General features: G+C 43.0%; 6 protein-coding genes across 11 annotated transcripts; 2 read left to right on the top strand and 4 right to left on the bottom strand.

Moving 5' to 3' along the window:
• Positions 1–28,967: 28,967 nt before the first annotated feature.
• LOC142214424 (mucin-5B-like) lies at positions 28,968–47,759 on the bottom strand (the record flags this gene model as incomplete). The annotated part of the gene is made up of 14 exons (XM_075283370.1): positions 47,681–47,759; positions 45,061–45,319; positions 42,946–43,057; positions 41,433–41,520; positions 37,942–38,072; positions 37,307–37,520; positions 35,813–35,938; positions 35,580–35,700; positions 33,891–34,029; positions 33,429–33,530; positions 32,156–32,225; positions 31,938–32,075; positions 30,386–30,550; positions 28,968–28,996 (listed from the first exon to the last, which is right to left on the bottom strand). Coding segments are annotated over exons 1-14 (1,773 nt in total), but the record flags the coding sequence as incomplete, so codon positions are not given.
• Positions 47,760–90,916: 43,157 nt separating this feature from the next.
• LOC142213095 (mucin-2-like) lies at positions 90,917–162,325 on the bottom strand. Of its 2 annotated transcripts, XM_075281259.1 has the most exons (63): positions 162,232–162,325; positions 161,019–161,280; positions 156,331–156,445; positions 156,112–156,202; positions 154,263–154,378; positions 153,835–154,051; positions 152,850–152,975; positions 152,487–152,604; positions 152,164–152,302; positions 150,122–150,232; positions 149,971–150,040; positions 149,728–149,865; positions 148,961–149,125; positions 147,739–147,833; positions 147,525–147,651; positions 146,584–146,839; positions 145,258–145,304; positions 144,944–145,035; positions 144,700–144,851; positions 143,183–143,321; positions 142,024–142,134; positions 140,818–140,997; positions 140,376–140,615; positions 139,119–139,275; positions 137,869–138,000; positions 137,445–137,592; positions 135,740–135,786; positions 135,167–135,355; positions 132,850–132,897; positions 131,068–131,748; positions 130,200–130,595; positions 128,415–128,489; positions 125,813–126,805; positions 123,581–123,727; positions 121,824–122,426; positions 120,708–121,703; positions 120,052–120,147; positions 117,336–119,045; positions 116,523–116,579; positions 115,684–115,830; positions 113,045–113,956; positions 112,067–112,522; positions 110,352–110,375; positions 109,403–109,474; positions 107,261–107,593; positions 106,009–106,769; positions 105,315–105,489; positions 104,957–105,204; positions 104,550–104,733; positions 101,231–101,435; positions 100,955–101,130; positions 100,628–100,697; positions 99,278–99,390; positions 98,987–99,018; positions 98,463–98,640; positions 97,791–97,895; positions 97,444–97,484; positions 96,161–96,280; positions 95,156–95,251; positions 93,590–93,718; positions 93,104–93,143; positions 92,227–92,350; positions 90,917–91,266 (listed from the first exon to the last, which is right to left on the bottom strand). In XM_075281259.1, exons 1-63 carry the CDS (start codon positions 162,305–162,307, stop codon positions 91,035–91,037), a joined length of 14,631 nt encoding a protein of 4,876 aa, XP_075137360.1. In that variant the 5' UTR covers positions 162,308–162,325; the 3' UTR covers positions 90,917–91,034. The 2 variants fall into 2 exon arrangements, with proteins under 2 accessions (XP_075137360.1, XP_075137359.1); XM_075281258.1 differs by lacking the exons at positions 120,708–121,703; positions 149,971–150,040; positions 150,122–150,232; ... (7 more) ...; positions 161,019–161,280; positions 162,232–162,325 and having other exon boundaries at positions 149,728–149,856.
• Positions 162,326–182,288: 19,963 nt separating this feature from the next.
• On the bottom strand, positions 182,289–244,199 carry LOC142214423 (mucin-2-like). The gene is made up of 41 exons (XM_075283368.1): positions 244,016–244,199; positions 241,686–241,744; positions 239,273–239,431; positions 236,913–236,934; positions 224,361–224,622; positions 219,941–220,055; positions 218,774–218,864; positions 218,426–218,541; positions 217,801–218,020; positions 217,101–217,226; positions 215,879–215,996; positions 214,991–215,143; positions 213,774–213,870; positions 213,441–213,510; positions 206,254–206,391; positions 204,948–205,112; positions 203,793–203,887; positions 202,774–202,900; positions 202,168–202,423; positions 200,985–201,031; positions 200,314–200,411; positions 199,450–199,601; positions 199,153–199,291; positions 197,744–197,854; positions 197,406–197,585; positions 195,821–196,060; positions 194,843–194,999; positions 194,035–194,166; positions 192,772–192,919; positions 191,355–191,416; positions 189,894–190,370; positions 188,647–189,120; positions 186,985–187,038; positions 185,472–186,656; positions 184,856–185,001; positions 184,425–184,599; positions 184,068–184,312; positions 183,781–183,964; positions 182,772–182,973; positions 182,500–182,675; positions 182,289–182,362 (listed from the first exon to the last, which is right to left on the bottom strand). Exons 1-41 carry the CDS (start codon positions 244,197–244,199, stop codon positions 182,289–182,291), a joined length of 7,431 nt encoding a protein of 2,476 aa, XP_075139469.1.
• A 1,441-nt stretch (positions 244,200–245,640) lies between these two features.
• Positions 245,641–295,913, top strand: MUC6 (mucin 6, oligomeric mucus/gel-forming). Its single transcript, XM_075283367.1, has 36 exons — positions 245,641–245,764; positions 247,160–247,210; positions 247,837–247,860; positions 248,092–248,124; positions 250,017–250,058; positions 250,705–250,755; positions 252,982–253,219; positions 253,370–253,496; positions 256,369–256,456; positions 256,538–256,647; positions 257,181–257,388; positions 258,790–258,912; positions 259,409–259,529; positions 262,223–262,361; positions 264,144–264,248; positions 264,683–264,755; positions 266,126–266,263; positions 269,023–269,187; positions 269,877–269,971; positions 270,491–270,620; positions 271,109–271,358; positions 272,390–272,442; positions 272,528–272,634; positions 273,369–273,520; positions 273,661–273,802; positions 274,035–274,145; positions 274,246–274,431; positions 275,829–276,068; positions 276,445–276,601; positions 276,790–276,930; positions 277,350–277,412; positions 278,146–281,967; positions 284,491–287,447; positions 288,376–288,462; positions 288,970–289,064; positions 295,391–295,913. Exons 1-36 carry the CDS (start codon positions 245,716–245,718, stop codon positions 295,911–295,913), a joined length of 11,196 nt encoding a protein of 3,731 aa, XP_075139468.1. The 5' UTR covers positions 245,641–245,715.
• A 7,435-nt stretch (positions 295,914–303,348) lies between these two features.
• On the bottom strand, positions 303,349–349,696 carry AP2A2 (adaptor related protein complex 2 subunit alpha 2). 4 transcript variants are annotated; one of them, XM_075281253.1, is made up of 24 exons: positions 349,415–349,696; positions 334,774–334,842; positions 324,066–324,208; positions 322,905–323,098; positions 321,372–321,501; positions 320,256–320,357; positions 319,162–319,270; positions 317,032–317,182; positions 316,407–316,575; positions 315,842–315,979; positions 315,517–315,699; positions 314,724–314,821; positions 313,677–313,908; positions 313,420–313,590; positions 313,059–313,205; positions 312,138–312,298; positions 311,829–311,906; positions 308,984–309,066; positions 308,034–308,123; positions 306,923–307,046; positions 306,353–306,469; positions 305,470–305,539; positions 303,672–303,806; positions 303,349–303,524 (listed from the first exon to the last, which is right to left on the bottom strand). In XM_075281253.1, exons 1-24 carry the CDS (start codon positions 349,479–349,481, stop codon positions 303,447–303,449), a joined length of 3,039 nt encoding a protein of 1,012 aa, XP_075137354.1. In that variant the 5' UTR covers positions 349,482–349,696; the 3' UTR covers positions 303,349–303,446. The 4 variants fall into 4 exon arrangements, with proteins under 4 accessions (XP_075137354.1, XP_075137355.1, XP_075137356.1 ...); XM_075281254.1 differs by lacking the exon at positions 311,829–311,906 and having other exon boundaries at positions 349,415–349,695; XM_075281255.1 differs by lacking the exon at positions 313,059–313,205 and having other exon boundaries at positions 349,415–349,695.
• Positions 349,697–360,204: 10,508 nt separating this feature from the next.
• Positions 360,205–575,254, top strand: CHID1 (chitinase domain containing 1). Of its 2 annotated transcripts, none has more exons than XM_075281312.1 (13): positions 360,205–360,241; positions 363,797–363,925; positions 369,144–369,293; positions 370,588–370,720; positions 371,806–371,850; positions 373,391–373,497; positions 378,581–378,642; positions 415,691–415,783; positions 454,218–454,319; positions 464,129–464,284; positions 572,219–572,299; positions 572,703–572,745; positions 574,426–575,254. In XM_075281312.1, exons 2-13 carry the CDS (start codon positions 363,815–363,817, stop codon positions 574,522–574,524), a joined length of 1,182 nt encoding a protein of 393 aa, XP_075137413.1. In that variant the 5' UTR covers positions 360,205–360,241; positions 363,797–363,814; the 3' UTR covers positions 574,525–575,254. The 2 variants fall into 2 exon arrangements, with proteins under 2 accessions (XP_075137413.1, XP_075137414.1); XM_075281313.1 differs by lacking the exon at positions 360,205–360,241 and adding an exon at positions 360,375–360,419.
• Positions 575,255–576,716: the final 1,462 nt, after the last annotated feature.

The raw sequence follows: 576,716 nt of genomic DNA, 5'->3' as shown, positions 1-576,716 counted from the left end.
ATTCAAGCTGGAATTCCTAAGCAAATTTGAGCTAAGCTGAGAGTTATGTATTTAGTATTAGAAATTTCATTTTGAGGCATGATGTTAAAGGGAGCGCCCTCTATAGGTTTGTTTGACTGAGACTCTGTCTTCCTAATTACATCATGGAAGACAGACTTGCACATTCTCAGTCAGCGCCCTCTATTGGTGTGCATACTTGAGGCACTGGCATCCTAATTACATCATGGAAGACAGATTTGCATATTCTTCCCAAATTTCATTTAGATAATATTACATTACTAATGTGCCCTTAGATATGCCCCCCCTCTCCCCCGACACACACACACACACACACACACACACACACACACACACACAAACACACTCAGTGTTAGGGGCACTTTCAGCTGCCCCTCCTGCCCCACCTGTGCTCTGATCTGTAATTATATTATGTTCACAGACCGGGGTGTAACTAGCAAATACTGGGCCCCATAGCAAACTTTTGACTTTTGTCCTCCCACCTCCACGCACTGGCCCCCTTTGGTATTATGCTCCCTTTGCTGGTCCCACATGGTATAATTCCCCATTTACATACACTATAATGGCCCCTTTACCAAGTATAATGTCCCACAGTAGCCCCTTCACAAGGCATAATGTCCCTTAGTGGCCCTTACAGTATTCATTGCTAATATTACAAAAATATTGGATTCAAATCCTGCCAAGGACAACATCTGCAAGGAGTTTGTATGTTCTCCCCGTGTTTGCGTGGATTTCCTCCGGGTACTCCGGTTTCCTCCCACACACCAAAGACATACTGATAGGGAATGTAGATTGTGAGCCCTATATGGGACAGTGACTGACAATATCTGTAAAGCGCTGCGGAATATGATGGCGCTATATAAGTAAGCATAATAAACAAATAAATAAATAATAATAAGATTCGGGTTCACCACCCACAAACTATTATTATACTCGGTCTCTTAAAAGTGGACCTTTCATGTCCTCGGGCACATGCAGTTTTATATACCGCTAGAAATTCACTGTCCTCCTGACCGTATTCGTCCGTAGACTAGTACTGGGGGGCTTATCCTCATGGCTGGGTGGTAAGGTACGCCCCCTCTAACACTACAGAGCTGCGGACAGACTGTCAGGAGGGGTGTTCCCAGCTAGACTGTCAGGAACGCCCTTCTCCAGGGGCACATAGCGGAAAAGCTTTCTAGCGGTATATAATACCGCATGTGCCCCAGGACATGAAAGGTCCTCTTTAAGACTTCAGAGTATACAAACAAACAGTGTTACTCACCTCTCCTGGGGTTCGGGTCTTCTGGTCTCTTCATTGATGTCAAAGAATGGCAGTCTCATCCCAATGTATAATAATGCTGGCGTGACTCATGTGACCACTGAGACCCAGCAGCAGAATGGAAGATGGGCCCATCCGGTGATCAGCAGGTCCCAGGCACCGCCTTAGTGATTTGTTAGTATAATATAATTATAGTAACTGTATGTAGGGGGAGGATGATTGTGTATTAGGCCGCTATTGCAATAGTGCCCCACCTCAGGTAATAGCATTATGTGGAGGTGGCAGTATTACAGTAATAGCGCCCCCCACAGTTAATATCATTACATATGTGTGTGAGGGGAACGATTACCTGTGGAGAGGGCACTATTAATACAATAAAATACAGTATAATATAGATAAAAATGGCAATGTCTTTAGTAAAAAATGATGAAACATAATAACACCAATATAAATGTAATGACCTGCTGGAAAAAGTTGCAATGTCACTTCTAATGCAGAGAGAACACCTGAGCGCAGCCACCAGATTTATCACCATTTACGCCAGAGATCTGTGACCCCGGCCTTACTGAGTGATGAGATGGATGGCAGCCATATGACTTTGCAAAAATTAAAGAACCTAATTCTACGAAACGTAAATCTTGTGTTACGAGTGTTTGGGAACTCAGATCTAAAACAAACATTTTGCTTCAAAGCGAAGGTGAAAGAAAGTACCTGGTAGGACCTTACAAGTGATAAGTGACTTATGGGAAATGAGGCCACGCATTCAATTTCCCACATTTATATTACTTCGCTATGTATGACTTACCTGCCATGTGAACGTTTCTTTTCCTCACAAGTCCTTGATTGAGGAGGGGTGAGGGGTCTTTAACGATAACACAGCAATGATGATGGTCTAAAGACTTGTGTTACACAACACTGACGTTCCAGATGTGACCACCCAAACCTTTGAATTTAGGCCCGGTTCACATCTGCCTTCGGGTTTCCTTTCGGGGACCCCCAAACAAAAACCTAACCCCCAGAAAAAAGCAGTTACCTAAGAAAGCTGCAGGCCCCATAGACTACAATGGGGTCCGTGTGGTCTCTGCTTGGTTTCTGCACAAAACATGCGGAGAGAAAAGCGCTGCTTGCAGGACTTATATTCTATGGGGTCCGCGGGTTTCCTTAGGTAACTGCTTTTTTATGCAGATAGGTTTCCGTTCAGGGGGTCCCCAGTCTACAATTCACAACACAGCCATTAGGGGGCCACATAGAGGCACCTATATACACCTTATAGGGAATCAGAAGGGATCAGGGGAAATTTTTTTTTTTTTGTCTCCAGCCATAACTTTTTGAAAATGTTCATTCGTTTGAGGTCTTATTTGCATATTCCTTACCCAGAATTCTTAGCCATCTCTCCCTAATGAAACACATTACCTCTTCTGACCTACATCGAGACCTTTCACACCTCACACAGCCAACCATTACCCTACTCTGCACTGCTGAGAGGCAAACACACTTCAGACAGCTGTCGGGGGATGGAAATCTCTTACTTTTGGAGGAGATATTCTGACTTGGCTATTAATCCCAGATATTCCCAGATTATGCCCTTAGGTTTCTTTTAAAATCGGTTATTAGTCTATAAGGATTAAGTGGTACTAGAAGCAAGATTCCTTTATCATCAATAATAATTTGCATATTCCTTACGCATACCCATGAAGAATTTATACTGTATGTTTCTTGATGGACAAGTTGTTATCTATAATAACCAGTAGGTGGCTCTAGAGCTCATCCACAGTTGTCCTATACAGTGTGATGGCGTAGTCAATATTCAATGCATTCAGAAGAACTAGCTCTGTCTACTGTCACATACAATATGGCGCTGGTAGTATTATTTACATCAGAACACACGAAAAGAACATAATACTGAAAAATTAATCTTTTATATTATTCATCACTATAGTTCTATTTTGGATAGTTTTCATTGTTATTTTTGCTTAGGTGTGTTAGGGGGCATCTGCCTCCGGATATGTTGTCGTAGTCCAAATTGATGACGTAATCATGAGTACTCGTAGAACAGACAGAAAGACACTCAAGTATCGTAATCAGAATGTTCCAAAGTTTATTACATATTACTTAGCTTTTATAGAGAAATAATGGTTGTTTGCTAATTTAGGCATAACAAACTACATCATATAGAAATGTGAATTATCATTGGTCAAAGTATAAAATGGGCGTTTACAAACTATGAATACGTGTATAAGCAATACATGAGTTAACACATGGTTGTCCGTGTCATCCATTTTAGTGTGTAATTATGTTAGCACAGTCTGATGAAATGGATGCCATGACCTTCCAGGTTTCATGTTAATGGATGATTAGAACTGACTTCATATCTTGTTAACTTTATGCGTCTTGTTATGGCCATCACGTATTGTGATGTACAAATATGGTAACTTACATCCACCAGCATGTAGCACGGAGGGGCAGTGAAAAACTAGTTTTAACTAGATATATTCTAATACGCACATAGACACAAAGATCAGCACATTTAGTCAAAATATAAGCCTCAGGGTTACTGGGGAAGCCTCTTATCTGTTACTTCTGGCTATACGCTTAGGGTTAGTGGTTAGCTTATTTTTCTAAGCTACAATTTAGGAACTGGAATTGACCCCTCACAGGTGAGAGGTGAGACAATATTCTAGGAACAAAGTGAGAAACAAAGTCATACTAGGTCCACACTTGCACTGGGCTCTCCATCGTTTGAGGACCCGAATGACGTAGAGTCCGTCCACAAATACAGCAGTTACTCATGGACACCTGAAGACCCCATACACTATAATACTGAATACTCAATCTGGTGGAGACAAATGTCACCTGCCATTTTTCGGCGGAATCTGCAGCAGAGTCACCTACAGAGATGTGAACCAAGCTTAAGTCCTTAAGCCAACTCTCACCTAGACCAGATTTTTCTGCAACAGATTATCATCCATTTACCCCACGTGTATTAACCCTTTTAAAAGGACGTCTCATTCTGGTTTACAACTTTTATATACTTTGTCTCATGGGTTTAAAGTTTTAGATTTGCATTTGTAGCGTGAATTGTGCCCCTGAACAATAGAAGGTGCAGTCTTACCGTCCTTGGCATCTCTCATATAGGAATCTGAAGAGGAAGGAGCTCTGGGAGAATAAAAAAAACATTTGTTTGCATAAGACAGCCGAAGTCCATTGCAGTCTCAGGAGACAACCCGAGGATGGGCTCAGAGATGTTCAGAGTGGAGTCGTGACCCAGAGGAGAGTATAATAGCAATGGAGTTCCCAGCAGGCATCCTATAGACCCCAGCACACAAAGTCAATCCTGACATTGGTTCTGTGTCCATCCCCTGCAGGTTACACATTCATTCTATATGATCTGCCAATGCTTACTCCTCCTGACTATGTGAAGACCACACAGATGCACGTTGTTACCATACAATAGTTGGAGCTGTGTATTGCAAAACCAGCCAAGGACCCAATATCTGTAAGGAGTTTGTATGTGTTGCCTGTGCATGGCTTTTCTTCCTACACTCCAAAGACATAGTGAAATGGAATTTAGATTGTGAGTTCTATTTGCGTCAGTGAGCCATAACAATATCTGTAAAATGTTATGGAATATGTTGGAACTAAATAATGTTAGAGGTCCTTATACTAGAGCCATGATGGCGAACCTATGGCACGCATGCCAGAGGTGTCACTCAGAGCCCTCTTTGTGGGCACCCATCTGTGGAACAGATTATATTGTGTGGGGGCCACTGTGGAGCAAATTGTACTATGTATCAGCCACTGTGGAGCAGATTGTACTATGTATCAGCCACTGTGGAGCAGATTGTACTATGTATCAGCCACTGTGGAGCAGTTTGTACTGTGTGGGGGCCCTTCACTATTTTTATCACATAGCATCTGTTTTATAGCAGACAAGTGATATTATTACAGACCGTCCATAACTGTCCACAATTGTGGATCCGCACAGTATTAAGGTTAATTTGCCATGTTGGCACTTTGTGATAAATTAGTGGGTTTTGGGTTTCAATTTGGGCACTCGATCTCTAAAAGGTTCACCATCACTGTACTAGATAGAGGAATAAATGAATAGAAATCCTTTTATTCTCTAATATAACTAGATTTTCAATGGTAGGAAAGGTTATAGCAAGAAATTTATAGCCAATGTACTGCAGGTGCACAGGGGACATTACCTATACCTACGCTTGCATGCAGGTAAATATTTGCCATCATCCTTTCCATGATAGAAAGAAAGCAGTTTCCTGTACAATAGTTATTTTTTTCATGCTCTGGCAGGGCTGAATGAGCGCTGTACGTTGTTCTGTGGTTATTGTTGATGTTAACATGACGTAGAAATGTACAATGTGTAGAGAGAAAAGCAAAGAAGACAATGGTTAGGTAAGAGTAGTATGATGAGGAATGGTGAGGAAGGTCAGAGACAATGAAGACAGATTTCTACTTCCTTAACTCAAATTTCTAACTACATATGCTAGCTATATCCTATCTATGTTTGCGGTATGTGTGGGGAGTTTGGCGACCATGGGAGTAGGGATGGTGAATGTGTGGAATTGCTGCCTTACATGGCTAATTACTAATATGTCATAATATCAAGTTAAAATGGTTTCATGTAAATTGGTTGCACTAGTTAATGTTGCATGAAATGAGTTTTATGAGAAATTGGAATATTTCACCAAATTTGAGCTAAGGTAAGGGTGGACACATCTTAGTAACTGCAAGGGGTTTAAGGGGTTAAATAGTTATTTTTTAGAGTTAGGCCTTATTTTAATATTAGTGAAAAATGACCATATACCATTCATTTTTTTTGGAATAAGGCCAAAACAGAGCCAATACAATTATTTTAACCCTCGTTTGGCACACAGAATGATCATGTAAATAAGGCCAAACAATTTTAGACATAATGACCTAGACTTACCAATACAGGGAAACCTCTCTGAGACAACCACTCCAAATTGAATTAAAATGTGGTCATCTGGGGGTTGGTCTTCTCAAAAAGATGGCTAGTACGAAAAGGAGGTGGTCTACTCAAAGACGTGTTTTGGAGAGGTTTCACTCACATGTCTGTAGGAAGCTGAAAAATTTTCGACCAAAGTTGATACATCAAGATGGGTCAATGGTAGGGCAAGTTGAGCCAAAATTCCATCACATTGTGCCAAAGATGTGACATGGCGTCTAGTCATGACCACAATCGTAAATGTGGACAGATGTATATACATAAAGATAGACAGGTAGATAGAGACTTGCCGGTCCAATGTGGCCATTTGTCATAGATTTTGGCATTATGATCTAAGGCCGGGTTCACACGATGTATATTGCACGTAATGTGCCACGTAGACGCCGCGGGAGCTTTTGCGGGCCGTATACGCTCCCATTGTTTTCAATGGGAGCCGGTACCGCGTATGTGGCGCTATTTTGCAGCTGCCGCAAAATAGCACCGCATATACGGTACCGGCTCCCATTGAAAACAATGGGAGCGTATACGGCCTGCAAAAGCTCCCGCGGCGTCTACGTGGCACATTACGTGCCAAAATACATCATGTGAACCCGGCCTAAGGATCATAAATCGCAGCATGTCAATTATAACTACGGAAACACCAGCGGTTTCCCTATAGGTACACACTGTCTATGCATAGCGCTGCGGTTAGAACCAAGATGCATTGATGCCGCGTTTTTTCTGCAGCAGGATGCAACGTGAGGCCTTAGCCTTACACTGATTTATATAGAGTAGAAAACAGACCACAATGGAGGAATCCATGAGCAAAGACCGCCACCAAGTAGTTGCTAACTTCACTGTCCATCTGAAAAATCGGTCCCCATTCTCACATGTATATGTCATAAGTACCCTAGATGGGAATATCCATATTAACAGTCATCTGGGTATTTCCAGTTTTGTATCATGAAAATGACGATAACCGTAATCTCTTTCACACTGCCATGTTTCATTGCTTTATTTTATTAGTATTACGGTAACATTGTGAGATACAAGTAATACAGCGATAATCTCATGTGAATGCTATCTGATTATTATTAGAACTCGGTTTAGTAACCACAATCGCAATTCGGTGTCCTCGGTTTCCCTAAGCACATGGTACAGAAGTACAGGAACATGTCTCTATGTCGTCATACGTGTAAGGTTTTATGCTGCCATCCAGGCAGATGAGCTGAATGGTTTTGGTGCTCTTGCCTGAATCCATACAACAAGAACAGCTTCGTTCCATTTTGTCAGATTTATGGGAATACCTGGAAAAAAAGATATAAAATAGTGTTATATAGACTATATACAACATGTCACAAATGCTATCATTAAACAAGGGTGTGACAGGCACCCAAGTAGATCTACAGGATAGGGTCCCAACCCAGATCATATATTAGAAAAAAATCCTAGTAGTTTTTTACGATATCAAAGATAATTTTATTATAATTCAAATTGCACTGTGCCACACGTGGCCATACAGAGTACACAAGAGCAACGTTTCGGCAAAGTCTGCCTTCCTCAAGCTCTGTAAGTGGAACAAAAGTGTATACATTAGGGATGCAGTACAGGCATCCATAAGACATCATAAGACACACACGTGGTGACAATAATAGTGAATACATAGTGATAACATGATGAGGTAGTACTGTACAATATGTGGCTGTTTACGTGAAAAGGGCCCAGATCGTCGATTCTAATTATAGAGAAAATAGTCCAAAACATATTTGGGTAAAAAAAATCACAATTTTGTTTTATGCAAAAATTTTATTTAAAAATATGTCAATTGTGCTTTCAATAAAAATTTTTTTGCTGTTTCGGACAATGTTACACCATAACCGTTACAATGATACCAAGAACTCCATATCGACAATGTGGGCCCTTTTCACATAAACAGCCACATATATACAATATAAAACAAGTCATGATTCATTAAATCAATGAACTAAAGGGAGAAACAAATAACAATATTACAATGTTTTATGTTGTATAAAAACAATTCAATCTTCCCATTGGGGCTTGAAGAAACCCCTAGGCCAAGGACGCACGTAGCGGGCCACAGCAAAAAAGCACTGTAGGAAAAACCGTAACAGTACCCATTGGAGTTTTGGAAATTGCAGCAGGTCAGTTATACCTATGGAAACATCATCAGTTTATGCCACAAGAAAATGGCCGCTTAGAATACTGTGTAAGCGGCCATTTTTCTTGTGGCTGCGAGCATGCGCAGTTGGCTTGCCCTAGGCCTGAGGCCTAGAAGTTAGAATACACCGCCAGAAGAAGACGCGGTGAAGACCTAGTTCCAGACGAAGATGGAGGTGGCGCTGGAGAGTTCTCTTGCAGCATTGCGGCCGCCCCCAGTGCTGTTTGAGCGCTGGGGCCCACCCCCAGTGCTGCGAGAGAACTCATTTACATAAAGACAAGAACCAGAATTCCTACAGAACGGTGGCACAGAGAAGACAATGAAAGGTAGGAGAAGAATAGCCTTTTTTTTAAGGCTATTCCTACGTGTTAGAATAAAAAGGGTTTGAAAGATAGGATCCCTTTAATAAAGCCCAAGTACCGCCTTAATTAAATGAATTGCACCCATATATTATGCCCTTATTCCCCTGACATAAATACTGCGTCTCTAATGACCCCTTTTATAAATGACCTCCCCCTTGTAATGCTCCCTAATAGCCGTTATATAAATGAAGACCCTTTCGTCATAATGCCCCTTATTGAATCCTCCCTTATATTTCCCGCTCCCAACAACCCCTTTTACTCTTAAAACACCCACAACTGTACTAAAAAAAAAAAAAAAAAAAAATATTCTCGCCTTTCTGCGATGGAGCCGCAGGGTCCACACATAGAATGTGTTTTGTCTGGTCTCAGTGCCTTGTAATAAATAGGCCTGAAATGGCTTGCGGTTTACTAGACCGGATGGGTTTTAACTAGATCGGTGTCTGCAGACACTGATCTAGTTAAAAGAAAAGGATTAATGGCGGCCCCGGGGGTCGGCCACACAAAGTTAGTGGTCCCTTTTTTCCATGAATATGGCTGCTGCATTTTTTATAAGTGAATTCACATGAATCAGACTATACATGGTTGGATAACTTACTCTGAAAATGTAGTACAGCGGCCAGAGCAAGAATTCATCGCCACATACTTTAATGTACTGCAGTCACCTTTTGTTATCCTTGTATACTGCACAGTCAGAACGCAGTCAGCTGAAAAAATGTATATGGAATATTACAGTAATCAATTTTCAGTACAATACAATGCCCTACATAGAGGTCTATGGAAAGATGAATCAAGCAGCTGTGTCTACAGTATAGAAAAATAAACCAAGTGGTCTATTGAATATTCTGCACAATGTGACGATATACTGTTGTTAATAACTTTCCCTGTTCTTGTTCCCTTATTGTAATTTTTTATTCTCAATAAAAACTAAATTTAAAATAAAATTAAATAATCTACACAGTATATTTTGCTGATACATAACCTGCTTGCAATGCTGTACAATGAGTATCTGTATAAAGTGCAATGAGTATAATGTCTCATGTCAGGGTGATCTGGAGGACAATCTGACTCAGGGGCCCACCAGAGGATTCACCTGACCTGTGGGTCAGCCCAAGCCATCCAATAGAGATAGTGTTTTGGCAAAGAAGCATTTAGTTGACATCTATCATGTATGGCCATTATAGTATAATAAAAAATTGGGGGGCTTTAAGTAACTTAAAGAGGTTTTCCGGGCTTTTTTTTTTAATAAGATCAATAGGGGACCCACAACTATTCCCTGGACCAACTATCTCTATGGAGCCACTTCCAGCACCCATCCTGTAAACAATAAAGGGTCGGAAGCTGAAAGCTCCATCCACTGTATAAAAATAAAATAAAAATAGACCATAAAAAAGAAAGTCTGGACAACCCCTTTAACCCTTTCACTGCCAGGCACGTAGCTCTACGTCCTCCCAAGGTGGCACCTCAGTAGAGGAGGATGTAGCTACAACATCCTCCCTATTAATGCCGATATCTTTGGACTGCATCAACACATCTTGATGCTTTAAAATTCATTTTAAAGAAGAGAATCTCATCTTTAAAATGATACCAAGAACTTGATGATAGAACTTACAGTTTTGGAGCGATTCACTGTTGAAAACGCTATTTGGCATTGAGATCCAACTGCAGATCTCAATTCCTGAGAGCGTTTTAACAGTGAATCGCTCCAAAACTATAAGTTCTTTCATCAAGTTGATATTATTTTAAAGATAAGATTCTCCTCTTTAAAATGCATTTTAAAGCATCAAGATATGTTGATGCAGGCCAAAGATATAGGGCTCTAAATTGCCCCCCCCCCCTGTCTAAGCAAGCAATTTGCGAACTGTAACAGGAAAGGGAGGGGGGACGAGCAGCCCAGCAGCGTACACAGAGACAGAGAAACAATCTGACTCTGTGCATAACTTGTATGTGACACCAGGAGGGGGGTGGAAGAGACTCTTCTGTCCCTATTAACCTTTCTCCTGCCAATCAGAGCAGACCCGAAGAACAGAAACCCGTAAATCTTATATTTACATTTCAGATTAATTTGTTTGTCCAGCTTTTCCCCTAAAGTTATGGCTGTCCAATTATCCCCTATCTACAACATAGGGAACAAGTATCAGATCGCTAGAGGTCAACAGTGATCAGGAGAATGGGGACCTGAAATGTCCATGAATGTTTCATATGACTAGAGATCTGGTGTCCAGCGCTCTATTTACTTCTTTGGAGTTGATGGGACAGCAAGCCCATAGACATGAATATAGCACTGGACACACATATGCATGAGTGCCCCATTCACATAGAGCACTGAGGGGAAATTTCAGGACCCTGTTCAACTGATCTCTAGTGGTCTAGTGGATGGACATCCAGTATTGTGACACTTATACACTATAAGTGTCATTTGTAGTACAACACTTGGTCATTGACTTATTACCTGGGCTCAGTACTCTAGAACAAGAGCCGTTCTCTCTTATTGACTTCCTGTTGTTGTTCTAGAAGAAATTTGGAAACAAGGGAACCGCTTCCATAGGACACCTGGAAAGCGGTCTTCTTGATGACATAACCCTTATTATGGCATACAAATGAATGTTACTCACGTATAATTGTCGTATAGGTTTCTTGTGTTTGCGTCGGAGATGTTTCCGTTCCAGTCGTTGTCATACTGGACAATTCCCGGGTTGTTGTTGGAGATGTGACCGTTGTAGTTTTGGTGGTGAAAAATGGAAAAGTGGTTGTGAAAGGTGTTGTTTTAGAGAGAACTGTGTGTATGGTGGACTGAGTAGTAGAGAACTTGGTTGTGCTGGATTGTAAAAAATCAACGACTGTGAATGGAGAAGAAACTCTAGTCATAGTGAAGGTCTTAGAATATGGTGGAGACGTCGTTGTAGTCTCAGCGTATGTGCGGGGAGGGCTGGTTCTGATAGTCGTGAGCGCTTTAGAATATGGTGTAAAGATTTGAGATGTAGATTTCGATTTTACTAATGTTCTTGATCGAACGGTACTTTTTTTTTTCGACGGCGGACTTGATAGGTGACTAAAACCACTGGCTGGAACGAACGTGGTTGAGAAATGTTTTTGTTCTGTTGCTGTTGAGGCATTCGTATAGGGTACGGTGCGATGTGGATATCTGTATAGATCTGTTTTTACCACTTCCGAAAATATTGGGGCAGTATTCATTGGAGAAGTCTGCGTGAAAGTTTCTGGTGTGACAGTCAAAGCTGTGAAATAAAGAAGTTAAAATCCACAATATTGTAACATGACAAAATACATTTATATACTAATGTACCAAACTTTAACTTGATTCTGATAATGTTCTGATATCTTGACATAAAAGTAATTGAAAAAGTCAAGTAAAAGTACAACTGTTAGGCTACTCGACAGTGGTCAATGGCCACGTGACATCCATTTTCTTAACACAACAACATTAAAATCAATGCCAAGCATGGGGGTATGGACATAACACACGGACCCAATAAAGAATCAATGGGTCCGTTTTGATGTGAAACGGATTGATGGCCATTTAACATTCATTAGAAATGGATTGGTGCATTGGGTCAAAATGGAAAGCCCAATGAAATTCATCCATTCATTCATGCAAAACATATGACACGTGGCCATCAACAATGGAAAAAACGGAAATGAACGCTATTAAAAATGGACAAAAACAGTCCTTAGATCCTTCAAAAACATCTCTGTTGTGTGTATAAGGCCTACTGAGATTTAGCAGTGAAGCTTGGTCTGTGTGTTGGTTCGGATTTACTGGCCTGCACCTTATGCCGGGAAAGGGACTCCTATCAGTATAGTATTTATGATATAAGGAGTCCCATACTGTTCCATATGGACCACATAAGTTGGAGCCCTTAACCAAAACCAGTATTTTCTGGTAATATGATTTGTATGTGCAATGGAAATAGCTAAGGTTCCAGTGCAATAACATATACATATACTTTTTGTATGTCTCATAGGGATATATTTAAGATACAGCCACTGTATGACTCAGGTTCCTTGGGCCCAACAGATAAAATGTATTAGGGTATCCACCCTTCAGCAGACAATACTACCCTTAAACTCTGAGCTCACTACAGAATCCTCTGTATTCCACACCGGACTTCGATGGGAGCCGCTCGCTTCTTTTTTCCGCTAGCTAGTAGCGCAAAAAAGAAGCGAGCTGCCCTATCTTGCTGCGGATTCCGCAGCTGAATCAGCCATGGCATCCGCGGCGTGCACCTCCGGCCCATTCATTTGGTCCTTATCCATTGCAGAATGCTGCGACAGGATGCCAGTGCAATGCACCGGCATCCGATCGTGGCAGCCGTGACGAATTGTGTACACGCGGAACCCCGTGTGACCTATCCCTTAAATCGTAATGTTGATACAATGTTGGTAATGACATGTGAAGAATTAGTTTCTAAGGCCTGGTTAACATCTGCTTTCGATATTCCATTCGGAGAGTCCACTTGGGGACCCCGGAACGGAGTACCAAACGCTTTAAAAAGCGGTGAGCAATGAAAACACATGAAGCCCATACTCTATAATGGGGTCCGTGTGGTTTCCGAACGAAACATAAGGAGAGAAAAGTGCTGCTTGCAGTACTTTTCTCTCTGTATAATTCATGCAGACACCACATGGAATAGTCTATGGGGTCCATGTGATTTCTTAGCTAACCACTTTTTAATGCGTTCAGTATTCTGTTCAGGGGGGTCCCCAAGAGGACTCCCTGAACAGAATACCAAATGCAGATGTGAACCAGGCCTAACTAGTGTAGATTCCTGTTAAAACCTAGATCAAACAAATATATTATACACATTCATCATCTATAAAACTACTTTACTGTACCTGTAGTTTTGGATGTTGTAAATTCACAAGCTGTTTCGAATAGTGCAATATATCCTTCTATGCAATATCCCACAACACATAGCTGTCCATTATTCATTTCTAGGAGCGATTCTCCATTACGGTAAGTCTTTCCAAAGTAACAACATAAACATTCTGCCACGAGATATACGGAAGGGTAGTGTTACATACATCCTTTATCTTCAACTCATTCATATAAACAGTTGCTGTTAAATAAAATGTGCATTGCTTTAAGATTGATTGGCAGCTGATTGATTTATTGTCTCATTCTGCGTATTAGTGTCCTCTTATCTACAACCTAGCAATGCTAAAAAAAAAAAAAAAGTGTCTTTGCTATCTCCACTCCCCTCAACGACTAACAGGGGTGAACCTAGGGTCTGTGCCGCCTGAGGCGGACGTCAGAAAGCCGGCCCCCCCCCCAGAGGAGGGGGCCGAGCAGAGGGGGTGGGGCCGAGCGGAGGGGGTGGGGCCAAGCGGAGCAAAGCGAGCGTCGTTAGCAGGCAGAAAGCAGGCAGGGAGAGGACCTGCTCTCTGCTAAGCGTGAGGGGTGGCCACTGGAGCAGCGCTGCGTCCACAGGGCCGCCCCAATCCACCACTTGCTTCCCATGCTGCCGAGACGGTGACGCTAAGCCAGTCCAGGACAGCTTCTCCTGGACTGGCTTAGGTCAGCAAAAATGCCGCTCTCCCCCGGGGCCCTGACATAGCGCCGCCTGAAGCGGTCGCTTCAGGTCGCCTCATGGGAGGTGCGGCACTGACGACTAATATGGAGAAAGTAACTGTCCAAAAGTGCAGAAGAAATCATATTTCTTTAATAAGACATATTATAAAGTTTCATATATTAAGTTGTACTATTCATTTAGGATTAGGTACGCCTTACGATAGTAATAGTAATGGACAGCATAGCCAAGCACATTTAAACATTACTTAAATGTATTTCATGGTAAGTTATCTCCTAACCAATGAATAGGGAACTCTTAGCTGATTGGTAGGTGTGAGACCACTGGGATCCCACAAATCGGGAGAATTGGGGCCATGGGTACCCTGTATAAATGAGGCCACAGGTTATGGAGCTACCAAATAGAAGTTGATTGTTATCTCTGACAGTCCCATAGATCTGAATAATGGAGAGGGGAGGTGCAATACCTATGCATGTCAGGAAAGGTGACATGTCCTTCATAAAATTATGGAGCCATATGTATTTTGTGTGCCAGAGGCCTACATTGAAGCTCCTAAATGTGTAATAGGACCTGTACCTATTTTAGAATAGTGGTATATTTTATGTGGGAGAGGGACCTTTGGGGCAACATCAGAGTCCAGGGCCTGGTAGTGACCTCCACCTCTACACCCCTTATAGCTATGAATCTGTGTCCCTATACAAGGCACTGGACACAGATTTATCACAGGCATAGAGCCTATAGGATGTCAATTACGGCCAGTCTGACTTAATGCCAAGAAACATTGTCTTATATGTAAGAATAAAAGTCAAGAAATAGAATCAGCAAAGTATAATTTAATGAAAAAAAATTCATTGGTCAGTTGATGGATGACGTTACCTCCTGTCTGGTCATCACAAAGTCTGTCCGAACTTTTAGGCAAAGAAAAACATAAAAAATTACTTGTAAGTTAAGAGAATAATTAAATAAAGCAATAATGTACACATAAATATATATAATAATGGACTCTAACACCTTCCCCAAGCATTGTTACCACCGAGCACAATAAAGTGATAGACAATAGAGATGAGCGAGTACTATTTGAAACTTCAGTTTCGAATATCACGCACCCATAGGAATGAATGGACGTAGCCGGCATGCGGAGGGTTAAGCGGCCGGCCTCCAGCAAAGTCTGCGTGCCGGCCACTTCCATTCATTTCTATGGGTGCGTGATACTTGAAACGGCCGTTTCGAATAGTACTCACTCATCTCTAATAGACAACATACCCTTTTTCGTGCATGTCAACTTTGAAGTAGTATGTAAGTAAAGCAGTTGGTGCACTGGGGGCGGACCTTCTTTCTAAGCAGACTCCTACCATTTTCTGTCTGCACCACCCCTGTAGTAGCAGTTGATCCTCCTACTGCTATGACATCACCCATCCTATTTGAGCAACAAGAAGAGTGCTCCCAGGGTTGAAGGTCCGCCCCCAGTGCACAAATTGACTCATTTGCATAAAACTTCAAAATATATACCAAGATCTCCAAATCTACATAACTAAAATACATGACAAAGTTCTGTTGTTTATCACTGTAAGGTGCTCTGTGACGCAATGGTGACAGTCGAATATGCTTGGGGAGGTGGTGGACTTCCATTGAATTACTACAATCTCTCAATCTGGTCTCCAGATCAAAGATATTTGTAATAGTAAAATAAAAATTACTCAAAAAACTTTTGGCGTAAAAGAAAGCTACGTACCAGACTGAACAGTTCAGTAAAGGGACACACATTTGGCTATCCACATCAAACAAGGGATGTTCTGTACTGCATTTGGGGTAACAGCCTAGGAAATACAGAATGCTAAATTATTATTATTATTGTTTTTATAAATAATTACATTCATAACTAAAAAGGTGCCCTCAATTTAACCCCTTAGCGCCCCTATTTTAAGCCTTCAAATCCGTTTTTTTATTGTCATATTCCAAAAGCTGTAACTTTTTTATTTTTCTGTCTCTATTAGAGTTTGCTTTTTTGTATGATGAATTACATTTTTCAATGACTCCATTTCGGAGAGCAACTTATTGACAGGGCATTCAAAAAAATTTCAGCAATTCATTGGGGAGTTTTTGTACTTTTTTAAAGAAACTTTATAAAATTTACATATTTAAATACTTTACAACTTTTGACTAATAAAAAACTTGCTTACAAAGCAAAACCCGGCTAAAAAATACAGCCAGATTCCCATCCACTTTGCAGGTAAAGTAAAACGCAACATCTTCGCTATGTGGATCCAGAAAGCAGACCACAATAGACCATGTCTCCATTTTCTTTCACCAACTAAGGGCTCGTTCACATCGTCCATGGACTGTTATACCCCAATACACCCACCCCACCTCCCCATATAACGGTCACCAATTAAGAGGAAGATGAGACTCCATGGACGGTTATACCCCAAACCATCCGCCCCACCCCACCTCCCCATATAGCGGTCACCAACTAAGAGGAAAACGAGACTCCACGGACTGTTATACCCCAAACTACCCCCCCCCCCCCACCATACCCACCACTCACCCACCCGAATCCAATTCCCCCCCCCCCACACACACACACTTTACTAGCTTTGGCAATGCCAAATATCTATTCGGACGTGCCAATAAAGCTTGTTTGATTTAATTTGATTTGACATCTGCACCCGGTCTCCGTTCTGCAGGTTTCCGTTTCCTGCACAAAACAGAGGCAGGAGATGGAAACCTGCAGGAATCTCTCACCCATTCATTTGAATGGGTTTGAAAGTTGTCCAGCTGTGAGCGGTGGTGAGCGTTTTATGCTCTCCGCTGCGAAACCATTTTTTTTTAAATTGGACACAGAGTCGGACATGCAGTACTCTGTGTCTGATTTTAAAAAAACGGTTTCACGGCGGAGAGCATAAAACGCTCACCGCAGCTCACAGCTAGACCCGGTCTGACAGGTTTCCGTCTTCTGCATGCAGAAGACGGAAAACTGAGAACGGAGATCGAACGCTAGTGTGAATTTAGCGTAAAGGATGTCATCTGTTGTGCCCATTAAAATCAATGGGTGTCTATGAAAGAGGACGTGTGTATAAGCCCCTACTCAGACTGTATGTTTGAATTAACCCTATGACTATGCCTATGCCAAATCCTAATAGGCTTCAGTAGATGTCAAACCCAGAGAACGTTGTTAGGCCCCCTGCGGCCATCAAAACCCATCAGGACACAATTGTTGGATTTAATGGTTCAAATGTCAATCTCAGGTGATGTGTTCACTTCTTAATATTCACGACAGCTTCTAAGGGGTTAACAGTAGTCATCCAGCCCAACTCATCACCCACTGCTGTGCCCCTACTTGTGATGGGTAGTGCGCTTAGTGATAGATGGGGATCCCCATTACTGCTGTCTTGGAAAACACACACATCCTAATGGAAAGCTGTATGATGGAGAATCAGTTGCGGAAAACATCATATATGGCCCCTGTAGGGTCACATTTCTGTTATCTAGGCACCTTCAAGCTTCTCTGTCATAACTTCACATTCGCCTGTAGGATTAAGACAAGTCTTCATGCAGGGAGCTCCACATGGATTGTAGTGCCAGTCACATTGACCCTCCTTGTTGAAGAAGTCACAGAACAAAGCTGAGGACATTAAGAATCGGATGGTTAAAGATGTCGCAACTGTACAAACTACTGAAAGTGTCACAATAATATTTATAGTAAAGATAAAGCCCCATTCACATCTGCATTCCAGGTTTCCATTCCGGGAGTCTGCTTGGTGACTCCCCAGATGGAAACCTAATCCGTATAAAAAAGCGGTTATCTAAGGAAAACCGCGGACCCCATAGACGATAATGGGGTCCGTGTGGTTTCCGCACAAAAAATGCAGAGAGAAAAGTGATGCTTGCAGGACTTTCTCTCCACATGTTTCATACGGAGGCTGGAACCATAACCAGAGTGATCCCCAACCAGACCCCCCCCGAACAGAAACCCATGTGCAGATGTGAAGCCTAAAGTGTGATGATGATATGCAAATACTAGGCAAGGAGAGGCTCCAGAGGTAATGGAAGTTTTAATGTGGGGAAGAGTTTAAAGGGGTTGTCCCATCACCAGGATCCTATCTATACTGCTTGTTAATGTGGATGTAAGACTTTTCCTAAATACACTGCTTCAGCAAAACTGCTTTGTTTGTCCACTGTCTTACTTTATTCAATTCATTGTTGACACAGCCCTTGACTTACCTGCTCAAAAGTCAAGTGATGTATCTGCTGCTCTCAGGAGGGAGGAGGGGCTGAGTGCACGGGATCCAGCTTGTGTTTCTAGCTATTCCTGTGTCTGCACCACATGACCTAGCTCCCTGCTTTCAGATAGGGGAGAGGAGCTGCTTTCATTTCTTCTGTTCTCCCAGTTATCAGGCTAGCTAATTCATTTGTGTTCATTATGGCAGAGACAGGCAGTCTCTGTATGTAACACAGAATGGAGTTGCTGCTGCCTGTACTTCATAGTCCAATATGGGTGGGCGGAGCTACATGCAAATTTGGGGGAAGAGCTAAACGGCAGGTTGCATGTGAAACCCCGCCCACCAAATGATGCAAGAAACCAGGAAGAAAGAAGATTTTACAGCAGTGAAGACTGGTGAGTATGCAACATGGGAATACCCTTTTAACCCCAAACTGGAGACAAAAATTGTTTTCCTTTGAAATGACAGAAGGTTAAAGAAAACTTACGGCAGATGTCTGGAGTTCTCCATTTGATACAAATGTCATGTCTTCTGCACTCTGCCGAATACGCAGCAATGGAGGTGCAAAGACATTCACAGTTCCCAATCTCATTATTACAATTACAGGTATCGACCACACATATGTCATAGAATGGAACGGGATCCACCTGTAATGGACAGAAGAACACAGTCACATCCAGGTAGTCGCATGATTAAGTTTAACCTATAATAACCTAGATTATGCCAGATATCTGGTGTTATGGAGTCACTAACCTTGGAAAGCTGGCCTGCAACGGAAAGGGTATGGGGCTGGTGGGGATCGGCCTACGGGCAACTTCTTTACTTTGGCGGGGGAATCCTGGTCTCTAATGCCCATGATCAACGTGAACTCTGATTGCAGGCAATAGCTTTGGGTCTCTGCTGTATATTACAAGGGAGACCCACTAGCTATGGCAGCCGCTCTGTAGCATCTTTAAAGGCCCAACATCCGCCATACTATTACTATTAGGGGTTAGAGTCCTGGTGCAACACAAAGTATAACAACTGGCATATCTTCATTATTATTCCCCAATGACTCCAATTCTTGCTGGTGGCCCTAGCTGTTTCCACTACGGTTTTTCACTTTGGCCCCCTATGTTGGGCGTTAGCCTAAAGGTGCTTTCTGACTTTTTTTTAACATTCTTTAATAGGGCTGTTCCTGGGTCTCAGTTTTCAGGGGCAGCAGGTTCAGTCTTCAGTTTAAAGATGGCTGTTTGGTATAGGTGGCCGTTATAGTCATCACAGACGTCACGTGCCATTTGTGAAGAGGCCACAGCAGAATCCTGTGGCTGCGGTGGTCACCTAAGACAAATGGGACGTCACTATGTCATCCAGTGGACCCGTATACAGATGACTGGAAATAGAGAAGTGATGTTTTTTATGCCTATGATCCATTCAGCAAACCTATTATACCATGCAGATGCTTATCCCCGATCCCACCGGGGTCAATATACTCTCTCAGTATATTTTGGGTATGTGGGAGCAAAATCCAGATGATCCAAATGCAGAGGCTGCCCTTGGTCAGATACAAACCCAGGCCCCCAGCGCTGTATGGTAAGAGTACTATCAATTGGGCCACCAAGATACCCAGAACCAACATATTCTGCAGCAATTTCCAAACTGGGGGCTACATGAACACACTCTATTAGACATTACAGTGTACGAAAATAATGAACATCTGCCCACAAGATCTTACAAGGCATGCGTCAATAGGGGTGACACAAGAGTTATGGTGGCCTGTTCGGTCCATGTAGACTTGCTCACAGACTCGTCGTACCCGCTGAGGAATGTTTATACCCACAATTGGTTAGATATAATGGTTTGGTGGCGTACCGATGAGTGACAAGAGGCAAAAACATCACTCAAGATGAGGCTGCAGTGCTTTTGGGCCCAGGCTTGCTTTTCAGGTTTCTTAGCGCATACAGACTCCGTTCTTGATTCTTCATGAATACATCCTTGAGACCAGGGAGAAGTGAAGTCATTGACTCCTCGTCCATCATTATCCCCACATAATCCACAGACTGTCCCCTGGTAAACACAAATTTATACAATAAATACATTACATACAAGCACACGTTGAACCAAACCTTTTGCAGTTGATTTATTCATACTGTGCCGGCTTCTGTCCTAGTATATTGCATGTAGGTTTTTGGACCCATGTAGCAGTAGCACATAGATGGCGGCGACTACTGCCTGTGTGTTCCCTGCATTAGGTGGAAACAAATCTTGTAAGCCACCATGATGTGGTGTATGTATATTGTAGGGGATATCATTCTACATATTTTATCATGTGTAATATAATATAAGACACTCAAGAGAAGTAGCCGTATTAATGTTCCAGCCACACACAGTATCATGTCCTGTATAAAGCTCCTATAGTACCCCACACCGCATCATGAACCCTTATGCACCTACAAAATATGATGGCGCTCGTGTCCCCACAAAGTATCCCCATGGATTCCTTATGCCCCTCCAATGTATACAGAACATTTTTTAATTCCATACAGATTAAAGGCCCTCTTATGCCCTACACAGTACGTTAGCCCCCTTGTGTCATAAGACAATATAATGATCCCCTTATGCCGCCATACAATATAATGGCCCCCATATGCCGCCACACAGAATATTGACCTCCTTATTACCCCAAAGCATGATAATATAGGATTTTCGTCCAATACAGTTACTTATACAACCCGGCTTGTGCCTTGCTCTTAAAGACTCTTCAATGTCTACTTGCTCTGTCTACACACCGCCATCTTGGTTGTGGTGTATAGCCTTTTCCTGTTTATTGGACTATGACAAAGCTACAATACCATAAGCGGCAATACTAGGCGTACAGGGTGTGTGTAGGTAGAGCAATGCAAACATTGAAAGTTGTAGTGATCGGTGAGGGGGGTGACAAGAGTTGAACCCCATGGATCCGATATTGACGGCCTATCCTAATAATAGACCCTCAGTCTCTTGATAAAGTAAAACCAATTTAAGAAAGTAAATTAAAATAAATTATTTTAAACCAACGAGTCGTAAAGGAATTGTAGTTGTGTCGGGTGCCCATGTGTAATAGTACAACAATGTGATGTCCATACCTCAGTCACATTTGAGAGTTGAACAATGGCTGTCATCTTCTGGTCATACATCAGAATGACGTCCTCTGTCATGAAGACAATGTGTTGTGCCAGTAAGGTAATACTGTAAGAATTATCAATATGTCTACCGCTAGATCTACTCGTTTCCTCTACTCGTCTTTCATGTATGTCTATTGTTGTGTTCTGTAACGAAAATATTAATTTATCAATTTATAATAAAAAAAATCCTATCCTTTATCAAAGTTCTCAAAACAGGCATCAGAGGCACTTCTGGTCTGTGCATGCGCCGTCAGTGGTGCCATCTTTACTGCACAGGTGTCTCCATCCAGGAGAGTGAAAGAAAAGGAGGAACCGTTGCAGAAGGGAGGTCTAAAGAGGAAGACGTGTAAGTATTATGGGGTTCAAGGTGGGCTGAGTTAGTTAATTGGGAAGCTAGTAGTGGGATAGTAAGGGAGACAGGAATGGGGTGTAAGGGAGTAAGGGAGGAAGGGGTAGTATGGAAGCTAACCCATGTAAACAAATGCAGAGGATGCCAGAAGCTCTCAAGACCCCCAGAAATCACTCACAACACCGCTAAAGGTATATGGTTGCAATTTCGGACTCCGCACTTTTGACTATTACACCAGGTTTATATACCACTGTACCAATTTGCCGCACGTTCATATTGCAACATAATACCTAACATACAAGCGTCTCTTACCAGCAACACAATTCTGATTTTAAGAGAACAGACTGTATTGGTCTCCCCGCAGATAATATGCTTTATGAAGATTTGAAAGGTTCCATTTTTTCCATTGTTTGTGCAAAAATCCTTAAGAGAAAGAAAAAAATTATATTACTTGCTATAGGATCATATCACAGTAAAAAAGGTAAAGGGTTTTTGAAGAAAGGAAGGCGTTAAAACAAAAAATATCCAGTAAAAACTCAGTGGTACATTTCCATGACTCTGATGGTCTCCTCCATATTGGTCCACTTGTCCTGCAGTGCTAATGTACCATATGTCATGGGCTTTAGTCATGAGGTCCGCATGTACGGCACAAAACGTTTGGTGTGGTGCACATATGTAACACATCATCACGGCAGGACAAGTCAACAAAACCAACACAAAAGATGGAAGATTCTCTCCTTTATGCTCCATTACATGCAGACCAGTACTGTATGATGAAGAATAGGTTCTGTACATAAGCCATTATTAAAATGGGGCTTCTAAAAATTGAGGGTCATCATAGGTCTTGACTGTAGGATTGATAGGGACCCCACCAGATGTTGACAATGTGTCCATTGGAGGTTCTGCCATTGCTTGACTTGAGGCTACTGTGAGCTGATGTGCTTTGTGCGAATATTGGTTGAGTGTCCATCATTTCAGCAGTGTGGAAGGATATTGTGGGCAAAATAGGGAGTCTCGTGGCTAGGCACATAGGATTACATCACTGTTGATCCAAATTTAAGGCATTATGGTTCCTGTTACCACTGGCTGGAAAAGGAGCAAAATTAAGACTAAATGCCCTGATCTTTTACCTTCAACAAACCCGTGGTTTACGGTTAGATGGTAGGTTATTGAGTTAAGGATTGCTTTTCATACAGAACAAAACCCATACTATGGTAAAAAAAATTTAACACATGATCACCTGAACCAAGATGTAGTCACATCCACCACTGACATCCTTCCGAGAATGATCAAAGGTGATAAGATGGCCATTTCCATACAGTGTACAGGTCTTAGGACAATGTTTATTGGTGCATTCCCATGTCCTGTTCTTACATATGCTGTGAGAGAAACAAACCAGATACCACATTATTAAAATCTGAGTTTTTGGCGTATATATTTAGAGTACCACTGGTGGAAAAAGTGAAATCTTAAGTTATTACCTGCTATGGAAACCAAGTATTACTATATTCCTATAAGCTTGGAGAATGCTAAGATTCAGCAATGGTGCTATTATATATCTAATCCAAATTTTGGCCAATTTCTTTAGTATACAGAAAATTTTGCCACAAGTTTCAGCGGCGCTTTGCTTAGATTGTTGGAAATCTTTTGCATTGATAGTTCTGAGGGCTCTAAGAAGTTGCAGTTTAGACTCTAATTTGTCACCTATGATTCATATTTTTCTTTGAGCGTATATTTCACTGGCCTGAATATCAGCGTTTAACTCTCTACACATAAAGCACTATAGAGGGAGAAGCATAATATATATAGCATAATATATAGAGGGAGAAGCATATTACCATGTATTGCAAGATATTTTAATTTTTGTTCCAGTTTCATGAAACTTCCCCCCAAATACACATGGGCACTCGCTCGGGAGGATACAGCCGCCATGGTCGTCAGACACCAGACCGTTAGGGCAGACACATCCCGGCACACATTCCTCGCTATACTGCAGAAGGAAAACATAAAACAGAATAAAACAGAATGGATCAGTGGTCTTAGGGAGGTTTTACATTGTTAAATATTTTCTTCAATTTCTAAAATACTACTGTAAATCTAAGGCCCAGGTGACATCTGCATTTGGATTCCGTTCGGGGACTCCGCTTGGGGACCACCCGAACGGAAACCTATACGCATAGAAAAGCGGTTACCTGGGAAAACTCGCGGACCCCATAGACTATAATGGGGTCCATGTGGTTTCCGCACTAATCATGCGAACAAAAAAGTGCTGCTCCCCGAATGGAATCCCGAACGCAGATGTGAACCAGGCCTTAGTGTCAATAACCTTATCGCTAACCCACCACAATGCTCATAATAATTCCCTCCTTAACCATTTGCTGCAATAAACCAGCATAGATATAAACCTTAACCCCTTCTACGCCCTAGATCACCAGGGTTGCAGATTTTATTCCTTTCTCTGTCCTAGACCTAAAGGATTTTACCATAAATCCATGAAATTTTCTATCTGGCTTTGACCTATTATTTGGTGCTATACAGCAATGCTTATTTGTTGCCTTATTGCCCAGGTACCCGTCCCATTCACAAGCTATAAGGTATTGAGGGGCGATACAAAACTGCATTGGCATTGGCAGTACAAACACTGAATGTTGACATTATTTTGTGTATATTGTTGCCAGATAAGCTAATGGTAAAGTATTGTATGTTTGTTCTCTTACACATTCCATGTCTTGAGTTTTGCAGCTTTTCTGGCACTGAGAGCCCATTGTATCTGGACCGGGAGAACTGCAGTTATAATAGTACATAGGCGGTTCGCAGGCTAAAAGTAACAAAACAGACGATCAAAGAAAGGTCTTGTAAAAACACATAAAATGTAAAATGGAGCTGTCACTCAAGAGTAAAAATTGGAAAGTTTTGGCATAAGAAATCTATTCTTGGAAGCTTTAACACTGATTTTCAGTGTTGGATGTCCACAAATCTATAAATCTGATATTTCTGATGTATCCTAAGGATAGCTTGTCTATATTTATGTCTCCACACCCTACCATGTTCTGCCTATACCACCCTGATACAGTGAGAGTTGATCCTCCCACTTCTATGACATCACCCAACCTATGACAACAGATTCCCAGCTATGGACAGCGCTGTTTCGGTCTTTTGGACCTCCTCAGCATAGCGCAGGGATACTGATTTGGCAGAGTGAGAGACTATAGACCAGGGTCAGGGGATAATCGTACACATATGTTCCTTTTGGAATAGAAATACTAATTTGGCAATTAAATCCGCATCATGTGGGGCCACACGGTGGCTCAGTGGTTAGCACTGCAGCCTTGCAGCGCTGGAGTCCTGGTGTTCAAATCCCGCCAAGGGCATAAAACCATCTGCAAGGAGTTTGTATGTTCTCCCCGTGTTTGCATGGATTTCCGTCCCATATTCCAAAAAAGACATACTGATAGGGAAAAATGTACATTGTGAGCTCTATGTGGGGCTCACAATCTACATTTAAAAAAAAAAAAAAAAATCCGCATCATGATAGTAGACTTATTAACTGTGTCATGCATGATGTTAAGGAGGCTGCCCTCTAGAGGGCAGCGTACAGAGTGCACTGTTCTCCTAATTACATCCTGGAGAATAGATTTGCATATTTTTTACCCAGAATCCCTAGCGGAGCAGGAATGACTTGTAAGTCTCTGTACTTCCTATGTAGTACGATTATCCCCTGACCATAGTGACATACATAACAGAGGTATATTGGTTATCACTGTAATGTGCTCTGGAATCTAATTTTAGAAGTTAAATAAAGGTCTTTAAAAAAAAAGCAAAATTGCCAAAGTTGCCCAGGAACCCCATCCAGCCACAGCTCATATAGCATGTGAATCTGAGAGATCACGTCCATACATACCATTGCTGATCTCTTCTGCCTTTGGACATTCCAGAATTCCACGTATACATTTACTGCAAAAAAAGGAAACTACATGAACGTGGCAGGTCAAGTCGCAACTTAATAAAATGATAAGGTTACATTCACACTGGATATACCCACAGCAAGTTACCTGCCAGCAGAGTTGCCTGTGACTATACAGTGAAGCAGAACAGTAGATGATCAAATTTCAAGCACATACTGTGACTGAGGCCGGGGCTACACATGGTGTATACGCCACGGTTTGGCTTTTTTGGAAACGCCACGGCAAAAACTGCATTGTATTACAGTCTCTACAAATGCCATTCACACTTTGCAGAAAAATACACTCATAAGAAGGGCTGTGCTTTCCAAAAGAGTCACAGTTTTGGAAATAACAGCATGTCAATTATACCTACAGAAACGCTGGTAGTTTCTCTATAGATATAATGGAAGCAGAAAGTCCGAAGGAAACTGCGAAACGTTGCAGCCTTGAATTTATCCTGCTGCTTTCAACCTCTACAATGGATCAGCTGTTTGGGGATGCGTCCAATCTGTGTACTAAACAGCGTATAGCATCAGAAGCAGATAGCTCTTTGCCCTGTATAGTATCTAGGTATTGTTACTACACCTCAGCTCCCATTAACTTCAGTGCCGATCCCCCATAATGAGTTATTTATGGTCAAAATGCGCCAAACTTTTGTTGAATGTTTGGCACATGGTGTCACAACTTGACGAAACCCACTTTCCAACAGGAAATGTCTAAGTACCTTCAAATGATATTGGAGACCCACAGAGCTGTAATAGATGCCTCATATACCTCTAGTGAAGGTCTACAACATGCACGAGCCCTTAGGCCACTCTCGCAGGTATATTTGAACATTAATATGGCCGTAGTTAGGGTTGAGCGATCGGGAAAGATTGCATCCCAATCGGCGATCAAGCAAATTTCACGATCACGATCGACTGGAAAATGATCGAAAATCGGATTTTAAAAACGATCCTGAAATCTCAAGATCGGCTCAACCCTAGCTGTAGTACAGGCCCTAAAATGCACCCTGATTACGTCCATGTTAGAGGTAACTTTCTGTTCTTACAAAGTCTTACCACAGGATCTCATCTATTTTAAATGTTTGATGAGCAGGAACGGTGCGCCCTTTGTAATCGCACGGACACTCCTCTGGGGGCACACACTTTTCATTTTGTGTCAGATAAGTCCCTTCTGGACAGCTGCAGCCCTCTCTGGGATCAGCTCGGAAATGACAGAGAATATCCAGTTGTGCTAAAGAGTTGCAGGTAAAATTGCATTGTCTTGGGTTAGATGTAAATATCATGGTTTCTGGACAATCAGGATCTATTGGGGAAAAAAAGTTAATTAATATGTAAAACCTGTAAAATAAATATATGTATATGTATAGTATATATGTCCTCATTGGACAATACTTCTTGCTACATGGCCATGGCTCAGAATTATAGTAGTCACAATTAATTCCCCAGCTAATAGCAAGCACTCAGCTCCACTGCAAAAGCATCACAGGGTAAAGAAGCCGTACACACTTCACATTAATTCACATTAAAATCAAAGGCTTGTTTATGTAATACACATAACTAGCTCAGTAATGAGGGATCGTTGTAAATAAATTAGCACAGTAGCACTGAAAGATGCACAATATGAAGCTGAAGTAGCAGAGCTGGATTTGATAGTTGATGAGAATCCCAAATTTACATGCTACAGGACCAAGAGTCAGCTTACAATAAACTCCGTTTTAGGTCTGTGTTTGCATACAAAGGTAACGACTCCCTGTCTCAGCCCTTATCAGCAAAATTCAATTACCCAACCTGATAACTGGAAGAGGGAGATAAACAGCTCAGAAATATAAGCTGCTCCGAGCATTCAGCTCCCTCCCCTGCTGAGAGCTGGGAGCTACGTCACTTGTCCTGGGTGGAGAGATAATATCATCCCAAGGTCCGTGGTTGTGGAAACGCAGTGTAAACAATGAAGTGAATAATCTCAGATAGTAGCCAAACAAAGCAGTTTTGCTGAAGCAAAAGTTTTAAATCCACATAAACTAGCAGTATAGATAGGATCCTTGAGATGGGACAACCCCTTTAAGTACTGTAAGTACTGCCTATTCCTACTCATGTTACATTAAGTGCCGCCTAGTCCTACTCATGTTACATTAAGTGCCGCCTAGTCCTACTCATGTTACATTAAGTGCCGCCTAGTCCTACTCATGTTACATTAAGTGCCGCCTATTCCTACTCATGTTACATTAAGTGCCGCCTATTCCTACTCATGCTACATTAAGTGCCGCCTATTCCTACTCATATTACATTGAGTACCAGCTATTTGTCCATTTGCTACATTTAAATATATTGTTTCATGTAGATTTTGTATGAAACATTTCTTTGTTCTGTCATGTTATGTAAAGGGATTTCATGTAGTAAAATAATTTACATTATAACTGTATCTGATGATTGTATAACTGAACAGAACATGTGCATATATGTATATGAAGCTTTTGACCAAATAGCCATTGTAGGTATATGGGCGCCTTTGGGTTTAGATTTGTAACTTTTGAAATATCCTACCACAAATATTGTCTCTCCAGTCTTCCAGAAAGATATTGTGACTTCTACATTCATCTGCATACTCCGCAAGCCAGGAGCACATCGCTTCCTCACTGTTGTCTGCGTTGCACACATCATACATACAGCGCTAAAAAGACGGAAAGAGAAGACAATGACTTATAGTATAAAAACATACACAATATAGAATTTTCCTCCGTAGTGTAACCAAAGATTGATCATTTGAGTTGAATACAAAACAGAAACCGAACAGAACTAAAAATGTTAAATTTAAAAACACATAAAAATAAACTAAAATTGTGAAGGATTTTCTTAATTCTGTGTGTTTGTCTTGTTCTTCTTATAGCATGGCCATGTCAAGATTTCGTACGTTCAGGTATGGCTTGGGGTCCAGTTCTTCGTGGCAGGGAGCAAATACATCATTTTTATTCACCAGGCGAGAGCACCAGTGTTTTCCATATTCCTCTGAAAAAGAGAAAACAATACTGACCCACTGTTTCATTTAACCCTTTCCCTCCTCAGTCATTTTTCAATTTTTGTTTTTTAATCCACACCTTCCAAATACCATTACAGTTTTATCTTTCCTTCCACAGAGCCGTATGAGGGCTTAATTTTGTGGGACAAGTTGTACTTTGTACAAAAAAAAATTGAGGCCCAGTTCACAACTGCATTTTGGTTTCCATTCGTTGAGTCCACTTGAGGACCCCCTGAACGGAAACCTATACGCATAAAAAAGCAGCTACCTGGAAAACCCATGGACCACATAGACCAGACCTGGGCAATGCGCGGCCCACGGGCCACATCCGGCCCTCTGACTGCTTCTATCTGGCCTGCATAGCAACTGGAAGTTTTTTCAAGGACCTGTGATGATGTCATCACAGCCTATCACCAGGATAGGCTATGATTCGTTAGTGGGCAGAGCCTCACGGGACTGTGTGCTTCCTGCAAGCTGCTGGCAATGGGGGCTGCTGGATGATAAAGAGAGAAGAGACAGCATGAGCAAGAGGGGGGAACTAGGGGCAGATGTAGGGGGCAGTTAAACTTAATGCACATGTATGGGGGACATTAAGCTAGTGGGAAGATGGAGGGTGACATTAAACTGGGGCAGCTGGAGGAGGATATTAAATCATGGGGGCTAGCTGGAGGGGGACATGTCTGCCTATAGTTGCCCCCAGTTTAATGTCCCCCTCCAGCTGCCCCAGTTTAATGTCCCCTCTAGTTTCTGCTAGTTTATACTGGGGCATCAGGAGAGGGACTTAATACTGTGGGACATTTGGAGGGAAACGTTATAATGTGGGGGGTATAATGTTAGGGTGACTGTAGAGGATTTTACTTTGTGGGGCACATGGGAAAATGATTGAGAATGGGCGGAGTCAGCGGAGAAGTGGGTGGAGCTAAATTTGCTGCGATGAGCATGGCCATCTAGAACCGTTACAATTTCTCATGTGGCCCCATGGGAAAATTAATTGGCCACCCCTGCCATAGACTATAATGCGGTCTATGTGGTTACCACTCAGTTTCTGCACGAAACATGCAGAGAGAAAAGTTCATAAACTGAACGGACCCCAACGGAAACTGAACGGACCTCCTTATAGTCTATGGGGTCTGCGGGTTTCCTTAGGTTACCGCTTTATTATACGTATAGGTTTCTGTTTTTGAAAACATTTTTTAACAACTTCTGCTCAGTACTTTATTGGGACGCGTCCAGCCAATTAGGAATGTCTGATCAACAGACTAACCGTACTCTGTTTTCTTGGGAAAGACTAGGTTTATACCTCATGTAAAACTTGTAAAAATTTATACCTATACTTTTTATATTACCATAGACTTCCATAGATAAATGCATTCCATTACCTTTAATGATGTTTCGAGAGCACGGGTTATCAAAGTAGTCAGGCACGTCATCGCAGCTGGCTTGAATTTTATAAGAATTGCAAAAGGCTGAGACTGCATCTTCAACCACCCCACTGACTGTCATCAGGTCGTCACTTTCAATCCCATTAAAATTGCCACAAAGACCTACAAACAAAGTAACATCTTAGAGTGCGTATTACCACCATAACTCCTTCTAAACCCCTTATATCCTGTTGTAGGGGTTGGTAGGGTTATAGTGAACGTTCCTTTTTTTTAAATAAAAGTGTAATCTTGTTGCAAAGGACATCATTTGTTAAACTGTATGCATATTAGCACTTCAGTACACCCATGGGTCATCCCATCTCCCTAGCGCAAAGTTTGATTTTCCAATGTGCGGTGATGGTGACCCACCAGGTTAAATGTTTCACCTGATGGATACAAGGGATATTAGTCCTACACTGGTACTATTGCAACCAAAAAATGGGTTTCTTCAGCAGGTAACTACTTTGGAAACAAGATATGATATACAATTTGTCTTAGTTTCCATATACCCATCGGTTTCTTCGATTTCTGAGCTGCATTTAAGACATTTAATCCAGCCCATCGGGATCCTGTTCTAAACACAAGAGTCCTGAAACAGCTGTCTACAGATTTGTCGCTCTCACTTTTGGACTACTAATATGCCCATTTGCAGGGGCGTAACTTGAGGGGGTGCAGAGGGTGCAGTCGCACTGGGGCCCAGGAGCCTTAGGGGGCCCATAAGCACTGGCATCAGTATTGAGATTGCAGCTTCCATCTGGTCCATAAGCAGTGCCGCACCTCCCATGAGGTGACCTGAAGCGACCGCTTCAGGCGGCGCTATGCCAGGGCCACGGGGAGGGCAGCATTTTTGCTGATCTAAGCCAGTCCAGGACAAGCTGTCCTGGACTGGCTTAGGATCACCGTCACTGAGCGGTGGATTGGGGAGGTCGCTGGAGCAGGTCCCCTCACACTCAGGCAGAGAGCAGGTCCTCTCCGTGCCTGCTCTCTGCCTGCTAAAGACAATCGCTCTGCTCGTCCCCGCCCCCTATGCTTGGTCCCGCCCCCTCCGTTCAACCCGCCCCCTCTTTCTGACATCCGCTTCAGGCGGCAGAAAGCCATGGTTCACCCCTGTCCATAAGCCAAGGAGACCCACAAATTCCCCTAACCACACTAAGGTGGATTAAACTCCTTAGCACCCGTAACCATCACTATCAAGACTTCGCTGTAGGGATGAGGTAGAGGAGCCCCGGACAAAAGATTGCACAAGACGTCAGTTCCGCCACTGCTCGAGGGAGAATTATCTGTAAACAAGACTCCATATAACAGCTGGGTTTCCTCAATGAGATCTAGTTGCCACCACCTTCCAAGAAGCTGCATATATGAAATTCAGCCCCTTAGTACCAAGATACTCGGGGAAAGAACTCAGAAACAGCTGACTATAAATGGGTCGCTCTTCCTTTTGGAGGAATCTCTAGTTTGTTTGACCTGATGTAACTTGCATAGATTCCCATGTAAATAAGAGTGAAGTTACCTAATGTTTTGCCCTGAAATGAAGAATGCACCGAGATGAAAAGCTGAAAGACCGGCTTCACTTGGACTTTGACACTCAGACCAAATGTTGTCACGACATAGATGTAGAAAGCCGAGCGTTTATATATAGCAAAGTTATCTAAAGAGAGAAAAGTTTTTGATAATAATCAGATTACAAAAGTTTATTTTTCCTGTTTATGGTTATAAGAAAATACTTACCGTGAATTTTCGGCAGGATGACCAAAAAATTGTTGATGTATACATTCCCACAGTAACAAATTTTTATTTTCTGTGAAGAAAGAAGTCAAAATTTAGATATAGGTAGAGAATTGACTTACGTATAAGCAGTGGCGTAACTAGGAATGGCGGGGCCCCGTGGCGAACTTTTGACATAGCCCCCCTAACGACGCCGAAGACCTAGACTGATCCCCTCCTACGCATTCCTGCGCATTCTATTATCCCCCATAGTGGCCCCTGCACACAGTATTATGCCCCATAGTGTCCCCTGCACACAGTATTATGCCCCATAGTGGCCCCTGCACACAGTATTATCCCCCATAGTGGCCCCTTCACACAGTATTATGTCCCATAGTGGCCCCTGCTTACAGTATTATGCCCCATAGTGGCCCCTGCACACAGTATTGTACCCCATAGTGGCCCCTGCACACAGTATTATGTCCCATAGTGGCCCCTGCACACAGTATTATGCCCCATAGTGGCCCCTGCACACAGTATTATGTCCCATAGTGGCCCCTGCTTACAGTATTATGCCCCATAGTGGCCCCTGCACACAGTATTATCCCCCATAGTGGCCCCTGCACACAGTATTATCCCCCATAGTGGCCCCTGCACACAATATTATCCCCCATAGTGCCCCGTGCACATAGTAATATGTCCCACTGTGCACACGCATAAACAATTATTATACTCTGGGGTCTTTTCAGACCCCAGAGTATAATAATCGGAGACCTGGGGAATAAAAACATAAAAAACTGTTTCTTACCTGTCCCCCGGCTCCTACGCTGTCGGCCTCCGCTGCCGTCCTTCTGCAATGACATCGGACATCACATGACCCGGGTCGCAGGCCGGGTTCATGTGACGTCAGAGACATCAGACAACAAGGAAGGAGGCCTGGCAGGATCGTGGAGAGGTAAGTAAGAGTGTTTTCTATGTTTCTTACCTCTCCCAGTCCGCCAATCATTATACTCGGGGGTCCGAAAAGACCCCCGAGTATAATGATAGCAGCGGTAGCGGCTGTCACCGGGCCCCTAATATCCCGGGCCCTGTGGCAGCTGCCTCTGCTGCTATGGCGGTAGTTACGCCACTGCGTATAAGGAATCTGTCCCTTCCCACTAGCTACCGTTGATCCTATGATTCATGGGGCACTGTCTTCATAAATTTACCAAAATTCAAACAGATAGAACAGAATAGAATAGAACTTTATTAATCCTTAAAGAAACATGTATATGTTGTCATCTATAGATATACTTACAATCTCTCCTACATGGATGAACACAGTATTCAGGCAGGTCACCGTCTGAGTCATTCCACATTGCGCAATTCTGGCTATTACAGCAAATGTGTTATTTGTATCCTAAGATAATATAAGATACATGGGTAAAAAAAATTCCATTCACTATATAAGCAGGAAAGAATAAAAACATGCTCTATATCATACATCCCAACCTTTTGTTCACTGGGAGCTACATTCAACCTTGGCTGGTGTATGAGAGCCATATTCAATCCGAAAAAAAATTATGAAATTGAAAAATTTCCTGATATTTTGCTGCAACTATACTAGTGGTATTAGATAGTATCATGGCATCTATGGCCTATGGTTTTCCCTACCCAGTGTACTTTTAATATTGCCAAACTTTCCTTATGTTATTAAGAGGTGCTATATAACGCAGGTAATAAAACGCAATATTCATGTGCTCACCAAGCAGGGTCATACCTTGGACATCAAGTATTGGCAATTGCCATGGAATTTATATTCCTTTTCGTCATATGTCTGCACATGCGATCCACCTCTTACGGTGCAGTTTCCAGAACAGGCGACGTGACTACATGTCCACTGACCCAAAAGGCAAGTGCTGCAATATCATATGAAGAAATCAAGTTACAGTAAATGTTAAAGAGGACCTTTCATCAGATCGGGCACAGGCAGTTCTATATACTGCTGGAAAGCCGCTCTGAATTCAGTGCACTGTCGGCTTTCCCGATCTGTGCCCGGTGTAAAGCGCTATCGGTCCCGGTACCGTAGCGCTTTACAGTCAGAAGGGCGTTCCTGACAGTTAGCCAGGGACGTCCTTCTCTACAGCAGCGCCTATCGTGCTGTACAGTGTGAGCGAGGAGGAACGCCCCCTCCCCTCCTGATAATACTCGTCTATGGACGAGCACTGTGAGCAGAGGGGTTCCTCCCCGCTCACACTGTACAGTGCGATAGGCGCTGCTGTGGAGAAGGATGTTCCTGACTGACTGTCAGGAACGCCCTTCTGACTGTAAAGCGCAACGGTACCGGGACCGATAGCGCTTTACCCGGGGCACAGATCGGGAGAGCCGATAGTGCGCTGAATTCAGCACACTGTCGGCTTTCCAGCAGTATATAGAACTGCCTGTGCCCAATCTGATGAAAGGTTCTCTTTAAGTGAAGTAATATATCAGAGACCATACAGGATAGTCAGTGTAGTTAAAATATAATGCATTAAAATCTGCAGCCCTGTCTGAAGCCCCATACACCAAGTTTTTTTATAACATTTTTTCATATTTTTTATATTTAAGTAGCCTTAATTTTTTCTTAATTTTTCAATAAAAAGCTTTTTTTTTTGTGGGACAAGCTGTATTTTCCATTGGCATCATTTAGGGGTCAAGTTTCGGTAATCGCAATTGACCAGAGCATCTAAGGGGGCGCTGTTGTTGATCTCTTGGGCATAGTTTTCTGACTACCTTAGGTGATTGTACTTTTTGTAAGACAATCCATGACATGCAACTATGTCATGGTGTATTACAGGGGTTATTCAGGACAATAAAATTGATGGCTTATCTCTAGGCAGTTAATACAAGATCAGCATGGATTGAGTTCTGGTCTGGCTGCTCCTGACCGAAGGTACTACATCCACTGCAGGCTGAGTTCACATGAGGTTTTTTGGGACCGGATTTTGACACAGAAGCCGCCTCAGCCAAAAACCAACTAGCCGCGACTGGATGCCGATGCAGTGCATTCCGCTCCGGATTAGGCCCAAATGAATGAGCCAAGTCGGGAGGGAGTGTCGCTCCGCGGATGCCGTAGCTTGCTTCTTTTTTCTGCGAGTGGCAAACAAACGCTAGCAGAAAAAAGAGGTGAACTGAAGTCAATGGGAGGCATTTTTTGGAGCCGGATTCTGAGGCGGATTCCGCGTCAAACTCTGGACCAAAAAACCCCGTGTGAATTCAGCCTCACTGTTTCCATGCACAGGTTTGTACTAGTAATGAGCAAATCAATTTGGACTGAACCAGATTCAACCTGAATTTCGTGCAAAGTCGAAACCCACAGCCCGGAAGTGAAATTATTATACTTTCTATACACCGAGAAAAACACTGATGTATGAATAAGGCCTAACAGTAAGGACAGGCATGACTTGTAGTCTAAGAGATGAGTGTATACCATTTCTGACAAGCAGCGGAGTACGACTCTCCAGGTTGGTATATTTTACCATTATGGGCACAAGGGCAGAGATTCTGTTTTAAACAAGTCTTATTATTATTCACATCATCCATGATGGTTCCTGCAAAATAATGTCAGAAATAGAATATATCAATGCAGTCAGAGGTGTAATGGTGCGGTGTGGTTTTACAATTGATATATAGCTGAAATTAGAAATAATCCGAATATTTTACCTGGTGGACAAGAACATCCCTCTTTGCACTGTTCAATACACAATTTGCTAGCAGTGGGATTGGAACAAGTATTAATACATGGGGACGCACACTCCAAAAATTCCATGGTCCTGGGGCAGCTTATATCTACACAAAAAAGGTACATTGATAGAGATCATTTAACTTTTTGAATATTTTTGGCTTTTCATTTTGTTATATTAAAATATAGTAGAGTCGAAAATTCCCTTTCCAGTGCAGATGACCCCTTTATATAAGTTTCTCTATAGATTTTTTGACTGTTCTGAAAAGATACCAGGAATTCTTTATCACTAATGAATAATAATGTTACTGTACAAGACATCATCATGGCAGGATCAGCAGGGACCACCAAAGCACATTGAGAGTAGGCTATTTAACAGTTGAGGATAGGTTATTTAACAGTTGAGGATAGGCTAATTACAGTTGAGGATAGACTATGTAACAGTTGAGGATAGGCTAATTACAGTTGAGGATAGGTTACTTAACAGTTGAGGATAGGACATTTAAAGGGGCTCTATCAGCAAAATTATGCTGATAGAGCCCCACATATGCGTGAATAGCATTGCTAAAGTTATATTTGCAGCGATGTCCTCGGGTCCAGTCTTCCTCGTCTTCTTTTTCCGGAGTCATTGCTTGTAATCCCGCGCCAGCGCAGTAGCAGGGGAGCGGTAGCAATATGCTCAGTTCCCCTGCAAGAAGAAAGAAGATGTAGGCGTGGCTAAAGATGACATCAGACTGTGCATGCCTGCCCAGGGTGCACGATAAGGTATGATTATCCCATTCTTTTTTAGGGCATTATTTTAAAATGGGGGGGGTAGTTTAAAGGCTATTCACGCACATGTGGAGCTCTATCAGCATAATTTTGCTGATAGAGCCCCTTTAACATTTGAGGATAGTCTATTTAACAGTTGAGAATAGGCTATTTAACAGTTAAGGATGGGCTATTTCGTTATATATATATATATATACACCTTAATATTTTTTGTGACCTCAGACAAAATCTTTGAGCTGAGGAATGTTAATCTTGTTTGATTATTATTGCAAGTAATAATAATAGAGAAATCAATAAAGAAATTTTTTAAAAAAATACATATTTTAGGACCCCCAAAAATTAAATTATTGGGCTTTATGTTTAGTCTTTATTTGTTCCATGATGGTTGAATTTAATGAACATATGTTTTTCAGCTCCTGAACTACATGTAAATTGCTTTTGCACAAAATGTTCCGTTCACTGAATATCAATTGTCTCTACTAGAGATGAGCGAGTACTATTCGAAACTCCTGTTTCGAATAGCACTCTCCCATAGGAATGAATGTACGCAGCTGGCACACAGGGGGTTAAGCAGCCGGCCGCTAGCAAAGTCTGCGTGCCGGCTGCTTCCATTCATTCCTATGGCCGTTTCGAATAGCACTCGCTCATCTCTAGTCTCTATGTCTTGTAGATTACAAAAGGTAAAGAAAAACTAAAATTCTTACAGCAGAAATCTGGGCGTCTCCACATTCCGGGATGTCCGTTTTCCTCCACACATGCTTTAGAAAACTGGTTCAGGTTACTACATAGGCACGTGGTTACTCTCTTTTCTTGACATTTACACAAGTCTTCTGTGCAAGTATCCAGGTAGACTTTGTAATCTTTCATTCTGTATTTGCAGTCTCCCATTTGAGACATGATGGTCTCACATTGGTCTCTCTGTATCAGAAGAAAATTTCGTGTGAACTTTTGACCATTTTAACTTTACTGCTTACATTAGTCAAAGTCCATTTTGTCCTGTTAATACTTGTATTCCCCATGAAATAACAAATATAACAGTTCTATCTAGGGGTCCATTGCAGCATTCAGGTTCACATCTGCTTTCGGGTTTCCATTCGGGGATTCTACTTGGAAATCACACAAACGGAAACCTATACGCATCAAAAAGCGGTTACCTGGGAAAACAAGTGGACCCCATAGACTGTAATATTGGCCAAAATGGCTCTATCTAGACATCCTAGGCACTGATTCACAAGGGGGAAACACCATTTGATGCAGGTGACCATACCATAATCTGGCCGGCTATTGGAGTTCATATACTGGGTTACAGTAGCAGACTCCCTTTAAGTATGTCACTTACCTGATCTCTGCAGTCATCATTAATGTCATGAGAGCCTTGTTCCTGAGTGTGATCAACAACATCAGGACAGTCTACTAAAGGATCATCTGCCTTGTGAAGATTCCCAAAAAGAACATGGGAAATATTGTGTCCTAAAGGGAAAAAAAATGCAATTGAGATTTAAGTAAGATATCAACATCCCATTAACATAGCAATCATACATTATCAAAAAATCTTACAGGGGTAGGTTTTCTAAAGTTTTGAACCTGTTCCCCTCAACTACCAAATGACATGGTTACACCAGGTATTACATAAAGTAGCAGTTCCTGTCTAAGTTGGTGGGCCCTCTGACAATGTTACCGTATGGGCAAAGTATTAAAGTTCCAGTATATCAGCCCCAGGTTTCTGACTTATGTACGGTCCAGGACAGGTCTTGGATAGGCCTCAGCCCCAGGTGTAAGTTCTGGGCTTTTTACTGGGCCATAAAAGGCTGCAGAGCTTGCACTTCAGGGCAGATCCTGGGTGGGAGAGGAGGCGCCTGGGTCTGTCCTGAAATACAGAGAGTCTGATGAGACTGTTCTGTGCTACTTTGTTTTGTTTGTGTGGTTGGTAGTAAGCCACATGTATAGTAAAACATTTTTACTGTTTAGTTAGAGCTCGGACGAGCAGGGTTTTGCTCACCATTTTGCCTGAACTTAAGGCTGTATTTTATTTTTGCTTATTCTGTGCCTGACGTGAAGGTTTATTTATTTTGCTGTTTTTCCAAATAAACCTGTTTGCACTAGACATCGTGTCCCTGTCTCTAACTAGTTGGGTCCGCACCAATACTGCTACCGAGCTACCTCTCACACAATATGAAGACTCTATAGTTTCCACTAATGGCAAATGTTGGTGAAAATGTGAATACAAGGGCTATTTATCCTGCTTCAGGAATTCAATTTCACAGAGGGAAATGAGCCAATATATTGCAAAGTCTATGGAAAATCTACTGCCCATTGTCAGCTGCATTTAAAGCATGTTATCTAGCCAATCTGTATCCTGCTTTGTATGGACCAAGAGTAAGATCTCCTTTTGAAGGAGTTCATGTTTGACTAACATGATTTAACGACATGATTTGCTTTCTAAAAAAAAAAAAAAAAAAAAAAAAATCAATAAATGTTCTACAATAAAAAAAGAAGTCTATGGCGCACCAATGCAGCATCTACAACCTCCATACTAAAAGGGTGGAGAGTGAGCTGTGCTCATTAGATAAACAATGATAGGAACAACGGATGCAGAGCTAAAGGTGGCACCACTGAACAATGATAGGAGCTGCATGCTGATCTGTGGGGTCCCAACAATCAGACCCCTCCCACCTAAAATTGAAGGCCTATATCAAGGATAGACAATCTATTTTTGAAAAATTTTTGAAACTCCTTTAATCTTTTATTCCTTAAAGGGGTTGTCCCATCACAAGGATCCTATCTATACTGCTTGTTAATGTGGATGTAAGACTTTTCCTAAATACATTGCTTCAGCAAAACTGCTTTGTTTGTCCACTATCTTACTTTATTCAATTCATTGTTGACACAGCCCTTGACTTATCTGTTCAAAAGTCAAGTGATGTAGCTGCCTGCTCTCAGGGGGAGGGGCTAAGTGCACGGTAGCGAGCCTGTGTATCTAGCTATTCCTGTGTCTGCACCACGTGAGCTAGCTTCCTGATCTCAGATAGCGGAGAGGATCTGCTTTCATTTCTGAACTCGTCTTCTGTTCTCCCAGTTATCAGGCTAGCTAATTCAATTGTGTTTATTATGGCAGAGACAGGCAGTCTCTGTATGTAACACAGAATGGAGTTGCTCCTGCCTCTACTTCATAGTCCAATATTGTGCATATAGTGTTGTCTGAGGACCTTTGATGACATCATAGGCCCTTCAGCTGCCCCATAGGATCACGCTATGCGGTGGGAGGGGCTACATGCTAATTTGGGTGCGGAGCTAAATGGCAGGTTGCCTATGAAACCCCGCCCACCAAATGACGCAAGAAACTAGGAAGAAAGAAGATTTTACAGCAGTGAAGACTGGTGAGTATGTGACGTGGGAATACCCCTTTAATGAAATTTCATTCAGAAAAGTAAAGCATTAAAACAAAGGCTTAGATGGTATCTTTTTTTTTCTTAGGTTTTCTATACAAAAGTCAAGGAAGATTCTATTTGTTAATGTCAGATGTTTACTGAAGGAGAATATACATATGGTTAAAAGGTTTCAATATTGTCACTTTAATTTAATTGTTTCACTTGGGTAACTGGATCTTAAACAATAAGATGCTGATATTCATCCACAAATATCAGAATGCTTTGATCTGGTGTTCTTATCTTTGTGACATAAGACAGTTGGGAGATCCTGGAGTTCGATGTAGCAAATTAATCTTCTAAGCTTTGGTTTTATCTCTAGAATTTATTTGACACCATCTGAGCAGAATCAAAGTCGGCTCAGGAGAAACTAAGTCAATAGGGAAGTTGACTACAGGCCTCAGGAAAAGACCTGCGATTTCAGAGGTAGTGACATCTCAAGCCCTTTGCTGAGGCCACTTATTGGCCTCAGTGGTCATGTGCGGCTGGGACTTCCACTACGCACTATTATTATTGGTCCTTAGCACTCTTAAAGAGTACCTTCAATTATAAAACAACTTTTCATATATGAATATGGCAAAAGAATACAATAAACATTTTAACATATCTTATTAAAGAAATGTTTCTTCCATTTTTCAGGCAGAGTAGTTTTGACAATGAAGTCTATGGAGAAGTAGATAACTAGATAACGCACACTGCAACTGCTTTTTTTTTTACACTGCTATCTCTGAAGATAAAACTCTACTACTGCATAGACTGTGGTTAAAAAAAAGTAATGGCCTCCTGCTTCCCTTTCTATAGACTTCTGTGTGTCAGACAAAAAATGGATATGAATGCTATAGTGATAAAAGCCTGAATGAAGGGAAAGAGAAAAGATGTGGAACGTGACTTTATAAATATGGTGTTCGGTGCAAAGTGTGTTCAGTGTTTTTAATATGTTGTATAGGCACGTATACAACAAAGAATATAGATGTTGGAAATACAAGAACAAATAGTGGTAAGAACAGTCATAGCCCATGACCACCGAAACGTCTCATGTCCATATAAATGATGGACAATTTTGGGAAATGATGTATCATATAGTACATTCTAGAACTGAATACTAGGATAAGGAAATAACCCGGGACACACAGCTGATTTATCCATAATAGAATACCAAAGCTTTAGATTTCCTTCTACACTTTCCAGTCTGACATGTCAATTTTTAAAATTTTTCATAACATTGACTTCATATAAACAGATTCCCACTGAAATCCAATGGATTATAATGTGGGCGCCAATATTTTTCTGCATTCGAATATGCGTGAAAAATCAGTTATGTGATCATACCAATATTTTACATTCCACTATTAATATATTATTATTCATTACTATGTATTAGTACAATTTTTATTTGCGTACCAACCTTTCCACTGAATATCATTCGCGCCATCATCATCATAATTTCCGCACATTCCGCAAACCCTATTCTTGTATTGCTCATCTAGCTCCACCTTGAAGAACAACATATCCATATATGAAACACGGCGTTGAGTCAATGGGGAAAGTGTCTTATTTTTGTCATTTTTGCCCTTTTTTATGACGGTGCATTTTCTACAGTCACGTGGTGTGTAACAATTCTTACATATCTTTACCTCAAGATATAAAATTTGGATTTCAGTGTCAAATATTTCAAGTTTTTTAGGCTACCCATAAAGTGGAGCGCTGTTGCACATTTTTGGGGGGCTTTTGAGAAAGGCCGCGTATTATTAATGTATAGAAAAATGTTACCTTAAATAAACCAAGCCCACTTTTTATGACCGAAAAGCAAAGCAACAAAACTTGTGTTAAAAATCATGAAAATAGATGCACAAAAAAACAAAAACAAAAAATCCTACACACTCAGAGGCTCCCTCAAGGCTCTGTCATGGGAATCCTCCTCTTCTCCACCTATATTTATACCCTGTGGACACAGCCCCTATTGGCCTGATGAACACGCTGGAACGGCACTGAAACATGTAGCCCATGGAACCAAAAAAACTATGTTATTAAAGGGATTTTACCATTAAAACCGCCATTAGGTTAAAATCCCAGTTTTTGTCGGTGTGCAAATGAGTTCTCTCGCAGCACTGTGGGCAGGCCTCAGTGCTCAAACAGCACTGGGAGCGTCCCCAATGTTGTGAGAGAACTCTCTCCAGGGACTCCTCCATCTTCTTCAGAAACCACCTCTTCACTCGTTTTCTTCCGGCTGGGGTCACACTTTGTAGCCTGCGCAGTCAGCTCTGCCATTGGGCATCATGCAGAGCTGACTGCAAATGCTGGCGGCCATCTTTTGTGGCCACTACAGAGAGTACTGCGCATGCTCGAGTAAGCGGCCACAAAAAAATGGACGCTGGCATTTGCAGTCAGATCTCTGTGAGGCCCGATTGCAGAGCCGACTGTGCAGGCGTCGAAGCGTGACCCCAGCCGGAAGAAGACGAGTGAAGAAGCGGTTGCTGAAGAAGATGGAGGCGTCGCTGGAGAGAGTTCTCTTGCAGCATTGGGGACGCCCCCGATGCTGTCTGAGCGCTGAGGACCGCCTCCAGTGCTGCGAGAGAACTCAGTGGCATACCAACAAAAAACGGGATTTTATCTGAATGGCGGGTTGAAGACAACTTCTAAAGGTAGGAGAAGACTAGCCTTTCTTAAGGCTATTTCGACGTGTTAACGAGAAAAAAAAAGGTTTTAATGGTAGAATCCCTTTAAGTCCGGATTATCTCTCCTCATTGGAACAGCGGCACTCTAAGATTTTTCCCAGTTTTTCCTTCCCACTTCTCTGCTGTTATTTGGTGATACAATATTGTGCACCATACATAAGATGTAAATAAGACAAACAATTACAATTATTTTTGTATATTGCACAGAATCAACTACTATGGATAATACAAATGTCTCCTTACCTTGAGGTTATCGCCCCAGTTCCAGATTACTTTTATACCATTGGCTGTGATTTCGAAGTTTGCACAGGTGTCTTTCACTTCAACACCATTCCTTTTTTGGTAATCCGTAAAGCTGAAAGCCAAGTTCAAAGTGGATTTGGATAAATCATGTTATTACGTTTAGATAAGTTGCCAATGGATACAACCATGAATGTAGGAGCTCTCTTTAATCTGGTATATGATTTTCTTATTGCAACCTCAGATAGACTGGGTTCGCATGAGGATTTTTGGACACCTCAGAATCCGGTTGAAAAAATGCCTCCCATGTAGAGATGAGCGAGTACTGTTCGGATCAGCCGATCCGAACAGCATGCTCCGTAGAAATGAATGGATGCACCTGGTACTTCCTATTTGACGGCGGCCGGCCGCTTAACCCCCCGCGTGCCGGCTACGTCCATTCATTTCTATGCGAGCGTGCTGTTCGGATCGGCTGATCCGAACACTACTCGCTCGTCTCTACTCCCATGGACTTCAATGGAAGCCGTTCACTTCTTTTTTCTGCTAGCGGTTTTGTGTTGCTCCCGGAAAAAAGAAGAGACCTGCCCTTTCTTGTTGTGAATTCTGCGGTGGAATCCGCCACAGCGTCCACACATCCGCAGCGCGATACCTCCCTCCAGACTAGGCCCATTCATTTGGTCCTAATCTGGAGCGGAATGCCACGACTGTATGCCGGTGCGCAGGTAGCCGTATTTTGGACTAGATTCTGCAGCCTGCATGTCAAAATCCGGCCCGATAAACACCGCCTTATAAGGCACACTACACCCATGAATAGATAATCCGACAACAGTATAGAAATCAAGGCTAGGTTTCAGACCATGGAATGTTTCTTTATTCATGATTGTATCCATCAAGACAAAAGACTTTCAATGCTAAGATGACTAGAGAAAATCTTTAAAACGCTACAAAATTTTTAAACTTTATTTTCAAAATTGTTTAATTCTATTCTATAAATTGTTGGATACGTTCCTGAGAAAACCGTATAATTCTTAGGGAGCGTTCCCACTACCGTCTGTGTCCGACAGGTAGTGTCCGCTCCTAGTGTCCGCTCAAAATCTGGCACGGACATTAGGAGCGGACACTAGCTGTGTCCATGACACCTGTCATTTATTTAAATGGCGATCGGGTGCGTTCTTTTGCACTCCGTTCCTGTCCTTCACTGTCCGCATGTCGGGTTTTTCTGTCCGCTTGAAAAGTCGGACATCTTTACATGCGGACAGGGAAGGAAGGGCACGGAGTGCAAAAGAACGCACCCGATCGCCATTTAAATGAATGACAGGTGTCACTGACACAGCTAGTGTCCGCTCCTAATGTCCGTGCCAGATTTTGAGCGGACACTACCTGTCGGACACAGACGGTAGTGTGAACGCCCCCTTAGATTGTCCTTTGCAAAAATGGTTTTGGATGCATTCATGAGAAAACCTCTTTAAGGCTGCATTCACACAGAGTAACGCTAGCCGTAATTTGAGCTTATTTTTACAGGCGTAGAAATCCGAGGGTCGCGTTTACGTTGCGTTTTACGCTGCGTTTTTTTTACTATTAGTGTATACGCGGCGTTTTTTGCTCTCGTAAACGCTCCACATTTTTTAACGGAGCGTGTACGCTCAAAGTAAAAAAAACGCTGCGTAAACGCAACGTAAACGCGACCCTCAGATTTCTACGTCTGTAAAAATAAGCTCAAATTACGGCCGGCGTTACTCCGTGTGAATACAGCCTAATTCTTAGATTTCCCTCATGTAGTGGGGTATGCAGTAGCTGCTATAGACAACCCTTGAAGATTTCTAACTGAATCTCATTCAGCAGCAGCATGTAGGACATTATACAGCAGCACTGAATAAAGAACTAAGTGTGAGATAGAAAACCTCACAGGCGCAAAATAACGCGGCGTATACGCTCCTAACTCCCATTGAAACGAATAGGAGCATTTTGAGCGCGACATCTGCCGTCATCACGCTCAACGTTACATTATGTGAATGCACCCTAAGAGGAACATTTGCCCAAAAACTCTAGCAAAAACTGCGCATGTCAGTATAAATTCTCATCATATTGAAAAATGAAATAAATATTTCTGTTGCTCACTCTTCGCCATCTATGAAGATTCCTGCTGGACGGACGACAATGTAGACATTATCAATTTCAGCTGTGAAATAGACTATATTGCCTTCTCCTGCAGTAGGTCTGTGTACGGTGATATGAAACAACGGCGGTTCGGAGTAGCAGTCCATGCAGAAATCATATAGACATGTTCCGTCAAAACTGAAAGTTCTATCATCGAAGGTCTTAAAGTGGTACATTCCCCATGTGCTGCAGTATTTTTTGGATTCTTCATTTTTTTGGACTGTAAAAGAAAAACAAAAAGAAACATTATTTCCATTGGGAAGCATTATACTGTAAAGGGGTTATCTGGATTCATCGAAAACATTTCTTCATATTGTTTATTACAAGCCATATGGAAAAACCTTACAGATACAGCAAATTTGCAGCAAATGGAATGTATTATAGCGATCAGTTCTTTACATATTGCAATCAAATTTTGTAGCAAGTTCATTCGAATTTGCATGGATCAGACGTCTTAAAGATCTAGTGATGAAAGGCATGTATATGCGATAATATACCTACACAAGTCCCATGCTTGTGGCCTAGGAGGATTTTGCATCTGGTTTATTTCAGGTTGCAGTGACCCAAGACACATTGCATTATGTACAAAATCAGCTGCATTGTTCAGTCTGGGCTAGGTTTAACCTCTTGTTATGAGAAGAAACATTCGACATGATTTTTTTTCCAAATGGTTTGTAATATATTAAATATGAATTTATAGTTACACAACGGAAATATTAATCGTAAAGTATAAAATTTTAGAAGTCCCGCATTGTCTTGTATTAGATAATACAAAATACAATTATCGGTGGCTCAGTGGTTATCACTGCAGCCTTGCAGCGCTGGAGTCCTGGTGTTCAAATCCCGCCAAGGACAAAAAAAAACATCTGCAAGGAGTTTGTATGTTCTCCCCGTGTTTGCGTGGATTTCCATCCCATATTCCAAGAAAGACATACTGATAGGGAAAAATGTACATTGTGAGCTCTATGTGGGGCTCACAATCTACATAGATAAAAAAAAACAATTATCTGATAGGCCAGAAATAGTGACATATAGAAGTCTATGGAGAGGGAAAGGAGAAAGAAAGGAGGCTGTTAGTTGATTTATTGCCTCATTGCCTCCCAGTGTAGCAGAGTTTAGCAATCTCTTCATGTCCAGTGTCCTCTTTCGTTCCCTCCCCTCTCCATAGACTTCTTTGTAAAAAGTAATTCAGTTTGATAAATGGAGAAAAAGTAATAAAGTATATGACATTTCTAATACTATTCATTTATGAAAATGCGTTTTACAATTGCAGGTACTCTTTACCTCTTACCTACCCGCTTCAGGCCATAAGATGAATCTGTGAGCTCAAGTATAAAATAATAACTTTAACAAGTCTCATTCATGCATTTTTTAAAAATAAAAATCCATGGTAAAAATTGACCCAGTGCAGATTTCAAAATTTACAAGACCACCAATATCCTGTGGATTCCATGTGGGTGCACTAACTTGATTTACTAAATGTTAACATCTGCTACATCTGTACGCTGATGTATAACAGAAGATCGCATATGTTCTGTGTGCACAATACCCTAAAGAATGCTTAAACATATTAAAGGGAGTCTGTAACCCAAACCTGGTTCAGGTAGATAGATTAGGGTCACCTGAACCAAGCAATGTGTTCCCCTTGTGAGTCGGAGCCTTTGTTGCTGTGATATCTCCGTATTTGTCAATATGCAAATGAGCTCTTTGGAGCAACAAGGCCCCCGTTTCTCCATAGAGCTTACTTGCAAATTGACAAAAAATACAGGTGCAATGGAGATACTGAATTATAAGGGGAAACATTTGTTCATTCAAGTGACCCTAACCTATCTGTCTGCAGGACTGGGTTATATAGACAATATAGAGATATGAGAGGTAGATGGATAAATGGATAGAGAGAGATAGATATTAGTTAGATAGATAGATAGATAGATAGATAGATAGATAGATAGATAGATAGATAGATAGATAGATAGATAGATAGATAGGAGATAGATAGGAGATAGATCTATAGACAGAAGACAGAGATGAGTGATAAACAGATAAAAGATTTATAGATGTGAGATAGATAAATGGATATAAGATAAATGGATAGATTATCTAGAAGATTGATAGAAGTAAGATATTAGATACATAGATATGAAATAGATAGATAGATAGATAGATAGATAGATAGATAGATAGATAGATAGATCGATCAGAGATATATGGATAGGTAGATTGGTTACAAGATTGATAGAAGTTAGATATAATATAGATAGATAACAGATAGAGTTATAGATAGAAGATAGAGATGAGTGATAAACGGATAAAAGATTGATAGACGTGGGATAGACAGACAGATTAGAGATTGATTGATTGATAGACTGTACCTTAAAAATAGGTTATTCACAATAACAAAACAAAATAATTGCAGCACTAGCAAGATAACGTAAGTGCAAGGTTTTGTTATTTTGGGAGTATGTTGTACTAAAGTATTGTTGTGTCTTTAGATAGATTAGATTGATAGATTAGAATAATAGATAGCTAGATGAATAGATTAGATTATATTACTAGATTAGATTAGATAGAGCTTTCTTACCTATCACCAGCTTCAGTTGTGCATTGACTACAAGTATACAGCCTGCAGACAACAACAAGAGAGGCCACACTCCTTCCATGCTGGCTACTGGCTCTCCCCTCTGGTGTTGTAATGACTTGTTACCACCATCATCTTATAGGTGGAGATTTTGGCAGCATCTGGCATAGGTGTGTTCGGGTGCAGGGAACCATAGCATTTTCCCAGCTGACCAGGAGGGAAACGTAACAATTGCCTTTTTAGTTGTCAATTTGTCTAGGATTGAAAGTCAGGTGTGGGAACAGATTTGTGGCTTCGCACCGTGAGCTAAAAGTGACCTAATCTGTAAAACGTAAGTGCATTGTTTAAAGCAAGAGGTTTTACAAACTTTTAAATTTTTTATATTCCATGTCACTATCTACATATAAAAAAAAAACTATTAAATCCTGCAATTTTCACTTTGTCCACTACACCTAATAATAGACAGACAATGGCCAAATCTGTAGGGGTTTTCTATGCAACAGTTACAATCCTAATTTACATAACATGTAAGATGAACAGTTTTATAATAGAAGAAAACACCTCTATAGATAAGACCACTGAGCCATCATTGAATCCACTACTGACATTAGGTGATCTCATAGCTCATCTACTCTTCTTCCCTACATAGAGCATGTCCCAAAAACTCTCTCGCCGACCTCTATAAGTCAGCATCTTTCTATGGCTGTCTATGGCCATGAGACTGCTATAAAGGATATCTCTAAATCCTGGTAACAAAGTAGGGTTACCACGATACCAAACCAGTTTGGCTTGGTGCCACCTCAAAGGCGTAAGGCTAGCAGATCTCCTGGTCTTCAACCTTCAACTTCCATACGGGGATCTGGTCTCTATTCGGTGAGTCCTCCAGGCCTCTACCTCCTGAGCTGGTCTCAGTTTGGTATCAGATGACCAGGCTGGACTAAACAGAAACAGTCTAAGGGTGCATTCACACTGAGTAAACGCTAGCTTATTCTGAACGTAAAACACGTTCAGAATAAGCGGCGTCTAAAGCAGCTCCATTCATTTCTATGGGAGCGGGGATACGAGCGCTCCCCATAGAAATGAATGGGCTGCTTCTTTCACTCCGTGCAGTCCCATTGAAGTGAATGGGGAGTGCCGGCGTATACGGCAAGCTCTGCTCATGCCGGAGCGTACACGCCGGCACTCCCCATTCACTTCAATGGGACTGCACGGAGTGAAAGAAGCAGCCCATTCATTTCTATGGGGAGCGCTCGTGTCCCCGCTCCCATAGAAATGAATGGAGCTGCTTTAGACGCCGCTTATTCTGAACGTGTTTTACGTTCAGAATAAGCTAGCGTTTACTCAGTGTGAATTCACCCTAAGGCCGGGTTCACACGGAGTATTTTGGATCGTGATTTGGTATGTAGATGCCGCAGGAGCATTTGCGGGCTGTATTCGCTCCCATTGTTTACAATGGGAGCCGGTACCGTATACACGGCGCTATTTTACGGCCGTGATTTTGACAGCGCAAAATAGCGCCGCGTATACGGTACCGGCTCCCATTGAAAACAATGGGAGCGTATACGACCTGCAAAAGCTCCCGCGGCGTCTACGTACCAAATCACGATCCAAAATACTCTGTGTGAACCCGGCCTAAAACACAGAGTGTGTATAGAGAATAAAACCAGGACAGACAAGTGAATGGGCCTAGTCCTCAGTAATCCAACAGAATGGTTCTCCTCCCCTTCCTATATCCATAGTAATAGGGGCACTTATACTATGTACATAAGTAGCCTTACATTGGTGTCCCAGGGACATGGCAGAGTCTCTGAGATGGCTGCTCCAGAGGGTGAATGGACGAGTTAGGCTAAGTTCACACGGGGGGCGGTGGGGCGCCGTGTCACTCTCGGGTCAAAACCAGCCTGCCACGACTGTCGTGGCTTCCAACAGTCGCGGCTTCCCCCTCCAGAGCAGGCTCCAACAGCCGTTCCGAACAGCACGCTCCCATAGAAATGAATGGAAGCGGCCGGCATGCGGGGGGTTAAGCGGCCGGCTGCCGGTAAGGTCTGCATGCCAGGTGCTTCCATTCATTTCTATGGGAGCGTGCTGTTCGGATCGGCTGATCGCTCATCTCTAATTAGTAGTCCAAGTGACCGCATTAATGGGACATTAATACATGTGTGAACTTACTAGAATTTAGTTCTTAATCTCATTTGCCCTTGTAGATTGTTAATAGTAGAGGTCAATGTGCCTAGGTCTAGGTTCATGGTGACCCGTTCAGACTTTTGTCATTGTTCATATCGTTCCCATGATTGTAATATTTTGCCATACAGGACTAACCCCCAAGGCTGTGATCTCATTGCTTATTGAATAACTAACTAAACAGTAACAACTGTGCTCACCAAAAAACTGGGAAAATAACCCAACATGCATGGCCCTTAAATTAAAACATCTTGATATAAATGAATAGTGCGGATGAATATAAGAACTTTTATAATATAGATAATCAAGTTATAAGGCAGAGATACTATTACCATAGAAGTCTATGGAAAAGGGAGGAAGAGGAGGCTGCCGTAAGTGGAGAACTTCTAACACTGCTATGTTTCAAGTAAGACCCTACTGCTGCACAGAATGAGGCAATAAATCAATTATTGGCCTCCATACCCCCCTCACCTCTCTGTAGATTTCTGTGTTAATTCTGAGACAGACTATATGTAAACAAACAGACTGAGTAAAGATAAGGCGGAAGAGAGCAGCCTAAGTGGAGATGAATGTGTATGTGTACTATCTATAATATTGATGTGTGTGAATATACTGTACATGTCACGTTATGATATATCACGTACAAAAATCTATATGGCACTTCAGAAGCCTGTCATCTCAGGCCTGCCAAAAGCATTCAGCCACAGGACCACTTACAGTCAGTGAGGAGGGGGGTGTTGTACTGAGGTATAGTGATGACTAATAGACTACATGTCATACCCCGCATTGTGTATATACATCATATACAACTGCCTTAACCACTTATGGACCAAGACAATTTAAATTTTTGCCCTTTTTTTAACCTTCCAGTCTTCCAAGCACCTTTTTCACTTTTACTTTTCGGTTCAGTGTCACATGATCACTTATTTTTTGCAGTACAACTTGTACTTTGTAATGGCGCCATTTCATGTTCGGAGAAACTTACTGGAAAGCTGGGAAAAATTTAGAATGGGGTGGAATTGGGGAAAAATGCAATTTGTTTATGGGTTCACAGGATTCGCATTGTGTGGTAAAAATGACATGTAACCTATATTCCTTAGGTGGGTATCATCACACCAATACCAAGCATTTTTCATGTTTTAATAGCTTTAGATTAGAAATTCTTGTAATATAAAAATTATTTGTTGAAAAAAAAAAGCAATTTGGCCATTTTCATTTTTTTCTCTTACATTCACCGCATGGGGGTGGTGTCAGCACTGTTTAGGTGCCGTGGTCATGGTTGACTGCAGCATCTAAGGTGTTAAGCCTCTGTAGGTCAGCAAGAGGCAGAAGAAAAAAATTATTCTATTGAGGACTGTGATTGGGCCGTGCCAGGCATATGGACACACTAAGCATCATGACATTATCGAGGAGACCAGGAAAGACCCCGGACCTTGTGAGGAGGCCCAAAAGAGGTGAGGGAAGGTGAGCATCAATGTCTAAATGGCTTCCCTGGGCCTCCACCTATCATACTTTGGGGTCTGAATAGACCCAAGTATATAATAATTTTGCTTCCGGTTCTATTTCAACTTGTTCAACCTGAAACGAATCAGGGACCCCGAGCCACCTGAAATTCATCTTGGATGGTTCGACGATCTTTAGTCCGTAGCCCATAAAGGACTTTTTGGAGATTTTCCAGACTACATTTTGTTTTTGTTAGGTTTCACAGATGTCTCCAGTACGGAAAATTTCCATCGGGTTTTGATAAAGTTCATTCTGTATTTTCGTACGGTCTACAAAAGCCACATGCTGCCCTCTAGTGGTTACACAGAATACCTAGTATAACTGAAATAGATGGAGGAAAAAGTTGGGTGAAGAGTCATACTAGTAGCAACCAAATAACCAGCGGCGGGCCGGAGCCAGAATTAGGCCTAAATAGACTCCGGCCTGCCACTGACCCCCCGACCCCAGACTAGAGGGAGACAGGAACCCCTGCAGACTCAAGGGAGGTTCTGGTGCTCAACCAGAAGGAACTGGAAACACCATTTCAGTGCTGGAGCAGCCTCTGCGCGGTACAACGGAGTCTCTAGCCCGACCTAGAAATTGCACTATTGCGCCCAGAATCCACATCTCTGGAAATCCATAACTTAGTCAATCCAATTTGTTAAACTGACTGCAGGTGGATTATGTGGCTATGGCCAGTCTGTAGTAAGCCCTGGCTACTGCATATACGCATATATATGTGCGCGCATATATATGTGCGCGCATATATATGTGCACACACACACACACATATATATGCGCCCCACCCTGTATATGCGCGCACATATATACGCATGTGCATATATATGTGCGAGCATATATATGTGCGCACACACATATATGCACCACACCCTGTATATGTGCGCACATATATATGCGCCCCACCCTGTATTTGCGCACACATATATACGCACTGGGTGTCCTGGAAAAGCCTTATCCTTTGTATCAGGAAAGTAAAACAGCTGATCCTTTTGTGATTTCCTGACATATATATGCGTATATATGTGCGCGCATATACAGGGTGGGGCGCACATATATGTGTGCGCATATATATGTGCGCACACACACATATATGCGCCCCACCCTGTATATGCACGCACATATATACGCATATATATGTGCGCGCATATATATGTGCCCCACCCTGTATATGCGCACACACACACACATATATATGCGTCCCACCCGGTATATGCGTGCACATACGGTATATACGCATATATATGTGCGCGCATATATATGTGCACACACACACACATATATATATGCGTCCCACCCTGTATATGTGTGTGAATATACTGTACATGTCACGTCATGATATATCAAGTATACAAATCTATATGGCACTTCATCGTCATCTCAGGTCTGCCAAAAGCATTCAGCTACAGGACCACTTACAGTCAGTGAGGAGGGGGGTGTTATACTGAGGTATAGTGATGACTAATAGACTACATGTCATACCCCGCCTTGTGTATATACATCATATACAACTGCCTTAACCACTTATGGACCAAGACAATTTAAATTTTTGCCCGTTTTTTAACCTTCCTGTCTTCCAAGTACCATAACTTTTCTTTTACTTTTTCACTTTTCGGACCTCTTATTTTTTGCAGTACAACTTGTACTTTGTAATGGCGCCATTTCATGTTCGGAGAAATTTACTAGAAAGCTGCGAAAAATTCAGAATGGGGTGGAATTGGGGAAAAAATGCAATTTATTTATCGGTTCACAGGATTCGCATTGTGTGGTAAAAATGAAATGTAACCTATATTCCTTAGGTGGGTATCATCACACCAATACCAAGTATTTTACATGGTTTAATAGCTTTAGATTAGAAATTCTTGTAATATAAAAATTATTTGTTGAAAAAAACAGCGATTTGGCCATTTTCATTTTTTTTCCCTTACATTCACCGCATAGGGGTGGCGATGGTGTCAGCACTGTTTAGGTGCCGTGGTCATGGTTGACTGCAGCATCTAAGGTGTTAAGCCTCTGTAGGTCAGCAAGAGGCGGAAGAAGTAATCCCCCTGACAAAAAAAATTATTCTAGTGAGGACTGTGATTGGGCCATGCCAGACATACGGACACACTAAGCATGATGACATTATCGAGGAGACCAGGAAAGAGCCCCGGACCCTGTGAGGAGGCCCAAAAGAGGAGGGGGAAGGGGAGCATCAATGTCTAAATGGCTTCCCTGGGCCTCCCCCTATCGTACTTTGGAGTCTGAATAGACCCAAGAATATAATAAATTTGCTTCCGGTTCTATTCCAACTTGTTCGACCTGAAACGAATCAGGGACCCCGAGCCACCTGAAATTAATCTTGAACGGTTCACCAATCTTTAGTCCGTAGCCCATAAAGGACTTTTTTGAGATTTTTCAGAGATTGGACTACATTTTGTTTTTTGATAGAGAATGGGCAACTTTTTATTCTCTTTGCTAATACAATCTTGGTTTAGCAAAAAAAATGACTTCAAATTAAACCGGATCAATAAACTAGGAATTTTGAACAGACTTTGAACGTACCTCTACAGCCTTGGATTCTCATCAAACGTCTTTGCAAAATTTGTTAGGTTTCACAGATGTGTCCAATACGGAAAATTTCCATCGGGTTTTGATAAAGTTCATTCTGTATTTTCGTACGGTCTACAAAGGCCACATGCTGCCCTCTAGTGGTTCCACAGAATACCTAGTATAACTGAAATAGATGGAGGAAAAAGTTGGGTGAAGAGTCATACTAGTAGCAACCAAATAACCAGCGGCGGGCCGGAGCCAGAATTAGGCCTAAATAGACTCCGGCCTGCCACTGACCCCCCGACCCCAGACTAGAGGGAGACAGGAACCCCTGCAGACTCAAGGGAGGTTCTGGTGCTCAACCAGAAGGAACTGGAAACACCATTTCAGTGCTGGAGCAGCCTCTGCGCGGTACAACGGAGTCTCTAGCCCGACCTAAAAATTGCACTATGGCGCCCAGAATCCACATCTCTGGAAATCCATAACTTAGTCAATCCAATTTGTTAAACTGACTGCAGGTGGATTATGTGGCTATGGCCAGTCTGTAGTAAGCCCTGGCTACTGCATATACGCATATATATGTGCGCGCATATATATGTGCGCGCATATATATGTGCACACACACACACATATATGCGCCCCACCCTGTATATGCACGCACATATATATGCGCCCCACCCTGTATATGCGCGCACATATATATGCACCCCACCCTGTATTTGCGCACACATATATACGCCCCGGGTGTCCTGGAAAAACCTTATCCTTTGTAACAGGAAAGTAAAACAGCTGATCCTTTTGTGATTTCCTGACATATATATGTGTATATATGTGCGTGCATATACAGGGTGGGGCGCACATATATGTGCGCGCATATATATGTGCGCACATACACATATATGCGCCCCACCCTGTATATGCGCGCACATATATACGCATATATATGTGCGCGCACATATATATGAGCCCACATATATATGAGCCCCACCCTGTATATGCGCGCACATATATACGCATATATATGTGCGCGCATATATATGTGCACACACACACACACACATATATATGCGTCCCACCCTGTATATGCGTGCCCATATATACGCATATATATATGTGCGCGCATATATATGTGCACACACACACACACATATATATGCGTCCCACCCTGTATATGCGCGCACATATATACGCATATAAGGAAAATGTTTGTTCTCGTACCGTGTTAGCCAGTGGGTAGGAAATATTTTTAAAAAAACAAAAAAAAAACTTGACTATGAACTAAAGACTATCAAGTTTTTTACATTTTTTATATCTATATATATGGTATGTGCTATATTCTTTTGCAGCTATATACTGATGCCACTATTATACTCATGCTCATATTTTACTTAAGTTGCTATATACTGATGGTGCCATATACTCTTGATACTATAGACTCGCGCTGCAATATACTCTTGCTGGTATTATATTCATGGCGCTATTTTACTTATGCTGCTGTATACGGATAGTGCTATATACTTATGATGCTAGATACATGTACTGCTATATACTCTTGCTGCTATATACTCTTGCTGCTATAATAAATGCAGCTAAGCTTATCACTGCCACATTTTAGATAGCGTCCCCATATGGTCTGACAACAATTCACCGGCATCCAGTTAATCACCGTACAATAGCCAGGGCTTACTACAGACCGGCCATAGCCGCATAATCCACCTGTAGTCAGTTTAACAGATTGGATGGACTAAGTTGCAGATTTCTAGTAATGTGGATTCTGGGCGCCATAGTACAATACCAGGTCACATTATGTGATTTATTGTCCCTCCCAGGCAGTTACACAGTGGCTGGACGTAAAGGGAGAGGTTTGTGGAGTAGAAAATTAATCGTAGAGAGTAGTTGGTGTCAAAGGGGTGAGTTATAGTAAGGGCAAAATGGGTTATAGCGCAGGGCCCAATAGAAAGTCATTTCTCATTTGTTCCCATTATAATCTGACCTCATAATCAAGTGTATTGCCATGCGGGCCACTTGAGTCTACTGGAGGTGAGTATTTGTAGGCTGAACCGTGTGATACTCACCTTTATTAGTGAAATTCACCCAGCGGATTTGTTTCTACCAAACACAATCTGCACTGGATCTGTTAATATTATGTATTGGGGTCTCTTCAGACCCCAGAGAATAATTATTAGGCCAGGGGAGGTGAGTAAACATGACAAAGTGTTACTCACCTCTCCTGGGCTCCGGCGCAGGTCCCCATCCATATTCTTAATTTCTTCTTGAACCCACCGTAAATGTTTTTGTATATTTTTGCAGGGAACCGTTCAGTTATACTTACATAATTTACAGCAGCCATTTGGGAATAAGAGATATGCAGAGAATTTACAATCAGATTTATAAATATAGTACAAAAGAGTTGTAAGGGGGATGTGGGACAAGAAAATCTACAAAATGGACACAGCCTAAGAAGCCATGTTGTTCTAATCTCACACAATCCTTTTGAGCGTGACGTTATTAGTTGTCAGGTGGTACTAGGGGGCGCTATTGCTTGTCTGAAGGCCACTTGGGGACATTATTACTTGCCACTAGGGGGCCACTAGGGAGTATTACTACCTACCTGTGGGCCAGTGTGGATCATTATTAAATACTGGGGCCACTGGAGGCCATTATTACTTGTCCATTGGAGGTGTGAATACGGTGATGCTGGATGATACATTTGGTGAACCACGAGACTATCTAAGGCTATGTTCATACTGTAATTTCCTTTCCATTGGTCTGATCTGTCAGAGGATGGTAAAAAAACACATAAAATGAATATTGAAGGTGAAGGTGAATAAAAGGTTTCCTTCTCCACTTCTTATTCTGATCTCCTCTGCATCTTCACTCAGACTATTAACCTGTACAGAATTTGTCTCCATAGTCAACTCACACACAGAAGTCTATGGAGAGGGGAGGGTGAGGAGGAGACTGCTATCTCAGATCACCAGAGGACAGTGGTGGAGATTTATCATAAAGGGATTTGTTAAAGTAAATTTTAATGGCGTCTGCTTTGGAGTAATTTGTGCCAAATTTATAAATTTTTTGCTAAATTTGGCGCATCCGAAGTCTAACATTCTGGCGGGACCTGTTACTGGGCACTTGCGAAAGGGCTTGTCTACAGCCAGAAACGTGTTGTGCCGTTTTGTTCCAATACTTACCTCAATAAAGGGTTTTTCCACTAGAACCCTTGGCCTATATCTTTCCTTCACAACCAGAGAGCGCGGATCTCCTGCTACGGACCCTTGGTCCTTGTTCCTGTCCAAAGTCTAACATTTCTGTCCGGAGATGTTACTGCACTTTTTACATTAGTTTTTTGCCTTTTCACATCTCAGAAAGACGAAAACATGAGGCACTGGGTGCTTTCGCCATTCCTGGAGGTGACTTTATCTTGCACACTTTTATATATCACCCTACAGTCATAAAAACCGCTTTATATCATAATGATGAATCTGATACACGGATCTCTCCTCCATATTGTAGGTATTCTGCAGAAGCCAGAGCCATGTCACACAAATGTACCTGCTGCCAGGAAGTGCAGACCAGTCAGAAGAGCATCAAGCTGAAATGTTCGGACGGCACCGAAGTGGATCACGAATACATAGATGTAGAGAGATGTGACTGCATCAGTACAGACTGCGGACATGGGAAAACAGATGGAGACCAGACCCCTATCCGGGCTAAGCGCTCCCTGAGACGGAGACGTTTAACCTAGACAGAGGAGATTTCAATTTGCTATGAAGAATAATGTTAAAAACTAAAGATATTGTATCATTATTATGTAGCATTTATTTTTGTTTAGCCAGCTAGATTTTGTTTTTCTGCCCTGAAATAAAAGCACTTACTTTACAATATCGTCTTGTCTTTTGTCCCAGATGAATCCTAAGGCTAGGTTCACACTTGAGTTCGGATCTGCCGGCAGAGAGCCCGTCTGCTAAAACAGCGGTTACCTGCGGACAGGGAGGGAACACAAAGGTTGCATCAGATTTGGCTTTGCTGACATTGCTTCCTTAGCATCTGAACAAGGCAAAAATAAACCCCTCGCATATGGGTGGCACCAGGCTCCATGATCACAGGGATATCTAGGTCAGAAATCTGGTTTGCATCTCGCCCAGACATACGGGCCTGAATCCGGTCAGGAGTCCGGGACTCTTTGGGTCATAGTGAGCCATGTGGCCGGTCATACATTAGATTACTGTTGGCCATACTAGCCCATTTCTGCTGGGTTGGCGACCATATAATGTTTATGGTTCATGTCCTATCACTTTGGTCTCAGAGTAGAACAGCCTGGCAGATGTGATATGATCCTGATCTATCCTTAGGATCGGTCATCAATAAGAGATCAGTGGGGGTCCGGCACCTAAGACCACTGCCGATTAGCTTCTTGACGGGACCATGGCACATGTGTAAGCGCAGGGACTGGTTCATTGTTTACATACAGCCTCGGCTCATAAAAGTGTATATGATATGGCTGGAGTGACATTGCATGACCGCTACGGATCAAAGAAGGGCACACGAGCCTTGCGGTCCTTCAAGCAGCTGATCAGCAGGGATCCCGGGTGTTGTGTCCCCACTGAACACACAGGGGATTTTATAGTATATTATTTAGTTTTATTATATATTCTAGAATTGGGGTAGCAGCCAGATGGGGACTTTGTGTACATACGGAAAATATGGCTTGGGTTCCCGGAAAAAATGATGTCTATGTTACACCTGTAAGTCACTGAATGTTTCCTGTGCGGTATTTATTTAACACTGACATACTTCACATAGTGGCCACTTGGACATATCTGCAAACCACCGCAACCTCCCCGGTACAAGAACTAAGCACAGAAACCAAATATTAGAAGACCCGAGCTTATTATACAGATACATGTACGGGGGATGTGCGCTGCAAGCTTAGGAGCTGAGCCCGGGCCACACATGTCTCAGACCAGCTGTGGTGGGATCATTGTGGGAAAAGTCCTCCAATATGTCTTCATTGTAGTCAATCTGAGGCTATTACCAATGCGTCTTTCTTAGAAGCCTCCAGCCACGTCTTGCCGTGGTATCACTGCCAGAAAAAGCAATGAAAACGTGGCAGGAGGCCACACAATAATGATCCCCATTGTAGGAAAACCAAGATGGATGACTAGTCTACAATCCCACCAGTAACATGCAGCACTATATATATATATATGAGTTGTATATCCATAGAAATCCTGTCCGAGCACCCGGTTGCAGTGGCCATGTGACTGGCATGAGGCCGGCCTGTGATTGGTCAGTCCCGGCACCCGCACAGAATGTGATGTGAAGCTTCTGCCCAACTGCCAGTCAGAGTAGTTGGAGTTTGGCAGCGACTTGTATCTTACAAGAAGCCCTTTGGATTATACTATTTCGGAGCCGCCTAGGCCTATTACTGTTACTTGTTGTGTATTGTCTGCTGTTCTGTGTGTGTCTGTGAGTCTTTGTGTGCGTGTGTCTCATTTTTCTTGCAGGTTATACCGCACCGATTGGTAAGTCCTTGTTCACACATTATATACACTACACATGGGGCAATACAACACAGTACAGAGTATATAGGCAGAGGGGGAAGGTGACCGGTTTATTTCATTCTGTATAGAGGTTGGTCACTATAGACCTGTCCATTACACATAGGTAATAGCACAGACACAACACCAGGCCCAGTGTTAGTCAGTGGCGGGCACTGATGGACAGATTTGGGCACATACCCCCCCTCCATCAGTGGCCATCTTGGGAACAGAGAACAGGTAAAACAGAGAAGTTTTCAATGTTGTCTATTAATTGACTACAATGTGATGATGTGACTGGCATGCGGTGGGCATGGACTGGGCACTACCTGGAACATTGGATTATATTACAATATAACTGTATAATTATTGGCAAAGTATAATCTGAACTGGTTCTTACAGAGGTTTTGCCACAAAAAAAACATTGTATTCCCTGTTCTCAGGATGTATCTAAGTATCAGATCACTGGGGGGGGTCTCACTATTGGGGATTCATTGTTTAGTTACCTATAGTTACCCCGTCCACCATATGGTATAAATAACAGGTCACCTTTATTCTATGGTTGGGTCCGATTACAGCGATACCAAATATGTCTAGTTCTTCTAGGTTTTACTTCTGTGCAAAAAAGTTTTTTTGTTAATAATTTTTTTTTTTTTTCTTGCATTGAAAGAGACCTAACTATTACAGTGTAGCCCACATAGGGGCTTGTTTTCTATGGGAGAAGTCACATTATAGAACCACTTTGATGTACATATACAGTAGATTGATTTATATTGTCACGGGGGATGGGAAAGAAAGCAATGACCCCGTCCTCCCGCTGTTACACTCCGGAGGGGCCGCAGAGAATGACGACTATGGCGTTTATTGTATTAAACTGGTTGCAGTGGGATGTTATCTGTAGGGGTGTAACAAGTAACTGTGAAGCCCCATAGCAAAAGTGGGAATGGTCTGCTGCAGCCGATCACTCAGGGGCGTAACTACCGGGTATCAGGGGTAGCGGCTGCCACAGGGCCCGGGACATTAGGGACCCGGCGACAGCCACCGCTGCGTTTTTTTTTGCTTTTTCTTAACAGGCCGATAACAGGGCCCTATTTACTTACCAATCCTGGCAGTGGCCGGGATCAGTAAGTGACGCAGCGAGCCCCAGAAACATCATTACTATACTCAGGGGTCTTTTCAGATTCCCAAGTATAATGATTGGAGGTCCAGGGGAGATAAGGTAACATAAAAAACCGTGTTACTTACCTCTCCGGGAAGGTTCGGGCCTACTACTGTGACTCTCCCTGATGCCACATTACTGGGGCCTGCATCCCGGGTCATGGAACGTCCCAGACATCAATGAAGATGGCCGACACCACCGAGAACTGCAGCAGAGCCGGGGATAGGTAAGTAAAAACACCCCCCCCGAGTATAATAATTGTACATGGGTGTCCACAGTGGGGCATAATAATGTGTGTAGGGGCCACTAGGGGGCATAATACTGTGTGCAGGGGCCACTAGGGGGCATAATACTGTGTGCAGGGGCCACTATGGGCCATAATACTGTGCGCAGGGGCCACTATGGGACATAATACTGTGCGCAGGGGCCACTATGGGACATAATACTGTGTGCAGGGGCCACTATGGGGCATAATACTGTGTGCAGGGGCCACTATGGGGCATAATACTGTGTGCAGAGGCCACTATGGGGTATAATACTGTGTGCAGGGGCCACTATGGGACATAATACTGTGTGCAGGGGCAACTAGGGAGCATAATACTGTGTAGGGCCCACTATGGGGCATAATACTGTGTTCAGAGGCCACAATACTGTGTGCAGGGGCCACTAGGGGGCATAATACTGTGTGCAGGGGTCACTAGGGGGCATAATACTGTGTGCAGGGGTCACTATGGGACATAATAATGTGTGTAGGGGCCATTAAGAGGCATAATACTGTGTGTAGAGGCCACTAGGGGGCATAATACTGTGTGCAGGAGCCACTATGGGGCATAATACTGTCTGTAGGAGCCACTATGGGACATAATACTGTGTGCAGGGGCCACTAGGGGGCATAATACTGTGTGCAGGGGCCACTATGGGGCATAATACTGTGTGCAGGGGCCACTATGGGGCATAATACTGTGCGCAGGGGCCACTATGGGACATAATAAAGAGTGCAGGAATGTGTGTGTGTGTGTGTGGGGGGGGGGGTCGGTCGGGGGTGCCCATGTCAAAAGTTTGTCACAGGGTCCCGCCATTCCTAGTTATGCCACTGCTATCACTGGACTCCATGGTCACATTTTGGGCACCAGCAGGGGCGTAATTTCAAGATTCTTGACCTCAAAAATAGGAATATGTAATGTACGGCCACCTGTCCTGTGCCACTTAAAGTTCCGGTATACTGGAGGTAGAGAGAAGAAATGGAGCCCAAGACGCCCTGACTATTTATCTGCTGAACAAATCCTACCATCGGCCGCCCTGACCATGAATAGTATTCCAGCCTCAGGATAAGGCCCCACGTTGCGGAAACGCAGCTTTTTTTGTTGCAGATTTTGTTGTGCTTTTTTGAGCCAAAGCTCAGAATGGATTGAGCAGAAAGCAGAAGTAGAAGGACTTTATGTAGCTCTCACATTGCTCTCGTAGCCATTCTTGGCTTTGGCTAAAAAAACCACAACAAAAAAAGCTGCGTTTCCGCCACGTGGGGCCTTAGCCTTATATCGGATAACTTACTGCTGAATATGAAGATATGGACACTACATGGACACTACATACCTTATATCACTTATATATTATATTTCTGGTCAGGAGCCAGCCAGGACGGAGATATGGAGCGCCGACCTGAGGACGATGATGACACCTTCGACGTGCCCACCATGATGGCATCGGCACTGCTGGCCGGATTTACCCGCAATGTCGGTGTCTTTTATCTGTACTTTCTAACAGGTTTTGTTACCGGATTTTATGTCATTGTGGCCAATTGTGCAAAGACTCAGGACAACTAAATATAAGAAGTTTTCTTGCAGCCTCCTCCACTATTCATCATGGAGCACATCCTGAGGAGCGCCGAGGACTATGTAAGTGACACCAGCGGACACCACACTACACTACGGCAGCGTCACCACATCATCTTCACAAAGATACATTACACCCCTCATGGGTGACCCCAGTAATATATAATCCTGTATGACACATGATGTGGTCTCTCTCCAGTTCTTCAGGAACCTCGATGAGGAGATGGACATCACCCTGGAGGAGGTGAGAACCTCATTCACATGTGTCTGTACTTTTACAGCTTTCTTACATGTATGTACAGGTATGATGTCTTGTTATGTTACACGGGATAGTTTTCTGTCCCAGATACCAAGACGTCTGTCATATGGTGGGGACACACTGAGAAGTAAGGGACAGATGTGAACAAAGCCTTACTTGCTACGGAGAAAACCAAAGATATCCGGAACTCCCTTGTGTTATGTTATTGTCATTTCTGTATTTTCTAGAGATTTCTCTAGAGCTGCAGTAGATGAAAGTGACTGTAATAATCTATTATTACTATATTCTTATAACAGGCAAGACTCACCAGACTGAGGATCATCAAGAGCTACGTAAGTGATAGCAGCAAATCATCGTAATATAGGATATAATATTATATATCATTCGTATTGGTCACATACATGTCTATATCCAATAATAAAGAAAATCCACTGCACTGCCCCCTCCCCATATAGGAGAAGACAATATCATACAATGGCCATTGTACACATCAGTCCACAATATAATGTCCCTATATCACACCCATATACAATAGGGTCAGTGTTATAGGAATATCAGTATATTGTGGAGTGTAGAGTAATCCCAGAGGGAACTCATGTAAGGACCAGGAGGACAGACAGACTCTATGCACATGTGGTACTTGGTTGGATCCAGTCCCAGAACTCCTTATACTTAACATGATATTTTCTCTCTTTACTTCTCCAAGGATACAGATGACGATGAAGACTCTGAGGACGGGGTAAGTGCCTTGTATATGATAGACTAGGAAACATAAATCTGACCCATAGTCCAGAAGATCTGAGTCTATAATAGAAAACTAACCATTACCTGATCTATTGCAGCCGATCTACATGAAGCTGGATGACGGCGAGAGGATCCCGGAGGAGGAGGATGTAAGTGATGTCACCACATAGTCATATTACATCATAGAGATCCAGCAGTTATCTTCTCATTCATCTGCAATAAAAGGATTTATATTCAGCTGTCATTATATTTTATTTATAGGAACCAGCGATGGAAACAACGGAAGAAACCTCAGAGACCGAGGAAGAAACCTCAGAGACAGAGGCGACAGAGTCAGAAGAGGCTGAGGAGGAAGAGGAGGAGAGAGAAGAAGAAGAGGAGGAGGAGGAGGAGGAGACAGAAGAAGAAGACGAGGAGGAGGAGACAGAAGAAGAGGAGGAGGAGGAGGAGGAGACAGAAGAGGAGGAGGAGGAGGAGGAGGAGGAGACGACGACATCTTGTATCTCCTGGTCCTGTATTCCAGCCAGACAGCTCCTCAGCAGAGTCAGGGCCAGGATCGCCTCCTTCATGGATAGAATTTAGGTAAGTATAGGTAAGTATAGTCATAATAAAAGGTATAAAAAAAAATAAAAAAAAGTAGCATACAGTATATATAAGATAGAGGGCTAGTGGTTACATATAAGGTATAGACTAAGTAACATAAGGATATGTGTAGTGTTATAATAAAAAAAAAATCTAAAAAAAAAAAAAAGTTAAATAAGTATAATATAGAATAACATATAAGGTAAAGGGACTTGTCCAGGAATTGGAGCGACCTGTATGGAGACCGGAGGAGGGTTACAAAAGTATCCCCTGTCCCTGGAGCTCCATTGTCCGCCGCAAGTGTCCGATCTTGCGCTGGTTCCCTGATGCCCAAATGACGGACGAGACCATTCAGTGGCTTTAGTGGTCACTGGAGAGGGACTGGAGACATCACTCACGTCCGCCATAGGTTCCTTACCAGCGACCATTGCGGTTACTGATCGGTCTCAGCCGTCACCTAGGACGTAGGTCTTCTGGTGTCTGGGCTCCAGCACAAAACCAGACACTGGCGGCAGATAACAGAGAGGCAGCGACACGGGAGGAGGATTTTCTTTTTTCATTTTATTTCCCCAAGTCTCCAGTGTTTGGTCCAATTCCTGGACAATCCCTTTAAGATAAGAATGTGATAAAGATAAGGAGTAAGTAGGTGATACAATGCTAGACAGTATATGTAAGTTATAGACTGAGACAGGGATAAGAAGGTAGAATAATAATAGTGAAATATTGGAAAATAGTAAAAAAAATTAAAAAAAATATAATAATATAAAAATATATTCTAGAAACCTATAGACAATAGATAAGGTAATATATAGAGATATATACAAGAGGAATAACATTAGTATAGGATTAGTCAGAAGAAATATATATGAGTATAAATCTATAGAATAAGTGAGATTATAAGTAGAAGTATAGATTATATAACGTAGAAGTATATATATATATATATATATTAAGTGGGATATAATGTAAGGGGAAGGTCACACAGACATTTATTCAGGCTGATAAGATCTGCTACTGGAATTAGGAAGATTTTTTGCCTCTGTATCTTACCAGTAAACTATATGGGCCTAGAAAGTTTACTTTAAAAAAAAAATGCAAAAAAAAAAAAAGTTTTTTTTCCCATCTCCCATTGATTTTTAATAGTTTTTTCAAGGCAGAAATTCAGTTCTATCACTTTATTTTTCTCCTGCAGCTAAAAAAAAAATCAGCGTGAGGAAAAATTCTGCTCCAGACTCCTATTGAAATGAATAGGAGGATATTTTTTTTTTAGGCGGATTCTGCCTCAAATTCCTGCGACCTAAATCTCTATGTGAACTCCCCCTAATATAGAATGATAGAGACTAAATATAGAATAAGGTATATACCATAGGAACTAGTATAGCTGTAATAGAAATGTATAAGACCAGATGTATATGTGTGTATAATAGGTAGAATACAGAATGTATATAAGGTTAGTGTAGGAATAGTAATGGGGAGAGGATGAGAAGTGAGAACGTCTTAATAGAAGGAGAGAGATTATACAGGGAATAAGTTATAGAATATGGAATAATAGAATACAGGAAGAAGATTAAGATAGATAAAAAAATTAAAAAAAAGACAAAAAAAAATTGTGATTAGAATATTAAGCAAAATGTAAAACTATATGTATAGAAGAATAGAGAGGATATGGAATAAGTGATAGAATACAGGAATAAGATTAGATTAGGAGAGATAAAAATACAAAAAAAAAAAAAAAAAATGTATGATTAGAATAATCTAGCCTTAGACTGTATAGGTAGATAGGTAAGGCCATTCCATGTATAGAGTATAAGTGACCTATAAGAGAGATATGTATTACTATGATATATACATGTGACAGGGCCCCATCCAGTGTCATCACTGCAGTGAACCAGGGAGTAGCCGATCGCCAGGACTTGGGGTCAGGAAGGAATTTTCTCCCCCTTATATGGGGGTTATTTTCGCCTTCCTCTGGGTCACACGATTTTATGCAGTAAGTCCTATAAATTATACTGGATGGTTCAAATTATTATTATAATGATTCATTATAGTAATAAAGCTTTTAGTTTAATTTATTCATTGTGTCTGTGACTTCTTTACTGTGTCGTGTCCTCCTTTATAATAACCTCCGAACACTCTGGTGAGATATATATATATATATATATATATATATATATATATATATATATATATATACAGTACATATATACACACACACACATACCCAGACCTCATAGACTCCATAGTAAGAATATTATAGGGGCCCTTTAGCTTCTATCTGATACTTAGATACACATAGGTTACCAGCTATTCATAGAGTCCATGGCCCAAGTAATATCTACCATCACAGGTAGGTCTGCAAGGTTCATGGTCACCGCTCACCTCCCCTTCATGCACACTGATCTCTGTACAGGTCACAGAGCATGCCCACTATTATCTCCCATAGAAGTCAATGAGTCATCTCCTGTCTACAGGTTTCTAAGGTCCCTGCTATAAATGAGGTCTCTGCCTATTAGTAAGGGGCCCGAGTCTGCACCATCCCCAGTACTTTAGGGGAAAACTCAGTGTAATGTCAGACAAGTGACGGAACGTTTGACTTTTTATATTACATATAATATCCCCATAGTATGGATGTGTGTGATATGGGCATGAGGACGACATCTTGGGACAAATATGAAAGAGATCACTGGTTACAGATATGGATCAGGGGTGAGGCAGAGATCTTCAGTCCAACAAGGATGATCCGCTCCTTAGAAAGTTGTGTATCAGGTAATGTCTTCAGGTACAGAGGACTGAGCTACTAGGGTAGATGAAGAGGTAATGAATTATATAACTGTGTATTTGGTGTCACACATAACACTTCCTCAGGCTCATACATAGATTACAGAGCTCTCAGAGTGAACAACATAGAAAACACAAAAACCTAAGAGTTCAAAGGGCGGATTACACAGTATTCACACCAGATACAGGTTAAGGCTGGAATCAGTATGAAAAAAAAAAAAAAAACACAGGACTACACGGACCTCTCCATATTATACACAGGACCACACCGACCCCTCCGTGTTATACACAGGACCACACCGACCCCTCCGTGTTATACACAGAACTACTACACTGACCCCTCCGTATTATACACAGGACTACACTGACCCCTCCGTATTATACACAGGACTACACTGACCCCTCCGTATTATACACAGGACTACTACACTGACCCCCCATACCCACCACTCACCCACCCGAGATCTGGCGGCAAGCACACAGACCCCATTATAATCTATGGGGTCCGTGTGCTTTTACTGCACAACACTTGAAGTTGCGTTCGGTATTCCATTTTGGGGGTCCCCAAGCAGACTCCCCCGGAGGGAATACCACCGAAGGGTCAGTATATAGCAACAAAAGTAAAATAGCTACCTCAGTATATGGCAGCGTCTTCTTAGTGGTGTCTTAATCAGACGGCGGCATTATTAGGCAGAGGTGGCGGTGGTGTTATCAGGCGTGAGCTCAGTGGGGTCGGGTGAAGGAAGTGGCGTTATCAGGCGGCAGCATTAAAAGGTAGAGATAGAGATGGTGGTGGTGTTAGGCGCAGTTATCGGTGATATTATCAGGCGGCATTATTAGGCAGTAATTTAATACTAAGGAGCGCTCTACCCTGTACAGACATATACAGGAGGCTATGTAGGCTGTAACTGTGACAGGACCTTTGGAGGACTGAAAGGTCCTCCAGTCACTGCAACAGGAAGAGAAGAAACAGCCTGAGGAGGTGAAGTCTGAGGTGAAGGGGCCAATTCTGACCTAAATACTCCACAGTACCACTTCCATCGCCATTACCCTGTATAGACACTGCACAGCACCACTTCCTTTCCTATATATGGTTTGTTTTCTTATCTATTGTGGGGTCTGGTTTTATCTGAGATCTAGGCCTCTAGGGGGCAGTGTAGTAGTCCTGTGTATAATACAGAGGGGTCAGTGTAGTAGTCCTGTGTATAATATGGAGGGGTCAGTGTAGTCCTGTGTATAATACGGAGGGGTCAGTGTAGTCCTGTGTATAATATGGAGGGGTCAGTGTAGTAGTCCTGTGTATAATATGGAGGGGTCAGTGTAGTAGTCCTGTGTATAATACAGAGGGGTCAGTGTAGTAGTCCTGTGTATAATATGGAGGGGTCAGTGTAGTCCTGTGTATAATACGGAGGGGTCAGTGTAGTCCTGTGTATAATATGGAGGGGTCAGTGTAGTAGTCCTGTGTATAATATGGAGGGGTCAGTGTAGTAGTCCTGTGTATAATATGGAGGGGTCAGTGTAGTCCTGTGTATAATACGGAGGGGTCAGTGTAGTCCTGTGTATAATACGGAGGGGTCAGTGTAGTCCTGTGTATAATATGGAGGGGTCAGTGTAGTAGTCCTGTGTATAATATGGAGGGGTCAGTGTAGTAGTCCTGTGTATAATATGGAGGGGTCAGTGTAGTCCTGTGTATAATATGGAGGGGTCAGTGTAGTAGTCCTGTGTATAATATGGAGGGGTCAGTGTAGTAGTCCTGTGTATAATATGGAGGGGTCAGTGTAGTAGTCCTGTGTATAATATAGAGGGGTCAGTGTAGTAGTCCTGTGTATAATATGGAGGGGTCAGTGTAGTAGGCCTGTGTATAATATGGAGGGGTCAGTGTAGTAGTCCTGTGTATAATATGGAGGGGTCAGTGTAGTAGTCCTGTGTATAATATGGAGGGGTCAGTGTAGTAGTCCTGTGTATAATATGGAGGGGTCAGTGTAGTAGTCCTGTGTATAATATGGAGGGGTCAGTGTAGTCCTGTGTATAATATGGAGGGGTCAGTGTAGTAGTCCTGTGTATAATATGGAGGGGTCAGTGTAGTAGTCCTGTGTATAATATGGAGGGGTCAGTGTAGTCCTGTGTATAATATGGAGGGGTCAGTGTAGTCCTGTGTATAATATGGAGGGGTCAGTGTAGTAGTCCTGTGTATAATATGGAGGGGTCAGTGTAGTCCTGTGTATAACATGGAGGGGTCAGTGTAGTAGTCCTGTGTATAATATGGAGTAGTCCTGTGTATAATATGGAGGGGTCAGTGTAGTAGTCCTGTGTATAATATGGAGGGGTCAGTGTAGTAGTCCTGTGTATAACATGGAGGGGTCAGTGTAGTCCTGTGTATAACATGGAGGGGTCAGTGTAGTAGTCCTGTGTATAATATGGAGTAGTCCTGTGTATAATATGGAGGGGTCAGTGTAGTAGTCCTGTGTATAATATGGAGGGGTCAGTGTAGTAGTCCTGTGTATAATATGGAGGGGTCAGTGTAGTCCTGTGTATAATATGGAGGGGTCAGTGTAGTCCTGTGTATAATACGGAGGGGTCAGTGTAGTCCTGTGTATAATATGGAGGGGTCAGTGTAGTAGTCCTGTGTATAATATGGAGGGGTCAGTGTAGTCCTGTGTATAATATGGAGGGGTCAGTGTAGTAGTCCTGTGTATAACATGGAGGGGTCAGTGTAGTCCTGTGTATAATATGGAGTAGTCCTGTGTATAATACGGAGGGGTCAGTGTAGTCCTGTGTATAATATGGAGGGGTCAGTGTAGTCCTGTGTATAATATGGAGGGGTCAGTGTAGTCCTGTGTATAATATGGAGGGGTCAGTGTAGTCCTGTGTATAATATGGAGGGGTCAGTGTAGTCCTGTGTATAACATGGAGGGGTCAGTGTAGTAGTCCTGTGTATAATATGGAGGGGTCAGTGTAGTAGTCCTGTGTATAATATGGAGGGGTCAGTGTAGTCCTGTGTATAATATGGAGGGGTCAGTGTAGTAGTCCTGTGTATAATATGGAGGGGTCAGTGTAGTCCTGTGTATAATATGGAGGGGTCAGTGTAGTCCTGTGTATAATATGGAGGGGTCAGTGTAGTCCTGTGTATAATATGGAGGGGTCAGTGTAGTCCTGTGTATAATATGGAGGGGTCAGTGTAGCCCTGTGTATAACAGAGGGGTCAGTGTAGTCCTGTGTATAATATGGAGGGGTCAGTGTAGTAGTCCTGTGTATAATATGGAGGGGTCAGTGTAGTCCTGTGTATAATATGGAGGGGTCAGTGTAGTCCTGTGTATAATATGGAGGGGACAGTGTAGTCCTGTGTATAATATGGAGGGGTCAGTGTAGTCCTGTGTATAACAGAGGGGTCAGTGTAGTCCTGTGTATAATATGGAGGGGTCAGTGTAGTAGTCCTGTGTATAATATGGAGGGGTCAGTGTAGTAGTCCTGTGTATAATACGGAGGGGTCAGTGTAGTCCTGTGTATAATACGGAGGGGTCAGTGTGGTCCTGTGTATAATACGGAGGGGTCAGTGTGGTCCTGTGTATAATACAGAGGGGTCAGTGTAGTCCTGTGTATAATATGGAGGGGTCAGTGTAGTAGTCCTGTGTATAATATGGAGGGGTCAGTGTAGTCCTGTGTATAATATGGAGGGGTCAGTGTGGTCCTGTGTATAATATGGAGGGGTCAGTGTAGTAGTCCTGTGTATAACATGGAGGGGTCAGTGTAGTCCTGTGTATAATATGGAGGGGTCAGTGTAGTCCTGTGTATAATAGGGAGGGGCAGTGTAGTCCTGTGTATAATATGGAGGGGTCAGTGTAGTAGTCCTGTGTATAATATGGAGGGGGCAGTGTAGTAGTCCTGTGTATAATATGGAGGGGTCAGTGTAGTCCTGTGTATAATATGGAGGGGTCAGTGTAGTCCTGTGTATAATATGGAGGGGTCAGTGTAGTCCTGTGTATAATATGGAGGGGTCAGTGTAGTAGTCCTGTGTATAATATGGAGGGGTCAGTGTAGTAGTCCTGTGTATAATATAGAGGGGTCAGTGTAGTAGTCCTGTGTATAATATGGAGGGGTCAGTGTAGTAGGCCTGTGTATAATATGGAGGGGTCAGTGTAGTAGGCCTGTGTATAATATGGAGGGGTCAGTGTAGTAGTCCTGTGTATAATATGGAGGGGTCAGTGTAGTAGTCCTGTGTATAATATGGAGGGGTCAGTGTAGTCCTGTGTATAATATGGAGGGGTCAGTGTAGTAGTCCTGTGTATAATATGGAGGGGTCAGTGTAGTCCTGTGTATAATATGGAGGGGTCAGTGTAGTCCTGTGTATAACATGGAGGGGTCAGTGTAGTCCTGTGTATAACATGGAGGGGTCAGTGTAGTCCTGTGTATAACATGGAGGGGTCAGTGTAGTAGTCCTGTGTATAATATGGAGGGGTCAGTGTAGTAGTCCTGTGTATAATATGGAGGGGTCAGTGTAGTAGTCCTGTGTATAATATGGAGGGGTCAGTGTAGTAGTCCTGTGTATAATATGGAGGGGTCAGTGTAGTCCTGTGTATAATATGGAGGGGTCAGTGTAGTCCTGTGTATAATACGGAGGGGTCAGTGTAGTCCTGTGTATGATATGGAGGGGTCAGTGTAGTAGTCCTGTGTATAATATGGAGGGGTCAGTGTAGTCCTGTGTATAATATGGAGGGGTCAGTGTAGTCCTGTGTATAATATGGAGGGGTCAGTGTAGTCCTGTGTATAATATGGAGGGGTCAGTGTAGCCCTGTGTATAACAGAGGGGTCAGTGTAGTCCTGTGTATAATATGGAGGGGTCAGTGTAATAGTCCTGTGTATAATATGGAGGGGTCAGTGTAGTCCTGTGTATAATATGGAGGGGTCAGTGTAGTCCTGTGTATAATATGGAGGGGACAGTGTAGTCCTGTGTATAATATGGAGGGGTCAGTGTAGTCCTGTGTATAACAGAGGGGTCAGTGTAGTCCTGTGTATAATATGGAGGGGTCAGTGTAGTAGTCCTGTGTATAATATGGAGGGGTCAGTGTAGTAGTCCTGTGTATAATATGGAGGGGTCAGTGTAGTAGTCCTGTGTATAATACGGAGGGGTCAGTGTAGTCCTGTGTATAATACGGAGGGGTCAGTGTGGTCCTGTGTATAATACGGAGGGGTCAGTGTGGTCCTGTGTATAATACAGAGGGGTCAGTGTAGTCCTGTGTATAATACGGAGGGGTCAGTGTAGTAGTCCTGTGTATAATATGGAGGGGTCAGTGTAGTCCTGTGTATAATATGGAGGGGTCAGTGTGGTCCTGTGTATAATATGGAGGGGTCAGTGTAGTAGTCCTGTGTATAACATGGAGGGGTCAGTGTAGTCCTGTGTATAACATGGAGGGGTCAGTGTAGTCCTGTGTATAATAGGGAGGGGCAGTGTAGTCCTGTGTATAATATGGAGGGGTCAGTGTAGTAGTCCTGTGTATAATATGGAGGGGGCAGTGTAGTAGTCCTGTGTATAATATGGAGGGGTCAGTGTAGTCCTGTGTATAATATGGAGGGGTCAGTGTAGTCCTGTGTATAATATGGAGGGGTCAGTGTAGTCCTGTGTATAATATGGAGGGGTCAGTGTAGTAGTCCTGTGTATAATATAGAGGGGTCAGTGTAGTAGTCCTGTGTATAATATGGAGGGGTCAGTGTAGTAGGCCTGTGTATAATATGGAGGGGTCAGTGTAGTAGGCTTGTGTATAATATGGAGGGGTCAGTGTAGTAGGCCTGTGTATAATATGGAGGGGTCAGTGTAGTAGTCCTGTGTATAATATGGAGGGGTCAGTGTAGTCCTGTGTATAATACGGAGGGGTCAGTGTAGTCCTGTGTATAATATGGAGGGGTCAGTGTAGTCCTGTGTATAATATGGAGTAGTCCTGTGTATAATATGGAGGGGTCAGTGTAGTAGTCCTGTGTATAATATGGAGGGGTCAGTGTAGTAGTCCTGTGTATAATATGGAGGGGTCAGTGTAGTCCTGTGTATAATATGGAGGGGTCAGTGTAGTAGTCCTGTGTATAATATGGAGGGGTCAGTGTAGTCCTGTGTATAATATGGAGGGGTCAGTGTAGTCCTGTGTATAACATGGAGGGGTCAGTGTAGTCCTGTGTATAACATGGAGGGGTCAGTGTAGTCCTGTGTATAACATGGAGGGGTCAGTGTAGTAGTCCTGTGTATAATATGGAGGGGTCAGTGTAGTAGTCCTGTGTATAATATGGAGGGGTCAGTGTAGTAGTCCTGTGTATAATATGGAGGGGTCAGTGTAGTAGTCCTGTGTATAATACGGAGGGGTCAGTGTAGTCCTGTGTATAATATGGAGGGGTCAGTGTAGTCCTGTGTATAATACGGAGGGGTCAGTGTAGTCCTGTGTATGATATGGAGGGGTCAGTGTAGTAGTCCTGTGTATAATATGGAGGGGTCAGTGTAGTAGTCCTGTGTATAATATGGAGGGGTCAGTGTAGTAGTCCTGTGTATAATATGGAGGGGTCAGTGTAGTAGTCCTGTGTATAATATGGAGGGGTCAGTGTAGTAGTCCTGTGTATAATATGGAGGGGTCAGTGTAGTAGTCCTGTGTATAATATGGAGTAGTCCTGTGTATAATATGGAGGGGTCAGTGTAGTAGTCCTGTGTATAATATGGAGGGGTCAGTGTAGTAGTCCTGTGTATAATATGGAGGGGTCAGTGTAGTAGTCCTGTGTATAATATGGAGGGGTCAGTGTAGTAGTCCTGTGTATAATATGGAGGGGTCAGTGTAGTCCTGTGTATAATATGGAGGGGTCAGTGTGGTCCTGTGTATAATATGGAGGGGTCAGTGTAGTAGTCCTGTGTATAATATGGAGGGGTCAGTGTGGTCCTGTGTATAATATGGAGGGGTCAGTGTAGTAGTCCTGTGTATAATATGGAGGGGTCAGTGTAGTAGTCCTGTGTATAATATGGAGGGGTCAGTGTAGTAGTCCTGTGTATAATATGGAGGGGTCAGTGTAGTCCTGTGTATAATATGGAGGGGTCAGTGTAGTAGTCCTGTGTATAATATGGAGGGGTCAGTGTAGTAGTCCTGTGTATAATATGGAGGGGTCAGTGTGGTCCTGTGTATAACATGGAGGGGTCAGTGTAGTAGTCCTGTGTATAACATGGAGGGGTCAGTGTAGTCCTGTGTATAACATGGAGGGGTCAGTGTAGTCCTGTGTATAATATGGAGGGGGCAGTGTAGTCCTGTGTATAATATGGAGGGGTCAGTGTAGTCCTGTGTATAATATGGAGGGGTCAGTGTAGTCCTGTGTATAATATGGAGGGGTCAATGTAGTCCTGTGTATAATATGGAGGGGTCAGTGTAGTCCTGTGTATAATATGGAGGGGTCAGTGTAGTCCTGTGTATAATATGGAGGGGTCAGTGTAGTAGTCCTGTGTCTAATATGGAGGGGTCAGTGTAGTAGTCCTGTGTCTAATATGGAGGGGTCAGTGTAGTAGTCCTGTGTATAATATGGAGGGGTCAGTGTAGTAGTCCTGTGTATAATATGGAGGGGTCAGTGTAGTAGTCCTGTGTATAATATGGAGGGGTCAGTGTAGTAGTCCTGTGTATAACATGGAGGGGTCAGTGTAGTCCTGTGTATAACATGGAGGGGTCAGTGTAGTCCTGTGTATAATATGGAGGGGGCAGTGTAGTCCTGTGTATAATATGGAGGGGGCAGTGTAGTCCTGTGTATAATATGGAGGGGGCAGTGTAGTAGTCCTGTGTATAACATGGAGGGGTCAGTGTAGTCCTGTGTATAACATGGAGGGGTCAGTGTAGTCCTGTGTATAATATGGAGGGGGCAGTGTAGTCCTGTGTATAATATGGAGGGGTCAGTGTAGTCCTGTGTATAATATGGAGGGGTCAGTGTAGTCCTGTGTATGATATGGAGGGGTCAGTGTAGTAGTCCTGTGTATAATATGGAGGGGTCAGTGTAGTCCTGTGTATAATATGGAGGGGTCAGTGTAGTAGTCCTGTGTATAATATGGAGGGGTCAGTGTAGTAGGCCTGTGTATAATATGGAGGGGTCAGTGTAGTAGTCCTGTGTATAACATGGAGGGGTCAGTGTAGTCCTGTGTATAACATGGAGGGGTCAGTGTAGTCCTGTGTATAATATGGAGGGGTCAGTGTAGTAGGCCTGTGTATAATATGGAGGGGTCAGTGTAGTAGGCCTGTGTATAATATGGAGGGGTCAGTGTAGTAGTCCTGTGTATAATATGGAGGGGTCAGTGTAGTCCTGTGTATAATACGGAGGGGTCAGTGTAGTCCTGTGTATAATATGGAGGGGGCAGTGTAGTCCTGTGTATAATATGGAGGGGTCAGTGTAGTCCTGTGTATAACATGGAGGGGTCAGTGTAGTCCTGTGTATAACATGGAGGGGTCAGTGTAGTCCTGTGTATAATATGGAGGGGTCAGTGTAGTCCTGTGTATAACATGGAGGGGTCAGTGTAGTCCTGTGTATAATATGGAGGGGTCAGTGTAGTCCTGTGTATAATATGGAGGGTTGTATTGTTTAGGGATCCCAACATTTTCTTTGGACTACATTACACGGCATGCTGCACTATTTTGTACATAAAGTACGTATAATAATAAGATAAAAAGAATTAACTAATAGAAGTTTGGGTTTCGCCTCCTACAAATGAATATTAAGTAACCGCAGCGTACAAAATTTGGAGGCCGAGGGGAGGGGCAGTAAATAATAATCCCTTATTCTCTCCTTCTTCTCCTCGGCTCCCCGGCAGGTTTCTTTCTCCGCCATCTTCGGGCTTCTTCCATCCTCCTCGGCGATGTGATTGGGCCTCAGCAGTCACATGGGGCGCGTTGATATTGTAACATCATATGAATTAATTATGTTTTATTTATTCAATGATTTAATTGACACTTGGATTTATTTTTATATATTTATTTATTGAATTATTTGTTTATTTTTGTATATTTTATATTTTGCTTTATTTCTTTTTTTAGCATATGCATTTTTTTCCATACTAATTCCAGTCGAAGGGGGAGTTCACACAGAGTAATGTGCCGTGTGATGTGGCACGTATACGCCGTGTGAGACTTTGCGGGCCGTATAAGCTCCCATTGATTTCAATGGGAGCGTGGATCGTAAATGCCGTGTTATTTTGCGGTCGCAAAATAACGCAGCGTTTACGATCCACGCTCCCATTGAAATCAATGGGAGCGTATACGGCCAGCAAAATCTCACACGGCGTATACGTGCCAGGTCATGCGGCACGTTACTCCATGTGAACTCCCCCTTAACATGTATCTGGTGTGAATACTGTGTAAAATGTGCAGTAGTAACGCCCTTTGAACTCTTAGGGTAAGTTCAAACAGGGTTTTTTTTTGGACCGGTACCTGAGGCAGAGGCTGCCTCAGGTTCCGGTCCAAAAAACGTGAAGCTGCGACTGAAAGCCGGTGCACTGCGTCAGCATCCAGCCATACACTCCGCTTCAGATTAGGCCCAATGAATGTGCCTAGTCCGGAGGAGGGGTGTCTTCAGGCCGAATCACAAGGCGAAACAGCCTGAAGAATAAGCATGTCGCATGTCGCTTTTTTGGAAGCCGGAAGAAACGGCTGCTGGAAAGAAACTCCTGAGTGGCCCCCATTGATTTCAATGGGAACCGTCTTTTTGGTCAGGATTTTGAGTCAGATAATCACCAGAGTGTTCGGAGGTTATTATAAAGGAGGACACCACACAGTAAAGAAGTCACGGACACAATGAATAGATTAAACTAGAAGCTTTATTACTATAATGAATCATTATAATAATAATTTGAACCATCCAGTATAATTTATAGGATTTCTGCATAAAATCGTGTGAACCAGAGGAAGGCGAAAATAACCCCCATATAAGGGGGAGAAAATTCCTTCCTGACCCCAAGTCCTGGCGATCGGCTACTCCCTGGTTCACTGCAGTGATGACACTGGATGGGGCCCTGTCACATGTATATATCATAGTAATACATATCTATCTTATAGGTCACTTATACTCTATACATGGAATGGCCTTACCTATCTACCTATACAGTCTAAGGCTAGATTATTCTCATCATACATTTTTATTTATTTTTTTGTATTTTTATCTCTCCTAATCTAATCTTATTCCTGTATTCTATCACTTATTCCATATCCTCTCTATTCTTCTATACATATAGTTTTACATTTTGCTTATTATTCTAATCATACATTTTTTTTGTATTTTTTTAATTTTTTTTCCCTATCTTAATCTTCTCCCTGTATTATATTATTCCATATTCTATAACTTATTCCCTGTATAATCTCTCTCCTTCTATTTATGACGTTCTCACTTCTCATCCTCTCCCCATTACTATTCCTACACTAACCTTATATACATTCTGTATTCTACCTATTATACACACATATACATCTGGTCTTATACATTTCTATTACAGCTATACTAGTTCCTATGGTATATACCTTATTCTATATTTAGTCTCTATCATTCTATATTGGGGTGAGTTCACATAGAGATTTAGGTCGCAGGAATTTGAGGCAGAATCCGCCTAAAAATAATATCCTCCTATTCATTTCAATAGGAGTCCGGAGCAGAATTTTTCCTCAAACTGATTTTTTTTTTTTAGCTGGAGGAGTAAAATAAAGTGATAGAACCGATTTTCTGCCTTGAAAAAACTATTAGAAATCAATGGGAGGTGGAAAAATACTTTTTTTTTTTCTGTGTTTTTTTTTTTAAAGTGAACTTTCTAGGCCCATATAGTTTACAGGTAAGATACAGAGGCAAAAAATCTTTCCTAATTCCAGTATCAGATCTTATCAGCCTGAATAAATGTCTGTGTGACCTTCCCCTTACATTATATCCTACTTATTATATATATACCGTATTTTTCGGACTATAAGACGCACCCAGGTTTTAGAGGAGGAAAATAGGGGAAAAAAATTTTGAAGCAAAAAATGGTAAAATATTTAATATATGGGAGTTGTAGTTTTGCAACAGCTGCAAGGCCACATTGACAGGTGACCCTGCAGCTGTACGGGGACGCATAGAGTGTTTTTTTTTTTGCGGGGCCAGAAGTACTTTTTAGTTATACCATTTTGGGGACTATCTATTTCTTAGATCCCCTTGTATTGAAAAAAAAAACGGTGGTTTATGATATATGATTTTCTTCTTTTATATATATATTCTAGGGACAGGAGGTGATTTAGAACTTTTATTTATTTCATATTTTTATTATATATTTTTAAAGCTTTTTTTTTTTTTACTCTTTTATTCCCCCCCCGGGGGCTTGAACCTGCGGTCACTTGATTGCAAGTCCCATAGACGGCAATACAACTGTATTGCCGTCTATGGGACATTCTGTCTATTAGTATTACGGCTGGTCATAGACCCAGCTGCAATACTAATACAGCAGTGACAGGCCTGGGAGCCTCATTAGGCTCCCGGCTGTCACCAGAACAGGTTGGCTCCTGCGATATCGCCGCGCAGGAGCCGGCCTGCAACTTCACAGGTATGGGGGGAGAAGGGGCCACCGATACTGACCCGGCATCCGCTGTACTAGAGAGGCGGATGCCGACGAGGAATAGACGCCATCACAGGTGCCGGGGCCTGAGACATCGCTGCGCTCCTCTGCCCTGCATGAAGCCAGCGGCGGGGGGACGGAGGAGCAGAATAGCATCACTCCTGCCGCTGCTGGCTTCATGCAGGGCAGAGGAGCGCAGCGATGTCTCAGGCCCCGGCGTCCATTCCTTGCCGGCATCCGTCTCTCTATTAGAGCGGATGCCAGGCGCCACATTCGGACTATAAGACGCACCCTTCTTTTCCCCCCAAATTTGGGGGAAAAAAAGTGCGCCTTATAGTCCGAAAAATACGGTATATATACTTATACGTTATATAATCTATACTTCTACTTATAATCTCACTTATTCTATAGATTTATACTCATTTCTTTCATTCTTCTGCTATTTCTTCTGACTAATCCTATACTAATGTTATTCCTCTTGTATATATCTCTATATATTACCTTATCTATTGTCTATAGGTTTCTAGAATATATTTTTATATTATTATATATTATTTTTATTTTTATTTATTTTATTTTTTTTTACTATTTTCTTATATTTTACTATTATTATTCTACCTTCTTATTCCTGTCTTAGGGTGCATTCACACTACGTTTCCTGAAGCTTATTCTGAACGTAAAACACGTTCAGAATAAGCGGCGTATAAAGCAGCTCCATTCATTTCTATGGGAGCCGGCATACGAGCGCTCCCCATAGAAATGAATGGGCTGCTTCTTTCACTGCGAGCAGTCCCATTGAAGTGAATGGGAAGTGCCGGCGTATACGGAAAGCTCTGCTCATGCCGAGCCGTATACGCCGGCACTTCCCATTCACTTCAATGGGACTGCTCGCAGTGAAAGAAGCAGCCCATTCATTTCTATGGGGAGCGCTCGTATGCCGGCTCCCATAGAGATGAATGGAGCTGCTTTAGACGCCGCTTATTCTGAACGTGTTTTACGTTCAGAATAAACTTCAGGAAACGTAGTGTGAATGCACCCTTAGGCTGCATTCACACTGAGTAACGCTGGCGTTTTTTGTGCTTATTTTTGCACATAGCGCCGCGTATACGGTGCTAACGCGGCGCTATGTGCAAAAATAAGCACAATAAACGCCAGCGTTACTCAGTGTGAATGCAGCCTTAGTCTATAACTTACATATACTGTCTAGCATTGTATCACATACTTACTCCTTATCTTTATCACATTCTTATCTTAAAGGGATTGTCCAGGAATTGGACCAAACACTGGAGACTTGGGGAAATAAAATGAAGAAAGAAAATCCTCCTCCCGTGTCGCTGCCTCTCTGTTATCTGCCGCCAGTGTCTGGTTTTGTGCTGGAGCCCGGACGCCAGAAGACCTACGTCCTAGGTGACGGCTGAGCCCGATCAGTAACCGCAATGGTCGCTGGTAAGGAACCTATGGCGGACGTGAGTGATGTCTCCAGTCCCTCTCCAGTGACCACTAAAGCCACTGAACGGTCTCGGCCGTCATTTGGGCATCAGGGAACCAGCGCAAGATCGGACACTTGTGGAGGACAATGGAGCTCCAGGGACAAGGGATATTTTTGTAACCCTCCTCCGGTCTCCATACAGGTCGCTCCAATTCCTGGACAAGTCCCTTTACCTTATATGTTATTCTATATTATACTTATGTAACTTTTTTTTTTTTTAGATTTTTTTTTATTATAACACTACACTTATCCTTATGTTACTTAGTCTAAACCTTATATGTAACCACTAGCCCTCTATGTTATATACTATACTGTATGCTATGTTTTTTTTTGTTGTTTTTTTTTATACCTTTATTATGACTATACTTACCTATACTTACCTAAATTCTATCCATGAAGGAGGCGATCCTGGCCCTGACTCTGCTGAGGAGCTGTCTGGCTGGAATACAGGACCAGGAGATACAAGATGTCGTCGTCTCCTCCTCCTCTTCTTCTTCTGTCTCCTCCTCCTCCTCCTCTTCTTCTTTTGTCTTCTCTTCCTCCTCAGCCTCTTCTGACTCTGTCGCCTCTGTCTCTGAGGTTTCTTCCTCTGTCTCTGAGGTTTCTTCCATTGTTTCCATCGCTGGTTCCTATAAATAAAATATAATGACAGCTGAATATAAATCCTTTTATTGCAGATGAATGAGAAGATAACTGCTGGATCTCTATGATGTAATATGACTATGTGGTGACATCACTTACATCCTCCTCCTCCGGGATCCTCTCGCCGTCATCCAGCTTCATGTAGATCGGCTGCAATAGATCAGGTAATGGTTAGTTTTCTATTATAGACTCAGATCTTCTGGACTATGGGTCAGATTTATGTTTCCTAGTCTATCATATACAAGGCACTTACCCCGTCCTCAGAGTCTTCATCGTCATCTGTATCCTTGGAGAAGTAAAGAGAGAAAATATCATGTTAAGTATAAGGAGTTCTGGGACTGGATCCAACCAAGTACCACATGTGCATAGAGTCTGTCTGTCCTCCTGGTCCTTACATGAGTTCCCTCTGGGATTACTCTACACTCCACAATATACTGATATTCCTATAACACTGACCCTATTGTATATGGGTGTGATATAGGGACATTATATTGTGGACTGATGTGTACAATGGCCATTGTATGATATTGTCTTCTCCTATATGGGGAGGGGGCAGTGCAGTGGATTTTCTTTATTATTGGATATAGACATGTATGTGACCAATACGAATGATATATAATATTATATCCTATATTACGATGATTTGCTGCTATCACTTACGTAGCTCTTGATGATCCTCAGTCTGCTGAGTCTTGCCTGTTATAAGAATATAGTAATAATAGATTATTACAGTCACTTTCATCTACTGCAGCTCTAGAGAAATCTCTAGAAAATACAGAAATGACAATAACATAACACAAGGGAGTTCCGGATATCTTTGGTTTTCTCCGTAGCAAGTAAGGCTTTGTTCACATCTGTCCCTTACTTCTCAGTGTGTCCCCACCATATGACAGACGTCTTGGTATCTGGGACAGAAAACTATCCCGTGTAACATAACAAGACATCATACCTGTACATACATGTAAGGAAGCTGTAAAAGTACAGACACATGTGAATGAGGTTCTCACCTCCTCCAGGGTGATGTCCATCTCCTCATCGAGGTTCCTGAAGAACTGGAGAGAGACCACATCATGTGTCATACAGGATTATATATTACTGGGGTCACCCATGAGGGGTGTAATGTATCTTTGTGAAGATGATGTGGTGACGCTGCCGTAGTGTAGTGTGGTGTCCGCTGGTGTCACTTACATAGTCCTCGGCGCTCCTCAGGATGTGCTCCATGATGAATAGTGGAGGAGGCTGCAAGAAAACTTCTTCTATTTAGTTGTCCTGAGTCTTTGCACAATTGGCCACAATGACATAAAATCCGGTAACAAAACCTGTTAGAAAGTACAGATAAAAGACACCGACATTGCGGGTAAATCCGGCCAGCAGTGCCGATGCCATCATGGTGGGCACGTCGAAGGTGTCATCATCGTCCTCAGGTCGGCGCTCCATATCTCCGTCCTGGCTGGCTCCTGACCAGAAATATAATATATAAGTGATATAAGGTATGTAGTGTCCATGTAGTGTCCATATCTTCATACTCAGCAGTAAGTTATCCGATATAAGGCTAAGGCCCCACGTGGCGGAAACGCAGCTTTTTTTGTTGCAGATTTTGTTGCGGTTTCTTGAGCCAAAGCCAAGAATGGCTACAAGAGCAATGTGAGATCTACATAAAGTCCTTCTACTTCTGCTTTCTGCTCAATCCATTCTGCGCTTTGGCTCAAAAAAACGCAACAAAATCTGCAACAAAAAACCGCTGCGTTTCCTCCCCGTGGGGCCTTATCCTGAGGCTGGAATACTATTCATGGTCAGGGCGGCCGATGGTAGGATTTGTTCAGCAGATAAATAGTCAGGGCGTCTTGGGCTCCATTTCTTCTCTCTACCTCCAGTATACCGGAACTCTAAATGGCACAGGACAGGTGGCCGTACATTACATATTCCTATTTTTTGAGGTCCAGAATATTGAACTTACGCCCCTGCTGGTGCCCAAAATGTGACCATGGAGTCCAGTAATAGCAGTGGTGTAACTAGGAATGGTGGGGCCCCGTGACAAACTTTTGACATGGGCACCCCCGACCGACCCCCCCCCCCCCACACACACACACACACATTCCTGCGCTCTTTATTATGTCCCATAGTGGCCCCTGCACACATTATTATGTCCCATAGTGGCCCCTGCACACAGTATTATGTCCCATAGTGGCCCCTGCACACAGTATTATACCCCATAGTGGTCCCTGCACACAGTATTATCTCCCATAGTGGCCCCTGCACACAGTATTATGTCCCATAGTGGCCCCTGCACACAGTATTATGTCCCATAGTGGCCCCTGCACACAGTATTATGCCCCCTAGTGGCCCCTACACACATTATTATGTCCCATAGTGGCCCCTGCACACAGTATTATGTCCCATAGTGGCCCCTGCACACAGTATTATGTCCCATAGTGGCCCCTGCACACAGTATTATGTCCCATAGTGGCCCCTGCACACATTATTATGTCCCATAGTGGCCCCTGCACACAGTATTATGTCCCATAGTGGCCCCTGCACACAGTATTATGTCCCATAGTGGCCTCTGCACACAGTATTATGTCCCATAGTGGCCCCTGCACACAGTATTATGTCCCATAGTGGCCCCTGCACACAGTATTATGTCCCATAGTGGCCCCTGCACACAGTATTATCCCCCATAGTGGCCCCTCACACAGTATTATGCCCCCTAGTGGCCCCTACACACATTATTATGTCCCATAGTGGCCCCTGCACACAGTATTATGTCCCCTAGTGGCCCCTGCACACAGTATTATGCCCCTAGTGGTCCCTACACACATTATTTTGCCCCTAGTGGCCCCTGCACACAGTATTATGTCCCATAGTGGCCCCTGCACACAGTATTATGTCCCATAGTGGCCCCTGCACACAGTATTATGTCCCATAGTGGCCCCTGCACACAGTATTATGCCCCATAGTGGCCCCTGCACACAGTATTATGCCCCATAGTGGCCCCTGCACACAGTATTGTGTCTCATAGTGGCCCCTGCGCACAGTATTATGTCCCATAGTGGCCCCTGCACACAGTATTATGTCCCATAGCGGCCCCTGCACACAGTATTATGCCCCATAGCGGCCCCTGCACACAGTATTATGCCCCATAGTGGTCCCTGCACACAGTATTATGCCCCATAGTGGTCCCTGCACACAGTATTATGCCCCATAGTGGCCCCTGCACACAGTATTATGTCCCATAGCGGCCCCTGCACACAGTGTTATGCACCATAGTAGTCCCTGCACACAGTATTATGCCCCATAGTGGCCCCTGCACACAGTATTATGCCCCATAGTGGCCCCTGCACACAGTATTATGCCCCATAGTGGCCCCTGCACACAGTATTGTGTCTCATAGTGGCCCCTGCGCACAGTATTATGTCCCATAGTGGCCCCTGCACACAGTATTATGCCCCATAGTGGCCCCTGCACACAGTATTATGTCCCATAGCGGCCCCTGCACACAGTGTTATGCACCATAGTAGTCCCTGCACACAGTATTATGCCCCATAGTGGCCCCTGCACACAGTATTATGCCCCATAGTGGCCCCTGCACACAGTATTATGCCCCATAGTGGCCCCTGCACACAGTATTATGCCCCATAGTGGCCCCTGCACACAGTATTATGCCCCATAGCGGCCCCTGCACACAGTATTATGTCCCATAGCGGCCCCTGCACACAGTATTATGCCCCATAGCGGACCCTGCACACAGTATTATGTCCCATAGTGGCCCCTGCACACAGTATTATGCCCCATAGTGGCCCCTGCACACAGTATTATGCCCCATAGTGGCCCCTGCACACAGTATTATCCCCCATAGTGGCTCCTGCACACAGTATTATGTCCCATAGCGGCCCCTGCACACAGTATTATGCCCCATAGTGGACCCTGCACACAGTATTATGTCCCCCATAGTGGCCCCTGCACACAGTATTATGCCCCATAGTGGCCCCTGCACACAGTATTATACTCCATAGTGGCCCCTGCACACAGTATTATGTCCCATAGTGGCCCCTGCACACAGTATTATGCCACACTGTGTACAATTATTATACTCAGGGTCTTTTCAGATCCCCGAGTTTAATAATTGTAGACCGAGAGGTGAAAACAACATAAAAAACAATGTTACTTACCTATCCCCGGCTCTGCTGCAGTTCTCGGTGGTGTCGGCTATCTTCATTGATGTCCGGGACGTCCCATGACCCGGGATGCAGGCCCCAGTAACATGACATCAGGGAGAGTCACAGAAGTAGGCCCGAACCTGCCCAGAGAGGTAAGTAACACGGCTTTTTATGTTACCTTACCTCCGCTGGACCTCCAATCTTTATTCTCGGGAATCTGAACAGACCCCTGAGTATAATAATGATGTTTCTGGGGCCACTACCAGGATTGATAAGTAAATAGGGCCCTGTTATCGGCCTGTTAAGAAAAAGCAAAAAATTGCAGCGGTGGCTGTCGCCGGGCCCCTAATGTCCCGGGCCCTGTGGCAGCCGCTACCCCTGATACCCCGGTAGTTACGCCCCTGAGTGATCGGCTGCAGCAGACCATTCCCACTTTTGCTATGGGGCTTCACAGTTCCTTGTTACACCCCTACAGATAACATCCCACTGCAACCAGTTTAATACAATAAACGCCATAGTCATCATTGTCTGCGGCTCCTCTGGAGTGTAACAGCGGGAGGACGGGGTCATTGCTTTCTTTCCCATCCCCCGTGACAATATAAATCAATCTACTGTATATGTACATCAAAGTGGTTCTATAATGTGACTTCTCCCATAGAAAACAAGCCCCTATGTGGGCTACACTGTAATAGTTAGGTCTCTTTCAATGCAAGAAAAAAAAAAAAAATTATTAACAAAAAAACTTTTTTGCACAGAAGTAAAACCTAGAAGAACTAGACATATTTGGTATCGCTGTAATCGGACCCAACCATAGAATAAAGGTGACCTGTTATTTATACCATATGGTGGACGGGGTAACTATAGGTAAATAAACAATGAATCCCCAATAGTGAGACCCCCCCCTAGTGATCTGATACTTAGATCCATCCTGAGAACAGGGAATACTAATTTTTTTGTGGCAAAACCTCTTTAAGAGCCAGTTCAGATTATACTTTGCCAATAATTATACAGTTATATTGTAATCTAATGTTCCAGGTAGTGCCCAGTCCATGCCCACCGCATGCCAGTCACATCATCACATTGTAGTCAATTAATAGACAACATTGAAAACTTCTCTCATTTACCTGTTCTCTGTTCCCAAGATGGCCACTGATGGAGGGGGGGTATGTGCCCAAATCTGTCCATCAGTGCCCGCCTATTGACTAACACTGGGCCTGGTGTTGTGTCTGTGCTATTACCTATGTGTAATGGACAGGTCTATAGTGGCCAACCTCTATACAGAATGAAATAAACCCGTCACCTTCCCCCTCTGCCTATATACTCTGTACTGTGATGTATTGTCCCATGTGTAGTGTATATAATGTGTGAACAAGGACTTACCAATCGGTGCGGTATAACCTGCAAGAAAAATGAGACAAACGCACACAAAGACTCACAGACACACACAGAACAGCAGACAATACACAACAAGTAACAGTAATAGGCCTAGGCGGCTCCGAAATAGTATAATCCAAAGGGCTTCTTGTAAGATACAAGTCGCTGCCAAACTCCAACTACTCTGACTGGCAGTTGGGCAGAAGCTTCACATCACATTCTGTGCGGGTGCCGGGACTGACCAATCACAGGCCGGCCTCATGCCAGTCACATGGTCACTGCAACCGGGTGCTCGGACAGGATTTTTTTTTTTTTTTTTTTTATAAATTCTTTATTTATGAAAGCAAGGTCACATAAAGAGGAAATAAAGGATATATGAATCCAAAACAAACACATAGCAAAACACGGGGGACCCGACCATAAGCGGGGTCGCCCGACAAAATCAGAGGCCAAACTTCACCACAACCAACAATACGGGGGAGGAGGGGCCAACACAGAGTCAATACAAAAAATGAGGGAGAGTAAAAAAAGGGGGGGGACAACAAAGCGGGAGAAAAACCGCCTGAGGAGGAGGGGGGGGGGACGAGAGGTAGACAAGGGGGGGGAAGGGGGGAGGGGAAAGAGAAACAGAGGGAAGTCAACAGAGAGGAGAAAGAAATAGAAAAGAAGGGGAAGAGAAAAAGAGAGGGGGGTAGGGGGGGGGGGGGAGGAGTCCCGGGAAACACCCACTCCAAGACCTCACCCACTGCCCACAATGGACCTGTATTGGTCAGAGCCCTGGAAAAGGATCCAAGGAGTCCAAGCTCCAAGGAAGGCGTCATAGGCATCACGCAAGGACGCCGTGAGATCCTCCATAGCTTGGAGGTCCTCCACCTTGCGAACCCAATGGCAAAGAGACGGGGGATGAGGGGACTTCCACAAGGCCGGGATGCAGGCCCTAGCTGCGTTAATCAGGTGCCTAAAAGCTGACTTCCGGTAGGCCTTGCGGGCGACCTCAGACAAGTGAAGGAGGAAGCAGGCCGGGGAGTTAGGCAGGTCGATCTGAAAGATCTGGGAAGTCAAGCGATGAACACCATCCCAGAACTCCCTCAGAGCTGGGCAGCTCCAGAAAACATGGAGGAGCGTCCCCTCCTCCGAACCACACCGCCAGCAAAGAGGAGAGGCAGACGAGAAAAATTTATGTAGAAGGGAAGGGACATGGTACCACCTGGTAAGGATCTTGTAGCCCGCCTCTTGGTATTTGCAGGCCAATGAACTTTTGTGAGCGAGCTCCAAGATTCTAGAGCAGTCCGCATCCGAGAAGGAGAGGTTAAGATCCGCCTCCCACTTGGAGAGGAAAGAGGGTCTGTGGTTCGGAGGAGGGGAGACCAAAAGGGCATAAAACTCCGACAGGGAGTGACGTTGAAGAGCAGAGCCAACACAGGCTTTCTCAAAGACCGTAAGAGATCTATCAAAGGAGGTCGAGTCGGCGAAGGAGGAGAGAAAATGGGTAAGCTGCAGACCTCCCCAGGGCCCCAGAGAAGGGAGAGCCAAGTCCAATTGAATGTCACTCAGGGGGTGCCATTGACCATTGGCCCGGAAATGGAACACCCTCTGCACCCCAGCCCTCAACCATGATCGAAAAGGGCCTGGAGAAAGCCCCGGAGGGAAAGACGGAGAGCCCAAAACAGGAAGGAGGGGGGAAGGAGAGGGAGAAAGGCCGTCCTTGCGAAAGAGCAGTCGACACACCCGAAGGGTAGGTCCAATCGTGGGGTGAGAGGCGAGGGCAGGGGCAGGGACCGAGTCAAGCCAGGGGAGCAGATGCAACGGGACATGGGAAAAGGAACCCTCCAAAGATATCCACTGCTTGAAGGGAGAGTGACGGCACCAGTCAAGGACCCTGTGCAAAAGGGCAGCCTCATAGTAGCGGCGAGGATCCGGAAGACCCAGGCCGCCCCGAGTCTTTGGGAGCGTCAGGATGGTACGCGCCAGCCTGGCACGCTTACCCTGCCAAACAAACCGAATCAGATCCGAGTACAGCGATTTGAAGAAACTAGGAGGAATATGGACGGGCAAGGTTTGTAGCAAATACAGAAATCTGGGCATGACATTCATTTTATAGATGGCACATCGGCCGAACCAAGTATAAGTGCCCCTGGACCACTTTTTCAGATCAAGGCGGACCGTCCTAAGAAGCGGCAGATAATTAAGAGAGAAGAGTTCGTCAAGGGAACTAGGGATCCAAACACCGAGATATTTTATGGCAGTGTGAGACCAACGGAAAGGGAAAGCAAGGGCAAGAGATGCCCTGAGGCCCGGGGGGAGCGAGACGTCAAGCGCCTCCGATTTTTGGAAATTAATTTTAAAATTAGCCAAACGGGAGAACACCTCCAACTCCGACATCAGGACCGGAAGCGAGGCCGAAGGGTCGCGCAGAAAGAACAAAAGATCGTCTGCATAAGCCGCTATTTTCACATGTCTGCCCCCCATCTCAACACCTAATAAGGCAGGGTTAGCTCTGAGTGTCCGGAGAAGGGGCTCCAGAGTGAGGACAAAAATCAAGGGGGAGAGCGGACAGCCCTGGCGAGTGCCATTTCGGATCGGAAAAGGGGAGGACAAGAACCCATTGACTCTCGTGGAAGCGGAGGGGTCAGTATACAATGAGGAAATCCAAGTCTTCATAGAGGGGCCAAGGCCAATATGGTCCAGCACCGCGAAGAGGAAGGGCCAACCTACCCGGTCAAATGCCTTCTCCGCATCAGTGGAGAGAAGACATAGCGGGCGATTGCGGGAGCGGGCGAAATGAACAACATTAAGGACCTTAACAGTATTGTCTCTGGCCTCTCTAGAGGGGATAAAACCAACCTGGTCCGAATCCACTAGGTCAAGAAGGAGGGGAGCCAAGCGCGTGGCCAGGACCTTGGAAAAAACCTTTAGATCAACATTAAGGAGGGAGATGGGTCTATAGCTGGAGCACAAGGAGGGGTCCTTACCCTCCTTATGTATGACCGTGATGTGGGCCCTGGTCATGTCTGGGGGTAATGGCGCACCATCAGAAACCGCATTAATGGCACCCGTCAGGGGGCCCAAGAGCAAAGGCGCAAACTTTTTATAGTAAGCGGCGGGGAAGCCATCCGGGCCGGGGGCCTTACTAGGCTGCATAGAACCAAGGGCCTGCGCAACCTCCTCACCAGAAATAGGGGCTTCCAGGGACGCCAGCACTTCCTCCGAAAGACGAGGTAGACCCGATTCACGTATGTACCTATCAATCAACGGGAGGACCGGGGGACACGAAGGAACCTCGGAGTGGGGAGATAAATTATAGAGGCGCCGGTAGAAGTTAGCAAACTCCTCCGCGATGCGATTCGGATCCGTGAGGCGCGTACCCGAGGGCCCAGCGACGAGGGGGACAAAGTTACGCGAGCGTTGTTCCCGAAGGGAACGGGCTAACGTTCTGCTGCACTTGTTACCGTACTCATAAAAATGTCGGCGCCCCCTAGCTAAGAGGCGACGGGTGCGAACGTCGAGTCTTCGGACAGGATTTCTATGGATATACAACTCATATATATATATATATATATACTGCTGCATATTACTGGTGGAATGGTAGACTAGTCATCCATCTTGGTTTTCCTACAATGGGGATCTTTATTGTGTGGCCTCCTGCCACGTTTTCATTGCCTTTTCTGGCAAGACGTGGCTGGAGGCTTCTAAGAAAGACGCATTGGTAATAGACTCAGATTGACTACAATGAAGACATATTGGAGGACTTTTCCCACAATGATCCCACCACAGCTGGTCTGAGACATGTGTGGCCCGGGCTCAGCTCCTAAGCTTGCAGCGCACATCCCCCGTACATGTATCTGTATAATAAACTCGGTTCTGCTAATATTTGGTTTCTGTGCTTAGTTCTTGTACCGGGGAGGTTGCGGTGGTTTGCAGATATGTCCAAGTGGCCACTATGTGAAGTATGTCAGTGTTACATAAATACCGCACAGGAAACATTCAGTGACTTACAGGTGTAACATAGACATCATTTTTTCCGGGAACCCAAGCCATATTTTCCGTATGTACACAAAGTCCCCATCTGGCTGCTACCCCAATTCTAGAATATATAATAAAATAATATAATATAATATAAAGTCCTCTGTGTGTTCAGTGGGGACACAACACCCGGGATCCCTGCTGATCAGCTGCTTGAAGGACCACAAGGCTCGTGTGCCCTTCTTTGATCCGTAGCGGTCATGCAATGTCACTCCAGCCATATCATATACGCTTTTATGATCCGAGGCTGTAAATACATCACAGTCACCAAACAGCAGACATTGTGCAATGTAAACAATGAACCAGTCCCTGCGCTTACACATGTGCCATGGTCCCGTCAAGAAGCTAATCGGCAGTGGTCTTAGGTGCCGGACCCCCACTGATCTCTTATTGATAACCGATCCTAAGGATAGATCAGGATCATATCACATCTGCCAGGCTGTTCTACTCTGAGACCAAAGTGATAGGACATGAACCATAAACATTATATGGTCGCCAACCCAGCAGAAATGGGCTAGTATGGCCAACAGTAATCTAATGTATGACCGGCCACATGGCTCACTATGACCCAAAGAGTCCCAGACTCCTGACCGGATTCAGGCCAGTAAGTCTGGCTGATATACAGACCGGTATATCTGACCTAGTGTTCATGGAGCCTGGTGTCACCCATAGTCGAGGGGTTTATTTTTGCCTTGTTCAGATGCTAAGAAGGCAATGGCAGCAAAGCCAAATCTGATGCAACCTTTGTGTTCGCTCCCTGTCCGCAGGTAACCGCTGTTTTAGCAGACGGGCTCTCTGCCGGCAGATCCGAACTCAAGTGTGAACCTAGCCTTAGGATTCATCTGGGACAAAAGACAAGACGATATTGTAAAGTAAGTGCTTTTATTTCAGGGCAGAAAAACAAAATCTAGCTGGCTAAACAAAAATAAATGCTACATAATAATGATACAATATCTTTAGTTTTTAACATTATTCTTCATAGCAAAGTGAAATCTCCTCTGTCTAGGTTAAACGTCTCCGTCTCAGGGAGCGCTTAGCCCGGATAGGGGTCTGGTCTCCATCTGTTTTCCCATGTCCGCAGTCTGTACTGATGCAGTCACATCTCTCTACATCTATGTACTCGTGATCCACTTCGGTGCCGTCCGAACATTTCAGCTTGATGCTCTTCTGACTGGTCTGCACTTCCTGGCAGCAGGTACATTTGTGTGACATGGCTCTGGCTTCTGCAGAATACCTACAATATGGAGGAGAGATCCGGGTATCAGATTCATCATTATGATATAAAGCGGTTTTTATGACTGTAGGGTGATATATAAAAGTGTGCAAGATAAAGTCACCTCCAGGAATGGCGAAAGCACCCAGTGCCTCATGTTTTCGTCTTTCTGAGATGTGAAAAGGCAAAAAACTAATGTAAAAAGTGCAGTAACATCTCCGGACAGAAATGTTAGACTTTGGACAGGAACAAGGACCAAGGGTTCGTAGAAGGAGATCCACGCTCTCTGGTTGTGAAGGCAAGACATAGGCCAAGGGTTACAGTGGAAAAACCCTTTATTGAGGTAAGTTTTAGAACAGAACGGCACGACGCGTTTCAGGCTGTAAACAAGCCCTTTATCAAGTGCAAAGTAACAGGTCCCGTCGGGCAAGATGCGTGGGAATGTTAGACTTGAGATGCTCCAAATTTAGCAAATATTTGATAAATTTGGCACAAATTACTCCAAAGCAGACGCCATCAAAATTGACTTAAAGGGCTAGTTCACTCGTGGGTTGGAATGGTGGATTTTGGTACTGATTGTGACGCAGGAAGACGCGTCACAATAGGGCCAAAATGCATTTGCCACAACTGTCGCGGCTTCCGACAGTCACGGCTTCCCACTCTGGAGTAGGCCCAAATGAATGGGCCTAGCTTGGAGGATGCTGCCGCGAAGCGGACGCCGGGGCGGAATCAGCCGGAGAATTCGCCTGAAGAAAGGACAGCTCACTTTTTTTTCCATGAGTGGCAACATGCTAGCAGTCTACATAGGCCACTATTGTGAGGGGGAGGATTCTGACGTGGATTCATTGCCAAGATCCGCCCCCTCTTGCTCCATGTGAACATGAATATGCCGTCTGTGTGAACGGCCTAAATGTATATTCTCTACTTTTTAGGATTAGTATATCCGCCCCTGTATATATCATATACTGCAGTGTAACTTACATGGAATAGGTTCCACAGGTCCCATCACAACGAGATGTCTGCACCTTGTCCTCAGACCGGCAGTTGTTGTAACTGACATAGTCATTGCTTACTTGGAGCTTACAGGAAGACGTCTTTTCAATACCTGCACAGAAAATGTTACCTCGTTAGACTTACAAGTGAAAATCAGTTTTATTTCTTTATATTAATGAATGACTATAGTTTTGTAAAATCACTGGTTTTATTGTTAAGTGAATAGTATTCGAAACTATTCATCAGATACCTCGCTCCCATAGGAATGCGTGTAAGCGGCCGAACACCAAGGGGTTAAGCGCAGTGAATATTTGCGGGCCGCTAACACGCATTCCTATGGGAGCGAGGTATTCGTATCTACTATCCGCTCAACACTACCGTTTTTCCATCAGACACATAATAATGCTCCTCACTGACTGTGTTACTCCTCAGTGACCCCAGGCAAGTAGTAATGTTATTCAGTAGCCCCAGGCAGGTAATAAAGTCCCTTGTGACCGATCATCAGACAAATAATAATATCCTCAGTGTTCCCCAGGAAAGCAGTAATGTCCTCTGACAAGTAATAATGGCCTCCAGTATTTAATAATGATCCCCACTGGCACCCAGACAAGTAATGATGTCCCCAAGTGGCCCCCAGACAAGCAATAGCGCCCCCTAGTACCCCCCCCAACAACTAATAACATCACCCAGTGGCCCTCTGACTACTAACTCACCATGCTCGAAAGGATTGTGTGAGATTAGAACAACATGGCTTCTTAGGCCGTGTCCGGTCTGTAGATTTACTTGTCCCACATCCCCTTTACAACTCTCTTGTACTATATTTATAAAACCGATTGTAAATTCTCTGCATCTCTCTGATACTTACATAATTTACAGCAGCCATTTGGGAATAACTGGACAGTCCCCTGCAAAAATATACAAAAACATTTACAGTGGGTTCAAGAATATCCAAGGAAAAGTGGAAAACTGGAGATAAGTATAAGGTGTAACACAAGGTTTAGTGATTTCATGGGGTTACTGGGTGGTATAAGAAGGTGGATGAGAAATCTTTACACCACATATAAGACATAGAGGTAAGTTACATAATCTGTCAGCCTTTGTATATGGGGTGATGTAAGAAGATGTAAAGCAGCGACACATGGACGTAACACGTAACGCAGCAAAACCAGGCCTGAATCTAGGTCCTGTGCCGAAAACTAATATTGGCCAGTAGAAGGAAGACATGTCAGATTCTGCCAAATGTACTGAATCCTGAGTCCATGTCGATGATTGTACAGTATACATTGTAAGAGACATTGTCAGCTTTTGGCAAAGAGTTCAGGTCTTTTAGGATGTTTTCTATATTACTTACAGGTTCACACATCTCCTCAATAAAAAGAGGGCAGGAGATTTGGGAGACTGATGTGATGAATTGGTTCCTTATGACGTTACAGCTGTACAGCGTGCAGTTGTCATTCTCAGCGCTCAGAGTCTGTCCGGGCTGTAGAAGACAATAAAGAGGTTTCAGGTTTGTGAAATTCATGGCAAATTCTCAAAGGGTTGTCCTAAGAGTTACACTCATCACCTATATACATGATACACTATGAAGACTGCGGCAGAGGTATTATGGGTGTATTCTGTAGTGTGACTTGGTACCAATATCTAGCCTCAGTATATGTTATCTCATATTGACCCTGCCCTACCTGTAATATATGGGTAAATTCTCAACTGTTGTCTTCTCAAGGGCAGTAATGGATCCTCAGGGACTATTGACTATAATGGAGTCCATTGGGTGCCCATACTCTATTGACTATAATGGGGTCCATTGGGTGCCCATTATCTATTGACTATAATTGGGTCCATTGGGTGCCCATTATCTATTTACTATAATGGGGTCCATTGGTTGCTCATTATCTATTGACTAAAATGGGGTCCATTGGTTGCCCATTATCTATTGACTAAAATGGGGTCCATTGGGTGCCCATTATCTATTGACTATAATGGGGTCCATTGGGTGCCCATTATCTATTGACTAAAATGGGGTCCATTGGGTGCCCATTATCTATTGACTATAATGGGGTCTATTGGGTGCCCATATTGTATTGACTATAATGGGGTCCATTGGGTGCCCGTTATCTATTGACTATAATGGGGTCCAGTGGGTGCCCGTTATCTATTGACTATAATGGGGTCCATTAGGTGCCCATATTGTATTGACTATAATGGGGTACATTGGGTGCCTGTTATCTATTGACTATAATGGGGTCCATTGGGTGCCCATATTGTATTGACTATAATGGGGTCCATTAGGTGCCCGTTATCTATTGACTATAGTGGGGTCCATTGGGTGCCCATTATCTATTGATTTATAATGAGGTCCATTGAGTGCCCATTATCTATTGACTATAATGGGGTCCATTGGGTGCCCATTATCTATTGACTATAATGGGGTCCATTGGGTGCCCATTATCTATTGACTATAATGGGGTCCATTGGGTGCCCATTATCTATTGACTATAATGGGATCCATTGGGTGCCCATTATCTATTGATTATAATGAGGTCCATTGGGTGCCCATTATCTATTGACTATAATGGGGTCCATTGGGTGCCCATTATCTTTTCAAAGACAAAATCGTGCTTGCAGGACTTTCTTTTCGTCCTGTATTTCTCGCCGATTCTGTCCCACCGGCTCCAAACAGAGACTCACATGCAGATATAGTCTTATCCTATGCAACTTTCCCTTATAAGATCAGACTATACAGAATTTGTTTGTAGTCTTTTACCCCGGGACATCTAGACCTGCATAGGAGCTGTACACAAAATGCAAAGTTGCTTCATTCTTATTTTAGATACATTGGGCTAATACAATAAAGAAGTGGACACAGCTTTGACATATTGCTAATGAACGTTATGAACATTGTGATATAAGAACCTACCTGCATGAGTTGGTAAGAACCTCCCTGGTTTAGTACACAATGAGTCTGCACGCATACACCGCAACAGTCTTGTGTGCTCTCTTTCAGCTTGAAACCCTGTGATAAGAAGAAAGTATTGGTAGAAGCCATTGCTTTGCGTAACATATATGATAGAAGTAGATTAGCATATAGAGCGAATACGGTGCAAAAGTTTTAGGTAGGTGGGGGCATTATAGAGGTGTTACTATTTTATAGCATTTACTGAGTGATGTGAATGAACAAAAGAGAAATCTAAATCACATCAGTATTTGGTATGACCATTATAAACAAACAAAGTCCAGCTCATCCCTTGTTATACGAATCCTACTCCTGGGCTGCTCGGATGTGGACGGACTCAATTCCACCAAATCTTGAGTAGAAAAAAAATTCACGATTCCAGCGTCTCCAGATTTTCTATAAAAATTAACTTTTATTCGTCCATTTAAAAAGGCTTCACAGCATGTCGTGGGTTGCAAATATACACGTACAGAATGCTTTTTGCTACGCGTTTCGGAACACTAGCCTGGTTCCTTCATCATGGCCATGATGAAGGAACCAGGCTAGTGTTCCGAAACGCGTAGCAAAAAGCATTCTGTACGTGTATATTTGCAACCCACGACATGCTGTGAAGCTTTTTTAAATGGACGAATAAAAGTTAATTTTTATAGAAAATCTGGAGACGCTGGAATCGTGAATTTTTTTTCTACTCAAGATTTGGTATGACCGCCCTATCCTGGAAGTGATGGTACGGCCCCCGCAGAGCCCTGATCTCAACATTATCAGTCTGTCTGGGATAACATGAAGAGATAGAAGGATTGGAGCAAGCCTACATCCATAGAAGATCTGTGCTTAGTTCTCCAAGATGGCAGGAACAGTTCCTTTAAGAACTTTTCTGCAACTGTCTAAAGGTTTTGCACACTACTGTGTATATAAATATATATGTATATAGTACATACAGTTGGGCAGTACATATACCAGGGTACTTACCATTGGGCACTCGACATTACATTGTACATGGGTGCATTTTATCTGTAGTTCTGTTGAGCTGTCCTCACTTTGCGCGCACACACAGCTCTGGCATTTGTCGGAGAACACTGGTGCTCCAGGCTGAAGAAACACAATGGCGGTATATTATATAGAAAGCAGGAAACATGGTTCACATAGCTAAAGCATTAACTCAGTATATTATATTTACCATTAAAATATCAATTCTAGGTTTTATAACCCAGATGGATACTCTGTTGCTTGAGAATGACTTGGGTTTTCTAGAACTTAAAGCCCCATGACATACAGTGCACATATTGCCTGATAGATATCAGCTATAGATCCCTTCTACCTTCTGCCATGCTGAGCTCTGACCACAGGGAAGGGAGTAGGAAGAAATGGCCACCTTTAAATATCTCCCCATTGGTTAGATGGTCTTGTTTATTAAAGGGGTTGTCTGGGCAAAAATTTTATATTGTAAAAAAAATAAATAAATCATACTCACCTGCCCCCAGTGCTCCGGTCTGTCTTCCAGAATCGAAAACTCCTCGCTTGCTGTGATGTCCCGGGGTCACCTCCTGATGCCTCTGAGGCTAATCCATGGCTTTCGCAGAAGGGATCCAAGATGTCACAGCAAGCAAGGAGTTTCTCTTCTGGAAGACAGCCCAGGGAGCCCACCGGAGCTCTATCTGCTCAGGACGCTGAGGGCCTTTGAAGTCCAGGGGCCACTTCTTAGGGCCTTTTTCAACTCTATGGCAGCATCAGCCATCTTCTTCGGAATGGCCTGCTGGGGGAGTAGCATACCAGCCAGGGATAGGAATAGATATGACAGGCTGGTTAGAAGGGCCAGCTCTGTCCTGGGGAGCCCCTTTGTCCCAGTACAGGTGATGGGTGACAGAAAGATACAGTCTGTGGTGAGTTCCATCCTGGAGAACAACTCCCACCCAATGTATGAGACTGTGATAGCACTGGGCAGTACTGTCAGTGACCGACTGCTTCACCCCAAGTGTGAGAAGGAGCTATCAGAGGTCCTTTCTCCCAACCTCGGTCAGGCTGTATAATCAACATCAGGCCAAGCGAAGATCACTCCGACCAGAGAACTAAATGATCCTGAAGTCTTCTTTCTTTATAATTGCTATGACTCCTAGTATCTTTCTAGTATCTTTCTATTTTCTTGTATGTGTCTTTCTTGGAATATAATACTATATTATCCATGCAGCTGTAACACACTGAATTTCCCCATGGTGGGACTATTAAAGGATTATCTTATCTTAAACAAGACTTACCAAATATTCAGCATTTCCATGTACACACACATGCTTACGAACTGCAAGAAAGCAAAACCAACGTGATTTTTTTATTTTATTTACTAGTATTACTAGTACAAGGAAAAAAATAGGCAATCACTATATCTAAATAACTAATAAAGAAAATCACCAATCTAAACACAGTCTTGGCTAAAAAAAAAAAAAAAAAAAAGAGCTCAAGATCTTGTGTATGTATGTCTTGAGCAAATTTTTTGGATCAGTAATAGAATTAAGATTATTCTATATCTTTGAAGGAGAAATCTACTGTAAAGGTTGAACGAATAAAGAAACCTCCCGGGGGGTCATTAAACTATAAGGTCACTTACCACATGTATACACAGGACAGCAGTGTCCATCTGGAATACCCCCGACCACTTCATATCCAAGACCACAGTTGGGCGATTTCGTTGAGCATAATTTAGTGTCACACTCTACATGGAGGAAAGTATGTTACGATTAGTCCTATGTTATGTCACGCTTAGTACTATGTTATGTCATGATTAGTCCTATATTATGTCATGATTAGTCCTATGTTGTGTTATGATTAGTCCTATGTTGTGTTACAATTAGTCCTATGTTATATCACGATTGGTCCTATGCTGTGTCATGATTGGTCCTATGTTATGTCACGATTAGTCCTATATTATGTCACGCTTAGTCCTATGTTATGTCACGATTAGTCCTATGTTATGTCCCGATTAGTCCTATGTTATGTCCCGATTAGTCCTATGTTATGTCACCATTAGTCTTGTTATGTCATGATTAGTCCTATGTTGTGTTACGATTAGTCCTATGTTATGTCACGCTTAGTCCTATGTTATGTCACCATTAGTCTTATGTTATGTCACCATTAGTCCTATATTATGTCACTATTAGTCCTATGTTATGTCACTATTAGTCCTATGTTATCACATTGCCCTGTTCTGTGTCATTTATGTCTATATTTATCTGAATTTATCTGATATATAGAACATACATAATGTGACAATGGTACTCACCGCACACACTCTCATTACAACAGCTATCAGAGGGACTGATCTGAATCTTAGGATAGAAACCTTCCAGCTCACACTTCACCTCCTTTACTGGTTTACATTTGTGTGGTTTACAGGTAATCCCACTACCACCTTTCCGGCAAACACAATCCTCGCAGTTAAACTCAAACTCTTCCCCAAACTGTAAGGACAGAACAGTAATTCATAGTTAACCAAAATTTCACATAATTTAAAAAGTTACCAAAACGTGGTACACAGGCCACGGCTTTATACGGTACAAGCTGTATATTTGTGCAGAGTAGTAATACAGCAGCCCCCATAGAGGCACTGTATACTGGCACACCTAGGTGCAGGAATCCTTAAAGAGGCTCAGTATACGACTCTACAGTCTCTGTTAATACCCGTCCCTAAATACGCATTTTTATGTATTTTTTTTAGGTGGGCCCCATAGACTGTAATGGGTAACCACCTTTTAAGCAGATTATTTTTCCATTCTTCGGGTCCCCAAGAATATGAGAATGACTTACTTGTCGTGGTATGTTGTCAGGTCCGACACATCCTACAAGAATAGAACAGAATCAACATGATACCTTAGTCTGGATATCTAATGCGCCAATAATTTCCCTTATTTGTAGCTTTATTATATCAATCTAACCATGAACCAAATGACTGTTTAACCATCTAATGTTCAGCTAACAACATTCACATCCCCCCTATTACCACTAGATCATAATACACTCCTACATATATCATATTATAGCTACAAAAGGTATCTTACAATCATAAAGCAAATCACATACTACAGTATATATCCTTACCGCAAGTGTCCACACAGATGTCCACGGCTTGACTGAAGGGCATTGTACCCTTTGGACAGAAGCATCCTTCAACCAGGCGCTTATTACTTACAATCAAATCCTCTTCCTCCGGACTGAAAGAGAACAGTCACAGTTTAGGTTCTGCAACGTAGGGTCTCATCCTACAGGTAATGTTTGTGGGTTCTACTCTATACAAAATGAATGTCCTCCATTTAACATCATGTAGTTTTTGTGTTCTCCGATTTAATCTCCTAAATACACCGGTCCCAAGCCCCTCCTAGCAGCAGCCGCAGGTAACCAAAATCTATCATTGGCAGAAGTTCCGTCAGCAAGTACAACATTGTAACTGATTTTCGACTTCACTTGTTTACCGTGTACCCCTGATCAATTTGGATTTTTTTTTTTTATTACCCGTCCCCCTGTTCAGAATCTATGGTTCATGGGAGGCTAAATGTAAATTAGCTCCTGTTCTCCAAGTGGGCGGTAACATTTTATTTTCTCAGGGAAATGAAAAAGTTCCTGTCCAATTGGAGAAAAAGAGCTTATTTATACAGAACCTGTAATATGTATCATGTACAGTATATACTCGAGTATAAGCCGACCCGAATATAAGCCGAGACCCCTAATTTTACCACAAAAAACTGGGAAAACTTATTGACTCGAGTATAAGCAGAGGGGGGGGGGGAGAGGAAATGCAGCAGCTACTGGAAAATTTCAAAAATTAAAATGGTCAGAGTTTTTGGGTGCAGTAGGTGCTGGGGAAGGGGAGGGGGTGTTTTGGTTGTCTGTCTGCCCCTTCCCTGAGCTTGAGGACTGAGGTTTTTTTCCCCCACTTTGAATTCAGTCTGGCTGAATATAGGGGATCTGCAGTGCTCCTATTAACCCCTTACCGACGGAACAGCAGCACTGCAGATCCCCTATATTCAGTAGACCGGGCACTGTCAGACACAGGGATACCTAATGTGTATGTGTCTCACAGTCATTTTCAACTTTTATATGTATTCTAGGGAAAGGAGGGATTTAGAACTTTAATTTACTTTATTTTTCAAAGTTTTTTTTTTCACTATTTTATGGGAGATTCTATACATTATTACTGTGGCTGGTCATAGACACCCCCCCCCTCCCAAAAAAATACATAAAATTGACTCAAGTATAAGCTGAGGGGGGCTTTTTCAGCACGAAAACTGTGCTGAAAAATTCGGTTTATACTCTAGTATATACGGTAATTTGTATCATGAGTTTGCAATATCTTTTGTGTACCCACCCAGTAGTTATGTAGTAAACTGTAGTCTATTGATATGGTATTGAATCGAATTTAGTATTGACACCATCCACTTCTATACTACTTACAGTGTTTCGCATGTTTTTGATAAAGTGGGACCGCAGGCATTGTAGACTTTGTGTGATGGGCAGGAAATGGCTGAAATGCATAAGAATCAATAGTTATTTATCTGCAAAAAGCAGCTTAGGCTAGGTTCACACTAGCACCATCACTCCGTTATTCTTGTTCTCCATTGTCTTGGTCAGATCCAGAACAACGGAGAGGCAGACCACTAAATAGTGGTTACACACAGAGTCCTGTAGACTCCATTGACTATAGGGGTCCAAAATTTTAAGAAGTCTTGTGAACGTAGCCTTTGACTGTTTGTATTTGTAAAATGAATTGCAAAAACTTACGACATTCTGGGGCTCGAGATCTCCAGTCAACGCAAACACCTTGTTCTCCGCAGAGAAGAGCGTAATGCATCAAGCTAGTACATTCAATGTTGGAGTTTGGAACATGGCAGCTATCAAAATTACAGGCCTTGTAATAGTCGTATGGTGACAGAATACTGTGGCATGCCTTGAAAGGTCTTTTAATGGGAATAAAAAGAAATAGGGTCAGTTAAAATAAAAAATAAAAAAATTCACTTAACGAATAGAGAAATTTAAAAAAACTCCTTAAATTCTTACGCTTCCAAAAGGAGGCCACACAAAGGTGAAGGCGTGCATGGGGTTGAAGGAATTGTGACTTTGGGGGGGACAGTTGCTGTTAAGTGAATACATTCAGGTTTCCTTGGATCTGGCACCACCCAGGCATCCGCCATGATTTCACAATTTGATATAATGGTACCATTAGGCAATCTGCAGTCTTCAGTTCGGTTGTTGGTACAAGTACCTATAGAGGATGGATTTCTATGAGTACATTGTATTCTATAATTATACAGTATCATTTGCAATTGCTTTAAAGGGGTTGTCCAGTCCCTTGAAATACCAGGTTTACCAATAACTTCCTCCTTCCTGATCCCCCATCAGTTTTTTATTCCGACCTCCAGTGATGATGATTTAATACTGACCTGTAGCCACTAGAGATGAGCGAACACTAAAATGTTCGAGGTTCGAAATTCGATTCGAACAGCCGCTCACTGTTCGAGTGTTCGAATGGGTTTCGAACCCCATTATAGTCTATGGGGAACATAAACTCGTTAAGGGGGAAACCCAAATTCGTGTCTGGAGGGTCACCAAGTCCACTATGACACCCCAGGAAATGATACCAACACCCTGGAATGACACTGGGACAGCAGGGGAAGCATGTCTGGGGGCATAAAAGTCACTTTATTTCATGGAAATCCCTGTCAGTTTGCGATTTTCGCAAGCTAACTTTTCCCCATAGAAATGCATTGGCCAGTGCTGATTGGCCAGAGTACGGAACTCGACCAATCAGCGCTGGCTCTGCTGGAGGAGGCGGAGTCTAAGATAGCTCCACACCAGTCTCCATTCAGGTCCGACCTTAGACTCCGCCTCCTCCGGCAGAGCCAGCGCTGATTGGCCGAAGGCTGGCCAATGCATTCCTATGCGAATGCAGACTTAGCAGTGCTGAGTCAGTTTTGCTCAACTACACATCTGATGCACACTCGGCACTGCTACATCAGATGTAGCAATCTGATGTAGCAGAGCCGAGGGTGCACTAGAACCCCTGTGCAAACTCAGTTCACGCTAATAGAATGCATTGGCCAGCGCTGATTGGCCAATGCATTCTATTAGCCCGATGAAGTAGAGCTGAATGTGTGTGCTAAGCACACACATTCAGCACTGCTTCATCACGCCAATACAATGCATTAGCCAGTGCTGATTGGCCAGAGTACGGAATTCGGCCAATCAGCGCTGGCTCTGCTGGAGGAGGCGGAGTCTAAGGTCGGACCTGAATGGAGACTGGTGTGGAGCGATCTTAGACTCCGCCTCCTCCAGCAGAGCCAGCGCTGATTGGCCGAATTCCGTACTCTGGCCAATCAGCGCTGGCCAATGCATTCTATTAGCTTGATGAAGCAGAGTGTGCACAAGGGTTCAAGCGCACCCTCGGCTCTGATGTAGCAGAGCTGAGGCTGCACAAGGGTTCAAGCGCACCCTCGGCTCTGATGTAGGAGAGCCGAGGGTGCACTTGAACCCTTGTGCACCCTCAGCTCTGCTACATCAGAGCCGAGGGTGCGCTTGAACCCTTGTGCACACTCTGCTTCATCAAGCTAATAGAATGCATTGGCCAGCGCTGATTGGCCAATGTATTCTATTAGCCTGATGAAGTAGAGCTGAATGTGTGTACTAAGCACACACATTCAGCTCTACTTCATCGGGCTAATAGAATGCATTGGCCAGCGCTGATTGGCCAGAGTACGGAACTCGACCAATCAGCGCTGGCTCTGCTGGAGGAGGCGGAGTCTAAGATCGCTCCACACCAGTCTCCATTCAGGTCCGACCTTAGACTCCGCCTCCTCCAGCAGAGCCAGCGCTGATTGGCCGAATTCCGTACTCTGGCCAATCAGCACTGGCTAATGCATTGTATTGGCGTGATGAAGCAGTGCTGAATGTGTGTGCTTAGCACACACATTCAGCTCTACTTCATCGGGCTAATAGAATGCATTGGCCAATCAGCGCTGGCCAATGCATTCTATTAGCGTGAACTGAGTTTGCACAGGGGTTCTAGTGCACCCTCGGCTCTGCTACATCAGATTGCTACATCTGATGTAGCAGTGCCGAGTGTGCATCAGATGTGTAGTTGAGCAAAACTGACTCAGCACTGCTAAGTCTGCATTCGCATAGGAATGCATTGGCCAGCCTTCGGCCAATCAGCGCTGGCTCTGCCGGAGGAGGCGGAGTCTAAGGTCGGACCTGAATGGAGACTGGTGTGGAGCGATCTTAGACTCCGCCTCCTCCAGCAGAGCCAGCGCTCATTGGTCGAGTTCCGTACTCTGGCCAATCAGCGCTGGCCAATGCATTCTATTAGCCCGATGAAGTAGAGCTGAATGTGTGTGCTTAGCACACACATTCAGCTCTACTTCATCAGGCTAATAGAATACATTGGCCAATCAGCGCTGGCCAATGCATTCTATTAGCTTGATGAAGCAGAGTGTGCACAAGGGTTCAAGCGCACCCTCGGCTCTGATGTAGCAGAGCTGAGGGTGCACAAGGGTTCAAGTGCACCCTCGGCTCTGCTACATCAGAGCCGAGGGTGCGCTTGAACCCTTGTGCACACTCTGCTTCATCAAGCTAATAGAATGCATTGGCCAGCACTGATTGGCCAGAGTACGGAATTCGGCCAATCAGCGCTGGCCAATGCATCCCTATGGGAAAAAGTTTATCTCACAAAAATCACAATTACACACCCGATAGAGCCCCAAAAAGTTATTTTTAATAACATTCCCCCCTAAATAAAGGTTATCCCTAGCTATCCCTGCCTGTACAGCTATCCCTGTCTCATAGTCACAAAGTTCACATTCTCATATGACCCGGATTTGAAATCCACTATTCGTCTAAAAAGGAGGTCACCTGATTTCGGCAGCCAATGACTTTTTCCAATTTTTTTCAATGCCCCCGGTGTCGTAGTTCCTGTCCCACCTCCCCTGCGCTGTTATTGGTGCAAAAAAGGCGCCAGGGAAGGTGGGAGGGGAATCGAATTTTGGCGCACTTTACCACGTGGTGTTCGATTCGATTCGAACATGGCGAACACCCTGATATCCGATCGAACATGTGTTCGATAGAACACTGTTCGCTCATCTCTAGTAGCCACCAATCCAGCCCAATAGTCAGCGGTTGGTTACAACAGCCATGTTTGGTTTTTGAGAAGGTATGGAGATCCTGGTGGGGACCCACGAATCATCACCACAGGCCATGCTTCATGGATACAATTTTTCCCCAACAGAAGTCTATTTCACTAAAATCTAGTCCCCCCATGGGATACGTATGCATTCTGGGACAACCCCTTTTAAACACTATAAAATGTCATAACCCGAAAACTTACCGCACTGTCCTTGTGTGTTATGTCCAAAAAGTCTATACGGCAAACTAACGGAGAAGGCCATACCATTGTATGTGACATTAACCTCCAACTCTGGTATTTCCACGACGTAATTGATGCCAGACGTATACACTTTTACTCCATATTTTTTATAGGGTGTTCCTACAATTTCATCATTTACGATAACCTGCAGATAAATTCAGAAAATAAAAACTCGGGTTATATCCTGGTCTTTTCTCAAGTCTTGCGATTATTTGTGCTCTTCTAGGAAAAATTTCCAGGAATATCGAAAAAAAATGGTAAGGCTAGATTCACATCTGCGCACGGTTCTCCAACGTTTGGGTCCATCGAATTTTTATAGTCAAATTGATTTCTTAAGATCGATTAAATATATTATTGTTTCGTCGTACCTGTAAACTTATTGGTGCCAAATTAGTTGCCTTAATGCGTATAATCTGCGTTTCATGCTGGACAATGATGTCACGAGGGCAGGAGACACGATCTCTGGCTCCGCAGTCATAGTTGTCAATGTATATTCCAAAGTTGTCAATATTCTTTTCAATTTCCTCCACTAAGGTATAGGTGCAGTTGCCTTGAAAACTATAGTAGGTTCCATCAAAAGTGATATAATGGGGATCTCCCCAGCCATTGCACACGCCTAAATGGAAAAAAATGATCAAATTTAGATTATTTTATTACATGATACACGCTTAGGAGGAAGGATTTAGGAGACCTAACTTTAGGTCTATGATTTTGGAAATCACTCACAATCACATTCCCAGTGCCAGCAGCAAAGGTCATCGTCTGGTACAGGTCTTGGTGGACGTCCATTAGCACACTTGATCATTGGTGGTGGTTCACACTTGAGCTCAATGATCTCTACTGTGTTGTCTTCCAGACACCTAGCCATGGTGCAGTTACACAACATCCAGGTTTCATTATGCTGGAAAAACAAAAACATATATAGTCTTATTGGAAGTGATAGATACACTGGGGTCAATATATTAAGGCTGGTGTTTTCTACGACGGACCGCTTAATAATTCTGGTGAATTTTGCAAAATTGAAATGTACGACAGTCCCTGACAATATTGGGTATAACTCACAAAAGTTTTCTGGAGTGAGTTATGGCAAACTTGTTGGCTTGGGGCATCCTCACCTTGGCTTGACTTGATCTCTAACCTGTTCTGCCCAATTTTGCTAAAAAGTGGCATGCAGATCTAAAAATGGAGAAATGGCTATTTGCTATTTCCAATACGTTATTATATGGGTGCTGATGGATTCTGTGAAATGATAACAATCTAAGTAAGTAGAAGAAGAGGGGTCCATAGACTTTTCATTTTTTGTGAAATAATCTGATGTGGAATTGCAGTCCCACTAGAATTAATGGCATTGTAATGATGCATTAGCTTCACTCGTGAAAACTGGCTAGGAAATGCTCAAATACACGTGAAGTTTACTCACCTCACGATATGGATCAAATGGACAACCAGGTTTTTTACTTGTTGACATAACCGTAGATGTTGTAGTTGTGGACTTTGTTGTAGTTGACTTTGTAGTGGTGGTAGTTAGTGATGTAGTGTTGGTTAGGATTTCCGGTGTTGGGGTGGTCCCTGGTGGTGTTGTTAATTTAGGTGTAGTTGTACTTTCTGTGGTTGTGGTTGTAAATGTTGGTGGTGGTGTACTTCCTGGTGATGTTGTTGATTCTGGTGTAGTTGTACTTTCTGTTGTTGTTGTCGTGGTGGTAAATGTTGATGGTGGTGTACTTCCCGGTGTTGTTGATTCTGGTGTAGTTGTACTTTCTGTGGTTGTTGTGGTGGTGGTAGATGTTGGTGGTGGTGTACTTCCCGGTGTTGTTGTTGATTCTGGTGTAGTTGTACTTTCTGTGGTTGTGGTTGTTGTCGTGGTGGTAGATGTTGGAGGTGTACTTCCCGGTGTTGTTGTTGATTCTGGTGTAGTAGTACTTTCTGTGGTTGTGGTAGTCGTGGTCGTAGATGTTGGTGGTGGCGTGCTTCCTGGTGTTGTCGTTTCACTTGTTGTTGTAGAGGTTTCCACAGGTGGAGTTGTAGTTGATTCAGTAGTAGTTCCTGGAGTAGGACTTAAGGTGGTACTTGTGGTGGTGGGTGTAGTACAACTCCAGTGGTGAACATGTACCTTGCATTCCTTGCTACACACGATTTGATAACACCAAGGATGATTTGTGTCATCAGTAATTATTATTGCACCTGGGGGTTAGAAAACAACAAATAGCTCATTTCTATATTTTTTTTTAACTTGGAATTTCCTCTTTTCCTCTTTAAATTTTCCTCCTTGCTCATACCCTACTCCATATGTCAAATTTTGTTTATTCAGAGGTTATAGAGGAGGGGTCCAAAGTTTATATGGTTATTAGGAAGGTATCAAGGATGGGGACTAAAGAGTCAGAGAATCAGTTCCGTATAACCTGGCTACTAGACTGGGGCCATACGGTGACTAAATGTTCATGTGCAAATCGAGCAAATCTAGCAGTATACACCCCTGTTCTCATTATCAATGGGGGTCTCAGCAGCCAGACCCCACAAATCAGCTTTTTATCCTCTATCTTATGGATATACTTTGTGGCATAACCCCTTTAAGACACTGATTTTGACTTTGCCAGTTTGAATTAAAAAATAAAACCGATACTGGTAATGAATTGACATTGAATGCTAAATTTTCAGATCTGGCAATGACCTACCTGGTGGATATGCCGTCCCATTGTAGATGCAGACACATTCTGTGGTGGATGTGATGGTTGTCTCAGACGTGGTTGTGGTTCCTGGAGTTGTAACAGAACTAGTAGAGGTCGTTGTTGTTGGACTAGTAGTCGATGATTCAACTGTTGTGTATTCTGATGTTGTCTCAGACGTCGTAGAAGGTGTTGTAGTAGTCGTTGTGGTAGTAGATTCAGTAGGTATGTATAATGTTGTACTCTCACTTGTAGTGGTCGGAGTGCTGGTAGTTGTGCTGGTGGTTGTAGTTTTAGAGGTTGAGGTTGTTGTGGGTGATAGGGTAGTTGTATCCGTTTTATCTGACAAGAATGAAAAATATATTAAGAAACCCCCTTACAAAAGTATTTGCCTTGCAAGGATGATGAGATGGCTGAAAATTACGGTATATAAATTTATTCCGCTCTCTTTTTGTGATAACATTTAGAATAAGTTGTCTCGCCCGTTCCTTAGCGCCAGGTATGTCAAATTGTTATGATTCAGATGACTATTTTTAATTTTTTTTGCCCAGAAGATATCATGAGGTAGAATAAAAAATTACATGTTTAACCACTTCAGCACCGGGCCAATTTGTGGTCCAGGACCAGACACATTTTCAGGTTTTTTTGCATGTGCGGTTTTGAGGGCTGTAACTTTTTTTTATCATTTGCATTATTTAACTAATTTCTGTGTGTTTTTACGGTGAAGTTACAGCCAGTTCCCCGATTCAGCAGCTCCTGAGATCTGCTTGGATGTACTAGCATGTCCTTGCAGAACAAGGTAACCACCTTCCACACGTAAAAACCCAATGGGTGGTCTGAAAGTGGTTAAAGAAAAGTTGTCTCATCCCAAATGTTATGGTCTCCTTGTTTTCCCTCTTTGCTCTTCCCCTTTTGTTTTTCACTTGTCTCTTGTGGTTGTCTTCTTCCCTCGTCCCCCTTTTTCTTTTTTCTCTTGAGGGCAATTGCCAAATATCCCAGATTTGTGGGGACATTAGTCACTATCCCAGGAAATTTATTAACAAATACATATCACTTTATAAGAGATTCACACTTGCGCCCTGTGTCCAGTGTTTGCATTCCGCCGGGTTTCCATCTTCAGTCCCGGCGAAACTGGACAGGGGGTGGAAACCCGGTGGTCAGTTTTAAAACCAGTTCACTTGAATGGGTTTGTAAGGGTGACCGCCCGTGTCCGCCTGCTGTCTGGAAACCGTCCTACATGTCCGACTTTGTGTCCAGCTAAAAAAATCCAATTTCCCCGCAGACAGGCAGCAGTTTCGCCAGAACTGAAGACTAAAACCCAGCAGAATGCACACCGGACGACACCGGGCGCAAGTGTGAACCGCCCCTTACCAGTTAAACAGTTTAGGAAAATCTGCCAAAAAAAAGGAAGCATTTTTTCAGACCGTAATTGTCCCTTTGAGGCCAACCTCACATTCAGGTCTTCTCTGCACTGGTAGCTGAAATGGCTCAAAAATTTTTAGTTCAGGTTTATGTAACTTTTTTTTTTTTAAAGAGAAATTGACAGCAACCAATCACAGCTTTTATTTTTCCAAAAACACTATAAGGGGTGCATTCACACGGAGTAAAATGGAGTGTATTTCGGAGTGTAATTTTACGCGTGTAAAAAATTTACGCACGTATTTTGGAGCGGTTTTTTTTTACACGTGGCGTTTACGGAGCGTTTTTTGGAGCGCTTACGGAAGCGTGTTTTTCTACACGCGTAAACGCTCCCAAAAACGCTCCGTAAACGCCACGTGTAAAAGAACGCTCCAAAATACTCGTGTAAATTTTTTTACACGTGTAAAATTACACTCCAAAATACACTCCATTTTACTCCGTGTGAATGCACCCAATGAACTGTGTGCTGTGATTGGTTGCTATTTGAGCTATCGGTTTAAACCTGACCTTAAGTCCCGCTGCTAAAGGTCTGAAAATGTGCACTCCCTATATTGGCCAAAAATACCCAAAAAACAAGGGGCCACACGGTGGCTCAGTGGTTAGCACTGCAGCCTTGCAGCGCTGGAGTCCTGGTGTTCAAATCCCACCAATGGCAAAAAAACATCTGCAAGGAGTTTGTATGTTCTCCCTGTGTTATGGTTCTTCATTATTTCAGCTTATTGTTATACTTACGAACGGGTTCAGATAGTATTGTGGGAGTGCTTCCAGAAGTACTTCGAGGTGACTGTGTTTCGACATAGTAAGCTAAAGGAAAATAATCATACTAGTGTTACATAACGCAGATTTAAAGATACTAAAGACAATCCTCTAATCCAGATTACAATTGAAATCTACATACTGTATCTATAATCCTTAATAACATGATAATTTATTGATCTTGTTTAGCAAAGTAAATCATATATAACTACAATAGAATCGAACCATATTGAGCGTCAGAATCTTAGGCCCATGTGGCGAGCCTCAGCAAAAAAAAGCGCTACTCCAAAGACCGTGACAGAAACACACTGCCTTTTTTCCGCAGCGGTTTTCACAGAAAGTCTGCAGACTTTCTACTTCTATTATACTTATATGGAAACCACCAGAGTTTCCGTAGGTGTAATTGACATGCTGCGATTTACAAAAACGCTTTTTTTTTTTTTTTTTTCTGCAATGTATGGGGTCCGAAGGTTTCCTAAGGTAACCACTTTTTTATGCGGATAGGTATCCATTCTGGGAGCCCCAAGTGGACTTCCCGAACAGAAACCTGAATGCAGATGGAAACTGGGCCTACGTTTAGAAGTGCAGGGTCAAAAGAAAGTAGCGGATATTAGACCCGAGATTTTACTAGGGGGTTTAGATGTGGCATTTACATCTCGTTCCCGAAGAGGGTTGCTAACCATGCAAAAATTTCTGTAATGTTTTTACAGTAGGGGACTAAGAGGGCCCAAAGCGGCATATAACAAGGACAGTACTATTAAGGAAGAATGATAGTTGGTAACCCTTCTTCAGGGTCCAGGCTTACATCACTGCATTACCTACAGATATAACTTTTTCTAAAAAAGAATACACTATAAACCTGCTGTGTCAATTTTGCCAACAGTAAAATAAATAATTCCATCAAAATAAATTATAATCGACTTACTTGTAGATGAAAGGGTGGTCAAAGCTACAAATGAAAAAAAAAATTGGAAAAGAATAAATTAAATATAAATATAAGAAATTTGTTTAAGAAATCTCATTAGAGAAACATCCCCCATGTCTTATATTTCTCACTTACTCTATATCTACTGCTGAATCTGTTTCGAGAGATTAAATGGATTACCAGATCATCAGTGCAGTTCCAGTGCACTTGTGGAAAATGGGCAAAGGGCCCCCAACATATCATGTTCTATCTATAATACAGGTATCTTCTTATTTTGTAGAGATACTGAGACCCCCTCAGACTACTGGGCCAGGTATCGGTCGCTATCTCTCCACCCCCTATAGCTATTAGAGATGAGCGAGTAGTACTCGATCGAGTAGGTATTCGATCGAATACTACGGTATTCGAAATACTTGTACTCGATCGAGTACCACTCACTATTCGAATGGAAAAGTTCGATGCAGAACCAGCACTGATTGGCCGAATACTATACAGTCGGCCAATCAACGCTGGTTCTTCTCCTACCTTTAGACGTCTTCTCCGTGCAGCTTCCCCGCGGCGTCTTCCAACTCTGAATTCACTCTTCCAGGCATCGGGCCTGGGCAAAGCCGACTGCGCATGTCTGCTTGTAGTGCGGGCATGCGCAGTCGGCTCTGCCCAGGCCCGATGCCTAGCAGAGTGAATTCAGAGCTGGAAGATGCCACGGGGACGCTGCACGGAGAAGACTTCTCGGAGTATCCAGCCCGACCCTCACTCGTGGACTTGGTAAGTATAATTTGATCGAATGTTGCCTATCCCTGAAACGAGCATTTTCCCCCCATAGACTATAATAGGATTCTATATTCGATTCGAGTAGTCGAACATTGAGGGGCTACTCGAAACGAATATCGAATCTCGAACATTTTACTATTCGCTCATCTCTAGCGAGTACTATTCGAAACGGCAGTTTCGAATAGCACGTACCCATAGCAATGAATGGAGCCAGTCAACACGCAGACGGGGCCGGCGTCCTGCCGCTCAACCCCCTGCGTGCTGGCTGCGTCCATTCATTCCTTTGGGTGCGTGCTGCCGTTTCGAATAGAACTCGCTCATCTCTAATAGCTATGCCACTGAAGATCACTGAGAGATCAGGTTCTATACTTCTCATAGAAGTGTTTAGAGATTAACCAGAAAGCAGGAAGCAGCTGCTGAAAACTCTAGTAAGTTTTCTATCTGACCAAATGCTGCATTCACAGCTGCCTTACTTATTACTACAATCTTTCATGCTTCTGATTCGTTTGGGTGTGAGAGAATCAGAAGAGTTTCTGTGTCCCAGACTGTGCTTAGAGGAATTGTCACATCAGGACGACCATTTATAAAAAAAGCTAGACCCAGTTTATTTACTTGGCGCCCAGCAGACCCAACATTTTCTTTATTGATAGTACTTATAGCTCATTTAAAGAGGTCCTGCTGGCTACTGACATGTCAATTTTAGTAAATACTTATATTATATGACTATATCTACACTAGCTGGTATAGAGTTCAACTTTAGGCACACAAACCATACAAGATTTACCAAAATTAACAGCCATGGTCCTCTAAGTAGCTTTGGTGCGTCTTATTCCAGCTCGGTACTTTAGTTAGACTGTCATACTATAGGCCAGTCTTAATAAATTGGCCCCAAAGTAAGTTTCTATACTATGAATTGAAGTTAATATGAATACTGATATTCTTACTTGGAGATGTAGACGTCGTGGTCTTTGTCGTGGTTGGAGTACTTGTAATGATAGGTGTAGTTGTAGTCTCCGATGTGGTGGTTGTTGGTGACGTAGTTGTTGGAGTAGTTTGAGGGGTTGTAGGATAGCAATAATCTGGTAGAGGACGGCAGCAATATACACTGATCTGATAGTTGTGACACACGGGCATGAACCCTATCAGATCCTTGTTGTTACAGACGAGCCCAATGGAGACATCACACGTCACCATCTGCCCCAGCTGGTTTAGTGGCTTATCTGGCCATTTCTCTGCTCTGCAGGTAATATTCTCTGGTCTCATATCACCCTCGCACACTTCATGTCCAGCATTTCTGATGTTCTCATAGGTCTCATATTCTCCTCCAGTGGGTCCGGGTTCAGGACGACTCACATCAAACCATTCTGACCATGTACAGTGAGGATCGCAATTTGGAGTTACTAGATAAAATAGGAGAAAACACATACACATTTACCAAGTATATAATGTGCACTTATAGGCCTAGTGAAGAAATTACAGATAAGCCTCAATTGTTTGTAGACTAGTACTAAGGATGAACACAAGTACCACTGGCCCTCATTCCTAGGGATACAGTTTTTGTAGACCAGATATCACTTTTTCTCTATGCTGCATCAGCACACAATGAAAGTTTCTTATGACTGTAATATTGTGACTGCAGAAACCTTCAAGTCTCCTTCTCCTGGATCAGCACTGTAGGGATTGTAGGGTTATAGGTTGGACTTGATGGACTAATGTTTTTATCCAACCTCATCTACTATGTAACAACACATCTCTATTCACATTGATTATCCGTCTAATATGATAGTAAAAGTGAAAAATTTGGTTGGACAATTTGTGTCACCATGTACCTTGCCTTAAACCTCTAATAAAAATACAAAAATATAACTTGAACAAATATGCACTAAATATTATGTTCTTTTTTTCCCCAATTTCAATCTTACTTGTAGCTATAGTGGTAGTTGTAGTCTTGGTGGTGGTTGTTGGTGACGTAGTTGTAGTAGTTGTGGTTGTTGGTGATGTAGTTGTAGTCTCGGTGGTGGTTGTTGGTGATTTAGTTGTAGTCTCGGTGGTGGTTGTTGGTGATGTAGTTGTAGTCTCGGTGGTTGTTGTTGGTGACGTAGTTGTAGTAGTTGTGGTTGTTGGTGAAGTAGTTGTAGTCTCGGTGGTGGTTGTTGGTGACGTAGTTGTAGTCTCGGTGGTGGTTGTTGATGACGTAGTTGTAGTCCCTGTGGTGGTTGTTGGTGATGTAGTTGTAGTCTCGGTGGTGGTTGTTGGTGATGTAGTTGTAGTCTCGGTGGTGGATGTTGTTGGTGACGTAGTTGTAGTCTCGGTGGTGGTTGTTGGTGAAGTAGTAGTCTCAGTGGTGGTTGTTGGTGACGTAGTTGTAGTCTCGGTGGTGGTTGTTGGTGAAGTAGTTGTAGTCTCGGTGGTGGTTGTTGGTGACGTAGTTGTAGTCTCGGTGGTGGTTGTTGGTGATGTAGTTGTGGTTGTAGTACTTGTAGTAGTCGGGAAGGGTGTAGATATGCAGTAGTCAGGTAAAGGTTCGCAGCAGTGTACGCTGATTTCATAGTTGTAGCACATGGGCGGGGACCCGGTCTGATCCTTGTTTTCACAGATGAGTCCAGTGGAGACATCACATGTCACTATCTGTCCAAGCTGGCTCAGTGGCTTATCTGGGAATATCACTGCTCTGCAGGAAATGTTCTCTGGCTTCATCTCCCCCTCACACACTTCATGTCCAGCATTCGTGATGTTTTCATAGGTCTCATAATCTCCACCTTCAGATCCATATGTCGGATAACTCACATCAAACCATTGTGACCATGTACAGTTTGGTACACAGTCATGAGGTGCTAGTTAAAATAGGAGAAAAACACAAGTATATAATGTACACTTATAGGCCTAGTGGAGAAATTAGAGATAAGCCTCAATTGTTTGTAGACTACTAGTAAGGGTGAACACAGATGTCACAGGGCCTCATTCTTAGGGGTCCATTTCCCATGGTTCTTCACAGACCGTGACAATACTACTGTTGTTACCATCAAATTTACTGTGATAAAGTTTCTAGTTTATATATTTTCTCTGTTTTACTGCAGTCTTATTATGTAGTGCTGGGAACCCACACCAGAAGTGCATTGGGAACAGGATAATCTAGTAAATAAAGGATAAGGGACCTGTCTGGTCAATGGGAGTTGACTCACATCAAACCACTGTGACCAGGAGTACGCTGGAATACAATGGGAAATGCGTTCAGCAAACATTTGGTGGCTTTTTGGTATCCTTGGATTTTAAACCATACCTCCAGTTATAAGCAACTTTTTAGAAATGAGTCGAAAAGGTGTAGAAAGTAGTAAAACTAGTGGTAAATTTTAACGGGGTTGTCCTTCAAAATGAAGATGGCAGGACCTTTCTCAAACTCCAAATTCAACTTAAGCTCAGGCAGACTCAATGTGCGTTGGACTGGTAGTTGGTCAGCACTCTTATTCACTTCAATGGTAACGCCGGAGATAGCTGAAGTACAGCACTCGGCCATCTCTGGCACTCCAATTGAAGTGAATCTGGGGCCGACCCCCACCTGTCCGGCCCAAATTAAGCCTGGCTGAGCTCTGGTTCAATGTGGAGTAGGAGAAAGGTCCTGAAGACTTGACTTTGTAGGACAACCCCTTTAAGTAATTCTGAGTGGAACCATTGTATGTAGAAGTCTCTGGAAGGTCTTTAAGTCATTAAGAGAGGTAAAAGATGCCCGCAGACACACTGAAGACACACTGTTATAGAAAAATACTGTTTTTTGTTGAAAATGTTGCAATTGTTTTTTTAGCCAAAGTCAGTCATAATTTAGCAGAATAGAGAAGTATAAGTCTTCCTTTCTAGTTCCCATTCCTTTTGAAGTCAATGTTGGCTTTTGTGTAAAAAAAAAAAAAACCCCAAAAGCGGCAAAATTTGCAGCAAAAAAAATCCTTTAAGGTATTTTTCCACGAATCTTATTTAAATTTGAGGACAAAAGGTAAACATTTTTACAAATATAAATAATTAAAATGTAAAGATTTTCTCAAATCATCTTGGAGGAGGCAGTTGTTTTTGTCTTGATCAGTTTCTAATAAATACCACCATAAATACAAGAACTTTCTATGGGCTGCGATTTGTCAAAAACCCAACTGTGATTCCTTATTGTGGGCAAGTTATCCGGCAGGGACACTATATACATTTAATGAAAACCGAGCCACAATAAGGAGATCATGCCAGAATGCCACACCATAGAAGGTGCCGTACCTGGCTTCTTGGTTATATCCATTGGCAGCTTAATAAGACAACAGACTGTCACGGTTAGAGAAAAAAAAATTTAAACTACAATTTTTTTGATAATTTATATTGGCAAAAAAAGTTTAACTTTTAATTGTCTACAATTTTTATATATGGTTATGTCCATGGGTGGACATATGGGTGTATGTATGGTTATGTCCATTGTGCAACTCTTTTGGCAAAGCTTAGGCCCGGTTCACGTCTGCATTTGGTATTTGGGGACCCCCCTGAATGGAATAACGAATGTATTGACAAGCAATGAAAGAAATGTGTCACTTACGTTTAGTTGGAGTTGTTTCTTCGGGCTCTTCAGTTGTACAGGTTGTAGTGCTGTGTACTGGTGGTGAGGTTGTTGTCACACTGGTAGTAGTGGGGCTTGTAGTTGTGGTCGTGGATGTAGTTGTTGTGGGTGTTGGAGTTATAGATGCTGTGTGTTCAGAAGGGAGAGGTGAATTAACAATATATTGAGTTAGAACCATTAGCAGTAGAGTAGTCCCCATTGTTGTTACCTATGATGAAACCTATGCTTTATATACATCCTTGACTGTACAAAAAAAATGGTATTTTACTCCATGTAAAGCTCCTATATACAATAAGTTGGAACCGACTAATTGTGGTTTATAAAGAGCTTCCTTGACGTGCTGTGTGCACAGAGGGGTAGTAGATAACTTGTGACATCATATATTATCAGTAATGGATGCCATGATGGGTCAGTCTAGAAAGGTGTTATCTTCTATTGCATTCCTGTCTGTGGTGTAAAGGAGGTTCAGAACTATAATGGAAGGAAGGACCATCAAAATTTGAGAGAATTTGACCAAAATCTTCACCAGTCACGAGACCACTGGTCACGTGTATCACATATATTGTGTGATATATTCCTAGCCTTGGCTTTAATAGCTGTAGTAAAATAAACTACTCAAGCAGGCTTTAAAGTTTCGAGCTTTCGTAGGATCCAACAAAGACATATCAACAGTATCTTATGGTAGTGTACAATACCACTGGTATCACGTGTAGAATATGGGATTCTCCATTGTTTCATGGTGCACATACAGGTTCAGCATTAGTAGTTAGCACCGTTTGTGTTTTTTTTTAATCTGTTCCCCACAAAATGTCACTTACTTGGAGATGTGGTTGACGTTGTGGTGGTTGGTGTAGTCTCTGTAGTGGATGTCTGACCTAAAATACATGGAAACAATTAAAATATTATTGTAAGTAAGTAAGATGGTGGTAATACACCAGGAGTCACTTATTGTAACTTCACTCCATACTTCTAATGTTCAATTTACAATGCAGGACAGAGGAAAGACCTAACCAACAGAAAGCTGGTTTAACACACAATTTGGCTTTTTTTGTTATGAAGGAGACTAGTGGCAGTCTTGGCCGTAACACCCATCATAGGCCAAGTATCACATTTTCACTATGTTACTATAGTGCACAATGAAAGTAAATGCGGCTGCATGGTAAATCACAGGTTGATGACACCACAACACTACAGATTCAGGAACTGCGTGTTTTACGACTGTAATATTGTACTTGCATAAACCTACGAGTCACAACATATCTCCATATCTCCTATGTGTCCCTCTGTACATACGGTAAATATGCATCCTTCAGATATTGTTTTTAAATTTACCCGAGGAAGAAGCCGAGAGCTTCGAAAGCTTGTAATCTGTCATCATTATTAGTTAGCCATTAAAAAACGTATCAACTACTGAAGACTCTCAAGTTTTTTTGTTTTTTTTTTAAATACAACATATCTCCATTAACATTAAGTATGCCATCTCATAAGATAAAAAAAGAACCAAATTTGGTTGGGCAATATGTGTTATTGCTAAAATCACCATGTAGCCCTAGCCTTAAACTAAGCCTTAAGCCTTAAATTGAAAAAATATACACTAAATATAATGTCTTATTTGTTTCTAGTATTCTTACTTGTAGTTGTGGTCACTGATGTAGTTGTTGGCTTTGTAACAATTGCAGTTGGAGTCCCTGGAGTAGTTGTTGTAGTCTCTGAGGTGGTTGTTGTTGGTGATGTAGTTGTTGGGGTTGTGGTTATAGTGGGCTCTATAAAGGCTGTAGTAGTTGTAATCTCTGTGGTTGTTGGTGATGTAGTTGTAGTTGACTCTGTACTGGTTGGAGTACTTGTAATGACAGTTGTAGTTGTAGTCGCTGAGGTGGTGGTTGTTGTTGATGTAGTTGTTGGAGTTGTGGTTATAGTGGGCTCTATAAAGGTTGTAGTAGTTGTAATCTCTGAGGTGGTTGTTGTTGGTGATGTAGTTGTAGTCTCTGAGGTGGTTGTTGTTGGTGATGTAGTTGTCGTCTCTGAAGTGGTTGTTGTTGGTGATGTAGTTGTAGTCTCTGAGGTGGTGGTTGTTGATGTAGTTGTTGGAGTTGTGGTTATAGTGGGTTCTATAAAGGTTGTAGTAGTTGTAATCTCTGACGTGGTGGTTGTTGGTGATGTAGTTGTAGTCTCTGAGGTGGTTGTTGGTGAAGTAGTTGTAGTCTCTGAGGTGGTGGTTGTTGATGTAGTTGTTGGAGTTGTGGTTATAGTGGGCTCTATAAAGGTTGTAGTAGTTGTAATCTCTGACGTGGTGGTTGTTGGTGATGTAGTTGTAGTCTCTGAGGTGGTTGTTGTTGGTGATGTAGTTGTCGTCTCTGAAGTGGTTGTTGGTGATGTAGTTGTAGTCTCTGAGGTGATGGTTGTTGTTGATGTAGTTGTTGGAGTTGTGGTTATAGTGGGTTCTATAAAGGTTGTAGTAGTTGTAATCTCTGACGTGGTGGTGGTTGGTGATGTAGTTGTAGTCTCTGAGGTGGTTGTTGTTGGTGATGTAGTTGTAGTCTCTGAGGTGGTGGTTGTTGTTGATGTAGTTGTTGGAGTTGTGGTTATAGTGGGTTCTATAAAGATTGTAGTAGTTGTAATCTCTGACGTGGTGGTTGTTGGTGATGTAGTTGTAGTCTCTGAGGTGGTTGTTGGTGATGTAGTTGTAGTCTCTGAGGTGGTGGTTGTTGATGTAGTTGTTGGAGTTGTGGTTATAGTGGGCTCTATAAAGGTTGTAGTAGTTGTAATCTCTGACGTGGTGGTTGTTGGTGATGTAGTTGTAGTTGACTCTGTACTAGTTGGAGTACTTGTAATTGTAGTTGTAGTTGTTGAGGTGGTTGTTGTTGGTGAAGTAGTTGTAGTCTCTGAGGTGGTTGTTGGTGATGTAGTTGTAGTCTCTGAGGTGGTTGTTGTTGGTGACGTAGTTGTAGTCTCTGAGGTGGTTGTTGTTTGTGATGTAGTTGTTGGAGTTGTAGTAGTTTGAGAAGTTGTTGGATAGCAATAATCTGGTAGAGGACGGCAGCAATATACACTGATCTGATAGTTGTGGCACACGGGCATGAACCCTATTAGATCCTTGTTGTTACAGACGAGCCCAATGGAGACATCACACGTCACCATCTGTCCCAGCTGGTTTAGTGGCTTATCTGGCCATTTCTCTGCTCTGCAGGTAATATTCTCTGGTTTCATATCACCCTCGCACACTTCATGTCCAGCATTCCTGATGTTCTCATAGGTCTCATATTCTCCTCCAGTGGGTCCGGGTTCAGGACGACTCACATCAAACCATTCTGACCATGAGCAATCGGGAATGCAGGAAGGTGCTGAATGAAAGGAAAAAAATGCATTCAGTATACATTGGGTGACTCTAGCGTTATATAAACCATTCTGACCATGTACAGTGAGGATCACAGTCTGGAGTTGCTAGATACAATAGAGAAAACATGTACACATTTACCAAGTAAATAATGTACACTTATAGGCCCAGTGAAGAAATAAAAGATTAGCCTCAATTGTTTGTAGACTAGTACTAAGGATGAACTCAAGTATTACAGGACCTCATTCTTAGGGGTCCATTTCCCTTTGTTCTTCACGGACAGTGACCATACTACTGTTCTTACCATTGTATTTACTGTGATCTCCGTAATACATTTCCTACTTTATATATCTGCGCTTTCATACTTGTCATTTTATTTCAGTGTTATGTAGTCCTTGAAACCCATATCAGAATTGGATTTGGAAAGGGATATTCTGGTTATTACAAGAATAGGGGATCACAAAATCATCACCAATCACAGTAGCACTGGTCCCGTTGGTCCCCTATAAAGCGACAGGTCGCACATGTGCATTTCTGTTCCATTCACATCTGTAGGACCGCAGATTGGTACAGATATAGCAGATTTAACTTGACTTTCTGCTCTGTGATAAGATATCTTGCTGCAGTAAGTTATCGCAGATGACAACAAAAGCCAATGGAAAATCTTTGAAAAAATATGTGCACTATGTGTCATTTTAAGCTTTGCTACATCTGGAGCTCTCATCTTCTCTACAGCAGCACACTCATACTCAATATACTGCTCCATTTATATAGGGCACACAGGAACCCATTAGTGGAGATTACAGCATATGCAACAGTCTCTCTAGTCGGTGTGAGACTGAGCAGTCGAGTACTATCTCTGGCATGGGTGGCCTGCTGCTCCATTCATATTTGGTAAATGTGAATTTAGAATATGGGATCTTCTATTGTCTCATGGTGCACGTACAGGTGGATCAATAGTGGTTGGCAAAGCTTGTGTTTTTTTAATCTGTTCCGCACAAGATGTGACTTACTTGGAGACATGGTTATGGTGGTAGTCGAAGACATTGGAGTGGTTGTAGTCTCAGAGGTTGTTGTCGTTGGGGAAGTACTTGTAGTGGATGTCTGACCTAAAATACATGGATAGAGACAGTCAGAAATCCCATGTAAGTTGTATATACTGCATTTGCTTTCGCGTATTTCACTGTTGAAGGGTGTTTTCAAGCAAAGACATTTACATTTGTTTATTGGGGTTACCGCCTCTGAGACCTCCACCTATTAGAAGGACTAGGGTCTCTTTATCACTTATCCACCAAGTAAAATGGTGGCTAAGACCGCCATAGACCATGATGAATTTCTTTTAACTTCACCCCATATATCTAATAATGTTCAATCTACAATGAAGGTCGGAAACAAAGACCTAAATAACAAAAAAAATGGTTTATCGTACAATTTGGCTTTCTTTGTTGTGAATGAGACTAGGGCTACATGGAAATTTTGGCCGTGACACTTTTCATATGACCAGATATCACCTTTTCACTATGCTGCATAAGCGCCAAATTTTTTGTAATGTGTCACTATCAAATCATCCCAGTATTCACCAAGCCTTAAACAATTAATCAAAATATAGATTGATTGAATAAATATGCATTAAATATTGTGGTTTTTTTGTTCCTAGTTTCATTCTTACTTGTAGTTGTAGTCACTGATGTAGTTGTTGGAGTTGGTGAAGTAGTTGTAGTCTCAGAGGTGGTAGAGGTGGTTGGTGAAGTAGTTGTAGTCTCGGTAGTGGTTGTTGGTGACGTAGTTGTAGTCTCAGAGGTGGTGGTGGTTGTTGGTGAAGTAGTTGTAGTAGTTGTGGTTGTTGGTGAAGTAGTTGTAGTCTCAGTGGTGGTTGTTGATGAAGTAGTTGTAGTCTCAGAAGTGGTTGGTGAAGTAGTTGTAGTCTCAGAAGTGGTTGGTGAAGTAGTTGTAGTCTCAGAAGTGGTTGGTGAAGTAGTTGTAGTCTCAGTGGTGGTTGTTGAAGAAGTAGTTGTAGTCTCAGAGGTGGTAGAGGTGGTTGGTGAAGTAGTTGTAGTCTCGGTGGTGGTTGTTGGTGAAGTAGTTGTAGTCTCAGAGGTGGTTAGTGAAGTAGTTGTAGTCTCAGTGGTGGTAGAGGTGGTTGGTGAAGTAGTTGTAGTCTCAGTGGTGGTTGTTGGTGAAGTAGTTGTAGTCTCAGAGGTGGTTAGTGAAGTAGTTGTAGTCTCAGTGGTGGTTGTTGGTGATGTAGTTGTAGTCTTAGAGGTGGTGGTAGTTGTTGGTGAAGTAGTTATAGTAGTTGTGGTTGTAGTACTTGTAGTAGTTTGAGGGGTTGACGTATAGCAATAATCTGGTAAAGGTATGCAGCAGTATACACTGATCTCATAGTTGTAGCACACAGGCATGAACCCGGTCTGATCCTTGTTGTTACATATGAGTCCAGTGGAGACATCACACGTCAATATCTGTCCCAACCAATCTAGTGGTTTATCTGGGAATTTCTCTGCTCTGCAGGAAATATTCTCTGGCTTCATCTCCCCCTCACACACTTGATATCCGGCCTTTATAATGTTCTCATAGGTCTCATAATCTCCTCCATTGGGTTCATATTTTGGATAACTCACATCAAACCATTGGGACCATGAGCAGATGGGAGTACAGGGAGGTGCTAAATAAAAAAAATGCATTCAGTAAGCCTATGTAAATCCTATCGAAGGATGAGATTAAATAGCATTAATTATAATTAATAGAATTACATAAAGCTAAATCATCCTAAATCTCATCTTACTTGTAGGGGTAGTTGTAGTCGTAGTCTCGGTGGTGGTTGGTGAAGTAGTTGTAGTCTCAGAGGTGGTAGAGGTGGTTGGTGAAGTAGTTGTAGTCTCGGTGGTGGTTGTTGGTGAAGTAGTTGTAGTCTCGGTGGTGGTTGTTGGTGACGTAGTTGTAGTCTCAGAGGTGGTAGAGGAAGTTGGTGACGTAGTTGTAGTCTCGGTGGTGATTGTTGGTGACGTAGTTGTAGTAGTTGAGGTTGTAGTACTTGTAGTAGTCGGGAAGGGTGTAGATATGCAATAGTCGGGTAAAGGTGTGCAGCAGTATACACTGATCTCATAGTTGTAGCACACGGGCATGAACCCGGTCTGATCCTTGTTGTTACAGATGAGTCCAGTGGAGACATCACACGTCAATATCTGCCCCAGCCAATCTAGTGGCTTATCTGGGAATTTCTCTGCTCTGCAGGAAATGTTCTCTGGCTTCATCTCCCCCTCACACACTTCATATCCGGCCTTTATAATGTTCTCATAGGTCTCATAATCTCCTCCATTGGGTTCATATTTCGGATAACTCACATCAAACCATTGTGACCATGAGCAATCAGGAACGCAGGTACGTGCTGAATGAAAGGAGAAAAATGCATTCAGTAAGCTTTTGGTGCCTTTTTGATGTCCTTATGTTTTAGGTAATTTTGAGTGGAGCTATGTTGTGTAGATCTCGGGAGAGGGGGGGAGGGGGCGTTCCTCACAGCTCGACTAGACTGTCAGGAACACCCTTCTGACAGTGGACAGCGGTACCGGCCCCCGGGGCACGTAACTGGAAAGGCAACAGTGCGCTGTATTCAGCGTACTGTCAGCCTTCTAGCAGTATATAAAACCGCATGTGCTTGAGGACATGAAGTGTCCTCTTTAAATAACATTTTTGTTCTATGGTATAGGAAAGGGTAAGTAAAGTAATGATTTAAGTAGGACAATAGATTCTTATACAATATTTGGACACCAAGTGATGAGATCATCGTTAAGGTGACTTTAGTGTTGATAGGCTTTCCTTAGAAGAGGTCATCAACATTTGGCCGGGACACAATTCCTTAGCTCCAGTCAAGGCAGACCATCAATCCGCTTGGGGACCCCCGAACGGAAACCTATCTGCATAAAACAGCGGTTTCCTAAGGAAACCCACGGACCCCATAGACTATAATAGTGTCCGTGTGCTTTCCACATGAAAAATGAGAGAAAAGTGCTGCCTGTAGGACTTTCCCCCCCACATATTTCATGCAGATAGGCGAACAGAATGGCCCAAACGCAGATGTGAACCGGGCCTTATATGTTCTACAGATGTAGCAAACTTGAACATGACACGTAACAAGTTAAATAAACAGTGGCAGCAAATGTTAACTAAACTTTTCAATAGCTTTTGCTGTGTGATCTTGCACTTCAGCAAGTTATAACGTTCGACTTAGACGCGCCCTCTGTAAGTGCATCATTTCGTGACATCCAATTGTGTTCTCAATCTCATCAATACCATTCCTCGCATCTGAAAATCTAGTAGAAGTCACTAATCTAGTAGAAGTCACTACACGACCTCTTCATCTCCGAGGCCCGATCTACCACTACATTTAGCCAATGTTGAGGATATTCCCTGAGTTGTTCAGAGTTTGAGCCCTATAACTGGTCCTACCTGTGGTGACCAGGCGACTAATAGGTCAAGTGTCATTAGACTTGGCAGAGATTTCCACCTAGCCAAAAACGGAGAAATGGGGCCTATGTCACTTACGTGTAGTTGGAGATGTTTCTTCGGGCGGTTCAGTGGTACAGCTTGTGGTGAAGTCTATTGGTGGTGAGGTTGTTGTCACACTGGTAGTTGTGGGGCTTGTAGTTGTGGTCGTGGATGTAGTTGTTGTGGGTGTTGGAGTTGTAGACTCTGCGGGTTCGGAAAGAGGGTATTCATTAATAATAATAATAAATGGATTTGTTCTGCCGACATTATACATTGAATGGGTTTATACATTGACATATCTCTTTGGCAGTAGAGTAGTCCCATTTGATTTCAGCTATGATGACTCTTATTCTTTATGTATAATGCTTGAAAATGTACAGATTGTATTTTACACCCTATATAGCTCCTGTATATTTGAGGGCCCTACACCCAGAGCTGAAACACATGAGCTTCCAGGAGAAGCATGGGAAGCAAGTGCAGGCTCCGTTAGGTAATGGGATCGGCGCTGCAACTCCTTAGAACAACTGCATAGCAGTGGACAGGGCTGTTGCGCTGTTTCTATTACTTGAATAAGAGCATATGGCATCGGTTCCCCATCCACTGCAGAGCCCGGGTGTCAACCCCCACGGTTCACATATTGATGATCTATCCATTTCGGGGACAGAAAACTCCTTTAAATCAGGTGAGAGATGTAGATACCGGTAGACCGTTAATATGATATTCTTTTTGCAATGCTTAAAGGTGATTTTTCATTCTAAAAAATGATAACCTATCCTAATAATACGTCATCAATAACAGATCAGTGGGGGTCCAGCACCAGATACCCCCACCGATCAGCTGATGCACAGACATAAGAGTTCTTTGCTTCCTGCTCCATTCTCTGTGAATCAGATACTAAAAACAGCTGATCGAAGAGGGTGCTGGGTGCTAGACCCCCACTGATCTGATATTGATCTATTCTTAGGATTCTTCTTCTTTATAGGTCCCCATACAGTATAGTGTCCCCTTTATAGGCCCTCATGCCCTAAGTGCCCCTATTACAGGTTCCCATACTGTTAGTTTCTTCATTACTTGCCCCAATACAGTAAGTGCCACCCATTACAGGCCTCCATACAGTAAGTACTCCTGTTACAAGGCCCCATACGGTAAGTGCTCATGTTAAAGACCCCCATACATTAATTGCCCCCATTATGAACCACAACGCCATATTGTGCCCCCTTTTATAGCACTTTAGTCCCCCCTACCTACTAGATTACTCCTGTAGGTAATGGCCGATTTTCACTTACCCATCTCTCTCCTGTTCATGGCCGACTGTGCTTGGTCCTCTAGGGGGCATCATATATTATATCCTGACACTGAACAGGTATGTAATATGTCATGTCCCCTGTGAAAGTGAAAATCAGCTGCTACGTGCTGGAATAAGGCTACATTCACATGATAGGGCCTTGCACTCAGCCTTGAAAAAAAGTACTTTTTTCATAGCCAAGTGCACACCCGAGGGTAATCCAATTTCACAGATCCCTCATATACATGATGAGATAAGGCATTTTTTTCTTGGATCATTCACATAGACCATAAAAACAACAGTCATGTGAATAGATCTGTTAAAGTCTATGCAGCAGTGTGCTGGCCATTAAAACAAAGGCAAGCACATGGCAGAGGAACCCTTTTGTGTAAATGAGCCCTAATCCATCTAAATTTATGTGTGGTCCATTGCGGTTCTTGAGTCGGCCTCAGCTTCAGGTGTGAGTCTTTAGCTCATTACTGGGCCAGAAAAAGGCTGCCAATCCTTCACTCCAGGGCAGATCCAGGGAGTGAGAGGAGGCGTGTGGGTCTGTCATGTAACTTTTGAGTCCGGTGAGACAAATATTTGTGCTTGTTCTGTTCGTGTGGCTCGTAGTAAGCCACACTGATAGTTAGGTTAACATTTCTGTTTAGTCGCTCAGACGAGCAGGATTTTACTTTGTTTTTGTATGAAAGCTGTATTTTATTTTACTCATTTTGTGTCTTAAGTGAACGTTTATTTTCCTGTTTTTTTTCCTAAATAAACCTGTTTGCTGCATATTTTGTGTCCCTGTCTTTGACTGTTTGGGTCTGCACCACTGCTTCTATCGAGCTACTTTCCCCATAATATATATATGTAAAGCAGCGTGGGGCCGGAATGCTGCCTACGGTCGCAGACCCACGGACAACCACTACGACTGCAATGGCAGTAGTTATGTCCCACTTTAAACATTTAAAATTGTTTAGATTTTTTATATCATATTAATATGTCATGCTTTTACTCACCTGAAGTTGTAGTTCCTGTTGTAGTTGTACTTTCAGTTGTTGTGGTTGTTGGTGTTGTGGTTACAGTTGTTGTGGTCTCTGTAGTGGTGGTGACAGTTGTTGGTGTTGTGGTTACAGATGTTGTGGTCTCTGTAGTGGTGGGAGTTGTACTTTCAGTTGTGGTGGTGACAGTTGTTGGTGACGTAGTTGTAGTCTCAGTAGTGGTTGTTGGTGAAGTAGTTGTAGTCTCGGTGGTGGTGGTTGGTGAAGTAGTTGTAGTCTCGGTGGTGGTTGTTGGTGACGTAGTTGTAGTCTCGGTGGTGGTTGTTGACGAAGTAGTTGTAGTCTCGGTGGTGGTTGTTGGCGAAGTAGTTGTAGTCTCGGTGGTTGTTGTTGGTGAAGTAGTTGTAGTCTCGGTGGTGGTTGTTGGTGAAGTAGTTGTAGTCTCGGTGGTGGTTGTTGGTGAAGTAGTTGTAGTCTCGGTGGTGGTTGTTGGTGAAGTAGTTGTAGTCTCAGTGGTGGTTGTTGATGAAGTAGTTGTAGTCTCGGTGGTTGTTGTTGGTGAAGTAGTTGTAGTCTCAGTGGTTGTTGTTGGTGAAGTAGTTGTAGTCTCGGTGGTGGTTGTTGGTGTCGTAGTTATAGTAGTTGTGGTTGTAGTACTTGTAGTAGTTTGAGGGGTTGACGTATAGCAATAATCTGGTAAAGGTTCGCAGCAGTGTACACTGATCTCATAGTTGTAGCACACGGGCATGAACCCGGTCTGATCCCTGTTGTTACAGATGAGTCCAGTGGAGACATCACACGTCAATATCTGTCCCAACCAATCCAGTGGCTTATCTGGGAATTTCTCTGCTCTGCAGGAAATATTCTCTGGCCTCATATTCCCCTCACACACTTCATATCCGGCCTTTATAATGTTCTCATAGGTCTCATAATCTCCTCCATTGGGTTCATATTTAGGATAACTCACATCAAACCATTGGGACCATGAGCAGATGGGAACGCAGAAAAGTGCTGAATAAAAAAAAAAAGAGATTAATTAGCATTAATTATAATTTATAGAATTACATAAAGCTAAATCATCCTAAATCTTAGGTCATTGTTAAGGCTTTTTCATGCGGCAGAAAATTTTTCCGCCCTGTGGTTTTTTTGACGTGGCTAGCCACGACGGGAGGCCAATGCAGTGCATCTGCATTCCGTCATGGAACCCACTCCTGATTAGGCCCGAATGAATGGGCCTAAACAGGAGCGTGTCTCGAGCCGGGGACGCCGCGACTGACTCTGCCACGGAATCCATGGCAAGATAGGTCACGTCGCTTCTTTTTTTCCGCAACTAGGTAGCGAAAAAAAAAAAGCTAGTGGCTCCCATTGAAGTCAGTAGGAGGCATTTTTGCGGGCGGATTCTGCATCAAAATCCGCCTGCAAAAAACTCCATGTGAACATACCCTTACAAATCTGAGGACCGTATGGGTATCACAAGTAAGATATGGGATTTTCCATTGTTTCATGGTGCACAGATTGTGACTTACTGATAGATACAATGTAGTAGTGAATGTGATTTTGAGTATTTCGCTATTTAAAGGAGTTTTCCAACACCGATGTTTATGTTGCAGTCACAAGATATTCCATAAATGCCTTATATACAGTCCAGTCATATGAATGTGACCAGCACCTACTTTTGATGCCAACGTTAAGTAACCAATGGCAGAAGGCACGTGTCATCAGCCATCTGGGTGAACTCATCATTGTGGAAGGCACGATGGATCAACACAAGTATGCATCTATCCTTGCAGACCATGTTCACCCCTTAATGAGAATTGTTTTTCCTCAGGATGATGGCATCTACCAGCAGGACAATGTGACGTGTCATAAAGCTTGCAGTGTACGTGCGTGGTTCGAGGAGCACCAGGATGAGTTTACCGTACTCCCTTGGCCAGCACATTCCCCGAACTTGAACCCAATCGACAATCTGTGGGACCACCTCGATCGGGTTGTTTGCACTATGGATGCTCAACCGCGTAACTAGCGCAGATGGCCACGGCACTGGAGTCGGCATGGCTCAACATCCCAGTGACATCATCACAACATCCCCTCTCTTCCTGCACGTCTCGCAGCGGTCCGCTCTGCCAAAGGTGGCTATTCTGGATTTTGACAGGTGGTCACATTAATGTACCTAATATAAGGACTATAGTTTCTTGATCACTTATCCACCAAGTGAGATGGTGTTAATACACCAGGATTCATTTATTTTAACTTCACCCCATACTTCTAATAATGTTCAATCTATAATGCTGGTCATAAATACAAAAACTGGATTAAGGCACAATTTGGCTTTCTTTGTTATGAAGGAAACTAGGATTCCATGGCCGTATTTTCACTACGCGGTTTTACGTTGTCAATCACAGGCTAATGACACCAAAACCCTATAGTATCAAGAACTGCATTTCTGCAGGATTTCTTACGGCTATAGTATTGTGGTTCCAGAAACTTTCGAGTCATATCACATCTCCATTCACACTGATTGTCTGGCTCATATGATAAAAAAAAAGTGCAATCTTTGGTCGGGCAATATGTGTCACCATGTAGCCGTTGCCTTAAGCATCTAATAAAAATACAATCTTACTTGTAGGGGTAGTTGTAGTCCCGGTGGTGGTTGTTGGTGATGTGGTTGTGGATGTAGTTGTTGGGGTTGTAGACTCTGTGCATATAGAATCATGGTATTAATGAATAATTAGTGCTTGATACTGGGCATTATTAATAATAATAATAGTAATAATAATAATAATACAAATAACTTACTCAAGGGGTTTCTCAAAAGACAAATTTTGAAGATAGCACTTGGCTATCACCGGCAGTTGCCTCTTATATAAAATATAAGTTAGCGGAGAACTGAGCTATGATTTAAAGAGGACCTTACATGTCCTCATCAATGTGGGATCAGAAGGGGCGTTCCTCACAGATCAGTGTCATTGCTGGATGGTAAGGAACGCCTGACAGTACAAGGCTATGTTAGAGTACAGTCGGAGGGAGAGGGTGTTCTGTCCCAGCCCAGTGATGACGCTATAAAAAAGGTGACCACTCTTCAGCAGTATAGTTGTCTGCGCAGTAAGTTTCATTATCCTTCTTTTATCATATTCAATAAAACACATGATCACATTGTGACCTTTTTTTCTAGCATGGATTGCTGTGAAAACATGAGGTCTCTCTACTATCTACAAATACTATTGACCTCAGACTCATTCTGCACACTCCCCATAGTTACCCCTTCTCTCGGTTTGGTCACCATGGCCCTATTACCTTCCCCAGTGGTATCACTTTCAGGACCTGTGGTGACATCATCCTCAAAGTATAAGATACTGAAAGGCCCATTTTATTGTTAGTTCTGCAGTGTATTGCAGAATCAGGAAATAGACATGGGTACAAGTACTAGACATGGGTACAGGTACTAGGCATGGGTACAGGTACTAGACATGGGTACAGGTACTAGACATGGGTACAAGTACTAGACATGGGTACAGAGACTAGACATGGGTACAAGTACTAGACATGGGTACAGGTACTAGACATGGGTACAGGTACTAGACATGGGTACAAGTACTAGACATGGGTACAAGTACTAGACATGGGTACAGAGACTAGACATGGGTACAGGTACTAGGCATGGGTACAGGTACTAGACATGGGTACAGGTACTAGACATGGGTACAAGTACTAGACATGGGTACAGAGACTAGACATAGGTACAAGTACTAGACATGGGTACAAGTACTAGGCACGGGTACAGGTACTAGACATGGGTACAAGTACTGGACATGGGTACAAGTACCGGACATGGGTATAAGTACTAGACATGGGTACAGGTACTAGACATGGGTACAAGTACTAGGCATGGGTACAGGTACTAGACATGGGTACAGGTACTAGGCATGGGTATAAGTACTAGACATGGGTACAGGTACTAGACATGGGTACAAGTACTGGGCATGGGTACAAGTACTGGGCATGGGTACAAGTACTAGACATGGGTACAAGTACTGGGCATGGGTACAGGTACTGGGAATGGGTACAGGTACTAGGCATGGGTACAGGTACTAGACATGGGTACAAGTACTAGACATGGGTACAGGTACTAGGCATGGGTACAAGTACTGGGCATGGGTACAGGTACTAGACATGGGTACAGGTACTGGGCATGGGTAGAAGTACTAGGCATGGGTACAAGTGCTAGACATGGGTACAAGTACTAGACATGGGCATCAGCAATAGCAGATTTTGAAGCTACTTCAATGAATACCTTCCATAAATAAAAAGTGACACTGAAAAATGGTGAGAAAGGCTTTGTGTGGCATTGAAGCCCTATAGTACACTTATGGATGAGAATACTAGTAATTTAGATAATTTCCTTTACCTGTAGATGTGATCTCGGTTGTTGTACTTTGAGTTGTAGTTGTTGGTGTTGTAGTAGTAGTTGTAGTTGTGCAATAATCAGGTAATGGAGTGCAGCAGTATACACTGATCTCATAGTTGTAGCATACGGGCATGAACCCGGTCTGATCCTTGTTGTTACAGATGAGACCAGTGGAGACATCACACGTCAATATCTGTCCCAGCCAATCTAGTGGCTTATCTGGGAATTTCTCTGCTCTGCAGGAAATATTCTCTGGCCTCATATTCCCCTCACACACTTCATATCCGGCCTTTATAATGTTCTCATAGGTCTCATAATCTCCTCCATTGGGTTCATATTTAGGATAACTCACATCAAACCATTGTGACCATGAGCAAACGGGAATGCAGGGAGTTACTGAATAAAAAAAAAAAAAAATCATTCAGTAAACAAATGTAAAAAATAACGAAGAATGAGATTAAATAGAATTAATTAAAATTAATAGAATTACATAAAGCTAAATCAACCTAAATCTCAGGTTGCTGTTACACATCTGAGAATCTAATGGGTAACACAAGTAAGATACGGGATTTTCCATTGTTTCATGGTGCACAGATTGTGACTTACAGGTAGATACCGTGTAATAGTGAATGTGCTTTTGAGTATTTCACTATTGAAAGTGGGGCATCTAGAATTCTGGCACTTGAGCCATTAGGACAACCAATTGAATGTTTGATTCAGTTTTATAGTAGTCTGTATCTATAAACCTACAATTTCCCTTTGCAAAATAGACCCTTATTCTCTTTACCTATTTTTCTTTAGTTGTGAATATAGAAGCTTTAATCACGTAAACCAAGTGTTTTTTAATATTTTCATAGTATTTTCTCACCTATTGGCGAAGTTGACGTTGGCAAAGTTGTAGTTGTCGAAGTTGCTGTTTCAGGGGTTGTAGTAATGGAAGTTGTGGTTGTGGGTGTTGTGGTCGTGGGTGTTGTGGTCGTGGGTGTTGTGGTCGTGGGTGTTGTGGTCGTGGGTGTGGTGGTCGTGGGTGTTGTGGTCGTGGGTGTGGTGGTCGTGGGTGTGGTGGTCGTGGGTGTGGTGGTCGTGGGTGTTGTGGTCGTGGGTGTTGTGGTCGTGGGTGTTGTGGTCGTGGGTGTTGTGGTCGTGGGTGTTGTGGTCGTGGGTGTTGTGGTCGTTGGTGTTGTGGTCGTGGGTGTTGTGGTCGTGGTTGTTGTGGTCGTTGTTGTGGGTTGAACGCACACATATTCACAACAGTCCACGCTGATCTCATAATTGTAGCACTTATGCCAAAGGCTGGTCTCGGTGTTCTGCTCACTGTTCCTACAGATGAGTCCATAGGACACGTTGCAATGTACAACCTGATTCAGGTCATCCAAGCTGACATCAGGAGCGTTTACGGCTCTGCACTGAATCTGCTCTGGGACTCTACAGAAGTCATGGTGCTTCCTTATCTCATCGTATGTTTCGAAATCCCCACTATCCGGATCATCTCCTGGCTTACTGACATCAAACCACTGGGTCCATTGGCACACTTTTTCATAAATGCAAGCTGTAGAACAAAAAACACGAGACCATTTAATAAAGTTTTCAGATTTACAATATGGTGTGTAAAATCATACCTGCTATTTTTGGCAATTGTTTAGTGAAGAAGGCCATATTAGATAGTAAGAAAATGGTGGCAAAAAGTTACAGAGTGCTATGAAAAAATACTCTATACATCCTAATGGATTGAAAGGCAGCCGAAAGAGATAACAGTCCGTTTTGCAGTAAAAAAAAAAAAAAAAAATCCACCCTGACCTCTACTGGGCCTTTTATGTGTATTCCAACCTCAAGAACCCTTTATGTTCTGTAGAATGAAGGGACAGGAATGTTTTTTGGGCTGAGTGGCCATACTAGGCACCAATGCATGTACAAATGTGCCAGTATGTTGTACTAATATTATCTGACCATGGGAAGAATATGCAAATCTGTCTTCCATGATGTAATTAGGAAGTCAGCTGCTGCCTCAGTGTTGCAAACCAATAGAGGGGGCTCACTGGAATGTGCAAGCCTGTCTTCCCTGATGTAGTTAGGAAGACAGAATTCCAGTGAAATAACCCAATAAAGATTTGCTCCCTTTACCCATCATGCTCGACCTTCTAAGAGGCCTTTGTTTTGCAATGACGCTGGGATTATTACCAGGTATAGTCTCTCAATCGAGGACGGCCGTTTCGATGTATTTGCATCTCATCAGCTCGATGTAGAGAGGACTATAACCTGGTAGAGGTTATCTGGGGAATCTTCTACCTGCTCAGTTCAATATGTACTGGATAAACTTGGGCTTAGATTCTTAGGAATTCCTTGGTTATCAAACTTTAACCCCCATCTCCAACAAGAGGAGAACCAAAGGGTGCACCAAAAAAGTGAATTCAAGACGAATAGAACCTTACAGGATCCTCGGAGGTAACTAACATGGAGAATTAAGCGACCATAGTCCTGTTTCAGTATGAGAGATTCTAGAAAATTGTATTTAGTATTCAGCTTATGTTATGATATTAAAAATCGAATTAAAAAATGTATTCGTTTATATGGAATAGCGAACTCCAGACTTCAATAAAGTGAAAGATTCACGTATTGTCAATTCTGTTTAATAGCGGTAGTAAGTACTTACTTGTGGTAGGCAAGGGGCTCGTTGATGTCAAAGGAGTTGTGGTGGTGACTGAAAACAGAAATACCCTTGTTATCTTCTAGTTACGTTTTTTGCTTAATTCCAAAATATTAAGTCAGAAAAAAAAAAATGTACTTATACTATACCTATAATGCTACAATAGGGATTAGGTATAAGGCAAAGGACGTACTATAGCATAGTAATAAAATAACAATTTGTCAACGTCTTAAAATATCCAGGACATCAATCTATGTGTCCAGTGCTCCGTACCTTAGCTTGGAGTTGGATAAAAGGGGTTTCCCATTAGTATAACCCTATTGAAATTTGTAGGTAAGTAAAAGTTAAACAGTTTTTGCAAATAAAGATTTTCTCTCAACCATCTCACGCTAGATCGGGCTGTATGAGGACCCAAAAGATGAGAACCTGTCCGGTTAAAGCTACAAACATAGACTATAATGGGGTCCACTGGGTTTCTGCCTGGTATCCACCATTGCAGGACTTTTCTCTCTGCCAATTTTAAGTGTAATCGGGGATGGCGTCTCGAACGCTAATTTGAACCTAGCACTAGTGGTCACCGTGCTTTGTCTTGACCATTTGCCGATACATACAAGCAGGAATGCAGGTTATCTTCTCATGCATGTTGTATCCCTGATAGGGTTGAGCGATTGGGATCGGAAAAGATCGGATTCCGATCGGCGATCAAGTAAATTTCACGATCGCGATCGGAATTCCGACCCGATCTTTTCCAGTGGGATCGAGATCGGAGGTTATCTCAAGATCGGCTCAACCCTAAAAGTGACTTTTCCCATAGAAAAGCATTGACTAGGGTTGAAGATCGGGATCGGAAAAGATCGGATTCCGATCGGCGATCGAGCAAATTTCACGATCGAGATCGGCTGAAAAATGATCGGAAATCGGATTTTAAAATCGATCTTGAAATCTCAAGATCAGCTCAACCCTAATCCCTGACTGATATCCTATCCGCTTCCAGCTCTGTGCACTGAATAATACAGGCATCAGGCTTACATGCAGGGGCTGACTGCTAACCCCCTACCTTCAGATATTTATGGCCTAAGGATAGACCATGTTAAAAAATACAGAAAACCCTGATAGCAACTAAGGAACTATAAATATTGTAAAAGTATTCATATAATAGGTACATGTGAAGGTTATAAGCATGTAATGTATGAAAAACATTGTTATCCTTAAAAGCTGAATGCTAGATATTGTTACTTATGCTTGTAACTGGAATATAGTGATACGTAACAAGATGGCACCTGCAATTCAGAGTGGGATTCTTTGTGTGCAGGAAAAACAAATGCTTGGCTTGCTGCCAGAAGACAGTTATATATGGAACTGCTTAAACTTTCTCTTTCTGTTTGATTGAGATGTTGTAACATCTCTGCCTGTTCTGGTCCCTGCGCCGCCCTCTGCTCGCGTGCTGCGACGCGGGAAGCGTTTGCAGTTTGATAATTTGCTTGGAGTTTTTAGTTGCACTGTGTGAACATTGCTCTAGTTCTGTGATTGTGTTTGCACCACACCCGTCTTCTGCCGTTGTTGCCTCTGTCCATTCAGTGGTTAAATTTTGTCTTGCCCTGTGATTGACAGCCTGTCTTCCTGTCAAGTCAAGGGAGGGTTCATTCTCCCCTACTTAGTCTTGGCTCACATTCACACTGGTGCCGGTTATTGCCTTGTGCTTGCTGGCTTCTCTTGCGGTTAATTTACTTGTATTCTAATCATTGACCTCTGGCTTTCCCTACTGACTATTCCTTTGGACTCCGATTTGGCACTGCATTGCTCAACTGTTACCGAACCCTGGCTAGCTGACCTCCCTTTGTTGTTGTTCATCTTGTCTGCGTTTTGTGTATCACTTATACAGGAAGGGAATGTCTTCGTGGTTGCCGCCTATTACATAGGATAGGGCCTGGCAAGAGGAAGGGACAGTGGGGGGCTTCAGCTTAGGGCTCACTTTCCCTTGTGCCCCTTCCCCCAGGGCTCGCCGCAGTTTCTGGGGAATTATCATCTGGCTATTCCCTAACAGATGTATTACACCAATCAGGAATGAATACAAAGACTTACATTGTTGTTATCTCTCTTCCTTTCTCTGTTGCTATGCTAACCCCACGTTACCTTCATAAACTACTTCAGTGTATTTCCTCCTCGGCTGAGAGAGGAACTAATCCCAACATTGTGTGTCTGGTGTCATTTCCTTACTGCTGGCACTCAGCCTCATTAATTAGGACGACGACACTTACCAAGGATTATTGGTCATCAACACGGTCTCTGACCTCATCACGTACATCTAAAGAATTATTATTACCTGTTGTGGTGGACACAGTAGAAGTAGTAGTGACTGATGTTGTGGTAGGTGTTGAAGTAGGACACATTTGGTAATATTCCTTTTGTGTTCCATTTTCACACTTGATCTCGATGCAAACTTCATTTTTTACAATTGTGGTTATGGTTTCACCTTCTTCATATCGTGTTCCGTTGATGATACAGAAACATTCTGTAACCCAAGTACATAAAGAGAATGACTAACTCATGGTACAATACTAAACAATCGTGTAGAAGATACCGCTATGTGTTTTAATAGTTGTTGAATTCATACAAGATAACATATTGGTCATACTTTTATTTTTTCATATAAATATACCGCCATACTGTGTCAGCATTAATGTTTAGGTGCGGCAGTCTTGTGTGTGGAGATACTCTACTGCTACTACTGTTTATAGGAGACGATCTGTTGGCTATCGTGGCTCTATTAATAAGGACAGTTTAGTAAACCATCCTAAACCATAAAAGTTCAACAAAACCCTCATAAAACATAAATATACTAAGCCAAAGATGTTACAACTAGTATTGCAATCCGTCTGTAATGAGAACAACCTACCTGACCGATCGTAGACGCAATCAACCTTTGCTTCTGGGGTACAGACACTGAAACAGAGCACAAATACATTGTTACACCGTTGTCACCGTTGACAAGTTAAAGGCACAGATACTTGGTGGCATTGTTTTAGTGTTTATTGGACTATTATTATATTATTTCTCATACTGTAAATGCATATAATAAACATTTACTTGAAAGGGTTGTCCAGGCAAAAATGGAGAACTCTTTTAACATTTAAATCAGGAGGGGTTAGTAAAAAAAAAAAAACCATACTCACCTGTCCTCGTTCCTCCAGTGTCCTCCCAGGACTCCCGGTTCTTTTGCTCTGGTGGGTCTCTTCTGGAGTTGTGCTGAAGCCACTGATTGGCCTCAGCAGTCACGTGACCCCTAAGGCCAATCCGTTGCCTCAGGAAGACGACCTGTGATGTCACAGGTAGTGACATACAGGACCTTCGCTGATTGGGCTCTGTGGTCACATGACTGCAGGAGACACTGTTGGAGCAGAAGAACTGGGAAGCGCGGGAGGACATGGGGACAGGTGAGTATGAATATTTCTTCATTTTATTAACTGCCTTCAGCTGATTTAAACATTAAAGGGGTTGTTCATTTTTGTCTGGACAACCCCTTTAAACACTTCCACGTATTGACTACCCTGTTTCCCCTAAAATAAGACATCCACCCCTTCACCTCCTGGACCACCTACAACTGGCAGTCATGCCGGCGCTCCGCTAAGGAAGCGCCAGGATGACTGTCGATTGTCCCCCTCTCCAGCCGCTACATGAGACATCCCCCGAAAATAAGACAGGTCATATATTTAGGAAGATAATTTAATATAAGACACTGTCTTATTTTTGGGGAAACAGGGTATATACTTCTGATTGATGTACCCTTAAATCTGAAAGGATATAACAGTATTTCTTTGCAGTATTAAAGAGGACCTTTCATGTCCTCAGCACATGAGGTTTTATATATCACTAGAAAGCCGAGAAAATGGCTGACTGCGCCCACTGCGCATGTCCCTTGGCCATTTTCTTGTGGCTTTTCTCACACAGCCACAGGAAAATGGCAATGGACATGCACAGTAGGCGCTTTTTGAAGAAGACGTGACGGGACAAGGAAGAAGAGGCGGAGGAGACGAACAAGAAGAAGGTGGCGCTGGAGGTTTTCTCGAGCACAGGGGACGGCCCCAGTGATGTTTGAGCGCTAGACCGCCCCTAGTGCCGAGAGAAAATTAATTAGAATATGGACGAAAACCGGGACATCTAAGGAACGGCGGCGCGGAGAAGACATCTAAAGGTAGGGGAAGAATAGGCTATTCCTATGTGGATTTGGCTTAAAACGGGATTCTAATGTTAGAAACCCTTTAATGGAAATCAGAAAGGAGACCTAAGATCAGTAAGGGTGTCGTGTGGGGCCCTTCATGGGCCCTGTGTCAGCTGCAATCTCTCTGTAATCCACACTGTGATCTGTAATGGTAATAGGCCTCCTAAGGGAGCTTTCACACGGGGCAAAATGGCTCGGAACTCAATAGAGTTCTATGGGGAGGCTTTTTAACCGCACAGATTCTGGCGGCAATCTGGCACGGAATTCGCGCAGAGTCACGCCATAACCCGAGCCATTTTGCCCCATGTGAAAGCTCCCTGAGGCTCCTGGACCCCAGGTGCGAGTGCACCCTCTGCATTCCTTGGACAGTACTGATTCTTACCAAGTGGTACAAATCTCAGTAGTGGGCACCTTATCACCAATCTCATAGTGAGTATTGTTAATATAACAGCCACATTGCTCCTCGGTGACACACAGCTTTTTTGACTCGTCATATATAGGCCTGTCTTCTGGGCAAGTAGGGTAACAACCTAAAAAAAAGCAGATTATAAGGTGAGTTAAGAATGAAGTTACCCGATTATCACTAATAACATCAGTCGTAGACAGATATGCAAAATTCCAATATAGATTATGTATCATTTCCACTAGCTTTTTAAGACGAAAACTTTATATGTTTTTTACTATACGATGCTGGAATCAGGATGTCCTTATACATTGTACAGATTAGACCAATGACTTACAACATATATCACTACTGAACAGTTCTATGAATGACGTTTTGGCCTGCACCGCAGCTTAGTACTTACCTTCCAGATAGGTAATGGTGACATTGGTGTAGACGTTGTTAATGGAGCGGCATGTCTGTATGCTGTGGTTGCCACATGGGTGATAATGCCACTCACATTCATCCTTCGGGTTGTAGTAGTCACAAAATATGGCTAAATAAAGATAAAGAAAGTTTCTTGTGAATTTATTGCTCACGTGTCTTTACAAATCTCAAATGCTGTTTTATGTAGATAACAGATCTGTACCGTATGGTGGTTGTCCTAATAATACCTACAGGTGAACTACATACCAACTTTGTAATTGGTAAAATAGGCACAGTTAAGAAGTCCCCCTCCCAAACTGGCAATAGAAACTAATCTCATGTAATACAAGTGGTGTCAATATGTGGTGATGGACTTATGGAAGGAAAACTTGCCCTTAAAGGGATTGTCCAGGTAATAAAAAAAAAAATTCCAAATCAACCTTGGGCCGGTGAAGAAAAAAAAATCATCCTCACAGGGTCCAGTCCTCCCGGTTGTCTTCAAATAGAAATCCCCGCCACACGTAACTGCTGAGGCCAATCAGTGACCTCAGTGAAGGGCATGTGACATCACTACCTGTGACATCCTGGGGTCTCTTCCTGAGGCTGCTGATTGGTCACATAACCACTGAGACCACTCAGGGGTTTTAGCAGAAGGGATCGGGGACGTCACAGCGAGCAGTTTCACTATGAGAAGACACCGAGGTAGGTGTACCCCAGCCTATTTTAAAAATATTCTTTTTGCCTGAACAACCTCTTTAGCACCTCCTTGTAAGAGATGGAACCTTCCATAACTTTTTGATATAAAATTAGAGGAGCAGTACATTGGGCTTTAGGCTTTACATCTCCATTCGGGTTTCCTTTCAGGGAGTCCACTTTGGGACTCCCGGATGGAATCCTATCCACATAAAAAAGCGGTTACCTAATGAAACCCGCGGACCCCATAGACTACAATCGGGTCCGTGTAGTTTCCACATGAAAAATGCGGAGGAAAAAGTGCTGCTTTCAAGACTTTTCTCTCCACATATTTCATTCGGATCGGAGAACAGACTGGCCAGAACGCAGATGTGAACTGGGCCGTAGAGTTTTATGAGTTTATTACAACTGTATACAATATCAGTTCATGAGGCTTTTATCTCTATGGAATGATGAATTGCCATCCCTACTACACACTGGGGCCAATAAAGAACTTTCTGCCAAATCTATGTGTAAACAATGTCCTGAAGTAATGGTAGCTAATGATTTACTCACGGCATATGTCGGGTGTCCTCCAGTAGACACAGGCTCCTGCTTTGGTACATTCCTGAGCATAGGCAGCGACTGCGGTACAGAAGCATTCACAGTCTCCGCCAGTGTCACATGAGCAGGCGTCATTCACACAGGCCTCGAAAAAGGGTTTGGGATCAACCTAAAATAAGTCGAGTCAATCAATTAGAATTTTGAGATTTTGCATTATTACAGAAGAACACAATACACAATACAGATATGTAATTACATAAGATTTCTCTTGGCTCAAAATATCTCAAGAAAAGTGGCAGAAGATAACTAGTGTTGAAATGAAAAAACAAGCAAACTGTTGATACTCTGTCTGGAGACATATTTGCTGTATGTTTTGTATATGTGGTCACCCAGCGATCATAAACCAAGGCGCAGTCTGTTGAGGGTTTCGCTAGCATGTTACAATAATGCTTGGAATTAGTATTATGAGAAATTGGAGTCCTTAAAGGAATGGTCCATGATTTTTTTTATTTATGGTCTATCCTTAGGATAGGCAATAAACATCTAATCTGCAGTAGACTGATCCTGGGTTCACACCAGCGCTTGTGGTAGGTTCGGGGATAACGTTTCCCTCTACATATGCAAGCATCACTTTTCTCTCTGCATTTTTCACCCTTTTCCAAACAGAAACCACACTTACCCCATTGTAGCCTATTAGGTCCATGAGTTTCCTAAGGTAACCGCTTTTTTATGCGAATCAGGTTTCAATTCGGGTGGCCCCAAGCGGACTCCCCAAACGCAAATGTCAACCTAGCCTAACTCCTCTGTTTGGAGGTGTGTACACAGTCCAGACACATTTCCAAATAGCTGATCCATGCAGCGGCTGGCTGTCAGGCCTAAGGATAGGCCACAAGTAGGGTTGAGCGATCGTTGTCGGAAAAGATCGGAATCTGATCGGCGATCGAGTAAATATCGCAATCAGAATTCCGACCTGATCTTTTCCAGCGGGATCGAGGTCGGAGATTATATCAAAATCGGCTCAACCCTCAAGTGACTTTTCCCATAGAGAAGCATTGACTAGGGTTGAGGATCGGGATCGGATCCCGATCGGCAATAGAGCAAATCGAATTTTGAAATCGACCTTGAAATCTTAAGATCGGCTCAACCCTAGCCACAAGTAAAAAAAAAAAAAAAAATCATGGCCAACCCCTTGAAAGAAACTTGGTGAAGGTAAGGGTAAACACTATGTATGCATAAAATTGTTCACACATTCTGGTCTCATCTGTTTACCTTGCTATGGCAGACTTGGAAGACTTCACTTTTGATAAGTCCACACTGTTTTTCTGCCCAGGAATGGCGGTGTGGGTTTTTTTTACAGGGATCGATGATTTCGGTGCTATCAGGACAGGTGGCATCCACCTTCCAGCTGTTCCCAAAGTCCAGCACATTCGAGACTTGTAACATATGACTGGTCGTAAAGTCATTTTGTGAATTGTCATCAAAGTTTCCACATAAGCCGCACAGTTTTCCCTAGAACGTAAGAAAAAAGCGGTGGTGAGGTAAGAGAAGAATGAATACAGTACTAGCTCATATGAATTATTTCCCACTAAGTTGTATATCCTATAAAATCCTTATATGTATATCATTGTGCTGTATGGGATATTTATATTTAATATGGTGTATCCATGTTGTTTGCATTCTAAAATCTGAACATTGACTATTATCTACTTACCTTGTACGCCGGTGACACCTTGATGAAAATGGTGGTTTTTCTATCCCAAATCAGAAGAATTCCATTGCTTGCTTCAATGACCATGTACATCCCGACTTCACGGGTTAGGTAGGTCACATGCTTCTTACCTTCACCTACTGTTTCCTCTATGTGCTTGTCTGCTAACTTCAGGACAGTTTTCTGAAAGATGCCAGAAGGGGTAAATTTTACTTTCCGTTTCTACGTGGGGCATTGACATTCTCCATCTGAATTGGGTCATTTGTTCTCATTAATGAATATACTCAATTTATTAACCAACTAAATGATAAATCAATGTAGTGTATTTTATTAAAGTATATAAACTCTCCAATGGACAATTTTCTAATTTATCTAAAGGGGTTCTTAAGGATTAGAAAAACAAGATTTTTTGTTTGTTAGGGAAACGTGGCCACGCATCTCCATAGGTTGTATGTGGTATTTCAGCTCCCTCTACCGACTGAGCTGTAATATTCACCTGTGGATCGGTGTGGTGGCATTTTTGGAAGAAAACATTTGGAACGAGTAGTGGTTGGCCTAAACGTTCCAAAAATTTTGGGTTCCAATGTATCCAAACTTTTTTTTTTTACTTGAATTGCTAAAATAGTTGTGTTAGAGATCTAGAAATGGATTAGATAGAATCATAGGAGCCCTCAGAGCGTCATACACAATTTTTTAAACCAATTTTTTGTACTTCCGGTTCAGGCTCATACTGAATCAAATTTTTGGCCTGAAACAACAAGCCCAATCCTAAATCGAACCTTGAAAAGGTCGCTGATCTCTAACCTTTACCAAACCTGTAACGCAACCTTATCAGATCTTTACGTTAAACTTTTGCTAAGAGTCATATCAAAAGGATTGTCCAGCCTTTGGATATTGATGACCTATTGGTAGAATGGGTCATCCATATCAAACCCAACTATGGAAGTATACAGGGCAGGGAGCTGGAAGCATTCAGCTCTGTACAATGTGTTCTATCCATGCCAGGTACTACAGCTTGGCTGCCATGCCAATGGTAGGATGGATATCTCCTCAACTATAAGACTACTATTTGTGAATGTTAAAACCAGTTTTTTCACATATGTGGGATTTTTTGCACATTATGTTATGTTTTTATTGACTCAACATGAAGAGTTTGTATAAAGTTTATATAAAAATCTGGCCACATGATGACAAAATAAAACTACTTACCCCTAGGAAAACTTTTATAGACTTGGAACAAGTAACTCCAGTGGTGCCACATGGGATGTTTTCTGTGATAATGCTGAAGTTGCCTGTGGAATGGTTTGGACCACAATAATCCTGCAAGTCAATAAGTGACATGATTGGTTTCCATACTGAGAACACAGGAGTTAATCTCATACTATTCTGCTCCACCTTCCCAACTGGAGACCTCCTGAGCTTAGCCAAGATGGCACAACTTAATAACCTTTCAGTCCTGGTACACACAGAGCAGAGGGTGAAGGCTCCTGCTCCAGCCAGTTTTCTTACAGTCAGACAGTGAGGAGATGGGGGAAGAGGATGGGGAATATATCTGAAGTCATATCGGACACGTAGGAGATATTTCTTTACATATTTCTCATTTTGAATTATAATATGAGCTAAATCAAAGGGAAAGAAGAGATCAATGGAATATATGAACTTGATAGATACCAAGGAGGACATAAATACCACCTTAGATGACCCTCAGGCTATTTCTATGTCCAATATCTACAGGTCCTTAAATATCTACAGAAGAGTCATGAATGGATTATCACCAACCAATAGCAAACGAGACGGGTCCAATTTGGGTTGGCTCCATGTTTTCAGTGGTCCCGTAACACATATATGTCTACATGGGGTATGTTTCAAGTACAAGACATACTGTTTTCTGTATTATTGGTCCGCCCATTCATTTCCCTTGTTAGCACATAAGTTACACATTATTCTGATGACGTTTCGACAACACAGTTTATAGTTTACATTTTTTACGTATTCTTTTACATGTTTCCGCCCTGTTGTTAGAGATGAATAGCGTGGATTTGTATTGTACTGTATGTATATATTTCTTAGAAAATAGTTACTTATATGATTGAGAGAAATCTCTCACCTACACCTACTAAATACGACCCCACCTTCAGCTAGCACTGATCTCCATTCTAGGACTATGTGTAGGAATCCCAATGTATCACAAATGCCTTGTGTTATGTTATAAAGACCAGTGCGTGAAAATATCTCATGTGTCATATTAATACTGTCCATATTATTACATGAACAAATACTAGATAGTCCTAAACAAATACTAGGCCTGGCTGGTGTTTACTGGTGTAGATAGCTGCTATATATAGTTAGTTACAATTGCATTACTTACCTGGGCAGCCACAAATTCACAATTTCCATCAAAGTCATAAAATTTTTCATCGAAGGTGATATAATGGCCACTTCCATAAATTGTACATGTTCCATAGCAGACCTCATTGCTACACGTCCATCTTCCTCTCTGACATAAGCTGTAAAAATGAAGATGACCAATTGGTGTGATCCATATAGTGGTGCTTTAATAATATCGGACTGTATTACTGTATGAAGAATCATATAATAAGGGGTATTCACACGGAGTAACGCCAGGCGTGTATCACAGCCGTACACGCCAGCGTTACGGCAGACTGACGAACACTTCCCATTCACTTCAATGGGAGTGCTCGTAAACGCCGCTGTTACGAGCGCTCCCATTGAAGTGAATGGGAAGTGTTCGGCAGTCTGCCGTAACGCCGGCATTTACGGCTGTGATACACGCCCGGCGTTACTCCGTGTAAATGCCCCCTTAGATACACGCTAGGCTCAGAAAGTGATCTTATCCTCCCGATTGTGTGGAAATCCACACGAACACAGAGAGAACATATAAACAACCACGGAGATGTTGCCCTTGATCAGATTTGAGCCCAGGTCCTCTATAGAACAATGCTAAGCACTGAGCCACCTTGCCATGTTGTGGAGAGTACAAAGGCTACGTATGGTTGGCCTCTGGTTGACAAAGGTGAATGTATTATGGAAACTATCTCCTGGAGAAGGGCAGGATTTCAGCTTAAGATAAGCCCAAAGTAGATGGATTATTCAATTGTTATCTATAGGAGATGTCACTTCAAGCCAGACATTTCCAGAGCAAATGAAGGCCCATTTATGGAAGGCATGGCCATGCCATGTCTGCTAGAGTGCCAACCGTTCTCCTTTATGGAGGGTCCAAATAGAGGCACGGTGCCCATAGGGCATATGGACAGGTGTTGTCTTTAAGAGACCAACTTGTCAAGATCTCATGATTTGTAAAAATTATCATCGTAGCATCATACATTCCTATTAATGAAAAATATTCTAAACAATAGAATCAAAGTGGTCATAACTTAGATGTTTAATTGAATTCTATGAGAATGGATTTTAACCTGGATAGGCCGTCAAGTTGATATCTTTAGGACCCATCAACAAAATGCAAGGGTTGCTTCTCCACTGCAGCACCCAGCACCGCTCACGTACATGTTGCTGTATCTGTAACATTGCCTTCCAATGAATGGTGTTGAGATGTAATACCAAAGAGAGCTGCCATGTTGGGTACTGCAGTGAAGGAGGCGCTGTGCTCTGTTCTGCTGATCATCAGGGGTCCTATCTTCACATGATAGTTGAGGAACTCTATTACAGAGTTTACATTAAAGGTATTGGACCTAAATAAACATTATACCCTATCCACAGTCTTGGGTCCTTCTGATCACTGGAAGCCCAATGTGACACAAAAAATCAAGAATACAGCTTGGACTTGTCTAAAAGAGACCTCAGACTACTTAAAATGTACATTTAGCTTTACAATATATGACATTGGCTATCTAGTGTTGAGGTTACCATGTATTGCAGTCCACTTTGACCTTGGTTCCATGGGGGTAAATATCTTCATTATGGACACAAGGGCATCTGTCTTCAGGGACACAGCCACCATCTCCATCATCTAGAAGTCCATCAGGGCAAACACATCCAGAGATGCACTCTGTCTGGAACTGTAATAGAAGACAGACGTCTTATACAATGCTTCATAATGTCATTTTACAATACACGTAATAATATTTTTTTTAAAAAACACACAACGTACGTATTCAACTCCCAGAGTCTTGCAGCTCTTGTGTACTTTGGCTCCTGACTGGGCCTTGTTACAGTCAAAGTAAATTTGTCCCTCAGGACAAGCTGTAAAGAGACGTTGGATGAGTTTTTGGTATATATGAAGCATATCTATATCTTAAATGGGTTGTCCTTTGGCTGTGTCCTGTATTACAGCTTAAGTGCATGGGCCTGAGCTATGATATTGAATACAGCCTATGAACAGGAGAGGTGCTATATGGGTCCCCAAGGACAGAATTAGATGTGGTAGTCAGAATTTGTAGAAAAAACATTGTAATATTTTCTTACTTTCATTGACATGGGTGGTACAGGTAAGTTTCCCATTATGGCAGGAGCTGTTTTAGAAAATAATGGAAGATATCATTAATAGCTACACAGCAAACGTAAATGACATATTTACACTAGGTTCACATCTGTGTTCCGATTTCCATTCGGAGAGTCCACTTGGGGACCCTCCGGATGGAAACTTAATTTGCTTAAAAAAGTGGTTACCCACGGAAGTCCATGGACCCCATAGACCAGAGGTGCTCACACTTTTTCAGCATGTGAGCTACTTCCTAAACTGATTAAGACAAAAGATCTACTACTCACTTCTTGTGGGCGGGGTCGGGCGGGCTTGTGGGCGGGGCGTGTCTGTGGGCGGGGACAGCGCGGAGCGTGACAGCAGGAGACAGCGGCGTTCTGTGGCTGCCCAGGGATCCCCGGTGTCTGCTTTTTCACAGCGCAAGCTGAGAGTTATCTCTGGACACTGGCAGGCTGGGGCTGTGGCAGCCCCAACTACCAGTGTCCGGAGATGACTCTCAGCCTGCGCTGTAAAGCAGCAGCACCCTGGCCCCCTCCATCCCTAAGAGCGGGGAGTGCGTCATCCCTCGAAGCTGCTGCTGCCTGGCCTGCAAGTGTCCGGAGTGCTTGTTCACAGCACAGGCTGAGAATCAACTCTCAGCCTGCACTGTGAACAAGCAGACACTGGGGATCCCATCGCGATCGACGTATTGGGCACCCCTGCCATAGACTATAATTGGGTCCCCTGGGTTTCCATCCTGGTTTCTGCAAAGGTGCTTGATGTTCTCTCCACATTTTTCAAGCGTATAGAGGAACGCAATCCCCGAATGGAGAGCCAACACTGGTGTGAACCGAGCATGTTATGTTAAATATTTTTTGCAATTTTTGTTAGGACCATAAAATATAAATGCATACTATTGTGAGAAGGGACAAGAACAAATGAATACAAAGGGGAAAATATGGTATACAGAATATAGAATATACTGAAGGGGTGCACTCTGATGGTCTGAGCAGTCAGTAAAATTTTTATTCTAGCCATAAAACCGCTGGGACACAACCTATCATAAGAATGGTGATACCTTGTACCCTCATCTGAAAGAAGCAGCAGTTTTGCCACTCCATTCAGGGGTACAAGGACTGCCATTCTCGTGATCAGGCGGGGCCCCAACAGTTGAAAAAGTTGATGCTATTTACCTCTGTTTCATACGACCTCTGAAATTCTTAGCCTACAGATTGCTGTCCTATTTGTCAGTGGCACCAGGTATATAATAGTTTTAGGTTTCCTTTGTAACACTACAGTTCTATGACGTATTCACTATTGAAGCCACTTACCAACGCTCGTCATTTTTGTAGACTACCCCTAGTGGCTCCACATATGTGCCTTGGTAATAGCAGGAACAGTCAGATATTTTCACACATTCGTCCTTCTCATTCAGATACTGCCCAGCTGGACATCCACAGCCATCTATTGGGGTGAAAACGGTGGTACAAGCCTTCTCTCCCTCTGCTAGGGATTGGCATGTTGCCTGGCATGTGGTCAAGTTATACAAATAAATCTGAGTCGATGGACAGGAACCGATGTCATTGTCTGTAGGGGATAAAAGGGGAAAAGAGAAGTTTCATGTTTTTGAATTTCACATTAGATTGGTTTTATTGAATATATGTGCGACTGCTTGAGGACGGCGCTCCCATTCACTTCAATGGGAGCACTAGAGATAGCCGAATGTTGCAGTTCAGCCGTCTCCCATTCACTATAATGGAAGGGCCATCCGCCATCACCACCAGTTATGGCTACATTTGGGATTGGTAGTGGCCTTAGTGGTCATACCGCAACCGATCAGGAATTTATTGCTAAATAGTATTTGTGGCACAATACCTTTAATAAAAAAAAATAAAAATAATGCAATGTAATATATAAGAGAAATATTAAGGAAATCTAAAATAATTAGATATTGTAGCAAAATGCAAAAAAAAAAAAAATACTTGAACTCTTCTCATCTATAAAAATCTATAAATATAATCTAGAGAGTAAGAAGGGAAAGCCGAAGTTCCTCATGGGTGTTAACTTTTATAATGCTCCACCCCTGAGCAAACTAACACATCATCAAACAAAGAAGAAAGTAAATGGACAGTAGACAATGTATTGGGAGGGAAAAAAACATGTATGGGATGCATGAGAAGGGGCTTCAATTCAACAAATTTTTTATGGATCCCGTCACCTCTCTGTTTGCCCCTACAAAGAGTAAAACGTCTATAAAATGAGTTGCTCTTACCACAGACTCCTTTCTTCCATCCCCACAGAATGATCCCTTTCATGGCACAGGCTCTGACATAAGAGGATAGGGCTGCACACATACAGTGCTCACTGTTCTTACAGCTACATGAGTCATAGCGACACCTCTGGGGGTGAAAAAAATAAGATAAAATTAAAGTAAGCAGAACACAAGCGCATGAGCTTGAGACTGTACATACAACATGATGGCAAACCTTGGCATAGCTGGTAGGGTCTATGGTAGAATGGCACTTGGCAAAGTGAGACTCAGGATCCTCCAGCCTAGAACACCAATAGTCGGCATAATTTTCTGTAAAATAAAGTGGGTGCTAAATTTATGTATTGAATTTTACTGAAGTAAATACAGTAACATAGTAAATGAGACTAAAAGAAGACACAAGTGCAATCTATAACCCACCAGTGTTGACCCAGAAGAAGGCAAAAAAACCCCAAAAAACACGAGGTTGATGCCAATTGCCCCAGGTCGTTGACAAATTTCTTTCCTGACTCCAAATCCAACAATCATTATAAAATCTTTGATGAACTTACCCAAAAATCTAATACCCAAAACCTGTAATATTTTCCTTCCCAGATAGGCATTCAGGCCCTGCTTGAACTTGTGCAACCATGCAATGAGTTAGCACATAACACAGTCTATAGTGCGACTCGGAGAAAAAAAACATGGAGAAATATACGTATTGTAAAATTATAATGTGAGCAGAGCCTAAGGTCAAAGGTAGAGTCAGGATATCTGCCAGTCTCTGCTGGAGGTGTAACTGTTGACTTGGTGCCATTTCTCACATTATCTGACATTACGAATCAATACAACCTTACTCATGAGACATTACTAAAATGGTAAATAAGATCTGAGGCCCAAATATGACAATTACACATCCGTCCGTTCAGTGTTAGCTGGGAGGAACTGATTATGGGATCAGGACTTTGATGGCCTCAGATCGATGATACGGGTGAATTCTCCTTTCTTCTCCAAATAGCAATGTTTTTATTAGTGCTTTTTTTTTTGCCGCCATTTTTGTAACCATTTCATACGCCAAAAGTGGAACGGGAAATATAAAGGCAGGACTTATACTTATCCTTCCTGCTGGATCTACTGGATCAAAAAACTACACCAATACGTTCAATATAATTTTTGTAATAAACATTGTGACCCAGATTTACTATTGTGATTAAGACTAGATGACTAGATGCTGTCATGAGCACGAAACATATTTGGCAAATTTGGCACATCTTTAGTTCAAGTGAAAAAAGTGATGTGTTTCCAACCTGTTTTTTTCCCGCAGAGTATTTTTGCTAAGTTTCACTAGGCGGGGCCTTAGCCTAACTATTAGTAAATCGGGCCTGTGCTTTAATCAACCTCTTGAACTCTATCAGGGCTGTGTCATAATAAAATGTCTCCACAGTGAGATGAATTCTTACTGTTCTCGATGCTGAGGCTACATGGATCTTCCAACCAGTCAGACACATCATGACAATTGGCCTGGATCTTCCAGGTGTTGGCAAAGGCTGATGCTGTGGCTTCTACAAGACCTCCGGATGTTTTGAAGTCATCTCCTTCCTTAGAGTTGAAGTTTCCACAAAGACCTAAAGAAGACAATGAATTATTAAAGCCACTTGGAATAAAAAAGAATATGACAATAGAAAAATATAAAAACTTATGATAATAATAATTAAAAATCTTAAAGGGGTCATCCAAGTGACACTTACTGTTCCTCCCGCTTCCAGTGCTAAGCCATGTGGTCAAGTCAGAGGAAAGTGAGACTTGACCACATGGCTTCCACTCTATACCTGTTTACCGCCTTACATCTGACGTACTGAGGAAGGTCTGTGATACCGAAAGGTTTTTGGTGGATGTTTATTTTGTGGACACAATAAATTTATAACGTTTGGAGATCAATTTGGGGTGCCAGAAATTTCTTGTCTAATGTGTATATGGCAACCATGTAAGCAAATCTTGTCATTTACAGTCTACTCATTTTGGGCTAAAGAGTCCAGTGGGTGGTCTTACTCTCCGTAGTTACACATGTAAGCCGTCAGGACCGCCCACTGGACTCTAAAGCCCAGAATAAAAATGACATACTATTACAATATTCATATTAAAATCTATGAGATACCAACTAGTGCAAAATGTCTATCACCTTGTCTTGCCTTGTCTTGGCTCCATCGTGTATCTAAGCCTCACTGACCTTTTAGTTGTCTTCTGGCAGACTTCTCCATAGTGATGTATAGCTGCATTGCTGGTAACAGCTGTATCTGCATTTGTAGGCCATGAGATGCTTGAACAACTATATAGTTTCCAACGGGCTTCAGGATTGAAAAACTGGCTGTAAAGATAACAGAGAGACCCTGATAGTTACCATGATACTGAGATGCCAGCAAGCATAGGAACCCCTGCACCCATTCAATGCCATACTGGTTTCCGATCTTACCTGTGACATGAGGCAAGGTTATCTTAAGCTCATTGAGAAGGACCGTGCTATCTGCCTTGAAGACCACGACCTAGAAGAATTAAAGGTGAGTTGGCTTTGCTCTTCTTACCAAATTATAAGACACTACTATCTATCAATATACATTACTTACATTCTTCTTGTTGTCTGTAAGGAGTACAACAGACTTAAGGCAAGTCTCTCTTTCCGAAGAACTGCAAGGCGTCAGCTCTCCTAATATAACGTGGGAATCATTGCTACGACCCTGTAAGGAAGAATAACCCATCATAAAGTCAGTTCAATTGGGTAAATGGCTCCAATGTAGTGACAAAGAGATGAATGACACAAGGTGACCGGCTTTGATGAAAAAAAACACAATTTTGTGATACTCCGTTTGGAGTTGTTTATGGCATACATGTGTACATGTGACCACCTAGTGTTGTAATGTGAACCAAAGTATGTTTTGGGTGTGTTGCAATGATGTATTAGAGGGGTTTTCCCATAAACATAACCATATTTAAATGTGTAGTCAATTCAAAGTTATCATTTTTGGAAATATGGGGCCCCATGTCAAAAACTCTGGCACTTTCCATATAGGCATCACAGGGGCAGAAAGTCAGCTTAGGAAAACTCATGCCTTTTCCACAGCGTTTTATTTCTTTTTTTGTTGCGGCTACGTGGGGCCTTAGCCTTAAAGATTTTCCCTAATAATCTAAATGGTGTGTTGTCTCATTCAGCTGCCAATGGATATAACCATAAATACAGGAACTTTATATACTCTGAAATCTAGCCATGATGTCCTTATTGTGGTTGGGTTATCTTCTCATACATGTAGTGTCCTCCTGATAACCAGCCGTGATGTCCTTATTGTGGTCAGGTTATCTTCTCATACATGTAGTGTCCTCCTGATAACCAGCCGTGATGTCCTTATTGTGGTCAGGTTATCTTCTCATACATGTAGTGTCCTCCTGATAACCAGCCGTGATGTCCTTATTGTGGTCAGGTTATCTTCTCATACATGTAGTGTCCTCCTGATAACCAGCCGTGATGTCCTTATTGTGGTCAGGTTATCTTTTCATACATGTAGTGTCCTCCTGATAACCAGCCATGATGTCCTTATTGTGGTCAGGTTATTCTCTCATACAGTACATGTAGAGTCTTCCTGATAACCTGACCACAATAAGGACATCATGGCTGGTTATCAGGAGGACTCTACATATATGAGAAGATAACCTGACCACAATAAGGACATCATGGCTGGTTATCTTCTCATATATGTAGTGTCCTCCTGATAACCAGCCGTGATGTCCTTATTGTGGTCAGGTTATCTTCTCATATATGTAATGTCCTCCTGATAACCTGACCACAATAAGGACATCATGGCTGGTTATCAGGAGGACACTACATGTATGAGAAGATATCCTGACCACAATAAGGACATCATGGCTGGTTCTCAGGACGGGACACTACATGTACGAGAAGAGAACATGACATGTCTTTGCCCGATAACCTATCCACAATAAGGAAATCATGGCTGGGTTTCTGATCATTCTCAGACCATAGAAAGTTCCTGTATTCATGATCACATATCCATTAGAAACTGAACAAGACAACAGATTTTCTCTAATAATCTCATTCGTGACATTCTTTAAAACACTGCTAAATTTTTAAGTACTTATATTTCCAAAAATGTTTAACTTTTAATTTCTTCTTATTTCTTATGGTAGACTTGAAGGGACCTCAAGGGCCATCGGGTCCAACCCCCTGCGAGTGCAGGTTTTCCTAAATCATCCCAGCTATATGTTTATCCAGATTCCGCTTGAAGATTTCCATTGATGGAGCGCCCACCACCTCCCGTGGCAGCCTATTCCACTCTCTCACTACCCTCACTGTCAGAAAGTTTTTCCTAATGTCTAATCTGTATCTCTTTCCCTTTAGTTTCATCCCATTGCTTCTTGTACTTCCTTGTGCTAATGAGAATAGGGTAGATCCCTCTGCACTGTGACTACCTTTCAGATTTTTGTAGACTGCTATTATATATGGTCTACATATCTAAATATGGTTGTGTTTATGGGAAATCCCTTTAAATTAGCTTTGTAGAAAATCCATAGATAGATCGATAATGGATAGATAACATTGATTAGATAGATAGATAGATAGATAGATAGACAGAATTTATAATAACAAGAGCCTTGCCTCAGATAGCACATAGTAGCATTTTCCATGGAAAGTATAGGCCTTCCCATCAAAAGTGGTGAAATGGGCTCCCCCTTCAATGGAGCAAACTCCTGGGCAGGCATTATCTGTACAGCTCCATCTTCCAGAGACACAGCGGCTAAATAGATAAGATAATGATAAAGATCAACCAGAGCCAAATATTAATGCATACCTAGGGGGGTTTGGTGATGTCACTTATTCGACCAGGATATTTAGACACAGGGCTTGGAGAAGGAAAGCCAAGCTATAACTATGCATGGCAAATCCTAGAGATCATCTGGCAAGGTTACTCCTGCTCTTACCATTCATCACAGTCATTCTGCATGGTTTCTCCAGGTGCATACAGTTTCCCTCGATGCTTGCAGTGACAGTCACTGACCGGCACACAACCCTTATCGGTATAGTCGTCCTGCACAGTGCCTGGAAATAGTGGACAATTCCATTATTGTTCCATTAAATGTCTATTGACTTAATCTTTAACGTTCCTATATGGTAGATTACACCTATATACACATGTGACATACAATGATATGATGCAGTGATATATAGATTGCTATTATAGATTCATGTCAAAACTTATAGGCTAAATAGTAGTAGCAAGGTAAGGCTATTATTGTGTTATTATGTTTGCACATGCGTTATTATACATATATGTTCTGCGTCACCTTCAGGACAGAAGCAGCCGTCCATGTAATGCTCCTCACACAGGCTGTGGATCTCTAGATGGGAACAGGAATTCTTGCAAGGAGAGCCACTTTCTTGATAAATCATATTTGTGGGACATTGTTTAGCTGGAAAAGAGATATCAGTCTATATTATTCATGATATAGTAATAGTATTTCAGGGGGATTCAGTCTAGTTTAGAAAATCCATTTCCATATACACCATTAGTGAACTCTGGAGTGACAGAAAGAGGTCCTCTTCAGGATTCACGTCTGCGAAGAGCGTATGTCTACCTGGAGGACTTACCGTATATACTCGAGTATAAGCCGACCCGAATATAAGCCGAGGCCTCTAATTTTACCACAAAAAACTGGGAAAACTTATTGACTCGAGTATAAGCCTAGGGGGGAAATGCAGCAGCTACTGGAAAATTTCAAAAATTAAAATGGTCGGAGTTTTTGGGTGCAGTAGTTGCTGGGGAAGGGGAGGGGGTGTTTTGGTTGTCTGTCTGCCCCTTCCCTGAACTTGAGGACTGGGTTTTTCCCCCTACTTGGAATTCAGTCTGGCTGAATATAGGGTATCTGCAGTGCTCCTATTAACCCCTTCCTGACAGAACAGGAGCACTGCAGATCCCCTATATTCAGTAGACCGGGCACTTTCAGACACAGGGATACCTAATGTGTTTGTGTGTCACAGTCATTTCCTACTTTTATATGTATTCTAGGGAAAGGAGGGATTTAGAACTTTTATTTTTTTAAAGCTTCTTTTTTTTCACACTATTTTATGGGAGATTCTATACATTGTTATTGCGGCTGGTCATAGGCCCCACCCCCCTCCTAAAAAAAATATTTTTATTTTTTTTGCTGACTCGAGTATAAGTCGAGTGGGGCTTTTTCAGCACAAAAACTGTGCTGAAAAATTCGGCTTATACTCAAAGTCAGGAGAAAGCACAGGATCTCATAAAGTAAGTCGAAATAAAATTCTTACGACAGAAGTTATTTGTTCTCCAGGTTCCTGGGCGTCCTCCAGCATGAGAGCACTGTCTGGAATACTCAGTGATAGTACTACACAGGCAGAAGGAGTCTTGAGACTGATCACAAGAGCACATGTCCAGCATGCAGGCCTGGATGTAGTTTTCCACGTTGAGGAGACTTTCACAGTCTGCGAATGCCTCGTGCTTTAGATGTTGTTCACATGCTGAGCGCTAATGGGGGGGGCAAATAGAACAGTATATTACCAATACATACATACACTTTGTAAAGGGCTGCCAACTTTCTACAATACAAAAGCTTGACTCTAAAATATAAATCTGATGCTTAGACATTAAAACACATATCACAAAGCCATATCCTTGCCCTGTGGGTTTGCATTTGACATCCGGTACCAATAATATATACAGTTAGGCGACAACTTACGTATTGGGAGCAATGGGATGTGTCTGCTTTCTGAGTTTCATCTGTGTCGGTGCACTCATCATTTGGGTCATGAATGTTTTGCAGATTTCCAAATTGTATAGGATCCAGTAAGATATCTAGGAAGAAGAATGATACCCTATAGTATGTGTAATACTTTACATTGACTGTAGATTAACACATTCATTATTCTGTATAATTTAGACAGCAACAAAAACTATGACAATTTCTTCAATGGTATTCCATTAAAGGGTGCAATACAGCACAGCCCTCAGGGTAAATCTACATGGGCAACATTTGCTGCAGATTATTTTAACAGTAAGGCCTGGTTCACTTCTGCGTTCGGTATTCCGCATGGGCCCCCCCACCCCCCGAATAGACTACCAAATGCATTGAAAAGCGTTGAGCTTATGAAAGCACGTGGAGCCCTTAGACCATAATGGGGTCTGTGTGTTTTCCATGCGCTGTCCGCACAAATCATGCGGAGAGGAAAGTAGTTCATGAAGTACTTTTCTTGTAACATGTTCCATGCAGACACCTCACGGAAAACACACGGACCCCCTTATAGTCTATGGGATCTGTGTGCTTTCATAAGCTCACCGCTTGTCAATGCGTTCAGTATTCCATTTGGGGGGGTGCAGATGTCAAACAGGCCTCAAGCAACCGAAATTTTGCAAAGAAAATTTTGCAAAACAAATTTGCACCAAGCTGTACAGATTTGCCTCGAGGTTTTCTTGCGAATATTCTAAAAAGCTAGAAGAATACTCATTGACTATATTGCTTGTGGATTTTAGCTCAGATTTTGATTTATCCATTAAAGTTTATGGGGGATCAACAAATCTGCAAACATTAGGCAACAGAAATTAGCTGTAGTTCGGCTTTCTTTCACCCAGGAGAAGGGCTCAGACCACCCTTACCCTTACTGTGAATCTAAACACATTAAAGTGGCTTGTTGGACCCCTCCCAACAACTAGCATATGCCACGACTGCCCCTACCACCACCTATGCACACTGCAGACTTTAAAATCCAAAACTCACATCCATGCCGGAATTTCCTGGAGCACATGGATGAGATTTAGTAAAATCTCATCCACTTATATGATATGCAAGTAAAAATTAGCAGCAGTTTTGTCCCATACGGACTTTCTGCATAGGTCTAGGTTGGAATAGACAAGGGGGCACTGAACTTTCTTTGGCATCTCTGTTCTACATATTAGGGGGTACTTAGAGATAACCTCTTAAGGGTGTTGCCCCATGATGTACTGAATGCGGCTATAGCTACATCCAGTCCTTTGGCCGCCAGTGCTCTGAATTCTATGTAAATTAAACAGCAATTATTTTCAGCTATATCTTATATCTGGTGGGGTGTTTTTGCTGTTATTGAGAGACCAGTAATGATATCTAGCTGAAATTAATCAGCGTTTCACTTATTGATAAGTGAAGCCTTCAGTGGTCTAAGGGCTGGATACGGCTATAGTCTCATCCAGTACATTGTGTCGCACCACCCTAAGTCGAATATCTACACAATCTCTTCATACTTTATATGGATCTTTCTTTAAATTCTGACCTCTTCACTTGCCACAGTTACAAACATATTGATATGTGCAAGACCACCATATGTGACACCCCATACACATTTAATGCAAGCACTAGCACCATTATCTTCACTCGGGTCTTGACACATAGTAGTAACTGGGCACAACTACTCCATCTATACAACATGTCAGACCAAACCTCGCCTACAGTCGCTCTTCTATGTGCAAGATCATTACTTTCCTGTTCTGCACTTTGCCTATCCTAAGGCCAAATAGATGGGGGTACTAAAATTTACCCAATATTACAGACTACTTACCCCCCGAAAGAAATTCGTCATAAACAGGGACCCCATTGTAATCACCGCACAGACCGCAGGTACGATTATTATACTTTGGATCCAGTTCCACCTAAAAAATGAATCATAAAGAAGACTAAAATAAGACTCGTTTTACATGAAACACAGGACACAGCAAGTCTTAGTTCTCTACAATAGTTATATTTTGCCACTAATAATCTGATTTTACGTGAAACTCACCATGACGGCATCTTCTTTGTTCCACATGAGGGTCAAGCCCGTCTTTGTGTACAACTTAAAGTAAGCGTCATTCTTGTGAATGAGGATTCCGAAGCTGTAGTAAGGTGTCTTAGCTCTACAACAAAAAGAATTATATGTTCTTATTAGGGTTGAGGGATCGGGAAAGATCGGATTCCAATCGGCGATCGAGTAAATTTCACGATCATGATCGGAATTCCAAACTGATCTTTTCCAGCGGGATCGAGATCGGAGGTTATCTCAAGATTGGCTCAACCTTAAAAGTGACTTTTCCCATAGAGAAGCATTGACTAGGGTTGAGGATCGGGATCGGATTCCGATCGGCGATTGAGTAAATTTCACAATCGAGATCGGCTGGAAAATGATCGGAAATTGGATTTTAAAATCAATCTTGAAATCTCAAGATCGGCTCAACCCTAGTTCTTATAGACCTCCTGTCATATCTATTCTATTTATCGACCCTACCAGTTTGGGCAGCCTATCTAATGTGTATGAAAAAGTTCAGACACAGAAATCCAGGGAGAGAAGGGTCTTCCGCCATGTTCTTACCCCATGGTCATACACATTAGAGCCCCATAGATTTCATATGACCCTGTCAAAATTATTGGGTTCTGCTGGGTTCAATTAATTCAATATATTAAGAAAGGGATATAATAATTGAAAGTGTAGATTAAATTCATAAACAATGCAAAATAAAATTATATTAATACATTTTCACGAGAAATCTCAAAAAATATCCTTAGAAATGTTCTTCCATCTTTGAGTTGGCTTTGATTTTCTAGAAGAGTATGATACATCATAGACTGGTCAACGTGGTTGTACCACCTTGGATCTTGGAATAATTTGAGTAACAGGGTTAAACTTCTTAATATTCACTTGTTGACTAATCCAGTACAGTATAGTGCTATAAATATTTATAGCTGTCTACTGAATTGAGTAATCTGATGAGTCCCATGTCAGAGTGCTCACCATATGGTCTAAGACACATATAAGTCTTGGTGTGGTCATGAAGAAACTCCACTTTAATTGCTTTATAAAAATGGACAACACCCAAGGGAACACCTTATACAAATGTCAGTCGAAACGCAAGACTCTCAAGACCACAGCTGTTCTGCCCACAACGCAATGTTGTAAAAATGTAACTTGTTTTTCCATCATTAGGTTCTGCCAAGGGACCCAAAAACCAGAGAGGCAGACCGGTAAAGCAGGGGTCACACACAGAGTCTGGCGGACCCTATTGACTAAAATGGGGTCCATCGGATGTCCTTCATTTTAAATTGAAAAAGACCCCTGTCCAGTCTTCAGTGGACTCTTAGGACCTTGCACCTCCATTGTATCACCACAAGAGTTCCTAGGATGGTGGTCATTGCAATAGTCAATGCTTGATCCCAAGAACTAATATTTAGTCACAAGTCACCCATGATAGCAAAAAACAAATACAGTGAATTCTATTGTTCATACATGTATATAAAGTATGTATAATAGCTTGGACTACAGATCTGCAAATACTTTACAAAAACGTGTTGTCTTATTATCAAAATGGGAAATTCTGCCCCAGAATTCATCACGCTCCAATGACTAAAGGGGAAGTTACAAATAAGAATTAATCTTTATGGAATTTCCACATAGGTTCCTCAGAATGGTAAAAGGGAAGCCGAAGGTAACCGTACTGTAAAAACCATGTAAAACCATAAACCAGTGGGGTTCTGATCCGAAGTCCCCCAGAACAAAGCAACTATAAGACCCGCTACTATAACAATAGAGAAGGGAACTATGATACTATGTGAGCACTAACCATGTCTGAGCCATGACATGAGGCATTAGGGGTTCCCCAAGAATGGAAATATTTTTCAGGGGCTACCTTGGTGATACATTTTGAACCTGCTACCTAAACCAATATATTACCAATATGCCGCCCCAATATATTACCCTATTCATAAAACTCTTCTGACGGGTGAGTAAATCATTCTGTAACTGGTCAAGATCATTGATCTGCCTAAATCCATGCTAAGCATTTATAAGGGTATGTTCTCATTGAGTTTTTTGGAGCGGATTTTGATGCGGAATCCAGCTGCCAAAACGGCTTCAATGGGAGCTGCTTGCTTCTTTTTTCCACTAGCTATTAGCAGAAAAGAGAAGCGAGCTGCCCTATCTTGCCGCGGATTCTGCGGCTGACTCGGTTGCGAATTCCGCAGCACAAGGCTCCCTCCCGATTAGGCCCATTCTTCTGCATTGGAATCCCGTCACGGCTAGCCGCATGGAAGTGTTCACACGCGGAATGCAAATTACATCATGTGGACATACCCTTAGGCTCCACGTTGCAGAAACGCAGCTTTTTTTGCTGCTGGTTTTTAGAGCCAAAGCCAAGAATGGCTACAAAAGGAATGGGAAATATATAGGAATTTCTCATACTTCTCCCTCCTGCTCATTCCACTCCTGGCATTGGCTCCAAAAACCGCAGCAAAATCTGAAACAAAAAAACCTGCGTTTCCGCAATGTGGGGCCTCAGCCTTAAGGAGGCAAAAAGCAGCTTACTCCACCCTTGTTTAAGCTTTCTATTGGTGTAACTTTTACCTTTTATGATTCCTGTCAATATCTCCTGATTGGGAAATACTGCAGTAAATTTACAACACGTACTGTGTTAATTTCAACACAATTATAAGTGATTTAAAGGGAACCTGCCATGTTGTCTGACTGGTTCCCTTTAAAGTACCAGGGTGTCTGATATGCAGGAAGTATGTTATAGACTAGGAGACGGTGAACAGATTGATATATTATGGGGAAAGTTACGCTATAACTTGCATTTGCTAATGAAGTTACTGAATAGGACGACAACGAGACTACGACGTACAGAGCACACTTGGATTTAAATCAATAACATAGAAATAGTATTATTGCATATACAGACGTAGCAGAGGTAACCCGAACTTCTGCCATCGATTACACTGCTATGGCGAGATATGTTATCACAAGAGACAACAAAAAAAACAGTGCAAAGTCATTAGAAAAACATTGCTTTTGTGTTATGTTTTGTGTTCAGATATCACATTACAGAAGTTTAACCTGGTGCAGAAGTTCGGGTTAATTCTGCTACATTTTTAATGGATTAACAAGTGAAGCTAAGCAGAAGTGCTCAGTGTTAAACAGAAGCGGTGAAAGTAAATCCGAGGTTTCGTTTTGGGCTCCACATTCCAAAGAAGAATAGATTATAGATCTGGAGAGGGTTCAAAGGCGGACAACTAGATTATCAAATGGGATAGAAGGTCTCACTTATAATAAGGATTGTTCGGCTTGGATAAAGACTCCTTAGGCGTGGTTCACTTTTGCGTCGGTAATCCGTTCGGGGGAGTCCACATGGGCACCCCCCTGAACGGACTACCGAACTCATTGGTATGTGGTGTACAGTGAAAGCACATGGACCCCATAGACTATAATGAGGGCAGTGGTCAGGAAAGTAGATTGTGAAGTCCGCATTATAGTCTATGGGGTCCGTGTGCTTTCACTGTACACTGCTTACCAATGCGTTCAGTAGTCCATTCGGGGGTCCCCATGCGGACTCCCCCAAACGGATTACCGATGCAGATGTGAATGAGGCCTTACAAGTGATCTAATTTAAGTATATAAATGTAGCTCACAATTTATTTGTTACAAGAAGAGTACAAAGGACTAAGGGACATATAGGAGATTTATAGTAGTCAAACTATGGAATACCCCACCCCAAGAGGTAGTGATGGCTGACACCATGTTGGCATTTTTAAGTGGGCTAGATAAGTATCTAGTAATAAGTAGCAGTAAGAGATAAAATTACAGGGGTTATCCAGTTTCTAATATTGATGGACTATCCTTATGATATGATCTGCAAGGGTCTGACAGCCGAAACCCCGCTGATCCCCTACAGTACCAAAACTCACTGCTACAAATTGTACAGTGAGTGGGCCTTATGGCTCCCAGCATATAAACATTTCCAGGAGCTGCGCTGTCCCTAAACAGCAAATCTGGGGTCTCGGCTGTAGGATTCTCACAACCTAAGGATAGGCCATCAGTATTAGAACTTGGGTAACCTCTATTATCTAACTTCATCTTGTGGGACAATAGGTTAATGCCAAGAAGAAAAATCGCTCTACTTGTCCTGAATTCACACTTCGAGACCAAGGTGGTTGCACGGAGAGCCCCGACTGTGAGGGAGTATAGAAATTGAAAAATAAAAAAAATCCAGCATGCCACCAATTATCTAAAACATAACTTTTAATTCAATGTATAAAAAATATGGATATTACATCACCTTAAAGAAGGTAGGGGCATGATAAAAAGCTGACGCGTTTCGGGACAAGAGTTGATATAAGTCCCTTACTCATAGCATGAGTATGAGTAAGGGACTTACATCAACTCTTGTCTATCAGGGAATGACCATATAAAATAAGTACCATATATACTCGAGTATAAGCCGACCCAAGTATAAGCCATATTTGAAATGAGAATTCCTTAGAAATTAGACATATTATCTACAGTACAGAATTACGGTACATCACTTAAAACCCATTTAGTAACTACTGTATCATTTTGTTCCTGTACATGTAAGACAATATTTGGTATAAGGGTTACCATTGAACCTGAAGGACATCCCGAATAGGTGTTCATACATAAAAATAACGTATGCTTGATGGACTTACATGGCCCCGTTCACTATGACTATGCTGCTCTTCAGTTGAATGATGACATCTTTGATGGCGATGGTGATCTTGTCTATAAGGGGATGATCACTTTCTGTAGACCGGTGGACGTGGACAGAGAATTCCGGGTAGGAATCTCCACAGTCTGAGGCCAAGTTATAGCTACAGCTGCCAGGGAACTGGTAGAAATCCCCATCAAAGGTTTTGAAGTGATAGTTTCCCCATGTGCTGCAGACGTAGTGGCCATGATTACGGATTCGACCTGGCGACAATTGAAGAAGAAGGTTAGAGTTAGTCTAAGAATTGTGTGTGACAAGTAACAAGTCAATTTCCACTTAGTACAATCCTCTTAAGCTTAATGTGAAGAAGTTAAAGCGTCACTAGAAGGTCTCCTATATGGTCCAAACTTCAGATTTAGATCAGATTTAGTATACAGTAGTACAACACTTTTGGTTTTTGCATTCAAGTGTTGTCAGAACATGACTTATATTTCCAAGGTGACCAGTAAGCCTAATGATATTTTGGCACATTCTATTTGGTAGGAGTTGTCTTTGCAGCAAATGCCCCTTCACCGACCCAAACAAGGATCACAATGACTGGTATCATCTCTATTGGGCGTAACGTGAAGCTGCAGCAAAATCTTCAAAAGTACCCTGTGCCATTTGGAATAATTTATGCGGGAGATGGACTTTTGGGGCCCCTTCACCCACTACAATGGGGCCCTAATCTATATGTAGCTGATGGGCACGGCTTTTTGAAGGCATGGCTAGAAAATTCTCCCATAGACTTCATTGAACATATCAAGATTGTTGTGTCTATGTGACTGCTGTAGAGCATATCTCTAAATGCTTTTAACATAAACATAAAGAAAACAGAACTAAGAAAAAAAAATAATTCAGAAAGTGAAAACGAATTAGAAAAACATAAGATCTATTAGGATACTTTACCTATTAGGATACTTTCCCTTTAAAGGCTTCCTTTCTCTACACACTGGTCATTGTCCTGGCTACTTAGGTTGTGTCAGCTCTCCATATTCTTATCTATTGACCAAGTTGTTAAACTGTGTATACTATGATAAGGTAAAACCTCTCATTACCACTACATGACTATACTGGTCCCATGCAACTCTCTTCTACAAGACAGGATTCCCAAATAATGACATATGTAGAATATAACAGATATATCTATAACATAAACTATAAGAAATATTTACCTGGTATCACTTCTATAGCGTAGGAGAGGCCCAATGCCAGCCATAGCACCCATAAGCTGGCAGTATGGTACCCCATTGTGTGCCACAGAGGCGATGCACCTTCAGGAGTGTCAGGAGCATTTGCACCTTGCTCTTATAGGATTATTTGGTGTCTTAATGACATCACAGAAGGAGGGGCAGAGAAATCTGTAATCTTTACAATCAAGGTAAACATTTCCTTTCTCTCCTCACATTAAGCCATTCGGGAGGGATACACTAAAAGATATTCATTTCCTTAACTCTGTCACTGCTGACCAAGCCCTTGACAAACTTGTCACCTGTCACATTATGTATCTAGAGTCAGCTGCATTTTGTCCCTAAGAAGTGGTAACATAATAATAAATAACATATAGGATAGATAGATAGATAGATAGATAGATAGATAGATAGATAGATAGATAGATAGATAGATAGATAGATAGATAGTATTAGATATGAGATAGATAGATAGATAGATAGATAGATAGATAGATAGATAGATAGATAGATAGATAGATAGATAGATAGATAGTATTAGATATGAGATAGATAGATAGATAGATAGATAGATAGATAGATAGATAGATAGATAGATAGATAGTATTAGATATGAGATAGATAGATAGATAGATAGATAGATAGATAGATAGATACTAAGTAGATAGCTATTAAACCTTTCATGTCCTCTTATATTAGCTATTCTATACAGTATACTGCCAGAAAGCTGACAGTGTGGTCATGTACCCAATTGCAGAGATATCAGTGCTGTTAGTTTTGGCACCAATATCCCTGCATTGTCAGAGTGGCCAGCCTTACAGCTCAGCATCAGCACCAGGTATTGAGAACTGCCCCCCAGATGGTAATCATTCATAGCATTGTACTGTTGTATGGTGTTCCTCAAGCCCAGCGATGAATTTGAGCTGTAAAGCCAAATGTAGCAGTGATCCAGGCGCAACATGGTGGCTCAGTGGTTAGCACTGCAGCCTTGTAGCGCTGGAGTCCTGGGTTTGAATCCCACCAGGAACAACATCTGCAAGGAGTTTGTATGTTCTCCCTGGGTTTGCATGGATATCCTCCGCCCATTCTACAAAGAAATACTGATAGGAAAACAAAATGTACATTGTGATCCCTATATGGGGCTCATAATCTACATTTAAGAAAAAAAATGTAGCAGTGATCCCCACCTACTGATTGGCTAATGACAGCAGACATGATCTGGATATCCTTCCACTGCTTTGACACTACAGAATATATATATATATAATATGTATACACTACCATTTCTGATTTTGCCTGACTTGACCCCATACATATATAAACATTTATACATACACATCTCTCTCTCGATCTCTCTACATATATTTATAGAGAGAGAGAGAATTGAAAATTGTAGTCGACAGTGCTTTTCAATACATATGAGACAATACGATGCCAAAGTATACCAGTCATACCTATTCCAAAAGGAAATTTCTACTGACATGTGTTGAGTTATTAACATCTAGGAGTGTGTCATCATACAGTTTATGGTAAAAGAAGTTGCAACTTACAATACAGTCGTACTATAAGCAAAGAGAGAGCTCGGTCTCTAATCCAGCAATTTATCAGTAGTTTCCAAAGAAGTAATTGAAATATGGTGAGAACTGTGTAGCTCTAATCCCACGTACTAGACTATAGTGGAATTACAAAGGGTGTGGTACCACATCTATTATGTAAATGCAGAGGAACTGAAATTAGATATAGACATAGACCCACATTTAATAATGCAGACCATACACTGACAGTCCCCCTCTTGACTTGCCAGAATGATACATGTATACTGAATGGGATGGGGAAGGAGCTGCTGCTAGGCACCTCTGGAGGTCCTCATAGACATTAGATGGTAAGCCAATAATCGTCTACTGTGTATGACCATCTTAACAGTTAGACAGTGTAAACATAGATGGGCAGTCTGAAGATGTGCCACATTTATCTCAGTGACTTGAGTTGTATGATAAATCTGGCATATACAACACCTGTCTAAAGGTTAAAGGGGTTGTCCCATCACAAGGATCCTATCTATACTGCTAGTTTATGTGGATTTAATATTTTTCCTAAATGCATTGCTTTATCAAAACTGCTTTGTTTGGCCGCTATCTTAATTTATTCACTTCATTGTTTACACTCCGTTTCTATGGCCATTGGGATTATCTGCTCATTTGTCAAGTGATGTAGCTGCCTGCTCTCAGGGGGGGGAGGGGCTGGGAGCAGCTCTGAGCTGTTTGTGTCTGATAAGTAGCTGAGCTTCTCAGATAGGGGAGGCGAGAGCTCGGGGATTTCTGAGCTCTTATCAGTCGGTTTAATTGAATTTGTCTGATAAGGGCTGAGATAGGGAGTTCCTTACCTCTGTATGTAATGCAAACTGACTCAAATTCAGCTCTGCTACATCAGCTTCACACTGTGGTAATTCATTTACAACCAATCCCGTGCAAGTGAAACCCCGCTCACCTATGTGCCGAGAAAAGCAGGAAGTGAATAGAGCACAACAGCCTGCAGGTTAGTGAACAAGCATCATGGGAATACCCCTTTAATACTAGACATGAGCAAACTGGTTTAGAATGAACCAGATTCATCCCAAATTTTCCAAAAGTTTCAGGTTCAACTTGAACCTGAATCTTTAGGGGTTTGTCACCCTGGTACCAGGAACTCTTATACTCTAGAGTCTCTTCAGACCCCATATTATAATTAGTGGAGACCCAGGAGAGGTGTGGAAACATAATAAAAAATTATACTCCTCTTCCTTCACTTCTCCTTGGCATCCTCATGGAATCCACCACTCCCTCAGGGTCCACTTCCAACCTGAACGCATCATGATGTTGGCACATCCCAAGTGACTGGTAAAAGCCTCAGCAATGGCCTTATGGTATGAGAAAAGGACCTCAAGGGAGTTCCGGACACTGGGAGGATGCTCAGGGAAGGTGAGTATAACTTATTTTACTCTGTAGTTTTGACAATCTTATTTGACCTGAGACAAATCTTTGGGCTGAATTGGATATGACACAAAACTTCAGAGGTTTGGCCATCTTTAGTTAATACCAACTATTGTTTGGCCGAGTTGGTGCCAGAATTTGGGGCACAATGTTGTATTTTAATCCATGCAATTTACCACTATGCCACAGCACTTCTCATCTAAGCCACTTAATATTGGAAAAATAGCCTAAAACTAAATACAAGGATTTTTGGCACATTTTACCTGACATTCTAGGCACATGAGATTCCTTTACTACAGTATACAGTATTCTATGATATGGCTTGTCTCACCCTTAGTTAATAATTACAAATTAACCCGTCCCCATCACATTCATTGAAGTGACATATTAATGGGTCTAAAGTGTAACTCCCATTTCATTGACTTTTTTAATTTTTCTGCTATTGTGTCAGAGACTATGTGGTGAAGATTTTTGTAATATACTTTATTAATCTATCAAACTTCCTAATAGAAAGCAGGCTGTAAAGTTCTCATTAGCAATGATCTAACTATGCAATGTCGGAGACTCTGTCCATACACGTGTACTCAATGCAGTATATAGAGCTGAAGCATCTACCAAAGGAGGGATAGTCCCTTGAAATGACTACCTTCAGCTTTATACCACCTATAAAGTGGTTCTGGTATCGCAAGAAAGATGAGGTTCCCAACCATGAACTAGCTATAATGTAATCTGACATACTGTATATAAATAGCTATAAACACAGGAATGAGGTGTTATATGCAACATGAAGGAACTGCATTTGAAGGGACCATCCTCTTTGGTAAATGCTTCAGTTCTGTATATTCACTATGTACGGACTTTCCTTAGCAACAACTCAGTTAGAGGGCTGGTAAGGAGGATGTTACAATATGTTTTGTAACAAAATGGAATTTAGATAGGGTAATGGGATATATTACAAAAATGCTCAGCACCTCCAAAGGGTTGTATGTAGCTTTTATTAGTCGAAAATCAAATCCAATAACTAATGTGTCTATCTCTACCGCCAAATATGTACACTGTCATTAATAACCAAAAGTCCAAGGGATCATGAGGAAGCTGAACTTACTTTATTTTGGGCATTCTGCCTATCTCCCTGTATGTGTTCGATACACTACCTCCCCAGACATGTCCTAAAGTAAGGTGAGGATGGAATATTCTCCTTCCTTATTAGGACTTATTAGTATATATCATACTGAACAAATGATATGTTGTAACTGTTGTGTTCAGTGTCACAGAAGAGTTCAATTGTGTCGGTACAGCTGAGGAGACAGAGGTAGGCCAGGTTTATATCTTTGCACAGGTCGTCTTCGTTCAGGTTCAAGAGGGGGGGGGGCAGTGGAGCCACCTAAGATGCTGCATTCCCCATTGACTGCTACATCTTAAGGGTTAAGCAGGCAAGATCAGTCACCATCATGTACTTGGAGATTTACTACTTTCTTGCATTCCCTGACATTCATGTGCGTGAAAATGTGAGAAGGGGGTTAATATTGATGAGCCTTCCAAATCCAGATACCACTATTTATCAGTTAACTAAGGGGCCACTGAATACTGTGTATGAGGTGTTGCTTTTGTTGCAGCTCCATCTGTTGACTGATCAACATGACATCACGGTCACCGTTCACTCGAGCGCTGCATCCTCTTCAAGCAGCTGATCAGTAGGTGTACTATGAGTTGAACCTGCACCCATTTGATATTAATGTTCTATCCCGAGGAGTGCAATACAATGAAAAGTGGACGTGCACATGTTCTGGCTCATTGAACCACAGGTAGACATTGCCACAATGTAAATGCATCACCCTTGAGGCCACTGAGAGTAGGTATCTTTATTATAGAATGACTACACTAGACCTGTGGCTAAATAAATTATGCATTGTATCTCACAAGTGTACAAAGCCGGGGGAGGCCTTAGCAAATATCACAACAAAGCAGCTGGTTCCTTGTTCCTACTAAACATTGGTTCCTACTAAATTATTACATAATCTGCCTTTTAGTAGGAAGCCTCCTTAGACAATTGTTCAGATTCTTCCTTCTACAATCGTAATTTGCTATTTAATCTCCATCTCTACTTACATAGTTAGTATAATTGAAAAAAGATTAGTGTCTATCACCTTCAACCAAGGCATGGGAAATGGCATAACTTAGGCTCTGTGCAACCTTATTCATGGGCAACCTCCCTCCACCTTACTGGCAATGGAAGTTCTCCATACAGGAAATTTACTTACTATTCTACTATCCACATAATCTTCACTTCTCCCATTGACTTTAGTTCTAGGGACATATCTGACCACTTAGCCCTTGTCCTTACAGTCCCGTTTCGGCCTCCTGTTGACTCTTAAGGCACCTGCCCCCTTACTGGCCAACTTTGCCTTCGGTTTCTTAGGCAGTCACTTGTAGGCAGTTACGCAGTGTACTGGGCAAATAAGTCTGGTCATCCTGATCCCTTACGTAAATGGGATTCCTATAAGGCCACTATATGGAGTGCCATTATGACTGGGGTGGTAGAACAGAGCCGTATACACAATGATATGGAAGACCAGTTTAAGGCTGATGGGAGAGATGAACAGGTCTGTTCCAAAATGAAATTGGACAAAAGTCCAAAGGGGAGGGCCCTTACTTTAGTTAAGGACCACACTAGAAAATTAATGTTATCTACAGAGGCAACTGTATTTGAGTTTGGGGCTTAAAATGGTAAGTAGACTATGTGGCCCTCACTTTTCCCTCTATTGTCCCTCAAGAGGACACCTCGTGCACATCTCCTAAAGATTAATTGTGTCTTCAGTGACTTTTATGACTCTAAATGTTTGGTCTCTACACAGGTAATAGTAGACTTCCTAGATAGACAATTCCCCCTAGCGCCTGAGCTCGATGTCCTGCTCATTGAAGATGAAATTGAACTGGTAATACAATCTTTGCCATTTGGACGGTTTGGTGAATGATGGCAAATGACACACATTTGTAATGCGCTTTTCTAACATGGACGCAAAACACAGGGACTGTTGTGAAAAAGGGGAGTTAGTGGCTCATCCCCAACGCCCACAAGGATCAGTTGTTTTTAGAGGAAGCCAATTTAACCATCAGTATATTTTTAAAATATGGTAGGAAACCCCCGCAAACACGGGGAGAACATCGAAATTCTATTCAGATGTTGTCCATGGTCAGATGTGAACCTAGGACTCCAGTGCTACGAGGGTCACTACAAGGGTATTAATCTCTACTCTTTTTAACTCAGTTTCCTAAGCTAGAGAACCTCCTTGGGACCCCTGGTCTTGCTAAATCCCTTACCCAGTCCTGCAACCTATTTCGTTCTCCTGGTCCCCATCTATAGGATAGAGACGAAGATCGGAGTGAAGTTGAATTATCCTTTTTTGATACTAGACGAGTGATAGACACTTCCTAATTCGATCCCCTTTCCTCCATCGCATTTACTATACCACGGTTCAGTTACGTAGGATGGGGGTCTTCACTTCTATTAATTGTTTTTCGTTGCAAAGCTGAGATGGACTCCTATCTGTCTGGATTGCTTTTGGTCATGTCCTAAAGTTCCTCCATTTTGGTCAGCTATAATAAAAAAAATATCTGATAACTGGTGTAACGGAACGTTATCATGACAATCTGTTGTACCCTTTTCTGTTATGACTTGTAAACCTACTTACACAACCTTCCCTCGAGCGCCGGCTCCATTGTGTTAATAATTATGTCTCCATATATCAACCAATATGTGTAAGTAGGAAATGACCTCACAAATTTGTTATAATAACTAGAGATGAGCGAGTAGTGTCCGATCGAGTAGGTGTTCGATCGAATACTACGGTATTCGAAATATTCGTACTCGATCGAACACTACTAGCTGTTCGAAGTTTAAGGTTCGATGCAGAACCAGCGTTGATTGGCAGAATGCTATACATTCTGCCAATCAACGCTGGTTCTTCTCTTACCTTTAGAAGTCTTCTCCGTGCAGTGTCCCCGCGGCGTCTTCCGGCTGGAATTCACTCTGCCTAGGCATCCGGCCTAGGCAGAGCCGACTGCGCATGCCCGGGCATGCCCTCGCATGCGCAGTCGGCTCTGCTCAGGCGTCGGGCCGGGCAGAGCCGACTGCGCATGCGCAGTCGGCTCTGCCTAGGCCCCGATGCCTACGCAGAGTGAATTCCAGGCAAAAGACGCCGCGGGGGCGCTGTGCCGGGAGAAGACTTCAAGGAGAATCCAGCCCGACCGTCACTCGGGGACTTGGTAAGTATAATTTTATCGAATTTTGCATACCCCTGAAACGAGCATTTCCCCCCATAGACTATAATGGGGTTTGAAATCCAGTCGAACAATGTGCGGCTGTTCGAATTGGATTTCGAACCTCGGACATTTTAGTGTTCGCTCATCTCTAATAATAACCCTTTGTTTCCCCCTTTTTGCATTGACCTATACCTCTGTATCGTGTATACTTTATGCTGAGCACTCCGATATTTTCTTTATATATCGCCGTCACCGCAGTGATTCCTATTAGAAGAGAATAGCGGCTGAATAAAATGATATATTGTATCCCTCAAATTTACAAAGTAAGCAGATACCTTAGTAAATATTCACGAGAAAGCCACTAAATGGTTCCTGCTAAACTGATAGACAATCAGCCATATTGAAGTAAGCCTCCCTAGGCAATCGTTTCAAGTCTTCCTCGGAATCCTTCTTCTTCTATCGCATGTTATTCAAGGCCATCTCTTGTTGCTATGTTTATTGCAAATGTACAGGAACCAGCAGTCTTCCATTGGGAGATGGAATATTTTTATCGTCCGTCTGTATATTCTGGTGTCACCCATTCATAAAGTAAATACATGAAGCATGGATATTTCTATTGACATAAGATTATACAATGTTAAACCATCTTATTTATGAGATCTCATCTTTTGTGTTGGAATGTAAACTTTCCTTTAGGTCCAATTTCTGTAGATTTTTCTTTTTTTCCTCCCTTTGCTTTGTAGTTTACATGTAGGCAAAACCCGATTATCGAGTTTTCCTCATTGTTTCGACATTTTTTAAAGCTTGATATAAATGTAATTTATTGGTCCTGGAACAACATCTTAAATAAATACAACAAAAGTTACTGTACAAGAGTGCAAGCCATCCCAGCTGCTGTTTGCTCAGGGTTTATAGTGCTAAATGTACATAGCCTCCATATTGTTTGAACTCTTCACATAAGTCAATGGATTATATTAAAGGAGAAACATGAGGACCAAATGAAAATGTTAAGAGATTACCTTTTTATCTAATGGGTTATCAGATCCACTACAAGTATTGTACATGACGTTGCCGTAATATTAGGTAATATTGCTCATGGATTCAAGGTATGCTTTTTGATGGAGAATAATCATAAAGGGAATTGTCAAAGTCCACTTATCTCCTTTGCTAAGAGGAAAGGCATGGCAGACACCAACACTCCATGGTAAGCTGCCATGTGTGATATATGACGTAACGTTTAGTGGTCCCGTTCTTATTTAGGCTGGTAACCTGTCCACGCTTCTTGGCAGTTCCTATTAACCTCACTGCATATTGGCCAAGCGTGGTAGCAATGAAACCTGTAGCAATGGCTTATCTTCCCTGAGGCCCGGTTCATATCTGCATTCAGTAGTCCGCTTGGGGACCCCCCAAATGGAAACCTATACGCATTAAAAAGCAGTTAGCTAAAAAAAACACATGGCCCCATAGACAATAATAGGGTCCATGTGGTTTCCGCACGAATTTTACTACAAGCAGCACTTTTCTCTCCGCATGATTCGTGCTATGTCATGAAGCGGACTCCCTGAATGGAATACCAAACGCAGATGTGAAACGCACCTAAGAATAAAAGGATTGAAATCTAACTGCCCAATCCCTCTCTGACCCAAAATCTGCCACTGTGAGAGAGTTGGAGATCCGCATACACATTATACAAAAATGACCGGTTTGACCAACTCTCATATGTGCACAGCTTCACTTTAGTGGGAGTCATGGCACAAATGTTTTAGGTCCCCTTCACACGGCGTAAGTTCGGCTCATTCCGGCTCATCACGCGCTTGTAAACACTTCCCATTCACTTCAATGGAAGCGCTCGTAAAGCCGGCTTTACGTGCACTCCCATTGAAGTGAATGGGAAGTGTTTAGAAGCGCTCGCGTGTACGGCTCGGAATGAGCCGAGCGCTTACGCCGTGTGAAGGGGCCCTTAGAGTGTTTCTGTGGCTCCCATAATAGTGACCACCTCTCAATTTACTCTCTGCCTAGACTTGACACACAACCACCATCCCCAAGCTGGATGTGGGTTGTAGGACCCCTATTCTGGAGATATGTTAGGTAGGAATGTGGTGTAGCACGTGGTTAGATATATTTTTTCGGGAGTGAGGAAGTAGGGTCCCAACCCATCAGTATTGTAGTTATAGAGACTACAGATTCCAAATGAGGTTATAGATCACTTGTTTTATTTATCACCGATCTGGTGTTCAAGTCACAGACAAGTTTATCTAGATATCCAAACAACGTATACAGTGGAGACTCGTTGTGAACTTTTTCGGCCTAAATACGTCCTTCTTCAGACTTTCAGACTCCAATAGGTCGGAGGACTGTTTTTCTGTCTTCCTCCTATTGGATTCCGAGAGCCTGAAGAAGGCCCTAGTTAGGCCGAAAATGTTGTTCGGATATCTCTATAAATCCGCCTGTTTTGGAGATAGGTTCCGATTCTAGATTTAGGCGTCCAGGAAATCTCTGTTGACTTTCATTGGAAAGCGCTGTTAGAAAAACCACAATGTGTTGCCGCCATGTTTTTTTTCCCAAAGCACTTTTATGCTGTGGCTCGCTACGTGGGGTCTTAGGCTCAAGTAGATATTTTGGGTTCCTTTAAACCTTTCATGTCCTCAGGCACAATCAGTTTTATATACCGCTAGAAAGCCGACAGTGCTCCGAATTCAGCTATCGGTGCCGTTACTGATCGCTCTTCACTGTCGAAAGGGCAACCCTGACAGTCTAGCTGGGAACGCCCCTCCTGGCACTTACTGTCAGCCATGAAGATTACGACGCCGTTACAGATTATGACACATACATAGCATCCAAAATAAAGGATTTATTATTCAAAAGAAGACATTGCTTAACTTCTTTAGAATGTCAAATTCCAGATGGTTTGCAGAGTTTTATTTCCTTAAAGTTGTGTTGTAACTTTAATGCAAATTATTGTGTTGGCTTAGACCTTCTCTGGAGCTCCTAGTAGAAGGAGACGTCATTTCTTCATCTGATTTCACCGGCTCACATTCAGTATTGATGCAGTCACATTTCTCCACTGCAATGTACTCATGTTCTATCTCACTTCCGTCAGAGCACTGAAGCATTACGCGTTTCTGGCTGGTCTGTATCTCTTGGCAGCAAGCACATTTATGCGACATGGCTTTGGCCGCTGAAGAGTAGCTGAAAGCATAATAAATTATTAGGAATATTAGTTTATTTCATAAAACTTAAATATGATTTATAAAGGATCATAATAGTCAACGGTGTAACCTAATGTTCTTGTGCCACTAAGTAAAATCTGTAGCTGTGCCTTGTACCTACTAGGAGAAATTTATAAGGTGTGAATCTAGCCAGGTTGCGAATGCCCTGCTGTGTAAGGGCTCGTTCACACGGGGCAAGATAGGGCGGATTATGGCGCTGAATCCACGTTATAATCCGCCCCCTCACAATGGAGGTCTATGTAGACCGCTAGCGCACTTTTTTCCATGAGCGGTGTCTTGCCGCTCACGCAAAAAAGAATCGACATGCCCTTTCTTCAGGCAGATTCCGCGGCTGAATCAGCCACGGTGTCGGCCTCGCTACAGCACCCTCCGGACTAGGGCCATTCATTTGGGCCTAATACGGAGCAGAGAGCCGCGACGGAATATGACACGCGGAATCCCCGTGTGAACTAAGCCTAAGATTTACTATGACTTATGCCAGAAAACTGGTGTTGGTTATATCAGAAATCTATGGCATTCAAGGAGTTCAGGCACACGCAACCACCCAACATGTGCCAGAGTTATTAAGATTATTAAGTTTTTCTGGTTTTGGCTATTATTCTCAGACTATGCCCTTAGGTTTCTTTGAAAACTATTCATTAATCTATAGGGAGCTGTTATCCAAATGGTGGTGCTAGGAGCAAGTTCCTGTATTTCACCAGTGAGGCCTTATTTGCATATTCCTTACCCAGAATTCTTAGCAGGGAATTCCTGGTCTTATTAGTCTCCCTAATGAGACACATTACCTCTTCTGACCAGTGTGAAGCATATAGAAAATAAACTATACCAAAAATCTATATATAACTATGTTATATAACAGAACCTAACAATAATACAAATTCTCCATCATCATTTTTTAATTTTCGGTAAACTAAACAGATGAATAAACTGTGATCTTACATGGAAAATGTTCCACATGAGCCTTCGCAACGCGACATATTCACCAAGTCTGTTGTGTTACAATCGTTATGTGATAGATAAGCGAAGTATTCTTGCAGCTTGCAGGAAGACATCTTTTTCACACCTGGAAAGTTAGGCAATAGTTTCAGATTTTCACATGAAAGAATGTTAAATTCCCTTTTAATAATTCTACTTAGATTAGTAAAAAGCAATAGGGTTCAAAGGAAGGTGGAGCTTTATCTTACGTTCAAATGTATGCTCCACCTATGTGACTTATTCCTGTCGAGTCTCCCACCATTTCCAACTATATATATATATATATATATATATATATATATATATATATATATATATATATATTTGTATTTTTAATAAAAAAAGGAAGGTGGTTGCTTTCGGTCGGCCAGGTATTAAGGGGACTGTTCATGTCCTTAGAGATGTGTGATATTATATACCACTAGGAAGTCAAGAGTGCATTGAACTCAGATTTCCTGGTATGTGCTCCAGTGCTGGATATATCATTGCCATTCATTTCAGCACCGATATCCCTACACTGTCAGAAAAGTGGACGTCACAGCACCAATACCCCTACACTGTCAGAAAGGTGGGCCTTACAGCATCAATACCCCTACACTGTCAGAAAGGTTGGCTTTACAGCATCAATACCCCTACACTGTCAGAAAGGTGGGCCTTACAGCACCGATATCCCTACAATGGCAGAAAGGTAGGCCTTACAACACTCATATCCCTACACTGTCAGTAAGGTAGGCCTTCCAGCCTAGCATCATCGCTAACAGTACAAGGCATACTGATATATATGGATATCAATGTCTTTCCTTACTTTTCCTCACGCCTGTACACGTCCAGATGTATCTCATGAGATGACCAGCTTTTCAAATCAACATGAATTTGATAAAGTCTATCCTATATGTGACTATGTGCGGTCACCCAGCGGTGGTGTTGTTACCCAAAGAATGTTAGGGAAGGGTTTTGCTAGTATGATGTGATATTTTGTTGAATTGGTTTCATGGGAAGCAAGGGTGAACATATCTGTGTGATATTGCTCGCTACAAAATACTCCATGACTTTGCATAGAATATTATAAGGAACTTAATACTTACATGTTTTACAGCAGCCATTGGGTAACAATTCACTGGTTCCCTATATTGAATTGAAAGAGATTAAATGATACAACATATTGCAGGATGCAAATCGGCTCTGCACGTGACTAGAGGGCCGCATTGCTTAAATGGATTGGTTATGTACATTAGCCCCACTTTCTTACATGTATGACATATAGGTAATCTTTATGTTCCCTTAAGATGTTAAACATTAAGATCATGGTACTTATTTTACTTACTGGTTCACAGTCATCTTCATTAAAATGTGGGCAGGAGATGTGTGACTCTGTCGTGATCAGCTGATTCCCGATCATGGTGCAGCGGTACAGGGTGCAGTTATTTACAGGGGAGAATATTTCTCCAGGCTGAGGGAATATTCATTATATATGTATATATTACATTAGTCTTTTATGATAATTCCAACAAATCAAATGAATAAGTATGACATCCATTGAAATAAGTACCGTATATATGCAACTTATTAGAGATTATGCTCACCTGCGTAATGTCAAATTCAAGGTTGGAAGATTAATTTGTAGGGACCCATAAATCAGAATGGGCCCCAATTTCCATAGAAGGCACTACATCGGTAAGGGTAATGTATTTTAGTACATATTTGTGATGTCCCTGAAATTCCTCCAAGAATTCTGTTATTTAACTGACAACTGGGTGGAACTATGGAAAATGAGGCAGGTCGGGGATGCCTGACTTGTAAACCATGCCAATTTTCTGGCATGAGTTATACAGAAACTCTAAGTAAGGCCCGGTTCACATCTACGCATGGGTTGCCGTTCGGGGAGTCTCCTTAAGGACCCCCCAAACGGAAACCTATCCACGTAAAAAAATCGGGGGTCCATGTGGTTTCCGGCCAAAAAATGCAGAGTGAAAAGTGCCGCTTGCAGGACTTTTCTCTTTGGGCGTATGGAATGGCCCAAATGCATATGTGAAACGGGCCGAACATGGATTTCTAAGTTTGCAATGATATATTGTATCACTAGGATATATCACCTAATTGGTGGTTATCCAAGTTCTAAGACCATGCACTTACCACTCACATGGAAAAGAAGTTGGATAAGTTGCTGCTAATGGTGGATTGGCTAATATAAAGATCCATGAACATGTCCAACTAAACTCCCTGGGGCATAGCTAAGATTTCGTGCCAAATTGGTAAATGTTTTGTCAAATTTGACAGATGAATGCCATTAATAATACAGAATGTCTCCGCCTGGCAAATTTATAATAACTCATGCCAGAAAGCTGACATTTACGGGCGTAGATCTAAATTTTGCCTCATGGCAATGTATCTGAATTATTAAGGTCATAAATGGTTAACAATTTAGGTTCATCCTGCACCGTTTGGGGCCAGTCTGTGTTTCAGTTTAGTCTCTTGCTATTCTCATGTGTACAGCCGTCTCTGCAGCTCTGGTTTTCCTTGCACAGCGAGGCTTATGCACATAATGGAAGGTTTTATAAATGTCTATAAAGTGTAATGTGACTTTTTATCTACAGTTATTACAGTCAGAGTGAACGTACTTTCATGAGATGGTAGGGCGTGATGGAATCATTGAGGTTCAGGATACAGTGGGTCTGCTCACATTGGCCACAGCAGTTCTCTTCGCTCTTCTTCACTGCAAACCCCTGGGGTTAGAAGGAGACAGTGATCAGTAGGATGTAGTTTGCGGGTTTCGCTATGGATCTGCTGCCGATTTCACCATTGGATGCAGGGCTGCCATGAAAAATATCTTGAGCTCAGACTCTTGCTTATGTCCTTCAACCTCTATCTGTTACATAGGAAGACTTACGGTACATAGTGAGCTATTGTAAAATTATCATCCTGCCTATGCAATCTCTCAGGCCCATATCTTACATTTAATGGGTGATAGGTAAAAGAATACATATTGGGGCCTGTGCATTCATGTTTAGGATAGATCATCAATTTTAGATCAGAAGACGTCAGGTCCCCTGCAGATCAGCTATTTACCAAAGCATGCAGCATTGTCATTGTCTACATGCCAGGCGTTACACTATACACTCCCTATACTTTTCATAGCCGACATAGATATGGTGGCCATGTCCCATAGACTTGAATGGGACACTGCTGCTGAACCGATAAAGTACTAAAGTATGTGCAAACCATTAATTTGTGTAAGGTGGATATCTTGCCCCCTCCCCTTACCACCAAAGAGCTCTATGGCAGAATAATGTCCCATAGTGGCCCCTCCACACAATATATTGTCCTATTGTAGCCCCTCCACACATTATAATGATCCATAATGCCACATACATTGGGTTGACCGAACAGGTTCTCACTCCGAATTTTACAAAATTTTTTAAAAATTCTACTCACCAGGGGGCAGTGCACGTCATACACAATATCTGTGCATGTGATCTTCATCTCGGTGGTGCTATTTGCACTTTCCGCACACACACAGCTCTGGCAGTTATCAATATATACTACAGCTCCAAGCTGGGGAGAGGAAAGGTCACAGCTTGTCAGGAAGCAAGATATGTTTATTTGTATGAACTGAAATAATGGGATTTATTTATAAAAATTGATAGATTGGTGTAGATTATAATAAACATTCAAAGTCTCGTATTCATACAGTTATTACAAACGACACCTATAAACTCTGCTATACATTCAGTCAAAATGGCAGGCACCTTGGGGGAACTCAGTGGACCCTGTTATATGTCACTGGGGACTGTTCAGCTCCCCTGGTGACAGTTTTGTAAACAGAAGCTACAACATTGATGGGGGTCAGAGCTTTAAAGGGAGTCTATCACACCCCAATATATGGTCATGTAGGGGCGGTGAGTGACATATTGAACTTACATTACTGTCCTGAACCTCTTATCAGAGTGGTACTGTTGCGGGGAGGACTGGAGTCTGCACAGCGCTGTACGGAGGCTGCCAGCCCTCTCCTTTCTGCGCTCCCAGATCTCGGGAGGTATGTCAGAATCTTCGCAGTGATGTGCGTGGGTTACCGGTCTCCTCCTGAGCCGGACGGGGGACTTCCAATTTCGGCCTAGGGGTGGGCCTATTTAAGGAGGGCTATGGCTCTGGACCACCGCTGGCTATTTAGTTATACCCAGTGTCCTGGTAGTAAGCGTTTTCTCTCCTGTTATCTGATTGCCTGTGTTTCTGGCTCCTTGCCTTGCCTTTGCCTCCTGATTTCGTATTGTGCCTGCTCCTGTTTATGACCCCAGCTTGCCTCTAGACCTTCCTGAACACTGTTTTGTACTACGCTACCGCTCCTGTTACCAACTTGGCCTGCCTGACGTTCCCTTTGGATTTCCCACTGTACTGCATTGCCCTCTTGTTGACGACCTGGACCATGCAACTTCAATTTACTGTCTGCTGCCAGCTGCTGACCCCCTGCCTCGGCCTTCTGGATCCTTGAACCTACACCGCAACCCGAAACATCTGCTGGTAAGAGTCTTAGTGTCCGGTTTACTGTGATTTGTGGTGTGCTGTGTGTGTGTATTTGGCGTATCCTGACCCGTGCCGCTCCACCAGCATTGCAGCTAAGTCCATCCCCACCACCTGGGGATCCGATGAACACCATTGTGGGGTTGGAGTTGGTGGAGGGTGTTGGATACACGGCGTCGTGTTGACCATTTAAATCAGTGTATCTAATACTGGTTCTCACTATTGGCTCTTCTATCATAACAGGTACACTATGCTACGTCGTCCCCTGATGAACCTATAGGTGGGGAAAACGCGTCGGGTGACTATTATGTTAGAATAGTGTATAGAATCGGTTTCATGATAAATAGGCATCCCTAAGCAAACTAGAGATATTTTTAATTTCTTGAGACAGCTATTATTTCAAGTTTTCCTTACCATGTATTCTGTATTGTCGTGCACACAAACTTTCTTTGGAACTGTAAAAACAGTAATATTTGAGTTTATACCCTGTCTCCTAGATAACAATCTATACATATTTAATTCATATATCATATTCTAAATAAGCTTATTATACTAGGCATGTCAATATTAATGGATTTAAGTGAATTAAAAAATGTGTAGATGGTTGAACGTTCTATGTTGTATCTACAGAGGGTGACGTGTCAGGTTTAAGGACTTACCGCATTGATACTGAAAGCAGCAGTGCCCCTCTGTTAGGCTACTAACAGCTTCATAGCCAAGACTACAGCTGGGAGGTTTGGTTACACATCTACGTCTGTTACACCCTGCAATGAGAAGCAATGTATGAAAGACCCCGCCACAGACCCCGGGTAAAGTCTAGTGTCTTGTATATTTAGGACCGTAAGTTCTATCGTCTTCAGATACAGAAAGAAAGCAACATCATGATAACCTTGCACATTGAAGTGATTGACTTCCAAATAAATAGGCAGTGACACTCCTTTAGGAAATCTCTCAAGTGATCCGAACCATTCAACTGGCCGAAACCTATGGACATGTAGTAGAACTGTACAGCAACTCCGTGGCCATAGAACTTCGTGGCCTATTCAGTCTCAGTGTTCCCTCTAAGGGCTCGTTCACATCTGCGCCCGGGACTCCATTCTGCAGGTTTCCGTTTCCTGCACAAAACAGGGGCAAGAGACGGAATCCTGCCAACATGTTTCAATTCCATTCATTTGAATGGGCTTGAAAAGTGTCCGGCTGTGTGCGCTGGTGAGCGTTTTATGCACTCCGCGGCGAAACCGTTTTTTTTTTAAACCGGACACTGAGTTAGACATGCAGTACTCTGTGTCCGGCTTTAAAAAAAACGGTTTCGCTGCAGAGAGCATAAAACACTCACCGGTGCTCACGGCCGGACTCGGCATGACGATTGCATGCAGAAGACGGAAACCTGGAAACAGAGTTCAAGCGCTGGTGTGAACCCAGCGTAAGTTGTGATTTATAGGAAGGAAACTAAGCCTAAGAAATCGCACCATTATTTTAGTGTTCCAAAATTTTGTGCAAACTTATCTGTTTCCATGGTAAGAACAAGCAAACCCTGTGTAGCCTGATCTTACAATCGCATACCTTTTCCTGTCCCATACTTCCAGATTAGGCCTCGTTCGGGGGAGTCCGGTGGGGGACCCCCCCCAAATGGACTACCGAACGCATTTGCAAGCGCTATGCAGTGAAAGCACACGGATCCCCAGAGAGTATAATGGGGTCCATGTGCATGCCGTGAGAACTCCGCACGGAACATGCAGACAGGAAAGTACTTCACAATCTACTTTTCTGTCCGCATGACTCGTGCGGAGATCTCACGGCAAACACTCTATGTCTATGAGGTCCTTGTGCTTTCACTGCACACCGCTTGCAAATGCATTTGGGTAATCCCCATGCGGACTCCCCGAATGGATTTCCAAACACAGATATGAACCAAGGGTAACACACATTCGGTACAGCTAAAGGCCACATTAAAAATGTAGCTGTACTTACTGCACACAATCTCGTTGCAGCAGGGGTCCGTAGGGTTGATCTGCACTTCAGGGTAGAAACCTTCTAAGTTACACTGTACATTAGTCATCTTCTCGCAATGGTGTTCTCGACAGATGATTCCACGACCACCTTCAATGCAAGTGCAATCCTGGCATCCAAATTGAAATTTTTCTCCAAACTGTACAGAAATAAGCCAGTCATTTTTAACATTTTGCAACCTAAAATTCTAAAAATTTGCACCTTAGTCAATATATAAATATAAAAGAAAGTGATCTGAAGAATCTGAGCTCTTGTGTCCACCCTGTACAATATATAAAACATTGTGTTAAAATATTACACAATAAATCAGAGAATGGACGTACCTTACGTGGCACGTTGTCAGGACTTACACATCCTAAAAGAAAGCACATTATAAATATGAAGACAATGTAACAGGTATTTATTTATTTGTTCACAGATTTTTACATTGATGGCACTTTCTTAGGATAGTTCATCAGATAGATGGGTTCCAAAATCTGGCACCCTGCTGATCAGCTAATTGAAGGGGCTGGGCCATTTGGACAATGCAATCCAATGCAGCTCAGTTAGCAATCCATATGAATAATGTGAACCATGAATACAAGTCTTCATTATGCTGCTTATCAATATACGACCAGGTAGTTCTTACCACATGTAGGTACACATATGTCCACAGCCGGGCTGAACTGTATGGTGCCCTGAGGGCAGAAACATCCTTCAACTAGGTGGTCATCATCTTTTACCATTATATGTGCTGGGCTGAAACACAATGGGAACATGTGAGATAGATAGATAGATAGATAGATAGATAGATAGATAGATAGATAGATAGATAGGAGATAGATAGATAGATAGATAGATAGATAGATAGATAGATAGATAGGAGATGGATGGATGGATGGATGGATAGATAGATAGATAGATAGATAGATAGATAGGGTTCAGGACAGACAGATAGGAGATAGATAGATAGATAGATAGATAGATAGATAGATAGATAGATAGATAGATAGATAGATAGGGTTCAGGGCAGATAGATAGATAGATAGATAGATAGATAGATAGATAGATAGATAGATAGATAGATAGGAGATAGATAGATAGATAGATAGATAGATAGATAGATAGGAGATAGATAGATAGATAGATAGATAGATAGATAGATAGATAGATAGGGTTCAGGGCAGATAGATAGATAGATAGATAGATAGATAGATAGATAGATAGATAGATAGATAGATAGATAGATAGATAGATAGATAGAGTTCAGGACAGAAAGATAGATAGATAGATAGATAGATAGATAGATAGATAGATAGATAGATAGATAGATAGGAGATAGATAGATAGGAGATAGATAGATAGATAGATAGATAGATAGATAGATAGATAGGGTTCAGGGCAGATAGATAGATAGGAGATAGATGGATAGATAGATAGATAGATAGATAGATAGATAATTACAATATACAAGAGCTCTTGTAAGAATAACTCAATCTTTCACTAGAGGGCGAGTACAGTATATATTTGCTTCTGACCATATGTCCTCAATGTGTCCTGTACAGTCTCAGGCCTTGCTATAATCTATGGTAAGACTTGAAATGAGTATTAGTTTTGACACATATTTGGATCTCTTCACCCTCCAGTCTTAAACACTGATTTGGAAAAAGCGCCATTGCTTTAGGACATGTGTCTATGGGTATTTGTCTCTGCCCCCCTCCTCCCACCGTCCGTCCTTCCTCTCCCCCTATATGAGTATCTCTCTATTCCTAGCCCTATACCTATATTCAGTGACGTAACTTGAAGTTTTGGGGCCATAATGCGGAATCTGTTACAGAGCCGTCCCCATCTACCATGTGCTGTTTATAGCGTTGTACTAACTTTTGGACACCATTAGACATCAGAGTCCGGGTGCCATCTAATATCTTTGCACACCATATAGTTATCCCCTGTCTGATAGAGCAGCATGAAAGTAGTGACAGATTCCCTTTAATAATAAACTGTGGATTTTATACATGAAATTTACAATGTGGTAATTCAGTTTTTTTTGCATGTGAAGGCTATAGTAAGCAAACTAATACATAGCACAGAGATGTGGGTCTTACGTGGTTTCACATGTTCTTGGTTTAGCTGAACCACAGGCATTATAGACCTTGGGCGATGGGCAGGGCATGGCTAAAATTGAAGGAATATCATCGTTTTAGTAGAATTTCAATTAAATAAAATATGATCTATAGACGACCTCTGTAGAAAACCATTAATTTTTTACATGGATCTATCCATAGGGCTTCCCAGTCCACTGAAGAACTTACAACATTGCGGGACTTGACTTCTCCAGTCAATACAAATTCCTTTATCCGCACAGAGATGAGCATAATGCTGCAAGCTGGAACATCCAATCTGGGATCTGGAAACATGGCAGCTATCATACACACAGGCCTCATAATAATCATGTGGTGGCACAATCTTGTGGCATTTCTGGAATGTCCTTCATGAATAGAATATAGAAAGGCACCATTAGTTATTGAGTCTACGAGACAAACACAGACAAACTGATCATATGGAGGATACTGTAAATACTTACGGTCCCATAATATGGCTGCAAAGTAGTGATGGTTGGCAGGTGGGAGAAGTGGAATTCACATTAGGGGGTACTGTAGTCTCCTGGCCACATTGAGGTTTTTCAGGGTCTTCTATAATCCAGGAACCAGCCATGATATTACAGTTTGATACTATAGTACCATCACGTGTCCTGCAGTCATCTACCTGGTTGTTATTGCATGTACCTGTATTATTAAAATGGAACCATCAATCTTCTTTGTAGAGATTTATATAACTTACATCTGTTAGCTATACCTCCCTGGTCAGGATATATATCAGGCTACAAAACATGAAAGACATTTGAGGGCGGTATAAATATAAGAGGTTAATAATAATAATATAAGAGGCATAGGGGCAGTACTAAAGGGGTTTTCCAGGTAAATAATAATGTTTAAACTTTATTACCAATGTAGACCTCAGTCCGACCCTTGAAGCCCTGTTTACTACATTTGCGGAGGACAACGGGGGAGGCCAGAACTCTTGTTCCTCTGTCTCTCCTGGAGCCACCCAAACTCTCACTAAGGTCAGTGACTCCTCTCTATTCGGCCCACAGGTCCATTGAGTAGAATGCAGTCAGTCATGGTACTTAGAGTAAATTTTGAGAACACAGAGCCAGAAAACTAATGTAATCACAGGCAACTGTTAGGTTTCTCATGAAGCCAATACATTATTGTGAAAAACCAAATTAAATCCTATATCCAAATTTGAAGATAACCTGTAGCTTTTTCTTGAAAGACAGCTGCCACCACAACCCCATGCAAGCAATACTTATCAAGTCCCACCCACCTCCTCCATTCCAGAGATCCACGGTGGTCCACAGGCAGGTAGCTTCATCATGGCTACTTGTGCCGTTCCCATGCAAGAAACTACTCACTACATATACATGCCTTTATTCTAAGAGGATCTGCATTTGGAATCTTTTTAACATCTCCTGACATTGTGCTGCAATACCAATTTCTTAGAACCTCAGTACAACGTTTCAAGGAACTCACCACATTGTCCTTGTGTATTATCACCGAAAAGGGCATAAGGCAGTTTTACATAGAAAGTCAAACCGCTGTATGTAATATTAACTCCCAGTTCTGGTATTTCCACCACGTAATAGATGCCCAGAGTATAAATCTCAGTCCCATACTTCTTATATGGGGTACCAATGATTTCTCCATTTACAATCACCTACAGAAAGAGATACGAAGAACCTATTAAATTGTGTACAATTTCACTTATGGTAGTTTGTGCAAGGTGCTACTGAAGGAGATGGGGCCCCTAGAACGTTTACCTGTATAATGGGGTCTTTGAAACCCTCAACTGAAAGTTGGATTTCTTGATTATTATGGACAATTGCAATGTTACGAGGGCAGGAGACCAAATCTTGTGTTCCACAGTCATAGTTATCTATGTATATTGACAGGTTATTCTTCTTTACTATCTCTTCTACTAGAGTATAAGTGCAGCTGCCTTGAAACGTGTAGTAGGTACCATCAAAGGTCTTGTAGTGAGGATCGCCCCAGCCAGAACACACACCTGCATTATAACATTGACATCTGTAATGGGTGACCATTGCCGAATAAATTCTCTAAGCTGTACAAGCTACAAGAGGTGGCTTAAATTGGTAGTGCTATACGAACATACTCACAGGCACACTCCCAGTGCCAGCAGCATTGGTCATCATCTGGTACAGATATTGGTGGGTATCCATTGGCACATGTGATCACAGGTGGAGGCTCACACTTTAGTTCGGTAATCTCTACCGTGTGATCTTCCAAGCATTTGGCCCTGGTGCAGTTTTTCAGCATCCATGTTTCGTTGGGCTGGAAAAACACAAATTTCGGAAATCTTCTACTGAAAACAGGTATCGGTATATTGTTTGGACTAGGGGTCACAGTCCAAACTGCAGGTGTTTCAGTTGTTTTTGTTTTGTTTTTTTAAGTTCAGATAAAATGAAAACATTTTTTAAAATTTTACAAAATTCTTAAAAAAATTTTAACGGAAAAAAATCAAGTTCTGTCTCTTTGGAAAATGCTGAAGAATAAATGACTAATAATCAATGACAAATAAGTCACTCACCTCTCGAAATGTCTCAAAAGAACAACCACGTTTCTCAGGTGTTAAAGAGACCATGTGTGTTGCGTGTGATGATGTGCTAGAGATAGTGGGGGAAGTATATGATGCTGATGTCATGGATGGTATCAAGGTACTTCTGGAATCCAATTCTGGAAGACATGTTTACCAAGGCATTATGGATTAGGGAGGCCATACACATTAAAATAAGGTCAACCAAGACAACGAATTTCAGTGGGATCAGCTGACCGTATGCGTGGGAACCTCCTGACTCTACCTGGTTATGTTGGAGGAAAAAAGGGTCAGGCATGCTGAAGTTACATATGATCAGTCTGAGCATTCGAGCATGCATGAGTATTGGGGAAGTGAAGAGGAATAGTATTGTTGATTATGTAGATCATCTGTTTTCCCTTAGTCCTAACAGCAGCACATTACAAAGGTTGTGCTGCTGTAGGACGAAAGGGAATCATCGATTATGTACTGTAGATCATCTGTTTTCCCATAATCCTAACAGCAGCACAAGCTTCTTATTGTGCTGCTGTAGGACGAAAGGGAATAGGCGTCAACCAAATGAGTGTCAAGGTTGGTAAAGAAGTAATTGACCAGCTTTGAGTTAACTTACCTGTTAAAGAAGAGATCGAGCTTGTTATAGTACTGTCTAGGTGTCCAGGTATAGTAGACGGCACATGGCTCATACTTCCTGATGTAGTAAGTTGGGAACTCTCAGTTGAAGTAGCTTCTGTTGGCCGTCTTGAAGGCTCGGAGGTTGAGGTTGGTATAGTGTCCATAGGTTTGTGTGTTATATTAGTAGCTGTGGGCTGAGTACTCATGTATGGTTTAGAAGGGGCAGTGCTGATGTATTTTGTAGTCATTTTGCTTGTTGAAGTAGATGTATTATTAGGAGACATTTCTGTAAATGTACTAGTTGTATATACCTTAGTGGTTTTAGATGTAATAGGAAGACTGGTGGTAGAGTAAGAGGTAACAGTGGCTGAGGTTGGAACAGATTCTGAAAGAGTGACTGTTGTACTAGAATAGGTAGTAGTATTAGATTCCGGTGTATGTATTCTTGTAGTTCTACTACTAGTGGTAGTAATGGAAGGATATGTATTACTGGTCGCAGTAGCAACTTGAGCGGTTGATGTTTGCATCAATTCACTTGGTGCAGAAGTAGATGTGCTTTTACTTGAGGCAAAGGGTGATGTGGTAGTTCTAGTAGTGGTCACTTTAGAAGGGTCACTGGTTCTTGTAACTTGACCTGTGGTATAGCGAGACGTTGTACTAGTCTGTGATTCTGTTGTGTTTGGCATGGGGTTGGTAGGTGGATATGTACTCTTTCTCGTAGTTGAGGATGTTGGTGAAGCACTGGAGGTCAACTCAATATTTGTGGTCAACGTAGATGTAGTATCGGGGACTCTATTAGTTTCAGAAGTCAATGATACTTTATCAGTTGTGAATTCTACTCTACTCACACTAGTGATAGGTATAGTAGTAGAACTTGTAGTGGGTGATGTTAATTCAGATGTTTTAGGTGTAGTTGTGGTGGAGCTAGTCAGGATACCTCTAGTGGTGATGATTTGTTGAGCGGTATGAAATACCGTACTTGTACTAGATGGAGCAGTAGTGGTGGAACTGGTAGATGGTATAAAAGAGGTACTAGCGGGAGGAGGGGTTGGGGAGATTGTGATGGATGTAGTAGTCGGAGATGGTAAAATTGTAGAGTCTGGTGTGGATTCAGGTTCTGCAGATATGGTACTAGCAGGAGATGTCATGGTGGTTGTCTTAGTTCTTATTTCAGTGGAGTTAACTGTAACGATAAAACACTTCGCTTCAGTATATAGCATATACTAAGAGTAAACCAGAAAGGTCATCACTCAGTATTACAGTACTATTGTAATATTATTACAAACCTTGATATAGACCATGTTATTAACCATAATATAACACCCTAGCTACAGTAAGATAACACCTATATTCGTTCCTTGCAATGTTGATATTGTACAGTATAACGTGCCAGATTGCAAACTTAGCTTTAGACCGCACAGCTTCATCTGTAATACTTCAAGTATCTTAATGCCTGTGTCCTATATTGTACTGTATATTTTATTTATGGATTTTATTTCCTTTATATCTACCTTGTGGTAACTTCAAAGTTGTGCTCGATGGATTCTTAAAATGCATATCAATGGCTGTAGAAAGGGGAAAGAAAATGACAATTCTGAATATGTGAAAGAATGAAAAACAATACAATATTAGGCGATTTACTGCTACTTTGCTAAAAATACAATACTTTACTCAATGGTAATTATTAAAACTAAAATATTCCTATTTTTTTACTTAAAAAAAATATTCTTAAAATATACTGGTTTTTCATACAGAGCCATTATTATTAGTATGTGGTGAATAATAATACATATAATACCTATAATATAGTGTTAGAATCGGATTTCGCAGGTTTCCGTCACAGCACCACTTGCGGGTCAATCCGACTCTCGCCCTCGGCCTTATGCAGTGAGGCGACTGGAGTGTAAGTCCAGTTTTTCCCCTACTGAGCATGCTTAGACTTTTTGGAGCCGCTCAGAGGCTAAGTCCCATTTTGGCCATACTGAGCATGACCGGTAAGGTCACTTGCCTTTATATAGTGTGAGCCGGGCCTTCCAGCCCGTGGCGCTGCCAGAAGGTTTGCTCTCCGAGTTAGCCTATTTGAACTGTCTATTCCCATTGTAACTCCTGGTTGTTTAAGGAGTCCTTTTGTGTTGCTGACCAGAGGTGACATTTAACCCTTGCAAGCTTGAACCGCACTAACGGCGCTGCCAGTGAAGTTAACTGGTAGTCTGCATTCAGACATACGGCCACCCACCTGGGCCTGTGGACCTCACTGCAGTGTCCTGCAGTCTAGCGGTTCTTTAGTTAAAGAATATTATTTTTATATATTTACACAGAACCGTAACATATAGAATATATATAGATGTACATAAGCAAAAAAGTACAAATACACACACAATGGGGCAAATTTATCAGGACTGGCACATCGTATTCGAGTCTTAATAAACGGCCCAATTGGCACTGGGAATGGAAGCCTTTATGAAGAGGCAGCAAACTCTTCATAAATCTATTGGATGTCCCTGCACCAACATGGAAATCTAAGCCAGGTAGAAATCAGCGTAAATTTCTTGGCTCAAGATATTGTGAGATGTTTGGCATGAGATGAACAGCTCTTAAAAAACAAGATTTGAGGATACTCTGTCACAAGATGTTTGTTCTATATGTTTCAACAAGAACAGCAAGATGTTGCTTTATGTTGCCGTCTGTCTACAGCTTTGATAATTTTGATTGAACTGGTCTCATGCGAAACTGAATTCCTAGACCAAATTAGCCATAAAATAAGGGTAAGTTCACACGGCGGAAAGTGAAGAGTTCTCTTTCCACTGCCAGCTTTTTCGCGCGGCTAGACGTGACGGGATGCCGATGCAGTGCATTGGCATTCCTTCTCGCCATCCTGCTCCTGATTAGTCTGGGCCTAGTCTGGTGGGAGTCTGGAGCCGCGGATGCGTCGGCTGACTCAGCCTTGTAATCCCCGTGTGAATTTACCCTTGGACACTTCTGTAACTAGCAGCTTTTGATATAATAGAGGTTTTAGAGTTTATGCTAGCTTCACACTAGAATCTGTCTTTCCGTTGTTCTGATCCATTGAAGGAGCCTGAAGGTATTTTTTTTTTGGGGGGGTGGCGATTTAGGATTCACACCGCGACAGAGTCTCCAACGGAGATGTGAACATAGTTTTATTCTCTACTTACTTGTAGTTGGAATAGGGGTCACATGTGTAGATGCGAATTGCTCTTTTACAGGAGTGGTGGTCTCTGTTGTTTTCCATGTTGTGGTTGCTTTTGTCCCAGCACTGCCAGAAAAAGTCACCGCTGGAGTGCTAGACTTCTGTTGTGAGGTTTGAGGGGATGTATGTAAGCATGGATCCGGCACTCTGCAGCAGTACACACTGATCTCATAGTCGAAACAGAGAGGTGGATCCAACTGCTCTTTGTTATTACAGATGAGTCCATAGGAGACGTCACAAGTCACCTTCTGTTGCAGCTCATGTAATGCTTTGTGTGGCCAATGGCTTGCTCTACAAGAAACGTTCAATGGCATATCGCAAATATCATATCCAGAATTTCTAATATTTTGGTACGTTTCAAAGTCCCCTACAGTTTCAATGGTAGGGTAATTTACACTGATCCAGTCTGACCATGAACAGATGGGTGTACAACGTTGTGCTGTAAAGGGAAAAGAAAAAAGTATAAAATATATTTCTATCACTAAAATTCTAAATGTATCCACAATGAATGCAATGTAAACCATACAAATTGGGTATACTCATACAGAATAAAATGTGTCTATAATCCCATTGATCTTTTTGCAAATTGTAGAGACGGGTGGCACTATGTAGCCCGGATAAAGTCCGGATCACTTTTGTAGGATGCTTCTTTCCCCTGCCATTCACTGAGTGACATGATGTGCGCCAACTCCAGACGTCTAACTTTTGAAGGTCCTGAACCCCAGCACAAAATATGTAAAGGGTCTTCCACCTTCAGCCAAGTAAACAACGACCAACTATCGTCACTCCATAGGGAGAGACCACCATATAGGTGTGTGGAGTCTTATTAAGCCATGAGCGCTCCACTGCAAAGGAACATGGGAAGAATATGCAAATCTGACTTCCATGATGTAATTAGGATGCCAGTGCCTCAAGTATGCACACCAATAGAGGGCGCTGACTGAGAATGTGCAAGTCTGTCTTCCATGATGTAATTAGGAAGACAAAGTCTCGGTCAAGACTGTATCTGGTATAATCCCAACATCATTGTAATTACATCATGGAAGTCAGATTTGCATATTCTTCCCATGTTCCTTTGCAGTGGAGCGATCATGGCTTAATAAGACTCCACACACCTATATGGTGGTCTCTCCCTATGGAGTGATGATATCCCCTTAATAATATACCACACATACATATATTGCTATATTGTATGATCTAATCTTCACTTACTGTCTGCAGATGTTTCACTTGGGCTATGTGTAGGATTAAAGGTTGTTTCGTGCAATGTGGTAGTAGAGGACGTCATGGTCTTTGTCGTAGAGTTGGTGGTGGATGGAAGTTGTGATGTTGGAGCAGTTATGTAGTTGGTACTTGTGATACTTGCTGGAGTGGTAGTTTCATTTGGTCCGGAGGTTTTTGGAGAAATTGATGAACAACGATCAGATACTTTACAGCAGTACACCTGAATTTCGTAGTCGAAACACAAAGGCGGGTAGCGTTGTTTTGCGTTGTCACAAGTGAGCCCATAGGAGACATCACAGATCACGTCCTGCCCCAAATCATTTAGTTTCTTTTTGGGCCAACGTTTGGCTCTGCAGGAAATATTGAGTGGGCTGTCACATATATCACGTCCCGCTTTCCTGATGTTTTCATACGTTTCATATTCTCCACCAGATGCCAATGTGGGATAGTTCACACTGAACCATTCTGACCAAGAACAGACAGGCGTACAATCTGGTACAAAAGAAATCGCATCACCTCTTAATTCCAAGTGTCTTCACTATATTAATTACATGTAATCCCTATTGCAGTCCATAATAGTATTAATCACTTAACCCCTTCATGACCAAGAATTTCATTTTCTCATTTTTGTTTTTTTCTTCACCATCTTCCAAAAGCCATAGCCATTTTTCTTTCACATATGAATCATTATTATTTGGGGTACCATTTTGTACTAAAAATCTATATAAGGGTTCTGGACCTGTACCGAATTCCCCATTAGTAAGCGGTTCGGTCAACAGCACACATGCCAGCAGGGGGGGGGGGGGGTGTCTGCGTGCCCTCTCTGACACGTGTGCCATAGTTTCGTCATCATGGACCTAGACAAATGGCATTACAAGGAAGCTGAGAGTCTCAGATCTCATATGCCTCCATAATTGCAGTACTAGCTGTAAAAGAACCTGAGCTATAACTATTTAAAGTCAAGAATTTGAACTTTCCCGACTGTGTTTTTAACTAGTGATATCTCTAGTTCTTTTATAACTAATACTTCCAACTGAGAATCTTAAATTTCTTTAGATACCAGAACCATTTTCTAGGTGGTATACAACCAGAGATACAGCCATTTGAAATAACAATCCTTCCTTTGGTAAATGATTCAGCTCTACACAAGGCATTGAGTACAGGCAATGCTTAGTTAGAGCATTGCTGGTGGGAATGTTACAGCCTGTTTTCTATCAAAAGTAAGTTACATAGGTTAATATGTAGGTTAAAGTATATTACATAAATGTTCACCACAACCCTCCCGACCGACACGGTAACAGAAAAATAAATAAAATGGAAGTTACACTTTAAAGTTTAATCCATTCAACTGTTCCTACAACACAAGTATGACGGCACCCTTACAGGTTTTCTTAAGATCCTTGGAAACATTACACAAATAAAAGCGAGAACAATCTGTAGCTGTTTTACCTTCGGTGGATGCAGTTGAGGGGATGGTAGAGGGTGTAATAGTGGTGGTGATGGATGTTGTACTGGAACAAAGAGAGGTGTCTGTAGACAAGTGGAAGACGGACATCAAGAGGTAATGATAATAATATTAGTCATATTAGTCATAGTCATTAAGTTATAGTGATGTGTTTAATAGTGATCTAGTGTTTGTTTCTGTTGCATATTTCGTTGCGGCTGAACTAGGGTGAGGTGAGAGGACATCTTACGCTGCCACTTGCTGTCATTGGGGTCAGTAGATTGTTTTCTAACCCCTTATATTTTTTTGTGTGTTTGCTATATAACAGCAAATATATGTTTGTGACTAGAATATCTCCATTAGTATATACTATGTATCGGTAGATATTTGTCATTAGATGTACCCGAACAAGTGTGTCTCATTCTTTTTACAAAGTACTGACATCTTTATGTTAACATTTCAGGCCGGAGCCTCTGCAGCACCACGTGGAGGCTGGTGGCCTGCTCTGCTGTTGGCGCGCTTCTGGTCCTACAGAGGTGGGCCGGGACGTTCGCAATAGTCTGCAGGATTCTGGTCTCCTTCTGAGACCGGAAACCATTCTTCTAGGGTCAGGGAGGTCAGTGGCGGGCCGGAGGCTATTTAAACCTCGTTCTAGCTCCAGCCCGTTGCTGGCTATTCAGTTTACCTGGTGACCGCTTCCTTCTTGCGCTCGCAACAGGGCGCGGAAAAAAGAAAAGAATCCTGCTCGATCTTGCTGCGAATTCCACCCACGGTGTCCGCAGCTCGAGACTCCCTCCTGATTAGGCCCATTCATCGGGGCCTAATCAGGAGCAGGATGCCGCAACAGAATGCTGTTGCATTACATCAGCATCTCATCCCAGCTAGCCACACGAAAAAGCCGGTGGCAGAAAATGAGAAGGAATGGGGTACTCATTAGTGTTATAATATTAGTATTCGAATAGTATTCATTGAATACCTCGCTCTCATAGGAATGCGTGTAAGCGGCCGAACACCAAGAGGTTAAGCGCAGTGAATATTTGACGGCCGCTTACACGCATTCCTATGCGAGCGAGGTATTCGACGAATACTATTTGCTCAACACTAGTACTCAACCATCCTAGTAATCGGTAGGGGTCTCAATAGTAAAACCCCCAGAGAGTAGACATTTATCACCTTTCATTTAGATAGATGATACCAACTTTTATGGGGATGGGCTTAGACTTACTAGAGCAACTGTGAAGTGATTTTTATTTATTTATTTATTTTTTTTAAGAATAAAATATGAAAGCTACCTAGCTTTTTGCATTCAATGTGTCCATCAGAGGAGCAGACACTAAAATGAGAGGAAACAATAATAAATATATGTTGAGAAAACCCATCTGTCCCGGTTACCACCAACCCTGTAAAAGTCTCACTTCTTACCATTTGTGACATTTAATATAATGAGGAACTTCTTCTCCAGATTTGTAATGAACATCATTATTGTAGCAACCACATTCCTTCTTGGTCACACATTTCTTGCTTGCCTCATCAAAAATTGGCTTATCCTTTGGGCAAGTAGGGTAACAGCCTTAAACCAGAAGCATAAAAGCAAATACAAATTATTTTGTAGGAACTAAATAAAAAAGTGTTATAAACTTACAACAGATATAAGTCTTACATTACAGCTTTCATGGGACCCTGAAACCAGAACAATCTCTATTAAAGCAAAAATACAGTCAGACAATTGGGTTCATGCAAATCACACACTTTTTTTCTGCTTCCTGATCGAGTAGGTGTTCGATCGAATACTACGGTGTTCGAAATACTCGTACTCGATTGAGTACCACTCGCTATTCGATTGTAAAAGTTCGATGCAGAACCAGCATTGATTGGCCGAATGCTATACAGTCGGCCAATGAATGCTGGTTCTTCTCCTACCTTTAGAAGTCTTCTCCGTGCAGCTTCCCCGTGGCGTCTTCCGGCTCTGAATTCAATCTGCCAGGCATCTGGCCTGGGCAGAGCCAACTGCGCATGTCCACTTGTAGTGCGGGCATGTGCAGTCGGCTCTGCCCAGGCCCGATGCCTGGCAGAGTGAATTCAGAGCCGGAAGATGCCGCGGGGTCGCTGCAAGGAGAAGACTTCTCTGAGGATCCAGCCCGACCCTCACTCGTGGACTTGGTAAGTATAATTTGATCGAATGTTGCCTACCCCTGAAACGAGCATTTTCCCCCCCATAGACTATAATAGGGTTCGATATTCGATTCGAGTAGTCGAATATTGAGGGTCTACTCGAAACGAATATCGAACCTCGAACATTTTACTGTTCGCTCATCTCTAATGCTAATGAGTTGTTTGATGCAACAAGGGCATCACCATTTCTTTCACCATACCAGAGAGCTATGCCTACCAGTGCCCAGTCCTTCCCTATCTGATATGTATTCATATGTATTGATATGATAGTCATAGCAAGACAGTATCTCTATGGTGTGATGAGAGTAATCCTGATGCCCTCGTTGCACCAAACAGATCATTAGATACAAAGTTAAAATTTCAGAAATGGAGATAGACCAGCATTCTATTCATGTCAACCCCAGTTATCTGACTGTGCCTTTAGTCCAATAGGAAATGTTCTGGTCACAAACTCCCTTTAATGATCTATATGATATATGGAGGAAAAGTCATTATTGATTCGGGGTCACTTACCTTCCAGATAAGTTATGGTGACATTAGTATAGACGTTGTTAATGGAATGGCATGTTTGTACATCGTGATTACCACATGGGTGATAATGCCACTCACATTCACCCTTAGGGTTGTAGTAGTCACAAAATATGGCTAGAATGGAAACAAATACATTTATTTTTACTAATCCCTTTCATACAATGAGCCAAATATTGTAAATGTCATTCGATATATGTTGGTGTAGTGTCTGAAGTGGAACATAAAAAACACAGTTACGTACGTCTCCTGGCTCCGGAAGGCTTCAGGCCTACTTGGTGACATCCCAGATGTCACATGGGCTGGGGTTTGTGTCCTTATGCGTTGCAGCGCAAACCCCTGCTCGCAACGCATGTCCCGTACGTCATGGAAAATGACCAACAACTGTGAGCAGTGCGCTGGAGCCAGGGAGAGGTAATTTACAGTCTTTTATATGTTTGTATCCTCCCCTGGGTCTCCGAGTATAATAATTGTTCATGGATGTCCACAATGGGGCATAATAGTGTGTGCAGGGGCCACTATGGGGCAGAATACTGTGTGCAGGGGCCAATATGACGTCAGTTGGTCATTGTCTCTTGGGAAGGTGGGGGGGGTTGGGAGGTGTGGTCATTGGTCTTCGGAGGAGGGGGTTGGGACAGCGTTTCCCCTAAAAAATTTGCCCAATTTAAGCACTGAATATAAGGAGGAATAGAGGAATATAAGAGGTCTATCGACAGATACTAAGATAGATAGATAGATAGATAGATAGATAGATAGATAGATAGATAGATAGATAGATAAATAGAAGACTCACGGCATATGTCGGGTGTCCTCCAATAGACACAGGCTTCTGCTTTGGTACATTCCTGAGCATAGGCAGCGACTGCGGTACAGAAGCATTCACAGTCTCCGCCAGTGTCACATGAGCAGGCGTCATTCACACAGGCCTCGTAAAAGGGTTTTGGGTCAACCTAGAAAAATATTTAAATTCCCATTTCAGTTCTTTTCAGGATCAGAAATGTGTTCTATCCATTTGTATTTTATATCCATCTGCTTTTAGTTGCATTGCCCTCCACGTAGCATTTCTATCGTGTAACCAAAGCTTTTCATCTTGCAGACTAGTCTGGGGCATAACTGTTTGGTGCCCAAGGCAGGGGCTTTAAAATGCTAAAGCTTTAGCCATGAGATGTGGACATGTCATCCTACTGAGCGTGATGCTTCTTGACTCCAATGCAAAATCTGTAACAAGGCCATGTCCTACCATGTGCCATTTATAAAACGGATTTATACTTATGTGGACCGAGACTTTGGAGCCTCTTGGTATTTGGTAAAACTGACACCTCTGGATGCAGGGCTCGTTCACACGGGCATAGAGGGGGTAGATTATGGCGCGTAATCCACGTCATAATCCGCCTCCTCGCAATAGTGGTCTATGGAGACCACCAGGCTACTTTTTTCCATGAGCGGGCTGCCCTTTCTTCATGCGGTTTCCGCAGCTCGTTGAGCCACGGCGTCCGCCTTGCAGTGGCAACCCATTTATTTGAGTCTACTCCGGAGGAAAAGGTGCGACTGTCGGAAGCCGCAACAGTCGTGGCAGGCGGGTTTTGGCGGGGTTTGGTAACGCGTCACTCTCGGTGCCAAAATCCGCCCTAACACCCCCATGTGAACTTACCCTTATAGCTATATTTTTGCGAGTTACAGAGTTAACCCACATATCCGCAGCGGGATAAATTGCCACAGCATAACAAACGCCAATGAAAGGTCATTCTGGTTTCTCATATTCACTCTGTACCTTGCTATGGCAGATTTTGAAAACTTGGCTTTTTATTAAACCACATTGCTTCTGAGCCCAGGAATGGCGATGAGGAATCTGGCTGCAGGGATTGACTACGTCAGTAGCATCAGGGCACGTGGCGTCCACCTTCCAACTATTACCAAATTCCAGAACATCAGTGACTTGTATCATGTGTCTGGTTGTAAAATCATTTTGTGAGTTGTCATCAAAATTGCCGCACAAACCACACAGTTTGCCCTAGAGAAAACCAAAAAAAATCAACTGAAAATAGGAAATTAAAAATGTATATATTTATTGTATTTTATTATCTAGAAATTGCAGAAACTTACATTTTATGACAGAAAACTAAATCCTTGCATGATTTAATGAGGACCAAATACCTCTCCTGACATGTCTGTTGTACAACCCCAATTCCCAAAAAATTGGAATGCTGTAAGAATATACAAGAACTTGGAAATCTCGTACAACCAGATTTTATTCACAATAGAATATAGAACACCTACCAGAAGTTGTAAGTTAGACATTTTTCCATTTCGTAAGAAAAATGTGTTCATTTAGAAATTGATGGTGGCAAAAAATCTCAAAAAAGTTGGGACAGGTCCATATATATCATTGTGTAATATCTATAAACGGGAAGTGAGGAGACCAATTGCTGGAGTTTAGGAAGAAGAATGTTGTCCCATACTTGTCTGATGCTGATTCTAGTTGCTCAATAGTTCTGGGTCTTCTTTTGCCAGATTTCTTGTTTATAACAAGCTGGATGGTTCCTCTGATTTTGAGACCACAGGACACGGTGTCCACAATTTCCATAAAATATTTCAAATTTTGATTTATCTGACCACAGAACAGTTTTTCATTCTGTTTCAGTCTGTTTTAAAAGACTTTTGCCCAGACAGCAGCATTTCTGGATTGTGTTGATATATGGCTTCTTCTTTGCATGATACAGCTTTAACTTGTATTTGTGGATTGCATGACAAATTGTTTTTACAGACAATGATTTCTGAGGCCCATGCAGTGGTTTGCTTTACCAATTCATGCCCGTTTCTAATACAGTACTGCTTGAGGGCCCAGATATGACAAGCATCCAATATAGATGATTGGCCTTGACCTTTGTGTACATAGATTTCTCCAGATTCTCTGAATCTTTTGAAAATATTATGCACTTTAGATGGTGCGATTTTGAAAGGTTTGTATATTGTAAATTTATATTGAGGAACATTTTCTTTATTTGTTCCACCATTTTTAGACACAGTATTTCACAGATTGGTGAAACTCTGACCACCTTTACTTCCGGGAGACTTTGCCTCTCTAACATGCTCATGTGACTTTGTTGAATATTGACCTTTCAGTTGTTCAACTCAATTTCTAAATGAGTTCAGTTTTTCATATGAAATGGAGAAATGTTTAACTTTTGATATGTGTCCTATATGTTCTGTTGTGAATAAAATACGGTTAGATAAGATTTCCAAATCATTGAATTTTTGTTTCCTTTACAATGTACGGTGTTATATAGAGCCTGGCGCAGATGTGAACCTAGGCTTAGCTATCGCCATACTTGTACAGGCCTACAGAATCATCTTACCTTGTATGCAGGTGACACCTTGATGAATATGGTGTTTTTCTTGTCCCAAATCAGAAGAATACCATTACTTGCTTCAATGACCAAGAAAATTCCCACTTCGCGGGTCAGATACGCCACGTGGTTTCCTTCATCTGTAACTGTTTTCACTATATGTTTTTCTGATAATTTCAGTAGGGTATTCTGAAACATGCCAATATATACATAACAATATAGAATTTTGTTATCTTAAATCTGTATTTTTATACTCATTTTATTTCAGGTGAATACAAGTTTTTCCTAAAACGGTCATGATAGAAGAGCTGGCAGATTCCCTTTAAGATTTCCCTACTCATACATACCCCAAGAAAAACTGTGACGGACTTTGAACATGTAACTCCAGTGGTACCACATGGGATATTCTCTGTGAGGATGCTGAAGCTGCCGCCAGAACTGTCAGTCTCACAGTAGTCCTAGAATTCAAGACAGGTGTGATTTGGAACAATTATAGATTGACATGTAATAAACTATCACAAAACACATTAAGGCTAAGGCCGCATGGGCTGTAAACACAGCGCTAAAGCACTGCGGGAAGAACCACGGCGTGAACACATTGCAGTGCTTTGTACAGAAAGTTCACAGAGTTTTCCTCCGCTGACTTCCTGTTACAATTATATCTACGGGAAAGCCGCCAGCGTTTCCGTAGATATAATTGACACACTGCGATTTTCAAAACCGCAACGGTTTTGGAAATTGAAACGTGTCCGCGCTGTGATTTTTTCCGCAAAGTGGGGATGGGATTCACATGAATCCCATATCCACTTTGCAAGTACTGTAAAACGCAGCAATTTTTCCCGGGCAAATCACAGCGTTCCGGCCTAAGGCTGAGGCCCCACGTTGCGAAAAGCAGTTTTTTTATTGCAGATTTTGTTGCGTATTTTTGAGCCAAAGCCAGGAGTGGATTGAGCAGAAGGGAAAAGTATAACAACGTTCTTTAGATTTCCTATTCCTTTTGTAGCCATTGTTGGCTTTGGCTCAAAAAAACGCAACAAAATCTGCAACAAAAAAAGCTGTGTTTCCACAACATGGGAAGGCCCCACGTTGCTGATACGCAGCTTTTTTTTGTTTGCGTTTTTTTGAGCCAAAGCCAGGAGAGGATTGAGCAGAAGGGAGAAGTATAAGATCTTCCTCTATATTTCCTATTCCTTTTGTAGCCATTCTTGGCTTTGGCTTAAAAAAACTACAACAAAAAAAGCAGCATTTCTGCAATGTGGGGCCTTAGCTTAAAGAAGACCTCTCACTGCCTCCACCAACTCCAATTTAACAGGCGCTGTTCCACTGATTCCGGCACAGAATTTTTTCTCTACCCCCACCATTCCAGAGCAATCATTGCAGTTGTGCTCAGCACAATCATATTCTCTTCTGTCATTTGGGCGTTCCCTGTCTTTCTGCTTAGGCCTAGGTCTTCCCACCTGACAGTAGAATGGTAGCTAAGCTACAATAATACCAATCTCATATTGATCTACTCCCCTAAGGATAGGCCATACCTGTTTATAATTCCATTTTGCAGAAACACAGCTTTTTATTGCTTTTTTGAGCCAAAGCCAGGGGTGGTTACAAAAGGAATGGCAAATATGTAGGACGTTCTTCTAATTCTACCTTCTGCTCAATCCACTCCTGGTTTTGGCTCTAAAAACAAAATCAGCAACAAAAAAAAAGCTGCAACGCGGGGTCTTAGCCTTCATCTACTATCAAATGCCGAGTCCATTACCTGGGCAGCCACAAATTCACAATTTCCATCAAAGTTGTAAATTTTATTATCAAACGAGATATAATGACCGCTCCCGTAGATTGTACACGTTCCGTGGCAGATAGTATTCGTACAGGTCCATCGTCCTCTCTGACAATAGCTATAAGGGAATACACATAGCAACATTAAATGTATCATAAAATGTCTCTTCATAGAAATCACCATAAATCTCTCAAAAGTAAAGCTTAAAAATAAGACATAATAAACTTTTTGACTACGAGTGTGAAACACCATTGGTATTGTATTGTATGATGTTACCATGTATTGCAGTCTACTTTGACCTGGGATCCATGGGAATAGATGTTTTCATTATGGACACAAGGGCATCTGTCTTCAGGGACACAGTGTCCGATTCCATCATCTAGAAGTCCATCAGGGCAAACACATCCAGAGATGCACTCTGTCTGGAACTATGTTAACAAAATCGCAATACATAATGTTACGTATTTTAGTGACCTACAGTATACTATACAATAAAACAGTACGCTTGTGTAGCAGATCACCAGAAAATGGCCACCCAGACATGCGCACACTGGGTTCGGGCAGAGCCGATTGCGCATGCGCAAGGTTTCATCTACGTACTGCACTGCTTCTGATGCCTGCAAAAGGCAGAAGTTACAGCGAAAAGGAGGAGGGAAGTGAACATAAACAGCTAAGGGACAGTAAAGAATTAAGACGCGGGGGTGCTCGGAGCTCGGTGAGACAGACTGTACCATTGGAGAGGGGGTCTAGTCCTGGTAATTCTTAAGTCTTTTTATTTTTTAGAGGAAATTGGATAAGAAATTGCCTATAGGTCATGTAAAGAACCAGGAAGGGAAATAACCAAACAGTTTGGAAGGCCCATTTTGATGTTTGATCTAGAGCGCCCCCTCTGATATAACGTATATACTCGAGTATAAGCCGACCCGAATATAAGCCGACCCCCCAAATTTTACCACAAAAAACTGGGAAAACTTATTGACTCGAGTATAAGCCGAGGAGGGAAATATATATAGTATATATAGTTTGTGGTATACCGTATATCGAGTATATACGGTATACCACAAACTGTACATTTCTTAGAATATAATATTTGACTGAGGTTTGTTATTTGAGAAAAAATTTTAAAAAATCTCAGCTTACATATTCCACACTTAGAGTCTTGCAGCTTTTGCGAAAATGAGCTCCAGAAAGATTCTGACTCTTGGTACAGTCAAAGTAAACTTTTCCCGCAGGACAAGCTGTAAATAGGGTTATAGGGTTAAACCATTGCATTTTACCAAAAATATTGCAAATATATTATGAATTATAAATCCTTATAATATTGGTTGCATTAATAATATTGTGAATCAAAATCGACTTGAAAATACCTGGGACACAACAGGACTAAGGGGCAGATTTATCAAACATTTTTTGTGTCACAAAACATACAAGCCATGAAAAAAGTTACAATTTTTTTGCACAAGTCAGAATTTTGGAGCAAAAAAATGTTACTTTTCATATATTCAAGTACGAGGTTTAATGGACATCTGCAATGGAGGCTTCATGTCAGGTTTCATGAGTTTGGATTGACCTCAGCAAAAACTGATGCACCCTATTACGAGTCAGTGGCGCCCATCGTGTCCTGCTAAGGGGAGAGGTAAGGACTCTGTAGGTGACTGGACTCACAGTATGTTTATGCGACAGAATTTTCATGCAAATTTTTACAGGGGTTTCCTCAACTGTTCTCACATGCATTGGCAATCTTATTCATAGTGAAGCGTACCGTATACAGCGTAAGATACATGTATTTACGAAGTATTAATCTTTCTTACTTTTATTGGCTCGATCAGTGCAGACAAGTTTCCCATTTTGGCAGATGCTATCGGAAAAAAAATTATAATCATATAAATTGCACTAAAATGGTGATATTGTTACCTAATCTATCTATCTATCTCCTGTCTATCTATCTATCTATCTATCTATCTATCTATCTATCTATCTATCTATCTCCTATATATCTATCTATCTATCTTTCTCCTATCTATCTATCTATCTATCTATCTATCTATCTATCTATCTCCTATCTATCTATCTATCTATCTCCTATCTATCTATCTCCTATCTATCTATCTATCTATCTATCTATCTCCTATCTATCTGTCTCCTATCTATCTATCTATCTATCTATCTATCTATCTATCTATCTATCATCTATCTATCTATCTATCTATCTATCTATCTATCTCTCTCTCTCCTATCTATCTTCTATCTATCTGTCTGTCTGTCTGTCTGTCTATCTATCTCCTATCTATCTATCTATCTATCTATCTATCTTCTATCTATCTATCTATCTATCTATCTATCTCCTATCTATCTGTCTCCTATCTATCTATCTATCTATCTATCTATCTATCTATCTATCTATCTATCTATCTATCTATCTATCTCCTATCTATATCTATCTATCTATCTATCTATCTATCTATCTATCTATCTATCTCCTATCTATCGATCTATCTATCTATCTATCTATCTATCTCCTATCTATCTATCTATCTCCTATCTATCTATCTATCTATCTATCTGTCTGTCTGTCTGTCTATCTATCTATCTATCTATCTATCTATCTATCTCCTATCTATCTATCTATCTATCTATCTATCTCCTATCTATCTGTCTCCTATCTATCTATCTTCTATCTATCTATCTATCTATCTATCTATCTATCTATCTATCTCCTATCTATCTATCTATCTATCTATCTATCTATCTATCTAGACTAGAGTTTGGTTAAGTGATTGTCCCAGTCATTGTGGGAAATTTCTGTCTTTTCCTGTTATGAGACATAGACATCAGAGGGGACACAGTCAGAATGGCAATAGCCTATGATCGTCGGGGTGACTAATACTTATTTATTTTTAATCCATTCTGTCCCTTTTCCAAGATATAATTATCTTAATGGAAACCCCATGATGGTGTCTCAGCTGTAAAGCTTTTTTCCGGCCCCGCACTTACCACTGCTTATCGTTTATGTTGATCGCCTCTTGAGGTTTCAGGTAAGTGTCATGGTAATAGCAGGAACACTTGGACATGTGTACACATTGGTCCTTCTCGTTCAGATACAGCCCATCTGGACACCCACAGCCGTCTACTGGTGTGAACACTTTGGCACAGGCCTTCTCTCCGTCTGCCAGGGATTGGCAGGTCAACTGGCATTCGGTCAAGTTGTAGAGATACATTTGGCTAGGTGGGCAGGAAGTGATATCATTTTCTGTGGGGGACAAATGGTTAAAGAGAAGATGCTATTCATTGACTTATACAGTTGAATTGCATCGTGAATCTGGATTTCAGTCGATGCAATGCGCATGCGCCAGAGAGCTGGACCAGATTCTGGAGAGTAGACCCTCTGGCCAGTTTTATCTTCATTTTCTGCAGATTCTAGTAGCAGAAGGGTCCAGGGTTCTGACCCTATGTAGTACAGGCAAGCTGCCAGTTTGGTGTTCCCAAATCACCCAACAGGTTCCCTTTAAAGATATAGGAACAATTTACAAATAATAAATTCATTCTAGAGGAATAGCTTCAATTGTGCCTATGTGCACAATCCTGCACCCATCTGCTTACCACAGATCCCTTTCTTCCATCCCCACAGAATGATCCCTTTCGCAGCACAGGCTCTGACATAGGAGGAGAGAGCTGCACACATACAGAGTGCACTGTCCTTACAGCTACACGAGTCATAGTGGCATCTCTGTAGGTGAAAAATAAGGGGGATCCATTAAAGGGGTTGTCCAGTTTCACCCAAAACTAATCCACGGTTAAGTGATGGACAGTCTATGGTCACCTGATATAGTGGTACACAGTAGAGATGAGCGAGAACTGTTCGGATCAGCCGATCCGAACAGCACGCTCCATAGAAATGAATGGATGCACCTGGTACTTCCGCTTTGACGGCGGCCGGCCGCTTAACCCCCCGTGTGTCGGCTACGTCCATTCATTTCTATGCAAGCGTGCTGTTCGGATCGGCTGATCCGAACAGTACTCGCTCATCTCTAGTACACAGCTTATTATAGTCTATTATAGTCTTGTAACCAATTGTTCTCATGACTGTGGACTGTATAGCCTCATATACACGACCTAGTGTGCAGGCCAAGGCTCTTACGATGGGGGTTCAATGCCCCATTCCAATGATTATAGGACAGGTCCTATTTTGCTTCGTGGCATCAGAACAGAGCGGAATGAAACCCCCCTTTGTCATCTGAGTGAATTCCGCTGCAAAATTGGTCCCCCCTTAGCGTGCACACCTGAACATGACCATGGACTGTCCATAACATGAACATGGACTGATTTTTACCCACTAAAAGTAAACAGAGCATGACAGCAAGCAGAAATCTAGAGAACCATGAAGAATTGTAGTAAAGTTGAGATAGTTTAGTGGAAAATTGTACTTTTCATTATACATACAATGACATTTACTTGCTAAATGTAGAATACCCCTTTAAATATACTAGTACTTTCTTATGGTGACTTCTGTTTCTAGGACAAAGCACCAAAAGATGAACTTTATTTTACGCTTCGCTGACATGTCTGGTTTAGCATTTACTTACATTTTCCATAAAATAGGTTTAAATCACAATACAAACCTTTACATATTCAGTCGGGTCGATTGTTGAATGACACTTGGCAAAAGGAGAATGATCGTCTTCCAGCTTAGAACACCATTCGTCTGCATACTGTTCTGGAAGGGTTAATTAGTAAAACATTGAAATCAGTATCTCACATAGTTACATAGTAGATGAGGTTGGATGAAGACATCAGTCCATCAAGTCCAACCTATAACCCTACAATCCCCTACAGTGTTGATCCAGGGGAAGGCAAAAAACCTCATGAGGCGCATGCCAATTGCCCCATTTCAGGGGAAAAAATTCCTTCCCGACTCCAAATCTGGCAGCCAGTATAAACACCCTGGATCAACGTGTCCTTAAAATCTAGAGTCCACAACCACTAAGGCTCTATTCACACAAGAGTCATGAGTCGTGTGTTGTTACAGGAGCCGTGGTGATTAATGGATTGTAATGAATAGCGATGAATCCTGCTGACATATGATGGTTGTGTTAGATTTCTCTGTTGAATGTTCGTAATGTTTGTAAGAATAGTGTAAGGCCCGATTCACATCTGCATAAAAAATTGATTATCTAAGGAAACCCGCAGCCATATACTCGTGTCCGAGTATATATGCCGATATATACGCGCGCTTCCCATTTAAATCAATGGGCTCTGTTTTGAAGCGCCACGCTCGGACACGTGTATATACATGTATACGGTTTACGCCATGTGAAAGCGCCCTTAGAGCCAAGAGTCTGCTTGTTTTAACAGACGCAACTCCAACAACCCTCTGTTCCACTGTTTCTGGGGCAGCTGGAATATTTTCTCTCGTCCCCACCATTCCTGAGCAATCAGTACAGTTAGTTTTGTTCCAACATGCAAATTAGGCTCCCTATTTTCTCTAAGTCAGAGCAGACAAAGGGATGTGTTTTTGAGAAACTGATACTATTTGTTTCTGATTGGATAGTGTCAGAGCTCTGAGTCACACCCTGCTGCCTGGTCCTCTCTGAGATCACCCAACTTTATTAGCACATTGGGCCAAAACTGACTGCACTGATAGCTTGGGAATGGTATGGCTGGGTCATTACACCTTGTAAACTATCTGATGAGGTAAATATACAACTAAAGCCTTGACGATACATAAGATAATTATATAAAATAGTCTGTAATTAACCAATAACATGTATTCTTACTATTCTCAATGCTAACACTGCAAGGGTCATCCAGCCAGTTCTCAATGTCATGACAGGTTGGCTCGGCCTTCCATGTGTTGGCAAAGGCTGATGCTGTGGCTTCTACTAGGCCCCCAGACGTTGTAAAGTCATCTCCCTCCTTATAGTTGAAGTTTCCACAAAGACCTTAGGACAAGAAAAGGAAAAACATGCCGTGTCCAATTTGTTCATGTTCATTACCATCAAATGATTTTGTAATCCTTAACATTTTAGTAAATAATATTTCAAAAAGAAAAATTGAGGGAGATAAATATTGAGTATTTTTGTGAATTTGTAACAATTTGCAAATAATTTTCCTCCCAATCTGTAGTTATTAACTGGCAACTATATAAAGATTAGAGATAAGCGAATAGTATTGGAAACTCTAGTTCAGAATACCTCGCTCCATAGGAATGAATGGATGCTGCCGGCCACTTAACCCCTTAGTGTTCGGCCGCCTCCATTCATTCCTATGGGAGCGAGGTATTCGAAACTAGAGTTTCCAATACTATTCGCTTATCTCTAATAAAGATGTATACAAGTACATATATATATATATATATATATATATATATATATATATATATATTTACCTTTACACGAAACTGGGGGAGAGATGGAGGGGGGGGGACATGAAATGGGGCAGATGAAGGGGGATATGAAACTGAAGAAGAAATTGAGGGGGGGCATGAAACTGGGGGTAGATGAAGGCGGCACTTAAACTGGGGGGACATTAAACTGGGGACAACTGGAGGGGGCATTAAACCATGGAGGTAGCTGGAGGGGGACCTGTTTGCCTCTAGTTACCCCCAGTTTAATGTCACCTTCCAGCTACCCCTACAGTTTAATGTCTGCTTCCAGCTGCCCGATTTTAATGTCCCCCTCTAGTTGCCCCCAGTTTCATGTCCCACTCCAGCTGTCATTCATTTATTGCCCCCTCCAACTACCCCCACTGTTTAATGTCCCCCTCCAGCTGCTCCAGTTTCATGTCCCCTCTAGTTTCCCACAGTTCAAACTGGGGCACCAGGAGAGGGACTTAATACTGTGTGGCAGTTGGAAGGGGGACATTATAATGTGGGGACATATAATGTGCGGGTGACAGTAGGAGGATTATACTTTGTGGGGGCACATGGAAAGATGATTGGGAATCGGAGTCAACGTAGAAGTGGGTGGAGCTAAATTTGCCACGGCGCGGCCCTCTAGCATAGTTTAAATTTCTTATGTGGCCCCATGGGAAAATTAATTGCCCACGCCTGCTCTTGACTGTCTTTCCTGCATCTTAACTAACCTTTTAGTTGGTTTGTGGTCACCTCTTCTGTACGGATATACAGTTGCATTTTGGGTTTAAGCTGAATTTGCATATGGAGCCCATGACTAGTTTGGATGGTCGCGTAATGTGTAGATACTTTCAGAATTGTAAAGTTGTCTGCGGAAGAAAGAAAATTCTAGATAATTCACATGATATTGCATTACCCAATTAGCTTTATGAAATATAATGTATTTTGCTGATGATGTCATCTGTATAGCCACACAATTTTTTTTTTTAAATAACTTTATTACATTTCAAAAACAGAACACACATAGTCCAAATATTCATAACAATGTCATAAACCCTCCCAAGTTGAAAAGAAAGAAAAAAATACAGTAATATGATATATTTCATGAGATATAACCGGTAACGTATTGAAGATTTTCTCCCAATAAATACATCCATTACAAATGATACCGCTTGCATGTGTAACCTCTTCCCGCCAGGGGAATTTTTTGATTTCAAACCCCATAACTTTTTTATTTTTCCACTCTCAGAGCCATATGAAGTCTTAATGTTTGCAGGACAAATTTTTCTTCATGATGCCGCCATTAATTATTCCGTACAATGTACCGGAAAGCTGGAAAAAAAATTCAGAATTGTGCGATTTTCTTTTTGGATTCGTTTTTACGGCGTTCACTGTGCAGCCAAAATGACGTGTCACCTGTAGTCTATGTTTCAGTACACTTCCGAGGATGCCAAATTATATGTTTTATTTATATTTTAACCCCTTAAAAAGAATCCAAAACTGTACCAATTTTTTTTTTCTAAAAGTCGCCATATTTGAACACTCGTAACTTTTTTATGATTCTCTGGTGTATAGGGCCTCTTTTTTTGCAGGACCAGGTGTGATTTTTAGTTATACCACTTTGGGGAATTGCTAGTGCTTTGATCACAGATTTCATAAAATTTTTATCAGAGGCAAAACAGTGAAAAAAACAGCAGTGTGGCACTTTTGACATTTACCATATGGGAAAAATATTTTTATTGATTTGTAGAGCGGGAATTTTTAATCCTTTTTTTTTTTGCCTTTATTAGACCCCCTAGGGGTCTTGAATCCCAGGGAGTCTAATCATTAATGCAATGCAATACAATACTAATGTACTGCAATACTTTGAAAAAAAAAATGGTATTTATGTATTGTCATGACGTATTGTCATTTATGTATTGTCATGCATTGTCAAAATTGTCATGCTGTATAAAACAGCAGGTATCAGGCGGCTATGGCGGCCGTCTGCCTCCCGAGCGGCTGCCATAATTAAAGGGATTCAATCAATAAAATTCATTTTTTTTATCCCTAGGGGTAGTTCACATGGAGTTAACTGGCGTGTATTTTGACGTGTAATTTTACACGTGTAAAATAAGACTTCAATGACATTTCTTTACACATGTAAAAAAACACGCCAAAATACATGCCAAAATACACGTGTAAAATGTCATTGAAGTCAATTGGAGTCTTATTTTACACATGTAAAATTACACGTCAAAATACATGCCAGTTTACTCCGTGTGAACTACCCCTAAGACAGTAAGCTGGTGTAAGCAGCCACAAGAAAATGGTCACGGACATGCGCAGTCCCGAGGCCCAACGGCAGAGCCGACTGCGCATGCTTAGAAGTTTGAAGCCACTTAGAAGAAGAAGAAGACGTAGGGAGAGGCCGTTCCAGGCAAAGATAGAGGCATCGCTGGAGATTTTCTTGTAGCATTGGGGACGCCCCCCATGCTGTTTAAGCACTGGGGATCGCCCAGTGCTGCGAGAGAACTCATTGTCCTACAGAGGAAAACCAGGATTTCTACCGAACGGCGGCGCGGAGAAGACATCTAAAGGTAGAAGAAGAATAACCTTCCTTAAGGCTAGTCCTACGTGTTAAGGAGAAAAGAAATTGCATTTTAATGATTGAATCCCTTTAATCACCCGGCTTGTTGAGAAGGGTTTAATCTCCCAACAATTTATTAAAAGAACACTCCAGGCTAAACTGATATGTTACATTTTGCCAAATAAATAGCTTGAGGGGGTGGAGCATGCAATGTTGTTATAAGTATATTCTGTACGTTCTGTATGTAGCAACAGTGAGGTAGTAATGGAGCAGGAGCTGGGCTAGAGGAGGAGACACTAGACAGAGAGGCATGGAGGAAGCATGGAATAAAGAGTTCTAATCCATAAAAGTAACTGTCGCATAGTGGACATATTACAGAAGACTGGCATCCTCACTACAACACTACAATTGGCGACGAGGATTAAGAATCATCAGCTAAAGGTATTTCACAGCTACAGAAAATTGTGTACAAGACTGAAATACTAGCACCAGCCATGGCCTACTTACCCTCTTTTGCTGTATTTGATGTGCACCAGCCCCAAGCAAACTTTGAGATATTCCTGCAAGCACTGAACATTACTGACAATGCAAGAAAGAAAGCAATGTTGTTACACTATGCAGGGGAGCAAGTCTATGATATCTTCACAACTCTGCCCAAAACATGGGAGGACAGTGACTATGAGCTAAGCAAAGCGGCATTAACTACACATTTCTCCATAAATAAATGCAGCCTTTGAAATTTTCAAGTTTAGACAGTTAAGACAGTCAGCAACAAAAAGCATTGATACATATCATGTCCGCATAAGACAACTTGCAGCTTACTGTGAATTTGCAGATACCGACATGGAAATTCTGTTGCAAATCATACACGGATGTGTCTCATCCAAGTTAAGGAGACAAGCACTCAGAGATCCCACCGTAACTATAGAAAAGCTACTGGACATTGCACGTATTCATGATACAGCAGAGAATCAAGCTAAACTTATAGAGAACACAGACTGTATACCAGAGCAGCCATCTTCTGTAGCAAAGCTCACTCAGAAGCCACATGTGCCTGACACACAGGCTGCAGCCTGCTACAACTGTGGAGGTCCTTATCCTCATCAGAAACCATGCCCAGCAAAGGGAGTAACTTGTCATAACTGTGGGAAACAAAATCACTTTGCAAAAGTTTGCAGATCTAAATCCAATCTTCTCTCTCTGCTAAACAAGCCATGCTATGGAAAGTTCGGGCGGTGCAGTCCGTGTCCCCTGCAGATGAGCCCAACAGCACCTACTTATTCTCAGTGAGTGAGGGGTCTCACAATGTGCATGCAATGACTAATCCCAAATAAATCATCTTAATACATGGCACTCCAGTGGAAACATTGGTAGATACAGGGGCGTCTGTCAATGTTATTAGTCATGCCACTTATAGCCAGCTAAAGAACAAACCTGCTTTGCAGTGTACTAACCTGAAGATATATCCTTATGGTTCAGCTACTGCATTACCCCTATGTGGCAAACTTCAGGCATTACTATGGTCGGATTGGAAATCCATCATGGACACTTTCTATGTAGTGGAGTGTTCTGCAGACACTCTTAGCTGCAATAGTGCGGTATCTCTGGGCCTAGTAAAACTGGCAAACAGCGTAACACACTCTTCTGTCCAAAATATTATGTAGAAATATCCTCAACTCTTTCAAGGCCTAGGGAAGCTGAAAGACTTTCAAGTGAAATTACACATTGACCAGTCAGTCCAGCCGTCAGTTCAACCTCACAGGCGCATCCCATTCCATGTCCGCGAGCTGGTGGAGAAAGAGCTACAACACCTGGAGATAGATGATGTTATTGAACGTGTCGAGGGCCCAACTCCCTGGGTCTCACCAATTGTTGTTGCGCCTAAACCTAAGCAGCCTGGTAAAATCAGGTTATGTGTGGATATGCGACATGCCAATCGAGCCATTCAAAGAGAAAGGCACATTACACCTACCATTGATGACATTATCACAGACCTAAATGGTGCAAAAACATTCCCAAAAATTGATCTAAAGTCTGGTTGTCATCAGCTTGAATTGCATCTAGACTCCAGATATATAACAAATTTTAGCACTCATGTCGGTCTAAGAAGGTTCAAGAGCATGAACTTTGGCATTTCATCGGCTGCCGAAATATTTCAGAATGTTATCAGGCAGGTTTTCTCAGGAACACCTGAAGTCTTCAATGTCGGTGATGACATCCTTATCTTTGGCACAACCCAAGAAGAACATCACAATCACTTAGAACAAGTCTTTCAGAGACTGAAATCCTACAATCTAACCATAAATCCGTCAAAATGTGAGTTCAACCAGACATCATTAAACTTTTTGGGCTGTATTTTTTTCTGAAAATGGTGTTTCTGTAGACCCTCCCAAAATAGCTGCCATAACCTCTGCTAGCCAGCCACAAAATGTCTCAGATGTTCGGAGTTTTCTTGGTCTGGTCACACATTGTGAACATTTTATACCTGATCTGGCTACTGTCTCTGATTCCCTACGACATCTCACTAAAAAAGATACTCCTTGGTCATGGACAGTTCAACAACAATCAGCATTTGACACATCAAAATCCAGTCTGACTAGTGACAAAGTCATGGCCTATTTTGACCCACTTAAAGTCTACTGAGCTCATTGTGGATGCCAGTCCTGTAGGCCTTGGTGCAATTTTAACTCAGGTATCCAAAACTGGCAGCATTTCCATAGTCTCCTAAGGCTAGAACAGAGGCGGAACAGCGCTATTCTCAAACTGAGAGTAAAGCTCTTGCAGTTGTATGAGGATGCCTTCATTTTCATCTTTACCTCTTTGGTTGTCCATTCACAGTGGTCAGTGATCATAAACCACTCATTTCAATCTTCAATAAACATTCATCAAAACCGCCCCCACGACTTGAACGCTGGCTACTCCGCCTACAGAACTACCATTTTCATTTGAGATATGAGGCAGGAGCTGGGAACCCTGCAGACACCCTTCACCACAGTCTACCAAAGATGACTTGCCTGCCACTGTCTTAGCTGAGGAGCATATACTTTTCATTGTTACACATTCTGTGCCTAGAGCAATGACCATAGAAGAAATTAAGCATGCAGTGGATTCTGATCCCCAACTTCAGTTGGTTATTGACACTGTGTGGTCTAAGACCTGAAGCTCTTTTCTAGCCAAGACTTGCCTTCAACCACAGGGCCAAACAGCATATTTGCAGGCCTTCTTTTGTGCAAGACACTCTCTCTCTGTATCTGACTCAAACATACTACTTCGTAACAACCGCCTGGTCATAACTCAGAAACTTCAGAGTAGAGTGATCGATCTGGCTCATGAGGCTCATCAAGGTATGCTTAGGTATGCTTGCTTAGGGAGAAAGTATGGTTTTCAGGACTAGATAAACAAGTGGAAGCACTTATTGCCATATGTATACCTTGTCAAGCAACTACGGTGGACCATAGCCGAGCACCAGTACAAATGTTACCTCTTTCAGAAAGTTTGTGGACTGCTGTGAGTGTTTATTTATGCACTTTACCAGCTCATTCCTATTTACTGGTTGTCATAGATGATTTTTCTAGGTTTCCAGTCATTGAACCTCATTCCACCACCTCTGCCAGAGCCATCATACCAAAACTGGACTCTGCATATGGCATACCTAAAACAGTGAAGACCATCAATGGGCTGCCTTTCAATAGATTTTCAGTCTTTTGCAACTTATCTTGGCTTCACCCACCAGAAAATAACTCCTTACTGGCCTCAAGCCAATGGCGAAGTAGAACGCTTCATGCAATCAATCACCAAAACTGGATGGATTGGAACACAAGGATTTGCAGCAAGAATTATACAGATTCCTTAGACAATACAGAGCCATTCCATACTCTACTACAGGAACTTCACCAGCAACTACGCTTTTTGGCAGTCCTTTGCGCATTAAGCTTCCAAACATCCCTGTAGTTTTCACCCAGACTCCATTGGTCCCAATGATTCCCTTGCCAAAGGCAGGATGAAATGATATGCAGATAAGAGCAGTCATCGCTTCAAACAGGTGGACATGGTAGACTGAAATCCATGTTAAATGGCTGAGATCTAGTGACAAATTATCATCCAGAACCCTTTCAAGTCACGCATGTCAAAGATTCAATGGCTACTTCTCAACGCCATGGTCATCAAGTCACCAAAAACGTGTCCCATTTTAAAAAGCTTCATGGCTATGACCCAGGAGCAAGTACAGAGGAGACAGATGATGAGGAAATCCCACCAGGTACAACTGGTTCAGCAACACCAACAAGAGATACCTCCCGAAAATTCACAGACTGTATCTGATAACAAGATGTCTCAACGGTACCCGACAAGAACGAGTCGAAGGCCACTAACGCACCTCATGGACTACGTTCTGCAGTAAAATCGTAACGTCAATTCGGACATTTGATTTATTGTCTATTTAATAATGGTTGCATTTTTTTTTATATAAGAAAGGGAGAGATGTAATATTATTATACATATGTTCTGTATGTTCTTTTCGGCTTACTCATTTTGCTTTGTCTAACAACAGTGAGGTAGTAATGGAGGAGAAGCTGAGCTTATGGGGAGGAGATGCTAGACAGAGAGCCATGTAGGAAGCATTGAATAAAGTGTTCTGATCTATAAAAGTATCATATAGTGGACTTATTCCAAAAGACCTGCATCCTCACTACAACACTACAGACCATAAAACTGCTTTTTCTAGGCTTTTTTTTCTTTAATCCTTGCACTATCCTCTAGTCTTTCAGTTCCGCCCAATGAGTTCTTATAGTTCTTTGAATATTTACTATATCTGCTGTATACAGATGTGTCCACTAGAGATGAGCGAGTACTGTTCGGATCAGCCGATCCGAACAGCACGCTCCATAGAAATGAATGGATGCACCTGGTGCTTCCGCTTTGACGGCGGCTGGCCGCTTAACCCCCCGCGTGCCGGCTACGTCCATTCATTTCTATGCGAGTGTGCTGTTTGGATCGGCTGATCCGAATAGTACTCGCTCATCTCTAGTGTCCACCCTTACCTCAACTTCACATTTGGTTAAGCTCTCAAATTTCTCATTAAACCAATTCAATACAATATTTCAACATTCAAAAAACACCATTGACAGGTTGAAATCCACAACATAACCACTGGATGGCCACATATAGATACATATATCACAGACATCTTGTGACAAAATATCACCATATCATGATTGATTCTTTGTTTTTTTGAAAAGCTGGTCATCTTGCAGCTCTCATCTCGGGATAGGTTGAGTCAAAAGTAAAGGTAAGGCAGATTATATATTTAATTCTATATATATATATATGATATGCTTTTAGAAACATTACCTGTGACATGAGGCAGTGTAACTTTAAGGTTATTCAGCAAGACTGTTCCATCTGCATTGAAAGTCACGACCTACATAAATTCAGGGGATCAGTTAGTCTAGAGGATTTAACCAAAACACTGGCTTCTATTGTAGTCAATGGCACATTGTAAATCACAGCATTTTATCCAGATGATTTTGGAAGGGTTCTACACACATAAAAAAAAAAACTATAATGTTTTATTGCTATCTTTTTGCATGTATGAGGCATGGCAAGTATTTTCAGAAACTGTCTATATTTTGAAGTTTGTACAACACACATTTGTTACTACCATTTTCAATTCTACATACTCACAGTTTTCCAATTGTTCATGGCTAGTGTAACAGACATGAGACAAGTCTCTCTCTCAGGGGCACCGCATGGTGCCAACCTGCCCAAGATGACATTTCTCCTGCCTTCCTATAAGTGAAGCACAAACATTTATACTGTAGATACAATACATATAAGGTATAAGTACAACAAAGACATTACATTGAACAGGATTTAATTTAGGTGATCACATGAGTAGAAGTAAGTGAATGTCCATGTGGATGCAATAGTATGGTACTGCCCGGGCTTCATGCTAGATTGGAGTAAGATGGTATAATGATTTCTCGTGGAGTGAACATTGTATGTAACTTGAGAATACGGAGTTTGTCTAAAGTAAGACAGGATTGTGCAGGTTTGACACTGGCATGGAGATCCTTTGAACTGCTTAAAGTGCCTTAATCCCTGAATTGAACTATGCCAGGAGGAGTCCTTCACTACCAGGGAATGTCCAATGTCCAATCTATCTTATCCCTGGTTCACATCTGCGTTTGATAATTCGTTTGGCAAATCCGCATGGGGACCCCCTGAACGGACTACCAAATGCATTGGCAAGTGGTGTGCAGTGAAAGCACAAGGACCCCATAGACTATAATGGGGTCTGTGTGCTTTCCGTGTGCTGCCCACACAAATTATGCGGATGTGAAAGTAGATCAGGAAGTACTTTTCTGTCCGCATGTTACATGCAGACACCCCGTGGAGAGAACACGGACCCCATTATAGTCTATGTGTGCTTTCACAGCACACCACTAGCCATTTAGTTTTCTGTTCGGGGAGTCCGCATCGAGACTCCCCAAACACAGATGTGAATGAGGCATTAACAAGTGGCTTCAGTGTGTTCCTTACGTGTGGCCAAAGGCTTAGACTTTACCAGGTCCATGATGGCTTTGAGCTCACCATACATGGCAAGTTGGACAATGAATTTAATAGAGACTGCAACTGCCAAGCTCTATGGCAATGTAAAGGAAACCTGTCACAGGTGTCCAAAACATCCCTATAGAAAAATGTCTTTTTAAAAAAAGCCGGTCTTCACCTAATGACAACCATTTTTGCAGTACAGTTTTGCAATAAACTGCTCCCATGTATCCAAGGTCTGATGACATGGGTTAAACCAAATCCGCTAATTTTATATCATACAACCCCTCCATGACATTTGCCTATTGCTAAAAAAAATATGCAACTTTGACCAGTGCCATGAATTGAACAAGATGGGCCTTGCCTTATACAGCACATAGTGACAGTTCCCATGGATCGTATACTTCCTCCCATCAAAGGTGGTAAAATGAGCTCCTCCTTCAATGGAGCAAACCTTGGGGCAGGGGAGATCTGTGCAGTTCCATCTTCCAGCAACACAGCGACTAGAATAGAAAATTATTAAGAAAACTGCAAATAACTTTAGTATATTAGCTAAACACTACTGGCCATTATGAGGAACAACTGCTATAAAGGAGGTTCCCAAATTTCTAGAAATTGAAATTAACCAAGAGTTCAGCAAATGTCTAATACAATTTTTGTATTAAACCCTTAGTAAGGTGTATGCACGTTTGTACATATCCAGAGTATCTTGATCTTATCCAGTTGGCAAGGTGCACAATTCATTGCTAGAATACAGACACGATTTGCAGCAACTACCAACTATATGTGGTCAAAACCCTGTCCGCCATGGTGTTTGCACATCTGTTGGACTCCATGAATGGGCAGGGTTTCAGCCATGTGTGGCCCGGTTCACATCTGCATTTGGGTTTCCATTCGGGGAGTCCACTTGAGGACCCCCTGAACGGGAACTTATCAGTATAAAAAAGCGGTTACCTAATGAAACCCGCGGACTCCATGGACTATAATGGGGTCCATGTGGTTTCCACTTGAGTTCTGCACGAAACACGCGGAGAGAAAAGTGTTGCATGATCAGAATAGGTTTATAGGCTCTTGGACTAAGTAAGAATTTTTCCACTAATATATCCATTTTAGTATACTATCTGTAAGCCTTTTTTACAGAAACCCAAATAACCATGAATATATATATTACTATTGTATGAGTCCTAAGCTATATGGCTCATGTGTCGCACCAGTGTTATCAATCGTTCATAACTTGCCATTTATCGCAGTCATTTTGTATAGATTCTCCAGGGGCATAGAGTTTTCCTTGGTGTTTGCAATGACACTTGATAACTGGTACACAGCCCCTGTCAGTATAATCATCCTGTACCATACCTAGGGTGATATAACAGAAAGAAATTTAGATCTGTAAGAAGAGCTGTTACCTGTTTCTCAATACACCTGATAATAAAATGAGAATTATATGACTCCAGCTAGAGACTGTGCAATCTCATGAGTCCGGTGTATTCACAAGCTAAACTCAATTTCTGCTCTGATAGTCAAACTGACTAGCGGTGAAATCTTACACGTCTCAGTCCAAGCTGCAGTTTTTCATTGTGAAACGTAAATTCTGTTGGGACAGAGGAGTCTTCTCTCTGGACTATGTCAAATATTATCAAAGAAAAGTCATGGGACCATATGATTTTTTTTTATGTTGTATACATGGCGACTTCCTGACTCTCTCCTGGCAGATAAGATTAGGAGAAAAAAGAGTCGGACATGCTGAAAATTCTGTTTGATGGGCCCTAATATGAAATAACAGATACTTATTCTGGGGGGCTAACAATATTGTTTGAATATTATATTTGATAAATTACATGAAGTGGGGGCCCAGATTACTTGTCTTCCAGTGATATTGCCTTTTGTCAGCCATCTTGTCCCTATCAAAGATGAGTAGTTTTGTCTCACAAAGGAATTGGTTGAGACTTTAAACAAAAGATCAAAGAAGAGAAACCCTTCTTTAAGTGATAAGGAAATGGGATGATAATGAATCCTTATCTAACTAATTGTCTTCAAGGAAGATGTAAACACAGGATGTCTATAGGCTATTGAATGTTAGCCCCAGATTGGAGTGATCAGACCAGCCTGTGATTATTATCTCTCTTGCCATGATATATGCAGAAAGTCCATCCCAGTTTGGATAGCAATAATGAAATGGAGATTACAGTAGGCCTTGACCAATAGTCATGTGCCACAGCTTATGTTATAACCAATCATGTCATTAGAATAGTCCAACCTGCTCTTGTATAAAAACTACCTCTCTGTAACAATAAAGCAGAATTCATTTTGATACACCACCAGCTGTGTCTTTGTGATTCTCCAGGCTTCAAGGATGGGTGTAGCCCATCCAGGCCTGTTACTTAATTTGAAACTACAGACAACATAGCTCTGGGGGTCTTGTGCCCCTAACATTATAAATATTAATACAATATAACTCACCCCTAGGACAGAAGCAGCCATCTATGAAATGCTCCTCACACAGGCTGTGTACCTCTAGATGGGAACAGGTGTTTTTGCAAGGGGAGGCACTTTCTTGGTAAATCATATTAGCAGGGCATTTTTTAGCTGAAGAATACACAAAAAAATAGCAAATTTAGACATACCATAAATATGTCTATATACAATTCAGATAGAAAGGCTTACCTTCAGGTCCCTTGGGAGACAGAACCTTAGTAGGCCCCTTTGTCACACAACTCATGCAGTGACATTGTGTTCCTCTAAAAATCGCTCCCATTAAAAAAGTCTTAAAATTGGGTGACACACCTTCTGGAATTACTGAAGGTCTTCCATAACTTACAACCTTTGCACTGTGGTTTGCCTGATGTCTGGTTATAAACTGAGAGAGTCTATCTGGGATTGCTAAAGACTGTTTAGAGACTATTCCACCATGGACAGATGGGACATCAACAAACAATTGGAATGATGCTCTTCTCCTTCTCCCCTTGGCGTCCGACTCTCTGCCTTTCCCTAAAGCTTTGGGCCTGAGATTTCCTTTCCGTTTCTCCAAAAATAACAGCCCCCTTCCATTACATGTATGTCTAGTGATCTGTTTACATGATTGTTTATATGTATCACATATTATCTGTTCATCTAACCTCCTAGTAAAATTGTCTTTAATCTATTTTTATCAGATGCTTACGACAAAAGTTGTGTCTTCTCCAGTTTCCTGGGCGTCCTCCAGCATGAGAACATTGTCTGGAATACTCTGAGATAGTACTACACGAGCAGAAGGAGTCTTGGGATTGCTCATCACAGGAGCACATGTCAATCATACAAGCCTTGATATAGGGGTCCACATTCAGAAATTTCATGCAGTCAGAGAACGCAGAATGGCCGAGAAGTTCTTCACATACAGGGCGCTGAAATACGGGAATATGAAACCAACACATAGGTAAGTAGGAATAGAAAATGATGAAACTTTTATTAAAGAGATTAAAACATGGCCACCATATTAGTACACAAACGAAAATACATGAGACCACCCAGTTATATCAAGAGACCCCACCAGTTGGACCAGCATCACACTTATTTGGCTCCAGCATCAGACTAAGGGCGGGTTCATACCAGCGCCCAATCTCCGTTATGCAGGTTTCCATTTTCCGTTTAATTGGACTTTGTCTCCTGTCCAGTTTCTCGGGCAGGAAACAGAAAGCTGCAAAACGGAGATCGGGCACAAGCTGTTGTCAAAGACCGTAAAGTCAACCATTTCTTAAAGGGGAACCCACTTTATTTTCTTTACAAGTGCACCGAACTGGCATACTCACGTATTTAGAACAATTTGCTGGGTTTATGAGTTCAGTTTCCTCGGTGTCCTTACACACTTCATTTGGATCATTAACATTCTGCTCATTTCCAAAATGTATAGGGCTGAGCATTTTATCTATGGCGGAAAAGAATAATGTTAGGTATAAGGTGAATATATAGGAAGAACAGATGGAGGGGATTCATCGAATGCATTATGTCACTTCTGTGGTGCAAAATAGTCACAAGTCATTGATTAGTCGCGAGTGGTGTTTTTGTACTTTTAAGACCCTTAAGTACAATATCTAATGAACAATGATAAATTCAGATTATTGAATGATTCAGTGACGTATTTTTCCTAAACCACTTACCCCCTAAGAAGAATTCATTATTACTAGGATTGCCGTTATAATCCCCACAAAGGCCACAAGTATGATTGTTGTATCTTGGGTCCAACTCCAACTGAAGAAGAAAGACATAGGGTTTCTTAAACATATACTAAGATACCATACGGCAGAGCAGGTTTTTAATACTGTTTTCAAGCCCTAAACTGTTAGGAGATAGCAGGGACTCCTGGACCTAGGTGCGTGAAGATCTCAGAGTCCCTTTTCCACATAAGATGGCCCCTGTATTATAAGTCGGACAAAATAGATGAAGGCCCTGTGGCAGATTTTGCACTGAGGCCTGGGAGCTTCACGTTATATCTCTGGTTGCACCATCTATATGCAACTGGAAATTTTTGGGCAGACTATTCATAGACATGCATCCACCATTAATTTTGCTCAGAATTGGGTAAGAATTCTCATGAAACCAATTCAACACAGTAGGGGAGATTTATTAATACTGACCCACTGCACGCTTATCTTAATATAGTGAGCTTCAGTCTAATATTATGAGGCACCAGCCTCTTAATAATATTCACAGATCACAGGAAGTCCCATGCACCAGAACTGAAGTCTGTGCCAGCCAGGCAATGGCGTAGATTTCATATAGAACTCATGCCACTTTTCTGCAAATCAGTCCAAGGAGTTCCCTACCTTGAACCCCACTTTCAGCATCTACTTTTTTAGGAAAGTAGCAGGCTACTAACAAAAAAAACTTTGGAAAATTTGTAATACACGACATAACCACAGGGTGGCTGCACACAGACATATACATAATATCACCTTGTGAAATATTAATTGCAGATTAATATTGTCTTGAAAAGCTGATTATCCGGCAACACGCCAATCTGGACATGTCCTGCTAAGTGGAAGGACACATCTGTATCTGATAAGGAAGAACACATCTGCATTTATAAGGAAGGACACATCTGTATTTATAAGGAAGGACACATCTGTCTTTATAAGGAAGGACACATCTGTATTTGATATGTAGGTTGAGGTATATTGAACAAGGCTCGGCTCATTGCAAGTAGACAAGTATACTGGAAGGATAAAAAGTAAACATAGGGTGCAAGGAATAAAATACATGGATACTATTCATGCAGCCACCAAGAGTTGAAGCCAACGTGATGGTGCTTATTACTAATAGCTCACCATGACGGCATCTTCTGTATTCCATATGAGGGTCAGGCCTCCTTTTGTGTACATCTTAACATAGCCATCATTTTTCTGAATAAGAATCCCATAACTGTAGTAAGGTGTTTGGACTCTGAAAGACAATCATTGACCTGTGAATAATGGATGTCTTATAGATAGATCCCGTAAAAGAAAAAAAAAATAACCTTGTAAAATAAGATATTCAGAATCGGTACCATTATTACCTTTTACAGGAGTGAAAGCCCTACAAACTGGTAGTACAATGTGTCACCGGCTGGAAGGCTGTGGCTGATACTGGCATAGAGGGCTATGGACACTGTTAAGGGGGTATTAACATCAGTGGTATGTGACATGGCTGGTCTGACATTCAGATGACCTCCTGATGTTACATGGTGAATTGGTGAGCTCGAAAACTAGACAAAGTGCTAATTTTAAATTTCAGGGGTATAATTTTATAGTTATCGATAGTCTATTGTTGTATTGCATTCAACTCATTGCCTGTACATATAAAACATATGTGTCTTATTGTAAGGGATCCCACTGTTGGGACCATCACCAATCATAACTTGGGTTTAGGGTCCTTGTTTGAAAGAAATGCACTGTTACTATAATTAGGATCTATGGATGAAGATAGTCAAACACTAGACTTGGACATTCATCAACCCTATAAAGACAGAACTGAAAGGCTGTGAATATGCATGAACATCACTCCATTCAAACAAGGGGTGTATGACCCTAGTTCTTGTGATCAATGCAAGACCCTACAGCAGGACCCTCAGCATACATACTCAATGTATTCTCTGGCTAGATGGGACAACCCCTTTTAAACACTTGCCAACCTCCTGTTGGCTAAAAAAAGTCAAGATTATTGGCAATTAGCCACGTAAGGAAGTACCTGCATGTACTCGCATACTTAGTAACTGCACAAGATCATGCAGCTGCAGGAACAGGTAGGTGGCTGTTAACACCCGGATATCCAATAGAAACGTCTGTTTGGTTTAATGCCGTCACCTTATTCCTGATCACTGTAAACATAGTGCTCAATGAATGTTGCGTCTACAGGCTATCATGTTCCAGCTTCCTCCTGGCCTTGAGGACTTCTTATCCACCTAGAGGACCCAGCATTGTGTTTCATCTACACATTTCATCTGATTGAGCCTTGTAGATAAAGGCAAAGAATGTCTACACTTAGTGAAAGACAATGTCCGCTATTGTGCTTTGCCACATTACATATCCTCAACCTACAAGAAGACGATTCTGAGAAAAGACAATTTATCTTGTTAAGATCTATAGATAAGATGTTCAGAAGAAAATATGAGGATGGCATTTCCTTGACTGTACAATACAAGAAGTTTTTCATGATTCAAAAAATCACATCATAGAGCGGCTAATGTGATGCTGGGAAAATAATCCAGAGGATAAGGGGAAGAAGTTAGACATGGGTCAATTCCAGTAACTTCTCAGGTTGCCTGAAATAACAATAGTTATTTTAAGACTACAAAACCGATTATATCGTTCCTGGCCAAGTAACCATGTAATGCGGCCCCATACCAAGCAGCTCTATGGAGAAATTAAGAGATCATGAAACCTAATAACACGACGCTTGTCGGAATGCTGATAAGCTCCATGTGTCCTAGGCAAAAACAGATTTGCAAACACCATCTTAAAACTTTGTTGGGCTTTAGGAAGGCCCCTTCATTCTATGGGAGAATATAGTTCCATTTCACCAATGCAGGAGAAAAACTGATTCTGGAAACTTCAGCATGTGAAACATATAACCAGTGGGGCTGGTGGGATGAACGTAATGGACAATTTGACATAGTATGGGCAGTTTTAGATGGTGCGCCCCATCTGCATCTCTCATCTTATATCTATACTTTCTCATTTGAAGCAACTGGTGCAACCTGTCAATTCTGCTAAAACATGATGAATTATGGGACCAGGATGCACCATCTAAGGCCTGTTTCACATCTGCGTTCGGTATTTCGTTCGAGGAATCCGCTTGGGGATTATATAGTACTGTGTGAATTAAAATGAAGTGAATGAACAAAAGAGAAACCTAAATCCCATCAATATGTGGTGTGACCGCCCTTTGCTTTTCATCAATTCTTCTCGGTACACTTGTAGACAGTTTCTGAAGGAACTTGGCAAGGAACTTGGCAAGGAACTTGTTCCAAACATCTTGGAGAGCTAAGCACAGATCTTCTGTGGATGCAGGCTTGCTCATCCATCAGTTTCTTCATGTCATCCCAGACAGACTGGACAATTTTGAGATCAGGGTTCTGTGAGGGCCATATTATCACTTCCAGGGTTGCTTCTCCAAAGGATGTATTTCTGCTAGGTAGAAAAATTAGAGAGACGGTGCTCTCATAGGGTAGCACAGTAATGGCCAATAAATGCTTGAGGACCCCCACCTGACTCCCTCCAAAGTGGGAACTGACCTTATTGGCTCTATAGCATTATATGTCTGTATATAGGTCTGGCTGCTGGCTGGCCCCACCGGCCTGGAGTAGCTTTGCCACCAAGTGGAAAAACAATTGGACAGATGATCCCACATAAGTATGTATGGGAGGAAGCCACAGAAAAAAACAGTTTGGGACTGGTAGCCATGCCAAAAGGAGGTAGACCGTAGAGAGTGAAGCTTGTGACACTGAATATGCTTTATTCACATCAAGTACTTAAAAATGCACCAACTTTTTTATGAGATCATCTCCTCCAAAGGGTGGTCACTAGAGATGAGCGAGTAGTATTCGATCGAGTAGGTATTCGATCGAATACTACGGTATTCAAAATATTCATACTCGATCAAATACTACTAGCTATTGGCGGTAAATATTTGATTCAGAACCAGCGTTGATTGGCCAAATGCTATACAGTGTATAGCATTCGGCAAATCAACGCTAGTTCTGCAGCAGGCTCCTCCTTGCTAGTCGAGAGAGATGGCAGCTTGCTGTTACGAGGGAGCTGACTTTTTCTCATAGGAATGCATTGGCCAGTGTTGATTGGCCAGTGTACAGCGTTCAGCCAATCAACGCTGATTCTGCCGGAGGCTCGTCTGTGAGGAGGCGGAGTCTAAGATTGGACCACAGCAGTCTCCATTGTGGTCCGATCTTAGACTCCGCCTCCTAACAGACGAGCCTCCGGCAGAACCAGCGTTGATTGGCCGAATGCTGTACACTGGCCAATCAACGCTGGTCAATGCATTCCTATTACAAAAAAGTCAGCTCCCTCGTAACAGCAAGCTGCCATCTCTCCCAACTAGCAAGGACGAGCCTGCTGCAGAACCAGCGTTGATTTGCCGCAGGCTCGTCTTTGCTAATCGGGAGAGCTGGCAGCTTGCTGTTACGAGGGAGCTTACTTTTTATCAGCGCAACTGCAAGTGCTGTGCATAGACTATTATGGGGTCCATGCGCTTTAACTGCACAGCGTTCCTCCTAAACACTCTCCTCCTGCTACTCGTGGACTTGGCGACTTTCCTTTAGCCGAATAGTGGTTTCCCCTGAAACAAGCATTTTTTTCCCATAGACTGTAATGGGATTCGATATTCGATCGAGTAGTCTAATATTGAGGCTCTACTCGAAACGAATATCGAATCTCGAATATTTCACTGTTCGCTCATCTCTAGGGGTCACACTATATATTGATGGGATTCAGATCTCTCTTTTGTTCATGAACGTCATTTAGTATACTAGCAACACAACAGAAATCTATCTATGGTATATATAATGTTCTGTGCATATAATAAAGAAAAGTTAATAGTTTGAGCAATTAACCTAAAAATTTACAAAGTAGGGCTCATACACATAACTATATTATAAATCCACTTGATATTGATCTGTAATGCAGCGTCAATAGCCCACAGTGTTTTTCTATAACATCACTGGAGAAAAGTTATTGGAATAGTTATAGGGTGTCCAGCGGTAATAGTTACTACCGGGCCCTGGATCCTGCAGGTTCTCCAAAGGCCCCATTAAGTATGCCACTATTCTAAATGTTGAAGGAACATTAGGGTCCCATTACAGATTTTACATCGGAACCCATGAGCCTCATGGGTCTGCTCAAACACTTTATTGCATGACATAATATAAGGATATTTTATAGTGTCGCATATAACCAGGGGTCTGTAATATGAACCCATATGGAATCTTTTTTTTACCATAGTCGCGTACATGAGTCCAAACTCAACACCCAACAGAAATGTAATTTTACAGTTCACTGTCTCCAAACCCATTTCATTCCATTAAAGGTCAACTTGGAAACCACAATACAATTGTATGGTAGAGCCCCTCTGTTTCCCCATTTAGGATTTAGAAGGTGTAGTACCCAAGGACCCCACAGAGCTTCCAAAACAGAGTCAAATATTTGGCATCAAACAACCAATAAATTAAAGACGTGGATATTATAAGACTGAACTCACTTGATTCCATTTAGCAACACTGAGTTGTCTTTCATCTTGACAGTCACATCTTTGATGGTGATGGTGATTTGGTCTATCAATGGATGACCATTGACCAATGATCGGTGAATATGGACAGAGAATTCCTGATAGGAGTCTCGGCAATGGGAGGCCAAGTTGTAGCTGCAGCTTCCAGGAAACTGGTAGAAACCACCATCAAAGGTCTTAAAATGATAGTTCCCCCAGGTACTGCAGACGTAGTGACCATGACTGCGGATTCGACCTGTTGATAGTCAAAAGTTAGGACTGGTAGAATAAGAAAACAGCCCAAGCTTATGTTACATAATGATATTGCTACAATATGGAAGGCTCTATAGGGTCAATGTCCTTTAAGATGACCTCCAGTAGTTCAATTGCCAGAAATAAGAGGAGATGAAGGAAGCAATGATCACTGGTGCTTGACCCCAAGAAAAGATGATTGAGTTTGAGAAGTAAGGGATAAAGTGTTAAAATCTAGAGTTCTGTATATCACAATGCAAAGAAGAAACTATATTGTACAGGAGAAGACTTTGCAATCCTACCTGGTATAACATCAATGGCTCTTGAGAACCCCAAAGCCAGACAAAACACCCACAAGCTTGCCGCGCTATACACCATGCTGGAGATCCTGATAAAGCTCAGTTGTATTAGTGATATTCACACCATGAATTTTATAGGATTAGGCAGTGTTTGGTGACATCACACCGCGGAGACAGAATCTTTAATCTCTGCAACTGAGATAAGCATTCTATTTCTAATATTAAGCCATTTGGGAGGGATTTACAAAGAGATATTCATTTCTTTAACCAAATCACTGCTGGGCATTCTTGTGAAAGGTCAAGCAGCACTTTATACTAGGCTTAGTATCAGATATTTCCATTCCAAATTATTAGGCATTCTGAGTAAAAGGGAAAAAAACAGTCATTAAAAAAAAACTATTAAACTATCCGAGATTCGATTTGGCAGCCATTGTTACAAAACAGCCATGCCGTACCGTTTATGGCAAATACATGTATTGCAAGGACCATGACTGCAGAAAGTTTTGTATGGTCCGTATATGAGGGAAAACAACCCATGATGTTTCTAATTTAAAGGGGTTGTCCCATCACAAGGATCCTATCTATACTGCTTGTTAATGTGGATGTAAGACTTTTCCTAAATACACTGCTTCAGTAAAACTGCTTTGTTTGTCCACTGTCTTACTTTATTCATTTCTTTGTTGGCACAGCCCTTGACTTATCTGCTCAAAAGTCAAGTGATGTATCTGCTGCTCTCAGGGGGGGGAGGAGGGGCTAAGTGCACGGGAGCGAGCCTGTGTTTCTAGCTATTCCTGTGTCTACACCACGTGACCTAGGTCCCTGCACTCAGATAGGGGAGAGGAGCTGCTTTCATTTCTTCTGTTCTCCCAGTTATCAGGCTAGCTAATTCAATTGTGTTCATTATGGCAGAGACAGGCAGTCTCTGTATGTAACACAGAATGCAGTTGGTGCTGCCTGTACTTCATAGTCCAATATGGGTGGGCGGAGCTACACTCTAATTTGGGGGCGGAGCTAAATGGCAGGTTGCCTGTGAAACCCCGCCCACCAAATGATGCAAGAAACCAGGAAGAAAGAAGATTTTACAGCAGTGAAGACTGGTGAGTATGCGACGTGGGAATACCCCTTTAACACCAACCATGGCTTTCTCCTTTCATTCTTTGTGAAAATGTGAAATTTAGGGTTGAATTGACGATTTATAGGAAAAAAAAAGTAATTTTCACATCCTAATGTTAATCAAATCTGGGAAACTACGGTGGGGTCAAAATGCTCACGAGATCCTTTAATAAATTCATTGAGGGGTCATTTACAAAATGAAATCACTTTTTAGGGGTTTCTATTGTACTGGTACTTTAGGGACTTTGTATATGAGACATGGCACCTGTGACTATTCCTTCCATGTCCTTTTCCTTAGGCTGCTGTTTGGCCTTAGGGATCATGTGCGGTGGGATCTTCTGCCGGCCGAAAACACCAGAGCAACGGGACTGGACCGTGCTGGGAGATACTGTGGTCAGGTGAGCTTGTGTTTTGTATATTTTTTATCTTCCCTGGCCTGGTTATCATGGACAACCCTATTAATTTGCTGTGAAAATAAGGGATAGTCAACAGAATCCATTCTAGTTATAGGAGGACCTCAGCGTACATTGTCGTCGGATCCGTTTCTATTCAGTCCATTCTGCAACGGAAAACAGGAGCCGCCTGAACAATGCATCTATGAACCATGCCTAATCCTACTGTAAGTCAACGCTAGATTCACAGTAGTCACAGCTGTCTCTCTATCGCTCGGATCCATCAGTTAACACAAACCATGGAAAGGCGGACCGCTAAAGCAGCGGTCACACACAGAGTCCTGAAGACTGCATTGACTATAATGGGATTTTGGAGGTGTCCATAGCTTTGAAACTGAAGGACTTTATTCTCTCTCGATTTTTGGCACACTCTGCAACAGAGACTGCCATGTAGTTGTGAACCTAGCCTTAGAAGTAAATTATATATTCTACATGCAATAATGTTTGTGGTAAACAGCATGGACTCCAGACTGATACTGTACATTGTAGGAAACTACCAGATCTGCGCAGTTGCCGCCGATGTCCAAAGCGTTCATGTCTGGAAATATTAATTATTCCTGATCGAAGATGGAAAGTGAGGTCCGGGAAATATTTTACAAGTAGCACTTAAGTGAAGTATTTCTGATACATGAGCACAGATTTGTAGTCACCTAGATTTGTAGATTAATCTGACCATACAAAGACGTGAAAGAGAGCGGTGAAGCGTAAAACAAGCGCACAGATATAAATTCAGTAGATGAAAGACTGCTGTGTTCTGGCCTGAAAACGTAGACTTCATTATGAAATATTATGGTGTCTATCTGGCTCAGGAATTTTGGTTTCTTCGGTAATGAATGTCCTGATCACATAAAATACTACAATGTTAAACACATATCACATAAACTGGTTTGCTTGTAGTGTCAGACTATTATTCCTTGCATTTGCATTTCTACTTTTTAGTTCCTTATACAATCTGTTACATCCGGGACATGTCATGTGTAGGGTTGAGCGAACCGGTCGAAGTTTGGGTTCAATGAGCTCCGCCGAACTTTGTCCAAAAGTTTGGTTCGGGTACCTGGATCCCACTGAAATCAATGGAGACCCGAAGTTGGTGACCCTAAAATGGCTGAAAATCTGGATAGTAAAAGGTAGAGGGCTTCAAAATGGGAGTAAAAACAGGGCAAGTGCTGGGGTAATGAAAGTACTTAAAATAATATAAAATAAATTGTGGGATCCATTAAAGAACGTAAGTATGTCCACATTGGCTGTAGATAAGCGGATCCTCTTGTCAGTGCGGTATTGAACACATGTTCTGATAAGACACTTGCCACAGTGCAGGCCAGCACCTCAAAGGCATGGAGGGCAAGCTCTGGCCACGTGTCCAATTTACCAACCCAGAAACTGAACGGGGAGGATCCATCGCTCACTACCAGATAGAATCTCATCCACCATGCGAGTCAAAGTCTGCACTAGGAGATGGTATGGGTACACACATAGTTTACTGTCACCGCCCTGAACAAGGCAATTCTTATTTCAAGATTATCCCTCTGGCAGACAAGACTTTGGTGGCAAAACCCTTGTTGGCTCGCACAGCAGTCAGACTTTTTTGAAGATGATGATGAGGTTTGCGCACACGTCAGGAGGAACTTTGGTCCACTCCTCATCACTATATCATTAAGATCTTGAGGCTGTCGCTTGAGAACTCGGAGCTTCAGCTCCCTCCATAACACATGGGATTAAGGTCTGGAGACTGGCTAGACCACTCCATAACCTTAATGTGCCTCTTTATAAGCCAATCCTTTGTTGACTTGCCTGTATGTTTTGGGTCATTGTCCTACTGGAAGACATAGACTCGACCCATTTTTAATAATCTGGCAGAGGGAAGGAGGATTTTCCGGTACATGGCTCCATCCAGTCCTGTGCTCTTAGCAGAGAAACACCCCCAAAACATAATGTTCCACCTCCATACTTGATAGTGGGGACAGTGTTCTTTGGGTCATAGACAGCATTTCGTTTCCTCCAAACATGGCAAGTTGAGTTAATGCCAAAAAGCTCGATTTAAAATTATAGACCGTTCATGTCTTTGTCAGTGGACAAACTTACAAAATCAGCAAGGGATCGAATACTTATTTCCTTCACTGTACACTTTACACTTGATTGAACAAACTTTATTACATGGTCTGTTAAAATAAACAACAAAAGAGCTTAGCAAGAATTTCTTCAGCTGAGAGTTTTGTATATAGACCTTTAGGGCTCAACTTAGGAACTTCTTAGGAACCGAAACCGTATGCAGTGTATTGAAGAGTGGTGATATATGATTAGGGTGAATAACATGCCCTATTATTTGTTCTTAAAGCAGAACTAAACTTTTAGACAACTTTTGATTTTCTGGCAGTATTTGTGACATTTATAAATTTTGTAATATACTTTATTAGCAAAATTTGGCTCCTTTCTGTGAAATCCTTCATGTCTTCATTCTTCACCTTGTTTCTGTATTGAGAGCTGTTCCTGCCTTTCACTATTAAATGTGTATGGAGTATGGGCTTGGATTACGGGGCTGAGATGCAGAAACAGCTCACAATACAGAGAGAGAGAGAGAATAAAGAGATGCAGGATTTCACAGAAAGGAGGCAAAATCTGTATATAAGTATATTACAAAATTTATTAGTGACACCAATACTGCCAGGAAATCAAAAGTTGTCCGAAAGTTTAGTTATGCTTTAAGAGAGGATCCACTACCAGAACAGCTATTAATGGATATATGACCTTTAGAGTGAACTTAATGTGGCTCCACCACTTTATCGATTTGGCCCATTCAGGACAATAATCGTGTGAAATTGTTTGGACACAGTGTTATATAACAATATGACAATGATGGTTATTATGATGTACTGTACATAACGAATAAGTAGACAGTGGACAATGATGGGTCTACAATGGGCAAGGGCCACGGAAAGTGACAACTAAGGATCCGCCCATGAAGAGAAGCGTAGGGAGTGAGCACTCAATCCAGTCACTGGACTAAAACTGGAGACGATATGGAAGACTTGAGATGCGAGACCTGTTGACCCATGGTGCTGAAACCTTGTCAAAGATTGGGTGGGTATCAGAGATCATGGAATTAACCAACACCCTGCTTAATCCTGATGAAAGGCAATAACCCCAAAACAGCTGTCTGCACATGGGTCCCTCTTCCTTTTTGAAGATATATTCTGGTTTGGCTTTAATCCAAGTCAATGTCACTAGGTTTCATAGAAAAATAAGCATTCATGTATAGGGAGCTACCCTCCAAAAGGTGGTGCTAGAGCAAGCTTCCTATTTCCATCAAGGAGAACTTACTTGAATATTCCTTTCCCAGAATTCCTACTAGAGCATTCACAATCTGTCAGACTCTACACATCGCAAGGTGTCCTGCCAAGTTGACATCTCATTAAGGCGTTATAGTATTCCCTTCTGACATCGATTCTCTACAGAATGTATCTTTTACTTAGGGTCTGTTTCATGTATGCTATTCAGAATTTCTGCTTTTCCATAGAGCTTAAAAAAAGTCAACCACAGTCAATGATTATTGCAAAACCATGGCAAATCCCACACGCGGCACTTCCAGTATGAGTGAATGTACGTCAAAGATCATCGAGGATCACAAAAGTTACCACCTGGATACTCAAAACCACAAATGCACTTTCTGGAACCTTCTCCTGACAGCTGCTCTGCGAGGCCGTGTTTGACAGCATGTTATTCTTCTGTCAATATCCGGGTGTTGCAGTCTGAGACATCGTGTATTTTGGGTGTGACCGCAGTTAAGAGGACGTGACCCAGCCGTAGAGATGACACTGATGGACTGATTAAAGCCCTTTGGTCCAATAAATGTGTTTTTGAAGCCGTCAGTGAAAAATGACTTCTAATATTTATTTTGCCTGATCTGTACACATCTTACAGATCGCCTGTGATATAGCGGTTACTCATTAATCTAAGACATGGCTACTGAAAGAAAGCTACCCGGCCGCTCACAAAGAGTCCAGTGTGGTTACTGTAAGTCTTGATGGTTTCATCAATAAACATAATGGCTGGCTGATCCCAGACCTGATTACTTTAAGGGTGAGATCTGCTCTCAATGTTCACTTCATAAGAACTATGACCATGAAGAACTTGTGTGAACCAGACCTCAGACTATGTGTTTCATTCCATCACATTATATTACATGTATACAGTAAGTCCACTTAGGGTTTCATTATACGCCATGAACACAAAGCCAAGACGGTAATATTTTAGAAGTATTTATGGCAGCTTGGACCTCCTCTCCATTACACTTTCCCTACACATATCATTGTGCCACAATGTGTTGGCACAGCCGCGCTCCAGGGCTAATTCTCAATATTGGCCATGTAATAACAATAAAACCACGCGTCCAGTGATGAGAGATCGGCTGTGAGTCCCAGCCCAGATTTCGGTTATGTTGCGGCTGGGAACACAATGGGGCAGCTGAGCAAGGGGCAAACATACTTAGATGGGGTAACCATTAAATCTTACTTTACTATCGAGATTGCAGATTGAAATTGTGACAACCAACACAGGCTTTGTGTGCGACTTGTATGTATTCTTTCTAGAGTCCACCACTGCCATTGGGATAATTCCAATGCCTGAACAATCCCAGCAATAACGTTCACTAAACTGAAGAGTCTCAAAACAGTTAAACTGTGTAATACGGGACTCACAAGAATATTCTGGGAAGCTTAAAATTGTACAGCTGGCAATTTAAGGGTCCTTTCACACGGGGTTTTCTGGTGCGGATTCTGACACGGAATCTGCATCAGAATCTGTGCGGAAAAAAATCCTCCCAATGACTTCAATGGGTTCCTTTTTCCATGCAGATTCCGCGTCAGAATCCGTGCAAAAAACAAGTTGTGAATGGACCCTCAAGCAGTCAGTGGCCAGCGTTTGTAAGCCCCCTTGCAGACGACCGTATGTCTGGTCACTGTGGTATCTGTTTTTTTTCCCCACATTACACATTGACCCATTCATTTCTATGGGTCTATACACATGATAGTGAATGACACAGTCACATGTCTGGGCCACCAAATATGGAACATGCCCTATTCCTCTCCATTTTGTGGCCCTGTTTCCATAGCTCCTATTCATTGAATCAAAGGGGCCGCGAAAGCATGGCCGGTGCAGGGGCGGCACACAGGTGACATCTAGTCTAGTTTAACAGCAGTGACGTAACAACCGCAGAGGCAGCGGAGGTGGTTGCCACAGGGCCATTAGGGGTCCCGGTGACAGCTGCTACGCTGCGTTTTTTTTGTTTTTTTTTTAATAGGCCGTTACGGGCCCTATTTACTTGCCGATCCTGGCAGACTCCCGAGTATAATGATCGGCGGACCGGGAGAGGTAAGGAAACATAACAAACACTGTTACTTACCTTTCCACAATCCTGCCAGGCCTCCTTCCTAGTTGTCTGACGTCACATGAACCCGGCATGCTTCCTGGGTCATGTGACGTCCGACGTCATAGAAGAAAGACGGCAGCAGGGAAGATTGCATAGGAGCCGGGGGACAGGTAAGAAAAAGTAATTTTTTATGTTTTTATTCCCCCGGGTCTCCGATTATTATACTTTGGGGTCTGAAAAGAACCCAGAGTATAATAATTGTTTATGGGTGTCCACTATGGGCTATAATACTGTGTGCAGGGGCCACTATGGGGCATAATACTATGCAGGGGCCACTATGGGACATAATACTGTGTGCAGGGACCACTAAGGGACATAATACTGTGTGCAGGGGCCACTAAGGGACATAATACTGTGTGCAGGGGCAACTATGGGGGATAATTCTGTGTGCAGGGGCCACTATGGGACATAATACTGTGTGCAGGGGCCACTATGGGACATAATACTGTGTGCAGGGGTTACTATGGGACATAATACTGTGTGCAGGGGCCACTAAGGGACATAATACTGTGTGCAGGGGCAACTATGGGACATAATACTGCGTACAGGGCTTGCTAAGGGACATAATAGAGTGCAGAGGAGGGGTCGGTTGAGATCTTCGGTGTCGGTTGGGGGGGGGGGGGGGGCATGTCAAAAGTTCGCCACAGGGCCCCGCCATTCCTAGTTACACCACTGTTTAACAGTGTAAATTTGGGGTGCACTGAAAATCACTGAACACACAGCCCTTAATGTCTAATGTCTGTATTACTTCTGCTATATTTTGATGCGTTTATTGGCTTCCTTTATGTAGCGCCGAGCAATGTGTTATCTTTATATACAGTTGAAGTGGATGTATAAAGACACATTAAGGTACAAGTCCTACAACAATGTTCTGCAAAGAGTTCCCCGGCTGCTTTCCTCTGTATCCCTCAGCCTGTTTCTTTATTGCGACACACAAGTAGCCAGGTCTGTCTTGTTATTTATACATTAGTACACTAGAGGGCGCTCTTTAAATTTATTCAGTGCAGGTTTCTTGAACATTTTCATATTTTCCCCATTTAGTCCAATCCTAAAGTTTATAAAATTCTATTTTTTTTTGTTGTCTACACACAGTATCCAATAACAGCAAATTCATCACGTTTTCCAAAATCTTTGCAGGTTTCTTAAAACTAAATAAGAGGAATATCCCTTTTATAGTATTCAGCAATCTACTCAGTACTTTTTTGAGGCTCCTTTTAGGCTACGGCCCTACGTCGCGGGCCACAGTGAAAAAGCAATGTGGCAAAAAATCTGGCAGAAACATATAACATACAAGTTCTAATAAAAAGTTCTACTTGCCTATACTTGCCTATACTCGCTCCCTGTGGCCTGTGACTTTATCGATGTCTCCTCCTCTCGCATTGTGTTCAACTTTATTTTCATCCTAAGGACACAGACTAAGTCTACTGAATATAGGGGATCTGCAGTGCTCCTGTTCCATCGGGAAGGGGTTAATAGGAGCACTGCAGATCCCCTATATTTAGCCAGACTGAATTCCAAGTGGGGGAAGAAAAAACAGTCCTCAAGCTCAGGGAAGGGGCAGACAGACAACTAAAACACCCCTCCCCTTCCCCAGCACCTACTGCACCCAAAAACTCCGACCATTTTCATTTTTGAAATTTTCCAGTAGCTGCTGCATTCCCCCCCCCCCCCCCCCTCGGCTTATACTCGAGTCAATAAGTTTTCCAAGTTTTTTGTAGTAAAATTAGGGGCCTCGGCTTATATTTGAGTCGGCTTATACTCGCGTATATACGGTATCTGAGTGGGGGCACTGTGGAAAGTGCATGGCCACACAGCCACACTTTATAGGGAACATGGCTGCTCAGTGCAGGTTGGCTGAGGGGGCCCTGTTACTGATGCACCATTTCCTTATAGTTAAAGTGCCCCTTCAGGTGACATCACAGAATTGCATGTGATAAAGCTCACATCTTGTATGGCCCAGTGTGGCAGGGATGGAGTCAGAGATACGACCTCTTCTCTGTTTCTCAAAGAGCAAGCAAAAGAGAAGGGGCTTATGGGCCTTTTATCAACCTTCATAGTAATATTGTATATAAAATAATCTCCTTATTGCATTATATTACATTATATCAGCATACATTACTTTTTGCACTTGCTATACCCAACAAGGCACTTGACTCATCTGGAAGACATTGGCCTATACTATGCAGATTGGAGGGCATCCGACCATTGGGGTCCTCACCGATCATAAGATTCAGTCTCCATTTTAAATGGAGGTGTAGTCAAACCATTGTGCCCCACTGCATTCTTTTCATTGGGATTCACAAGACAGTCTAGTGTTGTACTTCAGCCAGTAGGTATGGATAAATTCCTAAGATAGGAGAACCCCTTTAATGATATCTTGTTTCTTTGCAGACTCTTACTGGAAGCACGACTTGGAGGGATACTCCAATAATACATCTTAATATGCTCATTGTGAGCGCCGGGTCACTGGCAATGCCTTGTGAACACAAATATTACTCATTTACTGGGCATGGCTTTTGCTATTGTTCAGCACTACATAAAGGGCAGAATACAAAGTTAAAGTTACTGTACTGTAGGTTACCATTCACACTATACAAATACATTGGGAAACTTAATTACCTTTTAATTAGCTGGACTATAAGTAAGGATTGATACGAAATAAAGATCAGAGTTTAACCCTTTATGATAGCTCGTACCATCGTCATCATATAAAATGTTCATTTTCTCTTAGATCGTTGCATTGGAAAGGGTTAAGGTTTGATTCTTTTACTTCCGTGTCCAAAGTTTCACACTAGTATTTCAATCTCCGTGTGAGACTTCATCCCCCGTTCGGCTTATAATGTATGGAGAGAAAAGTCTTGCAAGGAGGAATCTTCTCTCTGCCGCTTTCAGCAAAAACTGGGTGGAAAACCAGCAGAACCCATTATAGTCTATGGCAGGGGTCCTCAAACTTTTTAAATAGTGGGCCAGTTCACTGTCCCTTGGACCATTGGAGGGCCAAAATATAGAGATTCTACCATTAAAATCACATTTTTTTCTCTATAACACGTAGGAATAGCCTTAAGAAAGGCTATTCTTCTCCTACCTTTAGATGTCTTTCTTAAGGCTATTCCTATGTGTTATTGAGAAAAAATGGAGATGAATGCAACCTTGGAGTGGAGGGGGACACTCAATTTTCAATCTCAGGAGGCGTTCACACTTGGCTCAGTGTCTGGTGTCTGCATTCCATCGCGTTTCCATCTTCAGTCCCGGCGAAACTGATCAGGGGACGGAAACCGTTTTTTTGGCCGGACACAAAGTCATACATGCAGGACTTTGTGTCCGGCTAAAAAATAAAAATAAAACGGTTTCCCCGCAGACAGGCCACAGGCAGAAACTGGTGGTCACCTTTACAAACCCATTCAATTGAATGGGTTTTAAAGGTGACTGCCGGGTTTCCGTCCCCTGTCCAGTTTCGCTGGGACTGAAGATGGAAACCCGGTGGGATGCAGAAACTGGACACCGAGCACAAGTGTGAACGCCTTCTGATGTGTTATTTATCCTACAGTAAGATACTGTATCCTACTAGAGATAACAGGCTACTAGAGCTAACAGGCTACTAGAGATAACAGGCTACTAGAGATAGCAGGCTATTAGAGATAGAGATAACAGGCTACTAGAGATAGCAAGCTACTAGAGATAGAGATATCAGGCTACTAGAGATAGAGATAACAGGCTACTAGAGATAGGCTACTAGAAATAACAGGCTACTAGAGATATCAGGCTACTAGAGATAGCAGACTACTAGAGATAACAGGGCTGCTAGAGATAGCAGGCTACTAGAGATAACAGGCTACTAGAGATAGGCTACTAGAGATAGCAGGCTACTAGAGATAGAAGGCTACTAGAGATAACAGGCTACTAGAGATAGCAGGCTACTAGAGATAGAAGGCTACTAGAGATAACAAGCTGCTAGAGATAACAGGCTACTAGAGATAACAGGCTACTAGAGATATCAGGCTACTAGAGATAACAGGCTACTAGAGATAACAGGCTACTAGAGATATCAGGCTACTAGAGATAGAGATAACAGGCTACTAGAGATAGCAGGCTACTAGAAATAACAGGCTACTAGAGATAACAGGCTACTAGAGATATCAGGCTACTAGAGATATCAGGCTACTAGAGATAGCAGACTACTAGAGATAACAGGCTACTAGAGATATCAGGCTACTAGAGATATGAGGCTACTAGAGATATCAGGCTACTAGAGATAACAGGCTACTAGAGATAACAGGCTACTAGAGATATCAGGCTACTAGAGATATCAGGCTACTAGAGATAGCAGACTACTAGAGATAACAGGGCTGCTAGAGATAACAGGCTAATAGAGATAACAGGCTGCTAGAGATAACAGGCTACTAGAGAAAACAGGCTACTAGAGATAACAGGCTACTAGAGAAAACAGGCTACTAGGGATAACAGGCTACTAGAGATAACAGGGCTGCTAGAGATAGCAGGCTACTAGAGATAACAGGCTACTAGAGATAACAGGCTACTAGAGATAGCAGGCTACTAGAGATAGAAGGCTACTAGAGATAACAAGCTGCTAGAGATAACAGGCTACTAGAGATAACAGGCTACTAGAGATATCAGGCTACTAGAGATAACAGGCTACTAGAGATAACAGGCTACTAGAGATATCAGGCTACTAGAGATAGAGATAACAGGCTACTAGAGATAGCAGGCTACTAGAAATAACAGGCTACTAGAGATAACAGGCTACTAGAGATATCAGGCTACTAGAGATATCAGGCTACTAGAGATAACAGGCTACTAGAGATAGCAGGCTGCTAGAGATAACAGGCTACTAGAGAAAACAGGCTACTAGAGATAACAGGCTACTAGAGAAAACAGGCTACTAGTGCACAAAATGGGACAATAAATCAATTAACAGCCCTCCCCCCCCATAGTGTTCTACTGTATGTGTGGGCAGGATATGGCTGCAGCTTATATGTAAACTAACAGGCTGATAAGGAGAAGGAAAGCTATAGAGAAGGAGAAAAGGAAATAGATTTACAGAAACATCCTAAATCAATAGAGCAGGTGAAGGAACAAACATTACAATATAGTTCACTAAAGTAAAGTGCTTATTTTTTTTTATTTTTTTTTAACTATTACTCCTGTATTTACTTTTTATCGGAGAGATTTCAGTCCATACTTATACACAAGTATTCAGGTTTCTATTCTTTGCGTCTGCTTGGGGACCTGAAAAACGGAAACCCAATTCGTTTAAAAAGCAGACTGAAAAAAAGAGACTGAACAACACAGAGGTGATCAGGAACAAAAGAAATCTTGTATAGCCCATCAGGAACAAATAGCATTCTGCCAGTGATGTATTCTTCTTCTTGCTAGCAACATGGCACAATCGCAGACCCCATAGACTATAATAGGGCCCACCCAGTTTCCACCTGAAAAATGCAAGAGAAAAGTCCTGCTTCCAGGACTTCTCTCCACATTTTTCAAGTAGAAAAGGAGATGTCCCTAAATGGTAAACGAGCCCAAATGTGAACCCAGCGTTAGTGTAATATCCTCAGAACAGGTCATCAATCAAAGACAGTCGGGGTCTGACATCCAGGACCTTTGCCAATCCACTGCTTGAAGAGACAAGTGTTGAGATGAGCACTGCTGGCTTATCATAGACTGTACAATGGCTATGTTTGGGATTGTGATTCAACCCCATTTATTTCACACAGCTGATCCTCAGGGGTCCTGGATGCTGGATCCTTGACAATCTTCAACTGATGACCTATCCTAGTGATGGGCCAGAAATTAATAATCTCATATAATGAGACACTAGGAATTCAGTGACTGATCTAAAACTAAGAATTCCCCCTCCCCGCCTTGTTTCACCATACACTGGCATCCTCAGGGGTGAATGGGGTTGTGTGTATGATACGTGTCAGGGGGGTCACTTATTTGTTTTACAAAGTGTGCCAACATATGTATGTAGTACAATGACGTCTGCACAATCCATAAATGTTTCGTAATCGTAATCTCTGTGACATTTTTTTGTGACTAATTTTCAGAAGAAGTTAATGTAACTTTGTAAACATCCTGAGTCTCCGCAAATAAAGACTGGATTAGATTCTACAGCCCGTGAGAAGCGAGACGTGCCAAGCTAAGGCTAAATGCAGCAGAATTTCCTCCTGGTAACTTCTAATAATCTTATATATTGCATCTATATTAAAGGTCTCCAGTGTTGTTGATGCTTGGACCCACCATAGAGAAATTATTATGAAGCCCCCTTCCATTTATACAGAACATTCTCTTTTAGTTACATTATATCATATCAGAGCCTGTCGCTCTAGGCTAGTCAGTGGTAAAAGCATAAGCTTCCTACCAGCTTTGGACACCTTGAAGACACAGCCATGTTCTTTTTTTCTTTTTTTTTCAAAAAATAATTTCAGTTTTTTTCCCCATCCTCCAAGACTTTTTTCCCATTAACTTAAAGAGGACCTTTCATGGGTTTGGGCACAGGCAGTTCAATATACTGCTGGAAAGCCAACAGTGCGCTGAATTCAGCACACTGTCTGCTTTCCTGATCTGTGCCCCGGGTAAAGAGCTATCGGTGCCGGTACTGTAGCTCTTCACAGTCAGAAGGGCGTTCCTGACAGTCAGTCAGAAACGTCCTTCTTCACAGCAGTGCCTATAGCGCTGTACAATGCTCGTCTATGGACGAGTACTGTGAGCAGAGGGAGGGGGGGCGTTCCTTCCCACTCACACTGTACAGCGCGATAGGCACTGCTGTGAAGAAGGACGTTCCTGACAGACTGTCAGGAACGCCCTTCTGACTGTAAAGCGCTACGGTACCGGCACCGATAGCTCTTTACCCGGGGCACAGATCGGGAAAGCCGACAGTGCACTGAATTCAGCGCACTGTTGGCTTTCCAGTAGTATATAGAACTGCCTGTGCCCAAACCCATGAAAGGTCCTCTTTAAGCACGTGAGGGCTCGTTTTTTGGCTGAACACATTTTTCAAGGGCACTTTTCAATTTTCCGTATAATGTATTTCGAAATGTAACAAAAATTATTTGTGGGGTTTATAGGGAAACAAACTCAATTCCACATTTGTATTTTGGGTGTTGTTTTTACCATATTCACATTATTCTATGGGTCAGTACCATAATGGTGACACCTAATTTATATACTGTATGATCAGCGGTATGTAAAACAGACCAAGATCAAGCATGTCTCCATCTGAATGAATACATTAAAATTCAGTAGGACCATTGTTGTCTATGGGGAACACTGGCAGCGTGCATCCATATAAGCCCTAACACAGCCTGTTATGTGGGGCCCGGAAATCAGTTTCTCTATTCATACTGTATGAGTTTCATCAAGGGTCTCAGATAACCATGAGTGATGACAGGTACTTTCCTTATTCCGAGATTTGTGGCTTCGAAAAACTTCTGTAGTACTTGAAATTTCCAACTCAATTTTTTTTACTTTCCACCAAAGCTGGTCGTCTTGGACGATTGTTCTCTGTATCAGGGCAACGATAGAAAAGAACATGTCCGTAAGATATTGGAGGTTACACACAGACAAAAAAGTTTTCCAACTTTTATCCGATGGAATCCATTCTTGTTGTCGTAAAATGTGTGGACCACAATGGAATGAAGAAACCCTTATATAACATACCCTCTAATACACAAAAAAGCGAGTCCTTCTTCAGGTTAATGACCCACAGACATCACCAGTGAACACTTTAGATTCATACATTTACCTGCCCTATAAATGAACTAGTTTGGCCACCTGCTACCAGGTAAACAGCAGGTGGGATACGAGCCAGCCAAACCAGGCATGGCGTTCACACCAGGATGTCATGAATGTTTTTTTGGGCCACTCACTGTTTATATAAAGATTGCTTCATAGAATGTCATAAAATGTCACTTAAGTTCCTCATAAACTGCGTGTTTTCCCTCGGCAAACAATAAAAAATTCTTTGACGTTTCCATTAGATGCCATCAGTGCGATGAATAGTGATGTGAAGTATCAGATGGAGATTGGCACGTTGCGTCATTCCACCATAGACGGAAAATTAAGTTCCAGGATTTCTTTTACATAATAAGCAGCTCTGGGCGTAAGGTGTATTCTCATGGCGGATACTGATGCCCTTTTGACACTTCCTAGGATAAGTTTGTTTCTGGTGCAGATAACTGGAAATCTGATCTCCATAAGTAAATGTTGTCTTGTTATGGTATGGTAATTGTTCGGTCTTCTCACAGGTTCCCACCGTCTGACATACACCATAAACCTTTTCTGTCTTCCAAATAAACAGACCGGTTTTTTGTAGTCTTGTAATTTTTTTGGTCAATAGGTACATATGATAATGTGATAATGGTGATGGTAATTCGATGTGGTAATTTGTGGTTATTTGGTCAAACAGATCTGCTTGCACGGGGATAATGGAGCTTAAGTGTGAGTAGTGCAAGAGATGGCATCCCAATTAGAGATGAGCGAGTAGTATTCGATCGAGTAGGTATTCGATCGAATACTACGGTATTTGAAATACTCGTACTCGATCGATTACCACTCGCTATTCGAATGGAAAAGTTCGATGCAGAACCAGCATTGATTGGCCGAATGCTATACAGTCGGCCAATCAACGCTGGTTTTTCTCCTACCTTTAGAAGTCTTCTCCGTGCAGCTTCCCCGCGGCGTCTTCCGGCTCTTCATTCACTCTGCCAGGCATCGGGCCTGGGCAGAGCCGACTGCCCATGCCCGCTTAGGGCTAGTTCACACGTAAAAACCTCCTGGCTTATTTTGGTCCTGAAAAAAACCGCTTCCTAATTAGGAAGCTTTTTTTTGACATTGCCAAGCTTTTTTTGGAGCTTTTTTTTGTAAAAACCGCTTCCAAAAAAAGCCAGACTGTTTTCCCCTCCCATATGAGTGAATGAGCTGAAAAAACTGCTAGCGTTTTTTTTTCCGCGCGGTTTTTTGCAAAAAACCGCTTCGCTTATTTTTGCAAACAACCGCACGGAAAAAAACTGCGCGGTTTTTGCCTCCCATTCACTTCTATTGCTTTCTTCAGGCGGAAAACGCCTGAAGAAAGGTCATGTCGCTTCTTTTTTCTGCTAGCTGAAAAATAACTAGCAGAAAAAAAAGCTAGCGGGAAAAAAAAGCTAGCTGTTCACATAGGGCTCCATTGTAAAGGGGCTGATTTTGAAGCGAAATCCGCTGTCAAAAAACTCCCCTTTGCCCACGTGTGAACTAGCCCTTATAGTGCGGGCATGCGCAGTCGGCTCTGCCCAGGCCTGATGCCTGGCGGAGTGAATTCAGAGCCGGAAGATGCCGCGGGGACGCTGCACGGAGAAGACTTCTCGGAGGATCCAGCCCAACCCTCACTCGTGGACTTGGTAAGTATAATTTGATGGAATGTTGCCTACCCCTGAAACGAGCATTTTCCCCCCATAGAGTATAATAGGGTTCGATATTCGATTCGAGTAGTCGAATATTGAGGGGCTACTCGAAACGAATATCGAATCTCGAACATTTTACTGTTCGCTCATCTCTAATCCCAATGTCTTGTGGGAAGGTTTCTTTATCCCAGAATGGGGAATTCAACAGGTAATGTAACTAAAAGACCACTACATGGCGCTATAACCTCTCTAATTAGAATTAACCATTAATATACACAGTCCAGTCACATTAATGTGACCAGCTGACAAAATACAGAATAACCACCTTTGGCAGAGCGGATCGCATTGTATCCGAGGGCATTCCATAATGTACTTACCTTTATGGGGGCTTTGATGCGTTCTGTTCCAATGACACGGAGCTCGGATAGGACCTGGTCTAGGTTCATCAGAATAGAAGGAATTCATTATTAGGTCTAAGATGATATTTGTGTGAAAAAATTGAAAGGATACCATGCTTCATAGAGCAACCCCATTAATACAAAAGGGGTTGTTCAGGTCATATTTTTAGGATTATGGACTGTTACTGGGCATGTAAACCTAACAGACCATTACTCACCTCTCTACCGGCCTCTGTTTCCAGCAGCGGTAGGTCTGTTGTTTTGTATGCAGGTCCCATGCTGTTTGTGCTAGGGGACCACTACAGACAATCACAAGCCTCAGCGTTCACCTCTCCGTAAATGGCATCACAGCAGTCACATAATACTTATGAAGAGGTCACCGCTGAGGTCTGTGATCGGCTACAATGGCCTCTAGCGAAAATGGGACATCATTGGTGACGTCAGCAGGGTAGCTGCACACAGAACAATGGAGCGATGTGGCTAGAAACAGAGGCATGGGGAGAAGATAGTTTTTAAGGTTTATATGCCCAGCAAGAGCGCTATTAAATCTTAAAAAAGTATATGAACTGGATAAACCCTTTGAAGTCGAGGTAAAGTCGTGCAGGTTAGGTCTTATGCATGCAAACATATGTCGCCAATGTGTTATGTTTTTTCATTTTTGTGGCTCTATGCATATTACCATGATTTTCACAGTTTCTAGCGTTCCAAGCCTTCTATGTGGCATGTGTTCTTTTTTTCATGCACAGCACTGGTTGTGTGCATAGAGCCCGGTCACATTTGCATTTGGGTTTCCGTTCAGGGAGCCTGAACGGAAACCTATATGCATCAAAAAGCGGTTACATTCAGGAAAGTCCTGCTTGCAGGACTTTTTTCTGTACATATTTCTTGCGGAAACGACACGAACCCCATTATAGTCTATGGGGTCTGCGGGTTTCCTTAGGTAACCACATTTTAATGCGTATAGGTTTCCGTTCAGTGGGTCCCCAAGTGGACTTCCCAAACAGAAGCCCGAATGCAAATGGGAATACAGTCTGAGAAAAGCTGAACGTGTCCTGCCCTGAATATGTAAAGGGATGGTGTGAGATTTTAAGAAATTTATTAAGAGCATAAAATGGTATAAGAAATTATGTGACCACAGGAAGTGTGTAATAAAAGACTAATATAACAACATACTGCAGCGTATTGTAGAAACGATCAAAATCACATTATCAAACCCAATAGCGGATTCAAAATAATTGTAAAAACAAGTACAAATTAATAAAAAAAAACATAATTGGAATCCCATTGTCCAAAAATGTGTCAATTTTTTAAATTTATAATTAGAGATGAGCAGGTAGTACTAGCTGTTCGAAGTTAAGATTCGATGCAGAACCAGCGTTGATTGGCTGAATGCTATACAGTTGGCCAATCAACGCTGGTTCTTCTCCTACCTTTAGAAGTCTTCTCCCTGTGCAACGTCCCCGCGTCCTCTTCCGGCTCTGAATTCACTCTGCCAGGCATCGGGCCTGGGCAGAGCCGACTGCGCATGTCCTCTTGTAGTGCGGGCATGCGCAGTCGGCTCTGCCCAGGCCCGATGCCTAGCAGAGTGAATGAAGAGCCGGAAGAGAACGCGGGGACACTGCAAGGAGAAGAATCCAGCCCGACCCTCACTCATGGACTTGGTAAGTAGAATTTGATTGAATTTTGCCTACCCCTGAAATGAGCATTTCCCCCCATAGACTATAATGGGGTTCAAAACCCGTTCGAACAGTCGAACAGTGTGCGGCTGCTCGAATTGGATTTCGAACCCCGAACATTTTAGTGTTCGCTCATCTCTATTTATAATTATTTATCCCATAAATCGAATGCCTCAGCAGAAAAAAAAAATCACAACATATTGGGGTTTTTTTGGTCACCTCTTCCCTCCTAAAAAAATGGAATAAGAAATTGTGATAAAATTGTTTGTACCCTATAACGGAACAAATAAAAAAAAAAAATTACAGCTTGTCCCACGAAAAAATAATTGTTGCACAACTCAGAAATATATAAAAGTTACGGCTCTTGGAATGTGGGAAGGAAAAAATCTAAAAATTAGAAAACATAAAACCTTTATGTCCCTAAGTGGTTAATGTTGTGTTTGTTTTACAGATCTCCATTCAAAGTGTTAGGAAGCTAAAAAAAACAACCTAAAATAAATCACACATGGTCAGGCATCATTACCTTAGAAGAACAATTAACCTGTGCAGCATATACAATATGGCCGGACTCGTTAATTACAGATAATTAATAAAATAGTGCCAAGCCTGGCTCGTGTACAAAGCGAGTCTTACTATAATTGGAGCTCGATAAATGTTCCTCCAGTCTGGAAATATAAAATGTTAAGGAAATATTTGGGTTTCCAGTCACCTTATAAGAAAACTGTGTTTTATGTTTCAGTATGGCCCCTACAAGTTCCCTTCCTAATATGTTCTTAGAATTATAATCGGTTGGTAACTTACTATGTGGACTGAACATTATTTGATACTTTGGAACGACTACAGAATTTTGAAGGTCATGACGATTCTAGAGGGGGCGACATATTTCAGGTATTGTATTCTTCAATTTTTTGAGGTTCTTCAATTTATAACAAAATTTTGATTGATGGGTAGAATTATTTGTATCCAAAGTATCCAAGTATAATAATTATCCAAAAATAAGTATATCAATTATTTCATTTGTGACCTTGGGTCCTCGGGGACACTTGTCTATTATCTCTATTGTAGATTCATTTTCTTGTAGATGGATGTTTGTGTAACCACCTGTAAGTCCAAGATCACACACTAGATATTCAAGAAATTCATACACCTTCAGTTTGTTTGGTTTGGCCAAGTGAGCTTGTGATTTTATGGAGGAGAGTAGAGGTATCTGCTGTCTGACAACTTTGGTGATGGCTTATCTTTTCCCAGTGACATAATAAGGTTCATCATACTCCATTCTTCCTTCGTCTGTCATCTCCTTACTTTTTCTTATGTGTATGGGGGTTGATAAATACTTAAACTCCAAGTTCAACAATGGGAGAAAATGTTGATGTGGATTAGGGAAAGAATGTACAATACCACATGGAATCTAAAAGTGAGGAATTGTCAATCTATGGATGGAATCTCCATGAAACTCGTTACATTGTCCCTTGGGTTCTGTCACCATTATATCTATTATTACACTCTGGATGAGCTTGTAAATGTTTTTAGGGTTGAAGTCAGGGGCGTAACTTGAGGGGGTGCAGAGGGTGTAGTCACAGTTGGGCCCGGGAGCCTTAGGGGGCCCATAAGCACTGGCATCAGTATTGAGATTACAGCTTCCATCTGGCCCATAAGCCAAGGAGACCCACAGATTATCTGAACCACACTAAGGTGGATTAAACTCCTCAGCACTGTAACCATCACTATCAAGAATTCGTTGTCGGGATGAGGTAGGAGGCCCCGGACAAAAGATTGCAAAAGCCTACAAAACGTTAGTTACGCCACTGGTGGAAGGCTATGTTGTAGCATCTTTTACACCCCTGGATTTTGTGGTGCATAAGTTCACTCCTATATAGACTATGTTACTGTAGGTGAAAAAAAGTTCCCACCGTATATATTCACTTCCTACAATGGGAAGACTTGATTGGCATCTTAAGATTCTCAAAACCTCTTAAGATATTTGTAGATCCAGTGCTGTTATAGCGAGAGCAAATAGGTGGTACAGAACATACACATTAGTGCTATCACTTCTATGGTGTTTGTGAAGACATTTAGATAATAAGACTATGTACTATGTATTAATGCATTTATTTCTTAAGAGTGACTGCTGATAAGGTGCAGATCCTGGTTGAGTATTAGGTTCCAGGCTTTTGGATTAAAGGAGGGGTTTCACAATGATATATAAGGTTTAGGGTTGGCATGACAGCTTTCTAACACACCCCTGGGCAGCAGCAGGACTGCCATACACAAAGGGTGTTTGGGGGAACATACAAAAGACCCAAAGATTAAGGGGTGACTACCGGGATTCTACCATGAACCTCTTCTATCTTCTTTGCTTCAGCTTTTTGCTGGGTGGCGCAGGTATGTAGCACAAGATATTTATGGAGAGCAAATACATGTCACCCCTATCAACACACTGAATACTGCAACACACACATCACGCAACTTCAACAAACTGACACACTGGGACATACGATACATATCTGCACCTGGCAACACCAACAACTTCCTCTTCATGTGCTAATGTCCATATTGCTTTACATATCACAAAAGGATGGCCGCTCTGTACCTTCCCATTTACGCTACTGTATTTTTCTTCTCAATTCTTATTGGAAAATTCCATTGATTTACGGGAAATGTCACATAAATTTAGGAATGGGAGAACCATGTAAGAAAGGACTGCGTATAGAGTAACTTAGGTCATGGTAAATCCACAAAGGAGCGAGGTGACCTTCATAAGTTTTATTTTGAATGATATAGTCCTTCTAAGGCACTGACTTATTGTCCATTTGGGAGGGTTTGTTGGCCGATAGATTTATTTCCGTGTTGCTTGCCATTCACATTCCATCATTTTTACGTGTATGAAAAGTAATGAGTTTTTTTTGTCCAGCAAAGTGTACATAGTATAGAGGTATCTCAGACCCTTGAAAAGTGACGGCCCAGTCCAGGGTGGTCCCATCCCCTTGTTATTACATAGTTGCCAATATTTAAATTCTCCAAATGAGGGCATTTAGGTCCTGCCCCAAACCAAGCAGGACCACCCACTTTTGGACAGGGGTTGCATAAACCTTACTTCTTTTTGGGCAGAATTTACCAGGGACAATCCAAATTTCCTGGGATCGTTTTTTGAAAATTTATGGCAATTTTGGCAAATTTACGACAATCGGCAAGTATGTTACTATGTGAAAAGAAGCCACAGGGGACTGTATTGGTAGCAAACCCAAGAGTCATGAAATGTAGGGAGAGAGTCATTTTTGTCTTGGGTGGTAAAAACTGGAACCCTAATAGATGTCCTAGTTTGATCTTTGCTATGGATCCTTCTTTCCTCTATGTACGTTAGTGTTTTATCAGATCGGTCAGCTCTCATTGTACTGATATGTTTGTCACCCAGAGGTTCCGGCTTCTTCCCTCGCTCTATTCTTCCTGGACATCAGCCGTAGAGAAACTTCCCCTTAACTGTTTTTGTTGATCTATATGGACAAATGCTTCAAGCCTCATGTCCATATGCTGTGTTATGTATTCATGTTGTATTGATCCATAATACAATATCCATAGCACCCATACTATACCACCATATGCTTCTGAATCACAAGACCTCCAAGGAAGGCTATAGTGTGCACAAGTAGTACCTGTGGCTCAGTATTACAAATTCTTAAGCCATTGGTGTACTGCCATGGACACGACTTTGAGGCCTCAAATGAATTTCACACATAATCTGAAAAATAGTTTCAATAATTTTTGCTTTTCCTTCCACAGCCGCATTTCATAAAGTAGTTGCAGATTCTTCAGGAACTTACTTAAAACCAGGTAAAGTAGTTCTCTTTCATAAAGATAACCTCTGTGTGAATGTGAGATATGCTGTAAAAAACACAAAATTACAGTAAATGCGTTTCATATTGGAAATATTTCACATTTAGTCCTGGCCTATATGGAGACAGTTTTCAGCATAGCTTATTATGGGTAGCCATGTCTGTTTGTCAGAAGCCTCCTCCTCCTCCTCCTCCTTCTTCTCCTCCTCCTTCTTCTTCTCCTCCTCCTTCTTCTCCTCCTCCTTCTTCTCCTCCTCCTCCTCCTTCTTCTTCTTCTCCTCCTCCTTCTTCTTCTCCTCCTCCTTCTTCTTCTCCTCCTCCTCCTCCTCCTTCTTCTCCTCCTCCTTCTTCTCCTCCTCCTTCTTCTCCTCCTCCTCCTCCTGCTCCTCCTTCTTCTCCTTCTCCTCCTCCTCCTCCTCCTTCTTCTCCTTCTCCTCCTCCCTTCTCCTTAGACTACTTTGTAAAAAGTAACTCAGTTTGATAAATGGAAAAGAAAACATATTTCTTAAATAATTACAAAGTTTCTAATAGTCGCCCATACTATCCACGTACGAATAGCTTTTTATAATTGGAGTCAAACTTTAAGTAATTGGTTTTTTAACAATGTCTTAAATCTGTCTCCAGATTCAAGTCCAAACAATAGACTGGGTGAGTATGGTATATCAATGTATATCAATGCATCATTCTATGTAATCATATCTATATTCTAGAAGGCATTATTGAGGTATTAAGTCTAAGTAATATTATTTGTTATTTTTCCAGCTCTTTTAGTAAATGTTATATACCTGCATAGGTTTTAGTGACTAATTCTTATTTGACAATGGATCGAAAAATAACATGACAAAATAACCTTCAAACCGCCTTTCTATTTGCTAACAGTATTTCAGCAATATTTGATTCCACTTTCCAATGGTAAGTGTTTTACTTTCAGGTTATTCTTTCACAATTCAATGTCTACTCTTGAGAAGTTAAACTATACATTACATTGCTTTACCTTTCCTCGTATGTGCTTGCCAGACTTGGATGTCTATTGGAATACAGATAGAGCAGACATCATCCTTTACTGAGAATGGGCTATTTTATTTGAGCATTGCTTTATGGCACGCTGTGCTATGTGAAGAGCGATTTCATCTAATACACTTACTATTAGAATAACCAGCCATGATGTCCTTATTGTGTCTGGGTTATCTTCTCATACATTGTAGTGTCCTCCTGATAACCAGCTATGATGTCCTTATTGTGGTCAGGTTATCTTCTTCTTCATGTAGTGTCCTCCTGATAACCAGCCGTGATGTCCTTATTATGGTCAGGTTATCTTCTTCTTCATGTAGTGTCCTCCTGATAACCAGCCATGATGTCCTTATTGTGGTCAGGTTATCTTCTCATACATGTAGTATGATAACCAGCCATAATGTCCTTATTGTGGTCGGGTTATCTTCTCATACCTGTAGTGTCCTACTGATAACCAGCCATGATGTCCTTATTGTGATTGGGTTATCTTCTCATACATGTAGTGTCCTCCTGATAACCAGCCAAGATGTCCTTATTGTGGTCGGTTTACCTTCTCATACATGTAGTGTCCTCCTGATAACCAGCCATGATGTCCTTATTATGGTCAGGTTATCTTCTTCTTCATGTAGTGTCCTCCTGATAATCAGCCAAGATGTCCTTATTGTGGTCAGGTTATCTTCTCATACATGTAGTGTCCTCCTGATAACCAGCCATGATGTCCTTATTGTGGTCGGGTTATCTTCTCATACATGTAGTGTCCCCTCCTGATAACCAGCCATGATGTACTTATTGTGGTCGGGTTATCTTCTCAAACATGTAGTGTCCTCCTGATAACCAGCCATGATGTCCTTATTGTGTCTGGGTTATCTTCTCATACATGTAGTGTCCTCCTGATAACCAGCCATGATGTCCTTATTGTGGTCGGGTTATCTTCTCATACATGTAGTGTCCCCTCCTGATAACCAGCCATGATGTACTTATTGTGGTCAGGTTATCTTCTCATACATGTAGTGCCCTCCTGATAACCAGCCATGATGTCCTCATTGTGGTCGGGTTATCTGCTCATACATGTAGTGCCCTCCTGATAACCAGCCATGATGTCCTTATTGTGGTCGGGTTATCTTCTCATACATGTAGTGTCCTCCTGATAACCAGCCATGATGTCCTTAATGTGGTCAGGTTATCTTCTTCTACATGTAGTGTCCCTCCTGATAACCTGTCCACAATAAGGATATCATGCCTGGGTTTCTGAAAATGACCCAACCATAGAAAGTTTATACATCCATGGTCAGATCCACTGGTAATTGATCAAGACAAAAGATCATATCCACTAAGATGTTTAGAGAAAGTCTTTTCAATTCTGCAAAATCGTAAATTATTTATATTTGCAAAAATTTTAACTATTAAATGTCTCCAGATTGAAATGTGGTTTCGTTCATGGTAAGACCCTTTAAGAGGGAACTCCCTTCAAATAAACAGGGCGAGATTGTAAAGGCGCAAGAAAGCAAACAATCTCACCTTTGGTTGCATCATGGATTGCTTCCAATACCAGTTCAGTTTCCGAGAAGTAGAAGGTGACTGTCTTTATACTCTGAATATCTACAGACAGCTTAACAAAAACAACTCAAGAAATCCGATTAGTAGAGATGGAAATACTATGATGCAGAATTACTCAAGTCTTCAGTCTTTATGTCTACACACACAGTAATCCAATGTCACATACATTGACACAATGAGATGTTTTCATAGGCCTGAAGGACACAACTCACCGGTTCTGTATTTTACATTTACAGATACGACAGATCCAGTTGAAGCGGAATATGATTCTACTGATGGTAAGTGGAACTGTAGTGTATTCAGATATTGTGATAGAGATGACAGGCAATGGCGGCCATCATCCCTGGAGATGTCCTTGAGAAAAAAGTGTTGGTTGTGCATCATCAATATACAAAATCGGCTCTCCTAGGCCATAAGGATGTCAATTCGGAACATGTCTCGCCACTCATGGTATGGTTGGCCCATCAGAGTACTAGTAGATCCCTCCGTAGGCACAATTTTTGACTAGTAATGGTGAGACATCCCCAACTGAAGACCATTGTTTACTACTAGAGACAATTCTTATAGGCTGAGTCACAAAATGACTCTTTAGAATTTATCAGCGATCTATCACCTGTGTATACAAAATTATTCCGCCTTTATCCTCATCCATTCTGGGCTGGTATAAATTGGTCAGAGCAGGGAACTGCCCTATAGGACATAACACAGTGAATCGAGTGATGTGGGGAACTGTGTAATGCTTAATTTCACCTGCGGGGGCACAGCAGGGAAATAGAACACTGTACTGTATAGCTTGACAGTAGTCAGGCCAAACCAACACTGGCATGGCGGCTCTTAGCTATTCAAGGACTAATATGCACATACATCAGTTAGTAACAGAATTACAGATCTAACTTTTTGTGGGTTTTGTGTCTTTCTTTTCAGATAATTTCGTCTTTGGTGGTCTGGAAGTAGGAGCCGCAAATTCCTCAAGTTGTAAGTTTGAAAATAATGTTGTATCTGTTACAACCGAAACGATGAGCTAGTGACTAAGGCCAACTAAAATTAACCATATACTGTAATGATACATCAATTTTATTTTATGTCCATGGACTTGTCTATTCCATCTCTACGAGTACAGCAAAGTAACTTGATATTTAACACATTAACTTGGCTTAGGCACAGAACTTAGGGATCATGCACAACTGTGTGCGAGCTGGCGTCCGTGATTGAACGGCACATGGATGACATCATTACGGCCATCCAACACAGCCCAAAAAAACAGCCAGGACAAGGACCTGTCCTGACTGTCAAGTTGAGCAAACAGTTGGATCTCCCAGCATAATATTATAAAATATTTAGATTTTATCTACTGGAACCCAATAGACGGCCTTAACCAGTCATACAGGATAGGCTTTGGGACCACCCAGTAGATTCCTATTCCAACGAGTGAGCTATAAATGAATAGATGGCAAGTTATACAGAATCTTATCCTACAAAACTATATCTAATTCTGCTTAGCTCCACCTGCTTTATAACATGATGCTGGTAGATAGGATCTTTTCATGGTCACAGGTTCCCTTTAAAGAGTTAGACGGTAAAGGGTCAATGTATATACAGTCTTTACCAAATTTCACTGCTGTCATGCCTCTTCATGGGTCACCGAATTAGAACTGTTTTTAGCATGAGATGAGCTTTCTCATTCCCCAGTAGTGTGTTCTTTAGATGACCTGCCCCGAAGAAAAGGAACGCCTGCAATGTTTACTTTACATTTGTCACTTTATGAGCCCTGACAACTTGACAAATCGAGTTAAACATCTTGTCTGTATCAGCTAAAAATACTCTAATACTGCCCCCTATGGTTAGAAATCTGAGTGAAAGTACTTAATATAATACCGTGAAAACCTTTTTGAAAAAAATCACCGGAACTTGTAGTGAAAACTGGTTCCCTCGAAAGGTGGTCTCTATAAGAAATGGAAAAATACAGTATGCTTCAACATTTTTTTAAACCAAACCGCACTAAGGGAAGATCTAAAACAGAAGAGGTTAAAAAGCATCAGTTCCTTACCTCATTGGAGAAAGGCACGCTTCATACTGGGGTTCATCATTCCCATTGCTTGACTCCATCATAGAAGCAAAAGAACAACAATGAAGACAGTGCTGGATCTGTCACATCATGGTGTCTGGGCGATCTGATTGGGGATCATTGAGGCCCTCTCTTGCACCAAACGTGTGCTTCAATCCCTGAGCCTCACCTCTGCAAATGTGCATGGGAAGAATATGCAAATCTGACTTCCATGATGTAATTAGGATGCCAGTGCCTCAAGTATGCACACCAATAGAGGGCGCTGACTGAGAATGTGCAAGCCTGTCTTCCATGATGTAATTAGGAAGACAGAGTCTCAGTCAAACAAACCTATAGAGGGCGCTCCCTTTAACATCATGCCGACCTTCTCCGAGCTGTCCTTGGCTGAGAGACTGTATCTGGTATAATCCCAACATCATTGCAAACAAAGGCCTCTGAGAAGGTCGACATGATGTTAAAGGGAGCGCCCTCTATAGGTTTGTTTGACTGAGACTCTGTCTTCCTAATTACATCATGGAAGACAGACTTGCACATTCTCAGTCAGCGCCCTCTATTGGTGTGCATACTTGAGGCACTGGCATCCTAATTACATCATGGAAGTCAGATTTGCATATTCTTCCCATGTTCCTTTGCTCATAGCTTAATAAGACTCCACACACCTAAATGGTGGTTCTCTACTTACGGAGTGACAATATCCCCTCAACTCTGCAAATGTGGTCATTGTGGATCAGGGATTGGGGTGGGCCGAGGCTGATCCCACCAGTCCCACCAGTTTCTTGGCGTGAGTTAGAATGAAGATCTACACCAGATCCTAGATCCTACCTGGCATAGATATCCATTCTGGCACCAGGACCTTCAACAGATTGTGAAGAGGACACAGCTTCTTCAAAAATCTCTCAGTCCCTGCACCAGTTGGGCCATATATTAAGACTGGTATACCAGATGCCAGTCTTCATAAATGTGCCCCATGGGTCTGTTGAACATCCATTATTGTACCCAATTATCTTACCAGGCAAGCATGCTGTCTTATTGAGATAAAAGCACAAAATCATTCTAAATTGGCCATAGAGATATAGTGTTGGCCACTGTATATGCGTAGTGGATAACGTCTAATTGATGGTCATTTATGTCTTCAGGCTCCACTAAAGGAGTTTGCTCCACTTGGGGGAACAATCATTTCTTTACCTTTGACAATGATCTCTATGAATTCAGAGGATCCTGCAACTATATTTTTGCTACTGTCTGCAACAGTAACACTCCAGACTTCAACATCCAAGTTCAACGATCCAGCGGATCCTCCATTACCAGAATTATGATTCAGGTTGGCACCATCAATGTGGTCGTCAATGGAAACACAATATCAATCATGGGAAAGTAAGTCTATAGACCTGGACATTGAATAGATCTTGATGCAAATGTGTAGACCTGTTATATGGAGCAATGGATTGCATGTGTATACAGTATTTGTAGGTACCATTCAAACAATTGTTCTGCTGACTTGATTTTGTTTAATTTTTTTATTAGGACAATTAGTTTACCTTATACAACAAGTGGGATTGAAATTTTTAAGACTGGAGCCATAACTAAACTTTTTGCTAAACAAAAAGGTTTTGAGCTAATAGTGACCTGGAGCAGCGACAGTAATCTTATGGTAAGTGAGATTTATTTATGGCAACCAGAACGTAGTATTAGGGGGCGCAGACATAACCACCTGGTTCCTACAGGGGCCTTAAAAGGGTATTCCCACCTCACATACTCATCAGTCTTTACTGCTGTAAAATCTTCTTTCCTCCTGGTTTCTTGCATCATTTGGTGGGCGGGGTTTCACGTGCAACCTGCCATTTAGCTCCGCCCCCAAATCGCGTGTAGCTCCGCCCACCCATATTGGACTATGACGTACAGGCAGCAGCAACTCCATTCTGTGTTACATACAGACACTGCCTGTCTCTGCCATAATGAACACAACTGAATTAGCTAGCCTGATAACTGGGAGAACAGAAGAAATGAAAGCAGCTCCTCTCCGCTATCTGATAGCAGGGAGCTAGGTCATGTGGTGCAGACACAGGAATAGCTAGATACACAGGCTCGCTCCCCTACACTTAGCCCCTCCTCTCTCCCCCCTGACAGCAGGCAGATACATCACTTGACTCAGCAGCTAGGTCAGGGCTGTGGCCACAAAGAATTGAATAAAGTAAGATAGTAGACAAACAAAGCAGTTTTGCTGAAGCAATGTATTTAGGAAAAGTATTACATCCACATTAACAAGCAGTATAGATAGGATCCTTGTGATGGGACAACACCTTTAAGGACTCTCATCCTATAAGAAGACACCATGTGTTTGGCCCTGGATCTTTAAGATTTACCATTAATAACAGATTTAGACCTGGTTCACATCTGCGTTTGGCACTTTTCTCTCCACATGACTCGTGCGGACACAGCGTGGAAACACATGGACCCCATTATAGTCTATAGTGTTCGTGTGCTTTCTGTGTTGACCACTTTTTAACGTGTCCCCAAGCGGACTCGCCAAATGGAATACCGAACGCAGATGTCAACCGGGCCTAAGACATTGAGTGCATGAGAATTGTACAAAATTGTCCCAATTTTGCAATACAATTTAATCATTGGGTTGGATCTTAATTCAGAATTTAATTTATATCACTTACTAGCCAGAAATTGTTAACTTTCTTATTTGCCAATTTTTGATGGGCTGGATCTTCAATCCACCAACAAATGTTGAAGCGAAATGTGCAAAATTTATTAAAAATACACCTGCTTCTTCATATATTTGCCCCATCATGCAATGACTAAGACTAGATTCACAACTGTGCCTGGATTCCTTTCGGGTTTTCCATCCCAGAATCCACTTGAAAAATGCAAAGTCCTGCATTTCTCTCCACTTTTTTTCAGTTGGAAACCCCGCGAACCTCATTATAGTCTATAGCAGTGATTCCAGGTGGCACAGGGGTCACACCCGCAACGCAAATTTCCATCGTCAGATCTAACCTTCACATTTTTTGACGAGTTTTGGGAATATTGTAGAAATGCAGCAGCAGGGGTCCATCGAAACTAGTAAAATTTTGAAAGTGGACTACAAGAAAAAAAAAAAGTTTAGGAACCTGTGGTCAGTGGCATAACTAGGAATGGCGGGGCCCCGTGGCGAACTTTTGACATGGCCTCCCCCCCCCCAACCAACACCGACGCCGAAGACCTCGGCCGACCCACTCCTACGCATTCCTGCACGTTCTATTATCCCCTATAGTGTCCCCTGCACACAGTATTATCCCCATAGTGGCCCCTGTACACAGTATTATCCCCCATAGTGGCCCCTGCACACAGTATTATGTCCCATAGTGTCCCCTGCACACAGTATTATCCCCATAGTGGCCCCTGTACACAGTATTATCCCCCATAGTGGCCCCTGCACACAGTATTATGTCCCATAGTGTCCCCTGCACACAGTATTATCCCCATAGTGGCCCCTGTACACAGTATTATCCCCCATAGTGGTCCCTGCACACAGTATTATCCCCCATAGTGGCCCCTGCACACAGTATTATCCCAAATAGTGGCTCCTGCACACAGTATTATCCCAAATAGTGGCCCCTGCACACAGTATTATCCCAAATAGTGGCCCCTGCACACAGTATTATGCCCCATAGTGGCCCCTGCACACAGTATTATGCCCCATAGTGGCCCCTGCACACAGTATTATCCCCAATAGTGGCCCCTGCAAACAGTATTATCCCCCATAGTGGCCCCTGCACACAGTATTATCCCCCATAGTGGCCCCTGCACCCAGTATTATCCCCCATAGTGGCTCCTGCACACAGTATTATGTCCCACTGTGGACACCCATAAACAATTATTATACTCTGGGGTCTTTTCAGACCCCAGAGAATAATAATCGGAGACCTGGGGGAATAAAAACATAAAAAACTACTGTTTCTTACCTGTCCCCCGGATCCTACGCTGTTGGCCTCCGCTTCCGTCCTTCTGCAATGACGTCAGACGCCACATGACCCGGGACACAGGCCGGGTTCATGTGACGTCAGAGACGTCAGACAACAAGGAAGGAGGCCTGGCAGGATTGTGGAGAGGTAAGTAACAGTGTTTTTTATGTTTCTTACCTCTCCCGGTCCGCCATTTATTATACTCGGGGGTCCGAAAAGACCCCCCGAGTATAATGATGATAGCAGCGGTAACGGCTGTCACCAGGCCCCTAATGTCCCAGGGCCCTGTGGCAGCTGCCTCTGCTGCTGTGGCGGTAGTTACGCCACTGCCAGTGGTCTATGGGGTCAGCAGGTTTTCGCAGGTATCTTCTTTTTAAGTGGATTGCGTTTAGATTTTGCGAGTCCTCAAGCAGACCCAAAGAATGGAAACCTGAACGCAGGTGTGACTCTAGCACAAGTACTAGGCTATATTCGACTTCAATTCTATGTACATACTGACTACTATTCAGTCATATATCAAAGGTTCTCTGGATTTTTCTTGATAGTAATTCCTTATTTGTTATTCAACAGGTGGAATTAGACAGGAAATACATGAACAGAACTTGTGGACTTTGCGGAAATTTTAATGGTGTTCACAAGGATGATTTTGTAGTGAATGGTACGTTTTTTTCTTTCATGTTCTGAATATATAATGCGCCGATTCTACTCCATCTTACATAACCTTGTATACCTTCTTTAGGAAAAATGTTGACGCCTTATCAATACGCCAACTTGCAACAGATTGACGATCCTAATGATATTTGTCCTCTCCATGTGCCACAGAGAATCAGTTTAGACACCAATCAATACGTAAGTGATATTGTTTATATATTTGCATATATTTCCATCTTGTTAATGGAGTTATCCGAGCTTTTAAACCGATGGACTACTACAGTGTTAGCCGAGGTCAATAAGGGGTAGTTGGAATCAGACTACAAAGAGTTTTTTGCAGTCTGTAACAATGGAGACACATAGGAGCTGTATACATTAAACAGTGTAGCATTTGACATCAACATTGTAAAGCTTTACCTTAAACTCATACCGGAACCGAATAGTAAAAGTGATTTCTTTCTTTAAAATGAAGGGTAACCACAGATGACAGGGTCAACACCACGAGGGAAGAATTTATCCCGTTGCCTTCTTATGTGCCAAAGTTGTATTTCTTCGTTGAACATCATGAATTTCCCTTGGCATGTGCATCTTTGGCACCATGTCTTGGTTTCCTTGGCATAGTGTGACACATTAGAGATTTCTAGTGAAGAATTATGAATAGTCCCATTGTATTCACTATATTGTATATTGTATTTATGTGATATTAACTCCATTATTTCAATTGTGTTTAGGTAAATGAATGTTTAGATCTTCTGCAGCAAGTTTCTTCCGCATGTCTGGTTGACAAAACACAATTTCTTAAAAGATGCCAACAAGATCTACAGCAATGTAACGTTCCCGGGGACAAGAATTGTGCCTGCGCCACCCTGTCCGAATATTCCACCAGATGTGCTCTGTGCAGCCAACCAATAAACAACTGGAGGAATAAGAACTTATGTCGTGAGTACACTTAAAGGGATTCTATCATTACAATCCAATTTTCCACAAACACCACGTTGGAATAGCCTTTAGAAAGGTTTTTCTTCTCCTACCTTTAGAAGTCTTCTCCGTGCCGGTGTTCAGTAGATATCCCAGTTTTCGGCATTATGCTAATGAGTTTTCAGCAGGGGTGAACCTGCCTTTTTCGCCGCCCGAGGTGGATGACAGAAAGCTGCCCCCCCCCTCCCGGGAGGAGGGGGCGGAGCAAAGGGGGCGTGGCAAAGAGGTGTTAGCAGGCAGAGAGCAGGCACGGAGAGGACCTGCTCTCTTCCTGAGCGTGAGGGGAGGCCGCTGGAGCAAATGGCCAACCCAATCCACCGCTCGGTGACGCTAAGCCAGTCCAGGACAGCTTGTCCTGGACTGGCTTAGGTAAGCAAAAATGCCGCCCTCCCCGGGGCCCTGGCATAGCGCCACCTGAAGCGGTCACTTCAGGTCGCCTCATGGGAGGTGCGGTGCTGGTTTTCGGATAGCATTGGGGGCCTCCCCTGTGCTGCTTGAAAACTCTCCAGCGCCGCTTCCACCTTCTAGTGGCATGCCTCTCCGCCACATCCTCTGCAATGTCTTCTTCTGGTGATGGTGTCTTTGGGATATAAATCCCACGCATGCGCAGTCAGCTCTGCCATCGGGCTGAACCGACGGCGCATGTCTGTGGGGCCATTGTTCTTGTACAGCGTACTGTGCGTGTATAGATTGTTCTTGTACAGCGTACTGTGCGTATATAGATTCCCTTTAAAACAGTGGCAAGAGCCAGAGTTATACTGTAACTAGACTTTCTTTCACCCAGAGCATATATTAATACCCTACTTAGCCCTATATCTCAATACCATGGCCAACACAGAGTGGGATCACCAATCACCAAGGGCAAATATATGGCATAAAAATCACAGAAGTACTGCATAGTTTACTTGAGGAATAAAAAATATACCATTACGTGACAATAAGTGAATAAATAGGTGACATTCAATCGTTTCTGGCTAATTTAACGCTTTGTCTGGTGCAGACTATTATGTTGCTATATTTTGCAATTCATCACCAGGCTTGTAGTTTCCTGGATGTGACATTACTATTGTCACACCTTTGTTAATAGATGATTCATACAAAGCTAACCTTATTAACCATTTATTATCACTTCCCCGGAGCCTGATCGGGACTAAAAAGCCCCCAGGTCCATACGAGGAGGACACTACTACTATAGCACGTGAAAACCAGGGGAAGGCAGACATTGTATTGGGTCCCAAGTCCATCCAGGAAAATCACATTTTAAGAATATTCTTTCACCTTATATGTATTAGTAAAATAAAATGTTCTTCATATGTTAAGATAATTTTTTACTGATCCTGAATTCTCTTCTTTCATGTCTAGCCTTGGACACATGTCCTTCCAACCAGATTTATGACGAATGTGCAAGTCCATGCAGCCCGACATGCTCCATTCCTCAATATACCTGCAATTCGCACTGTGTATATGGATGCTTCTGTCCTCCAGGTAATTCAATGATGAAAGTACAAATACTAGAGGCAAAAATAACCTACGCTTCTCCAGTTAGAACTTTCTAAGTTCATAGAGGGGCACCCGATTGTGCCAAGGATACAAGGACCCATCCTTTCCATGCATGACATGGCCATCCCATTGATTTCAATGGGCAGTATGTACTGCTTAAAGGGTTTGTCCAGGACTATGATACTGAGTGTCCCTTATTCTCAAGTGACATCACATTGGTTGGTCACATGAGGTTTTTTTTTCCACTATCAGTATGTCTTTGGAGTGTGGGAGGAACCCACACAAACACGGGGAGAACATACAAACTACTTGCAGATGTTGTCCTTGGCAGGATTCGAACACAGGACTCCAGGGCTGCAAGGCTGCAGTGCTAACCACTTAGCAGCCCTGCGGCCGTCACATGAGTTCTGATTTGTCACTCGGGGTACAACATGCATATACTTTATGCCTATAATAACATGATATTTCATACATCTTTCAGGCACTGTCCTCGATGACCTTTCAAGAAATTTCACCTGTGTCTCAGTCAGCGACTGCCCTTGTTTCTATAATGGACAAGTCTACAGTCCCGGAGAACAAATTAGCACTGAATGTAGTCTTTGGTGAGTAAGAGAACAAACATTGGCGACTGTTGTCTTATCCATTGTGCGTCAAATGCTTCATTCTGTACACCGAGGACAAAGGATTGATGGACACACTTTCACAATCACCTTAGGGTTTGGTCACATGTATGACTGGAGATTGGCAGTAAACATCTGTAAGGAGCAGGGTACTAAATATTACACATTGCATTATTTTAGATCACAATGTCTAATATTTTCAGTGATACTTGTTATTACTTGTTATTGATCTACACTACTCTTGCTGCCCAAGAAGGGTAGGTGATGTCATAACAGTGGGAGGATCGACTTCGATTGCCCAGGGTGGCACAGGCAGGAGATAATAGGAAACAAAGTAGCAAGAGATGAGACGACTCTGCTAACCCTTTCCCAGTCTACACAGAAAAGCTGAAAATTGAGCTGTAGGAAGCGGAAATGTGCTCATATTGTGTGTGCTTCAAAAAACTGAAATATCTCCAAATTTTCTTCACATGAGTCATTAAAATTTTTTTTTTTTTAAATCCTTATTTAGATGATATATACTTTCCTGATATACTCACCTTGCGACATGTGAGCAATTGCATCTAACTAGACCTTAGATTATCATCATGTAAAATGAGGCCTTTCTAAAGCACAAAAAAAATAGAGCGCTCTAGAAACACATACTAAGATCTAGAATAGATGACCTAGTCACACAAACAAATGAAGGCAGTTGTCCATCTCATTATATTATTGTTTTGGGGGCATGAACATAAAAACTCTTTGTTCACCTCGCCCCGGGCAGCGGCAGCTCTGGTCTTCAGTTCGCAGGTCTCTGAACTGTCTGTGCCAGGTGACCACTGCAGCCGATCACAAGCCTCAGTGGTGGCCTCTTCACAATTGGCAGATCAAAGCGGTCACATATTGATTGTGAATAGCCTGGGATTAGATATAGTGGGATATTACTGGTGACGTCAGCTGGGGAACCTGTATACAGAAGAAGGAAACTGCCGCCTGGGGAAAGTGAGTATTTTTATGTTTATGAGCATTCAGCAGCTCAATTAAACAGCAAAAAATACAAAAACTACAACATATTTTTATATCATATCCCATACCATGAGATGGCAAATAAGCCGTGCCAAGTATTACTAAATGCCTTATGGTTTGACAAATTGATATAATTCATGAGTCATATTATATCACAACATCCTCATCTGTGACAAATAGTGGGAAATATCATGAGGCCGAGTTAATGATAGCCAAGTAATCATTTCTCACAGACGACTGTGCCGTCATATTTTTATAGCTTTGGCTCGCCGCACTATTATTGGGTTACAAGCTTTCATTGCTTGTAGATCTATGAGGTTCTTATTTTTACTCAATTATCCGTGATTAACTCTTGAGCAATAAAACCACAAAGACACAGACAATAGTCTCCACCTATTTCGTGTAAAAATGTGTTATTTGCTAATCCAAAAACTAAATACATTCCTATTTGTGTTTTTCACGGAAACCCATGTCAGTATTATCTGCATTTACAGAGCTTATAATAGACAGATGAGGCAGAGATAACCTTGAGTTCGGCAACTAGTTAAAGTAGATGTTTGGGTTAACTCTGCTACATCTGTATTCAGTGGCGTAACTACCCGATAGCCACTATGGGGATAATACTGTGTGCAGAGGCCACTATGGGGATAATAGTGTGTGCAGGGGCCACTATGGGGCATAATACTGTGTGCAGGGGCCACTATGGGGATAATACTGTGTGCAGGGGCCACTATGGGGGATAATACTGTGTGCAGGGGCCACTATGGGGGATAATACTGTGTGCAGGGGCCACTATGGGACATAATACTGTGTTCAGGGGCCACTATGGGGCATAATATTGTGTGCAGGGGCCACTATGGGGATAATACTGTGTGCAGGGGCCACTATGGGGCATAATACTGTGTACAGGGGCCACTATGGGGATAATACTGTGTGCAGGGGCCACTATGGGGCATAATACTGTGTACAGGGGCCACTATGGGGAATAATAGAGCGCGCTGGAATGCAGGGGGGGGGGGTCAGTCGGCCGAGGTCTTCGGTGTCAGTCAGGAAGGGGGGGTCCCCATGTCAAAAGTTCGCCACAGGGCCCCGCCATTCCTAGTTACGCCACTGTCTGTATTAATATATGTACAGAAGTGAAACGGTAAAAAAAGTTAGATAGGACGGGATTTTCTATATGCTATAGTATTAATATAGTACATTAAATATGGATTCCAAGTGAACGTAGGGAGCCAACCGTAACTGTCTTACAATCTCAATGGTTGCAAGTAATACGACTGATCCCTTGCAGAGTATTGAAGCAGAGCAGCGGTTCTAAGATCAATGCCTGTCATACCGACTCACAATATTGTTTCACTCCTGTCATGTGTGTGTCTAACCGACTCACTGTATTGTTTCACTACCCTCTGTGTGCTACAGCAAGGCACAATGTTCTACACCACTATACAGGCTCACAGCCGCCAGGAAACAGCTGTTCTTAACGTGATTCGCCGCAAATTAATTCAGATCAAATCACTTAGGAAAATTCGGGGGAAGCAGCCGAATCAAATTTTTTAAAAATTTGCTCATCTCTATTCATAATAACAATTTTAAATATATATTTTTATACAATTTATTGTAAGAATGCTAAAAACACAGTCTTAAGTTTTTATGTTTTTGTTTTTTTACAGTGAGTGCCAAATGGGGCAATGGAGCTGTGAAAATACCCCTTGTCCTGGTAGATGTTCCATAGAAGGAGGCTCTGTTATCACAACCTTTGATACCGACACATATCGGTTCCATGGGGCTTGTATATATGCCCTGGTCACGGTAAGTCGGGTTCTTACGTATAAGTTGGGTGTATATGGAATAGGGATGATGTTGCTATGCTTTAGATATATAGAAAAATTATTGGGCGGGGATTAAAAAGTCACATTCAACTATTTCTACTATTTCATGATCTTCAGACTTCGGCTTGACAGTCAAGTATTCCTGGCAATGTCTTGGACCAAGTCATAGAAAGACTTCCCATCATGTGAGCCATAGGTTCACTTTGCCATAGTCATTGGTGAAGAAATAGTGGCTTGTCCTCACACCACCTCACCTGGGGCAAATACCTGACCTTACCTCCAAGGAAATTATTAATCCCATTGCAAATTAAATTTTCTATAAACCTTCAACTTGATATTCCTGATATTACATATTTCTTATTGTATTACCGTTTGCTAAGCAGTTGCGTGTAAATGAATATTCCATTTTAGCATTCAGACATTATAATCTCAGGAGAGACCAATGGTATTGCTTTTCAGCAGGATTACATTGTAGGATTAGGATGTCTGCTTTACAGTATGTATAAAAATAATTCACAGTCTCAAATTTAAAGGTGATGTTTAGAAAACCCTTATGGTTAACAAAAGGGATTTCTCATTTTGGACTTCCATCATTTTGGCAGAACAGAGGATGACTATAAAAAGTCCTTCATGCGCCGGCACTATTGATATCATTAGGTGGCATGCAATACCTTATTTTCCCTGTGGTGGCGCTGTAGGGAATCTAAATTGTGTAGAATACAAAATGATCCAGTCCGCACTCCAGAGATGACCTTTTTCTAAAATTTAACTTTTAATTTTCCATGCGTAAAAATGGGTAAGTATAATACAAACAAAAAGCGTGAAAGTGAAGACACAAAAGTGTTTTAAAATCCCATAATTCGAGAACTGGCTGACGCGTTTCCGGGTATGCTGTACCCCTTAGTCATAGCCTCAAGGGAATCTAAATACCTGCTAGTTACAACTCATTCCTTCAGTACAACACCTTGGGATCATCTTATTTTCAGGGTACTTTTCTACTCATCAACTATAGATCCACCAATGCTTGAGATGAGCCGACCAATATGAAGTATCTGAAGCCTTTATTGTGATAAATCTATTTGCTCTGTTGTTGTGAGATGAGTTATTATATTCCATCACTAGTAAAATGTTCAGATCGTCTAAAGATATCTGTACATGTTGTGAGAAGGTGATAGAGTGCTGGAATCTCACTATATCTCCCCAAGTTTTTAACTTATGTATGGTCCAAGGCAGGTCTCGAGTAGGCCTCAGCTCCAGGGATGAGTTGGGCTCATTACTGGGCCAGAAAAGGGTACAGATCCTGCACTCCAGGGCAGATCCAGAGAGTGAGAGGAGGTGCCTGGGTCTGTCCTGTTACTTTAAGCTTGTTGGTTTGTTTGTGTGGCTGTTAGTAAGCCACATGCATAGTTAGTTTATTATCACTGTTTAATTAGTTGCTCGGGCGAGCAGGATTTTTGTTTCTTATTGTTTTGCCTGCATTTTATTTAGCTCATTTTGTGTTTGAACTCAAGGTTTATTTATTTTCCGTTTTTTTGCTGTTTATTTTGTGTCCCTGACTGGTCGGGTCTGCACCAATGCTGCTATCGAAGTACCTTCCCCACAATATGTAGTGTCCGAAGACAAATACATCCCAATATGAGGACCTTTGATCATTACCAAAGTTTATAAATAGTCACCTCTATCTATAATCTCCATAGGCACTTACATATACATTTTTAGGAACTTGTTCATTAACCCTTTGTCACTACTTCTCATTATACAGAGTCCTAACTTTCCCGATGGAGGAGGGGTGATGGGAACATTTGAGAAGTGCGGTGTGAGCTCATCAGAAACTTGTTTCACCAGCGTTATTTACACGTCTTCAAGTGTGAGTGTTACTTCTTATATTGTCGGAGCTTGTAATATGACCGTCCTAAAAATATTACAATTATTATCATATATTTTATATGAGGGAACAGACGACTAATAGGGGTTGATCTTGATCCTATTCCATCACAAACATGAGATCAAGTGATCTGAGATCAAAGTTTTCTCTAAGAAGTCCTTCTAACGCCGCTATATCTGTACGCTCTGTTGGGGGCACAAGACCCCCAGAGCTATGTTGTTGTAGTTTCAAATTAAATAACAGGCCTTGATAAGTTACACCCATCCTTTAGGCCTGGAGAAGTCACACACACACAGCTGATAGTGTATCAAGTGAGTTCTGATTTTAATGGTGCAAAAAGGTAGTTTAAATACAATACAGACAAAATAAGCAAGTGAATGACTGCCTATATTTTCTCATACATTCCTATACTATAGGGAATAATAGTACTGTCAAAGCAGGAACAAATCACAGTGGATGGACAAATAAAACAGCTGCCATATGTTGCAGGTGAGTGTGAACTATTTCCTATCTGTGTAATCATCAATGAAAGCCTGACTATGGCTGAGGCCCCACGTTGCGAATACGCAGCTTTATCTGTTGCAGGTTTTGCTGTGGTTTTTCGAGTCAAAGGCAGGAGTGGGTCAAGCAGAGCATAGAAGTATAAGAACTTCCTATATATTTCCCATTCCTTTTGTAGCCACTTTTTGACTTGGCCCTAAAACCGCAGCAATCTACAACAACAAAAAAGCTGCGTTTCCTCAATGTAGGCTAAGGCTACCCAGTGATGTAAGTCGTACGATATAAAGAGCACAATGTCGTATTGCAGTATTGTATCTTATGATTGTTAATGTGGTTGCATTGTGACTTACAACATATTACGACCATGACTCAAAAAAATGTCATAAAAATTCTAAACCTGTTAGATTTTTGATCAGAAATCACAAGTGAATTGCCAGCATAGTCCTCATTGTCACATATCTTATAAGCTTAGAAATTTGTGATCCAGATTTCGTGTGCCTTATGTTTTATACTCGGCTATCTCCATCAGTCCCATAGACAGTGAATTGAACAGTGGTCGTACATTCACATGGGATGTGGGGGCCACTATAGCTGCGATTGGTGGGGAACATATATATCACATATCCCCTTTATCATTTAGCGTTCATTGCAAATAAACCATTCAATGTTAGGTCATTACAGGGCTGGCCTTAGGTGGAATTGCACCCTGTTCCGTTCTGGCCACCCTACCCCATATGGTATTTTGTCATATGGTGAACAAATAAGTATACCAAACAGGGCATAATTCTAAGAAACATGCAATAACATAATGCATATTGCCCAAAACATAGTTTCATACACTTGGCCTACATAAAAATACTATTCAGTACTACCACCAACATACACTGCAAAACAATATACTGTATAGTGCCCATAGCAGTATGAGACGGTATCTGAGTAAAAGGTTCCCACATACACAAGAGAAAAGTTGGCCAAACCTGCCAATGTTGGTGGGCCATTGTGACTGTCCTATGTGGTTGGGAACCTCCTAAGTGTCCCCCAACTGTTGATGTCAGAGGAAGAAAGGATAGGCATATTTATCATGGCCGATCCTATGGTCCTCCAGGAGATAAGCTGTAGACAGATGTAGTAACTTACTCACCTCTCCACACGTTGGTTCAACCAAACTAATGCTTGGGTTTCCATTCATGGGTCCGTATTTTTCAACCTGAGAGGGGAACAGAATCTCCGAATGGAGTTCCAACGCTGGTGTGTACCCAGCCTAAGCCTACATGTGTATGAGATGGGGGGGGGGGGGGAGAAGAATTTTTCTGATAATGGTTCTGTTGGTTCCTCATCACCTTGTGCTCTTTTTCCAGATGATGTAATAGTGATAAGAGTGTCCTCCACAAATATCCTCCTCTTCACACCATTTGGCCTTGAGATTATGGTCCAGAGAGTCCCCGTCTTTAGTGCCTACATTAAGCTGAACAGAGACTACTTTGGAAACACAAAAGGTAGGAACATTGATCTTATTTAGAATCGTCTGAGAATTTGCATGTCTTTACTCTCTCGGTAACAGCTCTGATGTTGAATATGTGGCCATAAAGTAAGTCTTCTAGGCCTATGTGCTAAGGGTTAACCTCACATCTGTATTGGCGTGCCATTAGGAGGCCACATATTCTGCTATATTGTCCAGTAAAACAATGGGCACCATGGTGGAAGTCTATTGTACCCAGTTCTAGTCAATAATTCCTTGAATTCTTTGACCTATGTCATGTAATAAATTTTCGAAGATAAATACGCAGAATGTGGTAATATTTAAGTAATATGGTTAATAACTAGAGATGAGCGAACAGTGTTCTATCGAACACATGTTCGATCGGATATCAGGGTGTTCGCAATGTTCGAATCGAATCGAACACCACGTGGTAAAGTGCGCCAAAATTCGATTCCCATGTAGCAATCTGATGTAGCAGAGCCGAGGGTGCACTAGAACCCCTGTGCAAACTCAGTTCACGCTAATAGAATGCATTGGCCAGCGCTGATTGGCCAATGCATTCTATTAGCCCGATGAAGTAGAGCTGAATGTGTGTGCTAAGCACACACATTCAGCACTGCTTCATCAAGCCAATACAATGCATTAGCCAGTGCTGATTGGCCAGAGTACGGAATTCGGCCAATCAGCGCTGGCTCTGCTGGAGGAGGCGGAGTCTAAGGTCGGACCTGAATGGAGACTGGTGTGGAGCGATCTTAGACTCCGCCTCCTCCAGCAGAGCCAGCGCTGATTGGTCGAGTTCCGTACTCTGGCCAATCAGCGCTGGCCAATGCATTCTATTAGCCCGATGAAGTAGAGCTGAATGTGTGTGCTTAGCACACACATTCAGCTCTACTTCATCAGGCTAATAGAATACATTGGCCAATCAGCGCTGGCCAATGCATTCTATTAGCTTGATGAAGCAGAGTGTGCACAAGGGTTCAAGCGCACCCTCGGCTCTGATGTAGCAGAGCTGAGGGTGCACAAGGGTTCAAGTGCACCCTCGGCTCTCCTACATCAGAGCCGAGGGTGCGCTTGAACCCTTGTGCAGCCTCGGCTCTGCTACATCAGAGCCGAGGGTGCGCTTGAACCCTTGTGCACACTCTGCTTCATCAAGCTAATAGAATGCATTGGCCAGCACTGATTGGCCAGAGTACGGAATTCGGCCAATCAGCGCTGGCCAATGCATTCTATTAGCGTGAACTGAGTTTGCACAGGGGTTCTAGTGCACCCTCGGCTCTGCTACATCAGATTGCTACATCTGATGTAGCAGTGCCGAGTGTGCATCAGATGTGTAGTTGAGCAAAACTGACTCAGCACTGCTAAGTCTGCATTCGCATAGGAATGCATTGGCCAGCCTTCGGCCAATCAGCGCTGGCTCTGCCGGAGGAGGCGGAGTCTAAGGTCGGACCTGAATGGAGACTGGTGTGGAGCGACCTTAGACTCCGCCTCCTCCAGCAGAGCCAGCGCTGATTGGCCGAGTTCCGTACTCTGGCCAATCAGCACTGGCTAATGCATTGTATTGGCTTGATGAAGCAGTGCTGAATGTGTGTGCTTAGCACACACATTCAGCTCTACTTCATCGGGCTAATAGAATGCATTGGCCAATCAGCGCTGGCCAATGCATTCTATTAGCGTGAACTGAGTTTGCACAGGGGTTCTAGTGCACCCTCGGCTCTGCTACATCAGATTGCTACATCTGATGTAGCAGTGCCGAGTGTGCATCAGATGTGTAGTTGAGCAAAACTGACTCAGCACTGCTAAGTCTGCATTCGCATAGGAATGCATTGGCCAGCCTTCGGCCAATCAGCGCTGGCTCTGCCGGAGGAGGCGGAGTCTAAGGTCGGACCTGAATGGAGACTGGTGTGGAGCGACCTTAGACTCCGCCTCCTCCAGCAGAGCCAGCGCTGATTGGCCGAGTTCCGTACTCTGGCCAATCAGCACTGGCTAATGCATTGTATTGGCTTGATGAAGCAGTGCTGAATGTGTGTGCTTAGCACACACATTCAGCTCTACTTCATCGGGCTAATAGAATGCATTGGCCAATCAGCGCTGGCCAATGCATTCTATTAGCGTGAACTGAGTTTGCACAGGGGTTCTAGTGCACCCTCGGCTCTGCTACATCAGATTGCTACATCTGATGTAGCAGTGCCGAGTGTGCATCAGATGTGTAGTTGAGCAAAACTGACTCAGCACTGCTAAGTCTGCATTCGCATAGGAATGCATTGGCCAGCCTTCGGCCAATCAGCGCTGGCTCTGCCGGAGGAGGCGGAGTCTAAGGTCGGACCTGAATGGAGACTGGTGTGGAGCTATCTTAGACTCCGCCTCCTCCAGCAGAGCCAGCGCTGATTGGTCGAGTTCCGTACTCTGGCCAATCAGCACTGGCCAATGCATTTCTATGGGGAAAAGTTAGCTTGCGAAAATCGCAAACTGACAGGGATTTCCATGAAATAAAGTGACTTTTATGCCCCCAGACATGCTTCCCCTGCTGTCCCAGTGTCATTCCAGGGTGTTGGTATCATTTCCTGGGGTGTCATAGTGGACTTGGTGACCCTCCAGACACGAATTTGGGTTTCCCCCTTAACGAGTTTATGTTCCCCATAGACTATAATGGGGTTCGAAACCCATTCGAACACTCGAACAGTGAGCGGCTGTTCGAATCGAATTTCGAACCTCGAACATTTTAGTGTTCGCTCATCTCTATTAATAACATACTTTTCTTATTTTTCCCTAAAAAAGGTCTATGTGGCAACTTTAATGGTGAAACGAAGGATGACTTCCTTTCCAGTTCTGGGATTGTAGAAGGAACAGTGACAGTATTTGTAGACTCCTGGAGAGCAGCGACAAACTGCAAACCGGCCCAGAATATAGATGTTAACCCTTGCTCAATGAGTATATCTAATGGTAAGTCCTGAGTGGGATCCCAATATATCAGCAGTGACGTGACTAAAGTCTTGTGGGCCCCTGTCCTATCTTTTGTCCGGGGCCCTCTACTTCATCCCTACAGCGAATTCTTGATAGTGATGGTTATGGGTGATAAGGAGTTTAATCCACCTTAGTGTGGTTCGGGTAATCTGGGGGTCTCCTTGGTTTATGGGCCAGATGGAAGCTGCAATCTCAATACTGATGCCAGTGGTTATGGGCCCCCTAAGGCTCCTGGGCCCTCTGCACCTCCTCCAGTTACGCCCCTGGATATCACATATTCCTTATAGACATCTTCTCTACTAATACACAGTCAACAAGATACACAATAAGGAGATACATCATGTTAACCAATTAATGTAGCTATTTTTGATACTTTAGGAAATCTCTGCAGTTATATTCAACATGGTTAAAAGAAAGTTTTAGGTTTCCGTCCCGTACCTTTACTTTTCTACACCCCACATGCAGTTTGCTATTTGTTTTTAACTTCAGACTCTCCTCGTGTGTGTCTGTCCCGGTAATACGGGCTGGGTGTGACGTCTGTGTCCTGGATATTGCGGCCTTAACTAACTTATGTACACTGCATTCTCTGTCTCCTTACCCATGCTCTATGTATTTCTATGTGTTTGGGATGTGGTCACATATAGCAAATGTATTCTTCTCTTTATTAGAATTATTCGCGCAGACGCATTGCTCCGTTTTGGTCAACCATGGAAGTCCATTTCAGGCGTGCCATTCTTTGGTGGATCCAGACCCCTACTATAAGGTAAAAAGAGTCACCAAATCAAGACCACATAGATTGGATGATATAGAGTGTGGTATACCACTACATTATTATTCAAATCCAATGTCACAAATATAAAATCTTTTTTCTACATGAATATTCCATGCCTAAGGGAGCCTTTACACGGAGTATACGCTCCGCTCATTCAGAATGAGCGTGTAAAAACCAGCTCCCATAGACTGGAATGGGAGCCGGCTTACGAGTGCTACCCATTGAAATCAATGGGAGGCTTTTTTTCCCTATTGCTTTCAATGTGACATGCGCGTATCAGAATGAGCGGAGCGTCTACTCCGTGTGAAGGCTCCCTAAGAGAGGATATGACGTAATGTGCACATCAGAGTAATCTTATATTATCAATATAATTTCTGATAAAGGTTGAAGGACGTCTGATTCAGCAAACCCTTTTAAAGTTACTTCTTGCAGTGGAGCAGCCTAGGCTATCGGACAGAGGATGAAGATGTAGCACTGAAAGCTTTACACGTAATATTCTGTTTTTTTCAGAGATGCGTCTATGAAGCTTGCAATTACCAAGAAACGGTTAACTTCATTTGCTCTGCTCTCGGATCTTATGCCCGGGCCTGTGCTGCCAAAGGAATCATCCTTAAGGATTGGAGGACCTTCACCAACTGCAGTGAGTGACAAATCTTTGTTATAGTACAATGATTATAATTGTACTGGGGGGTCCAAGTGCGGCATAAAACCCTGATACCATATTGATAGGACGAGGGATAAATGGATTATAGCAGGAAGTCTAACCCATTAGCGTGACCACCGTCCTCACTTCTATGGACTGACGGAGCAGCGTACTCTACTGTACCATGGAAGTGAAAGGAGCATTGGCCATACATGTGAACTACTGCTCCATTCACATAGGAGACCCCTATAGATAAGGAGTAATTGCTGTTCAGAGTATAATATATGACTGGTATGTTACCATCTGTGTTGTATAAGGGGAAATCAATCTGTTTTTTTGTATACAGAGTGTACCATATAACGCCACCACCTGGCACATATACTATACAACAGCACAATACGGAGTCCTTACCATACTTGCATAGATATGCAGAACTTCATTCTTTTCAGACCTCCTCTATAATGACTTTTCTATCTCCTCTCCAGCCATTACCTGCAGTGGTAACCAGACCTTCAGTTACGACACTACAACCTGCGGCCGCACCTGTCTGTCCCTCTCTAATACGGAGTTAGAATGTTACTCCAATGACATCCCGATTGACGGCTGTAACTGTCCTCTGGGACTGTACCTGAATAACAAACAGCAATGTGTCCCTAAATCTCAATGCCCCTGCTACTTGGATACAAATACTGTCATAATGCCAAACCAACAAACAGTCTTCAATGGCCTTACATGGTAAGGGGTGGTGGGATTCGGAGCATGTTATATTACAATGTTACCCTTGTGAGATGGTGCAGCGCATTAACAATATCCTGGCGACAGAATTAGCAAGGGGGAAAAAAAATCACTTTTTGCTCTGCTTTTCCATATGTTATTTTGGTAAACCCTAAATATCAGAGCTCAGCTTCTCTCCTCTATCATATAACCCTATATATCACAGAGCTCAGCTTCTCTCCTCTATCCTATAGCCCTATATATCACAGAGCTCAGCTTCTCTCCTCTATCCTATAACCCTATATATCACAGCGCTCAGCTTCTCTCCTCTATCATATAACCCTATATATCACAGAGCTCAGCTTCTCTCCTCTATCCTATAGCCCTATATATCACACAGCTCAGCTTCTCTCCTCTATCCTATAACCCTATATATCACAGAGCTCAGCTTCTCTCCTCTATCCTATAGCCCTATATATCACACAGCTCAGCTTCTCTCCTCTATCCTATAACCCTATATATCACAGAGCTCAGCTTCTCTCCTCTATCATATAACCCTATATATCACAGAGCTCAGCTTCTCTCCTCTATCATATAACCTATATATCACAGAGCTCAGCTTCTCTCCTCTATCATATAACCCTATATATCACAGAACTCAGCTTCTCTCCTCTATAATATAACCCTATATATCACAGAGCTCAGCTTCTCTCCTCTACCATATATTGAGCTTCTCTCCATCCACCACTTTGAGAATCACCATCCATCTTCTATTCTTCATGAGGTTGCAGAGCCTTTCTCCTCCTGCAGAGTTCTGGATTTCATTATTATCAGACACAAATCTTTAGCAATCTTAACAACCTGCAGCCACCATGAACAGGAGCCATAATTTGTAGAGATTATATTATTCCAGTATGTCATATTCCGTCAGCCAGTATCGCAATATGAGGCTTGGTAAATCACATTAATAAGCGACTCAAGGCAGTGACTATTGTATATTCTTCACACAGTTAGTTTGTTCATTTTCTTAGAATGTTCTTCTTCTCTTGCAGTTATTGTGTCAGTGGAAGACTCAACTGTATAGGAAAACCCCTGGATCTGGCAGGTACTGAGGATTTCTTACAGCAGTGTTCATAGAATGTCTCATCTTATTCTTTCCTCTCACTATTGTTGTGTCGTTTCATCTTTAGAAACCTGTGAAGCTCCTAAAGTAATGAAGACCTGTGGGTCCGTGTCTGACAAATTCGGAGCAGCTTGTGCCCCAACATGTCAGCTTCTGGCTACTGGCATCCGCTGCGTAGGTGTTATGTAAATTCTTTGTGAAATACGTCCTCCAGACAGTCTGACAAAACAAAAGCAACAGCCCAGATAGCAGACGTCTTCCATAATAAGGCCATGTTCACACAGCTTCATTATCAAGCTATAAAATTAGCTCCTGAAAACTCATGTCACGAATCCACAGGCTGACCAGCCTCATGTAAAGGAGATAATCCGCAGACATATGGACATATATTATCAGCAAGGAAAAATCTGCACTGTATGAATTATGTTGTAGAAGCTCAATGAAGACAATGGGAGGCAGAATTTTACTTTTCAGATAGATAGATAGATAGATAGATAGATAGATAGATAGATAGATAGATACATACATACATAGATGTAGATAGATAGATAAATGTAGATAGATGATAGATAGATAGATAGATAGATAGATAGATAGATAGATAGATAGGAGATAGATAGATAGATAGATAGATAGATAGATAGGAGATAGATAGATAGATAGATAGATAGATAGATAGATAGATAGATAGATAGGAGATAGATAGATAGATAGATAGATAGATAGATAGATAGATAGATAGATGTAGATACATACATACATAGATGTAGATAGATAGATAAATGTAGATAGATAGATGATAGATAGATATTAGATAGATAGACAGACAAGTAGATAGATAGATAGATAGATAGATAGATAGATAGATAGATAGATAGATATTTCTAAGTATCTGCTTGCATTTATAGATACCCACCAAGTGTGAAGCTGGCTGTGTTTGCCCAGATGGTACTTATGAGGATCTGGATGGCAGTTGTGTAGCCGAGAGCGACTGCTCCTGTGAATATGGCGGCATCATTTACAGAAGTGGAGAATCCATGTATGGAGAATGCCAGAGCTGGTAAGAAAAGACACAGGATTTTTCATTTTTCTATAAATGGAGGCAATTTGTTGTATAATGAAAAGTTGATGGAATTTCCATTCCTGCTTTCTCCCCGAGACACAATACATTATCCCTAATGGCCTACTTTCTCCCTACAGCACCTGCAGCAGAGGACATTGGCAATGTGAGGAGACTCCAAACTGTGCGTCCACCTGTATGATGTTTGGGGAGAGCCACATCAAGACATTCGACGGACAACAATACTTGTTTGATGGGAACTGTGAATACACCTTAGTCACTGTAAGATCTTTATACAACGCATCAGTTTTCATGTAACAAACTAACAAATCGTACAATAGGTTTATAAAGTGTAATACATTCTATAAAGACACAACGTACTCACAAGTAATACTGACATTCATCTGAATGTAAAGTCAGAACACGGAAATCAGTGTGCTGCAAAAACTTGCAATATCCACATATTTATTGCTTAACCAAGCACGTGTGACGAATATGTATATTTCCCTAATAGGACAGATGCGGATTGAACACATCATTGTCTTCATTCAAGATAGTTACAGAAAACGTGATCTGTGGGACCACAGGGGCGACCTGCTCTCGGTCCATCATCATCACCATTGGGGTAAGGACACCAGTAGTAAAACATTACTCCTAGTACAGGGCAGATTCTGATGGAAGTGAATGCTATATCAATGAATTAACCTGACTGTTTAATATGACAGAACACAGAGCTGAAGCTGTTTGATGAGAAGTACACCATCTCCGAGGGTACACCCGACGTGGATATTATGGTACAGAACAACACCCTCCACGTCATGTTTGATATCAATATCCCTGATAAATTCTACATTTCAATCCTCTGGAACAAGAATATGAACCTGTTTATCAAGATTTTAAAGCTTGGAAAGGTATGAGAGTCTCTTGGAGTCACGTTTTATAGTTATTAGTGGTTTATGTAGGGACATTTTCTATGTAGTCCGCTTAGTCTATAACTGGCATTGTCATGGCTTTATCTTATATATTCTTACTATATTGATAAACCAGTTAATGTTTATGTCCACAAAAGCGTGTACTCTGCAAACTATGGCGTATGTGGGAAACTAAAGTAACTTAGAGGTTTATTCTAAGGTTTACCATAACACCTTAGATAAGAGTCAGAGGAACGGTCGTTGGCCGACAGCTATTTTTTTCCAACCGCCCACCATATACATGCAAACAAACATTCATATGTTCTAAGCTAATCTAAGCTTGAGTATACTCGAGTATAAGCCGAATTTTTCAGCACAGTTATACTCGAGTCAGCAAAAAAAAAATTAATTTTTTTTAATTTTTTTTTTAGGGGGAGGGGGGTCTATGACCAGCCGCAATATTAATGTATAGAATCTCCCATAAAATAGTAGGGGGAAGGGGGAAGAAGCTTTAAAAAAAATAAACGTTTTAAATCCCTCCTTTCCCTAGAATAGATACAAAAGTAGAAAATGACTGTGAAACACAAACACATTAGGTATCCCTGTGTCTGACAGTGCCCGGTCTACTGAATATAGGGGATCTGCAGTGCTCCTGTTCCGTCGGGAAGGGGTTAATAGGAGCACTGCAGATACCCTATATACGGCCAGGCTGAATTCCAAGTGGGGGGGGGAACAGTCCTCAAGCTCAGGGAACTGGCAAAACACCCCCTTCCTCTTTCCCAGCATCTACTGCACCCAAAAACTCTGACCATTTTAATTTTTGAAATTTTCCAGTAGCTGCTGCATTTCCCTCCTCGGCTTATACTCGAGTCAATAAGTTTTCCCAGTTTTTTGTGGTAAAATTAGGGGCCTCGGCTTATACTCGAGTATATACGGTAAGTACAAAAGTATCCGACATGTTCCGACATGCACAACTACCCAATCCTTCCCTCTCCTGACATCTGCCATTGGGAAAGGTTGGGAGGACCCATACATATTAGATTATTGGCTGGTCCAACCAAAATCAACAGGGTCAGCCATCATTACCATAATGTGTATAACCAGCTTCACACCAGGCATGCCCTTGTTTCTTGGTATAAATCCATTGGTTCATGCATGTAAAATTCTATATCCTTGTTTTCTTGATCATCGAGATATCAGATAGTCGGCATCCTTCTGGAACGTAGTAGTGTATAAGGGTAGTTAAGCATATAAGTAATCCTATTGTGGTCATTCGGGAAAAATAACCAAAATGAACAATATTCCTTCAAGTCTCCACTAATTTATGAGATCTATAGATAACTTAGTATGTTTGTTCTAACAAGACGTTACGGTATTTTACAACTTTTCCCATCCAGGAATCAGTATGTGGTCTTTGTGGAAACTATAATGGAAATATGAAGGACGACTTTGAAACAAGGAGCAAATACGTGGCCTCTACTCAGCTTGAGTTCATCAACTCATGGAAAGATAGACCAACGTGCATGGACGTCAATGCTGCTGTGGACGCCTGCGGACAAAACCCACAACGGAGGACGTGGGGCGAAAAGAGTTGTCAGATTCTTCAGTCTCCACCTTTTAAGGCTTGCAATAAACTGGTAAGAGGGGTGTAAAAATTTGGGCTGCCTTCAAACCTCATTGCCTTGTCCAACACAAGGATCTTCCAACATATACCTCTAACCAGATGCCTTCAATGGAGGTTAGTATATAGGTATATACATGGACATCCTTGTTCATAGGCTTGTTTTGTAATGGGTGTAAAAATATACCAGGGAAGGCTAAAAGGACGTTCAGGTCAATGGGGGCCTATGGGTATGGTTGACATAAGATGAGAGCGTTCTCAATATGTGCAAAGATAGATGAGCAAGTGGAAATCCTCAGTGGAGGACAATGGTCAGTTGAAGTTGGATAAGCCGAGGAACGGTAATACATGTCACCTATGCAATGTCTGATGGAAACGTTTTTGACTTCCAGGTCAATTATGAAAAATACTATCAGGCGTGTCTGAATGACGCTTGTGCGTGTGACACAGGAGGAGACTGTGAGTGTCTATGCGAGGCCGTCCAAGCCTATGCCTCCGCGTGTCTTGCTGTTGGAATCTGTGTCGACTGGAGAAGACCAGATTTTTGCCGTAAGTTGACACTTATCTGAATTGATGGAGCGGTCAGGATGTAAGGATGTATAATGTAAAGTAACTGTCCCATTGATTCAAAACGATATGCATAGTTATAGGCAATGGTTACTTACCAAAAACCCTTCTAACCGCCGTGTTATATTCCTGCTGCTTGCATTGATCCGAGTTTCTTCCTTGTTCTTTAGCTGTGTATTGTGACTACGACAACACTCACATTAGCACCGAGAGCGGCCCTGAATATAGTCCTGACGTAAATTGTACCTGGCACTACCAGCCTTGCCAATGTCCATTTGCTCCCCATTCCTATCCTCATCAAAATACCGAAGGTAATGTATACAGACAGTGGGTAAGTTGGGACATTGACTTGTTCTTCTCTGGGTTAACGGCTCTAATCTCATATATCGTTCATTCTACATAATAAGTACAGTTGGTTGGTGTCCAGTAACTTAGAGGGTAACTTGACCCCTTAACAGAAAGGATTCCATTTTACAATTGGGAGATAGATAAAAGTCAATGGGCATTACCGAAACCTGTGTGTGACAACAAAGTAACTCACTTTGGAGTTGCCTATTAACAAAGAGCACTCCGTTTTCGTCATTGATTCTAGAAGTTACCATATCCATGTACTGTATATGCAGAATGTATAACGCATATTACTAGTACTAGATTCTGTTATAGGATATGCAATCATGTCATTAATCATCATTGTTATAATGTAATTCTAATACATATCTTTTTAACACAGGATGCTACCAATGTGGACCCCACAAATACTATGATCCAGCCAAAAAGACTTGCGTCCCTTGCAGTAAGTAGTGACATAATCTATTAAAAAGGTATTTTGAGACCGCAATATTGAGGTTCGATCCTTACGATAGTCTTTTAATATGGTCCAGCTCATCGGCTGTGCCCACTTGGCTTCATTATTTATACTGGACCACACGCCAGAATGCCATGCACTAAAAAAGTAGTGACTGATGTAATTTGTGTTCAGTTTGTTACAAGTTTTGGAGAATTTTTGTAAATCTCATTATTTTATAGGCCAAATTATTTTAATTTTTAAAATTGCTTTTTGTTTTTTGTTAAAATTCAGCACAGTATATTGGCAAGCATAGGGTAGATGTAGACAGTGGTACCTTGCATGTAATGTTAGCGATGCTGATCAGCTTATACAGAACATCTACACATGTAACAAACTGTTATAACACATATACAGATGTTTCCTTTCCTCTTGACGTAATATATCCCATGATGTGTGGCAAAAGATCACCAGCTTTTCAAAAAAACCATGATTTCATGATATTCTGTCACAATATTTCTATCCTATATGTGTCTATGTGTATAAGTACCCAATGGTTCTGTTGTGAATTTCAGCCAGCAAGGGGCATTGTTGGCATGTCACTAACAATGTTCGATCTAAGGTAAGGGTGGGTACATCTATATGACTTTGCAAACTATCATGAATTCATAGAATTTGATAGATCACTGTCTGTGCATATAAAATATTTATATTCTTCTTCTGCTTTCTTTTATATTTGCAGCTGCACCATCGACTACAACACCAGAGCCAACTCCAAAATCAACATCATCTGTGCCAACTCCTTCTACATCGCCAACAACATCTACTACAACTATTCACTCACCCTCAACATCTACACACTCAACATCCCAAGATTCTACACATACACCAACGCCATCTAGTACTAGTACAGATTCCACACACACTCCTTCCACATCCCCAACACCAACTTCAACTACCAGTACTCACTCACCCTCAACACCTACACATTCAACCTCCTCACCTACTACACCTACAGCAACACCATCTAGTACAGTTTCCACGCACATCCCTTCTACATCCCCAACAACAACTTCAACTACCAGTACTCACTCACCCTCAACACCTACACATTCAACCTCATCTACTACACCTACAGCAACACCATCTAGTACAGTTTCCACGCACATCCCTTCTACATCCCCAACAACAACTTCAACTACCAGTACTCACTCACCCTCAACACCTACACATTCAACCTCCTCACCTACTACACCTACAGCAACACCATCTAGTACTAGTACAGTTTCCACACACACCCCTTCCACATCCCCAACAACTACTTCAACTACCAGTACTCACTCACCCTCAACACCTACACATTCAACTTCCTCATCTACTACACCTACAGCTACACCATCTAGTACAAGTACAGTTTCAACGCACACCCCTTCCACATCCCCAACAACTTCAACTACCAGTACTCACTCACCCTCAACACCTAAACATTCAACTTCCTCATCTACTACACCTACAGCAACACCATCTAGTACAGTTTCCACACACACTCCTTCCACATCCCCAACAACAACTTCAACTACCAGTACTCACTCACCCTCAACACCTACACATTCAACCTCCTCATCAACTACAGCAACACCATCTAGTACTAGTACAGTTTCCACACACACCCCTTCCACATCTCCAACAACTTCAACTACCAGTACTCACTCACCCTCAACACCTACACATTCAACCTCCTCATCTACTACACCTACAGCAACACCATCTAGTACAAGTACAGTTTCAACGCACACCCCTTCCACATCCCCAACAACTTCAACTACCAGTACTCACTCACCCTCAACACCTAAACATTCAACTTCCTCATCTACTACACCTACAGCAACACCATCTAGTACAGTTTCCACACATACCCCTTCCACATCCCCAACAACAACTTCAACTACCAGTACTCACTCACCCTCAACACCTAAACATTCAACTTCCTCATCTACTACACCTACAGCAACACCATCTAGTACAGTTTCCACGCACACTCCTTCCACATCCCCAACAACTTCAACTACCAGTACTCACTCACCCTCAACACCTACACATTCAACCTCCTCACCTACTACACCTACAGCAACACCATCTAGTACTAGTACAGTTTCCACACACACTCCTTCCACATCCCCAACAACAACTTCAACTACCAGTACTCACTCACCCTCAACACCTACACATTCAACTTCCTCATCTACTAAACCTACAGCAACACCATCTAGTACTAGTACAGTTTCCACGCATACCCCTTCTACAACCCCAGCAACAACTTCAACTACCAGTACTCACTCACCCTCAACACCTACACATTCAACCTCCTCATCTACTACACCTACAGGAACACCATCTAGTACTAGTACAGTTTCCACGCACACCCCTTCCACATCCCCAACAACTACTTCAACTACCAGTACTCACTCACCCTCAACACCTACACATTCAACCTCCTCACCTACTACACCAACAGCAACACCATCTAGTACAAGTACAGTTTCCACACACACCCCTTCCACATCCCCAACAACAACTTCAACTACCAGTACTCATTCACCCTCAACATCTACACATTCAACTTCCTCATCTACTACACCTACAGCAACACCATCTAGTACTAGTACAGTTTCCACGCATACCCCTTCTACAACCCCAACAACAACTTCAACTACCAGTACTCACTCACCCTCAACACCTACACATTCAACCTCCTCACCTACTACACCTACAGCAACCCCATCTAGTACAAGTACAGTTTCCACACACACCCCTTCCACATCCCCAACAACTTTAACTACCAGAACTCACTCACCCTCAACACCTACACATTCAACTTCCTCATCTACTACACCTACAGCAACACCATCTAGTACAGTTTCCACGCACACCCCTTCCACATCCCCAACAACAACTTCAACTACCAGTACTCACTCACCCTCAACACCTACACATTCAACCTCCTCACCTACTACACCAACAGCAACACCATCTAGTACAAGTACAGTTTCCACACACACCCCTTCCACATCCCCAACAACTACTTCAACTACCAGTACTCACTCACCCTCAACACCTACACATTCAACTTCCTCATCTACTACACCTACAGCAACACCATCTAGTACAGTTTCCACGCACACCCCTTCCACATCCCCAACAACAACTTCAATTACCAGTACTCACTCACCCTCAACACCTACACATTCAACCTCCTCATCTACTACACCTACAGCAACACCATCTAGTACTAGTACAGTTTCCACGCATACCCCTTCCACATCCCCAACAATGACTTCAGCTACCAGTACTCACTCACCCTCAACCCCTACACATTCAACCTCCTCACCTATTACACCAACAGCAACACCATCTAGTACTAGTACAGTTTCCACACACACCCCTTCCACATCCCCAACAACAACTTCAACTACCAGCACTCACTCACCCTCAACACCTACACATTCAACCTCCTCACCTACTACACCAACAGCAACACCATCTAGTACTAGTACAGTTTCCACACACACCCCTTCCACATCCCCAACAATAACTTCAACTACCAGTACTCATTCACCCTCAACACCTACACATTCAACCTCCTCACCTACTACACCAACAGCAACACCATCTAGTACTAGTACAGTTTCCACACACACCCCTTCCACATCCCCAACAACAACTTCAACTACCAGTACTCACTCACCCTCAACACCTACACATTCAACTTCCTCATCTACTACACCTACAGCAACACCATCTAGTACAGTTTCCACACACACCCCTTCCACATCCCCAACAACAACTTCAACTACCAGTACTCAATCACCCTCAACACCTACACATTCAACCTCCTCACCTACTACACCTACAGCAACACCATCTAGTACTAGTACAGTTTCCACACACACCCCTTCCACATCCCCAACAACTACTTCAACTACCAGTACTCACTCACCCTCAACACCTACACATTCAACTTCCTCATCTACTACACCTACAGCAACACCATCTAGTAGTAGTACAGTTTCCACGCATACCCCTTCTACATCCCCAACAACAACTTCAACTACCAGTACTCACTCACCCTCAACACCTACACATTCAACCTCCTCACCTACTACACCTACAGCAACACCATCTAGTACTAGTACAGTTTCCACGCACACCCCTTCCACATCCCCAACAACTTTAACTACCAGTACTCACTCACCCTCAACACCTACACATTCAACTTCCTCATCTACTACACCTACAGCAACACCATCTAGTACAGTTTCCACGCACACCCCTTCCACATCCCCAACAACTTCAACTACCAGTACTCACTCACCCTCAACACCTACACATTCAACTTCCTCATCTACTACACCTACAGCAACACCATCTAGTACTAGTACAGTTTCCACGCATACCCCTTCTACAACCCCAACAACAACTTCAACTACCAGTACTCACTCACCCTCAACACCTACACATTCAACCTCCTTATCTACTACACCTACAGCAACACCATCTAGTACTAGTACAGTTTCCACGCACACCCCTTCCACATCCCCAACAACTACTTCAACTACCAGTACTCACTCACCCTCAACACCTACACATTCAACTTCCTCATCTACTACACCTACAGCAACACCATCTAGTACAGTTTCCACGCACACCCCTTCCACATCCCCAACAACTTCAACTACCAGTACTCACTCACCCTCAACACCTACACATTCAACTTCCTCATCTACTACACCTACAGCAACACCATCTAGTACTAGTACAGTTTCCACGCATACCCCTTCTACATCCCCAACAACAACTTCAACTACCAGTACTCACTCACCCTCAACACCTACACATTCAACCTCCTCACCTACTACACCTACAGCAACACCATCTAGTACTAGTACAGTTTCCACACACACCCCTTCCACATCCCCAACAACTTCAACTACCAGTACTCACTCACCCTCAACACCTACACATTCAACCTCCTCACCTACTACACCAACAGCAACACCATCTACTACTAGTACAGTTTCCACACACACCCCTTCCACATCCCCAACAACAACTTCAACTACCAGTACTCATTCACCCTCAACACCTACACATTCAACCTCCTCACCTACTACACCAACAGCAACACCATCTAGTACTAGTACAGTTTCCACACACACCCCTTCCACATCCCCAACAACAACTTCAACTACCAGTACTCACTCACCCTCAACACCTACACATTCAACTTCCTCATCTACTACACCTACAGCAACACCATCTAGTACAGTTTCCACGCACACCCCTTCCACATCCCCAACAACTTCAACTACCAGTACTCACTCACCCTCAACACCTACACATTCAACTTCCTCATCTACTACAGCAACATCATCTAGTACTAGTACAGTTTCCACACATACCCCTTCTACATCCCAAACAACAACTTCAACTACCAGTACTCACTCACCCTCAACACCTACACATTCAACCTCTTCATCTACTACACCTACAGCAACACCATCTAGTACGAGAACAGTTTCCACACACACCCCTTCCACATCCCCAACAACAACTTCAACTACTAGTACTCACTCACCCTCAACACCTACACATTCAACCTCCTCACCTACTACACCTACAGCAACACCATCTAGTACTAGTACAGTTTCCACACACACCCCTTCCACATCCCCAACAACAACTTCAACTACAAGTACTCACTCACCCTCAACACCTACACATTCAACTTCCTCATCTACTACACCTACAGCAACACCATCTAGTACTAGTACAGTTTCCACACATACCCCTTCCACATCCCCAACAACAACTTCAACTACCAGTACTCACTCACCCTCAACACCTACACATTCAACCTCCTCACCTACTACACCTACAGCAACACCATCTAGTACTAGTACAGTTTCCACACACACCCCTTCCACATCCCCAACAACAACTTCAACTACCAGTACTCACTCACCCTCAACACCTACACATTCAACCTCCTCACCTACTACACCTACAGCAACACCATCTAGTACTAGTACAGTTTCCACACACACCCCTTCCACATCCCCAACAACAACTTCAACTACCAGTACTCACTCGCCCTCAACACCTACACATTCAACTTCCTCATCTACTACACCTACAGCAACACCGTCTAGTTCAGTTTCCACGCATACCCCTTCCACATCTCCAACAACATCTTCAACTACCAGTACTCACTCACCCTCAACACCTACACATTCAACCTCCTCACCTACTACACCAACAGCAACACCATCTAGTACTAGTACAGTTTCCACACACACCCCTTCCACATCTCCAACAACTTCAACTACCAGTACTCACTCACCCTCAACACCTACACATTCAACCTCCTCACCTACTACACCTACAGCAACACCATCTAGTACAAGTACAGTTTCAACGCACACCCCTTCCACATCCCCAACAACAACTTCAACTACCAGTACTCACTCACCCTCAACACCTACACATTCAACCTCCTCATCTACTACACCTACAGCAACACCATCTAGTACTAGTACAGTTTCCACACACACCCCTTCCACATCCCCAACAACGACTTCAAGTACCAGTACTCACTCACCTTCCACACCTACACATTCAACCTCCTCATCTACTACACCTACAGCAACACCATCTAGTACTAGTACAGTTTCCACACACACCCCTTCCACATCCCCAACAACAACTTCAACTACCAGTACTCACTCACCCTCAACACCTACACATTCAACCTCCTCACCTACTACACCTACAGCAACACCATCTAGTACTAGTACAGTTTCCACACACACTCCTTCCACATCCCTAACAACAACTTCAACTACCAGTACTCACTCACCCTCAACACCTACACATTCAACCTCCTCACCTACTACACCAACAGCAACACCATCTAGTACTAGTACAGTTTCCACACACACCCCTTCCACATCTCCAACAACTTCAACTACCAGTACTCACTCACCCTCAACACCTACACATTCAACCTCCTCACCTACTACACCTACAGCAACACCATCTAGTACAAGTACAGTTTCAACGCACACCCCTTCCACATCCCCAACAACAACTTCAACTACCAGTACTCACTCACACTCAACACCTACACATTCAACCTCCTCATCTACTACACCTACAGCAACACCATCTAGTACTAGTACAGTTTCCACACACACCCCTTCCACATCCCCAACAACGACTTCAAGTACCAGTACTCACTCACCTTCCACACCTACACATTCAACCTCCTCATCTACTACACCTACAGCAACACCATCTAGTACTAGTACAGTTTCCACACACACCCCTTCCACATCCCCAACAACAACTTCAACTACCAGTACTCACTCACCCTCAACACCTACACATTCAACCTCCTCACCTACTACACCTACAGCAACACCATCTAGTACTAGTACAGTTTCCACACACACTCCTTCCACATCCCCAACAACAACTTCAACTACCAGTACTCACTCACCCTCAACACCTACACATTCACCCTCCTCATCTACTACACCTACAGCAACACCATCTAGTACAGTTTCCACGCACACCCCTTCCACATCCCCAACAACTTCAACTACCAGTACTCACTCACCCTCAACACCTACACATTCAACTTCCTCATCTACTACAGCAACACCATCTAGTACTAGTACAGTTTCCACGCATACCCCTTCTACATCCCCAACAACAACTTCAACTACCAGTACTCACTCACCCTCAACACCTATACATTCAACCTCCTCATCTACTACACCTACAGCAACACCATCTAGTACAAGTACAGTTTCCACACACACCCCTTCCACAACCCCAACAACAACTTCAACTACCAGTACTCACTCACCCTCAACACCTACACATTCAACTTCCTCATCTACTACACCTACAGCAACACCGTCTAGTACTAGTACAGTTTCCACGCATACCCCTTCTACATCCCCAACAACAACTTCAACTACCAGTACTCACTCACCCTCAACACCTACACATTCAACCTCTTCATCTACTACACCTACAGCAACACCATCTAGTACGAGTACAGTTTCCACACACACCCCTTCCACATCCCCAACAACTTCAACTACTAGTACTCACTCACCCTCAACACCTACACATTCAGCCTCCTCACCTACTACACCTACAGCAACACCATCTAGTACTAGTACAGTTTCCACACACACCCCTTCCACATCCCCAACAACAACTTCAACTACAAGTACTCACTCACCCTCAACACCTACACATTCAACTTCCTCATCTACTACACCTACAGCAACACCATCTAGCACTAGTACAGTTTCCACGCATACCCCTTCCACATCCCCAACAACAACTTCAACTACCAGTACTCACTCACCCTCAACACCTACACATTCAACCTCCTCACCTACTACACCTACAGCAACACCATCTAGTACTAGTACAGTTTCCACACATACCCCTTCCACATCCCCAACAACAACTTCAACTACCAGTACTCACTCACCCTCAACACCTACACATTCAACCTCCTCATCTACTACACCTACAGCAACACCATCTAGTACGAGTACAGTTTCCACACACACCCCTTCCACATCCCCAACAACAACTTTAACTACTAGTACTCACTCACCCTCAACACCTACACATTCAACCTCCTCACCTACTACACCTACAGCAACACCATCTAGTACTAGTACAGTTTCCACACACACCCCTTCCACATCCCCAACAACAACTTCAACTACAAGTACTCACTCACCCTCAACACCTACACATTCAACTTCCTCATCTACTACACCTACAGCAACACCATCTAGTACTAGTACAGTTTCCACGCATACCCCTTCCACATCTCCAACAACATCTTCAACTACCAGTACTCACTCACCCTCAACACCTACACATTCAACCTCCTCACCTACTACACCTACAGCAACACCATCTAGTACTAGTACAGTTTCCACACATACCCCTTCCACATCCCCAACAACAACTTCAACTACCAGTACTCACTCACCCTCAACACCTACACATTCAACCTCCTCACCTACTACACCTACAGCAACACCATCTAGTACTAGTACAGTTTCCACACACATCCCTTCCACATCCCCAACAACAACTTCAACTACCAGTACTCACTCACCCTCAACACCTACACATTCAACCTCCTCACCTACTACACCTACAGCAACACCAGCTAGTACTAGTACAGTTTCCACACAAACCCCTTCCACATCCCCAACAACAACTTCAACTACCAGTACTCACTCGCCCTCAACACCTACACATTCAACTTCCTCATCTACTATACCTACAGCAACACCGTCTAGTTCAGTTTCCACGCATACCCCTTCCACATCTCCAACAACATCTTCAACTACCAGTACTCACTCACCCTCAACACCTACACATTCAACCTCCTCACCTACTACACCAACAGCAACACCATCTAGTACTAGTACAGTTTCCACACACACCCCTTCCACATCTCCAACAACTTCAACTACCAGTACTCACTCACCCTCAACACCTACACATTCAACCTCCTCACCTACTACACCTACAGCAACACCATCTAGTACAAGTACAGTTTCAACGCACACCCCTTCCACATCCCCAACAACAACTTCAACTACCAGTACTCACTCACCCTCAACACCTACACATTCAACCTCCTCACCTACTACACCTACAGCAACACCATCTAGTACAAGTACAGTTTCAACGCACACCCCTTCCACATCCCCAACAACAACTTCAACTACCAGTACTCACTCACCCTCAACACCTACACATTCAACCTCCTCATCTACTACACCTACAGCAACACCATCTAGTACTAGTACAGTTTCCACGCACACCCCTTCCACATCCCCAACAACGACTTCAAGTACCAGTACTCACTCACCCTCAACACGTACACATTCAACCTCCTCATCTACTACACCTACAGCAACACCATCTAGTACAGTTTCCACACACACCCCTTCCACATCCCCAACAACAACTTCAACTACCAGTACTCACTCACCTTCCACACCTACACATTCAACCTCCTCATCTACTACACCTACAGCAACACCATCTAGTACTAGTACAGTTTCCACACATACCCCTTCCACATCCCCAACAACGACTTCAACTACCAGTACTCACTCACCTTCAACACCTACACATTCAACTTCCTCATCTACTACACCTACAGCAACACCATCTAGTACTAGTACAGTTTCCACACATACCCCTTCCACATCCCCAACGACTTCAACTACCAGTACTCACTCACCTTCAACACCTACACATTCAACTTCCTCATCTACTACACCTACAGCAACACCATCTAGTACATTTTCCACGCACACCCCATCCACATCCCCAACAACAACTTCAACTACCAGTACTCACTCACCCTCAACACCTACACATTCAACCTCCTTATCTAGTACTAGCACAGTTTCCTCGCATACTCCTTCCACACCCTCAACAACGACTTCAACTACCAGTACTTACTCACCCTCAACACCTACACATTCAACTTCCTTATCTACTACACCTACAGCAACACCATCTAGTACTAGTACAGTTTCCACGCACACCCCTTCTACATCCCCAACAAAAACTTCAACTACCAGTACTCACTCACCCTCAACACCTACACATTCAACCTCCTCACCTACTACACCTACAGCAACACCATCTAGTACTAGTACAGTTTCCACACACACCCCTTCCACATCCCCAACAACAACTTCAACTACCAGTACTCACTCACCGTCAACATCTACACATTTACCCTCCACATCTTCTAGACCTACCTCTAAAACTTCTTCTTCTACTCACTCTCCATCAACCACTACTATTATTCATACACACTCAGTCTCTTCACCTTCTACTCCAGAAACACCTTCTATTAAAACACCACTTCCAACATCAACTACTTCACCAGCTACTGATCACATCAGATTATCAACTTCAACTCATGCAGGTGAGTTTATATTTTTTTCTCCCAATTTTATAGTGTTAGTTTAGCTATTAATCAGATTATAACTTACAAGGACACCCCCACAACAGATTGTACTAAAGATATTTGTGTATTATTGGTTTTTAATGGCTACAAGAAAGTGTTTTGTTTTTTAAATTGAAGTCATATATAGCGCCTCTCACTCATTGCCTTGAGGTCGTTCTCAGTCTGCAGTATTATCACAGTAGACATTCTCACTCATAAGTGCCCCCCATCACCACCCATTATTATGCCCATCCGTAATCTGCCAAAAACTTGATTTTTTTTTTTTTTTTTAATGAAAACGTGTTATTCGACTGTCAGAAATATTTTATACATTAATCACTAGTAATATTCGTTATTGCTATTATTTTAGCATGTAACTCATATCACTAGAGAGTCTGCATATTTTTTTCTGTAAAGATCAGGTATGGACAGGGGTAGTGAAAAAATGTAATCTTTATTGATGACTTTGAGTATGTGTTGTGTAAGCATTTGGTGCAAGTATTTTGGCGCTGTGACATTGACTATGTTAAACATCTGGGTCACAGCGCCAATAAACTTCCTGCTTACGTTATGTTCAGAGGGTTATTACACAAGAATACCCCTGTGATGAAACTCAGAGGGGTATTACAGAAGAATACCCCTGTGATTAGACTCAGAGGAGTATTACAGAAGAATACCCCTGTGATTAGGCTCAGAGGAGTATTACAGAAGAATACCCCTGTGATTAGGCTCAGAGGGGTATTACAGAAGAATACCCCTGTGATTAGGCTCAGAGGGGTATTACAGAAGAGTACCCCTGTGATTAGGCTCAGAGGGGTATTACAGAAGAATACTCCTGTGATTAGGCTCAGAGGAGTATTACAGAAGAATACTTCTGTGATTAGGCTCAGAGGGGTATTACAGAAGAATACCCCTGTGATTAGGCTCAGAGGGGTATTACAGAAGAATACTCCTGTGATTAGGCTCAGAGGGGTATTACAGAAGAATACTCCTGTGATTCGGCTCAGAGGAGTATTACAGAAGAATACCCCTGTGATTAGGCTCAGAAGGGTATTACAGAAGAATACTCCTGTGATTAGACTCAGAGGGGTATTACAGAAGAGTACCCCTGTGATTAGGCTCAGAGGGGTATTACATTATCCCTTTGTGTACAGTATACTCTCTGGTTGATAGGAGAGGGATAACATGAACAGAAGTCCATGATTATCTTGGTATCATTTTAAAGATGGGATTCTCATGTTTAAAATTAATCTAAGGTCATCTTCATAGCCCTACAGTCGCCCCCACAGATTAATGTCCCTCTCCTACCACACAAAAAGAAAAGAAAAAAAAAATACTCACAACCCTCTGCTCCCCCTTGTCCGGAGTCTTCAGGGAGCTGCAGGCACGATGTAAGTGACATAATCACATTGCGTCTATTGCTCCCGGAAAAGAGAGGATGAATGGTGAAGCAGGGAGCGGAAGCATTGTATGTAACTGGCGAAGCCTAGCAGAACAGCATATGCAGGCTGTCCCAATGGGGCCCTAGCTACCCTAGGACCCGGCAAGTGCACTGTTGATCCTATGTTGCTTTATCCTTCCTGGTGATGACCCAGCAGTGTGACCCCAGGGGGAGTGTAGGGATGTAATCAATGAAGCTCAGATTATTAATATATGCCCTTATATTATTGTACTGACTGTTTCATATAAAACAGTTTTATGTGATACAATGCATTGAATAGTATACACACTCCTCCCCTCCATATACAGCAGTGGTCTCTGTTCTTTACACTGCTGTGTCCTGACAATTGTAGGACCTGTGAGATTTCTACTATTGGAACTGACTCCCCCCTGTTATGGATTTATACGCTGTATAACAATTCCAGGACAGAGGAGACATGTTTTAGCTGATACATTAATTTTCATTCATGTAGGGGCTTAGGGTACACTGCTACTACACCTGAGTTTCCTTACAGACAAGGCTTGACTCCCCCTACTATGACCTCCCCAAGGACAGAGCTGTTGGACTTTCTAATATTGAATACGCTGTAAATTTAGGGAACACAAAAATTGCTACAGTTATCAACTATATCACAGTTGTTTTTAAGTGTTTGTCAGTTTTGTATATGGGTCAGGTAGTGGGGTATATTGGGTCACCATATCTCACGGTGTCCCTAGTTGCTCAGCATTCACAGGGAGAGTAACAATCCAGATGTAATAGTCTATGCCCGTGGGGATAGTTCTTGGATTAAAGGAGAAGGAATTGTAGAGCTTCACCAAAGACAAAAGACGGATATCTATCCCTATTCACTCCCATCATCCTCTATAGCAAGTAATACGGTCCCCAAACCCCCCCATAATATGTATCCATTACATACATCATACTTATTTATTCTGGTAAGGGCTTTTCGGTCCCTCAAAATTATACCTCCTACGCGTTTCTCCTATGCCCTATCATCAGCGTTCGCTTAGCATAATAATTCATTAGTATATCTAATGTAAGATGGCATGATTTATAACTGTCCATGCAATAATTTACAATGCATTGTCGTATTATATATAATATATGTATAAAACCACAATTTCAAAAGAAAGTTGTAACACTGTAAAACATTGAGAAAAAGGAATGCAATTAATTGTAAATCTCCTATTACCATATTATATTCACGACAGAACATAGAACACATATTAGAAAGTGAAAGTTACACAACAGAAGATAGAACACATATTAGAAGGTGAAAGTTACACAACAGAAGATAGAACACATATTAGAAGGTGAAAGTTACACAACAGAAGATAGAACACATATTAGAAAGTGAAACTTACACAACACATAGACTTGTTCCACAATTCGTAAATTCAGGGTTTCACCGATTGTTGAACCTTCCGAGAGACTCTGCCTCCTTAACATGTTCATGTAATACACAGTCATGTAGTGTACTTGACCCTCTGTAGAGCTGTTTCTCATTTAGTACCACTTATTTTTCCAGCCTTTTATTAAACCTGTCCCAACTTTTTGGAGATGTGTTGCTGCCATCAATTTTTAAATAAATTGTGAAAAGAAAAAAAAAATTAAATGGAAAAATGTTTTCCGTTCTGTTGTAAATAAATTAGGGTTATATGACATTTCCAAATTATTGCATTCTTGTATTCTATAGATTTTACACAGTATCCCAACTACTTTGGAATTGGGGTTGTAACAGATATATAGAGATAGATAGATAGATAGATAGATAGATATAGATATATCGATAGATAGATAGATAGATAGATAGATAGATAGATAGGAGATAGATAGATAGATAGATAGATAGATAGATAGATAGATAGATAGATAGGAGATAGAGAGAGAGAGATAGATAGATAGATAGATAGATAGATAGATAGATAGATAGATAGATAGATAGATAGATAGATAGATAGATAGATAGATAGATAGATAGATAGGAGATATATAGATAGCAGAAAGATAGATAGAGATAGATAGATATGAGAAAGATAAGATAATCCTTTAATAGTCCCACCTTGGGGAAATTTCAGCGTGTTACAGCAGCATAGTAATACAGATACAGGATAATACAGAGTAATATGTTACAGACGTAGACACAGATAAGCTGAGAAGAGAAGATATACTAGGAGTCCATGGCAGCTAAGGAAAAACAGAAGAGAAAGAGGAAGACCTCATGGTCATCCTCATAATCATTAGTTCTCTGTGCGGAGAGCTCTTCGTTTGGTCTGATGTAGATTATACAGCCTGGTCGCGGTTGGAAGGAAGGACCTGCGATAGCGCTCCTTCTCACACTTGGGGTGAAGCAGACGTTCGCTTACAGTGCTGCCAAGTCCCATCAGGGTCCCATACATGGGGTGGGATTTGTTCTCCCGCATGGAGGTCACCACAGACAGTATCCTTCTGTCACCCACCACCTGTACTGGGTCCAAGGGGCTCCCCAGGACAGAGCTGGCCCTCCTGATCAGCCTGTCAAGTCTATTTCTGTCCCTGGTTGATATACTGCTTCCCCAGCAGGCCACACCGAAAAAGATGGCTGAGGCAACCACAGAGTTGAAGAAGGCCCTAAGAAGTGTCCCCTGGACTCCGAAGGCCCTCAGCCTCCTGAGCAGGTAGAGTCTGCTGTGGCCCTTTCTGTGCAGCGCCTCCAGGTGATCAGCCCAGTCTAGTTTATTATTGAGGAGCACGCCCAGGTACTTATAGGTCCTGACTATCTCAATACATGTTCCTTGGATCTCCACCGGGGTCGGAGCACCTCTCCGTTTACTAAAGTCCACCACCATCTCCTTGGTCTTCCCAGCATTAATCCTGAGCTGGTTCTGCTGGCACCATTCAACAAAATCCCGGTTTAAGTCTCTGTATTCCCTATCATCGCCATCAGTGATAAGGCCGACTATAGCAGAGTCATCGGAGTACTTCTGTAAGTAACAGCTGGATGAGTTGTGCCTGAAGTCAGCAGTGTACAGTGTGAAGAGGAATGGGGCAAGAACTGTACCTTGAGGTGCCCCCGTACTACAGATCACAGTGTCAGACACACAGTCCTGGGCTCTCACATACTGAGGGCGGTTTGTCAGGTAGTCTAGGATTCAGTTGGACAGATGATGGTCCACACCACCAAGGTTCAGCTTCTCCCTCAGTAGCCCTGGCTGAATGGTGTTGAACGCACTGGAGAAAACAAAGAACATTATTCTCACAGTGTTCCCGGGTTTCTCCAGGTGAGAGAGAGCTCTGTGAAGAAGGTGGATGATGGCGTCATCTACCCCAATGCCTGGCCGGTAGGCAAACTGGAGGGGGTCCAGAGCGGAGCTCACTAGGGGGCGTAGGTGTGTCAGGACCAGTCTCTCTAGGACCTTCATTAGGTGTGATGTCAGTGCTACAGGTCGGTAGTCATTGTAGCCCATCGGGTTGGGTTTCTTTGGGACTGGTACCACGCAAGATGTTTTCCACAGTTGAGGTACCACCCCCAGCTTCAGGCTCATATTGTACATGTGCGTTATAATACCACACAGCTGGTCACTGCACATTTTAAGAACTCTTGCGCTTATACCATCAGGTCCCCCTGCTTTGTTCGCTCTAATGTTCTTCATTTCCTTACACACTTGAGACTCCTGCAGGATCAGATAGTCAGATTGCAGTTGACCGCAGTTCCGTGGGGGTTGGGTCTTGGTGTGTGAGGGGAGGGCGGTTAGCTGACATGCTGGTGGAGGGAGCATTTGCTTGGAGTCGAATCTATTGAAGAATAGATTAAGCTCGTTAAGCCACTTCCTGTCCCCTACTGTTCGGTGCCTTGTCTTTTCCTTGTGTCCTGAAATTGCCTTAAGGCTGTCCCACACCTCAGAGATTCTACCCTCCCCCATCTGTAGCTCCATCTTCCGTCTGTAGTTGGCTTTCCCTTCTCTGATCAATTGTCTCAGCTGTTTCTGAACCGCCCCCAGGCCATCTTTGTCCCCAGACCTAAAAATTCTCTTTTTTTGCTTGAGGAGAGTTTTAATCTCAGAGTTAATCCATGGTTTGTTATTGGAGAAACACCTCACCTTCCTAGTTGGTACCGTGCTGTCCACACAGAAATTAATGTAGTCCGTTATGCAATGTGTGAGTCCCTCAATGTCCTCTGGAAATGAGTCTTGAAACACTTCCCATAAAGTTATATCAAAGCAGTCCCTTAGAGACTCGACACTTCCCTCTGACCAAATCTTCACGGTACGGGTAACCGCCGGTTCTCTGCGCACCAGTGGAATGTATGTGGGTCGCAGATGTACCAGGTTGTGATCTGATCTGCCTAGGGGTGGTAGGGCAGATGAGTTATATGCATCCCTTACATTGGCAAAGAGCAAGTCCAGCGTCTTGTTGTCTCTTGTATGGCAGGTTACATACTGTGTGAAGCCTGGTAGAGTGGATGCTGAGACATGGTTGAAGTCTCCAGACACTAGGAGCAGGGCATGGGGGTGAGATGATTGCAGCTCACTCACAACAGCATGGAGGACTTCACAGGCAGCGTCAGCTTTAGCAGAGGGGGGGACATAGGCAGCTAGTACGATAACATGTGATAGTTCCCTTGGCAGATAAAAAGGTCTCATGCCCACGGCTAGCAGTTCAATATCCTTTCCACACAATTGTTTCTTAACCACAATATGTCCTGGATTACACCATCTCTCATTGACAAATATTGCAATTCCTCCGCCTATTCGCTTACCGCTCTCCAGTGTTCTGTCCGCCCGAAGAAGTTTGAAGCCCTCCACGGAGGCAAGTATGTCCGGAGTGATTTCAGTAAGCCAAGTCTCTGTAAACAGCATCATACTGCACTCACGAAACTCCTGTTGATGTCTGGTCAGTGCTGTCAGTTCATCCATCTTATTCACAATTGATCTCACATTCCCCATAATGATGGACGGGATCACATGCTTTTTGCGTTTTCTTCCTTTGCGTCTCAGTATGCCGGCTCGTTTTCCGCGTTTTCTGCGTTTTCTAAGTCTCCTTATTAGTTCGTGGGGGATGGTAAGAGCATGCTTGTCCAGCTTGTCCTGCAGCATGCTTCTAAGGTGTAATAGTGTCTCCTTAGTGTAAACCAGTCTTCCTTGTCTGTGTGGAGGCATGCTTCAGACAAAAAGGCTCAAAAAGGATTTCTTTATAAGAGTTTCTGCATCAAATTCCAGCCCATGGTAAGTTCTTATACTAATACTCCTTATAGTAATAGAAAAAAGTGAAGAAAAAAGGACGGGATAGAGAAAGATCAGTTTAGTTTCAGCAGCTGTAAACACATGCAGCCACACTCTAGGCAGGCGCATCAAAAGATAGATAGATAGATAGATAGATAGATAGATAGATAGATAGATAGATAGATAGATAGATATGTGAAAGATAGATAGATAGATATGTGATAGATAGATATTTCATGATTTTCTTATTTCTTTACTGTTCCAGAAACCACAAACACAACCAGAACGTTAACCACAAAACCAATCCTACGAACAACCACCCCAACAACAACAGCCACATCATCTACCACACCATCAACCACAGAAACTACACCAACCACACCAACAATCACACCAACATGGTGTTGTGCACCTTTATCAACTACTTCACCATCTACACCATCAACACCATCAACCACTCCATCTACACCATCAACTACACCATCTACACCAACAAACACACCAACTTCTTCACCAACAACCACAAGAACAACCACACCATCAACCACAGAAACTACACCAACCACACCAACAATCACACCGACATGGTGTTGTACACCTTTATCACCTACTACACCATCTACACCATCAACCACTCCATCTACACCATCAACTACACCATCTACACCAACAAACACACCAACTTCTTCACCAACAACCACACGAACAACCACACCATCAACCATACACACAGATACATTATCTACCACAGAAACGACATCGAATACACCAACATCAACCACACCTGAAACTAGTAAGAACACGTACTAATACATATATTAGTTATATATTATAGCAAGTCCATTTAGGTTTTTGTTATCACTATAAATTGTGTAACACTAAGTTCTGACAATGTCATAGGATTTCTTACCTGTGTTAAGACTTACCATTGTCTCTATAGCTAAGAATGAATCTGTTGTCCATAAAACTCTTCTCCGTAACAGCTACAATGGAAGTCACTATAGATTTGTCCTCTCTCTCTTTTCTATGTGCTGAATCCAGGCTATAAGTTCCATACGACAATTCACACTAACCAAAAACAATGAAAAAACTAAAAATATTCTTTTTTTTCTTTCCCTTAGGGACTTCTTCACGTACTACTGAGACAACCAAATCCTGTGAGTACTCTAAAAGATTGGCGTCAGGAAATGTAGATTTATACCTGCTATATTAAAGGGAACCTCCTATGCTTTCATCTCTCCCCCAAACCTCATCGTTCTTTTTATGTTTTGTCGTGGACCCTAATATTTCCCCCACAAGTAAAAAGTACCCCCCCACACACACATTAGAAAATAGTGCCTTCCAACAGGTTATCCTTCCCCTACATAAGAAATATTATTACTCCTGTGGGGGAGACTGTTACCTGTGGGGGGCACTATTACTGTACTATCACCACACAAACCACCATTCACAGAACTGTGTTATACACCGATTACTGTAACAGTGCCCCCCATAGGTGATAACCCCGCCATCACATAATTAATGCTATCTGATGTTAATCAGCAAAGGGAGACAAAAATAGACAGGGAAATGAGGTAGCATTCGCCTCAATTCTTCTGCATTTTCCACCATGTTTACAGGACCTAATAGTTCTCCACAGGACTCCATGAGTCCTCTCCCTAATAGTATTACTCTTGTAGGGGTATTACCAGGGGGGCACTACAACCACAGACAACCACACAAGCAATCACAGAACCGTGTTGTACACCGATTACTGTAATAGTGCCCCCCATTGGTAATAGCCCCTCCGTCACATAATTAATGTTAGAGGGCTAATACTATCTGATCAGCTATCAGCGAGTATATCTTAATTTATTAATTAATTAATTAAATTAATTAAATACAGATGTTTCATAATTATTTCTTTACTTTATTTTACAGCGCCAGAAACCACACCAACATCCACAGTAACAACCACACCAACAACCCCACCAACATCCACACCAACAACCCCAAAAACAACCACAGAACCAGGGTGTTGTACACCAATTACACCCACGCCAACAACCACAACAACAAACACGCCATCAACCACATCAACATCCACCGTAACAACCACATCCACAGTAACAACCACACCAACATCCACAGTAACAACCACACCAACCACCACACTAACAACCACAGAAACAACCAGCCAACCAATCACAGGACCATGTTGTACTCCAATTACAACAATCACGACATCAACCACACCAACAAACACACCAACATCTACACCAACCACAAGAACATCAGTTTCAACAAGCACGACATCAAAGACTACAGAAACCACCACTATTCCTCAGAGCACTTCTACTATCTCTATTTCTACCACATCCACATTACCTACAACATGGACACCCAATACTAGTAAGAATACTTCTAAGTACTAAAAGTTTTGACCATTTGTAATATGATTTCTTCCTGGCTTTGTTAAGACTTACCAAGGTCTCTATAGCCAAGAATAAAACAGTTCCAAGGTCACATGATATTGTGATGTTTCATTTGCTGGCTGAACTACTCACAGGGAGGGGTAGTGAGCTTGCAAAAGGAAGATCACTCTGAGATTAATTCCCTGAAGATAAATCAGGTACACAGTGCTGAATTTAAACAGGATACACATCAGGAAATGTTTTATATTGATGCTATTTGGCCATATCTTTTTAAAACCAGATAACCCCTTTAACACAGTACCCTAAAAACAATATAACTTTTTTTTCTGTAGGGACTCAGCATGATCAGCCTACAAGTACTGCAACGTCAGCCACGACACAATCCCGTGAGTACTGTTCAACATTGGCTACAGGAAAATACAGAAACTGTAGATTTAAACCCCTTACATTAAAGGGAACCTCCTGTGTTTTCATCCCTCCCACTAAAAACGCTTCCGTACCTCATAGTCCTTTTCACGTGTTGTCCCTGGTGTTTATATAATGCCATTCAGTTGCTGCAAGCCATAGAAAAACATTGTTCTGTGAGCAAGCCAGGTCCTTCCAGTCAAGGAAGTGAAGAACTAACGGAAGAAGTCAAAGTCTCCATGTCCCAACCGAGACCCTTCATTGTGATTGACACTCATAGTGGGGGCTGAGCTGGGATGCGGAGAGGTCGACTTCTTTCATTAGCTCTTCATCTCCTTGACGTGATGGATATGCTTTGAATGCAGAATAAAAGTTATTTTTCTGGAGTTGGTACTGACACTATGAGGTGGGTGGTCCAAAAATCTGACCCTTAAAGGGGTTTTCCGGGCAGAAATTTAATTTTTTTTAATTTATTTAGAAAGGTCTCTTAGTCCCAGTAATGGGTTAATAAGTACACCCATATACCTATAGCAGTTATTGGAGTGATTTCTGGGCGTCTCTGGCTGCTGCTGCATCCTCTGCATTTGTTTACATGATGTAACTTCCTGTGGTGCCGCTTCCACACTAGTTCCCTCTCACTTAGTTCCCCCTCTCTTTCTGTTACACTCCCCCTCCCTAGCTAAGCTATCCCGCTCACTACAAGCCCCTCCCCCTGTCTCCCTAGCTTATTAATCCCACCCATTACTAGCCCCTCCGTCTCCCTAGCCTAGCGATCCCACCCATTACTAGCCCCTCCGTCTCCCTAGCCTAGCGATCCCACCCATTACTAGCCCCTCCTTCTCCCTAGCCTAGCGATCCCACCCATTACTAGCCCCTCCCACCCTCCAGGGGGCCCAGTTTCCCTAGCTAACCTATTCTGCCCACTACTAGCAGAGAGAAAGAGGGGGGAGCCGTTCCCAGACACAGGAAGGCTTTATAAGTGTTGATGGGGATAGGTGGGAGAAGGGGAAGAGTACTGGTGACGTTCCATTTCAGGAGCAGTGAAACAGAATTCCACCAGATTATCAGAAAGTGTCCCTGAGGTGGTCATGTGGCCCTATGGATAATTATAGATTTTATTTATTTTTAATTAAAGTAAATTAGAAGTTAGGCGGGGGAGGGGGTTTAGTTTATGGGTTATTTTATCCTGGACAACCCCTTTAAGTGCTCTGTAAGGCTGACCCTTCCATCTCTGTAGTTATGTAATATTTTTTCTCATCTTGGAGAAGGGTTTTTTTTTTTTCCTTCGGAACATTTCAGTCCTTCATATTTGATCTTTCTGGAATAATAAGGATTAAGGTTTTGTGTTCACTTATTTCATTCCAAAATGTCACAATGAACGGAGAACAGTAGTAATACCTGGTAACCTTGTTAATGGTTTTGTTCCGGGTCCTCCAAGTCCCCTCTTCATCTCTGTAACATGGTCACCTGCTTCTCAGACTATTCTTTGCACACTGGAGCAGATTTACACAACTGTTATGAAGTTACAACTCAGCCTTGGTGTAAAAGGCACCAAAAGGTGGGATAGTTTGGCACATATACTTTGAGATGTAAGTTTTTTTTTTCCAAATTGTTGGTCAAGTGGGCGTGGATTCACAAACCATCTTAGCCATGACAGTCCGTTGTCTGGATCAGTTGCCAGTGGCAGCGACCATGAACGCAGGAACTTCCTATGGTCATAAAATCAGTCCTGATTTCCTTATTGTGGCTGGGTTATCTTGTAGTGTCCCTGCCTGTCCACAATAAGGACCTTGAATGGGTTTCTGACACGTGCCTGACCCTAAAGTTCCTGTATTCTTGGTCATATCCACTTCTAACCAATCAAGTCAAAGGATACCAAGATGGCTAGAATTATTTTTTTAAAACTCAATTTTTTTTTTGTAACAATTACATAAATTCTCTACACAATAAATATGGTTTTGTTTTTGTGGAAAAAAACCCTTTAAAATGGGTCTACAGTAGATGCCAAATCCTATACTATACCAGGATATCAATTACCTACAGTGCTGGCCACAAGTATTGGCACCCCTGCAATTCTGTCAGATAATACTCGTGTTCTTCCAGAAAATGATTGCAATCACAAATTTTGGTATTATCTTCATTTATTTTGTCTTCAATGGAAAACCACAAAAAGAATTGTCAAAAAGCCAAATTGGATATAATTCCACAGCAAACAAAAAGCGGGTGGACAAAAGTATTGGCATGGTTTGAAAAAATCATGTGATGCTTCTCTAATTTGTGTAATTAACAGCACCTGTTACTTAACTGAAGTACCTAACAGGTAGTGGCAATAACTAAATCACACTTGCAGCCAGTTGAAATGGATTAAGGTTGACTCAACCTCTGTCCTGTGTCCTTGTGTGTACCACATTGAGCATGGAGAAAAGAAAGAAGACCAAAGAACTGTCTGAGGACTTGAGAAGCAAAATTGTGAGGAAGCATGAGCAATCTCAAGGCTACAAGTCCAGCTCCAAAGACCTGAATGTTTCTGTGTCTACAGTGCGCAGTGTCATCTAGAAGTGTAAAGCCCATGGCACTGTGGCTAACCTCCCTAGATGTGGACGCAAAAGAAAAATTGACGAGAGATTTTAACGCAAGATTGTGCGGATGGTGGATAAAGAACCTCGACTAACAGCCAAACAAGTCCAAGCTGCCCTGCAGTCTGAGGGTACAATAGTGTCAACCCGTACTATCCATCAGCGTCTGAATGAAAAGGGACTGTATGGTAGGAGACCCAGGAAGACCCCACTTCTTACCCAGAGACAAAATAAGCAAAATAAAATGAAGCAAAATAAATGAAGATATTAATACCAAAGAGTTTGTGCTTGCAATCATTTTCTGGAAGAACACGAGTATTATCTGACAGAATTGCAGGGGTGCCAATACTTTTGGCCAACACTGTATGGACATAATCCTCAGATGACACACAAAATACTTCACACTCCGGTCTTGGTTTACTTTTGGAAATCAAAATGACTAAACTAGCTTCTTTGCTTTTCCTCTAGCACCTAAATGCAGCGCTCACCATTACATGCACAACATCACCAAGGATAACTGTACCGCGGAGGTGCCGCTGACCAAGTGTCAAGGACTCTGCGAATCAGAATCATGGTAAGAGCCAGGGAAACAGATGTTAGCTATTAAAGTAGGACGTGTGATTGTGAGCAAAGTATTGTATTCTGAGAAGTTATCCAACCATTATAATAAAAATCTCCAGCGAAGGGAACCCTCGGCTAAATGGAACGGCAGTGAAGAGGACGATTTCAGGATCACGCCGAAGGTTCCCTTCGCTGAGCCTTAGGTTTCATGCCCCGGTACAGAATACATCTATATCATGTACATGTCTAATGAAGAGTGATACCACATAGCTGTGCCTATGGCTTATGGTCTCTTGTCTTTTAGGTACAACGATGACTTCGAGGCGGTTGAAGGCCGGTGTAGCTGCTGCCAACCAGTCAGGAGCACCATCATTCATAAGACTATAGAGCTTAACTGTCCTCACACAAAGTCTACCGTCTCGATCAAAATCAAAGTCTTCACCGAATGTGTCTGTAACTACCAGCCATGCATCGGCCCCGGTGACCAGAAGGCCTGAGACCACCATGAGCGGTGACCACATGATCCGCCGGAGGTCTCCGCCAATGGGATTTATTGTACAATGCCTTCTTAATGTATTGCATAAAGTAAATATCACTTTATCGTCTTTATGATTCTAATTTATACGACTTTGGTAAAATTTCTAATATACGAATAAACCTCACTTTTACATCAATGTATTTTTGTATTCATGAAGTGAATTGGATTTGTATTTACTGGGTCACTCCAGATGCCACTAGTCAGCACTGACCTGATCCAACCTGCTATTCACCCCCATACCAGCCCTGGCTTGGGGTCACGTACTCCTATGAAACAAAATCACATGAATGTCCACTCTCCCATGGCCAGTGGTAAATGAAAACAAAGGCGATCCTGCACCAGCTGACTCCATATATCGGCAGTCAGGGATCGGTACAGGCAACTATACAATAGTGCCCATGTCTCCGTCAGATGGGAGCCATAAAGAGTCACATGTAAGGTAAATGGAAAATCCATTCCAATTATATAAATGAATAAATCTCCAATACCTTCAGTGTATGAGGCTGAATACAGATCTCTGCAGAGCGGCGCTCATGACTGACACCAGATACCACCAGGGTACATGTATCACCAATCCAGAGGAGGAGTAAGAAAGCATTGCTGGATATAATATGTGCAGAATTTGTTGTACAAATGGAAAGGTCAGCAATAAGAGACAGGGGCCGGAAAACCCTTTTAACAGCGATACTATTCTTATCCTGCATATATGGAACACCGTACTAACCCTCACTATGTATAGACGAGCACAAGGCTGTACTACTACTCTTATCCTGCATATATGGAGCACTGTACTACTACTCATTATGTATAGACGAGCACAAGGCTGTACTACTACTCTTATCCTTCATATATGGAGCACCGTACTACTACTCATTACGTATAGATGAGCACAAGGCTGTACCACAACTCTTATCCTGAATATATGGACAGATCACAGAGCCAACACTCATTTTGCACATGTGGGCAAAGCACATTACCACTACCCATCCTGTATATGGGACTCCACACACTCCCACTCCTCTAACTCTGTATACAGGCAACGCACAGGACTACTACTCTTACGCTGCATATTGTATATGTGCAAAGCACAGTACACCCCATCTAATCTGGTATGCTATAGCTGGTTAGTGTGCAGTGCTACTCTTACCTTCCATCTGTATGGTAAAAGGACACAGCACCGCCTCTCTAATCCTCTATATTGGCACAGCACACTATCACACCTCTAATCCTGTATACGGGCAAAGCACGGTACCACTCCCATTATCCTGTATATGGGCACAGCACGGTATCACTCTGCTAATCCTGTATACAGGCAGAGTACAGCACCACTACTCTTATCCTGTATATTGTATAGGGCACACTAATCCCGTATACGGGCATAGCACAGTACCATGGTACACTATAGTTTGGCACTGTGCACTATTACTACCCTGCATACAGTATATGGGCACAGTAGCATTCCTCTAATCCTGTATACAGGCATAGACTCATTACTCTTACCCTGCATAGTGTATACGGGCAGCACATACACAGTACTACTACTTTTATCCTGAATATTGGCACAGTATACCACTCCTCTTATTCAGCACCTCTATCTGTATTGTACGAATTATAGGAGAGGTCTGATGGATGATTCCTAATAGAAACTTCCCTGCACTTTGTTCCGCGGAATATTTCACTGAGCCATCAGGGCTTTGTAGAGACTGAACCAGGAAGAACAATAAGTACACAACGTGTAAGTAATATTTATTTTCACTGAGATGATCAGGACCTGGCAGTAAGGGAAGATCACAAAGACAAGGATTTTGGGGCCAGCATGAATTGGGTTTAAAACTGCTCGGAGAGCAGGTCACATAATCTCTGGGAGACTTCTTCTTTACTTGTGCGGATGGTGAGCCGGTACATCTGTGCGGGACAGAAAATACATCTGGGTTAGAGGAATAGTCTGTGGTCTCAAAGTAGCATGGGGCTTATGTGACAAGTGTAAAGTGTCAGCATTTAGGAAAGGAGTTCCCCCAAATAATGTCTCTGCGGCATCCAAACATTACATACCTGAGCCTGCATATTTGGTTCAAGGCGTAACAGACAACCCACTTGTCGAGATTTTGTCTGAATTATTCCAGCTGCCACAAAATTGGACGGATTTGGGTCAACGTTTTCTAAGAGAGCAGGCCCAAAGCCTATGATCTGCAAAACAGAAAAAAAGTGGGAGGTAAACGGCGACACCTGCAGGATCCTGGAGGATGTTACACAATTACAGACGACTACCATGTTCTTTACATATCGAGCACATCAATGCCATATATTCATCAACTGTCAATAAAAGCAAGGGCCGGTGTTTTTAATGAGAGTGTCACCTGTAGCCAGCCCTGCAGATAGACAGGTTAGGGTCACCCGGACTCTGAAAACACTATTTTCCCTTTGTTTTGGTCAATATGAACAGTCTGGAGCAACAAGTGCATTGCCATTGCTTCAAAGAAGCAAGAAGTGACATCTCTGTTGCTCCAAAGAGCTTATCTGCATATTAGCAAAAATGTTGACGTCACAGTTAATGGTGGCACTGATTCAGGTGATCCTAACCTATCCATCTGCAGGGGCTTTGTATGCTAATTTCTGGCAAAAGACTCCCTTTAACAAAGGTTTTTGTTTTGTCACCACTTACCCAGTGTGTACAGGATAGAAAATAATAATCTGATCACTGAGGGTCTTCTCTCAGGCCCCCAGCAATCACCAGAGCAGGATTCCCAAGTGTATGCATGACCACCCTCACATCTACGGCTGCCCCATCAGTCTAATAGACATTACTATGGCAGTGGTCACACACAGAAGACTACAAAGTCCCAGGTTTTGTGATTCTTGTGGGTCCCAGAAAAGGAACGCTTGGCGATCAGACATGTATTCCTCATCTTATTAATAGGGAGTAAGTGCAATTTTTTATTTTTAGAAAAATCCCTTTCATTGACAACTTTCTATATTGACTGCTGTGAACCCCCTCAATCTAACTAAGGCCTTATTCAGACTGCCATATGTATGCAGTCCATTGTGCACAGACCTTAGCAGACATAGCAGGGACCCTTAGTAGTATATACTGCAAGTCACATGGCATGCAATAGTTCATTCTATGTTGCAGAGGTCAATGACTCACAATACTGATAGCCACCCAGCCCATCTCCTTTACAGACTGAACACGTCTAATAAGTTGTATGTTAGATATTGATGCAGTTTAGATGATACATGAATACTCTCTAACAAGGGCTGTTAAATAACGTCCCACACCACTTGACTAATGAGACAAGAGGTGTACTTCGGTGATACCAAGAAGCAGCTGGAGTCCAATCCAATTTGTGGTTAAAACAGCAAACAAAGGTTTAATTCAAACGAATAGATAGGTTACAGTCCAAAAGTTAAACAAAGTTAAAAGAACAGAGAATATGCATGACAAATATCAAGTGTCAAAATGAAGAGAGTGAGAGCTGGTATGAAGGTGGAGTTAGTGCTCTACCCCCATGTTACCAAAGTCCGCTTATAAAGGCTGAGGACGCTTTACCCTCATCCAAGTTTTTTCCCCATAAGGAAAAGTGTAAGTACGATCCTTCCATGTACTCCGGATCGTTCCTTGTTTGACCATAGCCCTAAGTTTGGCTACACTGACGTATTGTTGTTGGTAACGAGACTTCTTCTACCTCCACCCAACATTCCACTAGCCCCTTCATCTGTCAAGGATGACATGCTGGACACAAATGCTACTCCATCACCTTCTCCATTCACACTCTAAGTTCAGCAAATTATGAGATTTAACAAGGGCGGTCTTATAAAGGACTATGAAACATACATTTCATTATTAACCAACCTTTGCTTTTACAATCTCTGGATCCATTGGTTGTTTTGCCTTGAAAATATTCTGGACTTCCTGGTTAGGGCTGATGATAAAAATAAAATGCATATATGACATTACATATAAGACAGTCCGATAGATCAGACAGAACAGTAGAATGATAGATTGTTCCATCTGTGTCTGATCCTCTGTTCTATCATCTATATTCTGCAGAAAAAGGATCCCTGGCACAACATGTGTCAAACAGCTAATGTATAGAAATCACCAGGACTGTGTCCTAGTGCAGGGGTCAGGGACCTCCGGTGCATGTGCAGAGGTCGGCACGTCAAGTATATTTACCAAGTACAGGGCTCTCTAATATTTAAGATGCTTTTGCTCCATATAGTCCTAGCTCATGGAGCATGTGAGCACAGTTGGAGGGGGAGGGGAGGAAGGACTAAGGGGTATAGCATGGGTCATGGTGTCTAGGCCGTGAGCTCGCCTAGTCAGCCATTGCCTGTGCAGTCCTGGTATGTATCTTGAAGCAAGTGCAAAAGTATGACATGGCAGCTGTGCAGGATACAGTGGGCTTTTCTTCATTTTAACAAGGCCGGAAGGATTTGTATGGGTGAACGCAGCAAAGAGACCAGGCTATGTGAGGGACATCCTCTGCCCCCACAAAGCTGGCTGACTGCAGTTTTCTCTGAGTACCGCATCCAGCCAAAAGCCATCGACACCAGAGAAGACGCATTCTCAAAAAAAGTCATAGACAAGGAGATAACTTGTTGCTGTTATGGTGTGTGACATTCACGTTATACATGTAGGGGCCAGCATCTTTTGACCAAAAAAAATAAAAATTGTCGCACAACACAAAAAAGGTTGCTGCCCCCTGCCCTAGTGGGTTGAGGTCTGTAGTCACCTGCTGAGCTGCTTCCAGCGCTGGAAAAAGTCTTGTGCTTCCATCTCAGTCGGCTGAAAGAACTTGTTGAGGGTGATCGGAAGCTTCACTGAGAAATTCTGGAAAGCGCCCCCATATCTGAGAGATCACAAACGTAAGTATATTAATGCCGGAGGAGGAATGAGTGGTAGGTCATAATAAAAGGGAGGTGGTCATGGCGCTAGCTCAGGGGTAGGGAACCTTCGGCTCTCCAGCTGCTGTGAAACTACAACTCCCAATATGCTCCATTCACTTCCATGGGTGTTCCAAGAACAGCAGAGCCAGTATGCATGCTGGGAGTTGTAGTTTTGCAACAGCTGGAGAGCCGTACGTTCCCTACCCCTGCGCTAGCGGGTGAAATGGAGACCACCATGTGCACTATCTTCGCACACCCATGAGATCATGAAGTAGGCATTGTCTATTAGGATACAGCTAGTGTTATATATACCTCCTCCATGTCCTGAACCCGAAAACGAACCAAAAACAGCCCAGGCAAGAATGTGGGGTGGACCCAGTACTGTATAATTATAGTATATATTAGGTAGCACTTACCTGAACTGGATGCTCAGCACAGGGACATCTACAAATTCTTGTAAACACTCTATATTGATGATTTGCTGCACTTGGGCCCCCCCGTCCACAGTGGGCTCCACCGGCTTAGACTGGAGATTCAGACATGAACAAAATTGTCAAGGGAGAAACCATTAGACAGTTTATAGGGGGGGAAGTAAATAGTGGAGAAGTGGCCATGGCAGCCATCGGGGTAAACCAGAGGAACCGCTCTTCACTAGCTCATTTGTAATATCTTTATCATTCAAGGGGGGTTTGTCCGTGGTTTTACCCCTCTATTGCAGACAACGTTAGGTGATGTATGAAGCCGTTAAAGGGATTTTCCACGCTAAATACTGCAATTAATGACCGATCCTTAGGAAAAGTAGTCAGGGTCCGAAACCAAGACCATCAGCTGTTCAAAGAGGCCGCAGCCATATACCAAGCACAGCACGGTACATTTCTATAGGGGTTGTGCTTGGTATAGCAGTTCACTTGAATGGGACTGAGCTGCGATCCGGTTATGTGACTGATGAACATGACGTCACATGACCTGTGAAGCAGTAGTGGAGCTCAGGGAGTTGCTAAGGGAGGCCCCATACACATCACTGTTGTTTTGGTCTATATGCTAACCATTAATATGAATAATACAGTATATAGTCCCATTCATTCTCATAGAGCCATATACACATCTAGAGTTTTTACCAGTCTGTGGGGAGAAGCAGCAAAATTTGGAGCAGGTCCAATTCCTGGCTGTTTTTGCAGCTCAGTCTGTCTATTTTATAGATGAGGTCTGTCTGATCCCCATCCATGTCCGATCCTGTTTTCCAATGTCGTGTGCATGGGGCCCCACATCCAGGGGACACTCAGGAGAAGAGGGGAGGGATTCGGGCACATTCAATGCAGGTAACCAAGTACACTTCACAGTAAGGAAACGTCCAAAGACACCTGCACACAGGTAGCACAGTCAGCAATTTGAGGGGTCAGACTCCCATTGATATAATAATAAATATGGTGGAGATGAATATTGGGATACTCAGTACATATTAAGTTTTGGATTTCTACATCACATGCACACATCAGCAATATGTAATACATCACGTATAAAGGATATTGGCCTTTAGCTCATCAGAACAAACTAAAGTCGGAGTGAAGTTCTGGAACTGACTGGACAGCTTGTTACCATAGAAGATAAACACACGACCTAAAGGGGGGGAAAGTGAGGAGACATTAACACGTGGCTTAGTTTTTGTACATCTAACACTAGGTTCACACTTGAATTTGGGTCTCCGTCTTTTGCATGAGGACCTGAAAGACGGAGAGCCAGATTTTGCTGCGGTTTTTTGAGCCAAAGCCAGGAGCGGATTGAGCAGAAGTTAGAAGAACTCCCTATACAGTTCCCATTCCTTCTGTAGCCACTCGTTTTGCCTCAAAAAAACTGACCCCCAAGAAGCCGTCCCCTCTCCGGTTTCACCAGAGCTTAGGCCGGGAACCCGGCGAAATGACACAGTGCGGACATAGGGCCCCCCAGAACATGGCAGAGGTGATAAACTACAGATACCGTATATACTCGAGTATAAGCCACCCGAATATAAGCCGAGGCCCCTAATTTTACCACAAAAAAAACTGGGAAAACTTATTGACTCGAGTATAAGCCAAGGGGAGGAAATGCAGCAGCTACTGGAAAATTTCAAAAAATTAAAATGGTCGGAGTTTTTGGGTGCAGTAGATGCTGGGTGATGGGGAAGGGGAGGGGGTGTTTTGGTTGTCTGTCTGCCCCTTCCCTGAGCTTGAGGACTGAGTTTTTTTTCCCCCACTTGAAATTCAGTCTGGCTGAATATAGAGTAATGAACTGTGCTGAAAAATTCGGCCTATACTCGAGTATATACGGTAAATTCCAGCAAAACAATCTTAAAAATATTGTTCACACACAACACGTGGTCAAAAACTATTCAAAATCCATGGGACACAAACTTTGCACATGTTGTACCGTAATGCGATTGTCACAAAGAAACTGTAAAAAATAAAGATAAAACAAACTGAACAGAAACGTAAGATTCTCACCGAGGTTCTGACGGAATTCTGTTTTTAAGCCGATCTGCAGCAGCTGATTCTCAAACAGGACGCCGTTATTTTTGCAGATGAACCTTTAAAAACAAAAGCAGGGATTAGACCTCTTACAGAGGAGAGCCAGGCCAGGAATGAGGATGAGGAGGGCAGAGGAAAACCAGACCAAATTTACTAAAGTGCAATTTGGATAAAGCATAAACTCCACCAATTTCTGAGGACCTTTGCTCATAAGAACTTCTCCAGTAGATGACAGACTCTCCAGCCATTAGACATGTACTGTGTTGCTCAAGGAGACTGAAAACTTAAAGGAACACAAAACTGAGAAACAATACAAGTGAACAGGAGATCTATCGTCTCGGCCTCATTGTGTTTTCTGCATTCTCTAAATCTCCTACTGACATGCTCCGTCTTCAAGAGACCTAACTGAGGTAGCGGGGCTTGGCCAAGGAGGCAGGGAGGGAGAAGACTCCTGTTCCAGCCAGTTGTCTTACAGCAAGACAAGACAGGGAGGAGGAGGAGTTGTTTAAGGAGTAAGGCTGAATCCGAGACACAGGATTTCTTAAAGTTAACTGTAATAAGAGATAAAACAGGATCAAAGGAAAGTAGGAGATAAATGGAGAAAGTTGCTGAAATATCAGGGCGTCTTAAGCATGGCATGTGGGGCCAAAATCTGTCAGCAAGGAGAGTTGCTATCTGTTTGGGCATATACTTGGAGGATGAACTAATCTAGGAGGAGGGCGCACCCAACCTATGAGGAGGAGGAGCTCACACGGTCATAAATTAGGTACAACCTCCAGCAGACCAAGGATGATCAAGAACGTCTTGGAAAACACTAAACTCCAAAAAAGATTTCATTTTTTGAGCATTTCCTATGTATAGTACACGTGATGTCCCATCTGTCCATGATGACCCAAACCATACTTTAGTAAAATCGACTCCAAGATGACACTGTAAGATATCAGAGTATGCTTTGTAACAAGGAAAAAGGGAAGCACTAATCTGATTTATAGAGGTGAAGGTCAGGCAACTAGAAGAATATTCTGGATTCAGCAGAGAATGGGGTGGACAGTCAGACCACTTTTTTTCCTTGATTGGTAAAGATCTTAGAAAGCAAATATGGTTAAACAAGACCAATACTTAAATGCATGCAAAAATTATCAGGTGGTCCGGGGGATGCAAGACCCCCGATGTAGGGTTTGTTACATGGTTGGATGAAATATTGTTGCATGTAACAGTTGCCTGGTTAAAGCAGCAGTGACTTTTCTGGCCTAAATCACTTGTAAGATAATGCGCGTCTCTAAGGGCTCGTTCACATCTGCGCCCGGTCTCCATTCAAACAGGTTTCTGTTTCCTGCACAAAACAGGGGCAGGAGACGGAAACCTGCCGGCATCTTTCATACCCATTCATTTGAATGGGTTTGAAAAGTGTCCGGCCGTGAGCGCCGGTGAGCGTTTTATGCTCTCCGCAGCAAAACCGTTTTTTTTTTTTTTTAAACCGGACACAGAGTCGGACATGCAGTACTCTGTGTCCGATTTAAAAAAAAAACTGTTTTGCCGCAGAGAGCATAAAACACTCACCGGAGCTCACGGCCGGACTCGGCATGACAGGTTCTGCATAGAGTACAATACATAGAATAGAATACAGAGTATTGCCTAATCTATTGTCCATTTAACACCTGTGAAAATCTGTGGCTATAAGCTACATGAATCTTTCAGCTACCATCAAGATAGTGGCCTCCTTAAAGGGGTGTGCCCCCTCAAGTGTTTTCACGTCTCGTTGCCTCTCCACTTCCTGGTTTCAGTGACAAGCTAATGGATGGGCTTAGCCCTTGTTCACATCAGCGTTTGGATTCCGTCCAGGGGACTCCACATGAGGACCCCCCCCCCCCCCCCCTCCGAACATTATACTTAACGCAAGAGCTGGTACAGTAAAAACACACGGACCCCATAGACTATAATGGGGTCCGTGTGCATGCCGCCAGATCTCCGCAGGGATTTTGCAGACAGGAAAGTAGTTCACAATCTACATTCCTATCTGCATGATTCGTGCGGGCAGCACACGGACCCCATTATAGTCTATGGGGTCCGTGTGCGTTTACAGCACAGCGCTTGCACTTGTATTCCGTTCGGGGGATTCCCCACGCGGACTTCCCTGGGCAGAATCCAAACGCGGCAGTGAACGAGGGCTTAGCCTGTATAGAACAGTGGTTGCGGCGGTTTGCTGCCACTCTAAACCCCTACAGATCTGTCAGGGATAGCTGAGCACTACACTCTGCTGTCACCAGTCCCATAAACAATGAATGGAGCAGCAATGCACAAAGCAGACAAGAGACCATTGTTTTAATAATCAGTGGGGGTCCCAGTGGTTATTGCAATCTAGGAAAAAGCCCTATAATGCCTAGGCTCATGACCCGACTTAACACACATCATACTAGCAGTGTTACATGTGGACTCGGCGGGGCATTCAGTAACCCTTTCTTGTATAATCTGACAACTAAAAGACAAACATTAAACCTACACAACACAACATCCAAGTACAGCAAATATTAAAGATCTAGTTTTTCGACACTATATACACCGTATACTTCCACGGTATAATGGATTTCCCCTTATGTTCCTCCCAACTGCCCTGTAATTCCTATTGTCTTGCCAAATGTAAGTCTTCAGAGTAAATCCCATGATTCTTTGTCCTGAGCCCTTCTCTACATTGTCTTATTTCTTGCCCCTGCTGCTTTAATACCACAGACACCTAAAATGAGGAGGCCAGGCTGCGGCAGGGAGAGAGGATGGTAGAGAAATAAGCCGGGTGGGTCTTTCTGATCAGAGTGGTTTTGCTTACTTGTAGAAGAAATCGTCCGCCTCCTGAACAGAAGGGTCTGACTCCCCAGATGCCCCTTCTATGGATGATGGGGCATCACTACATCAGGCATCAGCAGCAAAAAAGAAAACCAAGGGAAAAAGAGGCAGCAACATGGAGTCTGTTAGTTCCCCTCATCCCAGCGCGGATACTAGCATAACTTATATTTAACTATTTATATCCAGATGGAGTCATCACTAACACGATTAATTCAATGGTTATCTGAAGCTTCACGGAGTTTATGATGTCTCCATTACATTCAGTACTTATCTGTAAGAACGACTACCCTACCTGTCAAAGTTCTCTTCTGGTCCTGTAGCCGCAGCAGCAACGGGTACTGACGTATCGGCAAAAACATCCACAAGAAGGCTACCGGACGTGGCAGCTGGTGGAGGACTGGAAGTGGAAGGACCTCCAAGGCCCAAGAGGTCGGCAGAAGGAGAAGGAGTGGACTGTGGGAAGAAGAGCGGTACAATGGAAAAGCAGAGCAAACCATAGCAGATCCACAAGAACAATCCATGCGGTGTTATCAGGCGCACTACAAGCCTATGCTGCCATATATACATACAGGACACAAGTAAGATAGCCATGGAAGAAAGACATAGTAAGTGTGAAGGGCTGAACAGATATATATATTTTTTTAATAAGTCACAAACAATGCCTTTAACCAGACAACCTAGACAACAATCTTGAAGCTAAAAATTAGTGAATCAAACAATTATATAAGAACACAGATCACACATTAAAAAAATACCTACCACTAATCCCTAAATGTAGAAAAGGGCATAAAAGTATGCAGCGATATCCACAACAGAAATATGAGAGCAAGGGAACAAAGGAGTGTAATAACAGAAGAGAAGAAGGGGTGTGTGTAACGCGAGTTGTCCAGCATGTAGAAACAGTGGCCAGGGCCGGACTGCAGCTCCACTATATGAGAACTTGGTGTTTAGCAGATAAGGGAGACGTCCGCAGCACGGATTTCTATGCTCTGAACTGAAGGCTTCACCTATGAGCACACGTGAGGATCTAAGAGCACTTGTCACTAGGGGATGCTTTTACTAGAAGGTCAGTAAAGCACAAAGCACAAAAAGACGACATGCGTTTTACTCGAGAGTAAGTCAGCACAAGACCAAAGAGAATGGCTTTAGATTATTTCCATCCTCCCGCAAGCGTATTTAGTACACCAGTCCATTCCTACTAAGATAAAAGAACCTGGCAGAAGGAGACAGATGTTGTAGGAAGGCTCATTGCAGAATGTGGGTGCTGGCTGTAAGGTGTGAGGGGTGTCAGGAGAGATAAGGGACGAGGGCGCACCGCGCATACAAGATGGTCTTCATACACACTCATGGACGAATGAGGCTGCAGGTCGGTAAAATAGGGTGAATAGGAAATATACAGATTAATAAATCTATCATTTTTGCACATCCACTCTATCACTTGTACTAGCTGTCTTTAATATCATACAGTACAAACCTCTCTCTCTCTCCTGAGATCATTGGTGAACAACCCAAAATTAGTTCTCTGCAGACATTGAGCTACAATGACAATAACCCTGGGGATGGGAATTACATACCGCTGTGCTAACAGGGGCGGGCTCAGTGCCCCCATTCACGTCTGAGCTGTTCTTCTCCTTTTTAGTGTCTTCCAAGTCAGTGACTGTATTCGGACCTTTCTTCTTCTTTAACTTAGCCAAGATGGAGGACTCCCTCTCTGGGAATGGAGGCATCTCTTCCAAAACTGTAGCCTAAAGAGTGCATATAAGACACTGGTCACTGATTGAAGAATCAGATATAACAGTCCCAAACTACCCCAGACCTTTACATGGCCTACCAAGATGTCGTTGCTAGCGATGGAGCTCAGGCGTAGGTACTCGACGGCTCTTTGCTGGAGCTCCACATCAGCGTTCCTGAGCTGGCTGTCGCTTCGCAGCACATCCTGGATCGTGGGCTTAATTTCAGGAAACAGGTTGATAAACTTTATGTATGCGGAGAGGAGCAGGGCTCGAGTCGGGACACTGCATAGGTGAAACTTGGAGTGCAGCAAGTTAAACTGGATCAGTGGGCTGGAGAGAGAGTGAATGACAACCAGTTCATAAAATAAAATAGTGCGATTAATGAGTTAATAAATGCATCCATATACTAGCCGTGTTTGAGTGATTTCTGGGCGTCTCTGGGAGCTCCTGGTATCTCCTGCATTTGTTTCATCTTCCTGCTATGTAACTTCCTTATTAACCCCTGTCACCCCCCCCTTCCCTCACTCTCCTCCCTCCACCCCTTCCTTCCTCACTCTCCTCCCTCCACCCCCTCCTTCCTCACTCTCCTCCCTCCACCCCTTCCTTCCTCACTCTCCTCCCTCCACCCCCTCCTTCCTCACTCTCCTCCCTCCACCCCCTCCTTCCTCACTCTCCTCCCTCGTTCCTCACTCTCCTCCCCCCCAGTCTCTCTAGCTATCCCCCACCCTTCCCTAGCTACCTATAGTAGTAGTGACGATCTGTTTCTGGAAATGGGTGACTGGATAATCAGAAAATGCCCTTGGGGCGGTCATGTGAAATTGGGATGGGTAAATATTTTTGATTAATATGTTATTTAGAAAGTAGTAGGGGGGAGGGCGTTTAGATTAGTGTAGGGATTTCCAGTTATCCCGAACAACCCCTTTAGGGTCAGTGCACACAGAGTTTTTTGGCACTGATTTAGACGCTGAATCCACCTCAAAAATCAGCCTCCAAAAAAGCCTCCCAATAGAGTTCTATTGCGAGGCTTTTTTGGAGGCTGATTTTGAGGCAGATTCAGTGTCAAAAACCGGTGCCAAAAAACTCTGTGTGCACTGACCCTTAAGGCTGGGGTCACATCCATCCATTGTGGGGAAGTATCTACATACCTAGATCGGGGGTCGCCAGCAATAAGGTTTCCGAACTCTCCCAAAATATATCCCCCAACTTTGACCAAATTTTCATGACAGGCAGGAGCCTGCAGAGCCTGAAAAAGATGTAGAGTTCAGAATGACATCTAGATATAGGAATGAATATATGTCACTTATACACATTGTGCATTATTTAAGGTTATAGTCACTACAGACTAGTACAGTCCAGGGATCAGCAACCTTCGGCCCTTCAGCTACTGTGAAGCTACAACTCCCATCATGCTCCATTCACTTCAATACAGTTCCAAGTATGCATGCTGGGAGTTGTAGTTTTACAACAGCTAGAGGGCTGAAGGTTACCTACCCCTGGACTAGTCAATGAAAGTTTTAGACCTGGTCGACTCCTTTACAAACTATAAAGGCCTGCCATTGGTCAGCCAAATAATTCTTCATTGTTCAAAATGTACCCATTGGATGTTTTGGATGAAACTTAATGAAATTCAACCTAATAGGAACTTGGCCATACACATATCAGCCAAACATGACACAGACAGGAATATGTCGTTCAACTATGAAGCTGGAGGTGACCTATATAACCGGACGCCGCTGTGCTTTGCATTTTCTGTAACTTCCATAAATACTATTTCCATGGGAGTTACGGAAACAGTGTCACGTTTATCTTTGTAATTTCTGACCACATTAGAGGAACGGAGAAGCTATGAAGGCTGCAGTAGGAATAACACTTTAAAGCAGGAGTCCTAGGCAATAACTGTGGCCACAGACGTACACCCATTTACATTACGTTTCTCACCTCAAACACCGTCTTGGCTGCATAACCCTGCACATCGTCTCTGTTGATGACAATCTGGATGACTCTGTACCAGACCTCTTCACTTACATAGTCCCCTGCTATGCGAATGAGATTGAGGATAGTGTCCACATACCACGTGTAGTCAACGGCATACTTCTCAGCCAAGATGGCTACCTTTAATACCTGCAATAAAGAAGAGAGGTATTCCATTTTCCTCCGAAGCTGTTTGATCATGGATAAACTGAGCACACAAAGATAAAGAGCAGCAAGAGAATCAATCATTATATATACGGTAGGTCTCCGTACACAAAACAAAGACACTCACAATCTCCTCACGAATGGAGTAATCGGCTGTCTCCAAGTAGTTCAGCATCTCTGCTACAATCTGCTGGGCGTTGCTCCTGTCACACATGGCGTACAAGAGATCCACGGCTCGCTGCCGCACACTGACGTCCCTTTCTGTCTGTAGAGTAAAAGGACAGTCATAAGTCTCAGCAAGACATATCCTTAAAGATAACCAGTCACACTGAAAATATAGATTGATATATGGTTTTGTAGGCAATGAGTCAGTATAACCTGTCATTTAGGAGTCCAGTGTGTGTTCCTATCGGTGACAACCATCCTTGCAAGTAGGACCACCCCCTGGACTCCTAAGTCCATAATAAGCAGGAATTAAATCTATATACAGTCTGCTCTATAAGATGAGACCTGGCTCTCAACCCTTCCAACCCCCCCCCCCCCCCCCCAAAACCAAAAAAAAGGATAGTGGTCCCACGTCCTCCATCCGAATGGAAGGGTACCTGTGCACCCCCATAGACTGACAGTCTAATCAGTTTCTCCAAACCATAAATGACTTTTCATATAGTGATAAGATGGACGCTCTCTCTTACCTTTAGTGCATTGATAACTGTTTCGATATGGGTCTTGACTGCTTCGTGCGAGAACTCCGAACTGGCCAGGGTGCACATGCTCTCCAATGCCAGGTAGCGCAGGTTGGTCTCCCGGTGCTGCAGGAACTGGCCCAGCTGGTTGCATGCCCGCACCAGCAGGTTGGGCTCACTGGAGAGCAGGACAGAAGAGACACATGGGCTATGTGTAATGGCCTGGTAGTCTGTAGTGCTGAAATCTCCCTTCGGAGCTGCAGAATTGGAAAGACCTGAATGCAGGCGGCATTTAGAGCTACGACAGAGGTTGACAGCTATGGAGTAAGGTGGTCTCGGTCAACCTCTCCCTCGCCAAACGTTGTCGAAGGATATAACCAGTGGACGGCTTTAAAGAAAGAATATCTAGACCAAGATCAAGTGGTGGGTGGGATCTGTACTTTGCTAAAAATTAATACAAACTCTCTCATTGCCAGTACTGTATAACAGTGTCAATGTGTTAAAATCTAATAGAAAGCCATATAAATATATACTCGTCAGATCAAATGGACAGGTAAAGTGTATGTATTGTCTAAACACTAAACGGCACTATGTGGTTCATCTATGCAAAGGTTTACCTAAAACCTGGTCTTACCTGTCATGGTAGATGATCAGGCTGATGGCCTCGAATAACACAGCATTCTTGGCATTTGAGTGCTGCACCTTCTTGGATTTTGGGGGTTCCTGGGCCTTATTGAGAATGGTCTCCAAGCATTCAGTCAGCCGTCCCCGGACTGCAGGGTCCTCTGCAAGCAACAAAAGAAACGAGTAAAACTCAATGATCCCATCGGTAGTAACAAGGTCCAGCTCTAACCATGTTATCTGTGGTTATAGGCAAGACTTGTTTCTATAAAACAGCCTTTCCTTTCATATATTTAGCCGTTGTTACTAATTTTGTTTCTATAAAATATACATTGGCAGGTTCCCCATGTCCACGACTGAGTGTCCAGCCTCTGACTTGAGCTGAGATTGCGCCGTTCCAATATTTATAGAGCATGTCCTATAAAATATCAGAACGGAACAGAGCATCAGAAGAGCCTTGGGCTGCACGCTCAGCTGTAGGCACGAACCTTAGACATTTACAGTTGCGCTCATTTCCTATCCACCTACAGGAGCAATGTGTTCCCTTCTCGGCTACGAGAGCACGTTGTATACACCAGGAGCTGCAGGAGAATTGTCCGGTCTCATCTCCAACAGCATGCATGCTCAACCAGGGCTCTGGTGGTGCGGGGCAGCGCAAGCTCATTCTCGTAGATAGGGGTCAAGCTTAAATCCTGCAAAAACCCTTAAGCAAGGAGGCCGAATCCCATTCAGCAGCCCTGTTCATGTCAACCACTTCACAATGGTATATACTCCACGTAATAGATATATTTAAGTCCTCCAAAGTCAAAATGGTTAAAAATTGAGGAAGGAGTAGAACAGACTACGATGACATGAAGGCTTGCAGATCCAAGTCATTGTGGCGTCTACAATATAAACAAGGAGAAGCCGAGACATTGTGCAGGCGACAGATCAGAAGTGTCTTCAGACAATATCATCACGTACACAAATACTCAGACGTCATGGCCGAAACTGCCAAATATCTGGTAACCAGGCTAAAGGATCCCTATTTTTCTTCTAGTGGCAGTGTTTTTATATAGACATCCGGACTGCAGTCTATATGGCATAGGTATATATAAAAGTCTTTATAGAGTTGTGGTGTCCTTCCTCATGGAGGGTGATGTGTGTTGCAAAACAACCAGATAGTATTGAATATGATTGTGCAACATTTTTTCTAATGTATAGAACACCACCCAGTGGTTGTGTTGTGAATTGCAGCTTCTTTAGGCTTCACCAGCATGTCAGAATAACATTGAATATATTCATCGGAAACTGGAGTTTGTTGCCAAATTAGGGCAGAGACAGGGATGGACACATCTGTAACATGTACAAAAACTCGCCACAGAAGCCCCCCCACTCTTCTAGTTATTAAAGGGGGTCCCAGCACCCATCGCTGAGAGCTCATATGTCCCTAAGGCAAGTCAACGTGTCCCTCTAACCCAAAAAGCAACTATAGGATCAATAGACCCAAAAACTAATGGATAAAAGTAGATAGACCCTGGCACAAGTAGGCCTGTAAACATTTTGCACATGACACGGATTCATTTTCCCCAGATGTCTTCTATTTTCGACTACGACAACTGGAATTGAACATCCTCTTACTGCGGACAGTGGAGGAAGGAGAAGACCCTGCTGGAGCCGGGCACAGGGCTCTAAAAAGGAGGGTGGAGAATATTATAGGGGGAATTTCTGGGTGCAGGGAACATTCACGTCTCCTAGATGGAGGCTAAGGCCTTATTCACACAATTGTTCTGTTTGCCATGATCAGCTGATTGGTAAGGATTAGAGATGAGCAAACACGGTTAGGAACAGCCGTTCCGAACAGCACGCTCCCATAGAAATGAATGGACGTAGCCGGCATGCGGGGGGTTAAGCGACCGGCCGCCAGCAAAGTGTACGTGCCAGCTGCTTCCATTCATTTCTATGGGAGCGTGCTGTTGGGAACAGCTGATCCAAACAATGTTCGCTCATCTCTAGTAAAGATGCCAGAAAAAAGAAAAAGCACCGATTTTGTTTCTAGTCGTCTGCACTAAGAATTACACGCGTCGTTCTCATTACAAAAATGTGTCATATCCAATTAATAGGTTATACCGCCATGTTGTGCGCCAGGATCGGCTCTTATTACCTGGGGGAGGGTAACACTGTAACAGCCTTAGCAATTTCACAGAGAGCCACGGAGCGGGAACAAAATAGTACGTATAATCCTGAAGGTCTGTGGAGGCCGAGGTGACGATCTGTAAATGGAAGCGTGAAAATGTCAGCGTGACAATGTATTTATACCGAAATCGTGCAGTCTTAGTGGAAATTGTGCTTTTAGAAACACTATGTAAGAAATTGAGGAATTTTGCTTTTCTCTATTCATATCTCTTTTCTCCATTTACTGTTGTGTTATTGTTGATTGCAAAATATCACTGGTTGTCTTGGAGACGATATAGTCTGCATGTCTGATATAATATATGGCGGATAACTGGGTGGGATGTTTCGCCTTTGTTACCCGTATCCTTGAAGTGAGAAATATTCTGGTTTTCACGGCTGTTCTGCGTTATTCTGAGACCCGTCATCACAGATGCCTCAGACTCCGTTCACACAGTCTTTTGAAGGATTTTGAAGTGGAATCCACCTCAAAAATCGGCCTCAGAAAACACCCATTCATTTCAATGGGAGTCAGTTGTAGATTTATGACAGCTAGAGGCGAAAAACGTGACATGACTTATCTTCAGATGGATTCCACAAACACGCTGCGATTTTGGAAATCACAGCTTATCAGTTGTATCTACTGTATGGAAATGTCGGCAGCTTCCCCGTAGATGTAGTTGTAACAAAGTCCAGGGAGGAAAACTCTGCGAACTTTCTTTTTACAGCGCTGCGGGAAGAACCGTAATGCGTTTTTTTCCCGCAGCGCTTTATAGCTGCGGATTGTCCCGTGGGGCCGTAGCCTAAAAATCCAAGGTGCAATAACAAGAAAATCTAGCTTTCAGTGAAAATAAAAAAGCAATATTACAAATCTTGCAATAAGTAGCGGAAAATAAAAGTACTTATATAATACGGGGAGGAATGTTATATGACTTGGAAGCGTTGCAGCACTTTGAAGGAGGTTTAGAACAAAAAGGTCTGACAAACCAAGACGTTTCCCTGCAGAGTCTCAGCAGACTGACACTATTGCTGGATGTTCTCCATCCACCAGACATCCTAACAAACAGCAAGTACATTTATTATTACCCTGCTCAGCCGGGACACTGCAAGGGAGACCGAGGTCTTGAACTCCTCAGGATTCTTCTGTGCCAAGGTAGTGATCAGACTGGTGGCTGCGGTGACTACACCCTACAAGACAGTGCAGAAAAAGTCAAGGGTAATAGCCAGAAGGCCGACATAATAAACCAGATATCATCCATGTTATATTAACATTCAGTTCCAATGTTCTAGGTCTTGAAGTCTCAGTCTTCCCCACTTCATAGCTATGGGGCAAGTAACTGTAGACATCTCCAATCACCGGAATAAACTAGAAATGAAGCAGCTTTATCCCCCAGATTGGTTGGGGATCACCTATTCAAAACGTAATGGCATACTCTAGTGAAGCCATCACTAGTGAAGCCATCACTGTGCTATGAGGGTTTCCTACTGATAACAAGGATAAGCATCTTATTACTGGGAGTCCAACATGTGAACACAGAAGTGGATTCCTATAGGAGTGAATGGAGCATCATCCAAAATGTCACTCAACGCCATCCCAAAACTAAGCAGACTGCATGGGGGTGGGGGACCAATCTGCAAAAACCCAGTCAGCAGCTGCTGTAACTAAAGGCAGCGGCTTCAGAAAATGGTGCCCATTGCTGTGAATAGGTGATCATGTAAAAGATGGACGCACCAAGTCAACAAGAGAAGTACTTTATAGTAGATCTCTGCTTTGACTAATAGATTTGGTAGGTTCTTAGCCCCGTTTCCCATCTACGTTCGGGCCCTATGAACTATGCAGAGAGAAAAATCCTGCAAGAAGCACTTTTCTCTCTGCATTTTGCATGCAGAAACCACATAGACCTCATTAAAGTCTATGTGGTCCGTGGGTTTCCTTAGGTAACCCATTTATGTGTATAAGTTTTTGTTCGGGGGGTCCTCAAGCAGACTCCCTGAACGGAAACCCGAATGCAGATGTGAACGGGGCCTAAGAGGAGGATCCGCACATACCATGCTCTGGCAGATGTGACCCATTCATGTATTATGAAGGGATCCATTACAATGGCTGCCAAGTAAGGCTTACATATCCCCTGATCCCTGAGAACTAGGGAAGTCATCTCCCATAGAAAAAGCAACTCCTTGAGAGGAGTCCATCTATCTTACCAGATGCTGATCATTGAGAAGATGAACCACCCTTGAGGTCCACTCATTGGTGAGTACCAGATCTGGAGATGTCCGATAGAGGCGCAGAAGGCAGAGAGCGGCGCTCTGTTTAACACTGTCCATTGTGTCCCTATTGGGTAGATCACACAGATCAGTAACAAACATTAAAAACATACAAATACGGTGAGAATATTCACAGTTCCATTACAATACACCGTAATAAACTGATAATACCAATGGAAAGAAACTTACAACACTACTGAGATTCTGACAGGGCTCCTTAGGATTTCACATATCAGAGGCAGCGTTGCCCAAATCTGAAATGAACCCAAATCTAATACATTGCCTGCTCGAGCAGGGCAGAAGTGTGTAGTACAATGTATTTTGTAAGCTTTTCGGCCACCTTTAATCCCTTTGCTGCCAGGACACTTACATTTTTTTGGCACACAGCTATGCTTTGTAAAAAATGTCCAAAAATTCATTGTGGTTAAAAGTTTTACCCTAAGAGAGGCACGCTACCTAATGAAACTAAAAGATCATACAGAACGCACACGCTTGGATCTGCAGAGACAATGAATAATGTAAACATCCGAGTCACAGACTAGAGAAATCGCCTGACCGGTCACATGGGGTGAAGTTCCTGCATCACCCCCCGGGGTCAGAGGAAGCCGGACAGGGAAAGAGAAGGCTGACAGGTTGTGAGCTTTCTTCCTGCTGTCACATGCAGTATAACCCCCAAATTCAACCCTTATAGAGGCGCAGAAAGTAAAATTTGTCATTCTATACTGCTCTGCACCAAGAGATACGTTTTAGCAGATAAAGGGGTTGTAGAAATGCACAGCGGCTTTCTTCAAAATACAGCGCCACGCGTTACATTTGGCAATGCAGCTCTGCCGTATTTACTTAGAGGACCTTTCATGTACTCTGACATTGGCACTGTTAAATTTTCACTATGCACCCCGGTGCCAGAGATATTAGTCCCATTGTTATTGGCACCGATATCCTTCCACTGTCAGAAGGGCAGGCCTGCAGCTCAGGATCATCGAGGACGTGTTCCTCACAGCCCAGTGATGACGTGGAGCTATATGGTTCACCCTTCTGACAGTGGAAGGATATCAGTGCCAGAACTAAAGGCACAGATATCTCTGGCATTGGGATGCATACCAGCGCAGCAGAGCGCGCGCTATATGGTGCACTAGGTTACTAGCATAGTAGATGTTACATCTATAAGCTACAATACCAGGCAACCAATGAACAAGTGTGTCATACTTGCCATATTTCTCCAATCTTTACAATACTATCCATCAGAGAAATCCAATATTTTCCTTTCCTAAAACATTGATCTGAATTAAACTTTCCTGGCCTATAATCTGCCAATATCATCGCACTTTTGTTTTCACAACTACTCCCCGATTCAGTAATTGTTCATGTCCATGGTGGGACCATTCCCACGAATGCTCCCACCACAAGATGCCACATGATAATAACATGTAAGAGAAATTATATAGTAACTTTTACTAAGCCAGGTCTTACCCAGCAACCAGTATCCTGGGAATCTCTCCAGCAAAGGCTTCTGCCATCTCTCGGCTCCCCACGTTGGCAATGCAGTGCAAGGCCAGTCCCATGAACGTGGGGTTGCGGCTCGATAGGTCATTTTTGATGGCATTGTTGATGAGTCGGATGAGTTCGCTGTTCGAGTTCACCAGCACGGAGATGAAGAGGTAACCCTGAAAGAGGCGCAAGTGGAAACTTTAACAAGGGGTTGTCCAGCGGGTGGGTGGGTGGGGGACTGATAAAGGGCTGAAAAGAAGTAAAAAATAAAAAGGAGCAGTCTCATCTTACCATTCACATTACTACTCAGATTCACCAACATACTCTCTGATCTGCTCCTTCTGACGCAAAGGCAGCTCAGCCATTCATTGGTTAAAGTAGATCTTTTTAACCCCTTCTAAGATTTCTGTAAGTTTTCTTTATTATTGAACAATCCCTTCAATAACATTTAACAAGTAGTTGGACTATACAGAGTCCAATATCTCTCCAATATGGATATTTTTGCATGTACTTTCTTATCCTATTGTACTATAGTACTAAATGACTAATTTAATTGTTGGGTGACCCCATAAACAAAGTTAATACACACGTCATTCAGACTCCAATATGGTCATGACTTCTGGGCATTTAAAGGATAAAATAAATTAATTGCACTCCATCTGCAAGTAAATCAGGCAAATGAAATGATCTAGTGTATGTGCCAACACCGGGTTGAGACGCAATCTGTCCTTCCCTCAATGTTCCTCACTCTGTAATGACTGTTGAGAACATACATAAGATGTATACCGGACTGCTACGACTCAGAGGAGTCTCACCGGCCACTGACAGGGGGCTATAGTCATGCCAAGGGTAGGAGAGAGGTAAAGAAACAGCCACATGGGAAGTACTGGAGCTCTATACATATCAATAGACAGCCCAAAAACATAGGCTGATATTTCTATATAAACATGTGGTATACCACATAGCCTTGTACACTCCTCAGCAGCTGTTCCAGTCTTTGCCTCAGGCCCCCACAGATGCCCAATATCCCAGGTGAGAAGATAGCAATGAAGAAATAAAGGGATATATATAAAACTGGCATGTCATTTTACAGCAGTTTCACATCTAAGCAAAGTGGGGGAGTATGGAAAGAAAACTACTTACAATCTGCTTCTCTGTGTATTTGTTGGAGCTGAGCAGATTTACCGCCTCCATGTGGCCAAAATCAATGTCATGGCCAAGTAAGAAGATGAACAGCAGCTTGCAGACGTATTTCTTCTTGCTGTAGCCATCTAAAGCTTTGTCTCCTGCGGAAGAAAAAGGAATAGGGAGGCAGTGAAGATCAAGAGAGAACGCAAAGCAAAAATGTACATTTACGTATAATCTATAGCAGTGACTACTTCTGTAATACTGAAAGGCAGAAAAAAAGAAAAAAGAAAAAAGGCACCGAGCCGACCAATGTGTAGTAATTTAGAACAGTGACTCAAGGTAAGCAGAATATTAGGCCGCTCACCTGGCAGGGTTGTATAGGATACAACAACCCTGATGGCATAAACATCGAATAGATTGGTAGGTCTAGGTAGCTGCAGGTCATACGCCAAGTGACGTCAAGGAACAACAATTAAGGACCGTCCTTCAATCAAGGAAAGGAGACCGCGCTCGCCCAAGAACCAACAAAATTTTATTATCACAGCATAACGCGTTTCGAGCTATAAAGCAGGAACCTTCAACCTAAAAGGTGAATTCTATGCACTTGAAAAAGAGCATTATAGCTCGAAACGCGTTGTGCTGTGATAATAAAATTTTGTTGGTTCTTGGGCGAGCGCGGTCTCCTTTCCTTGATTGAAGGACGGTCCTTAATTGTTACTTCTGTAATACTGTACAATAAAGCCTGACAGACGGGGCACGGGGGAGAGACGGGGCGCGGGGGAGAGACCAAGCTGACCTTAGTTTATTATAGGGGCTTCGGGCAGGTAAGATACAATAAGCTTCTACAAAAGTGGTATGAAGAAACAATAACTATATAAAATATTAAAGGAACACTAAACTGAATAATGAAAAGTAGAAGTGACCACGAAATAGTTGCTCTGACTGTCAGAGTATCGGGCGCAGTATGCTTGGAAAACCGCCGGATGAAAAGTGCTGCAAGTTCATCCTGCGATTTCAGGTTAAAACAGACGCCTGACTGATCCTATTATAGCTTAATCTGGTCCGTCAGGATCTGTCTGTGACCACTGCTGTAGTGGTCCGCATGTCCGTTGTTCTGGTCCTCCTACAGAGAACCTAGCGCAAGTCTACAGCACTTTCTGCATGACCCGGATATAGTCTTGAAGGAATTTTGCAAGGAACACAGGGGTTAAAATCCTGCTGACCTGTCTTCAGAAGGGGTGAGGTTAAGCAAAGAGGAGGGACTGAGGTCTGTAAAGCCAAATGACACCCACTTAGCTAGTAGACCCTAATTTATATCAACACTAAAAGGGCATGTAACTTTGGAGCAGCTGAAAAGGAAAAAAAAAAACTCAGATGATGTGTCTGCTCAGCCTTTCCAAAGTTATAAGCCCTTTTTTACGGTATTTTTGTGCAGAAGTCGGTCGGGTCCAAAATGCTTCCAAAACCAAAAAATAGTCCTGTGCTGGGGTCTTATATAGAAGCAGAAACCTACCAAGGTTAGTAGCCACAAAAGTATATTTCTGCTCCTATTAAACACGGCACTATTATTGGCTTTTGGGACATTTTGGACATGACAGCGTCCCTTCAAGCTCAGACTGGAACACATGTGGGGAGGATGGAAAAAATACAACATCTGTTGGCAGAAGCAAACCAATGACTACGTGACCTGCTATTACATACAGTGAGGGGCGGCCGGCATCAGGAGGGGGCAGCAGAGGAAGTGTCATCGAGAATTTATTGGAAAGCCTCCATAAGACACCAAATGTAAGTACGATTAAACATTAAGCATTGGCAGCTTACAGGCAACATGTGAATAAATATGAAGTGCTGTGCACGCCGGCCCACTGACCGAGCACACTCACATTCCTAACAGCGGGGAGGGGTCAACTTGGCCAATAAAGAGGAAAAAAAATAAAGTGCTGACTTAGATTCCTAGAACAGTAAAACTGCACAAGTATTCGGCTTCCACTATTACTCAGAGAGCTTTAACATATATACATATATATAATATAATATATATATATACATATACACACACCAAACCTCATGAATAGGAAACTAACTGCAGCCGGATCTGCGGGCAGCACATGATAGGGCAGGAAAAGATCAGGAGACATACACTCACCGGCCACTTTATTAGGTACACCATGCTAGTAACGGGTTGGACCCCCTTTTGCCTTCAGAACTGCCTCAATTCTTCATGGCATAGATTCAACAAGGTGCTGGAAGCATTCCTCAGAGATTTTGGTCCATATTGACATGATGGCATCACACAGTTGCCGCAGATTTGTCGGCTGCACATCCATGATGCGAATCTCCCGTTCCACCACATCCCAAAGATGCTCTATTGGATTGAGATCTGGTGACTGTGGAGGCCATTGGAGTACAGTGAACTCATTGTCATGTTCAAGAAACCAGTCTGAGATGATTCCAGCTTTATGACATGGCATTGCATTATCCTGCTGAAAGTAGCCATCAGATGTTGGGTACATTGTGGTCATACAGGGATGGACATGGTCAGCAACAATACTCAGGTAGGCTTTGGCGTTGCAACGATGCTCAATTGGTACCAAGGGGCCCAAAGAGTGCCAAGAAAATATTCCCCACACCATGACACCACTACCACCAGCCTGAACCGTTGATACAAGGCAGGATGGATCCATGCTTTCATGTTGTTGACGCCAAATTCTGACCCTACCATCCGAATGTCGCAGCAGAAATCGAGACTCATCAGACCAGGCAACGTTTTTCCAATCTTCAATTGTCCAATTTCGATGAGCTTGTGCAAATTGTAGCCTCAGTTTCCTGTTCTTAGCTGAAAGGAGTGGCACCCGGTGTGGTCTTCTGCTGCTGTAGCCCATCTGCCTCAAAGTTCGACGTACTGTGCGTTCAGAGATGCTCTTCTGGCTACCTTGGTTGTAACGGGTGGCTATTTGAGTCACTGTTGCCTTTCTATCAGCTCGAACCAGTCTGGCCATTCTCCTCTGACTTCTGGAATCAACAACGCATTTCCGCCCACAGAACTGCCGCTCACTGGATGTTTTTTTCTTTTTCGGACCATTCTCTGTAAACCCTAGGGATGGTTGTGCGTGAAAATCCCAGTAGATCAGCAGTTTCTGAAATACTCAGACCAGCCCTTCTGGCACCAACAACCATGCCACGTTCAAAGGCACTCAAATCACCTTTCTTCCCCATACTGATGCTCGGTTTGAACTGCAGGAGATTGTCTTGACCATGTCTATATGCCTAAATGCACTGAGTTGCCGCCATGTGATTGGCTGATTAGAAATTAAGTGTTAACGAGCAGTTGGACAGGTGTACCTAATAAAGTGGCCGGTGAGTGTATATAGTTTTATGATATAGGTTAAAGGGGTTTCCGAGGCAAAAAAAAGAGAGGGCCCTTCCTTAGGATTGATCATCAGTATCACATTAGTGCGGGTGCAACATCTTAGGAGCCCCCAATGAATAGGTGTTCTCAGCAGCAGAAAAAAAAAAATGAACAGGAAGCAGATAGCACTGTTCTCTGTGTAGTGGCCAGAGCAGGTAATGCAGATCATTTGCTATTCACCTGAATGGGAGCTAAGCTACAGCGACTCGGTTCCACCACTACACAGAGAACGGAGCTACATTTATGGCTATCATTAGCTGAACAGCTGATCAATGGGGCACCAGGTGTCAGACCCCCAACCCATATGATATTGATGACCCAACTTTAGCATATCCTTTCAGTAACATCAAGCAATGACATTGTCAGGGTAGGATCACACAGCTGAATCTTGTCCACAAAAACCTGCCTATAATCCATATTCCATGCATGATAAATAGGATTCTGTGACCCTATTCACATGCATTGAGAAATATCTGATTTCTGCAGATATGAGAGTCATTGGCATCCCACAAGTTTGCAATGGGGTAATCCTCGCGTGGATCCACATCACTGCAACATGCGTATTGAAGGGTCAGCCTCAAATAGCTTTTGTAGAAAACAGACATATCAGTGTGAACAACACACAGTTACAAAACCGAGCCGGGCTCCAGGCCAGAAGATCACGTCCGCCTGAGATATGACAGCATTCAATGAGAACCTGTAAATGTTCGGCTTTCTAGAAAGTGCACACATCGCTACGTAGATCAACTTATGGTTCCAAAGGTTAGGACAGCGACACAAAGTGCTCTTATCTGACCCATCATGTCCGGAGTCGCTCAACTTAAGCGTTAACTGAGGACAATGGGAGAGTATTAAGAGCAAGTGTAAAGTACAGGTAAAAGATTAAAAATAACAGCACATGAAGAATAGAAGCAGAGAGGGGTAAAGGGATGGGAGGACAAACGAGACACTTCAACGCCTCCAGGAGCCGAGTGATATCTTTAGTAGCCAGGCAACAAGAACTTTCATAGACAATAGGAAATAAACTACGGTGAATAGTTAGGAGGCAGCCGAGCATTTCAAGGCACATTGAGAGCCTGCCGCTACTAAACCTAACACGTTCTCAGTTATCATCAGAAGAAAGATGGCTGATGTTTACAGGGGAGCAGTGGTGGGGACCTCCATGTCTACAGAGGAGCAGTGGCGGGGAATCCGCTTGTTTAAGAGGAGCAGTGGCGGGGACCCCCTTGTCTACAGGGGAGCAGTGGCGGTGACCCGCTTGTCTACAGGGGAGCAGTGGTGAGCCGCTTGTCTACAGGGGAGCAGTGGTGAGCCGCTTGTCTACAGGGGAGCAGTGGTGAGCCGCTTGTCTACAGGGGAGCAGTGGTGAGCCGCTTGTCTACAGGGGAGCAGTGGTGAGCCGCTTGTCTACAGGGGAGCAGTGGTGAGCCGCTTGTCTACAGGGGAGCAGTGGTGAGCCGCTTGTCTACAGGGGAGCAGTGGTGAGCCGCTTGTCTACAGGGGAGCAGTGGTGAGCCGCTTGTCTACAGGGGAGCAGTGGTGAGCCGCTTGTCTACAGGGGAGCAGTGGTGAGCCGCTTGTCTACAGGGGAGCAGTGGTGGTGACCCGCTTGTCTACAGGGGAGCAGTGGTGGTGACCCGCTTGTCTACAGGGGAGCAGTGGTGGTGACCCGCTTGTCTACAGGGGAGCAGTGGTGGTGACCCGCTTGTCTACAGGGGAGCAGTGGTGGTGACCCGCTTGTCTACAGGGGAGCAGTGGTGGTGACCCGCTTGTCTACAGGGGAGCAGTGGTGGTGACCCGCTTGTCTACAGGGGAGCAGTGGTGGTGACCCGCTTGTCTACAGGGGAGCAGTGGTGGTGAGCCGCTTGTCTACAGGGGAGCAGTGGTGGTGAGCCGCTTGTCTACAGGGGAGCAGTGGTGGTGAGCCGCTTGTCTACAGGGGAGCAGTGGTGGTGAGCCGCTTGTCTACAGGGGAGCAGTGGTGGTGAGCCGCTTGTCTACAGGGGAGCAGTGGTGGTGAGCCGCTTGTCTACAGGGGAGCAGTGGTGAGCCGCTTGTCTACAGGGGAGCAGTGGTGAGCCGCTTGTCTACAGGGGAGCAGTGGTGAGCCGCTTGTCTACAGGGGAGCAGTGGTGAGCCGCTTGTCTACAGGGGAGCAGTGGTGAGCCGCTTGTCTACAGGGGAGCAGTGGTGAGCCGCTTGTCTACAGGGGAGCAGTGGTGAGCCGCTTGTCTACAGGGGAGCAGTGGTGAGCCGCTTGTCTACAGGGGAGCAGTGGTGAGCCGCTTGTCTACAGGGGAGCAGTGGTGAGCCGCTTGTCTACAGGGGAGCAGTGGTGAGCCGCTTGTCTACAGGGGAGCAGTGGTGAGCCGCTTGTCTACAGGGGAGCAGTGGTGAGCCGCTTGTCTACAGGGGAGCAGTGGTGAGCCGCTTGTCTACAGGGGAGCAGTGGTGAGCCGCTTGTCTACAGGGGAGCAGTGGTGAGCCGCTTGTCTACAGGGGAGCAGTGGTGAGCCGCTTGTCTACAGGGGAGCAGTGGTGAGCCGCTTGTCTACAGGGGAGCAGTGGTGAGCCGCTTGTCTACAGGGGAGCAGTGGTGAGCCGCTTGTCTACAGGGGAGCAGTGGTGAGCCGCTTGTCTACAGGGGAGCAGTGGTGAGCCGCTTGTCTACAGGGGAGCAGTGGTGAGCCGCTTGTCTACAGGGGAGCAGTGGTGAGCCGCTTGTCTACAGGGGAGCAGTGGTGAGCCGCTTGTCTACAGGGGAGCAGTGGTGAGCCGCTTGTCTACAGGGGAGCAGTGGTGAGCCGCTTGTCTACAGGGGAGCAGTGGTGAGCCGCTTGTCTACAGGGGAGCAGTGGTGAGCCGCTTGTCTACAGGGGAGCAGTGGTGAGCCGCTTGTCTACAGGGGAGCAGTGGTGAGCCGCTTGTCTACAGGGGAGCAGTGGTGAGCCGCTTGTCTACAGGGGAGCAGTGGTGAGCCGCTTGTCTACAGGGGAGCAGTGGTGAGCCGCTTGTCTACAGGGGAGCAGTGGTGAGCCGCTTGTCTACAGGGGAGCAGTGGTGAGCCGCTTGTCTACAGGGGAGCAGTGGTGAGCCGCTTGTCTACAGGGGAGCAGTGGTGAGCCGCTTGTCTACAGGGGAGCAGTGGTGAGCCGCTTGTCTACAGGGGAGCAGTGGTGAGCCGCTTGTCTACAGGGGAGCAGTGGTGAGCCGCTTGTCTACAGGGGAGCAGTGGTGAGCCGCTTGTCTACAGGGGAGCAGTGGTGAGCCGCTTGTCTACAGGGGAGCAGTGGTGAGCCGCTTGTCTACAGGGGAGCAGTGGTGAGCCGCTTGTCTACAGGGGAGCAGTGGTGACCCGCTTGTCTACAGGGGAGCAGTGGTGACCCGCTTGTCTACAGGGGAGCAGTGGTGAGCCGCTTGTCTACAGGGGAGCAGTGGTGACCCGCTTGTCTACAGGGGAGCAGTGGTGACCCGCTTGTCTACAGGGGAGCAGTGGTGACCCGCTTGTCTACAGGGGAGCAGTGGTGACCCGCTTGTCTACAGGGGAGCAGTGGTGACCCGCTTGTCTACAGGGGAGCAGTGGTGACCCGCTTGTCTACAGGGGAGCAGTGGTGACCCGCTTGTCTACAGGGGAGCAGTGGTGACCCGCTTGTCTACAGGGGAGCAGTGGTGACCCGCTTGTCTACAGGGGAGCAGTGGTGACCCGCTTGTCTACAGGGGAGCAGTGGTGACCCGCTTGTCTACAGGGGAGCAGTGGTGACCCGCTTGTCTACAGGGGAGCAGTGGTGACCCGCTTGTCTACAGGGGAGCAGTGGTGACCCGCTTGTCTACAGGGGAGCAGTCGTGACCCGCTTGTCTACAGGGGAGCAGTCGTGACCCGCTTGTCTACAGGGGAGCAGTCGTGACCCGCTTGTCTACAGGGGAGCAGTCGTGACCCGCTTGTCTACAGGGGAGCAGTCGTGACCCGCTTGTCTACAGGGGAGCAGTCGTGACCCGCTTGTCTACAGGGGAGCAGTCGTGACCCGCTTGTCTACAGGGGAGCAGTCGTGACCCGCTTGTCTACAGGGGAGCAGTCGTGACCCGCTTGTCTACAGGGGAGCAGTCGTGACCCGCTTGTCTACAGGGGAGCAGTCGTGACCCGCTTGTCTACAGGGGAGCAGTCGTGACCCGCTTGTCTACAGGGGAGCAGTCGTGACCCGCTTGTCTACAGTGGAGCAGTGGCAGGGACCCACTTGTTTACAGGGAGTAGTGACAGAGAACTGCTTGTTTACGGGGAGCAGTGGTAGGGACCCGCTTGTCTACAGGGGAGCAGTGGTGACCCGCTTGTCTACAGGGCAGCAGTGGTGACCCGCTTGTCTACAGGGAGTAGTGGCGGAGAACTGCTTGTTTATTCGGAGCAGTGGCGGGGACCAGCTTGTCTACAGGGGAGCAATGGTGGGGACCCACTTGTCTATAGGGGAGCAGTTGTGACCTGCTTGTTTATGGGGAGCAGTAGTGGTGACCAGCTTGTCTACAGGGGAGCAGGGGTGACCTGCTTGTTTATGGGGAGCAGTAGTGGTGACCTGTTTGTCTACAGGGGAGCAGGGGTGACCTGCTTGTTTATGGGGAGCAGTAGTGGTGAACCACTTGTCTACAGGTTACCACTGTAAGATACACCAATTGTAAAGGCCACAAAGGCCTTCTTACTGCAGTGAAAGCACGTGCCTGTGTCTTGGTGACTGCCCTGTACCCCTCGCCTTCTATTTCCCCACAGCAGAATTTTTCCTAGGTGAGAAATTCAACTTCAGGAATTTGAAGCTGAATTTTTCCAAATCCCTCACCTGCCAGACAGAATTTTCTGCCTCCTATTCACTGCAAGGGGATTTATTAAACGGAATTAGTCTAAAGATTAAGCATGACGCTTAATTATTTCACAAAAATCAGCTAATGGGGAAAGAATTAAAAAACAGCATTTGTCTCCCATTGAAATCAACGGAGACTGGCTTTAAGCAGAATTTGGAACTGATTTTAAGGAGGAACCCACCTCAAATTCAGCGTTATTCCTCTTATAAACACATTGACATTTGGGTGTTACCAATCCCTTGTCATAGGGGTGTGTCCGTACACAATGCGGTATGGTCAGTAGTAATTTGACGGTGTCACTGTATAGACGAACCCCATAACCGATAACAACTAGCGATCCAGTTACTCAAATTTGTAGGAAGAATTACAGAGGAACAGAGTCATAAGAAAAGATGGTCTACTGTTATAACATACGGAATCAAAGTATGTACTAAAAGGATAGGAGAGCGGACGGGTCCTCTAAAAAGCAGTGACAACTAAACGAACTGACGAAAAGTAATAGAAGACCTGATAGAGGTCACGGCTGCAGTACACGGTGTCCAGGCGCACAACATTTTCAGTTCACTCTGCATTTTCTTCAGAAAGGAAATCTTAGTTATCTGGTCGAGTTTCCTGTTTTTGATTTTCCGAGGAACTTCTCGGTGTGTCATTCTGATTTCTACAACCTCAGCTTTTTGCCTGGATGTCCTGTGACCTCACTCTATGCAATTCCTGCACTCCTATCTCCGCATATAGGAAGAGGACAATGTGATCAGGCAGGTTTTTTTTGGTAATGGGGGCGATTTTTGCACCCAGCTGAGATGTGATTGTGGAAATCTGAGCTGATGCCACTTTACTGTAAGGCATAGATAATGTAGATATCCTATACCCCATCAGGTGACAACTTGATGGGCTCAGCCTGGATACAAAACTAAAAAAAGCATAATATCAGTATAATACGGTCATATACCGGGGCAACACGGTGGCTCAGTAGTAGAGATGAGCGAGTACTGTTCGGATCAGCCGATCCGAATAGCACGCTCGCATAGAAATGAATGGACGTAGCCGGCACGCGGGGGGTTAAGCGGCCAGCCGGCGTCAAAGCGGAAATACCGAACACTATACTGATCCGAACAGTACTCGCTCATCTCTACTCAGTAGTAACCCATTACGGGTTACTAGCACATGTGGATAAACCTGATTAGTAAAGGTCCTGGTGTTTGCACCGCCACCAATAAACAGGGTGTCACCCTCCCACCCACCCAACATTTGAACAAGGGTTGGAGGTCAGACACTTAGTGCCACACCATTTATCTTTATGGAATAGAAAGCGTACAGCACGCCATTTTTTTCCTCAGTACCCCTGTTGTGATCTTTAGGTTTCAAGCAGTCAGACCCCCACTGAACAGACACTTCTTCTCTATCCCAGGGGTAGGGCAACCTTCGGCTCTCCGACTGTTGTAACACTACAATTCCCAACATGCATACTCGCTCTGCTGATCTTGGAACTTTCCAAAGAAGTGAATGGAGAACGTTGGGAGTTGTAGTTTCACAGCAGCTGGAGGGTCAAAGATCGCAGACCCCTGTCTATCCTATAGAGCAGGGGTAGGGAACCTTTGGCTGTCCAGCTGATGTGAAACTACAACTCCCAGCATGCTCCATTCACTTCCATGGGAGTTCCCAGAACAGCAGAGCGAGTATGCATGCTGGGAGTTGTAGTTTTGAAACAGCTGGAGCGCCGTACGTTCCCTACCCCTGCTATAGAGAATTTGGTAACCCATACCTTTATCGTGCACTGCTATAACCAGACAACCTCATCTCTGCTACATCCGTAGTCAGGTGCAGTCCTATAGGTTGCCCAACACAGTGAACTTTAGTCCGTTCCTTATACAGATAACAAGCTAAGAGACCGATAAAGCAACCTGCTAAATCAAAAGGGCACCGGGGTGTCTTATATACTCGCCGGTGACTAATAAGATGGCGTCTGAGATTAATAGGTTATGGCTGCCTAGTTTATTATGGAGAAAATGAGATTGTTCTGACAGTGGTGGATGAGCGAACGTTGCAGCGCCTCTGACAGCTCATCCTCCCAGTTGCTATGGCACTGGAATCTCTCGTCACGACATTAGGACGCTGCTATTCTGGAATCAGATTAACTCCTCGGTCTCCCATAGCGTGGCCGGAGCACTGCTACATATCATGAGGCCAATGGATGACAGGGACAATCTGCTGTCACACGGCACAACGCCTTTCGTATATATTTACTCTGCTACATAATGTATGCAGGAGGTAAACAAGGAGGAATCCAGCACGTGACGAGGACGGTGACATACTAGAATACAGTCTGTGCCGAGACCAGGACGGACGCAGGAGGAGAAGACGCAAATCCTTCATCTCGCTCTCCTGCAGTCTCATCTGTTACCGCATATTGATGATGGGATGGCGAGCCGTAAATCACAGGAGGATATTCATCCACAGCATCTCAGTACATACCCTTAAACTTAGAGCGAATGTTGGCCAGTTCCTTGTTTATCCTCTTTATTTCCGCTTCTTTGCTTTTACCTGAAACGAGATAAGAAACAGGTTTATAATCACCGGATCTACGAGGAGCTCAATGGCCGTATCAGCTCGGGGCTATTACCAGTGGACAACCCCTGTAGAGCAGATTTAAAGGGGCTCTATCACTGGATTTTCGCTATTTTAGATAAACATATGTCTGAATAGCCTTTAAAAAGGCTATTTAAGTCCTGCTAATCACTTGTTAAAAGACGCCTCCCGTTTTAACGAATTACCTTTTAAATGTATATGTAAATGAGCCGTCCGTGCACCGTGGGCGTTCCCGTGCACCCCTCACGTCATACTCTGTTCATGCCCTCCCCTGTGGTTCTTCTATATAAGTCCCTCCTCCTGCTTTCGAATCACAGCCTCTATCCCTAGCTAGTGGTACAGGACCTATGATGACATCACTACAAGGTCCTTCTAAGTGGTGTTTATGCAGAGCAGGGACTGCAGCTCCCTGTGTCTATCATAGATCTCCATGTGTACAGTAGATCTATGCTATGATAGATGGCACAGGACCTGCTGTGACATCAAAGGTCCTGTGCCACTAGCAGGGAAGAAACAGAGGCTGTGAATCGAAAGCAGGAGAAGGGACTTACATAGAAGAACCACAGAGAAGGGCGTGAACAGAGTATGACGTGAGGGATGCACGGGAACGCCCATGGAAGGGTTCATTTACATATAATTCATTAAAACGGGGCGTCTATTAAACGATTAGCTTTTTAAAGGCTATTCAAGCATATGTTTATCTAAAATAGCAAAAATCCAGTGATAGAGCCCCATTAAAGAGGAATCTTAAGATTTTGGCAAGATATCCCCTATCCACTGCATTTGCCCGACGACTGGGATCTCCAGTAATCATGGGAATGCGGTACCCTAAGTATTCTACTTAAATGGATTGGTGGTCCGTCCGAGTACCACCACTCTTTTTTGGGGGCTGACAGATTGCCACTACAGCATTGCGCCATCTTTGGTAGCCCCATAAACCTTGAATGGAGAGATAACGCAAGTACGTCAGCCTCACCACCACTCTGATGGACATGGGACCCTCGCTCTTGTGATCAGACCCCCCCCAGTCTAGTAGTTCTTCTAACCAGAGGATAATTTATTATTATCCATATACATAGTGGTGTCAACTACAAAAGTTTTTCTTAGAGATCAGTTTCACAAAATTCTTGTATTTCCCATAAAAAACAATACTGTAGGATCTTAAACACATGAATAAATTGACATCTAAGTGCTACCACTTTTCTTAGGGAGTGTCCCTACACCATGACACTATCAGCACTGATGGGACAGGTCACTGACAAGAGAAGTGGTAACACCCATTGGCCAATTAATTCATACATTTCCAGGGAATGAAATAGAGGAACAACAAATTACGGAGTTCTATGAAAACTTAACCCAGAATGGTTATTAAGGTTCTCTATAGAAAATATGCCGGAATCAGGGGCAGCACGGTGACTCAGTGGTTAGCACTGCAGCCTTGTTGCGCTGGAGTCCTGGGTTCGAATCCTGCCAGGAACAACATCTACAAGGAGTTTGTATGTTCTCTCAGTGTTTGCGTGGATTTCTTCCCATACTCCAAAAACATACTGATAGGGAAAAATGTACATTGTGAGCTCTATGTGGGGCTCACAATCTACATAAAAAAATTTAAAAAAAGAAGAAAAGAAAATATGACGCAGTCAATGCAGATCCACAGACATAAGACAATCCTATAGACACCCAGGAAAATATACTGCAACATACATGTGCACCAAGTCCAGGCGTACCCCAGGCCACATGGATTGCCAATCCAAGAAGGTCACAGCACCACAGAGGCTTAGGCTGAGTTCACAAGGAGTTTTTTTGGTCAGGAATTTGGCCAGGAGTCCACCTAAAAATCAGCCTCCAAAAAAAGCTTCCCAATAGCGTTCTAGGCTAACCTTACACTAGCAGGTCTACCTCCAAGTGCAGATCAGGCAATGTTTCGACACACACCTGCCCATCCCTGATAATGACAGGTATTCCTGCTAACACGTTACATGATCTGCACTCCAATCCAATACAGAAAAGCTGTGTTTTCATCTGGTATCCGCCTCGGTGGTGCTATGACCTCCCTTTATGATACAAGTGTGGATACAGCCTTAGGGCATGTTCACACAGAAGAGTTAGATCAGGCAGAATAAAAAATGGCTTCAGGAATTCAGAGTAGATTTTGGAAGCCGATACTGTAACACTACCCATGATACCGTCCATTGCTGTCATCTGTCATAGGATGACGACGATGGTGACTGACGGTAGTAGAGTTTGTCTTTACATTGGGGTGACTTAGACGGACATCCAACAGAGGGGACTCCTACTGCTATCAGCACACTCCAAAATCTGCCTCCCATTCATTTACATGGGAATTTCAGGTAGAATCCGCCTGAAGATCAAGGAGGACTCTTATTGTTTCAGCGAGCCTCTGGCCCCCAATTGAATTAAATGGTTTCAGGCGGAATATGGCACCGATTTTGAGGGGAGAGCTGCTCCAAATTCCTCCATGTGAAATTGAACATATAAGCCCCATGCACACAACTGGCACAACCACTCCAATTAAAAGGACTGGCAGATATAGCCGAGAGTGGTTTTCGGTTGTCGTCATCAGCTCCAAAGCCGCGGTTTGTCAGCTTGACCGATGCTCCTTTCAAAGAGGGGACATGGGATGCTGTTCTCATCACATGGGGTATGGAGCCCCTAAAGTCGGACCCCCAACATTTATATATTTCTCATTTACCCTGTAGACCAACCCGTATAAATAGATTTCCCAATAAGAACCAGAACTTGGTGCTATGTTCCCATCCGTCTGCATTGCCAAGTTTATGTTGGCAAGAATATCACAGCCTGCAGCACTATTCCACCATCATAAACACAGAAAACCAGGTAAAGTCAACATAAATCAATGGGACCTGTCAGGAGTCATTGGAACGTGTATAAAGATAAATCCATCCAACTAGTTATTGGTCTGGAAACCATGACCGTAGTGTAAACGGGGACCAATACCTCATGGAGTCCTCCGGAGTGGTGGGGGCTCTTTGCAGTAACTGTTCACTCCGGCAAGGAAAAGTAGACGGGTGTTTGTTTTGAAGAAACCATACAAGGTGACGTTTGCCCTGAGGGACCCCACTGGTGGCACATCAGTAGTCACAGCATGCAAAAGTGGATCCAACGTTATATTAAATATGACCAACAGGGTCTCCAGTGCTGACAGCAAAGAAACAAGTATCACCGTCACACGCAGAGAAGCCGTCATGTACATACAAGATAACATGAAGGCCACCGACAATCCAGCCAAAGCCCCTGTAGATAAAGGCCCTCAACTGTCTAATGGAAGAAAGCCAAGGAAATAGTGAACTGTACGGACAGTCAGGGAGTGTCCGCTAACAGAAACAACGTCCGATATCAATGAATACACAGATCATCAAATATGAGTGAACATCAGCCAAAAATTAAAAAGAAAAATTTATGTATAACCATCGTCTGTCGACAAGAGTTTGAAAAACAACCCTTCTCCATAGGACTACATGGGCGCTGGCTCACCAGATTCTTCGTCTCTTCAAGTCAAATCGTTTTTGGGCCGTCGCTGACATTTGAAATCCCCAAAACACATTTATTGGGGAAAAATTTTTGAATCATCACATGGCAACCCCGATAGCCATTATTACAGTTCACATAGTAAAAAAATAAGGCATATCTGGCAGTAACTGAGAGGACCATCCATAACTCCTACGCGTGATCAGTGGTGGTCCCACAAGCAGTCGGACTTCCAATGATCAGGCACTTACTACCTACAATGGTCAACCGTTTAAATCTTTGGTCAACCCCTTTAAGACGGGCCTCCCCTGCTTTCTAATATTGATGGCCTATACTTAGATGTGGGACCTGCACAGATCACTGGTACTGAGGTAATACATGAGAGTCGCACCGCTCACTCGCTGTATAAACCATAGTGGTGAGTGTACGTACTGCAGCACTACCCTATTGATGTCGGGCCCCCTATATGGCTAGGCCATCAATATTAGAAAATGGATAACATTTTTAAAGGTACCTTTCCCCACCTCCAGTTCTTAGCATCTCTTAATAGTCGCTGCTCCACTGATTCCAGCACAGCTGAAATTTTCTCTCTAGTCCCTATCATGCCTGAGTAACAAGTGCAGGCAGTTTTGGTGTCTGATGTGCTATTTAAGCTCTGTAATGTCTGGTGGGCGGTGTCAGGCAGGGGGCGTGACTCAGAGCTCCAATCAGAGGTAGCCGTGTCAGAGCTCAGAGTCTCACTCCATGTCTGACACCGCCCTCGTGACGGTACAGAGCCCAAATAGCATATCAGGCACCAAAACTAACAGCATTGACTGCTCAGGAACAGTCAGGGCTAGAGAAAAATCTCTTACTGTGCTGGTATGAGTAGAGCAGAGCCTATTAATGTGAAGGGATTTGTTGGAAGTGGTGTTGTGATTTACAGCCTGGGTGGATATACCCCTCAAGGTCTTCAGGTCTCCATCTGACAACCTTTACAGAATTACATTCTGTCTTCTGATCTATAGAAAACTTCCCTAAGAGCCTGCACGGGATCTAAATAGAATATACTGGCACGGCGCTTTCCAAGCTTGATTTTAATGGAATAGACAACTACACTGAACACATGCTAGGCCATTACCCCAGGCCCACATGGCCCAAAGCAATTCCTTCTGTATATCCTTATACTGTGATTTGGTTCTTAAAAAAGCAAAGGGATGGAGTGCAAGAGACTGAATCACAGCAAATAAAGAGAAAATAGACAAAAAAAGCGAGTGTCTATTAAAAGGAAGACTAAACCTAAAAATAAATGATGAGAGGAAACCAGAAACAGAGATGTCAGTCTGCAGCATTTTCTGGATAACCCTGAGACAAACGGCCTTATAGAAATCCTGCAGTTACTGATCTCCTGCCAATCCCCTTCAACTTCAGCTGATGGCGGACTGGAAAGGGTGGGGCTTAGAAAAAGGGGAGTGGTTTAAAGGAGTTTTCTAGAATTTGCATATTGATATATTCTTAGGACAGATCTTATCTGTGCCTGCCCCACAACCATGATATCCACTGATCGGCGGTCTGAAGAGACTGTAGCATTTAGATGAACAATATAGACCCTTCACCGTACACTCTGTAGGGTATTGCAGCTCAGCCCCATTTACTTGAATAGGACTGAACTATGGTTGTACTATGTGACCCAGAAACACGACTAAGGAGGCTCTTGAAACAGCTGAGGGACGGGTTCACATCTGCACCTGGTCTCCGATTAAGCCAATCCGGCCGGTTTCCGTCTTCTGCCCCACAAAACTGGACAGGAGACGGAAACCCAGCGGTCAGCTTTCAAACCCATTCACTTGAATGGATTTGCAAAGGTGCCCACCCATGTGAGTCTTCTGCCTGTCCAGCTAAAAAAAACGTTTTCCTCACGGACAGTCAGACACGGGCGGTCACCTTTGCAAACCTATTCAAGTGAATGGGTTTGAAAGTTGACCGCCGGAGATGATGACCGGCCGGATTGCTAAACCAGAGACCGGGCGCAGATGGGAACCAGCCCTGATCGGCAAGGGTCCCTGATCTGATATCGATAACTTCTCCAAATAGGCCATTATTTAAATTTTGGTACACCCCTTTAAAAGGGTGTAGCAAGCCAGCAACAGAGAGGAGTCGCCTGAATGTAATGTGTTTTCTCCCCATGAAAATTTGGGCTTCCATTGTCGAGATTCATTTATTTCAAAATAAGCAGTCTCGAGCAACGAGGGTGGCTGTGTTGCTCCAAATAGCTACACCCCACACTTAATACACCCGCTTTCCCCCTCCTTACTTTGATCGACAAGGGTCATGTAGTAATGCTAAAAATCTCACCTGGCCCTGTGTTTTCATATTCGTGTTCCCATATTAGAGCAGTGTGTGGTGTAGCAGTTTGGAACAATGGAGAAGCCCTCGGTTCTCCAGATTGTTCATTTGCATACTGCAAAATAAATTAATATCTCAACAACAGAGGCACATTATCATGGTGACAGTCAGGTGACTCCCATTAATACTGCCCTATGGCAATAGGGAGGCTGCTGCTCTAGCCAGTTGTCTTGCAGGGCTATGAGAGGGAGGAGGGAGAATCTCCTGGGACAGAATTGTGTGTGCATTTCTTAGTTTTAATTGTAATGATACAGAAATAGGATCAACAAGGTATAGAGGGCAGTGCCAGTATATTTCGGTGCATTTTCTGTGTTTAAAGTCACAAGTATTAGCTCCGAGGGACAGGCTGAACAGGACGCACCGCGCTGAAGTCCTGTCCAATGACATTTATGGTTAGTACCGCTACAAGGAAGCAGAGTGTAATTGCATTTTCTGCTCCATAGCAGTGTTAGCCCTAATGTGTTTAGGACAAAGAAACACTTCAGATTCTATTTTTCAGTCTATAGAAAATGAAGGCTGGTCATACGTGCGCTGCAGCACCGATGGGTGGCTGAAACAGTGGAAGCATCCATCTACTCTAACTTCAGGTCAGAGGACACATTTCCAAAAAGAACCAGAGGGTCACAGATCATTACAGTTATTAAGCAATTGCCAAGTCTGACCATCTAATGTATATCGGGGTCTCTTAACCCCCAATAGTGGTCAGGGTGGGTTTACGACTTCTCTGTTGGAGACTCCATTGCAGAAACCACTAAGAATGGGCGGAGATTTTAAAAAAAAAAGAAAAAAAAAAAAAAGTCCTGTTTTGAAACAGTGGACTCCCGGGAGACCCCATAAGTGTCAATGGGGTCCACTGGTGTGCATGTGTAACCGCTGAAATAGTGTCCCGGCTTTCCTTCACTCAGGCCCCGGAAGAGAGCACAATGTTAGCGTGAACCTACGGTCAGTCGGATTTCAACATTTCTAATCTTTTTGTTCAAGACTCGGTTCCACCAAAAATCGTCCGGTATGGAGGACTTTTCCCTCTGTTGGTTTCAGTATAAAAATAGAGAAAACCCAAGGGAAGCCAAACCGATCCTATTAAAGTCTGTAGGGTCTACCAATGTCCGCAGGTAATGCTGTTATTTTCTTATGTACATTGTGAGCCCCATATAGGGATCACAATGTACATTTTTTTTTCCTATCAGTATGTCTTTGTAGAATGGGAGGAAATCCACGCAAACGCGGGGAGAACATACAAACTCCTTGAAGATGTTGTTCCTGGTGGGATTCAAACCCAGGACTCCAGAGCTGCAAGGTTGGAGTGCTAACCACTGAGTCACCATGTTGCCCTGAAGTAACCAGGCCTAAGCCTGTAAAAACTGCTGCCACATTGTAAGCTGTGGGTAACCAGCATACTGTTTTGATGAAGCTTCAACCGCACCATGCTGGACCGTGTTATAGTATTTCTCCCCGTAGTAAGGGACTCTCTATAGGAAAACCTATCACATTCTAAATAATAGCCTACCGACTACTTAGACCTGACCTATCCTGAGAATGAAGGAGTCACAGCGCTATCTCAGCACTTCCTTTTACAGTTTCCAGGAGAACCGCCAAGTATCCTTCTTCAGGACCGCAGTACCCCATTGATCAGAATGTTATAGAATAACACCTGAGGCTGGGAAAGCTGGGTGGCAACGGATATGCTCATATACACTACACAAACCACCGCTGCAGAATACAAAGACAAATGTCCTCTATAGGGGACCACACGGGTGCTCAGCCACCTCCTCACCCGAACATTAGCTTCATGACATCTACATCTAACTCCGATCCTCCAAGACAACTTCTGATTATCAAAAAGGAAAATGCGATGAGCTGAGCAGGAAAGGGTCAATCGTCAGTGTGACAGTCTATCCTATGTGCGGCCTTCCATCTGATCTGCTGTAAAGTAGGACATGCTGTACTTTACTATCTACCATCAGCCGTCAGGGTATAGCAGCCCTGGCACCCCGCGCCAGGTAAAGCCGCTCAACCATGCAAGTGTCTCTTCAATACAGATTAATGTTAGAAAGTGCCCTCCTAAATGGCGACAATTATACCGCGCACCAGGTTGTTCTCTGTTGTCAGGAGTCACATGAGAAAACCAAATTATTTTTTATGGGGAATTATGTAAATATCCAGTAATTGTTCTCCACCGCGTCTGGTTAGTGTCAGTGGCAGCAGAGGGTCGCTGTCATATCACATGTGTATAGTCTATTGTATGCCCGTGGTATCGCTCTTATTCCAGACCGAATCATCAGGGTATCTGGTTACGACGGTGTAGATAAGGCCCTATCCAATAATACAAGCTCCATGGCTTATCTATCAAGCTTTATTCCCATGACAGTGAACAGCAGCCATGACTGATATTGCTTGCACGACTTTCACACAGGATTTTCAATACATTGACAGTGAAGGGGCTATAAACAAGTCGGTGTTTGATGGAGTTCGATACAAAAACTATAATAAAATTATAGTCTATGGCAGCGGTAGGGAACGTACGGCTCTCCAGCTGTTGCAAAACTACAACTCCCAGCATGCATACTTGCTCTTCTGTTCTTGGAACTCCCATGGAAATGAATGGAGCATGATGGGAGTTGTAGTTTCACAGCAGCTGGAGAGCCGAAGGTTTCCTATCCCTGGTCTATGGGGTCTCTGTGTTTTCCTTGTGTATGCAAGTGCTTTGGGGGCTGCCTTAAGCCGGGTTCACACCGAGGAGGGGGATTGGATCAGATTTTGAGGTGGTGACCATCTCATAATCCGGTTCAAAAAACGGCTAGCCGCGACTGGATGGCGATACACAGCATACCGTTGCAGTATTCCACTCTGGATTAGGCCTAAAGGAACCCATTGAATTCAATGGGAGGCTTTTTTTTTCAGCCAGATTTTGACGTGGATTCTGCGTCAAAATCCGTATCAAAAAACCCAGTGTGAACCCGAATTTACCGTGGCCAAACTTCGGTCTCAGCTCTAGATTCCAGGGTAAAATACCTTCCCCTCTTTCACATATTAAAGGGATTCTACCACTAAACCAACATTTTTTCTAATTACCACGTTGGAATAGCCTTAAGAAAGGCTATTCGTCTCCTACCTTCTTCAGTTGCCTCCTGTAGAAATACCGGTTTTTACCAGTATGCAAATGAGTTCTCTCACAGCAATGGGGGCGGGCCCCAGCGCTCAAACGACAATGAGGGGGTCCCCATTGCTGCCAGAGAACTTTCTCCAGAGGCGCATCCATCTTCAGCTGCATCCTCCCCCGTCTGGGTCAACTCAGACACCTGCGCAGTTGGCTCTGCCAGTGAGACACAAGTAGAGCAGATTGCACATGCCAGCCGGTGGCCATTTTTGGGAGGCCTCTCTTGCTCTTGTAGTTCAATACAGGAGTGGCCTCACAAAAATGGCCGCCGGCCGGCATGCGCACTCGCCTCTGTTGGTGTCTCACTGGCAAAGCCAACTGTGCAGGCGTCACACTATGACCCAAATGGAAGACAGAAGAGGCGGTTGCAGCTGAAGATGGAGGCGTTGCTGGAGACAGTTCTCTGGCAGCAATGGGGACGTTTGAGCGCTGGGGCCCGCCCCCATTGCTGCGAGAGAACTCATCTGCATAACGGTAAAAACAAGTATTTCTACGGAATGCCGGGCACGACTGAGTAAGGTAGGAGACGAATAGCCTCTCTTAAGGCTATTCCAACGTGGTAATTAAAAAAAAAAAAAAGTTGGTTTAGTGGTAGAATCCCTTTAATAAAATAGCGATTTACAAGAAAATGGAGCTGCAAGGCTGAACAAGAGAGACATATGTGGAAACCAGAGAATCACCTCTACAAGATACTGGGATTAGGTTTATAAGTAATTCACTGCTGACAACTACTTGTGTGTTTTTACATATTAAAGGGGTTGTTCAGAGTTTGAAGATATTTGATATTGATGATCTATACAGGGTTGGGGGTCTGACACCTGAACCTATCAGCTGCCCTGTTCCTATTCAAGTGATCTAGGGACCACCACTATATGGTACACGCAGTATACCGCTTCTGGTCCATATGGTGTAGTGGTGTCCCCTGGAACTGCAGCCCGACTCTCATTCACTAGAATATTCACATACACTTCATATATGACTTCCAGTAGTCGCATCAGCTGACCGGTTCAGGTGTCAGACTCTGTGGATAGGTCATCAGTATCCTATAGCCTCAGATCCTGCACAACCCCTTTAATGTACTGTAGAATAATCCTGAGACTTTACGCCAGCAAAACTATGACTTATAAAGCAGACCCTAGTAATCCTAAATCATATATACTACTAGGGAACGCGGAGTTCTCCCCCTACGCACAGCACAGAGGACTGTCCATAGCCGGCCTAAGCTTCCCACACAGACAGGGCTCAGGTCAGCGAGGCCATAATATGCTGTGGGTTATATTTGTCTAATCTGGGATTACAACACGTAGCACGAGTCAAAATATTCAGTAGTACAGGAAGGCCTTGTTACCCCAGAATTATGTAATGCCCTCCACTAGAGGGGGAACCATAGGTAAAGCCAACCCCCGAAATCTCATGTCTGGATTAACCGAGGCTTTGTTAACCTTCTGATAGCCAGAATACACTCAGGAGTTTGAAGATACCATTCACAAACAGGTTAAAAATGGCAAAGTTTTCAGGAATTATTTTCTTTTCAGTCAATGTTTTGCTGCAGTGTTCTTCTTTAAATTAACAGGCAAGTTAAAGTGATTATCCGGTCAGGAGCTCAGAAATGTTATGTAAGGCTATGACTGGTGAAGATCTGTTGTCCATCATACAGAGGATTAGAATAACGGACATAAAATTTCCGAGGGGGGGGGGGGGGGGAGTGCAATCCCTGGGACCCTTAGGGGGCATTCACACGGAGTAGTGGCGCTGATTCTGGAACGATAAATCGTGGCAGAATCAGCGCTGATAAAAAGATTCCCATTGAGTTCAACGGGTTCTGTCTTCCGCGCGTAACACATTCAACTCAGTGGGAATCTTTTTATCAGCGCTGATTCTGCCGTGAGTTATCGTGCCAGAATCAGCACCACTACTTCGTGTGAATGCCCCCTTACAGATCAGAAGTTTGAACAGTAAGCAGTGGTCTGGCCTCTTCATTGTGCCAATGATGTTACGTTCATCGGTCACATGGTGTTAACAGCAACACAGTCCCATTCAAGTGAATGGTGCGGAGCTGCAATACCAAGAACAACCCAACTCAATGTATGGCTCTGTGCTTCAAAGTAGGGACTTTAAGGGTGGCAGACGGGTGGGGGCCGCGGGAGAGTCGGTGGGGTGCCGCTGGAGAGAGGGGCTGCTGAAGGAGAGCCGGGGTGCAGCAGGGGAGGGCCTGTGAGGTTGGGGGTCGCCACAGGGGTGCTGCGGGTGGGAGGGGTCCGGCCCATGCAGTCCACAGGGGGAACAGGGGCCCCAGGGTGGGAAAGGGCGTAAGCCCTGGGAATTGCATGGGGTCAGGTGCGTGGGGGGGTTACCGCAACCGGCAGGTGCCCAGCGAGGGACAATGGGGGAGCACAGGGTTTAGCACATGTGCGCACCGCCAAGCAGAACCAACAGCTAACATAAGCGGCTCAGCGCCACTGCCAACCTGCAGACGAAGTCGTGGGCAGATGCTAGTCTTATCAAAAAAATAAGTTTTCTTCTGCACTTCTCAGGCAGGACCACTTTATACATTTTAGAATATGAAGAGGGGGATATAAAATAATTGCTGCTCCTTCACTTTGCTATTCTTATAGTATTTTAACACTGCTAGGTTGAGATAGTAGATAAGAGGCTACTAGTGCACAGAATAAGGCAATAAATTATTTAACTAGGAGAACTCCACTGAAACCCCTCACTTCTCCATAGAGCTCTGTGTGTCAGGCTGAATACAGAAATGGATATAGTGTAAGCCAGCAGCCAGACTGAAGATAAAGAACCGAAGAAAAGCTTAAAAAGTGAAAAAGGAATCAGATCTCCTATATATAGGGTAATTATCCATTTTTGATAAATGATGTTTATTTAGAAAGGGGGAGGGGTGGAGGATGTTTAGACAAGTGTAGGGATTTCTAGTTATCCCGGACAACCCCTTTAAAAGGAAATCTTCTGTAGCATTTGCATAGATTTCTGCTAACTCAATTCAAATGAGTTTTCAGAAGAATCTACAACAAATCAATGTCTGATAGACCTATTGCTAACATGAACCCCCCAGGTAGTGTCACCCCCCACTCTTCACATCCTCATTGACAAATCCAGACGGTCAGTGGTGGTCAGGTTTTACACAAACAGCATAGACATCTGAGCTACGCTTTCTGTAACTCCCATAGAAGTGAATGGAGTTATGGAAATGGAGTGCAAGGATGTGCTAGGCTGTTTCAGCAACGCCCCATCTGGATTTGAGACTGTCAGAGTGACGGAGAACCATGTGGCGGGTTCTTTTTAGAGAAAAGGTGTGGGACTAGATAGATAGATAGGAGATAGATAGATAGATAGATAGATAGATAGATAGTGGAAGAAAAGTCAATAACAGCGACCCATCTTCCACAGCCCCATAGAGATGAATGGTGCGTATACTCAACTACGACCAAACTCATACAGGGAAACAAGGGACCCCTGTTCTCTTGATCAGTGGAAAGCTCAGCAATCAGACTGTTGCCATTTACCATAAGGCTGTGCAATTCATCAAAAAATAACCAAAACTGAATAGCAACCACAATAAGCAACGTGATTTTGTCTACATCAATAATTGGGCTCAGTTATTACAGTCTTTGTGAGGTTCTTTCTTTCGGACCAAACATGTCCACATTGGAACTATTATACTCAAGTCCAATCACAGGCCTCAGCGGTCCCAGACACCATGCCGAAGTGCCAAAGAAAACAGGGAGCCATGCCGGAGCCCAGGAATGGTGAGTAATATTATCTTATGTTTACTCACCTCCCCTGGGCCTCTGCTTTATTATAAAGAGACCCCAGAGCATAATGGTTTTGGATTGGTTGTGTTCAAGCTGAACAAAACAGTCGGGTGAACCTTGGAAGACAAATCTTGTGAGGGTCGCCAAACACCTCCTCTTACTGAAAAAGGTTTAAAGGGGATGTTAACCAAAATAATCACCATTAATCATAATTGAGAAAATTTCCACAATTTTATTTCGGTCATCGTTGTCCAGCCCTTGCTTATCTTGTAGATGGGTGGACCAGTACAAAACATGGCACAACCCTTTAGGCTAAGGTCACAAGCTGCAGAAATTCTACCTTTTTCTTGTATTTTTCACAGATTTTACTGTGTTTTTTTGAGCAGAAGCCAGGAGTGGATTTAGCAGAAGGGAGAAGGATAAGTTCCTATACATATCCCCCAAATACTTTTAAAGACTCTTTTGGGTTTAATTATGAGAAGCAGCAAAATCTGCAGAATATAATTTTTTTAAAAAAGTAGCTTTTCAACATCTTGTGGCCTTAAAGGGATCTTTCAGCAAGTATCAGACGGCTCCCCCCTGTAGTACAAGATCTGATCCTCTTATTGATCAAAATAAAAGACATATAGTAGAAAATATCTTGTATCTAAAGTACCTGAAGAGGCTGAAAGCAAATCAATAAGAAATGTAGACCATATAGTAATATGTACAGAGACGCGCCCTTCCCTCATCACGACGGTTCAGGTTCTACGTTACATCCTATGTCTACCCAACAAAGTAACAACGTATCCTCGCCTAGAGCACAAGGGTCACGGCCCTCTATAGGGATGGTACTCCGGTCCGAGACAATGGAGGCCATAGGAGCGATAGCTATTTCCAGATCCAGTAGGGACCTGTAGCACATACATAGGACTGCATAGGTGCGCCTTGAAATGTCTTCTATCTTAGGTATACTTGTTTCAGGAAAAGCTGGGTGCCCAACCGGTCCATCACACAACTTTTCTATGGTATTTCAGCCTGTGTGTCATGTGCAGCATCACATAATGGGGGGCAGTCAGGACCAGGGGTGCAGCTATAGGGCGGGCAGGGGGAGTCGTCGCTATGTAATATATATAATATAGGGACCCATTTCAGATTTTGCATTGGGCCCTCTGGTCAGGGCTGTAGGAAAGATGGGTGAGGCCCATCAGACCCGCGGTCACCCAGCTTTCCCACAGAATCGATTTTCGCAGGCACCTTAGAGGCTCGGAGTAAATACAGAATCGATCAGGAACTTATTGATGATTTATGGCCCTTCCCCTATTGATTTATACAGGGCACATCTGTAATAACAGGCGCGGTGTTATCCCCAATACACAGGTGACCACCTGGATACGCCGTCCGCCATCACATGCACATTCCTATACTTCCCAATGAATAAACAACAACATTGTAGCAATAATGACCTTGTCTCCAGATGCAATGGGCAGGACATTGGCCAGGGCTCAGACTGTGCGATGCATTTCCATCTATTCCACCTACTGACCTTCACTGGGTAACACGGCCCTGCTACACTATAAGGGCCCCCCTAATGCTCAGCACCGGGGACCATAGCGAGCCATTAGAAGAGCGCCCCCTGGCGGGACAAGCGCCGCTAACGGTCCCAGCGCTAATAATGATGTCTCCCTCTCTCTCCCGTATGTGCCCGGCATTCCCCAATACTCACAGTTCCTGATATCTGAGATAAACACGGCCAGGCCCCGCATCCCATCTCCCTTGGACACGGCGGGCATCTTCCCCACAGAGTAGGGGGCAACGCCCGGAGCCAACGAGAAGCGGAGGAACCCCGGCCCGGTGAGCTTAGCTGTAACGTGACCGGGTTATGACTGGATGTGTCTCCTCCGGCCCGGCGCGCCCCCGCCTACACCTCGCACTGAGAGGACTCGGGACCGCGCACTGAGCCGGCCGTGGAGAGCACAGGAAGCGCGGGCACGGAGGATGATGCCCGGGAGTGAGGGGGGAGACGGCGCCGCCTCCTCGGCTTATATAGAGGGGCGTGGTTACTGTCAGGTGTTGACAGCTCATGTCATTGGTCGAGCAGCGGCTCGCTCATTTACATATCTGCATCTGCCGGCGGAGGCTAAAGAGGATGGAGCCGGGAAAATGGGGGGCACGGGCGGCTGCAGCTGGTTGTCTGCCCCTAGTGTCTGATAGCGGTACTGCATAGACATGCTTATTTATTATATTAACCCTACAGGTGCCATGGCTAATGGAGGATGTATCTGAGTTGGGGGGACAAGTTTATCCCAAAATGCACTCACATGATCTGTTCCATACCGATGAGGATAATAGAGCAGATTATATATCTGCTTCGTGTTCTCCCGCCATAGACGTGAGGGTGATCATGGCCCTGACAAACATGGCCCCCAACTCAGGTCGTGTACATGAAGCCTAAGCCTGCGTCCGGATGACGATGGGTTAAAATGGCCATTTGTCACCCGATTGCCGCCCATTATCACAGATCACAGAGCGTGACCTATATTTTAACAGTCCATTAACAACAGACCCTCTAAATCTCAGTTGTGAATAGCCGCCATTCATAGGCAGGGAAGTTAATGGCTAATCCGTTAGTAATGGAGGTTACTCGCGCGTCAGTCTGTTTTACATCCAATAAAAACTAATCCAGTGATTTCCATCGGGCGTAGCCAAGAGATACCGCAAGTCAGCCATTAACCCTCACTAGGAAGAATTCGCTGTAGGGATGAGGTAGGGGCAACGGACATAAGATTGCACCGGGGCCCACACGACTTTACTTATACCACTGGTTATGTCTTATACTTTCTATTAGAGATTGTCCAGGATTTCAGACTCTTACAAGTGGAAGTCAGCGAGCCTGAATCCTGAGTCAGTAAGAGTATGTTCATACTACCATTATTAATTGCTTTTGTCGTGTCATAGGATAAGAACAATGGACATTAAAGGGATTCTACCATTAAAACCCTTTTTTTGTAGATAAGACGTCGGAATAGGCTTTAGAAAGGCTATTCGTCTCTTACCTATAGATGTGATCTCCGCCGCGCCGTTCCTTAGAAATACCAGTTTTTACCGGTATGCAAATTAGTTCTCTCGCAGCGATGGAGGCGGGCCCCAGCACTGGAAATGCGATGGGGGCGAAAACAGGCTCCAGCAACGCCTCTATCTTCTGCTGGATCCTCCCCTTCTCTCTTTGTCTTTCTTCGACGTCACCTCCGACGCCTGCGCAGTTGACGCTGTGAGCCTGGAGGGGGGGTAGTTTACCCTTTGGGGGGAAGGGGCCGCCAATACAGACCCGGCATCTGCTGTAATAGAGAGGCGGATGCCGGGAAGGGTTAGACGCCGGCACAGATGCCTGCAACATCTCTACACTCCTGCCCTGCATGAATCCAGCAGCGGCAGGAGCGATGCTGCTATTCCGGGGGGGGCGGAGGAGCGGAATAACAGCATTGCTCCTGCCGCTGCTGGCTTCATGCAGGGCAGGAGCGTAGCGATGTTGCAGGCATCTGTGCCGGCGTCTAACCCTTCCCGGCATCCGCCTCTCTATTACAGCGGATGCCGGGTCTGTATTCGCATTGTGAAGGCTAGACTGGTCTCACCATCTATGAGCGTGCACGCAGGGCCAGCGGCATCTCGCCGCTGGCTTTGCATATGTAACCCCGCCCACCAATGACGCAACAAAGCAGGAAGACAGAAGATTTGACAGCAACGAAGATTGGTGAGTATGTGACATGGGACAACCCCTGTAAAGCTTATTTTTCCCACTATTTTATGGGAGATTCTATACATTAATATTGCAGCTGGTCATAGACCCCCCCCCCCCCCCCCCGACTCGAGTATAAGCCGAGGGGGGCTTTTTCAGTACAAAAACTGTGCTGAAAAATTCGGCTTATACTCGAGTATATACGGTATGTAGAAAAAGAGATTTGAAGAGGATTAAAAACAGATAAAAGGAAAGAATTTTTGACTTCACCTGTTTTTGCCTTAAAAAAAAAAAAAAAAAAAAGTAATAAAAAACCTCAACTGTGAACAAGCTACATATGCTCCTCCATGAACATAAAAAAAACTGAGCCCATTAGACATTACAATGCTTAGGTCTGAATAAACCTTTGTTCTCAGTTCACTCCATTAATGAACATATGTCCAAGAATGTTAAAATTCCTGAAAACTGACAAAGCAAAAAGTCGACGATTTTGTAGATTATGGCCGGCATTGTTGTGGAGGAGGTGATGGAGGAAATCGCTTCAGCAGATTTTAATGTGCACAAAAGCACAATATAGCTGTCAACAAATGCCGCGTACGACAATTCTGTTTCTGCAACGTTTTGGTGGAAAGACACAGGAAAAATTCTTGCCTTTCTGCTGCCTAAGCAAGCTGTCAGTTTGAGGTTTCTGAAGAGTCTACTTTTTTAGGATTTTTACCACTTTTTGTATTTCTCGAATGCATCGAAAAGAAAAACTCTTTAAAAATAAAAAAAAATCTTGTTATATGTCTACAGCGTCTATGAAGATAAATGTCTCTGAAGTTAATCCCGGAGTCCAGTCTTAAACCGGGATCACACGGGGTTTTTTGGTCAGGATTTTGACAAGTAATCCACGTCAAAATCTGGCTCAAAAAACCGCCTCCCATTGAATTGAATGGGTTTCTTTTTCCGCGAGTAGTTTGTTCCCATGCCCTTTCTTGAGGCAGATTCCGCAATGGTATCCGATGCAGAGTCTGCGGCACGACACTCCCTCCAGACTAGGTCTATTCATTTGGGTCTAATCTGGAGCAGAATGCCGCAACTGGATGCCGGTGCACTGTATGCACTGCACCAACATCCAGCCACGGCTAGCTGTTTTTTTGGACTGGATGCTGAGGAGGCTTCCGCGTCAAAATCCGGTCCAAAAAACCCCTGTGTGATCCCTGTTTTAGGCTACGTTCACACCTGCACCTGCTTTCTAATGGGGGATTCCATTTCCTATTCCGCTTGAAAAATGCAGACAGAAAAGCGCTAATCTCTCCACATTTTTCGCCATTTTTGAGCGGATGTCCCCCCATCTCTGCCCCCAGATTCATGTCCCCCCATCTCTGCCCCCAGTGTCATGCCGTCCTCTCCTTCATCTGCCCCCAGTTTCATGTTCCACCTCAATGTCTACACACAAAAACCACTTAAACTCACCTTTTCCTCGCTCCCCCGCCTCTCTCTCCACAGTCTCGCTAATTCTGTTGTAGGCGCGATGTGACGTCATCACATCGCGCCTACACAGCCACTAGCCGGAGTGCAGCAGCAAAGCAAGGAGCTGAGCTGTGACAGCTCCTTGCTTTAGTCGCGTATGTATTCAACTCAAATCTGCATCCTCCAGACGCAGATATGAGTTGAAATCGGGACATACCTCCCTCCAACTGGGACCGCGGGACACGTCACCAAAATCGTAAATGGGACCGCGGAAATCGGGACGTTTGGGAGATATGGGATTTTCATTCGAGGGGGTTTCTCAAGTGGATCCCCCGAATGGAAATCCGAATGCAGGAGAGAACCTAGCGTTACATTGCTGACATACTCATGTATTGCATCTTTCCAACTCTACAGAATATAAGGGGGCATTCACACTACAACCGTTGTTCCCCAGGGGCTTCTGTGTTAAACCCCGGGGAAACTGGATAGGGGATGGCTTGTCAGCTTTAAAATCCATTCATCTCAATGGGATTTTAAAGTTAACCGCCGGGCTCTGTGTGCAGACTCTGTGCCTGGAAACCGTTTTTTTCTTTGCGCGGACACAAAGTACCGCATGTCCGACTTTGTGTCCTTACAAAAAAAAAAGGTTTCCAGGCGGAGAGGCTGCATACGGACCCCGGTAGTTTGCTTTAAAAAATTGAAATGAATGGATTTTTAAACAGACCGCTGGCAAGCCGTCCCCTATCCAGTTTTTCCAGGGATTTAGGCAGACTCACAAAGGGCGGTCACTGGGCAAATGTGAACGTCGCATAAATTTGGTATCACCAGGATTGTTTTGACTCACAGAATAAAGGTAACCTGTAGTTTTTATTGCATAGTGAAGACCGTATAAACAGAACCTGTAAGAAAATGGCGCAGCTGAATATTGCGGATATTCAGTAAAATATTAAATGGTGCCAATAGGAAATACAATGTGTCCTGCAGAAGACAAGCCCCACATTGCAAATAGGCAGGAATGCCATGGAAATGCCACAGCAAAAAAACCCGTAGCATATTATATTAGCTGTAAAGTGGAAAAATCTGCAACGGAAATGTTGCAATTTTAAAAACCGCTGCGTTTTTGTAAACCGCAGCATGTCTGTTATACCTATGAAAATGCTGGTGTTTTCTGTATAGGTATATTACAGACAGAAAACCCACAGAGGAAAACTCTGTCTTTTCTGCAGTGTTTTTTTTGGCTGCAGCTCGCTACAGGGGACCTAGGCTTTATACAACTATGTGAATGGAAAATATTAATGTTACGGCTTTTCTAATGCAGAAAGGAAAAAAATTAAAAATCAAAAATTTACCACGGAGGAGAGGGGTTAAAGAAGTCAAGTAAAAGTGGCATCATAGCATTATAGGGTGACATGGATCCTTCTGCATCTGTTACAAGGGTGGGCTGACATCTAGTGGTCTAGTTGTATAAGGCTCTTTATATATTAAAAAAAGAAAACAAAAAAAATGAGCGGTTTTTCTATTTATGTGTTTCCTGCTATCACCATATTCCTCATGCAGCCTGTAACCAGTCCCTGCTTCCAATGGGGCTCACCATCTAATTTCTTGATCTCAAACACACACACAGATACAAATCTCATCCCCATACCCTCATACCCCATTCAAAAAATACAAAGAGTTAAACCTAAGACTACTTCTTTATCTTAGCCCAGTTCACACCTGCGTTCAGGCCATTCTGTTCGCCTATCCGCATGAAATACGCTCAGAGAAAAGTCCTACAAGCAGCGCTTTTATCACTGCATTTTTCAAGCAGAAACCGAGTGGAAACCACACGGACTCTATTATAGTCTATGGGATCCACGGGTTTCCTAAGGTAACTGTTTTTTTACATGGACAAGTTTCCATTCGAGTTGGGTCCCCAAGTGGACAGAAACAAGAATTAAGATGTGAACTGGGCCGCCTGTCTGTTGGAGGACCAGAACGATGGATAGACAGGCGCTAGTGTGAACCTAGTATAAACATGTCAGGATATTAGGAAAAGCGAGTCATTTCCTACGACATATCTAGAGATCGTGAAGCAGACATCTTGATGTACAAGTAGAACTTCTGTAGCTGGGTCATTTCAGTTTAGCAGTACAAGATATAAGACAAACCGATACAACTGCATATCTGACTTGTTATCATTATTATTTGGTTTTATTCAATATTTATTTTGTACTAAGTATGTTTTTCTAGAGTCCATTCACACCTGACTCATCGTTTCCAATGCTAATGTAAACTGTAATGCACTGCAATACCTATACACATGATGGAGATGCACCAGTACCTGACTGGCATCATTGAATTATAATGGAGTCTGTTGAGTCCTGACATGGTTTCCATCTTTTGATTGGAAGAATATGAAGAGTACCCAAATAATCCAACAGAATCCACAACAGAGCTACAAGGAGTGCAGAGGTAACAATCGTTACCAGTCTATGGAGCCGGAGGGCCCCAAAGTCTCTCTATAACATAAGGCACCAGTTTTATAGCACATAGTAAGTGGGGGGCCCTGTATCAGATTTTGTGTTGGGACCCCAAAAGTTACAGGTTTCACCTCTGATGACATCATAAAGCTCCTAGGTCTGGTGGCTGCCATGACAGTTTCAATGCTAACTCAGACGGCAGCAGAAGTAGTGTCTAAATGGCCCACCAGAGACACAATAATGGTCCACCAGAAGACATCCAAAATTTAAGGCTACTATGGTCTATCTCCAAGCTTTTTTGGAGGGTGGGCCTCCATTATAATTTTATCTGGTGGGCTCAAGTAACCTCAGACTCTTCCTATCCTACTAATATTATAAAGTTTGTTCCTCAATTACACCTACACGGGCAAACGGATTTGTCTGAAAATGCGCACATACATACCTTGGGTCCCGGATTGAGCGATAGGCTACATGGAATTCCCGTACACCACCGCAATTCACTCCCGCGCCCGGTGCTTCTCACGGTTCAATTTGCTGCAGGACCTGGGATGACGTCATCCCAGCCCTTTCAGCAGCTCACCTCATTGGGTGCCGCTTCTCTATGTGGGTGGAGTTATCGTCCGGCCGCCGTCCACACCAACATGGCGTCTCTGAGAGGTCCGGAGTGTTCTGCACAAGGGCCTCTACTCTGGGGCAGCGTATGGTCCATACGCTGCCCCACCTGTGTGGCCTCACCACGGGATGCAGTACTCTGCCGCGGCCGGACAGGGGGTCGCCTGCGCCGTGCTCTTGAACGCCGGTTCGGCCAGCTGTCCCCCAGCCTCTACCGTCTCTGGACACTACAAGTCTGAACATCGGTGCACGGGAAGCCCAGGGTGTGGTGAGGACGGGTCCACAGGTTGGTAGGGGGAAAGGGGACACACAGTCGGCAAGGTCTGGTGGGGGGGAAAAGGGGGCACGGGGTAGGGAAGACGGGGGAAGGGGGTATGGGGTAGGAGGAAGGAGTGACCACATGGGGAAGCAGGTAGGGACAAAGGGGGGTGGCGGGTGCCAGGAGGGAGACCGGGTGAAGAGTTCCAGTGGGCCGCAGAGTGGGGGGCACGGGGTAGGGAAGGGGGCACGTTCCTGGGGGGGCAAAGGGGCATGGAGTAGGAGGAAGGAGTGACCACATGGGGAAGCGGATAGGGAGAAAGTGGGGTGGCGGGCGCCAGGAGGGAGAGGAGGTAAACAGTTCCAGCGGGCCGCAGGGTGGGCCCCGAGGCTCCATGGACCCACAGGTGTAGGAAGGGCCCGCTGCGGACCCAAGGCAAAGGAACAACCCTGCGCACCGCTCCAGGTGGGTCCCGCAGGGGGTCGGGGTTCCATGGACGAAGTCGCGGATAAAAGCTAGTACTGTATATGCCAGATCTTAGAAGTAAATTTTAATGAAGGTTGCTGAAAATACAAAGAAAATAAATATTGTGGGAGAGGTCAGCGCCGCTCGTATCTGCTTATTTTTCATTTTGTATGCCGCTACAAATGGCAGTTTTTTCGCCTGCATTTGGTGGTGACAAAAAGTGAGATATTGATTTAACAGGTGACTCCAACAGGTAACGGCCTATTACAAAAAAAAAAAATCTGCAGCGGTAGCAGCTGCCGCCGGGCCCTCTAATGTCCTGGGCCCTGTGGCAGCCGCTACCGCAGTTACTCTCGTGTGTCTGCTGTGCAAGCCAACATACATAGCCCACCAGATATAACAGCTGACTGGGTCATAGCTATAGAGATTTATGTCAAAAACACATATTGGAGCTCAGTCTAAATATGACACAGGTAGCCAAAGATAGAGGTTTAGACTATGTTACTCTGAGGGTTTGGCTGCTTTGTAGAGCTGATGTTTGTTAGGCAAATTATTTTTTGGATAACCATTAGAGATGAGTGAACACTATTCGGATCAGCCGATCCGAACAGCATGCTCCCATAGAAATGAATGGAAGCACCTGTGACGCCGGCCGCTGGCAAAGTCAGCGTCACAGGTGCTTCCATTCATTTCTATGGGTGCGTGCTGTTCGGATCGGCTGATCCGAATAGTGTTCACTCATCTCTAATAACCATGGTATCCATGTTTTTAGGAAGGTTGACCTGGACATGTTGTTCCAGGGTACTAACACCTCCATCCTACAGAGATCGTTCACCTTATGAACCCAATATTGGAAGTTTTGGTGGAGGAGTCATAGCAAAATGTGTTAAGGTGAGAAAGCAATATACAGTACTGTATATGGAGCAGATTGTGTTAATGGTATTTTATAATCTTTTCCCCAAAAAGTTGAATCAACGGGCAGTGCCACCGTGTGTTTAGAATGCTGCCCGTCTTTGTCTGGCATCAGAATCCTTCTGAGATCCTCTTCCCCTTTCAATAAGAACCCAGGCTATGTGTCCGTAAGTAAGGAGAGGAGGAAATGATAAATTTGGGAGCCCGATTCCAACTCATCATGTTAATGCCTATGTTTACTGACAACATTTGTGTTTATTTGTTGTAAAATCATGACATTTATCTTCTGAACTGAGATTGGAGAGTGTTTATGGGTTAATGTAGGTATCTGAATTATAGGTCACAAGAAGGTGCCATTGAAATATCTGCAGCATAGGTTGGACGAGATGGTCTGCTTGCTCAGCTGTAATGCCCACTCACTGCATTCAAGGAGAACCCAAGGGACATTATTGTACAGTAATATGCTGCAGTTAGCAGGAAAATAGCAAAATTCAGATTTATGTTATCATAGCCTTCCAGGTTACTTTCACTGGAACATCTCTGTCACTAAGGATGTACAACCACAATATATATAATTCCAGGTACAATAATAATGATAATAACCAGACAATATGTATATGGATTCCTTATTTCATTTACATTAATGTGTTAAAGTTCTAATTTGTAATATAATAATTAGAGATGAGCAAGTAGTATTCAATCGAATACCTCGCTGCCATAGGACTGCGTGTAAGCGGCTGAACACCAACGGGTTAAGTGCATCGAATATTTGACGCGCTTAAGCCACTTACACGCATTCCTATGGTAGTGAGGTACTTGATCGAATACTACTCGCTCATCTCTAATAACAATAGTTATAATACAGGTTTAGCAGCTTCTTTTAAGAAAGCGGTAAAGATTTCAGTGTCGTGTAAATTGTAGAGTTTTCGGCACCCATCCCCAGTTTAGTTTTTACATGCTGCCTCATATAGGTAGCACAGAAGATCTAACGCCGGTTTAAAGGGGTTGTCCGTTTACCCAGTTGGGGTCCAACTGCTGGGTCTCCCAGCTATCAGTGTGAATGTAGCACCAATGCACTGCAATCTCTGGAACTCCATACAAGTGGGTCATTCACATGGAGGATGTACAAGAACTTTCTGTGCCTGTAATAGGACAACCCCAATAAGGGTCTGATTGCTGGTAGAGATGAGCGAGTAGTATTCGAAACGGCAGTTTCGAATAACACGCACCCATAGCAATGAATGGAGCCGGCCGGCACGTAGACGGGGCCGGCGTCCTGCCGCTTAACCCCCTGCGTCCATTCATTCCTATGGGTGCATGCTATTCGAAACTGCCGTTTCGAATACTACTCACTCATCTCTAATTGCTGGGTATCCCATCACCCGCCTGTTCATGAGCATGGGAATTCAATAGGGGTTAGTAATGCATTGCAGAACAGTGCAAGTCAAGATCTGCAACTTATCTCCTATCCCTCCATTTTCATGATCAGGAAGGTGGTCTAGAGGTGGGACCCCCAAATATCACACACTTAGGCCTCATGCACTTAAAATTGAAAAAAAAAAAACCACTTTTTTTTAATGCCCATTTTGCTTTTGTGTGGTATAAACATATGACATATTCTAATTTTTCAGGGTTAATTGAAACTGACTTGTCAAATAATGGGACATGGGAATCAATGGCGTAACTAAAGTCTTGTGGGCCCCAGTGCAATCTTTTGTCCGGGGCCCCCACCTCATCCCTACAGCGAATTCTTTGTAATGATGGTTACAGGTGCCAAGGAGTTTAATCCCCCTTAGCGTGGTTCGGGTAATCTGTGGGTCTCCTTGGTTTATGGGCCAGATGGAAGCTGCAATCTCAATACTGATGCCAGTGGTTATGGGCCCCCTAAGGCTCCTGATGCAACCCCCTCAAGTTACAACCCTGATGGGAATCAATGGAGCATTTTATGCCTTGTTCTCTATTTTTCTGGTGTACATGTTGTATAAAGTCACAATACTTGTGCAAAATGTGGTTAACTGCACCGCTTTCGCCCATTGTACCATCATTCATGGCTGAAATCTGTTTTTGTTTTGCAGAAATCTGACATGATATTGAAGATGTACATCAGGGGCAGGGGCACAGCCCAGTGGAAGGTGCGCCCCATTTATGAGCAGGCGTGCACCTTGTCCTATATAAGGAATAGCCTCCCCCGACTTTGGGGCAGTGAAAACAGGTGTTAATAATACAAATCTTCATAAATCTGCCAAAATGGCCACTATAAACCTATTACTGACTACTAACTGGGACAACCCCTCAAAAAACCAAATACAGATGTTATAATAAGCCCAGCCAATACAATGCAACAGCATCAATAAGTATACAGTATGGCTATAACAGAGTATACAGTATATAGCAGAGCACTATCTACACACTATATCCTGCACTGTCACATAACACTGCTAGGACACCCTACACCTGCTACACAACCTGCCTTCAATAATAATCATGTCATGTGACGTGATGGACGCGCCGCACAGCCAATCAGAATCCGGACACGCCCCTCCGCCTCAGAGCTTCAGTCTGTCTGCGAGTCTAGGCGGGAACTGATTTCTCTTTTCCTTTTTTTTCATGAAACTTTATTGGACACGGACAGTGACGTCTCCAGTGAGTCAGGTTAGTACCACGGAAGCTGTGTTATGGCTGACACATGGAAAGTTGTGTTGTGTGACTGACTGACATTACCAGTGTCCGCTGCCCTGTCTGTGTGTTATGTGTGGGGGCTGCACCTACTTATTACATGAAGGGGATGCTTGACAGGTTACTGTTACACTTAGCGCTGGGACACTACCAGGTAGTTATATAGTCAGTCATAGCTGTGAAGTATCTGACGAAACTTGCTTCGTGTTTCCCTATATGGTTGTCAGACATTGAGTGTGGTGAGCTGGTGGTGTCTGCTGGTTGTCGCGGGTACCTCAGTCATGTCTGACAACCTGCAAATATGGTGCATGGGTCCCGTGACTTAGACCAGGGCTCATGCGCTATAAGGCTGCGTTCACACAGAGTTTTTTTTGGTCAGGAATCCGCCTCAAAATCCTCGTCCAAAAAACACCTCACCATACAGTCCCATGTAACCTGCTTTTTTTTTTTTTTTTCCGCTAGCAGAAAACCAGAAGCGACATGTCCACTCTTCAGGCGTTTTCCGCCTGAAAAATTCAATGCAAGTCAATGGGAGACGGAAAAACCGCCTGGTGTTTTTTCTGAGGCGTTTTTTGACAAAAACCGCCTCAAAAAACGCCGGGTAGACTTTCCACCTCCTGTTGACTTGCATTAATTTTTTTCAGGCGGAAAACACCTCAAAGAACGCTTCAGGAAACGCCTCAAAAAACACCTCAGGAATTTTCCTGAGCGGATTTTTCCTGACCAAAAAAAATCTCCGTGTGGATGGGGGGTGCATGCAGCGACTCTCCTGGTTAAGGAATATTGCTTCAATAGGAGGGGTGCTGCACACGCTCCCCAATGGGCAAATCGTGGGGCCCCAGCTCAAAATATACCTTTCTTTTTCAAGCCAAGGCTTTTGACTTTGGATAGCAAAATATGCAGGAAAATCTGTAAGGGGGCGTTCACACTACCATCAGTGTCCGACAGGTAGTGTCTGCTGCTAATGTCCGTCCAAAATCTTGTGTGGACACTAGCTGTGTCCGTGACATTTTGCATTGATTTAAATGGACATCGGGTGCGTTCTTTTACTGTCTGTGGGTGTCCTTAACTGTCCGTTCCCAAAGATGTCCGACTTTTCAAGTGGACAGCAAAACCCGACATGTAGGTTTTTGCTGTCCACTTGAAAAGTCGGACACTAAGGGTGCATTCACACTGAGTAAACGCTAGCTTATTCTGAACGTAAAACACGTTCAGAATAAGCGGAGTCTAAAGCAGCTCCATTCATCTCTATGGGAGCCGGCATATGAGCACTCCCCATAGAAATGAATGGGCTGCTTCTTTCACTGCGAGCAGTCCCATTGAAGTGAATGGGGAGTGCCGGCGTGTACGCTCCGGCATGAGCAGAGCTTGCCGTACACGCGGGCAATTCCCATTCACTTCAATGGGACTGCTCGGAGTGAAAGAAGCAGCCCATTCATTTCTATGGGGAGCGCTCGTATGCCGGCTCCCATAGAGATGAATGGAGCTGCTTTAGACGCGGCTTATTCTGAACGTGTTTTACGTTCAGAATAAGCTAGCGTTTACTCAGTGTGAATGCCCCCTAAGGGAGCCTTCACACGGAGTAAACGTGCATGTATTTTTGCAAAATACATGTGTAAAAATAAGACTCCCATTGACTTCAATGATATTTTTTACACGTGTAAAAATACGCCTTTAAAATGTCATTGAAGTCAATGGGAGTCTTAGTTTTACACGTGTATTTTGCAAAAATACACGCGCGTTAACTCCGTGTGAAGGCTCCCGTAAGGACACCCACGGACAGTAAAAGAGCGCACCCGATCTCCATTTAAATCAATGCAAAATGTCACGGACACATCTAGTGTCCTCTGCTAATGTCCGCACAAGATTTTGAACGGACATTAGCAGTGGACACTAGCTGTTGGACACCAACGGTAGTGTGAACACTCCCTAACAGAATACAGTGTCTTTCCGCAACATCGGTCCTTACCCTGAGGCCAGGGCCCCATGTGACCTAAACAACATGGTTTGCTTGCATTGTTGCGGTTTTTGCCGCCGCGCTTTTTTGCTGTGGGTCGCTATGTGGGGCCTTAGCCTCAAAAAGGTTTTCCCACTGAAACATTAATAAATATTTGATAAATAACCCGTGCATATATCTAAAATGATCCCCCCCTCTCCATGCCTCCATGACCCACTACCTACCCAACCACAAACTAGCTGACAAGACTTTCAGCTGTGGTCACGCTTTATGGTAACTGTGTATCTCTGGTCACACTATTTTTATCATACCTTCCATAGAAGTGAATTGGAGTTGGGCTGCATTTCAATGGCTGCTGGATAAAACAGGTGTGAAAAATGGGGAGGGGGATTTACCGATCCCTCATAGATCTCAGCATCTATATATTGAAAACAATGGAAGGCGGAATCTAGTGCTGATTCTGAGGTGGAATGTCAGAATCTGCCATGTCAGCATACCCTAAGGGTCCATTCAAACGGAGGAAAATGGTGAGGAATTTGGTGTGGAATTTCAGCGCTGAAAAAAAGCCTCCCATTGACTTCAATGTGTTCATTATTTGCTAGAAGAAAAAGGAGACCAATTGAAGTCAATGGGAGGCGCTTTTTTTTTTTCAGCGCTGAAATTCCACACCAAATTCCTCACCATTTTCCTCCGTGTGAATGGACCCTAAGAGGGATCTCTTCCCTCTCCTGACTTGTCTGGTAAACGTGCAGTTTCCATGAAATGATAATTCTAGAGCATCTTCTGTGAAATTCTGTGTTGTTCCCTTGTTATTCCACCTAGAAGTATATATATATATACTTCCCAGTAGGGGGTGTTTATACAATCTCACACTGTCCAATCAGTACAGGCAGTATCAGGCTGTATAAAGACACGCCCACTTGACAAAGTGAATGATAACATCCAGTCCACTCTATGCCAGAATAGCACTGCATATGGGAATAGTGATGCTGCATCTTTGGTGCACGGCCCTTTTATTAAATCAAAATCACACCTTGCAGAAAAGATTTTTTTTTTCTCCATTTTGGGAAACATACAAGAAGCAGTGAGGCCAGTATGGCTTCTTCTTCCTTGTGTACCTGTTCTGAGCGTAAAACAAATCTTCACCTGCCAGAAAACCCATAGAAGGCCACAAACTACAAAGTGGATGGGATTCAAGCAAAACCCATCCACACATTGCAGAAAAATACCTGCAGAGGAAATGCTGCGATTTCTAAAACCGTCGCTTTAATAAAGTAATTTCCTTGCTCGCCGCTTGTACATATAAAATGTGTCCTTCAGTTTCTTTGCAGACAGTCGATGAGTTCAGAGTTGGTCAGAGACAGCATACTTGCTGTACGTTCAGTGTAGATCTGTGCCCCCGTTTTCTATTGCTGTATGTAGAAACAGACGCTGCATGTAGCAGCGAAGGGGCTCGATGGCCAGACATTGCCTCCAGCACTGTGCCAGGCTCCCTCCCACACTTCGATAGCAAAAATCAGGGCTCTGCTGTGTATCTGCTGTGTCACTGTCCTTGTACTGTATTCTTATTGCAGTGAGTCAGGTCTGAAACAATGAAGCTGCTGCCGGCTCTGCTCCTGGTGTCGGCTTCCTACCACTTGGCCAATGCCACTTTGTCAAAGACGGACTCCAAGAAAGCTTCTTCCAAGTCACTTGAGTCTAAGGTAAGATTCCTAATACTGTAGGCCCTTCCAAAATTACAATGCTGTGACTACCAAAATAATACCTAAAATAATGAAAAGTTATTTTCGTAGAGAAGTAATGAAATTCTTTTAGGAACATCAGCTGGCTTTTTTTTTAACCCTTAAAGGTGTTGTAAAGGAAGTTTATTTCACTTACTTTCCTCAAGGTTTTTTTAATGCTGGATTTGGGGTTTTTGGGCTTATTTCAACCCCTGGTCAAGTAATTGGAACCAGCAATAGGCCCCCAAATTTCTCCTTCTCTCCTTTTTTTACTATGCTATGGAAGTTGATATTACTGTATTCTGCCAACCCTCATAGTACGGGTAACTAGCTGAGAAAACAGTAGGGGAAGGATTAGGGGGAGCGATCTGCAGGCCAGGGGCTGGTTCAGTCACATGACCCAGAGTCGAAATCCCTGGGTTCAGCATAGAAAAAAAAAAGGGGTTATATGGTTTCTACTATTGATGGCCCAGTAGCAGAATCTGGATAACCCATTCAAAGGGCAATGTAAACACAGACCTGTCTCCTAGTAAATTATTTTTGTTTCCTTTTTGCTGAAGATGGTTTTGGGGTCAGTTTTCCAAGCAAAGGGATTGGGCATGTTGGTATTTTTGTCATTAATAATTAATAATCAAGATTCAACTTGTTGGCGTTGAAAAAATTGAGATTGTTTTTTTTTTACAAGATGCTTTAGCATAAATTTATAGTAACCTTTTAGTCACAAAAATAAATCTAGGGGCAACACAGTGGCTCAGTGGTTAGCACTGCAGCCTTGCAGCACTGGAGTCCTGGGTTCGAAATCCGCCAGGAACAAAATCTGCAAGGAGTTTTTATGTTCTCTTCGTGCTTGTGTGGATTTCCGTTCATACTACAAAGACATACTGATAGGGAAAAAAAAATGTACATTTACATGTACACTAAACTTAAAAAACCCCAAAAGTAAATCTAGTAATACATTATTGTGTTCAGGTACTGTCAGTGACAGGCTGAATGTCACAAATGACATCTGTTGGGTAGGTATACATTGACACTAGAGATGAGCGAACACTGTTCTGATCAGCCGTTCCGAACAGCACACTCCCATAGAAATGAATGGAAGCACCTGGCGCGTACACTTTGCCGGCGGCCGGTCGCCATGCCGGGTGCTTCCATTCATTTCTATGGGAGCGTGCTGTTCGGAACGGCTAATTCGAACAGTGTTCGCTCATCTCTAATTGACACACTTCTCCCTCCATTTTTTTTACTGCATCAGAATATATTGTGTGGCACATGAGGCCTTTGCATGACACTTGGCTCTCTATAGTATACTCAGTAGCAGACATCAGGCCTTGACATTTGCTGTACACATCACATCTACCCAGTGTTTAAGCCAAACCTAAAGACAAAGCACAATGGGTCTCATTTATCAGCAAGGTCTAAAAGAAAAGCTTATTACAACCAGTCACTTAACTTGCTTTTATTTGTTGAGAAGGGATATAATTTTTTTTTTCCAGGTAATGAGCCATACCAGTCAGTTGACTGTACAGGGAACTGCAGCCAAACCTAAATATAGCAGTGGGGGTCCCAGAGGTGAAACCCACCACTGATCAAAAAGAAAAGGTATTGATAGCCTCTCCTTAGGAGAAGTCATCAGTATCATATCGGTGGGGGTCTATCAGCTGGCCCCCCATTACAATTAGCTAGTTAAAGGGGTTGCAGCATTTGGATGAGCGATACGGTCACTGCTTATCGAACACAATGTCATACATTATATGACACCTGTACTTGTTATTGATGCTCGGCCCCATTCAATTTAATAGAACTGAGTTACAAATTTAGCTTGTGGTGTTCACTGAAATGCCATTGCGTTGAACAGCTGATCCGTGTTGGAGTCCTGCATGTGTAATATGTATAACCTGTTCTGTATAAGGCCTCATCAGTTACAGGTCCCTGTTGTTACTGGACCTTGGTAATGTCGGCCAATATCATAGTCATGGTAGATGAGTTTGGACAAAGGCTCATGTCCATCAAGTCCAACCTATAAACCTTCCAAGCTTATCCAATGGAAAAACAAAAAACTCTACGAGTAAAGCCGCAATTGGATTACGTTCCTGGATCAACCTCTTAGCCAAAAATCTCCCATAACCTATTCTTACTTTCAGTAAATGCATCCAGGCCCTTCTTGAACTTGTATAAGATATCACTACATCCTGCGGCAGTGAGATTCATGGCGTCAACGCAGTCCTGCCTAGGACTATGGTAAAGCCTTCTTACCTCTAGACCAGGGCTAGGGAACCTTCGGCTCTCCAGCTGCTGTGAAACTACAACTCCCATCATGCTCCATTCACTTCCATGGGAGTTCCCAGAACAGCAGAGCCAGTATGCATACTGGGAGTTGTAGTTTTGCAACAGCTGGAGAGCCGTACGTTCCCTACCCCTGCTCTAGACGTAGAAGATGTCCCCTTGTCACAGTTATATTCTATTTGTTCTCACGTCACTCCTCCTACCAATGAATGGCCATGGCGTGTAACTACATTGGCCTGTCAGTCATCACCTTTGTGTACGGCCCACCACTAAGGATATGTATAATAATCTGTCTCCATTGCTGTCACAACGTCCGTCTGAATTCAGTAGACGAAAAAGTCTTCTATGGAGGAATTTCCTCCACCCATTATAGTCAATGGTGTCCGCTGGCCTCCGTGTGTAATGGCTATTACTGCGGTCCGACTCTCTGTTCTCATGGCCCCCCAGAACAATGGGTCTCGCGTAAGACTCATGGACTGGTACCAGCAGGGTCCACGTTTTTTATGTAGACTATATCCATCAATTATACCAGCAGATTTGTAATGAGGTCAGATTAGATTCTGATTCTCTAATTGATACCTCAGTAAGGCGACAATGTCACTTGTTCGGTTATTTTCTTTGCAGCCATTGTGTGCTACAGACCACTGAGGATATGTTAAGAGTATCAATAAATCTCAACAAGCGTAAAAGCATTTCCTCTGGTAGCCGTTCTGGCGGGGCTCTTCTATAAACCTGAACTGGTGATGCCATATATTCTAGTTTACACCGTACACATCACTTATAATATGCCTGTGCGGCAAGTCTTAAACCGTTGTGTATCTATAGCAATGTACTTTATTTTATGTTTGTGTAGCCGGCCCTGTGTGACATTTCTGCAGCTTCTATTTTGTGTTGTTTGGTTACTTATTAAAGCAGGTTTGTTACCGGACTCTGCTGCGTTATGTCAGGGCGGTGTAACGTTCGGACAGGTCCATTCTCCTATATGTCAGAACAGCACAAAAAATAATCATAGGAGTGATCAATGAATACGCCAAACACATAGATATGAGTCCGGTGTATCCAGGCTTGGGAACGTTTCCCCTCCCCTCTCCATACCCTTCTCACTGTGATTCATAGCCTGCTATGTGTAAAGAAACAGCGTGGCCGTCCATCGATCACTGCTAAGAGAGGTAAGAAGATGGCTGACCTCATGAATACAACGGACTCATCAACTATACAGACAATTCATTATAGTGGCTATTACTCAGCCCTGATGTAAAATGCGCCTAAATGTGATCCATTTTGAGACTATTTTGACATCCAAATTTTCGGATCCCCTTGATAAGTAGGCATTAGAGATGAGCGAGTACTGTTCGGATCGGCCGATCTGAACAGCACGCTCCCATAGAAATGAATGGATGCACCTGGTACTTCCGCTTTGACGGCGGCCGGCCGTTTAACCCCCCCGCGTGCCGGCTACGTTTATTCATTTCTATGTGAGCGTGCTGTTCGGATCGGCTGATTCGAACAGTACTCACTCATCTCTAGTAGGCATGGCTCCATGGGAAAGGGATGCGGCAAAATTTAGGAGGTATAAACCAGGTTTATCATCCAGTGTGATATCTGATGTCTACAATGTGAATGTGATCCAGCATCTCCTCTTATTCTATGATCGCTCCTAGTAACCAAATGGCACAGCGTTTTATTTTTTGAGCCATTTTGGCTAATAGAATATAGACCTGTCCCATTACATTGCTCTTACATAGGGCAGCATGATAGGTCCTCGTGAATGGCAGTGTTGAGGATTTATCAAGACCATGTACGGCTATCTTGATAATCCAATGCCAGTGCCTAATTTATAGTAAGGGATCAGTCATCCCCCCCATTGTTATGAACCAAGTGACATCAGAGCGAGCAGAGCCTTAGCTTAGCTGTAGTGTTAGATACAGGATTTTGTAATGTTTCCTCTTTGCGGTTTAAAGGGGTTGTCCACTTTCTACAATTAATGACGTATCCCTAAGATACAATTCATGCCAGTTTCTGTATTGCTGTGTGCCTGGTAAACCATAGGTGATCAAAGTGGATTGGTGGTGATGTCAGACCCCACTGTCTGATACTGATGACCTTTAAGTGGTCACTTACTTTTCAGACAACTTAGTCTCATGTCATAAAGCATGTGATTCTGGACCAAATGCAGGCGGGAGGGACTGATTCTCCTCAGTTTGTGGAAAGGACTGAAAATTCTGCAAAACTCACAGCTTACAATGTAAGGAAAAAAATCTACTTCTGGCTGCTTTTGTGATTATGGGTTGTATATTATTCATAGACAGTAAGCAGATTTCCTATCTGTGCTCATAGATTGCTGTTTTCCTGTGTTATGCCTGCATATATCTGCCCTTTATTTACAATCCAGTGTTCCTGGATCTCCTATATTACGGTCATGTGGGATTTTCTCAGCTATTTGTTTGCTATTGTACAGTTAGTCCTGGCAGTAAGCAATATCAGTAATGGTAGGGGAGGGGGCAGACTGCTTCTTATTGTACACATCCACATTTTGAAAGACAAATGTGAAATGTGGTTCAGCCGTAATGTAATTATTAGTAGCAGAAAAACTGTTAGGACGCCATGTATAAAGGTTTATACAGTCATGGAATAGACAGCTTAGCAAGCTCAGCTACCCTACAGATATTTCTATTTTTCATGAAAGCTCGGGTACCCTTTAAGACATTATAGTTATTTTTTGCCATGTTATGTCTTATAATATTATTCTGGACCCAGAATTACAGAATATTACATGGCAGCAATTGTATAGGACTGTACATGTTAGTCCACAAGTCTGTCTGGACGTCCTGCAGAACGTTATATGCTCATGTCCTTGTGAAAGCCTCCTCATAGATGCATGTGTAATCCTTCAATGTCTCTGTTTTCTGTGTCATAGACTCGCCTCTCTGATGTTCCTGTGCAGTCCCGGGGATTGGTTACCACTGACGTCAAAGCAAAAGATATTGTCCTCGACCACCAAAGTTATTGCAGCAAAAAAGTGAAGGAGCGCCATGTTTCTGGGGACGTGCTGGGATATGTTACACCGGTAAGTTCTGCTGATTCTCGAACATGGCCCACCAAAATCTTGTAGGAACACGAGCTATACAGTATGTGTAACATTGTGTTCCCATCTGTGCTGTCACTTTCATTGTCCTGCTCCAGCATAAGCAACAAAAATGATGATGGTGTTTGAACCTTCATGACAGACAACAACTGACTCGTTGAACACCATTGAGGTCCGGGAAGTTTCTGCCATGAAGTCTTGTCAGCCCTTGAAGTCCTAGATAGGCTAATGCTGGTTGTGCAATTTTAGTAATAGCCACTAGATGTCCCTCTTGTTCCACATACAGTGGCTGTGGCTATTGTGCAGCAATCTGCTGATAGCATGAAAATGATGGTGTGAAATACAGGTGGAGAGTAAGAAATAACTATAACACTGAGACCTGATGGAGTACTGGGAGTCAGGAATAACCTGGCATCTGCAGTAATGGCAGACATGAACAGATACACACAGTTGTGAATAGGGGTTAGCTGTTGAGTATTACGTACGACCCTATCCTGAGTGCATAAGACCCGTAGATTTCATCCTAATACTACAAACATGACTTATACCTGAAATTCAGTATGGTTTCTGGGCTCATAAAAGGGTTTAGCACTATATAAGATGGCATATCACAGGTTTTACCAACTACTATGGTTCACAGGAAGAGGTGAGGTAGGTCTGGAACAGGTACATTTACAGTATTATTATTGGTGAGCAGGATTTCCTAGACCGGCCGCCATGACAAAATTTTGTTTGGGTGACACCTGAGTATATTATGCAAAAGGTGGCGGATACAGGTCATCCATGTACTTGAATGAATCCTGGATCAATGCATTGGTTCACTATGACAAAATTAGAAACTATCGCCAGCACTGGAACCAGGGGCAGATTATATTAAGGGTGAACTGTGTTGTTGTCCAGGGCCCGAGCCAGGCCGAGCAATTTCCCCTTCCCTTCCATTATAATCCCAACTTGTAATCAACTGTATCTGCATCTGTTCTTGGACATGGGAGCCTACCGATGGGGGTCCTCAGAGTATAATAATATAAGACGTGTGTGCTCCAAAGATAAACCACCGGGGTAACCTTTCAAATATTAGCACGATGACTCTCGCAAGGGTCGCCCGGTGGTTTACTTTGGAGCAAACTCTTCTGAAATAGGATCTGCTATTATTATACTCTGGGGACTCTTTAGACCCCAGAGTATGATTTGCAGAAACTCAGGGTAGGTCATGCCAAGTATCTTGCCACGTGACCACTTGCAGTTAATCTCCAGTTGTAATTTCTTCTACCCACAGTGGAACGGCCATGGATATGATGTCGCAAAAATATTTGCATCTAAGTTCACCCTCGTTTCTCCAGTCTGGTTGCAGATTAGAAGAAAAGGTAGACAGTCTTACCAGGTGACCGGACTACATGACGTAGACCAAGGTAAGTTAATATAGATGAGGAAAGTACACAAAGATAATAAAAAATGTGAAACCAAAATGTTAATTTCTGAAAGTCATTACTAGACAATGGAGTTGGGGGAAAGTGTCTGCTCCAAAAAGTAATAAAAATGTAATTTGCTTTTTTTGTGCTATTGTGAAGGGAGATCTCTGCTAAACATATTTGTAATATACTTTATTAACCAGTTGTATTTTCTTTTAGCAGAAACCTTCTAAAGTTCTCCTTAGCCTCTCAATAACTGAGCATTGCTGGGAACGTACACCCTGTATACATCTTGTATTGCAAATATATACACTAATAGCAAATGCCAAAATAAGGTGTCACTTACAATCGCTGTATCTCGGCCTTTATACCATGTAGAACAATGCTTCTGGTATCATAAAACATATTGCACATGTAACTTTTATATACTGCAGCTTATATCAGTCACATAACCCTCTGTTTTCCGATCTCCATCTAACGTTTTAGTCGCATATGAAAGCCAAGACTCCAGATGACATCAAAAGCACGTGGCATAAAACCAGAGATACAGCGTTGTGAAGTGACCGCTCCCTGTATGTACTGTATATACATACAAGACGGGCCTTCCTTACAGAGCTTAGTCATTGTATTCTGAGGCAGAACTTTAGAACTTGTTTTATGATACAAGAGAATGCAATAAGAACAAAAAAGTGAAACATTTACACTTCAAAGCTGGCCAGAGAGATTAGAATAATAAGGACAAAAGCTGCCAATTGTAGCAGGACTCGCCAACCATCTAATATGTATGGAGGCCTTCTGCCTGGTCCCGACAGCAGATGTTGAGGTGAGAGTAGAATTGGTACATGGATTTTAGCATGCCCAATCCTTTTCTTCTTAGTAGATAAGCTACCAGCAGTAGTGTCTGGCAGCAGGTTATACCTGTATCCCTATCTAGTGAAAAGAAGGGCTATAAAATAAGCAAGAATTGATTGTAGACCAGCCACACGTGTTGGACATAGTCTGTCTACAAAAGGATATGCAGGACATCACAATATCACTTCTAATAAATACAAAAAAAGTTGAATTTCATGTTCTTTTTCTTTTAGGATGGATAAAAGACATTAAAAAGAATTCTAAAAGCACACGGCTCGGTAAGTTTATATATAGGTATTTGTAGTGCTCTGGGAAAATATGGAATGAAAAGTGAAGCTGTCTTGTCTAAGATCTGAATATTATATAATTCATTGTCCTTATTGTTCTTCCCTCCCTCTGTTATATAAAGGATTATAGGACTTGGAGCAGGATTACTGAGTAAAAAGCAGAGTAAATCGTGACAGGACTCCTAGGAGAGACAGTAAAGCTGGGTGCGCACGGGGGTTCTTTGGACCGGATATTGACGCGAAGGCTGCCTCAGAATCCGGTCCAAAAAACAGCTAGCTGCGACTAGATAGCGGGGCAGTCCATACAGTGCACCAGCATCGAGTCACGATATTCCACTCCAGATTAGGCCCAAATGAATGGGCCTAGTTAGGAGGGAGGTGTTGCATTGTGGACTCTGCAGCGGAATCTGCCTCAAGAAAGGGCATGGCTCTCGCAAACAAAGGAGCCCATTGAATTCATTGGTAGACAATTTTTTTAATCAGATTTTGATGTGGATTCCATGTCAAAATCCTGACCAAAAAACCCAGTGTGAACCCAGCTTTAGAGTCCTGACTACCCTGCCCACACTCAAGGTGATTGACAGCCTTCTGTGCATACGCAGTGATACAGGGAGAGCTGTCAATCACTGTGTGTGGGCGGAGCAATCAGGACTCTTACTGTCTCTTCTAGAGTCCTGCCAGAATTCACTCAGATTTTCTTCAGAAATTATGCACCAAATCGTATAAACAGAGTACGTTTCTCTCCCTCCATCTTATCCTGCCCTTAGACAGGACAGTAGACATCACCTGACTCCCACTCTTCATACTCTTCTTGGAAGTTTCGATCTACAATATTTTTTTGTATCTGAGAAAGTTTCTGAACATTTACCGAGAGTCTGCAAACTTTATGCTTTGCTTTCCTCCGTCTGCAGCGTATACGCTGTGCTTGGCCTTACATTGACAGTTACAGGGACTGTCCATTGCCTATAAACGTCAGAATTCTGTAAATTAATAAAATAAGTAATTCTTATCTTATTAATCTGTTGCTTCCAGTCTGACTTCAACAATGACATGTCAACAGAGACATATGACCACTGCAACCAATTGCAGTAGCCATGACAAGTCAGTATCACTGAGGACATGTGTCTGTGTCAACACATCACTGCTAGAGATAGAAAAACTGAGTCAGGGAAGTGCCGGAACGAGAGCGACACAGGAGTTATTACTTTTTATTATTTTATAGCATTCTAAGTGGTTTTCAAAGAATTTTAGATGGCTGGACAAGACTTGAGGACAGAGTGTCAGAGTGCTGGTAAACCACATGGAAATTTCATTTCGGACCTGATGAAAGTTTTACCTTCACTTTGGGGATGATAATATAACTCAGTTCAACACAAGATATGGAAAATTTCCTAAATTATAATGGAGTTTGTTGAGGTTCCCATCATGTAGTGCAATGTGCAATTGTTGCTCTTTTTAGTAGATTTTATCCCTGCCATATTGTTTTTATGTCTATTTACACCTCCCTGTGTTTCACCTTGTGTCATTGCAGTACCACGTGTGTTATTTGACAGCTGGTCATATCAGGACTTTGAGAGTGTTTTCTCCAGTGAGGATGAAATAGAAGATCTATCGGATACTTTGGTCCAGACGGCAAAGGTTAGACATGTTTATTTATATTTTCTACCATTTTTTATATTCTAGTTTAGTTAGATGCAAAATAATGATGGAAACCGAACTAAAGAAAGAAACCTTGATTTATGTGGATTATAAGTAGCCCATTCATATTAGAAATTGTATAGCAAATATTCTAGCATACTATCTCTGTAATGCAAAATTAAGAATCTATGAGGCAACCTCTGCAAAAATTTCAATAAAATAACAAGTCTCTTGCTGCTGTGTGGAAACAGTCAGCAAGCTGCTATTGGTGGATCTGTTGCTGCATTTGTATCTATATTAATGTATTAAAGGGTTTTCTAGGGCTTTTATATTGATGAGCTCTCCTCCGGCACGTGATCGCTGCCGCCCATCACTGGCCTCAGCAGATTTCAACCGAACGGTGTCTTCTCCGCGCCACCGTTCGGTTGAAATCCGGGTTTTCTTCGGTATGCAAATGAGTTCTCTCGCAGCACTGAGGGCGTCCCCAGCGCTCAAACAGTACTGGGAGCGTCCTCAATGCTGCGAGAGAAATCTCCAGAGACGCCTCCCTCTTCTTACGCCCTCTCCCTGTGTCTTCTTACGTCCTGGGTTTCAATCTTCTAGGCCTCGGCCAGAGCCCCGGGGCACAAGAAAATGTCCGCTTACACCAGCTTGCTGTGTTAGTGGCCATTTTCTTGTGGCCCGGACATGTGCAGTCGGCTCTGCCCAAGGCCTTGAAGATTGAAACCCAGGACGGAAGAAGACACAGGGAGAGGGTATTCCTGAAGAAGATGGAGGCGCTCTGGAGATTTCTCTTTCAGCATTGGGAACGCTCCCAATGCTGTTTGAGCACTGGGGCCCACCCCCAGTGCTGCAAGAGAACTCATTTGCATACCGAAGAAAACCTGGATTTCTACTGAATGGCGGCACAGAGAAGACATCTAAAGGTAGGAGAAGAAAAGCCTTTCTTACGGATATTCCTACGTGTTAGGGAGAAAAAAAGGGTATCCAATGATAGGATCCCTTTAAGTAATCGCATAGCCACCTGTCCCCTAGCTTCTTCTGGTACCAGGAGGCTTCTAGAACAGATGATCTATGCAGGGTTTGGGTCCCGGACCCCAACAGATCACATACTGATGACCAATTCTATGCCTAGTTGCGAATTTGGGGCTGGACAACCCCTTTAATAATACTAAGAGATCTAGAATTAGTTCACCAGATAAAAGTTAGTTGCAATACCTTTTTGCACTAATATCATCTGATGTCTTCAGTCTGCCAAAAATGTGATTGGTGTATATGCCGCAATCAAAGGGATCTACCCGATTGGCCAGTTTAGTATCCCAGGGACGACTGGCTCAATGCGGCTAGTCATTAACTTATGTATATGTCCTTAGGATAGGTTATCAGTATTAGTTTTGTTGTGGTCTGAGGCCCCCTAATGCTGGGGTCCATTTGATGTCATGTTCATTGGTCCCACGGTCTATTTTTTGCAATTTTTTTTATGTAGATTGTGAGCCCCATATAGAGATCACAATGTACATTTTTATTTCTCCTATCAGTATGTCTTTGTAGAGTGGGAGAAAATCCATGCAAACACAGGGAGAAAGGGGCCACAGGGTGGCTCACTGGTTAGCACTGCAGCCTTGAAGCACTCGAGTCCTGGTGTTCAAATCCCGCCAAGGGCATAAAACCATCTGCAAGGAGTTTGTATGTTCTCCCCGTGTTTGCATGGATCTCCATCCCATATTCCAAAGACATACTAATAGGGAAAAAAAATGTACATTGTGATTTCTATGTGGGGCCCACAATCTACATTAAAAAAAAAAAAAACCACAGGGAGAACTCCTTGCAGATGTTGTTCCTGGCAGGATTCGAACCCACGACTCCATTGCTGCAAGACTGCAGTGCTAACCACTGAGCCACCATGTTGCCCCTGGTCCCATGGTCTATTTGTGGCTCAGTCCATTTACGTGAGTGGAGCGGATAGTCAACACTAAGCACAGTCTAGACAGTTCTTGTCTGGGTAGGGAAGGAAGCTGCCGGGCTTATCTGAGTGCTGCGGTCTCTTTAAGCCGCTGACTGGTGGGGGTGCCGAGTGTTGTACCCCAGTATATACCCTGACGTTGATGACCTATCCTTTGGAAAACCTCTTTGAGAACTTTGTCACCTGTGCAGCAGGTCCAAGAGGGGTCACAAGACACATTTTCCTGCATCCCAAAATCTGAATGTGCCCAGTAAATCAGCTTGGACCTGGCCATAACCCTTCTTCATTTGGAGGGTCTCTCCATGTGCAGTACATTGTAGGGTGTGAGGTCTTCATCGCAGCAGACATTAGTGATAGACCTGTGACTATAGAGACCTGCGAGTGAGTGTCTTGTAGAGGTGACTCCCCATCTGAAGGATATCAATGACCCCGACCTTATAGGCCCTTTTATAAGGGGTAACCGTGACAGACCCTTTAAAATTCAGCCGCAGACTCCGCCGAAACAACGCGCACAATTTTTATGCAAAACGATGTAGGATTTTTTTTTTTAGGTTTGTTAAGCAGAGACTGGGAAACAGAGCATGTCTCTTACATGGATGCACTCATGTTTTATTCAGCAGGAGAAGCTCCGCACAACTTTTATGGCTTTTCATAAACAACTTTTGTTCATTTTGTAAAATATTCACTAAAAAGTGACTTTTTATGAAAAGTGTAATTTTGTAGAACTAACCGCAGTGGAGCAGTTTGTCACATCCAACTCCTCAGCATTATTACTCAGTAGGAGACGCATATTTTTTCCAACATTCTTGAAAATACAGAATTAACCTTTGAAATGTCTTTTTGTGGAAAGACTAGAAGATAATAATGCAGAGAGTTGTCTGCTTTGGGATACAGAAACCTGTGGCTGTAGGTCCTTAAGAACCGACGCTATTCTATAAATCTCTAAGGCTTTGGATGACCGATTTTGGCCATCGAGGCCGAGACCCAACGTTGCAGAAATGCGGATTTTTTGTTGTTGCAGATTTTGCTGCAGTTTTTTCATCCATAGCCAAGAATGGCTACAAAAGGAATGGGAATTATATAGGAAGTTCTTATACTTGCACCTTCTACTTAATCCACTCCTGGCTTTGGCCCAAAAAAACGCAGCAAAATCTGCAACCAAAGAAGCTGTGTTTCCGCAATGTGGGGCCCTCAGCCTCAAAAGGGTTTTCCAGGACCCAAAAATGGATGACTTGGGGCAACACGGTGGCTCAGTGGTTAGCACTGCAGCCTTGCAACGCTGGAATCCTGGATTCGAATCCCGACAGGAACAACATCTGCAAGGAGTTTGTATGTTTTCTCCATGTTTGCATGGATTTCCTCCCATTCTACAAAGACATACTGATAGGGGAATAAAAAATGTACATTGTGATCCCTATAAGGGGCTCACAATCTACATAAAAAAAAATGGATGACTTACCTTTAGGATAAGCCATCAATGTTAGATTGGTGTGAGTCGGACTCTAAACACCCATGTCTATCAGCTGTAAGGGACCGAGTGCTCCAATATCTTTACCAGGCGTCCCTCCCTATGTTTAGGGTCCATTCACACGGAGGAAAATGGTGAGGAATTTGGTGTGGAATTTCAGCGCTGAAAAAAAAAAAAAAACTCCCATTGACTTCAATGGATTCCTTTTTCTGCTAGCCATGGGAAGTCAATAGGAGGCTTTTTTTTCAGTGCTGAAATTCCACACCATTTTCCTCCGTGTGAATGGACCCTTAGTAGTGGTTGTTTCTGGTATTACAAAATCTGCAACAAAAAAAAGCAGCATTTCCCCAATATGCGGCCTGGGCCTTAAGGTGGTGTGCACATTGCCCACCAGATCAGTCATCACCACTACCGCCTGTTTTGACTAAGGCCCGGTTCACATCTGCAGTTGGGCCATTCTGTTCCCCTATCCACATGAAATATGAGGAGAAAAAAGTCCTGCAAGCAGCACTTTTCTCTCTGCATTTTTCTTGCGGAAACCACACGGACCCCATTAAAGTCTATGGGATCCGCAGGTTTCCCTACGTAACCGCTTTGTTATGGAGATAGGTTTCCGTTCAGGGGGGTCCCCAAACATAAACCTAAACGCGGATGTGAACCAGGCCTTACAATGCGATCTGCCAGGTTCCCCCTTTTGATAAGAATAATGGTGCTTCATGCTATGTAATTCTTTTTATCAAATATGACAGAATAACCTGTCAGAGTCTCTGAATGGAAACGTAAACAGAGTCCTACTGCTACTTGCTTATTACCTGGTAATTTTACAGCACACAACTATAGAAGAACAAACCATTTAAGGCCTTTGTGTACAAGAGGTTCTGTATCTGGAAAGTGAAGAGTCCTCAGCCACATTAATTGGTGAATCTCGTGCTGCTCTTGTTATTCTCCTCGAGCAGGGTGGGTGTCTTACCGGGGAAATGTTCATTGGGAAGAAGAATTCCTTCTGCAGAGGAAGAAAATGTATATATATTTTTTTTAATGTAGATTGGAAGTGTACATTTTTTTTCCCTATCAGTATGTCTTTGTAGAATGGGAGGAAATCCATGCAAACACGGGGAGAACATACAAACTCCTTGCAGATGTTGTTCCTGGCGGGATTCGAACCCAGGACTCCAGCGCTGCAAGGCTACAGTGCTAACCACTGAGTCACCATGTTGAATATTGTCTCTCTGGGCATAAGTCCGTGCCCATCCCTTTACAGTGGTTTCAAGTATAGTATTTTTGCTATAGTCTTGTGCACAGGTAAATCAATACATAATGTGGAAATGCACTACAAATAACGAGTTTATTAGGAGGTACGTGTCTCTTATTAGCCACATTTCTGTCCGTCCATGCGCTATAAAGTCAACTCTGGTTTTGTGTTACACAAAGCCCCCTTCGGTGAACTCCAGCCAACCGGATCTTATAGATACCTGATCTGTTAGGTGACAGCACCTATTAGGATTATTGCAGCAGATATTGCTGTAGAATTTATATCACGTGACTTGTTCTATATGTATTTAGCTATGGCTGAGGTTGGGCATCATTGTTCACTGTGCGCGGTCTATATGTTCTTCTCTAATGATGTGTTTCAACGCTCTTTGTGTTTCCAGGATGAACAGTTTGACGGCTTTGTGGTAGAAGTCTGGAGTCAGTTGGGTGGACAGAAGAGACAGTAAGTGTTGTGGTCCCTATGCAGATTATTAAATGACGGTGATTGGAATCTTTATGGGAGGAAATACAAAAAACAAAAACTACAATTTAGGTGAATTTAAGACATGAACATTTCTAAAATAAAATCTATATAGCTCTTTTACAAATAGTCTTCATTAAAATGAGAATAACCTCATACATACACAGGTTTGCATAGGAGCTATGTACACAAAATAGGACTAAAGGGGGTCTATCACCCACTACCGTGTTACCGAGCACATTACAGAGATAAACAACTTTTATTATGTATATCTCTTCTGTAGATTTTGAGAAAAACGACTTTGAAGTCTTATGCAAATGAGGCAGTTGGTTCACTGGGGGCGGGGCTTCAGATCTAGGAGCACTGCTTTTGCCACTCATAACCCTACCATTAACACTCGGGGCAATTGGAGTTGATTCTCCCACTGCTATGACAATGCCCATCCTTCTTGGGCAAGTGCTTCCAGGGTTCAAGCCCCGCCCCTAGTGCACCGACTGCCTCATTTGCATTAGACCTTGAAGTTACTTTTCTCCAAATTTGCAAAAGTGACATACATTACATGTAGGTGGGTGCCCTGTAACATGGTGGGGACTGTTGAATATTGGTGGGGGAGGTGATTGACTTGTATGTATATTAAGACTATTTGCAAAGTAGCTTTATATAATTATATTAATATATATATATATATATATATATATATATATATATATATATTATATTTGTGTTTTCTATTTTAAAACCACTAGGATAAATAAAATTAAATAAATGGCTGCAAAGCTGGACATCAAACATAATGGTATGGCTGTAGACAGTGATGTTCATCACAATTGTTTTTTATTATTGCTGATTTTATATATTATTTTTAATTGTTATTGATTTGAGATATTTCTTGAGTATATCTGTGCAGTCACAGTGCACAAGGTGAATCAGGAGTCACAAGGAAAATTTATTAGGATTGGAGGTTCATTTCCTCGTCCTGATGTACTGTGCATTTATTTAGAGACACATGCCGGGACTCCCTGTCATGTCAGAATTTGCTATAATGGAAAAAAACCCTTTACTTATAGAGTTTGTTCAAGTTCTAAAAAAATTTGGAAGTGCAAGGAATAATTTAAAGTACAAATAAATAAATATTTGCCTCCCTATTATACTACCAGTGCTGAACTCTTGTCCTACATGCAGGGATTTGCTTACACGTCTGCATTGGCATGTCGGTATGAACACATTTCAATTCACTGGCCTCGGGTACAGAGGGCAGGGGGTGCCAGTCCTCGCACAAAGGCAGCACCACAGCTATTTGCTGACACACAGAGCACTTCTGGCTGGTTTTATAACCTGTCGGGGCGATTTTGGACATTAAACCACCCACAGTCCTTATGGATCTGAGGTTTGTTGTCCCAAATAGCCCTGTTATAACACAATCCATGGTTGCATCAAACATAAAAGGTTGAATAATTTCATTCTTCTATCCCTCCCCTTATGATGTGACCCCTACTCCTGGAAGCAGGGCTTTCTTTATTTTCTGATTCTCCTATTATTTTAACAGTCTTTATTGTCTTCGTTGTGCTTGTGTGTATTATTTGTGTTGTCTCCTTAATTCATATACAATAGCTTCATTGTTTCTGTTGATAAATATCTTTGTATTCCTGCCAAAATGCAGTGACTAGATTTATACTGTTCCTATTACGCCGATTTTTTTCTTGGATTTTTATTTGATAGAATCTTGTATTGTCTATACATTTTGTTACTGATGTACATTTTCATTTAATGAATACTTTAATGAATGCTAAAAATAAGAAAGCTTTATATTTTGATATCGATTTGTACTCCCCTCACTGGCCCAGTAGTTCATTGAAGCCAGAGGAGTGCACTTTGGCTGTGCCAGACCTCCAGCACGTGTGTAATGAAGCCAGGTTGTACATTGCCGGTGCAGACAATGGGAGCACCAGAGATGAGTCTGATGAGACTCCTCTCCAGGTTACTATAAAGCTGTTTTATTTTTAATGCGGACACATGTTGTATTAACAGAGCTATTTGGGACACCACATCCCCGATACGTGAAGATCTGTGGGTTGTTTGGGTTCACTTTAGGCCCTATGTTGTTTTTTTTTTTTTTTTTTTTTTTTAAACTTTGATCCAAACCCTAGGCGTGGCTAAAAAAAGGAATAAGAAATATATAGGAAGCTCTTGTACAGTACTTCCTCCTTCTACTCAATCCACTCCTGACTTGGACTCACAATTTGTGACAAAAAAAGCAGCTTTTCTGCAACGTCAGGCCTCCACCTTTAGAGGATATTCAGGAGTATAAAGTAGTGTCTGATTGTATTGTAGTTCAGCTTAATTCAGTAGGGCTGATCTGCAGTATAGTCACAGCTGATGGATGCGGGGTCACACCTGCGCCCGGTCTCTGCTTTGTGGGTTTCCGTCTTCCGAGAAACTGGACAGGAGACGGAAACCTGGCAGTCAGTGGCCGCCCACGAGCATCTTGTGCTACTCCGCGGCGAAACCGTTTTTTTTTTTAACCGGACACAAAGTCTTGCATGTCTAACTTTGTGTCCGGTTAAAAATAAAAATGGTTTTGCCATGGACAGGCACAAGACACTCACGGGCAGTCACTTTGCAAACCAATTCAAGTGAATGGGTTTGAAAACTGACCGCCAGGTTTCCGTCTCCAGTCTAGTTTCTCAGGCAAATGACCTGCAAAGCAGAGACCGGGCGCAGGTGTGAACCTGCCCTAAGGCGCCACTATTTTTTTTATTAATAAGCAGAGCATTTTTCCTTTCTACACATAGTGAGTCCACTGTGGGCTTTGTCCTGCAGCAAAAAGCTTCTGGTTTTGCCGTGGGTTTTGCTCTTGCAGCTGGGTCAGTTTTCAACCTTCGCATATACTGGTATTGTACTTGCAGTGGGTGGCAGAAATTCAGTTCTTTTTGTCAAAGGGGTGTGTCCATACACAGCCTGACTCAAGAAGTACTGATTGTATAGTATTAGATTGTGTAGCACCCTGTGGTCAAGTTTTTTGCAGCTGGATTTGGACGTCCAATCTGCCTCAAAATCCGCCTGCAAAAATGGCTCCCATTGACCTCAATGGGAGCCGGAAAAATGAAGCGACATGACCTATTCTTACCACGGATTCCATTCCATTCATTCAGGCTTCATTAGGAGCTGGATGCCGCGATAGAGTGCTGATACTGTATCGGTATCCCGGCTAACCGCACGGAAAGTTCACAAGGTGGAAAAGGTTTCCGCCACCTTTTCCTCCGTGTGAACATACCTTAGGGGTGCCACCACATTGCGCACCCGCCACACTGCGGTGGTAAGCACACTGTGTCGCAGCACCCGAGAATAGATTGTTCCTTCATATGCAATAAAATAAAATAAAATACTGAAGCACACCTCAAGACAGGGGACATGTCTCCTTTAAGGTTTCCACTCACATTGAATGTCATTGCTAACTTGTCCTGTGATCGAGTAGATCAGTCACTTCTGAGGACACCGACATCTCCAGCATATGAACCTGTATTTCATATCTGATCGGCCCATAAAAGAAGCTTCCTATGATTTGCTGTGACCTTTAAAGTAAGTCCTGTAAAGTTCTGTAGTCTATCAGTGTTTTATGTATCCTCCTTGTATGTCTGGAAATGATAGTAATAATGTCAGAATTGCTTCACGCCAACAATCCGTGGTCTCTGCGCTGCGATTCCTTGTTTTGATCTCTTTTCAATACAGAACTCTGCTTAATGATTTATGGAGCCAAGATACCAGGAATCCGTAATCTCTGACACCTCCATTACGCTACCTTGCTGGCGCGAGCTCCTCTTTCAGCCTCGTTCTCTGTTAATTTCCCTTGTAAAATTCAATCTGATTGCTAATATTATTTGTAGTGTTACATGATGCAGTTTATTATCTCTTACTATTATCTGTGTGTATTAGGTGGTATTGATCTGTTGGGTTATAATACCCTCCCGTTTGTTTACCTCCTCCATCATGAGCGTATTCATCGGGGTAGCTAAAGCAATATAAAATACGGATTCCTCTTGATGTCATGTTGTTTTCTCTTCAGTCTCTTAACAATACAAGGATTTGGAATGAAATATTGTCATATCTAATAAGGTGTTGTCCAACCATAGACGCTTCTGCCCCAGCAACAGGATAGGGGAAAAGAGTCTGGTCTCTGGAGGTTTGACCACTGGGCTCCATCAGTCATGACAACAAGGGCACACTAGTTCCCTGAGTGGTTCACGTGAATGGAGCATTGGTGTCGATGCGTAGCTACCGCTGCATTCACTATGGTGGGATTGCTGAGAGTGTTTTCCAGCAGCACCATACAAGTAAAGGGAATGGCGGCCACACCACTCCATTCACATGGGGCACTTGGGGGAAGTTGTGGGCTCTAACAATTGAAACACTGCAAAAAACCCTTTATTGCTGAAACTGTTATCTTTTATCACCCATACAAACTGCAATGTTATCTCCTTGTTTTGTGTCTAAACCTATCTGTCTCCATGGTAAAAGTCTACATGGACATCCCATGTACTCAGATTCTACGGTCATTCTCTCTCCCGTCTGACAACTATTTTTGGCTTACAAAGGGACAAAGGTAGTCTATAACCACAGAGATGGCGTGAAACTCCTACTACTTAACTATGCTGCAGTAGGATCGGCTTAATTTACAACAAGGTGTGCTCCTTGTCATAAATGAAGCCCAGGAGCGTCGCTGCAAGGGGTGCACAGGTAACGGTCACTACCAGGCCCTGCAGCCTCAGGGGCTCAAAGGTCTCTCTGCAATGTTAGTAGATACTAGTATTTTAGATAGCATATGTTAAAGGGATTCGACCATTAAAATCGATTTTTTTTTTTTTTTTTTTCCCTCGTAGAAAGTCTATTCTTCTCCTACCTTTAGATGTCTTCTCCGCGCCGCCGTTCGGTATAAATCCTGGTTTTCGTCGATATGCAAATGAGTTCTCTCACAGCACTGGGGGCGGGCCCAACACTCAAACAGCACTGGGGGTGTCACCAATGCTGCGAGAGAACTCTCCAGCACCGCCTCCATCTTCTTCAGGAACGTCCTTCGGGCCTAGGGCAGAGCCGACTGTACAAGTAAATTACCGTGTAAGCGGCCATTTTTCTTGTGGCCGCGGGCATGCGCAGCGGGCTCTGCCGGAGGCCTAGAAGTTTGACCGTGTGAAGAGGCAATTTCTGAAGAAGATGGAGGCGGCGCTGGAGAGCTCTCTTGCAGCATTGGGGACAACCCCAGTGCTGTGAGAGAACTAATTTGCATAATGACGAAAACCGGGATTTCTACGGAACGGCGGCGCGGAGAAGAATAACCTTTCTTAAGGCTATTCCTACGTGGTAACGAGAAAAAATGTGATTTTAATGGTAGAATCCCTTTAAGTGGTGGCCCCATTACACATTCCAGTAGCAAGGAACATGCTGTTCTCTTATAGTACACAACACCGTACACTGAGTACTGACTCTTCTTGGCAACGCTTAATAAAATATGTTAGAAAAGTGCACAATACAATATTAAGGAATGACACTTACACTATCCTATCCGACATCTAGAATAAAATCAGGCGTTATGTAATATTTATCTAATACATAATATAGGATATGATCCGGGAAAGATGAGACTACAATGTCCAGTAAATATGGATAATTCCATATTGCATGGGAAATAGTCTCCCGGAGTAAGAACTCCCTCTATGCAGCTTCCAGCCACAATGTAATGAGTAAGGCAGGCTTAAATTAGGACAAATTGTTGTTCTGGGATCTGGGAGTCAAGAATAGAACGTGTCATCTGCTCATTTCCATATCCATATGTCAAAACCTTTGTGGCTGCAATGTGCGACACAGGTGGCAGGTACTTTAAGGATGAGGAGCCTAGTAAATCTTCTGTGCTGTGATAGATACTGTCACTTGTCACTGAACCAGAGCTTAGTTTATGGCACAGAAGCAGTGACTGTGCATTAGAGAAATACTGCCAGCATAAATTACTGCCTGGCACGCAGACATTTCTCACTGACCAATAACAACCCCGGAACCATGAAACGTGATGTAAGTCTGCGGTGCGGTGGGCAATCTACAAGCGCTTATATATGTCTGATGCCGGAAACAAGATGTCTCAAAGTGGTTTGTGAACTGAAACATGTCATAAAGCAGTAGAACATATGTACAAAATGCTGGATTGTGGCATGTTATCATTGAAAGACCGTGGAACATTTATAGGAGAATTTTCCGGGACCATAAAAAATGGCGCAAAGGGAAGAATGGATTGAAATAACAGAAAAAAAAGCATTGTTTTCCTGTTAAGCTGAGGCTTCACGTTGCAGAAACGCAGCTTTTTTTTTTGTTGCAGATTTTGCTGCGGTTTTTTGAGCCAAAAGCATTAATGGCTGCAAAAGGAATGGAGAATATATAGGAAATTCTTTTACTTCTACTTTGTGCTGGATGCTCTCTTGGCTTTGGCTCAAAAAAACGCAGCAAAATCTGCAATGAAAAAAAGCAGCGTTTCCGCAATTTGGGGCCTCAGTCTTAAAGGGTTCTATCATTGGATGCCCTTTTTTTCCAACACGTAGGAATAGCCTTAAGAAAGGCTATTCTTCTCCTACCTTTAGATGTCTTCTCCGTGCCACCGTTTGGTTGAAATCCGGGTTTTCTTCGGTATGCAAATGAGTTCTCTTGAAGCACTGGGGGCGGTCCTCAGCGCTCAAACAGTACTGGGAGTGTCCCCAATGCTGCAAGAGAAATCTCCAGAGACACCTCCATCTTCTTCAGGAATGCCCTCTCCCTGGCTTTCAATCTTCTAGGCCTCGGGCAGAGCCCCGGGCCACAAGAAAATGGCCGCTTACACCAGCTTACTGTGTAAGTGGCCATTTTCTTGTGGCCTGGACATGTGCAGTCGGCCCAAGGCCTCGAAGATTGAAACCTAGGACGGAAGAAGACACAGGGAGAAGGCATTCCTGAAGAAGATGGAGGCGTCTCTGCAGATTTCTCTCTCAGCATTGAGGACGTTCCCAGTGCTGTTTGAGCACTGGGGCCCGCCCTCAGTGCTGCGAGAGAACTCATTTGCATACCAAAGAAAACCCAGAAAGGCTATTCTTCTCCTACCTTTAGATGTCTTCTCTGCGCCGCCGTTCGGTAGAAATCCGGGTTATCTTCGGTATGCAAATGATTTCTCTCGCAGCACTGGGGGTGTCCCCAGTGCTGCGAGAGAACCCTCCAGTGCTGCCTCCATCTTCTTCTGGAGCGGCCTCTCCCTGTGTCTTCTTCTGTCCTGGGTTTCAATCTTCTAGGTCTCAGGCAGAGCCGACTGCGCATGCCCCAGCCACAAGAATATGGCTCTGCCCGAGGCCTAGCCAAAGCCTGCTGGAGATTTCTCTCGCAGAATTGGGGACACCCCCAATGCTGCGAGAGAACCCAAGGGAGTCTGTCACCAGGGTGAAGCATGTTAAACCAGCAACACAAATATATACAGGTCAGGCTTAGCTGAATGCAACGTCTTTATCGCCATGAAAAGTCATGCTTCTGTTCTAGCTCCGTTGTTCCAAGATACTGTGTCCCACAATGCTATAATATGGCAGCGTGTATGTGAGAACACAGGAAGGAAGAGGGAAGGTAACTCATAGAAAGAAGAGTGATAGGGGTTTGGAGCAATGGAGCTAACTCAGTGCTCCAGGCAAAAAAAAAAACAAATCTCGCCAATGGAGGCAGAAATTTGTGGGGAAAAAGGCATTATATTCAGGTGAGCCTGACGTGTCTAACTGTTGTTAGTTTAATATGCTTCCCCCTATTGACAGACTCCACGTCAATCCATCTCCGTTCCAACACTGCTGCTCCGATCCTTCCTGCTGGTCTATGCACAACCATTGACCCCACCGGTCTTATGCCTTACACCTGAGGCCAGTGTTTGGCTGCAGCAGTATAGATGGGCACATCATTGCTGCAAAAATAAGCAAAGACCAGTGAGGAGCCCTGGTCTTGGGATGGTGGCAGATTTAACAGGTACATAATGGATCTTTATTTCCTTTTTGGGTCAATTTTTTTTTTTTATTATCTCTGAAAACCCCTTTGATGGGAGGTCTCTGCCCTGGTCACTACCACATTGCCCACAAGATTTGCAGCTCCGTACGGCTGGGGTTGTAGTGGGATTGAAAGATGTCCGCCTGTGTGCCTGTCTTGCAAGCTTTGCTTTACATGGCCGCTAGCAGTGATTTGAGCAGAGTTGGACACATCATATTTGCAGCTAAAATCCCCACTGTATGAAAGGATTTCCTTGTACTGTCTGTTACAGTTCTGCCATTGCCTTTCTATGCTATAAATTTTGTATCATTCACCATGCGGCTTGCCTTTTTTATTTTTTGAGTTTTACTACTTTTCCAAAGTAAACACCCTTTTGCTAACCTTTTTTTTTTTTTTTTTTGCAGCACTAGTGTCCAAAACCTATAAATGAATTATTCTTTTGCCAATAGAAATGTGTGAGGCGTTATTTTTGTTGGAAGAGCTGATGTTTTATTGATGCCATTTTGGGGAATATAATGCACTTTGATCTCTCTTTACAACGTTTTTTTTTTAGATTTATTTTTTACGTTCACCATACGGGGAAAATAACATTACAGTTGTATTGTTCAGGCCATTGTAGAATCAGCATTATTCAATGGCACGGCCTAATATTGATCTGTTGAAAGCAGACCTGGGGGTCTTCACTAGGTCCCAGGCTCACAGGTAAAGGTATTGGATCCTTGAGACCATGTCTTCAGGGGTGCCGATGCTTAGAAGAAGGGAAAATCCCTCCAAAAAAAAAACATTTACGGTACATGCCGCGGTCACTATTGACCTCAGCATGTAAAGGGTTAAGCACCTGGGATTGGCTGTTTTCTGATCCCAGGCAGTTGGAGCAACTGGAGACCCCGCACTATTCCAATGCAAGTAAGTTTGGATTACAGGGGTTTTCCGGGCAGAAGATCTTTTTTTTTTTTTTTTTTTTTTTTAGAAAGGTCTATTACTGCTAGTAATGGGTTAATAAGTACACACATATACCTTTAGCAGTGTTTGGAGTGATTTATGGGTGTCTTTGGTTGCTGCTGCATCCTCTGTGTTTGTTTACATGTTGTTAGCATCCTACTGTGCGGCTTCTTGTGTAGCTTCTACACTAGTTCCCTCTCCCGCATCCCCCCCTCCTTACTCATTCTGTTACACTCTGCCTCCTTCTCCCTAGCCTAGTGATCCCGCCCATTACTAGATCCTCTCACCCTTCCCTGTCTCCCTAGCCTAGTGATCCCGCCCATTACTAGCCCCTCCCACCCTTCCCTGTCTCCCTAGCCTAACTATCCTGCCCATTACTAGCTCCTCCCACCCTTCCCAATCTCCTTAACTTTGTGATCCCCCCATTACTAGCCCCTCCCACACACCCCTGTCTCTCTAGCTATCCTATTCCGCTCACTACTATCAGATTGGAAGAGGGGAGAAGCCGTTTCTGGACACAGGAAGGTTTGGCAAGTATTGATGGGGTTTGGGAAAGGGGAGGAGTAATGGTGGCTTTCATTACACAAGCAGTGAAACGAAACTTCACCCGATCATGATAAAGTGCCCCTGAGCTGGTAATTAAAGTTTTTCTTTTTAGACGTTAGGCGGGGGAGGGGGGGGGTTAGTTTAGGGGTTAATTCTTAGTTTATCCTGGCACATTAAAGACGGATGTAGAAAGTCTATACTTTACCTGTTAGTCACTAATGACTTATATTGTTGAAAAATGTTGGCCATCACAGTGGTGGCCCATCACCTAAAAGAAGTTGCAAAAAGGGGTGTTACTCCACACGTACCAAGATACAAATTAAAATTTCGGTGGAAAAAAATATTGCGACGAGACAACCCCAATATGTTTGCGCTTTTCATGCTTTTCGGCGGCGGGATTGTCATCTCTGCAACTTAGAAAGCGACTTTGTGCACTACAAGCCCATACACACAGCTAAGCCATAAAGCAATGTTAAATGGGGAGAGCTATTTGGCATTAGCTATCCCGATGTGTGTCAGTGGTGAGGGTATGAAACATAAGAATCAATGATCTCGCAATATACCACAACTTTTATACATTTCTGAAGACTTTCCCATTTTACAAGCCCAAGTCATTTGCAGTTAATCCGCACTTACTAGTGCTTAGCAGTATATAACGGAGACAAGCGCTTGTAATTTCCCCTGTGCTTCCCGGTGATAGCACTAAGTGTCAGTGTTGCCATAACTCTCCTTTGCATTAAGCGAGTTCTCTGAAGCGTGAGGTTGGGATAGCAACTCACGTTAACACCGCCCGGGTTTAGCACAATAGCTGCGCAGCGCCTTTGATTCTGAAATTGTCTGATCTCTTTGCTTCAAGGAATCGTTTATAGACGACATGGAGGTTTCTTTAGAACTGGCACCTGATTTCTGACCCACAGTCCAGTCTCTCATCTCTCATGGCATATTGAATGTAGAATAACCTACCACAGCATAGGGGATCGGGTGCAGTCATTGACTCCATACAAGGAACATGTATAACGTATAATATCTCCTGTCACCAGGTATACATCATTGTCCATTATATTTTATGGGAAGTACAGGAACAGTCACGGGAGCGCTTTTAGAAGTTGACGGATTTCCCATTCTTCTTAGTGGAATTGGACAGCATATTCGAGGCCACGTCACTGAAAACAAGGCACTTGGTATAAAGCAGTTTGCATCCATATGCCATAGCAGAAGAAAACTTATTTAGGCTGTGGCCCCACTAGTGAATCCCATCCATATATTTCAGAAAAATACACACAGCGGGTACTCTCTGAGTTCCAAAAAACGTTTTTGGAATTGAGATAACCGACCACGCTTTATCAGCTGAGAGATAAGCTGCTGCCAAGAGCAGTGTAATATAGTATATGAATATAAATTCATAACAGTTGTGAAGCCATGTCATTTACCGGGATTAAAAGTAGCCGAGGTTACAAACTACCTATATGCCAGATTTCCTCCAAATCTGTTCAGCCATTTTTTTTGTTTGATCGAGGAACAAATGCACAAACATTCACATTTATAATACTAATTGGGATAACTTAAGGGCGATGTAGAGAGTGCAGTCACACCAGGGCCCTGGAGCCTTAGGGGGCCCATAAGCACTGACATCAGTATTGAGATTGCAGCTTCCATCTGGCCCATAAGCCAAGGAGACCCACAGATTATCCTAACCACACTAAGGGGGATTAACCACATGAGGACCGCCGTACGTAAATTTACGGCCTCATGTGCTGGTACCTAAAGACCGGACTATTGCCGAAATACGTCCGGCCTTTAGGTACCTTTCTGGCGGGGGGAGGGGTGCGGGGGGGACAGGGGTTAGGTGTTACTAACACCTAACCCCTTCCTCCATAACGTCCAGTCGGAACTGAGTCCGACTGGAAGTTTTAACCCTTTCGATCGCGCCGTGAAACATCACGGCGCGATCGAAAGGCATCCGCCGACAATTGAAGCTGATCGGCACCCCCCGCGGCGAGATCGGAGGGTGCCGATAGCAGTAAAAGGTAGTCTGGGGTCTGGCCAGTGACCCCAGACTGCCCGGAGCCCCCACATACCTGGTGATCCTGCCAGGACCTTCTGATGTCAGGCTGTGCGTCTACACAGCCTGACATCCTGCTACGGAATGCCATGTGGGACACCTGCATGCTGTGTCTCACATGGCATTCTATATCAGCAAAGTATTGCTGATTGAAGTGTCCTAAATGGACACATGAAAAAGTAAAAAAAAAATGTAAAAAAAATAAAATGAAGTGTATGAAAAAAATTAATAAAGTTATAAAGCCCAAAAATCCCTTTTTCTCAATAGAAAATGAATTATATAAAAAAAGAACTCAAAAGTAATAAAAACAATGCATATTTGGTATTGTCGCGTCCGTAACAATCTGTACAATAAAACTGAAATAATATTTAATGTACACGGCGAACGCCGGAAAAAAAAACCGGAAAAAACTCGCCGGAAGTAATGATTTTTCGCCATCTCACCATACAAAATATGCTATAAAAAGTGATCAAAAAGTCATATGCATCCGACAACAGTACCAATAAAAAGCGCAGGTTGTCCCGCAAAAAATAAGCCCTCAACCAACTCTGTCAACCGAAAAATAAAAATGTTACGCCTCTTAGAAGATGCGATGCAAAAAACATTGATTTATGTCCCCAAATGTGTTTTTCCTCTGCAGAACTAGTAACACATAAAAAAATACTATAAATGAGGTATCGCCGTAACCGTACCGACCCGCAGAATAAAGGGAACATGTTACTTATACTGTACGCTGCATGGCGCAAAATTAAAAAAGTAAAACTCAATGCCAGGATTGATTTTTTTTTTTTTAAATCCAGCAAAAAAGGGTTAATAAAATGTATTCAATAAGATGTAGACACCCAAAAATGGTGTCATTACGAAATGCATCTCATCCCGCAAAGAATAAGCCCTTATATGGCCGCGTCACCAGAAACATAAAGAAAATATAGCATCTCACAATGTGAAGACAAAAACCCTCAAAAATCGCCAAATTATTAGAACACAACTGGGTGCGTCATGTAGGGAATATATAAGCTGTGTGAGCGGATATCAGGGGACACCCCAGATTTACAGCTTATGAGGGAACAGACACCAGAAGTGACCCCTAAAGTGACCCCCAGAGTGACTCCCCCAATCATAGGAGCTACGGGGACATAGTAGGGAATTTGGTGTTTGCAATGTCCTCCGCACAGCTTATACATTCCCTCTTCGCCATCCGCTGTGCAGTCACGTCCGGGATACTAATACTCACTACACCCCCTGATAAATTCTTTGAGGGGTGCAGTTTTCAAAATGGGGTCACTCCTGGTACCCCATGGAATCCACTTTTCCGGTACCTTACAGGCTCTACAAACATGACATGGCGTCCAGATACCAAACATCTGAATCTGTACTCCAAAAGCCGCATAGCGCTCCTTCCCTTCTGCACCCTGCTGTACGTCCAAACTGCAGTTTATGACACATGTATGACACATGTATGACACTGGTGTACCCCCGGATAACGGACATAATGTCATATGTGGGTATAAACTGATACTAGGGCACAGCCGGACACAGAAGGGAAGAAGGGTCATTTGGTTTTTGGAGCACAGACGGTTTGGTTTTTGGATGCCATGACACTTTTGTAGAGCTGAAACGCCAGTAATTTGGAATCCCCTGATAAATTACCTTATTTTGGAAACTACACCCCTGAAGGATTTATCCAGGGGTACAGAGAGCATTTTTAACCCCCAAGTGTTGCTATAACTTTATATATATAACTATAACTGTAGTGGATTGTGAGAGGTGAAAATGACCATTTTTCCAGGAATACGTCCTTTCAGTGCGTAATATGTTGTGCCCACCTTGTATCAGAGATGAACGCTCTAAAAGCTGTTGTGCCTGGGATACCCGTTTAACAGTTTTTGGAGTGTCTTTGCTGACATAAGTCGGGCACAACATGTTGCACACTGAAATGGCAAATCTGTAAAATTTTCATTTTTAACTTCTCTATCAGTTGCGATTTCATTTCTGGAAACTAAATAAATGCAACACTCAAGGGTTAAAAATTCTCGCTACACCACTTGATAAATCCCATCAGTGGGGTAGTGTCCAAAATAGGGTGACATGTCTGCGGATTCCACTTTATTGGCAATTCAGGGGCTTTGCAAAAGTGGCAAAAAAAACCAAACTGTGCTCCAAAAACCAAAATAGCGCTCCTTCCCTTCTGTCCCCGGTTGTGCCCAAACAGCCGATTCTACCCACATATGGCATTAAGTACGTTATCCGGGGTACACCAGTGTCATACATGTGGGCATACACTGCTATTTGGGTACCCAGCAGGGTGCAGATGTGAAGGAGCAATATGTGCTTTTGGAGTGCAGATTTAGATTCTTCGTTTTTGGACACCACGTCACATTTGCAGAGACCCTAAAATTGCCCCTACAAAATGGGGTCACTTCTTGGTGAATTCCAGTTTACTGGAACCTCCAGGGCTCTGCAAAAACATCATGGCGCCCAGAGGGTCCCTCTAAATCTGTATCCCAAAAGCTAAAACGCACAGTGGTCCTTCCCTTCTGAGCCCTGCTGTGTGCCCAAGCAGCAGTTTACACCCACATATATAATTTTTTGACCCCCGGGATGGCCCACTTAATAGTTTTAGGAGTGCAGGTCTCTGACAACACAAAGTGGGTGCAACGTATTGGGCACCGAAATGGCATATTTTTAAAAATTTCAATTTACATTTTGTACATTAATTTTTGGGAAGCATTTTAGGCTCAAAATGATAATACCCCTTGATACATTCCTTGACAGGTGTAGTTTCTAAAATGGGGTCACTTTTGAGGGGTTTCCATTGTATTGATACTTTAGGGGCTCTGCAAATGCGACATGGCACCTCAAAACTATTCCAGCAATATATGCCCTCCAAAATCCAAATAGCGCTCTTTCCATTCTGAGCCCCAGCATGTACCCATACAGCAGATTTTGGCCACATATGGGGTATTGCCGTGTTCAGAAGAAATTGTGTAACAAACTGTGGGGGGCTTTTAATTCTTAAACTATTTGCAAAATTAAAACTATGGCGCTAAATGGACGATTTATTGGGAAAAAAAGTAATTTTTCATTTTCACGTCCCAATGTTAATAAAATCTGTGAAACACCTGTGAGGCCAAAATACTCACTCTACCCCTAGACAAATTCTATGAGGGGTGTAGTTTCCAAAATGGGGTCACTTATAGGGGGTTTCCACTGTATTGGTACTTTAGGGGCTCTGCAAATGCGACATGGGACCTGAAAAATATTCCAGCAAAATCTGCCCTCCAAAAGCCAAATAGCCCTCTTTCCATTCTGAGCCCCGTCATGTTCCCATACAGCAGATTATGACCACATATGGGGCATTTCTGTGTTCAGCAGAATTTGTGTAACGAACTTTATGGAGCTTTTTCTCCTTTATCCTCTTGTGAAAATTAAAAATTTGGGGCTAAATTGACAGTTTGTTGGAAAAAAAGTAATTTTTCATTTTCATGGCCCAATGTTAATAAAATCTGTGAAACAGCTGTAGGGTCAAAATGCTCACTCTACCCTTTAACATGTTCTGTGGGGGGTATAGTTTCCCAAATGGGGTCACTTTTAGGGGGTTTCCACTGTATTGGCACTCTAGGGGCTCTGCTAATGCGACATGGCACCTAAAATTATTCCAGCAAAATCTGCCATCCAAAAGCCAAATAGCGCTCCTTCCATTCTGAGCCCCGCCATGTTCCCATACAGCAGATTATAGCCACATATGGGGTATTGCCGTGTTCAGGAGAAATTGTTTAACAAACTGTGGGGGGCTTTTACTCCTTTAACCCCTTGTGAAAATGAAAACTTTGGAGATAAAGTGACATTTTAGTAATTTTTCATTTACACATCCCAATGTTAGTAAAATCTGTGAAACAACTGTAGGGTCTAAATGCTGACTATACCCCTTGATGAATTCTGTGAGGGGTGTGGATTCTAAAATGGGGTCACTTTTGGGGGGTTTCCATTGTTTTGGTACTCTAGGGTCTCTGCAAATAAGGCATGGCACTGAAAATTATTCCAGCAAAATCTGCTGTTCAAACACCCAGTGTCGCTCCTTCCCTTCCATGCACTGCCGTGTGCCCAAAAATCAGTTTATACCCACATGTGGGGTATTTCTGTGCACGGGAGAAATTGCACAATAAACTGTCATATGCATTTTCTCCTTCAACCCTTTGTGAATGTGGTAATTTTGGGTCTAAATGAATGTATTAGTGAAAAAAAATGAAATGTCTAAATTTCACTGCCATATTATTTTTATTCTTATGAAATGCTTAAAGGGTTAACAAACATCCCAAATGCTGTTTTGAATAATTTGAGGGGTGCAGTTTTGAAAATGGGGTAATTTATGGGGGTTTCTATTATACAGGCCTTTATAATTACTTTCAGAACTGAAGTGGTCCCTAAAAAATTGGTTTGGAGAATTTTCTTGTAAATCTGGAAAATTGCTGTTACACTTGTAAGCCTTGTGACGTCCAAAATAAATTAAAAGACAATCAAAATATGATGCCAATATAAAGCAGAGATATGGGAGATAATATTTATTCATGTATTTGGATGGTATGACTATCTGCCTGAAAAGCAGATAATTTCACATTTTGAAAATTGCAATTTTTTTCAAATTTCCATCAAATTTCCTAGTTTTTTTTTATAAATAAATGCAAAAATATTGATTAGTGTTTACCACTAACATGAAGTATAATGTGTTACAAGAAAACAATCTCAAATTCATTTGTGTAAGTTAAAGCGTCTCAAAGTTATTGCCATTTAAAGTGACACATGTCAGTTTTGAAAAAAGAGGCCTGGTCTTTAACATACTTTTGGGCCTGGTCCTTAACCGGTTAAACTCCTTAGCACCCGTAACCATCACTATCAAGAATTCACTATAGGGATGAGGTAGAGGGCCCCGGACAAAAGATAGGACAGTATATACTGTGTACACCCTTGGCACTTCTTCAGGAAGGAGTCTAATATATGGGGGTGTTGTTCCTTTCCACACTCCTATAGGTAATATTATGCACTGGATGGTATTTTGTTTGGTGTTCTTTTTTGGATGGGATTTTTTTTTTATTTTTCCCAAACCACCTTGTTTTCTCTGTTACATCGGAGTGGTTTATATATTTTGTTTCAGCAGGTTGCGGGTCAGATTAGGGCTTTTCACTTGATGTATGCTTTGTGAGTCTGGGAACATTGTTTTTATTGTCGTGCTTATTGGGCCCGTTGGGACTTTATTGTATACACAGTATCTGTTAGCCTGCGTTCACGGCTCCGGTTTCATCTTATTTGATGGATCCTTGTTTACAGGAATGTTTTTAATTTTGATATCTCGGATGTCCTTGTTTCTTCTGAATGAAATAAAGACACCAACATTTTATTTACTTTAACCCCTTATGGATGCAGAGTAGTTTTTACGTTAATGCTCAGTGACTTTTTCCATATATTCCTTCCCTGCCTATGTGAGGGCTTATTCTTTGTGTAAGGAGTTGTTCTAAAATTTGGCATCATTATAGGGTACAATCAATGTTTAATTAGCTTTTATTCATTTTTTTTTGGAGGGGGGTCTGTGTTAAACACTCAATTCTATCATTATTTTTTGCATTTTGTTTTTACAGCTGTCACTCTGCATTAAAAATAACATACCGTAATTTTGGTAACATTGTTTTTTTTTTTGTATACGACTTTTTTTATTTTTAATTGCTGTTTTTGGGGAAAGTCAGGAGTCCAAAACATGTTAACTCGCTTTATAGAATAAATAATGCTATTTTTAAATAGTGGGGGACCCTTATGCACATGGAGATACCTAACATGTATGTTTATTTTGATTTATGTTCTTTTTTTAAGTGTTTTATTATTTTTTTAATACTTTATTTTTTCTTTTCACCTATACTATAAGGGAGCTTCAACTTGGATCTCTGATCCGTTGTACAATGTACTGCATTACATCATATTGCAGCATATCGGCTCCCTATGTGTTATAGGGAGTGGCAGTCAGGAGACCATTGCTCGGCCTCCTAGCCTCCATGACAACCCCTAAGATCCCTTGCAATAACATCCTATGGTTGGTGGGGCTTTCTTGCCCCTGGAACACCCAGATGCATGATTGCAATTGATATCAGCATCCAAGCGGTTAATCCCCTGGAATCTGGGGGTGGCTCAGATGGCTAGTCCCGGGCCTCGGCTGTGGAGAACAACCAAGTGCTGGAAATAACGCTGCAGACTCAGCTCCTGTGCCCACAGCATTGCAGCGCCGAACTTCAACTAACTTCAATAACACAGCACCTTTTTTTTTTTTTTTTTTTGCTATGTGTTATTCCTTTTGTTTACGAATCTGCCACTGACTCAGACCTTATTCATTTTGGTCCCACAAACACCAACAGTGCCCATCGTACACCATTGACTATGATGGGACCCATTGGGATTCCGTAATTTTAAACTGAAATCAATGGACAAAAAAACCCCCCGGATTTGCAGCACTTTTTCATCTAGCAATTTTCAATAGTTATTGTGACCAAAGTGGAGATTCTGGGGTAGATGTGAACCCATCCTTAGCATGACACAGGACTCATGGGAGTGCTCACCTTTTCTTCTCCAGCCAATCATTCTTCTAGATGTCCCAAACCGTCTGAAGGGATCGGCATCAAAGAAAATAGCTTTACCCAAGTCCTCTCCAGTCTGATGCCTGTACTTCCTGTAGAATGTCTGTCTTTGATGGGTTTGTTGTTTTTTTTTTTGAGATAGAGAAAAATTGTTTTTGGAAGACTGAGACCATTCATGTGTGGAGGTTGCGCTTGGTCCAGGGGTGTGGGCGCACTCACAATTTTGCCTATGAACACTGGCTTAAATAAGGAGTGATATCTAATCGTCCACCAACGACAACTTCTCCCCTCGATCCAGGAGATGTTTCGTGATATCAGTGTTTTATCCACCATGATGGGGCCCCATGTCACAATGTAGAAGTGATAACTAAGTGGCTCAGTGAGCAAGACATGGCCCCGAAATTCCCCAGATCTCATTAAAAACCTTTGGTGAATTCTCAAAAAAAAAAAAAAACAGGTAGAGAAACTAAAAAAACAGAAATCGTGATAAACTCCAAGCCCTGAGTAGATGCCATCAGTCAGGATCTGGCCTAGAAGCTGATATCCAACATACCAGGGAGAATTGCTGAAATCTTGAAAAATAGGTTTTTCCAACACTGAAAATATTGAGTCTTTACATAAACTTGATGTATTTGTCAATAAAAGTGTAAAAACTTTTATAAAATGTCTCAGTAACCATAGAAACATCGGACTAAAAGATTGAATAACACTGAGGCAACAAACTTCGTAAAAAAAAAACAAAATTTGTGTTATTCTCCAAAAATTTTTTTTTTATTATTAAAGCAAAACCACAAATTTAATCCAGTGTGGAAAAAACTTAAAAGCCTATTTTATTTCAAATAAGTTAAAAACATAATAGCACACATAAAAAAACATAGGAGCAAACAACATAAAATTATTTCTATGTGACCCACTAGAAAAGCAGAACTCATCCGGCAACCACGGAACCCCTAAAAACTTTTTTAGGTACCGTTAAAGTAATAGATTAGTAGAGTGACAAGTGTAATGTGAACTAGCAGGCTTGTGAAGGTATGAAAAATAGTCGCTGATAATTAATTATTCAATTAATTAGATATAGAATTAATTGCTTTTATAATTAAGCTCCAATTAATAGCAGGCAAATATCACTGACTAGAATAAATACAGAGCTCAGAACATAACCTTTACTGAAAATCTCGCTAAGGCCCCACGTAGCAAGCCACAGGCAAAGCAGCAGAAAAGACCACGGCGGAAAACCATCACTTTTTTTTCTGCAGTGTTTTTTTATGGAAAGTCCGTCAACCCACAACCTTCTAAGTTGAGACCAGGGCTATGGGCTGGGGTATAGACTATTAACAATTTTGCGTTCTGTGGCTTCGTTCACATCTGCGTTCGGGGCATTCCGTTCCCCTATCCCAGTGATTCCCAAAGTTGTCCAGGTGGACCCCCAGGGGTCCACGGGAGACTCAATGGGGGTCTACATTAGATCTAATCTTCACAATTTTTGACGAGTTTTGGGAATATGGTGGCAATGTAGCAGCAGGGGGTCCACCGAAACCAGTAAATTTATTTATTTATTTTTTTAAATGTAGATTGTGAGCCCTATATAGGGTTCACAATGTACATTTTTTCCCCCCTATCAGTATGTCCCCCTAGCATATTTTTGGAATTGGGATGGAAATCCACACAAACACAGGGAGAACATACTCCTTGCAGATGGTTTTTTGCCCTTGGTGGGATTTGAACACCAGGACCCAGCGCTGCAATGCTAACCACTGAGCCACCATGTGGCCCCGAAACCAGTAAAATTTTGAAAGTGGTGTACGAGAAAAAAAAAGTTTGGGAACCTCTGCCCTATCCACATGAAATATGCGGAGAGAAAACTCTGGCAAGCAGCACTTTTCTCCCTGTATTTTTTGTTGGAAACCACAAGGACCCCATTACAGTCTATGGGGTCCGCGGGTTTCCTTAGGTAACCAATTTTTTTATGCATATAGGTTTGCATTTGGAGGGTCCCCAAGCGGACACCCTGAACGGAAACCCAAATGCACATGTGACTTGGGCCTTAGTTCACATCTGTGCAGGGGTGAACCTGCCCCTTTCGCCGCCCAAGGCAAAGTGCAGAAAGCCGCCCCCCCCCCCTGCCGGGGGAGGGGGCTGAGTGGGGGCAGGGCTTAGTGGAGGGGGCGGGGCTTAGCGCCGTTCGCCGGCAGAGAGCAGGCCCGGAGACTGCCTGCGCTCTGCCTGAGCGTGAGGGGAGGCTGCTGGAGCAGCACTTCTCCAGTGGCCTCCCCAAACCACCGCTCCGTGCTAAGCCAGTCCAGGACAGCTTGTCCTGGACTGGCTTAGGTTAGCAAAAATGCCGCCCTCCCTGAGGCCCTGGCATAGCGCCGCCTGAAGCGCTCGCTTCAGGTCGCCTCATGGGAGGTGCGGCGCTGCATCTGTGTAGGACTATAATGGAATTCGTCGGGTGTGTTGTTTTAAACTGAAACCACTGGTTGAAAAAGTTGTTTCTCTCCACTGTTTCATCCAGCGGTTTCAGTTTAAAAGAATAGACACCTGATGTATTCTATTTCGGTCAATGGGGTCTGTTGCAAACCATTGATGTCTGCTGTTTTAGTGGTCCAGAACAGTGGTCACTGTGACACTGATGTGACCATAGCATCACTTTATAGCATCCCCCCCTCGCCAGGACTGTAAAATCTATAAAATATTTCAAATAAAGAGCAGACGCCAGTATTGTTTTTGATTAGATTACATTACTTGTAGGCTATATGATGTGATAACCTCATCGTTCACTGTGCGCTCTACCATCCAGACCTCTGCCCACTCTTTCTATAGGTCCCAGGTGATACGTATTGTATATTGTTACACTCCGTGCGATTTATGGCACTACACACCACGTGGCTGCATGTTATTAATTCTGCACCCTGGAATAATAGTCAAATTAGCCAGATTAGTTGGAAATGTAATACAAGAGTGAACCTCACAGCTGCCTACGACATGTGTGTTTATATAGCACTCATAAACTGAAAACACTGATTCACAATGTGAATAATGATCGCATGGTTATTAATAGTGAATGGAGCATCCCTTTTTATATCCCTGAAATCCCTCCATGGCTGTTTTACAGATTTGTTGATCCATTGCAGACACCCTTTTGCTGCAAATGTCAAAACCAGACAGAAAAAAAAAGTTGTATGGCCGCTGTCTTGTGTTTTCGTAAATGATTTACCTGCTGCCAGTACAAGGAAAGAGCAGCTCTGTCTGAGTCTCACTTCGCCTAAATTATTTACTTGTATTGATCGGTGCCCAGTTGGTATCTACATGTGGGGAGCTTCATCAAAAGCAGAATCCAAAAGAAACTTAGTATAAATCTAGACGAAGGTTGTAAATCTGCTGATTAAAGGTGTAAAATCACAGGAAGTGGATAAGAAGCTTATTTACAATGGATTCATAGTCTGTCCTGTCAATGTGTGACGTCCAGGCGGATTTGTTATAGAAAAGTAGAGTACGGACAGATATTTTATCACCTTTTATGGTTTCTATAGTTTATATACCGCTAGAAAGTCAACAGTGCTCTGAATTCAGTGCACTGTTGTCTTTCACGTTATGTGCCCTGGGGAAAGTGATATCAGTGCTGTTACCGATGTCTATCCACTGTCAGAAGGGAGTTCCTGATGCTCTAGCTGGGCTGTGAGGAATTCCTCCCCGACAGTGCTTGTCCATAGCTCTGTACTGTCACAGAGGGCATTCCTTACCACCCAGCCATGATGCTAAGCTGTGAGGTACACCCCTACAGTACAGGGCTATGAACGAGTACAGTCGGGGGAGGAAGGGGGCATTCCTCACAGCTTAGCGTCATGGCTGAACAGTAAGGATCGTCCCCTAGGACAGTACAGGGCTATGGACGAGTACAGTCAGGTGGGGCGTCCTTCACAGCCCAGATAGACTCTCAGGAATGCCCTTCTGACAGTGGGTAGAGATCGGTAATGGCACCGATATCTCTAGCCCCGGGGCACGTAACGGAAGCGTACTGTCTGCTTTCTAACACTTTATAAAACCACATGTGTCTGAGGATATGAATGGTTCTCTTTAATTGAAATAGAATATATACATTTATCAATCCCCCATCTGCCTAACGCTAGGTCTCCGTTCTCAGGTTTCCGTCTTTTGCATGCAGAAGATGAAAAGCTGTCAGACCGGGTCCGGCCGTGAGCACCAGTGAGCATTTTACGCTCTCCTCTGTGAAACAGTTTTTTTTAAACCGGACACAGAGTACTGCATGTCCGACTCTGTGTCCGGTTTTTTAAAAAAAACGGTTTCGCGGCGGAGAGCACAGAACGCTCACCGGCGCTCATGGCCGGACTCCTTTCAAACCCATTCAAATGATTGGGTATGAAAGAGTCCTGCAGGTTTCCGTCTCCTGCTCTGTTTTGTGCAGGAAACGGAAACCTGCAGAATAGAGTACGGGCGCAGATGTGAACGAGCCCTTAGGCTATTTTATGTGGAGTGTGGCTCTGGGTCCTATTTGCCCTAGTCTGAGTCTAAGACAGTTGTGTTTATTTCCTGTAGGGTCCCATCTGAATAAGTTCGCCTTATCGGGGCAGGTGGGCTTCTTGCTATTTCATCAAATGCGTATAATGAAGGACCTCTAATTTATATGTGTAGCTTATACAGTCACGGCCAAAAGTTTTTAGAATGATACAAATATTAATTTTTACAAAGTCTACTGCTTCAGTTGTTCTAATGGCAATTTGCATATACTCCAGAATGTAATAAAGAGTGATCAGCTTAACAGCAATTACTTGCAAAGTCAATATTTGCCTAGAAAATGAACTTTATCCCCCAAAACACATTTCAACATCATTGCAGCCCTGCCTTAAAAGGACCAGCTAACATCGTTTCAGTGTTGCTCCATTAACACAGGTGTGGGTGTTGATGAGGACAGGGCTGGAGATCAATCTGTCATGATTAAGTAAGAATGACACCACTGGACACTTTAAAAGGAGGCTGGTGCTTGGCATCATTGTTTCTCTTCTGTTAACCATGGTTATCTCTAAAGAAACGTCTGCAGTCATCATTGCACTGCACAAAAATGGCCTAACAGGGAAGAGTATCGCAGCTAGAAAGATTGCACCTCAGTCAACAGTCTATCGCATCATCAAGAACTTCAAGGAGAGAGGTTCCATTGTTGGCAAAAAGGCTCCAGGGCGCCCTAGAAAGACCAGCAAGCGCCTGGACCGTCTCTTAAAAGTGTTTCAGCTGCGGGATCGGGCTACCATTAGTGCAGAGCTTGCTCAGGAATGGCAGCAGGCAGGTGTGAGTGCATCTGCACGCACTGTGAGGCGGAGACTCTTGGAGCAAGGCCTGGTCTCAAGGAGGGCAGCAAAGAAGCCACTTCTCTCCAGAAAAAAACATCAGGGACAGACTGATATTCTGCAAAAGGTACAGGGAGTGGACTGCTGAGGACTGGGGTAAAGTCATTTTCTCTGATGAATCCCCTTTTCTATTGTTTGGGACATCTGGAAAACAGCTTATTCGGAGAAGACGAGGTGAGCGCTACCACCAGTCTTGTCTCATGCCAACTGTAAAGCATCCTGAAACCATTCATGTGTGGGGTTGCTTCTCAGCCAAGGGAATCGGCTCTCTCACAGTCTTGCCTAAAAACACAGCCATGAATAAAGAATGGTACCAGAATGTCCTCCAAGATCAACTTCTCCCAACCGTCCAAGAGCAGTTTGGCCATCAACAATGCCTTTTCCAGCATGATGGAGCACCTTGCCATAAAGCAAAGGTGATAACTAAATGGCTCAGGGAACAAAACATAGAGATTTTGGGTCTATGGCCTGGAAACTCCCCAGATCTTAATCCCATTGAGAACTTGTGGTCAATCATCAAGAGACGGGTGGACAAACAAAAACCTACAAATTTTGACAAAATGCAAGCATTGATTGTGCAAGAATGGACTGCTATCAGTCAGGATCTGGTCCAGAAGTTGATTGAGAGCATGCCAGGGAGAATTGCAGAGGTCCTGAAGAAGAAGGGTCAACACTGCAAATATTGACTTGCTGCATTAACTCATTCTAACTGTCAATATAAGCTTTTGTTACTCATAATATGATTGCAATTATATTTCTGTATGTGATAAAAACATCTGACAAACACACATAAAAACCAGAGGGCAGCAGATCATGGGAAAATAGAAGATTTGTGTCATTCTCAAAACTTTTGGCCATGACTGTAGATCATGTTAGTTGATTTTAACAATAGTGGTAAGGTTTTTTGGATCTCTATTTTATATGTCCTAGTGTTGTGATACTGACGGTAAATATTGCAAGGTATACGTGCCACTAATACAGTAATTGTAGAAATAGATGAGTAGTCTATTATTTGGACGTATTAAATGGACGTCCAAATAATAGACTACTCATCTATTTCTACAATGTCCTAGTGTTGTGTACAGAGTGCAGCTAGAATTTTTGCATTTATATGACTAAATATAGATCTATTTAAATATTATTCTTCCGTTTCTGTGTCTAGAAACTTTCTATGTATTCCAGTGTGTGTAATATATATTTATATATATATATATATATATATATATATATATATATATATATATATATATTATAATTTTTTTTATTATTTTTTTTTATCTCATCGAGCTCTTCTTTCTCGGTCTGTCGTGTGACTTGGAAAATAATTTGACCATTACTTTTACTTCGTTAGAGTTATGCCATCTTATTTAATTAATTGAACATCTTTTCCCTTCTTGACACATCGGCATATGCAAGGTCGAATAATAACTGCAAATTTTTCTCTTAGCAAGTCTCCTAAGACATATAAGACTTTACATCTTAGATCTTAGGACATATTTTAAGACCTAAAAGAGTGTATTGAAATATGCATTTGTCTTGTACTCTATAAAATCCACTTAAGCCCTGACACCTCTAAAAGCGTACCTAACCTTTACACAAACGTTACATAAATCAGTAGTGCAGTGTGTGTACACAGGAAATAATGCTATTTTTGGCTATTATACAACTTTATTTTTTGCAATTTTTAGCACTTTTCTCCTCTCCCTGCTCTGTCTATAGGTTAAATTTCTCAGTGCGTGGAAAGAGTCAGGTTGTCATATACAGCCCATAATAAGCAGCAGAGAATCTGGACATATTTTTATTAATTTCACTCAGCCCCAAGATTATGCAGGACATAGACAGAGAAGTACTGACTTATAGTGATGTGTATAAAGTACTTTGGTTGCACCAGAAAGCTCCTATTTAGTTGCTGCATCATTCTAAGGCTGGTTCACATATGCGTTCGGGGACCCCAGAATGGAAACCTAGTCACATAAAAAAGCAGTTACCTAAGGTAACCTGTGGACCACATGGACTATAATGGGGTTTCTGCACTAAAAAATGTTTCTGCATATTTCATGTGGATGGGGGAATAGAACGACCCGAACACAGATGTGAACTGGGCCTGAATTTGCATTTCTGCTGCTTTTTCCTCTGTCATGTTGGCCGTTTCTCCTCCTCCACTCTCCATAGACTTCTACGAGCATGTGTAATCTGTGTTATGTTTCCTGTAGTCTCTCTCAGTATGTAGTAACAACTTAGGGCGTAAGTGTTAGACTTAAATATTCGCCATATGTATCAAATATCGTGACATTTGTCAACAAAAACTCCAAGTGGACTGAAAACATTCCCTTCATGATAAATTGTGTATGTCTACTTTTCTCCATGAAGCTGAGATATGGGGATTTTCTTGGCCTGGTACCAGTATTTATGGATTTTATTTCACTTATTGTGAGCTAAGAAGGGCTGAGAAGTCAAGAACCTTTTTCTTTGAACCTACAGAGCTACTCTTGTTATTATAATACAGAATTCCCCAATGTTTCTAAGCTCTCCAATTTAAGGACTCGTACCTCAACCTCTTAGACCACTGAATCATGATGTGTGGTAAGGGCATGCACCGTGTCTCACATTCAGCAGAATAGTCTCAAAAAGTCTCTTCTGTCAAGTCCCTAAAGTTCGTCTTATGCAGAAATCCTCAGGGACTCTGCAAACTGCAATAACTATTTGTCCTTACAAAAAATAGTCAGAGCGGTCAGTAGGGGATGGCATTCTGCTCACATGGAGACATGAAAAGGGAAACTGAAGCCCAGTGGAGATGAATATCTAAAGGTTGTCTTAGGGTCAGTTCACATGGCGGAAAAGGAAGAGGAAATTCCACTTCCTTTTCCACCATTGGCTTTTTGGCGCGGCTAGCCGCAACGGGATGCTGATGCAATGCATCTATTTTCCGCATCTTGCTGCAATCTCTGCCTCCCAGACCTTGTTAGCAATGCTTACTTATTGTGTTTTAAGGAAAACGGATTGATTGGCCTCAGCGGTCACAGGAGGAGACCCTATGACGTCACCGGTAGTCACTTGTCTTTCAATAAGGCTGCTGATTGGCTTCAGTGGTCACGTGTGATGGGAAACTTCCGCCGGAACACAACCATAGACTGGGGGCACATCAGGGAAAGGCGAGTATAAATTTTTTTCCCCCACCTCTCCAGCCTATTTATAATATAATATTTTTGTTCGGACAACCCCTTTAAAGGGGTTGTCCCATCACAAGGATCCTATCTATACTGCTTGTTAATGTGGATGTAAGACTTTTCCTAAATACACTGCTTCAGCAAAACTGCTTTGTTTGTCCACTATCTTACTTTATTCAACTCATTGTTGACACAGCACTTGACTTATCTGCTCAAAAGTCAAGTGATGTATCTGCTGCTCTCAGGGAGGAGGGAGGAGGGGATAAGTGCAGGGAGTGAGCCTGTGTATCTAGCTATTCCTGTGTCTACACCACGTGACCTAGCTTCCTGCTATCAGATAGAGGAGAGGAACTGCTTTCATTTCTGAACGTCTTCTGTTCTCCCAGTAATCAGGCTAGCTAATTCAATTGTGTTCATAATGGCAGAGACAGGCAGTCTCTGTATGTAACACAGAATGGAGTTGCTCCTGCCTGTACTTCATAGTCCAATATTGTGCATATAGTGTTTAAGGACCTTTGATGACATCACAGGCCCTTCAGCCGCCCCATAGGATCACACTATGCGGTGGGCGGAGCTACACACTAATTTTGGGGCGGAGCTAAATGACAGGTTGCATGTGATACCCCGCCCACCAAATGATGCAAGAAACCAGGATGACAGAAGATTTTACAGCAGTGAAGACTGGTGAGTATGTGACGTGGGAATACCCCTTTAACTTTGCCTTGAAATAGGATATCATACAATGTTTTTTTTTTTTTTTTTTTTTTTTTTTTTTTTTTTTTTTTTACATCTTTAGTGGTCCATGTTCCAAGATTTCATAAGTTGTCCCCCTCCTACATAATTTAATGTCCGCTCAAGTTGCCAACACAGTATTCTGTCCCCTGTAGGAGCCCCCACATAATGCCCTCTGACCCACAGTGACCATAAGGATAATATATATATATATATATATATATATATATCATGGTATCACTAATGTACAATAACAGATATTCAATATACCACTGTAATGCCGTGTATGAAAGATTAAACAGTCTTCCATTATATGTCCTTTGTAATGAAATTCCTCTTTAAATTCTATGTCCCTTGAAATAAAAATTGAAAGGATTATAGATGAGGGCTGGCCCTGGGGTTACAATTCATTGCTGTGCCAGAGCAGGTGCCTTCTGTATACCTCTCATGCATCAAGCACCGGGAGAGCTGTCAGATCTCCGCTGAGCCTGTCACCCACTCACTTATCCAACCAGCTGCTTGAAATGCTCCCTACATCCGCGTATTCCCGGGGGAGCCCGGCTTACATTTTCATTTCAAACACACCGTTTGTCTTAAGCTTTATAAAGGTTAATGGGAATAACTGCACCTGCCTCTCGTGTAACAAGGTGGGGAGGACAGGGAGGGGGTTATTACTTATGGGAAGCAGGCGACCTCTTCTTACCGCAGTCTCATTCATTTAGGGATAGCCGGGCTCATTACAGATGAATTTCCTAAGGGACGGCACATAGCACAAAGTCAAGGGAGGCAGCTAGAGAATTGCTGGAGCAGTCCTGGACGCATTAAGTGACCCGGTGGCATTAGCACATCATATAGCACTGGTGTAGATAGTTACTAGATACAATTCACATATCCCTGAAGATGTTTAGTGAATTTGTTAAGTGTAAAGAAAGCACTAAAAGATGAGTCCTATATATTATTATATATGGGACAGGATAAATGTCTGGGTAAATTGTGATTGTCACGGCGTGCTGAGAGGTGCAGTGTCAAAACAGCTGAATTGTCGAAAGAAACTGTGAAAGGACTAAAGGATATTGATGAAAAGAGCAGAAATAACGTGTATGGCAAACATATAAGTTCCCTTGATTTCCATAGACTGCAATAGATATGGTAATATCTTTGTCCTTTGTGCAAACAGGACCCCTAATTTGTCCTGACCAGTGTGTGTCAGGGATCCAAAATATCCCCTGTTCCAAATTCACAGGGATATGGTAACTTTTGGAAGTATGCCATAACTCTTCCTGGATACTTCAGATATGTGATGTGATCAATGTAATGCTATTTCTTTTTTCTTTTTGTTTGTTTTTTTTACAAGCCCAGGCATAGCAAACATGAAGATGACATCATAATCCCTTTAGCAGATATGTGATTTGGAAGGTTACCAGTCCACATGCTTGATGTCAGAGATACATTGGGCTTCCCCAAGCCAGACTCCTGTACATAGATGGTTATAAAACATGAATTATGACATCCATGCCTTTGAAGTCAGGTTTTCATGCATGATTCACTTTCATGCATGATTCCAGGCTCTAGCCATGCAGCCAGAATATCTCACCTGCCCCCCAGATATTTGTCCTCGTGAAATTTAATTGCAAAGGAGTTGGATTGTTTACAATTGAATCAACATCCTGGTCTTAACTCTCTACCTGCATCCTTGGCTCTGGTGTTCCCTGCCACTGTCCAGTCCAGCTGCACCCCAGTGCTTCTTCTGGTGGAAATCCTCGCCTCACATGACCACTGAGACCATGAAATTGCCTAAGAATAGGATCTGGAACTTCACTCACATATACCAGATGTGATGTCCCGTGTCCTTTCCATAGGCTGTTGGTTGGCCGCAGCAATCACGGTGAGATCATCTGCTGGAACAAGACCCTGGGAGCAATAGGGCCCGAATGCAGTGGAAGACACTGGAGCACTGGGGACATATATTTTTCAGTGTTGTCTTTTTTTTTTTTTTCTTTCACCTTTCCTGGCGCAAAATTATATACACTGGACAACTCCTTTAAAAGTCATACGAAGACTCACACCACACTCCCTACAACAATGGACAAGATTCATTACTAGGCAAATTGCAATATATGCCGAATTCATAACTGTATGGTTCCCAGTGGTGGGACCCTCAGCAATCAGATGGTTATTGCATTCATCTATCCTATAAATCTTGTCAGAATATATCAATAATCCTCTGTGATTCTGCTCACGTCTTAGTTATTACTATGTGCATGAGACTTAATAAGGTTTCTGTTTATTTATTAGTTGACCTTGCTTTTTTTTTTGTAAAGCCTCAAGTCAGCTCCGTTTTCAGCTCACATTTTTTAAACTGTTTTTGAAATTTTTTGTAACATTTTTGGTACAAGGTGTTGTTTCTTTAAGTTTCCCATTGGAATCCGCCTCAAAATCTGGCTGCAAAAAAGGTTCCCATTCACTTCAATGGGAGCCGCTCGCTTTTTTTTCCCTGCTAGAGATTTTTTTCAGCTAGCGGGAAAAAGAAGCTACATACTCTATTTTCCCGCGGCTGACTCAGCCGCAGTGTCCGCAGCGCAAGACTCGCTCCAGATTAGGTCCATTCACTCGGGCCTAATTAGAAGAGAAATGCCGCGATGAGAATTCACATGGTAGAAAAGGTTTCCGCCGTGTGAATATACCCTTAAAAAGTGGTGGCGACAAAAGTGATTTCTCTGAAAAACCAATGAGCTTTTTGGTGCAACGAAGGTGTTACTATTGTATCCATGTCAGAACTATGCTTTCCAGTGCCCAGTCCCTTCCTGCATATACACTGTCTGGCCCAGACTGTATCATTAGACTAGGGCTACACTGCAACTTTGGCCTTAATTACCATCATGGGATCAAAGATTGCTGGGTTGGTGAATGGAGTCACATTGGGACACCAATATACCAAAACTTCAAGTGACAAAAAGATTGACTACCGCACAATCTTTTTGCAACTAGAAGTTGTGGACATGGCACACCCAAGGGACATAATGAGACTCCATTCACTAACATGAGTCACTGACCCTCCCTTTCCCACACAGCAGGGCATAACACTGACACCTAAATAAGAGTCTTTTCCAGTTTACCACTGTGGTGGAGGAGATCCACAAGGACCTCTTTGACTACTTCTCAAGCAATTTTTCTTTGCAAAATGCTTTATTGGTAGCTCAGAAGTCAACTATAGAAAATCGTATCTTGGCGATAGCTGAGACAGGCGCCTCCAGAAAGCCGCATACAAGGTCCTTTCAAGATACCTACCAAACTTGTTGCCCGTATGACCTCTGTCTCAAGAACATGTTGAAGATGCGATCAGTTGGTCAGTGATGTGCTCCATATTTTCTGGAACCGTCTTGTTCAATGAATTTATGTTTGTGTGTGCGGATTATGGATTTGTTGCCCCTAGTGTCCGTCTCCTGTGGACGCTGCTTATTATATTTGGGAAAAACTGACTAAATAAAGAATTTTTTTTAAAAAGTTAATATCGTAGTCTTTCCATATTTTCAGAATTTATTGACATTGCATTAAAAATGACCTTTTTTGTGTTACCTTTGCAGTCTGTATTTTATGAAGAAGTTCTAGATAAAAAAAAAAGTCCGGGGGCTGGAAAATGACTTTTCCTACAATCCCCCCTTCCAAACGGGTGAATCAGAGAGCACATGTCTAGTGTACAGCGTATTCTCAGGCCTCCTCCAATTATCATTCATTAGTCACTGCCGTGCTGAGATGACTTCGATTACAGCAGCCAGCGCTAGCAGACTTATTAGAAAAGCAGCCATTGCCCTTCTGTGTCAGCTTTTCCAGTTCGTGGGTAAAACCTGCCGAATCCTCGGCCTGCCCTACTGTTATTTTCCAGCATAATTTCCCAAATTAGAGCGCACACAGAGGGTAAAATAAATGTATGACAGAGCCTATTTATATCTCTAGTTGGTTGTTTCTCTTGAAATGCATATGGAGCCACTTCTACTGATGAAAGTAAAATCTACACAGACTTTAGAAAACCACAGAAGTTTCTGTCTTGAAGAAGAATCCCGTGAGACATTTGGAACACAGATAGAATGTGAAGTCAGAAGCGGCTCGGTTCTCTCTTCTTGTCGTCTGCTGTTAAACCACCGATCCTGTTTGATCCCTTTCTTCTCTTATATGTAGGGTGGATTTAAATATATATTCTATGTAGGTTTCAGGGCTATTGTACAGACGTCTGTAAATCTATGTATGGGTCTTTTTTCCCCCCCCTAAATTCCTAAAGGGTTATATTGCAGAATTCAAGAAGAAGCCCTACCGCAGAACTAAACCTAAGGCTCTGCTTTAGCAAAGAACGTACCGCACAAAGTCTTGTTCCTTTGAATAGGAGAACAGCTGTGTTGAAAAAATCATTTCGATATTCCTCAAAGTACCTTGCTATACTTTCGGCTAAAGATGGCACCTAGCAATATCCCACATACCGATTTTAACTTCAACTCCTGTTAAAGTTGTTTTACTGGATCACAACTTGGATGACCGTGAAAGGGATTGTCCAACTGGAAAATGCTGCTTTAATAGATCAATATGTTGGAAAAAATATAAAAAAAACCTTAACTTTCCTCTCCGTTCCTGCACTGGCCACCTTGTAATTGCTGCCGCCGATCCAGCGGTGTTGTTTTCTCATGCACCGTTGGAGGAAGATGGATTCAAGGACAACGTCTGCATGGAGTTTGCATGTTCTTCCCATGTTTGCATGAGAACACATACTGATAGGAGACAGATTCGACAGTGCGTGATGACAAGATCTGTATAGTACTGGAGAATATGTTGGTACTATGTACCGTAAGTAAGCAAAATAAATAGTGGCAACACATGGTGCAGTTGTCAAACCAGATGGTGGCCTCTTCTTTTTACCCTCTCTGGCTTTATCTGGCCATCTCCTGTTCAAAATCTTTTTACACCCACTGCCTGTACAGTAAACCTATAAACTGGGAACCCTCCTGTATATTTAAGAAAAGTGTCAAGTGGGGAGCACTGAAGTCTTTTCTACCAACTCAAAGTGGAGGAAGCTAATGGCAAATAATTGGTGGAAGAGTGAGCCTCTAAAAATCATAGGTTACCTAAAAATGACTGAAATAGGGAAGAACTGTAATCTTGTACGGTTTCCGCAATCAGAAATGCTTGTATGGTTGTCCCAGGGGTGTAACTATCGGGGTAGCAGCTGCCACAGGGCCCGGGATATTAGGGGACCGGGCGACAGCTGCTACCGCTGCAGATTTTTTTTTTTTTTTTTTTTTTTTTTATTTCTTACCGATCCTGGTTCCTGCTCATGGCTGTTGGCATTTTCCCTTTTGCAGAGGTGTCTGTGAGGAACTGGGATCGGTAAGTAAGTCATGGGGTTGCGAACCCCACAAACACCGCTATCATACTCTGGGGTCTTTACAGACATCCCCCACTTTCCCAAGTATGATGATTGGAGGGCTAGGAGAGATAAGGGAACATAACAACCACTGTTACTTACCTCTCCTGTTCCATGTCAGTGTTCACCTTGGGGCCCTGCCATTCCCTGTTACGCCACTGGGTTGACCAAAGTCCCGGAGCTCATGCATCCTCTTTGGAAGGAAGAACTGCGCATCCATGGTAGTAGCAAGGTGTGGCTGTCTATGAAACCAAGTCCAAGTATATTTGGCTTATACCTGTTACATTTGCGATTGGTTTCATAGAGAAAGATAATGAAAATTTCAGGTCAAAAAATTGTGACTTTTTTTTTTTTTTAATTGTTTTCTTTAAAGTTGGCGTGTCCGGGGCTAAGCTTAGCAGGAAGGGGGTAGGCTTCTCACAGCCTGGAAGAATCCTTATACTCTTGCCAAAAACTGGTGTAAACTATGGACCACATCTACACCAGCTCCTAGCTGACATAGATGGAGGCTCTGGTGCATGGACGACAGGAGATGCTCCTAATTTCTTAGCAGGCATTTCTTTTAATAAATTAGTTGCATTTCCTCTCCAACACACAGGGGATCAAGTCTGGTGTAGAAAACGCCAGTCCTGATAAATGACCCTCATTGATGTGTATTTTGTCCCGTCAGCTTAGAGAAGTCTTTTACTGACAACAGATCTCTTCTCAAGCACCACGCGCCTCCTGCCCTTGCACCACTATTTTCACGAGCAATCCGCTATATAGCACACCTATCATTCTATTTCTTTAGATCTACAAAAGACTTTGCAGAGTTGCATCATAAGAAATCATTCTGGCCAGGGCTTTGCTTTCTGTTACGGAGCTCAGAAGTCTCTCTTGCCTTTACACCACAATTGACTTGTTATAGAGTCCATCTTCTAGTGAGGAATGACTGTACTGGACTGAGTACTCCTCTTCTTTGTTTTAGTAATCATGGGGGTCTCAATAACCTGCACCCACACCAACCTAAACTTCTGACAGGTCTCTATGGCTCTGTTCACATCTGCAAATGCGGCACTGGTGTACTGTGGGTGGGCCTTCAGCAACCTGGAGTGCAGCTCTTATAGGGTTGGTGATGTTACTGCAACTCTAACTTCAAGGGGTGAAGCTGCCTCATTTGCATACAACTTCAAATTAGTTTTTCTCCAAATGTACAAAAGTGACATATATAGCAAAGGTATGTGGTTTATCAATGTAGTGTACTCTGTCAGATGGTGGTGACAGCTGAATATGCTTGAGCGAGGTGATAGACTTCCTTGTAATACAATTTCAACTGCTTGCAAATAGAGATGAGCGAGTACTGTTCGGATCAGGGCTCGTTCACATCAGCGTTGTGAACTCCGTTATGCAGGTTTCCGTTTCCTGCATAAAACAGAGGCAGGAGACGGAAACCTGCAGGAGTCTCTCTCACCCATTCATTTGAATGGGTGAGAGAGATGTCCGGCCGTGAGCGGCGGTGAGCGTTTTATGCTCTCCGCCGCGAAACCGGGTTTTATAATCCGGACACAGAGTCGGACATGCAGTACTCTGTGTCCGGATAAAAAAATCCGGTTTCGCGGCGGAGAGCATAAAACGCTCACCGCCGCTCACGGCCGGACCTGGTCTGTGCTTTCCGTCTTCTGGCATGCAGAAGACGGAAAGCACAGAATGGAAAGAAGAACGCAGGTGTGAACCTAGCGTCAGCCGATCCGAACAGCACGCTCCATAGAAATGAATGGATGCACCTGGTACTTCCGCTTTGACTGCGGCCGGCCGCTTAACCCCCCGTGTGCCGGCTACGTCCATTCATTTCTATGCGAGCGTGCTGTTCGGATTGGCTGATCCGAACAGTACTCGCTCATCTCTACTTGCATAGTCACTTGAGGGAGCTTACTATGGCTTCGTTCACATCTCGCAGAATCTGTCTGAATTCGGTGGAGAGAAAAATCCTGCATGGTTTTAGTATAAAACTGGCGGAAACTAGGTGTCTGCGGGTAACTGCTGTTTTAGCGGATGGGCTCTCCATGGTATTGGTCCCACCTAGCCTAAGGTTATATCTATGCAACAGCTATTATACACAGTGAACGGTACCTTGTAGTCACTGCCTGGTGATGCTCAAGCCAAAAATAAAGGGCAAGTGAAACTTTCTGTTGGCTATAACAGCAGATGACCAGGTTAAAGGGATTCAATCATTAAAAATCTTTTCTCCTAACACGTAGGAATAGCCTTAAGAAAGGCTATTCTTCTCCTTCCTTCCTACCTTCTTCTCCTAACTACCTACCTATTCTTCTCCCAGTGCTGCTACGGGCCGCCGTTCGGTAGAAATCCGGGTTTTCTTCTGTATGCAAATGAGTACACTCGCAGCACTGGGGGCGGTCCCCAGCGCTCAAACAGCACTAGGGGTGTCCCCAATGCTGCAAGAGAAATCTCCAGCACCACCTCTATCTTCGTCTGGAACGGCCTCTCTTCCGGCGCTGGGTTCAAACTTCTACGCATGCGCAGTCGGCTCTGCCATCGGGCCTTGGGCAGCGCCAACTGCACATGTCCGTGGCAATTTTTTTTTGTGGCCTCTTACACAGTAAGCTGGGGTAAGCGGCCACGAGAAAATGGCCGTGGGCATGCATGAAAGAGTGCAATCACTAAGCAATGGAAAGCATTACCTAGAGAGATGAATCCAGAATTCTGTTGTACCATGTTGGTGGAAGGGTCAGAATTTGGTCCAAGCAGCATGAATCTATGGACCCGTCCTCTGATACTTGAGGATGGATATTTGGACAGTAGGGATTTGTCCTCAGCCAAGTTCATCCCTATGGCAGGACGATGCTCGACTGGACAATGCACCCTGCCACATGGGTCACATAGTCATGGATTGGTTCCAGAAACGTGTCTCAGAGGTTTCCTTGCTTCCCTGACCTTCATTGTCCCCAGATCTTAATTCGGCAGAGTATCTGTGGGGTGAAGTAGAGTGGGCTGTTCTCCCATTACATAATTTATTCCATGTCACGTTTTCTATGTAAAGCAACAATAGGGAGCAGAGCTCGTAGTTAAAAAATAAATAAATAATGAAAGTAATTGTCACTGTATCCAAAATTGAATTTGAAGTTACGGAGGCGGAAGAGGCTTGCAGGGCTGGTAAATAAATAGAACATGTTTTATTCTACTAGGTAATTGACATTTCAGGCAAATAATTTTCTATAGATTATGGAAGGAAGAACAGTTTATCCGGTGGAAGTCTGCTTTGCACACATTATAAAGAGTCTGTCACAGATCCTTATTTCCAGAATGCGTGGAGCTAGCCGAGACTTCTAGAGGTTCATTTTGTCAACTGGTAGGGGGCAACAGACACATTAATTTATTTTTGTTAATCTCTTCCAAGCTTTCATCACTAGAGGTTTCTGCTGAAAAATCATCTTTGGTTGTCTTTACATGTTGTAGCAGACACAGAGGCCCAATAAATAGCTGCTTACTCCTTATTTTTACAGCAATTTCTGCTTTTTTTTTTTTTTTTTTTTTTTTTTAATTTTTCTTTGAAAAATTGTTGGTCTGAATGTGATAGTTATCGGCCAGTGGCTTGAGTCTTTGTCACTTGTCTTCTCAAATCCATAACCAAGTTTGTAAGGTGTGATATTGTTATAGATGGTGTTAAATTGGTGGAAGAACTGAGATTTGGCATAGTGTCAAAAATGCTCCATGTTTCAGGGACAGATTTGGTAAGAGTAAGCAAATCCATTATACTGCACTGCAATGTAAGGGTCAGTTTCTACAGAGTTTATTCTGCCGCAAAATCCGCTGCCAAAACTGTCTCCCATTGACTTCAAGGGGAGCTGCTTGCTTCTTTTTTTCTGCTTGCTAGTAGCGGAAAAAAGAAGCGAGATGACCCTTCTTGCCGCAGATTCCGCGGCTGAATCAGCAACTGCGTCCACGGCGCGAGGCTCCCTCCCGATTAGGCCCATTCATTTGGGCCTAATCCGGAGTGCAATGCCGCGACGTGATGTTGTCACGGCTAGCCACGCGGAACGTTCACACGCGGATTGCAAACTCTTAGTGCCAAATATATTTGTTTGGACCAGCGTTTCAATGTTCTTATAGGTTTACTTTTGTCATATTTTATATAAATCAATCAATCCTATAACTTTTTTTTCTTGTTGCAGGGAATTGGTCCACATGTTGACACACGTTGGTCAAGCACTTCACCAGGCCAAGCTCCAGTTCATCCTGGTTATCCCTCCTGCCGTGGCACCAGGGTACGTGACCCTATTATTATTCCCATGTTATCTTTAGCCCATTAGCTTTTGCATAATTTTGGTTTATTGTATATATATATTTTCTGCTCGGTGCACTAGGTTGGTTTAGATCACGACTCTTTATTGTTCCTATTGCTGACAGCTCGGCGCTGTGCGGAACAGAATAAGCCACATCATAAAATATTCTCCTCTTAAAGTATTCCCAGCTTTGAAACTTCTGCATTGTCTAGAAGTGTTCAGAAACTCTGCGCTCACTGACAAAACCTCAACTATGAAGCTTAAAAAGTTTTCATAGTTTTCATTCTCACGGAATGATCATATTGTGGCAGAAAGAGAGTGAAAGGCAGATGGGGAGGACGAGGGGACACGCATGGTTCTGCTAAACGCAATGGCATGTAGTAAAGCTGGCTGTACACGTTACATATTTAATCCGAACCAGCCAACCATCTATATAGGGGCACCCTGACTCTGCCCCCACTGCACGTCAGGGAAGAATAATGTCTGATTTCAGTATGTCTGATATATTTTTTAAGTCTCTAAGATTTTTAGAGATACAGTGTTGTGCAAAAGCTTTAGGTAGGCGCCACCACCGTTTTGGCCCTGTGGGTAGTAGCAATGGTGCGGACCCAACCACTCACTGGTGCAAACAGGTTTATTTAAAAAACAAACAAAAAAACAGTCAAATAAATAAACCTTCACGTCAGGCACAAAAATAAGCAAAATAAAATACATCCTTGATGTCTGGTAAAAGGCAAAACAAAACTCCTGCTCGTCCGAGCTCTAACTAATACAGAATAAGGCTAACTAGGCAAGTGGCTTACTTCTGGCCACACAATCAAACAAACTCAAGAAGTCCCAGTTTGGTCTCACCTAGATTCAGCTCTCCAGAACAGACCCAGGCACCTCCGACCTCTCCCAGGATCTGCCCTGAAGTACAGGCTCTGCAGCTTTTTATAGCCCAGTAATGAGCTCAGGACCTACTCTAGACCTGCCCTGGACCACACATAGGTCAGAAACCTGGGGGAGATATACCGTGACTCCAGCACTGTGCCTGTCACCTTCTCACAACCCCCAAAGACCGCTTAATTCAACATCATCCAGTCTGTCTTGGATTACATGAAGGATTGAAGCAAACCTACATCAAAATCTGTGCTTAGTTCTCCAAGATGTTTAGAACAACATTTACATTTTTCTGGTCTTCTTTCACTTCATTTTGTTGATTATCAAAAATAAACTATTAACACTTCTATGTCTGAAGGCATTCTTACTTTGTAGTATTTTTTCCACACCTGCCTAAAAGAATTGCACAGTACTGTATTTTTACAGATCATGCCTGATCGCTTTATTCCAGGAGAGATATGGCTGAGCCGCCAGTGAATGTGTATGGGGCTGCCGGGCCCTGTTCTCATGTGATAACCGTCCAGTAGTAACCTGCCCCTCAGAGCCATCTTCGCATGCTCATGGCCACAAGAAAATGGCCGCTTAATCAGTAAGCTGTGTAAGTGGCCATTTTCTTGTGGCTACTTACACAATAAGCTGGTGTAAGCGGCCATTTTCTTGTGGCCATGGGCCCATTGCGCATGCCTAGAAGATTGAAACACAGGATGGAAGAAGACACACGGAGAGGCCGCTCCAGAAGAAGATAGAGGTGTCACTGGAGATTTCTCTCGCAGCATTTGGGACGCCCCCAGTGCTGTTTGAGCACTGGGGACCGCTCCCCTTCCTGCAAGATAACTCATTTGCATACTGAAGAAAACCCGGATTTCTACCGAACGGCGGTGCGGAGAAGACATCTAAAGTTAGGAGAAGAATAGCCTTTCTTAAGGCTATTCCTACGTGTTAGTCAGAAAAAAATGGTATCCAATGATAGAGAGTACCCTATAAGGATATTCATTAAAGGATTTTTTTTATGGTTACGTCAATTCTGGAAATGAACTAGTAACTTAAGTGCGACTTTGTATTCTTAAGGCATTTATAGACGATTGCTGCATCTTCCGCAGTGGACACAGCTTTCTTTTTTACTCTTCAATACGATCTGATTTTTCTTTTGAGGGTGTCTGAGTGATGTAAAAGTATGCGCGTTGTGCATGACCTGCCTTTGTGTCTGATGAATGCCGTCGCTGTGTGGGCTGCTTATCCGTAATAACCCGATAAAACCTGTGACCCATAACTGCTTTCTGCGGGTGCCTCCTAATTACGTTATCCTACAACTCCCTTTAGGCTCTTGGTAACGGCCCGGAAAATCCATTACTCCGCTTATTTTCCATTTAATAGCTGCACACCATATTTCCCTAAGGCATTGCTGATTTACCCCCTAACTCTTTCAGTTCCACCGTGTCCTGCTGAGTATTTACTGCTGCTCGCTGCTTTTATGTCCTTGTATATTACAGGGGCTGTTATTTACTATTCCCTCTCAAAATGTAAAAAATTGTCTTCAAAATAGAACCCCCGGAGCCCACCACAAGTGTGAACGGAGACGTCTTCTTTTCTAAAGGCTCATCTTACAGGGGTTCTATGGGATATCATTTATTTTAGAGGTCAGCTGGTATCTACGGTACCCATGTGACCGCTGCGACAAATCACTGGCTCTCATCTGCAGGGCTGTGTATGTGGTCACATGTGTAGATGGTCGCAGGAGCGACAGAACTAATATAGTAGGGGTTAAAACAGGTAAGTAATGACACACTCCCCCATACCTTTATTTTCCGCAATCTCAGAAACTTCTTTACGCCGGGACCCCACGGAATGGAAATGTGTCACAGGAAAAATCGCAGCGTTTTACAGTATGGGCAAAGTTGATGGGATTCTAGCCAATCCCATGTCCACTTTGCTGTAAAAACCGCTATGTGGACATGCCACAATTTCCAAAACCTGCGCAGTTCGATAATGTCAATTATACCTACGGAAACGGCGGCGGTTTCCCCATAGGTATAATTGTTATAGAAAGTCCACGGAGGAAAATTCAGCGAACTATCTGTTTAAAGCACTGCGGGAAGAACTGTGATGCATTCCTACCACGGTTTTTCCCACAGTGCTGCGGGACGTCCCGTGGGGTCTTAGCCTCAAAGTGGTAAACACCTATACTAAGGATAATTTATCAATATCAGGTTGATAGGGATCCAACACCCGATACCCCCTCCATCTCTCGATTAGCTGTTCTCAGCATCTAATACACAGAGAATGGAGCAGGAAGCAGACAGCGCTGTTCTCTGTATAGTGGTCAGACCAGGGTACTGCAGATCGGTTCCATTCATTTGAAGAGTACTTGAGCTGCAATGACTCATTTCCGCCACTACACAGAGAACAGCGCTGTCTGCTTCCTGTTCCATTCTTTCTGTATCTGGAGCTGAGAACTGATGTTGGTGCCAGGTGATTGGATACTAGTGACCTGTCTTTGGGTTAAGACTTGTATACAGCCATCTAATGGTTGTTACTTGTCTCTATTAAATATCACAACATCATTTTGGGCAGAATCACGCGGGCAGTAATTGCAGCGGATTAGTCACCGAATACTTGCTGGTGGTTAACCCTTTGCAATCTACAGTAGCAGCATAGTGGATGAGATTTAGATATGGCGTGGGCAGAGGATCCTGGCATTTATGTGATTGTTACTTTTTCATGTACCACCTACCTAAACATATAGACAGACATCAATAGCAGTTGATATGAGTAAGTAGTTTATCCTGCATACAGCTTCCCAAATAAAGTTGCAGACCAAGCCCACCCTTACTGGCCTCTTTCAACAGGATAATGCCCCCTACCACTCTGCAAAAAGGCCAGGTATATATGTGATCATTGACCAGCCATATCTTCCATACTGTACCCCAAGATATGAAGCATGTAAAGCAAAGGGTTGATAAAGTAACACAGTGTATGTAACAGTCTGAAGTGGAGCTAAACAGACAAGTAAAGAGGAAGAAATTACTAAGACAATCAGATAATAAAGATTCTTTTTTATGTGATATTCCGAGGAGCCGATGGTGCCCGTGGAGGAAATACTTTTAATGCAGTTATGCGATAAATCTATTTCTGAACCTTTTAGTCCCAGACTTCCTACCCTGACTTCTCTATACAGTATTTGCTCTTCACGCGGAGTTACACGGAGACTATTTTCGGCATTACTGATTGATTTTAACTATCGAGTGACTGCCGTGGTCCGCAAATTCAGATGGAACTCAATGTATTCCTCTGGACGTCGGCTGTAACTCAGTAGTTAAAATCAATCAGTAGCGCTACAAAGTGTCTCAATGTAGCCCAGGCCTAAGAACTATAGGGAGGGTATTGAGTAATTCTCCCAAAGCCTCATATGGATAATAGTGTGGATTTGTGAGCTCGATTGATGTAATTCATGTGGATAGAGCCTGCGGAGTTTATAGGCAGCCGCTAAACTCTAAATAATTACGCCCACTTTGCCGGATGACTCACCTCATTAGCTGCGTACAAATAGCTGTCAGTGGCAGGAACTGCTCATTATCGCTGCCAGTGGAAGCCCGACCATCGACAGCCAATGTTTCAGATCACTAGTCCACACTGTAGACTCGCACAGGATCCCATTGCACGTGCGACTCTCTGTTCACTACACATTGTCCTAACTTTTTTTTTTGCATGTTGTTTGTTTAATGCACTCTTTGGGTCAACTCTTTTAGTGAGATCCCCAGTGGTAAGCAGTTTATAGGTAGAGATGGGCAAACCTCGTAAGAGTCGTTTCATCGGTTGTTCTTGTTCAGCGTGAACGGGAAGTGATACTGTTTTACTGTTGGGTCTATGGCAGTGATGGCTAATAGAGATGAGCGAGTACTATTCAAAACTTCCGTTTCGAATAGCACGCATCCATAGGAATGAATAGACGCATCCGGCAAAGTCAGCGTGCCGGCCGCTTCCATTCATTCCTATGGGTGCATGCTGTTGGAGACGGCTGTTTCACATAGTACTCGCTCATGGCTAACCATTTAAGCTCTGTGTGTCGAAATTGTTAAAAAATAAAACCCCTAGCTTAACTCAGGTGTCAAATCTAGAAATATCCATAATTTTTTGATATTTGTAGCTCTAGGGAAAAAAGTTATATTTTTGATATATTTATTTATAACCTCCTTTTTTAGCCATCACATAGCCCATGCTTGAACCCATTTTCTGCCCCCACAGTAAATCAACCCTTTTTTTTTTTTTTTTTACCCCCCCCCCACACACACACCATATGATCCTATTTAGGGCCCTCACACAATTTATGACACCTTTTATACCCCCAACACAGTATTTGACCCCTATTGTAAAGCCAACAGTATATGACCCCCTGTTATCTCCCCATCCCTACACAGAGTATTGACCGACACTTTTTACTCACCTGTCCACCCTCCACACCTGGACGCCCTCCGCTGATGTCTCCAAGGTGCGCTGTTGCCAACGCTGAAGAAGGCTAGGACGTTGTACGTAGTGTCCTGGCATTCTTCAGCATCGTGACATCAGTCTAGCACCGCTTAGAGGAGGCTGCGGCCAGGACAGGAGAGTAAAAAGTATCTGCAGTTGCTTATTGCAATAACACAATAAGTAGCTGCCAAAGCGTGTCACCCAAAATGCCTTGGCGTGTCACATGCGTATCATAGGTTTGCCCTCACTGCTCTAGGGTCTCTTCCCACCTCAGGGTTTAATAAATGGAGGCCAAGGGAAGGTGCGGCAACATAATAAACTCCCTCCCTGGTGTCCTCTTCCAGTCTTTTGGCTGACATCATGCACTATGTAGGGTGCTTGAAACCCAATCATTGGCCTCAGCTGTCCCTTGGGGCACAAGATGTCAGCCAAGAGACCAGAAGAGGGTTCGTCAGATGCCAGGAGGTAGCACCTCCACTGGGCCTCATTTTATGATACTTTTTCACAGTCTGTCTTTAACGTTTTCTTTCACAGCCTGTCTTGAACGTTTGGGTCGAAAATCCTTGTTTCTGTAATGGTGAGATCTGAGTTGGCAGTCCCACTGTATTATTATAAATATGGTAGACTACTTGACTTTGAAATTGTGGCTTCCCCTTCTATATTTTAAGTTATTTTGCCTGTACGTAGCATAGTATTACCAGTAATTTGCTAGTAATTTCCTCGGGGCCAGCCTAGGTTCTGATGGGGCAGTCACTTGTAATCAGGAGATTTAGGAGAAAGGAAATGTTTGTTGTCTTGATTTGTCTCTTCTCTTTTGCTGCTGCCTATGTAGAACCAACATAAAGTATTCTGCTGCGTTTCTCTTAGATTGTAATCACTCTGCCGGGACAGTGATTGTGATCATCATCGGGCCTCGGAGGCTATATCGCTTATCTAAGACTACATGCACATGAACCCTGTGCATCGTAGAGTCCCTGTGGGAAAATTCTATATAGAAAGAGACTTATTCTCCGATGGCCATGAAGGAAATCTACACTAATATACATTACATCGTTTTTACAGGGTTTTTTTTGGGATGGACACAAAAGTATGGTATGCCACACTAATACCTGTGTCCTTTAAAAAAAAGACCTATGCGTTTCTGTCAGTTTCTTTTATTTTTTAACATTGACGTCTATGTAAGCGAAATGGTTCTTACATCCATTTTCATTTCCATTAAGCGGATGAAAAAAACTAAATCTGAATAAAGCCTAATATGGGCTTAACATAACCAGACAGAGTAAAAAGCGGAAAATGACTGTGGCAAGAGGGTGCTGGCTCTCCTCTTCTGACTTAAAGGGCTTTTCCCATCTCAGTGTTTCAGCAGTTTGCCTGCTGTCACTTCTTCTCACTTCCTGTATTTCTCCCCCCCCAGTTTGCTGAACATGACAATGAAGTCTCATAATACTTATGCAGATCATATAATATGCACATGCTTGTAGAGAACAGACTCTATCTGTGTGCTACATCAAGAGATAACAGACTTGGCTTTATTAGCAAACCGCAAATGGCTGAACTGATTGTCCTGCCGGAAAAGCAGTGAGTGGCATGACTTGTCCTATCACACAGGTCCGGCGCTATGGAAAAGCTGTAAACAATCAGAGGAATAAGTTCACATAGCAGGCAAACAAAGCAGCCTTTCTAAAGCAATATATTTAGGAGAAGTTTCCAATTTACATAAGCTACCATTATAGATAGTATCCTTGAGATGGGACAACCCCCTTTAAATGGTAATGTAGCTTTTCATATCATAGTGTAGATGGTTTTTGAAATCTGTAGATCTTTTCCAGCCACAGTAAATTACAGCATTATCTACAGGATAAAGGCTGACTCGTGCGTCAGGGGATAACTCACCAGGGCTGACGTCGGCAACAGGCAGACCTGGGCAAGTGTTGGACCCCAAGCTCTTGAGAGGGCTCACTCGGCCGCCAGGTACTGAAAGCGGCCGCTGCTGTTTTTTTAAATAGGCCCTATTTACTTCCAGATCCCCTGCTCCTGGCCCTAACCACTGTCACTTCCACTTCAGCCTTCCAGGGGCCCCTGACCTTCCCATATCATGTCACTGATTCTCAGGGCTGGCACCAGGTCTGTGTTTGCCTTTGGGTGACAGAACCTCAGTGGATCTTGCGCACCACAGCAAACTCATGCTCACCACGGCATAAAAACAAACTGACATTGGTTGTTTTTTTTTTGCTGAGGCAGACCTACTGGCGGGACTGTAATACAGTCCATTCCATACAAGTAGACAGAACTTTTTCAGATGTCGGAAAGTAAGGAGGAATTAGCGGTGGACATCTGCATCAAATTCCTCTTTATTTTCTACCCCCAGCTTACGGAAGTGGATGCACGACCTCACCATTCAGTTCTGGCTTTCCAATAGGCCCCAATGGAATGTGTGTGGTCAGTGGGGAGTCTCAAGCTGCGGCCTCCAAAACAGCTGCAAAATCTACCACTGTTTGCAGCAGCCTATATTCTGTCACCCATGTCATAGTAGACGCTTCTAAAACAGCCTTCCTTATAGAGAGGGCAGTTCTGATAATGGATTTATATAAAAGACTGGGGCTACGTGGCAGATTTTGATGCAGAAATCAGGTAGGTGAATGGTATTGCATTGCCCCACATGTTGCAACAAAAAATAAAAAGTGCTTGATATTTTTTGTGTTGTGTGGTTCCGGCAAACCCATTCCTTTGTATTACTTCTGGTGTGACAGTGATCTTTGATCATGTGACAGGCAAAATCTCCAGCCTTAGGGAATAGCCGTACATGCCGTTCCCTAACTAAGCAGCATTGGGTCTCCAGGCTTTCCTGCAGACTTTACAGTACATCCTGTCATTTTTCTTGTTCCTCGGTGATAGATAGTAAAGAGCTGATATTTCTGCTGCTGCTTTTCAATTATATAGTATTTCATTGAAGATCTATTCTGTACACATCATAAATTATACCCATGGGGACCGTACACCTCCTATCCAAGTAGTGGTTATATTTTCTCCAAGAGTAACAATCTCTCCTGCCCCCCCTGTTTGTCGGAGAAGTAATACTTTGTAATTCCCTCCGGCATATGTGAAACACTCAGTTATTTGTTTCCAAAATGTCAATTACTTCTAATACACATAGCACAGAAGGTCACGGGCAAGGTGAGAAAAGCGTCTCTGTCTGATGCCTCCAGCGGCGTATGAGGGTTAAAAGCGTCAATAAACCCAGGAGATGTTGATTGGAGCCCCGGACCTCAGTGGTCCGTCCACCCCTCTCCTCTGTGATGTGCACTGCTCAGAGGGAAGTCCATTAAGCTGTCCGCAGACTCTGCGAATAACCTTTAGCAGTGCGCCAGCCCTCCCCTCACCTCTGCTGAATCCTGGGAGATAAAACACCAGCCCCAGTGTTTGATCATCTCCTTTTCTTCAAACAGATTAGAAACTATTCCAGTCCAGGGCTTTGGAAATTGATTTCTTTCTCTTCTCTCCATCCTGGTTGACGAGTGACCCCGCTGACTCCGACTTCTTTTTTTTTTCTATTTCCTGTGTTTTTTTTTCATTTTCTATTACAAGCCCTTTGTGTCCTATCATGAATTGTCGAGCGACTTTCTCCTATATCATCCACTAAGCAGCCCCTTTCTACTCTCTTGTTTTTGGCCACACTAATCACATCATTAGTCAGAGACAGAAATGAATCCGTTGTCTCAACAAGGATTCTGTGCACTCTCCTGCCAGGGAGACTTGTTTAGCAGATATGCAATGGTTGATGCATCGAATTGATGAAGTATTGATGAAGGGTATTTTGGCTTCAGCAGATCAATATCTATCAGGGGTCGATTTGGGACACTAAACCACCCACAGGTCCTAATGGACTGGAGGTTTAGTTTCCCAAATAACCCTGTTCTAAAGCCGCGTGTTCCCAGACAAAATCTTTACCTACCCTGTCACTGTACTTCCTGCGCCGTCCCACTGAAGCATGAGGAGCACATGTGCAAGAGGACTCTTCCGCGGCTGAGTCAGCCCCGGCGTCTGCCTCGCGACAGCACCCTCCAGACAAGGCCCATTCATTTGAGCCTATTCCGGACGGGAATCCACGACAGTTGTGGCAGGCGCATTTTGCTCCAATTGTAATGCGGCTTCCCGCATCAGAATACAGACAAAATATGCGGTGGGGAGTGTCGCTCGGTAGCAGCAGTGATGTGGACCCAACCAGTCAAAGACAGAGGCTTAAGGGCTAGTTCACACGTGAACTGCCTGCGCGGGTTTTGACACAGAGAGAGACGCGGCGAGCTGCGTTTCTCTCTTGTCAAAACCCGCCCGCCGCGACCATCGCGGCTTCCGCCTGAAGAAAGAGCATGTTGCTTCTTTTCTCCGCTAGCAGCAGCCCGCCGCTAGCGGAGAACAGAAGCCCGGCGGTCTCCATAGACCACCATTATAAGGGGAGGTTTTGGACACGAAATCCGCTGTCAAAAACCTCCCCTAATACTCACGTGTGAACTAGCCCTAAATCTTGCAGCAAACAAGTTTATTTACAAAACACAGCAAAATAAATAAACCTTGACTTCAGGCATAAAAAATGAGCAAAATAAAATACAGCCTTAACTTCCCTTTTTTACAGCCTTTTTTATGCTTCAAGGTCCAGCGGGTGGTGCTACATGCAAGGCTGCCAGTCTCTGAGTGACACCTCCCACTGGACTCCTAAATCCAGGGATTTTGAAGAATTAGTTAGAAGTCATGCTGAATATAGAACTATCTATCAATCTGCTCCGTGGCATCCTTCTCTATAATATGATGTTGATAGATTGGCTAGCATTTTCTTTTCTTTTTTTTTTTTGTTGATGTTGTCCTTGTCTGAATTTGAACCAAGGACTCCAGCACTGCATGGCAATAGTGCTAACCACTAAGCCACCACGCTGCTTATTTAACCCCTAAGTGTCACAGTAAAATCGCAAAAACCCTCAAGAAATTGTCACTTTTTATCATAGATTTTGAATTTATGGCTGAAATAAATATTACTGACACATAACTCTGGGGCCTTATGTGCATTTGAGTCGTTTAGTGATCTAACACAATTTAACCTTTAAAGGGATTCTACCATTAAAATTGACTTACAATACTGTGTAAGCGGCCATTTTCTTGTGGCCGCTGGCATGCGCAGTCTGCTTTGCCCTAGGCCGAGGCCTAGAAGTTTGAAGCCAACCCCCTGAAGAAGATGCGAGTAGACCCGTTCCTGAAGAAGATGGAGGCGGCGCTGGAGATTTCTCTCGCAGCATTGGGGACTCCCCCAGTGCTGTGAGAGAACTCATTTGCATACCAGCGGAAACTGTGATTTCTACGGAACGGCGGCGCAGAGAAGACATCTAAAGGTGGGAGATTAATAGCCTTTCTTAAGGCTGTTCCTACATGTTAGGGACAAAAAATTTGATTTGAGTAACAACATTTTACCCTCCTTTGCATTCCCACTTACATATTTTTTTACATTTTATTTCGATATACTGTAGCTTTACGAGACTCCCCAAACGGAAACCCGAACGCTGTTGTGAATAGGGCCTTGCTTGTACTAACCGTGTAACCAACCCCTTTCACAAACCTCCAGTCCAACACTTGCAGGGATAGTAATAGTAATATTAAGAAACTGTAGATATTCTGTGTCCGTCACTGGTTGCTTTATTAACTGGCCATGGTAGGTGGTATGATAGACACTAACCAGGAGAATCACATATGAGTAAGGCAATGAAAGTGACATGTTTGAAGGACAAAGGGTGACTGCATAAATAAATTGCCATGCAGACAGCGATACATCTAAATATATAATTCAGGCAGATCTTCTTTACCACATGATAGATGAATGTCTGCTCTTCTTCACATTTGTATTCCGTTGTCACATTCGCTAACTTTCCTCCTTGTTTTTGTTCTTCTGTCATGTGTAGAAAAAAAAAGTCATCGGATACAAATAGCTTCATATACATGAAAACCATGCTAACCCCCCAAACGTAGCCACGACCCCTTCCTGTGACTTGTCCTGTACATCGGGTCCCTGAAGGTCACCCACTAGTGACATCACTTCTGATCATTCTAATGGCAGGCATCGCTTTAAAAGCCATTTAAGTGCAAACAGCGGGTATTCCTCCCTCCTCTCAGAACCTTTTAAAATGTATTGAGTTCCTGTTGATGGCTGAAAGCCGCAGGCTGATTCCCCGCTGATCCCTTCACGACTGTATTAAACAACCAGACCTGCCTCACAAATATTTTTTACTTACACACTCAGAAGTTAGACTCCTTTAATTTTCTCTGACACCCACTAAGTAAATTTGCTACACATTTTATTTCCTTTGAATGTTTGGTCTCATTGCAGATTTGATTTTTACTTAAAAGCAAAAAGGGCCAACATATGATTTGCCTATTGCATAACCTTCTACATACAATACGCGGAAATGATCCTAAATAAAGGGACCGCGAAAGGTATCTGCTATCCATAGGATACAGGATTAATTGCTGATCGTTGGGGGTCTGGGGTCTGTGTTTTAACCCCCTCTCGGAACAGTGGTTGAATGCCTTGGTGGACACAGACCCCCCCATTCACATCAATGGGAGCACTGAGTTCTCTATACCACTTCTATTGAAGTGTGTTGCTGTCCACCACGCGGTTCAGCCATCAAACACCCAGGTTCTCAGGATTTGCCAGTGGTCAGGCCCCTTTCAACAATAGAGAATAAATATTATTGGTGGCATAAACCTTCCAAAACCTATTTGCACTCAAGAACGTACATGTACATCCTAGAACACTTGTGGTGTGCAAAAATTCTGTGTGCATGTGGATGTGCGTTGCTGTGCACTTTCAGCAGGTATAAGCGTTAATAGGTTATTTTTGTTAATTAAAAAAATGAAGTGAATGAGCAAAAGAGAAATCTAAATCTAAATCAATATTTTTGTACCCGCCTTTTCTTCATCAACATCAGTTCTTTTAGGTCAGGGATAAGCAATTAATTTTCCCATGGGGAATGGTTTTAGAGGGCCAGAATACGTTAAAGGGAATCTATCATTAAAACACACGTTTTAAACTAAAAGCACGTAGGAATAGCCTATAGAAAGGCTATTCATCTCTTAGCTTTATCTTGAAGGTCCACACCGCTGTTATTGAATTTTTCTTCATTGCGCTCAAAAAGCACAGGGGGCATTTCTTCTGTGCTCTGAGCACAGCGTTGTCATCCATCCAGCACTGCCTTTCTACTGCTCTGTCGGCCATTCTCCTCATCTTCTTACAGGAGACCACCACAAAATGGTTGACGAAACAGCCAATTGCACATGTCCTTTGGTTATATTATGGTGGTCTTATGTAAGAAAAGGAGGAGAATGGCCAATGGAGCAGAAGAAATGAGGCGCTGAATGGATGACAATGCTGTGCTCAGAGCACAGGAGGAAAGCCCCCTGTGCTTTCTGAGTACAGGAGGAATGCAGGGGGTACACCCCTGTACAACAATCTCACACAGGCTAGTCAGAGATAGTTAGAGGGCCGGACGTGGCCCACGGGCCGTACAATGCCCAGGTCTGTTCTAGGTACTCGTGCACTCATTTTTTTTAACATCTTGGAGAAGTTAGCACAGATCTTCTGTAGATGTAAGCTTCCTCGAATGCTTCTGTCTCTTCATGTAATCCCAGACAAGACTGTATGATTTCAAGATCAGCGTTCTGCAGGCTCCATATCTTCACTTCTGGGACTCTTTCTTTAAAGGGCATCCTAAAAAAATATTAACATGATTTAGATTTCTCTATTGTTTATTCATTTAGCATTTTTTAATTGACAAAAAAACCTTATTCTAGTGTTGAGCGAATAGTATTGAAATCCTAGTTTCGAATACCTCGCTTCCATAGGAATGCATTGAGGCCGGTGCTTAACCCCTTTGCCATCGTCTGCTCCCATGCATTCCTATTGGAGCGGAGGTATTCGAATCTAGGATTCGATTACTATTCGCTCAACACTACTTGAGTATTAACTCTTCTGTTTTGTAAAACTTTCTTACTTTGCAGCATTTTTTTTTTTTTTAATTTCCACGAGTGCCTAAAACTTTAGCATGATCTTACAAGAGCTGAGCTGGCACCATAGCCTGTGCTCTGCTGTTTTGCACAGCAGGGACCTGGCAGCAATGCCCTCGATCAGAGACATGAGAATCTATGGCTGGAATACCTACAGAAGTGTTTGAGACGCATAGTCAATCCTTCCCCGCTGAGCGAGATATTTTTATATTACAGAGGATGTTTTAGACATAAGGGGGGTGGGGGGAGAAAAAGTTTACTAAAATAGTATTTTCCCAAATTTTTTTTTTATGTCTGTCGCAAATAATTTAAACACATATTATTATTCATGTGATAATTGCTATTTCTCGCTAAAATAAGCTTCAGCTATTTCTGATTGCGAGTGATCACCCCGTGTAGTTTGTCGCCAAGTACGTAATTAAAGGTTACTTAAGTTTCCTTCCGTCGCATCTAATCAAAGTGAGCCCTCCACCTTGTCTCCTCAATGTACGGAGATATAATGTTCCAGCGCTAATGCCGTCACTTATTGTTCACGTTTCCATTTTCATTATCTTCTTTTTTACGCCCCGCGCCAAAACAAAACTGATACCCAATGACACTGTTTTGTTAGAATTTTTTATTTTTATTTTTTTTTACATATTTTTTAACAAATTTGCATAATATCTGCACATTTCTGTTTTTCCAAATCATTTTATATATGCAATCATCTCAAGTAAAATTACGATTGGACGCTCCAGAGATGTTTTTTTTTCTTTGTCTCGCTCCTTTTATTTTTTCTTTAAAGGGATCTTATCATTGGATACTCTTTTTTTTTTTTTTTTTTTTCTGACTAACACTTAGGAATAGCCTTAACAAAGGCTATTCTTCTCCAAGCTTTAGATGTCTTCTCCGTGCCGCCGTTCGGTAGAAATCCGGGTTCTCATCGGTATGCATATGAGTTCTCTCGCAGCACTGGGGGCAGTCCTCAGCGCTCAAGCAGCACTGGGGGTCGTCCCCAATGCTGCGAGAGAAATCTTCAGTGCCACCTCTGTCTTCTTCTGGAACAGCCTCTCCCTGTGTTTTATTCCGTCCTGGGTTTCAATCTTCTAGGCCTCTGGCAGAACCGACTGCGCATGCCTGGGCCACAAGAAAATGGCTGCTTACACCAGCTTGCTGTGTAAGCGGCCATAAAAAAATGGCCGCTTACACCATCTTACTGCGTAAGCAGCCATTTTCTTGTTGCCCGGGCATGCACAGTTAGCTCTGCCCGAGGCCTAGAAGATTGAAACCCAGGACGGAAGAAAACACAGGGAGAGGCTGTTCCAGAAGAAGATGGAGGCATAGCTGGAGAGTTCTCTCACAGCATTGGGGATGCTCCCAGTGCTGTTTGAGCGCTGAGGACCGCCCCCAGTGCTGCAAGAGTACTCATTTGCATACTGAAGAAAAATCTGATTTCCACTGAACGGCAGCGCGGGGAAGACATCTAAAGGTTGGAGAAGAATAGCCTTTCTTAAAGCTATTCCTACGAGTTAGTCAGAAAAAAAGGGTGTCCAATGATAGGATCCCTTTAACATAAAATTGTTAATTTCTTTATTTTTTTTCTCTCATAAGTGACATTTTAATAATTTTTGATATTTGTATATATAGTACAGAATAAAAAAAATACACAGAAATGAAGTAACTTGTCTTATTCCAGCGAGGGCGTATTGAGTACATTGAATTAATGCAAATAAGATCCGAGCGTGGAGAAGCACGGATGAGATAAGTATCTAATGTCCACAACATTATGTGCTTGCGCCCTGAAAATGTCAATAAGTCTCCTACTCGGCACGGAAGTCGCTGTCAGCCAAGGTGATGATTTTGACATCAGTACAGGTTCCTCGGTATGAAAATTATAATCTCTACAAAAAGAATGGTATGAAACAAGCAGCACGTGGTATGGCGGGTGTACAGGGAAGGTTTATTGCATTCGGAATTAAGAATTTTATTTTTTAGGTTTTTTTTTTTTTTAATCAGGATATTGGTCTGTTGCACAGCATGTTATCAGGCTGCGTTCTGCTCTATCTGAAAATGTTTTGGGCTGTACATCAGTCAGTTCGCTTTTAATAGACAATACCCGAGAAACTGCAATGGAAGCTATTAAGAATTCTGAACAAATAGAGATGGTCAAAAACACAAAAAAGTACACGTGCGCCGAAGCTCCTTGTCAAACCTTATAAATAAGGATTCCAGGTGGGAGGAAATCTGCTTCTTAGCAGGACCAAATTGGGTACTTTTGGCTTTCTGAAAATACAGATAGAATGAGTCAGATGCTATTGGAACCGTGTTAGTGATTCTTTGGATATCCTGCTTTTACCACGTGATTAATATTAACTATCTTGACCTGATATATTATTTATTAGTAACAAGGGAGCAACTACCCTGGCAGAGTGTGAGATTTCGAGGATGGTCGTGGATCAGATTTGCTTGTGGTGGCTGAAATTCCTTCTTTTTTTTTGCTACTTTTGTGCTTCCCAATTCACAATGCCAAATCCCAGTTACGCTGGGTTCACACCAGCGTCCGGTCTCCGTTCGCAGGTTTCCCTCTTCTGCAGACAGGAGACAGAAAACTGACAGACCGTGTCCAGCCGTGAGTGTCGGTGAGTGTTTTATGCTCTTCGCGGCAGAACTGTTTTTTTTAAAACCGGACATAAAGTCCTGTATGTCCAACTTTGTGTCCGGTTAAAAAAAACTGTTTTGCCGCGGAGAGCACAAAACACTCACCGGCGCTCATGGCCGGACGCTTTTCAAACCCATTCTTGTTTCGGGCAGGAAACGGAAACCTGCATAAAGGAGACCCGGGCCGCAGATGTGAACGAGCCCTTAGTGACTGCGATGCCAGCTGATAACTACACCCAGTTGCTAGTCAATAGTGTACCTGTGTCAGTGGTACTGGTGTCAGCCACCACCTTCCTATGTCCTCACCGCCTTCAGTGAAGTCAATACCCACATTGTCCCATAGAGCTTATCTGTGCATTGACAAAAACAGTATTATCTCTGCAGCAGAGGCTGCTATTCACAAAGGGACATCACTATCAGATGGGCAATCACAGTCTATTTGCTCCAACCCAGGACTGCCCACCTGACAGTAGCCCTCATTATCATATAGGGTGCTCAACTAACAGCACCAATTGCTCAGAAATGGAGGGAGCTATTAACAAAGCAGCACCTATTGAAGAAAGTAAAGTGTTGCCCGGCTTTGTCCTCATTTTGGGGTGGAGTTTAAAGGATCACCATGCAGCTGACACTCCCCGTCAGTTAGGCCCGGCTTTGTTCCTCCTCAGTCACTGTGAGTCTTCGCTGAAAGTTTATAAACGCTCTTTGCTTCGATTCTTGGTTCTCGCTGCCCATGCTTGTATTCTGCTCTACTGGAAGTGAGTAGAACCCCCTCCTGTGTCCCTCTAGATTTTGAAGGTCAATGAGATTACGCCTATGGAGAACCTCACCTCTTTCCTGCATGACACGACTGAAGCCTACACTAAGACTTGGTTCTACTGGTTTGAGTTTCAGCGCTCTGAAGAGTATCGGACGCTCTTGGGCTCTGGACCTTCTTTGTAGGCATGTGAGGTGTACGCTACTCGCTACCCATTGCTCCTACTGCTCTGTTGACTTTGTTCCCCGGCATTGACCTTGTGGCTCTTCATGCGTGGACTCCTTGGTTGGTTTGTCATTTGTCTGCTCCCTACTTGCACCCTCCTTGCCCTTCTGCCTCCCTCCTACTCTCCCCCCCCATTTTTCTACCATTTGTCCTTCTGCTCATATTTTGGCCGAACCCTCCCATGAATTTCTGATGGTTTGTTGTTGTTTTGGTTTTTACCCACTTGGTATGTTCTGTTTATACACCTGCTTTCCTTTGTTGGTTTTTCTATCTTTGCGGGTCTTTTCCAGACTTTGTTGTATTTAAAACTCTTCCAATAAAATTTTTTGAAAGTGCTGGAGTAAATTGAGGTGGTGAAAGTTCCTCTTTTATCAGGGCCCCCATGTAGTGTAAATGCAGCGATTTGGCCGCTGTGTTTTACAGTACTTGCAAAGTGGATGGTATTCTGGCTAATCCCATCCACACATTGCAGAAAAAAATCTGCAGCGGACATGCTGTTACTTCTAACATTTCGTAATTGCGGAATTTCAATTGTCCCTACAGAAATGCTGGCGTTTTTCGTGTAGGTACAGTTTCCATTATTGCAATTACTAATGAAAGACGCCCATGTAAGCTAAACCTAAGTTAGTCCATTAATAAGACTTATTAGGACAGATATAAAGCTGGCCTGACAAATTGCTGAAAGTCACTGAAGATGGGCCCAACCTACGAGACTGTGTAAATTTTAAGGCAATTTACAAAATATCCTCAAATGGATCTCTGATTTCGCTGATGTTGGTCCAATGGTTGATCTTATGGAGAGTCTTATTTTTTCTGTCGGATCTGCTGTGTATGCTGATGAAAGTGTGAACAGGGAATTATTGGTCTTTTTCCATTGGAATGAACGTGCATAGTCTTCTGACTTCAGGCCTTACTTTTTGTTAAGATTCAGTGCCCAAAAAGTAACTTAACTGATGACTATAAATAAGTTTTCTGCTGGCGAGTGTGTTTTTTTTTCTCTGCGTTTCTCTGTTTGTGTCTAACCTCACACTCTTTTCAATCGATAATTTCACACTTCTGTATTACTATGACGTGGGACTTGTCAGGCGGCTGGCTAATAAAACAGCTTCACAGATCTGGGTCAGCAGACAGCCCGTATATATAATAAAAGGCTCGGAGCACGGATGTCCTTCATTACCGCTCTGATGTATTTGTTACCAGCTTTCACAAAGAACAAATAATGATAGCGACTCCGGCCATTAGCACTTATGAGGGGTCAAAACCTTCTTGTTTATGTATTTTTTTTTTTTTTTTTTTTTATACTTTTCCATCAGGACCTTATACTAATGGCATTTGCTATATCAGCGCAGGTCCGTAGGGCACAGCTAATGCTATAGGGTGTGCTGTAGTATCGACTCCATCTGGATTATGTTTCTTCCAGGCTTTAGAGAATTATTATTGAATGGTGAAGATAGATACAAAAACATGGATGTTCAAGGGGGTTTTCTCATATACTGAGGCCCACTCTGTTCTTGAGACGGAGGTCCCCGATGCACATGGAGTGGTGCTACATATGCGTATATGATGTTATCTATTGTTGTTCCACAAATTCTATTTTATTCCATATTTTGACATCTAAAAGGCCTATTCTGTTGTAATTTCTTATATTTCATCGAGAGCTTGGAAAAAGACTAAAGTCTGCTCCTCTCCGATCTGCTACCTGTGTATGGAGAGTTACCCTTCCTTCACAAATTTTGCCAAACCCTTCACCCCAACCGTTTTATTCCTCCAAACGACAGTCCACTCAAGAACTCAAAATTCTCAGTAGCCAGACATTTTTCCAACGCTACCACGGTGTGTATTCCATTCTGTGGATTCGGTAGGTGGAAGATATCTGATGTATAGAGGATCTAACCAATGAATCATGAATGCTGCCTAGGCCGTGGTTGCAGTCCATGCGTGATGTCCAAGGGGTGGGTTGATTGGACTGGGGATGGTGGTTGACCACTCCGTCCCTCCTTTGCTATGTACACCCTCCCCTTTAAAATTTCCTCTCTACCTTACTTCTGCCTATCTGCCTCCCTTTTTCCTCTATTTTCTTCTCCTTCCTCTACAGTTCTCTTACCCTTCTCTTGCACCTCCTTTGCTTTCCTCTTTTCTACTGCCCTTTCTGCCCCCGTTGTTCTGTCTCCTTGCACTTTATTCCATAGCCCCCTCTCTTCTGATACTCTTCCTTTTTTCTTTCTATGCGTCCTTCTAATGCCACTGGGTCCCCCGGTTTATGCTGACCCACAAAACAAAGATTGACCCCATTTTATGGCCAAAACTGGATAATATAAGAAAATGGTGTCTTAAAGGTGTTGTGGACACTTATCCTTCACACGGGACAGGTTATAAGTGTCCAATCACTGGGGGCCCGGTAGACGGGTCCTCCAGTGATCAGGAGGAATGGGAAGCAAAAATCCATAACTTTTTAATTTTTTTTTTTTTTTCCTTCGTAAAGCCATATGAGGGCTTACTGGTACCATTTAATATTCCATGGGGAAAATTGGGTGGAATTAGAGAAAAACTCAGTTTGCGCAATTTTCTGCCAGACTTTGTTTTTACAGCATTCATTGTACAGCCAAAATAACATGTAATTTATGGAAGGTTTTATGTGTTAACCCCTAAAACTTTGGAACAAAATCTTATACAATCTACGAATATCCTGATTTTTTTTTTTTATGGAGTCACCATATCCTGACACCCATCATTTTAAAACTGTAAAACTTTACAAAATTCTAACAAAATGTTCAACTTTTAATTGTTTAGAAATTTAAATTTGGTTTTATGGTTTTTTTTGTTTGTTTTTTATGAAAAACCTGTTAAATTTTTATATTCCGTGGTAGTGAGAGATATGTAAACAGGGATCCAGAGATGCCATAGTGTCCTCTGACCTTTATAAAACACAGCCAGCCTTACCTGGAGTATATTAACTTTCAATAAATGTCATTATTAATAGAACTTCTCTTATTGCTAAAAGGGTAAGCGACTGTCGTAGACCTACATTACTTTGTGTTCTGTCCTATGAAATATGCATAGAAAGATTTCACTCCTCAATACTTGAGACCGCACCAAGGAGTTTAATGGCAAGTCCTCACTGAAAGCAAGGTTTCTGGAATGACATTGTGCAAGTTAAATACCACTTATTCTGGGAATTGGTCTTCAGCACTTTCTATCAATACAACCTGCAAGAATCAAGTCATCTTAAGTCTGCGGACCTGTGTACTACAGAGTGTCTCAATAATTCATGTCATTGATCTAGAACTGTACGAGGCAACTGTTTGAGAATTTACCACAACTTTGAGAAAAGTATAATTATTACGGTATATTGCTATTATATTTATTATACTGTATAGCTAGGCCGAAGGACCTATGAGACTAAGTGTAGGTAGAGAAAATGAATAACCAACAATAGTCACAGAAATAACTTGAATCTGACAAAAGTAATAATAACCAAACTAGATGTTGACAAGCCACAAAGCTTCTGGGGGAATGTCCTATGGACAGATTAGACTAAAATCGAACTTTTTGGCAAGGCATATTGAGGCCTATCTTGAAAAGAGCACTGTCCCTACTGTGAAACATGGAGGAGGCTATGTTATGTTCTGGGGCTGCTTTGCTGCATCTGGCACAGAAGGTCTTGAATCTGTGCAGGGTACAATGAAATCTCAAGACTATCAAGGGATTCTAGAGAGAAATGTGCTGCCCAGTGTCAAAAAGCTTGGTCTCAGTTGCAGGTCATGGGTCTTGTAACAGAATAATGACCCAAAACACCCAAGAATGACTAAGAGGAAAACATTGGACTATACTGAAGTAGCCTTCTATGAGCCCTGAACTAAATCCTATTGAGCATCTTTAGAAGGAGCTGAAACATGATGTCTAGAAAAGGCAGCCTTCACACCCGAGACACCTGGAGCAGTTTGCTTTTGAGGAGTGGGCCAAAATATCTGCTGAGAGTGACAGTGCTTCAGTCTTACATGTTTTAGGCACACAGAGTTCTTAATCATAGCATGGTTTGCTGTTTGTTGTACTGCACTGGTGTAACTATAGGGGTCATAGTGATCGTAGAGAGTCCAGAAGCCACAGGGGCCTACTATACACTAGGGTTGGTTAAATTTCTTTGGTCACCTTTCTGATTTTCATTGATGGCTAGAATTCTGTGCCTTGTAAATGTATTACCCCTGCCCTCTTGTCCACTGAAGTGAGAAGATTTCTAATACACAGCCTTCCACTGTAGGTGAAGTATTAAATGGAAAAAATGGCATTTGGTCAGCATTAGAGATGAGCGAGTAGTATTCGATTAAGTAGGTATTCGATCGAATACTACGGTATTCGAAATACTCATACTCGATCGAGTACGACTCGCTATTCGAATGTAAAAGTTCGATGCGGAACCAGCATTGATTGGCCGAATGCTATACATTCCGCCAATCAACGCTGGTTCTTCTCCTACCTTTAGAAGTCTTCTCCGTGCAGCTTCTCCGCGGCATCTTCCAGCTCTGAATTCACTCTGCCAAGCATCGGGCCTGGGCAGAGCCGACTGCGCATGTCCGCTTGTAGTGCCGGCATGTGCAATCAGCTCTGCCCAGGCCCGATGCCTGGCAGAGTGAATTCAGAGCCGGAAGATGCCGCGGGGACGCTGCAAGGAGAAGACTTCTCGGAGGATCCAGCCCGACCCTCACTCGTGGACTTGGTAAGTATAATTTGATCGAATGTTGCCTACCCCTGAAACGAGCATTTTCCCCCCATAGACTATAATAGGGTTCGATTTTCGATTCGAGTAGTCGAATATTGAGGGACTACTCGAAACGAATATCGAACATTTTACTGTTCGCTCATCTCTAGTCAGAATCATATAGTCAAGGAAGGATCCTGTGTGGGAGGTCGTGGCACGTGTACCTTTCACTGTGGAAGTATTTTTTTGCTGTAAGTTATTTTCCCATAGACAGCAATATAATTCTAAGTTCTGCATTGAAATCTGCAGCAAATCCATCACAGATTTCCATGTCAGTAATTCTTTACTTTATGGCATATTTTTATACCCTATGTGCATGAAGCCTTGTGAGATCTAATACTGTGATTAACTCACAAGGGACAGATGAAAAGAAAATACTGTTATTTTTTTACCGCTTTTTGAGAATTTTTTAAAGAAATCAGAAGGGGTACAATGCAGTCACTTAATTAAAAACATTGCAAGTGTTTCAGGACCGGGTTTGCTTCAGGAAATTAATAGCAGCTGGCAAATGTGATTCTAACCTGATAGTCTAAGACCTCCCTATATAATGATTTATTATAAAAGGAATATAATTATAAAGTGAAAAGCAAACGTGTAACACATATTACTGCAAACCAATTAGTACATTAGTCATCTCTCCGCCATGCATGATTTCTTCACGTTTTAGATTAGTTTGTACTGTAAGTAAAATGATCTCTTTACTTTTTAGATCAGCTTGTGCTGCAAGTAAGCCTTGTTTTTCAGGATAGTCAATGGAGTTGCTGTACGGCATGTCCAGGTAGACATTTGGCATTGCCAAAGCAAAGAGAGTGGTGGGTATGGGGGGACGTATGGAGGCGGATGGGCGTGGTGGTGGGGGTTGGGATGTACTCAGGAGGATGGGTGATTAGAAGGGGCAGTAATGGGGTATAGCAGTCCATGGGGTCTCATCTTCCCCTCAGTTGGTGGCAGGTGGACACACATTGGGCAGCGATCTCCACAGTGGACTACTCTTCTCCCAGTAGGATGTAGTGTTTCCTGTTCTCATCCACATAGGTAAAATCTGGGATGTGGACAGAGAGCCTTTGGAAGTAGACGGCCCTCACAGCTGAGTATTTGGTGCAGTGTAGCAGAAAGTGGGCTGGACACAGTCTGTTCTCCCGTGGCTTGTACGTCTGCTTGTTCGCCCCGTCTCCATCTCCAGGCTGTGGGCGCTCAGTCTGTACCGGCTCAGGGTCTCTCTGTGTTTGGGGTGGGGTATCTTCTCCAGGTAGGTGGCCATGGTGTAGTCCTTTGCAGTGACTGGTACACGGTGAGTTTCTTGGAGCTATTTATTGCAGTTCTCCATTCCTCGATGTGCATCCAGTTATAAACAACATCATATATGAAATTTTGTAATATAGCTTATTAAAGAAATATGTTTTCTTCTCTACTTTTCATGTTGAGTTACTTTCTACTTATTAGTCTATGAAGAGGGGAGGGGGGATGGAAAATTCTCAAATATTTGATTCTTCTGCTGCTATTCTAAACTCTTATAACACTGCTAGGATATAGATTAGACTCTGCCAGTGCACACAATGAGGTAATAAATCAATTAACTAACAGATATTTCTGCTCCACCCCTCCCTTCTCCATAGAGCTCTGTGTGCGAGGCTGAATACAGAGACGAATATAATGTAAACCAGCAGTCAGATTGAAGATAAGGCGCAGGCGTACAGCTTAATAAGTGGTGAAGGAAACCACTCCTTAATAAGATATATCACAAAGTTTCTCATAGTCACTTGCACTATTCATTTATGAAATTTTTTTAGAACTGGAGGTACGCTTTAGCCAGGCCTGGAAAGCCCTATAAAGAAGAGCCACATGTGGGTGTGAAGGGTCTTTATTTCATATATTTTAGGAGTTCCAGTGATCTTCCAATATTGGAGGGAGGTTTTTCATCTAAACCAATCTGTAGAATATTTCACTTGCAATGGATTCCCCTACGGCCTTACTAAATGGCAATATGTCATCTATTCAGAAATATTCAATATATCTTATTGATGGCTAAAATCACCATTGCCAGAGCGTGGTGCGCCGCTAATAGGCCATATAGGTAGGCAAGGCGAAAAACTTTTACCTTAAATAAAGGCAGTCTAAATTGAAAATCTTCTGCTTTCTCTAGGTTATTTTGTCGAGAGGCAAAGTGAATTTCATTTGCGGGTTCAGACTACACACAAAGTTTGTGTCAGTGCTATAAAGCTGTACTTGTAAAGTCATATATTGCAAGGCAACTGGAAACCATTTGTACCCAGTCACCTATACCGCTCACTAAGTGCTAACATAACATAGCTCAGTTCTTGTGTCTGCTTCTGTACAGCTTGATGCTTCCCTCTGGTCTGCTTCTGCTCAAGATCTGCTACTAAAACCAACAAGGTTTCATATTTTTCTTTTACAGTACACTTTTCTGGCTCTGTTTAACTTTTTTCCTTTGGACTCCTTATTCCTTGTACCGAATCCCTTGGATCCTTCTCCTAGTTTTGACTCCTACCAGTTTGTGACTATGGCCCTGTCTATATCTTTGGATATTATACCTGGCCCCTATAGTACAAAATAAGGTCAGACTTTTGGCTACCTAGACTCTTTGATGCTATACGTGGTTCTTTTGGTACTACGCCTATCTCTTGCATATTTACACCCATTACCTGTATTGCTACAATTGGTCCTGACTGCTTCAGACTACGCTGTTATCACACCTTGTCTGTTCTCATATTTATGTCCTTGGCCTTAGTTATTAACCATGCCTTGCCCCTATATTCTTCCCTTGTTTTGTTTCCCTGTTTCAGGGACTTCCTGGTTCCATCGAAGATCTGGTTTTGGTTGCTTGTCCATATTGGATCTAAGGCTGGCTTCTATTGGTTTCCTTTGAACTTATTCCTCGTATCTCTTGGATCCTTTTCAGACCTTTCTTGTTCATGGCATTTCCTGGTTTCATCCTAGGCCTGTTCCAGAAATGTCCTTGTTTCATTCATGACTTTCTCCTACATACTGTTCCTGGTGTCACCTTGTTGTTCTGATTCTGGCATGTTCCTGTTCTTTCCTAGTTCCAGTTCCTAGTCTGTTCCAGGTCTCTGTGTTCCATGTCTCTTCCAGGTCTCTGATTTCCTGGATCCAACTTGCAGCCTGTTTCTTGGCTCTGTCTTTTAACCATGTTCTAGTACTATGAACATATTCCTGTCCGTTGACCCTGGTCCTTATCTACTTTCCACCTCTGGTCTTGTTTCTGTCCTGTCATCATTGCTGTGTCTGGATACTAACTGTTGAGTAATCTCGGGATCTCGTACAGTAAACTCCATAACTCCTTACACTGGATTAAGTTTGGACACTACACCCCAGTCTAACCATTGGACAAGACGTTGCAGTCTAAGGTCCACTTCCAAGACCCAAGAAAAGTTTTTTCTTGCCTATAACCTTGGAGTTACACAAGTTGTTTATGAGCGGTAGAATGTTTTTACATCAGACTATTTCCATCATACCTTTTTAGTATCCCAAGAAACATTTGGAAAAATGTATACAGAATAATATTTCAAGATTCGCATATAGACACTCTGGGAATCTTGTCCATATTGGATCTAAGGCTGGTGAATGTCTATGAAGTCAGAGGTCGGGGTCGGTTCGCTGGACATGCCCTTTTATGATGCTTTTTCATCTTCCTTCTTAATGATTTTCGACCAGGAAAAGTTAGTGGGTACAAATTAAATTTACCGTCAAAATACTGAATAATGTATACACCATGAATATGTATCAGCGGCAGCTTCTCTGATGTTTCTTCTGCTCTTTAGCACCACTAAATTCTGGTTTTACCTAAAGGCTTCTAAATTACTCCAAACAACCTGAAAAACCTCAGCGCAAATGATTAAATTCCTAATAGTATATTTTAGTAGCGTGCATTATGCATCTCTGGTTAGAACAATAAATTTCAGCAGATTGTATAATATTACAGGACTTTCCAGGAGGGAAACATTTTCGACAACAGACTCATAATGGGTTAAAAAAAATAAAATGAGTACTCACCTTACCGATCCCAGGCCGAAACAGTAAAGATCGTGTAATACACGAAAAAGCCAGTGATTGATTTCCTATGATGGTAAATAGGCAACAAACTGTAATCTAATAATTACACAATAAACTTAAAACTTAATTAAAAATTATCAATCATCCTATTTTGAAGCCAGAAAAGGAGTCAGTAAGTTTTTTTCGGCCTTCACACAAACCTGGCCCTTTTTCTGACTCCGACTCCACAGCGCTACGTGTTACCCAAGTGCTAGTTACAACATGAAAACATCCTTCTATAGGTCTATATACTGGCCCAAAGATCATCATGGGTATGAGAACATAAAGAGACTATGAACAGCTCACATTGCCAGAGGAACCTTAGCTGCTTGTACATTTCTCAATTGTAGTTTGCTACTGCTTTGGGATGTATGAAGTTATGACGAGAACACCTTCACTGCAGAGGAACTGTAGTATGACATGGTGTGCATCAAAGTGATAGAGTATCCATGTATTAAGTGCTTGGGCCTAATATACAGCTCTGGTGTTGCTTTCTATATTCACTTCTATGTGACTTCAAAATAGCTGAGCACACTTGTGCAGCCATATACCTTTAGCAGTGTTTGAAGTGATTTCTGGGTGTCTCTGGCAGCTGCTGGCAACTCTGCATTTGTTTACAAGTGTTAGCTTCCTGCTGTGCAGCTTTCTGTGTATCTTCTACACTAATTCCCTCCCACTCAGTCCCCCCTTCTCTTTTATTCTGTTACACTCCTCCTCCCTGTTCCTCTAGCCTAGGGATCACGCCCATTACTAGCCCCTCCCACCCATTCCCCATCTCCCTAGCCTAGTGATCCCACCCTTTACCGGTACCTCCCACCCTCCACCTTCTCCCTATCCTAATGATCCCGCCCATTACTAGCCCCTCCCACCCTCTCCCAGTCTCCCTAGCTAACCTATTCAGCCCATTACTAGCAGGAAGAGGGGAGGAGCCGTTCCTGGACACAGGAAGGCTTGGTATGTATTGATGGGGATGGGGGGGGGGGTGGAGAGTAATGGTGACGATCCATTTCAGAAGGGTGAAACTAAACATCACTGGATTATCAGAAAGTGTCCCTGGGGCGGTCACATGACTTCTCCAAGGATATGGGTAATTATAGGTTGAAGTAAATTAGAAGTTAGGCGGGAGGAAGGTGTTTAGTTTAGTGGTTAATTCTTAATTTATCCTGGACAACCCCTTTAAGGTAAGTTTACATAGCGATATTTGCAGCAGAATACGCCATGTAACCTCTGCCACAAAGATCTTACTGTCAGCAGCAGAAAGATTTCTTGTTCCCATGTATTTTAATGGACGGTTTGGGCGCCAACTACTTGAAGGTCATACAGGACGCCTCTTTATTTTCTCCACTATACGGTTTTTCAGTGGAACATGAAGTGTCTGCCTCACATTGAGGTGGAGTTTATGAAACAAAAATCCTTGTTATTTTTGGAACTAGAGAACCGTACATGAGTGGCCAATGGCTGCAGGGCAAGATAGGTAAAACCCACATCCATAGGTATTTATGGCCTATTTTTGGGTATGCTATAAACACGTGAGATAGGAACACCCCGCCAAGAAGAATTCTGTTTTCTTTAGCATTTCCTTATTAGAGTCCTTTGATGCGTGTTTGCAGTCACATCACACGTGACGTTGCTTTTTCATGCCTTTGCGTCACACATCAGTTGTGTTTGTTCTTCAAAGCTAATAAAGATCCCCTATAAGCTGAAGGAAGGAGATGACTGCTTTATGATATTCAGCAGTAGAATACGGCTCTTTAATGTCAAGGGGATAGATCTCCTTAAGTATTCCTAATAGCCGGTGTTTGGAGGTGGTAAATGCTTGCTCTTGCAAAGGATAATATCTGTGTACACATGAAACGCCGCTGTGTGTATAAAGAAAACTCATTAGCAAAATAAGATATGAGTTTGACAGGCAGAAGCCATGGCGTGTTGTACAAATCACCATTCCACTGACAAATGGTTTCTACGCTTTGTAAATGTCAAGCCATTTTTTCTCTCTTTGCCAGTTTTCGCAGTGTCAGATAGTGAGATTAGATGAAAGGCCTAATGGGCTATAAGTATTAAATAGTTATAGCTTGGAAAGCCGAGACAGGCAGGATAGAAAGACAAAAGTGTTGTCTGGCCATGGAGAGCAGGAGCTGAACTACAATTCTCAGTATACCAATCCACTCGTCATATGTAAAGTGAATGTGTCAGGTACTGTCATTTCTGCTGCGGTATCTGAGAGCTTGATGTGATGGTGGGAGAGAAGCTGAGCTCTCTGATCTATAGGGTTATGTTATTTGGAGCAAGATTTCTGGTAAAAGCAGAGTAAATTCTGACAAGTCTCCTAGGAGAGACAGCGAGACTCCTGTGTTCCACATACAGTGATTGACAGCTCTTCCTGTATCAGAAGTCTTATCAATCATCCTGTGTATGAGCGGGGTAAGCAGGACTCCCACTGTCTCTCCTAGGAGTCCTCTCAGGATTTACTCTACATTTTACTCAGAACTCCTGCTCCACATAGTTCTCTCCTCTATCATATAACCCTATATATAACAGAGCTCAGCTTCTCTCCTCTATCATATAACCTATATATCACAGAGCTCAGCTTCTCTCCTCTATCATATAACCCTATATATCACAGAGCTCAGCTTCTCTCCTATTATCATATAACCTATATATCACAGAGCTCAGCTTCTCTCCTCTATCATATAACCCTATATATCACAGAGCTCAGCTTCTCTCCTCTATCATATAGCCCTATATATCACAGAGCTCAGCTTCTCCCCTCTATCATATAACACTATATATCACAGAGCTCAGCTTCTCTCCTCTCTCATATAACCCTATATATCACAGAGCTCAGCTTCTCTCCTCTATCATATAACCCTATATATCACAGAGCACAGCTTCTCTCCTCTATCATATAACCCTATATATCACAGAGCTCAGCTTCTCTCCTCTATCATATAGCCCTATATATCACAGAGCTCAGCTTCTCTCCTCTATCATATAACCCTATATATCACAGAGCACAGCTTCTCTCCTCTATCACATAACCCTATATATCACAGAGCACAGCTTCTCTCCTCTATCATATAACCCTATATATCACAGAGCTCAGCTTCTCTCCTCTATCATATAACCCTATATATCACAGAGCTCAGCGAGAGGAGGGCCTCCAGGTAGTAATAGTGATAGGAGGGCATGCAGTTAGTGTGAGTTGTAAATTTAGAGAGTCACAGACCATCATCAACTGTTGACATTAGAGGTTGCATAGAAAATTGCAAGTCAGACTAGGGATACATGGTGGTTTTTGGCTACGCGTCATTAAGATTAAGACAAATGTCATACAGCCAGATGCATCTAATGATGTGGAATGCAGAAGACTTGGATTTCTGCCGACACTCGGGTCACAGCGCCATATTCACCACAATCTGTAGCTGCAATGTACTGTTAGACCTTATATAACCCTGTGTATACTAATAACACCTTACCTCTGTCTACCTTGAACATGATTCTGAAATAATGGGACATATTGCAATGTTCCATTACAGTAGGTTGGCCCCTGTTAGTGTTGGCCTGTTATAATAATAATTCTGACATGACTGTTACTTAGGCACACTTAGGCTATATTCACATTTGATGAAAAAGTCCTTCACACACCGTATTTGCAGTCCATCTGTCCGCTGTTCTGGTTTTCTTATGGACAAAACAATGGACAGCCAATGCTCGTGTGAACCTAGAGTTAAACAGTGATCAAAATGGAAAATACCATTTTAGATTTCTTTGTCTACCCCGGCGGTGTCCATTGGGACACGGAAAGGGAGCAGTAAGAATCACTTCAGCATGCAAAACCTCAGCAAAGGGTTAACTCGGCTACTACTTTAGAATGAGATATACGGCTCTGTTACCTGAATGGTAACACATCATTTATCTTTTGGTCTCCTCGTTTCTCGAGACCTTGCATCGAGATCTTCCCATCCCCTACCCTTCACAGTAATTGTCCCTCCCTTCCAGTGTTCGGCGGTGATATTGAATGTGTCAGGCAGTCCTCTTAATTCACACTCGCTGTGTAAATGCTCGGCTTCGGTCATTTTAATTATGTTGGTTGTCAGCGAGGCCCAGCCGAAAGTCTAATTATACAACCAAGGCAAGCAGACAAATAGCGCAACTCATCCGCTGTTATAGTGGCGTACAGTGGGAGCTAAGGACACGCTGGATGAGCGATTCTCAGCATTTCCAAGATTACTACTATTATGTCCGTGGTTGTTATAGTTATTTTACTGTATTTACTGTTTGGGATATAGTAGCAAATGATTCCTCCATTTATTGCTCATAGAAATTGCAGAATGATTTATGTCATCTGTTCACACTGTACGTTACTTCTGCCCTTTGTATAGCCTTTTTGTACAAATAAATGTTTAGATCTGTATTTAACTCAGTTGTGATTGATAATACAGCTGAGACTGGAAATGACATGGCGAGGCTGCGAACCCGTTCTCTCCTTCGTTGCGTCTTGTTCAGTGCCAGTCTGGATATCTTTGTCACTACAGACAGACTACTACATGCTACGTTACGACTTGCTACATTATTTGATACTTTACTATATTACTACTTGCTACATTATACATTATTTGCTATATTACTACTTACTACATTATACTATACATTACTTGCTACATTGTTTGATACATTACTACTTGCTACATTACTATATCAGGGGGTGTTCACACTTGCACCCCTGTCTGCCCGTCGTGTTTCCATCCTAATCCCGGGAGAAACTTTGTGTCCGTGCGGGAAAAAAAAAAAGTTTCACCGCGTAGAGGCCGCATACAGACACCGACGGTTTGTTTAAGAATGGGTTTTTAAATTGACCGCCAGCAAACCGTCCCCTATGCAGTTTCTGTGGGAATTAGGACAGAAACACGACCGGTGGACAGCGGCACAGGTGTGAACGCCTCCTCACTTGCTACATTACTATTTGCTACATTATTTGATAAATTACTACTTGATACATTAGTACATTACTTACTAAATTACTGAGGCTTTGTTCACATCTGCATTGGTAATCCGTTCGGGGCAGTCCGCATGGGGAAACACCGAATGGACTACCGAACGCATTGGTAAGTGGTGTGCAGTGAAAGCACACGGACCCCATAGACTATAATGGAGTCCGTGTGCTTTCCGCACGGTCTCCGCACAAGTCATGTGGACAGGAAAGTAGATCATGAGGTACTTTTCTGTCCGCATGTCGAAATCATTGTCCAATCTTATACACACACACACACACACACACACACACACACACAATTTCTATGTATAATTAAATTTTTCCGCTATTGTCACTATTGTTTTACTATCTTATTATAAAATGGTCCGTAACATCCTCCTACGCAACTCTCTAACTGAGCTGTTACAAGGGAAAGTCTGTACACAGTTACAGTTATTGTCAATGTTCAGAGCTGGGTGGTCACTTTATATGGCTGTATCTCTAGTGTTATGCTACCTAGACAAATGGTTCTGGTGTCACAAGAAACCTGAGATAATTATTCTTCACTTCATAAAAGTGAAGTACTAGCTATAACAGAACCTGAGATATCACTAGTTAAAAATACAGTTGGGAATTTGCACTTAACATGCAGAGGTTCTTGTAACATAAAATCACATTCCAAACTGTGTTTTTAACTTGTGATATCTGTAATTATTTTACAACTAGTATACAGTCTTGGCAGCATATGAAAGCTGTCGGAGTCTTAGTTTTCTTCTGACATCAGAACCATTTTACCATTAGGTGGTATATAATCAGAGATACAGCCATTTGAAGTGACTGTCCCTCCCTTGCTTCAGCTCTATGTACTACATTGTGTACATGTGCACAGACAGAGTATCTCTGACAATGCTTAGTTAGAGTATTGCTAGTGGATACGTTACAAACCGTTTGTTTTTTTCATTAAAAGGAAATTTGATAGAATCTTAAAGTATATTACAAACCTACAGTAGATCCTTCTATTCCATTTTCTTATAGCACCCTCCAAGCTGAGAAAATTCTACCTTTTAAGACAATGGTTGCATGTTTTTGTTTTGTCAGGGGTATGTAGAGTCTGTTCACACTAGTGTCTGACAGTTATAGCAGAACCATTTTTTTTAACAGATATAAGCTGCGAATTCTGATGTTCCATATTGATTTCAACAATGTCAGGTTTCTGTCAAGGATTCTGGTAATTTAGATTGCAGGCCGTACTGTACTTTCCATCAATAAAGGCCTGGGGAAAGCTCAGCGAACCCATAAGTGCATATTTGAACAGGACATAACTCAGTATAGATTAGAAAAATGAAATCCTATTTTGATAACTGTTATGAAGATACGTTCCCTAATATGGCTATATGTAATACATACTGTAAGGGGAGGAGACGGAGACTCACAGGGGGACTTGGGAACTGTTATAAGGCCGTGTTGATGGCCAATCTGTATATATAAAGCTCAAATTCTGTAGTAGTCTGCTCTATACAAATCCACAGTTCTCTCCCGATTTGGGTGAAATTTGGCACGCCCCCTCTCCACCCACAGGAGCAGAATACTGCGCACGTTACATCTCACTAGCATCCCCCCGTCATGAGATTGGGGCCCCTAAATTTAGGCCCTATACATATAAAGGTCGCTGATAAAGGCACGTGCTAAACAACAGTGTAAGTCCTGTGTTTGTTCCTGATTGGTGTAATACATCTTAATCACACAAAGAAAGAAGGTTTAAACAGTTTCATATGTAGCCAGCTACTCCCGGTCTTCAATTAATAGCCCCATCTCGATGTCCTACTGGCAGTGCCTGTCCCTGATCCTGCGGTTTCATGTCCGTCCTGAGCATGACACAAGAGCGTTTTCTATGTCGGCACATCTTTAGGGTTTTGTGTGAAGACATCTAGTTGACTATCTCAGTGTATTAGCTAAACAAGTCCTCGTCACACACAGTACTGATCATGTGCCGAAATTAGTAACTCTATTCTATGTTGAACACAAGCGAGAAGTAGAACTGCGGAACCTGGGACGGGCACGAATACCAGGAGTAAGTTGTATATCTTGCCATTTATAATGCAATTTATGATCATTTATTTGAGCTCGAAATCCCTTTAATTCTGTCTACTTTAGGTGAGGTCTCATGAAAACTTGGACCGAGAATGCCATACATATTAATTTTTATGGCAATCAGAATAATAATTCTGAACTGGAAAACTTCCCGCGTACATTTGCATTCTGGGTTCCACTCTTTAATTACAGCTAGTCATCGATTTGTGTATTTGCTCCTTTGTCTAAGTGGATTTTCGTCTTCCGCCAAGCAGTGCGACTATGGTGTTCATTAAACTTCTGAGATTTTAATTCGGAGAGAGCCTCCTTTATAGGATATTGACTTGGAAGCAGTAATAAGGCAACACTTCTCTCTGTTCTCCATAGAGATGCTGGCAAGTTCTCCCTGCCTTATCAGCTTTGCAGATTTGTGTTGCCTTCGGTATCAAAAAGGACATTACTGACTTAATCAGAGTCTGACAACTACCCTGAGGTCGTCCGCAGCTTCTCTGACTCTGGAGATAAAGAAGAAAAGTTAATTTAGCAATTATGAGACTTAAAAAAGTTTTATTGTATGAAAGAGACAGGCGGCTTTTTTCTTCACTGTGTAATAGGCTTGGATTGGCCAAAACGCTTAGATGTTCCTTATAGAAGTAGCAATAAATGAAGTTGTCAGTGAACCTTGGCATTGGGAATTTGTCCATAACACATACAGAATGTTCTAGTTAGTTTTAAATCGTAAGGCAATTTTCAGTGGTGATAAAATAGATTAATACAAGCCAGGTACTATTAGGCCCCGTTCACACGGGTAGCGAAAGGGTGGATTTTGGCACTGAGTGTGACGCGGGGAGCCGCGTCACTCTCGGGCCAAAATCCAATTGCCATGACTGTTGCGGATTCCGACAGTCGCGGCTTCCCCCTCTGGAGTAGGCTCAAATGAATGGGCTGACTCCGGAGGTTGCTGCCACGAGGCAGACGCAGCGGCTCAATGAGCCGCAGAATCCGCCTGAAGTAAGGGCAGCTCACTTCTTTTTTCCGCTAGCGACAATATGCCGCTAGTGGGAAAAATAACGCTAGTGGTCTCCATAGACCACCATTGTGAAGGGGCGGATTATGACATGGATTCCGCACCATAATCCCGCCCCCTCTGTGCCAATGTGAACCAGCCCTTAGAGTAACCTTACGTATTACATGTATGTTGACTAATGTTATGATGACCCGCTCACAATCTAGTGTATTTGCTGGCCTCGTGACTCAATGGCAGATGTCGGAGAAGAGCGGATGCAACTTTTTGGATCCTTTTATTCTCTTTGAGTTAATTCGTCAGCATAGGTCTTTGTTAGTGGCTTTTTCCATCTCCCTATGGGTTAGTCAAGCACCAATGAGTATGGGGAGGTCAATGTCAACTGAAGCAGGGTTTGGCCAACAGGTATATCAAGTAAGGGATCTGGGTGAGGAGGATGAACATATTACAGATATTCCAAAAGTCTAGGTTCACAATCTGTGGTATGGGAATCCCAGTGGTGGTGAATACTAAAGACCCACGAAAATCAAACATACTTCAGCATTTACCTAAGGTTCAGTTCAGCGAATTTATTGACAATTAACAGATTTTGGATCACAGAAGGAACATACAGTAAATGGGGAAATCTGTTTCCTATATCAGTCTTGACCCTTCCCCCCATGTGCTCCGGAGTGGAAAAGAACGTAACTTAAGAGGCATTCTCAATGACCCAGATTCATCTCCTACCCTCCATGCATTAGAATCTCAAACCTATTCCTAGAAACTGCAAATTGGGTCCAGTTTCTAGCATATATTATAATGAATTTGCCAAGCTATGGGACACAATGCCCCATTATACTAAGTTGTGCTTCTATGGCTGTCCTTCCTCATTTATAGTAGAGTCCACCACCTTCTGACTGTCTTCCTTGTCTCTCTTACATATAAGGTTAAGTCCACCTTCTCAAGCGCCATAAAGTCCTGCTTACTAGTGTTGAGCGAGTAGTATTCCCCCTTGGTGTTCGGCCGATTACACGCATTCCTATGCTGGTGAGGTATTCGACTGAATACTACTCGCTCAACACTACTGCTTACCTGTAGTAGAAAATGGTTATAAAGGCAATTACGGTACCTGCAAAATGGCATGTTCATTGGCCATCACGGGTGGGTGAGGTTTTGGCCACATGTGCCAGTTGTACGGTGCAGGTACCATCTGGTATGTTTCTTCCACTCATCGATCTGTAGTAACTCTTTATGACATTTTATGCTTCCTATAACTTGTGAGTAGATTTTTTTTTTTGTGCTTTTTTTTTTTTTTTTTTTTTTTTTTTTTTAACTTTTGTTCTTCGATCCATACAATCCAACAGAGTCTTGCTACAGCTGTGGATCGTGTAGTTGGAGAAATCCTCATCTGGGTTTATTAGTGTACTGTTGTCTGTGTACGTGTCATGACTTCTTGGTCTATTTATGCTGATTATAGATGTGTTCTTCTTTTGGAGGTACTCGGTGCGGTAATATTAGCTGTAAATTAATCCTACAAGGTAGTGCACAGCAAGCCCTTTTACTTTACAAGGCAGCATAGAGGTCTCTGCTGGGAGGCTGATCACTGTGTTATACTAGTCTTTTATTTGATCCGAACTTCATGTATCCTCCCGTAGGCATAGTGATAGACTACCGGCATCATTCAGTCCGTGATCTCTCAATCTACAAAATAATACAACCTGCCATAAAACCTAATGCTTACGTTAATTATCCTTTATTTGCCTGCCCTTGTGAGTAATTAAAATCAATTTCTAGGAAGCGATGTGTTTCCTGAGGCCGGTTCTTTCCCACAGTGTCCTGGCTTGTGGTTTTCAACTTACGAACTAAAGACATAACCAATTATTATCCGTTTGAGATCGGCGTCTGTAAGAACTTACATTCTTCACAGAAACTTTCATCAGTTAATACCGTATACCTGAATAGGTTTAAAGTGCACCTGTCTCCATTGCCCCCGAATCTGATGCTGCAAAATGCAAATAGAACAAAAATAATGATCATACCGGTTAACAACACTGCGGCAAAGAGTGGTAACTCAACTCTTCCAATGAGTTTTCGATGACTTTTGTTGTTGGGATATCACAGCTTGGAATTTATCAAGCAGAAGGTAAAAAATAACTCAACAAGGAGGAGTTGTTGTAATGGGAATAACACTTTGTAAATGTGAACGTAATGATTTATATAACTGCAATATTAGAGTGAAAAAATAAGTTTTTTAAAGGGGTTATTCCATCTCAATGATCCTATCTATACTTGTAGCTCAGGGGTAGGGAACGTACGGCTCTCCAGCTGTTGCAAAACTACAACTCCCAGCATGCATACTTGCTCTGCTGTTCTTGGAACTCCCATGGAAGTGAATGGAGCATGTTGGGAGTTGTAGTTTCACAGCAGCTGGAGAGCCGAAGGTTCCCTACCCCTGTTGTAGCTTATGTAAATTGAAGACTTTTCCTAAATATATTGCTTTAGAAATTCTGCTTTGTTTGCCTGCTCTGTGACCTTATTTCTCCCATTGTTTACACATCGTTGCTATAACCACCGACCTATAGGACAAGTGATGTCACTTATTGCTCTGCCGGCAGGACAATCATTCATTAATTGCAGTTTGCTGTTTGTTATCCCTCTATGTAAACACACAGATAACACTGAGCTCATTCTGTAAAAACATCTGCATGTTATCTGATCTGCAAAAGTATTGTGGAGGAATGGGGGGGGGGATATACAGGAAGTGAGAAGAAGAGACAAGAGGCAAAGATGCTGAAACACTGAGATGGGAAAACCCCTTTAAATGGAGTACTACAATTGAAAAGAGGACCTAGCACCCTGTTGGGCCACCTATAGTTTGGATACAAGATGAAATACAGTCTGGTATGAAGACATAGAGGTTCCATACAGAATCCTGCATCATATTTGCCCACCGATATTGCTGCTGACCCTGTTGATCCTGCGCACTCCTAGGTTAAGGTTACGGTCCCCAGAGTATTCAGTAGTTGGTGGCCAAACACATAAGCGATGAACCCAGAACAAGATTAAATGTCCATACAGAACAGGAGTATGTTCAACAGTAATGAACACCCGAAGTAGACCAGGAATGCATGAGGATAAACACCAGGTGCTGACCATGAGAGCAGGAAACATGGACACAAAACAAAAATAGAATGTAATCTAAAATTGAGCCATGAAACTTCACCAGCAAACGCCAGAAGACAGTTTTAAAGCACTCACCCTAAGATCTCTATACCCTAACCTGACCGTCATTGGATTCCAAGCAGAATTAACTAATTAATAAGCTGGAGACTGCAGAAAGGGACCCACCTACTGGCTCTCAGTCCTCTGACTAGGGCAGTATGGTAGGGTGTATTTTTGAGATCTGTTCACATGGTGCTGCGCTGCATGGTGTCTGCTGCTCCTGTGGTGCAACCCAGAGCCTGGGGACTTTGTCTGATGGCAGGGGTGTTGCCGGACCACTGGGTCGCTCCCCCTGTGGCCGCCATGTTACGGTTGTGGCAGTTGCTGTGCAGCGCCACACCCAGTAGAGTAGGGAAACACTATAAAGAGGTCGCCATGAACTGCTGGTGGGCTTATACACCTCGATCAATACGTATACTAAGAACCTCTTGTTCAATATTATAGAATTTGCTGAGAAGCGCTAGGTCAATGTATAAGATTGGGATGTGCGGGCCATGTCTTTTTCTCTTTTTGGATTCCAAGCAGAACCTGGATTCATTGCTAAAGATGATACTGTTCCAGACCTTAGCAGTCCAACAATGATTGTTTCTCCACAACTGCAATGCAAGGGGGTGTCTCAGCCAACTGTGCTTTGCCAGTTTTGACCCACCGAGGCAGGATTGATTTGCACTTAAAAAAGGGCTATAATAGCCCAAAATGCGTTGTGCTAATAAAAGTTGTCATCAATATCCGTTTGGGTGAGCGTTGTTCTTTGCCTGTACTTCTTGGAGGCCGGTCCAATATTTCACCTTATGCCAGTTTTAGACCTTCCCTTTTGCTCTTGGATGGAAGATCTAAGGGGAAGGAAGAGTGTCTTAGACTATCAAAACACCGAGTCTGAGAAGCTCGTTGGCCATTTTACAGAAATGATCAGAGTACTGGAAATTGGAGTAACCATACCAGAAAGATTAAAAAGCAGGGCACAAGGTGTTGGTTAGACGTCTTCCTCCATCAAAGCCTTTTAAAGATTTTACAAAGTTTATTTTTCATGCACAGGTGGGCCCACAATGACCCAGTGAGTGGTCCACAATATTTAGTACAGTTTTTGCCTATTATACATTACTTGCGTATTATACATATTTAAGATAGTATGAGCATAGTATTTTATATTACTGTGTTAGCCATGCTGCTGTAACACACTGAACTTCTCCATGGTGGGACTATTAATAGATTATCTTGTCTTGTCTTATCTTACAATATGATCTCGTTTTGCACATTACACATACCTTATGTTTCTGAAAGCTAATGATTCATTTTTGTTCTTTTCTCTTTTAGAACGGACCAATTGGGCATGTTTGGGAAAAAGGAATTTGACCTTTTGGCTCCAGTTGTTGACAGTTTTAGCCTAATGACCTACGACTACTCAAACCCACATAGGTAAGTGTCACAATACAAACAGATACTATATGATTATATGCTAGAAATGTGTAAATATCATATCTGGAACCTGGAAATGTAACCAGCTAATGATAAGAGAAAATTAAATAAATTTCCAAAAAACTATGTTGGCAACAAAGTGTGATTCTATAGATCCTGTGCATGCCCTGGCGGAAGTATTATAAGTTCCTTGTATATGCAGGTCATTGCAAAATCTATCTGGCATTTATAGGATGACCAAGTTTCCCAACGTTGTCTGTTTGGTCACATGGTCACGTCTTTTCCGTTGATACTTACTGACTAGGTTAGAGTTGTAAAGATCAAAAAAGGGACAAGATAGACAAATGCAGCCTCTTTTAAAGAAAAATTCCATCTTATGACAACTTATAGTATTCCACAGCTTAAGCCTACAAGACCAGTCACTTTGTGATTCCGTTTTATGCCTAGTTTTACTTGCATGATGATCCATTAGCTGCTCAGCCAGAAGTCTTTGTTGTGCGGTGGATCAGACGGCAACTCTATTGTTAGGTCGCATGTCACAAAAAAGAATGGAACTAAACCGACGTGTAGGCCTAACAATCCAAAATATTCTGTTGAAAGAAGTAATGTACAAGAATGGAGAAAACAATCTGAAATAACTTGAAATAGATTAAAAAACATAAAAATAAATTGTTCGCACAGTGCATCAGGGGATAAATATATCATATCATATTTTATTTTATACTACTACTAGCTGGTACCCGCGACTTCGTCTGCGGTGATTGTAGAAGTGGGTATATACAGGCGCGGGTAAGGTTTTCGTACTGTGTATAAGGTATGGGATATAAAATGTAACTGTGTATCTTGTTGTTGCTGTAATTCTGAGAGCACATGAGACTTTTGTGTTGAATGTAATTTGTATTTCAGCCGCTATACGGTGTTGGTATAAACTGTACATAGTGAGTTTGGGACAGAGGTATTTCAGGTTAATATACTTCGATATACGACATTGTATGATTTGTTATTTTCCGCCAGTACATGTAAGTTTTGGGCACAGGATACTCTTGAGTAAGCAACATAAAGTCTGTCCCTGTGCATGACAGTTTAGTAACTCCATGCGCCTCTTATTAATAGCAATTAACCCCATCATGTCCCTCACATTAACCCCAGTGTAAGAGTTACTGATAGAGATGAGCGAGTACTGTTGGGATCAGCCGATCCGAACAGCACGCTCGCATAGAAATGAATGGACGTAGCCGGCACGCGGGGGGTTAAGCGCGCTGGCTACGTCCAAGCGGAAGTACCAGGTGCATCCATTCATTTCTATGGAGCGTGCTGTTCGGATCGGCTGATCCGAACAGTACTCGCTCATCTCTAGTTACTGATATGTGAGAGACTTGGAGGTAATAATTAAGTATCTTCATTACTGAGGTCTTTTATTAGTACCTCCATATGTCTCACATATTAGTAACCTTTATATGGGGCACACAGGGGTTAATATGAGGAACATGATGGGGTTTATTCCTATTAATGTGAGGTACATGGAGTTACTAACACTAAACTAATAACCCCATGCCTGACATTAATGAGAATAGGAAGTAAAGGAAGGGAGCTGTGTGTTTCTTACTTTCAGTTTGCTAGCAGCTTCGGCAGGAGCAATCACTATAGCAGGCAGAGACCTGAGCGATTAAGCTCCACCCCCTGGGTTTCCTGCACCCCTCTCAAAGGGGAGTGTCCTTATGCCTCAGCTGTAGCAGAGACTTTATTTAACTCTTGCAGGTCCTGTGCTGCTGGCATGCCAGTGAAATATGGCAGGAGTGCCACTCTTGGCATGTGTGCCAGGGGTTGCTGACCTCTGCTGTAGGGGGTAATATGAATTTTGTGGCTTGCTATGGTCCAAAGTGTGTGAGATTGCAGAGATAGTGATGTGAGTTTGGGTTTTGTGGGGGTCCTGGGAAAAACGTATGTGAGCTATTGTGATGAAAAGTAGCCTATTGCACAATCGAGTGTAGGGACTATGTTTGTGGAAAATTTCAGCCAAATCGGTGGAGCGGTTTTTGCGTGATTGACCGCCAAACATCCGAACATCCAAAGGGTCCTGGGAAAAACGTATGTGCGCTATTGTGACGAAAAGTAGCCTATTGCGCAATCGAGTGTAGGGACTATGTTTGTGGAAAATTTCAGCCAAATCGGTGGAGCGGTTTTTGCGTGATTGACCGCCAAACATCCGAACATCCAAAGGGTCCTGGGAAAAACGTATGTGCGCTATTGTGACGAAAAGTAGCCTATTGCGCAATCGAGTGTAGGGACTATGTTTGTGGAAAATTTCAGCCAAATCGGGGTCCAAAGTGTGTGAGATTGCAGAGATAGTGATGCGAGTTTGGGGTTTGTGGGGGTCCTGGGAAAAACGTATGTGCGCTATTGTGACGAAAAGTAGCCTATTGCGCAATGGGGTGTATTAACTATGTTTGTGGAAAATTTTAGCCAAATCGGTCAAGCGGGTTTTGCGTGATTGACTAACAAACATCCGAACACACAAACCCACAAACATCCAAACTCACAAACTTTCACATTTATAATATTAATAGGATTCCTGGCAGACGTTATATTCATGGAGCAGACTGTTAGGGTTTACATACAATGATGTTTTTTGTTGTAAAAATGGATCCTTATTAGAGATGAGCGAACAGTAAAATGTTCGAGATTTGATATTCGTTTCGAGTAGCCCCTCAATATTCGACTACTCGAATCGAATATCGAACCCTATTATAGTCTATGGGTGGGAAAATGCTCGTTTCAGGGGTAGGCAACGTTCGATCAAATTACACTTACCAAGTCCACGAGTGAGGGTCGGGCTGGATCCTCCGAGAAGTCTTCTCCTTGCAGCGTCCCCGCGGCGTCTTCAGGCTCTGAATTCACTCTGCCAGGCATCAGGCCTGGGTAGAGCCGACTACGCATGCTTGCACTACAAGCAGACATGCGCAGTCGGCTCTGCCCAGGCCCGATGCCTGGCAGAGTGAATTCAGAGCCGGAAGACGCTGTGGGGAAGCTGCACGGAGAAGACTTCTAAAGGTAGGAGAAGAACCAGTGTTGATTGGCCGACTGTATAGCATTCGGCCAATCAATGCTGGTTCTGCATTGAACTTTTCCATTCAAATAGCGAGTGGTACTTCGATCGAGTACGAGTATTTCGAATACCGTAGTATTTGATCGAATACCTACTCGATCGAATACTACTCGCTCATCTCTAATCCTTATGCAACATCTGTTCGGTGCTGACTAAACTGGAGTTTGAAGTCAAAGGGATCCCCTGATTTTTATACTTTAACCCCCTTATGAAAATGTAGTCTCGGCTACAGGTGGCATCCTTGGGTTGTGGTCCTAAGCATAGTCAGTAGTCGGTGGCCAGACACATCAACAGGGTCGGACTGGGGTGTCTAGGGCCCACCAGTGGAATTGTTTTTAGGGGCCCATACAGGATGGCTAAAGGTAATATCAGGAGCCGGCTGCTCGCCTGCCATACGATGTGTACCACTGCACTACCTAAACCCACTGTTACATCCTGCATGGCAAGAGAGCAGCGTGGCTCCTAGAATTGTCACCATTACCTGTAGCCGCACTGTAATGAAAAAACTCATCTGCATAAAGGCCCCATAATGAGGTCTTAATAGTCCAGGCTGGGGCCTACCGGGGGATTCCCTGCACATCAATGACTAACAAAGAACAAGACTAAAGTGTGAAGCATGGAGCAGTATCAAACAGGAGTACAGACACCAGGAATGGGAATCAGGGAATGGACACCAGAACTAGACCAGTTGCAGGAACTATTAGGACAGACAACCAAAGCGCATCAGATGTTTAACAGAGAGGACAGACACCAAGAGCTGGACCATGAGCTGGAGCTAAAAACATAGATGTAAAACAAAAAAAAAAAAAAAATATGGTCTCAGGTTGAGCCAGGAAACCAAGAAGTTCTATGAATGCCAGAAATGACGCTCTGTAAATTTTACACTACCATTCATAACAATGAATGAGGGTGCCATCTGGGCTTATAGGGTGCTGTTTGCGCCATACAGGAGTGAAACAGGAACAATTGCGACTAGGCCATCAGGATCAATTGTCATCCACTCACTGTTTGCGAAAGGGACATCATAGTCACCATAGAGAACAATAGTGTTTTAGTGGTCTTCTGTTCTTTGTATGTAAACTATTTGTAATATCAATTTAAATGGCAGCAAGGTGATAATAATGGTGAATAAAGGACATTATCTTCCCAATCCCGGGGTATATGCGACCACTAGGGATGTAGGAACATTTATCCCTTTACCCTTTCCAAAACAGAATTTCTTGGTATCTCTGGTTAGATAAAGATCTAACTTTGAAAACAATATATTCCACCTTCGGGGGCTCACAAGGCAAGGTATTAAGCTTTAGGTTTAGATGTTCCATATCAAATTATGCTATAAATATTCTATAAAATAACGTGACATTTTGATTAGAGCTCCTTAGTACGATGCAAGGCTTTACCTGTAATATCACGTTGTCTGTATCTCAGAAATGAGTGAAATATTGCTAATGTTGTCACAGAAGAATTGAGTAACCTGAAGCAAATATCTATTGGGCGCTACCGATTTCTATGGATTTATAAAAGATAGGTTATTTTCAGTCACGAAGAGGGATACGGATTTGTACACCATGTCCTTGTACTCATAGACTATAGGCAAGGTGCGTCTCCAGATTTGTATGGTCCTCGGATGACAGCCTTTGTGAGCGCTACAACTTATGGGGCAGAATTGGGCTTCTCTAAAGGTCGCTGCAACAAATAAATACCTGAATTTGGGTGATTTGCTGTGGCTGGAGTTGCTGTAGGTCTTCTATAACATTGCAAAAGGTGAAAACCAAGGGGCGACCTGCAGCTATAATGTAGCTCTGTTTGTAGTTCCAGTATATAAATAAGATTTGTGGAAATCTCCTCCATTACCGCTACTGTAGATGGCAGAGAGTTAACTGATGAGGAGTCTTCAGCATAATAGTATAATGCCCACCTTCCTCCCCCAAACAGTATAATGTCCCCATACATAGTTGAATGTCCCCTGGCCACGTACGTCTGCCATTTCTGTTTGCGGAGCCTGAAGAGTGAGCGGTGCTGCAGATTTCATTATTACTTACTCGTAGCTCCACACCCCTTCGCTGAGTACTGGCACTGCACAAATAACTCTGAGCACCAGAGTAAGGAAGGGGCAAGAAGACGGGGGGGGGGGGGGGGGGGGGGGCGCAATGAGCAGGAAGTAATGGTGAAAGCTGTAGCACCTCTTGCTCCCCGGGCTGTTAGCAAGGCAATGAACACTTCCATCTGATCTGATGGATCAATGAGCTGAAATCAATGGGATCCCCCATCACCTGTCCAAGTCATCCAGATACCCACACTGGCCCTTCCTATAAAAAATAACACTATTTTCCAAATATCAAGTATTACCTGTAGTTCTGAATGACAAAAGTCAGCTCCTTGGTTTCTCAAGACTCCCTGCCAATGGATTCCACAGTCTACGAAGGGTTACACAGACTTGCAGACGGTTCATTTCATCATTTAACTGCACTGTGATATTTAATTTAGCCAGACTATGATTGAGGAAATTGAGGAACTCTTGCAATTTGCAGAAATGGCAATGCTGTCTGCTAGAGCTGCAAAATGAACCCAATATTAGAATATCATATTACCATTTACATTCTGCTACAAGGTCTGCTCTCCGAATGTTGGAAATGTGAAAGGAAAGGAACTCTGTTTAATTGAGATGGCCTGGTTGATGTGCACATTCATAACCTGTGTCTGTTTGTATTGGGTATATGCCATCAGGTAGAAGGGGTGGGAGGAAAACCTCATCAGGGGTCAAACCGCACGTTTATTATAAGCGAGATCTGCCCTCCTGGCAGGACTTTCGTGTGCCGTTTTCAAGGCTAAGACTATGAAACGGAAATGTGTTGTGGGATACAGTGGTTGTGTCCTGTGTCTAAGCAACGTAAAGGGGTTTCCCTTCCTTTAAAAATTGAAAGCCTGTTCTTAAAGGGATCCTATCATTAAAATGCTATTTTTTCTGACTAACATGTAGGAATAGCCTTTAGAAAGGCTATTCTTCTCCTACCTTTAGATGTCTTCTCCATGTCGCCGTTCGGTAGAAATCCGGGTTTTCTTCGGTATGCAAATGAGTTCTCTCGCAGCACTAGGGGCGGTCCTCAGCGCTCAAACAGAACTGGGGTGTCCTTAATGCTGCAAGAGAACTCTGCAGCAACGTCTCTATCTTCTTCTGGAACGGCCTCTTCACGCGTCTTCTTCTGGCGCTAGCGTCAAACTTCTACGCATATGCAAGTCGGCTCTGCCGTCAGGCCTTGGGCAGAGCTGACTGCACATGCAGGCGGCCATTTTTTTGTGACCGCTTACTCAAGCATGCGCAATACGGTCCTAAGAGTACGTCAAGTGAGCAGCATAGTGCCTGGTATGTAAACCGTATGAGGAACTTTTCATTTCCAGAAATATCTCTTCTGTGGTGGTCCCAAAAGTTGAACCCCTGCTGACCTAAAATTGATGGCCTATCTCAAGGCCATTTCTTTTTGAAAGCTGGATAGAAAGTCTGATCAGTGGGAGTCCCAGAAAATCTTAGGAACAGGAGCTCCTTCTTTTCTCATACAAGTGGGTTGGTAGTCGAGCTTGCACCCTACCTCTCCATTTCATGTTTGATGCTGTGTATTATGACAGTCTTTAACCTCCGTGTTTTACTGTATAAGCATATATACAAAGCTGATGGCCCTGGAAATGAACCAAAGAATGCTATATATGTCACTTAAAGCATTCAGTGATGGGGAGCATTAAAGAGGTTGTTCGGGATAACTTGAAATCCCTACACCTTCCCCGTCTTACTTTCTAAATAACATTAATAATAAAAAATGTTTGTTTACCCATTTTCTGATTATCCGGTGATGATCCATTTCTGAACTGGATCGTCACTACTCTCCCCGCCCCCCCATCCACTCCATTATACTTACCCTCCGGGCTTCTTCCGTTGAGAAGGCTCTTCCCTCTGTAATGGATTGGGCAGGGTGCACACGATCTTCTCCTTTTCTCCAAGTAGCGTGCGCGTCGCTGCCAATAATTCACTTCTATGGGCACATTCACGCATGCACAGTAGAGGTGGATCATCGCTGGATTAGAAGACTGAATCAGTACAGGAGGAGAAGGGGCCGTATCACATAAAGAAGTGTGGAGGATAAGTATATACTACTAGCTATAACCCGCGACTTCGTCGTCGGCCCCCTGATGCCTGCACAAACCACCTGCAGCGCGGGTCGTGGGCCCCAACGCCCGTCTACTTGTGGCCAAAGCGGGCTTGCCCCCAGTATCTTGTCCCCCCCCAGTCTTTGCTCCCAGCTGCATGTCCCCCATCTCTGCCCCCAGTTTCTTCCCCCCCATCTCTTCCCCCAGATTCATATCCCCCCATCTCTGCCCCCAGTATCTTGTCCCCCCCCTGTCTCTGCCCCCAGTATCTTGTCCCCCCCGTCTCTGCCCCCAGTATCTTGTCCCCCCCCAGTCTTTGCTCCCAGCTGCATGTCCCCCATCTCTGCCCCCAGTTTCTTCCCCCCCATCTCTTCCCCCAGATTCATATCCCCCCATCTCTGCCCCCAGTATCTTGTCCCCCCCCTGTCTCTGCCCCCAGTATCTTGTCCCCCCCGTCTCTGCCCCCAGTATCTTTTCCCCCTCATCTCTGCTCCCAGTTTCTTCACCCCCATCTCTGCCCCCAGCTTCATGTCCCCCCTTCTCTGCGGCTTCCATCTTCCTCACTGTGTCCCTGGTGAATCGGCACGCCCACATTGAGCCCCCAACCTATGGTGCCGCAGTCCTGGCTCTATAGCCCGCCCACAGCCTGCCCTGCACCAATAGGAGGAGCGTGGACAGAGCAGCGCTGGCAGAATGCAAGCTTCTACAGCCGAGCCTGGAGGGGTGTTTGGAGGGTGACGAGGGTGACGGTGGCGATTTGTGGTGAGTGACCCACATTTGAAGTAGCCTATTGCACTTTCATGGGAAATATGTAGGTGTGTGTGAAATTTCCCCAAAATCCATTCAGCCGTTGGGCTGTGATTGAGGAACAAACATTCGAACATCCAAACACACAAACCCACAAACATTCACCTTTATAATATTAATAGGATGGGTTGGGGATTGGGCTGAGTAGGTAGGAAAGGGCGGGATAGCTAGTGAGAAGGAGGGGGAGTAAGGTGAGAGGGGTTAGTGAGGAAGTTACATAGCAGGAAGCAGAAGCCCTGTAAACAAAGGCAGGAGATACCAGGAGCTCCCAGAGACACCCAGAGATCACTCAAAACACGCTAAATGGTATATGGGTGAATTTATTAACCCATTAATAGCACTAACTTTTTTTGCTCTGAAAACCCCTTTAAGTCAACACTTGCAGGTGGCATGACCGTAAACTGAGGTCTGTTTAAGTGGCCGCTTTACCCCTCACCTATCCGGTGCTGTGAGCAGTTTTAAGGGGTCCGAACCGCTCTCCATAACACTATTTTGCTCTTTGATTTAGTCATCGACTCATACTTTTTCCTAAACTTCAGCCTGTACAGAATCGAGCACAATTTGAGGCTTTCAGACATGACATTCCTCTCATTATTCCAAGTCACAGCAGGGTGTGTGGACAGCTCGAGTATCCAGTGTGTGATGGACAGGTTAGATAAGCCCTTAGGAATGAACCTGGCAATGCACAGATGGTCATAGTCTTTCTTATTGATGTTCTTGCCTCTGCAAAAATGACTCTGAAATGTCCTCATCACTCTGACTCTGTCCAGAGGCTGCAGCTGCTCCCGCAAAATGTTCCATTAAACTACAGTCAGACAGCACCCACCACTGTATGGATGCGGTCACCTGCTCTTGATACTTTGCTCCGTCTTCAGTGATGTGAATGACAAGTAAAACCCCTTATTGCACCTCCGCCCTCTTTCCTATCATGTCTGCTCTGCTAGCCGCTCAGATGTGAAGAAGCGATCAATGCCTTTCCCTTTTTAGATTGAGGTCAATGCTTGAACAGTTTGCAAATAAAATATGCATTAAACTGTGTAAGCTGGAAAGTGAAAAACAGAGCCTTAAAAGCTCCTAAAGAAAGATGGTGTCACTTTCTATATGATTATCCCAGACAATTCATTTTGTATAGCTGACATGTTTACAATTGTTGCTTTTTTTCCCGTTTTTTTTTTTTTGTTAAAAAGTGTTATTAAAAAGAATTGCTGTTTTTCTTTCACTTAAAGAGAACCTATCACCAGATCTCAGTAGCCCAATGACATATGTCATCTGTCACCCTGAGTAATTTGATGGCTTGTTTAGATAAATCCCTTCAGCTATTCCGAAGATATAAGCCCTTTTAGCTTTGATGTCAATTAGGGGCTAGTGGTAGCACTGCATGACATACAGTACACAAAGACACCGCCCACTTGGATAGTAGACAAGTGCATACACAATAATGGGCCTATATCTTTGGAATGGCTGAACAGTACGCCAAAAAAAATGCTCAGGACCGGTTCACATCAGCGCTTGGGCCATTCTGTTACCCTATCCGTATGAAATATGCAGAGAGAAAAGTCCTGCAAGCAGCACTTTTCTCTCCGCATTTTTTGTATGGAAACAGAGTGGAAGCCACACAGACGCCATTATAGTCAGTAGTGACTATGACTATACCAGGTCATAGTGGTCACAGTGCCAACGCGTCCAGTTTATTCTTGGTTACTGCCACTTCATATTTCCAGACTTCCTCCAAAGTGTAATGTTTTTTGTTTTTCAGGCCAGGTCCCAACTCCCCAATTTCGTGGGTGCAGGCATGTGTACAGATTCTAGATCCCGAATCAAAATGGAGGAAGAAGATCCTTCTTGGCTTGCACTTCTATGGGATGGACTACTCCGCTCTCGGTGCTTCTGGGGAGCCAATTCTGGGGAACAGGTAAGAATGGGATTTCTTTATAGTGAAGGGTATCTGCTGTTTTGATCCCGTAAAATGTCTGCTATCCCTAGACAGGTATTGGGTTATTCAGTTCCGGTATACCTTGCGTAATAGTCAATGGTATTTGGTTGACTGAGAAAAACAAGTTTTAATCCGCTTTGTGCTGTGATCACAAGTGTCATGGAGGTAGTATCTTCCTGTGATCCCTGCGGGGAACACGTAACGCCTCTACTTAGCTCTCAGTTGTCTCCTGGTTCATTGCTAGAGGCGTCGCTCGAGCAATTTGGAAGGGTTGGAAAGAATTCAGTGCACTGAGCCCAGGACATTGCGCGGGAAGGGACCGACCCCGTCACATATGAGAGGGCAGGATGCCGGAACGCAAACTAGTTTTCAATTTAGGTATGGGTAGTGGTGGTGGGGGGGGTGGGGGGGGGGTGGAGGAGAATTTTTACCAGTTCTAATTCATTCCTCCTCTACCAAAAGCATACATTTCAGGGGTAACTCACGCTAGATTTCTTTTCGGTTGAGCCTTCCCTGTGCCAGTCTGCCTAATCTCCACCAAGTGATGAACATGTTGGAAAATGCAGAAAGTGGTGCATTTTTCTTGGAACCAAAAATGTGCCACTTTTGTGTTAGAAAACTGGGGTGTCTATTTTAGAAAATTCCCACCGGTGTGTTCATTTAATAAAGTAATTTTTTTTTTTTTTTTTTGGGGGGGGGGGGGGTCAGAGTTGCCGACAGTTTCCCTTTTAAGGTGTAAAGTTTGCGGTTGGAGTGAATTTTTCCAATTCCTTACCGGGCTTTTTAATTTTTTTTCATTTTGGGTATTATGCACTAGAAAAGACGTAGTGATGTTTTGTTGCTTGTTTTTTGTTTTTTTTCCCCTATCTCTGAGAGGTTAAACAAATGATCCGCTCAGCCTGCGCGTATAGAAAGACTCAGAAGCTGTTACTATAATTGTTTTACTTATTTGTATCTCGCAAGACATCAGCATAGCTCCAAGCACAAAACAGCAGATTCGGGAAGATCAACTTCTCCGTTATCTGCTTGAGAAATAGCACTTTAAGACTTACTTTGCCATGGAAAGCTGCTGCAGCTATTTTGTGTATTTTAGATGCCAGGAAGTACGGCGGGCCTTAGAATTTGTCAATGCTGTTGATATAAATTGTAGCATAATGTGAATATCCACATTCTACCATACACAAATGGTAACAGCTCCCTCAGCGCTCACTATAAACATGTCATAAATATAACAACCACCAGGAAAAGTAGGGTTTGTAGCAACTTTGGAGGTGATATATACAGGAATAACAGTATGCAATGTGTACAATTGCCTGTTTAACAGTCTGTAAGCAAATGCCAAGACATAGTTAAGGTTTCTCTTCTCCATTGTCACATTTTCTCATGTTGTACGTTACTTATAAAAATTTCTCTTTTCAAATGTCCCTGTTTGAAAAGTGACGTGATAGCCCAAGTAATCACTCCAATTTATTTTAATTTTGCACATACAGATGTATCATTCCTTACCCTTGACTGGACAAGTCCCATTATATGTCCTATGAGATCATCGGCTTTTTAAAAAAACATGATTTTGTTATAATTTATTATAAGATGTTTATTATATTGTGACGCCACCCAGTGGTTGTGTTGTATTACGACCTGTTAAGGCACATTCGGGGTCTGTGGTAAAATGGGTGGATGGCAGATGAACGATGTCCGTGTGCTGCACTTGCCTACACAGACCTATTCATTTCATTATTCATGTGGAAACAGAGTGGAAACCACGTCGACCCCATTATAGTCTATGTCAGGGATCAGCAACCTTCGGCACTCCAGATGTTGTGAAACTGCAACTCCCAACACACTCCATTCACTTCCATTGGAGTCCCAATAACAGCAGAGTAAGTATGCATGCTGGGAGTTGTAGTTTTACAGCAGCTGGAGTGCCCAAGGTCGCCTACCCATCGTCTATGGGTACTCGAGTATAAGCCGAATTTTTCAGCACAGTTTTTGTGCTGAAAAAGTCCCCCTCGGCTTATACTCGAGTCAGCAAAAAAAATTAAATATCCCTAGAATACATACAAAAGTAGAAAATTACTGTGAAACACATACACATACACTGCAGATACCCTACATACAGCCAGGCTGAATTCTAAGTGGGGGGAAAAACCCAGTCCTCAAGCTCAGGGAAGGGGCAGACAGACAACCAAGACACCCCCTCCCCTTCCCCAGCATCTACTGCACCCAAAAACTCCGAGCATTTTAATTTTTTAAATTTTCCAGTAGCTGCTGCATTTCCCCCCCTCAGCTTATACTCGAGTCAATAAGTTTTCCCAGTTTTTTGTGGTAAAATTAGGGGCCTCGGCTTATATTCGGGTCGGCTTATACTCGAGTATATACAGTAATCGCTTTTTTGTGCGGATTAGATTTCTTCTTGGGGACCTCCCTGAACGGAAACCCGAATGCAGATGTGAATGTAGACCATGATCAATGCCTTCTCCCATGTGACATGATCTGTGAATAGACTGAACATGCTGAATGAGCAATGAGATATGTTTTAGCTCTTCCTTCTTGGGAAGTTTTAATGCAGTGGTTATGACTGCGGCTGACCCACTGCTACTCTGTATCACAGATTGTATATGTTGGCCCGGGGCTGGTAACAAGCCTCTGGTTATGACAGGTTTTCCCTGAACGTCTGCCTCTATAATATTGCTATATATAGCCTGCACAAGTGACACTAATACAGTAAGAGTGTCTCCAGCTTTCCCCAAAAGTGCATTCCTGCAGCTGCTAGAGCTTATTTGACACGAGACATACATTACCAAGGACACATCTAAACTTTGCCACCAAAAGCCATATTGTAAGATTTTCTGCTGAATATATGATTGTATTAGGAGTGCGACTGATAAATAATTGTGATATTATCAAATCAATGCCAGATGCCAGTAATGTGCTGCAGATGGTGCCTGTAACAGTAACAGTGGTATTTTGTGTCTAAAGATGTATGGCGCCTATACATGTATGGTGTGGACAGAAGGTACTTAAGGCTCCAAGCCATGAATGTACATGTCTGTCAACAGCAGGTCTCAGCACCCAAGATCGGATATAACTCCAATTCCTTGTGTTTGGCGAAGAAAGTAGTGACTGCAACATCTAAGGAGTTGTATTTCCTTTCATTACCTCCCCCTGTGCCATGGCAGGGTGTCTGTGTCTTGTTACAACAGCCCGGGGCCTGATTAGGGCTTATGGGTCTGCCATCATTGTCCCCCTATTCAGTTTTGCTCCTGGATGGCTATCAGAGCCATATATTATTTATCCAACATTGTGAACGCTGTAGGATAAAAGTTAAGAAATACGCCAGAAATGTTGAGGTTGTTTAGGAGTCATCACTCTTCGTAAAATTGGAAAAAAGTGACTAAAAAGTTTTATGTACTCCAAAACGGTATAAAATAAAGTACAGCTCATCCCACAAAAAATAAACCAAGCCTCGACCAGCTCTGTAAATGGAAAGTTAGAGTTATGACTCTCGGAGCATGGTGACACAAAAACAAATAATTTTTTTCAGAAACAGTGTTCACAACTACAATGTTATACCAAATTGTTATCTTGGTTGTCACTGTCATTGTATTGATGTATAGAATAAGAATATAGTTATTTATTTAGTACCGTGAGCAGCAAAAACTGTATAATGTGAAAAAGCTATGTCAAAATTAGTATTCGTGAAAGTTCATAAAATGTAATTCATATTTTATAGGCGCCCCAAAAAGGTGCCATTGAAAAATATATATTATCCTTCAAAAACAAAAACTAGCACTCAAACAGATAGTTATAACAATGAAAAAAGCATGGTTTTCTGAATGCAGCCACAAAATTTTTTTATAAATTGCAGCGTCCTTAAGGGGATAAAGACTGTATTATTTAAAGGTAAGTTTTTTTTATCACTTTCCGTCTTGCTGGTTCTTAGGCCATCTATTAGCTAGCACAGAAAACATCTATAATCAGCGTCTCCAGCATGTCCTTGCATAACATAGACAGCCCATTATTTTCAATGAGCTCTGTGTAATGCTTCATTTCACTTGTGGTAGTTCTGCAGGAAAATTGAAGACTTGCTGTTGTGTTCCCCCGTAAGCTGGCTCTACACAATTAATGTATACTGGTTAAACGCACTGACCATCTACTGTGTACCGGGCCTCACAACCCTCGCTCAGTGACAGGTGCCAGGGGAGAGAGGGGTTGGGCATGATGGATTTTAACGTGCCCCATCCTTTTGTTGTTAGGGAGATAAGTTGCCACTAGTGGAGTCCGGCTGCAACTTACCGTACTATCTTTTCCTAACTGAAAACTACTGCATGGTTGTCTGAGACAAATCAAGATTAAATAAAAGTGACATACAACAAGCAAACAGTTATAAAATAAGAAGGGAGAAGAAAAGAGAAACCCTTAGAATTGACAGTGTTTTTCTGATTCCATGGAGATGAATCTAAGCTCCCACCCAGCTTGGCTGGCTCCACAGGTGTGACAAAGTTTTTCTGATCTTCATGCAGTTTTTATAATGATAGATCTTACCTCAGCCCTTCTGGATCATTATTCTAGCCCTCTGTTAGTTACTGGACAATGGATTAATAAGGAGGCGAGTCCCAAGAATATTAGTTGTTCCTGTATTATTCACTCCCCTGTATGGGAAGGGGTTTGTCTATCTACTCTGTCTGGGAAAGTTGTCAGGTGCCTCAGTGTTGCAAACCAATAGAGGGCGCTCAATGGAATGTGCAAGCCTGTCTTCCCTGATGTAATTAGGAAGACAGAATCTCAGTGATATAGCCCAAGAAAGGCTGCTCCCTTTAGCATCATGCTTGACCTTCCAAGAGGCCTTTGTTTTGCAATGATGCTGGGATTATTACCAGGTATAGTCACTCAACCGAGGACGGCCGTTTCGATGTTATTGCATCTTGTCAGCCCAGTGTAGAGAAGACTAACCTGGTAGAGGTGAGAGGCTTAGACAGGGTTGGTGGGATATCGTCACTCCTTGGGGAGAGACCACCATATAGGTGTGTGGAGACTTATTAAGCCTTTAGCACTCCATTTTGCAAGGGACCATGGGAAGAATATGCAAATCTGTCTCAGTCCCTACATCTTACACTGTCTTCACTCGCTGATCCCTCTTGACACCCTACAATGTGACTTAGCCAATCGCTGGCGTAGACGGCCACCTCATATTGGCAGGAATGGGATGAGAATCAGTAAGGCGAGTGCTGCTTCTTTTATTATTTGGTAACCTATTCTGTGCCTTTAAAAGAAAAAATATCCCCACCAGACTGCCCCTTTAATGTCGATTTACTATATTTTCTTTAATATAAATTTATATACCCCACAATCCAAACATTTTTTATAACCCTCCTATCAGGCCCAACTTCAGATTAAGAAAGTTATTCTATATATTTTTATAGACATTTATTACAGAAATCCGGTTAATGATATGTACCATTTTAATAAGGTAAGATTTTCCAAGTGAATGCGCGTCTTCTGATGTATGTGACGACCATCCAACCTGCAGACGGCTATAAATAGCAGCGTTCCTTATAGTTCCTCCTTTCTCCCCAGTTAGAGGCTTTGCTTCGGCAGGTAATTAGGTTACCTTATGCTCTGAACATAAATTCTCATTTAATGTTAGGGGATCCGTGGGACATTTCCAGTTCAGTGACTTTAATGGATTGGGCTTTCTCGGGGACATGGTACATTTTGGCAGCAGAGCACTGCAAAAACGCATCACCTGCAAGGTGACACTATGGTAGTCAGGAGTGAGTCTGCCATCATTAATTCTGTCACTCTTGGTTTGGGAACACTGTTAGCGTGTCCTATCGATTACACGGTATTGGAGACAGACGGGCTCCCTGTGTGATGCGTGGAGCAGTGCCATCGCCTTGTGGCACGGTGGGCTGTAGAGAGGGTTGTAGAAGGATTTCTGTACAATGTTCCTTGTCCTTAGTGACATGTTTATCACTTGTATATCATTGTCCTTATATGTTTCTAATGAAGGCATGGTCTCATCAGGACGGTCCCTACCTATATGTCATCCTATATGGAGTTCCTCATTGAGACAAGCAGTAGACCACGCTCCAGCCATACAACTAAAGCGCTATTTATCTGTCTCATTATCGGTCAGTTTGGTGGAGATCTTTGGTGCTCCTATAAAATTGTTCTTTGACCGAAAAGTTATCAAACAAATGCAGTATCTCCAAATTTTTCCCAATTGGTTAAACCTACATGGACTACAGGCTGCCAACAGTAGGAGAAGGACCAGGCGTGGACCCACAGGACACCAAGTCTCAGGAATTGCGCTTTCACCACATCGAATTTTGTATTGGCTTTATTCGGCAAAACAACACACTACGCGTTTCGTCCTTCAAACAGCCCTTTATCAAGTGTATTAAGCTGTATAGCCGTGCCAGATGCATACGCCGTGCAGTACAGGCTGCCAACAGACGTCCATGACAGCTAGTAGCCCAATAGTTGAGCAAATGTTCAATAAAAGACTCTATGGACAAGTGATTTTCAAGGAAGTTTGTCATCACAACCCAACATTATAACGTAGCCCCGCAGTGTTTTCCCTATAGCCATGTCATTCCTGGACTGTAATGAATCTTCTTATATATGTAAAGGGGTGTCCAAATGATAACCATTATTTAAAAATGGCTCAAAAAGTTATATTCATCCACTGTTCCCCTAACATTTCCATTTCAACACTTTCTTGTATCCATTTGTGGTCGCTGCCTTCCAGTTACTCTTGACTCACATGAAGTAACCCCTCAACTAATCTGTATGTGAATTTTTTATTTTATTTTTTTATATTAGGCCATGGAGGGTGAATAAAATTAAAAAAAAAAAACATACTCACCTATCCCCATTTCTCTGGTGGTACTCCCAGCAGAATCCAGTCCTGCTGCTCTGCCGTCTTGTATTGCCAGAAATGGAAGGAAATGACATGGAACATCACAGGTAGCGATTTCCGTGTCCTTTGCCGAGGTCACTAATTAGCCTCAGAGGTCACATGCAGTGGGGACAGGAGCAGTATGACCGGACTGTGTTGGGAGAAAACTAAACTGCTATTTATCTGTCCCATTATCCCAAAAAACGGTTGCCATGACCTTTACTTGATAGTAGGAAGTTGCCAAGATCATCGTACATAGCAATCATCCTTCCATGATTTCTTCAGGCTTCTCTTCTTCCTCTTTAAGCAATTTAATAATGGAATGACTCCAAATCCCTCAATTTCTGTGTAGCTCTGCACTGTACTGCACTTGTCTTGTCACTTCCAGCGCTTTCATCCAACTGAACTGTAATGTGTGTTGCAGGCCTAGTTATGCCTCAGCCTACACAGACAAGCTCAGCTTTCTAACACTGAGGTAGATAACGTATCGAACACCCCTCATACCGGCCTTGTGGACGGCCTGGCGGAAAGAACAGATCCCTGTATGAGGGTTAAAGGGTCAAGGCCGGGGAGTCTGCTGGGATAACGCCCTTAGAGGTGGCCCAAAGTGCAACCAGTCTGGTAGTATGGTGAGTCCACGATCTGCTGCCTTCCCACATTACATACTCCATTATGATTCTTTTTCTGATCAGTTTACATTGTCTGAACAACCCCCTTATACTGACAGTGTAGGCGCTAATAGTGGGCACCGATGCAATGTAGGAGGCTGTTTATTGGAATTGTCACTATGTAGGGGCGGTCATGTTCCCACTATAGGAAGAAACTTAAGCAAAGGAACAAAACATCACCTGGTCTTTAGTGCCTCCAGATTGTAAAATTTGACACATAGAAAGTGACAGTGACATTGCCCAAGGTCATGCTAATCCCACTGAATATTTCTGTACAGTCTAGTCTGTTTCCAGCCAGCAATCCATATGTCAGGGACAGCAAGTCCTCAGCGTGCTCCTGACATAACCTGGCACAGAGAGCTTCCACTGTCACTTCAGACTACAGTAATAATGAGCAAGATCACACGGACAGCAGATTCTTATGTAGCCAATTCTTACCAAAAGCTTTTTACATTCTTAAAGCAAAACTGCTTCAAAATTAGGGCTTTTAAATATAATTATTCATTTGGGGGGCTTCGGTGTTGGGGTTACAGAACATTCAAGTATCTGTGTCACAATTAGAACTAATAGAGGAGAATTTATGATGAATATCGGATGTTGGATAGCAACATTTCTTACCATTCCCCTCGACTGGTCATATCCCGAGTTGTATGGCACACGACCACCACATTTTTTAACAACATAATTTTACAACACTCTGTCACACAATGGATGTCCTGTTTGTGTTTATGGGCTGCCAAAGAGGGGCAGACACTGATAGCTGAGGGCCCTTGTGCATAAACTATCATGGGCCCCTTCTTCTACCATATTTAGACACATAACACCATCCCCTCTAATAATCAGACAAGTAATTCTTAGCCTTGAAGTTCATAAGTTTAGGCATTTACCTGCAATCTAATATACTGTACGAAGATGCTGTGTTCCCAATACTTCCGCCCTTGCAGTAATTAGAAATGGTCGAAACACATTGGACTGAGTACTGGCAGCCATGGATCAGGTGATTGGTGGGGGTGCTGGGTGTCAGACCCCGATCAGTAGCAAATGTCTGGAAAACACCCTTAAATTTTAGAGAGTCTTACAAGCAATGCTGACTGGGAAAAGGTATATAAAGTTCTCCTCCAGAGGGTTCTGCCAATCCTCCGACTTCATTTTTCCACCGTGGCCCGACTCAAACTCCTCCTAAGACTCCAACTCCCTCATAAATAGCCATGGTCAGTCAGAAGCTGCAGAGCTCCTGTAACTTTTAGAAAAAGCTAATGGGTGGATTCCTGTAAGTAAATATGTAACCAGGTATGAATCTAATTACATTATAAAATATTCATAATTGTATAACATAATTAAAATTTGTTAATTTGAAGCTGGAGTCTGGCCCTGACTCCAACTCTACAGCCCTGCTGGTCCAGAAGGAAGAAAACAGTCTCTAGATAGGACTATGTTAGTCAACGTTTGACCTATTAAAGAGCCTCAAAACGCGTTGGGAAACCAGTGAAACTAGATTCTCCTCCACAAGGAAGAGACACTCAACTATAGACAGCTTTTTGTGGGTTCTTGTCCCTGGTCCATACAGGACATGGTATTCTACTGGTGAGCTGAATGATGTTGTTGGGGTATGTTGCTTTTTTTGTCAGTGCCGAGGCACCAGCTGATGTAGGGAGTCTTATTGATATCGTTCCCTGTTATATAAATCAGCTCTCCTCCAGAAGGAAGACGACTGCCTCTGTAATGGTATGAAGGGAAGAACTCTGAAACCATCGTTTACCTATGGGAGACCATTTATGAAAAGTTGTCTTATCATTGGCAATGGCGTTAAATTGTGCGTTACGGCTTCTTTATAGGAAATGCCAGTATACATTTGTAAATGTTGCGCAAAATCTGAAGGTACGGCACGTGTTTCCTATGGGACTTTCTCAGCACCAATACATTGTTACTGGTTGGCCCTTCCGACATGTCTTCCTAACTTTTGATCAAGAAACTTTAGTGGATGGAAACCAAGGGGTTAATTGAAGCCGCCTTTGCCAAGGTACTGAATCATTTATGGAGCGGAGTACCCCATCCCTCGGCAGAGACCTCTGGAATTGTATCGGTGCCGTGTGTATAAAGGTTAGGCGGGATTGTTCTGAATATTCGCCTCTGATAAATAAAATAACTGATTATTTATTCATTAAACTGAAGGCAGGCAGCGGGAAACCCGCAATGTTATTAATGGGAAGTTGTAGCCATTACCTGCCAATTTACTCACTAAAAGCTGCGGACGGTCAGGCTTAATCCGACTATTTCAGGGCTTAGTGTCTGACTTATTGCTTCACGTCTGCAGTTTTATTGCAGCCTATGAGCGGACATTTTCTAATTAAAAGGGTAATGGGGGATTATTAGGTTAGATCATTCTTAGGATAACTCCGTATATCCTTTATGGTCATCACTATAACCCAATGATTACTATTGCTATCCCTCAGTATACACAGTAAGAGAGCGAGGCTGAAGTTGGGTAGAATATACGGCACGATAAATCGCGCGACCACGGATAAAGTCGTCGATACTCTTTAGGCTAGGTTCACGTCACGTTTTTCGTACTGATATTAGAACATTGGGGGAAATTTATTATTTAATTACACCAGATATCCGGCATAAGGTCCTGGGGTTTACGACTTTTTAATTGTCGCAAATGGCGCTTTTACACCTCTCCCATCACTTTCATGAAAGCAGGCATCAATAATATAATACATTGCAGTACAACATCTGAAATTGACCATTTAGTTTGCCAGAGATGGAGGCTTAATGGATATCTATCACTGCAAAGCATCAATAATATAATGCGTGCGGTATAGAAGTGCTGCACCGTATTAGAACAAGTTTGCTACCCTAGTGTTCAAGTCCGTGATTGGGATGAATTCTAAATCTTAAAAATAAAAATAAATTACAGATTATTAGTATTAAAAATACAAAAAAAAAAAAAAAAAAAAAATAGATGAGGATTCTTTAGGCTCATTCACACTGGCACTAAGGGGGCAGATTATGGTGCGTAATCCACGTCATAATCCGCTCCCTCACAATGGTGGTCTATGTAAACCGCCAGCGGGCTGCCCTTTCTTCAGGCAGCTCGTTGGGCCGCAGCGTCCTCCTGGCGGCAGCAGCCTCCAGAGTCGGCTCATTCATTTGAGCCTGCTCCGGATGGGCAAGCCACGACTGTCGGAGGCTGTAATAGTCGTGGCAGGCGGGTTAATTGCGGATCCCCACATCACTCTCGGTGCCAAAATCCGCCATACCGCTCCCCGTGTGAACTTAGCCTTACTGTAAGAGCAGTTCGACTATGGAATTCACTGCCATAGCATGTTGTGATGGTGGGCACACTGTACATGTTCTTAGATGTCTGTTTTGAAAGTAAAATTATTACGGGATCTGGATATTACATTATCGTAGATGTAGGTTTTTATACTGATGGTCAGATTTGGAGTCGTAACTAGAGATGAGCGAGTAGTATTCGATCTAGTAGTACTACGGTATTCGATCGAATACTACGGTATTCAAAATACTCGTACTCAGTCGAATACCATGCGGTAAACGCCTTTTCCGTTTACCGCGTGGTATTCGACCGAATACGAGTATTTTGTATACCGTAGTATTCGATCAAATACCGTAGTACTACTCGATCGAATACTACTCGCTCATCACTAGTGAAAAGGAGTTTACCGCGTGGTATTCAACCGAGCATGAGTATTTCGAATACCGTAGTATTTGATCAAATACTACTCGCTCATCTCTAGTCATAACGGGTTCTTTCCCCCTGACATAGGGCACTTGGTGTCAGCCTCTTGAGGGTTTTTGCCTTCTTCTGTAACATTCTTTGGACTTGACGAACTCGAGTTATAATCCAACCAATGTACAATATAAATAGCCATACCCACAATATTTTTTATTTTTACTATAGAAAAATTAATATAATCAAAAAATAGGCATATTTGGTATTGATGCGCTCCTAGCAACCCATACTATAAATTACATGATATTTATTCCACCTACTAAACATGGTAAAAAAATTAATTAAAAAACTTAGACAGAATTGATGATTTTTGGACACATCAAGTCAAATAAATTCATTAAAAAAGTGATCAAAAAGTCACATTTTACCCAAAATGAACAACAACAAGGCCCGGCAGGACCTTTCACTTTGTACTGCCTGGTTTGTTCCCGAAACGCGTTGTGCCGTTCTGTTTTATACTTGGCTCAAAAAAGAGCTTTTTCTTGGAAACCTTGGCTTGTGCTTCATCACCAGTGAGTGCGGATCCCCTGCCACAGACTTTCGGTCCTTGTTGTTGTCCATTGTTCCTTTGGCGCACAGGCTGAACCACTACCACTCTCACCCAGGATTTGTATCTGAAGTGATATAGGGGGTTATGACTGGTCACAACCTCATCAGGTGAGAGGCCATCTGGTCGATACATCATTTATCCACTATATTCAATATTTACATAGTCAAATACTACACTTAGTGTGCTCGGTGTCTCCCAAAATGGTACGAAGAGAAACTGCTGCTCATCCAGCAAAAACAAGCCCTCATTCAACTCAATGGAAATTTATAGCTCTCAAAATATAGCAACATTGAAACACATTTTTATGCAAAGAAGTGATTTTGTTATGAAAAAGTCAATGAGGCAGGCAGCAGATAGATCTATGGGAGGTTGGGAGTTATTCTCCGGGGTTCCCACTTATTATCATGGTGTGAAGTGTAATTACTGTTATATATTTTTCTCTGGGATGATTAATCTTCGTTTTATGATCCCAAAGTACAAACACAATTGACTTGATATCAGGGATCTGTTTGGTATATTAAATGGTAGTGTAATAACGGGTCGGCATTTTGTTTTAACCTTAGATTCCATAATCTTGAGAATTCCCAGTTGGTTTGTAAGATTTATGTGGCCATTAGTAGTGGGTGTGCTGGAGTCTGGTTGTACAGCGACAAATAGAAACCGCTTACGTTGCCCTTTGTGATGTCACTAGACGTAGCATTTAGAAACTGTTATGAATTACGTAAATCTCGAACCAAACAAGTTGGTAGAACTCCTTGCCCAAAGACCAAAAAAAGAGACCAAAAGTTTTCTACCATCACAGAGTAAACAAAATCAAATGCCGACCAATCCACGGTCTTTCTTTTGTTTTGTTGGCCTCCATTTTCCAGTGGCTCAAAGCTCTTCACTGGAAAAGAGATTGTCCGGCTCATAAAAATTGTTTGCAGAGAACGATGTAAGGTAACAGACTAAGTCTCATCCTCCATATTCTCTCCACCCCGTGCTGCCAGTACCTTGGTCTTCTGCCAGTCTCTGTATTCTTGCCTCCAATCATGATGTTTCAACATGGTCATGTGACTGCTGCAGCACTGACTCAGGAGGGGGTTGCAGCAGTCTCTGGAAGGCGAGAATGGCTTTGATGGGTTTTTTTTCAGTATTCTATACATATTTTATGGTTTTGACAACTTCTTTATTATGTAACCACCTGCTTTTGAGCCATTTTGCAGGAATGTGCTTCCATCGAGTCCCTAGTATGTGCTGATGGATGCTTTCATCGACAGCATTTAATTCAGTCTTTCCCAGAAAAATTCTTGAAGAGGGAAGGTCTAGTGGAAGTTCTGCTGTGACTACCTTGTGTGGGCTTGGGGAAGTCCTGCTGTGACCAATGGGAGATAGTGTGGGCAGTTGGGATCCTGCTGTGACTACAGGGAAGGGGAGGATTGTTGCTATTGGGGGAGTAGGTACTGCTTTAACTACTAGGGAAATGGTTGGTGGAAATACTTTGTAAATAGAAGTGTATGCTGTGACTACTGGGGAATTAGGGAAGGGAGGGTAGTGACTATTGGGGTAGTGTGTACTGCTGGAACTACTAGGACAGTAGCTGGTGGAATTACTTGGTAAATAGAAGTGTATGCTGTGACTACTGGGGAGTTAGGGAAGGGAGGTTTGTGACTATTGGGGTAGTAGGTACTGCTGTAACTAGTAGGAAAATGGTTGGTGGAAATACTTGGTGAATAGAAGTGTATGCTGTGACTACTGGGGAATTGGGGAAGGGAGGGTAGTGACTATTGGGGTAGTGTGTACTGCTGGAACTACTAGGACAGTAGCTGGTGGAATTACTTGGTAAATAGAAGTGTATGCTGTGACTACTGGGGAGTTAGGGAAGGGAGGATTGTGACTATTGAGGTAGTAGGTACTGCTGTAACTAGTAGGAAAATGGATGGTGGAAATACTTTGTAAATAGAAGTGTATGCTGTGACTACTGGGGAATTGGGGAAGGGAGGATTGCGACTATTGGGGTAGTGGGTACTGCTAAAACTACTAGAACAGTAGCTGGTGGAAATACTTGGTAAATAGAAGTGTATGCTGTGACTACTGGGGAGTTAGGGAAGGGAGGTTTGTGACTATTGGGGTAGTAGGTACTGCTGGAACTACTAGGACAGTAGCTGGTGGAAATACTTGGTAAATAGAAGTGTATAGAGTGACTACTGGGCTGCTTTCATCTGTGGCTCATTGCAGGGATTGAACTATACAGAATCTAAACTGAGTTCTAGACTTTGCTTAGATTTTTCCAAGCCTTGATAAGTCTTTTTATATTGACCCCCTAAAAATTGACTTTACTCTCTGTTTCGTATACACATTTCGCACCTATTAGCTTTATCCGTGGCTTCATTTTCGCTCCAGTTGCTGCAAAACAGAACTGCTATTAAATGGTTAACAAGTATCGCAGGCTTCTCGTACCGAAGTGCGCTGCTAGTCCTCATATTGTCTATCTTAGAACAAAAGTGCTAACAAGCTGAATGGAGGAAATTTGCATCCCTGTAATTTTTGTGTAATGAAGTATTGAATATTCGCCAGCAGTGGGCAGATTTACACGATTTGGGAGGGATTCCTGTAGAGGGATGAGCAAGAAAACGCTGCAAATTATCTCAGGCTTCTGTGTTGTGTCAGCGGATGGGGCCGTCGCCTCGCCATGTAATTGCCATGCACTCTGGTACCCAGCACCCACTCCTGGCCATGACGGCTGAGGAATGCAGATGGGCTTGTCCCCCTCATCCGCCCGCACTCGCTTTCTCCCTCGCTCTCATTTCTGATAATAAGCCAGGCTTGGAAAGATATTGTTTTGCTGGCAGGTGACCTTTTCCCTGCATGCCTGCCTTCGTGTTCTGTAATAATGCCACGACCTTCCAAGGTGGCCCTTATTATAAGATAGATTGATGTGACTACTCCGAGCAGTATAGGATTTGCAGCAGTGCAGAGGGAGACAAGGGGTTAACATTTCTGAATGGACACAGTGGTATTGTATCAGGAACCTTGTGGGAATCGTGTCATGAGTCTTCAAGGGGGTGTTTTTCTATTTTTGATAATTTTTTTTTTTTTTTTTTTTACAATTTGTAACAAAGGAAGGATCGGTGTTCATTATTTTGTGCATATTTTCGACACCAGAGATCCCATCCTTCTGTATCCGTTATCACAATGTTAGGGTAAGTTCACACGGGGTTTTTTTGGTCAGGATTTTGAGGCTGTATCCACCTCAAAATCCTGACCAAAAAGATGGCTCCCATTGAAATCAATGGGAGCCGGTCAGTTCTTTTTTCCAGGAGCCATTTGTTCCGGCTACCGGAAAAAGAATCGACATGCTCATTCTTTCAAGCAGATTTGCCTCGCGACATTCGCCTGAAGACACCCCCTGCTCCTGACTAAGCCCATTCATTTGGGTCTAATCCGTAGCGGAGTGCGCGACTCGATGCTGGTGAACTGCACCGACATCCAGTCGCAGCTTACCGTATTTTGGACCGGAACCTGCAGCGGCCTCCGCCTCAGGTTCCAGTCCAAAAACCCCCGAGTGAACTTACCCTTAAAGGGATTCTACCATTAAACTACTTTTTTTTCTAATTACCACGTCGGAATAGCCTTAAGAAAGGCTATTCGTCTCCTACCTTTAGACGTGGTCCCCGCTGCGCCGTTCCGTAGAAATATCGGTTTTAACCGGTGTGCAAATGAGCTCTCCACAGCAATGAAGGCGGGCCCCAGCGCTGAAAGGCCGATGAGCGCATCCCCATGGCTGCCCAGAGCTCTTTCCTGCGCCGCCTCCTTCTTCTTCAGCAACTTCGCCTCTTCTGGCTTCTCTTGCTCTTGTAGTTCAATACAGGAGCTGGCCGGCAGCCATTTTGGGGTAGCCACTCTTGCAGTTCAATACAGGAGCTGGCCGGTGGCCATTTTGGGGTGGCCTCTCTATGCTCCTGTATCGAACTACAAGAGCAAGAGAAGCCAGAAGAGGCGAAGTTGCTGCAGAAGAAGGAGGCGGCGCAGGAAAGAGCTCTGGGCAGCAATGGGGATGCGCTCATCGGTGTTTCAGCACTGGGGCCCGCCCTCATTGCTGCGGAGAGCTCATTTGCATACCGGTTAAAACTGGTATTTCTACAGAACGGCGCGGCGGAGACCACGTCTAAAGGTAGGAGACGAATAGCCTTTCTATATAGCTATTCCGACGTGTTCATTAGAAAAAAAGGTAGTTTAATGGTAGAATCCCTTTAAGGTGTGTTCACACAGCCATTATGACTGTCCATTGCTCTCACCCGTCATAAGAAGAAAGCAACAAACATGAAGATGGATGCTCAGAGCCCTTTACATCTGCGTCTGTTCCCATTCACCCTAATATACAAAACTATATAAAGCTTTCTTCTGTCACGTCTGCATGCAGAACTTTTTCTTCCATCGAAAGCTAAAAAATTTGATTGAAGAAAACTTTCGTATTTTCTTTTCACGAGAGTGAATGCACCAGGGGGCGCCATCTGCATCAGTCGCTTACTCTCCATTTCTCCCATCCTATGAAGGATGAGAACAAAAGACAATAATAATGGCAGCGTGAATCTACCTTTACTTATTATACATCTTGTACTTGTTTGTCTTCTAACCTATTAGACACACTGCTCTGACTGGTGGTCCATCACTCTTGACGTGAAGTAGTGGAGCGTGCTGTGCTATGCTTATGGTCAAAAAGATGAAAATTCAACAGAAGCCTAATGGACTCCAGTCATTGGGGTCGGTCTGTTTGGATCAATTGTACAAGAGATCTAGCACATTGGTAAGGAGCCTTTACAAAGCATTGTCCATAAAATGCTGCGGCAGCTTTAGTGTATTGGGTTTTTCTTTGTTTTTAGTATTAGTTGTGTTCAGGTATGACGCATTGCTGTGTAAGGAATAGGTGATAAAACATGGCTGACTATGAGATCAGATTTTATCCTGTCTTAAAATGAGGACCCACTAGCAATGAGGTCCAGTAGTAGGAACCTCCAGTCATCCGGCGTAGCTACGGGTGGCCTCATATTTTCGCTGTATGACCTGGCACAGCACATGTAGCATTACGTGATGACCACTCAGATGAAGGTCAATAATTTTATGGTCCCGCTGAGGGTCTCTGGTGACCTCTCCGTGTCCAGTGGAAAGGGATTACTCTGATACACATATACAGACACAAAGTTTAAGATTAGGTGGCATCTGTTTAGCGTGGTTTGAATGCAGCTTTTACATTTTTTGCACCCACATTATACAATGTATGGATCTGTGTTTGGTAAGAAGTGAAGAGTCCATTGTCCAAACACTGCGGCCTCTTTAAACGGCTGATCGTGCGGGTGTCAAACCGCCACCAATGTAAAATGGATGGCCTTTCCTTAGGACAGATGATCAATACTTAAAGAGGCTTTCTAATATTGATGGCTTATTCTTAGGATAGGCCATCAATTTTAGATTTGTGTGTGTCCAGCAGCTGACTCCGGGCATGGAAGTATTACCAGGACGAGCTGTGCTGATCTGCAGGGCTCCTGGCTGTCTGACCCTCGCAGATCTGACTTATTTTAAGAAGAGGTTTTCAAAAATACGAACCCTTTAAAAACCCTTTACACCTTGTTAAATATGTAGGACAGCCCCATGAATCTATCCATGGACATTCAACCATCCATTCCTCCACCAACGTACAACGTCGTCACGCACAGTCCGATCAGTTTTGGAAAGGAACGAGCCGCTACCCTACACTGCTGCTGGAATAGAATGGAGATAGTTACATATACTAAAACTGGTGACAAGTAATGGCGTTTTTTGGGTTATCCTGCACGTGATATCAGCTGCCCAGGTACATGACGTGTCCGTACATGGCAAAAGTAATTCTAGAATTGAATCATTTAGAACATTTTGGTTTTCTGTAAGAAAATGGCTACAAGTGGGGAAAAAAATCCTAATGAGCATTAAGCCATTCCTTCCCTTTCCGATTACCATTGCTCTTCTACAAAGCTCTGCGTGTCTATATAGATATAAGTGTACCTATTCTTGGATAATCGTAGAAAGAACAGGCACTCAAGCGGCAAAATGGGTTAACATATAATTTGATTTGGGACAAAACCTTGTCCTGCTTTGTGTAAGACGTCTTATCTGCTGGAAAAGCCATTTAAATATGAATGGAGTGAAGGGGATTGTGCTGAAATCGGTAATCTCTTTTAATTTGTCTGGTGCTGAGTCTGTGGGGGCCTGATGCGTCTATTGTCTCTGGGAGCAGTTTAAGCGGAGGGAAGGAAAATCGTTTCTCCCTGCCTGTCCAAACTCTAAGCAGTGTCAAGCTGTCACTGTTCATCCCCACCGGCGGTGAAACAGCTTCAACTATGCTAGGAAATGTAGAAGCGGCTCTGAAGCGAGATCAATAACCCTCCAGAGCGACATGCCCCATCAGCCCTTAATAGTTTATCAATAATGTTTGGCACTTCAGGAGTCTGAACTTCCATACCGCGTGCTTTTTCAGCAAAAAAAAATATATATATAAATCAATGAAAATCTAAATAAAACATTACCTGCCTAAATTTTGTTTTGGAAACGTTTTATATCGAATATTTTTACGTTGCATAGCATCGGCCGCTTTCATCGATTCGTCTGCAATATTGCATCGGAGGGTACAGTCGCATCTTCGTGGAGAATATATCTGTGATGTAATAGTCTCTACGAAGATACAGATTTAGGCTGCATGCAAACGAATGCGAGAGAAAACGGCATATGGGTGATATCCGTGTTCCATCTATGACCGCCACAGACCCATGATAAGACATAGTCTTAAGTATGAGGCCATAAAAAATAATGGGTCAGTGGGTTTTCAATGACCGTCTTCGTGTACCCTGCATCGGTGGATAGTGTACCTCATTTATGACAAGGCGCACCCTCTGTCGAGCCGTGTACTTGCAGGGAAATCTCTTAGCGTAAGTTCACACGGAGTAACGTGGCACGTATACGGCGTGTGAGACTTTGCGTGCCGTTAAAGCTCCCATTGATTTCAATGGGAGCCTGGATCGTATACGCTGCGTTATTTTGCGGCCTTGAATAACGAGGCGTATACGATCCAGGCTCCCTTTGAAATCTGTAAAAAAGAAAAAGTTAAAACATAGGCTCACCAATCTTCAGGGTGCACGGCTGAATGATCCCGGACTCCAGGGAGAGACGAAAGATCGAGCAGTAGAAAAAATATTCCAGTCCGCACTCCTGAGATTTATTTAAAAACTGACCTTTAATTGTCCATATAAAAATGAGTAAATCCAATATAAAAAATTGTATATGGCAATGATAAACACAAAAAGTGCATATAAAAACCTCTGAACTGGCTGACGCGTTTCTGGGTATGCTATACCCCTTAATCATAGCCTAATACTGCACTGGTATCTCAGGTTTTAAATACCCTTAACGATTGCAAGAAAACACCTGAACTGAATAACTTTGTTGTTGCCTGCTATCTCAATGTCGCACAGTACAACATACACATTGGACTGACAATCCATCAGCATCCAATAATATTAAACATCTTAACAATTAAGCTTTGAACAGTACATTATTATAACACATACCTTTACAATATTTCAAAAAACCGGAACTTTATGGACTTACAAGAGTGCCGTAACTCCATAACCCTCCACTAGGATGTAACCTAACTTTCTTTTACTGAATGAAATAGTCACGTGACCTAAAACTACCAATGAACAGCACCCGCCGCTCATAGGCTGTCTAAATCACGTGACCAAAACCCTTAAGGGCTTAATTTAAGATCGGATCTTATGTATATTTACTAAACCTTTCCATTATATGTTATATCAACGATCTACTATACTGACATGCTGTGGGTTTCCTGTTTAGGATTCGTCAGATACGGTAGGATCGTTTATTTAACTTATATATAGGCAGGACTTTTTCATTGATTATGCTGGTCACGTGATTTAGACAGCCTATGAGCGGCGGGTGCTGTTCATTGGTAGTTTTAGGTCACGTGACTATTTCATTCAGTAAAAGAAAGTTAGGTTACATCCTAGTGGAGGGTTATGGAGTTACGGCACTCTTGTAAGTCCATAAAGTTCCGGTTTTTTGAAATATTGTAAAGGTATATGTTATAATAATGTACTGTTCAAAGCTTAATTGTTAAGATGTTTAATATTATTGGATGCTGATGGATTGTCAGTCCGATGTGTATGTTGTACTGTGCGACATTGAGATAGCAGGCAACAACAAAGTTATTCAGTTCAGATGTTTTCTTGCAATCGTTAAGGGTATTTAAAACCTGAGATACCAGTGCAGTATTAGGCTATGATTAAGGGGTATAGCATACCCAGAAACGCGTCAGCCAGTTCAGAGGTTTTTATATGCACTTTTTGTGTTTATCATTGCCATATACAATTTTTTATATTGGATTTACTCATTTTTATATGGACAATTAAAGGTCAGTTTTTAAATAAATCTCAGGAGTGCGGACTGGAATATTTTTTCTACTGCTCCCTTTGAAATCAATGGGAGCTTTAACAGCGTGCAAAGTCACACACGCCGTATATGTGCCACATCACGCGGCACGTTACATTGTGTGAACTTACCCTTAGGGGGCATAGATATCCGCACCATTTACGCCATCTTTTTTCTGGTATAAATCATAATACATCTACTTGATGCCGATGGTCCTGCTTCGACCAAACCCTTGCCCCACCCCACTTTATGAAAAGTGGTGCAGGCCATGCAAAAACAGCAGTTGCAACATTTTACTTTAAAATTTGGTCTTCAAATACCGGCAAACCCAAGGTTTGAAACATTTTTATGCCAGAAACCTGGCTTAGAAAGTATCAGGAATCTGCCCCACTTGATCTTCTTCTTCTACAGAGAGTACACAATTAGGGGGAGATTTACTAACGGTGTCTATAAGTTAAACCATACAGTCTGAATATGTGGAGGACTTATCATAGTGTCTGATGGTGGATAACAAATCTGTTGTATTATTAGACTGTCCAATCTAACATTACACCACCTATTAGTTGGCTTAGTTTACGGCAGAAAATTTGCCCAAATTTTGTTGTGTGTAATATAGACTATGGAAAGTTCCAAGTAGGTAACACCCCTTTTCAGTGAAGCCACCCCTTTTCCATACTACTCATAAAATTGTCTAAAGCACTTGATAAACGTGGCACAAGATATCTTAGACATTATCTTGCACATATTATGGCATATTCTTTATAATAAATCTCCTTCATTGTATCAGCCAAAGTTCACTGGCATCAGTATTGAGATTGCAGCTTCCATCTGGCCCATAAACCAAGGAGACCCACAGATTACCCGAACCACACGAAGGTGGATTAAACTCCTTACACCCGTACCCATCACTATCAGGAATTCGCTGTAGGGCTGAGGTAGGAAGCCCCGAATATTAGATTGCACCAGGCCTACAAGACTTTAGTTACGCCACTGCTACAGCGTATATGTAATATCATTGAATTTTACTGCGTTTCCATATAATAGACAGAAAGGTAAAGCGCATAATAGGGGCGATGAAATATTGGCATCATGCAATAGATATTCAGCTAATATCTACAAGATGAATAAATTTTCAGTTCAGCCCCAGCATTCACAATGCCAATATACAGTAACAGCCTGAGATATGGAAGGAAGCAAAAAATCTGACACGTCTGTGTCTTCTATATGGAAAAATGAGCAAGAAGATTGTAAAATGGAAACCTAATCACCGAGATTGATAATGAAAGTCTGACCAAATTAACCTGTAGTGTTTTATCCTGCTATAAGAATACATAACCCAGATCCTGCACTGAATGAGATCAAAGGGTGAACCATTTACTAGAGTTAATGAAGTTTTCTGAATTCGCAAACTGTTTCCTATTAGAAGGAGGTACAATGTGCATGTATTAGTACGGCCACCATGACGACTTTATGGCTCGCCAATGGTCCATGCGTGAAGACTTCATCAAAGCTTTAAAAGTTTGTTCAGAGAACTAGAAAAAACATTACCTACTGTACGTATTTGGCTGTGTTATTTTTGCTTTTTTGTTTTTTTTTACTGCAATGCATTTTTTTTTCTTTCTGCACCAATCGTAACATTACCCCCTGCCAAAATATACACCAGAGCTGCCAGACATCATGCCAATGCCTTAGGACTCTCAGCACTGACACCACACCAGCTATTCACAGAATGGTCACTAGTAGGGGCTGTTCTGAGTAACGCAACTTTATCCAATTCAATATGTTCTGGGGCCAGATGTTAGGCGATAAGAATCAACTTAGCCTAGTCTTGTCTGAAAATTTGACTTTTCTTAGTCTGGTCTGGGGTCTGATAAATGGACTTAATGTTAGTCTGGGGTCTGATAAATGGAGGTAATGTTAGTCCAGGGTCTGACAAATGGAGTTTGTTAGCCTGGGGTCTGATAAATGGAGGTAATGTTAGTCTGGGATATAATAAATGGAGTTTATGTCAGTCTGGGGTCTGATAAATGGAGTTTATGTTAGGCTGGGGTCTGATAAATGGAGTTTATGTTAGGCTGGGGTCTAATAAATGGAGTTTATATTAGTCTGGGGTCTAATAAATGGAGTTTATATTAGTCTGGGGTCTGACAAATGGAGTTTATATTAGTCTGGGGTCTGATAAATGGAGTTAACGTCAGTCGGAGGACTGATAAATTGAGTTTATACTAGTCTGCTCTGGGGTCTGATAAATGGAGTTTGGATTCATCTGGTCTGAGGAAGGTGATAGACTCCCTTTGTAGGGGTCGTATGGCCCCAAATGTGTAGGTCATCAGTATCTGATCTGTGGGAGTCTGAAATCCAGACTATACACAGATATGCTGATCCAGGTACTGGGAGCTAAAGCAATGAACAGGGAGCAGAAGAAGCTGGGGGTCCATTATATAGCATTGGCGTGAGAGAACTGCAGCCCTGCTCCTATTACTTGTATAGTCCCAGACCTGCTTACACTCCCTGTCTACTGCTGTAGCTGGAGGCAGCCGGATCAGCAGATCTGTGTGGGGTCTGGTTGTTTAACCCCCATAGATCAGATACTGATGACCTATCCTTTAACCTTTTGTATCCAATTGGGTGTGCGCTGATTTCTGCCTCCCCCCTGGCTGTTTACCTTTGCAGAAAGGACCACAGTAGATATTACATTCTGACTCTGACTTAGAAAAACACAACAGTTTTTGATATTGTAGGATTTCCACTCCGGGCATTTTTCGGGATGGGATTCACTTCGCAGGGACTTTAAAATGCAGGCGTTTTTGCCACAGTGGGACCCCGGCATTAAAATGGAAAAATGTTAAAACGGTTCCATTGTATCCTTTTTGTTTTTGTTTTAACACTTTCCTGAATATTAAAACACAAAAGGAAAAATTATGCAAAAATAAAACAATTTATATCCTTCAAAACCTAGTCCTGAACCAGAAAGCATGGCCAGTCATGAAGCGGTTAAGCAGCAAACCTCTGAGGAATTGAGACTGGAATACAGAACTTTGCCCTAAGCAGCCTCAACTTGTAAACCTATCAGTAAGAATGTTCAAAAATTTTGGTAAAATTTCAGCGTTGGTCATAAAACCTATGTCATTTGTTTCCATGGTAGAAGTGATACGTTGCTGTTTTTTTCCTAGTACAGAATGGCTTTTCTCATTCGTGGAGTGTCGAGGATCTAAACCTTTCATTGTTATTGAATCCAGTGTAAATGATTTTGTACACTCGCGCGCGTCGACCGGGAAAGCGCCGGCAGCTTCACAGTGAATTCACATCTCATCAGTCTGCCGAAGTTAAACATGCCTGGGCTAAACTCGTGAAAGGAAATTATACGAGGGCAGAATAGACGGGCCATGCGATCTTTTCCTGCTGTCAATCTTCGATATTTCTGCGTTTCTATAAATAAATTTACTAATTACTATCTGCAATTAAAAAATAACAATAGAAAATGTAACACACATCCTAAACGCTTCCTAACGCTTCAGAAGATTTCAATTGTTCGTTCCCAGGCATTGACTGATGGAAAACGCATCCTGCAGTCTACCGGTCGATACCTAGGGAATCTAAATTCCCCCAGCAGCGCCATGTTACATTGCGGGATTGATTGGATGGATTCTGACAGTCCTGTATTTGGCAATTACCTTTGAAAGGGGTCGTCCAGGCTAGATAAGCCTGTCTGCGTTTGTATCGCCCTAAGCTAAGCTTTTATTGGGAGTATGAGCCCCTTATAACCAGCTGGTATGGCCAGGGGACCACACTTTAAACTCACATACCCTAAATCAGTACAACATGTGCGTTCTGTTCAGTGGTAGGTCGTGGCTCTGAACCTTCAAAATAGCTCAAAGGGTCAGATGAGTAATATGTAATGGTTGGCATAATAAACTCAATGGACATTGGATTTATCCAGGAAGGTGCAGGGGTGTATTCAAAGGCGGACAGCCAGAAGATGCACACGGGCGGTCACCTCTGCAATCCCATTCAAGTGAATGGGTTTGAAAACTGGCCGCCGGATTTCCGTCCCCTGTCCAGTTTCGCGGGGCAGAAGACAGAAACTGGCCGGATTGGCTAAACCAGAGACTGAGAACGAATGTGAACCCGCCCTTAGCAGCATTTACATTTCTCTTTTCTCCTATATCTGAGCCTAGACTGCTATAAAGCCTTCTTCACAACATGTCTGTGTACACAAGCTTCTCATCATTCCTGTCAGTGGCTCCCACGACAATCGCCCCCCCTTTTGTAACACAGCCTCACCCCACAAAATACCTCCTTGACTTTTTTTCTGCTGACCAACTGCTACTTTTGCCATTAAAAGGTTATATATTTTTTTCCTTTCTGACAGTGGAAGGCTGTGAAGGTTTAAGATACACAGCCTTCCACTGTCAGAAAGGAAAAAAAAAATTGTGGGCCCCTCTGATGTATGGGTCCATTCGTAGCAGCAACCACTGTGACCCCTATAGTTATACCAGTGAGAAGACCCCCGATAAGATGTCATAGAGAATGATTTTAAATCTCATTGTGATTCACTTGACTATGAGAGAGAGCCCGGAGAGCAATCTGTTGTGTCTGAAACATGTGCCGCACCAAGACCTGGGTTTGGAGACTGGGTCGGTACTAAGGCATCTGGAAACTAAGAATTCCAGGGACCTCCATTCCTTAGAATGGAACTTTCTCTTGTGGGTCCTACTTTGTAGTATAAGTGTAAGCTCCTCACTTACTGTTTACCGAGAATGTAGAACAAATGAATGTGGGCCAAGGCGATGTATCTGGCAGCTTATCTCTAGGGATGGCCCCAGTTACAGGAGACCCAGAGTGGTTGTCCAATTTACCCTCCTTATAACAAGGCCCTCCATATCCGTAGAGCACGCTGAGGTGTCCTCCTTAGGAGATGGTATTGATATGCTTTTGTATTTCTAAATGATATTATAATTACATTGTATTTATAAGGGGCTCATTGCTGCTTTATTACTCAATAAGATGGCTTTTAGGCTTAATGGTCCTTACTAATGTTAGTGCGGTCTCGTGGGCATTGCACAGTCTGTCCTACTGCTCTTTAGTAACAGCTGGGGTGCTAATATGCGGCTGCCTCTGTTTCCTACTCTGCTATTCACTTCTCCAGGGGGAACAGCCAGGTACGCGGAGCTGCGGATGTAAGCTGGGAGGGAGCAATGCTAAGTAAATCTCAGATTGAGCAGAGATTATACTGAAAAAGCAGATAACAATCCCAAGCAGAGAAATAGAGGCCGATACCACACCAGAGACCGCTCTGCAGGTAGATTCACTTCACACTGGTTTGGTGCAATGAAAAATACTTCAGAAAATGCAAAGTGATATCAGTTAGAGATTGTTTGTGCTTCCCATAGAGTACACGGTTTTTAGTTTTTTTTGTTAAATTAGAAAATTTTAAGATTTGTCATGTCTTCTGCATTCATTTCTGTAGCTATTCCTCAATATATATATATAATTCTTCCAGTCTTTCTGTGGTCACCGTGGACCGTTCCACACAAGCTGTCCATGGGGAAGGTCAGAGGGTTTGGATGATAATTAGACAATACTACTTGTGATGATGTAACAACTCCTGCTATATCAAAGGAGAGGACAATATAGCCTACCAGACCCGATGTTCTCTTATGTATTATTATTTAGGAGACTATATAGAGAATGCTCTTTATACTGTCCACTAGCAGGCACAGATGGCGCTGACTCTAGCAGCCAATGGAATTAATAGCAGAACGTAGACAAAGAGTCAATGGAGAAACTGCTAATGGGTCAAAATGAATCCTCAATATTATTAGGCCCTGATGTACACCGGCACACAGGAGGGGTGAAAAAAAGAGATATACAGAGGGCCGAGGAAGAAATGTAAAACTTAAGTTTTATTAGAATATATTAAAAAGTGTTCCAAATTTAAATAATCTAAAAATGAGTAGCAGGACACAAGTAAGGTTATGTTCCCCCATTCAACGGAGCCTCGTGGAGTCGTGCAATGTGACATTTTTCGTTCGCCAGTTTCAGTTTTAAAATGATGGACCCCCGGCAGGCTCCATTATAGTTATTGGGGTCGGCCATACTCCCTCCATAACTGCTGGCTCCACCTCTCTGTTGTTCATGTCCCCTGACAGACCAGAGCAATGGAGAGGTGACATAAGTGTGAACCTAGCACAAGTTTGTGGTGTGGTGTTGTCTAACCCCACAACTAGGCCAAAGCACATAGTGTGAGGGATGAGGGCGGGTTCACACCTGCGCCCCGGTCTCTGCTATCAGGTTTTCGTCTTCTGCCCGAGAAACTGGACAGGAGACGGAAAACGGCAGTCAGTTTTCAAACCCATTCACTTGAAGGGTTTGCAGAGTGTCTCCCCGTGAGCATCTTCTGCTCTCCGCGGTGAAACCAGTTTTTTTAACTGGACACAAAGTCGGACATGCAGGACTTTGTGTCCGGTGAAAAAAAACGGTTTCGCCTCGGAAACTAGAAGACGCTCATGGGCGGACACTGATTGCCGGGTTTCCATCTCCTGTCGGCAGAAGATGGAAACCCACAAAGCGGAGACTAGTGTGAACCTGCCCTAAGTGGTATAACAAACACAACTGGCCAAATTTATGTACCGTGTGCCAATAACCCCCACAAATTGCCTAGTAATAAAGTAGGATTATCTCGCATCAGAGGTGAGCACTATGTAAGACTGGGGGGTCAGCAACCTTCGGCTCTCCAGCTGCTGTGAAACTACAACTCCCAGCATGCTCCATTCACTTCCATGGCAGTTCCAAGAACAGCAGAGCAAGTATGCATGCTGGGAGTTGTAGTTTTACAACAGCTGGAGAGCCGACCCCTGACATAGATATTACGTAACAATTGTATGTACAATGACGATATGCATTAAAAATCAGCTACTACAAACCCATTTTCGTGCGGTTAATTTGAATCGATTTCTTAGGCCGAGCAGATGTGTTGTCGCTGTGGCTTCGCATGCCAGCAGGGGGATCCCAAAATCACCAAGCTGCTGTCAGTACTATTACATTGGCTGTATTAGGAAAACCGGGGACGCCGTGCCAATAACTGGCTAGGAAGAGATTAATATAAAGCGGCGCTGTAGTCTCTGTCACATTGCAGTGAATGGCTAATGGTACAAAGGTAGTAACTACAAGCTACTGTCACATGGCATGCAAGTAATAGGATTCTGACAGCAACGAAGTCAGGAATTAGGTGTCGGAGTGGCTGTGCCAATAGTAGTCTGTGTGATGTATATGAGCGGTGCTATATGTATGTATGTGCTGTACAAATGGAGGGATCGGCAGCGGCACAGTGTCACTATAAGGGTTAGGGGTATAAAGTGACTGGTATTACAGCACGAACATAACAGTATAGAGCTTTTAGGTTACATTCACATTGGTGCCAGACTCCATTGCAAGGTCTGTCTGAAATCGGCGGATGCTTTTTCGTCCATCAGGCTCTTGTGTTACCGCTATTCTACGTTTTTTTGATACACCAACAGACCAGAGTAACAGATATCTAGTGTCGTTTATCTAGAATAAGATCAGATCCCTATATCTAACCCCAAACTGTACACACTGTATACGCCTCTGTGTGCCAGAATACAAATGTCCTAGATACAGTCTTGCTATAATAGCTGACTGACACGCATAGTTTTACGTCTACCTCTAGCAAAATGGCAGCGCCAAGCCTGCCTACTGATCCGTCTCAGCGGCGTTGCAACATGCGCTATAATAACTTATCCAATGTGATTTATTAGATGGGTTAGGCATGGTGAGTTATAATACATTAGTATACAGTGCGCTGAGAAGAATGAAAGGCCATCCTGTCTGAGACGTAGCAGGAGAACAAACATATCTACGCGTTTGCTGCCATTTTATCCTTGTTTGTTTTTTATGTTAGAGGGCGAATGATCTATTGTCTAACCTGCGTCAGCCATGTAATCGCAGTGATTAATTGTCCGAGGTCTCCGGCCATAGATCAGCAAGGATGTATCGGCTAAGGTACAGTGGTCATAAATACACACGCTCTCCAGTTCTACCCTCCTTTTACGCATTTAAAGCCACATTTCCGGCGGCCTCCTCGTGTAATTATCTTCTATAAAGAGATTACGGGCTTTTGCGAGTGAAAAATCGTTCCTTTGTGTCCTATGAAAAATGGATGTTTTTTATTTGCTGTAATAACGCTGTCATTTTGTCATCTACAAAACACTTATTGTCTTTATCTGTTTGGTTAGGGATGGCATCATTATTTTTCAAGCTCTAAAAATGCAATTACGGAGGACGCCAGACGCACCTTGCGATGCCGGCGCTTTACATTCTACGGAGGGAAAAACAAAAACATCTCTGGCGTTAATAGAAATAGACGTACAATAGACCAGACAAAAGGCAATGTCATTGAAAGGGCAATGAGTCACAAAAGCCGCGGGTATAAGGAGGACTCTGGTCATAAATAGGTAGGGCATAGCTGCAGGATTGGTGGGAGGCCAACCATCACTGATGATCCACATCGTCACCGCATGGCGGAAATAGAACAGGAATCGGAGGCAGGAGACACCTTAAAATCAGCACCGAATTCTGCCATGTGAACATACCCTTAGAATGCACGCTGTTGCTCGATTTAATTGTATGCAGATAACTAGAGATGAGCGAGTACTGTTCGGATCAGCCGATCCGAACAGCACGCTCCATAGAAATGAATGGATGCACCTGGTACTTCCGCTTTGACGGCAGCTGGCCGCTTAACCCCCCGCGTGCCGGCTAAGTCAATTCATTTCTATGCGAGCGTGCTGTTCGGATCGGCTGATCCGAACAGTACTCGCTCATCTCTACAGATAACCAAACACTGTGTTCAGCTTCTCTCCAGCAGTCCCATAGAGATGAATAGAACTGTCGATGACAAATATGATCTTGTGATCGTCAGGATTTCTACTGGTCGGATAACTTCTGTCCTGCAGGATAAGTCGCGTTCGTGGCCAGACCCCTTTTATTACCATTGGAACAATTAGGACCATGATATTCTTGTCTTCCTAAAACTGGACGTTAGATGTCGGATTTTGATGCTGCCAAAAATGGCTCCCATTGACTTCAATGGGAGCCACTCCCTTCTTTTTTCCGCTAGCTAGTAGGAAGTGAGGAAGTAAGATGTCCCTTCTTGCCGCGTATTCCGCAGTGCGAGGCTCCCTTCTGATTAAGCCCATTTATTCGGGCCTAATCCGGAGCAGAATGCTGCATCGGGAGGCAGGTGCACTGCACTGGCATCCTATTGTGGCTAGCCGCACGTAATGTTCGCACGCAAAATGCAAATTCCACTGTGTGAACATACCCTTAACCTGCCGTTTTCTGCAGTACCTCTATCCCTATTGAGAATGCATGCACACTCAGCTGAGCCAGTCGTGGCCGTGTATAATGGTGGTGGTCAGAGTTCAGCTGAGAGCTGTTCAATGTATATGGCCACCATAACTCCTGAGTGTGTCAGAATGACCGCATTTATACTTATAGTAGCATTTTAGCACACAAGTGCAGCAGTAAACATTTATTTGAAGCCTTCTGGTGATACCCACTGTCTGAGGTCTAGTTCACATCAGCGTTCGGGTTTCCATTCAGGGAGTCCACTTGGGCACCCCCCACGAACGGAAACCTATCCACATCTGCAGACCCCATACACTATAATTGGGTCCGTGTGGTTTCCGCTTGCTTTCCATATGAAAAAGGCGTATTTGATGCAGATAGGGGAACGGAACGCAGATGTGAAGCGGGCCTAACGTGGTTTTTAAAGGGTCTTCCATTTGAGAATTAAGTATGTTGGCAAAACCAACCCTACATTGCTCAGTCAACCTGTATTATCTGTGTCTACCTTGCTGCAAGAAAAAAATCCTCCTGTCATAGTAACTAGTCTTTTTATAGTATATATATATATATATATATATATATATATATATATATATATATATATATAAATCTTCTTAGGTATCGCTCTCATGTCTCAGTTACACCTTAATTACAATCAGTAGGTTGCTGAGAATATTTTTCTCTGCTCATCTCCTCTTCATACCATTGTCAGATACAAATTGGAAGTTTTCAAAAATAAAAATGACACGTTTTTCTTTATTGGAATAGATTTTGTACAAAATAATTTCTTTCGGATTCTCTTCTGATTGGGGCGGTATATTGTAGGTTCTGATATCGTTCCATCTCAATTGTAGTATTGTGGCAGGATGATTACATGCTTGTGGCTGGGCTTAGCTATGGAGTTCTTAATAGATTTCGGGACAGAGATTGAGACTTGTACGCCATCTGTTACATTTACACTCGGAGGTGACAGATACTTAAGATATTGGAGCCTTGATAATGTAACACGCCAGAACTAATTCTGACAGTTTTCCCTTACCATTAAAGCAGGGGTTCGTGGCTTTGTCTTCTCTTATTTCAGAATACAGAACATCCAATATCCACGCACGTGGAGTCTGACAATGGCTTTGTCAGCTCTCTGGATCACTGAGTAACATCGGAACAGATCTTTTCGAAAAGTTGCCAGGAAAGGAGGCAGAAAATTTAATTTGCCATAAAAATGAATTTTTCTGTGTCCCTTTACGTGATTTTCAGGTATTTATAAGCAATATGTGACTGTTTTATTGATGTTGGGTTTTTATTGATTTTTTTCTTTGTTGTTGTCTTGAATTTTTTTCACATTTTATCAAACGTAAAGGACTGTAGTTCCCGTCGCCTTCTTCTTAATTGCCTCTTTGCACAGTTGCCTCAACTTAAAGGGTTTGTCTGAAGGGTTTAAATTGATTTACCTTGTCAGGCAGATGATGATGATGGGATTTTGGCCAAGTCATGACCCCAGAGTCTTGTGATTGGAATCAGTGCTCTGCTCGCCAGGTTGCTCCATCCCCTCCTCTTACAATCTAAGAGGTAAGTAAGTATGGGGGAGGGATGAGGATCCATCATGACCATTCAGCAGACAAGATAAGTCAACTTGAAAGAGCACTAGCGGAGATCCTTCCTCCCAACCACGGTCAGGCTGTATAATCAACATCAGGCCAAGCGAAGATCACTCCGCACAGAGAACTAAATGATCCTGAAGTCTTCTTTTCTTCTCAGTTGCTATGACTCCTAGTATCTTTTCTATCTGCTATTCTGAGCTTGTATGTGTCCTTTCTTGAATATATTACTGTAATGTCCATGCAGCTGTAATACACTGAATTTCCCCATGGTGGGACTATTAAAAGATTATCTTACCTTAGCTTAAACTCCCTGGACAACCCCTTTAAGAATTACTTTACACCCTCTGATCCCTAGCAGTTGACCAGGGAGGACTAAAGGGTTCGTAAAGATTGGTCCCAAAGATATCAGCTTTGGCTAACTCAAGATTTTCAGGGCTTGCCACTTATGAATCACTGTTATACTTTGGAGTTTAATAATTGTCGGTCCAGGGAAGGTGCATAAAAATATAACACCTTATACTAACGTTTCACGTTTCCTCACCTTTCTGGGTCTCCAATGTGGTCACTTTCGTCAAAGCGTCATGATGTTGATGTCCCCCATGTAACTACTGAAACACAGGCCCTATAACTCAATCTGGACACATCAGTATTCACTAAACCAGGCATCAGTAGAGATGGCTCTTTAAGTAAATGTGACTTGACTCGCAGTTCTCCTTCCACAAATAATTTAAAAAAAATTTATGTAGATTGGGAGCCCCATATAAGGATAACAATGTAAAGTTTTTCCAATTAGTATGTCTTTGTAGAATGGGAGGAAATCCACGCAAACACGGAGAGAACATACAAACTCCTTGCAGATGTTGTTTCTGGCAGGATTCAAACCCAGGACTCCAGCGCTGCAAGGCTGCAGTGCTAACCACTGAGCCACCACCCCCACAAATTTTCTTAACATACCAGTGTCCACCTTCAGACACATGACTATAATTTCAATTCTAGCAACAGTAAAGTAAGGTATTAGCAATTGGGTACAAAGGGTATATTAATTTTATCAAGTAGACAATTCAGCACTCTGTGGTTTATTACATCTCGCCGCATGGATTGTGTCTTTATTTGCATTTTAATAATTTGTAGATTTTTTTTTTCCTGTTTGCTTTTATCAGATATTTCGACATTTAGCTATTATTAATTTCTCAACGGGATTTTTTTTTCATTATTTTCCCATCCACGATGATGATTAAAATGATCTTTTTTAGCGAGAATGTTACGATAAGCTACAAGCATAAAGACTAGCCTGATTTATGATGGTAAATATATTGAATTACCGCCCAAGCAAGAGTTGTAGTGGTGTAATGTCACTAATACTGATTTATTATGGTGTCATTCATTAACATTTCTATCACAAATGGATTAGGGGTATTTGCAGGCAGATCTGTATGTTATAAAGGTCAGACCTGTGGTAAAGCCTGGATCTAATCTATTGGCTGGTCCTGTGAATCCACTCCGCCATCTACTTTCTGGATAGCATTCAGTGACTTTCAATGGAAGTTTGATGTTCTTTAATGTGAAGGAGGTGAACGTGAAGCTGAGGTAAGTAGGTGGCTGGTAAGGTCATAGGATGGTACCACAATGAGATCAATAGGAACACACAAAAAAGGGAAGCACAAAACAGAAGCACCGAGCAGTGCGGAGAATGTAAAAGAGTGAGATAAGATGGCTCCTTATCTTTTGGGGTTGTGTGAGGGCCACAACCAACCACTTAAGGCAAAACAAGAAAACTGGATCGCCACTGTCACTGTCTGACACCGAAACACCGGTGTGTGCAGAATACAACTGTTTGGACAAGAAGACGAAGGACTGTGCGAATCCAAAGGTAATGAGTAGCAGAACTCTTTATTAGAGATGAGCCAGTACTGTTCGGATCAGCCGATCCGAACAGCACGCTACATAGAAATGAATGGATGTACCTGGTACTTCTGCTTTGACGGCGGCCGCTTAACCCCCTGTGTGCCGGCTACGTCCATTCATTTCTATGCGAGTGTGCTGTTCGGATTGGCTGATCCGAACAGTACTCGCTCATCTCTACTCTTTATTCCAGACAAACATCAAAAGAACACACGACGCGTTTCAGGGATTTGAACTACCCCTTTATCAAGTGTGCATAGAACACTACCAGTAAAGATCATCTGGGGGAGAGGAGGCTCAAAAAGAAGAGCCTCTTCTCCCTCCAGGTAAACTTTACAGGATACTGTCAAGTGGGCGGTCCTACCCAACGACTGACTGATATCAGCTTATGCACACTGGTATAGTAAAGGTTGTCCGTCACTCTATAGGACCTCCTGCAATCTTCGATATTGAATCAAACCAAAGAAATGCAAATAACCTTTGATGCAGGTCTGCCTCCCTTTACATTGCTGGTCAGTGGGCGTCCAACTTCTCAGACCCCTGTTTTTTTTCTCAATGGAAATAAGACACCTCCGATTCTCATGATTGGTGTGGGTTTCGGCCATCAGACCCCACTGTGGTTTGCCGCAAGCAGGTCAATACGGTTTACAAACCAGGTCGATAACTGTAAAATCAGGAACAAAGACCTTACTTTACTGGGGGAACATTGAGGAAGGTTCCTATGAAATCTGGACATAGTAGGGAGACACATCTACTGATGTGCGCTGACCCTGTAAGAGCTGCAAATTGGCCAGTTCATGTATAGCTGGCAGCAGGGGACCCAACAGAACCATAATACAGTGGAGGAAACTCAACCCAGAGACCCCAAGTAGGGTAGCAGGAGAGAGTCTCACAATGCCATGAAGGAACACCGGCAGAGAGTGGCAAAGGAGACTCGTAGAGTAGGAAGTGACACATAGACTTGCAGAAAAACTCAAACTGGGCCTGGATTTTGTTAAAATCGCACATCCATTAATCCATTAATACAATGACCATTGGAGAGGGCAGATCTTTTTGCAAGTTCGGTAATGACCGTCTTAAAACTTTACAGCTCTTCAGCCCATCACCTTGTAAGAGAGCCTGGTACTTAGAGGGTACATGCATATTGATGATTGTGACAATGTCGTCTGTGCTATATCTCCCATCCTATGGCATTCAGCATGTATTATTTAGAAATCAATATTTAATGAATATCAAACTAGATGTATTGTATGCAGTAAAGTGAGATGGGCTCTACGCATACCATTTAGTATCGCTTTATATCCAGCTCACTTCTTCTTAGCTTTTTCTGGAAGGATATTGGCACAAGGAGGAAGCATGTTTATGGGTTTTCTTCTTTGCTCAATGAATATGTGCAGATTTGATCTTTCCAGTTGTCTCCTCCTTTAAGAGGATATTCCATTACCCAGTCATTCCCTTTATAAAGATGCTATTGAAGTGGTATAATCTCCCCTATAAACTGCCAAAGATGTTTCGACATTCTGCCTCCTCTTGTGCGACACCAGCTATGGTTATAGTTAGGTAACTTAGATGTTCTTCCGCATCTACGTACTATCCTTTCTCGTGGCTACAAAGTCAACCAAAACTCAACCAAAGGAGCTTTTTTAACACTGTTACTTTTCAATGTAGGAGTCTATAATTGTACATAATGAGCTAAAAAATCAATTAACAGATCCCTCCTCCCTTTCCCCTCTCTGTAGAGTTCTGTGTGTGACGTGTATACAGAGAAAGAGCCTTGTTCTCTGTTCTATTGAAATGAATGGGAGTTGATCTGCAGTACCTGGCCTGACCACTACAGAGAGAACAGAGCTGCCTACTTCCTGTTCCATTATTAGACTATACTATATACTCCAAATTTATCACAGAGTTTCATGCCACATGATAAATTTGCTGCATTTTTAGATGCCCTTTTTCTGATTTTATGCCACCTCTTGCTGTCTTACTTTAGACCATTGTTTTGTGCCCGTAATTTGGCCAACATTGTGCCGTTTAAAGGGTACCTGTGGTCTAAGTTGACTTTTCATGGTAAGCTGCCCTCTGTGTATCACAAGTAATGCTATTTCTGGACATTTTATGACATGCTTATAGTTTGTAGACGTTTCCACGTCTGTATTCTTTATCTGGAATAGCAGTTCTTTGTAAGCTGATGTGTGGAGACTAGCTGCCATACACTATATACATTGAGCAGACAAGGCAGGACATGTATAGAGAACTACTGACCTGTACTGATGTGAGTAAAGTGCTTTGGTTATAATAGAGGCCTTCTATTCATCTCTAGCGTTAGTCTAAGGCTAAGTTCACATGTGGAGCGTATAGGCAGATTTTGGCTCTGAGTGTGACGCGGGGAGCCGCGTCACTCTTGGGTCAAAACCCGCCTGCCACGACTGTCGCGGTTGCGGCTTCCCCGTCCGGAGCAGACTCAAATGAATGGGCTGACACCAGAGGTTGCTGTCGCTCTGCGGACACCGCGGCTCATTAAAAGGGCAGCCCACTTCTCCTGGCGGTCTCCATAGACCACCATTGTGAGGGGGCGGATTATGACGTGGATTACACACCATAATCTGCCCCCTCTGCGCCCCTGTGAACGAGCCCTTACTCATGGTTTCTTCTGTTCTCTCTTGCACTTCCTGCTTCCTCCTCTCCCTTCCTCTCTCCATAGACTTCTGTGCAGTCTAAGTCATGTGACCTGCAGTGTTTTTCACAGTAGAACTGGTTATATCAGTAGGAAACTGCCAGAAAAGCGCAGAAAGAGGCAATTCTCTCTAATAAGATATACTACAACGTTTCTTACAACTTCCCATACTATTTATATATGTAAAGTTTGTTGAAACAACAGTCTCTATTTAAGGCACAGTCTTTTCACCATTGTATACCAGTGACTTAGAGATGAGAGAGCACTATTCGAAACGGCCGTTTCGAATAGCAGGCACCCATAGGAATGAATGGAAGCGGCTGACACGCTGTCTTTGCCGGCGGCCGGCCGCTTAACCCCCTGCGTGCCGGCTACGTCATTCCTATGGGTGTGTGCTATTCGAACATGCCATGCAAGGTACAGAAAATGTGAAAAATTCAATAAACTTGCAAACTGAATTGTGGGTCATTTTGCTTGGTAAATCTGCTCCAATTGTAGGATTTTATGGACCAGGTCTATATTTTTCTGTAAAATGTGCCAGTTTCTATTTTTCCTGTTTTTATTGTGTAGCCTACAATAACTAGTAACGTATAAGCAAAGCAGATAAACAGAGGAACATAAGAAAGCAAAACATAATGTCGCATAATACAGTCATCTGACCTGTTCATCTTTGAGGATATTAATAAAGAAGAAATGAGCGGCGTCTTCCTGGATATGTGGAAGGCAGATAACAAGACATATGAGACATGTTATAGGAGAATGTTTCCATGTCGTGAGTTGCAGTCATTCGGTTTTCACCTATTTGCATGGCTAACGCTCTACGCCTGGCAGAATATTTCTTGCTTATTAAGTTAAATGTTCTGTGGCCTCGGCTTTATGACGATATTGTAGTGAAGGTCAAGTGACATCACCTGAATAAGCCGTAAGATACTTACATTAAGTGTTTATTTCTTTCAGTTACAATACGGTTTTCAGAAAATATAGCAATACCTTTGAGCCTTCTTACAAAGCCTGACATATTAGGTTATGTTCACATCTTCTTCAGAGCCGCCCTGGAAGATTCTGCCATAAATCATGCATGACTTGCCGCACAATTTTGTTTGCAAAATGATGGACTCTACAGTGGAAATCCAACGGACCCCTTCCTAGTCAATGGGGTTTATTTGTTTCACTTATATCGTGCCAAATATAATGTGCAACAATTTACATAGATTGTCTATTGTCCCAGGTAAGGGGACATCACACTTGCTCCCCTTTTCGCTCTGTGTTATTCGTCCAAAGCCCTGGTGAAATTGGAGAGGGGTCAGTTTTAAAAACCAATTCATTCGAATGGGTTTTAAAAGCAAACCACCAGAGTCCGCTTGAAGCCTCTCCATGGGGAAACTGTTTTTTTTTTTTGGCTGAATGCAAAGTTCTACATGTCCAACTTTGTGTCCAGCCAGAAAAACCTGGTTTCCCCTTGGAGAGTCCGCAGGTGGACACCGGCAGTTTGCTATTAAAACCCATTCAAATGAAACCTGCATTTGCAGGGGGTTGGACTCGATGGCCCTTGTGGTCCCTTCCAAATTCCAAACTTCCAACCAACGGTATGTTGGAGGAAGAAGAAGAAATGAATGGGTTTTAAAACTGACTGCCGGTAAACCATCCCCCATGCAGTTTCACCAGGGTTTAGGGTGGAAACAGAGTGACACAGGGGTGCAAATGTGAATGCTCCTGAAGGCTCACAATCTAAATTCCCCATCCGGTATGTCTTTGGAGTGTGCGAGGAAACTGGAGTTACTAGAAGGAACTTGCGTGAACACGCGGAGAACATACAAACTCCATGCAAAGTGCTAACCGCTGAGCCACTGTGGGGGCTGTTGGTGTCTGTGATGGCGCAGATCTGTCCACTGCTTGGTTTATGTTTTTCGGTATCTGTACCAAAAATGGAGAGCCTGAACGAAGATGTGAACCCGGCCTTAAATAGCATTTACCCATAACTAAAATATCTAAGTCACAGCAGCAAACTCACCTGGTTTTGTTTTTTCGTTAAAGCTACGTTGACCTCTGTACTAGGTGTCCTTCCAACGCAGATCTGTCGGAAAACCTGGGCGAAAAAATCCTGCTTTTTTGTCTGGCAGTTTGAGGGGGCAAAAGATGGACATCCAATGGATCCCGTTATGGTCAGTGGGTTACCTCAGGATCTAATCATGTCCATCATTAGATCGACCGTTTTTCTGATCTTCTAGTCCAGCATCAGACCAGAAGAATGGACTTCCTGACGCAGATGTGAACGTAGCATAACCCTCTGCAGGCTTTGCCTTTGCGGCCCTTTTGATATCTTGAACATTTTTCTCAAAATTTATAGCGTAATCTGTGTAGTGTTTTTCTACATAGACTTCTGTGGAATACAGGAAAACTGATTGTGGTCCTGTGTGCAGGTGCAGATGTATTGGGATAGGGTTCATGCCTCCATGACCATCCACCCACCCACCTACCTACCGTGGCCCCATTTGATCCCACCTGGGCTATATTTGGCTACATGAACAAAGACCAATTCCCATGTATACCAGGCAATAGCCGTTTACTCCATGTAAAAGCTGGATACACCAAAGACCCCGCATATGCTGTTTTATGACGTATATTAAGGTACCAAGTCCAAACGTGCAGCAGCCTAAAATTGTGTTCACCAGAAACAAGTATTGGGGGGCGTCCGCCTCCCCTTGTATTCCGGACATGCCAGGTAACCTCTGTATTGTATGCTGGGTTTGTTATGAGCATACGGCTGACTCCCTTTCGTATATACTACTGATCAATATGTGGGCGCTGTCTCTATGGCAGCAGAAAGCCTTTAACCCTAGGTACACATAAAGCAATTTTTCACACAATATAGAAAAGGTCACTTTTTTCATAAGGTCATATGTTGTAAGTAGAGTCATTCTCGCATCTCGGCTCATCATTTAGAAATTCTGTTTTTATAGCCACAAACAATGGGACGGATTTACTTTACAATATGCGGCACTACTTACTTTACACAACGTTTTCTGTGCCTTGTATGGTAGGTGGATGGGACTTAAGTTGCGCCATATTTGCAAAAAAGGTACCAAATAATAAGTGGTGTAAAGTTAGGCTCAGTTCATATCTGTGTTCAAGTTTCTGTTTGGGGAGTCCACTTGGGGATCGCCGAATGGATACCTATATGCATTAAAAAGCGGTTATCTAAGGAAACCCGCAAACCCCATAATATATAATAGGACTATGGGACTGTATATGGAGTCCATGTTGTTTCCGCATAAAACAATCGGAGAGAAAAGTGCTGCTTGCAGGACATTTCTCTCTGCATATTTTGTGCAGAAACCACTTGGACCCCATTATAGTCTATGGGTTCTGCGGGTTTCACAGGTAACTGCTTTTTAATGCGTATAGGTTTCCATTTGGGGGGTCCCCAAGTAGACTCTGATAATGGAAACCCAAATGCAGATGTGAACCAGGCCTTAGACTAGGACTTAGACAAGGGACCTTTCACACGGAGGAATTTGGCACTGATTTTGAGCCGGACTTCGACTCCATATCAGAAACAGATTCCGCCCTATTTCTGTCTCAATGAGAGGCAGAGATCAATGCAAGAGGCTGAAAAAATAAGTGTCCTGCTTGCTCTAGCCGCACGTTCCGCAACTGATTCAGCCACGTTGCGAGACTCCTCGCTCAATGATCCCATTAATCTGAGAACAGTGGTAGGGAACCGGGGGTGCGGAAAATGGGATGTCCTCCTCAAATTCATCTTAATTTTCTACCAATTTCCTGCCCCATTGCGTTAAAATTCTACAAAGTAATGATCTATATCATTCAATCCACTAACATGGCAATCACCATTGATGGATCTTCATGTGAATAGGAGCTATCTTAGACGTAGCCATCCCCATTTTAGTGCTTAGACATAGCCAATAGAGATGAGCGAGTAGCATTCGATCGAATACCTCGCTCCCATAGGAATGCGTGTAAGCGGCCGAACACCAAGGGTTTAAGCGCATCGAATAGTCACTGTGCTTAACCCCTTGGTGTTCAGCCGCTTACACGCATTCCTATGGGAGCGAGGTATTCCATTGAATACTACTCGCTCATCTCTAGTAGCCAATTCCCATTTGGTTGTTGCAAAATCTAAGAGGGTGGACATTTTTTCTTGTTTGTGTATATACATTCATGCAGGAAGGCCGGTCAGTCACAGATTAGGACCGCCCACCGGACTCCTGAGCATAAAAAGAGCAGAGATGAGTCCATATGCAATATAGATGATAAACTATATATGAATCCCTACTCTATTACATGCACCAGACACCTCGTAGAGCGAGGCAGGTTCCCTTTAAGTATTGGCGAGCACCAAAACTAATGTATATGTAGAATTCAGCAGAACATCATTACAACAGCTCAATAATTCTTCCTTGTCAATGGAGAACGCCCTCTGTGCTAACAGTGTCACATTGGGGTGTGAAGGACAGGCAGCTGTCTCGCTAACCATTAGACATCTGCTCATGTACCTTTGCCACCTGCTCTGCAGTCATCAGAACTTTTCACCATGAGAACTGCTTCAGTCTATCCATGTACTAGTACTATATGACCACTGTTAGGAAGTTTTTCCAGTCCAAATGTGTAGTTTTATATCCTTATTGATTTCCTAGGGAGAGCGGAGGGGAGGGGGGGTTGGTTTGCTTTGTGTAGTTTTCTTACAAAAAAAAAGAATGTACACTATTTCAGTAAACAAGACATCTGCTTAGTTGTTTTAGGTGAAGTTATGTTAGCGCTCATGTTGTCTTGGATTTGTAACCCCCCCAGCCAACTACAGTGTTCTTAAAGGGGTATTGTGGTGACAACAAGATTGCACTTTTTTGTTTGGACTTTGTATTTTAATCTGAGATGAATTAAAGATTTTCAAGTTTTAGAAGATTCGGTGCGTTGCGGACCATCTTTTTCTTCTTTCACATTTATTAAGGTTGAATGGAGTGGTTCAAAAAATACTGCGCCATTCAGGTGAAATAGGAACCTCATTGGGTTCCTTTTTCTAAACAGGAACCCAATGAAGTCCATGGGAGGCTTTTTTTTTCAGCGCTGAAATTCCACGCCAAATTCCTCCGTGTGAATGGACCCGCAGACACGCTTGGATTCTTGCACACTCTCCTACATGTCTGTCATACCAAAGTGGGCATACAGCATTCGGCTATCTTCGCTAGTGTCAAAGACTTTGAATTGGACCCCCTATTCTGTCGATCAGTGAGGAGCCCAGTCCATTGGATAAGTGGTAACTTGTTATAACTGGAATACACCTTTTGAGCCTCGTCACGCTTTTAGGAAACATGATGAAATCTTCCTGCCTAATATTCATAAGCTGTTAATCTGAAGATCTCACAATTGGGCAGGCATGAACAGCGCTAAGAGAATTAGAGTCCGCGGTACTTACTGATACGCCGAGGTCCCACAAAGCACTGGACTCCACAATACACAATTATGGTGATGGCTATTACTATAATTGTTATTTTGAGACTCTGCTGATTGATGTGTATGATGATATTTATGCAGAACGTCCTCAGACAGAACACTCCTAGAGACACGAATCACTTACCGCAATCATCCGGCTGATTAAAAAGAGGAGGACAACCCTCTTAGCAGCCGAAAAACGGGCTCTACTCGTGGCCAAATCCCAGACATTGGAGAGCAGAATCACAAACTATGATTGGAAAGTGTTCACACTGTTATTTCTGATGCAAGGCCGGGTATTATTTAATCACATTGACTTCTAGTGGAGACAATTACTAAATGCGTATCAAGTGTCGCTGTTTTCATACTCTAAGATTGCTCGTGACTTTTGTTTGCAGTGTTAAAAGAACAATTTAGGTATACAGAATAATGAAGTCCCCCGTTCTCCTAATTGCCAGAGGACCTAGGAGTCTGATCAATCTAAAGCTTATCTCCTATTCTGTGTATAAGGGATACATTTCCTTAATTGGGGTAACCCCTTTAACTGATTACAAAGCACAGTTTTGTACTTTGTATGGTGTCTGTACTTAGTTTTGGAGCTCAGCCACATTCACTTAAATGGGATTGAACTGCAAACAATCCACATCATGAATGAGCATCACACCACTGACCTGTAAAGCAGGAGCAGCGCTCACCTGGTCTATGGTCTTCCAGACCACCACCAATCAGTTATGAGTAGACGTCATATTGATCCTGCTGGTTGAGTGACTAACATACATAGCTGGGCTTCAGCTGCAATTGCTGGATAAGAGATAACTCAAATCCTCTGGATAACGCACATCCCTCTGGAATCCTATTGACACTGTCCTTTTATGCACTTGAGAAAGGGATACGTATCTCGAAACGCGTTGTCCTTTTAACCAATAAAAAGAGTCCAATCCAACGTGACTGTGAAACTGCCTATTAAAGTACGCGCTCTGTCCATCCACTCATTGGGTTCTCCACCCGGATCGTTTGAAAGATACGGTAACTCTGATCCTGGCAATGTAACCATTTAGATGCCGCAGTCAATAGTGACTGCAGCACCTAAGCAGTCAGACAAAGGAAAGACATTCCAACAACAAAAACTATACTCCTTAGTCTATAGTACATTCTTTTATTTTACTATGGAAGCCATCAGCAGTGGTATATAGTTTGCTAAAACTTTTCAAACACGCACGCCAAACTTATGCCCCGAATAATGTGAGCTTAATGTTCAACTTGATTTTCTTCATTAGAAACTTAAATAAAACTTTGGAGTAGATGCCCTCTTAGACGAAATGCGTTACGGCCTCATCTGCGCTTCCCATTAAGGTCCCAGAACTGTGAGTTATCTTAATGTTATGGCCACCGAGGATCTAATAGAAAACAAGTGCATTTAGCCAACAATTGATTTGGATGGGAACATGTCGATTGCTGGTTCCTGTCCCTTTATTGCCTTCATTGCACTCCAGCGTGGCTGCTATTACCGTGCAGCCATCATCCTATCAGCCGAAGGTTTCACATACAGTTTAGCAGCTGCTTTATTAACGTTCCTTTATTTGGATCGTGCTGTTGGTGAAGTCATAGAAGCTTCTGTGTGATTTTCATTATGGAGATGCTCGGAGATATATATCCAATGGAGCATATTAATTAAAGACAATGTTTTCTTACTTGTTTTCCTTCTGTCAATTTGCTGGGAAATGGCCCATGAAAGCTGATTTTTGGTGAGAAAGCAGAATTGGATGATGACTTGCATGAGCTGTTTTGCTATTGAGGAAATGAATGTCATTTACTCATTAATAATCTTGTATAGTTATTGTGAAAATTGTTCTTTGTGGTTTTTTTATTTCCGTCCTGGCTGGTAATATATTTCACTTCATTAACATAAAGAGTATTGGGTTTTGTGCCGGAGACATTATACTATACATTATTATACTGAACTAGTTTGTATTTTGCGTTTCTTTAGAGCTGGAGATTTGTAATGAACGTGTCATGTTATATTAAATATTCATTGCCATTGTGTCAGTGATGCAACGTTCGAATTCGTAGCGACAACGTAACAATATTCAGAGAGACTCGCATTCTGGAAATCCTTAAGTTACATTCACATTGGGGTCTGCCTAAAATCGGCAGATGAAAAAGTCCTGCACATATGGCTTCTCTTGTCCATCGGATCCCATTATAGAATGCAGGGTCCGTCAAGCTCCATATGTAACCTCCATATTAGCTATGCAAAGTTGGTTTGGTCCACCAATATTTTATGCCGTATACTGTTGTGTAATAGCATATAAAGCATTTGTCTTGTTTCAGGGACCTCCACAAGAGATCCTGCCAGGTGCCTCAGTTAGTCCTATGAACAGATTGCTTGTTCATAGCTGTTCCAATATGGCGGTTGTGTCCTCTACTGCAACTGCGCTAAAAGCGTTCAGGACAGTCATGTCTTCTCACCTATGGCAGCAGTGTCCTCTGCATTGGCTCACATTACCATAGACTTAGTGGTGTACGTCACCTCTACAGAGGTACCCACAGCACCCAGCATGGGCTTATTGGTGATGGCCAAGGTAAACCTGAAAGAAACAAAGCCTCAGAACCAGCCTTTTAAAACAAATGGCCTATTGTATTGGTAGGGGTTCATCTCTTGGCATTCCCACCTTCTTTAGAAGGGTCTGCACTCCAACCTCTTCAGTGTTTATATTGGTACAGGACATTTTTTGTACTCTTAGGCCCGGTTCACATCTGCGTTCAGGTTTCCGTTTGGGGACTCCACTTGGGGACCCCCGAATGGAAACCTATGTTCGTTAAAAAGTGGTTACCTTCAGGAAACCTGTGGACCTCATAGACTATAATATGGTCCATGTGGTTTCCGCACGAAACATGCGGAGAGGGAAGTGCTGCTTGCAGGACTTTTCTCTCCGCATGTTTTGTGTGGAAACCACATGGACCCCATTATAGTCTGTGTTTCCGTGGGTTTCCCAGGTAATTGCTTTGTAATGCGTATAGGTTTCCGTTTGGGGGCTGCCCAAGCGGACTCCTCGATCGGAAACCCAAACACAGATGTGAACCCGGCCTTAGTAGTGGTCGCACAAGGTATTTTAGTTTTGTCCTTATTGGCTTTGTGCTTTTTATCAACCACTGTCATTTGGTTATCATGTACAAATGACTATTGCATATAGTACCTAATTCTAAGTGCTTGCACTATGTACATTGTCCAGATATCACTCCTATACTGCTGTTGAATGTACTGTGCTGTCACCCCACAATACACCACTAAGATTATAGTCAATGGGGGCTCTCAGGATCTGTTTGTGTCCATTATTTCCGGGATCTGTTGCTGTCCGTTCTTCCAGAAGATCGCAGACGTGAATGTAAGGTAATGTATATGTCCAGCCATAACCAACATGCATTATCACGTTGCTGTCCCAATAACTTGCACATCACAGTCAGCTTTACTACAGTACTTTCATGTTTAATAGGCTTGCTAGTTTTTGGCACTTTTACGCTAAAACCCATAACCTCTACATTTTCAGAAGTATCCAGTTTTCCCGACAGGTCCTGTGTCATGGCAGCTGTCTTCTTATGTCTGCTTTATCACAGTAACCGGTGCAGTGACTTTCTTCTTATTTTATTAATCCTGTTTCTTCTGTAATCCGCAGAACTATATTGTATAAACCAGATCGACAAGGTTTTGCTGAAATATCATTTAATTCCACGCTCACATATGGCTGGTTCCGGACCTCAAAGGCTGTTCCTGGCCGGTCTGTGAACTGCCTGGTAATATCATTCACTTGAGCGGTGCAGACGTGGATGGGAAGGCGGTAATATAGCGAGGTTTGTCAGTATTACAGAATTGGCTATGAGCGTCTCCAATGATTACTCCTGAAGAGGATGCTGTCACACCTGTGTAATATCCTCCGTGCCAAGCACTGCCATCTGCTACGGCCTTTATTATATGAACTAACACGATTGTAGCTTGTAAAGAAATAGAAGCCTTTATGTTCTGCCATTACATGATATTAATATTTCATGTATCATGGAGGTCACAGTTTTTGGCTCTAATCTAAACGGCCTGGTATAATTGGTGACAAATTGCTTGTATCCATGTTGTCGATCTTCCACCCTTTGCCTAAATGATAAAAACTGGTGCATTCTGACTTCAAAATTTTTTGCATAAACTGATATTACAGGCGATTATAAGACACTTTGATATAGGGTCCTAACCATGGCCGTGTGAAGTTGAGCTTCTCATCAGCTCCCGGACCCTTAGCGGCTTCAGCCTACCTTTCAGGGTTTAGCCTCTCTCCTGTGCCCTCCTGACGCCATGGTCCGACGCCTGGGTCATAAGGCCCCATCTTCAGCCAGGCTGGAACCGCAAAAGGCCCGATTCCTCCTCTACTCGGCCTCCTCCTTGCTGCCCGCCACAGGATCCGAAATTGTGCCGGCGCGCGCCTCCTCAGCGGTACATCCCACCCTCGCCGCAGCCTCCCAGCAGCTCCCGCCAGCTTCCTGCACGCTGCCCGGGTCCACTACGCCTCTCCACCTGCAACCTGCACTGGCATCGGCCCTCTTTTCAGGTTCAGATCCTCCGTCTGACTCCATCCAAGATGGCGGCCGCAGCGTTGCTGCTGGACCTTAGCCGGCCGTCTCCTCCACTGCATGCCAGGTAACCCCCTGCGCCATCATTGCCTTGTGACTCTGTTCCTCTCCATCCTATGGGATTTTCGGTGCCTGTTCAGACAGATCTTCTGGCACCCATCCCTGACCTATGCAAGCTGCATGTGCCCTGTCTGGCTCTTCACCCCCACTGTATTGCTCCCCTGTTGCTCTCCTGCCTGACAGCCCGCATGCTATGGACTCTGCAGTTGCTTTGTCCCTCTCTACTCCTGGGAGCCTTGCTTGTCTTGCTCCTAAAGGTATGGTGTTACAGTCACTGTCCCCCACACCTAGGGGCCATCATAACCCCGTGGTCCCTGATCCTGGCCCAGACCCCGACTTCTCACTGACTCCAGCTGCCTTGCGTGTGCCACCAGCCTTTGACTTCTCCGACTCCTCCGACGGTGATGAGGTTCCCTCCACCCGCCACTCTAAACGCTGCAAACTGAACTATATTTGGCGTCTCCTGGGCACGTTGCCTACCAAGTCGGATTTGGAGACCATAGTGCGCAGGGTTGAGGAGAAACAGGGTGCAGTTCTGGCAGAATTCAAGACGGAGCTTCAATCTCTGGCTGGACGGGTCTCCTCTCAACAGCAGCAGTTGGCTTCTATGGATCATCGTCTCAGTGATGTTGAACAGTTTATTGCCACCCAAAGGGCCTTCAACCAGCAAGCAAGTTAGAAGTGAGATGGGGTGAGGGTGGCTAGCTTAGCGTGCAAGTTTTATATTCCGGACAACCCCTTTAAAGGACTTAGGCCAGATTCAGACGGACGTGTTCGGTCTGCAAGATATTGACTGGATTTCGATGGTGATTCCCACAACAAGCACCGAGCCAGGACCTGGACACTCAGCATTAAAGTCATCTGTGATGGTAAGAACCTCGGTTCCCTGCAACTCTGCTGTCCCATATGGGGACAATGGGGAGGCTGGGACTCCTAGCATCCAAGATGGGAGTCCAGGTCCTGACTCAGTATTCAGTCCAAGAAATGTGACCAACATCTGGTCTATATATCACAGACCGCACCTAACTTTTTGGTGCCAAATACCATAGGACCCTCCAGAGCCCTTATGGAGCTCACACGTCAGTAGTCAGTGCTGTTTTAGCAGCGTGATGGGGCCTACACAATATTAGGTAGATGATTTAATTTTAAGGCTTATCTCTTAATTTTATAGCTGATCTATTTATCAGAGACAATGAAGTATGAGAAGTGATGTGTCAGGAAGATATATGTGAGAATGGGGTGCGTTACTACAGGGGCAGAGAAATGAGACATCGAATGAATGGATATCCTCGCAATATTCAATCTGATAATGGGTCTATTTGTCATTTTGTTATAGTAGTGGTTGAGGAGTATCTTCTCTGAAGTCCTTGTTATTGTTTCTTCCCTTAAATTGCTAATAGAAATGAGCGAACAGTAAAATGTTCGAGATTCGATATTCGTTTCGAGTAGCCCGAATATCGAACCCCATTATAGTCTATGGGGGGAAAATGCTTGTTTCAGGGGTAGGCAACGTTCGATCAAATTACACTTACCAAGTCCACGAGTGAGGGTCGGGCTGGATCCTCTGAGAAGTCTTCTCCGTGCAGCGTCCCCGCGGCGTCTTCCGGCTCTGAATTCACTCTGTCAGGCATCAGGCCTGGGCAGAGCCGACTGCGCATGTCCGCACTACAAGTGCCACTACCATGCCTGGCAGAGTGAATTCAGAGCCGGAAGACGCCGCGGGGAAGCTGCACGGAGAAGACTTCTAAAGGTAGGAGAAGAACCTGCGTTGATTGGCCGACTGTATAGCATTCGACCAATCAGTGCTGGTTCTGCATCGAACTTTTCCATTCGAACAGCGAGTGGTACTCGATCGAGTACGAGTATTTCAAATACCGTGGTATTTGATCGAATACCTACTCGATCGAGTACTACTCGCTCATCTCTAATTGCTAATGATCCTGGCCAGATATTTCTTACTTATAGTTTGTGTTATGACCCATTGGCACACATGTGGGGTACTCGCAGCAGGTTAGCCATTGTAAAATCGAAGTGCAAAGTACAGTAGTGTTGTGGATGGGATTTATCACTCACCGCATGTCGATTATTACTATAGGTTTGGCCACACATGCCCACCCTAAGATGAAATGGAAAGAGTAGATGAACCTTGCCGGCTATCGACATGTAAGCAAATATATCATTCCGGACGGCAAGAGAGGTTGGTGGGGACCATACGGGGGCTGTAATGACATCTGCGCTTAATGTTGCCTTATGGAAGACGATCCTCAATGCGAGGCCTTGTATTTACTGCGCATCTGTATGGCAACCTATGTGTTATAGTAATTGCAGCAATTATAGTAAATGTGTAATAGCAATGGTGGCAATAATAGTAAATATCTGTGCACAGTCTATTAACAGTATTTCTCTGCAGGAATCAGCTGTGTCGGTGTCTTATAGCGTCTTTGGAATATTTGCCAACACATGCAGTTTATACGTAGGGAGATTTAGGAATATATTACATCAGCAGCCTGTCTTAAAGTTTCTTTGTATCCGGATTATTTTACTATCCCATCTTTCATGTTAGTTCAGAATGTTTCCACAGGAGCCCTTCAGTAAGCCCCGCACAATTTGTGAATATTAAATAAAGATATGGCGTCTTCCCGTCACACAGCTGCTTTCTCTAATGAGAGCGCTATCCTGACCCAGCAACTAGTGGGTGTTCTCGATGGAGGTGAGAAAAACATCATTACAAAAATGCAAATTTTATGCCAATAAACAGGTTGTGGTTTCCATCCTGCGGATAGACGCGCGGCCTCATTGTATATTTAAATAGAACAATGCGTACTGTCTCCGGGCAGGATTCACTGGTCCGATATGCTGGATGGAAAGAAACATAAAATAGGTTTTCCTGGACTATAATATTGATGGGCTATCCTTGGGATCATCAACATCATACTGGTAGGGTCCAACTCCCAGGCCCTCCTGCTGAATAGGCCTGTGATGTGTTAGCGATATTACGTTCAATGGTCACATGACCATGTCAAAGCTTGTAAAAGGGATTAAACTGCAATACACCATGACCTCTTCACATTGTATGCCTGGTGCCGGACCCTACCTGATCTAATATTGATGATCGGTCCTAAGGATAAGTCATCAGTATCGTAGTCCTTGAAAATCCCATTTGACCCATAAAGCGTTCAACATCATATAATAGGGGTATACCTATCTTGGACTTTCATGGCCTATCCAAAGGATACGCCACAAAATGTCTAAGTTTGGGTCCCACATGTACCTGTGAATGACGTTCTCAGAGTCAAAGCTGTCTGTAGACAAATCTCCCAAATCAAACCCCACCCCTGGTGCACTTGCAGGCTAAAGTATAAGTATAACAAAAGTTTCTGCTCCTATTAAAGGGTCCTACACAACACTGTTATTAATTTTGGACCTGGCCAATGCCCTTTGACATCTACGAAAGGACTTACTGCATTTATTATTACTATTATTATTATTATTATTATTTTCAGTATTCCCATAACCCTTTTCACCAACCTGCATGCTGTGTGCTCTGTTCACTTCCTGGTTTTCTCGGCACATTGGTGGGCGGGGTTTCACTTGCTCTGCTATGTTTGCAGTCAGTAATGAGGGATTGGTTGTAAATGCATTACCACAGTATGAAGCTGATGTAGAGGCTGATGAAGCACAGCTGGATTTGAGTCAGCTTGCATTACATACAGAGGTACCGGACTCCTTATCTCAGCCCTTATCAGCCAAATTCAATTAAACCGGCTCATAAGTGGAAGAAGATAGACAGCACAGTAATCCCGGAGCTCTCACCTCCCCTATCTGAGGAGCTCCATTAGTATAGATAGGATCCTTGTTATGGGACAACCCCTTTAAGTTTCCCCCAGTAGTGGCCAAATGATAAAACATGGTATAAATTTTGGGTTGAAAGATTTCTTTTTCACCTTGTATGTGCTGTATTTCTTGCATTTCTACTTGAGCACTTGTATCTAAATGTAGGTCATTGCTTACATACGCTAGAGAAAGGCTCAAGTGGAGCCAGACATGCCACAATGTGCTTAGCTGATGTCATTGTAGAAAACCTTGGACATGTAAGGGATTTGCCATCATTATAACCACGTTTAAATTTGTAGACAAAAATTAAAGGAAAAATATTTTTGGAAAATAAAATAACAAATTTTGCTAAAATTTTTAAGATTTTCTTCTAACCATCTTAGTGGCGACAATTTATTGTACAGGTTACCTTTGGATACAATCATGAATACAGAAACTTTCTATGCTCTGAAACCCAGCCACAATTTTCTTACCCCTTACACAGAAACGGACAGGGGCACCACAGGCACGGGAAGATAACGGGGTACAACTAGGAAGCCATGGTTGCGGTTTCAGGAGGTTTCTGTATTCATGTTCATATTCATTCATAAACCTTGCACTTCTCAGAATCTTTATTGAGGTTTGTGGATACTCTGAGGAAACACCACAAACACATCTGATTTTAATTTAATTTTTTTCCCGCCTTTTGTTTTGTGTTTGAGCTTTGTCTGATTCTGACTATTAAATAAATTAGGCCCAGTTCACCTCTGCATTCGAGCCATTCTGTTCATGCGGAGAGAAAAATTTTTGTGTGGAAACCACACAGACCCCATTATAGTCTAAGGGGTCCTCGGGTTTCCTTAGGGAACTGCTTTTTTATGCGGATAGGTTTCCATTCAGGGGGTTCCTAAGCAAACTTCCTGAATGGAATCCCGAACGTAGACGTGAACCGGGCTTTAGATGTTACGGCCGATATTGACTGAAGCTTGAAAAGACTGAAGGGCTTCCATTTATCACTCCAATATCACTCCTCACTAGACAGACAACTTTTCTTGGACATAGACCTCCAACATCAACTTAGGGAAGGTTGGGACCATGCTGCTGTATCCCCTTGTATAGTTAGAAGTGCACAGCCAGGGGTGTAACGGAGTGAGATAGGAGGGGGGGCAGTGTAAGTGAGGTAGTGTGGAAGATACACAGAAAACTACATAGCAGGAAGCTAACGCCAAGTAAACAAATGCAGAAGATGTCAAGAGCTCCCTCTGAAACCCAGAAATTGCTAAAAACACTTAAAATCATATGGGTGTATTTTTAACCCATTAATAGCATTAACCTGGAAAACCCCTTTAAAACTGGGGCTTGAACAACCCCTGTAAATAAAATAAATATATATACAGTATATTGGCCCCATATTCGTAATGTTTTTCATAATATGAGGCCGCTAAAATTGTTTTAATCCATTGTTGTTGTCTTATTACTTTTTAACACTCCGAGAAAGGTATAAACACGTAAAAAAAGAATTCTAGCCGAATTCCTCTTTTATAGAGCCTATCATTATTAAAAATTCATATAAACGCTCCGCTAACTTACACGCACTTCATAATCATAACCAAAAACCTACAAGCGGTCCCACAAACACAATTCCAAACATCAAATGGACTTAAAACCGAAAAAGAAAGGACGTCTTTGAGAATACAATAAGACAAAAACAAAAGAAATCTGCCGCCTTGTTAGGACTGCGCTCCTCCAGAGGTAAAGATATTAGGAGATAATTCAAGAGCTCGGGTTTCTAAGACACCCAAGTAAATAAATGAACGAGAATGGAAATAAAGCTCGCATTCGACCAAAAAAAATCAGCAGTGCCGGTAAAAATGAGGATGTCAGGGCTGGAATGTTCTGCAGGATCGTCACGCTCGAGCGTTCCGCTTATCGGGATAATTGTATTAAAATCCCTGACATTAATTCACACTAGCAAGGAAACCGGCTGCCGACAGATAAAAGGGGCTTTGTTTTATTGTTTGCGTGTTAGAATCTCTTCTATATCTCCAAGGTTCGCTGTGGCCTGACGTTAACTAGACCGTCATGTTCTCTCCTCTTGTATGGGCGGCTCAGAGGGGGCCCCCAACATGGGGTTTCATGTGCAGGCAGATTATTTAGGTAGTAATACAGCTTTGTATGCCTGTAATAAGCAACTATTGATTTTCACCGGAGCTCAGCAGGTTTCTCTGAACCCTGAGAAGAGAATATTGAACACAATAATATAATGTCTGCAATGGCAACTACAACTTAATCTTTCAGCTCGATACGTTTATTCCAGCGCAATAATCTGTGTTCTTGTCAGGCTGTTATGGAGAAGGGTTTTTTTTTTTATGGTTTTGCCGTATTAATATTTTATGCACTTATATAAATCTTGATTGTTTCCCTGGACCTTGATGACACTGGAAGCAGTTTGCGGTTATTACTTTATATTAGAAACAGGTGAAAATGCATATTTAATATCTGCAGGGAAAAATATGAGATTGGTTATGTTATTGTGTATTTACTACAGAGGGTTGTATTGTTTATATAGAGCTGGCCAGGTATTGAGAGGTTCCAGGTGTATATATCACTGATAAATACAGTATATATATTGTATGTACTTATATTATCTCTATTTTGTGTATGTGTCCCATCACATTGCACTATGTTCACAGTCTAATCTAGTCTGAAACACACATGGCATTGTCCATGTCAACCCATGGGTCGGTTCTTGGACTAAAGGGTAACCCAGAGGAAACTTAGACTCTGGTTGAACATCTGGCCTATTATCCAGGGACAATTTTCTTGACTTATATTCTGCATATTTTGCCCTAACGTACTGTATACAGATGTACGCCATGAAAAGCAGACAGATGTGTTCTCATCTTTCCCCTTGGCTCAGCATATCCCAAAATGTGTAGTGCAAGATGGCCAACTTTAAATAAAAAAAAAAATAAAAAAATAAAAATATGATTTTGCAATACTTTCCCTATCATGTATGTGTAGCCACTTGAAGCCTGCCATATGTTATGCTAGCACAATACAATGATGTGAAATTGTATTGAATTTGTTTCATGAGATTCCGGAGCCCTTAATAAAATTGAGGCAAAGGTAAGAGTGGTAACACCTGTGCTGACTACCTTATCAAGACTGTCCTGTTTCAGATTAACCAGTCCTAATAAGCAGCCGATCTCGGTGGATCCATCTTCAGAAACTCCAGCTGATAGCGCAGGGGTAAACTGTTACCAGCCATACTGTTTGTGTCCCCTGTTGCGAAAATGTAGTAGGTAGTATTACGTATTGTAGTGCCATTCAAATAGGTAGCCATCCACATAACACAAAGATGGACTGGATCTGCCAAAGCAACAGGTGCTCGTTGCAGCAGTACTCTCTTCTAGAGAATGGTTGCCAGGCCCAGCCCCCTTGTGGGGGTCATCTTGGTTGCAACAATGAGCGTTTCCATGAATACAAGTGGCAGCGAAAATTGCACTGACAGATCCAAGCAGTAGAGCCTCAGAATGTCACCTCCCCTCTGGTGGGGGTTCGAGGAGAAAAACGTCCAAAGTGGTGTTTTTTTTGGCTGTTTCACCTCTGATAAAAATTTCAATATAAGGTGATCAAAGCAATAGACGCTTCCCAGAATGGTGTAATTAAAAAATACACCTGGCCCCGTAAAAAATAAGCCCTATGCATCCCTGTATACAGAAATAAATAAAAAAAAGTTACATGTGCCAGAATATGGGGACATTTAGGAGAAAAAAGTTTTAGATTTTTGTTAACAGTTTAAAATGTAAATAAAATATATCCATTTGGTATCCCTGGCATTGTATCGAAATATAAAATACAAGTGACCTCTCATTTTGGTTTCAGAGTGAATGGCATAAAACCGAATGCACTTTTTCTCCAAACCCCGTTCTGATTTTTTTTCCAGTTTGCCAGTACGTTGTACAGAATAATAAATTGTTCCACTATAAAGAACAATTTGTCCGGCAAAAATTAAGCCCCCATATGGCTTTGTGAACGAAAAAGTAACACAGTTATGGGGCTTGGAAAGCGAGGAGTGAAAAACGAAAAATTTAAAAATGTCACATGTGAAATGGGGTTAATGTCCGTTGCTGTCATCTGATCACGGGAGATAGCAACAAACAATAACAACAGAAGTGTGAATGCCCCCTTAGAGCTGAAAATATATTACACACAACGTTCATATGTGTCGTGTTTTTGTGGCTGTTTGTACTTTACTCTTTATAGTTTAAACTAATAATTTTTCACCCCCTCCTTATTTTTTTAAGTCCCCGAGGCTGAAATGACACTGTTTTGTGTGGTGTGGCGCCTACCTCAGGAGATTCTTTGATCGATTTGCACAATGCGCCTTATGTTAGGTAATTTTTTCTCGAGTCGAGTTCCGGTAGCAGTCAATGTCGCAAGCTGTTTCTGTTTACCTTCATTTCTAATGTAGTGCGACATTGGAACAAAATAGCTGTAAAGTGGGCTCCTGCTTCATGGGGACTCTGGAAACTTAGGCGGAGGTAAAAATATTATTTGTAGATGTACATATTAAATGTAATTGTAATGTATGTGCTTTAGAAAGAAGTGAGGAGTATATATAGGCCACGTAATGGAGGTAATTTCACGAAGCTCTAAACGTTGTTGGTTCACACTGCAAATGATGTCTTACATCTTCATGTAATACAGCCAGAGGCGGCTACAGAAATTACATTTTATATCCCTTTTACAAACCGCCATAAATATGTATATGAGGTGTTGACAGGGTTTTTTTTTAGTACACCTACAATTAAAGCACATACAATACAACAACCGTAGACTGTCTGAGAATAAAACGGCAACGTCTTAAGAGTTATTCACTTCGAAGATGCTGCTAGAGAAAACTTCTTTTGATATGGGGCACATGGTTAAAAGGCTTTCCACGAGAAAAGGGTAAAGAGTAAAGGGATTCCCCTTCTTGGGACCAAACTTAGCTAGAATAACCAAGTCTGTGTTAGGTTATGTTCACATTAAGGGGGTGTGACGGTTCATATTTACCTGTCTGTTTGGCTGGGGGTCCAGTAGAGAGTCTCCATTCGAATTCCCAATCTCCATGACCCTACTCATGCACAGGCAAACGGTAAATAAAGGTCGGGCGCGAAACCAAGGCTATTCAGTAGATTCCCAGCCAAAAGCACTAATAGTGCAGGTTAATATATGAAATATAAGAAATAAGTCGTCTTCTCTATTATTTCAAAGTTTCCTTTTGCATATTTTTATAGTCTACGTATAAAAGTTGGCATAGAAAAGACACTCATATAATTGCTGATTCCTTACTCTGCTATTCTAAACTCTAACACCGCTAGATTGTAGATAAGAGGCTATACCTGTAGAGAATGAAGCAATAAATGACAGGTCTAAATGCACACTGTCAAAGATAGCCGAGCACTGTATGTTGTATACCTCATCTGGAATATGCAGTTCATTCATGGGCTCCAGTTCTTAGAAAGGATTCCCTAGGATGCCATAAAACTGATAAGAGGCCTATGGAACCTCAATTATGAGGAAAGATTTTAAAATTGCATTTGTTCAATCTTGACATGAAACTTCTAGAGGGGGACAATAATTTAATGGCAGCTGGAGTGGGACATTAAACTGGGGCAGCTGGAGGGGGACAATAAACTGTAGGGGTAGATGGAGGGTGATAATAAACTGGGTGCAACTAGAGGCGGGCATTTTGCCACCAGTTTAATGTGCCTTTCCAGGCGCCCCAAGCTTAATGTCTATGTCCAGTGGCCTCCCATTGTTTAATGTCCCCAGTTTTATGTCCCTCTTAATCTTCTCCGTGTGTAATGTATCCATCTTCCACCAGCTTAATGTCCCCCTTCACCTGCCACCAGTTTAATGCCCCCCCATCTGCCCCAGTTTAATGTCTCCCTCCATCTTCCCCATTTTCATGCCCCCCCTTAATCTGCCACCAGTTTAATGTCCTCCCTTCAATTGTACCCAGTTTGATGCCTCCCATCTCTGCTACCAGTTTCATGCCTCCCCTTCATCTGCCCCTAGTTTCGTGTTCTCCCTCAATTTGCACCAAAAGTTTAACACAAAAAACTAACACTCACCTCTCCTTGCTCCGCTGCTGCTCTGTCTGAAGTCCCAGTCACAGAGTGTTCTGGGAGCTGCAGGTGCGATGTGAGTGATGTCATCACATTGCACCTTCAGTTCCCGGGGGCCGGGCTGCACAGTGGTGAAGCTGGAGCTGTCTGCGGAGTGTTACCATACTCTGGGGCTCCTAAACAATGGGGTGTCTGGGAATAGCTCAGTTTGCCTCCCACTAAATCCTGGCCAGCATACTGAATACCTGTAGTCACAATATAAGCAATAAGTACAATATTTTACTATTTTTTTCTATATTCTATCTATATTTTGCTATTTCTGCCTTTAAAAAATAATAAAAAAAATATGATTGTTTAACATCCATATAAATAGTAATAGGATAGGGAGTGCTGAATAATTTAGAATAAGCTTATTGAGTGTGGGGCCACCCTCGGTGATTTCGGACACACTGAGCATATATAATAATGTATCTCTGCGACTCCGATAATCTGTCTGATCTGCCTGAAGATCTATAAAGTATGAAATAGACAAGATATATTGGTGATATGATATTGGTGTGTTGGGGAGGGCGGATTAGAGCCGCACATACAGAATTCATATATACAGAGGAAGCCCCCGGGTTCTATGTGTCGCCATTTGTATAGGAATAAGGGATTCAGTAGGGGATGCGCTCCCTGTCTCTGTTTTATGACAAGTAATCCTCTTCTTCTGACGGGATATGGGTTTTCGGTGCTCGCTGGCCAAGAAATTTGCCAGAAATGCCTTCCTTCCTGTATTATGTATGTGACAGTGGCCGCTGTTAATCAATAGGTATAAACACATCAAATGAGCGCCATTGCCTCTACCCTCCGAAAACTAACCATCATAAAGAAAACCCAGGTTTAGCCGTGAACGTCTAATATATTCTACAAGGATTACAGCCCTTTACTGTGATGTGGAGTTATTGGTGGGAAGCCTGAGCAGAATGTTAATGTGGCCGGCTCCCCATCAGATGGAGCTTTACTGAGCTGCCTATACATCACTCAGCACAAGGGCTGACTTTATATCCTTTAATAAACTTGCCGAGCACAGATATCACAGCAAGACCGGGGGACGTGTGAGATTTAACTTACTGCTTACCAGCCTCGCCATGACCTTATAGCCTGTTCTAGTCGCAGGCGAGCCGTACATGAGATATATAGGCCTGTAATTCCAGTTACTAATGTGCGTGCATGTTTGTGTACAGCATAAAACCCTATACAAATCACGATGGCCGTATGGTGTCGTCTACAGATTCAGGGATATGTGCAGCTCCTTTTTAGATCATCACTTTGCTTTAATCAGATTTCCTATTCATTTTTGCACACTATCAACCTAAGAGCAAAGAAAGAGCTGCAAAATCACAATAATGGCACCATTAGCAATATCTAGGACAGGCGGTATTATAGTAACAGTATACAGTATGGGCTGATAATTGGCAGGGCACCATTTGGATGTACAACACCTGTTTTTTATAGCCCTGATAAAGGATGATTCGTATTATAGCAGTCATAGGTCGCCCCACATCTGTGATGAAGATTTTACATGTTTGCTCCAGGTCACATTGAGGGAAGCATCAGCCTGGATCTCTAGGGTGCAGCCGGTCAAAAACAGGGCTCCAACACTGTTCACATGGGGGGTTCAGTAGGTGCGGTGGGACTGGTCTGGGCGACTGTCCGGCGGCTTACGTTCCATATACCAATGGCAAGTTTAGGCAAGAGAAGTGAGCGTTTCTACTCCAAATGTAGACGTCTACTGTGCCCATTGACTTCAGTTGACATTCAGCTGTCTATTCATCTATCTCCTATCTATCGATCTATCTATCTGTTATTGTCAGCGTCCACCATATGTTCGCAATTCCAGCTAGAATGCCTCCAAATGCCAGCCCCGATACTTCCTTCCCACTTCTTCCATGCTGCCACATGTACCCTTCATCTATATAACATGCTTCACTGCATGCAGGACCCCTTTGCCCAGGATAGAGCTCACCTCTCGCTCCCTGGGGCTCCACTAACTGAAGTGAGCACCTCTATAGGTACAGGAGTGGGGGTTCATCCTGGGCCAAGGTGACCTGCATGCAGTGGTTCATAGCTGAGGCCAGATTGGGTCAATGGATCATCTTAACGTCCCTCTTGATGCCATAAGGAATTTTACATTGGGTGTTTTGCTTTTGTTGTCTGGAGTATAATAATAAACAGATACATTTCTTAATATTCATTTCTACCCCGGCATTCTCAAGGGGGCAAACACACGTACCCCAGGGGCTTCCTATTTGGGTCTGTGCTATTTGCAAAATCTCCATCTCTTTTTCCACCCACCACATCAGTCAGGGCTGTAGATGTTGGAGACAGAAATGATGAATGTGTTGGGTAAGAACATGATACATCTCATATTGCCGGTGGAAGTGGAGGAAGGTCATTATCATTGCAGTATATAGGGTCTTCCTAAGTGTCCTAGTTTTCTGATAAACCACTCGCCGTTTTTTTCTGGCGCTCTTCCTTCTCCATTGAGATTCCCCTACAGATCCTATATTGATAGACATGCATTATTTAGGGCAGAGTACAGGGTTATTATTTACTCTATACTGGGAAGACTCCAGGTTGACATCTTCAGAAAATCTCCATTATTTCCTTGCTGTCAGGTCCCATTTTTCCTGCATCTTAGATGTCGTGGTATAGTCTCTAGGGCCTGGCTGTAGAAAGAGGATTTGCACCATTGCTTTCAAAGCTGTGCCGTAGTATAATTCAGAGAGATCTCTGCTTCATGAGTCCTGACCTCTGTGCCTCGTGGCAAGTCTCGTCTGCCGACAGTGGAAGCGGCCGCAGCTCATTGCTCTGCATTATGCTGCTTATTCCTCAGACGTTCAGGGGATTTAACATTAAAACCTGTGATTCTGAGAAGCTGACGGGGCGCACAAAATAGATTACTTTGTTGGTTATTGGTCTTGCGTATCGTTGGTTCAGTGTCAGTCTAGGCAGTCGCTTGTTTTCCAGCTTTCCACTGGGTTCTGCCAGCATGAGGGTACCACGGTTTACTGAAACTTGTAGTTCTACACATTGCACATAATGTATTACTATATTACTGATACAGGAATTTATCCTTAGGGTATGTTCACACAAGAAAGATACGTTGCAACCAACCAGATTTGTGGATGAAAAATCCATAGTATATTACAGTATCAGCAAAGTGGATGAGATTATAATAAAGCTTTATACTGGCTGAGATAACACAAGTAAAGTGAAAAGCAATCGGAAGAAATTAACATACAATGAGCCTTAGGCCCCGTTCCCACGGAGTAACACGCCGCTCATTCTGACAAGTAAACACATGTCAGAGTGAGGTGCTTCAAAACAGATCCCATTGACTTCAATGGGTGCCGGCTTACGCGCGCTACGCATTGAAATCAATGGATTAAAAAGCCTCCCATTGATTTCAATGTGTAGTGCGCGCAAGACGGCACCCATTGAAGTCAATGGGATCTGTTTTGAAGCACCTCACTCTGACACGTTTACGTGTTAGAATGAGCGGCGCGTTACTCTGTGGGAACGGGGCCTTAAAGGGGTTTTCCAGCCTCAAATGTAGTTTTGATTCAAAAGATAGGTCATCAGTATGAGATCTGTGGGGGCAGCCAATATTGTGCAAATGTGGTAAATGGGGGTAAAAATGCTGCAAAGTAAGAATGCTTTCAGAAATAGAAGGGTTTATAGTTTTTTTTTTTTTTTTTGTGTTTGACTTTTTTTGTCAACAAAATGAACTAAATGAACCAAAGAAAATCCTAAATTCAATCAATATTTGCTGTGACCGCCCTTTGCATTGCGTCAGTTCTTCTAGGTACACTTGCAACCAGGTTTTGAAGGGAGGTTGTAGAATTAAGCACAGATCGTTTGTGCATGATGTAGGCTTGATCAATCCTTCTGTGTTTTCATGTAATCCCAGACAGACTGGGTGCTGATGAGATTAGGCCTCTGTGGGGGCTGTATCATCACTTCCAGGACTCCTCCTCCAAAAGGTCACACCAAATATTGGTGGGATTTAGATTTCACTTTTGTTCATTTACTTAATTTTGCCAATTGACAAAAATAAAATCTTCACACCTTAATTTTAGCATTTTTGCAGACCTTCCTAAAACTTTTGCACAATACTGTATACACTGTCTACCAATTTGGACCCCTGGGGTAGACTAGAAAAACATTTATTCTTCCATAGTTGGTAGACCCCAGCAGATGCTTCCTTACGGATGGTATTGATGGACACAATACTCCCGGATGCCTGGTGACACTCCTGGTGTATGTGAGCCATCGGTTGGGTGCGGTTTCTCTGGCCAGCACTCGTCGGTCTCTATCTCCCAGTTTCGGGGGTCTGCTGACTCGGGCACATTCTGTCAATCACCGTTCACCTTCCACTTCATAATCACATTGGCCACTGTCGATTTTGAGTAATTTAGTTTGCTTGCTATGTCCCTTAAGGATCAACCATTTCTGTGGTACCCCACAATTACCCCTTTCTCGAAATCGGACAACTCTGAACTTCATGGCATCTTGTATGCGACCGTTAATTTTGGCACCCATATCTCCCCACTGTCAGAAGGGCCTTCCTCATAACTCAGCATCATCGCTGGGATGTGAGGAAATTCCTCAATCCTCCCTGACTGTACTCTTACATAGTCTTGCTTAACGCCCCACGGATGACGTTGAGTTGTGAGGAACGCTCTTCTGACAGTGTCAAGATACCGGTGCCAAAATTAATGAGCACTGATGGCTCCCCGACCAAGGCATATACCGGGAAACAGTGCGCTGAATGTCGGCTTTCTAGCAGTATATGAAAACCACACGTTCCTAAGAATGTAAAAGGTCTTCTTTAAGATTCTTTACGTTTTTCTACAGTGCTACTCTGAATCTGTCAAAAGAACGTGTTTTTCACTTGGAATAATACCGGTAACCTGTACCCAATAAAGACGGTTGGAGAGTTTTTCTTTCGGATCATAAGTGGTTAGAATTGTGCACGTCTACATCTGTTTTTCTACTTAATTTCTTTATTGTACCTTGGCTTTAATTATACTGCAAGGTTTGTTAGTTGTCAAGAATATAGAAGCAGCATACTGTTCCCTTCATGTGTACAAGGATCAATACTGAAATTTGGCAAAAGGATAAGATGTAGTGTTCTGTGTAGAGCGTTGCAGACACTCAAGTAGAACAATCTGTCAGCGCTCCATTGTTTATGAGAGGAGATAATCTGCGGATGTCATTCACCTACATTGTTACTGAGAATAATGGCTCTTTATATACAGTGGCATATAGTTAGGCACATAGTAAAAAGAAAATGAAATAACAAAAAATGCAATTTATGGTTCAGTCTTTGTTCCCTGTTCCAGTTGCCCTCAGTGCCGACAAGTGAGAGCCAATATGGAGGTGAAGTTATGTCTATTGGATGTAAAAATCTGATTCATTATTTCTTGATCATGTTAAAAATAGGACACAAAAGAACATCTCTCCAGATGGCGACGCTTCATTTGAGCTCTGTACGTTTTTTTGCCTTCCTCTGGATCTGCAGAAGATGACGGACTCCTGGATATTTCCATACTCTATTTGCATGGCATGCCAAATTATTACACTTACTATTAGAAAGGCTACGCAAATAGCGGAGCGTGCCAACTGATGCCCAAATGGGGTAGGAGGCCATTTGTACATATGGGGCTGGCAAATTATGCCCCTTGGACCTAAATGAAGGTCCTTCTTGCGTTGTAGCTTCGTGTTATCGGTAAAATCCCTCTCAGACACGGGTCATATCATTAATAGTCTAAAAGTTATATAAGATATATCTATATATACAAAAACCTATAAAATTACTCCCTAGTGACAGGTGACTGGGGGTTGTTATTGAACGGGTTATTACCATGACCTCTATTGGACCCATTAGAAAATATTTTTGGTACTCTCATGAGCCAGATGGACTCCATTGTTTTGGAAGATAAGGTTTTCAAGGACTTGAAAAATTCACAATAAAGTTTTGTTAATTGCATCGGTATGTCGTGGCATCCCACTGTGGTTAGGCCCGGATGAATGGCCTAATCAGCAGGGAATCTCGAGCCGCGGACTCCATGGCTGAATGAGGCGTGGCATCCACGGCAAGATAGAGCAGGACGCTTTTTCTGCGTCCTGCTGCAATCTCTGCCTCCCATTCAAAACACTGGGAGGCAGATTCAGTGGAGTAATCCACCCCTAAATCCACAGCAAATTTGTCCGTCTCAACACAACATGGGGTATTTTGGTCACGATTTTGAGGCCGAATCCACTTCAAAATCCTGACCAAAATAACGGCTCCAAATGAAATCAATGGGAGTCGGTCAGTTCTTTTACTCCCTCCTCCCGACTAGGACCATTTATTTTGGCCTAATCCAGATTGGAGTGCCGCAACTGGATTCCAGTGCACTGCATCGGCATCCAGTTGCTGTTACCCGTATTTTGGACCGGAACTTGAGGCAGCCTCTGCGTCAGATTCTGGTTCAAAATACCCCATGTGAACCCAGACTATTTGTGCATGACTGTGCAACATTTTTAGGTAGGTCTGAAAAATTCTCCAACCTGCCGTTTAGCTCCGCCCCCAAATTAGTGTGTAGCTCCGCCCACCATGTAGCGTGATCCTATGGGGTGGCTGAAGGGCCTGTGATGTCATCAAAGGTCCTCAAAAAACCCTATATGCACAATATTGTTCTATGAAGTACAGGCAGGAGCAACTCCATTCTGTGTTACATACAGAGACTACCTGTCTCTGCCATAATGAACACAATTGAATTAGCTAACCTGATAACTGGGAGAACAGAAGACAAGTTCAGAAATGAAAGCAGCTCCTCTCCCCTATCTGAGAGCAGGAAGCTAGGTCACGTGGTGCAGACACAGGAATAGCTAGAGACACAGGCTCGCTCCCTGCACTTAGCCCCTCCTCCCTCCCCCCTGAGAGCAGCAGATACATCACTTGGCTCATGAGCAGCTAAGTCAGCTAAGTCAAGGGCTGAATTGAATAAAGTAAGATAGTGGACAAACAAAGCAGTTTTGCTGAAGCAGTGTATGTTAGCACCCTTTTGAGGAGGAGTCCTGGAAGTGATGATATGGCCACACCGAGCACTGATCTCAACCTAATCCAGTCTGTCTAGGATTACATGAAGGGATAGAAGGATTTGATCATGCCTACATCCTCAGAAGATCTAGGCTTTGTTTTTAAAGCTGGCGGGAATGCCCTCCCTGCCGAGATCCTTCAAAAACTGTCTGCAAGTGTAACCAGAAGAATTGATGGAAGTAAAAGGCGGTCACAGCAAATATTTATGGGATTTAGATTTCTCTTTGGTTCATTCACTTCATTTTGTTGACTGACAGAGATAAACTTCTCTTTTTCAAAGCCGTCTTACTTTAGTGCATTTTTTTTCCCATTTTCATGGTGGGCAGAATGCTAGATATCAAAGAAAGGGATTTGAGGGTGACTTTTGGGCCTCCTTGGCCCAGTGTGACCCCTATACTTACACCAGTGCTTTTGAATAACTCCTATAGCCTTCCCCTCCTTGCCTGACCTGGTATACCCAGCCCCTGTTGTATGTAGGAAGTGTGTGAGAACCCATGATGTATATCTTGTATATATGGAGCAGTGAGGAGGAGGGTTAACCCTTACCTACCCCTACAGTCATCATTAAATGGCTACAGACCTCAAAAAGAGTGCAAGGATTCCCTCTCCAGGGTCTATTTTTGTTCCCTGTTGGGCATGACCTGACTGTTTCCCTTCATCATTCATTTTTAACGTTCCACCCATGGCATGTATCCCACTTGACCGTCCTCTACGACCATGGCTGTAAGTATAGTACATACACCTGACCCTGTATTGGACATCCGTGATAACATGTGCATTGGAGAAAGCAACTAGTCGGCAAAGAAGTGTGTGAACTGGGAAAACCATCTTCCGGACTTGCTGACATTGAGAAGGATTTTAATAAGAGGAGCAGTTTGGGCTAAACAGAATAACAATCTTTTTGGTGCGGCGTTCTCATCAGATAGGCCAGCAGATGACACGATGGGTCTTCTTCAGAAGAATCTCTCCTTTTCACGCTCTGACTTTTGGACCTTTGAGTACGGTTTGTTCCTCCAGTCGAACACGGTGTGTGAAGTCCTGTAGGAAGACAGATCTCAGATACAAAACACGCAAGAGCCTCATGGGAAGAAATCCTAACTATGAAGAAGATAAGCTAAAAATACAGGATGCCGGGAAGGTAACATTGTCTAAAAATATCCGATACAGTCATAACTAAGAAGAATATATAATATTGTTATTCCGCTGTCTGAGTGGAGAGACGGATGCAGACTGGATATATTATTATTATTGTTACATGCATTCCTGCTTAAGGATAAAGTATATCTTTGTACGGTATTAGCCGATGGATATAAAAGATAAAAATCGATAAATGGCTATGATGGCAAACTGCAAGCTTTCAAGACTACTCAGGTCCGGTAAACACAATATCTGAAGAGTCACATAGTTATATACAGAAGGACTCGAGCGCCCATAGTCCGCAAAATGGACCTAAATAAAGCATGTCCGCATTCTTCTTCCATAATCCATTGGTCCATGGAAATACAATTATGTGCGTCCATTAAATCTAAAACTGCATTTGCGCGACTTTCTTACGGGCTTCGTTTTAACGGTATTCACTGTGCACCCAAAATAACTTATTACCTGTATTCTGTGGGCTAGTACGATTACGCCACATTTATATAGGTTTTTGGGGGAGGCAAAATCGTGTTCACCATATGGGAAAAATAGTTTTATATGTTTATAGATTGGGCGTTTTCGGACACCTAATGTGTATGTCTATTTAGTTTATGTAGTTATCTGATGTAGGAAAGGGGGGGATTTAAAACTTGGTCACCCACATATGACTGAGGCATCTGTAGGGTTAATCCTGGTGTTCAGTGCTGTATAATATAGCAGAAACCTAGGGGCTACAGCAGCCGACCAGCTTTTTTGTGGCTGTTGTGTGTAAAGATCTCGACATCCGCCATATTAGTATGGTGTCGGAAAATGGTTAAAGGGATCCTACCATTAAAATCAAATTTTTTCTAGTTGACTCGTCGGAATAGCCGTAAGAAAGGCCATTCTTCTCCTGTCTTTTAGATGTCTTCTCAGCACCACCATTCGGTAGAAATCCGGGTTTTCGTCTGTATGCAAATGAGTTCTCTCGCAGCACTGGGGGTGTCCCCAATGCTGCGAGAGAACTCTCCAGCGTTGTCTCCATCTTCTTCTGGAACGTCCTCTCTGTGCGTCGTCTTCCGGAACTGGGTTCAAACTTCTAGGCCTTGGGCAGAACAAACTGCATGCCCGCGGCCACAAGAGAAATGGCCGCTTACACAGTAATGAAGCAGCCATTTTCTTGTGGCCTGGGACCTAATCAGGAGGGAGCCTCGCGCCATGGACGCCGCAGAATTCGCAGCAAGATAGAAGATAGGGCAGTTCGCTTCTTTTTTCTGGTACTAGATAGCGGAAGAAAGAAGCGAGCAGCCCCCATTCAAGTTAAAGGGAGCCATTTTTGGAGCCGGATCCTGCGTCAAAATCCAGTCCATAAAACTCTGTGTGAACATAGCCTTAGATTGCACTGTAACGACACGAATTAGGTCTATTCACTATATCAATAACCGATCCGATCCAGCATATAACGGGTTTAGAAGTTATTGTAGTGGTGGTGGACTCCCTTTAAGGCGTTGTGAAGTTGGGTAATATGTGATATGTGATGGAAGTAAATACCCACTGGGGTTATAATATTACATGTACAGTAATTAATCATATTAATTAGCGTTCAGTGAAATTTGCCGAAAGCAGTGTTTTTGCTAAGTACACTTTGATACAGTAGCGGTCATGTTTAGGAAAAACGTGACAGTGTGGAAATGTTACCATACAGATGTTTTATTATTTTAATTAGTTTTATGGATTTTTGTGCAGGATTTAATATAATTCAGAATCGCTTTTGAGTAACATAATTGTGACCCGTGCATAAATTGATTTATTTCTTCTTAAAGATCAAAACACAGTATGGGAGACATTCTGCTGCATGCCGCAATTCCAAAAACTTGCTTAATTTCCCTTGGCAGCCTCCGGTTCTCGTCCTTTCAGGCCCATTCTGTAATTTATTTTTGACGGGGACTCGTTTTTAAATATTTCTCAAGTAATTTTCCTCGAAACTGAGGCTTGGAAACCACATGTGGCTTTCTGCCCCTCTGCATGGGACTACCTAACTGTTGCCTACCGTACGTATTATTGTACATCAATGAGACTAGGTATATCACAGCATAGCAATTTATCTATGGGGACGTTATGAACGTCCGTTGCTGTCCCCTCACAGCGCCTAGTAATATAGGCCTCTCTATTTGTATCCATTCACTTTGACTTTAATGTAATAAAATAAAAGCAATGGAATTTTTCTTCTGTCGTGTTTGTTTACATTTGTAGTGGAAGAAATAAGTCCTGCAGGTACGACTTCAGACTTTGAAAAGTAAAATCATGATGGAACAACGCTCCTTCATTTTTTACATGCGTGAATGCAGATGGATACCAGATGGAGGGGTCTCCGTCTACATCAGCCCCTCTCCTACAGTTAATGTCCGTCACTCGCATCCTAAGGGTCAGTTCACATGTGAACCATCCGTGCGGGTTTTGACACAGAGAGAGACGCGGCGAGCCGCGTCTCTCTCTGGTCAAAACCCACCTGCCGCGACCATCGCGGTCGCGGCTTTCCCCTCCTATGTCGGCTCAAATGAATGAGCCGATACAGGAGGGCGCTGCCGCTAGGCGGAAGCCGTGGCCCAGCGCGCCATGGCTTCCGCCTGAAGATAGGACATGTCGCTTCTTTTCTCCGCTAGCCGCAGCCCACCGCTAGTGGTATAAAGAAGCCCAGCGGTCTGCATAGACCACCATTGTAAAGGGGCGGATTTTGAAGCGAAATCCGCTGTCAAAATCCGCCCCTTTGCACACGTGTGAACTAGCCCTAAGATGGATCACAGCAACAGAAATTAAAGAGGCTCTATCAGCAAAATCATGCTGATAGAGCCCCACATATGCGTGAATAGCCTTTAAAAAGGCTATTCAGACATCGGTAAAGTTATATTAAACTAATTTTAAAATAAAACCCTAAAAAAGAATGTTATCTACTTACGCATCGTGCACTGTGGGCGGGCATTCAGGGTTCGCCGTCGTCTTCATCCACGCCTCTTCTTCCTCCGATGTCCTCGGGTCCCGTCCTCCTCTGGCGCTCGCGAACTGACACTGTTATAAAAAAAAATGGCCTGGGCGCATGCGCAGTAGCATGCGGCTTCTACTACGGCTACTGCGCATGCGCCCAGGCCGTTTTTTCTTTTTTAATGGGGGGGGGGGGGGTAGTTTAATATAACTTTTACGGTGCCTGAATAGCCTTTTTAAAGGCTATTCACGCATATGTGGGGCTCTATCAGTATGATTTTGCTGATAGAGCCCCTTTTAATAATGGTAGGGTGAATTTACCCTAAAATTTACATCACCAATCCCCTCATTGGTGTTTCTATCCCATGTTGCACTGCTGCTCTGGATTTGTAAGACAAGTATTGTATATTCCATTGTCAGCTGGTTATAAACCCATTCCCATCGACATTTCTGCGTTTTGGTTCCTATAAGGGTCAGTGTACACAGAGTTTTTGGTGCTGATTCTAACTTCTGATTCAGCATCAAAACCAGTGCCGAAACAAATAGGGCAATTGGCACGAGCCTCATGGGGTTTTTTTTTGCCTTCCCCTGGATCAACACTGTAGGGATTGTAGGGTTATAGGTTGGACTTGATGGACTAATGTCTTTATCCAACCTCATCTACTATGTAACTCTGTGTGCACTGACCCTAATGGAACAGAAAGAATGTAAATTATCAACAGAGATGCGAATCTAGCCTAAGGCTGATGCCCCACGTTGTGGAAACACAGCCTTCTGTGTTGCAGACTTTGCTTCATTTACTTTTGGAATCCCCTGGACCCCATAGATGATAATGGGGTCCGTGTTGTTTCTGCTTGTTTTTCGTACGAAAAATGCGCAGAGAGAAGTGCTGCTTGCGGAGAGAGGACCGGAATCCCCAAACACAGATGCGAATCGGCCTAAGATAGAATTTGCATGACAGTGGCACATCACTGCATCAGATTGAACCCTTTAGGACAAGATATCAGATGCTGTTTTGAAAACCTGTGACCCTGTAACCCTTTTAGAATTAACATATAAATCATTATCATTATATTATGACACACGTATTTTAAATCCAGGCTCCGAAAAACCCACACCATCTAAACTGCGACGTAGACTCCCATTTAATAAGAAGAAGACAGAAACCCCCCCACTTTTCGGTGTTTGCCCTCTAGCAGTGGTATAATACATAGCACGTATGTCACCAGCCTGTACTATGTGTATTGTGAGGATTTCCAGCGAGCCGGTGCCTGTAACAAGGACAGGTGTGGTCTCCATGTACGGCAGCAGGGCATAATCCTGTAGCGCTTTTATCGGATCAAGTAAGTGTATTCTTATCCATCAGGGTATTGTCTCCTGTGCGGCAGAGTACATATTGTTGCCCGTTGTTGCAGGATGATTTTACTCTCAAGGAACAAGGTTTTAAGAAATCTCTAATGCAGGTGAAATATCTCTGGGGTAGTCATTAGGATCTAGCTACAGGCGAACGCCCGCCTCCACCGCTTTATTCTGCAGCCCAGGCTCATACATTATACATGGACATGCAGCACCCTATGCCCCCACCTCTCCCCAAAATAAAGTGCTTGCTGCTCAGACTGGTAAGAAAATCGCTTGTATGAAAGTAACTATTTTTATGTCTTGCTCAGCTTGTGTGTTCTCGGCCTCCGGAGACACAGCTGGGATTCCTTATCTGGTCACCCGAACGTTGCAGAGAAACCTACTACAAAGGCTTCCATGCCCGTCTTATTAAGAAGGCTTCAGCGGTGCCAGAGAGAGGGAGGGGATCATTTATACCCCGTCAGATGTCTCGCTAATTGGCCTTTTACTTTACTTTGTCGCAGTTTTATTATAGGTTTCGGTGTAAAGCGATCTTGATTATAAAGGTCAGTCTTCGAGGTTTGCTCAGTCTCATAAATATACACTTGGTAGGAACTCTCATCTCTGGGAAAATGACCGGTTATTAAGTGTTTATAGCCTATTTCATTTAATTGATCACACCAATTGAGAAGCGCACCGCCGATCCCGCACGTACAAACGGTAGATTGCCGAGGGCCGCCTCTGTGGTCACAAGTATCCCCAGGTAACGAAAGCTGAAGATGCAAATTATACGTCTTAAACTTGGTGATTTTTTTTTTAATTAAAAGAGATGAAGGAAGTGCAAAAAGATAGATGAGAATGTGAATTGCGCCTTATACAGATGTAGCGGAGTTTTACAAGACACCTAGTGAGCTAAACAATAATGTTCTTCCGCTGTTACGCTAGCTTCACTCTAGCGTTCGGGTCTCCATTATTCAGGTCCGTATGGGGACCGAAAGATGGAGACCCTGTCTACTTAAAAATCAGTTACCGGCAGAAACCCACAGACCCCAGAAACCGGCGTAGATAAAAGTCTTCCTTGCAGAACTCTTCTCTCAGCAGAAACCACACGGATCCCATTATAGTCTATGGGGTCCATGTGGTTTTTGAGCTGCTTTTTAATGCATATAGGTTTCCATTCAGGGGTTCCCAATAGACTCCCCAAACGGAATACCGAACCGGGCCTAAGGGACCGCCTCTGACAGTCCAAAAAGTTGCAGAGGGATTTCAGTCATTCTGTTCGTCTTTCTCTCAAGTTATAGCTGGGGTTCTAGTTCTCTTCCAACAAAAGGGATTTGGGACCTGCAACGTAGCTGCGGGGAAAAAAAGCGCCAAGAAGCGCTGTGGGAAAAACTACAGTTGCAACACATTCTGTTTTCTCCCCGCACAACTTTTCAAAACTTTTCCATTATGCCTATAGGGAAACCGCTGGCGCTTCCGTAGGTATAATTGACATTCTGTGATTTACAAAACTGTAACAGTTTTGGAAATCGCTTTATGTTCACTGTGCGCAATGTGTAAATGGGATTTGCTAGAATCCTATGCACTTTGCAGGGACTGTAAGATGCCACGTTTATGTCATGTGGGGCCCCGGCTTTAGATGGGAACACCCCACTTACTATATCTAAGCAGGGCAATGCAGTCTCTCTGGGACATTTCCATTCAGATCAATGATTGATGGGTATTGGCAGTACCGAACATGGTGAGAGTAACAGCAGGGTAAAGTATGAGGGAGAGCGTACCCACCCATAAATATCACTTATATTTACATACAGCAGGTTTGTTTCATACGTTATGTGGATGTTTTTATAGCAGATTTCTACAAACCTCATTCAGAACTTTCTACTAAAATTCCTCTACCAGTGAACATGTTCTTAGTCTTTGACCTGCTTTGTGTAGCCAATTCACAACCAATATGGCTGCCATTACAACTTTCCCATACTTCTCATCCAGCTTTTCCGGGTTCCTAATTGATAAATCTGCCTATATAAGTAGTTACATATATTGTACCGCTGTACGTATCACTGCCTTACAGTTGGGTGGGGGGTGACAACCCCTGTGGGTACTGTCATGGTGACCACTAGTGGTTGTCACTAGAGATGAGCGAACACTGTTCGGATCAGCCGTTCCGAACAGCACGCTCCCATAGAAATGAATGGAAGCACCTGGCACGGCGACCGGCCACCGGCAAAGTGTACGTGCCAGGTGCTTCCATTCATTTCTATGGGAGCGTGCTGTTCGGAACGGCTGATCCGAACAGTGTTCGCTCATCTCTAGTTGTCACCTTCAGACAAGTCACAGTGAGTTAAAACCAAGCCGAAGAGAACTTTTTCCAACTCGCCTGAAGAGAACGACATAATGACTGGTATTTACCGGTGAGATTTTAGGTGAAGATGCTTTTTATCATCAGTGTTTTTCTTACTTTTTTATTACTTTGCTCTTTTTGCTGATGATTTCTCTTCGGCCATTTTCTCCTTGCACTTAACATGAAAAGCCAAAGACATTTAGAGGCTAAAACTACTAAAACTACAATCCGGGTCTGTTTTTCCGAGGTCATGTCAGAGCAACTGGATGGAAAGTGAAATCAAGAAAGCTCCGGCTTATTCTCTCCTCCAAGCAACGTATTGAACGCTAGTTGTTTCCAGCTAACAGTCAATGAATGTCTTACTAACAAGCCATGTCTCTCTCCCCGTGTATAAAGGTATTAGAGACCTGGGGCAGACTCCCATCGTAGACCGAGCCGTATACCCTTCACTCAGTGGAGTGTGCTGCTGTCGAGCACAGAACTGTAGACAGATCCAGGAGGCACATGAAAATGGAATAGATATAGCAGGAGATCCTCATAGATTTTAGAAGTATCAACAGTCAAAAGGGCGTTCCTGACAGTCAGTCCTCACAGCAGCTCCTATAGCACTGTACAGTGTGAGCGGGGAGGAACACCCTCTCCGCTCCTGATAATACTCATCTATGGATGAGCACTGTGAGCAGAAGGGGGGGGGGCTTCCTCCCCGCTCACACTGTACAGCGCGATAGGAGCTGCTGTGAGGAAGGGCGTTCCTGACAGACTGTCAGGAACGCTCTTCTGACTGTAAAGAGCTACAGTACCGGCATCGATAGCTCTTTACCCGGGGCACAGATCGTGAATTCAGCACACTGTCGGCTTTCCAGCAGACTATAATACCGCCTGTGCCCAAATCCATGAAAGGTCCTCTTTAAATAATTTTCCAGTTTATAGGAAGCGAGGTCCTCAGATATTACCTTATGGGTCATATGTGGGTAAGAATTATATAATCTACATCATCACCCAAGTATACCGTATTACCGTATCACCCAAGTATACCGTATTACCGTATCACCCAAGTATACCGTATTACCGTATCACCCAAGTATACCGTATTACCGTATCACCCAAGTATACCGTATCAAAATCTGCCTGCAAATGTACATAGAAGAATTGATGGAAGAAGAAGGACCTTGGGATTTAGGTTTCTCTTTTTTTTCATTTTTCCACTTTATTATGTTAATTGACAAAGATAAACTATGAACACTTCTGGTAAGAATTCTTCCTTTGCGGGGACTACGCCTGGGTGATCTGCGTAGAGTTTGGGTTTCGGGCCCCACACATGACTTATCCTGTAGATAAGATCATCAGTATGAAAAAAACAATTGAAGCAATAAAACCCCATTAGACTGCGGCCCCATGTTGCGGTAACACAGCTTTTTTTTGTTGTTGTTGCAGATTTTGCTGCGGGTTTTTAAGCCAAAAATGGCTACAAGAGGAATGGGATGTATATAGGAAGTTCTTATACTTCTATCTTATGCTCGATACATTCCTGGCTTTGGCTCAATAAACCCCAGCAAGGTGGGCAACAATAAAAAAAAAGCTGTATTCCCGCAACGTGGGACTTTATCCTTAGACTCCTTCCACCACCGTAGCTGTTATCAGAAGATCAGTTTTATATGTTCAGCTTCATTACAGATTCATTCTAGTGAAGAAATCTATGTCTCTGATCATCCTAAAGGGACCTTAGTAGATGCAAAACAAAATAATGGGATTACGTGCAACTTGACAAGCAAGGGACATTGTTCCTATACTGTAAGACCATAACCAAAATCCAAATATAAACAGCCAGGGAGGGGTCTCAACACAAGGAGTGAGACATTGTTATTCACTGCAGTCGCCTTCTGAAATGAAGCTGGGTATTGGGATGTCTCGGAGCTTCAGAGCGAAGCCTGGAAAGCAGAGACCTCGGCAATAATGTTTTCCTATGTTAGGTCAATAGGCTTAATCAGAAACCGACAGAGTCTGGCCTAATGTGTTCATCAGCAGCGAGAGGCAAGTGTGAAAAATCTCTCTGTTTAATGGATTTTAACCTTCCTGTTGCCAGTAGAGTTCTACTTTGCAGCGACATTGTGTAGCAGGAGTAATGAGATAACATATAGGCTAATAGTCTGCGAGCTTGGCCCTATACAAAGCAGCAGAAGTGGAAACCACTCGTAATGTTCTCTGTTTGTTACTGTCTTATTATGGTGGTGATACAAGATATAGCGGTTACATGAAGGGGGGAGACTTCTCCGACTTGAAGTGACCTTAACAGTAGCCATTACTTCTCTAGTACTAATTCTAAGTTGCATTGTGTGTTCTATTCTATGTTTAGGTGGAACTGCATTGAAAAATTGAGACACTTAAATGAGTTGTCCAGGATTTACGTTTTTATAGCAATCAGCTATATGGGGACACTTCTTTTTTTTTTATTTTTTATTTAAGGCATTGTGCACGTGAGCCAAAATACTGCCGGATTTGTGTGACTGGAGCCCACAGGCCCCATTAGATTTTATTCCTATCAAATCTGTCAGGACTGCTGATGAAGGGTCCTTATGGATAGTAGTGTGAACAAAGTATTGATCTTAGTTATCTTATGACTTACACCGCGATACAATAATCTAAGTTAGACCTGGTTCACATCTGCATCGGTAATCCATTCGGGGAGTCCACATGGGGACCCCCCCTGTACAGACTATCGAACGCATTGGCAAGTGGTGTGCAGTGAAAGCACATGGACCCCATAGACTATAATGCGGTCCCTGTGCTTTCCGCACGAGTCATGTGGACATTAAAGTAGATCGTGAACTACTTTTCTGTCCATATGTTACGTGCGGAAAGCACACGGACCCCATTATAGTCTATGGGGTCTGTGTGCTATCACTGCACACTGCTTATCAATACATTCGGTAGTCTGTTTGGAGGGTCCCCATGCGAACTTTCCCGAACGGATTACCAACGCAGATTTTTGACTGGGTGTTCAAGTCCCTTCCAACCTCATTGACGAGCTCGAAGCTCAAGTTTATAAAGTTACAAAATGTGTCACCTCCAGACAGGGTCATGCATTTCATAGATAGAATTAATACATATCCTTTTAATAAAGAGTATTCCACCACGAGCCTGCGCGTAGCCGACCTTCCCGGGCCTAATGGGTTGGAGCCGAGCGCTCTTTATAGCCTACTATTAATAAGCCAAGCACAGAAATGCATTATATAATGATTGACATTTCTCTTGGTCATCCACATCTCATTACTTTGCAGGGAGGCAGAAAGGTCGGAGAGGAGTTGTGTTAGTGCAAGCAGATGCTTATCAATATAGAATACAATCACGTAAGGTCAGGAGTGCAGTGTCGAGGACGGACTTCTGTTTAGTATCTATTATTCCTATCTCATCCATTCAGCTGAAAGCAAAGCACCGCTATAAAGAGAATATCACAGTAATGTTTAAAGAGGCACTCCGAGAAAATATGCCATCCTCTGCCACATCGCCAATAGGGGGCTATATTCCTGGTATATCAGTTGTGCCCTCTGATGTACGCTCTGACTCTCTTCATTGTGGACTAGAAGTTGTTCCAGTTCACGTGGGAGAGTCTTTATGACTTGGAGATGTGGCCATATTGTACGGCGTTGGTCCTGAAGAAGGGAGGCTCATTCCCGAAACTGGTTGAGGCAGATGTAAAATCGGCTTCATTATTCTCATTGGTTCTTGTCCTTTAGTGGATTTTGAGTTAGAGTTCCAAGGAGGCACAACCAGAAGACTAGTTGGGTATGTGGAGATATGTGACATACTTCGAGGCACTGTCCATTTTTCCCTCGCTATAACTAGGTGCTGTATTAAGTGGCCATTGGACCCAGACTGAAGTTTTTATGTACTGGTTAAAGACGAAGTTGGATATTACGTTACACATCTACTTGCAATTGAGGGCGTAGGGATTAAAAGGACCTCAATACTTAACTGAGGTCCGGATCGTTGTGGGCGCGATTTCATCAATTATATGAGGGGAATAAGCCACTGCCCCATTCTTCTCAATGAATAACAAAAGGATTGGGCATGTAAACATCAGTATACCCAATCCATTACCCCCCATCTCATAAGTTAGCCAGCCCAGCTGAGAACGATGGGCTTGGTCGCCATTAATCTGATATGTATGGGCAAATAAAAGGCTCAACTATGGATAGCCTGTGTTATACAGACCCTTAGTAAGGCAACACGTGGACCCCATAGACTATAATGGGGTCCGTGTGGCTTCCGCTCGGTTTCCACACAAAACATACGGAGAGAAAAGTCCAAGAGGTCTCCCCGAATGGAAACTCAAATGCAGATGTGAGCAGGGCCTTAGCCAGTAGTTCATTAATACATATCCTTTTAATAAAGAGTATTCCACCACGAGCCTGCGCGTAGCCGACCTTCCCGGGCCTAATGGGTTGAAGCCGAGCACTCTTTATAGCCTATGTGTGGTTGTACCTGGAAACAAGTGATCATTTCCACCACGGAGAAAATTGAACCTTATGCTGTGGCCACTGAAATCAAGTGGCTGTCTATGTAATATGATAGGTAATCCCAGGTCTCTGCTTAGGCTTATAAGGTCAAATGCAAGAGCTTTCAGACTACACAGTATTTATTTGTAGTCTGTTACCATGGAGACAGATAGACCTACATAGTTGCTGCAGACACACATTAAAATAATTTTAGTCTGGGCTCCTAAATTGCTTTACTTTTATTTTAAGTGCATTGAAACAATTGCAGAGTTTATGCATCTTTGCAAGATGTCTTGTATCATATATATATATATATATATATATATATATATATTATATTTATATATGTATCCGAAACCCTACAAACCCATTTCCTGTTTTTACTCTAGTACCAGAGCTTCTCTCAGTGAAACCACTGAATTATGTATGCCGTTACAGCCTTATATAGAGTGTATGAACACCACGCATGCGGGTAGAGGAAATTTATCAAATGGAGCACATACTCTTTGCAAATTTTACAACTCTCTTTCCATGTTCCTGTTATTAACTCAGAGATCCCACAGCCGCCAGATAATTAAAAAAATCAGACATAACAGCTTTCACAATCGCATCCACTAATTAACAGCAATAAAACCGCCTCTAAATCAGGGGGAAAGATGAACACCCGCTCTCATCAGCCGCACAAATCTGAAGCTAATGAGACCTCTTCAGTGCAGACTGGAAATTCCGAGGTGATCCGGTCACTTCTACACATTAACCCATCTCATTCCAAAGAGGCTTTTTCCATATAAGCATACAATATATTGGCTATTTTAAGATTAGCAGTTGTATTGCACATTGTTGTTGTTTTTAACCACCGGGATTGCATAGGAACGGAAGAGATTTTTTTTTTTTCTAGCAACAGGTCATCTCCATTAAGAGGACCTTTCACCACCTCCACCAACTTCGAACTTTGAATCTTTCAATAGTCGACACTCCACTGATTCCAGCACAGTCGGAAATTTTTCTCTAGCCCCCTCTGTTTCCAAGCAATCATTTCTGATAGTTTCAGCACAATTATGGTCTATACTGTCAGGTGGGCGGTCTTTGGCTGGGAGCAATAAGACAGTAACTCAGGCTCAGAAATGGTGGAGGCTACCAAAAAAATACAACTGTGCCAGAATCAGTGGTGCAGCATCTAATGAAGGATACAAGGAGTCGGTTGAGTTAGTGAGAAGTCTTCGTTAAGGCTAATGCTCCATGTAGTGGGCCGCAGCAAAAAAGCGATGCAGGAAAAACCATGGCAGAAATGATATTGCATAATGAGGTGGAGAAGTGGTGGAAGCTCAGTGAGTTATTAAAATGGTGGAGGCTCGATGAGGTGTAGAAGTGATGGAGGCTCAGCGAGGTGTAGAAGTGGAGGAGGATCAGCGAGTTGTAAATGTGGTGGATGCTCAGCGAGTTGTAGAAGTGGAGGAGGATCAGCGAGTTGTAGAAGTGATGGAGGATCAGCGAGTTGTAGAAGTGGTGGAGGATCAGCGAGTTGTAGAAGTGGAGGAGGATCAGCGAATTGTAGAAGTGGTGGAGGCTCAGCGAGTTGTAGAAGTGATGGAGGCTCAGCGAGTTGTAGAAGTGGTGGAGGCTCAGCGAGTTGTAGAAGTGGTGGAGGATCAGCGAGTTGTAGAAGTGGTGGAGGCTCAGCGAGTTGTAGAAGTGATGGAGGCTCAGCGAGTTGTAGAAGTGATGGAGGCTCAGCGAGTTGTAGAAGTGATGGAGGCTCAGCGAGTTGTAGAAGTGATGGAGGCTCAGCGAGTTGTAGAAGTGGTGGAGGATCAGCGAGTTGTAGAAGTGATGGAGGCTCAGCGAGTTGTAGAAGTGGTGGAGGGTCAGCGAGTTGTAGAAGTGGTGGAGGATCAGCGAGTTGTAGAAGTGGTGGAGGATCAGCGAGTTGTAGAAGTGGTGGAGGCTCAGCGAGTTGTAGAAGTGATGGAGGATCAGCGAGTTGTTGTGGTTGTAGATATTCGGTGAGACAATGTTTTAAAATTAGTCTAAGCCAATTTCTACAACAAATTCTTCTCAGCAGATAACTCCTTTAATGCGTATGAGAACATCAGGCTGAGTAGGTCCCTTAGTGTTACGGCGCTGTCTTGGACATACTAAGTTCACACTTAGATTTGCAGTGATCTCTTCCATCATCAAACCCTTACATCTCTAGGAACAAATTACGGATGAGAACCCCTTTAAAAGAACCTAAAAGATGAATGCATTGTTCATAGAAACCTGTCTGATGACAAGTTCACTTTACGTTCTGAACAAGTCTGGGGGGGGGGGGGGGTGACAGAGCTCCGCCAGTGGTTTACCTTCATGGCTCATATTTGCCAGTCCCCATTTTTCAGGTTTGGCCGTCCTTTAATGTGTCTGCCCTTGGGTTGCTGAAAGCAAGTTCATTAGTTATTGTGCTGATTCCCTGTTAGTATGAAAGTATCCGTTCTCTTTCATGGAAGTGTTTTAATCTTGTTTAAAGGAAAGATGAAACATATTTCAGAAACAATTACCCAACAGATGCCAGATCTTAGGCCCGATAATCGAATATCTACACTCCACTATAACTAGAGATTTTGCCCATTAGGATGTGAGCTAGTCAACTTCTTGAAGTTGATTTACAAGCAGTTTGTAGTCCTTAACTTATGGAGAACCCTCCTGTTCTGAGCACCATTTTGATCAGAGATGTAGAATCTTCAGTTTTACACCATTTCAAAGAAAAACTGTTATTTAACCCCTTCCTGCTTGGGGCATTTTTCAGTTTTCGTTTTTGACTCCCCGCCTTCCACATAGTGCATTGCAAATTACCGGTATTTATAGGATAGGCTACATAAAGCAGCCTGTCATACAAATGAGTGCGAGCACTGATCATGGACATTAGTTGCGGGTCTTTGCTGCGTAATACTCCTAAGTGGCTGCCATATTTAAATACCTGATATTCATCATAATAGTATGGTGGATGTTGGGAAGGGCTTAAACATGACCTCTCACTATCTCCACCAAATCCAACTCTCTGTATTCTTCTAGTCTACACTTCTCAGCGGGATAAATTGTGTTGGGTGAAAACAGTCTGGAACCATCCATAATAACAGCACCTATTGCTCAGGAATGGTGGGGCCTAGAGGAAAAAAAAATTCCAACTGTGCCAGAATCAGTGGAGCTCCACCTATTGAATGATGCAGAGATTCGGAGTTGATGGTAAAAGGTCCTCTTTAAATAGCAGTAGGGTTATTATCTCTGTACTGTGACATCACTGTGTGTATTATCTCTGTACTATGACATCACTGTGTGTATTATCTCTGTACTGTGACATCACTGTGTGTATTATCCCTGTACTGTGACATCACTGTGTGTATTATCTCTGTACTGTGACATCACTGTGTGTATTATCCCTGTACTGTGACATCACTGTGTGTATTATCCCTGTACTGTGACATCACTGTGTGTATTATCCTGTACTGTGACATCACTGTGTGTATTATCCCTGTACTGTGACATCACTGTGTGTATTATCCCTGTACTGTGACATCACTGTGTGTATTATCTCTGTACTGTGACATCACTGTGTGTATTATCCCTGTACTGTGACATCACTGTGTGTATTATCCTGTACTGTGACATCACTGTGTGTATTATCCCTGTACTGTGACATCACTGTGTGTATTATCCTGTACTGTGACATCACTGTGTGTATTATCCCTGTACTGTGACATCACTGTGTGTATTATCCTGTACTGTGACATCACTGTGTGTATTATCCCTGTACTGTGACATCACTGTGTGTATTATCCTGTACTGTGACATCACTGTGTGTATTATCCCTGTACTGTGACATCACTGTGTGTATTATCTCTGTACTGTGACATCACTGTGTGTATTATCTCTGTACTATGACATCACTGTGTGTATTCTCTGTACTGTGACATCACTGTGTGTATTATCCTGTACTGTGACATCACTGTGTGTATTATCCTGTACTGTGACATCACTGTGTGTATTATCCCTGTACTGTGACATCACTGTGTGTATTATCTCTGTACTGTGACATCACTGTGTGTATTATCCTGTACTGTGACATCACTGTGTGTATTATCTCTGTACTGTGACATCACTGTGTGTATTATCTCTGTACTGTGACATCACTGTGTGTATTATCCTGTACTGTGCCATCACTGTGTGTATTATCTCTGTACTGTAACATCACTGTGTGTATTATCCCTGTACTGTAACATCACTGTGTGTATTATCCCTGTACTGTGACATCACTGTGTGTATTATCTCTGTACTGTGACATCACTGTGTGTATTATCCTGTACTGTGACATCACTGTGTGTATTATCTCTGTACTGTGACATCACTGTGTGTATTATCCTGTACTGTGACATCACTGTGTGTATTATCCTGTACTGTGACATCACTGTGTGTATTATCTCTGTACTGTGACATCACTGTGTTCATTATCCCTGTACTGCGACATCACTGTGCAGATTATTCCTTTAATTATATAAAATAAGCTATACTTACGCCCGGTTCACATCTGCCTTCGGGTTTCCATATTGGGGAGTCTACTTGGGGATATCCACATCTACTTACCCACATAAAAAATCGGTTACCTACGGACTAAATGGGGTCCGTGTGGTTTCCGGACGAGAACTGCGGAGAGAAAAGTGCTGTTTGGAGGACTTTTCTCTCCGTATATGAAGGGGAATGGAATGGCCCAAACACAGATGTGAACAGGATCTGATTGTCTATATTTTTTAGGTTGCAGAGATATTGTGCCATCTACACATGATTTACTGCAGCCAGTCGTGCCTTTAGCAGTCTCAGGCTAGGTTCACATCTGCGCACAAGTTTCCATTGTTCACGTCCACTGGGGGACCCAAATGAACCTGCCTGCTAAAATAGCGGATGTGACGTCATTTTATAGTATTTTACAGAATCGCATGCAACTTTTCTTTGCATTGGGAATTTTGCTGAAGAGTCAGGCTTAGATTTTACTATGAGTTTTGGGCACTATCATGGACCCCTTGCCTGAAATTCCACTTTAAACAAAGTACAATAGTCTGACATTGCGCTACGGGATCATTTTCCTGCAGTATTTTTCCAATGTTGATCTTGCTAAGAACAAACACAGTTCTGATGTGTTACATGAATTACAGGACAGCTGAATACACTGAATCTACTAGGGGTGAGTTTATTCGGTTATTCATAGTTACTTTGAGTTTAAAGAAATTTAGGCTACAATCCTCATAACTTAATTCATTATAATACCCCCTGATAAGCAGGTTTATCTCATGTGGGCCCCTCTCTCTACCGGTAACACAGCCTGGATATGGGCTCCGCGTGTCCAGGATGGTGATCCCTCCGCTTGCCCTCATGTATTCGCACAGCTCTGCAGTATTTCTGTATTGATTTCTCTTTCTAGACCTCATAAGAGGTACATGTGTGTGTTTTCCTCTCTCTCTATCTAACATGTATGATCAGCCCTCTCTCAAGATACTATCCCCCCCCCTTCAGTCTTTGGTCTGCCATGTACAACCCCCTCCTTCTTCCTGATTCTATCTTTAATGTTGAGAAAACAGAGAGGAAAGCTGAGGGAGCCAGTACTGCCAGGAGCAATGTGCTGTCAGATCTGTCAGAAGCAGCAGGACAACCAGCTAGATGAAGGATGTGCACAGACTCTGCAGCAGCAAAATAGTCGGAAATATTTAATAAACACAGTGGGGGAGTTATAAAGACCGGTGTTTTCTTCATAGTTACTGCACTGGTGGAGTTTGTGCCGGATTTATGAGGAGGTATACCCTCTGCCGGCGGTTGCTTCTGGACTGAAATCTACACGGTCTAATAAGTATTTGGACACTCATGCAAATGAAGATATCTGCGGTCGTGATGTACGTCACGCCTTCCATCGTTAAATAATAAACAGCATTGGCATTAGTCACATGCAAGATGGCACAAAGTGCAGAGCTGTCCGATTTCGAGAAAGGGGTAATTGTGGGGTACCACAGAAATTGATGATCCTTAAGGGACATAGCAAGCGAACTGAATTACCCAAAATTGACAGTGGTCTATGTGGTTACGAAGTGGAAGGTGAACGGTGATTGTCAGAATGTGCCCAAGATGGCAGACCCCCGAAACTGGGAGATAGAGACCGACGAGTGCTGGCCAGAGAATCCGCACCCAACCGATGGCTCCCATACACCAGGAGTTTCCCCAGCCATCCGGGAGTATTGTGTCGCTCAATCCCATCCGTAAGGAAGCATCTGCTAGGGGTCTACCAACTATTGTGTAGGAATAAATGTGGTTTTTCTATTCAACCCCAGGGTCCAAATACTTATTGGTAGACGGTGTATATTAGTTCATAGATTGCGTAGAGTTCAGGTATCATTTATACCAGTTTTCTGGCATTAATCATAATAAATCTGACTGGGATGATGGCCCTACACACAGTACACCCTTGTGATACCACCATTTTTTGGAAAGTTGCTGTGACTATCAAAACGCTAGTTGACAGTGATGGACAACTGATGTTTAAAGTGAGTCTATCACCTCCCACAAATATATTCAACCTCATTACAGAGCACATTACAGTGATAAACACTATACCTTACCTATGTTACCTTTGAAGTATTATGCAAATGAGGCAGTTGGTGCACTGGAGCGCTGCTCTTGCTACTCAGGGAGAATGGGCGATGTCATAGCAGTGGGAGGATCAACTCCCACTACATTGAGTGGCACAGGCAAGAAATGGTAGGGGTCAGAGTGGCAAGAGCAGTGCTCCAGGGTGATGAAGGCCCGCCCCCAGTGCACCAAGGAGCTGAAGGCCCGCCCCCAGTGCACCAACTGCATTGATTGGATAACACTTCAAAGTTGTTTACTACAAAAGTGTAACACACAACAAATCTACGGTGTTCAGCAGTGTATTGGGCTTTATAACACGGTGGCGTCAGCTGAATATACCTGTGGGGAAATAACAGATTTACCTTTAAAAGTCACAAACCTGAGATTTGCCATTTATTTTTTTGTTTACACCAGATAACTGGCATAGAAACTGTAATAAATCTCCCCCAACATGTATAAAGTTTCTTAAATTTGCAATAAAGAAGCAAAAGCTAAAAAGAAAAAAAAAAAAAGTAAAAGATGTCCATAGCCTTTAGTGTATGTTTCCTCTCAAAAAGCTTAAAATGACGGAAAAATGTATGTTATGGCTCAATTCGCAACAGTCTTATATGGCAGGAACAAATAAGCTTTCTACAAGCCAAGGAAATTGATTGTCCGCAGTATTCTTCTTCAAAGGTCTGAGCACATTTCTCCAAAAATGTTGTTGAAGAACCACATGAGAGAAGATGGTGAAGGCTGAAGATAGGCAGAGCTATTTTATCTGTTCCTCTCTGTATGGCGCTGTCAGTGGAGCGGCCAAGTGGGTTTTTGTAACAACTTGCACTCTTAATTGGCTTTCCTGGAACAACTGGGTCACCGGTATGAGGGGACAACGATACCATTATTATCCTCCCTGTATGACATACAGTATACGTCTGGTCAGGCTACCGTGAAACCAGTCTAAATATGTCACGTAAACAGTGGCGTAACTAAGGTCTTGTAGGCCCCGGTGCAATCTTTTGTCTGGGCCCCCGACCTCATTCCTACAGTGAATTCTTGATAGTGATGGTTACAGGTGCTAAGGAGTTTAATCCACCTTAGTGTGGTTAGGGGTAATCTGGGGGTCTCCTTGGCTTATGGGCCAGAAGGAAGCTGCAATCTCAATACTGATGCCAGTGCTTATGGGCCCCCCTAAGGCTCCTGGGCCCTGGTGCGACTGCACCCTCTGCACCCCCTCAAGTTATGTACCTGCAAGTAACTCTCTGGGAGCTGTAGAGTCGTATGTTTTATTCTAAAAAGAAAAATGGCAGCATTGTTGACTGGCCGCATAAATGGACTGATACCCAATTTACTAATCCCGACCGCTCTTATGCTGCCGCTACCCAATGGTCTCCAGTGATGACGTTTTGACACAGACCTGTGACCGCTACATCAGTAAAAATCCACCAGCAGTGACTAGTGCCCTGAATGTAGGGGCCGAGGACTTGGTAAATGGCGGCAGGGATTGATAAAGTGAGGATTACTCAGATGATTATTAGCTTTTGAAGCTGGACCCATAGAAACAACGCATTTCCATCTTTGACGCACTTTATTTTATTCACATAAATTCCTAACAATCTCCTTCCTCTATCAGATCATCGTACACAAGGTCCAAATATCTGCAAAACCAATTAATCTGCACTAGTTCTCGAGTCTTTGCAGAAAATGGCGTGCCAAGAGGAAACCCACACAATGCTTAACTCTGCAATCCTTCTATCGCTGCACTTGAACTGTGTTGACAATGGCACCATTATTCAATGTCTCCCCCCCCAGTACGTGCTTGGAGACAGGTGCACACATTAACGTCAGCCGCCTGCACTTACTCTGATGTATTTAGCATCTCCTAAAAGATCAGAATGAGCTCTGGTATTTACTGTGTGATGAATTTCTCCAGGGCCCCATCTGAACATTGCTCTGCATATCCAGCATTTAATTTACAGCAGACGAGGAGGTGCAGTTATCTTTGGACTGGATAGATTTCATGGAAATGGCGGTAATGAGTCGAGATACTGTACATGACGCCCCCATCCACAGAACACACGTATACAAGCCCTTCCGATCTGCGTCTGGGTCTCTCCTGTGGGTGTTAAAAACTGAAAATTTTAGATACGTTATTTAGTATCAAATACGGTAAATCCTCCGATAATAAGGGGCACAAGAGCTGACAATCACATCTACACCACCGCCGACGGATATGTTGTCATCAGCTAGAACAAGTAATGATGACATTTTGGCTCTCTTGAAAATCCAAGGCTATGAGAATTTAGGAGCCCCTCTCTGCCCAAATATCCTTTGATAACCTGCGTCGTGTTTCATGGTTCCTTAAAGGAACTCTAAAGGTAGAAATTGATCTTAAAAGTAAACAAGAGATATACACTCACCGGCCACTTTATTAGGTACACCATGCTAGTAACGGGTTGGACCCCCTTTTGCCTTCAGAACTGCCTCAATTCTTCGTGGCATAGATTCAACAAGGTGCTGGAAGCATTCCTCAGAGATTTTGGTCCATATTGACATGATGGCATCACACAGTTGCCGCAGATTTGTCGGCTGCACATCCATGATGCGAATCTCCCGTTCCACCACATCCCAAAGATGCTCTATTGGATTGAGATCTGGTGACTGTGGAGGCCATTGGAGTACAGTGAACTCATTGTCATGTTCAAGAAACCAGTCTGAGATGATTCCAGCTTTATGACATGGCGCATTATCCTGCTGAAAGTAGCCATCAGATGTTGGGTAAATTGTGGTCATACAGGGATGGACATGGTCAGCAACAATACTCAGGTAGGCTTTGGCGTTGCAACGATGCTCAATTGGTACCAAGGGGCCCAAAGAGTGCCAAGAAAATATTCCCCACACCATGACACCACCACCACCAGCCTGAACCGTTGATACAAGGCAGGATGGATCCATGCTTTCATGTTGTTGACGCCAAATTCTGACCCTACCATCCGAATGTCGCAGCAGAAATCGAGACTCATCAGACCAGGCAACGTTTTTCCAATCTTCAATTGTCCAATTTCGATGAGCTTGTGCAAATTGTAGCCTCAGTTTCCTGTTCTTAGCTGAAAGGAGTGGCACCCGGTGTGGTCTTCTGCTGCTGTAGCCCATCTGCCTCAAAGTTCGATGTACTGTGCGTTCAGAGATGCTCTTCTGGCTACCTTGGTTGTAACGGGTGGCTATTTGAGTCACTGTTGCCTTTCTATCAGCTCAAACCAGTCTGGCCATTCTCCTCTGACCTCTGGCATCAACAACGCATTTCCGCCCACAGAACTGCCGCTCACTGGATGTTTTTTCTTTTTCGGACCATTCTCTGTAAACCCTAGAGATGGTTGTGCGTGAAAATCCCAGTAGATCAGCAGTTTCTGAAATACTCAGACCAGCCCTTCTGGCACCAACAACCATGCCACGTTCAAAGGCACTCAAATCACCTTTCTTCCCCATACTGATGCTCGGTTTGAACTGCAGGAGATTGTCTTGACCATGTCTACATGCCTAAATGCACTGAGTTGCCGCCATGTGATTGGCTGATTAGAAATTAAGTGTTAACGAGCAGTTGGACAGGTGTACCTAATAAAGTGGCCGGTGAGTGTAGTTGCTCTGAGGGATTTTCTGACAGTCGTTTCTTGCTGATCAGTTTCCTCTTCAGTTTGTGGAGGACTGGAGGAAGTGGGGCTTTGCAAACAGGGCAGAGCTTAAAGACGTTCCCTCTTTATAGGCATTGATTCCCTATGCACAGGATAGAGGATAAGTGTCACATCACTGGGGGTCTGACCACAGCGATCAGCAAAACAGGGGCCTGAAAGTCCCCAATGTTTCTTCAGTGCGAATGAAGCCGACTAGGAACATATTTGTTGACCTGGGAACTGGGAGAAATTGGGTATGGGGAGGGTCTCTTCTTCCTTCTCGAGGGTTCCCTTTAGTGTGCTGAAGCCTAGCCCTCTCCTAACCTGGTGGTGGGCTGATGCTATCACTGTAGCTTAATGTTTTAAGTTAGATAAATGAAATGAGGTCCTTGATAAGTATTGGGATAGTTTGGGTAGTTTTTGTGGCTGTATACGTTTTCTGTTGTTGTGACATCTGTTGTGTATATTATACACTAACAATAAGTATTTGGACACCCAGTAAAGTTCTGCGGAGGTGGAGTTAAGGTCTGGGGGGTTTCTCCTGGTATGGATTGGGACCCTTGGTCCCAGTGCATGGTGAACTCGACACCGACGCCTATTGCACTATTTTAGATAACAGTGTGCTTCCTACATTATGGCGGTTCTATGGGTCGGACCAATGTTACTTCCGGGAAGACAACGCCAGCTGTCATGTAGTGAGGTCTACCATGGCTTGTACAGTGACACTCAGGGTAACCGACTGGACTGACCTGCCCAGAGCCCAGACTTGAACCCTATCGAGCACCTCTGGGATGAGTTGGATCGCCGAACTAAGGTGTGCAGCAGCCGTCCAAAATCGGTGAAAGAACTTACCTGTCTTCTCCGAGCCAAATGGAATAAAATACCACTAGCCGTCATACAAGGACTTGTGGAAAGCACCGGAGGGTTGAGGATGTAATTGCCGCTCGGAAGACAGGTGTCCAAATACTTATTTGTAGATGGAGGGATGACATGAGGGGGCACTGAATACTATTTGCCTAATAAGCCTGGTCCACCGGACATCGAGAACAGACAATGATATGGATCAGGCGTCACTGTTTATGTGTTAGTTGGGGGTGACGGTACATTGATACAGTTTTTGGTTGTTTTTTTTCCTATATTTATGTGTATAAACAGAGCACCATTATACATGTATAAGTTTATGTATATTTGTTGGTGGTAATGGACTGGAGGGCTAGTATCATTCTGATATTTAGGGGTTTGTGTATTTGGTGTGAGGGATTAGAAAGTGTTGCGGCTGTTGTGTCCGTCCGGCCTAGCTATATCTGGGTTTGTGTTGTTTTATTATGCCTGTGTGATGTTGTTATTGTACATTAGTTTTATATATTGTTTTATACATTGTTATATGTGGTTTCTATTGTTCTGATATATTGTTATGTTTCCTCATATAATAAAAAAAAAAAGATACAGCTCCATAATACAGAAGCAAAGGGATGGTGTGTTCTGCTGTGCGGGATCTCTGCACACGGCTTTACTTTAGATGTGATGGAGAACATTTTTGGCTGGAACAGGGAAGATGAATGTATATACGTGTTCTTGTGTAGGTTATGCGGTACAGTATCTCATTGTAGAGTTGGACTATGTTACATTGTACTATCTTTTTATAGGTTTTAGTTTGGCTCGGTTCTTTGGACTCATTTTATGTTGTCGCTAAAAGATAATTTACAATTTAGACATAAAGATTTTATTTTGTACATGTTATACCCAGACAGTGCGGCACATTTGTTATATGATAAAGAGCAATGCCAAGGCAATGAGGCCGGTTCAATGTCATGAAGAGCGATGCCCAGATAGTCAGCTAGGTCCACATTGTGATGAGTCTTTTTGGGGCTTGTATAATCTAGTGTGGACGCAGGCCCAGTCACTAAATGTCCCCTGCTAGTGCCAGGACAACAGATGAAAACAATAAGCATGGGGCACAAACGCCGCATGATACAGACTGCCTAAAATACCAAATCTAAGCACAGCGACACATCACAGTGTGCGAAGGGCACGGACCAACGAAGTCACAATCTGTGGGCCATTCATCCGATAGAAGTTAGACATCGGGAAGTGCTTTATGTATGGCCATGCAGGTGGAGTAATATATTCATACATTTGTAATGCAGAATTGGTTTATGTTCAGATTGGTCATATAGACAAAAGATAGGGGGTGAAAATTCCAAAATTTTTGTAGAATTTGATTCACAGAAAGTGACCTCTTTATAAGATCAGGGCTTTAGTAGTTTGGTTTGCGCTTTCTGGAGGAAACTTTGCTGGTGCCTAATACAGACCAAGAACAGGCAAAATCGGGACAGGGCGCAACTTCCTAATATATGTCCTGTCCTCATGTTGACATCCCAATTGTAAATGTAGCCAAGTTCCCTGGTGATTCCTAGGTAAGTCAACGTTGTCTGCCCCTACAGTATTATTATATACTGGCGGTGCAACCAATACATTTGTGAGAGCTGCACTTTGTTCATCCTGGGGTAATGTCCATATTCCCTAAACTTCAGTGCTGAACCTGATTTAGGCCCCATGCACAGGACCGAGTGTCCCATCCGAGCAGGAATTTGAGGCTCCGTTCCGATATTATAATTATAGATTCTAGTGAATCAGAATGGGACGAAATTTCCCCATAGAACTTAATAAATCACGGAAGGCACTTGGACGACTCGCAAATTCATCTGAGTGTGATCCAAGTGCTTTCCATTGAAAAATGGGTGCCCACTTGGCCTGTACACTCAGGCCGCTCTGGTGTAAAAAATCCCTTTTAGACTGAGGCCCCGCACATTTGAGCCAAAGTCAAGAATGTCTTCAAAAGTCATGGGAAATATCTAGGAATTTCTTATTATCCAGTCCTGGCTTTGGCTTAAATAACACAGCAAAGTCTGCAATAAAAAAAAAAAAAAAAAAAAAAAGCTTCTACGCGGGGCCTTAATGGTTCTCACCTCGTAGCGGTATTTTTCCTTCCCATGGAGTTGGTTTAGCAGGAATTTCATAGCATCAGGTTACAAAACTTCTGCACAGTATTTGGTAAGTAGGACCGGAGGCAAGATTTATAAGAAAAAGAAATTGGTTGATGGATGCGGGGAATAGAGTTGATTAACCCTTAGGATTAGAAGGGGAATATTTTACCGAGATAATTAATTGAGAAATAGATCACTGTGGAGTTTTGATTTTCTTTTCTCGGCATCGACACTTGAAGGAAGGTTATAAAAGACGCCTCTGGGTGGACGTTTCACCCTCATTAACTACATAATAATGAAGAGCGAAGGAATAAACTTAAGTGCGGCATACTTCTAAGTTACAGTAAATTCAATGGCAACCGCTGATCCATGGGATTGGCCATAGCCGCTTTATTACCACATTGGACTGAGCTGAGTGTGTTATCATATCACTCTGTAATAAGAAAGGACTGGAGTGGACGTGGAGACCTGTGCAGTTCTGTAAGACACCTGGGCATACTAAAGGGGGTGTCTGCTTTTCACTATCTCCCCGATATCAGGGCTCCCCACCGGCCAGTGTTTATTTCACTGCAGTTCCGCCATTGCTGTCTGTAGAGAAGAGGAAGAGCTGGGTTCTCCGGAGCAAGAGGTGTTTTTGATTTTTCTTTTTTTTTGGATTCGTTCTCTGCTCTGGGTAATCGACTCGAGCTCTGAATGAGGGATCCCCTCCATTACCTCCGAACTGATGTGATCTCCATTCAACGTACCCATTCTCATTTCTTCTCCTGAACACAATGTCAGTTTTGAAATTGGACAGAAGAAAAAGAGAATGAGAATACAGAAATACAGAATACCTCTTATGTATAAGGAAAGGAAAGTAGCTGTGGTCTCTAAGTGTAGTGTTATCTGCCTCCGCTTTAGCACCACTTTGCATTACTCCCCCTCACATTCTCCTTTACTGGAGTTGATTTTTGGATCTGATGACTTGTTTAGCCCAGCTTCACCCCTAGATCACTGCCTGAATATAGATATCAGTATTCAGTCCCTACTATTGGTCAACCTATTGTTATTTTCTCTTTGCCGTCTTCATGTTTCTCCCCAACTTGGGCTTTGAACTTCTGCTTGGCGCTCGTGATTTGGCAGTTCTGGCCCTGGGTTGTGCTGGACATTGATGTCCTCTCTGCCCTATTGTTTCTTGTACCGACCTTTGCCTGATTCTGGCTCACTGTCAGAAGCTGTGTGTTTATTCCCGGTCCTCTAGTTCTGAGGTTTATCTTGCTCAGATTACCTTGGCTTCCTCTGCTTACCCGCTCTGTGTACCAACCCCTGACTACGTCTGAATACCCGCTCTGTGTACTGACCCCTGGCTCTGTCTGATTATCCGATCTGTGTACTGACCCCTGACTACGTCCGACTACCCACTCTGTGTACTAGCCCCATCGACCAAGTCTCCTACTTCACGGCATCTGCTGTCTTTCCTGGCTATTGGATTACAGCTGTATCACCAGTATTGTAACACTCACATCATTTGCCTCTGCTATATCGCAGCCAATCCAAGACTATTTTGGGTGAATTCACTGTTGGAAAGACCACTCCTCGATAGTCTAGTGTAGGTTTGTACCGTCTTTTAGTTGGCTTACTTTGAGCCACAATTTTAATCCAACATTTTAATGCATTTTGCCCCTCCCTCTGCTCACAGTGTTCGTCCATAGACGAGTATTATCAGGAAGGGAGGGGGCGTTCCTTCCCGTTCACACTGTACAGCGCTATAGGCACTGCTTTGAAGAAGGATGTACCTGACAGACTGTCAGAAACGCCCTTCTGACTGTAAAGCGCTACGGTACCGGGACCGATAGTGCTTTACTCAGGGCACAGAGCGGGAAAGTTCCATATACTGCTGTCGGCTTTCCAGCAGTATATGGAACTGCCTGTGCCCACTCTGATGAAAGGTCCTCTTTAAATTCATAACAGCGAGTATCAGCACAGTGAATGGTTATACTCGGGGTTTGGTATCCTCTGCTTACCGTACCATTTGTTTTTCTATAGACATACGCATCACTTTGATGTAACTTTGGCTGTTTGCCCTACAGATTTAGACATTGCATAGATGGGTTCCCAGGAGCCCTTGGAGTGTTATACATTATGTTTGATGCCAATTTAAGGTTTGGTTTGTACTAAAATTACTCAAACTGAAATAAATCTTAGTCCTGAACCCGACCCTGAAAGTAAATGAATCTTGAGAAGTTCGCTCCAGTGGAAAATTTCTAATTGGGCCCCATTCTTATATCGTGTAATTCAGAATGGTGGTAAATTTTATGTGGGAGGGGGATCGCAGGGTTCAGGGCCTGTTGTGACTGTTATCTGCACATCCCCTGTACATACGCTTCTGGAAATAAGAAAAGAGATGAGAGAAGTTTAATCAGTGTAGTGAGGATAACCTGGGGTCGCCTTGGCTCATGGGCCAGGTTGGAGCCTTGATAACGGCAACCTAATTAGTGATACCAGTGCCTATGGGCTCCCTAAGGCTCCTGGGCCCAGATGCGACTGCACGCCCTCAAGTTACTCCCCTGCTTCGCCCATCTCTAGCTGTAACCTTCACACAGTATATTGCAGTGGCAGCCTACTAATAGTTATCTGGTCTCCTCCTTTCAGTCCCACAGCTCTATAATTAACTAATTAACATATAAATAACAATAATTTACATATTCACAAACACTGCCTAATAGAGTGATCTGTAAATTTCCCCTCTTCCAGACACAGTTCTCCCGGGACACCTGTAGGCACATGCTCACTGTTCCTATAGGTAAATATGACCTTGACGTACATAATATATGGCATATACCATTACCTATATGGAATATACCATTACCTATATGGAATATACCATCCTGACTACATGTTCTGTGTAATTTGGGGACAATATATATATTATAGGTGTAGTGAGCGGCATGCTAAGTTTTCAGCGACTCTCTGAAGCAGGACTTCTCAGCTTTCTGTAATTATGTCTGGTAATTAATAAGAGCCATCGCATGGGAGAGGAGCCGGATCTCACACCAACATGGGAAGCCTTTTGGGCAAGAGTATGTGCGTTTTTACTTTAATTAAAAGCTGGAGAGAAAACCTTCTCCCTCTGTCTCTCGCTCCTCGTCTTGCTGTTTCCATCCTCCAGCCAGCAAATAAATAACTTTGTAAAGTAAGCTGTGGATTCTGTGACGTCTTCTTTATCATGGTCGCTTGGTAATTTTCTATCCTGTGTTGTATTATTAGTTTATACACTCTGTTACTATAGTGGTTGTGCTGTTTACTCTGCTGATGAAAGAAAATTGCAAATATTTAGCTAATCTGATTTTACACATTAAGTAATTGTCGTTAGAATCTTGGCAGTGGAACTGGCCCACTGTGTTGTATGGTGGCCTCTCTGGCTGGAGGTCCGAATATGCTGAACCTCCACATGCCCATCCTTTCTTCCTGAGGGAGAGAAGATGCCTCTAGCGGTCTCATGTATCAGACCGTGATAGCACTGGGCAGTACTGTCAGTGACTGACTGCTTCACCCCAAGTGTGAGAAGGAGCTATCGGAGATCCTTCCTCCCAACCATAGTCAGCCTATATAATCAACATCAGGCTAAGCGAAGACACTCCTCACAGAGAACTAAATGATCCTGAAGTCGTCTTTCTTTTTAGTTACTATGACTCCTAGTATCTTTTCTGAGCTTGTATGTGTCTTTCTTGTATTATTATTACTATATTATCTATGCTGGTGTAACACACTGAATTTCCGCATGGTGGGACTATTAAAGGATTATCTTATCTGGCAGTGCCTTATACCCTTATACCCATTATATAAGGGGGAAAAAAAGCATCCTCAGAAAACAAGTGTCTAGTCAACTGCTCTCAAGATTGACAGCTATCTCTGTATATAGAGTTTTACATGGGGGGCTGTCAGTCACTGGTCAGAGATGGCATCATCTGGTGATTTGTTTAACCCAACCTCAGCCATAGAACATGACCTGAATAATAGGTATCACTTTACCGTCCCTACTAATGGCAGGACATTGTTATTCGCTGTCCTCTGACTTCTCGCTAACTTTGCCGTTGAATTTCTTCTAGATATAGAACAAAGATTTACTAGAGCAAGTTATAATAAATCTGCGGTTACATACAGAGCCCTACGGACCTCAGTGACTATAACGGGGTCTGTCGGTTGTTGGAAGTTTTAAAATTGAAACCTGTGGTTGAGTTTTTTTAACTGATAATATCTCCGGATAGTATACAGATAGAACTGCAAGAACTTCCTCTATTCTATGACACCAGAACAAGGTTCTAGGTTTTATAATGCTTATATCTAACAGTTTGAAGCGACCTCCCCCACCCTTATATCCTTTGCATACCATATAGAGTGCAGGGCAGGGTGCAGCTCCCTATAGAGAAGCAAGGCAAAGTAAAGAAAAGCAGGATTTCACAAAAGAAGCCAAAATTTGTTAGCAAAATTTATCAAGGCCACACAATCAGAAGTTGTTAGAAAGTTTAGTTCCCTTTACGACTTAATTACACAAAAAGTTGATGCGGACTCATTGTTGACCCCGAACCTGTCTTATGTCATTTCAATTTTTCCGGAAGTGGAAATTGAATACAATGGGAGGCACAAAATTTTCTACTCAATTTGAGGCAGAATCTGACTCAAAAACAGCACCAAATTACGCCATGTGAACATCTGACTAAAAAATATCAGAAATTATACCTATCAGAAAAAATACATTCCCGTAGAAGACCGCGCTCGCTATCACTGACATTTTTCAAACATAGTAATACATTTAGTCTAAGAATCTCTGAATTTTTATGGAAATACACTTAAAACTAAAGGGAGGGCCGTTTCTGGTGACAGGTTTATGATGAATTGGCCACGGTGATCTCATCCTCTTTGTGGTAATATTCTCTATATTCCGGTTGCAGGATGAATCATCGGAGTAACATAGGCAGAGCCCCATAGACTGAAGTCAGGGTGTAGGTAATTAAAATGTGCCAGGCAGATAAAGGGAAGGATTAATTAAGCTATAATCTGAGAGAAGCCAATGCCAATGTGTGACTAATTCACTGTGTTTAGGGGTCAGGTGAATTATAGCGGAGGCTACTTTGTCTCTCTGATATCAAGATGTGCAATAGACATAATCGCCAAGGGCAGGGGCGCTCGGAGATCGCTTGTGACAGATTTAATTTGTGACTAGTCCTGAACTACATTATCTTATAACTACCGCTAAGTGGTTTATTTGTAATGGACAAAGACTGTGGCAAATTAAAACGGTAGCTAAAAAAAGATCATAGACAATATGCGTGTATATTACTGCAGCACTTTGACGAATTTTGCATCAAATATTTCATTATTTTTATGACCTGCAGAGTCTTAAACTTAAACCACTGGTGGAACTTTTATCTCTGGGAGGATTTTCTCTGCCTAAGAACCTTTGTCGTATTCTTCTTTACAGGCGTAGTATAGCGGTATATCCAGGTGAGATGGCAGATAGCACATTGTGCTTCGGGAGTCTGAGACCTTATCCCTGCCATGGACTGAATCAGCTGTGACTGGGGGGGAATGTCCCAGACTATCAAAACAAAATGTGCATAGAATATTCCAAGAAGATGGTGGCTATTTTGGTAAAGTTGCAGCCCTCATTTCATTGTGTTGTATATCACTTAACACACTGTGACCACCCCACAACCTCTTCTCTGCGGATCAGGAGTAACTTGTATTCGCGTCTGTGACAGGCACTTTGTGCCCCATACAGCCTCTCCTGTGGGACTGCCGCCCTATCTAGAGAGACATATCTATTTTAAAGGGGTAGGATAAGATTTTTCATACTGGATAGGTCATCTATGTGATCTGTGGGATTTCGGCACCCAGATCCTGAACGGCTGAGCTGATGTGGTAGTCTCCAAGCGGTGGAAGTTACAGCATTGGATGCGGAGTATGTGCAGACCCTACTATTCAAGTATCCCAGTATCCCAGAATGTTTTTCATTCATATCCTCCTTTCTATTGGGGCGGAGCTAAATGGCAGGTTGCATATGAAACCCCACCCACCAAATGATGCAAGAAACCAGGAAGAAAGAAGATTTTACAGCAGTGAAGACTGGTGAGTATGCGACGTGGGAATACCCCTTTAAGACAACTGACTGGAGCAGCAGCCTTCCCCTCTCCCTTATCTACAGGTTATAGGGGTTATCCACTTTCTAATATTGATACCTATCCTTAAAATAGGCCATCAATATTATCTCTATATGGGTCTGACACCTGGGACCCCCGTAGATCAGCACTAATATTTACATACTGGGATCCGCACTCCTCATTCTCGGTACAGTTTTTAGTGGCCGCTTTCGGTACTGCAGCACTGTCCCATTGAAGTCTATAGAGCACTGCTGCAGTACCTAAACATTACCAAGAGCCACGTTGTCCCTGAGCATGTGGTCCCAGATGTTGGACCCTCACAGATCTAATATTGATGGCCTAACCTAAGAATGGATTGTCAATATTAGAAAGTGGATAACCCTTTAATCCCTGTGTCTTGTGTAGAATTTCTACAAGATTATGTCAGGATTGTGCAGAATCTGCTACACACTGACTGTATAGTTCTCTCTTATTTTTTATTATTCATATCTAGATTTAGCATTTCTTTATAGATATCCATGCCATATTATCAGATGTACCCTACAACGTGGCAGCGAACAACATATCGGATGAATCTTGGTACATGAAGCGAGGTATTAGAGGCAGCCATGACAATCCTTCCCGCTGTATACTCTCTTGTGATGCAGACTCCTCAGTAATTGGCATGTAGGCCATGTAGTGCGTGTCATGAGATGAACTACCGCAGTAATATGTATTATGATGAGATAATAAGGAGCGCAATCTTCACAAGGAGGACACATGAAAAGCAAAAGGGATCACTGGAGAATTTTAAGTGAATGCAGTCTTACCTACCTGGCAGCGAAGGAGTCCAGGAGTCATCTCAGCTTGGAGGAGTGATAAGAGGCACTTTCAATAAACATTGATTTTAATCTGAGCTGAGATTTATTACCATGGCCTGAAATGTTTGAAGAGACGACTTAATGAAGTGGAGATCAATGTTCTCAGCTCCTCAAATTGAATCAGCCTCGGCCACAGCCCACAGCTCCCGGCATTGCCTTGTACAGAGTCTGAAAACACTGTAATATATTGGTGAGACGTTATTGGACGCTCCTAGTTACTAAGGTGTTAATACCATAGCGGTAGAACCACAGAATAGCAATGACTTGACTTATAGCTCCCCGCAGAATCTCTGGCAGTCCTCTACATGCCATGCCATTTACAACCTACACCGGAAAATACAGTAGGAACAAAGTCTGCTTGCTTATCTTCCAGAAACAGTGCCACGTGTGTCCTGTGGCTGTGTCTGATACTGTGGTATAGGGCTTTTCAATTGAATTTTGCTAAGCTGCAATACCAAACACTGTCCATGGGCAAAGGTAGTGCTGTTTCTGGCAAAAAAGCAGTCAATTTTTTTTTTTTTCCAATCACTTGGAATCTCTTATAGCATACCTCCAGTTATGAACAACGTTTCATAGACAAATATTGCGTTTTAGGGGCTACACGGTGGCTCAGTGGTTAGCACTGCAGCCTTGCAGCGCTGGAGTCCTGGTGTTCAAATCCCGCCAAGGGCAAAAAAACCCGTCTGCAAGGAGTTTGTATGTTCTCCCGTGTTTGCATGGATTTCCATCCCATGTTCCAAAAAGACATACTGATAGGGAAAAAAAATTGTACATTGTGAGCTCTATGTAAGGCTCACAATCTACATTTAAAAAAAAATATATATATATTGCATTTTAATATAAGAGACTTTGATATATATCTTACTAGCAGGTGGACCCGGCTTCACACAGGTATATTTAATTCTTAGTTTGTGTAGTGGCCCTATAGGAATTGCCCAGTTTTGCACTTGTGTATTTTGTATGTCGTTTGTGTGTGTGTCTCTGCCCATGACTTCATCTGCGTGTTGTTGGCATCGATGACCCACCTATATTCAGCAAATTGCTGCCGTCGATGGTTTGCCTGTTCCAGTGTTTCGGCAGCTCATAAGCTGCTTGCCGCTGAACTTGTTCCTCGTGCCATGCCTGTGATTGTTTTGGCATCTTGGCAGCTTGCTGGGACGCCATATAATGAGCGTGTTGTTGGAGGGCCCGGGACATTAGGAGCCCGGCGACAGCTACCCCTGCTACCCCCACTCTTATCACAGACAAACTGTTGTAACTACGATAAGATTGGGGGAAAGCTTGTAGGACCTGTGGATGAAGGACCTTGTGTGACGTCAGCTGTCACATGACTAGGTAGGCGTGTCTTTTCAGCCCGTACAGTCCTGCAAGTGAAGAAGAGAAGGAGAGATGTCCTAGGTACTGAGGGGGAGGGATTAATGTGAGATGGAGAATGGAGAGTGTGTGTGTCTGTGTGTGAGTGTGTTAATATGTGTGGTGTGGAGGAGGGGAGAGGACAGTGTCCTGATATCTGTGTATGAGGAGGGGACAGTGTCCTGAGATCTGTGTATTAGGAAGAGGGGGAGGTCAGTGTCAGTAGATGGATCAGTACTCTACACATTGTTTGTATTCAGACTTTCCTGCAATTGCTGTTACTAATGACTGTCTAATAGTAGTCAGGGGGCGCTCTGTGTATTGTATTGTATTGTACTGAAGGGGAGGGGGTTGTGAGATACAGAATGGAGAATGTATTTCTGTGTGCGAGTGTGTATGTATGTGTGGTGTGGAGCAATTGAGGAGCAACCATAACCTAGGGGCAGAGATGGAGGGGAGGACATGAAAATGGGGGTAGATGGAGGGAGGTCATGAAACTGGGGGCAGATGGAGGGAGGGCATGAAATGTCATGTGACATCCATGCATTATTAAAGATAGCCAACACAACCAAAGACTGCAGTGGAGCCGGAGACAGGTAAGTAACTTTTTTTTTATGTCTGTATCTCCCCTCAGGCTCCCCGATTGTTATACTCTGGGGTCTGAAGACTCCCCAGAGTATAATAATTGTTCATGGGTGTTCATTATGGGGCATAATCCCGTGCGCAGGGGCCACAATGGGGTGTAATACTGTGTGCAGGGGCCACTGAGGGACATAATAGAGCGCGCAGGAATGCGGCGTGGGAGGGGGGGGGGGGTCGGTCGGTCAAGGTCTTCGATGTCGGTCAGGAAGGGAGGGGGGGCCCCATGTCAAAAGTTCGCCACGGGGCCCCACCATTCCTAGTTACGCCACTGAGTAGAACGTTATTGCCAAAAGGTTAATTGATATTTTGCCTCATTCTGTGCACTTGTAGCTTCTTATCTACAAACCTAGCAGTTATCAAAGAGCACGAAATAGTAGAGTGTAACAGCAGCAATTATTTGAGTGTCTTTTGTAGCAGTCTTGCCCTCCCCTCCCCCTTCCCTTTTTAATAGACTACTATGTAAAAAGTAACTTTGCCTGAAAAGTGGAGAAGAAAACATATTTCTTAAATAAGATATATTACAATGTTTCTTATATTAGCCGGTACTATTCACGTATGATAGTTGCTGTATAACTGGAGGTACATTACTGGCTATTCTACGGTATCCTCAGCCAAGAAAAGACTCTACCATTTTCTGAGCGACTCTCTTCAGCTTTTAGTGATATACATATATCCGGAATCCTCATATCCTGTACAATAAAGGAATTGAATGTTTAATGAACTGAGGACAAAATAACATTAGACGGTGTCTGTTTGGTGTCTATTATAAAGCAGTCATATAAAAAACGTTATGTAGCCTCCAGGGAAATCGTATCCCTGATGGTCCAGATCTGAGGGAGTAGGGGGTTCATGCCAGAATACCTGGTGGCCTATGGCAGTAAAAGTGTCAGCATCCTTGGTTATCTAGGGCGGTAAAAAAGGTAAATTATTGTGATTTGGGCCTGTGAAGTGGTCAAAAGTAATGTCTAATCTTAAGTGTCTTAGGGCACTGAAGGTGTTAGTGTCAATATTCTGTGTTGTCTAGGACAGAGAAAAGGTTATTTTAGTGTTGCTGGTGGGTCAGGGCAATAAATGGGTTACATTCAGGATCCCTATTAGTGTAGGGCACTGAAGAGGATAATGCAGGGGCATGGCCATAGAGGGAGCGGCTGTAGCAACCACTACTTATTCCACTACTTACTTGTCCCTCAATTATTCCAAGAAGAATAACAGAGGGACATTGCAGCCCGTAGTGAAAGAAAAACTGTTCCCAAATAAATATGTAATATGGACTAAAATAGTATTTTTTTAATACAGACATCACAAGAAAACGGACAGGTCCTATAATCCTAGTAAGTTTTAGAGACCGCACCTGAATTGACTACTGCGGTTATAGGTTACGCATCGATCTTTAGCAGATCCTCCATTTTTGTCCTTTTTGCAAATGTACTAAAGATAACTCGGTCTGATGCTTGCCTGATACTTTATAGCATGTTGTAATATCTTGCTTTTCTCTTACGAGGCCGGTGTGCAGGATACGGGGGGTTGAGCAGCGTCTTGTCATGCCATGTGACTTCCATACATCTCCTTCCTATATCCCGGACTCGCAGCCCCCTTGATCGTCCGGCCCTGCTCACCACAGCGATAAATCAGACCTTAAAGGTTCATTAGCTGCTGTAATAACTTGGGCTTCATAAGTCATGGAGGATATTAGTTCCTGTTCCATCCGCTGATTACATAATTACAGTAAAATACATTTTCGATGGCAGCAAAACTGCGGCAGCCAATTAGTGGAGTTCACGAGGTGGCGGGGTGGAATTATGAGGCCTCTTAATAAGAGCTGTCATCTCTCCTGGCCCCTGTTCTGTGGGTCCCTCTTTTCATGTCTCTGTAGTAAGCTGTACATTCGCTGTGTCCAATATAGGATGGCAGAGACCTCACCTAAACATTGGTCTTACGGGTCAGAAGCAGCATTCGGCTTTCTGAGCATGTGAACTCCTTATACAATACATTGTGGCTATATTACAAATATCCGAGTCTTATGCACCCCATACTAAATTTTGGATCTACACTCACTAGAATATTGCTCTTAGTAGTATTGCTAGGACCACACTATATATATATATACATATATATATATGTGTGTGTGTGTGTGTGTGTGCCCCGATAATGCTGCCTCTACCCCCACTGATTAAGAATACTCCTGACACTGTAGTTGGGCTACTCCGAGTACCTCTCACAGTAAAGTGCCCCCATACTGTAGTAAAACTCCCTCACAGTATCAATTCCTCCTTCCTTTGCAACAGTATCTTTCTTTGTGCCCCTGTCTTCCTTCTTGCCAAATACAGTAGTAATGTCCCTCTTTGTGCCCTACTACAATAGTGATGTCTCCCTTGCGGCCTCATGTAGTAGTAATGTCTACCCATTTACCACAACACAGTTCTTTCGATCCCCTATATGATAATGTTAGCAGTATGTGCACTCCCTTCTTTCACTATTCATATGGTATGTTCCCATGAATCCCAAAAAAATCCATGAAACTGCCCTTATCATGTCCCCCATGACGAGTGTCGGGGTGTTCTTCCTTATGTTTTCTGTCCCCCTACATCACAGGCCACGGTGTCCCCGCATGCTCCTCATACATATCTAGTAGGCCACAAGTCTACAGTAGTCTCTGACATACAGAACCAGAGTAAGTGGTGGGATGCGAGCCAGTGGTCATGGGTACATTTGAAAGTGTCGCTTGCCTGGGAATTTGGGGGGTCCCTTTACCCAGTTGCATCTCCTGTGACCATGATACTTGTGCACTTGCCTTCTGTCTGCTATACAATATGCATATGTTGCTATAATACCTTTGACATAAAAGATCCAATGGAGTTTGTATGGATGTGATATTATAGCCAGGGGTGTAACGATAGGGGGTGCAGTTACTACCGGGCCCTGGAGACTGAAGGGGGCCAATGTTACAGATTTAGCATCGTGTAGTTACGTCTCTTATTATATCCCCACAATATGGTGTGAAGCAATACTATGAGCCCCAAGGAACATATGGACAGGCATTTATCCACTTTCCGATACTTGGGTTGTGACTGATGACGTTTGTACTCCTTCGGTTACATGTCGTAGGTGCCGTTACTCCGATGTCTAGACTTGAAACAGATGCTAAATATTGGAAATTGGCTTAGATATCGGGCAGTCACATGTCTCTTATAATGAGACGACACTGGTTCCACTATATTAAGCCCATTTACATAACACACTGGATCTTACGTCTGGATTCTTTTGCTGCGAGCAGGATCAGGCTTTTCCACTCGGTGTCCAAAAAATGTTTCATTCTCCTTGTAAACATCCATCGTCCATGCCGCAGTGGGAGATTCCTGGACTCTTCTGCCATTACGAGTGCCAGTGCTGAAGCGAGCACTTAGGGGCTGACAGCAGGGGCGATCTGGGAGTTGTTACAAGAACTTCTGCTCATTATTTCAACTACATTATCCTGCGCTTGTCCTTATTACGACGCAGTGTGAGGGTTTCGCATAGCATTTAATAAATATACTTCTAAAGGCTTCTGCGCCTGCAGACTAATGTACTGCCAGCTTCCATAAGGTCATTAAGTCAGACAGTCTGATCCGGTGATATGTGCTGTCAGTCATTGCCCGGTGCCAGAACGTTCAGGATTTCATCTGGAGCGGCCTCTCAGTACGCTGCAGGCTTTTTATGTACTTCTGGTGGCCATCGTTATCGTATTACGCTTATGATATACTCTTACAATGTATATTCCTAGGACTGCTCTTATTGTTTGCACACGTTTAATACCAGCACTATGGAGGAGGTTGGAGTACATTGTATCCATCAATAGGATAATCTGAGCAAACTATGACACGGATGACCAGGTATGCAAACATCGCCTAATCCGCGCTCTCCTTCTCACACCAGAGCGTGAGGTCTGGACAGAGCTATATGGCAACACTTATAATCTCTTGGCACAGAGACGTATCATTTGCTGGCGGTTTTATAAAACGACAGAATAGAATTGAAATGGAATGAAACCCTTCCCCTCCGTTCCCGCTAGATCCCTGCAAAGCCAATTTTACTTCCATTTGCAGTTTTTATGCGCGTCTGATATTAGGAGGAAAAAAAAAAAATCTTTCTTCCACAAAAGAGGTTTGTTTTCATTGTGGCTGCAAAATCCTGATTCATTACAAGGCCCGGGCTCCTCTCACCGTCACCATTAATAACCTTTTATTGCGTTCAGTCTCATCACCGAATCAGAAGGCTGCCTGCAAAATCCTCCAAAACAATTTTTGTTTTGTTTTTTTTGGTCTCCAGACGTCACAAAAAGCTCAAAAATTGCAAAGTAATTTTAAATATGTCCACAATTGCCAAGCGGTGTCACGCGGCGGCTCCGTTCTCACATTTATAGCTTCGCAGTAACGTCAGTCTACTGTATATTGCCAGGAGTTATCAGATTGTTCTCCAGTTTACTGCCATCAAATCCTGGAGATGCATATTCCAGATTAGTCCTCCTTACCGCAGCTATATTTGTGTGTTAGCATCTGGCAATGTTCTGTGTGTTGTCTCATCCTATATGCCCTGAATATAACCGAGCAGAAGTCTACACTTATACTGTACGCTCAGGGTATTTGCCAATAAAACCTTCCAACATAGAGTATACACACTAGTTATATTGGCTTGGAAGTGCAGAAAAGACACATGGTGGGGTTTATAATGTGCACTAAAACACTCCGAAACATACAGTCCCTCCATATCTTTCATCTTGCCTGGACATGATCAGGTATGTACCTGGTGGCTATAATATAACCTCAGGTGTTTGGAGTCATGTGCAGGCTGACCCAATGGGTGGAATTGCCTGAAACGGACGGCATGAAAAAAAAAAAAATTAATACGAAAACTCCCCACCAGGGGATAATGTGGCACTGTACAGTGAGTACATGGCACAAAACCCGTCTGTCGATACTTGGGGATGTCCCATTTGGACCACCGATTAGCATGACTGTTCAATGTGGCCGCCATCATGCATGGTGAGCATGGTCATCCTATGCAGAACGTGCTTGACGCTTGTGTGTAACGTCTCTGGTGAGATGCTGCACACTTCCAAAGTGATGCGGTCTTTGAGGTCAGGCAGGGTTTCGACATTCCCCCGATAAACACGCTCCTTCAAGTGTCCCCACAACCAGAAATCACAAGGAGTGAAATCTGGAGAGTGCGGTGGCCACGCTGTAGGGAATGAGTGGCTCAAAATCCTGTCATCGGGAAAATGTCCACGAAGAGCGTTCTTCACAGGATTTGCGATGTGAGGAGGAGCTCCATCCTGCATGAAGGTGATTGTCTGCAGAGACTGCCGCTGTTGGAGTTGGGGAACGACCACTGTTTCCAGCATTATCCGGTACCTCGCTGCTGTGACGGAACAGGTGGCAACCCCAGTTGGGCCCAAATCTTCGAAAAAGAACGGTCCGATCATGAACGATGAGGTGAACCTACACCAAACGGTTACCTTGGGCGAATGCAACGGAACCCCCTCGAGCGCACGTGGGTTTTCGGTGCGACAGTTCTGTGTGTTGACCGTTCCATTCAGGTAAAAATGCGCTTCGTCGCTCCACAGGATATTCCATGGCCAATTGGTATCCACTTCCACTCTGGCCAGAAACATTAAAGGGGCTCTATCAGCAAAATCATACTGATAGAGCCCCACATATGCGCGAATAGCCTTTAAAAAGGCCATTCAGGCACCGTAAATGTTATATTAAACTACCCCCCAGTTTTAAAATAATAACCTAAAAAAGAATGTGCGCTACTTACGCATCGTGCATGCTGGGCGGGCATTCAGGGTGTGTCTTCTTCTTCATCCACACCTCCTCTTCCTCCGACGTCCTCTGGTCCCGTCCTCCTCCTAGCAAACTGACACTGATATAAAAAAATGGCCTGGGCACGTGCGCAGTAGCATTCGGCTTCTACTACGGCTACTGCGCAGGCACCCAGGCCATTTTTTTTGATCAGTGTCAGTTCGCGAGCGGGGTAGTTTAATATAACTTTTACGGTGCCTGAATAGCCTTTTTAAAGGCTATTCACGCATATGTGGGGCTCTATCAGCATGATTTTGCTCATAGAGCCCCTTTAATGCAAATGTGATGCGGGTGTCATTGTCACGAGGAAGCAGTTGGTGATGATTTTTAGGTTGTTGTTTTTTTTTTTTTCTTTCTTTCATGCCGTCCGTTTCCCCATGCCTTGATTAGCACACATACAAATTTTCAGGCAATTCCGTCCATTGGGTCAGTCTGCCTGCACATAACTCCAAACACCTGAGGTTATATTATGGCCACCCTGTATATCACCAAAAGACTAGCTCTTCAAGACAATATGATCTTGTCACCCAGTTATTGTTTTGTGAACTGCCTATAAAGAATTTTGTTACAATGTTGCAATATTGTCCTGAATTGGTTTTCTGAGAAGTTTAAACTTAGACCACGGATGAGGAGACCAAAAGTAATATGATCCATTTTGGTAGCTTTTCACTGCTTCATTGCATTAACCCAATTTGGCAAGTATGGTGAAGATCGTGCTGTATTAGGTATACGTATAGGTATATAACGTGTTTTAAGGTACACCAGCCTCCTCATGAGATATGGTACAGATATGGATCATACAGTTTTTCTTGTATTTCTGTCTTTCTCCAAGAGCTTATAACGCACCCTGTGATATACAGAAGTAGCCGCCGTGAAATGAATGCTTATTTTGTACTTACGCATATTGCAAGGTATGACTGCCATTCACTTTGCGTGTAAAGTGGCCGTGCTAAGCAAGGAGCGGAGTGCAGAAATGGCAAAAGCTCACTTGGCAGTATTACGTCTGTATGTTTTTTAGTGAACAGATGACATATGCGTCCAGTTGCATACGTCACGGCTCTATATCCTACACATTGGGAGATTTGACATTATTTGATTAGCTTACTTACTACATTGGACGCCTCAGTTATTACATTTTGCCATATTACAGTCCTAAAACCAGTCAGGCCTCCTAAATCCTTGACCGGGCGTCCGATTCATACACAGTTACACTACTTGCTAAAGGATTGGTGCCATCCATGTAAGAGTCTCTCACTTTGATGGGACGTTCTTAGACATACTGTACACATTCTAGGATCAATGTCATAACCTATGAACCCAACCATATGTGATCGTATTCTAAAGCGTGAGAGGAAACCCACAAAAATACAGGGAGAACATCAAACCTCTGATGTGCTCTTGGATAGGACCTCAGGACCCCGGCACCGCAGGACGGCAGTACTAACCACTAAGCCACAATACTTTCTGTTCTTTTGAGTTCCCTTTTCTTTTTGTTAGTTGTAACAGTCTGAGACTTGCTGCTTCTATGTGTTACATATTTTATATGGCTGTGTGAGTATCTACTTCTTTATTCTGTCTCTTAAAGGAATACTAAACTTTAAAAATAAGGAATTGTCCTTGCCGTTTGCTAGTCTACAGCATTTTGTGTATGATCAGGGAACTCCAAAAGAGGTGGATCCCCGGCCAAACAGAGAGGGGAGTGTCTAGTATTTGTTACTTTACCTACCTGTGCCCCAAAAAAAGAGAACGTGAACTTTAGGTGAAAGTAAGAAGGAACGGCTTCTGCTGCAGCCCCTTGTCTTAAGAGTCAGACACAAGACAAGGAGGGCTATAACTAAGACACTTGGTCACTTTGCTGCAACCCTACTAGGAATGTCCTTGTATTCACTTTCCCAATCTTAAGGGGATATTGTCACTCCTTGGGGAGAGACCACCATATAGGTGTATTGAGACTTATTAAGCCTTTAGCACTCCACTTCGCAAGGGACCATGGGAAAAATATGCAAATCTGTCTTCCATGATGTAATTAGGAAGTCAGCTGCTGCCTCAGTGTTGCAAACCAATAGAGGGCGCTCACTGGAATGTGCAAGCCTGTCTTCCCTGATGTAGTTAGGAAGGCAGAATTTCAGTGAAATAACCCAATAAAGGTTTGCTCCCTTTAGCATCATGCTCGACCTTCCAAGAGGCCTTTGTTCATAGTGACAGGGGGAGGTATTATAAAGCAAACCTATATAATATTTAGGGCCTATGGTCACCATGTTGCTTGCCATTAGTGGACGTCACCTGCATCTGTAAGACCAAGATAACTCGTGTCTTATATCGTTCTCTTATCTTGGGGGTTTGTGGCAGAGGCTTTTTAAGGTCAGGCGGTACTGGCATTTCTAGGACGGATGAAGCTTTAATGGAAAAGTGAGCGCAGACAATTATTTAGATTTATCTAGTATAGGAATGTATTTCTGGGTGAATTCCGCGGCCCGAGCAGATCTCAGATGCAACACAAAATTTGTATTGTGAGATATTGCATTCGAAAACTTGAGATTTACAATGACATTTGGGAATGTTCAATTACTTTTGCAAAGACAATTTGAGAGGCTGTTTCAAAGTGAAAAAGAAATCAAATATGTCCCGAGGGAAAGGTTAGATAAAAAAAAATATAAAAATCTACAGACAAAATCTGAGAAATGGCTCTTTCATTACATGTATAAGTCAGGTCCCCATTTATAGCATCTCACACATCTCAGCTTGCCAGTGTTATTTGTGTAGGACAGTATATCTCTGCAGCGCCATACACCATATTAGACCGCAGGAATGGACAAGTCATGGACATCTGCTACAATTCAGGGGACCTCCAACTCCCAGAATGCTCTTTCTGTAACTCTAGTGCCATGTCCAAGCTTCATTGAACTCTATTGCGCAAATCAGCGAATGGTGATCACAAGACCTGGTGTGGGTTCCATTTCTAGGACTGTAATTTATTAGACATTAAAGGGGTTGGCCCACAATAACAACCTATCCACACTGGTGGGTCCCTACCCATCGTGAGAGCAGGTGCGGCCCTGTGACCCCAAACAGTTGCCTATGTGCTACTCCATTCTATGGGAAAGTCGAGGACAGCTCAATGGTATCTCGGTTAGCCATTGAGCCATGATAAGTGGGAATTCCAGAGATTGGACCTCTTGCGACTAGACTCTTATCTGTAAATTGGTATTAATTTGTGACTGTGGGACAATCCCTTTAATGGCATATTCTGTGGATTTAGCAGTACATGTCCAGATTGTAGTATCTCTGTACTTGAACAAACCACTGTTCACATTCTCATCTCAAGTACGTTGTACAAAGGTTTCCTTCCTTACCTTACCTCTTGGATATAGAGGTGTCTTTGAAGCTCTTAGGCCTCAATGCAGAATCAGTAATGGGCTTCTACCTACCTTATACTGGTTTGATAAGCGGCATATTTTATGTGGCCATGGACCAGGGCCCATAGTGACTGCTTCCTCTGGATTCCCTATAGCTACGTCCCTGTTTGGATAGACATATTCAGATATGTATGTTACAAAGATGATCAGCTTTTCAAGTTAACATGATGTCATGTAATTATTATTCTTATTGTTTATTTATATAGCACCATTAATTCCATGGTGCTTTACATTTGGGGGTTACATACAGTATACAAAATATACAGGTAGATATAATATAGAAGGCCCTGCCCGCAAGAGCTTACAATCTATGTAATATGTTATGTGCGCTCGCCCAGTGGTTTTTATGGCAATCCATCACATGTTTTGGTAGCATGTCACCATATTATAGTGAATTGGTTTCCAAGAAATTGGGGTACTTAGCCAAGTTCAAGCTAAAGTAACGGTGGATACGTGTGCACCGTACATAAATCTATATTAGATCCATGATGTCAGAACCTACAGCAGTAATGAGCCTGAGCATTGAGGCCATTAGCATGTCTCTCCGAAGGGACCATAATGTGAATACACCCTAGAAGAAGCATCAATATGACAACACAACCCCGGTGACTGAACGCTTCTGCTATCCATATGAGCAGCGGCCACCTCATATTATTTAACTGTGAGGCCTAAATATCATACGTGTCTGATGTCTGATGTGATCTCCGTGCGCTGAGATAAGGGCTAATTGAATGCCATGCCTGCTGTTCAGCGAATCTAAGCAGGTACCGCGCTCATCTCAAGGAGCCCTTAAGCTTTCATCTATTAGAAAAGGAAACATTCATTAATCAAGCATAGCGGCGGCTAATTATTGGGTGGTATTTGAGGTAAAGTTTAATGCCGTCCTTTCACCGCTCGGCTAATTTCTCTTGAAATGTACAACCGCTAGCGAACGCCGAGCTTCAGAGGCTATTCTTTCTATTTTATGCAGAATATATGAGGTACAAAAAATCTCCTATCTTCCTCCGTGAAGCTGACTCTGCACTTACACCGACTCTTGTTTCCTCCGCAGGTACATCGAGATACTGAAGGAACATAAGCCGAAGATTCTCTGGGACCAGCACATTGCCGAACATTACCTGGAATATAAAAAGTGAGCACTGCATGAGGTTGTCCTGTCCTGTCTGTGATGGATGAGCCTTCCCCATCAGATCAAGACATACAGGGGAAGGGACAATGGATAAAGTCAAGATAGAAAATCTGTAGAGACAGCCATTGCCAACAAAATCAAGCTGAACGATCCGACACTCGACAATAATTTCTAGTTATTTTCTCTGCTTAGAGGCTGATTGTATTTCATGTCGGGAAAATTGACAGACAAAGTAGAACAAATGACTCTTATCCATCATCAGATTGTCCAGGCTTATTGTAAAAGAGAACTGGGGTCTGGGCCCCCTGGTAAGGTTTAACCAAACCCAGCAGAAGCGGATGTCTTTCCATAGACAGACGCCAATCTCTGAATTATTCAGTTTCTTAAGACGGTTTCTTTTTTGCAGGAATAAAGGAGGAAAACATGCGGTGTTCTATCCCACGCTGAAGGTGAGCTACGCAAAAGACCATCGTCCACCGGTTACCTGTAAGATGGCAGTAGTGTGACTATTACTGCCCTGTACGATATAAGGGGGTCTGTCAGTAGTTATATAGAGGAAGGGGACGGCAAAGTAATAGATTCTTAAGTCATGGAACCCATGTGACCAAGTTTTAACCCTCCAAACGCTGTGATCATAAATGTCCCAGGGTGTTCTCTTCAACTCTCTGCGCCGAATGCTATACCCTTAATATGATCTATCGTCACACACGGTGCAGACATAGATAGTTGTCTTAGTAGGTTGCACCCCCTAGTACACTTGTCGATTTCTTGGAACCCTAAATAGACTCAAGTCTATGAGGGATCGATGTCTGATCGAAACATCAAGGAAAAAATGTTTATTTTCCATGGCTGTTTTGCATCTGAATAGAGCCATAGAATGATGATGGTGCTATATAGGAGCTTTCTGTAACAACCAAAGTACTTTACTCCTATCAGTACGGGTCAGGGCTTCTCTATATAACACCATGGTCCTAGGACTGTTTTTGAAGAACACACCATGGACCCAAAAAATACATTAAGGTCAGGGGCACACGTGGCATGGTCACAGCGGGTCAACTGTCTGCGGCTAACCCGCTGTGATGTACGGTATTAGTATTTTTTCACACTTCTGCGCTGCTCATAGTACATTACAGAAATCCTCTATTGGATTTTGGTAAATATTTCATTGTAATGTATGTGTGAACTCCCCCTTATCCATCCCTATACTGTATGATCAAGCATTCAATGCATGTTACGTTCTATACTAGGTCTTGTAATGTTGTACCTGGAGGAGGAAGCCTCATGGCGCTGCGCTTCTTGGCATGGGGATAGCATGTTAATGGTTTTGCATTGTGTTTTACAGGAGAGACTCATTAGAACTGTATAATAGAGCTATGAATTGTATGAAGGGGGGGAAATGTATTGTAAGGCCTCGTCCACATGGCTGGTACCATCGGGCACTTTCAGATCTGGATGCAATTAGAAAAAAATTTTTCAAGATGTTTTCCCATTGATTCAGCTCTACCTCGGAGACAATGAGCGCCGCCATACAGATGTTTTGCAGAGATCTGCGTATATGTTTCAGTCTCCGCTGAGTTCTGTGAGATAAAAACACCCTGTAGGGAAAAGCTGCTGAATGTTTTTGTACTGGGGAGAGGAGAACATTAAAATCAGAGCAAAACGAGACAACTTGGAGGAATTTATTCAAGAAATGACTGAACGCCTCTAAGTAATTCTCGTCCATGTAGGTTCCCCTGAACTGGTGCAGATTTGTGGTATAACTCACAGCGGTTTTCTGTAAATCTGACGCATCGGGCATCCCTGGCCCTCCTAGATTCCCGCCTCGCTCTGTCCACTGTGTAATTAAGTGGTAAGCAGGGCGCAGAAGCGGAGACGTGCCAAGATGGTGCAGAATTGTAGAAAACAACAGTCCCAACATCACAGCTGGGACAGACAGGACATCTATTGCTTGAGTCCCCCATACAAAGCCTATCCGAAGTCCAAATAGAAAGTCGACACTCACCGCATCTTCTAGATTAACTCCTTTACTGGCACAAAATACATAAAAATGGTCTGTATAATGATGGGCACGACAACCCTTATAATGGCAGTTTCTCCCTCTAATTCTGTCTCCTTTTTCCATGTATCAGTCTATACAGGTACGACTGGACCTTGCGAGAGAGCTGGGAACGGGGATCTCGATCTGGGAGCTAGGACAAGGCTTGGACTATTTTTATGACCTTTTATGATTTTCTATGCATTGGATAATAGACTTCGTGATTCTACTAGGAGACGCAAATGACACAGAAACTGGAAGGTTCCTACCTGTGCTATACAATACTATGGGTCCTCCATTAGCACCACATTCCTTATTTCTTCACTTTCCTGTCAGCCGCCTGCACTTTCCACTGTTTAATGGTATTTCAAATACTGCAAAAAGGTCAGAACAATACAGGACTTCTTTTTTCCTAAATTGAAGTCTGAAAGCGGTCCAGCCCCATAGTGCTATATAAGAGACTGCTCTTCATATACAGACTAGGCGTCCTGCTGTCAATGCTGAACTTTAGGCTTTTATCTAAGATTCAATATGAGTAATAATCTCCAGCGCTATTCCGATTATAGACGGGACTGGTAAATGGATCCCCCGCACCCCCGACATCTGTCAGTCTACTATCCTATACAAGCTGTACTCGCTCTCACGTCTGCCTTATTCTTACCTTGGCCTCTCGCTTCTGACTATGAATGAACACACTATAGGGTAATAATAGTTATACGAAAATAAGCCATCAATATGGAGCAAACCAGCAACACCGTAAGCAGGCTCCTCACAGAGATAGAGAGTGTCTTGTCTTATGTTTAATTCACAAATGCTGCAAATTTTGGGGTAAAAGTTTTTAATAAAGACTTGGAGGGACAATACTGATCTGTACTGGGGGTGTCCTTGTAATCCGGAACGCAACCCGCACAATTAAAATCAGAAGGGAGTAAATGGTTTCTGGCGTATATGTGTCTTATTGTGTATAAGTGCTTCTATATATCTATGTGTCTTATCGTGTATGTGTTGTCTATGTATATTTGTGTTTTATCGTGTATGTGTTGTCTATGTATATATGTGTCTTATCGTGTATGTGCTGTCTAATATATATATATATATATATATATATATATATATATATATATATGTGTGTGTGTGTTATTGGGTATATTTGCTGTCTATATGTCTATGTGTGTCTTATTGTGTATATGTGCTGTCTATGTATATATGTGTCTTTTTATATGTGCTGTCTATGTATATATGTACTGTCTTATTGTGAATATGTCCTGTCAATGTATGTGCTGTTTATACCGTGTTTCCCCGAAAATAAAACAGCGTCTTATATTAAATTTTGGTCCTAAAGATATGCTATGTCTTATTTTCAGGGGATGTCTTATTTTATTTTTGTTCTGCTGCCACCACTGTGCTACGCTGAGATGTGCTTGCTGCACAAAGATTGTGTGAAGAAAAACATTGCAGCCAGCTGAGCACTGTGTGCGGTGCTCCGTGTGCAAAGGTATGCCGGCTGCTGCTGTGATACCGTACGTTGTATCCACTGTCCCGGCTGCTGTGGGATGAGCTGGGAGAGTGGACCCCCCGCCACATACAATGCTTAGTGTATGCACAGCGGGCATCTCCCATCTATAGCAGCAGGAACAGTGGATACGAAGTATCGCAGCGGCGTCAGCAGCCGGCATACCTGTGCACACGGAACATTGCGCACAGTGTTCAGCCGGCTGCAATGTTTTTCTTCATACAATCTTCGCACAGAAAGATTATTATTATTGTGGGATGTCTTACTTTCAGGGGGTGCCTTATATTAGGCAATTCAACAAAACCTCTGCTATGACTTATTTTCAGGGAAACAGGGTATGTATATGTGCTTTCTTGTGTCTATGAGTTGTCTTACTGTGTATATCTGTTGTCTATGTATATATGCTGTTGTTTTGTGAGCATGTGTTGTCTTATTGTGTATATTTGCCGTCCATGTATATGTGTTGTCTATGTATATGTCTCTTCTTGTGTGTATGTGCTGTCTTATACATATATATGTATATATTGCCTATGTATATGTGTTATCTTACTCTGAAGTCCTGATCACTAAGAGTTGCTCACTGAGCTCCTGATGACTGACAGACTCACGGTTAATAAGGGGTCGTATTATGGTGGATTGATGACACTGCTTCCATATACGTGTGGTTTCCTATACAGCTCTTGATCCCATTGGGCACTACCAGTAGATCCTGAAAATCCTTGCTGCGACATTACTAAAGAACGAGCCCAGGACCAGGTACTGTATGACGTCACCAAATTTTCCCATGGGAATTTATTAATATGGTGAAATATCTTGTGAACACGACGGTTCTTATACTTTCTGTTTGATGTTGCTTCTATGGAGCAGATTTT

Source organism: Leptodactylus fuscus, chromosome 7 (genome assembly GCF_031893055.1).
Source record: "Leptodactylus fuscus isolate aLepFus1 chromosome 7, aLepFus1.hap2, whole genome shotgun sequence".
NCBI classification, from domain to species: Eukaryota; Metazoa; Chordata; class Amphibia; order Anura; family Leptodactylidae; genus Leptodactylus; species Leptodactylus fuscus.
This window is presented reverse-complemented; position numbering and strand designations above follow the sequence as displayed.

What these genes read in the sequence shown, in the direction of transcription:
- MUC6 (XM_075283367.1), top strand. Translation starts at nt 245,716, where the DNA reads ATGAACCTCTTCTATCTTCTTTGCTTCAGCTTTTTGCTGGGTGGCGCA. An exon ending in GAGGACCTTCACCAACTGCA is followed by an intron (nt 270,621 to 271,108) that starts GTGAGTGACAAA and finishes TCTCCTCTCCAG; the next exon opens with CCATTACCTGCAGTGGTAAC. An exon ending in AGCAACACCATCTAGTACTA is followed by an intron (nt 281,968 to 284,490) that starts GTACAGTTTCCA and finishes CTACACCTACAG; the next exon opens with CAACACCATCTAGTACAAGT.
- AP2A2 (XM_075281253.1), bottom strand. Translation starts at nt 349,481, where the DNA reads ATGCCCGCCGTGTCCAAGGGAGATGGGATGCGGGGCCTGGCCGTGTTT. An exon ending in TCGCTAGCAACGACATCTTG is followed by an intron (nt 313,591 to 313,676) that starts GTAGGCCATGTA and finishes TGCACTCTTTAG; the next exon opens with GCTACAGTTTTGGAAGAGAT. An exon ending in CCAGAAGAGAACTTTGACAG is followed by an intron (nt 311,907 to 312,137) that starts GTAGGGTAGTCG and finishes TGCCTGATGTAG; the next exon opens with TGATGCCCCATCATCCATAG.
- LOC142214423 (XM_075283368.1), bottom strand. Translation starts at nt 244,199, where the DNA reads ATGTTCAGTCCACATAGTAAGTTACCAACCGATTATAATTCTAAGAAC. An exon ending in CCCTTGATGAAACTCATACA is followed by an intron (nt 236,935 to 239,272) that starts GTATGAATAGAG and finishes CCTTCTCTATAG; the next exon opens with CTTTCCTTCTCCTTATCAGC. An exon ending in TCAAAATCTGCCATAGCAAG is followed by an intron (nt 195,000 to 195,820) that starts GTACAGAGTGAA and finishes ATATTTTTCTAG; the next exon opens with GTTGACCCAAAACCCTTTTA.
- CHID1 (XM_075281312.1), top strand. Translation starts at nt 363,815, where the DNA reads ATGAAGCTGCTGCCGGCTCTGCTCCTGGTGTCGGCTTCCTACCACTTG. An exon ending in TTGGGTGGACAGAAGAGACA is followed by an intron (nt 378,643 to 415,690) that starts GTAAGTGTTGTG and finishes TTCTTGTTGCAG; the next exon opens with GGAATTGGTCCACATGTTGA. An exon ending in CCTCCTGCCGTGGCACCAGG is followed by an intron (nt 415,784 to 454,217) that starts GTACGTGACCCT and finishes TTTCTCTTTTAG; the next exon opens with AACGGACCAATTGGGCATGT.
- LOC142213095 (XM_075281259.1), bottom strand. Translation starts at nt 162,307, where the DNA reads ATGGGGTACCATACTGCCAGCTTATGGGTGCTATGGCTGGCATTGGGC. An exon ending in TTACAGACAACAAGAAGAAT is followed by an intron (nt 150,041 to 150,121) that starts GTAAGTAATGTA and finishes TAATTCTTCTAG; the next exon opens with GTCGTGGTCTTCAAGGCAGA. An exon ending in TGGGACGGCATATCCACCAG is followed by an intron (nt 106,770 to 107,260) that starts GTAGGTCATTGC and finishes TCTAACCCCCAG; the next exon opens with GTGCAATAATAATTACTGAT.